The 576716-nt window shown below is 39.6% G+C and overlaps 2 protein-coding genes across 3 annotated transcripts; one reads left to right on the top strand and one right to left on the bottom strand.

Annotated features, from left to right (window-relative positions):
* Window positions 1-166450: 166450 nt before the first annotated feature.
* On the top strand, window positions 166451-170234 carry FOXC1 (forkhead box C1). Its single transcript, XM_070747162.1, has one exon. It carries the CDS (start codon window positions 166515-166517, stop codon window positions 168357-168359), a length of 1845 nt encoding a protein of 614 aa, XP_070603263.1. The 5' UTR covers window positions 166451-166514; the 3' UTR covers window positions 168360-170234.
* Window positions 170235-187374: 17140 nt separating this feature from the next.
* On the bottom strand, window positions 187375-524751 carry GMDS (GDP-mannose 4,6-dehydratase). Of its 2 annotated transcripts, none has more exons than XM_070747167.1 (11): window positions 523788-524751; window positions 488482-488526; window positions 486898-486985; window positions 482737-482846; window positions 436120-436312; window positions 433180-433284; window positions 427181-427308; window positions 290958-291076; window positions 277712-277808; window positions 189116-189184; window positions 187375-187919 (listed from the first exon to the last, which is right to left on the bottom strand). In XM_070747167.1, exons 1-11 carry the CDS (start codon window positions 523830-523832, stop codon window positions 187857-187859), a joined length of 1062 nt encoding a protein of 353 aa, XP_070603268.1. In that variant the 5' UTR covers window positions 523833-524751; the 3' UTR covers window positions 187375-187856. The 2 variants fall into 2 exon arrangements, with proteins under 2 accessions (XP_070603268.1, XP_070603267.1); XM_070747166.1 differs by having other exon boundaries at window positions 486880-486985; window positions 523788-524665.
* Between the last annotated feature and the right edge of the window lie 51965 nt (window positions 524752-576716).

Here is a 576716-nt window from a genome sequence, read left to right as displayed (position 1 = left end):
TCAGAAGCTGAGAGGAAACTTCAAATAGAGAGGATAAAAGAAGCCAGAGTGAGGCAGGACATCACACAGACACAGACACACACAAATCACACACACACACCACATGGATGCATACCCTTGAACATGGGGTGGGCTACTTGCTGAGATTAGATCTGCCCCCACCCTCCCCGCCTTTCATAAACTCCTTAAAACCCACCTCTGCCGTCAGGTATGGGGGAATTGAAACATCTCCCCTGAGCCTATACAGTTTATGTATAGTATGTTTGTGTGTATGTTTGCTTTTAATAATGGGTTTTTTAGTGTTTCTCTTAAATTATTAGATTTGTTATATATTGTTTATTATTGCTATGAGCCGCCCCAAGTCTACGGAGAGGGGCAGCATACAAATCTAATAAATACATAAATAAATAAATGTCTATTCTCCTGTTTTCCTTCTCCTTAACCTTCACCCAAGAGGGATCTTAGTTCATTTCAGGCTGCTACTATAGAGATGCGTAGTGTGTTGTATGTGTAAGGGTAGGTGTGAGAGGGTGTGAGGGTGTAATGGGGGGAATATCTCTGGGTGTGCTTGCATGTGGGTAATCTGTAGCCCTCCAGATGCTATAGGACAGTGATTCTCAACCTTTCTAATGATGCGACCCCTTAATACAGTTCCTCATATTGTGGTGACCCCCAATCAGTGATGGGCTCCTACGGGTACGGTCAGGAACGCAGTACCGGTAGCAAAATTTGGAGCTCCACCCCAGAGCACCCAATTTGCACTGAAAGATGTTGAAACAAAATGCATAAGCCACGCCCACAGTGTGGTAGTAAAAATTTTGGTAGCCCATCAATACCCCAAACAAGGGGTGGGCTACTGCCCGGATGGGGGAGAACGCAGTGGGGTAGCAAAGATGGAGCTCCACCCCAGAGCACCCAATTTGCACTGAAAGATGTTGAAAGAAAATGCAGGGCGTCCTGCATAAGCCACGCCCACAGTGTGGTAGTAAAAAGTTTGGTAGCCCTTCACTGCCCCCAACCATAAGTCTAGCGCCAATTCTCCCAACAAGCTTTAAGCTGATTGGCAGGAAGGTCAGAGGGACAACCTCACTGTAAACGTCTGATTGGTCAGATTGTAAAAATATGCTCCAAGGCACCTGAATAGAAGCTTTAGTTCTTAACATCATGGGAAATTTGTCTTTTCCCATGGTCTTAGGCAACTCCTGTGAAACGATCGCTCAGCCCCCAAAAGGTTCCCGATCCCCAGGTTGAAAACCACTGCTATAGAACTATCCAACATCCCTGTCCATTGATTGCTTGGGGTGAATCACAAAAGCAGAACAAAACAAACAAAAATCCTACCTACATTTCCCCAAAAGAAAATCCCATTAAATTTTCCATTCAGTTTGATGGTTCCCAATGTGGGGCCCATGAGGGAGGGATCTGATTTTTAATGGGGGCAATTGGAACCTTGTTTAAACCAAGTTAATGGCCTTTTAGGCTTCCTCCATGTGAGTAGGAGTTTGCTTTTTGAATAGTAAGAATTATATGTCACTGGTGGAGTGGGGGGCATCAGGATTTTGTTTATTTATTTGTTTATCATTAGTAGCATTTATATGCCGCCCAATTCCAAATGGACTCTGGGTGGCTAACAATAATAAGATAATATAAAATACAGTTACAATCGTAAACAAGAATAAAACCATGATAAAAAAAAACATTAATATCCCTACAAACCATACATAGATGGTTTAGAGATGCTTAAATGGGGCATGGCCAAACAAAGGTTGTGAACCACTGATTTAGTTTGTCCATATCAGACATTCTCATAGAAGCTTGAACACTGCCAAGTTGGAGAAGTCCATCAAATGAGATATTTATTTTGAAGATCAACTTAGTTCTGGGTTTTTGGTTTTTTTTTAAAGATATGGAAGCATCCTTTTCTGCCCCCAACAAAGATGGAGACCTGGATAATAAATGATAGCATGGTTTTAGTTCCTGGAATTCTTAAGAAGAACTTGCAAGTCACATGATGGGGTTGGTTCAGCTTTCTAGCAGAAACAAACAACGGAAATGGCTGAAAATAGATTTTTTTAAAATTTATACATTTGGCTAAAATTGTGGATATTTTCAGATTTTTCTTTAAAAACATCAGCAAAGAAAGGGAATGGAAATTACTGGTGGACCAAGAGCAGGATGGCAAACCCAGTAATGGGCAGCCAATTTTTTTACTGCCACACTGTGGACGTGGCTTATTTTGTTGGTGTGGTTTGTTGGTCATGTGACCGGATAGGAATGGCTTGCCAGCCATGGGATCAGGGGGGAGTGGCTTGCCAGCCATGTGACTGAGGTAGCTTAGCGGTCATATGACTGGGTGGGAGTGTCTTACCCACCAAGATAAGTTTTCAAATAGGTGCTTGGACTCTTTTTCAGTTGATGAAGTCACATTATTTGAATAGCCACAAAATGGACAAATGATAGACAGCATTATTTGTTGCGCAGCACAGTAACATTTTAAGGTTTTGTAGTGAACCTACAAGGTTCAGTATGATAACAGATTAGGCAAGTAGCTCAGTTTTCTTCAATTGCTATAAAACTTCAGTTCTAGATAATGATTAAAATGATTAAAGCATTTATTGGGTAAAAACATACTACTTAATTATTTCTTATTTTACAAGTAATTAAGGATCATCCTAAGGTACTAGAGAAGGAAGGACAATTTAAAAAACCTATTAAGTATTCAATAAATAGTGCATAAACTTGTTATCCCCACTGCGTTTCCCCCAATCCGTGAGGGCAGCAGCTCATTACTGATCCCATCGAGCTTAAACAGGTGTTTTGCTACTTCCTTCTTATACTCTAGGTTCATTTCTTACAAAATAAGCTCCAATCTTGATTTGATTTGAATTTCACATCTCAGCTTTGAACTGAATTAATCACAGCAGAGTATGGGCCAACAGTACCCTCTTCTGGTAGCTTTTAGGAGCTTAGGTGAGGCTTTCCAAAGATGTTAATAACATTTAGATGAGCTGAACCTCTTTAAAGATTTTTAACTCCTAGTCCAAAGGTCAAGAGTTATTATATAAATGTGCTAACTTTAGCGTGCTCAGAAGTTTGGCTTCTTCTGTCATGGCAATGTAGAGGTATGTTGCGCCAGCCAGCTGTATGACTGTTTTGGAAAGTTTTAGCTCACACTGGATACCAATGGAATAATTATTCCCACACCCCTCCACCTCAGTTCTCTAAATTGCCAAATCAAATGTCATGGAGTAGCACGCAAGAGTTTTGAATTCTATTGAATTTCCCATCACAGCACAGTGAAAAACAAAAGGAAGGAGGGAGGGGAGGGAATGGTTTATACCAGGGGTCTCCAACCTTGGCAACTTTAAGACTTGTGGACTTCAAATCCCATAATTCCTCAAATTCTGGGAGTTGAAGTCCACAAGTCTTAAAGTTGCCAAGGTCGGAGACCCCTGGTTTATACTATGGCACCAGTGGTGAGTTCCTCCTGGTTCAAACCGGTCGCAACCCACTGGTGATGTCACGATGACATCATTGAACCAGATTGGTCGGTGCCAGTCCATGGGTACCACCATCTTTTCTTTGAATTTTTTTTTCCTTCTGAGCATGCTCAGTAGCTGAGTTCCGGCCCTGTACAGGTGGTGGCCATCTTTTTGGGGGCTTTGGGGATATTTTTCCTGCCAGATTTTTTCTACTGCAGATGTGCACACGTGTCCACATGGTGTGTCCACATGGCACAGGAGGGAGTTGAACCAGCAGCGAGGTCAGTTGGAACCCATCCCTGTACAGCACCATCTTTAAATAGAATATTGAGAGACTGAAAATATTTCAGTCAGGATCTGCAAAAGCCCCGGGGGTATATTAGGCTGCACCCCTCAGTGGGTTGCTCCCAGTTTGGACCGGTTCTTAGAACTGGTAATGCTGGGAGACTCCACTCACCAGCCTGGGATGCTTCTATGCATGCAAGCACATGTACAAACCAGTAGCAAAATCATTTAGAACCTACCACTAGCTGCACTTAATCCATTCTCTCAGGCTGGTTAGATAAAATAATAATAATAATAATAATAATAATAATAATAATAATAATAATAATAATAATAACAACAACAACAACAACAACAACAACAACAGAGTTGGAAGGGACCTTGGAGGTCTTCTAGTCCAACCCCCTGCTTAGGCAGGAAACCCTACACTACTTCAGACAGATGGTTATCCAACATCTTCTTAAAAACTTACAGTGTTGGAACATTCACAACTTCTGGAGGCAAGCTGTTCCACTGATTAATTATTCTAACTATCAGGAAATTTCTCCTTAGTGGCTTCTCTCCTTGTTTAGTTTCCACCCATTGCATCTTGTTCTACCCTCGGGTGCTTTGGAGAATAGGTTGACTCCTTCTTTGTGGCAACGCCTGAGATAAAACCCTTGATCAGTTTCCTTGATGATTCAACTGATCTAAAAATAATGAATGAATTCCACAATTAGAATACGGCATCCAGTTTTGGTCACCATGTGATAAAAAAGATGTTGAGACTCTTGAAAGAATGCAGGAAAGAGTTATAAAGATGGGGAGGGGGAACTGGAGACAAACACATATGAAGAACACATATGAAGAATATGAAGTTGCAGGAATTGGGCACCGGATTAGAATTGGTCTAATCTAGTGAAAAGGAGGACTAAAGGTGACACGATAGCAGTCGTCCAATATTTGAGGGGTTGCCATAAAGAAGAGGGAGTCAAACTATTTTCCAAAGCACTAGAAGGCACAACAAGAAACAATGATTGGAAACTGATCAAGGAGACAAGCAGCCTTGAACTAAGGAGAAATTTCCTAACAGTGAGAACTGTGAGTGGAACAGCTTGCCTTTAGAAGTTGTGGGTACTCCATCGCTGGAAGCTTTTAAGAAGACACTGGATAGTTATTTGTCTGAGAGGTATGGTATGTTTGAATTGTGGATTGGACTACAATATCTCAAAGGTCCCTTCCAATTATATTATTCCATTCTGTTAAATTCCTATTTTTGAAAATATAATACCTGTTGTGGTTAGCTGTGGCCCAGCTCCTGCCCCAAGGACTGTGGATGTGGGGGAGACATCCGCATGCTGCAGGCCTGGTTTGCCCCCCCCCCGGTGGAATCTGAAGATGAAAGCTCCTCTGACCAAGAAGACATGAGTGACAGGGAGGAGGAGAGTGGGGCAGACAGCTCAGAAGGAGATCAATTATCTAGCTCCTCCTTGGATTCAGAACAAGAGTTAATGATACAGCCACACATGCGGAGAGGGATGCATAGGCAACAACAACTGAGAGATTATTATCAAAGAAAATGAGGCCACCTGTGGTTGGGTGGGGTTGTGATAATTAGTGAGGCTGCTATAAATATCAGCCTGTGGGTTTGGCCATTGTTGAGGATTATCTGATCCTTGTGTTTCATGACTGACTGACTGCTTTACTGACTGACTTTTTGTGTGCTGATTTTTCCCTGCTTTGAAACTAAACCAGAGCAAAGTGTGTTTCACTTTGTGAAAGAAGGACTTTGAATTACCTCACAGCTGCAAGCTAAGTATCACAGGACTGATAAGGGACTTGTATAAATTACCAGTTTGTTTGGAGACAAGTGCTCTTTGCTATACCAAAAGAGGGCTTAGTTTAAGTGAATTTTCATTGTAAAGAACATTGTTTTAAATTTTCAAATGTGTGTGTGTCTGAAATTTGAACCTGTGAATTTTTGGGAGGATTCTACCAGACAGCCCGACAGAACAATACCCAGGTATTAAATACACTGTAAAACTAATTGATAGAATTAGAAGTGTTCCTTTTTGTAATTGCCACCCTGTCTCTGCATTCATGTCACCATCTCAGCCTTCAAGGGTCTAAGGACATTGTCTGAGAAAATGTCTACAAATGCTCTTGACTACTCTTTTTCTGGTTCTGTCTGAAAAGTTACCAGGAAAGAATTCAGACAGGTTTTCTTTAAAAAATGTTTTCATACTTAGAAAAGTAAGAACATCCTGTATTTAGATTATTTTTGGGGGGGAAATCATAGGATTTCTGGGACCGCAAAGTCGGATAAACTGCCAACGTATCATAAACAACAGGCTTTGTATCAACCTGAGTCAGTAGAGAAGATGCATTTAATTTCTTGGGGAAATTAAAAAGTCACTTTTTAACACTAAGTTGAATTAAAATCAGTGGAATATTTGGCCTTGGACAAACTTATTCTACTTGAGACAGGAAAAGGCTATGGAAATTGGTGTTCTCAAAATATCATCTAAAGTAATGTAGTCCCATCATAAGATGCGCAACGTGACGATCGGTCAGTAGGCTTGGCCTAAGGGGGACAGATATTCCATAGAAAAAAGAGTCAATGTTTATCCAAAGGCTGCTGAAGTCTCTGGAGATCTGAGGCCCACAGCTGACTGCCAACAACAATAGGAAGTGACAGAGATATGAGAACCCACTGTTTGGAAGAGTGTAGTAAAACCATAGTAGCAGCAGCAGCAATGAGTAATTGGGGGGGGGGGGAATCATCTAGATTTTATTCTCCCAAAAGAAAAAAATAGTGATTTGTATTTCCTTCACTCCTTACTCATGAACTATCCTTTGTCAGTGGCAATCTGTAGAGCAGTGTATTGATAAGTAGCAAGTATGGTATATTGCTCACATCATTGTATAATTAAACAGTGCTGTTTTATCATTACACTGGTCAACACAAAAAAAAATCATTAGCAAAAGTAATATGTCTATTTTATGGAGTTTGATGTGCTAATTTCAAAAATATGCTTAGGTTTGCTCTATCACATAAAGTGTCTGATATACGAGCATTTTTGTTATTGCGTTATTTCTACGTATTACTGTTTTCTTAATGTCGCCAGTATACCTTATAATAATGGTGCTGCTCCATGGAAACTATACCTGCTACAGAAAAACTATATAAATTTTTGAAATCAGAATTTAAAAAATGATTCAGAAAAGTACAAGATCAACTGTGATGATTACAAAAAATATTTTTTGTAGACCTGTGTTATCATCATCATCATCACCATCATCATCATCAAAGGTGGACTTTGTGACTTTAGAGCCTCTGCTTGACTGAAGATTCTATCCACTATTGAGAAAAAAAATCCAACAGCCTTTGATGTGCCTGATTTGATGGAATTTATGTTTATGGAAGTGGTAGGTGAGTCAGAAGTGAGCAGTCTTCATCTAAGAACTGCTTTGAACATCTTGAGTTCACATATCCTTCTAACCCAGTGGTCCCCAACGTTTTTTCCACCAGGGACCAGTTTCAGCAAGGCAATTTTTCTATGGCCCGGTGGGGGCGGAAAGGGGTGTGGTTAGGGGCGGGATTAAGCATGGGGGTGCTGGTCCTTCCCGCCCCTCTTTCCCGCCATCGCCCTGTGGCCGGCAGAACCTGCCTCCCAAACCCTCTTGCCCGGCGGCAGGTAAAGCGCTGGAGGGAGGGGGTCAGGCCGGCCCTCCTGCCTCCCCCCCAGCCAAAAACGCAAAGGCGTGCCACGGCAGAAGCCAAAAGAGGTTTGATCCTCCCGGTCCTTCCCGCCCCTCTGTCCCGTCCATCGCCCTGTGGCCGGCAGAACCTGCCTCCCGAGGCCTCTTTCCCAGCGGGAGATGAAGCACTGGAGGGAGGGGCGGCGGCAGGAGGACTGGCAGCTGCTGACTCCACGGACCGGTGCAACATGCCCCGCGGCCCGGTACTGGTCCGCGGCCCGGTGGTTGGGGACCCCTGTTCTAACCCATAGTAGCTATAGGAATACATTACACTGGCCAATAAAGCCACTTTCTTGAGTGTTTGTGTTACATTATGGTCCATTAAATTATGATAACTCTTAGTGACAACATTTTTAGAACTTATTTGGCAGTACTTGTTTTCCTAAAGCAGAGAGAGAGAGTTTACTCCTAAAGCAAGAGAAGAATTGGGAATCTCTTGGTTTCTGATCCACCATTTTAACCAAACTGGTTGTTCTTCAGCAATACAAAACTGTAAAGCTACAATCACAGGCACAGTTAACACACCACTCCAGGCTAAAACATGATGGACAATTTATACTTCAGAGCAGGAGTGGGCAATTAATTTTGCCATGGGGCCGCATGAGAAATTGGGATGGTTTTAGAGGGCCGGAATAATATAATTAACTCAGTTCTACCCAATACTGTGTATTATTGGGTAGAACTGAATTAATTATATTATAATTATAAATTATAATTATATTATATGTATATATATAATTATATATTATAATTATATTATAATTATAAATTAATTGCCCACCCCTTCCTTCCTTCCTTCCTTCCTTCCTTTCTTCCTTCCTTGTTCCCTCCATTTCTCCTTCCTTCCTTCTCCAGATGGAGAGAAGCTTCTGTCTGATTTTCTCTGCCTTTTATTTCTGCTTTTGGGCAGTTCTTTACTTCTCTTTCAAAATATTCCTTTCAGGTGCCTCTCTTCAATTGACCTACATTGGCAATTGAGAAAACAAAGTGGAGGCTTTGCCTGAAAGTAGCTTTGGATTCTTTTTCTTCCTCCTCCTCCCTTTTCCCCCCTGAGAGGTGGGGTGGGGTGGGGGGTTGCTTTAAATTTCTTGGAAAGGCCAATGAAACCAATGAACAATTAAAAAGTGAGCATTTATTGGCCTTTTGCAAAAGGGCATGGAAAGAGAATTTCTCCTTCCTTCCTTCCTTCCTTCCTTCCTTCCTTCCTTCCTTCCTTCCTTCCTTCCTTCCTTCCTTCCTTCCTCCATTTCTCCTTCCTTCCTTCCTTCATTTCTCCCTCCCTCCTTCCTTCCTTCCTTCCTTCCTACCTCTGTGTGCCGGTCACAGACAGCGGGCGGGCCGCATCTGGCCCCCGGGCTGCACTTTGCCCGGGTCTGCTTCAGAGTCTTATTTCTGACAAGCTAATAGGATTGATTTGGTTCTGATTTAGCACGCTGAGTAAATCTAACCTTTATAGTTTCTAAATAATAGTTTTTGCTTTGATGTAAGGAGTGTTTCAAGTTTATTGTGGCTTATTCAACAAAACATAGTTAAGGAGATGGGAGTTAGCCCAATGTGTGAAGCTGAACACTGTTTTTTGTTTGCAACATGTTCAGTATTTAGAAAAATGTGACGACAAGGTAGCCATTTAAAAAGAACCACAATCCTGACAGAAATCGTCTTCCATTTAGAAGTCTTCCCAGCTATCCTTATACAATTTCAATGAGTACCACCCATTCTCAATTTGTATTTCCAGATGTGAGATCAGAAAGAGTCCCAAGGCCTAAGAATACAAACTACGTGAAGGGGTCTCTTCCGTTTTGATCTGAAGCTTCCTCCAGGTAACTGCCCAGGCAGAGCCCAGCCTAGTGCGACAATTCTTTCAAGACTTTTGTAGCACAGAGAGAAGCGGACAAGTTACTGGGGAGGTGAATTGTCCAGGATGCCTTGTTTGGGTTGGAAATATTTAAATGTCTGCTGCATTTCCTTTCAGTATGGAGGGGAGCCTGGGAGAGTGAGCAAAGCTCTTTGTGTTGCTTGAACAGTGTCCTTTGGGGGAAAGGATATAGGAGCTAGAGGTGGTGGTGGGGAGAAGGGAAGTCCATTATTTTTATAACCATGGCTGCTCTCTCCCAGATTAGCCTGAGTGACACGTTGGGGCAATGTAAGCCTTTCTAACAACCAAGAGTCTATTCTAAATTGGCTGAAAGCGCTTTTAAACTTATTTATTCATTTCCCATGACTATCATTTGGGGAATAAATTTCATTTTTTAAAAATAATTATGACGCTATTATTCATTCTAGGCTTTTTTTTTTAGGCCTGTAGCTTATTTAAGGTGAAGGCTGTTTCCAAGAGGTAATTCATTTCAGAGTCAGATCAAACATTGCATTCTCCTTCTGTTTAATATTTTCAAGTTAATTAACTTGAAACTCTAGATTTTGGACTGGGGGTTGAGCAACCTACTCCCAATGGACTTCTTTCTTTTCAAAGCATTGCTGCCTGCCCATCCACTCACTTTTCCTGATGAATGAGTGGTGAAAGGGATCCACACCAGTGTTTCTAAAGACTTCACCCGCACTTATCTAAATCCAATCAATTGCCTCTCCACTTCAACTTGCATGAGATAATGATCGCCAACAAGGTGGATGGACTCAGTGGCCCATCCACTGTTGGGAGATCTGGAAGGGCAGGCTAGGGAAAGACCATCATGAACAAAATCTAAGTATATGATCCATCCTTCCTCCTCCTCCTCCCTCCTCCCCCTCTTCCTATTCTTCCTCTTCTTCTTCTTCCTCTTCCTCTTCTTCTTCTTCTTCTCTGGCCCATCCACTGTTGGGAGACCTGGAAGGGCAGGTTAGGGAAAGATCATCACGAACAAAATATAACTATATGATCCATCCTTCCTCCTCCTCCTCCCTCCTCCCCCTCTTCCTATTCTTCCTCTTCTTCTTCCTCTTCCTCTTCTTCTTCTTCTTCTCTGGCCCATCCACTGTTGGGAGACCTGGAAGGGCAGGTTAGGGAAAGATCATCACAAACAAAATCTAACTATATGATCCATCCTTCCTCCTCCTCCTCCTCCTCCTCTTCCTCTTCTTCTTCTTCTTCTTCTTCTTCTTCTTCTTCTTCTTCTTCTTCTTTTCCTCCTCCTCCTCTTCTTCTTCTTCCATATTGGTTATCAAATGCTGGCGAGCCTAACTTTTATCAACAGCCGCACAAAAAAATGCTGTTGAGTTTTCTCCAAACCAGTCCCTTAGATTTTAAAGCCATAATGTTCTTCTGCTGCCTGGACCTCGTTCGCCTTCAATCTTTCCTCGGAGGATTATGTGAAGTATGACGTATTTTTCTGGCTGTCATATCAAAATGTCCAAAATATTCTAACTTTCACTTTTTTAATGGTTTTGATGATTTCCCTTGGCTTTCTCAGGCTGCTTATCATCTCCTCATTTCTGATTCTGTCAACCCAACTTATACATAACAGCCGCCTGTAAATCCACATTTCAAATGCTTCTAGTCTCTTCGAGTGCCTTTCTGTCAGAGTCCAACTCTCCACTCCATAGAGCAGAGTAGAAAAAAATGTAGCATCTGACAAGCCTGGTTTTCAATTTTAGGCTTATGTCATAACTGCAGAAGACCCTTTTCGTTTTGAAGAATGCTGTTTAAGCTTTCCCTATGTTTGTTTTTACTTCAGTGGTGATGTTCCAGCTTTCATGCAAATTCGAACTGAGGCACATGATCCTTTCAACTTTTTCTAGTGGCATTCCTTCTGAAATGATGGGTGGTATGATCCCTAGGAGTCCAAAATTATTTGGTGGCAAATAATCAATCACCCAATCAATTTGAAGAAGTGAGGCATTAGATGCAAGGAAGTGGGGACTGGAGAACGGATGTCAGAGAACAGGACCTGAAATTGGTTTCAGATTCTGAACGGCCTGGAGCCAGTGATGGGCTACCTAAGGGAAGAGCCTTCTCTGTGGGGGGCCCGGAACTCTGGAATCAGCTCCTCCCAGAGATTCGTACTGCCCCCACCCTCCTCGCCTTCTGCAAGAGTCTTAAGACTCAGTTATGCCTCCAGGTTTGGGGCCACTAGACTCTAGCCCCCTGGCCGATGAGTGTATCGAGAGAAAGTTGACCAAATGGAAGCCTTGGAATATTGTGTTCAGTTCTGGGGGGCCCGATTTAAAAAGAGCATTGATAAACTAGAGCAAGTTCAAAGGAGAGTTACAATGATGGTGATGGAAACCACATCCTATGAGGAACGGTTAAAGGATCTAGGGATGTTTAGTGTGCAAAGCAGAAGACTGAGAGGAGAGTTGAAAGCTGTCTACAAATATCTGAAGGGCTGTCACAGAGCAGAGGCATCAGCATTGTTCTCATTAGCACATGGAAGGACTAGAAACAATGGAATGAAATTGCAAGGGAGTAGATTTAGATTAGATATCAGGAAAAAAAACACTTTCTAACAGTAAGGGTGATAAACCAATGGAACAGTTTGCCACAGAAGGTGGTGAGCTCACCTTCACTGGAGGTCTTCAAACAGAGCCTGGACAGTCCTCTTTCTGGGATGGTTTAGTGAATCCTGCATTGATTAGGGGGTTGCACTGGATGACCCTGGGGGTCCCTTCCAACTCTATGATTCTATAATTTCAGCCTTGGTCTTCCCTCTGATTTGGCAAAGCTAGACCTGGAAGAGAGAGTGTTGATGCAGGAGAACCCAGTGCCAGAATGGAGCCATAAATGTAAGTTTGGGGCCTTTGCAAGATGTTTAAGGACATATGGGGAAAAAATGATGCGGCTCGCCAGCCAGATGCTTTCAACTTGTCAGAAGGTTTGGTATCCTTTGCCTTCTGTTCGTCCTTCCAAAGCAATGAAGTCACGCCACTTTCTTCCACAATAACAACTGCAGGAATGATGATTCTTTGGCACGAGAGGGCCGGAGTGGTTGCTGGCCACTCATCCTGACTGCAGTCAGCACATGTTTCTCTTCAAAGCAAGATATAGCCCTAAAGGCTGTGAAATATCAGTCCGGCCGTAAGCATTAATACGATCCATGTCTGCCGGCAACAGTTCAAAACAAATATACTTATGAATGTTTCTCATGCACCGAAGCATGGAAATTATGAGAATCTATTCCCAGTCAGCTCAAGGACCCTGGTAGCAGTCATCAGTGAAGCCAGTAGGACTTTGGGCCAATATATCAGCAGGCCCAGAATTTCATCCCTTCATTCTGGGTGAAGGAAAAATCCATTGTGTATAAAATAATTTAAGTTTTATTTTAAGAATATCAGTATTTGCTGTCTGTAGTTTCTGTCTTTAAGAAGATAAGGATTTCCTGTTTTTCCTTATCTTATGACTGTCATTTTGGGATCTGTTTTTAACAAGATAAATGTTTGCTGTTTAACAAGGTAAATGTTTGCTGTTTACCCAATAAACCATATAAGGTACTATTCATCTCCAGGAGAAAGAAACAGGATGTATTTAGGCAAGGAATTCTGTGTACCCCTATGATAAGTTGAGGAATTCTATGTATCTTTGTGATTTGTAAAACCTATATAACCTGCTCTTTAGCTTCTGTACAAGTGTCTCTTCCCTTATGAAGAGTACCTGCTTTGCAAACCGTTTTTGGTATACCCAGAGAGAATAAACATTTCTGTTCTCTTTGTCCAAACGTCTCATGTGAACTTTTTCATAAAATTTCAGCACACATGGGCATTCAATGGGTGGCTCATGAAGGCAAATAATCATAATCAATTTTTTTTTACTTAAACTACTGTATTGATTTTACAAATTCTAGTGTTTTTCTTTTCTGTATTAGAAAAATTTCTATTATGAGCAGGACAATTGTAGCCCCTGTATATGTTAAATGTATGTTTGTCTTGTTCGTCTTTTTATGATAATTAATAAAAATATTTTTTAAAAAAAAATCATGTGTGGAAGACTTAAAAATTTCCCCCATCCCCAGAAGGGCTGCTTGCCTTGGATAACTATTTGGTGTGCAGAAATTCAATAGTTTTCACTATCCAAACATCTGGAAACCAGGAGGAACTGGACAGTCTACATTTCTACATGTACTATGAAATGTAGAACTGCAAAAAACCAATTGCTACCAACCTGCCTTCCATACCAACCTGTATGCTGCAGGAGTCAAAAAGAGGGCTGTGAAAATATTTACAGACAGCTCACATCCTGGACACAAACTGCTTCAACCCCTACCCTCAAAATGACACTATAGAGCACTGCACACCAGAACAAAGCAAGATATAGTTACACTACATATAAGAAGAGTTTTTTCTCAAATGCCATTTTGCTGAACAAATAATTCCCTCAACACTGACAAACTATTTCCTAAGTCTTCACTTATCTTCTTCATCATTCCCATCACCCATCTCCTCCCACAAACAACTGTATGACTGTAACTTTATTGCTCGTATCCTTACAATTTATTTTTATTTTATTTATTTTATTATTAGAGTTGGAAGGGACCTTGCAGGTCATCTAATCCAACCCCCTGCTGGTGCAGGAGACTGCTATATTGACTATATTGACTGCTTCCTAATATGATTTGATTGCTTATATGTACCCGGACTGTCATTAAGTGTTGTGCCTTATAATTCTTGGCAAACTTATCTTTTTTTTAATTTACACTGACAGCATATGCACCAAGACAAATTCTTTATGTGTACAAGCACATTGGCCATTAAATTTCTATTCTATTCTATTCTATTTTTCGTATCTTATCTTCCATCTAAGAATCTCAAGCATGAGGTCCTCTCAGAAATATCTATTCTTCCTACTGGGTATCTCAGATATGAAATATAAAAAAGAAATATATTATTTAATAATTCATAGCTTAGTTGCAGCAAGAATCATATTTGCGCAGAAATGGAAAGGAAAGGAAATATCAAAAGATGAAGAAGTATTTTAAAAAATCATGGAATGTGCAGAATTAGACAGGATGACAAAACGTTTGAACAATCAAGCGGAAACAGAATTTTATAAAATATGGGACAAAGTATATAAATGGTGGAATCTCAAAAAAATAGTTTCAAAATTATATAAGAATGAATTTATAACCATTTGAATTTATTAAATTGAATATATATATGATAGAGTATTAAGAAATTAAAAGGATAAGGGTTTGTTTTAGATTGAATGAGTGATTTTAATTATAACATTGTTATAATAGATATAAAGTAATAGATTAAAAATAGTATAATGATAGAGTATTTTTGCAATATTATAAATTTTAAAAAAAGATTTACTATCTGTTTAATTAATTAATTGCCATTAACTACTTTAATTATATTATCAAACTGATATTTTATTGACAGGAGAATTTATTTGAGTTATATGAATTATAACATAAAGATGGAAATATAGAGGTAAATTTAATAAGAACATAGGATATTAAAAATTGTATTTCTGTATTGATCTGATTATAGTTAGATTTTTCTTTTTTGTACTAGTCAGACTTCTATGACAAGCGGAGCAATGGTAGCTCCTTTAAATGTTAAATGTTGTCTGTCTTGTTTGTCTAAAGAAAAACAATAAAAATATTATTTTTAAAAAAAGAAATATCTATTTATTTTATTGATTGATTTTTATTTGTTTTACTTTGTCAAGCATGTATTAGATAATAGATACAAGTATTAGCCTGATTATGATTACATGAAATGATTATGATTACATGAAATGGATTATGATTATGATTACATGAAATTATGATTACATGAAATGGATACAAATAAAAGGGAACATTAGGACACGGATGGTAGGCACACTGGTGCACTTATGCTTGCTCCTTACATATCTCTTAAGAATGGGATGACGTTGACAGCAGACAGTCTAAGGCAGGGGTTAGTTCCACTTTCCTTCTTTACCGATTCTGATCACAACAAAAGTGTGTGTTTTGCTTTGCTTGCTTTACTCGCATGCATACCCACATCACATCATGCAAAAAAATGACCCTCTGCGCATGCGTAGAAGCCTTTGAGCATGCGCAGAGGGTTTTTTCCCAAGCTGCGACGACTGGAGGACCAACTAGGGAGCGTGGATCACCAGTCATCGCTGCCAGTTCAGCAAGAGGCAGCTATCGGTTTCTGCTATCGGTTCTAAAGAATCGGTCCAAACTGGCAGCAATCCACCACTGGTTTCAGGTTAAAGTTTTGGGGGTTTGGGGAAGAAACTACAGAGTCAGGTAGTGAAATTCCAGGCATTGACGACTCTGTTACTGAAGTCGTATTTTCTGCAATCAAGTTTGGAGCAGTTTACCTTAAGTTTGTATATATTGTGTGCTCGTGTATTGTTGTGGGGGAAGTGTTCTGTTGGGCTGTCTGGTACACTCCTCCTCCCAAAAATTCACAGGTACAAATTTCAGACACACACACATTTGAAAATTCAAAACAATGTTCTTTATAATGAAAATTCACTTAAACCAAGCCCTCTTTTGGTATAGCAAAGAGCACTCGTCTCCAACCAAACTGGTAATTTGTACAAGTCCCTGATCAGTTCTGTGATACTTAGCTTGCAGCTGTGAGGCAATTCACAGTCCTTCTTCTTTCACAAAGTGAAACACACTTTGCTCTGGTTTAGTTTCAAAGCGGGGGGGAAATCAGCACACAAAAGGTCAAAAGCAGCAAAGCAGTCACGAAACACAACGATCAGATAATCCTCCACAATGGCCAAACCCACAGGCTGCTATTTATAGCAGCCTCACTAATTACCACAGCCCCACCCAACCACAGGTGGCCTCATTTTCTTTCATAATAATCTCTCAGTTGTTGTTGCCTATGCATGCGTGGCTGTATCATTAACTCTTGTTCTGAATCCAAGGAGGAGCTAGATAATTGATCTCCTTCTGAGCTGTCTGCCATACTCTCCTCCTCCCTGTCACTCATGTCTTCTTGGTCAGAGGAGCCTTCATCAGCAGATTCCACCTGGGGGTGGCAAAACAGGCCTGCAGCATGTAGATGTCTCCTCCACATCCACAGTCCTTGGGGCAGCAGCTGGGCCAGAGCTAACCACAACAGGGAAGTATACATTGACAGGTAGGACATTGTAGCGGGTGATTTTATGTACTGCGCTTATCGAATTGAATCATTCTCACACACAGCTATCCTCACACCAGCCCCATAAAGAACATTAGAGAGAGTCCAAGATCACCAGGACTGAATAAAAGGGACGGTACTAGCATTGAACTGCCTTATCATATCTTGTACCTTTATATTTTCCAACTGAGTACTGTCCACATAACAGTGACCCATAGAAAGAAACACATACAGTATTAGCAAAGCATTTCTCTCTCTCTTTCTCTCTCAAGCCTCCTTCTTTTAACTATAAAAGCATATAAATATTTCTCTTTTAGTAACATCATATATATAAATACAGTTGTACCTCTACTTAAGAACTTAATTTGTTCCGTGACCAGATTCTTAAGTAGAAAAGTTTGTGGAAGCAATTTTTCTCATAGGAATCAATGTAAAAGCAAATAATGCTTGCAAACCCATCAGGAAAGAAATAAAAGCTCGGAATTTGGGTGGGAGGAGGAGGAGGAAGAAGAAGAGGAGGAGGACAGTCACTGCTGAAGGAAGAAAGTGAGGTGAGTAGAGTAAAAAAAATCCAAAACTTTACGGCTTTTAAAAAGAAAAAGAGGGACTCTGAGGTGGCAAGGAGGAGCACGGCCTCCCATACCCCCGGTGCAAGGCTGCCTCCCATACACTGCGCCAGAGAGAGAAACCCAGGGGGAATGGCAGGAAACTGGCCAGGCCTTCGTGCTGCTCTCAAATTTTCTGGGAAATTTTTCCATGCTTACGTTCTTAAGCAGAAAATGATTCTTAAGAAGAGGCAAAAAAAATTTGAAGACTCGGTTCTTATCTAGAAAAGTTCTTAAGTAGAAGTGTTCTTAGATAGAGGTACCACTGCATTATTATATCTCTGTATACCACCAATACCTACTTGACAAAACAAATAAATAAATAAAAGATGGGGGGAAACTCAAAAGCAAATTCCTAAAATATTCAACTGCACGGTTTCAAAAGAAGTATACAGAAAATAGCAGAATTCCACTGTTGCATTAGAAAAAGTATTGCCTCCGTCATGAACTTACAAGCAAAATCCCTGTCATTCCTGCTTCTTTTTTCCATTATATACAAGGCTTGTAATTAGAGGGGGCGGGGGAAGGTGCAAATGGGAAATTAAGATTTTATGGGAATCATTCTAGGTCTATAATTTTAAAGAGGATTTAAAGACAATAATAGTAACCATAAATAGAAAAGAAATTGCTATTCAGGCATGTGTTCTCCATTTGGCTGCATCTACAAAACACCCCCCTCCCTCTGAAATATGCTGGGTAATTTGTCTACAGCAACCTGTTTCCTTCCAGATGTATTGATTTATGGTTCTTGTTAGACACCCTGTCCCATGAATATCAGCCCAAGAAAGGCATTGTCCTTGGAACAACTGCAGGTCCTCAGTAGGAGAAGACAGTTCTAGTATATAGTTTCCCTCTAACTCTCCAAATTCCAAGGAAAAAAATACATAAGCAGTCAAATATTTTTAAGCAGGGTGGTTTTCCATACACAAAAGAGGCTGTGTGGGCTGCACACTTGAAGAGCAGAGCTATTTTGTATTCCTGGTTCTACCACTGACGCAAAAGATGACCTTACAAGAGTTGCAATGGCCAATATTTTTCAGTCTGGGCTACTTCAATGCTGAGCACTTTTCAGTCCTCCTCTCCAGATGTTCCATTGCAGTCTCCTTTATATAGGATTTTTTTTTAAATTCTTTAATATGTCATTAGTTTTAATTCAGAATCAACAAGAAAGGCTTGGCCAGCACTTCTATCTTTCTTTGTGACTGCTGATTTGCAAACTGACATTGGCGGAAAAGAAAATGTTTCATACAAGTTAAGGCTCACCATGTTGGTTTAAACACCAGAATAAAATTTGGCTCACATGGATGTAGAAAGGGGGACGATGCAGTCTGCTGACTTAACTAAAAGGAAAACCAATTCCTATCGCCCATCTCCTCCCACTTATAACTGTATGACTGTAACTTGTGGCTTGTATCCTTGAGATTTTTTAATTAATATTGATTGTTTCTTCATTGCTTATTTGACCCTATGATAATCATTAAGTGATTTTTGACAAATGTATCTTTTTCTTTTATGTACACTGAGAGCACATGCACCAAAGACAAATTTCTTGTGTGTCCAATCACGCTTGGCCAATAAAGAGTTTATTTATTATTTATTTATTAGTAGTATTTATATACCGCCCAATTCCTAATGGACTCTGGGCAGCTTACAATAATAAGACAATTTATTATTATTATTATTATTATTATTATTATTATTATTATTATTAATTAGATTTGTATGCCGCCTCTCTCTGCAGACTCGGGGCGGCTCACAACAATAGTAAAACAGTGTACAATACTGAACAAATCTAATATTTAAAAAATATCTAAAACCCCATTATTTTAAAAACATATAGCACAAGTATACCATACATAAAACTATATAGGCCTGGGGGAGATGTCACAATTCTCCCATGCCTGACGGCAGAGGTGGGTTTTAAGGAGTTTGTGAAAGGCAAGGAGGGTGGGGGCAATCGTATATAAAATATCATTACAATAATAAACAAAGAGTAAAACAATTATAAAAATACTTTAATATCCCTACAAACCATACATACTCTCAATCATTCCTGGCCTCATCAAGGTGACAGATTAACAGCCCCAGGCCTGCTGAAAAACGTGGGCAAATCTAGGAAGCCCCACGATAGCTCTCGCAGCCGCATTCTGCACGATCTGAAGTTCCCGAACATTTTTCAAAGGAAGCCCCATGCAGAGAGCATTGCAGTAGTCAAACCTCGAGGTGATAAGGGCATGAGCAACTGTGAGCAATGACTCCCTGTCCAAATAGGGCCGCAACTGGTGCACCAGGCGAACCTGGGCAAACACCCTCCTCGCCACAGCCGAAATATGGTGTTCCAATGTTAGCTGTGGATCGAGGAGGACGCCCAAGTTGTAAACCCTCTCTCATTAATTCCCCCCCCCCCCAGGGTAATGGACGGACAGATGGAATTGTCCTTGGGAGGCAAAACCCACAGCCACTCCGTCTTGTCTGGATTGAGTTTGAGCTTGTTAACACCCATCGAGACCCCAACAGCCTCCAGGCACTGGCACATCACTTCCACTGCTTTGTTGACTGGACAACAACAACAACAACAACAACAACAACAAAACCCATTGGAAGAGGTTCTGGCAGGTACAATTGCTAAACCTTTAGCCAGAGATTCAAACATGGTTTTTTCAAGAGTCTTTCTTTGCTTTTTTTTTCTTTTCTTTTGAAGACGTTTTGCTTCTCATCCAAGAAGCTTCTTCAGCTCTGACAGGATAGCGAGGAATGGAAGGATTTATGTTCCTTGCAGACAGCTGGAAATCTGCATCCTTTTAGGGAGTCGTTGAAGCACTTGGAGATTTATCTGTGTCCTCGGGGTCACATGAGTATGGATCCTTGTTCCTGTGGTCTGCAACATTTTTTCCCCTCTGGAAATCCATTCCCACCCCCACACCATTCAAAGGGTGTTCATCCCAAATTGTATAGCTAAAAGTCTGTAGAGATTCTCAGTCATCTTGATTTTTCAAGAAAAACTATGTCTGGACAACCATGACCTGGATGACTGAGAATCTCTATAGTCATTTAGCAAGATATGGCACAGAGCCTGTCAAGAGATTATGGGAGCTGTTGGAAGATGCACAAGCCACAAGAAAGGTCCAAATCCACCCTTCAGAGCATCACCTACTGACCACTAGGAGGCAGTAGTGTATAGCGAATGCAGAATTGATTCTCTCTCTTTCTCTCTCTCTCTCTCTCTCTCTCTCTCTCTCTCCTTGCTTTTTATCTAAGAAATTGTCAAGCAGAAGTTACTTCCATCTTTTACAGAGTTTGAAACCAGTGTTTATGCTCTTTGACGTTCTTTCTTTTTTCTTTTTAGGTTTAGGTTTAGGTTAGGTTTATTGGATTTATATGCCGCCCCTCTCCGCAAACTCGGGGCGGCTCACAACAACAATAAAAAACAGTACAGTACACAATACCAAATCCAATGCCCACCCATCCAGTTCCAATTGAAATTAATAATCTCATAAAAAACAGTATATATAAAAAACAGGCACACAGTCAATCAATCAACATAAAAGAATTCTAAAATTAAGTTTCATTACAAAAAATAAAACAACAGGAAAAACAAAAAGAAAGTGCAGTAGGAATATCCTGAAATTATATAAACCTCTAATGTCAATTCATTCATTATTAACTCTATACAATATTACAATATTCTGTGTGACACAGTATTTTGTCTAAAATATAAGGAAAACCTATTTCATTTTCCTTTTTTTTCCCTAAGGCTATCTAGCAAAGTACAGCCAGATTTACAACACATTTGCATCTAATTTGGTGAAAAAGACAATTAGAAATAGTTTAAGCTTTAAATTTTAATATATCACAATAAGCAAACATTCAAATGAAAAGTGGCACAGATTATTAACTTTTAACATTAATTTGGTTACTCTATTTGTAGAGCAAGGCTGCCATCTAATGGACATATATCCCACACGTCCAACTTGTGAACTTTTAAAACTTCTGCTCAAGCAACTTCTTATTTTAAACAACTTTCCAGAATTCCTTCCTCCATTAAGCATCATTTTTAACATAAAATACTAGATTAAACATAGAGAATGGAAGTGCAGCATATTACTGTTTTTTCTTTTAGTCCATTAAACTTGGTCTCTTGGCTATTTATTATCTATTTATCTTTTTTGGGGGGGCGGGTTCTTGGCAATCAACTTTTAAATGAAAAATAGAAGGAGAAAAGATTAAGCAACCTTATCCTATATATTTTTCTTCTGCTCATATGAAACTTTCCGTGGCTGATGTCAATATTGTTTGTTCCCCCAGGCTTTTTTATACTTTGTTTTATGTTTGGTATGAATGTGTTGTTTGATTTTTAAAATAATGATAGGGTTTTATATGTTTTTTAATATTAGATTTGTTCCACTACTATATTGTTTTTATTACTGTTGTGAGCCGCCCCGAGTCTTCGGAGAGGGGCGGCATACAAATCTAATAAATAAATTAAAATAAATAAAATAAATAATTATTTGATGGGATATTAAGATTGTATCACTTCTCAGCATAGGCTGGCAAGTAATTTTAATTTCACGCACCCTAAGAGGATTTAGAAGGATCTTCCAGGGGTACTAAAACCACATTAGAAGAAACATCAATCTAGACCCATTTCATTATTTGCAGATTTATTTTAACATTAAAATGATTTCAGCTTCAACAGGAACAACAAGCAATAATCTACTCTTGCATTCATGCTTGCCTACTAGTTCTGTAAATTGGAGTGGTTTCAAGGTGTGTAAAATATACAACATTGATAATGAAGTTAAAATCTACTGCAAAATCTACATGACTACTGTAATGCTCTCTACATGGGGCTACCTTTGAAAAGTGTTCAGAAACTTCAGATCGTGCAGAATGCAGCTTTGAGAGCAATCATGGGCTTCCCAAAGTATGCCCATGTTACACCAACACTCTGCAGTCTGCATTGGTTGCCGATCAATTTCCGGTCACAATTCAAAGTGTTGGTTTTGACCTATAAAGCCCTTCATGGCATCGGACCAGAATATCTCTGGGACCGCCTTCTGCCACACGAATCCCAGCGACCGATTAGGTCCCACAGAGTTGGCCTTCTCCGGGTCCCATCGACTAAACAATGTCATCTGGTAGGTCCCAGGGGAAGAGCCTTCTCTGTGGCAGCCCCGACCTTGAATCAGCTCCCCCCTGAGATTAGAATTGCCCCCACCCTCCTTTCCTTTCGTAAACTCCTTAAAACCCACCTCTGCCATCAGGCATGGGGAAAATGAAATAACTTCCCCGGGCCTATATTGTTTATATATGGTGTGTTGTGTGCTTGTTTTTAAATTATGGGTTTTTAGTTTAAATTATTAGATTTGTATTACATATTGTTTTGCTACTATTGTTGTGAGCCGCCCCGAGTCTACGGAGAGGGGCGGCATACAAATTTAATAAATACATAAATAAAATAAATAAATAAAATCAGACTATGTGGTAGGAAGTACCCAAAGGCGTTGAGAGAGGCAAAGAGGTTTGGGAAGCGGTGAAATCCAGCAGGTTCTGGCAGATTCTTGAGAACTAGTGGCAGAAATTTTGAGTAGTTTGGAAAACTGGCAAATACCACCTCTGGCTGGCCTCAGAGTGGGTGAGAATGGAGATTTTGCAGTATTTTTCTCCCCAGAAGTAGAGAGGGAATGGGGATTTTGCAGTATCCTTCCCCCGCCACGCCCACTAAGCCTCACTATGCCCACCAAGCCATGCCCACAGAACCAGTAATAAAAATATTTGGATTTCACCACTGGATTTGGGCAAGCCCAAACTTTTCTCTCATCCTTGTACAGCCATTTTTTCTCCCACTCTGAATTAGTTCTGAATTTTCAATTTTTTCAAATTTCTTCATATCAGTTAAAGCACTGCTCTTTAATTTTGAAATCCATTTTTCCTAGGGAAGTAAGTAGGAAGCAGAGGGAGACAGAGGAAGGGGGAAGGGAAAGGGGGAATGTGACGGAGAAGGAGAAAGAAGAAGAAGGAGAGCAGGGAGGAGAAGATGTCCTCGGAGAGGGGTGGCATACAAATAGAATAGAATAGAATAGAATTTTATTGGCCAAGTGTGATTGGACACACAAGGAATTTGTCTTGGTGCATATGCTCTCAGCGTACATAAAATAAAATATACATTTGTCAAGAATCATGTGGTACAACACTTAATGATTGTCATAGGGGTCAAATAAGCAATGAAGAAGCAATATTAATACAAATCTTAGGATATAAGCAACAAGTTACAGTCATACAGTCAACATGGGAGGAAATGGGTGAAAGGAATGATGAGAAAAACTAGTAGAATAGAAGTGCAGATTTAGTAGAAAATCTGACAGTGTTGAGGGAATTATTTGTTTAGTAGAGTGACGGCGTTCGGAAAAAAACTGTTCTTGTGTCTAGTTGTCTTGGTGTGCAGTGCTCTATAGCAGTGTTTTTCAACCAGTGTGCCGTGGCACACTAGTGTGCCGCGAGACATGGTCAGGTGTGCCGCGAAGCTCAGAGAGAAAGAAAGCAAGAGAGAGAGAAAGCAAGAGAGAAAGAAAGAAAGAGAGAGAGAAAGCAAGATAAAAAGAAAGCAAGAGAGAGAAAGAGTGAGAGAGAGAAAGAGAACAAGAGAGAAAGAAAGCAAGAGAGAGAGAAAGAGAACAAGAGCAAGAGAGAGAGAGCAAGAGAGAGAAAGAGAGAGAAAGAGTGGGAGGGAAGGAGAGAGAGAGAAAGACATAGAGGGACGTAGGGAGGGAGAGAAAGAGAGCAAAAAAGAGAGGAAGGAAGGAAGAGAAAGAAAAAGGGATGGAGAGAGAGAGAAAGAGGAAGGAAGGGAGAGAAAGAGGGAGGGAGAAAGAAATAGAGCGAAGGGGAGGAAGAGAGAGAGAGAATTTTTTGTCCAAACTTTTTTTAGCTGCCCCCCACCTCAATATGCCCCAGGGTTTCGTAAATGTAAAAAATGTGCCTCGACTCAAAAAAGGTTGAAAATCACTGCTCTATAGCAATGTTTTGAGGGTAGGAGTTGAAACAGTTTGTGTCCAGGATGTGAAAATATTTTCCCCTCCCTCTTTTTGACTCGTGCAGTATACAGGTCCTCAATGGAAGGCAGCTTGGCAGCAATTGCTTTTGCTGCAGTTCTAATAAATAATAATCTAATAAATAATAATAATAATAATAACAACAACAACGATAATAATAATAATAATAATAATAATAATAATAATAATAATAATAATAATAGAGAAAGAGGAGAAGGAAAATAAGCAGAAGGAGAAGAAATAATATTAAAATGAATGCAGCAATAAGAAAGATCAGATTGGACATTTGTTCATTATTTGCCAATTTTCCTTGCCTTTGGCCATTGATTTGATTCCCCTGGTAAAATTAAGAAATAGTGTTACTCAGTAATCCAGTTGTACAGGATTTTATTAGTTAATTACATAGTCATGATGGCACACAGCTCTGTCTCCTTCCTTTCTGAAGACTAATTTAGTTCTGGCTCTTTCTTCCTATAAATATGCAATTAAAGCTGAATACATTATAGGCTGTTTCACTGCTTAGTTTACATTGAAATTAGTCTGAATTTTCATAGACACACATTAGTGACTGAAAGCCAGCCTCCCATACATGTCTTCACTTTACATTATTTTCGCAAGACCTCCCTAGGGTGGGTCTAGGGAAAAAAAACCAAATTATCAAATTGCATAATAATATGTCAGATCCACCCAATTCATGCTGCACTGCACTAACCATGGATGTTTTCAAACCGCTGGTGATATGCTGAAAAGGAACAGCTGCATAGCTAATAGTGTAGAAACACTTGTCGTCCTGCTTATGGTGACTGGCCTACCCAAAAATGAGGGCAAGGCAGAGTCTTAGTAGGTAAGCCCATAATAGATTATACCATCAACAAGATAGGGACTGGTAATGCAGAGAGCCGCTGTTATGACAGCAATATTTTTTATTGACAAAACAAGGGATGGATGATGCTTTGAACAAGGTCTGGGGAAATGATCATTGACTATGAAAATAAAGACAAACAGGATATTTTTTAGACAATCAGTAATGACATCTAGGTATCCTGTTATTGACTCTGCTTCAGAGGAAAGTCCACGACTGGGTGATAAAATGCGTACACCTTCTTGGTACGCGGAAACACTGGTTTCAAACTCTGTAAAAGAATGGAGAGGATATCTATTGAAGTTTTGAACAGCCAATACCAGGCCAGGAGGGATGAGACTGCTGGTAGGATACAGGATAAAGCAGTTGCCAAAGTTTGAAAGAATTCTGATATGTTTGTTTGTTCTAATTTGGTGTATTACAATAAACAGTCAGTTGCAAACCACAATGATAGTAAGGATATATAAGAGACATTCCTTTTATTTATTTATTTATTTATTTATTTATTTATTCATTCATTCATTCATTCATTCATTCATTCATTCATTTATTAGATTTGTATGCTGCCCCTCTCCGTAGACTAGGGGCGGCTCACAGCATACAATGAAACAATTCATAACAAATCTAATAAATTTAAAAAACTTTTTAAAAACCCATTATTAAAACAGACATACACACAAACATACCATACATAAATTGTATGGGCCCAGGGGGGGTGCCTCAATTCCTCCATGCCTGACGGCAGATGTGAGTTTTAAGGAGTTTACAAAAGGCAAGGAGGGTAGGGGCAGTTCTAATCTCTGGAGGGAGCTGGATCCAGAGAGTCGGGGCTGCCACAGAGAAGGCTCTTCCCCTGGGACCCGCCAGATGACATTGTTTAGTCGACGGGACCTGGAGAAGGCCAACTCTGGGGGACCTAATCGGTCGCTGAAAGCGGGCCCGGAAATATTCTGGTCCGATGCCATGAAGGGCTTTATAGGTCAAAACCAACACTTTGAATTGTGACCAGAAATTGATCGGCAACCAATGCAGAGTGCGGAGTGTTGGTGTGACATGGGCATACCTTGGGAAGCCCATGATTACTCTCGCAGCTGCATTCTGCACGATCTGAAGTTTCTGAACACTTTTCAAAGGTAGCCCCATGTAGAGAGCATTACAGTAGTCGCATCTCGAGGTGATGAGGGCATGAGTGACTGTGAGCAGTGAGTCCTGATCCAAATAGGGCCGCAACTGGTGCACCAGGCAAACCTGGGCAAATGTCCCCCTTGCCACAGCTGAAAGATGGTTCTCTAATGTGAGTTGTGGATTGAGGAGGACGCCCAAGTTGCATACCCTCTCTTTATTTTCTATTCTTATAAGGATACCTCTTACTAATCCAGGTTAAAACTGCCCTTCTATTTGCAGCCAGGTTCCTAGATAAATACATAGATGCATATTTGCAGTGCAGTATGGGATCCATGTAGTATAGCTAATAAACTACATAAAGTTTTTCACCTGGGCAGGTAACACCTAAGTTTAATTTCCTACTGAAAAATTCACAAAATGAGGAGTATGTGTGTCTCTCAGCCCAAATGCTCCACACACTTCTTAATTTGGGGGGGGGGGTCAAATTAGGGGAGATTCTTAGGAATGTTGAGAAAGGCAGCTTATCAATGCAATAAAAGAAATACATATGGTATTGTGTTGTTTAATTTAAAAAAAGTTATGAATACTAGCCTGCATCCAGACTTCCTTGACTGTGGCAATTGTATTGTGCAATATTCTCCACAAAGTAGCTCATCTGTTGCTGAACCTTATGTCTCCTGATATTTAAAACAGATCAAATGCATTCACAATTAAAATAATGACATTTTTAGGGCGGAGATTGCTAAATCAATAGGTTTAGTTTATTTTTAAAAAAACAAAAGGAGACTGAATTGGGGAGTCCTGCGCAGATGTATTGTGTACCAACTTAAATTTGTTCGATTTCTGTTCCAGATGATAAAACAATGGGTATATAATGCAGGGTATCTCTGTCATTGGAATAATATTATCACTGGAGTGTTTGAATAGCTGTGAAATATGCATTGCTCAGTAACCTATGCATTTTGTGCAACTCAGGGTCTGATGAAAAGTATCCAGGAAGTTTACTGGGGGTATAATCTGTGTCATTCTTCCCCCACAGTTGTTATTGAGGATGTGCTGTCTGATTGTAATTAGTGCACCATTAACAAGGTTCCAAGGCAATTCTTGTAATGGGCAGAAGAATAACTTTGAGAAAGTGGAGAAAGAGCCACATAGAGACTGCTGAGGTAAGGGAATTCTGAGTCCAAAGCAGAGATTTAATTTGAGAAAACATCTTGGGTTTGACCTTCCCTTGTTCTCTTTAGTGCAGAGGTCTCCAACCTTGGCAACTTTAAGACTTGTGGACTTCAACTCCCAGAATTCCTCAACCAGCATGCTAAGGAATTCTGGAGTTGAAGTCCACAAGTCTTAAAGGGTATACTGTAACTCAAGATCGTATAAACTGTTTGGTGTGTGGCTACTAACATAAAGAATTCTAAAAGGGAACTGGAGAAACCTGTAAGCATTGTCAGTTCTTCAGCATAGACTCAGACAAAGAAATCAAAGTTACAGTTGCTAATACTATTTTTATTGTAGGTGACAACCAGGGAGGAGTTAGATTCAGATTCAGATTTGCAAGATGAAGTTACTGTAGCCCTACAATAAAAATAGTATTAGCACCTGTAACTTTGATTTCTTTGTCTGAGTCTATGCTGAAGAACTGACAATGCTTACAGGTTTTTCCAGTTCCCTTTTAGAATTCTTTATGTTCGTAGCCACACACCAAACAGTTTATACGATCCTGAGTTATACCCTTTTTATTGTACTTCATTTAGGTTTCACTGCTCTTCCTCTAATCTGATAGAACAAGGTTACCTCCAGAACCGCCTGCTACCGCACGAATCCCAGCGACCGATAAGGCCCCACAGAGTTGGCCTTCCTCGGGTCCCGTCGACTAAACAATGTCGTTTGGTGGGCCCCAGGGGAAGAGCCTTCTCTGTGGTGGCCCCAGCCCTCTGGAATCAACTCCCCCCAGAGATTAGAACTGCCCCCACCCTCCTTGTCTTTCGTAAATTACTCAAGACACATCTATACCACCAGGCATGGGGGAGTTGAGACACCTTTCCCCCAGGCTTTTTTATATTTATGTTTGGATATGTATGTGTTGTTTGTTTTTTAAATATGATAGGGTTTTTATGTGCTTTAATGTTAGATTTGTTTTCGCTAGAATATTGTTTTTATTGTTGTTGTGAGCCTCCCCGAGTCTTCGGAGAGGGGCGGCATACAAATCTAATAAGAGAAGAGAAGAGAAGATGGATTAGAATAGAATAGACTTCTTTATTCTTTATTTCTTTATTGGCCAAGTGTGACTGGACACACAAGGAATTTGCCTTTGGTGCATGTGCTCTCAGTGTACATAAAAGAAAAGATACATTTCTCAAGAATCATGAGATACAACACTTAATGATTGTCATAAGGGTGAAATAAGGAATCAGGAAACAATATTAATATAAATCATGAGCATACAAGCAACAAGTTACAGTCATATAATCATAAGTGGGAGGAGGTGGTGATAGGAACAATGAGAAGACTATTTAGTAATGCAGCCTTAGTGAATAGTTTGACTAAATTTGGGTTCAGAGATCTTTACCACTGTCAGGGGGAAAAGCTGAAACTGTTACTATGATGGGTTAAAACAGCTACTGTTGTATCCTGGAATGGCTACCTTGTAACTCTGTAAATAGTTTGTTCCTCTTTCCAGCGCTGTCTGAGCCCAAGCAGGAAGTCGCTCCTGATTGGCTCAGACGCGGCTGGCTCTAGCTTTGGCGGGAACCGCAAATGTATAAAAGGAGCGGTTTCTCCAGGCAGAGTCAGTCGGTACTCGCTGAATTGTCACTTTGCTTGCTTAGCTGTCACTTGTTCTCTGAGCTGAATAAAAGTACCGATTGCTCAAAACCCTGCCTCTGGGTCTACTTCACTGGCGACGAACGGACGGAAGAACATCGCGTGCAAAAATGAACAAAGTCCAGATCGGCCAGGCTCCGGAACTCTTCAATCCCGAGAAAACGACCTGGGACGAATACATGACCACCTTCGAGATCTTCCTCGAGGCGGCGGGAATACAGGACGCCGAAGCCGATCGCAGACGGGCTATTTTCCTTAATTACTGCGGCGCAGAAATCTGTGGACTGGCCCAAACGCTCACCGAACCGGAGCAAGCAAGAACCGTAGCGTGGGACGTCCTACAGGAAAAGCTAGCGAGCCACTTCAAGCCGACAAAACCGGCCATGGTTTTTCGGCATCAATTTTCCATGATGGCTCAGAAGGAAACCGAGTCGATCAACCAGTTTACAACGCGGCTTCGAACGGTACTTGCCCAATGCAAGTTTAAAGACCCGGAAGCTCGCCTAACCGACGCCTTGGTTTTCGGCATGAAAAACAGCACAGTGAGGAATAAACTCCTCACCGAAGAAGAGCCGACTCTACAAACCGTGATTAAACTGGCGCAAACCGCAGAAGCAGCCGACGCAGCGGCTAGAGAATTAAAAGAGCACGGAAGGCGAGAACTCATTGCCAAAATTGACTCCGCGTCTTCCAGCGCCGTGGAATCAGACGACCTCAACCAACCAACTCACAGCGGAGACAACTGCCTCCTGGTGCAAGACCAGCCAAGACACCTGAGAGCTACTCACCCAGCCCCCTGCGCGGGCTGCCGGGGAAATCACCAGCGCCATCGATGCCCTTTCCGAGACGCTACATGCCGCCGCTGCAACCGGAGAGGCCACATCGCCATCGCTTGCAGAGCGACAACACCGGAAGACACTTTCGCCACGCCACAATACCAGCGACCACAAAACCAGACCCCCCAATCGCGAGAAAGGAGACCGTTCCGCAACTCGGGTCAACGGAACTACTCAAACGCTAACCGCGACTACTATAGAGGTAACTCTCAATTTTCCGTGAATAACACGGCAACCAAAAAGGGGGCTAAAATTGTTATCTCATTGTTACTAAATAACCAGCCTTGCTCAATGGAGCTGGATACGGGCTCTAGATATACCATCATGCCCTGGGAAAAATTTAAACTGTATATGCCTAATGTGTCTAAGGCTGACCTAAATCAAACCTCTTTGGTAATCAGAGACTTCCAGGGGGGGGTAATCTCGGTCCTGGGAACAGCTAATGTACCTATCACATTCAAGAATGTTAAATGTACCCTTCCAATGCTTATTGTAACGGGGGCCAAGCACTCTCTTCTGGGTTTAGCGTGGATGGAACCGTTGGGAATCGAGATTTCGGGTGTGTATAATGTTAACTGTGATAATATGCCTAACTTTGTTAAAGAATTCCCTGAAGTGTTCAGCCCCACCTTGGGATTGTACAAGGGGCCCCCTATATCATTCTCTATTGACCCCAAGGTCCCACCGATCAGACTAAAACCTCGCAGGGTCCCCCTTCCGCTTCTCCCCAAACTAGACATACAGCTGGATAAACTCATTAGCCAAGGTATCTTGGTCCCTGTGGAACAGGGGCCATGGGAAACTCCAATAGTTACACCTCTGAAGCCAGATGGTTCTTTAAGAGTTTGCGCTGATTACAAATCGACCCTGAATAAGGCACTCCAACACCACCCCTACCCCATCCCAGTTGTGCAGCAACTTCTACACTCCCTGGGGGAGGGGGAAAGGTTCGCAAAGATCGACCTGGCGCAGGCTTACCAGCAACTTCTGGTCGATGAACAAACAGCAAACGCTCAGACAATTGTAACGCACAGGGGGGCTTTCAAATGCACGAGGTTACAGTTTGGGGTAAGCATAGCCCCAGGAATATTCCAGAGCATTATGGAACGCCTATTGTCAGGGGTAAATGGGGCCATTCCATACTTTGATGACATCTTAATTGCAGGGGAAAACCAGGAACAAGTAAACAAAAGAATAAGGGAAGTACTTAAGAGGTTGCAGGACAAAGGTTTAAGGATCAAGCCTGATAAATGTGTCTGGGGAACCAACAGTATAGAATTCCTAGGATATAAAATAGATAAGGAAGGTATCCACCCCACAACAGAGAAGCTGAGAGCAATTAGAGAAGCCCCAGAGCCACGAGATAAGAATGAGTTGCAGGCATTTTTAGGCCTCCTTAATTTTTATTCCATTTTTTTAAAGCAGAAGGCAACAGTAGCAGAGCCTCTCCATCGTTTACTCCAGAAGGAAGCCCGCTGGACATGGGGGAAAACTGAACGTGAAGCTTTTTCTCAAATAAAGAATTTATTAACTTCTAAAAGCGTAGTAGTCCAATATAGTGCTTCGCTACCCATTAGACTCACGTGCGACGCTTCGCCGTACGGCATAGGAGGAGTCCTAGCTCACGTTCTACCTAATAAGACAGAGGCCCCGATAGCATTTTTTTCAAGAACCATGACCAGCACAGAGAGGAATTATAGCCAGTTAGACAAGGAGGCTCTAGCATTAGTGGCAGGGGTAAAGAAGTTTCACAATTATATTTTTGGAAGAAGTTTTGAGCTAGTCACTGACCACAAGCCCCTACTAGGTCTGCTAGCCCCCAACAAGCCCACTCCACCTTTTATGTCTCCAAGACTAATCAGATGGGCTCTTTTCCTCTCAGGGTATCAGTATGAGCTCACCCACAAGGGGGGAAAGGAAATCAATCACGCAGACGGCCTCAGCAGGTGCCCCATAACAGACTTAGTGGAAGACCCTGTTCCTTCCACAGATGTGTTAATGATAGATCTCGAGGAAAACCCACTAACCACAGCAAAAGAGGTAGCTGCACACACGCAGCAAGATCAAATCCTTAAACAAGTGGTGAACTGTGTTCTTAAGGGATGGCAGAATGATGTTGTGAAACCTGAATTGTGTGATTTTAAAAACAAAAGACTTGAGTTATCGTATGTAAAGGGTTGTCTGTTGTGGGGAGATAGAGTGATCATCCCCAAAAACCTAAGGGAAAAGGTACTCAAAATGTTACATGTGGGTCATCCTGGGATTGTCAGGATGAAGAGCTTGGCAAGGGGGCATTTATGGTGGCCAGGGCTGGATGCTGATATTGAAAATTGGGTTTCAAAGTGTGACCCGTGCCAAGAGTCACGGCCTAGTCCCCCCAAAACAACTCCGGCTGAGTGGGAACAGCCTGCTGGTCCTTGGTCTAGAATCCACATTGATTTTGCTGGCCCGGTGGGGTCCCAGTATTTTTTAATAGCGGTGGATGCCTTCTCCAAATGGGTGGAAATAATTGCAATGAACAATATAACCACAAGTGCCACCATCAAGGTATTGAGTAGACTGTTTACATCCCATGGTTGCCCAGATATCTTAGTGTCTGACAATGGGCCTCAGCTAACAGCCAGGCAATTCGAATTGTTCTTAGATGGCCTAGGGGTCAGGCATGCCCTCATCTCACCTTATTCGCCCTGGGCTAACGGATTGGCAGAACGTTACGTTCGGGTGGCAAAGGAGGCATTGCGCAGGTCAGGCCCTGGGGATGTGCAACAAAACTTGGACCAATTCTTACTAACCCAGCACATTACCCCTAACTCACACACACATGTAAGCCCTGCAGAGTTATTGATGGGAAGAAAGTTGAGGTCACCACTAGACAGGTTAAACCCAAGGTTCTTTGTTAATAATAACCAAATGTGTGTAAAACCTGAAAGAGAAATGTATTTGGGACAAAATGTATATGTAAAAAGCTTTGATGGAAATGTAAACTGGATGAAAGGAATTGTTGTTAAGCAAAATGCACCCAAGACTTATATTGTAAAACTGGAGGATGGTCGTTTGTGGAAACGACACATAGACCACATTCGAAAGCGAGCAGAAAATCAATTGCCACAAACCGCTGACATGGACTCTCCCCCTTCAACAGACTTTAGTACATTGCCCGAGCTAAGAAACACGCAAAGAGACTTATCGGGCCAGGGGGAACCATCCAGCGACGCCGAGCCATCCTCGTCCTCCGAAGCCTTCGTTGGGCCCGCCAGGCCAAGTCCGCCGCGCCGGGAGAACAGCGGCGAGCCATCCTCCACAGTCGGTGGCGAAGGAGAAATTGAACTGCGCAGGTCAGCGCGAGCTCCTCGGAGGCCCCACCGATTGGACGACTTTGTCACATGGCTTTCTTGATGGATGTGTCCAACTATGAGGGGAGGGGTGTTGTATCCTGGAATGGCTACCTTGTAACTCTGTAAATAGTTTGTTCCTCTTTCCAGCGCTGTCTGAGCCCAAGCAGGAAGTCGCTCCTGATTGGCTCAGACGCGGCCGGCTCTAGCTTTGGCGGGAACCGCAAATGTATAAAAGGAGCGGTTTCTCCAGGCAGAGTCAGTCGGTACTCGCTGAATTGTCACTTTGCTTGCTGAGCTGTCACTTGTTCTCTGAGCTGAATAAAAGTACCGATTGCTCAAAACCCTGCCTCTGGGTCTACTTCAGCTACATTTCCACAAAGCATCTGTACTCAAAAATAAAACAAACAAGTTAAAGAATAATTATTCTTTACTACTTCTATAAATCTTGTTATATTAAAAAGAAATTATTTCTAAATATGGTGGTGATGCTCCAATTGATGGGTAGAGACAAGCTGTAGTCTTCTGAGGCTTCACAAGATGGTGCTATTAGAAAGACCTCTCTAACTTCCTTATTAGCAAATGTAACACTATGATGGTTAGATCTTTTAGTCATGTTTGGTTATTGCTCTGGAAATTCCTTTGTTCTACATGCACCTTCATCCTGTTTATTGATGGCTTTGTGTCTTGGACAAAGATGGCCATGGAGGCTGAATTGGATCCTAAGGAAAAGAGGAACAGTATTTGAGGGAAGGATAACCATTAAAAGCTCTGGTTAGTTTGTTTTCACAACCCTTTTCTGTCAAAATAGTCATCAGGGCAATTTTCACATAGGAAAGAATCAGTGATCAATTTTTTTTCTTTTTTTCCCCCTTCTGGGGTCTGGGTATGTTTTTCCTATCACAGTAAATGAGGTTGAATGTGTATAATTTTAGAAGAGCTGGGTGTGCGTGTGTGTGCGTACATACATATACAGTTTATATAGTAGATAATGTATGTTTTTGTGTGCCTGTGTATAATATGTATGTACACGTATGGCATATATGCTGTCCCAAGGTTTCGGAGAAAGGTGGCATACAAATCTAATAAATAAATAAACAAATAAATGAATGAATAAAATAATAAAAGAATTAAATAGTATATTTTAGGTGTTCAGTAATAGTAAATAGATAGGGAAGTTGTATCTCTTTGAGGTGAGGAGAGGCCAGGCACCCTAACCCAAACCCTTGACGTGAGTGACGTCAAGTTGGCCACCTTTAAGCCAATCACATGACCTTTAAGCCGCCCCGGTCACATGATCATCAAGCCACTCCCACCTGGTCACATGGCTGGAAAGCTACACCCACAAAATAAACCATGCCCACAGTGTGGTAGTAAAACTTTTTTGCAGCCCTTCACTGGGAAGAATACAAATTAATAGATTCAAGAAAAGAACTGAACAGAGCCAGTTAAGTTTAAGAAAGTTATCATTCTTTACAGGAGGGGTGTCAAACTCACATCATCACAGTGGCATCACATGGCATATCGGGACTTCTCCCCCCCCTTTAGCTAAACTGGGCAAGGGCATGGCCAGTGTGTGATGCATCCAGCCCACAGGCCAAAAAGTTGACAGCCCTACTTTACGGTATTGTGAAATAGCTATTATCCTCAAGAACACAAACTCTGCATTCATAGACTCTTCCTTTCTGGGGTAACAATTTGTTTATTTATTAGATTTCTACGCCGCCTTTCTCAACTGATTTAGGGCGGCTTACAACAGTAATAAATATAAATACAAAGCTTGTAAGAAATCTAATATTAAAAAATTCTAAAAATTCTAAAGCCTCATTTTCCTAAGAAACAATCATCCAATTAAATTAACCATTCATGACATCGGCCAGAGTTAGTTCTTAACACTCACGGCCCCCAGCAAAGATGCATTTTCAGGGCCTTGCGAAAGGCCAGGAGGATGCGGGTGGTACAAATCTCCGGGGGAAGTTGGTTCCAAAGGGCCGAAGCAGCCACAGAGAAGGCTCTTTCCCTAGGCCCAGACAGACGACATTGCCTGGCTGACAGGACCTGGAGAAGACCAACTCTGTGGGACCTGACCAATCGCTGGGATACATGAGGCAGAAGATGGATCAACAATGCATCTCAAATGCAGGTCAGGCCACAGCATTTATATCCTAGTTGATGGAAAGTGCACAATAATATTTTTGCTTAGAATGCAGTTTGACCTTTGAGATCCAAGCTTGCCCAGAGTAACAGGGGGATAAAATTAGGTTTAGTTGCTCTTGGGGCATACTGGCCCAAACATGCAGTGATGGGATGACTTTGCCCTTGCAATTAGCAGGGACAGAGGTCTCCCAAAGTGGAGACCAATGGGGCCACAATGGCAGGTGCAATGCCCGAGTGAAACCATACCACTCTGTACTTGGGAGATCATAAATGCCATTTTGATTTCTCACGGCCAATGGTTGTGAGCAAGGAATGTGGCATGTAGCATACATTACCTACTTTATGTTGTGGTTGGCTCTGGCCCAGCTCCTGCCCCAAGGAATGTGGAGGTGGATGTGGGGGAAACATCCACATGCCACAGGTCTGTTTTGCTCCCGATAGAATCTCCTGATGAAGGCTCCTCTGACAAAGGAAGCATGAGTGGCAGGGGAGAGGGGAATTTAGCAGACAGCCCAGGAGGAGATCAATCATCCTTATCATCCCTGGATTCTGAACAAGAACTTATGACAGACCCACGCATGCATAGAGTGATGCATAGGAGAGAACAACTGAAGGATTATTACAGGAGATAAGTGAGGCCACCTGTGGTTGGGTGGGACTGCTGTAATTAGTGCTACAGATAAAAGAGCACCGTGCTGGTTTAGCCTTGTGGAAGTTTATCTGATTCATAGTTCGTCAAGATCGTGGTTTGTTGTTTTCCTGTTCAAGACTGTGTGTGGAATTTCTGGACTTTTGGAATTGGACTCAATTTCCCAGTTACTGGGTGAGAAATTGGATTGAATTAAACCTGTGCCTTGTGTGTACCAGAAAATCCGTTTGACATTTAAAAAGGGAGTTTTTTCTGCTTTTCTGTTGATAAAGACTTTTGGTTTTCCCTCTATCGTGTGGTGTGTGCCTTTTTGGACTAATTACCTTGTAATTACGGGCGGTTGGGACACACTGGCAGAACACTTTATTTATGAAGAAATACTATGCAAGTAGCCGGTGGGAAATTCTCATAATGCTTATTGGAATACTGTTAAATTAAGCTTGTCTCTTGGAAAATCAATACTGTTGGTGGGGGAAATGGAAGGAATGAGAAGTGGATAGTGGATTGACTTGATTGTGGTAAAGATGGGTGCACACTTGGAAGATCCATAGGGCTTGACTGGAGATAAAGCATCCTGGAGATTTATTGATATGGTCAGTAAGAGTCAACTCCATCTTGATTGTACATAATCTATTAATGCATTCTATTAAGGATGAGTCCTATATACATGACATTGAAGGGACTTCCTTCTGATTGTACGTCCTTCTAAATCTCATATATTTGTCCATTTGGTTTAATTTGATTTAGTAGTATATGCAGAAGTGATGGAGCAGAAGGCTTGATCCCTTGGCACTTAAGGAAAACAACACTAAGACACTTGGTGCTTCATGAACAAAATGGCTGCGGATTTAAGAACAGATGTTAAACAAACAGCATCTTTCACACATACAAATAATCTGCCACAATGTCCTGTCAATCACTGCTTCGGCTTCAGTACATGAGCACGCATTGCAAACTCGACTGCAGAAAATATGACTTCAACAATAGAATGATCAATGCCTAGATTTTGCTACCTGACTCTGTGATTTCTTCCCCAAACCCCAAAAATTTTAACTTTAGATTGTCTACTGTTGACCTCAGCCCATTCCTAAGAGGTCTGTAAGAGGCGTGCCTAAGCACACCATCATGTTTGTTTATTTGTTTGTTTGTTTGTTTGTTTGTTTGTTTGTTTATCTATTTATCTATTTATTTATCTATTTATCTGGTATCTATTTATCTATCTATCTATCTATATATCTATCTATTTATATATTTATATATATATTTATTTATTTATCTATTTATCTATTTATCTATTTATCTATTTATCTATTTATCTATTTATCTATTTATCTATTTATCTATTTATCTATTTATCTATTTATCTATTTATCTATTTATCTATTTATCTATTTATCTATTTATCTATTTATCTATTTATCTATTTATCTATTTATCTAATCTATTTATTTTGTCCAATACACAATACACATTGAAGAGAAAGATATGTAATAATATAAGTAAAGAAAAGAATAGAAGGAAAGATATAAAAGTACTGTATAGGTGAACATATTTGAAAGGAAGAAAAGATAAATGAGATAAGGAGAGACAATTGGACAGGGGACGGAAGGCACACTGGTGCACTTATGCACGTCCCTTACTGACCTCTAAGGAACCTGGAGAGGTCAATCGTGGATAATCTAAGGGAAAAATGTTGGGGGTTAGGGGTTGACACTACTGAGTCAGGTAATGAGTTCCACGCTTCGACAACTCGGTTGCTGAAGTCATATTTTTTACAGTCAATTTTGCAGCGGTTAATATTAAGTTTGAATCTGTTGCGTGCTCTTGTGTTGTTGCGATTGAAGCTGAAATAGTCATTGACAGGTAGAACGTTGCAGCTTATGATCTTGTGGGCAACACTTAGATCGTGTTTTAGGCAATGTAGTTCTAAGCTTTCTAGACCTAGGATTGATAGTTTGCTTTTGTAGGGTATTCTATTTCGAGTGGAGGAGTGAAGGGCTCTTCTGGTGAAGTATCTTTGGACATTTTCAAGGGTGTTGATGTCCGAGATGTGGTATGGGTTCCAGACAGATGAACTGTATTCAAGGATGGGTCTGATAAAAGTTTTGTAGGCTCTGGTGAGTAGCGTGAGATTGCCAGAGCAGAAGCTGCATAGGATCAGGTTAACAACTCTAGAAGCCTTTTTGGCGATATTGTTGCAGTGGGCTTTGGCACTTAGATCATTTGATATCTACCATCCCTATCTTACTGTCTTGCTGTCCTCATTTATCTGTACCTATTTGCTTATGTTTAAGTTTATAACTGTATAGCTGCTATCTTTCGCATGTTTGACAAACAAATAAATAAAGATAAATTAAAAATAAATAAAATATATCATTCGAGACTGTCTCTTTTTACAGTGGAAAACAATAAGTGTGTGCAAATATATGTATAAGGTTCACATAGTGCATCACTTTTAAGTGCTTAGGCACAAAGAAAATTCTTTTTTGTTGTTGTTGTTGCTGTGTTCAATGGCATGTTTGTAGGTAGGCTACTCTAAAGATTAAATGTGTTCCCATTAGGGTTAGCAATTTAGTAGGCACATAGCTATTTCCTCTCATTTTTTTAAAAAAAGTGATGCATAAAGAGCCAAAGTAAATATCTCCACATGCAACCAGTATGAAATGCACGTAACTTCAATGAGTCTCAGCTTTAATAGAAGCAAAATAAAACATAAAAGCCTTAAGATGAAAATATGAAAGATCCAATGGTCATTTATTACAAAGGAAAAGTGATCGTTACTACTTAACACATGGGGATTTTGCACAATGAAAGATTATTAAGCAAATGTGCTACAATTATACTCATAAATATAATAACATTTCAGTTGGATAATTATATTTATTCTCATAGGCACCCAGCATTCTGACCAAAAAACCAACAATCTGTTCCAAGAAAAATCTCAGATGATTGGCTTAGAAGTATCCAGTACCAAACATTATCAATTCAAATAAAGCAAAATAATTAAACACTGAAATTTAATGTTATTATTACATGGACCAAACTAGCAAGTTAAGTCATTTGTCTTTCTTTCTCCACTTCTAGTACCATTTATTTTGCATGTTCCACCCATTATTTTTGCATCCTGGCCTACTGCTCTGTTTATATTTTCATTTTACATGGTTTGCATTCTTCAGATGAATTGTTTGACTTTTCAGTGAGTTGTATCTATAAGGGGACAAGGACCAGTCTTATATTTATAGAAATCCACTACTTTTCTGATTGTTTAACACTAATTTACTTTAGTTTAAACAAGACAGATGGTTTTATTTTTTTAAAAAGTAAAATAGTCTAGCCATTTGTTAATATGCTTTACTACGTCTCCTTCCCTCATCCCTTATTTCTAATAAATTGTCTGAAATCTTTTATGTCAAGTGTTAAATCAACTTGTTTTGCTTTGTAAACATTAATTTTGAATTTTGCACTAATTTCCACATTCTATAAAGCCCTACATGGCATCAGACCAGAATACCTCTGGAACCGTCTTCTGCTGCACGAATCCCAGCGACCGATAAGGTCCTACAGAGTTGGCCTTCTCCAGGCCCCATCGACTAAGCAATGTCATCTGGCGGGCCCCAGGGGAAGAGCCTTCTCTGTAGCAGCCCCAGCCCTCTGGAATCAACTCCCCCCAGAGATTAGAACTGCCCCGACACTCCCCGCCTTTCGTAAATTGCTTAAGACCCACGTATGTCACCAGGCATGGGGAAATTGAGATACAGCCCTCCCACCCCGGGCTTATATAGATTATGTATGGTATGCTTGTGTTGTATGGTTTTAATAATGGGTTTTAGATGTTTTTAAAGATTAGATTTGTTATATTGTTATTATTGTTGCTGTGGGCCACCCCGAGTCTTCGGAGCAGGGCAGCATACAAATCTAATAAATAATAATAATAATAATAATAATAATTATAATTATAATAATTATAATTATAATAATAATTATTATTATTATTATTATTATTATTATTATTATTATTATTTCAAGGTTGACTTGATTATGTTGGCAAGAGCACACCAGGAGTGGGTTCTAAATGCCGTTGCATTTGGCAGAAGTCTACTGGGCGGGTGATTGGAGCCTCCACCGCTGCCGCTATTGGTTCACAGAACCGGGCCAGACCGGAAGAAACCCACTGCTAGGGCACACCCTTGGAAGACCTGAAGGGCCAAGTTGCAGGAAGGTCATCCTAAAAAAAAGTCTAAGGAGAAGGGCAGCATAAAAATCAAATAAATAAATAAATAAATAAATAAATAAATTAAATGACTATTTGTGTGACTTGGTGGGCATAATCAATCAATCGATCAAGTGTCAAGCCGCTGCAGAAGTTGGGGATAAATTAATGGCTTTCCACACTATCTATAGAAGAGCTGATGTTTGTGGGAACTTGGGGAGGGAACAACAGATGCAGCCACAAAGGATTCTTTCAAGTGATTCAAGGACATGCCATTTACCGGGGCTGGAAGCAAAGAAATGATTGGCCACGCTGGCACAATCTGAATGGATAATGTGACAAGTTTGTGGGTGGGGACAAGGGATGTGGCGAGGGGGGCATTTGCCCAGGTTCGCCTGGTGCACCAGTTGCGGCCCTATTTGGGCTGGGAGTCACTGCTCACAGTCACTCATGCCCTCATCACCTCGAGGCTCGACTACTGTAATGCTCTCTACATGGGGCTAGCTTTGAAAAGTGTTCGGAAACTTCAGATCATGCAGAATGCAGCTGCGAGACGAATCATGGGCTTCCCAAGGTATGCCCATGTTACACCAACACTCTGCTGTCTGCATTGGTTGCCGATCAGTTTCCGGTCACAATTCAAAGTGTTGGTTATGACCTATAAAGCCCTTCATGGCACCGGACCAGATTATCTCAGGGACCGCCTTCTGCTGCATGAATCCCAGTGACCAGTTAGGTCCCGTCAACTAAGCAATGTCATTTGGCAGGGCCCAGAGGAAGAGTCTTCTCTGTGGCGGCCCTGGCCCTCTGGAACCAACTCCCCCCGGAGATTAGAATGGCCCCCACCCTCACCTTTCGTAAGCTTCTTAAAACCCACCTCTGCCGTGAGGCATGGGGGAACTGAGATATTCTTTCCCCCAGGCCTTTACAATTTATGCATGGTATGTTTGTTTGTATGTATGTTTAGTTTTACAATAAGGGTTTTTTAGTTGTTTTAGTATTGGATTTACATGCTGTTTTTTATTACTGTTGTTAGCCGCCCCGAGTCTGCGGAGAGGGGCGGCATACAAATCCAATAAATAAATAAATAAATGTGAACTTTCAACTGTGGTTTCCCTGTGTAGGTGCCAGGTTGGCTCCGGAAATAAATTGGAACTTTGAGGAATATCTTTGACTTGGACTCTGACTTAGTTCGGATGTTACCTGGAACCTTGACAATTAGTGCTCTAAACAACCATCCGGAGCCAGCATGACATAGTAGTTAAAATGCTAATTAGAAGTGGGGAAATTCAGGCTCTTGCTCTTCCTGGGGCATGGCAACCAATTTGTTGACATTGAGTCTGTCATTCTCAACCACTAAAACTATGTCAGGCTCTACAACAAATTGGCTGGGGAACAAAACCCTCATTGTATCACACATGGATAGCTTTGCTGTGTGAACTAGGGAAAACACAACACCAAAAGTGGAAGTGCAAACCAAGCAGGACAAATATTTTGAAGAGGAAGACGATGACAACCCTAAGTCAACCAACGACGGGGAGATTCAACAGATCCAGGACTGATTAGAGCATTGAATTATAGTCACCATATGTAGCTTTGTGCAGCTCAGGAACAAGGTGTAGCAATGGGAACAAAAGTTGAAATGAGCATTTTCAAACACTGTAGCCAAGAGAAATAAAGCGTCCAGTTGTGCCATTCTCACTTCAGATGAAGCATGTGAAATTCAAGCTGCAAAGTAGCAGTAGGAATGTGACTTATTGTTTAACCTCAAAATTCCAGTCTTTTAGAATAGTTGGCATCTTTGGGCTGTTCTGCTGTCGGCCAGCTACAAACAAGAGATCTCATTTCTCGCCAAATGTTTCCATTTTGTCTTATGGGGAGGGGGATCATCTTACATTCACTGAGAAGAACAGAGGACCCTGTTGGGAAACAAAACAAATGGGCAGGAAATGCAAAAGACAGCGTTTGTAGGAGAACTCAACTAAAAGGTGGCAGGGCTGGTGAGAATCACTTGCCTGCTTCTCCTCAATCCTTTTGTTTTCTCCCTTTCAGTTCAGAATAGAGCTGGAGGGGACCTTGGAGGTCTTCAAGTCCAGCCCCTTGCTGAAGCAGAAGACCCTAAATCATTTCAGACAAATGGTTGGCCAGTCTCTTCTTAAAAACCTCCAGTGGTGAAGTACCCACAATTTCTTCAGACAAGTTGTTCCACTGGTTCATTTTACTCACTGTTAGTAAGTTTCTCCTTAATTTTTTATTTATTTATTTATTTTGTCCAATACACAATAATACACAATGAAGGTTATAGAGGATATAGTAGAGATATTGGAGAGACAATAGGACATGGGACGGAAGGCAATCTAGTGTGCTTATGTACGCCCCTTACTGACCTCTTAGGAATCTGGAGAGGTCAACCGTGGATAAGTCTAAGGGTAAAATGTTGGGGGTTATGGGATGATACTACAGAGTCCGGTAATGAGTTCCACGCTTCGACAACCCGATTACTAAAGTCATATTTTTTACAGTCAAGTTTGGGGCGGTTAATATTAAGCTTGAATCTGTTGTGTGCTCTTGTGTTGTTGTGGTTGAAGCTGAAGTAGTCTTTGACAGACAGGACATTGCAGCATATGATCTTGTGGGCAATACTTAAATCATGTTTAAGGCGTCATAGTTCTAAGCTTTCAAGCCCCAGGATTGTAAGTCTAGTTTCGTAGGGTATTTTGTTACGGGTAGAGGAGTGAAGGGCTCTTGTGGTGAAGTATCTTTGGACATTTTCTAGGGTGTTAATGTCAGAAATGAGGTATGGGTTCCAAACAGATGAGCTGTATTCTATGAATTAACTTCCCCTGGATTAATTTCCATCCATTGCTTGTTGTCTTGCCTTCTGGTTCTTTAAAAAATAATCCAACCCTATCCTATATAAAATACTATCATGTGCAGAAATGGATAGACTAACGTTAGAGTTGAAAGATAGAACTGAAACAGACTATTTCGAAACCTGGGACAAACTATACCATTGGGGGGGGGGGAGGAAAGCAAGGATAAGGAATTAGCAGAAATGTTGGAGAAGGCTAGAAATTTAGTTAAATATAGTTTTATATTCTTAGTAGGATAACGGGGAAAGAAGCAATCAAATAAAAAAAGGTAAAATGGATAATCTGTCATATACTAATTTCTTATGTTTTATGGTCTTTGTTTTGTGTTTGTATGTTTTGTCTTTTTTAATTGTATTATAAATTTAAAAAACTTTTTAATTTTATAAAAATCCAACCCTCTCCCCCTTCTTTGTTGCAGCCTCTCAAATACTGGAGTACTCTTTGCAACGTCTCCATCCATTTTTCCCCCAGTGTGACTCTTCTCTTTCTCCACTCAGTTTCTTTTTTCCCTTCTTTACTGTTTCTTCTAAAATAACAATGTGTGTGTGTGTGTGTGTGTGTGTGTGTGTGTACCACCATGTTCTGCATCTAAGAGTGGCTTGGATATGTTAAAAAAATAGGCAATACATACAGATGGGTGTCAATAAATTTGATTTTTGTGTTACTTTATTTTGCAGACAATTGTCATTAATTTATAAATTAATTGTCATTAATTTAACTACAGGCTCAGCCCTAATTTGAAAGAAATGTGATTTCCAGGAGGTATATGTAAATGCAGGAATGCGGCTTTATATTTATATTTGCTGGCATGCATAAGCATATCTATAAACACATACATGTTCACAAACATGTATCACTTGCATATGTTTATCAGTGGGGAGGGGGGGGAAATCTCACAGACAGACTGAGTTCACTTGGAGTTGGCAAAACAGAGAGGTTTTGTATGTGTATGTATGTATATGTGTACTGTATGTTTGTGCATACATACATATGCAGTGGTACCTCTACTTACGAATGTAATTTGTTCTGTGACCAGGTTCTTAAATAGAAAAGTTTGTAAGAAGAAGCAATTTTTCGCATAGGAATCAATGTAAAAGCAAATAATGCATGCTGTTGGGGAAACCACAGGGAGGTGGAGGCCCTGTTTCCTCCCAGGAGATTCCTAAAGAGGCCCCACAGAGGCTTCTCCCTGCCTTTTCGGCCCTGTTTCCTCCCAGGAGATTCCTAGAGAGGCCCCACAGAGGCTTCCCCAGCCTTTTCCAGTTACAGTTTTGGAGGCTGTGGAAAATGGTTCTTGAGAAGAGGCAAAAAAATCTTGAACACCCGGTTCTTATCTAGAAATGTTTGCAAGTAGAGGTGTTCTTAGGTAGAGGTATCACTGTATATATATGTACGTGCATACATACCCTGTGCAGTCTCTTAACAGGAAGAATAGTTGTCCCCCTTTTTAATAAATAGAGTTTCCATTAAACATAATTGGATAAAGAATAGTTAGATGTTAACCTATTTGATGGCTCATTGGGAAGGGAGTTGGAAGCCTTTCCTAAGGCCTGTGTAGAAATTATGATAGAAATTGCGGTAGTCCCAACACATCCAGACATCATCAGATTGTGAAAGGTTTTCCTGTAATGTGTCTTTCTGGGCTTATCTAAAGCCGACTGGGATGCAATTTCCATCAACAGATATTACAATGCATTTCATTTTGTAGCTTTGAAAGTGCCCATCCAGGAGCTGATATGCATATATAGTAGAATTCTGCTGTGATGCAAGTAGCACAGAGTTAACTTTCTTCCACATTATCCTATCGTTTGAAGTGGATTGCCAAAATCCTGGCTTTGGAATCAGCATGTCTTCTCTGCACATGAAATTTATGGAGACGATAAAAGGCCACAAAGCACAAGGCTCCATGTTCTCAACTGATCTATTTTTCCGGCCCTCTTTGGCAAGACAAAAGCGCTCGCCTTTAGAAGATAGCAAATTCTTTGGGCTTCCTGTCTTACAATTCCCTCAGCAGCAGGCTGCTCTTTCATGTGCACTTTGATGCTTGGAATAAAAGGGTACTTAAATAACTTAAATAATCACTCAATTCCTTAATGGGTATGCAAATCTAACATCCTTGTAATCTGTTTCATTTGAGTGCATGTATAAAATATATAACATAGCAACAACAGGGGGGCGCATTCATTTCCTAAATCTGTCTGAAATGTCTTCACAATGCTCTGGACTCTTTGAATGGCCACAAGTCTGATTTTTTTATTTTTTTTATCTTTTGCAAGTAAACTTCTTTGATGTTTCAAGATACTTCAATCCATTGAAAGCTTAATTATGCAAATGAAGGCATGTATATACCATGTTTGTTTGTTTGTTTGTTTGTTTACTTACTTACTTACATTTTATTTTATTTTATTTTATTTTATTTTATTTTATTTTATTTTATTTTATTTTATTTTATTTTATTTTATTTTATTTTATTTTATTTTATTTTATTTTATTTTATTTTATTTTATTTTATTTTATTTTATTTTATTTATTTTTAATGCCGCCCTTCTCCTTAGGCTCAGGGTGGCTTACAACATGATAGCAATACAGTGAACCCTCGATCATCGCGAGGGTTCCGTTCCAGGACCCCACGCGATGATCGATTTTTAGCGAAGTAGCGGTGCGGAAGTAAAAACACCATCTGCGCTTGCGCAGATGGTGTTTTTGCTTCCACTGCCGCCCGCCCTTCGCCCGCCCACCCCGTTGCTCGCGCCTGGGGTGCGCGCGCGTTTGGGGACTCCCTAGATCCGCTCCCCAGCTGGGGAAAGCGCGCGCGTTGCTGGGGAAAGCGCGCGCGTTTGGGGACTCCCTATATCCGCTCCCCAGCTGGGGAGCGGATCTAGGGAGTCCCCAAACGCGCGCGCTTTCCCCAGCAACGCCCGCGCTTTCCCCAGCTGGGGAGCGGATCTAGGGAGTCCCCACCGCGCGCGCGTTGCTGGGGAAAGCGCGCGCGTTGCTGGGGAAAGCGCGCGCGTTTGGGGACTCCCTAGATCCGCTCCCCAGCTGGGGAAAGCGCGCGCGTTGCTGGGGAAAGCGCGCGCGTTTGGGGACTCCCTAGATCCGCTCCCCAGCTGGGGAGCGGATCTAGGGAGACCCCACCGCGCGCGCGTTGCTGGGGAAAGCGCGCGCGTTGCTGGGGAAAGCGCGCGCGTTTGGGGACTCCCTAGATCCGCTCCCCAGCTGGGGAAAGCGCGCGCGTTGCTGGGGAAAGCGCGCACGTTTGGGGACTCCCTAGATCCGCTCCCCAGCTGGGGAGCGGATCTAGGGAGACCCCACCGCGCGCGCGTTGCTGGGGAAAGCGCGCGCGTTGCTGGGGAAAGCGCGCGCGTTTGGGGACTCCCTAGATCCGCTCCCCAGCTGGGGAAAGCGCGCGCGTTGCTGGGGAAAGCGCGCACGTTTGGGGACTCCCTAGATCCGCTCCCCAGCTGGGGAGAGGATCTAGGGAGTCCCCAAACGCGCGCGCTTTCCCCAGCAACGTGCGCGCTTTCCCCAGCTGGGGAGCGGATCTAGGGAGTCCCCAAACGCGCGCGCTTTCCCCAGCAACGTGCGCGCTTTCCCCAGCTGGGGAGCGGATCTAGGGAGTCCCCAAACGCGCGCGCTTTCCCCAGCAACGCGCGCGCTTTCCCCAGCTGGGGAGCGGAGCTGGGATGTCCCCAAGCTCGTGCCGCCCGCCCGCCCACGCCGCCGCCGCTGGGGTCTTACGGGGGCAAGAGGGGGAAGACCCAGGGAAGCCTCTGCCCGGCGGGGAAACTCCACCATCTATGCATGTGTGGAAGGGCACGCATGCGCAGATGGTGGAGTTTACTTCCTGGTTGAAAACTCGCGAAATAGCCCTTTCGCGATACTTGAACACGCGAAACTCGAGGGTTCACTGTAGTACTTTTTAACAGAGCCAGCATATTGTCCCCACAATCCGGGTCCTCATTTAAGAACATAAGAAGAGCCATGCTGAATCAGGCCAAAGCCCATTGAGTCCAGTATTCTGTGTGTGACACAGTGGCCCACCAATTGTACATGGGGATCTTGAGCAGAAAGATAAGGCAAAACACTCCCTTCCCCTTGACCCCCCCAAAAATGGTACCCAAGGGGATCCTGCCTGCAGGGTCGCCGATGGGGCAGTATTACCGGTACAGGCGTCACGGGCCCGGCCAAATTGAAAAATGAGGGGGGGGCAGCAAGAGTGCTAAGGAAGCTACATTGGATTCAGTTGCAAAATTGTTACAATCAGGAGCAGGCAAGAGCACAAGTCAGCAAAAATGCCTAATTTTCTCTATTCTGCCTAAAGAGCTTCATAGCTGTTAAAGATGAAGTTTGGATCAGAGCTAATTTGGTATACATTTTGATTATGGTGTTAGTTTTTTTTCGAAATTGTTCCCTTCTAAGTGTGAGGAAAAGATGTGTTGCTTTGGAGTTGACATGTTTTTTGGAGCCATCTCACCATTTTAGATTGGAGAACAAACACCATCCTGGATTCGAGAAGCAAGCATTCTGGGAAATAGGAAGATTTGAATATGCAAAGGAGAAGCTGTATAGAGCTAAGGATTAAGGATTTTCAAACAACAAAAAACCACATCATATTTTGAGACTTGTGCAGAGAAGATCTGAAGCGGGAGTTTGTTATTTTAAATTTCACATTCTAAATTATATTAAATGCATACACAGTAATATCTCACCGTATGTTTAATAGATATGATAACATCCTAGGAAAAGAAGAAAGAATAAAGAGGAAAAAAAGGTGTTGCTCTTAGAGCCATGGACATGCTATTTGTTAAGAGACATTATACATTACACATTTAAAAGCTTAAATATATTAAGTTATGGAGCTCAATAGCAGGTACATGTATGAGAAAAAATCTTGGATTTTTTGCACATTTGCTTCATAATATGGATTTGATGATACATGAGGGTATATTCTTTTTTATAAAGCAATTTTAAAATTTTGCAAACTTTGGAAAATGCTATAAGGAGATAGGTGGAGAGGTTAATGAGAAGAAGAGGGAAGGGTTTTTTGCTCTTCCCTCCTCTTTCTCTTCTTTTTTCTTGCGCTGTGCTTTTTACACCTATGGTGGAGTTTACTATAGTTTTAAACATTATTGCGTATAATTTATCTTCTGGTTACCTGTTATTTATTGGTATTATTGTGAAAACAAATATTTTTCTAGTGTGATGCAGTAGTATTTTGTCTTTATCCTTTGTGCCATCTTATTGCAGCTTTTAATATTGTTGATGGCAAAATTAATAATATTTTGTTAATTTGGTGTATTTGCACTGTTCTGGTTATTTATTTATATGTATGTACAGTAATATGTTGATGTCACTTGAATATATTTTCTGCGTTATTAACATATTATTAATCTGTCAAACAAGTGTACCTTGTTGTAGTGGCAGGGTTTAATTTTTTTTTAAAGGTAAATTTAATACATAATTGGTATGTCGCAAAATAAAGTAGTTTTAAAATGGTGGGGGGGGGGGCGACACTTAGGCTGTATGGGGCCCCAAAATTCCTGATGGCAGCCCTGTCTGCCTGCCTCAACCAACACAGAAGTGGCACATGGACATCTGTTTCAATAACCACCAATACACTTGGCATCCATGAATCTGTCTAATCCTGCCTTGAATCTATCAAGGCTGACAGCTTTTCACGACCTCCTCTGGAAGTGAATTCCATAAACCAACGACCCTCTGGGTGAAGAAATATTTCCCTTGATTTGTCCTCACTTTCTTACCTATGAGCTTTAGGGAGTGCCCCCTTGTCCTAGTATTGTGTGATAGAGAAAATAATTTTTCTCTATCCACCTTTTCTATCCCATGCATGATTTTATACACTTCAATCAAACGCCGTCATTCAAGGCTGAAGAGACCAAGGCATTGCAACCAAACCATAAGGGAGGTGCTCCATTTTGTTGATTTTACCCACCTCGGAAGAATGGAAGGCTGAGTCAACCTTGAGCCGGTGATGAGATTTGAACAGCTGACCTGCAGATCTAATAAGACAGGGTCTTATTTTCTTTTGACCCCCGAAATATGGCCTTACGATTGGGGAAGGGGCTTATTATTTTGGGGGTACAGTAGGCAGCGAGCATGGGACAGGATGTACCGTCACCGCCACCTCCCTTCCCGGTTCTTGGCACCAGCCGAGCAGCTGGTCTCGTGGAGCAGGACTCTGCAAGGCTTGTTGTGCTGTTGCACGTATGAACCGCAGGACTGCTGCAACTGCCATCATACTGGCACAGATGGTGTCTTGTCGCTTGCAGCTGTGATGGTGTGTCAAACCTCGTGGTAGTGCTGCCATTTGTGCATGCAATGACACAACAAGCCTTGTAGAGCCCTCTTCCACGAGGCAGTAGTGGTGGCATAGAGTCTCACAGAGATTCATTTCTGGCAGGTAGGATGTGTTGGGCCATGAGATGTGTGTTCTATCTGGAACTTGTAGCTCCATCACATTCCTCAGCATTGTGTCCAGGGATGCCCATTGTAAAAGGAAAAATGTCAGCTTTCCTGAATTTCAGTCATTCAATCTAGTTGAGAGACTCTTCTTGAGATCTTAAAGTAGCATCTTGAAATGTTCCCATTATCCTCTACAAAGCTTGCAATTCCTATTGTTAAAATATAAATTTAACTGTGTTTGGTATGTGCTAGCTCCAGTTCCTACTGTACTTCCATAAAAGTTGCTTTCCTCCAAGTGTCAGCTTGTTTATCAATTGAGGAATAATTATGAATCAATTCCTGCTTCTTATCTGCTTACTTCGCTACGTTATGACAGATTGTAACAAGAATAACCAGAATTCTTGCTGAGTTTGATTTCTTGAAAATGGTGACTCCATTTAGTGTTCATATACATTGAACTTGTATGAGCCTTGGTGATGCAGTGGTTAGAGTGCAGTCCTGCAAGCTGCTTCTGCTGACTGCTGGCTGTAGTTCACCAGTTCAAATCTCACCAGGATCAAGTTTGAATTAGCCTTCCATCCTTTCGAGGGGGGTAAAATGAGGACCCAGATTGTTGGGGGCGATATGCTGATTCTGTAAACTGCTGAGAGTGGGCTTTAAAGCTCTATGAAGAGGTATATAAGTCTGAGTGCTATTGTTATTGCTAACTATTAATAAACGACTCTATTTCTGAAAGAGATAGCAAGAAATTTGCCACAACTCCCATTGTAATGATTAAGAATGTTTGGAAGAAGAGTTAAACATTTGGACAGTTTGGAAGAAGTTAAACATTTTGATGGAATTATGAGTTATTCCGGCTTCTCTTCTTATCTGAAGTTAGAATTTGCCATTGAATCCATGGCTTCACTGTGAGGGCCCACTAAAAGACATATGAATGCTAGATTATAAACTTTAGAAGCAGCGATAGAGAATCTTTTCAGCACCGAGTGCTCAAACTGGAATGCACATGTGTGTAGCAGAACACTGGAAAGCCAAAGTCTAGCTGGCTGGCGCATATCCGTGCACTGGAAGCTCTAAGATTAGGTGCCTGGAGCACACATGCACAATGGCCAGCTGGTTTTGGGTTTCTGGTGCTCCAGTGCATGCGCGCACCAGAAACCAGAAGAGCAGCTGGCAACAGTGCACATGCCCACAGAGACAGCTCTGCATACCACCTCTGGCACTTGTGCCATAGACTCGGCATCATGGCCTTAGAACAGTGATGGAGAACCTTTTTATCCTTGGGTGCCAGAAGAGCGTGGGCGTGCACTATCGCGCATGCGCAAGTGCCCACACCCATAATTCAATACCTGGGAAGGGCAAAAACAGCTTCTCCAGCCCCCTGGAGGCCAGAAATGGCCTGTTTCCCAACTTTGGGTGGGCCCAGTATGCTCGGGTTTCGCCCTCCCCAGGCTCCAAAGGCTTCCCTGGAGCCGGGGGGAGGAGAAAAACACCCTCCCTCATTTCCCCCGGAGGCTCTCTGGAAGCCGAAAACACCCTCCCGGAGCCACTGTGCAAGCTAAAAATCAGCTGCCTGGCACACACATGCACGTTGGAACTGAACTAGGGCAACAGCTTGCGTGCCAGCAGAAATGGTTCTGCATGCCACCTGTGGCCCCCGTGCCATAGGTTCACCATCATTGCCTTAGAGCAGGGGTGGGCAAATAATTTTGCCAGGGGGCCGCATGAGAAATTGGGATGGTTTTAGAGGGCCGGACTGTATATTATTGGGTAGAACTCAGTTAATTATATTATAATTATAAATTATAATTATATATTATATTATATCATATTTCTCCTTCCTTCCTTCCTCCCTCCATTTCTCCTCCCTTCCTTCCTCTCTCCATTTCTCCTTCCTTCCTTCCTTGTTCCCTCCATTTCTTTTCTTTCTTCCTTCTTTGTTCCCTCCATTGCTCCTTCCTTCCTTCCTACCTCCATTTCTATCTCCTTCCTCCCTCCCTCCCTCCCTCCCTCCCTCATTTCTCCTTCCTTGTTGGATCAACCTCTGCAGGCCAGTCACAGACAGCGGGCGGGCCGCATATGGCCCCCGGGCCACCACTTGCCCAGGTCTGCTATGAGCATAATTAGAATGGATTATAAAATATTTTTATAGTTATTATATATTTTTGTGTCCTCTTATCATATTTTTGTTCTTCCAAAGCAGATTAAAAGTGTGATCTCAATAATCGGGGATTAAAGGGATCTACTGGCTTCGTTGCCACCATCGAATTATCTTCTGGTCTGGAAATTCTTCTGTTTGTCTCTTCTGCTTTTTATGCATTTAAATGTAACACGACTTGGTGAAAAGTGGGGATGACACAGAACAACGCAGATGTAATTTTTAAAAAAGCGTTTGAAGAAAGTATCAAATTCAGTCATATCAGAAGAAGCTGCCTTAATGTTGAAACCTAGGTTAACATCTTTAGTCAATTCTCCTTGTTCTCACAACAATTTAGTCTCAATAATTTAGTAGCAGTTACTCCAGCTTGGCCTTTCCTGCAAAAAAGATACATTCCCAATTTTCTCATTCTGACAGATCACACCTTCCCTTGGCGATCTCCTAACTACCCCTTACCAATCCTCTTTTTATTCCTATTTAAAGAAAACTGAAGAATCTTTTTTGGATGAGAGGCGAAACATTTTCAACAAAACAAAACAAAGTTCAGTTGCTTTTTGGAAAAAGCATCTACGGGACAACTACCATGTTTCCCCCAAAAATAAGACACTGTCTTATATTAATTTTTGCTCCAAAAGTTGTGCTATGTCTTATTTTCGGGGGGTGCCTTATATTTCTCAAATAAGACAAATTCACAGGCAGAAAAGCTGACACCCCCATAGAAAGTGTACCGTACGGCAGAGGTCCCCAACCTTTTTTGCACCAGGGACCGGCTTTAAGCTAGACCAGTTTTCCACGGCCCGGTGGGGGGGGGGGGGCTTTGGTCAAATGGGGGTGGGGTTATGGAGGGGTGGAGCTTAGTGACGCAGCCCTCCACACTTCTCCACAGGGCGGGGAGAATCAGGAGGCTCCTTTGGCGGCTGGGGGCTGCCTGGCTTTGTGATTTTGGCTGGGGGGGGAGTTAGGAAGGTCCTACTTCTCCCCCCCCAGCCAAAAACTCAAAGCCTATCTGCTGGATACGGGCGATGAGTGGGACAGAGCGGCGCGGAAGCCTCTTGCAGCAGCTGCCACAGCCACCGGCTTCGGCGCCGCTCGTCCCGCTCATCGCCCGTATCCAGCAGATAGGCTTTGAGTTTTTGGCTGGGGGGGGAGAAGTAGGACCTTCCTAACTCCCCCCCAGCCAAAATCACAAAGCCAGGCAGCCCCCAGCCGCCAAAGGAGCCTCCTGATTCTCCCCGCCCTGCCCGACGCCCCACCCTGTCCTGCATAATGTCCTCTGCCGAGAGGGCAGCGGCGCCGCGGACCGGCTGGAAAACCCCAACGGCCCGGTCCCGGTCCGCGGACCGGCGGTTGGGGACCTCTGCCGTATGGTACACTGATTACGGTATGGTACCTGTCAGTATGGCACCCACACACACAAACGACAGCACTTATATGGTACAACAGTATACTCCCGCTATTGCAGCTTCCAGCCACCAGAGGAACTACAGTTTACGCACTGTAGTGGAGACTGTAATGGCGGTGAGACAGCAGCAGACTGTGTCTGCTGTACTGGATGGTACAAAGCGATGGAAGGGGCCAGCAGGAGATGCCACATTATTATGTTACTGCTATGAACAGCTTTGAATGGTACTGTATGTTTTTCCACCGTACCGTATGTAAACTTGACTACACCTTATTTTCGGGGGGTGCCTTATATTAGCAAATTCTGCAAAACCTCTGACATGCCTTACTTTCGGGGTACGTCTTATTTTCGGGGAAACAGGGTATGACCTGGATGATTGAGAATCTCCATGGAGGTTCTTGTTTAAAGCTGTGAATGTGATCTTATGTTTCCATTTTTGGGTGATAATTCCAATATCCAATCATTGCAACATCACTGCAGTAATGATAAAATTGCTTAAGATCACAGATATAATTGGATACTTTTGGTTACTGCAACATTGACAGTGATTGTTTATGTATACATGAATATTCAAAAATTATGTCAAAATAGGTATGAAGAGACTGCTCTTGAATATTCTACATGTCCGTACTGACATTATTTGTAATTCTTACCTAACAGTTATTTATAAGCCTCATAAAAAAGGATCTAGGCTTGGCTGTTTCAAAGACAGAAAGATGCCTTTCAATTATCTCTATTACTGATACCTTGTTTCCCCAAAATAATAAGCCCAATTGGGCTTTTGAGTTCATGGCAATAAGGTCAAGCGCTTATTTCAGTGTTCAAAAAAATATAAGACAGAATCTTATTTTCAGGGAAACAAAGTACTTGTTTCCATTTCAAACTAAACACAGATGTCTTTCTATGAGAATAAATTGCACTTTTTAGCAGCCATCATATTGGCCCCTGTGAGGACATTAAAAAAAGCCAAACCGGTACCTGAATGAAAAGGAAAAAAAATAGGAATTGAGAAGAGCAAGCTGACAATCACGATTCACGTCACAGGATGCAGGGAATTGAATCAAAGTGATTGATAATTCATTTCCACTTATTTTTGCTCCTGAAAAAGCCAAACATCCAGATACTCCCTTATGATGCAGTTATTTGCGAATGAAAAGTTGTTGGGTTTTTTTTTTAAGAGCCATCTATAGGATTTCACAACAGATGTTTCCTTTGCAGACTGTCAAGTCAGCAGGTGTTGGGCGAGGTAATAAATGCAATGCTATGTTATGGCTCCTAGACAAGATTTATAGGAAAGCTGTTACTCTCCATTGCATAACGTTCTATAGGAGCAACAGAGTGTGCTGTTGAAAGAAACCCATGATTTGTATTTTAAAAATGGGGAATGAATTTGAACTACCCGGTCTTTAATTTTATTTATTAGATTTACGTCCTGCTTTTTTTTCGAGAGCTCCAGGCAGCATGCAAAGCTTTTTCTTTCTTTCTTTCTTTCTTTCTTTCTTTCTTTCTTTCTTTCTTTCTTTCTTTTTCTTTCTTTCTTTCCTTTCTTTCCTTTCTTTCCTTCCTTTCTTTCCTTTTTTCCCTTCATTTCTTCTCCCTTCCTTCCTTCCTTTCTTTCCTTTCTTTCTTTCTCTCTCTTTCTCTCTCTCTTTCTTTCTTTCCTTTTTTTCTTTCTTTCTTTCTTTCTTTCTCTTTCTTTCTTTCCTTTCTTTCCTTCATTTCTTCTCCCTTCCTTCCTTTCTTTCTTTCCTTTCTTTCCTTCCTTCTCCCTTCCTTCCTTCCTTCCTTTCCTTTCTTTCTTTCCTTCCTTTCTTCTCTGTTCCTTCCTTCCTTTCTTTCCTTTCTTTCTTTCCTTCCTTTCTTCTCCCTTCCTTCCTTCCTTCCTTCCTTCCTTTCTTTCTTTTTTCTTTCTCTTTCCTTCTTTTCTTCTCCTTTCCTTCCTTCCTTTCTTTCCTTTCTTTCCTTTTTTTCTTTCCTTCCTTTCTTCTCCCTTCCTTCCTTCCCTCCTTTCTTTCTTTCGTTTCTTTCTTTCCTTCCTTCCTTCCTTCTCCCTTCCTTCCTTCCTTTCTTTCCTTCTTTCCTTTCTTTCTTTCCTTCCTTCCTTTCTTCTCCCTTCCTTCCTTCCTTTCTTTCTTTCTTTCCTTTCTTTCTTTCTTTCCTTCCTTCCTTTCTTTTCTGTTCCTTCCTTCCTTTCTTTTTTTCATTTTTTGGATTTATATGCTGCCCCTCTCCGAGGACTTATTTTTGAACCATGTGAAGTAAGTTCAGCTGAGAAAGAGACTGTAACAAAAAGTCACCCACTATGGGTCCCTGCTTAAGGGTGGATTAGAATCCACTTCCTTGGTGCCAGTCTAAAACTTTAGCACCTCATCACTCTGGCGGAATGGGACAACTCATGTCGGCCAACCCTTTGTGGCAAATTAGCCATGGTCAGTTGGCCACAGCTACTTTGCCACAGCTAGTTTGCCAGTTCGCCACAGAGCAATTCACCATGACCAACTGGCTGCAAAACAATTCAACAATTCAATTTAATTACCATAATTTTCAGAGTATAAGACGCACCAGAATATAAAATGCACCTTAGTTTTGGGGGGAGGAAAATAGAGGGGGGGAAATCTACCTACCAGGTATTCATCTGGCTAGCGTCCTTAGTCTGGTCAGCTACAGCACATTATTTTACTCCCTGGTTAGGGCTTAAAAAAATCTTCTTCAGAAAACAAGCCTGCAAAGACTTAGGGCTGGAAAAAAACTTCAGGGGGAATAGGAATGAAAAAGTCCTGCAACCGGGGAAGATTGGTAGCACTTCATTAGGGCTGAAAAAACATTCTTTGGAGGGAGTAGCAATGAAAACAAGCCTGCAAGCCAGGAAGAGCAGAAAGATAGTTAGCACCTTGTTAGGGCTGGGGGGGTGGAAGCTTCAAAAAAATCTACATTTGGAGTATAAGACACACCCAAATTTTCAGCCTCGTTTAGGGGGTGAAAAGCTGTGTCTTATACTACAAAAAAATATGGTATTTAAAATTATTTTAAAAATTATTTTAATTTTGTCGTTCACATTTTATTTTGTCCCTCGCTTGGCATCCTTTCTTTAATCCTTTCTTTCTTTATATTCCACAATTTCTTTGATATTAGTGTAACTCTTGTTCCAAAACAAATAGTCCTGTGCCAAATTGACCATAGTGAGTTGTGCCACGGTGAGTTGGCAGAGGACAGTTGGTCATGGTAAGTTGTCCTAGACCCCACTCTGACCTTTGACCTTTTGTAAAGCTGATCACCTGATTCTGATCACCTCCTCTACTTGTCATTCTGATCACCTACTAGCCTGAGTTTCTTAACCCTCCTGTTCTGTTTAAGAAAAGTAACAAATCTTATGTTCCCGGGTCACCCTGACCCGGACCGAAAACTCTTCATTTGCAGTGCTTATGTTTGGTCTTTTTGAAAGCTTTTTTCACTTGGAAAGTAGTCTGAACATTTCTGCACACAATGATATGAAAATTGAAATGAAAAAAGTAAATCTTATTGGTTTATTTTGCGGATATAATGCACGCCCCCCCTGTTTTTGTGAAATTTTTTTCAATTTATGGATAGTTTTGCTTGCAAAATGCATTCTATTTTACTAAAGTTGGTATGGGATTGGTAGCTTGAACATTTCTGAACATAATGATATGAAAATTGAACTGGAAAAATTGATGCATATTGGTTTATTTTGTTGATGAAATGCACGCCCCCCCGTTTTTTTTAAATAGTCTTCACTTTATGGATAGTTTTGCTAGCAAAATACATTCTATTTTACTAAAGTTGGTGTGGGATTGGTAGCTTGAACATTTCTGAACATAATGATATGAAAATTGAACTGGAAAAATTGATGCATATTGGTTTATTTTGCACATAAAGTATGCCTCAATTATTTCAATTTATATAAAAATTATGCTGTTAATTTCAAACTTACATACTTTTTTTTAGTAAAATGGATTTGTTTCATAAAATTAGTTCTCTGGCTACAATGTGGTTGATTTTCAAAAGGATATTCCAAATATTTCTAGACAAATATGTATAAACAGTGACAATAATGGCACACAGCAAGGCCGAGGGGGGGTGGCCCTTTTGTGGCAAAAATAAACCAATAAGAACCATTTTTTTCAGTTCATTTATATTTTTCTTATATTCAGAAATGTTCAATTTAGTATATCAAACCTTTTGGGGGAAAATTCCTTAGGGATTTGTAGCCTTAAAAAATAGAAATTGACACGAAATTTAAAAAGGATGGGGGGAGGGGCTTTTTGATCAAAATAAAAATATAAGTCTCAATTTTTCCAGTTCAATTTTCATATCATTATGTTCATAAATGTTCAAACTAGTTTTCCAGTTGAAAAAGTTTTCAAAAAGATCAAATTCAAGTACCTAAAAAAATTATTTTTGGTCCGGTCACATACGAACAGAAACAGATTCAAAGTTATGATTTTTTTTTGCCCAGAAAACAATTAGCCACCACCCCAAACATATTTTTTGATGATCAGCATTGTTAAATTGAGTAAATGAATGCCTAAGATTTTAAAGAATATTTCGGATTTGGAGCATAAAAAAATAAAAAGTGAAAATGGTTGCAAGCAGCCAAGGGGGGGGGGAGGCCTTATTTCTGATGTTAAAAAACCAATAAGAATCATTTTTTTCAGTTCCTTTATATTTTTCTTATATTCAGAAATGTTCAAGCTACCAATCCCACACCAACTTTAGTAAAATAGAATGCATTTTGCAAGCAAAACTATCCATAAATTGAAAGAAATTTCACAAAAACGGGGGGGGGGCGTGCATTATATCCGCAAAATAAACCAATAAGATTTACTTTTTTCATTTCAATTTTCATATCATTGTGTGCAGAAATGTTCAGACTACTTTCCAAGTGAAAAAAGCTTTCAAAAAGACCAAACATAAGCACTGCAAATGAAGAGTTTTCGGTCCGGGTCAGGGTGACCCGGGAACATAAGATTTGTAACTTTTTTTGCCCAGCAAAAACTAAGCCCCCCACCCCCCCAAAAAAATTCTCATAGAGAGAACCCCTGAAATGATGAACCAGCATGAAATTTCAAGTTTCAGATATGCAGGGAAATTTTTTTACAGGGACTCAAACTTGGCTTCGGGTCACATACGACCCGAACAGAACAGCATTAATGTGTGGCAGCCTTCCTCATAAAATGCATTTAGCTCTCCCGCAAACACACTATTCTGTAGGGAGATTTTCCCCCCTCCTAATTTCCACATTAATGTGGTAATAGGAAGCAAGCCCAGCACAGATTGTAGGCCTGTTTGTTTCCAAACAGCCATTATTCCACCCTTTGAGGATAGAAATTTCTCTCTGGGTCATAAGCGTGCAACTCAATATACTTCAGACGAAAAGCAGTTGGAAGAAGTAAGCCTACAAACCTTTCACTCTGCAGCCTGACTGATATTTCTTTGGCACTGAATCTTACACCAAAACTTAAATCACTCTTTTAGGAATTGATCAGCTGACTCTAAAAATACAAATGTGGATTTTCACATTAAGATGGAGACTTTCATTTAGACCGCCTGCTTGGTGGTTACAGAATTATAGGAAAAGGCTGGGTGGACTAAGAGGCTCCTTGAACGAGGAGGATTCCTGTTAGGTGATAACACAGTCAAGATTTTGCCACAGTTCTCACTTGTTTTAGATCGTACTTTATTTATGGCCCGTTTTGTTTAGAATTATCGATTTAATTTGGACAGTAAAATGAGACTGAACAATTTTGAGGGCTAATTTGGACTCAGTCCAAAGTGTTAGAGTCTTGCTTGGAATCAGGTGTGAAAGAATCCTAACCTCATATATAAACTGAATAAACAAATTCTCACAGCCAACCCACACTCAGTAAAAGACCTTGGAATACTAATATCAAGTGACCTCAGTGCCAAAGCCCACTGCAACAATATCACCAAAAAGGCTTCTAGAGTTGTTAACCTGATCCTACGTAGCTTCTGCTCCGGCAATCTCACACTACTCACAAGAGCCTACAAAACTTTTGCCAGACCCATCCTTGAATACAGCTCATCTGTCTGGAACCCATACCACATCTCGGACATCAACACCCTTGAAAACGTCCAAAGGTATTTCACCAGAAGAGCCCTTCATTCCTCCACTCGAAACAAAATACCCTACGAAAATAGACTAACAATCCTGGGCACCGTTCCCTGTAAGCGCGCCCCCCAAAATACCCCCCGCGCACCCTTTTCCACGGGCGCACGCTCCCCATCCCCCTGCCAGCCTGCGGGGGGGGCGGGGGCGGGAAGGTGCTGGCAGTAGAAGGCGCTGCCCCCTGCCAGCCCGATCCGCCCCCTCTCCTCCTCTTCCGCCGAAAGAAAAGCGCAGAGGCTGCCTGCTTGAGCCTCCCATAGCTCCACCCCGCTTCGCCCTGCCTGTCATCCTCCACTGCGTTTTCGGGGGAGCGGCAGGAAAGCCCTGTGCCGGCCAGGAAAGCTGGCTTTTCGGGAAAGCAGCACGCCTTTTAAACACGCTGCTTTCCTGCACCTCTTTCCTGGGGGGGGGGAGTGGCCTCCCCCCCCCCCCGCCCAGGAAAGAGTTGCAAGAAAGCAGCGCATTTGAAAAGCCCTGGCCGGCACAGGGCTTTCTGCCACTCCCCCCGAAAACACAACGGAGGTACAGGATGACAGGTGGAGTAACGGGAGGCTCAAGCTGGTGGCGGCAGACCTCCGTTGTGTTTTCGGCTGGGGGGGGCAGGAGGACCTTCCTGAGCCTTGTGCGGGTCAGCAAAGCCAGCTGCCCGCCGGAGACGTGGAGAGAAAGAAGGGAAAGAGAGGGAGGGAAAGAGGAGAGGAAAGAAGGAGGGAGGGAGGGAAGGAAGGGAGAGAAAAGTGAACGAGAGGGAGAGAGAAAGGGAGGAAGGAAGGGATAAATATAAAGGGAGAGAGGGAGAAAGAGAGAGAGAGGGAGGGGAAGAGGGGAAGGAAGGAAAAGAGAGACAAAGAGAAAAAAGTGGAAGGAAGAGAGAAGGAAAGAAAGGAAGGGAGAGAGAGAGAAAGAGAGAGAAAGAAGATAGGAAGGAAGAGAGAGTGAGAGAGAGCAAGAAAGAAAGAGAGAGAGGAGAGAGGAAGGAAGAGAGTGAGAGAGAGTGAGAGAGAGGAAGAAAGCAAGAGAGAGAGAGGAGTGGAAGGAAGAGAGAGGGAGAGAGAAATGATAGAAAAAAGGGGGGAAGAGAAATGAGAAAATGATTGAGGCAGAGAATGACAGGAAAGAAAGAGAAACAGAGAGAGAAGTGACTCTTGATTTAAAGCATATGGTAAAAGCACTTAAATAATAACACAGGAAAAAAAAACCCAGCCCTCACCTGTTTTTATTAATAGTTAGGTTTTTGGATTTGCTAGTTGTTTTAGTTTTAATAGTAATAGAGTTTTGTTTTGTTTTATTATTAATTTCTTTTAATAAAAAAGAAGGGATTTATTTATTTGTTTGTTTGTTTGTACTTCTATGCTGCCCAGTCCCAAGGGGACTGCCGCTCAGACACTATACTTTTCTGCCCACCCCGAAAAAAAATTAGAGGGAACATTGATCCTGGGTCTAGAAAGTTTAGAACTGCGACGCCTAAAACACTGGTGCACTTACGTACGCCCCTTACTGACCTCTTAGGAATCTGGAGAAGTCAATCGTGGATAGTCTAAGGGAGAAATGTTGGGGGTTAGGGTTTGACACTATTGAATCTGGTAATGAGTTCCACGCTTCGACAACCCGATTACTAAAGTCATATTTTTTACAGTCACGTTTGGAGCGGTTAATGTTAAGTTTGAATCTGTTGTGGTTGAAGCTGAAGTAGTCTTTGACAGGCAGGACATTGCAACATATGATCTTGTGGGCAATACTTAGGATCATGTTTAAGGCATTGGCATCAGGGGCTTAAGGAAATTAGATCGATGGAACAGAAAAGGGTAGAATAAGGGTTGGGCTGAGGGTTGGGCTGAGGACAAGATAGGGTGTGCATTGTGCAAATAAGATGTGCAAATAAAATTGGAGCTTCCGAGTGATTTTTAAAAAAATAAAAAATAATACTGGTAGGATATTAATTAATCATTAATAGATAAAATGGTGGGATATTAATTATTCATTAATAAATAAAATGAATAATAAATTTTTAACACACCTATTAGTCTCTACAGCAATCTTTCAATTTAAATTACAAGAAAAATCAATAATAATGATAAAGACTCTGAAACAGAGCTTTTCTGATGACTTCATAAACCTGAGGACTTCATAAACATATGCAAATAGTTATCTTAATTAAAAATAGTTATCTTAATTAAAAATATACAAAAATTTGCTGCTGCATTTTTCTCAAATTTGTTTTTTCAACTTTTCAGTCTAATCTCTGGTCCTCATATCCCCTAATAGTTTCTTATCCAAGAATTAATTTTGTTCCAATCCCAATAAATTATCTTGCATATAAATCCAATTAATAAACAAAATAAACAAACAAATAAATAAATAACACAGGGATACGAGCACCTGCAGGCTCTGGTCCAAAAGGGCAAGATGGTAATTGCAGCCATGCCATCAAAACTCCAGCCATCTGTCACACATGAAATACAGGCATCGCTTCAATCAGAATTATAGCCACTATTTTGATTATTTTTAACCATAGCTTGTATGAGCACTCATGCAGATTTACTAAAAGCCTTTAGATTCATAATATAAAATTAGTACCACTGGTTCCTAAAGGGTAACTGCAATGATTATTATTAATTAATAATATTATTAGTTACCCAATAATCTCTGTTGAGCTCCTTTGCCAAATCATATTAATTGTTCAACATTTTTTCTGTTGAACTGAGTTTAAGGGAGGAGGGAGAGAGACCTATGGGATGGTTCGTTGGAGGGGAGAAGAAAAAGCTTTCCTCAACCTCAGAAACTTTATAATGGGTGGACTTCAATTCCCAGAATGCCTCAGCCAGCATGCTCTCTGCATCAGGAATAGCCAATCTCGGTCACTTTAAGATTTGTGGACTTCAATTCCCAGAATTCTCTAAACCTCATTAGGGTCACCACAATTATGCGACATGGCTGGGGAATTCTGGGAGTTGAAGTCCACAAGTGTTAAAAGTTGCCTGAGTTGGATAGTCCTTGTTCTAACTTCGTGCTCTGTCTGGCACAGTATTTCTCTGACAGTCCCTATATTTCTCCTTCCTTGCGGGCGTTTCTCTGAGAGTCTCCCCTTCGGAGGCCTTCTACCGGATCGCAATGCGCTTTCGCAACGTGATTCGAGAGGCCTCCGAAGGGACGCCCCAAGCATCCCGGAGGCGCCGCCGCACCTTCAAGAAGGCAGCGATGCAAAATTGCCCGCGGGGCAATCGCATGGGATTTGTGACGGCCCTTTCGAAAGACAAGGGAGAAAGTCCCGCCGAGATTGCCCGATTCCCGCTGCAAACATCAGGGTGGCGGCAAAACGTGGAGATAGACGCGTGTCTTGCTTATCGTCCTCCGCTGCAAGGTTTTTGCTGGTAGAGCTCGCACTTATACAGACAAACGATCTTCTGTGGAAACCTTAAAGAATGATTTTCCGGTACTTCCTTTTTCAAAATCAAGGGAAGCTCAGGAGAGTGGACGCTAGAGGATGCTATTACAACATCTAAGTTGCTCGTCGCATTAATTTTCTGTTGAGAGAGACTTTTTTCATGTCCCGGCAGGGTATAAATCAGTCTTGGAAGTTAGGTAACAGTTCCTTCGTCGGAGACAACCAAAAACTATACCTGCCTTCAGTTTATTATTGCACTGGCATCCTTCAGTCTCGAAAGATCATGGTATTATGCTTCGAATCCCCCATAATAAATTATTATTATTATTACAACACAGTTATATATTATTATATACAATTATTATTATTAATACAATACATTACAATACAACACAGCAAAGGAGATCACTATGCTGGATTTCGTATTTCATCACCAGTCGGGCACTTCCCAAGCACCTAGGGCTGCATGATGTAGCGGCGAATTAGGTGTGCTGATCCCAGTAAAGCCGCTTTTTGCAATTGAGGGATGGAGATTTTGTCAATTCCGATGGTTTTCAATTATTATTATTATTATTATTATTATTATCATCATCATCATCATCATCATCATTATCATCAATACAACACAGTAAACGAGATCACTATGCTGGATTGCTGGCGCTTCCCAAGCACCTGGGACTGTGTGATGTAGCGGCGAATTAGGTGTGCTGATCCCAGTAAAGCGGCCTTTTGCAATTGACAGATGGAGATTTTGTCAATTTCGATAGCTTTTAAATTTCTGCTGAGATCGTTTGGCACTGCGCCCAGCGTGCCAAGTACCACTGGGACCACTTTCACTGGCTTATGCCAGAGTCATTGCAGCCAGAGCCTGTTGTTGCTGTTGTTATTATTATTTTTCACAAAAAAAACAGTAATATACAGCAAATGAGATTTATATGCTGGGTTTTGTATCATAATATCACAAATCGTGCACTTCCCAAGCATGTAGTACTTTTTGATGTATTTTCATATAATGTGCACAGCCTTTTGCAACTGACAGATCGTGATTTTGTCAATATTTATTGTTTTCAAATGCCGGCTGAGGTCTTTTGGCACAGCACCCAGTGTGCTGATTACTACTGGGACCACCTGTACTGGTTTATGCCAGAGTCGTTGTAGTTCAATTTTAAGATCCTGAGATCGGCTACGTTTTTCTTGGTTTTCATCAATTTGACTGTCACCTGGTATGGCGACATCAGTGATTCACACTCCCTTCTTTTCCACAACCATAAAGTCTCGTGTATAGTATTCTAAAACCTTGTCAGTTTGAATTCAAACGTCCCAAAGTATTTTGGCATGTTTGTTTTCAACTACTTTCTCAGGTTTATGATACCACCAGTTCTTTATCTCTGGTAGGTGGTAGTTGTGGCAAGGTTTCAATGAAGCATCTGAGCCACATAGTTGTGTCTCCATTTGTAGTGTCTGTGCAACTTTATTATTATTATTTATTGTATTATTATTATTATTTATTATTTATCGCCATACCAGGTGACAGCCGAATTGATGAAAAACAACAAAAAACTTGGCCAAAATCAGGGTGTTAAAATTGAACTACAATGACTCTGGCATAAACCAGCACAGGAGGGCCCAGTGATAATTGGCACAGTTGGCATTTGAAAACATAAACATTGACAAAATCATGGTCTGTCAGTTGGAAAAGGCCACTGTACTTGGATCTGCACGCATCATACAGAAATACATCACACAGTACTAGATAGAAACATAGAAACGTAGAAACATAGAAGTCTGACGGCAGAAAAAGACCTCATGGTCCATCTAGTCTGCCCTTATACTATTTTCTGTATTTTATCTTAGGATGGATATATGTTTATCGCAGGCATGTTTAAATTCAGTTACTGTGGATTTATCTACCACGTCTGCTGGAAGTTTGTTCCAAGGATCTACTACTCTTTCAGTAAAATAATATTTTCTCATGTTGCTTTTGATCTTTCCCCCAACTAACTTCAGATTGTGTCCCCTTGTTCTTGTGTTCACTTTCCTATTAAAAACACTTCCCTCCTGGACCTTATTTAACCCTTTAATATATTTAAATGTTTCGATCATGTCCCCCCTTTTCCTTCTGTCCTCCAGACTATACAGATTGAGTTCATTAAGTCTTTCCTGATATGTTTTATGCTTAAGACCTTCCACCATTCTTGTAGCCCGTCTTTGGACCCGTTCAATTTTGTCAATATCTTTTTGTAGGTGAGGTCTCCAGAACTGAACACAGTATTCCAAATGTGGTCTCACCAGCATTCTATATAGTGGGATCATAATCTCCCTCTTCCTGCTTGTTATACCTCTAGCTATGCAGCCAAGCATCCTACTTGCTTTCCCTACCGCCTGACTGCACTGTTCACCCATTTTGAGACTGTCAGAAATCACTACCCCTAAATCCTTTTCTTTTGAAGTATTTGCCAACACAGAACTGCCAATACAATACTCAGATTGAGGATTCCTTTTCCCCAAGTGCATTATTTTACATTTGGAAACATTAAACTGCAGTTTCCATTGCTTAGACCATTTATCTAGTAAAGCTAAATCATTTACCATATTACAGACGCCTCCAGGAATATCAACCCTATTGCACACTTTAGAGCAGTGTTTCCCAACCGGTGTGCCGCGGCACAGTAGTGTGCCGCGAGACATGGCCAGGTGTGCCGCGAGAAGTTCCAGCTGGGCGGGGCGCTGCTGGCGCCCCTGCCTGAGTGTCGTCCTGTGGATGGTCTTGGGCTTCACAGTCGCTTCCTGGTTCCCTCTCCTCCCACCGCCTGTGTCTCCCGCCGTCGCCTCCCACCAAGCCGTCTCCCGTTGCCGTGGGTTCCTCGAGTGGGAGCTGCCGCTTCCCTCCGTCCAGCTCAGCCACGCTGCCGTAGAAAGCACAGAGGTTATTGCCACCGCTTCTGCCTCCACTCAGGGAGCCACTGTGGTTACCGCGCCTTTTCCTCTCGCTCAGCTCAACCACGGTGGCTCCCTGAGTGGAGGCAGAGGTGGCGGCAATAACCTCTGCACTTTCTACGGCAGCGTGGCTGGGCTGCCTGGAAGGAAGCGGCAGCTCCGAGGAATGAGGCGCTGGCGGTAGACACAGGCGGAGGGAGGAGAGGGAACCAGAAAGCAACCGTAAAGCCAAAGACCAGCCACAGGACGACCTTCAGCCAGGGGCACCGGAACCGCACGCAGCCATGGTGGGAGCAGCATGAGGTAGCAACGAGGCGCGAGGACAAGCAGGCAACTTGGCGGAGGGGAAGCGCTAAGGGGCTCTCCTCCTTCCCCACCCCCGCGCTTCTCTCCCGCCCTGGCTTTCGCTTCGCCCCATGATTTCCCCGCAATTTCATCCAGGCCACCTCTTGCCTCCTTTTGAACTGCGGGGAAATCTGCGGGCGAAGCGAAAGCCAGGGCGGGAGAGAAGCGTGGGGGTGGGGAAGGAGGAGAGCCCGTCAGCGCTTCCCCTCCGCCAAGCTGCCTGCTTGTCCTCGCGCCTCGTTGCTACCTCCTGCCTTTTTCCAGGGGCCTTTGGAAGGCACCCAGGGAAGGGGGGGATTGGGGGTGGCTTCTCGTCCTCCTCATCCGGCTGCTAACGCCCGCCCGGTCCCTCTTGCAGTCCCTTCACCGAGCGCTTTTGTCCCAGGCTGTCAGCGAAAGGGCTGCAGGACAGGCGGGGCAGGCGTTCTTCTCACAGCTGAGGCAGGATTTGGAATGTCGGGTGTGTGTGCGTGCCCCTGCCACCCGGAACATTTAAAATAAGAAAAACCTTTGCCGGCCTCCGCAGAGAAGAAAGGAAGAGAGAGAAAGAGAGACATAGCAAGAGAGGCAGAGAGAGAGAGAGAGAGCAAGAGAGACATAGCAAGAGAGGCAGAGAGAGAGAGACAGAGAAAGAGAAAGAGAAAGAGAAAGAAAGAAAGAGAGCTAGCAAGAGAGAGAGAAAGAGAGACAGAGAAAGAGAGACAGAGAGAGAGAGAAAGAGATAGCAAGAGAGAGAGAAAGAGAGAAAGAAAGAGAGAGAATGAAAGAGATAGCAAGAGAGGCAGAGAGCAAGGGAGAGAGAAAGACATATAGGGAGGGAAGGGGGGAGAGAGAAAGAGAGCAAAAAAGAGAGGAAGAAAGAAAGAGGGATGGAGAGAGAGAAAGAAGGGAAGGAAGGAAGAGAGAGAAAGAGTGAGGGAGAAATAGAGCGAAATGGAGGAAGATTTTTTTTTGTCAAAACTTTTCTTTAGCCGCCACCCCACACACCCCCGTTCAGTGTTCCCCAGGATTTTGAAAATATGAATAATGTGCCGCGGCTCAAAAAAGGTTGGGAAACACTGCTTTAGAGTCATCGGCAAATAGGCAAACCTTCCCTACCAAACCTTCCCCTATGTCACTCACAAATATATTAAAAAGAATAGGACCCAGAACAGACCCTTGTGGCACACCGCTTGTAACCTGACTCTGCTCAGAATACAGATGTTTGGGAAATATTTGACTTGTGATATTGTGATACGAAATCCAGCATATAAATCTCATTTGCTATATATTACTGTTTTTTGTGAATAGTAGTAGTAGTAGTAGTAGTAGTAGTAGTAGTAGTAATAGTAGTAGTTGTTGTTGTAATTGTAGTAGTAGTAGTAATGATAATGATAGTGATAATGATAAATAACAATAACAACAACAATAATAATAGGAGGTGGTGGGTGGTAGTGGTGGTAATAGTAGTAGTTAATAAGCCTAGAAACAGCTTTTCTGAATACACAGGATGCTTTTCAAGTTTCTAGATAAAGAAGTGATAAAATTGCCAGTTGACCTGAATGGAAGGCCTCACGATTCAGAACTTGTTTGGCTGCCTTTGCCGAGAATGAGCTCCAAGGCCATTTCTAGATGAATTATATAATAGTGCTTCTTAACCTATGCATGGAAATCTGGTAGAAGCTAGAATGTCATTACGGATTTCAGGATGTCATTACACAAATGGGGTAAAGGGCATCATCCTCCCTGCTGCAGATGTTTCCCACAAGCCAATATAGGAACAATTATACTGACAGATGACAGTTAAGAACAAAATGGAGGCCTTCTACTGAAGTTGCTATTTTTTTACATATTGAAGCAAAAGGATCGCAAACACCAGCTTTTGAAAGCAAGGCCTTCCAGGGCTGTAGACCATTTTTTAGGCGGGAGAAAGCAAACCAATGCCAACATCAAGCCAAAACCTTGCTTGGATGCTCTTCTTTTGGGTCAATGTATCCTACCACCCTATCAGCCTTTCAGCAGACTGTGAAGGCCTGGCTCTTCACCCAAGTTATGATAGAAGTGAGTCCATCAAATGTAAGAGCTCCTGAGTCTTTGCGATGTGGCACTCTGGCTGGTATTTCTGTTGTTGTGAGATGTACTGTTTTATTCTACTTTTGTTTAATTTTATTATGAGCAGTCTCATAATAAAGCAGCTTGTATATGATGGCTGTATAAGTTTCCAGATCAATCAGCCCTACTGAAGAGATGAAACCAGGGGTGGGCTACTGCCCGGATGGGGGGGAACACAGTGGGGTAGCAAAAATGGAGCTCCACCCCAGAGCACCTGATTTGCACTGAAATATGTTGAAAGAAAATGCAGGGCGTCCTGCCTAAACCACACCCACAGGGATGGGCTCCTACAGGTACGGTCAGGTATGCCGAATCGGTAGAAAAAATTTGGTCAATTATATAGAACTGGTAGAAAACTTTTGATCCCCCCCCTTTTTTTTCCTTCTGGTTTTTCTTATCGCAGTAAATGAGTTGAATGTACAGTATATAAATTTAGAAGAGCTGTGCATGTGTATGTGTGTGTATATAAATATAATGTATGTTTTTGTGTGTCTATGTGGAATACAGTGGTACCTCTACTTAAGAGGCCTCTCTAGGAAACTCCTGGGAGGAAACAGGGCCGGAAAAGGCAGGGAGAAGCCTCTGTGGGGCCTCTCTAGGAATCTCCTGGGAGGAAACAGGACCTCCACCCTCCCTTTGGTTTCCCCAATCACACACATTATTTGCTTTTACATTGATTCCTGTGGAAAAAAATTGCTTCCTCTTACAAACTTTTCTACTTAAGAACCTGGTCTCGGAACAAATTAAGTTCATAACTAGAGGTACCACTGTATGTGTGTACACTTATGGAATATATACATAGAATTAAATAGTATATTTTGGATAGTCAATAATAGTAAATAGAAAGGGGAATTGAGGTGAGGAGAGGCCAAGCACCCTAACCCTAACCCAAACCCTTGACGTGAGTGATGTCAAGTTGGCCAGCTTTAAGCCAGTAACATGACCTTTAAGCCACTCCCTCAGTCACAAGACCATCAAGCCACTCCCACCTGGTCACATGGCCAGCAAGCCACACCCACAAAATAAGCCATACCCACAGTGTGGTAGTAAAAATTTTTTGCAGCCCTTCACTGGTCATAAGTCACTTTTTTTTAGTGCAGTTGCAACTTTGAATGGTCATTAAACAACCTGATATAAGTTGAGGAGTCCCTGTACTTTCAAGTTTCTCTTGCAATAGGCCTCATCTTTGTTTTCAGAATAACCTAGACCAGTGTTTCTCAGCCTCAGAAACTTTAGGACTGAAATTAAAAAAAGGGAATTAAAATTCTTCTGGGAGTTGAAGCCTACCCATCCTAAGGTTTCTGAGGCCGAAAAGCCCTGATGGGGACCTCTAATAATCGCAAATGTAATCGGAAATGAAGAGTTTTACATTCCTTCTTGATTCCCGAGCTTCCATTTTAAAACAGTGCGTGAACGTCAATTCTTTAACCACTTTCCGAGTGGTTGAAGGAAATACGGTTGAAAAGGAGAGTTAATGCACAGTAAGTGATTTTGGCTCCACTTGCAAAACCCAACAATGAGCATTTTCTAGGCTAATATCTGCATTGGGCCTGAAACCTTCATGCAGCTGTTTCCCTCGGTTGCAAAAAAAGTGGAGTTCATTACAACAGAAATGCTGGATTGGTGAGCAGCCAGCCAGCGACCCACAAACGAATCTCGATCCAACAGAGTCCTTCCTCACCCACATCCTTTGACAGGAGAGGCAAGCGCTTGGCCACACACTCCCAAAGGTTTCTGAGAAAGAAATATTGCAGGGCATGGAAAAGAGTTGGTCTGCACATTCCCACAAAAAATGGAAAAACCATCAAAGGGTTTTTTTAAAAAAAAGAAGAAACCCCAAACACTTGTGCAGTGTTAAAAATATTAGTTTGAACCTGTCCAGGTTTTCAATTATTGGACTTAACCGGATTCTTAAATTTTGCTGACCTCCTCAGCCACACAACTCTGCTTGTGCATTGAAAGAGCTCATTCTTGTTGCCCACCGCAGGGTGTGTGTGTTTTTTTTTTTGAAACTGGAGATCTCACCTTCCCGGAATATTCCGCTGGCTGAGCCCCTCAGTTTTTCACTTTGCAGATCAACTCCCTCCTCACTCCGTCTTCCCCAGCTCTGGGCCCCCTTGGTTTTTCATGAGGAAAATTATGTGGCATGCTGATTGTTGTACAAAGTTGTGCTGAAACTAGTATGAGCAACGTAGAGGCCTTGCCCCACCATACTCTCCAAACTTTCTATACAGCTTAAAAAGGGAAAGCCTCTGGAAAGAGATGTCTATGTGATCTCTCCTGTCCTAATCGTGTTTCATTTTGTTTTTCCAATTCATAGTGATGGTGAGCGAAGCCAGATTTACTTTACAGCCTGGCACAGCTGGTTCTGGCCATAGAAACATAGAAGATTGATGGCAGAAAAAGACCTTATGGTCCATCTAGTCTGCCCATAGAAGAAAGGTATAGGAGATATAGGAGAGCAATAGGACATGGGACGGAAGGCACTCTAGTGCACTTGTACTCGCCCCTTACTGACCTCTTAGGAATCTGGAGAGGTCAACCGTGGATAATCTAAGGGTAAAGTGTTGGAGGATTGGGGGTGACACTATGGAGCCTGGTAATGAGTTCCACGCTTCGACAACTTGGTTACTGAAGTAATATTTTTTACAGTCAAGTTTGGAGCGGTTAATATTAAGTTTAAATCTGTTGTGTGCTCTTGTGTTGTTGTGGTTGAAGCTGAAGTAGTCGCTGACAGGCAGGACGTTGCAGCATATGATCTTGTGGGCAATACTTAGATCATGTTTAAATAATATTTTCTCACATTGCTTCTGATCTTTCCTTCAACTAACCTCAGATTGTGCCCCCTTGTTCTTGTGTTCACTTTCCTATTAAAAACACTTCCCTCCTGAACCTTATTTAACCCTTTAATATATTTAAATGTTTCGATCGTGTCCCCCCTTTTCCTTCTGTCCTCCAGACTATACAGATTGAGTTCATGAAGTCTTTCCTGATAAGTTTTATGCTTAAGACCTTCCACCATTCTTGTAGCCCGTCTTTGGACCCGTTCAATTTTGTCAATATCTTTTTGTAGGTGAGGTCACCAGAACTGAACACAGTATTCCAAATTGGCAGTTCTAGAGAACTGATAGTGGGAATTTTGAATAGTTCACAGAACCGGTAAATACCACCTCTGACTGTCCCTGTCCCCATTTATTCTCTGCCACCCAAGTCCCAGCTGATTGGGAGGAAATGGGGATTTCGCAGTATCCTTCCCCTGGAGTGGGGAGGGAATGGAGATTTACAGTGTCTTCACCTGCCACACCCACCAAGTCATGCGCACCAAGTCATGCCACACCCACAGAACTGGTAGTAAAAAAAATTTGAAACCTATCACTGACTGCACGTAATTTCCAATGGGGAGAATTGAAGCTGAGGATTTGCAAAACTGTAGAATAAGCTGAAAGCTTGGAGAAAGCAAGAATTTATTTAACCAAAGGACAATCTTCCAGGCAAGTGGAAACCTCTGTAAATGTCCAGACCTTTGAAGGAATCACAAAAGAAATGGCTTTTTGAAGGAAAAAACTATGGACTTTTTCAAGTGCAAACAAAAACGTGATAGAATATTGCTCGCAGGATATTAAACATGCGATGGACAATTACAAAGGAAATGGCAGTACTAGTCAAAAGGAATGAGATAGGAGAATTTAGAGAAATAAAAGAAGCAGTGATTGAAAGCGCTCAGGCGGTAATAGTCCTAGGCTGGAAGGATGCGACAATATGGGCAATACAAAATTGGTATCGGTACATGGTGGATCATATTCAGTTTGAGATCATGGATAAGAGAATGAATTCAGCCAATGGAACTAATCTGGGGGAAATGATGGCACAATGGGACAAGGTAAGAGGATATGTGGTCAGTAGAATTCAAGCTATAAAGAATAAATTAGAATTACTATATAATATGTAAACAGATATATTGCTCTTGAGTTAAAATGGTATATAGAAAATATGCCCCTATTTTGGTGGAGAATTATGAAAGTTGTCTGGTGGCGGTCACTTTGAACACTGAGTACATTGTTATACGTTGTGTGCATGTTTCATTGATATATTGGTGTTCTGCCGGCGTGTCTCAACCGCCCGTAATTACAGGGTAATTAGTCCAGAAAGACACACACCACACGATAGAAGGAAAACCCAAAAGTCTTTATCAACAGAAAAACAGAAACAGCTCCCTTTTTAAATGTCAAAGGGATTTTCTGGTACACACAAGGCACAGGTTAAATGCAATCCAATTGCTCACCCAATAACTGGGAAATTGAGTCCAATTCTAAAGTCCAGAAAGTCCACACACAATCTTGAACAGCAAAAACCACGATCTTGATGAAACTAGAAACATAGAAACATAGAAGACTGACGGCAGAAAAAGACCTCATGGTCCATCTAGTCTGCCCTTATACTATTTCCTGTGTTTTATCTTAGGATGGATATATGTTTATCCCAGGCATGTTTAAATTCAGTTACTGTGGATTTACCAACCACGTCTGCTTGAAATTTTATTCCAAGGATCTACTACTCTTTCAGTGAAATAATATTTCCTCACGTTGCTTTTGATCTTTCCCCCAACTAACTTCAGATTGTGTCCCCTTGTTCTTGTGTTCACTTTCCTATTAAAAACACTTCCCTCCTGAACCTTATTTAACCCTTTAACATATTTAAATGTTTCGATCATTTCCCCCCTTTCCCTTCTGTCCTCCAGATTATACAGATTGAGTTCATGAAGTCTTTCCTGATACGTTTTATGCTTAAGACCTTCCACCATTCTCGTAGCCCGTCTTTGGACCCGTTCAATTTTGTCAATATCTTTTTGTAGGTGAGGTCTCCAGAACTGAACACAGTATTCCAAATGTGGTCTCACCAGCACTCTATATAGCGGGATCACAATCTATGAATCAGATAAACTGCCATGAGGCTAAAACAGCAGGCTGCACTTTTATCTGTAGCACTAATCACAGCAGCCCCACCCAACTACAGGTGGCCTCATTTATCTCCTGTAATAATCCTTCAGTTGTGGTCTCCTATGCATCACTCTACGCATGCATGGATGTGTCATACATTCTTGTTCAGAATCCAGGGATGATAAGGATGATTGATCTCCTCTTGGGCTGTCTGCCAAACTCCCCTCTTCCAAGTCACCCCCCCCTTCTTCTTCTTCTTTTGAGGAAACTTCACTACCTGACTCTATCGGCAATAAAACAGGCCTATGACATGTTGATGTTTCCCCTGCATCCACCTCCACATTCCTTGGGGTATTATAAAAAACCAATCAATCAAACAAACAAACAAATAAATAAACAAACAAACAAACACACACCCACACAAACAGACAGACAGACAAACAAACAAACAAACAAACAAATAAATAAATGATAGAATATTGCTCGCACTCTAAGTTTTAGCCAGGAAAAGCCTCACATTTTCAATAAATGGAGATATGGGTAAAATAGTTTGTAACAAATTTTCCATGTCATCTAGTGGTTGATTTCTCCTGCCTCTGAATTTCCCATCAACACCATGTTTTGATGTAACATTGGGATGAATAGTGCATGGAAAATCCATGTGTGTTTATGCACATACTTGTTTTCCTCAAGTTACATGGGGAGATATCAGAGAATAAAATGTTTAGGATTGTGCCCCAAATGGAGAGAGATGGAGCTCAAATGCAATCTGGCAGAAATCAACAACAAATGATCTATACATGTTATGCATAAGCACGATAGATTAGGTTACTGATACATCTTAGGTGACATAAAGCGTGGAATTGCCATGCAAACAAAGAATCTAAATTATTGAGCTTCTAATTTATTTGTTCCTGTATCTCGTATCAAGAGGATCTGGTTTCTACATGACCAGTGGTCAGTAGTTGAAGTTAAATGTTCATCTGGATCATTTCTTCTCCTCTCAAAACATTTTCTTAACTATTCATTGCCACTCACTCCTCTCACTCTTCTCAATCCATCAGAATGGAGCTGGACGGGACTTTGGAGGCCTTCTACATCAACTCTCTGCTCAAGCAGGAGATCCTATACCAGCGATGGCTAATCTTTTCCAGACTGAGTGCGCGTGTGCAGGCAATTGTGCACCTCCCCAACCCCCCAAATGCAGTGCATGTGCGGCCATGTGCATGCAGCCCATCCCCTGTGCATGCACACATGGGCCCCATACACGGGCACCACCACCCACGGATATGCGGCAGAGACCTGACAACCAACTGGCTGGTGGGAGATGTGTGCGTATGCGCAGTGGGGCAGTGTCTCAACATTTTAAAAAAAAACTGGAGCTTTATAGTTTTAGATTTCTATATTTGACTTATTTTTATTGTATTTGTATCTTTTTAATATTATTGTAAGATGCCCTAAGTTCTTTGGGATTGGGCGGCATAGCAGTCGAATAAAATCAAATAAATAAATAAATAAATAAATAAATAAGTATTTATTTGGCCTGTAAATATTCCATCATAAATACGCGGCACACAAAAAATAAAATAAAATAAAATAAAATAAAATAAAATAAAATAAAATAAAATAAAATAAAATAAAATAAAATAAAATAAAATAAAATAAAATAAAATAAAATAAAATAAAATAAAATAAAATAAAATAAAATAAAATAAAATAAAATAAAATAAAATAAAATAAAATAAAATAAAATAAAATAAAATAAAATAAAATAAAATAAAATAAAATAAAATAAAATAAAATAAAATAAAATAAAATAAAATAAAATAAAATAAAATAAAATAAAATAAATAAAATAAAATAAAATAAAATAAAATAAAATAAAATAAAATAAAATAAAATAATAAATAAAATAAAATAAAATAAAATAATAATAAAATAAAATAAAATAAAATAAAATAATAAATAAAATAATAAATAAAATAAATAAATAAATAAATAAAATAAAATAAAATAATAAATAAAATAAAATAAAATAAAATAACATCGAATGAAGTTCTTTATATTTGGTTTTCTACTGCCCTACAAGCAAATCACTGCATCACAATAACCTAAGCAGCAGATCTATGTGGCAGTGAATACCAAGGACTGTAACATTCCAGGTTCTTTAACCCTCTTACTTAGTTACTTAGTTACTTAGTTACTTAGTTACTTAGTTACTTAGTTACTTAGTTACTTAGTTACTTAGTTACTTAGTTACTTAGTTACTTAGTTACTTAGTTACTTAGTTACTTAGTTACTTAGTTACTTAGTTACTTAGTTAGTTACTTACTTACTTACTTACTTACTTACTTACTTACTTACTACTTATTTTGCTGCCCTTCTCCTTAGACTCAGGCCAGCTTACAACATGCTAGCAATAGCACTTTTTAAAAGAGCCAGCCTATTGCCCCCACAATCCAGGTCCTCATTATACCCACTTCGGAAGGATGGAAGGCTGAGTCAACCTTGAGCCGGTGATGAGATTTGAACCGCTGACCTGCAGATCTAGCAGTCAGATTTAGTGGCCTGCAGTACTGCACTCTACCCACTCTGCCACTTCGGCTTCTATAAGAATGGTTTCAGCATCTCTAGCTGATATATCAACCGACTTCCCTGTGCCATCTTTGTCCATTTTAGTAAGTTTTTGAATGTCTAAAATACTAATAGCACCCACAAGGAACTTATGAAAAGTGAGGTAGCCACAGTCTGAGATGCCTTTGGATAAACCAGTCAATAAGAGTTCATTTTCCCTGGATAGAGGAAATACTTAATTTGAAAATAGAAAAAACTCCGGAATTCTTCCTCCTGGGTATTCTCAGACAGAACCTTCCTAAAACCCAAATACATTTAATTATCCATCTAACCACTGCAGCTAGACTAACCTTCGCGCAGTGGTGGAAAAATGAAGATATACCCCCAGAAGATGCTATAGTAAGGAAAATTAAATGCTGTGCAGAGATGACTAGGCTAACCATGGCAGTTAGAAATGAAACCGAATCTTCATTCAACAAATGTTGGAATCCCTTTTATAGGTGGTTAAAAAAGAGAGAATAATTTGCTTAAACAATGGATCGATCTGTATATATTAGATTAGACACAAATCTAGTATAAAACCTTTCTTTTTCAAATACTGCAAGAGATATTGGATATATAAAGATAAAATTTTACTTTTAGTCCCAAATCTCTATACCGTGATAAATTCAACGCTGGCTTCTCTCTATCTATATGACTAATCTTGATCTAAGGTAATGAGCTAATAAAGTTAAAATTAGTTTACATTCTCAACACAACTTCACTGTACACTCGCCCACCCTTTTAACCTCTTCTTTTTCTTCACCTTTTTTTTTTCTTCTCCTCTTTTTCTCTCCACTACAGTATCTCTATATTTTTTTCTTTTTATTTTCGACGAGGTCTCACTCGTCATCTTCAGGCTGGTGTTTCTGTCCTTGTTCTCAGGCGAACACTGCGAGACCTGAGCTGCCTTCCTTCTATAAATACTGGTGGCTGGGTGTGGTTACCCCACTGACTCACCAGGAAGTTTCTACACAGCAGGCAATTGCTGAGCCATCAAACCACACCCAGCCACCAGTATTTATAGAAGGAAGGCAGCTGAGGTCTCGCAGTGTTCGCCTGAGAACAAGGACAGAAACACCAGCCTGAAGATGACGAGTGAGACCTCGTCGAAACCTTGCCAGAAATTTGTTTCGGTGAAATCACATTCACCATCTTCAGGCTGGAGTTCCAATCTTTGTGTTGTTGTAAATGGAATATTAGCAAACTGACATTTCTTTCTAGTATGTAGTGTGGGGGTGGAGATTTGCTTTGAATGTAGCAAATAGATTGGGTGACTATGCTTCAGTGATCTGATTGGTTGGTGTAATCATAGTTATAGAAGGAATGACATGAAGATTTTATGAAGTTTTTTGTTTAAGGCTGATTTCCAAATATAAAATTCTAAAATCATAATAATTAGAAGGATTGACATGTTGATTATTATGAAGTGTTTATTTTGTTTAAGGCTGGTTTCCAAATCTCTGGCAGGCGGGAGGTATCATCATCATATATATATACACACACACACACACACACACACACACACACACATATATATTGTAGTGTAATAGATTCTATTATCAACTGTTATGATTGTTTTTTATGTTTTGTATATTTGTAAATAAAAAATTTTAAAAAAAAGAAAAAGAAAGAGTTAATTTTCCCTTTGCCTGCCTCACACAGCCATTCCTTTGCACAGGACACAACAGAGGGAAAGTACTGGAATAACATTTCTTTGCAGCCAAGCTAGGGCCTTACCTCTTTTATGTACCCAGCAAAGCTCTGGAAGACAGAGCTGCAATTGTGCAGCTGAGCTAAACAGAATGGCTGTTTGAACCCAGCTCTAACTTATGGTAGTCATTAAACTCTAACCTCATTTCCCATTACGGCACCACGCTGTGAACAGCTATTTACTGCTAATTGCACCAGGCAAAAATGGCCATAACTCAAAAACGAAACATTTGGTGGGACAGGGAATCCCAAATAAACAAACCAGCTGCCCCTTCCCTGCCTTTTGAACCATCTCTGCAGTTTGCCAGGCTTTGGCGAATTTGGTGAATCAGCTGGGAAATCCCAATCTACCAATTCAAATTAAAGGAGGCACAAGGAGCTGAAAGAATGGATGTATAGTTTCATTTCTAAAGTACAGTAGTCCCTCACCTATCGCTGGTGTTACATTCCAGACCTGGCCGCGATAGGTGAAATCCGCGATGGGGAATTTATCGACTGATAGTACTTATTTAAGTATTTATATTGTAATTGTTTGGTAAGTTTTCATTGTTTTAAGTGTTTATAAACCCTTCCCACACAGTATTTATTTTAGATACAGTATTTAAATACAGTATTTACAATTTTAGATTTATTTATTTTTTTGAAAAACCTGCCGATCGAGTTCGGGGGGCTGTTTAAATCTGCCGATCGACTTCCTTAGAAACCCGCGATGAAGTGAAGCCGCAGTAGGTGAAGCGCGGTATAGCGAGGGACTACTGTATTAAATATTCCAGGGAAAATGGGTAGCATCCTAGTCATGATCATTTAGTTTTCATAAGCCTATAGAGGGGGTTTCTAATTCATTTTTATTTAACTAGAAGAAAATTCTTTTCTTAAGAAAATTGTTAAGAGAAGAAAATTTTTTCTGACCATTTATTTATTTAATTAATTAATTTATTTATTAGATTTGTATGCCGCCCTCTCCGTAGACTCGGGGCGGCTCACAATACAATAAAACAGTTCATGACAAATCTAATAATTTACAATTTAAAATATTTAATAACCCCATTATTAAAAAGACATACATACAAACATACCATACATAAATTATATAGGCCCGGGGGAAATATCTCAGTTCCCCTATGCCTGACGACAAAGGTGGGTTTTGAGAAGTTTACGAAAGTTTACCCCAAGTGCTGAGTTTAAGAAAGCAAGCAACTTTCACAAAGTAGATCTCAACTCTTTGTACTACAAATTTTTATTCTATTTTTTAAAATCATGCAAGATTTTATTCTACTTTCTGACAGCCCACTCACTTGTAAACAAAAGTACATTTTTACCTTTACCTGAATGTGCTCACTGTATTCATTTAGAAACATAGAAACATAGAAGACTGACGGCAGAAAAAGACCTCATGGTCCATCTAGTCTGCCCTTATACTATTTCCTGTATTTTATCTTACAATGGATATATGTTTATCCCAGGCATGTTTAAATTCGGTTACTGTGGATTTACCGACCACGTCTGCTGGAAGTTTGTTCCAAGGATCTACTACTCTTTCAGTAAAATAATATTTTCTCATGTTGCCCTTGATCTTTCCCCCAACTAACCTCAGATTGTGTCCCCTTGTTCTTGTGTTCACTTTCCTATTAAAAACACTTCCCTCCTGAACCTTATTTAACCCTTTGACATATTTAAATGTTTCGATCATGTCCCCCCTTTTCCTTCTGTCCTCCAGACTATACAGATTGAGTTCATGAAGTCTTTCCTGATACGTTTTATACTTAAGACCTTCCACCATTCTTGTAGCCCGTCTTTGGACCCGTTCAATTTTGTCAATATCTTTTTGTAGGTGAGGTCTCCAGAACTGAACACAGTACTCCAAATGTGGTCTCACCAGCGCTCTGTATAAGGTGATAACTGGGATTTGCTATTCTCCTTCCTTCTTCCTTTTTATGAATGGATCCTTCACTCATACATCTTTCTAACGAGCATACCATGGAGACCAGAAACCGTGAGGTGATTGTGCCCAAAATAAGATAGAGGTTCTCTGATTCCGAGATAGAAAAGAGTAAATGGCTTATAAAAGCCGAGATATCTCAAAGAAACCCTTATCCTGTCTGCCTGTCTGAATACAAGGGATGTTGTGGGTCCCATCCCCCAGGGAGATACACCTGGTGGACCTAGAGGAAGGGCCTTCTCTGTGGTGGCTCCCTCTCTCTGATGATGTTTTTCTATTTTATATTCCTTTAAGTCATCTTGAGTCACCATGCGCGAATAAGTGGCAATATAAATTTGACTGCGCGAGCAGTCTTGGGCCTTCCAAGAAATGCCTATATCTCACCATCACTCCGCGGACTGTATTGGCTACCAATTTGTTCCCGGTCACAATTCACAGTGTTATGACCTATAAAGCCCTACATGGCACAGGACCAGATCTCCAACACCACCTTCTGCCGCACGAATCCCAGCGACCGGTGAGGACCCACAGAGTTGGTCTCCTTAGGGTCCCGTCAACCAAACAATGTCAGCTGGTGGGACCTAGGGGAAGAGCCTTCTCTGTGGGGGGCCCGGCCCTCTGGAATCAGCTCCCCCCAGAGATTCGTACTGCCCCCACCCTCCTTGCCTTCCAAAAAAGTTTAAAAACTCATCTTTGCCGCCAGGCCTGTTGTTCCTTAGACCTTCCCACCTGACCGATGAATGCTTAGTTTGACTGCTGAATGAATGATATTGATAGTTTTTAATTAGAATTTTAAGAGTTGTTTCCTGTTTTTCTGTACATGCTGTGAGCCGGCCCGAGTCCTCAGAGAGGGGCGGCATATAAATCCAGATAGATAGATAGATAGATAGATAGATAGATAGATAGATAGATAGATAGATAGATAGATAGATAGATAGATAGATAAATACATAAATAAATACATAAATAAATACATAAATAAATACATAAATAAATACATACATAAATACATACATAAATACATACATACATACATACATACATACATACATACATACACACACACACACATACACACATACATACATATCTACTGAGGCAGTTACATTTTCAGCAAAGCATAGTGATACTCAAAAGCTATCCTCTGCGTAGTAACACTGTCATATAAAAGCAGTTGATTAGATCACATATGTAGGTTTCAACAGTTCCATGACAATGTCATCACATACAGTTTATCATTTGCTCTGCTTCTCACTCCCACGGTCATCCAAGTTCCAGCCCATGTTGCCTCTTAAAAGCAAAGAACAAAATGAGCTACCTAGACACGCATGTGAGTCAGGGAAATTTAGCTTGTATCTCCCACTTGGGTCAGTTTTTTCATGTTTTCTGGCTCAGTGGAGAGGGTTTGTTTTAACCTTCAAATATCCTTAAGAGTTCGGGAGCAGGAGCTTCCATCCATACTGTGCTAGAATTTACAGTACTCTATTTCCCCGAAAATAAGTCACCCCCGAAAGTAAGACATAGGAGAGGTTTCATAGAATTGCCTAATATAAGGCATCCCCCGAAAGTAAGACGTAGGAGATGTTTCATTTCGCAGCATTCCCGAACAGAACATATATAACACTGCTGTCCATAAATTGCATCCCAAAACGCTGCATCAATCAGATTTAAAACACATCCAACACAGTAGTAGTACATAATGGTACCGTAGTCACTGCTCCCTGTAAGCTGCGCACGTGAGCGCGCGTGCACTCCAAAATACCCCCGCACGCGCCCTTTTCCTTGGTTGCGCGCTCACCCTTTTCCTCGGTCGCCCGTGGGGGGGCGGCGGGGGGGAGACACGGGCAGTAGAAGGGAGCCGCGACCGCCCCTGCCTCTCCATGGTGCCTCCGGCCCCCTCGTGCTCCTGGCCTGTTTTGTGATGACAACTACTGTACAGTATATAATAAATGTTCTTTTTTTTGTGTTCAGCAATAAATATGAATTCGTCTTTATTGAAAACAAATAAGACATCCCCTGAAAATAAGATGTAGTACATCTTTGGGAACAAAAATTAATATAAGATGCTGTCTTATTTTCGGGGAAACAGGGTATGTTGTTCAGTAGGGTTTTTGGAAAGAGATCTCTACAAAAGCCTTCCTTGATTTAGCCCCTGTGAAGCACCCAGTTGGAACATTCAAAGAGCTGGCATCTAGCAACTTTGGAGAGTTACTAGGTTCAGGAATTTTTCTTATGGGGAGCTTTGAAACTTTTGAGTTTGCTTCTAAACAAAGGATAATATAAATCTGAAATCTTCTCCTCACAGCAAACCCTCACCTTTTTCCTCCTATGATGCTCTATTATTTAGGGTGGCATTAAAATTCCTTTTTTTTTTCCCGGAAGACTGTCAGTGATAGACACCATAGCTGTCACCATAGCTTTCAATATTTTAAAAAAATAAAACTCAGAGTCCTTTTTAAGGTTCAAAAGTGAATTTATCATAAATCAGAACTGAAAGCAATCAAGGTTAAAGTAAAGACTAGAGAAAAAGGCGCGATACTTTCAATTCAGTTCAATTCAATTTATTAGATTTGTATGCCGCCCCTCTCCAAAGACTCGGGGCGGCTCACAACAATAATAAAAACAATATTCCAGCGAAAACAAATCTAATATTAAAAAGCACATAAAACCCTATCATATTTTAAAAAGCAAACAACATATACATACCCAAACATAAATATAAAAAAGCCTGGGGGAAAAGGTGTCTCAACTCCCCCATGCCTGGCGGTATAGATGGGTCTTGAGTAATTTATGAAAAACAAGGAGTGTGGGGGCAGTTCTAATCTCCAGGGGGAGTTGATTCCAGAGGGCCGGGGCTGCCACATAGAAGGCTCTTCCCCTGGGGCCCGCCAAACAACATTGTTTGGTCGACGGGACCCAGAGAAGGCCAACTCTGTGGGACCTTATCGGTCGCTGGCATTCGTGCGGTAGCAGGCGGTTCCGGAGGTACTGTGGTCCAATGCCATGCAGGGCTTTAAAGGTCATAACCAACACTTTGAATTGTGACTGTAAACTGATCGGCAGCTAATGCAGGCCACGGAGTGTTGCAGAAACGTGGGCGAATCTAGGAAGCCCCATGATGACTCTTGCGGTCGCATTCTGCACGATCTGAAGTTTCCGAACACTTTTCAAAGGTAACCCCATGTAGAGAGCGTTGCAGTAATCGAACCTCGAGGTGATGAGGGCATGTGTAACTGTGAGCAGTGACTCCCTGTCCAAATAGGGCCGCAACTGGTGCAGCAGGCGGACCTGGGCAAACGCTCTCCTCGCCACAGCCGAAAGATGATGTTCCAATGTCAGCTGTGGATCGAGGAGGACGCCCAAGTTGCGAACCCTCTCTGAGGGGGTCAATAGTTCCCCCCCCAGGGTAATGGATGGACAGATGGAATTGTCCTTGGGAGGCAAGACCCACAGCCACTCCTACATGCATATATCAAACTCTTTTTTGACCCCCCTTTGGGAAAATGGCCAATCCCTAGTGTCCATGACCATCAGGTGGATGCATCTTCACCCCACGTCACATTTATGGAATTTAACTTCTAAGGGTCTCCTTCAGTTCACCTGGTTTCAAGGAAAACGAAACTTATCTCTCTTCATAGAGCCTCCTGTTCTCTTCCCCCCTCACCCCAATACCCCTCCCCATTACAAGCGTAGAGATATGCAGAAAACATAGCAAAGGTTGACAATAGCTCTTGCTGGCAGTGTACAGTGGTACCTCGAGATACGAGTTTAATTCGTTCCGGACCTGGGCTCTTAAGTCGAGCAGCTCTTATCTCGAACGACTTTTCCCCATAGGAATTAATGTAAATAATTTTAATTGGTTCCAGCCCTCAAAAAACTCACAAAGTTAGTCTAAATTATGCAGAAAGACATGTTTTTAATGAAGAAATGTACATGTACATATAAATGAATAATGAAGTTTCTTTCACTTAACTTGTAAACTTTCTTAAAGTTTTAAATTTACATATGTTCAACTTCTCTGCCACCCAATCCTATAGGACAGAGGTCCCCAACCCTTTTTGCACCAGGGACCGGCTTTAAGCGATCAAGAGAGGAATGGGTGAATGAATGGACGGAGGGTGGGAAGGAAGGAAGGAAAGAGGGAAGGGACAGGAACAGAGGAAGGAAGCAAGGAAACTTATGAAAGGGGAGAGTAAGAGAGGAATGAGTGAAGGGAGGGAGGGAGGGAAGAAGGTGGGAAGGAGAAAGAAAAGAAGAAATAGAGGAAGGGAAGGTAAAAGAGAGAAAGAAAAAGAGCAAGAAAGAAAGAAAGAAAGAAAGAAAGGGGGAAGGGACAGGAACAGAGGAAGGAAGCAAGGAAACTTATGAAAGGGGAGAGTAAGAGAGGAATGAGTGAAAGGAGGGAGGGAGGGAAGAAGGTGGGAAGGAGAAAGAAAAGAAGAAATAGAGGAAGGGAAGGTAAAAGAGAGGAAGTAAAAGAGCAAGAAAGAAAGCTGCAAGCACCCTCCCGAGCCCCCCAGGCCAGCTGCAACCTTTTAAAACACGCATGCCGCTTCGCAGCTGTCTCCTGAAGCTGAACGCGGAAGTTAGCGTTTGGCTTCAGGAGACAGCTCCTTGGCGCTTGTATCTCGAATTTGGGCTTGTAAGTAGAACAAAAATATCTCTCCCCTCCCAGCTCTTATCTCGAGTTGCTCTTAAGTAGAGCAGCTCTTATGTCGGGGTTCCACTGTACTGTAAAAAGGTAATGCCAGACATCTGTCATTAAATTGTCCTGTACATTTCAAAAAATGTTTTCTTTAGGGAGAAAGTAGTGTACAGACAAACACACATACACAAAAACAGAAAGTTAGAAACAGAAATACACAGATATACGCACCCACCCACCTATTGATGGCCAAAACAAGGAAGATACCATATTTACAATTAAAACTTTGTAAGCTATCCAGGCGGCCATATAAATTTTCTTAATAAATAAATAACTAAAGTAAAATATCCCTGAATCCTTTTAAGTATACTGCTCAAAAAAATAAAAGGGAAGACTCAAATAACACGTCCTAGATCTGAATGAATGAAATATTCTCATTGAATTCTTTGTTCTGTACACAACATCATGTGAAAATTGACTGTCAATCAGTGTTGCTTCCTAAGTGGACAATTTGATTTCACAGAAGTTTGGTTTACTTGGTGTTATGTTGTATTGCTTAAGTGTTTCATTTATTTATTTATTTTATTTATTTTATTTATTTTATTTATTTTATTTATTTTATTTATTTTATTTATTTTATTTATTTTATTTATTTTATTTATTTTATTTATTTTATTTATTTTATTTATTTTATTTATTTTATTTATATATATATATATATTATTTATTTATTTATTTATTTATTTATTTATTTGTTTGTTTATTTATTGAGCAGTGTATTTTAAGTCAGGGCTGCTGACTGAATAGAACTTCCTCATGTAACACAAAGAGAGAAAGTGAAAAAAATTAAATCCTTGGGAAGCAATTGAGTTAATTACACAGAGTTCATTGCAATTAATTTTACTGCACTGTGGATGGAAATCAAATTTCCAGGCAAGTTTTATCCAGCCCTGCCCTTCTGGGGGAGTGCGTTCTCAGCACGCCACTCAAGAGATGGAAAAGGTTCACACCGGGTTCTGGCTTGCTGCTTTTAGCCTCTGGGGGTTGGATTTCATTCTGCTCACGACTTCTGGCCACCCCAAGATTACCAGCCAGGCAGAACCGAAGCTTTCTAAAAACAAACAAATACATTCCATCCCTTGGTGAGAAATGATGGCAGTCATCAAGCGACAGGCAGGCAGGCAGGCAGAAATCCATGTGTGAAGAGAGGCAGGCACAGTTGTCTGAGTCAACTGGTGCTGCTGAAAAACATTACTGTGTATTTGTCTCATTACTGTGTATTACTGTGTAATACATTAATAATTAGTAATTGATTACCAATTGATTACCAATTGATTACCAATTGATTACTAATTGATTACTAATTAATTAATTAATTAATAATTAATAATTACTGTTTCATACTGTGTATTACATTACTGTGTATTTGTCTCAGGCCTGGAACTGTAATTGTGTCTGCATTTGGGTATAAATGTGTGTGAGAGAAAGAAATGAATGGGAGTATGTGTGTCATCACATTTGTATGAATGTAAACATACTGTGTGTGTACTGAGTGGTTCCCAACCTGCCACGACTCTTTAATGCAGTTCCTCATGTTGTGGTGACCCCCAACCATAAGTCTAGCACCAATTCTCCCAACAGAGCTTTAAGCTGATTGGCAGGAAAATCAGGAGGATACACTGTAAACGCCTGATTGGTCAGATTGTAAAAATATGTTGCAAGGCGCCAATATAGAAGCTTTGTCTTTTCCCATGGTATTAGGCAACCCCTGTGAAATGGTCATTTAACCCCCAAAGGGGTATCATCCCCCAGGTTGAGAGGCACTGTGATAGACTAAAGCAGGGGTAGGGAACGTTGGCTCTTCTATGACTTGTGGACTTCAACTCCCAAGATTCCTGAGCCAATCATGCTAGATCAGGAATTCTGGGAGTTGAAGTCCACAAGTCATAGAAGAGCCAACGTTCCCTACCCCTGGACTAAAGGGTTATTTAGCTTAGTTTAAGAGCTGTTTCTTTAAGAGATTGCATTAGGGCAGTGTTTCCCAACCTTGGCAACTTGAAGATATCTGGACTTCAACTCCCAGAATTCCCCAGCCAGCATTCCAAATATCTTCAAGTTGCCAAGGTTGGGAAACACTGCATTAGGGGAATGTAGTAACAGATTGCACTCTGGATAATGTAGTCCATGACATGTGTTCTTATTGGCCATTGAGCTATACCTGGGCAGCTAGGTAATCCTGCCATTTATTTATTTTATTTATTTATTAGATTTGTATGCCGCCCCTCTCCGTAGTCTCGGTAGGGATGTGGTTTACTGGTGTAAACCACATCCCATAAGTCAGGGGTAGGCAAAGTTGGCTCTTCTATGACTTGTGGACTTCAACTCCCAGAATTCCTGAGCCAATCATGCTAGCTCGGGAATTCTGGGAGTTGAAGCCCACATGTCATAGAAGAGCCAACTTTGCCTACCCCTGCCATACGTCTTTGAGAAAGGCTTTCACCAAGTTGCCCACAGATTGACATAAAGGTAGTCTTCATGACCCTTTCCTTGGTAACCATTCAGTTATGACAAATCTACCCAGGGCAACTTATGACCCGGATTTGAAGTACGATGGCTGCCCTCCTGCCCTGCATGGTCACATGATTGAGTTTTTTGGCACTTAGCAACTAGCCTGCATTTACAACCATTTGCAGCATCCCGTAGTCACATGACCACAATTTATGGCTTTTTTGCTGGAATCAAAAAGCATCTATTTCCAGGTTCTAGTAAAAAAAATAGTTCTATTGCGGACAATGAATTTACTTAATGACCTTAGCATAAAAGTAACTAAGTTAGACATGATTACAGTATGTAGTGACCTGCTTATCAACAGGCATGATTTACAACAGTAATTCTGGAGTCAATTTTGATCATAAGTCAAAGGCTACTTGGTCAGCCTCCTATAGTTTGAAATCTAGTTTGGTGTAGTTGCTAAGGCACCAGTGTATAAATGGGGAGAACCATGAGGTCTAGCGCCACCTTAAATATCATCAGAATATTAAGAGAATAGTGGCTTGAGTTGTTGGAATGTTGGGCAGGAGATTCGCAATCCCATGTTTGAGATCTGAGAGTTGCCATGGGGCAGGGTTGAGCTCTCATCCTTCACTTCAACTCCTGCCAGGGTTGTGAAAGGGGCCCCAGACTGGATGCCCCCACGTTAACGGTGATCCCATCAGCTAATATTTTCAACCCAGAAGCATCACAGTGCTTCTGACACAGGTACAAATCAGAATGTTGAATACTCTGAGTAGGCCATTTTAAAATGTTCATTTATTAGCCAATTTTCTCCTGTGGCATTGCAACTGAACATAGCAGCATGAGGATAATGGAAAAGACAATAGTAGAACAATTCTACATATGGAGCCTCCACTGAGTTCACTGAAACCTATGCTTAGTTATTTGTAGGAAAGATTAAGGAACTAAATTGTGAATTTAAGAATCTCATTCATTTCATGTAACCTCAGCAAAAGTTAATAAAGGTAAGGTCTTCTTTGAGTTTCTCAACTCTTAGTGACTTCATGAACACTTTTCTGAACAAACTCTCACAGCCAACCCACACTCAGTAAAAGACCTTGGAATACTAATATCAAATGACCTAAGTGCTAAAGCCCACTGTAACAATATCGCCAAAAAGGCCTCCAGAGTGGTTAACATGATCCTACGTAGTTTCTGCTCCGGCAATCTCACACTACTCACAAGAGCCTACAAAACTTTTGCCAGACCCACCCTTGACTACTGCTCATCTGTCTGGAACCCATACCACATCTCAGACATTAATACCCTTGAAAACGTCCAAAGATATTTCACCAGAAGAGCCCTTCACTCCTCCACTCGAAACAGAATATCCTACGAAAATAGACTAACAATCCTGGGTCTAGGAAGCCTAGAACTACGGTGCCTAACACACGATTTAAGTATTGCCCACAAGATCATATGCTGCAACATTCTACCGGTCAATGACTACTTCAGCTTCAACCGCAACAACACAAGAGCACGCAACAGATTCAAACTTAATACGAACCGCTCCAAACTTGACTGTAAAAAATTTGACTTTAACAATCAAGTTGTTGAAGCGTGGAACTCATTACCGGACTCAATAGTGTCAACCCCTAACCCCCAACATTTCTCCCTTAGACTCTCCACGGTTGACCTCTCCAGGTTCCTAAGAGGCCAGTAAGGGGCGTACATAAGTGCACTAGTGTGCCTTTCGTCCCCTTTCCAATTGTCTTTCCTTTATCTCATATATCATATATATTTTCTTCCTTTCATATATCTTCTCTTCTATTTTCACTTTTATCCTTATATATATTACTTCATGTTTATTTTCTTCCTATGTATTTGTGTATTGGATAAATAAATTAATAAATTAATAAATTAATAAATTAATAAATTAATAAATTAATAAATTAATAAATTAATAAATTAATAAATTAATAAATTAATAAATTAATAAATTAATAAATTAATAAATTAATAAATTAATAAATTAATAAGTTACTTAATTAATTAATTTTTTGGGTACCAACATGGAAATGAAATGCAGCTCCTTCTTCTCTGCTTCCAGGTTTACTTCGACCACAACAATACACAAGCACACAATATATACAAACCTAATGTAAACCGCTGCAAACTCGACTGCAGAAAATATGACTTCAGCAACAGAATGATCAGTGCCTGGAATTCACTACCTGACTGAGGTTTCTTCCTCAAACCTAAAAAACTTAACCTCACCCCATTCCTAAGAGGTCTGTAAGGGGCGTGCATAAGCGCATCAGCGTGCCTTCCATTCCAGTCCCTCTGTCCTATTGTTCTCATTCATCTGTATTTACATTGTTTATGTTTATACCTGTTATCTTGTACATGTTTGACAAAGAAACAAACAAACAAACACATAAAAATACTGGGATTCCCTGGTTTGTCTCTCCCATGGATGTACTAACCAGGACCACTTCTCCTTATCAAGTTCAGCTAGATGCTGCCACCTGCCTGAATTACCAATATTTCTTGTAGCACTGTTTCCTACTGAATGTTGGCACTTCTTAATGGGTTTTTTTTTCTGAAATAAAGGTACATTTGTCTGTTGTCATCTTCGATTGATTAAGCATAGCTGTAGTCTATTATTGTGGGTCAGTTTCCTTGGCTTACCTACATACTTATTCACTGGAATTAGCTCTGCTGGATGTTTCGACAAAATAAGTACAAGAAAACCCTGCTCCTGGCTGTAGGATCTTTTGTTGATCCATAGAAATCATTATTGCAGGCTATGTAAATGGAGTTTAGGCATCATCTTCCAATGCTACAAATATTTACAACTTGCTTGTAATTGAAGTAATTGACATTGCTCATTATATGTCATGTGCCTTAAATAATTTATTTTCCTTTCCTTGTTGATATTCACAGCTCCTCAACTTTCATTCATTCTTTGGCAGATTTTATTATTTCATATATACTGCTCAAAAAAAATAAATAACACATCCTAGATCTGAATGAATGAAATATTATCCTTGAATACCATGTTCTGTACAAAGTTGAATGTGCACAACAGCATGTGAAATTGATTGTCAGTCAGTGTTGCTTCCTAAGTGGACAGTTTGATTTCAAAGAAGTTTGATTTACTTGGAGTTATATTATGTTGTTTAAGTGTTCCCTTTATTTTTTTTTGGAGCAGTGTACATATGTTGAACCAGAGGTGGGCTACTGCCCAGACGGGAAGGGGGAGGAACACAGTGGGGTAGCGAAAATGGAGCTCCACCCCAGAGCACCCAATTTGCACTGAAATATGTTGAAAGAAAATGCAGGGCGTCCTGCATAAGCCACAGCCACAGTTCTGGTAGTAAAAATTCTGGTAGCCCTTCATTGTGTTGAGCCCATGATATTCTAAGCAATCTTCTGCAAATCTACCCATTTCAAAGACAGAATTGTTCTATGCTTTTATTCCATACAGGAGAAGGGGTAAAATATGATAGCATACAATCCAGAATAGAATCTTCTAATCTTGAATCCCAAAAATAAATTCTTTACCTTTTCTTTTAAAAGCTGCTCTTCCCTATATAATCCAGTTCCTTATTTCCATATTATGATTCCATCTATCATTGAAAAAATAGTCCAGGTATGTTTGCTGTCACACTCTATACACTTGTTTTCTGGTTCAGAAATTTTATTTTCACGGATAACTATTCTTTTTTGCCTGGTTTATATTTAGCCTGCAAGATTTACCCCATTGATATAGCTGTTCATAGTTAAGTAAAATGTATTAAACTTTGCCCATAGTCCTTATACTTATTAATAATACAGCTATGTAGTACATTATATGCAGTGTTAATATTTCAGTAACTTCCTTCTCTTTCCTAAGAGCCTAAGATGCAGCTTATAACCTGCCCAGCAACATATTCAATTAAGCCTTGCATGCTTGAGTTTCCACATCACACCAAGACACGATTGAGCATGTTATTATCATGTGGTTCAGATGTAACTCCAAGTCAAAAACCCTGGTTTATAACCCAGGGTAGATGGACTCACATATCATATTAAGCTAAAATAAAATCAAACAAAGCCCTTTATATCTTAGTGCACAATGAATTCAAATATTCTGGCAAAGTCCTTAGGCCTTTAGCTAAATACTATGACTGTGGTTTTAATCCCAAGACAGCTTGATTCTTTTTCCCACTCTAGCAGACTTCATGCATTAAAATGTAGCTGGTCACAAGAAATTTAATTGGAACAGTTTTGTGTACTTTTGCCCATGGTGTTTGCATAAACAGTTGTCTACTCGTAGTCCTCAACTTACAACTTTTCATTTAGTGACTGAAGTTACAACAGCACTGGGAAAAGTGACTGGTTTCCACACTTATATGACCATTGTAGCATAATCAAAATTGAGATGTTTGGCATCTGACTTATATTTATCAGGGTTACAGTGTCCTGGGGGTCCAGAGCTGCAAAAAAATTTACTACCACACTGTGGGTGTGGCCTGTTCTGTGGGTGTGGCTTGATGGCCATGTGACCAGGTGGGGGTGGCTTGACGATCACTTCTAGCACTTCTATTTCTACTAGTTTTTTTCTCATCATTCCTATCATTCTTTTCCTCCCACTTATGAATGTATGATTGTAACTTGTTGCTTGTATCCTAAGATTTTTATTAAAATTGATAGTTTCTTCATTGCTTATTTGACCCCTATGACAATCATTAAGCATTGTACCTCATGATTCTTGACTAATGTATCTTTTCTTTTATGTGTACTGAGAGCATATGCACCAAAGACAAATTCCTTGTGTGTCCAATCACACTTGGCCAATAAAGAATTCTATTCTATTCTGTTCTGTTCTGTTCTACTCTACTCTCTATTCTACATGCCATATGTGTACATACATATTGTTGGGTATTTTGATTATTATTAATATTATTTGTATTAGCAGAGTTCAGCTGGCTTAATTTGCAGCGGATTTAGCATGGCAAGAAATAACACGTGGTTCAGAATCCCATTTGTTAGCAATGAATGATCACTCCTTCATAAAGATGAAAAATACAATCTTTACTTACAATTTTGTTGATTCATGCAATTACACATTGCTGGCAGATATGTTTATATTCCAGTCCATATTAATAACTTCCCATGTGTTATATTCCAGTCCATATTAATAACACATGTTCCCATGTGTGAGGATGGCTTTGGATTTCATCTCACACATGTGTCCTCAGCCGAGGACAATGGAGCACACAGGAGGTGGACAAGGAAGGGTCATCAAGGTGAAAAGAGGATTAGAAGAGGGGGGAGCATCTACTCTGCAGGGTATCTACCCCTTTTGGTCATCAAAAGGTGACACACTGGTCAGTTAATTGCGATCTGACCATAGAGATATGTTTACAAGACAGTGCAAGCATGTAGTAGAGTGGTTAAACCCAACACATGTTACACACAGGCACACAAAAATATACATTATCTACTATATAAACTGTATGTATATGTACACACATGCACGCATGCACAGCTCTTCTAAAATTATACACATTGAACCTCATTTCCTGTGATAGGAAAAACATACCCAGAGCCCAGAAGGGGGGGGGGAGAAAAAATATCAAAATTTTTCTACTGGTTCTGTGTAACTGACCGTACCCATAGGAGCTCATCACTGCAGAGGTGAGTTCTTCCTGGTTCGGACCCATTCACCTGAACCAGTAGCAAGCTTCTGGTGACGTCACAACGATGCCCGAACTGGGAGGAACCCACCCCAGTGTGACCATGGAAATGCTGAAAAAGTGAAAAATGGCTTGATGGTCATGTGACAGGGTAGGAGTGGCTTGCCAGCCATGTGACCAGGTGGGAGTGGCTTGAACGACCATCATCATTCAAGTGAACTGTTCAGTCCAAGACTTACAACCTCACCAGTGTCGCTCTCTTGGGTGACAATTTGCTTTGTTTTTCCCGTGCTCTCCTTCCTGGGTCGCCCCCTGCCTCAGGCTGCGTAGCTATTTGAACGGGTGCCGATTAGCCATTGAGAAAAGAGGGGGGAGGAAATGGGCCCCCTGCAACTCCTGCCAGTGCTGGTCTCCCGGCCATTTTCCAAGGAGGAGGAGGAGGATGGGAGGGAGGGATGGTCAGCTGGAGCTGGGCACACAGCTTCATTTATGTTTTGAGCCGCCCTGAGTTCTCGGAGAAGAGCGGCATGCAAATACAATAAATAAATAAATTTCTGCGGGTGGAACTGTGTTCCACCCCGTCCTGCCTGCTGCCCACCCCTGCTGCCACTACCAGGGCACTGTGTGTGCAGCTTTGGTTAGCTTTCATGCATCCTGTCATGTTTTCGCTTCTGTGCGTGCATAGGAATCAAAATGTCATGAGGAGACATACGCACAGCAGCACAAACCCGCTGGAAAGTCATGGGCGCACATGTCCCCTCATTAGATTTTGTTTTCTGCGGAGAAGCAAAAACAACACTGGGACGCAGACACGAACACCTAAGCTAACCAAAGTTGCATGCACAGCGCAGCAGTAGTAAGCCAATACTTGTTCCAGCCTAGAAAATGAGAGACCATGACTTATTATTATTATTATTATTATTATTATTATTATTATTATTTATTGGATTTGTATGCCGCCGCTCTCTGTAGACTCAGGGCGGCTAACAACAATGATAAAAACAACATGTAACAACAATCCAATGCTAAAACAACTAAAAAAACCTTATTATAAAACCAAACATACACACAAACATACCATGCATAAATTGTAGTTTGTAGAAGACTTATACAGTAGTCCCTCACCTATCGCTGGTGTTACGTTCCAGACCTGGCCGCGATAGGTGAAATCCGCGATGGGGAATTTATCGACTGATAGTACTTATTTAAGTATTTATATTGTAATTGTTTGGTAAGTTTTCATTGTTTTAAGTGTTTATAAACCCTTCCCACACAGTATTTATTTTAGATACAGTATTTAAATACAGTATTTACAATTTTAGATTTTTATTATTTTTTTAAAAAAACCTGCCGATCGAGTTCGGCGGGCTGTTTAAATCTGCCGATCGACTTCCTCAGAAACCCGCGATGAAGTGAAGCCGCAGTAGGTGAAGCGCGGTATAGCGAAGGACTACTGTAGTTCTATCTGAGCCATAAAAGCCAACCTGGGCCAGCCACTCTCCTCAGCCCAACTTACCTCACAGGTTGTTGCTGTGGGGAAAATAAAAAGAGGAAGGTTTGTTGAGTTATTTGCAAATAAAGGTGAGGTCCCTCCTGGTTCGGATCCATTCGCTTAAACTGGTAGCAAGCCACTGGTGACATCACAATGATATCACCAAACCGGTTCTGTCAGTGTCAGTCCATGCGTGCTGCCATTAAAAAAAAAAAATTCTTTAAATTTTTGGGGGGTGATTTTTTAAAAAAATATATATATTTTTCTTCTGCACATGCACAGAAGTCACGTTTGCAGCACTGTGCATGCGTGCCATCTGTGCATTTGATTACTTTTTGTGACCTTTTGTGACCTTCTGACTGTTCTGTCTGGGTTCCCCCAGACGTCACCACCAACTAAAAAGAGTAGCCAGGCACGCTGGTAAAAAGCAAAGTCATTTTATATCTTTGAAAACAAACACAGATAACAAAAACTGTTCTTACAAACTGGAATGCTATGAAGCTTCACAGAAGAGTCACGATGGCCAGACAATACAACAGGCTTCTTGCTGGCACACACACCACTGTAGATAATAAAACCCACGCCTCCCCCAAGTTTTCAGCCTTCGAGGCCACAAGCCAGAATCAGAGACGCCAAGGATCGAAGCAAGGTCACAGGACTCCCAAAAGATAACTCTCCACAATACAGGAAGGGCGGGCCTGCCTTTTCAACCTTTCTGAGGAGAACCACACCCAAACCCAGCTGTTGCCTATTAGGGATGAAAATACCTGGCTAATTGTCCCCTTCTTTGTGCTGCCCTTCTCTGCCTCATATCTATGATGGCTTGTGCGTTCTCATCTAATGACTCCAGGCTACTCGCTGGGGAGAGCTCCCCCCCGGGGGTCTCAGGCTGTTCTCCCTCCTCCTCATCTTGACATTCCTCTTCCCCGTCTGCCTGGTCCTCCTCCTCCTCCTGTTCCTCATCCTCCCCCTCGGAGCATGGAGCCGGCAGAGTTCCAGCCGTTCCCTGAGGAGCCTCAGACTGAATCACAACACTGACCAGCCAAATCAATGGGGATTTTGCTAACTTACCAATTTGCTTAACAACAGTGACAAGAAGGGTTTGTAAATTGGGGCAAAATTCACTTAACAACTGTCTCATGTAGCAACAGAAACGTTGGGTCCAATTATGTCATAAGTTGAGGACTACCTGAATTTTTATATAGAATGTGCAAATGAATTGTGATTGTATTTTTAAGACATTGACTCAATATAATTTTAGACAGCCATCTCCAGCCTTGCTTCTTTCAGAAGTGTTATAAAATTAATTATCGCTCAAGATAAGGGGGAAAGAAAAGGTGGGGCTGTCATCAGATAGTGAGTTTAAATTCAAGCCGGAAAGAAAAGGAAATTAAATCTTGTTTAATTATCCTTACTCATGAGCCCCTAAGCCAGTAGGGTTACATTTCTCACTTGGAGAAATGCTGACACTTCTTCCTGTGTGCACATCGGGTCTATCTCACAAAAGTGTTGCCCCAGGAACATAACATGAATTAGCCCTTTGACAAGATTGCCTCTGAATGCTCCTTCTGTGACAGCATGGAGCAGGGACGGGCAACTGAACTATGGCCAGAGGCAGGTGTGTCCATGATGGTGGGGGAGGTCTCAAGTTGGTAGGTGAGATGTAATTCAATATAATTATCCTGTGTTGATAGACTGGGAAAGTACTATTAACTCCGGATGTTAAAAGACTGAATTGGAGAAATGTGTAACTTACTAGTTTTTTAAAGGCTTGGGGTTCCCCCCCCCCCCTTCCCACTAATCAAAGTGACACCATATATTTCCTTTTGGCATAAATGTCATAATATTTTAAGACTTTTTGCATGATTTTATACATTGTTATTCAATTGTTTTGGTCACCACACTACAAAGAAGACATTGGAACCCTAGAGAAAGTGCAGAAGGGAGCAACCAGGGGGATAAAGGGGACTGGAAACTAAAACATACAAAGAGCAATTGCAGGAACTAAACATGGCCATTCTAGTGAAGAGAGGGACCAGGGGTGATATGATAGCAGTGTTTCAATACTTGAGAGACTGCCACAGAGAAGAGGGGGGGTCAGGCTGTTTTCCAAAGTGCCCTTATGCACTTTGGTGCCTTCTGTCCCCTGTCCTTACTGTTTCTTCTTTTTTACTTGCTGCTTGTATGTGAATATTATTACTTCTAATATTTTTCTTCGTTCAAGACTTTACTTGTATCGTGTATTTAAATATATATATTGACAAAACAAATAAATAAATAAAACAAAATAAGGCCAGACAAGGAACAACAGATGGAAGCTGACCAAAGAGAGATTCATTTTATTTTATTTTATTTTATTTTATTTTATTTTACTTTACTTTACTTTACTTTACTTTACTTTACTTTACTTTACTTTACTTTACTTTACTTTACTTTACTTTACTTTACTTTTTTATTTTATTTTATTTTATTTTATTTTATTTTATTTTATTTTATTTTATTTTATTTTATTTTATTTTATTTTATTTTATTTTATTTTATTTTATTTTATTTTATTTTATTTTATTTTATTTTTATTTTTTTTATTTTTTTTATTTTTTTTATTTTTTTATTTTTTATTTATTTATTTATTTTATCCAATACACAATGAGGGTTTTAGTGAGTATATATCTATATACACATAGTAAAATACATGATGAAGGTTATAGAGGATATACTCAGAGTAAAATATATCTAAGAAATAATAGAAAAGAAGGTATAGTAATAGAACATTTCAATGAAAGAATAGAAGAAGATATATAGGAATAGAAGAAGGTCTAAGAGATATAGGAGAGCAATAGGACAGGGTACGGAAGGCACTCTAGTGCACTTGTACTCGCCCCTTACTGACCTCTTAGGAATCTGGATAGGTCAACCATAGATAATCTAAGGGTAAAGTGTTGAGGGTTTGGGGATGACACTATGGAGTCCGGTAATGAGTTCCACGCTTCGACAACTCGGTTACTGAAATCATATTTTTTTACAGTAAAGTTTGGAACGGTTAATATTAAGTTTAAATCTGTTGTGTGCTCTTGTGTTGTGGTTGAAGCTGAAGTAGTCGCCGACAGGCAGGACGTTGCAGCATAGGATCTTGTGGGCAGTCCTTAGATCATGTTTAAGGCATCTTAGTTCTAGGCTTTCTAGACCCAGGATTGAAAGTCTAGTCTCGTAGGGTATTCTGTTTTGAGTGGAGGAGTGAAGGGCTCTTCTGGTGAAGTATCTTTGGACATTTTCAAGGGTGTTAATGTCTGAGATGCAATATGGGTTCCAAACTTCTAATGTTTTTCTTCGTTCAAGACTTTACTTCTATCGTGTATTTAAATATATATATTGACAAAACAAATAAATAAATAAAACAAAATAAGGCCAGACAAGGAACAACAGATGGAAGCTGACCAAAGAGAGATTCAACCTGGAAATAAGGAGGAACTTTCTGACGGTGAGAACACCTTGCCTGTGGAGATTATGGGAGCTCCAACACTTGAGACTTTCAAAGGGAGACTGGACTGCCATTTGTCTGAAAGGATGTAGGGACTCCTACTTGAGTGGGAGGTTAACTTAGATGAGCTACAAGGTCTTTTCCAACTCTAATAATTGATGAATTGATGAATGGATGAATGGATGAATGGATGAATGGATGAATGGATGAATGGATGAATGGATGAATGGATGAATGGATGAATGGATGAATGGATGAATGGATGAATGGATGAATGGATGAATGGATGAATGGATGAATGGATGAATTGATTAATTGATTAATTGATTAATTGATTAATTGATTAATTGATTAATTGATTAATTGATTAATTGATTAATTGATTAATTGATTAATTTTGGTGATTTGTATCAATCTGAAATGTTAAATCTTTAGGGGATCACAATAAAAATCATTGCAATCGAGACAAAAACAAATATCTATGTGTGTGTGTGTGTGTAATGTTTCTGCTGGTTTTCCCACCGAGGCTTTGTGCACAATCACTCAGGCCCTCATTATCTCTCGTCTAGATTATTGCAACACACTTAACAAGGGGCTATCCTTGAAGAGTGTTCGGAGACTACAGATAGTCCAGAATGCAGCCGCACAAGCTATCACGGGTGTTCCTCGATACACCCATATAACACCTATGCCCTGCACAGTGCTGCACCAGCTACCAATTGATCTCCAGTCACAATTCAAGGTGTTGGTTATTATCTTTTTTTAAAAAAAATTTAAAAATATTTTATTTACAAATATACAATGAATACATATAATTGTGATTGACAATAAAAACATTCCGAGTTACAGAAGATAATAATCATGTCAGATTATAGTCTAAACAATATACTTTGACAATATACTAAGACAAATAAACAAAAAAGTCTAAGAACATACAAACATACAAAATAAAGAAAAAAAAGAAAGGGAAAGAAAAGAGTAAAAGGAAGAAAGGAGTGGGTGAGTGTTCGTTAGATCTGTATTGAGATCATGAACTAGATATATTTTCTGCAGCTCATTTCCTTATATCTAATATTTGTAATTCTAGATAAATAAAAGAAAGCATTGAGTAATCAAGATAAAGAGGTTTTAAGAAAGCCAGTCCAATTTTAAAGTACGTATCAATGTCTCTTGCATCTATTGAAAAAGAAGGAAAGGTTTAATACCAGATTTGTGTCTGTTTGAATATACACAGTTCTTGTCATTTGTTAGGCAAGGTGTTGGTTATTATCTATAAAGCCTTACATGGCTTAGGACCAGTTTATTTACGAGACCATCTCCTGCTATACACCTCCCAGAGACCAATCAGATCACAAGGAATTGGCCTCTTCCAGGTCCCGTCGACTAATCAATGCATGTTGACAGGCCCGCGGGGGAGAGCTTTCTCTGCGGATGTCCGACATGATGGAGCCAACTACTCCCCAATGTCTGTACTGCTCCCACCCTGCTATCCTTCCAAAAGGCTGTGAAGACCTGGCTTTGCCAGCAGACCTGGGGGCCGTGAATATAACATCACATCCGGTTTGCCATTGTTTCCGTATAAATGTGAGTTTATGGGTTTTTCTGTTCTTATTACTAATAATTTGACTTGTTTATTGTATGTACTATTTATTGTTGTAAGCCACCCTGAGTTCTATTGGGATTGGGTGGCATAGAAGTCAATTAAATTAAATTAAATATATTCTCAGTACAGTGATACCTTGTCTTACAAACTTAATTGGTTCTGGGACGAGGTTCTTAAGGTGAAAAGTTTGTAAGATGAAACAATGTTTCCCATAGGAATCAATGGAAAAGCGATTAATGCATGCAAGCCAAAATTCACCCCTTTTGCCAGCCGAAGCACCCATTTTTGCACTGCTGGGATTCCCCTGAGGCTCCCCTCCATAGGAAACCCCACCTCCGGACCTCTGTGTTTTTTCAATGCTGCGATTTCACTGAGGCTCCCCTCACTGGGAAACCCCACCTCTGGACTTCCGTTGCCAGCGAAGTGCCCGTTTTTGCGCTGCTGGGATTCCCCTGCTGGGATTCCCTTGCAGTATCACAAAAACACGGAAGTCCGGAGGTGGGGTTTCCCATGGAGGGGAGCCTCAGGGGAATCCCAGCAGCGCAAAAATGGGTGCTTCGCTGGCAACGGAAGTTCGGAAGTGGGGCATCCCAGCGGCGGCGGTGGGTTTGTAAGGTGAAAATAGTTTGTAAGAAGAGGCAAAAAAATCTTAAACCCCGGGTTTGTATCTCGAAAAGTTTGTATGATGAGGCGTTTGTAAGACGAGGTATCACTGTATATATAAAAGAAAATATGCATTTGTCAAGAATCATGAGATACACCACAGAACCCAACGTATCTTTGAAAGGAAAGATAGAGTGAAAAATCAAGAGGGTGAAATGGAAAGTCATGTGTTGAGTGTGAGCACTTCGCAACACACTTAATTACACACTTTCAGCCTCAACCGTTTGACTTAAAGTTTATAGTAGAGTAATTATAACTAATTTGTTAGAATCCTCATCTTCAAATCCCCAAGCGTATTCATAGCTGGTTCAGTATCGCGGATTCTACGTGTTCCCATTCACTGTAAATGAGTCACGCAGCAAGAGGAAGAAAACAATGGACTTTTGTGTTCTCCTGCTGACATTTTTTGCACTCTGCCCTTGTTCATAAAGGCTTTTTTATATAAATGCATTCAGGCAATCCTTCCAGGGAGTGTGGCTATCATCAGCTAATCTCACCTTGAGGAAAGGTAAGCCGAGTGACTTTATGTCAAAGCCCCATAATCCTTTCAGATAAGCTGGAGCATCTTAAAATAACTTAAGACACAACTCATGTCATACCAGCCTAGCAATGTCAGCTCACTAAGCCCATTCATTGTAGTGACTCAGGTCTCGTCCTGAATTCAGAATGCTTTCCTGGAAAGCCAACCAGGTATGAATCAGCTCTGTAGAGTTTTCTACTGTTATCTTACAGAGGTGTTACTCCCTTCTCTTGAAAGAAGACGGGCTTGAAAATGACGGGTTATTGAAACCAACCATGTGCAAGAATGTGTTTTGTCGGAGAAACACAACAAGGGGTAGACAGCCCCATTCGTCTGAGGAGGGCATCTAGAACAGGGATGGCGAACTTCTTTTGGGTGCCAAAAGGGTGTGCATTTGTGCGATAGCGTGTATGTGCGTGCCCATACTCATAGTGCAATGCCCTTCCTCGTGCATATACACACAAACTCTGCACTGCCCCTTGCATGTGAACAACCCCCCACATGGTCCCCCCACCGATGCACCCAAGTAGTGTTGGGCGAACCGAACCTGCAAAGTTCGGGTTCGTACCGAACTTTGCATGGTTCGGCATACCGGCCCCGAACCCGATTTTTTTTCAAAAGTTCGGCAAAAGTTCAGATTCGGGTTTGGGTTTGGGAGAGCGCTGGGAAGCCCCTCGACTGTTCCAGAAGGTGACAGCTTGGCGGCGGCACTTCCTTGCACTTTCCCGAGTGCTGAACTCGAATGTTCGGCAAAAGTTCGGGTTCGGGTTTGGGTACAGAATCTGAACCCGAACTTCGTTTGGTTCGCCCAACACTACACACAAGCAGTGAAGGCCTACCAAAAATTTTACTACCACACTGTGGGCATGGCTTATGCAGGACGCCCTGCATTTTCTTTCAACATCTTTCAATGCAAATTGGGTGCTCTGGGGTGGAGTTCTGTTTTCACTACCCCACTGCGTTTCCCCCCACATCCGGGCAGTAGCTCACCCCTTCACACAAGTCTCACCAAAGCCTCTGGACTTCCGGTAGGCCTGTTGGGCCATTTTTGCCATCCCCAGGGTTCAGGAGGCTTTTCTGAAGACTGGAGAGAACAAAAACGGACGGAAAGAAGGCTAAAAATCAGCTGACTAGTGCACAGATGCACACTGGCGATGACATATGGCAACGCCTCACGTGACCACAGATATGGCTCCGCGTGCCACCTGTGGCATCCATGCCATAGGTTCTCCATGACTGATCTAGAATTTTGAGAAAAGGCTACAAAGGGAAGGAGGGAATGGTAGATTCCCATTCTAGCTAGATACGCTGCAACATGGTGCTCTTGTCAACAAATATAATACTGTACAGCAGAGGTCTTCAAACTTGGCAACTTTAAGACTTGTGGACTTAAAGTCCTAGAATTCTCCAGCCAGCTATGCTTAAAATTGCCAAGTTTTGAGACCCCTGCTGTACATTATTTCAAAAGGCAAACTGCTGATGTGGTTCACTTCATCTCCTCTAGACCCTTATACCATCCCAGCTTACCTTCTAGGCCAGGGACAGGCAAAGTTGGCTCTTCTATGACATATGGACTTCAACTCCCAGAATTCCTGAGCTAGCATGACTGGTTCAGGAATTCTGGAAGTTGAAGTCCACAAGTCACAGAAGAGTCAACTTTGCCTATCCCTGCTCTAGGCCACAGATGTACTTCCACATAGGTTTTTGGATTCCACTCACGTTTTTATTTTTAAAAAGATTTACGGCTGTAAGTGGGTAAACAGAAAGGCATTCTTATGAATTAAGATGATGTCATCACCACCACCAGGTTGACAGTCCTCTCTAGCACCCACTGCACTGCTGTGTTTCTAAAACTTGGCAACTTTAAGACATGTGGACTTTATCTTCCAGAAATCCCAACCTAGTTGGAGAATTCTGAGTGCTGAAGTCCATTTGTCTCCAAGTTTCCAACTCCACAGCAAACTTTTTTTGGGGGGGAGGGGAAGAGAGCTTATTATTTAATATTAGATTCTCTCCCAAAGCATGAGATAAGGTTGACCTAACATATTTTGCCATCCAAGGGAGAATAGGAATAGCAATTAGACTTGCTGTATTTTTCAGAGTATAAAATGCACTCTTTTCCTCACTAAAAGAGGCTGATTATTTGGGTGAGTCTTATACTCTGAATGTAGCTTTTATTTTATTTTTTTCCCCAGCCCTATTTAGCTGCAGGTCTTACCTTACAGACTCTTTCATCTTTCTCTCTGCAAAGAATGTTTTCCAAGCCCTAAGATTTTGCAGGGTTTTTCTCATTGCTCTAACTTGCTCCAAATAAGTTTCTTTCCAGTCCTAACCAGGTGCTAATGATGTTCTCAGCTCTTATCGGCTTGCAAGCTCTTTCATTATTACTCTCTGCAAAGAATGTTTTCCAAGCCCTAAGTCTGTGCAGGTTTTTTTTCCCATTGCTCTACTTGTTCCAAATGTTTCTTTCCAGGTGCTAATGATGTTCCCAGCTCTTACTGGCTTGCAAGCTCTTTCATTGTTACTCTCTCCAAATAAAGTTTTAACCAGGAGATGAAATAATGTGCTGACACTGACCAAACTAAGGACGCTAGCCAGATGAATACCTGGTAGGCAGATTCTTTTCCCTATTTTCCTCCTTAAAAACTAAGGTGCGTCTTATACTCTGGTGTGTCCTACACTCCGAAAAATACTGTATATATCACTTCACAGTACTTTACAGCCTTCTCTAAGCAGTTTACACAGTCAGCATATATTGCCCCCAACAATCTGCGATAACAGTATTTGTCCTTTATTCAAGTCCATATGTATTTTGCCTCAGATCAGCCAAATCCTAAAAACTGCTCTCCATTCCTTTGCAAGTAAATGTCTAATTGCCACAAATTAAATAAGTAACACTTTGCTGCCCTTTCTATCATGACATCCCAAATCTGTTGCCTGGGGTAACTGATTCACTCTGTCTAAGGGCAGGGCCAGATTTGTTCCTACAGGTGTTTTCTTACCTTATCAGCAAACTTCAGCAATGGGAAAGAAAAGGGCCTTTTGTTTGAGGCCACCAGGTGGAACTACTGCTCTATCGCAAGGCATTTTCCAATCCAGCAGAACTTTCATATGTGGCCTGATGCTCATATTAACAGCACAGATTGTATCGGGGGGAAAGGGACCTGTACTGTTAAGTCTTACAGTCTTTTCAATTGAAGAACTTGCAGACTTGTCTGTAGATGCACACTCACTAACTAACTGTTGAATTGCAATTTCTGTCCTGAGAGTTATTTAGTCATGGGTGATAAATGACGGGTTTCAATTCCCTTCCATCAGCAGACAGCAAAATGTAAACAGCTTTCAGCAAAATGCTCCAAGAGTTGGGAAAAAGCGTCCGGTGTTTTAGTCACAGGTAGTCCTCGAGTTACGATCACAACTGAATCCAACATTTACGTTGCTAAATGAAATATTAGTTCAGTTTATGAGCCGATGTGGCGCAGCAGGTAGAGTGCTGTACTGCGGGCCACTGAAGCTGACTGTAGATCTGTAGGTCAGCGGTTCAAATCTCATCACCGGCTCAAGGTTGACTCAGCCTTCCATCCTTCCGAGGTGGGTAAAATGAGTACCTGGATTGTGGGGGCAATAGCCTAGCTCTGTTAAAAAGTGCTATTGCTAACATGTTGTAAGCCCCCCTGAGTCTAAGGAGAAGGGCGGCATAAAAATTGAATGAATGAATGAATGAATGAGTGAGTGAGTGAGTGAGTGAGTGAGTAATTAATTAAGTAAGTAAGTAAGTAAGTAAGTAAGTAAGTAAGTAAGTAAGTAAGTAAGTAAGTAAGTAAGTAAGTAAGTAAGTGTAAATAAATACCGTAAGTAAGTAAATAAATAAGTAAATAAATAAATAACCAACCTTTCTTACCACAGTTGTTAAGCAGTTTTCAAGTTATATGCACCAAAGATAAATTCCTTGTGTGTCCAATCACACTTTGCAAATAAAGAATTCTATTATCTATTACACAGGTCTACAAAAAAAAATCTTTTTGTAATCATCGTAGTTGACCTTGTACTTTTTTGAATGATTTTTTGGTTCTGATTTTAAATATATATATAGTTTTTTCTGTAGCACATATAGTAGTTTCCATGGAGCAGCATCAATTTTATAAGTCAGTGATGGTGAACCTATGGCATGGTTGCCACAGGTGGCACACGGAGACATATCTGCTGGCATGCGAGCCATTGCCTTACCTCAGCTCCAACTTGCATGTGTGTGCCAGCTAGCTGATTTTTGGCTCACACAAAGGCTCTGGGAGGGCATGTTTTGGCTTCCAGATAGCCTCTGGGAGGATGGGGGAGGATGTTTTTACCCTCCCTGGCTCCAGAGAAGCCTTTGGAGCCTGAGGAGGGGGAAACACGAATCTACTGGGCCCACCAGAAGTTGGGTAACAGGCTGTTTCCGGCCTCCAGAGGGCCTTAAGGTGGCCTCCAGTGGGCGGGGGAAGCTGTTTTCACCCTCCCCAGGCATTGATTGATTGATTGATTGATTGATTGATTCATTCATTCATTCATTCATTCATTCATTTATTTATTTATTTATTTATTCGATTTTTATGCTGCTCTTCTCCTTAGACTCAGGGCGGCGTACAACATGTTAGCAATAGCACTTTTTTAACAGAGCCAGCATATTGCCCCCACAATCCGGGTCCTCATTTTACCCACCTCGGAAGGATGGAAGGTTGAGTCAACCTTGAGCTGGTGATGAGATTTGAACCGCTGACCTTCAGATCTACAGTCAGCTTCAGTGGCCTGCAGTACTGCACTCTACCTGCTGCGCCACCCCGGCTCTTTTATGGGTGTGGGCGCTCACACATACGCAATAGTACTTTCCCACCCTTTTTTGGCACCCATGGAAGAAAAGGTTCACCATCACTATCATAAGGTATAGGAAATATACTGGTGACATTAAGAAAACAGTAATCGACATATCAGAAATAACGTAATAATAAAAAGGCTTCTATATCAGACACTTTATGTGATAGAGCAAAACTAAGCATATTTTTGGAATCAGCACATCAAACTCCATAAAACAGACATATTACTTTTGCTGATGATTTTTTTGTGTGTTGACCAGTGTTATCTATTATTAGTAATACAGTTGTCCCCACTGACCTTGTTTGTCAGAAGATTGTAAAAGGAGATCACTTGACCCCGGGACACTGCAACTTGTCATAAATATGAAGCAGTTGCCAAGCATCTGAATTTTGATCATGTGACCAAGGAGATGCTGCAATGGTTATAAGTGTGAAAACCGGTCCTAAGTCACTTTTTTTTTCCAGTGCTGTTGTAACTTTGAATGGTCACTAAATGAACTGTTGTAAGTCGCGACTACCCATAATTTTAATTTACATTTAAAGCAGCCAGATCCTATCTCACAATTAGGCAGCTGTCCTTTGTTTCCTTTGATTCCCTTAGATTCCCAGGAAAATACATGATTACTGTATTTTTCAGAGCATAAGACGCACCTTAGTTTTGGGGAAGGAAATTAGGGGGGGAAATCTACCTACCAGATATTTACCTGGCTAGCGTCCTTAGAAACATAGAAACATAGAAGACTGATGGCAGAAAAAGACCTAATGATCCATCTAGTCTGCCCTTATACTATTTCCTGTATTTAATCTTAGGATGGATATATGTTTATCCCAGGCATGTTTCAATTCAGTTACTGTGGATTTACCAAACACGTCTGCTGCAAGTTTGTTCCAAGGATCTACTACTCTTTCAGTAAAATAATGTTTTCTCATGTTGCTTTTGATCTTTCCCCAAACTAACTTCAGATTGTGTCCCCTTGTTCTTGTGTTCACTTTCCTATTAAAAACACTTCCCTCCTGGACCTTATTTAACCCTTTAATATATTTAAATGTTTCGATCATGTCCCCCCTTTTCCTTCTGTCCTCCAGACTATACAGATTGAGTTCATGAAGTCTTTCCTGATACGTTTTATGCTTAAGACCTTCCACCATTTTTGTAGCCCGTCTTTGGATTCGTTCAATTTTGTCAATATCTTTTTGTAGGTGAGGTCTCCAGAACTGAACACAGTATTCCAAATGTGGTCTCACCAGAGCTCTATATAGCGGGATCACAATCTCCCTCTTCCTGCTTGTTATACCTCTAGGTATGCAGCCAAGCATCCTACTTGCTTTTCCTACCACCCGACCACACTGCTCACCCATTTTGAGACTGTCAGAAATCACTACCCCTAAGTCCTTCTCTTCTGAAGTTTTTGCTAACACAGAACTGCCAATACAATACTCAGATTGAGGATTCCTTTTCCCCAAGTGCATTATTTTACATTTGGAAACATTAAACTGCAGTTTCCATTGCTTTGACCATTTATCTATAAAGCTAAATCATTTACCATATTACAGACGCCTCCAGGGATATCAACCCTCTTGCACACTTTAGGCAAACCTTCCCTACCAAACCTTCACCTATATCACTCACAAACATATTAAAAAGAATAGGGACCAGAACAGACCCTTGTCCTTAGTCTGGTTAGCTTCAGCACATTATTTTATCCCCTGGTTAGGGCTGAAAAAAAATCTTCGGAGGATGTAGCAATGAAAACAAGCCTGAAAAGTCTAGGGCTGGAAAAAAAAACTTATTTAGATTAGCTATGAAAACAAGCCTGCAAGCCAGGAAGATTGTTAGCACCTTGTTAGGGCTGGGAAAAAAGCTTCAAAAAACCTGCATACAGAGTATAAGATGCATCCAAATTTTTAGCCTCTTTTAGGAGGAAAAAGTTGCATCTTATACTCCAAAAAATATGGTACTTTACAGGGTTCACTGACAACTGTGCTGTTCACTGTCTTGAATATTCCACAGAGCTTTTTGGAATGTTGTCTAGAACAAAAGTCAGCCCAACAAGCCAATGTTTATAGCAATGTTTCTTAACCTCAGCAACTTTAAGATGTGTAGACTTCAACTCCCAGAATTCCCCAGTCATTATGGTGGCTGATGAATTCTGGGAGTTGAAGTCCATACAACTTAAATTTGCCGAGACTGAGAAACGCTGGTTTATACCAATCTTTCCAGCTTGGTACCTTTCAAATGTCTCAGGCTACAATGTTCAGAATCTCCATCAAAGTTAGAATGGCATCTGAAATTCCAAAAAACTCAGATTTTTTGTGGATGAGGGAAGTCAGTTAAACTGCTTTCCTCATGGCACTTCTTGAGGTATCTATACAACAGTGGTAATATACTGTATATGTAACACTTTAGTATTATCTGACGGTAGTACTTCCAAGAGTCCTTGGGAAATGGTGTTTACTCAAGACTTTTGCAAAGAAATTGCCTTTCGATTTCTCAACCTTTGAAACCCAGTTTAAAATGCACCTAAGACTGAGCCGGGTAATATTTGATGATCTATGAGGACATCTATGTAATGCAAGCTTATATTGCAGTGTTTCTCAACTTTGGAAACTTTAAGATATGTGGATTTAAATCCCAGAATTCCCCCAGCCTGCATATTGACAACTGTACATTCCCAGCAGAAGTGATCTACTAATGCTTGTCCTTTCCTATCAATAGATGAACACAAATAATTTTCAGACAACCAGTCAATGTTTACTTGCTATCACATTACATAAAACGTTAAATGAATGCCTCTTCCTGCCTTCTTACGTAACAAGGAGGAAAATGTATTTCTATGTCTACCCTTTACTTTTCTGTATATGTGTCTTTCCTATCGTTTGTCCCTTTCTTTGCAATAAGTCCCAATGAAAATGGGAGAGATACATTGCTAAAATTGTTTCCTAAGATTCCAGTGTTGAAGTACAATGGTACCTCTACCTCAGTGATTTTCAACCTTTTTTGAGCCGCGGCACATTTTTTACATTTACAAAACCATGGGGCACATTGAGGGGGGGGGCGGCTAAAAAAAGTTTGGACAAAAAAATTCTCTCTCCCTCTTCCTCCCTTTCGCTCTATTTCTCTCTCCCTCCCTCCTTCCCTCCCTTCCTCTTTTTTCCTCTCTCTCTCCATCCCTCTTTCTTTTGCTCTTCCTTCTTTCCTCTTTTTTGCTCTCTTTCTCTCTCCCTCTCTACCTCCCTCTATGTCTTTCTCTCTCCCACCTTCCCTCCCTCTCTTTCTCTCTATCTATCTCTTTCTTTCTTTCTCTCTCTTGCTCTCTCTCTTGCTTTCTTTCTCTCTTGTTCTCTTTCTCTCTCTCTTGCTTTCTTTCTTTCTCTCTCTTGCTTTCTCTCTTGTTTTCTTTCTCTCTCTCTTGCTTGCTTTCTCTCTCTATTGCTCTTTCTTTCTCTCTTTCTCTCCCTCTCTTTCTTTCTTTCTCTCTCTCTTGTTTTCTTTCTCTCTCTGAGCTTCGCAGCACACCTGACCATGTCCCGCGGCACACTAGTGTGCCACGGCACACTGGTTGAAAAACACTGCTCTACCTAAGAACGCCTCTACTTAAAAACATTTCTAGATAAGAACCGGGTGTTCAAGATTTTTTTGCCTCTTCTTAAGAATTATTTTCTACTTAAGAACCTGAGCCCGGAAAAATGTCCCAGGAAATTTTAAAGCAGCACGAAGGTCCGGCCAGTTTCCTACCATTCCCCCTTTAATCCTGGCCATATTGAGCTTTTCTGGGCTGCCAGAGGAGCCTTTCAGTGACACTCCCCCTCTCACCCACCTGAGTTTCTCTCTCTGGCGCAGTGTATAGAAGGCAGCCTCGTGCTGGGCGTATGGGAGGCACGTGCTCCTCCTCACTGCCTCAGAGTCCCTCTTTTTTTTTTAAGCCTTAAAGTTTTGGATTTTTTTGATTCCCCTCACCTCACCTTCTTCCTTCAGCAGCAACTGTCCTCCTCCTCTTCTTCCTCCTCCTCCTCCCACCCAAATTCTGAGCATTTATTTCTTTCCTAATGGGTTTGCACGCATTATTTGCTTTTACATTGATTCCTATGGGAAAAATTGCTTCTACTTACAAACTTTTCTACATAGGAACCTGGTCACGGAACGGATTAAGTTCTTCAGTAGAGGTTCCACTGTATTGGCAATTTTGCCTCTGAATTTCTTTGGGGGTTTTTCAACCATGCAATAAATTACAAGAGACACCTTGTGGTTGAGATAGGTGGCAAATTAAATAAATAAATAAAATTCTTTACAATGACAAGATTTCAAAATCTGGGAAGGGAGACAAAGGGAGAATTTTCTCCAGCGGGAGTACAGCCAATTTTTCAAATAAAAGAGAGCAGTGTCTTTGCATTTGTAGGTACGTCTAGTCTAGCAAAGAGAAGGACTAGGGCAGTGATGGCGAACCTATGGCACAGGTGCCACAGGTGGTGCGCGGAGCCGTATCTGCTGGCACATGAGCCGTTGCCCTAGCTCAGCTCCAACATACACGTGTGTGCCCTCCAGCTGATTTTTAGCTCACACAGACGCTCTTGGAGGGAATTTTTGGCTTCCAGAGAACCTCCAGAGGGGTGGGGAAGGGCATTTTTACCTTCCCCATCTCCAGGGAATCTTTTGGAGCCAGGGGTGGCTGAAACACGAGCCAACTGGGTTCTCCAGAAATTAGAGGCCATTTCTGGGCTCCAGAGGGCCTCTGGGAGGTGAGGGAAGCTGTTTTTGCTCTTCCCAAGCATTGAATTATGAGTGTTGGCAGTTGAGCCTGCGCGATACTGTGCGCGCACATTCTTTCAGCACCCAAGGAAAAAAAGGTTCACCATTACTGGACTAGGGGATGACATTCCAATACAGTGATACCTTGTCTTACAATACTTAATTGGTTCCAGAACGAGGTTCTTAAGGTGAAAAGTTTGTAAGACAAAACAATGTTTCCCATAGGAATCAATGGAAAAGCGATTAATGCGTGCAAGCCCAAAATTCACCCCTTTTGCCAGCCGAAGCGCCCGTTTTTGCACTGCTGGGATTCTCCTGAGGCTCCCCTCCATAGGAAACCCCACCTCCAGACCTCTGTGTTTTTGCAATGCTGCGATTTCACTGAGGCTCCCCTCGCTGGGAAACCCCACCTCTGGACTTCCGTTGCCAGCGAAGTGCCCGTTTTTGCGCTGTTGGGATTCCCCTGCTGGGATTCCCTTGCAGCATCACAAAAACATGGAAGTCCGGAGGTGGAGTTTCCTGTGGAGGGGAGCCTCAGGGGAATCCCAGCAGCGCAAAAATGGGTGCTTCGCTGGCAACGGAAGTCCAGAGGCAGGGCATCCCAGCGGCAGCAGTGGGCTTGTAAGGTGAAAATAGTTTGTAAGAAGAGGCAAAAAAATCTTAAACCCCGGGTTTGTATCTCGAAAAGTTTGTATGACGAGGCGTTTGTAAGACGAGGTATCACTGTATTTGAAGGACTGTCACAGACAAGAAGGGGTTTGTTAAGTTCAGAAAAACTTGCAAGACACGTGGTTGCCTGATTCTTCTTTATTAGGAATCGGCTCGTGTGTAACAAAACCAGCAACAAAGTATATTGTTGAAGTTTGCGGCAAAAGACTAAAGCGCACGGCTTGGGTTTGCATTTTTAAAGTATTTTTTCCTGGAGGCGCGGCTTTGACAGCCGCTCAAATTTCCCAGCCGCGGTTTAACCAATCCGTGGCTGGTATGTAAACGAGGTAGATTAGCATACAATATTAACATAACTTATTTACATATTGAATATTTATATAGGAACACAACAGGGTTGACTTAGTCTACAAAGCACATGAAAGCAAGACAAGAAAAGGTGGAAGTTCTTTAAAGAAAAATCTAACCATAAAACTAGGGAGAAATTTCCTCCCAGCGAGAACAATTGGTGGAACGACTTGCCACCGTAAGGTGCGGGTGTTCCATCACTAAAGATTTTCAAGAAGAGATTGGAGAACTATTTATTCGGAATGATATCAGGTCTCTTGCTTATGCAAGGGTTGGACTAGAAGATTTATTGATTGATTGATTTTGTCCAATACACAATAAAGCTTATACTCATAGTAAAATATATATGTTCTGCCGGGCTCTCTGGTAGAAGCCTCCCGAAAATTCACAAGTACAAATTTCAGACACACACACGTTTGAAAATTCAAAACAATGTCCTTTATTATCACAAAATTCAAAAGAAACAAAGCACCCTTTTTGTATTGCAAAGAGCACTCATCCCCAAAACAACCTTGTCGGCTGTCCAAGTACCTTAATCAGTCCTTAAGTACTTAGCTAGTAGCTGTGAAGAAACATCACAGCCCTCCTTCTTCCCACAAAGGGAAACACACACACACTTTACTCTGCTTTGGTGTCAAAGGTGTGAAAAATCCACAAACAAACACAGCGAGGCACGATCCTGAAGAACTGCGATCAGATAATCTTCCACAAGGGCCAAACTAGCAGCTCTAATTACTGGAGCCCCACCCAAACACAGGTGGCCTCACTTATCTCCTGTAATATTTCCTCAATTGGTCTCTTTGATGCATAAGTCTGCGCCTGCGTGGGTCTAACACTCCGAATCGACCTAAGATAATGGTGATTGGCTTCCTGGGCTGTGTGCCAAGCCCCCCTCTTCCAAGTCACCCCCAGCTTCTTCTTCGTCCGAGGAAACTGCACTCCCTGACTCTGCCAGAAACAAAACAGGCCTAGGGCATGTTGACGTTTCCCCTGCCTCCACCTCCATATTCCCTGGGGCAGGAGCTGGGCCAGAGCCAACCACAACAATATCTAAGAAAGAATAGAACAGAGGATATAGGAATAAAACATATCAATGAAAGAAGAGAAGAAGAGATATAGGAATATAAGAAAGGTATAGGATATATTTCTTTATTTCTTTATTTCTTTATTTTATATATATATATATGGAAGGGATCTGATCTGATAGCTCAACTGCTAATTCTCTGCCTTACAAACAGAGTCCACAGGATCAAATCCCAGTAAGGAAGGGTGTAGATACTCATAGTAAAATATATCTAAGAAAGAAGAGAAGAGAAGTTATAGGAATAGAACATATCAATGAAAGAATAGAAGAAGAGAATTCGGAATAGAAGAAAGGTATAGGAGATATAGGAGAGCAATAGGACAGGGGACGGAAGGCACTCTAGTGCACTTGTACTCACCCCTTACTGACCTCTTAGGAATCTGGAGAGGTCAACTGTGGATAATCTAAGGGTAAAGTGTTGGGGGCTTGGGGATGACACTATGGAGTCCGGTAATGAGTTCCACGCTTCGACAACTCGATTACTGAAGTCATATTTTTTACAATCAGGTTTGGAACGGTTAATATTAAGTTTAAATCTGTTGTGTGCTCTTGTGTTGTTGTGGTTGAAGCTGAAGTAGTCGTCGACAGGCAGGACGTTGCAGCATATGATCTTGTAGGAGAATCTCCAAGGTTCCTTGTAACCCTCTTATTTTGTGACCTCGAAATGGCACTTCATAAAACTACCACATGTCAAAATGTCAAAATAGCTCATAAATGCAACTCTATGGTTATTCAAGGATAGGGGTAGGTAATCATATCTACTGCAGTACTGGGAGTGCATCTTCATTTTTCAAAAATTCTCATTTCTTCATTTTGCCAAAAATTCACGCTTGGTTATATTAACTCAAGTAGTATAACAAAGTTTGCTTCAAAGAACAGCACACTTATTGACACAGAGATTTTCCAGAATACACTTAAAAGGTTATATTACAGGATATTAAAAAATATTTTAACTGCGAAAGGCAACAATCAGTGTCAGAAGTCGACTACTGAAATGAAAGAAGCCTAACCACACTGGCCTAAGAACAGGGACCACAGCAGGTTTAAGGGAGTGAGAAAATGGCCTAATATGTCCGGGCATGTGTGTGTGTTTGTGTGTGTGTGTGTTTATATGATACCATATAAGCTAGAAATTTTTGCATTTATGAGAATCGGAGGATGGAGGACAATTTTTGAGTCGAAAAGAAGCTTAAATGATTCAATAAACTTACACAGTTTGGCTCCAGCTTTTTTGTTTAGTGTGTATAATAATTTCTCTCAGAAATAAATTAGATTTAGGTTACAAATCCACAAACTGTATGCTTAATTAGATCTCCTTAATTGGGACTTTCTTTTGCATAAACCTGCATTCAATTATGCTATGAGTGTCCTCAATTTATTTGTGGTTTGATCATACCCGAGAAAACACTTAAGCAAAATCCAAAGCCATTTCAGAGGGCTTAGATATTAAGTAAGCCTTAGACCAGTGCTGCAACATTTGGTTTTAATCTCTATTTAATTTATATGTGAATTGAGTATTCTTTTAATTGAGCGTGATGGTGTGACAAAGTATATTCCCCCAAATCTCTGCAATTTATAGAAATTTTAACAAAGAAAAGAATTACACCAAGTTTTAGGATACCGGAAGCTGAAGGAACAGAAATAGATTAGGTATAAATTACAGTCCTTCAACTGAAATGGCTTCAGTTTATTTTATTTTATTTATTTATTTTGTCCAATACATAATACACATTGAAGAGAATAGATATGTAATAATATAAATAAAGAAAAGAATAGAAGAAAAGATATAAAAGAATAGGTGAACATATTTGAAAGGAAGAAAAGATAAATGAGATAAGGAGAGACAGGGGACGGAAGGCACACTGGTGCACTTATGCACGCCCCTTACTGACCTCTAAGGAACCTGGAGAGGTCAATCGTGGATGGTCTAAGGGAAAATGTTGGGGGTTAGGGGTTGACACTACTGAGTCCGGTAATGAGTTCCATGCTTTGACAATTCGGTTGCTGAAGTAAAAATTTTTACGGTCAGGTTTGGAGCGGTTAATATTAAGTTTGAATCTGTTGCGTGCTCTTGTGAAGGGAACACCTACACTCTTTGAGGAAAGTTGGTTGTTGTGTCTGGCAGAACAACTCTTTGGGAGCCTGAAGGCAGAAAAGAAGGAAGAAAAGATAAACAAAAGCCAAAGGTGAATTTGTTGTGTTTAACAGGAGGGAGGATTTAATTCTTTTAATTGAAAGCGGGGAAAGGGTGGATTCTGATTCTCCAACTTGAAAACACGCTCCTTCATTATACAGATTAAATCCTCCAGCTGATGTTGTGCTAGAACTTTCCCACAAAGGGTTATTGAAAAGGCGCTATCTTGTTAGCTGAATTATCCCTCTTGAGAGCCAAGCCACCAGTTTGATTGAAAATACAATGAAAGGGTTAGATTTGGTCCATGACCAGTTTGGTCCATGACCAGTTTTCTTGAATTGATAATGGAAAAAGTAGATGAAAATTATTTTCACAGTAGTGTTGAGCAATGCCTTAGTAGGGGCAATAGCCAGCTTGGTCTAGCGGTTAAAGCATCAGGCTAGAAACCAGAAACCGTGAGTTCTAATCTGACATGAAAGCCATCTAGGTAACTTTGGGCCAGCCCAATTCATCTCACAGAGTTGTTGTTGGGAAAATGGGAGGAGGAGGAAGTATTAGGTGTGTTTTTGCAGTCTTGAGTTATTTATAAAAATAATGAAGGCAGCAAAATAAACAAACAAATAAGGTAAGCTGGAGATCTCGTGCTGGTAACAAACTAGTGTGTGCATTCCGAGTTTTCTACATTTCACATTTTTATGAATTTATTGGGTTTGATGTTTATGCTGTGTTCTACATCTATCAAATGTGAACTAAGCAAATTTCTCTTCTTTTTTTTACTCTATACAACTCTAATCCCCTCATTGCTCATCTACACTAATCCAGCATCTGAGGTCTGAGACACTTGCGTAACTAATACAAAAGTAATACCTGTATCATCTTACAGATTATGCCACGCTAATATACCAAGGTTATTGAAAGGAAGTGAGGATGTTTACTGGCAAAATATGTACCTTCCTGGGTATTGTCATTACTCTTGCAATAAATGCCAGAGCTGCTGTTCATATGACTTACTGACCTCTTAGGAATCTGGATAGGTCAACCGTAGATAATCTAAGGGTAAAGTGTTGGGGTTTTGGGGATGACACTATGGAGTCCGGTAATGACATGCTTTGACAACTCGGTTACTGAAGTCATATTTTTTACAGTCAACTTTGGAGCGGTTAATATTAAGTTTAAATCTGTTGTGTGCTCTTGTGTTGTTGTGGTTGAAGCTGAAGTAGTCGCCGACAGGCAGGATGTTGCAGCATATGATCTTGTGGGCAATACTTAGATCTTGTTTAAGGCGTCTTAGTTCTAAACTTTCTAGGCCCAGGATTGAAAGGCTAGTCTCGTAGGGTATTCTATTTCAAGTGGAGGAGTGAAGGGCTCTTTTGGTCAAGTACCTTTGGACATTTTCAAGGGTGTAAATGTCTGAGATGAGATATGGGTTCCAAACAGATGAGCTGCAATTCTAAGCTTCAGGAGAAATTTTAGCTAAATTAAATTAAATTAAATGTTAATCCATTTTGGAGCCTTGTGATGAGCAGCCATTTGGCAGGAGTTGCAAGTTATGTACACGCATGAAAAAAGATCTGGATATCCAACTATAATAATATAAAATAAATGCTAGAATTTAGTTGCTAACTGTGAGGTCAATGCGGTATCTGGAACCTAGATACAGATGCATAGATACAAAAACAAACATATACTTACATTTGTGGTAGAAGTTAAATTCTGCTAAAAGAGGCACATAACAACTATTTACAGGCATCTCCAGGAAAATTTGGACCTTTTCTATGCATAGGGTCAAATAACTTGGCCTTCCTACTTATCAGAAATGGAGACCTTTACCAAAATCTCTCTCCCTCTCTGTCTCCCTCTCTTCCTCTCCCTCCCTCCTTTCCTTCCTCCCCTCTCTCTCACACACGCACAAAATACACATGCCACACACAAACACATACACATTATGGGAACAATTGAAAATTGGTTCTCCTTATCTGCCTGTCTAGAATTCTTAACAAAATCAAACAGCATCACAGTGGCTTCCATCTGGCTATATTTCCATAAAACTTCAAGTCATTTCAGAACGATCTCTTCATCAATAGATATGGTCATAAGGCTTTTTGGAATTGCTTTGGCCCTGAGAGAAGATTAATTTATATTGGTACCATTTGTCGGCGACTACTTCAGCTTCAACCACAACAACACAAGAGCACACAACAGATTTAAACTTAATATTAACCGCTCCAAACTTGACTGTAAAAAATATGACTTCAGTAACCGAGTTGTCGAAGCGTGGAACTCATTACCGGACTCCATAGTGTCATCCCCAAACCCCCAACACTTTACCCTTAGATTATCTACGGTTGACCTATCCAGATTCCTAAGAGGTCAGTAAGGGGCAAGTACAAGTGCACTAGAGTGCCTTCCGTCCCCTGTCCTATTGCTCTCCTATATCTCCTATACCTTCTTCTATTCCTATATCTCTTCTTCTATTCTTTCATTGATATGTTCTATTACTATATCTTCTTTTCTATTCTTTCTTAGATATATTATACTATGAGTATCTCCTCTATAACCTTCATCATGTATTTTACTATGTGTATATAGATATATACCCACTAAAACCCTCATTATGTATTGGACAAAATAAATAAATAAATAAATTTGTAGAATGTGGCCACTTAAGCAGGGCCTTTGAACCCTCTAACCTGAAATCTCTTTCCAACCCATTTGCCATAAAAGACTAGATGTTTGTTTGCCTGCATCCCCCCACATTCATGTCTCAGCACTAGAATTGGAAAATGCTAGATTTCTATTGTTTGTTTATCAAATGTATATAGCCATTTGTTTCATGAATGTGACTCTGGGCGACATATATCAATATATTGATATCATGCGTGCATCATGCATAGCATTAACCTTCAGGAAAAAAACATGTATAAAGAGGAGCCTTTGTATCTGCCCACTCTTCTTTTGCAATTTTGAGGCATGACTTCTTTACAAAAAGGTGAAAAATCTGAGCTGTGTAGTAAAACTCAAATGCCTTTCTACGTTTCACCATCCAATGGGTGGGTCTAGGCACTTCTAGTTTTTCTATCTAAGAAATTCAGGTGTAACACTTTACCTGAAATATATACCATACCACAGGCACACGTTCTCCAACTGTGGAGAACCATTTCTCCAGGATAAGAACTGTCGGTGAAGATTACTTACTTACTTACTTTATTTTATTTATTAGATTTGCATTGCTTGCTTGCTTGCTTGCTTGCTTGCTTGCTTGCTTGCTTGCTTGCTTGCTTGCTTGCTTGCTTGCTTGCTTGCTTGCTTGCTTGCTTGCTTGCTTGCTTGCTTGCTTGCTTGCTTGCTTGCTTGCTTGCTTGCTTGCTTGCTTGCTTGCTTGCTTGCTTGCTTATAGTTGGAAGGGACCTTGCAGGTCATCTATTTATTTATTTATTTATTATTTATTTATTTATTTTGTCCAATACACAATGAAGGTTATAGAGGATATACTCGTAGTAAAATATATAAGAGAGAATGCTCCAAATCTGAATTCTAAGCTTCAGGAGAAATTTTAGCTAAATTAAATCCAGGATAAAAACTGCTGGTGAAGATTATTTACTTACTTACTTACTTACTTACTTACTTACTTACTTACTTACTCACTCACTCACTCACTCACTCACTCACTCACTCACTCACTTACTTATAGTTGGAAGGGACCTTGTAGGTCATCTATTTATTTATTTATTTATTTATTTATTTATTTATTTATTTATTCGTTCTTTCGTTCGTTCGTTCGTTTATTTATTTATTTATTCGTTCTTTCATTCGTTCGTTTGTTCGTTCGTTCGTTCGTTTATTTATTTATTTATTTATTTATTTGTTTGTTTGTTTGTTTGTTTGTTTGTTTATTTATTTTGTCCAATACACAATGAAGGTTATAGAGGATATACTCGTAGTAAAATATATAAGAGAGAATGCTCCAAATCTGAATTCTAAGCTTCAGGAGAAATTTTAGCTAAATTAAATCCAGGATAAAAACTGCTGGTGAAGATTATTTACTTACTTACTTACTTACTTACTTACTCACTCACTCACTCACTCACTCACTCACTCACTCACTCACTTACTTACTTATAGTTGGAAGGGACCTTGTAGGTCATCTATTTATTTATTTATTTATTTATTTATTCATTCTTTCGTTCGTTCGTTCATTTATTTATTTATTTATTTATTTATTCGTTCTTTCGTTCTTTTGTTTGTTCGTTTGTTCGTTTGTTCGTTCATTTATTTATTTATTTATTTTGTCCAATACACAATGAAGGTTGTAGAGAATATACTCGTAGCAAAATATATAAGAGAGAATGCTACAAAATCTGAATTCTAAGCTTCAAGAGAAATTTTAGCTAAATTAAATTAGATGTTAATCCATTTTGGAGCCTTGTGATGAGCAGTCATTTGGCAGGACTTGCAAGTTATTTTATCCAATATACAATTAAGGTTATAGAGGATATACTCGTAGTAAAATATATCAGAGAAAGAATAGAAGAAGAGATATATCAGATATAGGAGAGACAATAGGACAGGGGACGGAAGGCACGCTAGTGAACTTGTACTCGCCCCTTACTGACCTCTTACAAATCTGGAGAGGTCAACTGTGGATAGTCTAAGGGTCCAACACCCACTAACAGTAGCAGGTTGCTACAGGTACGGGCCACCCCATAACTCCGGTAGCAAAAGTGGAGTTGTGTGCACAGTTCTGGGGGACTAGCGGGGGCGCATACATGTCCAAGCAAGATTTTCCTTCTGTGCATGTGCAGGAAGAAAAATCTTGCAAGGGGACTCACAAGAGAGAGAGATTTTGGTAAAAATCACTGAAATCTCTCTTTCACACGTGTGTTCCCTGACAAGATTTTGCTTCCTGCACATGCACAGAAGCAAAATGTCACTCGGACACGGATGCACGCCTGCCAGTCACCTGGAGCTACGCATGGATCGCATTGGTAGAGGCGGTAAGTAGGAACCCCCACCTGCCCGCTCAAGCAGGAGTCCCTACACCATTTCGGACAAATGGCGGTCCAGTCTCCCTTTGAAAGTCTCAAGTGTTGGAGCTCTCACAACTTCCACAGATAAGCTGTTCCAGTGGTTGATCGCTCTCACCGTCAGAAAGTTCCTCCTTATTTCCAGGTCGAATCTCTCTTTGGTCAGCTTCCATCCATTATGCATCCCCATCTGGCCTTCTGGGGCCTTGGAAAACAGCCTGACCCCCTCCTCTCTGTGGCAGCCCCTCAAATATGGGAACATTGCTATCATATCACCCCTGGTCAGTGAAGGACTAGCAAAAATTTTACTACCACACTGTGGATGTGGCTTATCCAGGACGCTCTGCGTTTCCTTTCAACATCTTTCAGTGCAAATTGGGTACCATTTTTGCTACCCCACTGCGTTCCCAGTAATGGGCAGCCAAAACTTTTACCGCCACGCTGTGGATGTGGCTTATTTTGTGGGTGTGGCTTAATAGTCATGTGACTGGGTAGGAGTGGCTTGCCGGCCACGTAACCAGGTGGGAGTGTCTTGAACGATCATCATCGTTCAAGTGAACTTTTAAGTCCTCAACTTACAACCTTACCAGTGTTGCTCGCTGGAGTGACAATTAGTTTTGTGTTTCCCGTGTTCTCCTTCCTGGATCATCCCCCTGCCTCAAGCTGGGTAACTAGGCGAATTGGTGCTGCCAGAAGCATAAATGCTGCGAGCGCCACTTCCACCCACACACGTGGCCACGTGAGGCTGGAGGGGAGCTGGGCAGGAGAGAGGGAAGCTCGTCCGAGGCGAGGAAGGAGGAAAGAGGAAAAAAGCAAGGAGCACAGATGCAGCAACAGCAGCAGGGGAAAAAAGGAGAGCTGAGCCAAGACCAGTAATTCAGGAAGTGACAGCCCCCAATCAGCTGGAGCTGCACACGCATCTTCATTTCCGCCAGTGGAACTGTGATCCACCCCACCCTGCCTGCTGCGCATCCCTGCGTGTTCCCCCCCATCCGGACAGTAGCCCCCCTCTGCCCCTGGTCCTTCTCTTCGCCAGATTGGCCAACCCAAAACTAATATCTATTTCATTATGGATATACCAACCTGTGCCTTCAGGCGTATTGCCATGTGGACTGGGCAATGATTTTATGGAAATCTGAATGTTCCATTGCAGAGAAGAAACCGAGTCAGGCTGGTTCTAATCATCGCATGCCTTGGGTCTGTCAAGCGTGTGCAACCAGAGGCTCTGTCTGTCTTTTCCTCCCTGTTTTACATGGTGCCACATTAGTCTAGAGCATGAAAGCTTGCACCCATTGCTCATTACGCATTGTGGAGATGGATGGAGGAAGATAGGCGTAGCTGATTATTTCAATTATGTCTATTGCACAAAGGGAAAGGGCGTTGCCCTCCCTTCTTAGGAATGGAAAACATCTGTAATACATGACCAAAAGGGATGGTTAGACTCACGTTGACTGAATAAATCTTTTTTTTCTGACTATCCACCAACAAAGTGTCTGGAAGTAACCGATTGATTAGAGAGATCCCTTTTCTCATGCCAAGGGCGGCCCTTGATCATTCAGTGGGATTCAGAGGGCTACTCTCAAAAATTAAGCAAAATCCAGACAAGGGGATAAATTAAGGCCAGGGCAAAAGGCAATTAATAAATACAATTGGGGAAGTCACTTCATATGTGTGTGGGGGTGTTCTATCGCAGTGATGGCAAACCTTTTTTTCCTCGGGTGCCGAAAGAGCATGCACAAGTGCTCACACCCATAATTCAATGCCTGAGGAGGGCAAAAACAGCTTCCCCTGCTCCCCATGGAGGCTCTCTGGAGGCCGGAAACGGATTATTTCCCAACTTCTAGTGGGCCCAGTAGGGTCATGTTTTGCCCTCCTCAGGCTCAAAAGGCTTCCCTGGAGCCCAAGGAGGGTAAAAACACCCTCCCCCATTCCCCTGGAGGCTCTTTGGAAGCCAAAAATGCCATGCCAGAGCCTCTGTGCAAGCCGAAAATTAGCTGACTGGCACACACGTGCATATTGGAGCTGAGCTAGGACAACGGCTCACCAAGCCACAGCATATCCAGAAACTGGGTGGCGTAAACAGGCAAAGCTTCATCCACAAGAGGCAGGCAGCATGCAAAGCCATGCCCCGCACCCTGCTCCACAGAAAAACCCCTCCCCACATAACTGGTCCCTGATGCCCAAAAGATTGGGAACAGTGAACCCCTAACCCCCAACATTTCTCCCTTAGACTCTCCACGATTGACCTCTCCAGGTTCCTAAGAGGCCAGTAAGGGGCGTACATAAGTGCACTGGTGTGCCTTTCGTCCCCTGTCCAATTGTCTTTCCTTTCTCTCACTTATCATATATATTTTCTTTCTTTCATATATCCTCTCCTCTAAGTTCACTTTACCCTTATATATATTGCTACATGTCTATTTTTCCTCCTATGTATTTGTGTATTGGACAAATGAATAAATAAAATAAAAAATAAATATGTGAAGGGCTACAGAAATTTTTACTACCACATTGCGCGCGTAGCTTATGCAGGACACCCTGCGTTTTCTTTCAACATCTTTCAGTGCAAATTGGGTGCTCTGGGGTGGCGCTCCATTTTCACTACCCCACTGAGTCGTCCCCCCCATCCGGGCAGTAGCCCACCCCTGGTTGGGAACCAGTGTTCCAGATCATCTCCAATCTTAATGTCTAAGAAGCTTTGTAACTAAATGAGGCAGGGATAGAAGCTGGGACTATCAGAGGTTATCACAAAGTAATACAACTTTCCTAATGGTAAAAAGAAGTTAATATTAAAGTGATTACTAAAGTTGGTGAGGAGTTCCCATTTGCTGGTTAGGGTTAAAAATAGAAGCTGAACAGAAAATAGGTTCAATAGGTAAATGAAGGTAAAAAGACTTCCATTCAACATCATTGATCAATGGTCTCTCCCCCATCAAAACAAGTGACACCCATCCAGGAATAGCAGGAGGATCTATGTTCCTATGAACAGGAAGCGAGTAGGCTAAGTGTTATTGTGGAGTAACTTACCATTCCTCTGCCCAAATTACAGCTAATCTATTATTCTGATATTATATACAGTAACTAACATGCAATAATTTTGTTAATTCACCTACGATTAAATGAAGGATTTAATGAAATGAAAATTAAATGGGGGGAAAAAGCTGTTCTTCCAACCCCATTTGCTGCTAATTGTTATGTCATAAAATTTGGAGCCAGACTGAGCACTTTGTTAAAGACAAAGTCTTGAGAAGCTATTATCCAGATACTAAAATTGCACTAGTTTTTAATAGGATTTCACTTGCTCCTCTTTCTTTTTGGATGGTGGCCTTTGGCGTTTATTTCCCACACCTAACAGGTTAGATCTATGGCTGGAAGGCTCTTTCCTACCAACGCCAATTAAAAACAGGGGAATTAGCATGTAATTAATGTGTACATATTAAGTCAAACAGACTGAAAGCAATCTCCAAGGGAGCAGCTACATGAATATATATTATGTCAGCACCCTTCATTATTAATGTTCAGGAGAAATATGCGTAGCACATTGCTTTAAAAATAAGTTTGGGGGCATCAGGTGCTGCTATTTTTATCTCCATCCATAGTTTTATTGCTATTCAAGAAAAGTTGCTAGTAATTTCTTTTTGTATCTTTTAATTATTTTTAGGCTACACCGTGATTTATGGTTTCTAAATTGCCTCAAGCATACTAGCGTAACACTAACAAATAAAGCCATATAAGAATCTGAAAATCTGGATAAAAACGCTGCAGGAATGAATTGTAGCTTTTAAAAAGTCTGATGAAGCAACCTCAGAAATATGAGCTGCAATTTTAAAAAAAAAAATCTTGGTTGCGGCAAAATACAAGTTATTCCAGTCTGCCAGATCTGCTAAGGAAGTTGCTGCCAAAACATTTTAAACATTAATGAAATAATAATCCGAGTAGATATATAAAGCAGTAGTCTTGGCTTCTTAGGCCGTCTCCAAGTTTGAATCAAACAATGAGTTATGAACATCGTGTCTTGTGGATTCAGAGCTCAATTAAATAAAAAAACCTTTTTCTTCCTTTCATTACATGACCACCACACTTGCTGTAACCAGCCTTCAGAGATAGAATAGAATAGAATAGAATTCTTTATTGTCCAAGTGTGATTGGACACACAAGGAATTTGTCTTGGTGCATATACTCTCAGTGTACATAAAAGAAAAAAGATACATTTGTCAAGAATCATGTGGTACAACACTTAATGATTGTCATAGGGGTCAAATAAGCAGTGAAGTAGCAATCAATATTAATAAAAATCTTAGGATACAAGCAACAAGTTACAGTCATACAGTCCTAAGTGGGAGGAAATGGGTGATAGGAATGATGAAAAAAAAACTAGTAGAAATAGAAGTGCAGACTTAGTAAAAAGTTTGACAGTGTTGAGGGAATTATTTGTTTAGTAGAGTGATGACGTTCGGGGGAAAACTGTTCTTGTGTCTAGTTGTCTTGGTGTGCAGTTGTCTGTAGCGACATTTTGAGGGTAGGAGTTGAAACAATTTGTGTACAGGATGTGAGGGGTCAGTAAATATTTTCACCGCCCTCTTTTTGACTTGTGTAGTATACAGATCTTCTGGAAAAGTGGGTTCTGAATTTTCATAGATATTCTGGAAGTGTAGCAAGGAGATTTCAGATGATGTTTAGCCCGGATGTAGGGCCTATAACTAATATGGCAAAAACCAGCAATTTGTAGGGTAGAGAACCTGGGCAATTCTCAGATTGATGGTGCCTTGACACCCAAAATAATAAAAGAATTTGTGTGACCCCTATGAAACACCGTCAACAACACCATCTTCAGTAAGTTTTGAAAGATTAAACCTTCTCTTGTGTGAATATTTTTACATTGAGCAGTTTTGTTGCCACCCATAAATTTCCTGCTAGCTATCCATGGGCAGACTGGTTACCCATTCTATTAATACATCCCACCCTCTTCACCCCAATCTCCTTTCCTCTCCTCCTGCTTTCTCTTCAGGCCTCTATGGCAAAAAGCAATTAAAAGTTCTAATACAAATTATAATAGTACACATCCATCCTGCCAATCTCCACCTTTTTTTTCTTTGCACCCATATTTTCTCTTTTTTGACCTCACCAATGGAACAGCCAAACATCTAACCTTATGCACCCAGATATCAACAAAAATCTGAAAAAACTCACATTCTTACTCAGCTCTTTTTCATTTTGGCTGCCTTGATTGCTGCCTAAACTCTACACCCTTTATTGGTAGGGAAGAAAAGAAAATTCATGTAGTAGAAAATACAATGTCACTGGAGAATGAGCAAGCAGAAAGAGCAGTGGTAGACTTAGGCTACCACAGAAAAGTTGGGGCACTATCTGAACAGAGATGGTTACTGTAATCATCAAAGTGATTTCCCCAGATGGCACACTTATCCAATTAGAACAGGGATGTGATCGCTCCTCCCATCCCCCCAAACCAATTGCAACAACTTCTTAAATTTGCTCACAAACCCTTGGTTGGTTGGTTGGTTGGTTGGTTGGTTGGTTGGTTGGTTATTGGTTGGTTGGTTGGTTGGTTGGTTGGTTGGTTATTGGTTGGCTGATTGGTTGGTTGGTTGGTTATTGGTTGGTTGGTTGCAGGGGTGGGCTGCTGCTCGGATGTGGGGGGGAATGCAGTGGGGTAGTGAAAATGGAGCTCCAACCCAGAGCACCCAATATGCACTGAAAGATTTTGAAATAAAATAATAATAATAACAATAACAATAATAATAATAATAATTATTATTATTATTATTATTATTATTTATTAGATTTGTATTAGATTTTCTCACAACAATAATAAAATACAATAAACAGTGGTACAAATCCAATTTTAGTAAAAGCTAGAATTAAAACCCCTTAATATTAAAAAGCAATCAATAGTACACAATCATACCATTGTCAAGTGCTATAATCAGCGGGGGGGGGGGATCAGTCCATCCATGCCTAGCGATATAAATGGGTCTTTAACATCTTGTGGAAGACGGGGAGGGTGGGGGCAATTCGATGCAGGGCATCTTGTATAAGCCATGCCCACAGTGTGGTAGTAAAAAATTGGTAGCCCTTCATTGGTCGGTCGGTTGGTTGATTGGTTTGCTGGTTTGTTTATTATTTATTATTTATTATTTATTATTTATTATTTATTATTTATTATTTATTATTTATTATTTATTATTTATTATTTATTATTTATTATTTATTATTTATTATTTATTATTTATTATTTATTATTTATTATTTATTATTTATTATTTATTATTTATTATTTATTATTTATTATTTATTATTTATTATTTATTATTTATTATTTATTATTTATTATTTATTATTTATTATTTATTATTTATTATTTATTATTTATTATTTATTATTTATTATTTATTATTTATTATTTATTATTTATTATTTATTATTTATTATTTATTATTTATTATTTATTATTTATTATTTATTATTTATTATTTATTATTTATTATTTATTATTTATTTATTCGACTTCTATGCCACCCAATCCCGAAGGACTCAGGGCAATCATATGATACAGTACAAAAAGATAAAAGCAATAAAAAGAAGTCGAATATAATCTCTAAATCTAACCCCGTGATAAAACCCATTTATATATTTAAAAAAGCAGGCAAATCTTATACATACACATTATTCATAAAGTTTGGCCATGAAAGATGTAAAATTCATGGCCCCCAGGCCTGCTGGCAAAGCCAGGTCTTTGTGACCTTGCGGAAGGCCAGTAGGGTGGGAGCAGTATGGACTTTGGGGGCAGAGTTGGTTCCATAGAACCACAGATAATAATTTTTATTTATTTATTTATTATCTGGACTTATATGCCACCCTACTCCCAGAGGACTCTGGGCAGCTTACAACCAAATACACATAAAATGCAATATAAAAGCCCCTAAAAACAGTACAAAACAACTTAAAACAACAATTAACATTTAAAACACGGTTGGTTACTCACAGTTGAAAGCCCAGAACTTTCTCAAGTGACTTGCCAAATATACATTAATTCAGAAGGACAGGGGGAAGAAGCCTAACGTTTCAGGCTTCAGCTAACACAGATACATAAAAATAACTGCAGCTAGCAATCTACAGTTTATTCAAGGCTACATTCTTGTCTCCGGTAAAGTTTCTAATCTTACCACATCATGTCTGGAAATCTGCTGCTATATGTATCCAAGAATTGATTTAAGTGTCTGTAAATCTGTGACTTACTCTTAAGCCCAGATGTGAAGCCTGACACTAGGTAAAGAATAAATGTTCCTGATACATGAGGCCCATTAAATTTGCCAGAATGACAAAAGAATTGTACATTTAGGCAAGAAAATGATGCTCATTAGCAATAAGGTTTGACTTAAATTGGGCATAGAGTTTCTTTATTCTTGAAAGAGATTGCTATTAGAACTGCCTGCCAATATTGTGACTTTCTTTGGAGACCACACCATCCATTTGAGTTAGTGAAACGCTTGAAGCAACATGGATGTAAAACACTTCCCTTGGCATTTAAATCATTATTCTGAAGTGGTAGATACTCAGCATTGCTGAATATAATCACATACACAAAGCACATGCTCAAAAGTTGGATTATTAATTTATTCTGAGCATGTGTTCCTTGCAAGCAGTTCTCATCTCCATTTTTAATCACCTCAAAACAGTTCAACAGAAGTCCAATTATGTCACACAATTTATTTTTATTTTTTTTATTTATTTATTTATTTATTTATTATTTATTTATTTATTTACTTACTTACTTACTTACTTACTTACTTACTTACTTACTTACTTACTTACTTACTTACTTATTTATTTTGTCCAATACAGGTAATCTTATAAGTAGATCAGAATCTAAGGCTCATATATCTAGCTTCAGAGAAGACTAGGAAGAAACCATAAATGCATTCCAAAAATGGTGGAAGGTCTTAACTTATCAGGAAAGACTTAATGAACTCAATCTGTATAGTCTGGAGGACAGAAGGGAAAGGGGGGACATGATCAAAACATTTAAATATGTTAAAGGGTTAAATAAGGTTCAGGAGGAAGTGTTTTTAATAGGAAAGTGAACACAAGAACAATGGGGCACAATCTGAGGTTAGTTGGAGGAACATAAGAACATAAGAAGAGCCATGCCCATCGAGTCCAGCATTCTGTGTCACACAGTGGCCCACCAATTGTTCATGGGGATCTTGAGCAGAAACAGAAGGCAAGACCCTCCCTTTGCCTCGACCCCCAACAAGTGGTACTCAAGGGAATCCTGCCTGCCTCAACCAACATAGAGGCAGCACTTGGACATCCGTTTCAATAATCATCTATATGCTTGGCATCCATGAATCTGTCTAATCCTGCCTTGAAGCTATCAAGGCTGACAGCTGTCACAATGAATTCCATAAACCAACGACCCTCTGCGTGAAGAAATATTTCCCTTGATTTGTCCTCACTTTCTTAGCTATGAGCTTTAGGGAGTGCCCCCTTGTCCTAGTATTGTGTGATAGAGAAAATAATTTTTCTCTATCCACCTTTTCTATCCCATGCATGATTTTATACACTTCGATCAAGTCACTGCTTAAACGCCGTCTTTCAAGGCTGAAGAGACCAAGATCAGAAGCAACTTGAAAAAATATTATGTTACTGAAAGATTTAAGATCTTTGGAAAAAACTTCCAGCAGAAGTTGGTAAATCCACAGTAACTGAATTTAAACATGCCTGGGATAAACATATATCCACCCTAAAATAAAATACAGGAAATAGTATAAGGGCAGACTAGATGGACCATGAGGCCTTTTTCTGCCATCAATCTTCTATGTTTTTATGTTTCTAAAAATGCTTTCAGAAGAGATGGGAAAGCTCTGAAAAGTACCTTTGAGTAGAATAATCTCTTTTCAAATATTTTAGATACAAATTAAAAATAATAACAACTACAACCATTATATATTGTATGTATGTTTTATTTCTGGTAGCCAGAGTCTTTGGGAAGTAAGCATTGACATTTAATAATTTCATTGGTGAAGTTGAGATTGTTGGCCCAATGTTGCTTTGGACTACGGAATGAGATATATTCGTAAATATGGAGAGATGAGGCTCAGTAGCCCTAAAAGAATTTGAAATAAAGTACGCCCAGCCTGTGAATCCAATTGAAGCTTGTAAAACAACACTGTGGCCATTCACAAAGCAGCAGTAATTAGTGAGATAAGATAATCATCCTTGATTTGCTCAACTAATTAACACTCGAAGTAGGACAGGAAGTTGTTAACCCAAGCAATATAAATCTTCCAGGACAATATCTTTGAAATTTCCACAACAGATTCAGGTATGCAATAACACATTGGTCAGCCTGTCCATTTCACAACCCCTTGAAAATTAAACATGACCACCCTCAAAACCAACATTATCTGGCCACTCTGATCCAGGTTAACATCTGAAAAGATGCCTCCTCCACCCAGTGTTCATCATGACCTTGCTCAGGAATAGGTTTCTTCTCTGGAGGATTGCAGCCTGAGACACTTTTCTTTTCTCTTAATTTTAATAATTCCATTTAGTCTAATGTACCATACAAATGAAAATAAAACAGTCAATATTCATACCTACCTTTTAATAAAGCCCATTAAAATAATGAAACTTACAGGAAAATAGAACAGAACAGAACAGAATAGAATAGAATAGAATAGAATAGAATAGAATAGAATAGAATAAATAGGATAGAATAGGATAGAACAGGATGGGATAGAATAGAATAGAATAGGACAGGACAGAACAGAACAGAATAGAATAGAACAGAATAGAATAGAATAAAATAAATAGAATAGAATAGAACAGGATAGAAGAGAACAGGATAGAATAGAATAGAATAGGATAGGATAGAATAGGATAGAACAGAACAGAACAGAATAGAATAGAATAGAATAGAATAGAATTCTTTATTGGCCAAGTGTGATTGGACACACAAGGAATTTGTCTTGGTGCATATGCTCTCAGTGTACATAAAAGAAAAAGATAAAGAAAAAGATCATATAGCTGAACGATTTCATAAAATACTCATTCACAAAAGTGAGTGTCCTTGTCTTAAATTCATTTAATTATTATTTATTTATTTATTGGACTTTTACGCCACTCCTCTACGTGGACTCGGAGTTGGTTTTAAGGTAAAAGGTGAAGGTTCCCCTGCATATGCTTGCTAGTCATTTCCGGTTCTAGGGGTGGTGCTCATTTCTGTTTCGAAGCCGAAGAGCCAGCACAATCTAAACACGTCTCCATGGTCATGTGGCCAGCATGATTGAACACCAAAGGCTCATGGAGCACTGTTATTTTCCCACCAAAGTGGTCCCTATTTTTCTACTTGCAGTTTTTACATGATTTCAAACTTCTAGATTGGCAGAAGCTGGGACAAGTAACGGGAGGTCACCATATTACGTGGCGCTAGGGATTCGAACCGCTGAACTGCCGACCTTCTGATCGACAAGCTCAGCATCTTTGCCACTAAGCCACTGACTCCCCCAAATTTGTCTTCCCTCTAGTTAATTGTATAAAACCAGGCTTTCAAGAGTTCGTCTGTTTTTGAAAGCCAAGCGGAGCTGAGAGGATATCAAGGAATCCAAGTTGTAGCTTTGTGCTGGTGGTTGTGAAAAAAACATCTTGGGAGAAGGTTGTGACGCACTATTCTCGTTTTGTTGCCAAGAAAACTGTGTGGATTATGTGTCCACTTAGTAGCCAAGAGTCAGCATTGACTTGTGGGTGGTCTTTCCCAGCTAACAGACTGGAGCCCTGAGCAAAGATGCATAAAACAAAAAGAAAGCAATTAATAACCCAAGCATTCGTGTATTTTCTTGGAAATATATGCAATTGAGTTTTCAGATACACATGCAGGGGACTGGAGCCAAAATATATTTAAAAATATACATTTCATGCACCTCTTTCCTTGTTAGCACTGCAGAGCTACATGTATTCATCTGGTTGCCAGGTTTTTTTCTCTCACTGACCCTTTTTCTATGCCTTTAAAAATTACTAAATAAAGTTGGGAAGGGATAGGGAAGAATGCTGAGAATAGCCTTAGCTATTCCGTTTGTTTTATCAGATGTAATGTCAATTTATTGGCAGTCATCATTTGTTTAAAAAAAACAATTCCAGTACAAGAGAGTCAAAAATGCTTGGCAGCAATTGCTCCCCAAACTAGAGAGAAAGAGAAACCCTGAAACATCCAAGAGCCATGGAAGAAAAAACTGTTGCCTATTCATAATTTTAAAAATTGATCAAATTCTCACTACCCCTGTTCTGTTTTCCAGCTACCAATTTCGCAATTATAGCTTCCCCTGTGCCCCAAATTCCCTAAAGCAGGGATGTCAAACTCAATTTCATCCAGGCACATATCAGGGTTGTGTTTGACCTCAAGGATCAGGGGACATGGACAGGGTGGGCGTGGCCAGCATGACATCACTTGTGTGAGCGGGGGGACATGTGGTGGCCTGAGTATTCAGTCTATAGGTATACGAGGGGTTGCCACAGAGAGGAGGGGATCACTTTATTCTCCAGGGCACCGGAGGGCCGGACGAGGAACAACGGCTGGAAGCTGACCAAGGAGAGATTCAACCTGGAAATAAGGAAGAACTTCCTGACGGTAGAAAGATCAAGCAGTGGAACAACCTACCAGCAGACATTGTGCACTCCAATACTCTGGACATTTTTAAGAGGAAATTGGACTGCCATTTGGCTAGGATGCTATAGGGTTCCTGCTTAGGCAGGGGGTTGGACTTGATGACCCGCATGGTCCCTTCCAACTCTAACAATAAATAGATAGATAGATAGATAGATAGATAGATAGATAGATAGATAGATAGATAGACAGACAGACAGACAGACAGACAGACAGACAGACAGACAGACAAATAAACAAATAAATAAAAAATAGGTTCCCCAACTCCATTTTCGGGTGCGACCGCCTCCTGCAACCCTCTGTAAAAATGGAGCTAATGGGGCCATGCATGGTCCTCGCGAGCTCCGTTTTCACTGGCAAAGCCCTCACCAGTTGGTTCTTCACTATTTCCAGAGTGGCCAAAACTAAGCATCCCCAGGCCTTGAGTTTTATACCCCTGTCCTGATTCAATTGAAATTGTGTATTCAGCCCATATGGAACATACAGTACAGTATATGGAAATTGTGAAATGCAGATGGCTCTTCAAAATGTGGTCCTTTTGGGTCCATGATCGTATTTACATAATCCTGGCATCAAGGTAATGTTTTAATGTTGAATCTTGATGACACCTGGGACACATCCATGGAGTGAAGGGCTCCAAAAAAATTTACTTCCACACTGTGGGCGTGGCTTATTTTGTGGGTGTGGCTTGCCAGCCATGTTACCAGGTGGGAGTGGCTTGATGATCATATGACCAGGGGTGGTTTAAAGGTCATGTGACTGGCTTAAGGGTGGGCAACGTGACGTCACTCACATCAAGGGTTTAGGTTAGGGTGCCCGGCCTCTCCTTGCCTCAAAGAGATACACTTTCCCTATCTATTTACTATTACTGAACATCCAAAATATACTATTTAATTTTATGTATATCTGCCATATGTGTACAGTGGTCCCTCGATTTTCGCGGGTTCAAACATCACGAAACGGCTATACCACGGTTTTTCAAAAATATTAATTAAAAATACTTTGTGGGTTTTCCCCCTATACCACGGTTTTTCCCGCCCGATGACATCATAAGTCATCGCCAAACTTTTATCCACCTTTAATCAATATTTTTTTAATAAACTTTAATAAATAAACATGGTGAGTAATAATCTAAATGGTTGCTAAGGGAATGAGAAATTGCAGTTTAGGGGTTTAAAGTGTTAAGGGAAGGCTTGTGATACTGTTCATAGCCACAAATAGTGTATTTACTTCCGCATCTCTACTTCGCGGAAATTCGACTTTCGCGGGCGGTCTCGGAACGCATCCCCCGCGAAAATCGAGGGAACACTGTACATACATATTGCACACAGGCACACAAAAATATACATGATCTACTATATAAACTGTATGTGTATGTACACACACACACACAGAGATCTTCTAAAATTATACACATTCAACCTCATTTATTGCAATAGGAAAAACATACCCAGAGCCCAGAAGGGAAAAAAAGAAAAAAAAATTCATTTTTTTCCTACTGGTTCTGTACCCGTAGGAGCCCATCACTGCATCCATGTCCCTTTTGAGGTAAACATACCAGTAGTTTGCCCTCAGTTTCTTTCAGAATATCTCATGTACTTCCCCGACTAACCTACAAGAATTGATGGAGATCCTGCAAGAGAGGGAAACAAGAGCTTTCTGATTCTCACCCTCATTCTCAGGGAGTTTTAAAATTAGTTCAGAATTTCTTTTGGGTGATTTGTTTCAGCTTGTTTTATTGTTGCATGGAGCATTTTTCTTCCCTCTTCTAGATCTCATCATCGCTCCGTTTCCTGGTGTTTTCCCTTGGGGTTCACAGGAGGCCAGACAGGTTATACTCTGTTGGAGTGATGATTGTTCGGTGGAAGGCAGGACGTTCACACACTCTAAAATAACCCTGTAACTAAGGGAAGTGCATTTTTTTTTCAAAACTATGGAAATTTCCCTGAATGTTTCTTTTTCTTTAAGGGTTGGTGGGTTTTGTTGGTAATCCTCTTAGACCTGTGTTTCCCAACCTTGGCAACTTGAAGATATTTGGACTTCAACTCCTAGAATTCCCCAGCCAGCGAATGCTGGCTGGGGAATTCTGGGAGTTGAAGTCCAGATATCTTCAAATTGCTAAGGTTGGGAAACACTGTCTTAGACTGAGGACAGAAGATTTGGGAAAAATGCAGACATACTCCACACATCCCTCCTTGGACAACAACAGTCTTAGCAACTTATCCAGACAGGCAAGATCAGGAGGTTTATCCAGTTCATATGGGACATATATTATCCAGACCCACATCAAGCAAAGCACAAGGTAGCAACCACCTTAATCATCAGTGGTAAAAATCAGACGCATCTAATGTTTTTTCATAAAAGATCAGAACGTTACCAGATTCCTCCTTGATTTTGTATAGACAAACAATTTGAATCTGAACAAATGGGAATGTGAAAGTGTTTAATATTACCAGGTTGCAAACATTGAGGGACTTCCTTTCCATGTCATTTAAAATTCAATTTTTCTTTGCCTGATAGCCATTAAAATAACAATGCAAATAAATGTATAGCCAACTCATTCGCCAAGGAATAATCAACACAGAGTTTCTGGGTGTTTCATCCGGCAATTCAGCTCATGTTCCTTTTTGGCATCCCAAAAATGTTCTTTCCCAGCAACGGTTTTGCGTGTATTTAGGATGTGAGCAATAGGACCCCCGCTCACTTTTTCTCCCATACCTTCTGTTGTGGTTCAGCCTGAGGTTGCTCAGGGACCGGCTGCGTCTCTGCTGGCTCCATGCCCGGAGGAGGATGACAGCGCAGAAGAGGGGGCTGAACAGTCAGACGGGGAAGAGGAGAGTCAGGAATGGGATGAAGGAGAACAGCATGAGAGCCCCGGGGGGTGGGGGCTCTCCCCAGCCAGTAGCTTGGAGTCATTAGGTGATGACGCACAAGCTGTCATTGACATGAGACAGAGACATTCAGAGCAACGAAAGGAGCAGTTAAAGAAATATTATCACCATTGAATTAGAAACAGCTGGGTTTGGGTGTGGTCCTCATCAGCAGGGTTTAAAAGGCAGGCAAGTCCTTGCAGCCATGTGGAGTGTTATCAATTGGAGTTGCGGTGATCTGTTTTGATTCTCAGTGTCTCTGATCTTGGCTTGTGGCCTAGCAGTCTGGAAGACTCGTGGGAGGCGTATGTTTGCTATCTACAGCTTCGTCTTGGCAGCAAGAATCTGGTATTGCTTCATGGACTATTGCCTTCATGTATATATTTGAAGTTCCAGCGTTTTTCCTGTTTGTAAGGACATTTTCTGTTACCTGTGTTTTCCTTGAATTATATAAACTGCCTTTGCCTTTTACCAGTGTGTCTGGATTCTCTTTTTGGGTTGGTATTGGCTTCTGGAGTGACCCAGACAGAACACCTTCCAAATTAGCAATCCCTCATTGCTGTTCTATGCTTACTGGTGGAAAGAAGTCTGCAAAGAATCTTATTTTTATGACTGACATAAGGGTAACAAGCTGTAGATACTCTTATCCCTACTACCGTCAACGTCATCACAGGGAACAGATCAAATACAGTGGATCAAGATTACACAAGAACCAGCCCTGAGAGTGAGCCACCCACTTAAAGCAGCACATTGACAGTGGGACCGAATGGCAACAAAGAGTCATTTCCTTAATTAGTTGCTAATATAGTTTGCTCTTGACAATAGGGGGAAATCTTCAGATTTTCAATCTCATGGGGCAAGTAAATATAGCTAATTATATGCTGTGAACCCGGTGATGGATGGGGACATAAAATGTGTCCAATGATGCCACAAGGACTGGATTCTCATATGCGGATCAAAAAGGCAACACCCTTGAAGGCTCCCAGATTAAGCACCATGTTCATATACTTGTTCTTATTTTAACAAAATGCGTATTAGACCTTATACTACACACATACAGAATTGTTAGCTTTTTGGTTCTTGCTTGTTATCCTAACCGAAAAGAAAACAGAGATTACTGAGGTAAACCCATAGTATGGAGGAGATGGCTTGACCACTTCCCCCAGTAATGGGCAGCCAAACTTTTTACTGCCATGCTGTGGGCGTGGCTTATTTTGTGGGTGTGGCTTAATGGTCATGTGGCTGGGTAGGAGTGGCTTGCTGGCCATGTGACCAGTGGGAGTGGCTTCAATGATCATCATCGTTCAAGTGAACTGTTAAGTCCTTGACTTACAACCTTACCGCTCACTGGGGTGACAATTTGCTTTGCGTTTCCCACACTCTCCTTCCTGGGTCGCCCTCCAGCCTCAGGCTGGGTAGCTAGGTGAAGGGGTGCTGCCAGAAGCATAAATGCTGCCAACACCGCTTCCACCCATGCCTTCTGCTTGCACCTCAGGCGGGAGGTGGCCACATGAGGCTAGAAGAGATCCGGGCAGGAGAGAGGGAAACTCGTCTGAGGCCAGGAAGGAGGAAAGAGGGAAAAAAGCAAGGAGTGCAGACGCAGCAACAGCAGAAGGGGAAAAAAGGAGAGCCAAGCCGAGACCAGTAATCCAGGAAGTGACAGCCGCCAATCAGCTAGAGCTGTACACACATCTTCATTTCCGCCAGTGGAACTGCGTTCCATCCCATCCTTCCTGCTACGCGCCCCAGAGTTCCCCTACCACTACTTTGTGAGCACTGAATCTACCGTCATTTAGGATAGCAAAATATCTTGGGTAAACCTTAATCTTTGACTTGATGTGCTTGGGAAGAGAACATTAAGAGTTGGAGCAAAGTAGAGTTGCTCTTAGGATGATCACTGGGGACCAGCAGTGGATTGTTCCCGGTTCAGCCTGGTTCAGTGAACCAGTAGCACCGGCGGCGGGAGGCTTTGCCTACCTGCCCAGGACACTACTTGGCTTGCACAGTAGCATTGTACACGCACACAGGATTTAGAACCCACTACTGCCGGTGACCCTTGCTACAGTATGTGCTCCAGCCATGCTATCACAGGTAACAAAATTGCAAACAAGATTTGTGTTTGTTTACTTATTTGATATCGATAGCCTCTGATGTCAACATGTGACTTTGGAATGTTGAGTCTATGGAAATTGCACAATTTGGTTCTTTTCTTCCATAGTGCTTGACTCCCCCCTATTACAATCTCCTGCACAATATACCCTCCTCTTTTTCTCCTCTCCTTGACTTGGTCATAGGAGGCAATCCAGCCATGAGGCTCCCTGTAGATTCCTTGGAGCAGCTGCCCTTTTTTCTTTGGAGGGGCCTGTTCCACAAGTGATAAGAGTCACTCCCAACTTCATCTCATGGTCCACAACTCATATTGGCTTCTCTGCTGCATGCAGCTGTTTTACAGATGTGGTCGGGGTATGTGTATCTCAATTGCCTCACATGTCCCAGTGACCGATCAGAGCCCACAGGGTTGGCCTTCTCTAGGTCCTGTCAACCAAACAATGTCGACTGGCGGGGCCATGGGAAAGGGCCTTCTCTGTGGTGGCTCCAGTCCTCTGGTACCAACTCCCCCCCCAGAGATCCGCCACCCTCGTGGCCTTACAAAAGGCTTTAAAAATATGGTTTGCCAGCAGGCCTGGCGCCATTGAGCATTATACTCTGCTCCTATGTGTAGCTATGAATGAATGTTTACATTGGGCTTTTAAACCGTATTTTTATTATTGTATTTTTTATTGTTGCATGCCGCCCTGAGTCTATTTAGAGAAAGGTGCCCTATAAATTTAAATAAATGAATGAATGAATGAATGAATGAATGAATGAATGAATGAATGAATGAATGAATGAATTCAGTAGAGGCTAAGATTGCTACCTGCAGATTGTTCACCATAGTCAAGAAGGCTGTTGTGAGCATTCCCATGCTCTGAGATCCAAATGCAATTGCAGGTCATACAAGGAAATCTTGAGCCCACAAGATTGGCATGTCATGACCAAAACAAGGAAAGGAGGTGCAAATACAGGAACATATGGACAGGTGACCTAATTTTTGCTCCAAAAACATGCTGTGTTTTTTTATCTGCTTTGCACATGCATTAAAAAAAAAAATCTAAAGTATAGAAAGGTTGAAACTCCACTTACCACTAGCAGATACTAACTGAATTTAAACATGCCTGGGATAAACATATATCCATCCTAAGATAAAATACAGGAAATAGTATAAGGGCAGACTAGATGGACCATGAGGGCTTTTTCTGCCGTCAATCTTCTATGTTTCTATACAGAAAACCAAGGGCAAATGGACAACCAACCTCTACTCACAGGCCCTCCCACTTGTTCTGTCGGGCTCTCTGGTAGACTCCTCCCAAAAATTCACAGGTGCAAATTTCAGACACACACACGTTTGAAAATTCAAAACAATGTTCTTTATAATGAAAATTCACTTAAACTAAGCCCTCTTTTGGTATAGCAAAGAGCACTGGTCTCCAAACAAACTGGTAATTTGTACAAGTCCCTTATCAGTTCTGTGATACTTAGCTTGCAGCTGTGAGGCAATTCACAGTCCTTCTTCTTTCACAAAGTGAAACACACTTTGCTCTGGTTTAGTTTCAAAGCGGGGAAAAATCAGCACACAAAAGGTCAAAGTCAGTAAAGCAGTCACGAAACACAACGATCAGATAATCCTCCACAATGGCCAAACCCACAGGCTGCTATTTATAGCAGCCTCACTAATTACCACAGCCCCACCCAACCACAGGTGGCCTCATTTTCTTTGATAATATTCTCTCAGTTGTTGTTGCCTATGCATCGCTCTCCGCATGCGTGGCTGTATCATTAACTCTTGTTCTGAATCCAAGGAGGAGCTAGATAATTGATCTCCTTCTGAGCTGTCTGCCACACTCTCCTCCTCCCTGTCACTCATGTCTTCTTGGTCAGAGGAGCCTTCATCATCAGATTCCACCGGGGGGGTGGCAAAAGGGGCCTGCAGCATGTGGATGTCTCCCCCACATCCACAGTCCTTGGGAAAGGAGCTGGACCAGAGCTAACCACAACACCACTGTACTCAATTAAACTCTTTTATTGAAGCTCTATTTGCATCTGTAAACATTTTGGGATCCAAATGGATTTCCTTATTTCTCGAAATAAAATAAAACCCATTTCCTAACAGATGTTTGTTTGCACCTCAACAGGTCCCAGCAGGCCTAAAGGTGAAGAATCCTGAATTCAAAGGCCGCTGGGTTTTCCTTCAGCAAAGTTAGAAGGACACAGAATAATTGCGTTACTTATTAAGAACATGTCTGTTAGACATAAGGTACACTTTTTTTAAAAAAAATAATCCACATCATTTAAAATCCAAATAAGGGACTTTTAGGCCTTTTGATTCAATCCTCTATGGAGAACTAAGAGCCAGTGGATTATTACGTTATTATGTTATTATTGTTAGTATGTTATGTTATTATTATGTTATTTAGCATTTACATTAGCATTATTGTTATTTAGCATTTACCACCTACTACCGCACGAATCCCAGTGACCGATAAGGTCCCACAGAGTTTGCCTTCTCCGGGTCCCGTCAACTAAACAACATCGTTTGGCGGGCCCCAGGGGAAGAGCCTTCTCTGTGGCGGCCCCGGCCCTCTGGAATCAACTCCCCCCGGAGATTAGAACTGCCCCTACCCTCCTTGTCTTTCATAAACTACTCAAGACCCACCTATACCATCAGGCATGGGGGAGTTGAGACACCTTTCCGCCAGGCTTTCTATATTTTATGTTTGGTATGTATGTGTTGTTTGGTTTTAAATATGATAGGGTTTTTATGTGCTTCTTTTTAAATATTAGATTTGTTTCGCTATAATATTGTTTTTTATTGTTGTTGTGAGCAACCCCGAGTCTTCGGAGAGGGGCGGCATACAAATCTAATAAATAATTATTATTATTATTATTATTATTATTATTATTTGATTTTTTTTAAAAAAATCATTAAGAGCCCCTTTCACTCATCTAGGAAACTGGTTCATTGTCAAATCTTGAAAGATTTTTCTCAAACAATTCCTTTTTTTTTCTTCTGACATTAACATAGAAACATAGAAGTCTGACGGCAGAAAAAGACCTCATGGTCCATCTAGTCTGCCCTTATACTATTTTCTGTATTTTATCTTAGGATGGATATATGTTTATCCCAGGCATGTTTAAATTCAGTTACTGTGGATTTATCTACCACATCTGCTGGAAGTTTGTTCTAAGGATCTACTACTCTTTCAGTAAAATAATATTTTCTCATGTTGCTTTTGATCTTTCCCCCAACTAACTTCAGATTGTGTCCCCTTGTCCTTGTGTTCACTTTCCTATTAAAAACACTTCCCTCCTGGACCTTATTTAACCCTTTAATATATTTAAATGTTTCGATCATGTCCCCCCTTTTCCTTCTGTTGGTAACCATTAGGTATTGGGTTAGAGAAGTTTCTTGATAAGAGAAAAATCTCTGGTTTCTTTTCATCTCTCTGAAGCCCTACTTAGATGAGGTGAAGGAAGATGGCTGGCTGCAGCCTTTTTAGAGGAAACCCACAAAGTAATTCTCCTTGTTAATAAACTGGTAAATGAGGCAATCTAAAATGAGGGAGCAAGAGGAAATGAGAAGCCACATAACCCAAGAGCCAAGGCTATTGCAAACAAAGAGAAGTGATGTAGGAGGAAGCATGGAGAAGTTTGCAGACAAACTCATTAAGTTTTTAATATCGATGGTAGACTTTGTCTAGAAGCAAAACACCTACAGAGCCATTAACGTTTGCCCCAATACAATTACTATTCATTATTTTTCTTACGCTCTTAGGTCATCTTTGACATGTCTCCTTTTATTAAAGTAATAAGTAGTTTCTCGACCAACATCATAGTTACCATTAGTTTGCATCATAGCCATCTAAGATTACATCCTGCACAGAAAGACATCTGACATACAGTGTGTCTCTGCTCTTGCAACCTCAATTGCAGCTCCTCTATTTAACATTTATATTAGTAGTTGCAAACCCCACAAAAGGTGCAGACCTCTTAAACTACGTGCATTGAGATTGGGTGATAAAAGCTTCAGAATTAGAGAGTACCTTTCTGAAAGATGGATAGATAATGTGAAATGTATTCTCCCAGGTCTGAAGGCAAGAAGATCCAAATATATTAATTTGAGCAGGGGGAGGTTTGGCTTTGTTCCAAAGACAATTATAATTTGTATCGTAATTTTTTCTTTTTTCGGTATAAGATTTTAATTTTTCTCCACCATAAAGTAAAACAATATATACAGTAGTACCTCATGATACTAACCCCTTGTCATACGAACTTTCCGAGATACGAACCCGGGATTCAGAAATTTTTTGCCTCTTCTTACAAACTTTTTCCACCTTACGAACCCGCCGCCCGAACGCCGAATCCAGAAGTTCGGCAAAAGTTCAGGTTCGGCGTTTGGGTTCCGGAGGACGCCGAGAAGCCCCTCCACCCAGCTGTCAGGTTTGCAAAAGAGCCGCAGAGCTGTTGGACGGTCGGGAGGCTCAAACGGAGGTGGGGAATCCCAATAGGGAATTCCATGGGCGGAGCTTTGACGTCACGGAGACGTCCTTCCTGGCCGGCTGAAACGTGGATTCCAGGAAGGACGTCTTCGTGACGTAAAAGCTCCACCCATGAAATTCCCTATTGGGATTCCCCACCTCCGTTTGAGCCTCCCGACCGGCCGACAGCTCCGCGGCTCTTTTGCAAACCTGACAGCCGGGCGGAGGGGCTTCTCGGCGTCCTCCCGAACCTGAACTTTTGCCGAACTTCCGGGTTCGGGTTCGGGAGGACGCCGAGAAGCCCCCCGGCTGTTTCAAAAAGTGACAGCCGGGCGGTGGGGCTTCTCGGCGGCCACCCGAACCTGAACCTGAACCCGAACTTTTGCAAAACTTCGGGGTTCAGCATTCAGGAGAATGCTGAGAAGCACCCGGCTGTTTCAAAAGATGACAGCTGGGCGGCGGCGCCCAGGGGGAGCACCGTTTTTGCATTTTTTTTTCTTGCATGCATTAATCGATTTTACATTGTTTCCTATGGGAAACTTGTTTCGTCTTACAAACTTTTTGTCTTACAAACCTCCTCCAGGAACCAATTAAGTTAATAAGACAAGGTATTACTAAACACAACAACAATGCTTAAAATCAATCATATTGTATAAACTTTTCTTTTCCTATTACTCCCTCAATGGAGGCTCTTATCTCTCCTCGTCTAAAATTTTCTATTAATTTTATACAACATTATCCATTCTTAAAAATATAAATATAAATTTTTCCTCATCATCTTTCTATAAAAAAGTTACATTAAATCAATGCAAAAAATAATAAAATCTCTTTTATCTAAATTTTAATTGTCTCATGCTCAATTAGGGTAGGAATAAAAATCCCAGATTTTTCATTTCAAAAAACAATACAAGGTAGAATTTTTAAAAAAAAACATAATGACATTTTGAGATTCAGCTAGCAACAGTGGTAGGTTGCAACCAGTTTGCCCTGGTTTGGGTGAACCAATAGCAGCAATGATGGGAGGCTTCGCCCACCCTCATGGACATCATTATGGACAATCTGCACATGTGCAGAAGGTTCTGCACATGTGCACAAGTGCCAAACATGTGCATTCACAGTTCCAAACCGGTAGTGAAGGTAAGTGAAACCCACTATCGGCTAGGAGCTCTACGGTTCAAAGCAAAGAAATCCCACTAAGTAGTTTCAAGTTGTCGATCATGTCAAATGTGGTTCTTTAGATTTAGGCTACTGGATTGATGCATGTATTTATCCATACCTGTATTTAGTGTTGTAGGATTGGTGGGAGGAGGAAGGTAAGGAAAATGTGGAAGCAACCTTTCACGAAAGCACCTACAGCTGAAACATAGAAACATAGAAGATTGACGGCAGAAAAAGACCTATGGTCCATCTAGTCTGCCCTTATACTATTTCCTGTATTTTATCTTAGGATGGATATATATTTATCCCAGGCATGTTTAAATTCAGTTACCAACCACGTCTGCTGGAAGTTTGTTCCGAGCATCTACTACTCTTTCAGTAAAATAATATTTTCTCACGTTACTTTGATCTTTCCCCCAACTAACCTCAGATTGTGCCCCCTTGTTCTTGTGTTCACTTTCCTATTAAAAACACTTCCCTCCTGAACCTTATTTAACCCTTTAACATATTTAAATGTTTCGGTCATGTCCCCGCTTTTCCTTCTGTCCTCCAGACTATACAGATTGAGTTCATTAAGTCTTTCCTGATACGTTTTGTGCTTAAGACCTTCCACCATTCTTGTAGCCCGTCTTTGGACCCGTTCAATTTTATCAATATCTTTTTGTAGGTGAGGTCTCCAGAACTGAACACAGTGTTCCAAATGAAATTCAAGATCAAAATACAGAGTTCTATAGAAGGGATAGAGGGACAAATGATTAATGGTGGGGAAATGACCAGCAGCTCAGCATTAGTTTCTTGGCTGATATTTGGGAGATAATTTTTTTTTCAATGTAGAAAATGTTGGCAGTATAAGACCCAAGTAGTGTGTGACAGGGTGAGCTTCCATTACTTTCCCCAGCTCCTGACCACATAGCAGTTCGAAAGCATGCAAATCCGAATAGATAAATAGGTACCACTTTTGTGGGAAGGTAACAGTGTTTTGGGTTCTTTGTAGTCAAGCTGGCCATATGACAACGGAAATGTCTTTTATTTATTTATTTATTTATTTTTTATTTATTCGATTTGTATGCCGCCCCTCTCCGAAGACTCGGGGCGGCTCACAACATGTAACAACAAATCAGAATAATCTAACAATTTTAAAATGTTTAAAGATTTAAAAGACCCCATATACTAACAGACATACACACACGCATACCATATATAAATTAAACATGCCCAGGGGGAGATGTTTCAATTCCCCCATGCCTGACGACAAAGGTGGGTTTTAAGGAGTTTACGGAAGGCAGGAAGAGTAGGGGCAATCCTAATCTCCGGGGGGAGTTGGTTCCAGAGGGCCGGTGCTGCCACAGAGAAGGCTCTTCCCCTGGGGCCCACCAACCGACATTGTTTAGTTGACGGGACCCGGAGAAGGCCCACTCTGTGGGACCTAATCGGTCGCTGGGATTCGTGCGGCAGTAGGCGGTCTCGGAGATATTCTGGTCCAATGCCATGAAGGGCTTTAAAGGTCATAACCAACACTTTGAATTGTGACCGGACATTTGTCTTTGTCTTTGTGACCGGACAGTTGTCTTTGGACAACTGTGGCTCTCTCTAAGAAACAGACATGAGCATTCTCCCTAGAGCAGTGGTTCTCAATCTTCCCGATGCCGCGGTCCTTTAATACAGTTCCTGATGTTGTGGTGACCCCAAACCATAAAATAATAAAATTATTAGGAGACTCAGAGGTGGGTTCTAACTTACCTCACTTCTGATTCGCTTGTTCCTGGGTTGCGTGGCCACATCTTGCGGCAGTGTGTTACTTTTGCACGCTCAGCATGCACAGTGCTAATTTTTTTTAATGCCAAAAAAAAAAAGCCGAAAACAAGATGGCAATGCATGCACAGTGCTGGAAATTCAGTTTCTGTGCATGTTCAGAAGTTTCCAGCACACCACACCCACCCACCAGTATTTATACAGGGAAGGCAGCTCAGGTCTCGATGTGTTTGCCCTAGCACAAGGACTAAAACACCAGCCTGAAGATGACGAGTGGGACCTCATTGAAATGTCGCCAGAAATCTTATATAAATAGAAATCTTATATATATATATTTCGGTCAGAACAAGGTCGAAATAGCGCTATCCTAGTCTCCCTTAATTTTAAAAATTCAGCAAAAACATGTGATACATACAGAACATAGTTTGTTGGCTATGAATAAATTAACTGCCTTGAAATGGCCCTGGGTTGGGCCTAGACGCAAAAAGGAGCTGTGACGTTCCTTCAATATACCAGGGTAATCCAACAGAAAAAACATATAGCCCTTCCCTGGTACAAAACTAAAGGGATCAGATCTGGTGGCCTAGAGGTTAATTCTTTGCCTTACAAGGCTGAAGCCCCAGGATCAAATCCCAGTAAGGGTATGGCTAGCTGATGAGGCCAGAACAAGGCCGAAATAGTGCCATCCTAGTCTCCCTTAATTTTAAAAATTCAGCAAAAACATGTGATACATATATATATTTGGGTTTCTTATATTCTATATATTTATATAGGAGACAGATAGAGGAACTGCGTCTTGGTTCCTAAGACCATCAGAAATATGTGTTTTCCAATGGTCTTAGGAGACCCCTGTGAAAGGGTCATTTGACCCCCAAAGGGGTCATGGCCCACAGGTTAAGAACCGCTGCCCTAGAGTCTGACATAACTGGACAGGGGAAGTCTTTACTAGTTAGATTTATATTCTACTTTTGGTTTAGGAATATGGAATCCTATAAATAGCACTACTTCTTCCTGTTTTCCAACACAACAACAGCCTTCTGAAGTAGGTTGAGTTGAGAGACACTATCAAAAATCACCCAATCACTGCAGGAAGGCAGGACTTCAAGCTTTGCCTAACATTGCTGACCGCTCGATCGTTTTGCTTCTCTGACGTAGGTATTCCAGGATCTAGTAAGACTGAAGACGTAGCATTCTTTTCATCTTAAACAAAGCTCGTTTTGTTATTTTTACATGTAACGTTTATTATTCATGTCCGATAAACAGAGATACCTCTGTGAAAAAAATACATACCAAGTTTCAATTTGTTCCTTGTGGCTTGTTTCCATGTTGTAACTTCCTTGGAAGACCAATGGCAATTCGCCAAGAATTTGTCCACTCCTTTATTTGACAATCTAATATTAAATTTCCCAGGTTCGTTTTTTCCTTCTATGGCATAAGAGGGAAGGGCCTTTCTGTTAGCTATTTCTCAAAAAACCCAATGTGATCTGCCATTGTGGAATAACTGAGCTTTTGGGGGGGGGGGGGGAACAAAATCTATTAGCAGTTGCAGGATGCTATTCATTCCTCTTTTGTTTATGTAATTCAAATAGTAGCTATCAAAGAGTTGAGGTTGAAAACTTTTCCTAATATATTAACAATCATTGCCTGTAAAAGTATTCACTGATACACATTCTCGTTATCCATCCAAGAGTAGACTAAACACATTCTCCCAAGTCTTGATTATCAGCATCATATTTCAACTTATACAGCTACATGCTTTTCTGGGCCAAGACCGTCACTACTCAACAGTATTTACAAGACTCTGCTAAATATGCCTGATAAAAATAAAAAGGGAGAGAAAGGTAGTTGTGTCTGATGGACGAGTCAACCTCCATGAGAGTCAGCAAGGAGTCATTTACAAGAGGCTTACTTCAGTTAACCCCAACAAGTTAAGCAAGTAGGATGCTTGGCTGCGTAGCTAGAGGTATAACAAGCAGGAAGAGGGAGATTGTGATCCCCTTATATAGAGCGCTGGTGAGACCACATTTGGAATACTGTGTTCAGTTCTGGAGACCTCACCTACAAAAAGATATTGACAAAATTGAACGGGTCCAAAGATGGGCTACAAGAATAGTGGAAGGTCTTAAGCATAAAACGTATCAGGAAAGACTTAATGAACTCAATCTGTATAGTCTGGAGGACAGAAGGAAAAGGGGGGACATGATCAAAACATTTAAATATGTCAAAGGGTTAAATAAGGTTCAGGAGGGAAGTGTTTTTAATAGGAAAGTGAACACAATAACAAGGGGACACAATCTGAAGTTAGTTGGGGGAAAGATCAAAAGCAACGTGAGAAAATATTATTTCACTGAAAGAGTAGTAGATCCTTGGAACAAACTTCCAGCAGACGTGGTTGGTAAATCCACAGTAACTGAATTTAAACATGCCTGGGATAAACATATATCCATCCTAAGATAAAATACAGGAAATAGGATAAGGGCAGACTAGATGGACCATGAGGTCTTTTTCTGCCGTCAGTCTTCTATGTTTCTAACTCTAATCTGTTCCTTTAACCCAGCATGGGTAACTTGAAGATTTGTGGCAACTGTGAATAGTCAATGATTCTTACATTACATATGTATATGGGGTCGATGTCTTGACATAAATACATGATTCCATGGTCCGCATAATGATGTAGGAATGCACCAATATTAATATAATTGTGACTTGCAATGGCTGCTGGTTTCCTTGGATCAGTTTTTAGCCCTTATATATTCTCTGATTATTCTAAGCAACCTAGCTTTGCTGATGGAAGTTGAAAGCCAAGGACATCATTGAGACTCCAAGTCCCATCTGGTACAGGATATTGGACCCATGTTTAGGCTATGGGTTATCTGTGGTGTTCATGTAATATGCTTCGTAGCCTCACTCCCACTGGAGTAAGTCTCATAGAGTTATGATATAAATGATATACATTTCAGTTAGTTAAATATGATTAATATCTATATATTGGAAAGAACTTTCTCCTTCTGTCACATTAAAATTAAAATTAGCAGCAACTGATGGAGGGACTACAAAAAATTACTTAATCCCATAAGGTTGCATAACATCTGTTCCCATAAGGTTGCATAACATCTGTAAAATCTATTCAAAATTTAGGTGGAAAAGAGCAACAATATTTTTCCTAGAGATCAAATGAAAAATGGGCTCTCTCCATATGGATATTCTTCTTTCCTTAAACCTTGCACTGCTGGTCTGGAATAAGAACTATCAACATCCAGAGGATTTACTTTTGAGTAATCTGTACACAAACCCATATACAGTGGTACCTCTATTTACAAACTTAATTCGTTCCGTGACCAGGTTCTTAAGTAGAAAAGTAAGAAGAAGCAATTTTTTCCCATAGGAATCAATTTTAAAGCAAATAATGCGAGCGATTGGGGAAATCCCAGGGAGGGTGGAGGCCCTGTTTCCTCCCAGGAGATTCCTAGAGAGGCTCCACGGAGGCTCCTTCCTGCCTTTTCTGGTTACAGTTTTGGAGGCTCGGGTTTGTAAGTGAAAAATGGTTTTTGAGAAGAGGCAAAAAAAATCTTGAACACCAGGTTCTGATCTAGAAAAGTTCGCAAGTAGAGGTGTTTGTAGGTAGATGTACCACTGTAGCTTGAAAATGCAATGTATACCCAGTTGTCGTGCAACTTTCCATTGTAGATCTTCCCACAGAATTGGCTTTAAAGTAGTAGGTAGCTGGATTTAATGAATGGTAGTCTGGATCAGGTTTATAACTAGATTGAGCAGATGAAAGAGACTGAATGTGGATATTTGGAATCAATGTTGAAATAGCAAAGGGAATCCAATTGATATTCTTAAGATCAGATCCAAAGTTGGGGCAAAAATTATCTCAAAGTTTGGTTATGATGACATTATGGTAGTTTGTCACAATACGGTCCCACTTTAAAAACATTAAATGAAAATTATGAATAAGATCAAGGAAAAATAATCCAGGCTTTATTATTCCAATTGAAATATTATCCTGTTTTCTATATTGGTCCTACAAGTCTGAAAGTAACTCAGGTTACTTACTCTAAAAATGGCACTTAAAAGAATGGATATATTCCAGAACAAATTCTTAGAGACATACTGTTTCCAAGCTACGTTTTTGAAATGTTTTATCTTAAAATATGCCTAACTGATAAAGACTTTGTATAAAGCAGGGATGAGGCTGCAGCTATTTTTATATATCATAATTCCCACAATGGTCAATGGTGAAGAAATATAAGAGTGTCCAGTGAGATTTAACGGGAAATATAGAGTCATCATACATTTCTAGAGTTTAGTCTACAGTCTACAAACACTTGAAGCTATAGATAGAAAATCTATGACCTACAACTTTTCAGCAGATATTTCTTTTCTTTTTCCACTGAAAGTGGAGAAAGGGATTTTAAAAAAGTATTGTTTTTAGTTCAGAGGAGTAATTACGAGACCGTCTTCTGCCTCACATATCCCAGCGACCGATTAGATCCCACAGAGTTGTCCACCTCTGGGTCCCGTCAACTAAGCAATGCCAGCTGGTGGGACTGCAGGGAAGGGCCTTCTCTGTGGTGGCTCCAATCCACTGGAGTCAATTTGCCCCAGAGATTCACACTGCTCCCAACCTCCTGGCCTTCCGAAAGGCCTTAAAACATGGCTTTGCTGGCAGGCCTTAGGCCATTGAGCAATAACACTCTGTTCCAGCCAGTACCTAAGAATGATAGATGAATGAATTTCTTTTTAAATATTGTTCTGTCGAGCTCTCTGGTAGAATCCTCCCAAAAATTCACAAGTACAAATTTCAGACACACACACGTTTGAAAATTCAAAACAATGTTCTTTATAATAAAAATTCACTTAAACCAAGCCCTCTTTTGTTATAGCAAAGAGCACTCGTCTCCAAACAAACTGGTAATTTGTACAAGTCCCTTATCAGTTCTGTGATACTTAGTTTGCAGCTGTGAGGCAATTCACAGTCCTTCTTCTTTCACAAAGTGACACACACTTTGCTCTGGTTTAGTTTCAAAGTGGGGAAAAATCAGCACACCAAAAGTCAAAGTCAGTAAAGCAGTCACGAAACACAATGATCAGATAATCCTCCACAATGGCCAAACCCACAGGCTGCTATTTATAGCAGCCTCACTAATTACCCCAGCCCCACCCAACCACAGGTGGCCTCATTTTCTTTGATAATAATCTCTCAGTTGTTGTTGCCTATGCATCGCTCTCCGCATGCGTGGATGTATCATTAACTCTTGTTCTGAATCCAAGGATGAGCTAGATAATTGATCTCCTTCTGAGCTGTCTGCTACACTCTCCTCCTCCCTGTCACTCATGTCTTCTTGGTCAGAGGAGCCTTCATCATCAGATTTCATCGGGGGGGGGGGGAAACAGGCCTGCAGCATGTGGATGTCTCCCCCACATCCACAGTCCTTGGGGCAGGAGCAGGGCCAGAGCTAACCACAACAAATATTAGGGGTTTTTTTTTAAGTTTGTATGTTGTTTTACTGTTGTACGCCAGCCTGAGTCCATCAGGAGATGGATGGCTTAAAAATCGAAATAAATAAATAAATAAAATAAAAAAATAAATAATATGAGGCCACCCGCTGATGCAAGTCAAGAAATCTTCAAAATGCAAAAGAAGAGCTCCAGTAGCTGTTTTAGGAGATGATGGTGTACATTCAACCTGGTTTCTTGAACCGGATGGTGCTATTCTTGCCTCTATGCAGCGGGAAGCCCTCACCAAAGCCCAAGCCCCCTTCCTTCCACCCCTCTGCAGCAACAAAGACCCAAGTAAACACTTTGCAACCCCAAAGGGCAAAATAGAGAACGTGCAAAAACAGAGGCCACGCCCGGCAGCAAATAGAAGCCAGAGAAGAGACAAGGGCCCAGCTTGCTTGCTTCATTTTAAACTGCCTTATCTGGCAATCTGTCTAATTAGAACAGCTCAGTCAAAGTGCCCACGATCCTTAATTGCAATTGCTGCAGCAGGATGAAGATTGCAATCTGCTTAATTGAGATACCTTCGGGTGATTTAGTGGCTCTTAATAGCACTTTTGGTTATGTGTTTGGTTCTTTCCTGCTGTTGTTATTGGAATGCCTGCTGAATTGTGCCATAGGGTGAAGTTACTTCAGTTACCTCTCAACAGCCCTCTGCTGTATGTCTCTTTCAGTTTCTACCTTGCTGCCTTCAACAGCAGCATGGATTTTTCTACCCCCAAGTTTTTATATCATTGGCAAATTTCAGCCTCTCACTATTCCCCTATATAACATCAAATTATAAATAAGCAAGTTTAAAACCTCTGATTCCAACCATGGAGGAGCCCCGTTTGATACCACTCTCTAAAACTGTAATTTTATTCCCTTTTTCAGTTTCCTGTTTTGAAACCAGTTTTCTGTTCTCTTATCTTCAATGCTGTCCTCTTATCCCAATTATCCTCAAAAAGAGGGTGGGGAAAATATTTACTGACCGCTCACATCCTGGACACAAACTGTTTCAACTCCTACCCTCAAAACGTCGCTACAGAGCACTGCACACCAAGACAACTAGACACAAGAACAGTTTTTTTCCGAACGCCATCACTCTACTAAACAAATAATTCCCTCAACACTGTCAGACTTTCTACTAAATCTGCACTTCTATTCTACTAGTTTTGCTCATCATTCCTATCACCCATTTCCTCCCATGTTGACTGTATGACTGTAACTTGTTGCTTATATCCTAAGATTTTTATTAATATTGCTTCTTCGTTGCTTATTTGACCCCTATGACAATCATTAAGTGTTGTACCACATGATTCTTGACAAAAGTATATTTTATTTTGTGTACGCTGAGAGCATATGCACCAAGACAAATTCCTTGTGTGTCCAATCACACTTGGCCAATAAAAATTCTATTCTATTCTATTCTATTTATTCTATACAATATACAGAGTGTTTATGTTGACTACTAACGTTGCTGTATGATTTATCAATGGCTGTACATTTGAAAGATGAATTGGAACTTGTTTGCACCATTCCTATTTACTAAAGCACATTTAAAATATATATACACAGCTCAAAAAAATAAAGTGAACACCTAAACAACACGATATAACTCCAAGTAAATCAAACTTCTGTGAAATCAAACTGCCCACTTAGGAAGCAACACTGATTGACAATCAATTTCACATGCTGTTGTGCACATTCAACTTTGTACAGAACAAAGTATTCAATGAGAATATTTCATTCATTCAGATCTAGGATGTGTTATTTGAGTGTTCCCTTTATTTTTTTGAGCAGTATATTTCAGCCAGGAGCTTCATCAAAGGATTTTTGAAAGTCCACAGAAAAAATAGTTAATATTAAATAATGTGTATCTTTGCTGACACTCTCTCAAAATAATTTCAAAATTAGGAAGAGAAAACTTACTGGAGTAAATGCTGTATTGGTTATTTCTCGGTAAACTGTTGTTTTCTTTTTTAATTATAGTAATATACTTATACTATACTATTACACACTTTGCCCAGAACGTTAGGTTAATTAGCCTATATCTTCGTTATATCCTCCTTCAATCCCTTTTTTAAAAACTGGAATTACTTTGGCTATTTTCCAGTCCTCAGGAGCTGCTGCTGATCTTAAAGAGAAGTTGTATATTTTTATTAGAAGATAAGCAATTTCACATTTGAGTTTTTAAGGAACACCCCACCCGCTCCAAATGGATGGTGGATAGACCCAGGATTTATTTGTTTTAAAATGTCACGGAAGCTTATAACTTGTCTCTTGAAACAGTTCAATTGATTCCCCTCCAAAACAGGGAAGTGCACCTATCCTATATCCCATGCAGTTTTTCCTGCCATTTCTTTATCTTCCTATTTGATTGATTGTGCCATCAAATTAAGATCAACTCTTAGCAACTTCATAGATTTTCTGTGTGACAGTCTTATATTTTCCAATGGTAAACCCTCATCATCACCCCAACTGAGTCCATCCACTTTGCTGATGGTTGTTTTCTTCTCTTTTCTTCCATCTATCCCAGAATTAGACCTTTTTCCGGAGAGGTGGAACTTTGCATAATGTAGTTCAAAGCAAGATTATTTGAGCCTGGCCATTTGTGCCTCCAGAGAGAACTCTTGTGTTGATTCAACATTCTGTATGTTTTCTTGGCTGTGCGACATAATCTCAAGAGCAGTGTTTCCCAACATTGGCAACTTGAAGATATCTGGACTTCAACTCCCAGAATTCCCCAGCCAGCAGTTGAAGTCCCACAGAGTGGGCCTCCTCCGGGTCCCGTCAACTAAACAATGTCGGTTGGCGGGCCCCAGGGGGAGAGCCTTCTCTGTGGCGGCACCGACTCTCTGGAACCAACTCCCCCCGGAGATCAGAACTGCCCCTACTCTTCCTGCCTTCCGTAAACTTCTCAAAACCCACCTTTGCCGTCAGGCATGGGCAAAATAAACATCTCCCCCTGGGCCCGCTGAATTTATACATGGTATGCTTGTGTGTGTGTATGTTAGTATAGGGTTTTTTTAAACTTTTAATATTTTAATTAATTGGATTATGTATTGGATTGTTTTTCACTTGTTATGAGCCGCCCCGAGTCTTCAGAGAGGGGCGGCATACAAATCCAAATAATAATAAATATCTTCAAGTTGCCAAATATCTAAATATCTTCAAGTTGCCAAGGTTGGGAAACATTGCTCAAGAGTATTGTCTTTTAGCACATCTTCAACATCTTTCATCTAATGGTCCAATGGCCTACCCAGTCAAGCTTCTTAATCCAAATATATTTCAGTAAGGTGATATTGTTCTTCTTAACTTTCTTTGCAATTTGGTTCTTAATCCATGCCCTTCAAGGGCTAAGTTTCATGAACCTCATACTACTTACTTTGCAGTAGATCATCTTCAATTCATTTCATTATGATGAGTCACATGTTTCTCATTTGATACTTTCTCACTGTAGAAGAGTAGTTTTGATTCTCTGTGCCAAAAATGAATTTTAAAAAATTAATATTGCTATACGAGGATTTTAGGAAGAAATTGTTTCACAGAAATGTAATTTTCCGTTGATGGGAGGAACCCATTTTTCATTGACAGGCCATCAACCACATGATAATCTACCAGCAATTGGAAGTTTTGTTGATAGGGATAAATTGACTACTTTCAAATTCTTATTGTCTTTCCTAGCCGTCTATCTTATAAGAGAAGCTAATTTAAGGAGGAAGATGGAGGTAGAAGTGGTTTTCAAAGGAAAAATAATAATAATAGGTGAATGAGCATGCATCCCTGCAAAATATACTTTGAAAACATTAAGTTAAAATCAAAGGTGGCTAAACTCAGATACCCAAAGCTTAATAAGCTCATGAAAGTGTGGATTCAAAAACAGGTTTTTAAAAAGGTTTCCATGAGTCAAGAATTTTTACTCCTGGGGACACAAGAATACATGCAACATACATTATGTTAAAAAATTCCCTTGACAAAACAAAAAGGGAGGCGAGAATGTTGATTACATATGTATATTCTGCATTGCCGCATGTAGTCCTTGCCTCTTTAAAAATATTAAGTGGTCTGAGCAGTGAAGAGGCTACCAAAATTTTTACTACCACACTGTGGGTGTGGCTTATGCAGGACGCCCTGCATTTTCTTCCAACATCTTTCAGTGCAAATTGGGTGCTCTGGGGTGGAGCCCCATTTTCGCTACTCCACTGTGTTCCCGCTGCCCATCCGGGCAGTAGCCCACCCCTGGGGCTGAGCCACCCAAATGTTGCCCCTTCCTGTTATACACAGTAGCCCAGACAAATCCCCTTAGGTGTAGTGATCAACATTTTCTTTCTTTTCAAAGGACTCTTTACATTATCAGTTCTTAAAACAGTAAATAGTGGGCCTAAATAGCCATAAATTGCAAATAATACATTTGGTGACACCAAAGCTAAGATAAGGAAAGATCGTTAACCAGCCTAGCAATTATCACCAATTAGTTCGATTCTGAATGGCCTGATTTCTTATCTTAAGCTATCCCTGCAATTGCAACAGACCATACCTTGGAATCCCACTGTTCATGTGTTTCAAAATAATCCTTTGCCATTCCATCCAAGCTGGTGCCATAGGAAGTTCTGCTTCCTCAAATTGTTGAAGTCATGAAATGTTTTCATGGACCACTAAAAAACAGTTGAATAATAAAAAAAACACATAGTTTCAGCAGTTCAGGAAAACATTGTGTGGCTTTAGCAGGTTGATGGTTTGAGAAAGGAAAATACCATGCACTATTTTAAGCAAAAGACAGTCCATTTGTAAGTACTGTATTAATTTTCCATAAGTCAAATGTTTATTTATTTATTTTATTTATTTTATTTATTTATTTTATCCAATACACAATGAGGGTTTTAGTGGGTATATATCAATATACACATAGTAAAATACATGATAAGGTTATAGAGGAGATACTCATAGTAAAATATATCTAAGAAATAATAGAAAAGAAGATATAGGAATATAACATATCAATGAAAGAATAGAAGAAGAGATATAGGAATAGAGGAAAGGTATAGGAGATATAGGAGAGCAATAGGACAGGGGACGGAAGGCACTCATAGTGCACTTGTACTCGCCCCTTACTGACCTTTTAGGAACCTGGATAGATCAACCATAGATAATCTAAGGGTAAAATGTTGGGGGTTTGGGGATGACACTATGGAGTGTGGTAATGAGTTCCACGCTTCGACAACTCGGTTACTGAAGTCATATTTTTTACAGTCAAGTTTGGAGCGGTTAATATTAAGTTTACATCTGTTGTGTGCTCTTGTGTTGTTGTGGTTGAAGCTGAATTAGTCGCCGACAGGCAGGACGTTGCAGCATATGATCTTGTGGGCAATACTTAGATCTTGTTTAAGGCGTCTTAGTTCTAAACTTTCTAGGCCCAGGATTGAAAGTCTAGTCTCGTAGGGTACTCTATTTCGAGTGGAGGAGTGAAGGGCTCTTCTGGTGAAATGTTCTCAGTCCAGAGGCTGCCTATTCTTAACATTCAGTATTCAGTGGGACTCACTCTCAAAGTAAATGAGTTAGAGATTGCATCTTTGGTTTTACATATTTAGAAGGTATGTCTTTACTTTTTTTCCTTTGCACAGCTCCAATTTGGTCTGTCCCCATCCTGCCTCACAGTCATCTTTTCTTGGAAGATTAGCTGGACATAAAGGAGGAGATGACCTCAGTGTCTCTTCTGTGGGCGTTGGCTTGGCATGCCTTGAGATTGAGATAGAGAAGGCAATTTGTAACTTATCAAAACACCCAATGATTGCACAATTTTCATTAAGGTGAAATGCCTGGAAATTGCAGTCGGACTGCTACCATGTGCCTCCCAAATCTTTCAAATGAATGATGGTAGAAAGTAGTGTAGAGAGCAAATTATTCTTCATTGCTACATCTACCTGTTGGGGCATGAAGGATTGAAAAAAAAAATCACCACCTTAATGTCTGTTGTAAGTCAAGGACTACCTGAATGTTTTTAGGGGGGGGGTCAATCATTTAACAAAATCACAGAAATTGATGGATAGTGAAGATATTCACCAATTTATGTCTGAAATCAGATGTAGTAGTAGTGTGTCAGCTCCTGCTAGTAAGCCCGGGGGAACTATGTCCCTCTACCAGTAGTTCTCAACCTGGGGGTCGGGACCCCTTTGGGGGTTCCAACAACCCTTTTTGCAGTGGTCACCTAAGATCATGGGAAAAGGCAAATTTCCCATAGTGTTAGGAACTAAAGCTTCTATTCTGGTGCCTTGGAACATATTTTTACAATCCGACCAATCAGGCATTTACAGTTTCTCTCTGACCTTCCTGCCAATCAGCTTAAAGCTATGTTGGGAGAATTTGTGCTAGACTTATGGTTGAGGGTCACCACAACATGAGGAACTGTATTAAGGGGTCACAGCATTAGAAAGGTTGAGAACCACCATGTTCTTTTCATTGCAGACATCAGCTCAGTGGTAGAGGGGCCTGGCCATTCAGTGGAGAGAGACTGCACAGGTCTTTGAGCATTCTGGACATTAATTCAAGAAGATAGTCTCCTTTAAGAACTCCTTTAAGAACTGAAGATGGAGACTGGTTTATGGAGTAGCACAGCTCATTTCCGGACCATAGGGAAGGGACATGAGTGGATGGGTGGTGATTAATAAGGTGATGGGGAGCACGGGTTACCAGCCCTAAGAAGGGTTTTTCTTTGAGATTGTCAGTGAGTGCCAGGAAGGAAATAAAGCAGACATTAACAAGCCAGGTTTGTGTTTGTTTGTGTTCCTTTTTTATTATGTGTTCTGTCGGGCTCTCTTGTAGACTCCTCCCAAAAATTCACAGGTACAAATTTCAGACACACACATGTTTGAAAATTCAAAACAATGTTCTTTATAATGAAAATTCACTTAAACCAAGCCCTCTTTTGGTATAGCAAAGAGCACTCGTCTCCAAACAAACTGGTAATTTGTACAAGTCCATTATCGGTTCTGTGATACTTAGCTTGCAGCTGTGAGGCAATTCACAGTCCTTCTTCTTTCACAAAGTGAAACACACTTTGCTCTGGTTTAGTTTCAAAGCGGGGGGAAATCAGCACACAAAAGGTCAAAGTCAGTAAAGCAGTCACGAAACACAAGGATCAGATAATCCTCCACAATGGCCAAACCCACAGGCTGCTATTTATAGCAGCCTCACTAATTACCACAGCCCCACCCAACCACAGGTGGCCTCATTTTCTTTGATAATAATCTCTCAGTTGTTGTTGCCTATGCATCGCTCTCCGCAGGCGTGGTTGTATCATTAACTCTTGTTCTGAATCCAAGGAGGAGCTAGATAATTGATCTCCTGAGCTGTCTGCCCCACTCTCCTCCTCCCTGTCACTCATGTCTTCTTGGTCAGAGGAGCCTTCATCATCAGATTCCATGGGGGGGGGGCAAAACAGGCCTGCAGCATGTGGATGTCTCCCCCACATCCACAGTCCTTGGGGCAGGAGCAGGGCCAGAGCTAACCACAACATTACGGGGTTTAGCTTTTAGATATTATATTCAACTTCTTTTATTGCGTTGTACCTATTTATATTTATTATTGTTTTGTAAGCCGCCCTGAGTCCTTCGGGATTGGGTGGCATAGGTCGAATGAATGAATGAATGAATGAATAAATAAATAAATAAATAAATAAATAATTTGCAAATTTATTTTCCTGCACACAGCTGCGCACACATCCAGAAAATCACTATCAGAACGTAGCACCTTACTGTTCAGGTGGTAGGCAATCACTGCCCCCAGCCATCTTCCTTACCTTCACTATTCACCTTTCCAGTATTTAGGGGCAGAAAGGGATTTGGTATTGCAAGTCTCGTTGACCTCGGTTGCGCAGTGGTTAGAGTGCAGTACCGCAAGCTACTTTTGCTGATCACCGGCTGCCAGCAGTTTGGCAGATCGAATCTCAGGAGGCTCAAGGTTGACTCAGCCTTCCATCCTTCCAAGGTCGGTAAAACGAGGACCCAGATTGTTGGGAGGCAATATGCTGATTCTGTAAGCCACTTAGAGAGGGCTGTAAAGCACTAAATGCTAAATACTACTAAAATAATAATAATAATAATAATAATAATAATAATAATAATAATAATAATAATAATGTAATAACAACAACAACAACTCTGGCGTAAGCCAGTGAAAGTGTTCCCAGTGGTTCTTGGCATGCAGGGAGCAGTGACAAAGGATCTCAGCGGACATTTGAAAACCATCAGAATTGACAAAATCTCCATCTGTCAATTGCAAAAGGCCGCTTTACTGGGATCGGCAAGCATAATTCGTGCTACATCACACAGTCCTAGGTGCTTGGGAAGCGCCCGACTGGTGATGAAATACTAAATCCAGCATAGTGATCCTGTTTGCTGTGTTGTACTGACATAATAATAATAATAATAATAATAATAATAATAATAATAATAATAATAATAATAATAATAATAATAATAATAATAATAATAATAATAATAATAATAATAATAATATAGAGTACAGTACTGCAAGCTACTTCTGCTGATCACCGGCTGCCAGCAGTTTGGCAGTTTGAATCTCAGTAGATTCAAGGTTGACTCAGCCTTCCATCCTTCCAAGGTCGGTAAAATGAGGACCCAGATTGTTGGGGGCAATGTTTGCTCTCTGTGAACCACTTAGAGACGGCCGTAAAGCATTGTGAAGCGGCATATAAGTCTAAACGCCCTTGCTATTGCATTCCTCAAACAGCACCTTCAAAACTGACATCCTTCCAACCTGTTCCATCAGGGGGCGCTCCGAACCCTGAAAAATCCGAAAAGAAAACGAAAGTTGTCCCACCAAGACACAAAAAGCTGCACGCCCCCCCCCCCTTACTAACCGGGGTTACCTTAAACCAGCGTTTGATCAACGCGGGTTGGTGGAACCGTAAACGGGACGCGCGCCGTTTACGGCAGTGGAAACAAGTGGCAATAGTATTTGCCTTCTTTGTTGGCTTACGCTGAGAAAGCTGGCAAACTGGGGGTCATCAGGAAGAAGAGGGGGGCGGTTGTTGGTTTTTCCTCCCCCCTCCCCCCCAACTGCAGCTCGGTCAGCTTCCTCTCTGCTCCGGCAAGCAGCGCGCCGCGCGTCCGCAGGCAGGATTCCTCCGGTAACTTTACGCACGTTTACTACCTCTTGCATTCTCTAGGGGGGGGAGGGGGGGAGGACTTGCAGCGCCACCCGCCGGTTTCTACACCCGCGCGCAAGGAAGAATGGAAAAACAACAAATGAGCTGCATCTGGAGACGGCGTTTATTAGGGCAGGTAGGGAAGCGAGGGAGCCAGTTTTGGGTCACACCCACCAACTTTTAACGTGGGGTTGAATTGCTCCCCGTCGCCATCCCGCTCGGCCCTCGTGCAGAGGGGGGTTTACTCGCCCCCGCTAACAACGCTTTTTGCAAACTTTCGCAAAATCCTCAGGAGGTCGGCTGTTGCTTTTTCAGCCCTTATGGAAAATTGGAAAAAATGTAGTAAAATTGGAAAAGTATGGGAAAACCTATGGAAAATTGGGCGAGCTTCCCGGGAAGGAGATGGCGCGTAATGTTTGCCGAGAAAAAGACCGTTATTTTACCCACCCTGGGAAACACGGTGGAGCTCAAGGGGGTTTATTCCGTATATCAGCCATGAAGGCACTATGATGGGTGGACTTCCTCTTCCCTTTATTTCATCCAATTTTATTGTGTTTTAACCAGTCGCAGTTTTATGACCACCGATGTGGTCCCTGTTTTTGCTTTGATATGGTCGATTGACTAATCAAATAAAGTTGATTGTAGTGTATTGTATTGTATTGGGTGGACTTCCTCTATTGAAGTCAGTGAAGTTTCCGAGCTCAAATTTATTTATTTATTTCTATTTATTTATTTTTATGAATAATATTTGTTGGTTTTTAAATTAATAATATTTATTTATTTATTTTTATTAATAATAAATAAGGCTCCAGAGCACGATACCGTGGTCTTTCGGGACTAAAGTGTGCCAATGCAATGTAATTTTATCTATTTGTCAAACATGTAGAGTAGTAGTTTGTATAAACGTAAGTAAAAAGTAACGAGAAAAGAGGACAATAGGACAGGGACGGTAGGCACAGCGGTGCGCTTATGCACGCCCCTTACAGACCTCATGGAAAGAGGGAGAGATCGACTGTAGACAATCTAATAAGCAAAATAAGATTATGATAGAAAGCTAAGAACCACAAATTGTGAACGTCCTTTACCTAAAGCCTTCCAGAGTCGCTGGGCAATAACTCCCATCGGGAGGCTAGCTGAATGAGGATGAAAGTTGCAGTCCTTCTGGTTGGGGAAAAGCTAACGAACCTCAACGCGTTTACTCCACGTCTTCTCCTCCCTCCCTCCCTTCTTCCCTTCCTGGCCTTGGAAAAGCCGAGACAGACAGGAAGGAAGCCGGGATCAAGGAAGAAAAAGAAAAGAAAAGAAACACGAACCAGAGGCCCGAAGAGAGATAAAACTTTCTGGTGCAAACTGGTTTTCTTTGTATTCCCTTCACGTTTGGCAAGGGAGGGAGAGAAATCAAGACGGGGCAAGGGAGGTTTATCAATGGGATTTTTGTTATTCGCAGGGCGGTAGGGAAAATAAGTAGAATGCTTGGCTGCATAGCTAGAGGTATAACAAGCAGGAAGAGGGAGATTGCGATCCCGCTGTACAGAGCGTTGGTGAGACCACATTTGGAATACTGTATTCAGTTCTGGAGACCTCACCTACAAAAAGATATTGATAAAATTGAACGGGTCCAAAGACAGGCTGCAAGAATGGTGGAAGGTCTTAAGCATAAGGAAACATGATGGGGACATGATGGAAACATTTAAATATGTTAAAGGGTTAAATAAGGTTCAGGAGGGAAGTGTTTTTAATAGGAAAGTGAACACAAGAAGAGGGGGGCACAATCTGAGGTTAGTTGGGGGAAAGATTAGAAGCAGCGTGAGAAAATATTATTTTACTGAAAGAGTAGAAGATGCTTGGAACAAACTTCCAGCAGACGTGGTTGGTAAATCCACAGTAACTGAATTCAAACATGCCTGGGATAAACATATATCCCCCCTAAGATAAAATACAGGAAATAGCTGGACCTCCTTGAGATCTTTTTCTGCCGTCAGTTTTCTATGTTTCTATGAATTAAATGTGCTCGTTTTTGAAAACGCGCAAGGTGTAGTAGAAAAACGACTTTCCCTCGGGAGCACCTGCTCAAATAAGGTACTTCAGATCCACAGGGTTCGGCTTGAAAGCTTAGCCAGGCGGATCCCTGGGGGGATCTCCCTCTGGAAAGCGATTGTGCCTCGCCACAGCGCCCTTGAAGTCCTCTCTGGGCCAGGCTTCGGAGTTCTTCGTACCCCATTGTTTAAACCAGTGTTTCCCAAAACTGGCAACTTGAAGATATCGGGACTTCAACTCCCAGAATTCCCTGGGATCTCACCCCTCCTCCGCTTATTCCTCTTTTTAGCCCAGGGGAAAATATTTGCCCTAAAGGTAAAAGAACAGAAAGGATCGAAGCTGGAACTGCGCGGTCGGAGGAGACACCCGCAGAAATGGGTCTTCTAAACGTAGCGCGCACTACGCCTTCTCAGAAGTAAATTTCGCTAAAATCGGTGTGGGGAGGCAAAGCTCTGTCTTCGCACCGGATCTTCGTCCATTGGCTCTAAATAAACAGAAAGCATTGATTTGAGAGGGTTTTGCCTATAGGTCGTTGACTACTCATACGCGGGTAGCTTGGTAAGTCAACCCCCCCCCCGCACTCCAAATTACTTATTACTTCGGTTTAATAGTGCCCTGTCTTCAAAATAAACAAATACGGTAAACCAAAAAAACCTATGGACAAGGAAAGCTCGAAGGGCTGGTAGTAGAAGAACGTCCACCAGTTATCCGATCCTCCCTCCCACCTGCAAACTGATCTGGGAATATGTTTGGGGTCTGGACTGTCAAAAGTAAAATCTTAGGTCTCGATTAATCGGTTTCCCTTCCTTTAATTCCTGCGATCGCCAGCGTTTCAATCCGCTTCGCTCGATCCGTTTTATTTAAGGGTTTCTGCGCGATTGAATCGGTAGCCAGGGCTGCCCCGTTCGTGTAATTGAACTGGAAGCTGAAATCTTCTTTGTGGTCGGGGTCGATGCTTTCAGGATTCAGCCATTGCTTTGCTCCCCAAGCCCAAACCAAGGAGTACAAATCCCGAGCCGGCCATCCTTAAATCCAGATGCGCTGTCCCGCTGAAGCCATTCCGAGTCGAATTAGGACCTATTCAAACCGAATAGAACTTTCTTTAGCAACACTTCTGACTATAGATCAAGGTGAGGGATCTGTAAAACCGCAAACTCAAAAGCAGGAGACGGCATTTCCCTGGGGAACGCAGCTCCACTGGAAGACGAAAATTTTCCGTCTTCCGATTCCAGCCATCGCCTCTACAAGTGGAATACAGATTTGACAACCGTCCCCGACCAGATGCCTCGAAATTGAGTATTGAATACTCCGATCATGCTTAGACAAAAATCTTATTAATGATGCCCATGATTTTTTTTAATGTAGTCCAATACATCCTGAAAGCACCTGGTGGTGGTGGTGGGGAAACAATATAGAAATGAAATTATCTCTTTTCCCCGAGGGGTTGTCATAACCACAGCATAGACTTTGATTACCCAAGTCACAAGTGGTTCCTTTCCATCATCTATTGCCGTGTTTCCAACCTTGGCAACTTGAAGATATAAAAGCTGGCTGGGGAATTCTGGGAGTTGAAGTCCAGATATCTTCAAGTTGCCAAAGTTGGGAAACACTGATCTATTGCGCAGAAGCAAGCCAAAGGGCTAAACTGGAGACCAGTTCCCCCGCCCTCCAAAAAAAACCCCATGTAAACAGCACTGGCAAGGATATATTTAGCAGGTGAAACTCTGTATTGATTTACTTAAAGGGTGAATTCTAATTAGATCAGCAGGACACGCGCTCCTGGTTCCAGTAAGAAAAAGGTGTGAGGATCAGGCCTTGCTTTTGAACAACTTTAGCTCAGAAATAATGGAGGCTGAGAGGTCACAATTATTTCCCAGCCCCAATTCGGAGTCACGTTTAACTCTGTCTATTAATCTTGGTAGCCCAATTCTAGACAAGACGATTCAGAAGTAACTTTTGCGGAATAGAAAGGGACAGCGCCATTTTGAGGGTCTAGAGAGCTACGACCTCTCTGGAGAATAAGATTCACCGATCTTGGCAGGACTTAACTGTCAACTAAATTTGGAGAGGATAGATGTTACCTTTGCTATCTTGGTGGTCTTGGGCCAATGTCTCTCTCTCTCTCTCTCTCTCTCTCTCTCTCTCTCTCTCTCTCTCTCTCTCTCTCTCACACACACACACACACACACACACACACACACAGAGAGAGACCCTCACAGGGTGATTGGTGGTTGTGGGAAAAATAGGAGGAGGAAAGTCAATTAGGCATGTTCACTGCCATCGTGTTATTTATAAAAATAATAAAGGTAGAATATAAATAAAATAAATTACATTTATTGGCAAAGTGGGGGGAGGGAGAGAAGGGAGAATGTAATATTGAGGGAATGTCCTATTGGAGTCGACTCTTTTTACTTTCCAACAAATAAAGAATAGCAATACACAAACAAATCTTCACTGACCAATAAATCTCAGCCTAAAGATGGTGGTGAAGCCAGGGGTTTGCAGGAAGGCTCACTTCAGCTGTCCATCCCAACGCTCCATCTCTTGTTAACGGTACAGTACTTACAATTGGCTTTCAAGATGGGCAGCGGGGCAGGCGGGGGGAGGGGGATACCGGCCATGTTGGGCAGGCTTGGAATCAAAGTTGGTTTTCGTAATGGAGGAGCTGCGGCTGGAGTGACAGAGGAACTGGTAGTTTATTGCTTCAGCTGTCAAAAGTGGGAAAGGATTCAAGGGTATGGGATGCCCAGCCTCCAAGGGGCTCTGGGAAAGGGATATACAGTACTGTATATATATGACGAGCAATAGAATTTGCTGTTTGTGTAAAGGGACAAATTAACACCTCGGGATGAAGTGAGGCCCTGATATAATCTCTCACGCACGCCGTCCTCCTCCTAGTACTTTCTTTCTTTCTTTCTTTCTTTCTTTCTTTATCTATCTATCTATCTATCTATCTATCAGATTTCTATGCCGCCCTTCTCGAGGCGACTTGATATGTTTAAAAATAGTTCCTATAAATGATTAATCAAGTCTCAATTAGGGTTGATTATCAAGGCACAGAAAGATGGCCAGGGGCTGGGGGAACAGGGGACGGACGGACGGACACGATCTGTCGTTACATGAAGCTGAGATGCGATGCTGTAGTCTTATTGTCAATCCCCCAGGAGTTGGGCAGCATATAAATTCAAGAAAGGAAGGAAGGAAGGGAAAGAAGGAAGGAAGGAAGGAAGGAAAGGAAGAAGGAAAGAAGGAAGGAAGAAGGAAGGAAAAAAGGAAGGAAGAAAAAGAAAGAAGGGAAATAAGTAAATAAATAAGAAAGGAAGAAAGGAAAGAAGGAAGGAAAAGAAAGAAAGAAGGAAGGAAAAGAAAGAAGGAAGGAAAATAAATAAATAAATAAATAAATAAATAATAAAGGAAAGGAAAAAAGAAGGAAAGCAGGAAGGAAGGAAAAGAAAGAAAGAAGGAAGGAAAGAAGGAAGGAAAGAAAGAAAGAAAGAAAGAAAGAAAGAAAGAAAGAAAGAAAGAAAGAAAGAAAGAAAACCAATCTTCCCTAAATGGCAAAGAAAGTAGCGCTGGCCTGGGGCTTTGACTGGAGAGGCCAAAGGGATGCTTCGAAATGTCTCCTTGGGCTTCACTTTTGTCACTCTTTGAGAAAGACCTTGTTGCAGAACACAAAGGCCCCCACAGCACAGAGCACATTCGGACAAGCCAGATCTGATGGAGATCACTAGAAGGAAGTCTGAATAGGCTTTTTAGGATTCTTGGCTTTGGCCAGGCTGTGCCCTTCGGGGGCCTTTAAACCCACCCCCTGTTAATCTCCCCTTCTATCCTTAACGGGTCTATCAAAGGCGATTTCTCAGAATTCTTCTGAAAGAAAAGGGGGTTAGGAAAATAACTACAGAACAGATTTAACGTCAGTGTAAAATCTAAAGCACAATCCCCCCCCCCCCCCCCAGCCTTGTGACTTTCCTTGCTAGGCTGCTCCAGAGCGCTACACTTCAAGCATTGAGGGTGACGTTTTCCTTGACCCATCCTTCTTTTCAAACGTTCTTGAAACCGACTGCTTTCGGAGCCGGGCACAATCGCCAGTTGGGAGTCTACCAGATTGCTCCATCTGCCTCGCTTCACACAGCCCAAAATCAGCAGCCTCCTTTCCTACAGAAGACCAGCCAGAGAGGTTTTCTGCTGAAAAGTCTCTGGGAAACTCTGAGTTTATTGAATTAAGTAGTGGGAATGCCCGCCCCCGGTTAAATTCTCTTTCCCTCGACACAGAGGCTTAATACCTGATCACTTATAAAGTTAACTAAGGAGGTGTGTGTGTGTGTGTGTGTGTGTGTGTGTATACACACAGATCTTCCTAAATCCTGCCCGCCCGCCTCCCTAAATACTTGTCAAAAGCTGGTTGAAGTGTTAGAGGGAAAGAAAGGAATCCCTCCCTGGAACTTGGATGGGACAGCTGGCTGGCGGGACCGGAGAAGGGTGGAGGTTATGGGGATCTGGGAATATATAGAGGGGGATCTCTCTCCTTCTCACCTGAGACGCCTGGAAGGCCATTTGCCTTCATGTTTTCCCCCGCAGCCCCCTGATGATGACTCTGATGGAGGAGATCAAGAGTTCTGGCAAGCCAAGGCCTTGCCCAAGCGAAGCATGCGCTTGAAGAAGAAAGTGTGGGGGACAATCGGGTGGCTTTAAAGTCGCTGCCATCCAGGCAAAGGGGCAAGCAGAGTCCGCCAAGCTTAAAAGCAGAGAGGGGGTGGAGTGGGGGGGAGAAATCGGAGTATCAGAAGAATGCGAGCGTTGTCAGGAGAGATTTAAAGACCCTTCCAGCACAAAACCGTCCCGAGGGGAAGAACTCGGTCGCGTCCAGATTGCGAAAAACTTGCATTTATTTTTATTTTTTATTTTTTTTGCAATAAGACGCTTTAGAGGTGGCTACAGACAATTCGAGGCGCTGGGTTCTCATAAGCCGTGAGTTTCTCCTTTTGCAAGATTCTTTTTTTTTTTTTAATGCCGCTTGTCTTTTGGACACACGCGGAAATTTTTAGGTCCCTGTGTATTGGCTTCCCCTTGAAGTTGTCATTTATTAGGCCACTTTAAAAAATGTCCCCAAACGATGGGACGGACTCCCATTTTGCCAACACCCTTTCTTGGAATGGAGACTGGCAGTAGAGTCAGTTGGAGAAGGGCGGTTTATAAAAATAGATAGATAGATAGATGGATGGATGGATGGATGGATGGGTAGGTAGGTAGGTAGTGACAGATAGATAGATAGATAGATAGATAGATAGATAGATAGATAGATAGATAGATAGATAGATAGATAGATAGATAGATAGATAGATGATAGATATTTAGATAGTTTGATGATAGATGATATAGATGACAGATAAATGATAGATAGATAATGATAGATAGATATAGACAGATAAATGATAGATATGTAGTTTGATGATAGATGATAGATAGATAGATAGATAGATAGAGATAGACAGATATATGATAGATATGTAGATAGTTTGATGATAGATGATAGATAGATGATATAGATGATAGATAGATAGATAGATAGATAGATAGATAGATAGATAGATAGATAGATAGATAGATAGATAGATAGATAGATAGATAGATAGATGATAGACATGTAGATACCGGTAGTTAGATGATAAGCAGATAGACAGATAGACAGACAGACGGACGGACGGACGGATAGATAGGCGCAGTCTAATGAAAAGCTCTGAAAACCCTCTACAGTTAGTTTGCAAACAGAGACATGAACACTCTCAAAGCGAGCGGGTTCAGCGATTTCTCTTATTAACGTTCAGTTACAGCTACACGTTTCCTTTTCCTGTTATCATCTGCTACCACCTCCATCCCCCCTGGAGGTCAATTCCTCTCCCCTCCCCATCCTCCCAGCCCCCCAATCTAACATCGAGCCTATCGCAAGCTCGCTTAATCTTCTCCAAAGCCTTGCAAAATACCTAGCGGTATTAACAAAGATATTACTGTGGCTTAAATCGGGTGAACGGCCGGTGTGTGTGTGTGTGTTGCGTGTTTTCATTCCGAACGAGTAGATTACTGCCATTCGATCCACCTAACGCCCCGGTGCGAGGAGAAGGAGGCCAGAGAGGGGACGAGAGGAGGGGTTCCATCCGTGCGTGTGGCCGGTCTCAGCGCTCTAATTCTCCCAGCGGCGGCAGCAGCAGCAACTCCCGGAGCCCTAAGCAGCAAACAGTTCTCTCCGCCGCCCCATTCAGAACTCGCCTCCGCCTTTTGATTGGCTGGGCGGCCCGAGGGGGCGGAGCTCGGCGGCCTGGAAAGAAAAAGGGGGAGAGGAAAGGGGGGGAAAACCCACTCCGGCGAGTGCGTGGAAAAGCCTTCGCCTCCGCGACGGATGCTCAAAAGTTCAGCGGTGGTTTTCCCGGCGCCTTCCCGAGGAGCTGAGTAGAGGCGGCCCTTTAGCCTTCCAAGGCGTTGCAGAGAAGGTGGATCTGCCGCCCTGAAGCTTGAGGGGGAGAGAAGGGGAGAAAGAAGGGGAGAAGGGGAGAAAGATCCGGATCGGGGCCTCTCCCTTCGCCCGCCGCGGCTGGGACGGCATTGGTCGGTTCAACCTGTTGAAAACAACAACGACGACGACTCGGGAAACGGCGCGGGGCCTCCCGTGAGTTCGCGCGCCTCTCTCCACTTTTTTTGCGCACGGTGGAAAGTTTGACTAACTTTTCTTCTCGGCGGCGGCCGCTTCCGTGGAAGGTTTAAAGCCGAAGAAGGAGAGAAAAAGAAAACAACCCCAGGAGGAGGAGGGGGGCAGGGAAGAAGCTCGAGTCCCCCCCCCTCCCTCTCACCCCTCCTCCCTGTTTGCAGGCTGGCGCTTTTATTTACGGATTCTTTGGGAGCGAGCCTTTGCCTTTTCGCAGCCTTGGAGAAAAGCGAATAGGATCCAGACAGGGGGGGTCGGTTGATCGTCCCCCCCGTCCCACCACCACCCAAGTCTTTTTTCCTTCTTCTTCTCCTTCTTTTTGGAAAAAGGCAAAATCCTGGTCGCCTCTCCTGGTTTATACTTTTTTGGCTCCGGATTTGCGGAGGGGTGGAGGGGGGAAAGCAGAGGAGGCGGCGGCGGGGGAGGAGGAGGAGGCGGCGGCGGAGGCGGCGGAGGAGAAGGAGGCGGCCAGTCCTCTGCTGCTTGGTCCGGCTGGGCTGCTGGAAGGGAGGCCATGCAGGCTCGCTATTCCGTCTCCAGCCCCAATTCGCTGGGAGTGGTGCCTTACCTCGGCGGCGAGCAAAGCTACTACCGGGCGGCGGCCGGAGGAGGCTACGCGGCCATGCCCGCCCCGATGAGCATGTACTCCACTCACCCGGCGACTCATGAGCAGTACCCGGGCGGCGGGGGAGCAGGAGGCAGGCCCTACGGCCCATACCCGCCTCAGCCGCAGCCCAAGGACCTTGTCAAGCCGCCCTATAGCTACATCGCCCTCATCACCATGGCCATCCAGAACGCGCCCGAGAAGAAGATCACGCTGAACGGCATCTACCAGTTCATCATGGAGCGCTTCCCTTTCTACCGGGACAACAAGCAGGGCTGGCAGAACTCCATCCGGCACAACCTGTCGCTCAACGAGTGCTTCGTCAAGGTGCCCCGCGACGACAAGAAGCCCGGCAAGGGCAGCTACTGGACCCTCGACCCGGATTCCTACAACATGTTCGAGAACGGCTCTTTCCTCCGCCGTCGCCGGCGCTTCAAGAAGAAAGACGCTGTCAAGGACAAGGAGGAGAAAGAGCGCCTGCAGCCGAAGGAGCCGCCGCCGAGGCACCAGCCGCCAGAAGGAGGAGGAGGAGGAGGGCAGCAGCAGCAGCCGCCCTCGAATCCCCCCGTCAGGCTTCAGGACATCAAGACGGAGAACGGCTCGGCGTCTCCCCCGCAAGCTTTGTCCCCGCTGGGAGGAGCGCCGGTGGCCAAGATCGAAAGCCCGGAGAGCTCCAGCACCAGCAGCAGCCTCTCCAGCGGAGGTGGGGGAGGAGGCAGCCCGCGCGGCGGCCGAGCGCTGGGCTTGGAATCCGGCGAGTCCCAGAATCCGCACCAGCACCCCCATCATCCCCACCCGCATCAGCACCCCCACCACCATCATCCGCTCCCCCACCACCATGCCGCCCTCCATCACCCCCAGGCGCACCTTCACCCCGGCGGTGGCGGCGTGGGCGGCGGCTTCAGCGTGGACAATATCATCATGACTTCCCTGCGCGCTTCGCCTCAGGGCGGCTCGGCCGAGCTCCTGGCTTTGCCGCCGCCCGCCGCCGCTTCTTCCGCGGTCTCCTCGGCTTCTTCTTCCTCCTCCTCGTCGTCGTCGGCCGCCTCCAGTTCCAGGACGGCCGCTCTGGCCTTGAGCAGCAGTTGCTACTCCTCAGTGGCGGCGGCCCAGAGCTCCCTCTACAGCGCCCCCTGCAGTCAGGGCGTCAACACCACCAGCAGCGCGGCCTCGCCGGCGGGCGGCGTCACTCCCAGCGCCAGCAGCAGTTACCATTGCAACTTGCAGGCCATGAGCCTCTACGCGGCCGCCGCTGCTGCCGCCGCCGCCGCCGCGGCCTCAGGGGGAGGGACGGGCGGAGGGGACCGAAGCGGCGGGGCCCACTTGGGCAGCAGCCCCATCGACCCGGACCCGCTGCCCGAGTACAGCCTGGCGGCCAGCAGTAGCAGTAGCGCCTCTTCCCTCAGCCTGAGCCCTCAGGAGGGGCACCCGCAAGGCGGCGGCGGCCGCTTGGCCTCTTGGTACCTCAACCAAGCCTCGGCGGTGGGCGAGCTGACGCACTTGGGCCCCGCTTCGGCTACGTCGGCCCCCTCCCCGTCCTCTTCGGCGGGCTACCCGGGCCAGCAGCAGCAACAGCAGCAGAACTTCCACGCCGTGAGGGAAATGTTCGAGTCCTCCCAGCGGCTGGGCTTGAACAACTCTCCCGGCGGCAACGGGGGCAGCGGCGCGGCGAGCAGCTGCCAAATGGCCTTTCCCACCAGCCAAAGCCTTTACCGCCCTTCGGGCGCCTTCGTCTACGACTGCAGCAAGTTTTGACCGCCGGCAGCGGGGGAAGAAGGCGGCGGCGTAACCGAGCGAGGCTTTTTATAAAGGACTCCCCAATTCGGGGCCTTCCCGGCCTTCCTTCCCACCCCCCCAAACAAACCAAAGAGGGGAAACCCCCACCACCCCCACACAAAAAACACACTATTCCGTTGCAAAGACGACATTTGCCCAAGTAGATAATTATTAAGCCATTGTTAAGTCCTCGACTTACAACCCCACCAGAAACTGTTTTGTTTAAGGACAGTGTTACACCAAATAACACGTAAGTTTGTATGCTTTTTCTCTACCGCCTCCCCCACCTTCCCGCTTCTCCCTTTTGCCTTGGGAAGCTGCCTCCCTCTCTGCCGTCCAACCCCAAGAAGCGGCCCTCGTTTTAACATCTGTGCCTTCCTGCGCTTGGATCAGGGGTAGGCAAAGTTGGCTCTTCTATGAGATGTGGACTTCAACTCCCAGAATTCCTAAGCTAGCATGAGTGGCTCAGGAATTCTGGGAGTTGAAGTCTACAAGTTATAGAAGAGCCAACTTTGCCTACCTCTGGCCTTGGATGGCTGGCTGGCTGGCTGCCCGCCTGCCTTGCGCTTGATTTGGATGGATGGCGAACCGAGGGAGGCGCATCCCTGCAACCCAGCGCGCAAGGCAGGTTGCGAAACGAGGCCCCACTCGCCCACCCAACACGGACGAGAGTTTCCCGTTTGATTTCAGTGAGGGCCTCTCGCCCCTCTTTTAAACAAGGCGCAGCGCCTTTTTTCCAAAAAGCAATATGAAATTTTTTGCCCGTTGACTTCTACGCAACCTGGATTGCGCAGTACACGTGTTGTTTATTCTCTCTCTTTTTTTCCTTCTCCCTTTCTCTCGCTTCCCACCCACCCCACCCCCCTTTTCCAGGGTAAAGGGCTGTTTTATACGCAAAGACTTGTTTTAAAGTGTAAATGGAACGTATAGTAATTTATTTTTAAAATCTGTTGTTTTGGATCGTTTCGGACCAAACGTCAAAAAATGTTTGCCCCTCTCCTTTATCAGGAAAAAAAACCCAACTGACTTTAAAATGACCTGAAACGCTCATTATTTTCTTCTTCCATTATATAAGAAAAAGGGGGATTGTATTCATCTTATTTTATCATTTTATCATTTTTCCTTTTGTTGTTGTTGAAGAAGATACCTTGAAGTTATTGACTTTGTTTATTAATAAATTACCATTCAATTGGACCAAGAGCATTTATGTCTGGATATATTCATCCCGCTTTTTAAATCGAATTTTTAAAAGATCTTTCATCAGTTGAAAACAATAATAGAATTATTATTTTTAATGATAAATCAAAACAATAGTTTTGTATTTAAGAAAAACCCTGTTGAGTAGCTGTATCTGCAAAACTTTTGAATGCTGGCAAACCAATTTTAATTTATAGCACCATTGCTGAACTATTTTATCAGTAAGTAAAAAGGCCATTGATTCCTTCTATTTTACCCTGATTTCAAAGGTTTTGGATGAAGTTAAAATGGACATAAAAGAAATGCTCTGAATTAACCACTTGCTCGATAGAAGTATTACGGTTACAGTTTTGAGATTTATGTTTATTATATCTTTGGAATCTAGGAGAAAAATTCACTAGGAGAAAAATTCAGAAACCTCTGAGCAGCCAAGCCATCACAATTAACTAGCATTGAAACTAAAGGTCAGGGGACATTTGGCTAATTGAACTTACAGGCATTGCTATGTGACGCATAAAGGAAGGCAGCAGCGTTACAAAAGTCATAAAAAGGTCCAGAAACAAATAATGGCTGTATGTAAACCTGCTATTTTTAGAAACCTTTTCTGGTTTCATGTCTGAGTACTTTTACACAGAAGTAAATCTAAGTAAAAACTAATTTGTGCAGGACTTTTTCTTCTGAACAAGAATGTCTAATATTGCGTTGAACCTTTCTGATGTACATCATTTCAATATATGTTTCTTTCCCTTTCTCCCTCTCATCCTAGTGTGTAAAGCATTTTACAACCTTTTTGACTTTGTAACAGTTATTTGTGCCCTAGGACACTTTATTGATTATTCATTTATATGAAACACTCCTTAACTAAATATTTATTTCACAAATGGAGGCAAATGTGTCTGTCCCAGGCTAAGGTTGCAGAATGCAACTAGAGTTTGCCAGGCTGATCCAGATTGGATCTTAAACATTTATTCCCCTCTACTTTTTTCCCCTTCTAGACAAAGGGGATATTAGTATTGTGTGTGTGTGTTATTTTTCTTTGTTTTAATTTTCAAAATGTAAGAGTAAACAAAGTCAGAAACATCATAAGGATTTCCAATATTGTTGTGGTCTATAGATTCTACTTTTCTAGCCCACCAAAACTAATGCCAGACTAAGCTCTAAGATTCCATAAAATCATTACCTGATTCTTATGGTGGCTGGTTGTGAGTGGGATAAATTTTTAAAGGGCAGTTAGCTCACCCACCTTGGCCCCTGCTTCCTTCCCCTACCTTCTTTCATAATTTCTCTGCCTTTTTTTTTCTTTCTTAAATAGAATAAATTGCCTTGGGGGATGGCTGCAGGAGCATAAGGTTAAGTCTTGTCAAATGAAGAAGCTCACCTTCAGGTCAATCCCTGAATAGAGGAGTTTGAGGGATACAAGGAAGTCCTTTCCCACAATAACTAACCAATCAAGCAATGCAATCTACTTTTAGCAGAGAGGGACTGGTCTATCTTCAGAGAAGCAGAGAAGACAAGCTCTATTGGTAAGCCCGAGGTGTAAATTTTCAAGAGAAAGCAACCTATCACTGATCTAATCTAAGGGGCACTTGGCAGTAATTGTCCCCGAATTGTTAAAGGGCACAAATAGTAAATAAATTCAAACTAATTTAATTAAGAATAGGTCGATCAGGCGCCTTCTCATTTCAGCTGAGCCTCCAGGAAGATAAGAAAGGGGAACTCAGAAACACAGGAGAGAATTAAATATGTGTTTTGTTGTTTGGATTTTTATTTTTCCTTCCACTAAGGAAACAATCACAAGCAATTGCAGTATTATAGTATTTTTAAAATGCTTTTCTAAAAATGTTTTGAATTATCAGAAAGACAAGGCACTGAGGCTATGTGTATTTTATATGTATTTTGAAGGGAACTATATTAAGTAATTTGGGATTTAATCTCAAGAAAGGAACCACATGGGAAATTTAAATTTAGAATTTATAGAACTTATCCTTGATTTTGGATAAGTTCTTATTTACTTTTGAAATAACACGGGTTAGTTTTTAATTTCTTAAATAACAATCTAAAGAACATGGACTAACTTTTGAATCTATAATCAAAACTCCAAATCACTTGGTCTCAATATTGAACAATATTTTGTTCAAAATATTGGAATATTTTGAACAAAATAGACCTACCGTACTTAAGATTTTAAATGGAAAAATAGTTTGGTTTTAACAATTCTTGATATTGATTGGCGCCTCTTTTAAAAGACTAGATCATGCAACTGAGGGAAACAAATTTCTTAGATGCACATAGTTTTGGTTTAAGATGGTCTCTAATAATGCTTTACCTAGCCTGATTTAGAGAGAGCTGGTGGCAGTAGTATACTGTGGTTGGATTACTGGGTGTTTGTTGGAGACAGGAATCTCTAGGCTTCAGTCTCAAAATTATTTTAAATCGAACATCATCTTTGCTCATTTTATGCAATCAGTGAATATAGAATATTCTGTGAACAGAACATTGTAACCTATGCAGGGTCATAAAAGTATAAGGAGCAAAGGAAAGACTTGGAAAGAAGCTTTGTGTTCAATGGGGGTGAGGGAATTGAGCTTGTGTTCATGTCCATAATAAGCGTTTTATATGCTTTGGGTTTAGCCAGTTTGAATCCCTTGTGTTCGTTGTTGTACATTCAAGAGTCCTTGAGGAGTTGGGCGGCATATAAATTAGCCTAATAAATAATAATAAATAAAAGAAACCCAAGGAGAAGAGGAGGAAATTGGACTGAAGGGGTGGGGGACGGCTATTGCCTTTCCATTTAGTTTCAGTTTTGTTCAAGTGGGGAGAAAGGGAATGGAGTAGGAGACCATTCTATGAGGCAACCTCATAGGCAGTGCCACCAAATCCACTCCCAATTCAACTTTAGGGCTTCTGTGTAGGTTATTATTATTATTATTATTATTATTATTATTATTATTATTATTATTATTATTATTATTATTATTTATTGGATTTGTATGCCACCCCTCTCCGTAGGAAACCCCATTGGAATATGGAAAGAAGTGTTGACCTTACCCAGTTGACACTAACCTAAGAGAAAGAAGCACAAGGAAGTTCTGTCTCTTGGGCCATTCATTCTTCTGGACTCATGACCCCCCTCCCGCCCAAATTTTCTTTGTGAAAAAAAAAACCTTGAGAAGCTTTCTGTGAGCGATCCTTTGCTGATTTAGTAGATTTCCAAACTTTTTGTCTTTCCAGCAGTCACAGCCAATTCTTCGGAGGATTAGATTTCTATACTAAATAGTAGATTTGGGGGACAGGCGGGAGATGGGGTTGGGAAAGGGAGAGGAGTTGTGTTTTTACCCAACTTTCCCCCACAAAAGGAGGCATTGAGCAGGGAATGGTCGTGGGCCAACCAATCTGGTTAAGAAAATGGCTTCGGCGCAGAACTGACACATAGGCCAGTGGTGCGTGGATGATGCAAATCTCTCTCTCTCTCTCTCTCTTTGGGCCAAGGCTTTCTGGAAGTGGCTGTCTCTCTCTCTTCCCCCCCCCCGTCGCCCTTCCCCCCAGATCAGTGGAACTGGCTTCTCATGGGAAAGCAGCAGGCCCTGTTCTGGAGCCCAGCTGTTTCAACTGTCCCCGAAACGTTTGATCTTAGAGAAGGAGGAAGGGGAGAAGAAGGCCTCTAGGATGGCAAGCAAATGACACAGGCCAGACTGCGGGGGGGGGGGGGGGGGCTTCTCTGGGTTAAAACGGGAACCCCTAAAGGGAGAAAAGACGCCTCCGGAGGAATCAACCGAGGACAGTTCTGCCCGGACTGGCTCCCAGATGCGCTCGTCCTGAAAAGGTCCCCAAGCAAAGGCGACCTTCCCTTTTACTTAGGCGGCGGTCCAGGGGACCGGGAAGCGCCTTGAGACCGCGGCTCCTATCGAGCGGAAAGCCGGGGAGAGTTTTAAACGCCTTCCAGCTTCGCCGGCATTGACAAGATCGGGCAAGCAAGCGAGCAAAGCCTTCCACTTCGGTGCGCTTGGAGAGGGCAGCCCACCCAGCCCGGCTGCTTTCAATCAAAGCGGGCTTGCATTTGTGTGTGTGTGTGTGTGAGAGAGAGAGAGAGAGAGATGGGGGGGGGGGGACCCCGACAAGGTCGCTCAGCACAACCAGTCCGCTTCTTTCAGGTTCGGCTCTTGATTGCTGTTTATTCCTCAGTATTTACTACTTGGCTGCTCTCCCCCCCCCAACCCCGTCTTTTTGTTTTGATGGCACACGTGCGAGGAGGGGGGAGGAGGGAGGGAGGGAGGTCAACCACAGGTGGATCTGCCCCAGGGCCTTCTACCTCGCCCCTCCTCGCTTTACGCGGCCCCCTACTCCCCCCGCCAGGGCGCAGCAGCGGGGGGAGAGAGAGAGAGAGGAAGAGAGAATTGAGATATTCCGTCTTAATGCCGGGGACGTTTGGGCCCTCCGGGTGAAGGAGGCCCTGGAACGGACCTGAGAAAACCTGGAGATGCCTCGGGGGTCTTTCCAGCTGGCGCTGGGGAGACCGACCCCGGCTTTCCCAATCCAAGCCAGTCGGCAGGGCTTTCCTTTTTAGCCGAGAAACGGCGCGCAAAAGCGAGAGTGGCTTTTGGGGCGCCCCTTTGCTTTGCTCGGGATCTCCCTGAATAGAAGAGAAGAGAAGAGAATTCTTTATTGGCCAAGTGTGATTGGACACACAATGAATTTAATTTGTCTTTGGTACATACGCTCTCAGTGTATCTCAAAGAGTTATACAGTATTAAATTAAATTAAAATATATTTTCTTTCTGCAGGCGAGGCTCCTTGAGCGCAGAGCAGGCCTGCCTCCCCCTTCCCCTCGGTTGCCCCTAAAGGAAAAGCGAGGTCGCCCGGTGGCCAGCGCCCACCTTGGGTCATGGCCAAAGACCCCGAGAGGCTCCGTAGCTAAGCAGGGCTCTCCAACCTTGGCAACTTTGGAGGCTTATGGATTTCAACTCCCAGAATGGAGTTGAAGTCCACAAGTCTTCAAAGTTGCCAAAGTTGGAGACCCCTGCTTAGCTAGTCGCTAAGCGAGGACAGGTCCAGGTGGAGAGAGCTGAGCCCGCAGCGACTAGAGACAGCGTTGCTGCGCCCGGGCCTTTTCCAACCCTCCGAGACTGATCTGGTTAGAATTACCGACGTTGGCGGGGAAGCAATTAGCCAGATGGGAAAGGCTATAACGGATCGCCGGTTTGCTGACCGCGGACAGCAAGATTTCAATAAAACGTTGCTTGTCCATGTGCCTGCTACCTTGGATTTTGGGGCCATCGGGCTTTTGGGCGACTTTTATTGGTCGCGGGCGAAGGTAACCAACAAGGTACATTCCCTGGGAATGGATTTTCCACGGCTGTCTAAAAGACCCCCCAGGTCAGCCTCCTTTGCAATCCGGGGCTCCCAATAGACCAGATAGCAAAATCGGAATGTAAAACAGATGTTGGCTGAAACCAGTTTCGGAATGTACCTATATGACTTCTAGATAAAGGACAAACAATATTTAAATTTCCCATGGTTTTTTTTGTAATGTTTGAGGACATTTACTTGGGAATGGAATGGAATAGAATAGAACAGAATAGAATTTTATTGGCCAAGTGTGATTGGACACACAAGGAATTTGTCTTGGGTGTATATGCAAAGATGTAGAAAAATGTGCACACCTGAAATAGCTTATTTCATGCCCAGAACTGCCCATAGCAATGAGAGGTGGGCAGTGTAGGGCCACTTCAGTCAGTAAATCTATGGCAGATATCTTAGAAACATCTCTATGGTTTGCCTTGGACGGTCTGACAACACAATTGTCCTATAACCCTAGAGCTGAAAAGTCCTTTGGAGGGCACGTCTTTCCCGGTGCAGGTTTTGTGTTACTTCTAAAAGACAAAAGGATTAAGATTATGCTATATATTCTGACCTGCCAGTGATGACCCACTTTCCAGAATCGTTGAGAATCAGGCCACATACAAGTAGTAGTAGTAGTAGTAGTAGTAGTAGTAGTAGTAGTAGTAGTAGTAATTATTACTCCTACTATTATTATTATTACTACTATTATTATTACTATTATTATTATTATTATTATTATTATTATTATTATTATTATTATTTCTCCTTGTATTCCAAAGTGGGAGGAACTCCATCTATCCACAACTATAAGTTGAGAATGAATTAAAAGGATGGGTTGGGAGATTGTTCCCCGCCCCCCAATCAATTTCATTTTTATCATTTTAGGGAGGAGCTCTGTTTCAGAAAGATGGTGAATTCTGTTTAGTTTGCCGTTTCTTTTAGGTTAAAATTCTTACTGACAAGCAGTATTTCAAACTGAGAGCTATTTCTATATTAAACAAGCGATAGATTGAATCGTACATTCAGATTAAATGAATATCAGTTGGCTGGGTATGCCCTAAATCCGAATGCTCTAATTTTGCAGTTTGTCAAACCTCACTTTTTTTTTTGTTAATTGAAATGGGGGATGAAAGCTATTTTTGTAAACGAATTTAGGAAAAATAAGCCTGGTGGCAATCAATAGCACCATCCTTGAGTAAAAATAATTTTCGGTAAGGAATGTTTGACACATTTAAAACAGAGCTAGTCATCAAATGGGTAAAACCTAGTTGAATAGTGTTGCTCAGAAAAAAGATTTTATAACTAGAATAGTCAGAATTTCGTGTGGAACACCATTTAATTATATTTTCTAAAACATATGTTACTGATGGAAAATAAATAGCTTTTCTGCGGGGGAAGAAAACTATTTTTGGATTGTCACATGAGAAACTGATAGCATCTCTAGCCCACCCTCAGGACGCACCACCCAGCCGCCAAGGCTGAATCCACACATTTCCTACACTCTAAAAAGTCAAGTATTTTCTACTTAGTAATAAGATCATTTTACTGTAGTTCTGGCCAACATTACTCCCTTCAAATTTGAGTCCTCAGGTTTAATGTAATCTATTCCCCAATAAAAACATTGCTAAGGAGATCACATCTGACTGACCTTGGCCATCATCAAAATGGCAAATTGTCAAGATTTTTTTTTTTAAAAAATCACAATAAGTGCACCTGAGAGATGTTCACGCACAAGCATGCTGTCTAACACGGAGATGGAGAACGGTATCAACTTGATAAAGTGGTGCGTGTGAAGGAAAAAAGAAGTCAGAAAGTTTTAACCTTTCTTCCCTCCTCAACATTAAGGATTTAATCATATAAATGGGCTTATTCCTTTTAACGTTAGGGGTGGGGTTGGAAAAACATCAAGGATTCCTTGATTTTATTTGAACAGATAAATGTAATAATTTTGAGCACGGTTGTTACGTATTCCCAAACCGTTTTCTGTGGCCTTCCTTCCTTCCTTCCTTCCTTCCTCTTTCTTTCTTTTTCTTTTTCTCTCTTTCCTTCCTCTCTTCCTCTCTTCCTCTCTTTCTTTCTTTCTTTCTTTCCTTCCTTTTTCTTTTTCTTTCTCTTTCCTTCCTTCCTGTCTTTCTTTCCTTTTTCCTTCCTTCCTTTCTCTTTCTTTCTTTCTTTCTCCTTCCTTCCTTCCTTTCTTTCTTTCTCTTTCCTTCTTTCCTTCTTTCTTTCTTTCCTTCCTGTCTTTCTTTCTTTCTTTCTTTCCTTCTTTCTTTCTCCGCCTCCCTCTCTCCCTCCTTCCCTTCCCCCCCTTTCCTTTTTTACACCCATTACCCTCAGAAAGCGAGAGCGCAGTTCGGCGATTCTCCTAATAAAGCGCTCTGAAAAGGTTCAAAATTGGACAAACGCTTAGAGGAATCCGGCAGGGGAATTTTCAAGGTGCGAGAAGTTGACCTTCTTCCCGTTTGGCTTCGGTGTTAAGTCAAGCGAGAGAAAAACGGCTGCTCCCCCCCTCCCCCCATCCCCGGAGAGCTTGAATTATCTCGCTCTAAAACGCATTTGGTCACGATCCAATCGGTTCTTCTTTAACTTTGAAAGGCCTCCCTGGTTCTTGGTGGAAAGCTTTTGGCCCGCAACAAAATCTTACACAGAGGCTTGTTCTTAGTGGTCCCTTAGCCCCCAAATGGGACGAGGGGCCGAACGAGGCTAGGCCTGAGCGCCCTTTCTTTCCGCGGAGAGGGACCTGGGCCAGATTTGGGGGGGCTGGGGACACCCTCTCGCTCACGAGAAGACGCAGGCCAAGCCAGCGTGGTTCCCATCTGCGGTGTACTAGAGTAGGAGACAGTAGTGTCCCCCCTCCCCCCGTTGTAAATCACTCGCAATTTAAGGAAATAAATAACTTTCTTTCCTTAATAGGTTGGAGAAAGAGCGGTGAAACTTACCAGGGGGTTAAATGGGAAGAGGTGCTTCAGGGGACAACCTCCGTTGGCAGGGCCGGAGCACGACCACCCTCGACACGGTAGTCAGATTCAGAAGTGACGCAGAGACAGTGGTGCCCCCCCCCCTTGTAAACCACTCGCAATTTAAGGAAAGAAATAACTTTCTTTCTTTAATAGGTGGGAGAAAGAGCGGCGAAAGGGGAAGAGGTGCTTCAGAGGACAACCTCCGTTAGCAGGGCCAGAGCACGACCGTCCTCGACACGCTAGTCAGATTCAGAAGTGGGGCAGGAACTCAGGCAAAGAGGATCCGGGGTTGGTGGGGGAGGCGAGATAGACAGGAAGAGAGAAAGAAGACCTCAGGCAGATTAAAAAGCAGACTCTGAACTTTCAACCGCATCCAAAGACCGCAGAACCGAATAAGTGCCAAGGATTTGCTTGGAAAAGATTCGATCCCACTCCGGGATGCGGGGGTCTCCCTGGCCAAAGGAGGGGGGAGAGCGAGCGGGGTCTGCACCCGAAGAAAGGTCTTCGGGAGGCCCAGAATCTCCTGGCTCAGCCAAGACGAGGGGACCTTGGGGTTCCTTAGCCTCCCCAACCTCTTCAACGCCTTCCTTCAGCCCAGTCTTTTCTCCAGAACCTCTGAAGGGTGATTGAACTCAGGCACGTACGCGGGTTTGGGCGCCGTGGAAAAGAAATGCCTAACAACGGGTCTGCCACAAGAAACAGGTTATTCTGGTTGGGTTCCCCCGTAGGTCGCCGTGCGGGGAGGGGTGGGTGGGTTCCTCCCCGCATCTCTTAGGCAGCCGAAGCACGCGAAGAGGAAAAGCCTCCCCAAGAATCCCAGCGAGAATCCCGAGAGGAAAGGTTGGTGCAGGAAAACGAGGCAACTGGGGAGAGGGGATTGGGTGGGAGGGAGATCATTGGGCGCCTGAATGGCCTAGAACGGCACAGCCTTCTCCCGGGGGGGGGGTCTTGGGGAATGGCCCCCCTTCTTGCCTCCCCCCCCTTCAGGGGTCTTTCTCCCCGGCCAAGGCGCGCAAAACGCAGCCACAGAATTGGCGAGGTCGGAAAACCGAAAGCAGCTTTCGACGTGCGAAGGAGGGAACAGCAGCCAACTGGAGTCACCCCCTTGCTATTAAAGAGGGTTTGCGTTCTCAAAAAAGTTTCGTTGTTTTTTTCCCCCCTCTCGTCCCCCCCCCACGGGACGGCATTTAGCCCCAATTGAGGAGGGGGGAAAGAAGGCCAAAGAGCTCCTGGAGGGTCGCCCTGTCCTGTCTGGAGGCCTTGAACCGCTTTCTTTGGCCTGGGGAAGGGAAGCCCTTCGCGCAGGCCAAACCGCGCGCTCAACCAGGTCGTTGAGAATCTTCCACGTCGTGTGAACCCAAGCGGCTTGTTTAGCGTGTGCTGAGTCTGTAGTCTGAAATGCAGATTTAATACCCAAGTGAAAAAAAATTTTTTTGGGGGGGGAGGGAATTCAAGAAGTTTAAAAACCCACAAACGTCGCATTAGCTGCGGGCCACAGAAGTCATTTTCAGGGCAATTCCCCTGCAAGCACGGGCCAATTCCAGGAAAGGGTCCCGGGGCTGCCCACGAGTTTGGCCACTTATAGGGTGCTCAAAACTTGCTTCAGGGGCTCTTTTGGACGCGTGTCCTCAGACCTCGAACCTAGTGGCTGGGACCATTCCCTAGTCGCTCATGCTGTGTCGGTTTGTCCCAACCGACCCCGCCCCCCTCTTCTTTCGATGCCCGCTCTTCACCCTCGCTCTGCCCAATATTTCTTTTATTTTCTCTTCCCTTCCCTTTCTTTTTTCTTCTTTCTTTCCTTTCTTCCTCCCTCCTTCCTTCCTTTCTCTTTCTTTCCTTCTTCCTTTCACTTTCTTTCTTTCCTTCTTTCTTTCTTTCTCTCTCTTTCTTTCTTTCCTTCCTTCCTTCCTTCCTTCTTCCTTCCTTCCTTCCTTCCTTCCTTTCTCTTTCCTTCTTTCCTTCTTTCCTTCCTTCCTTCCTTCTTCCTTTCTTTTTCTTTCTTTCTCTTTCTTTATTTCCTTCCTTTCCTTCCTTTCCTTCCTTTCCTTCCTTTCCTTCCTTTCCTTCCTTCCTTCTTCCTCCTCCTCCTTCTCCTCCTCCCTCCTTTTCTTTTTGTCTTTTCCAAAACCCAATAGCTATTTGCTATCAAATTGAGTTAGTGGCTACTAAGCAACAAGGGAAACGGGCTCCGGAGAGGACAAGGCCCGGGAACTGCCCACAACCGCCTCTTTCAAAGCCCGCTTGCTTGCACCCTGGCCTTCCAGGAAAGCTGAAGACCTGTCCAAACCACTGCGTGCTTCTTCCTGCTCCCTCCCTCTTTCTTTCTTTTTTCTTTTTTCTTTCTTTCTTTCTTTCTTTTTCTATTTCTGCCGACGGGAGGCCCTTCTTCCTGGGGTTCTTGCGCGCCTGCAACGCGAAGTATCCAAGGGAGGAATTCGCAGGCCTGGCGTGGGAGGCGAGCGAGAAGCGCAGGCGAACTTTTTCCTCCTTTCTTTGACCGCCAAGCGCCTTTCCGAGGGAGGGGGGAGAGTTCTCCTCCTTCTCCATCCACTGCCCCCCCTCTTTTAACAAACGGATTCGTTTCAACTTGGGTGGGCAGAAAGGAGCCGCTTGTGGGGCCCGGAGCAGCCTTTACCTGCTGGAGCCTTTCACCTTTGGCTCCGCGGGAGGCGGTCGGGGCGGGCCGAGAGCCGCGCTTGATGCGTGGGGCGACTGACCCGAAGAAAGCCCCATCCTCCCCCCCCTCTGGCTCCCCCCCCTTCTTTTTAAATTGGCACAATTCTGCCTTTTCCGGTCTCCACCTCCTGCCAGGAAAGCCCACTCCGATTCGAGGCTCCGATGCGCCCAAGGAAGCCTGAAGATGGGTTTAAGGTAGCAGAAGCTAAAGACCTCTCCATGTTTCCCACTACCTTAGTGGTTTTTTTTGGGGGGGGGGGGTTTAGAGGGGCGTTTAGAGAGACTCAGAAGCATCCTAAGTGGCATTTTCTTCCCCTGGGGACATGGAGGTTGGGATCTGCGTCCTCTGGGATCCGCAAAAGTGGATCGAAATCACAGCCCTTTTTTGTACACTGCTCAAAAAAATAAAGGGGACACTCAAATAACACACCCTAGATCTGAATGACAACTATTCCATTTGCACAAAAGCATGTAAAATTGACTGTCAATCAGTGTTGCTTCCTAAGTGGACAGTTTGATCTCACAGAAGTTTGATTTCCTTGAAGTTATATTCTGTTTTTTTAAGTGTTCCCTTTATTTTTTTGAGCAGTGTAGTTTCTAATTTGAGAATAAATCCCAAGAAAGTATCAGTTGATAGATCTAAGGGGGGTGTAAAGTTAACCGAAATACACAGTTGGAAAGGAGATATAGGAAGGACCCCGGCAACGTAGAATTCGCCTATAGGTGGCTGCAGAGAAGGGGGTCAAAATATTCACATGCCTGGCATGGTTGTGACTTTTCTTTGCTCGTATCTCTAAATTCTTGCTTTGATGTTTGCGATCCTGTGCACGCTTCCCAATGCAATTTACTTACAATGGCGCGGTTGAGATAAACCTGAGTACAGTATATTAATTAGTGTAGATGTTGGTGGGGGTAATACGTTAGATCCAATGCGGAAATATTAAATCCGTTGTTTAATCGAGGACAGTTCTCTAAAAATTTTTTAAAAACCCACTGCCCAAGATTACCTGTTAGGGAATAATAATAATAATAATAATAATAATAATAATAATAATAATATCAACAACAACAACAATACTAATACTAATACCAATACTACTACTACTACTACTACTACTACTACTACTACTACTAATAATAATAATAATAATAATAATAATAATAATAATAATAAGTTTAGCTAAAAGTAAATTTATTGATCTGGATAATTTGACACGGAGAATTGCAACTGGACAGACCAACGGAGAAAAAAAGGTGGAAACTTCAGAGAAATCATAAAACTGAATGCCAAGTTTGAAGTTTAAAGCAAAAAAACCCAAACAAAAACAAATAAATTCCTATACAGTGGAACCCCGACATAAGAGCTGCTCTACTTAAGAGCAACTCGAGATAAGAGCTGGGAGGGGAGAGATATTTTTGTTCTACTTACAAGCCCAAATTCGAGATACAAGCGCCAAGGAGCTGTCTCCTGAAGCCAAACGCTAACTTCCGCGTTCGGCTTCAGGAGACAGCTGCGAAGCGGCGCGCGTGTTTTAAAAGGTTGCAGCCGGCCTGGGGGGCTGGGGGGGTGCTTGCAGCTTTCTTTCTTGCTCTTTTTCTTTCTCTCTTTTACCTTCCCTTCCTCTATTTCTTCTTTTCTTTCTCCTTCCCACCTTCTTCCCTCCCTCCCTCCCTTCACTCATTCCTCTCTTACTCTCCCCTTTCATAAGTTTCCTTGCTTCCTTCCTCTGTTCCTGTCCCTTCCCCCTTTCTTTCTTTCTTTCTTTCTTTCTTTCTTTCTTGCTCTTTTTCTTTCTCTCTTTTACCTTCCCTTCCTCTATTTCTTCTTTTCTTTCTCCTTCCCACCTTCTTCCCTCCCTCCCTTCACTCATTCCTCTCTTACTCTCCCCTTTCATAAGTTTCCTTCCTTCCTTCCTCTGTTCCTGTCCCTTCCCTCTTTCCTTCCTTCCCACCCTCCGTCCATTCATTCACCCATTCCTCTCTTGATCGCTTAAAGCCGGTCCCTGGTGCAAAAAGGGTTGGGGACCTCTGTCCTACAGGATTGGGTGGCAGAGAAGTTGAACATATGTAAATTTAAAAGTTTAAGAAAGTTTACAAGTTAAGTGAAAGAAACTTCATTATTCATTTATATGTACATGTACATTTCTTCATTAAAAACATGTCTTTCTGCATAATTTAGACTAACTTTGTGAGTTTTTTGAGGGCTGGAACCAATTAAAATTATTTACATTAATTCCTATGGGGAAAAGTCGTTCGAGATAAGAGCTGCTCGACTTAAGAGCCCAGGTCCGGAACGAATTAAACTCGTATCTCGAGGTACCACTGTATTGCAAAGTTAGCTGAGGCTCATCTCGGTGTTCTCTTAGATATTCTGCTTTCTGTTTCTGTAGTTTAATTTGTTTTAGCCAATTGGATGAGGTGAGCCGCAATATAAGGCTAAAGGGGGTTGTAGACACACGAACGTTGAATTCAAAATTCACTTTCCGCTGCATTCTCAGCCATTGCTAAACTATAAACCAATTCTCCACTGATGACACCTCTATGCTTGGAAACGCCTTCTTAGAAAAGAGCGGCAGAAGTACATAAGTCTTTCTTTCTTTTCTTTCTTTCTTTCCTTTCTTTCTTTTTTCTTTCCTTCCTTCCTTCTTTTTCCTTCTTTCTTTCCTTCTTCCTTCTTTCCTTGATCTTTATTTCGTTCCTTCCTTCATTATTATTTCTTTCCTTCCTTTTATTTCCTTCCTTCCTTCTTTCTTTTCTTTCCTTCCTCCTTCTTTCCTTCTTTTCATATTTTTTCTCTCTCTCACTCTCTCTCTCTCTCTCCTTTGCGACCGCAATGCAGCCTCGAACCAAACTAGGACAACCTCTGGATCCCCTTTCACCCTTCCACTGGCCGCTCGCTGCCCCTCCCACACGGCTGCCCAGGGTCTCGCGTTTGCTCCGGTTTGGCTTTCGCGGCGCCCCAAGTCCAAACTCAGCGATGTCGGTCTCTTTGCGGCTCTGTTGTGTCTGGAAACCGACGACCTGCCGTTTTTTTTTTTTTTAGGAAGCGGGTATTTCTGCCCACCTCGGGAACTCCTGCCCACTCCTGCGGAGAAGGTAACGGGGATTAAGGGCCCCTTTAACCGGCTTTGTTTTAGCTCACAAGCGCGGGTGAGAAGAAGAGAAGGGCAGGAACCGGGCCTTTTCCGCAGCGCCCGGGGCATGGAGCGGAGTCCGCTCAGTGATGCCAACACTTGGCCCCGGGCGGAATCCGGAGAGAGGGCGTGAGTTGGGCTTGGGGTGAAGGGACTCTGGCTCTGCCTGTTGAAACGAGAGTCTTGGCAGATTCCTAAAGACAGCAAGGCGTTCGCTAGGAAAATCGGTTCCTTCCTTCCTTCCTTCCTTCCTTCCTTCCTTCCTTCCTTCCTTCCTTCCTTCCTTCCTTCCTCTTCTTTCTTTCCCTTCCTTTCTTCTTTGTTTCCCTTCCTCCCTCCCTCCCTTCCTCCTTTCTTTCTTTCTTTCCCTTCCTTCTTCCTTCCTTCCTCCCTTCCTCCTTTTTACTTTCTTTTCCTTCTTCCTTCCTTCTTCCTTTTCCTTCCTTCTTCCTTCCTTCCTTCTTTTCCTTCCTTCCTTCTTTTTTCCTTCCTTCCTTCCTTTTTTCTTTTCCTTCCTTCTTCCTTCCTTCCCTCTTCCTTTCTTTTCCTTCCTTCCAGGATCCGAAGCCTGCTTTTAAAAGTTAAAAACCCTCCCGCGCTCGTCTGCGGGGCCGCCTTTCGTTTGTCTTTCCGAGCAGGGCGAAGGAGGCGGCCGGCAAAGGTTAAATCTCATTCTTCTGACAAATCCATCCGTCTCACCCGTCCGTCCTGGGGGCCTCCAGACTCCTTCCTAATCACCTATTAGTTTCAGTTTAGGTTTGAGGGCGAGCGGGCAGGTGTCGAATGTCGCCCTTTAAAAATGATACGGTAAGTCTCCCGGGCAGCGCTAAGCCGAGAGTCTCTGGACAAGGGCGGGGGGGGGGGTACGAGCAGAGAGGGACGGGTCTCTCTCTCTGTGTGTATCTGCGTTTGTGTGTGTTTTGTCTGTGTGTATTGTGTGTGTGTGCGCGCGTGTGTTTGTTTGAGAGAGAGACAGAGAGAGAGAATGAGAGAGAAAAAGAAAGAGAAAGAGGGAATGAAAGAGGGAGAATGAGAGATTGAATGAAAGAGACAATGAAAGAGAGAAGTGGACAATGAGAAAGAATGAGAAAGGGGGGAAATGAACGAGTGTGCGTGTGTGAGAGAGAGAGAGGGAGGGAGAGAATGAAAGAGAGAGAGAATGACAGAATGAGAGAATGACAGAATGAAAGAGAGAGGGAGAATAAAAGTGTGTGAGAGAAAATAGAGAATGAAAGAATGAGAGAAAGAGAGAGAGAAAGAATGAACGAGTGTGTGTGTGTGTGTGTGTGTGTGAGAGAGAGAGAGAGAGGTCGGGCAAACGCAGAGAAGAAAACCGCCACTTGTGCCTCTCAATATTTGTCACAATACCGCAAGTCTCTTTTTTCATGCTTAGCAAGGACAAAAAGCCCGGCTGCTCTGTTATTTCGAAGCTCCGACTTAAACCGAAGCGAGTTTTTCCTCCTGTCTTTGTGGTTTTATTTTTTTTTTTCGGGGGGGGGGAGCCATAGCAGCAGCCGCTTTACTCCCCCCTCCTCCTCCGGTTTCCAGGACTCTGGTAGGGCGGCTGTGCCTCTTTCCCCGCTCCGCAGAGGGTTGGGGAACCGTCATCGCCCACAACGGTCGCTGCGATTGATGGGACCTGTAGTCCAAGGGCGTCAGGAAAGGAGCGCTGTTTGAGGAATACCGCTTGGGGGGGGGGCGTTCTTCCACAGGAAGCGTGTCCGTGTCCGTCGATGTGTGTGTGTATGTCCGTGTGTTTCTCTGTGTCCGTGTGTATGAGCATGCGCGTGTGTACGTTTGTATGTGTGTATGTGTGTGTGTCTGTCTGTCTATGTCCGTGAGTGTCTGTCTCTGTGTCCGTTTGTATGGGTGTCCGTGTGTGTGTATCTCTCTGTGTATCTGTTCCATCCGCCTCCCCCTCCTTTAACCTGCATTCAAAGCCCGGGCGGCGGAGGGGGGCGAGGGGGATCCTTCCAACCCCGAAAGCGAGAGACCCTAGCTAGGCCGGGGAAGAGGGGCGCTTGGAAGAAGAAGGCAGGCGGTCGGAGGACTCCCCGGCCAGGCAAGGACTCCCCGGGAGGACTCCGCAATTCAGAGGAGAGGGGGGGGGGGCTAGAAAGACTTTGGGGACATTGATGGTACTTCTGGGTTGCGCAAGACGGCCCTTCCTCGCCTTCCGCCTTCCAAAGAGCGGCCCCACTTAAAAGCACCCGAGGAACAAACTGTTCCTCCTCGGGCGGGCCGGGAGCATCCCACCAACTGATCCCCGGGCCAGAGCCTCTCCTCCCCCGCGTGTTCCTTTGGGGTGGGGCCCGGGGGAGGGTCGCCGTGTCTGGCGGGGGTGCGTATCGTTTTGGCACCCCCCCCCCCCCCGACGGCCGAGGTTGCAACCCTTCCCAGCCATGATATGGTAGCTTCCTGAGCCCCCATGGGCAAGAGCAATAGCATTTAGAGGGATGTACCGCTTCACAGCCCTCTCTAAGCGTTTGCAGAGTCAGCCTATTGCTCCCAATAATCTACCTTGGAAAGATGGAAGGCTGAGTCAATCTTGAGCCTGGTGAGATTCGATCTGCCAAACTGCTGGCAGCCGGGTGATCAGCAGAGTGCCTTCCCTCCCCTGTCCTATAGTCTCCCCTATATCTTCTCTTCTATCTTTTCTATCCCTTATATCAGTGTTTCCCAACCTTGGCAACTTTTCTTAGGAATCCCTGAGATTTTTGCAAGGAATCCCTGAGGTTCTCAGGCCCGCAGAGCTTGAGCCTTTCTGCAAGGTGAAGACAAAAATGCTCCAAAAGGCCAAGCAGGCTCTGGAAGAGGAACAAGCCCTCCCCCTGGCAAGAGTGGTCTAGCTGACCAAACCTGGAGCCCTGGTTCTGCTCGGGGGTCTCCTTCCTTTCCACCTGCAGGGAGAGTGAGACCTCCCCTACCCCTCCCTGCATTGCAGAAACATCTGGTCCCAATTGTGGACCCCCCCCCAACTTTCCCATAAATTGGACGCATTTGCACACACAAAAAGTGAACAACATTCATTTGTTTTGAACTTTGGATTTCTCTCTCCTTAAAAAAAATATTCTTAAGGCCATCTTTGTAGTGGATTTTAGGCTCCTACATGGCTACCCATAACAAGCAGAAACAGAATGGGGTGTGTACAGCAATAGTATGTATGTAGATGTACAATAATGAGGTGCTAATTGCCTTACATTTCCCTACTCTGCACAACTTGCAGGAAGGGCAAACTTTTCAGGAAAGCAATGAGCTTAGTTGGGGAAAGCAAATTCCCTGTTCATGTTTCTTTGCTCCTTGAGCAAATAAATTCGGAACAAATAACCAATACTGTATTAAATAACCTGTAACATTCCAAAGTCTCCACTTTAAAAGTAGCACTGAATAAACCACTATAACTGGAACCTCTGTAATTCCTCTTTGTCTATATAGATGCTTAAACTGTATGCAATCTGGGTATGGTTGATGTATGCTACATTTTACATCAAACTTTGCCCTGAATGAGTATTAATATGAATTTAGTCTGAATATATTGGGGCAATAATGAATGTGTTGCACGACTTGTTTTTCTTCAAGGCTGTGTTGCAGAAAGACCTATCCTAACTTTGTAGAAAATATACAATTTTGCCTGTATTTTTGGTTCCAACTTCCCATTCAAAATGGAGAAAGCATTACATACCCATATATGGAAATATTTTTAATATATATATATCAAAAGGAAATGTCCTGAAAATTACAATTTTGATTATATACTGCAAACAATCCTCTCTGCGTCCAACTCCCCCTCAGAAAGGAATTTTTAAAAAGCATGATGCAGGATTCTAATTTTTTTTTAAAAAAGAAAAGAAAAAAAGAGAAGTGATCCATTGCGTAAAATTGAAGGAAATAAAATGGCAGAAACAAATCATCTAACATCATAGAAGCTTAGCATCTCCAGCCCCACCAACATCCAATAACATCTTCTGGATGACTTGTCATTAGGTTTCATGCCCACAGCTTCAGTTAAAATTGATGGAGCAAGTAGAGCAAAGGTCCCCAAACTTGGCAACTTTAAGACTTGTGGACTTCAACTCCCTATGCTGGCTGGAGAATTCTGGGAGTTGAAGTCCACAAGTCTTAAAGTTGCCAAGTTTGACGACTTCTGAAGTAGAGTAAGAGGGGCAGATTCATGCATTGGGGTTATTTCTCATCAGTTCCACATCTGCTTTCACCATCTCATTCACCAGCTCCTGTGAGAAGAGAAAGACACATACATAAACAAGTGTTAGATTCTCTATTCAGACTAAGGTATGGCCTAACTCACTATTTAGAGTAAGCCTATTAAATCTGTAACCTCTTTAACCTCCCACAATCACTCTACTTATTTTTTTCTTCTTCCCCTAATTGGATTGCAACCCCAAATGCTTTCTGAAAGGTATTCATAAAATCCATAGGGTGAGAATTAGAGATATACAGAGTTCCCTCGATTTTCGTGGGGGAAGTGTTCTGAGACCACCCGCAAAAGTCGAATTTCCGCGAAGTAGAGATGCGGAAGTAAATACACTATTTTTGGCTATGAACAGTATCACAAACCTTCCCTTTAAACCCCTAAATTACAATTTCCCATTCCCTTAGCAACCATTTAGATTATTACTCACCATGTTTATTTATTAAAGTTTATTTAAAAAAAATATTTATTAAAGGCGGACGAATGTTTGGCGATGACATATGACATAATCGGGCGAGAAAAACCGTGGTATAGGGGGAAAAACAGCAAAGTATTTTTTAATTAATATTTTTGAAAAACCGTGGTATAGACTTTTTGCAAAGTTCGAACCTGCGAAAATTGAGGGAACACTGTAGTTATATTGTAGGTTTGGCACTTACTTTAAAGGGCAGTAGCTAGATTAAGATCCTTTTTTTACCACCACAGTCGGTAAAATTTGGATCGTTGGCTGCAAACACCAAAAATAAATTTTAAAAAATTGGACCGATAACTGCTTCCCGTGAATATACATTTGTTTTTCATTTGTTGAATTATACCCTTTCGCTTTCCTTTCAGGGCCGAGTTTCTTTCTTTCTTTCTTTTTTAGGAATGCAGCACAATATTGTAACATTCAATCTGAATAAAACGTACTTGGGAAAATGTAGAACATACATTTTAATCTGCAAAATGTTTATCCCTGTGGTCAGCTACTATCCACTGATTGCTTAGATAGAACAACTGGATTAGACTCATCACAGTAAAAGTTTGAGAATTGCTGAATGCCTTGTCAATATGTTCTTGAATTGTTGTTTTGTAAGATCACTTTGGGTTTTCCTTGAATTAGATATTTACAAATTTAAAACTGTTTCACCTCCCTAAGAAGTTGTCTTTAGTAAAGCATATGGAGAAGAAAAAAGTGTTAAACATATGGAGAGGGAGAGAGAAAAAAAGAGAACTTACATCAAAAGTGACACTAGGTTTCCAGTTGAGTTTCTGCTTTGCTTTGGTACAATCGCCTTGTAAAAAATCCTATGGGAAAATAAAGAAACAAATGGCATTGTAGGGTAATTTGGGTGGTTTTTTGTCACTCTTCATAGATCAACTTGAATCTCTCTCTCTCTGTCTCTCTCACACACACAAACACAGAGAAAGAGAACTAACACTGATTCTTTATCAAAATGAAAGGAAAGTCTCAGCTAGAGTTCCAGGTTATGTTGAATGTTGAAATACAGAAGGAGGATTACCAAAAGACTGACAGAAATCATTTTGTTCCATTGTTGTAATCACCCACAGATTATTATATCAATTTACCCAATAAATAAATCGACTAGGGATTCTTAGAAATCCATCTTTCCAAGTTTTACAGCACCAACTGAAGAATTGTTTTGTAATGAATTGTCATACATCATCAAATATTCTTTTTTAAAAGCTTATTTTAGGTTACCATACACGCCAAAGTTTGGTTTTCACACGACTACAAATCAATGCCCTGTCCTTTGATTTTGTCCTGCTTTAATTTACATTTAAGAAAGAAATCAAACAGCAAACCCCAAACTGTGTTTTTCTTCAGATAGATCCACACAATCAACACAGCCAGACGGTTGCATGTTTCATAATTGAGATACACCATGTACAAAAAAATAATTGAATTATTCTGAATTTCATATTCATCACTGACAGTATTGCTGGGAGTTGGGCATTATAAATCTATAGTTTTACCTGCAAATATTAGTAATGACAGAACAAGGAAAACAGCATAATTCAAATGCTTAAAGTGTCGCCATTCATTTCAAATCTATAGAGAAGTGTTTGAAAATCTTAACCTTTTTTATAAAAATGCCTAAGACTGTACAGTGTTCCCTCAATTTTCGCAGGGGATGTGTTCCAAGACTGCCCGCGAAAGTCGAATTTCCGCGAAGTAGAGATGTGGAAGTAAATACACTATTTTTGGCTATGAACAGTATCACAAGCCCTCCCTTAACACTTTAAAACCCTAAACTGCAATTTCCCATTCCCTTAGCAACCATTTAGATTATTACTCACAATGTTTATTTATTAAAGTTTATTAAAAAAATATTTATTAAAGGCGGATGAAAGTTTGGCGATGACATATGACGTCATCGGGTGGGAAAAACCATGGTATAGGGAAAAAACCACAAAGAATTTTTTAATTAATATTTTAAAAAAACCGTGGTATAGACGTTTCGCGAAGTTCGAACCCGCGAAAATCGAGGGAACACTGTATATCTACATTCATGCAACAGTGCCACCAAAGGATCATCTTTACTGTAAGCCAATTGGATTACTGCATTTGCAGATTAATTTTAGTAATGGAAAATGGCACATTCCAGCTGTTCAACAGCCATCGGTTGCAGCTGAGTTTTAGGCTCAGCGAGAACTTTTTTTTAAAAAAAAAATCTTCACCATATCACTTGCAAATAAAATGGGAAGGATTGCAGTCCTGTGGGCTGTATTTTTGCAAGTAGTTCACGCAGTGAAAAACTAAACTGCAGCTCTCTAATAAGTGCAGCTTAAAAATAAAGCTGGCAGCAGAACCTTCTCAGCTACATTGTTCACGCTGTTGAGTGAAATGAGATATCTACTTATTTAGCCTCCAGATAGAGTCTGAACTGGAGCCTACAAACTATTTCTGGGGAAGACTGGAACTCTGTGCCAGATCTTTTGTTTTCTTAACTATGTACTCGCATGGAAGCATGATTGGCTTCAATGAGACTTACTCCAAGCTGTGGTCCTACAGCCTTAGACAGATTTGAACTTTGAGCCCATGAAAGCAAAAGGAACAGAGGAAATTGTGAAAAGTTCAATGATGGCCTGGGCACAAAATATAGGCCTTAATATAAATTTAGAGGAATGGGAAAGAATATGGAACAAGAACTGTAAATTAACATTGTCAACTGCATTTAAAGAAAAACAACATAAAATGCTTCGTAGGTGGTATTTAACGTGGTCGAGATTGGCAAAAATGTATATAAATATAAAACCGGATTGCTGGAAATGCAAAAGTAAGGAAGGAAAATTTTAGCACATGTGGTGGCAATGTCCAAAGGCGAAGAAGTATTCGGAACGGATAAAGAGATGGCTACAACAGATTATAGGAGAACAAATAGAACTTAAACCTGAACTATTCTTATTGCAACCCAACAGGACTGACACAGACTTCAGAGGATAATCAGAACTGCAGAAAAAACAATTGCTGCCAACCTGCCTTCCATTGAGGACCTGTATACTGCACGAGTCAAAAAGAGGGCTGTGAAAATATTTACTGACCCCTCACATCCTGGACACAAATTGTTTCAACTCCTACCCTCAAAACGTCGCTACAGAGCACTGCACACCAAGACAACTAGACACAAGAACAGTTTTTTTCCGAACGCCATCACTCTACTAAATAAATAATTCCCTCAACACTGTCAGACTTTCTACTAAATCTGCACTTCTATTCTACTATTTTTTCTCATCATTCCTTTCACCCATTTCCTCCCATGTTGACTGTATGACTGTAACTTGTTGCTTATATCCTAAGAATTTTATTAATATTGCTTCTTCATTGCTTATTTGACCCCTATGACAATCATTAAGTGTTGTACCACATGATTCGTGACAAATGTATATTTTATTTTATGTACGCTGAAAGCATATGCACCAAGACAAATTCCTTGTGTGTCCAATGACACTTGGCCAATAAAAATTCTATTCTATTCTATTCTATTCTATTAGGAATCATTAACAAAAAGATAAATAGCTCCAGTATAAATAGAACTTAAATCTGAACTATTCTTATTAGGAATCATTAACAAAAAGATAAACAGCTCCAGTACATCATTTTACAAATAGCAACGACAGCAACAATTGTATACGCTCAATATCGGAAACTTAAAAATATACCAAGTGATGAAAAGATTATACATAAAATACTTGAATATGCAGAGATGTACAAGCTCACGTTGGAAATGAAAGACAAAGAGGAAACATAATTTTATGCGCTGTGGAATAGGTGGTATAATTGGCTAGAACAGAGAAATAAAGATGTATAGAAATAAAAGTAAATAACCGTATGAAACATATGACACAGTACTGTTAAAAATGTTTATTGATATGTATATTGGAAAAATGGAAATGAAAAAAAGAAAGCAAGCAAAAGAATGATCGAAAGTCCATTGGCTAAGTCAAACATGGCCACTGCTGTTTCCCCCGCTTCTGCTGGAGTGCAGTCTTGCAGGAATCAAAGAGTTCAAAGCACAATCTAGGTTACTGTTTGTTTTTTCTATAAATGCTCTTTTTCTTTGTTGCCACTGGGCTGTAAAAATATACAAGGAAGGGGAGGAGAAACACATTCTACCCTGCACCGTGCACTGTGGCAGGGTTTCAGTCATCCTGTCTTCAAGACAGCTTTTAGGTAAAATGAAGGAAATCAAGACAGGCAGGCAGAGAGATGGTAAATGTATGTGTACAAATGCAATATTGATAATATTAATGATGACACAGAGTAAAATGAGTCTACCTGCCTATTTTTTTTAAAAAAATGTCCTGTCAAATAAAAGAAAAATCTACACTGCAAATTGAAAATATGAATTACAATTTGCTCCTGCTTCTGGAAAAGCAAACTCTTGATGAAGGAGCTGAAAGCCAAATTGTTGCTGTTTAACTGTACAATTCTCTCTCCCGCAGACTTAAATTCACTTAGCTGCGATATGATCTCTCATAGGTGAAAGCAGGAGTTGATCAAATGAGACGTTTTTCACCCACCCCTCCCTTTTAGTAATCGTAGGCTTAAGCGTCAAAGGCCACGCAATTACATGTATTCAACATGAACACATGGCAATTCTTTTTTAGAAAATACATACTCCTTTGCACTGAAGAACTATCTGCAGCGTGCGGTCTGGATGTTTCTTTAAAAGCAATGAAAACCAATGGGGAAAAATGCAAACAATTTCTATGTAAATATTCTATTTCCTGAGCGCTGCTTCTGGGTATCATCGTCACCTTTATTTTAGCTCTCTAGATGAATAATCTGTTTCCACTCTGCAACTTATTATTGTCCAATTCTATACTGCTCAAAAAAATAAAGGGGACACTCAAATAACACATCCTAGATCTGAATGAATGAAATATTCTCATTGAATACTTTGTTCTGTACCAAGTTGAAAGTGCACAACAGCATGTGAAATTGATTGTCAATCAGTGTTGCTTCCTAAGTGGACAGTTGGATTTCACAGAAGCTTGATTGACTTGGCGCTATATTGTGTGGTTTAAGTGTTCCCTTTATTATTTTTTTTGAGCAATGTATTTTCTTTACCAAAATCTTACAAAGCTTTATAGTGCAACGCCAGGAACTTATTAGAATTGTTTAAAAAGAAGAAGAAAAGACAATAGGCTTTGTTTGGTTGTTTTAAACCGTGATTCCTGGAGCAAGCAATGTAGGAATCCCATAAGCAGGAACATCTTAAATACTACACAGAAAGAAGGGAGAAATTAACGATAGTATGTATTTATATTTCACAGAGCAGCAGAGCCAAACATACAGAGTAACTGAATTTACTCAGTCAATTTCAGATATGCAGGGATTAACTCTAGACAAATAAACAAGTAGAAAACAATGCTCCATCCAATCAGTCAAGGAAACCACACTCCCATTAAAACTGGTATGGCAAGCTAATATATTTAGTATACTGTACATATTATATATTATTAATTGGCAGCAAACCCCATGCTCTCTCTCACGGATGATATATGGCATCAAACCAGATTACTTATGGGACCATCTTCTGCTGCATGAATCCTAGCATTCGGTTAGGTCCTACAGAGTAGGCCTTCTCCAGGTCCTGTCAACTAGGAAATGTCGCTTGGTGGGTCCTAGGGGAAGAGCCTTCTCTGTGGGGGCCCCAGCTCTCTGGAATCAGTTTCCCCGGAGATTTGCACTGCCCTCACCTTGCCTTTCGTAAGAATCTGAAAACTTATTTATGCCGCCAGGCTTGGGGACACTAGACCCAGCCTCTAGCCATTGAATGTGTAGCATGTTTTATGTTTGGTATGTATGTGTTGTATGGTTTTTAAATTGTTGGGGTTTTTTAATGTAATTTTATTATTAGATTTGTTCCTCTGTTATACTGTTTTTATTGTTGTTGTGAGCCGCCCCGAGTCTTTGGAGAGGGGCGGCATATAAATCTAATAAATTGAATTGAATTGAATGTTCGTGATGTGCATTTGAATGAAGGATTTTTAAATGTTTAACTTTTAAAGACTATTTTAAATAAATTATTTATGTTAATTGGATTTAGATGTATTTTATATATTATGTTTTTTATTGATATGTTGTGAGCTACCCCGAGTCCACGGAGAGGGGCGGCATACAAATCCAACAAACAAACAAACAAACAAACAAACAAACAAACAAACAAACAAACAACTATATTACCCAGTTGGATAATGAAACATCTGCAAGCAAACAATCTCAGAGAGCACAAAGATCTCCACCATTCAACCTTGAGCTACAGATATTCTCTTCTATAGTAACTATATTTAGGAATTAAGAAAACTAGTAGCATTATCTGCTTAAAGAAAAAATGAAGAGAATTTGTATTCAGCATTGTATTCCAATATATATCGAGGATTTACTGTAGTTAACAGTACTGTAGCATTTAACTGGATGTCTTTCTCCCTTTAAACATGGGTATTATTATATGGGATGTGATAATGCTTCTTGGATAATTACATGTGTAAGTTATGTATATAACAAGTTACATATCAATTGCAGTTACCAATGATTGTACATGTTACAGTTACAAAATGTAGATGTTGTGTCATGTACAATTAAATGGGCTTATCTCTCAAATTAGCATAATCTTTCAAATAAAATAATATAGCACCATCACGGAAATATGTGAAGGATAGATGGAATTACACTTTTTTTGGTGTTTACTTATTCTGAATTTGAGAAATATTCCTTCTAACTTTTTATAATCCCCTCTAAGTATAATTTATTTAAGACTAGCACTCTCTTATTTGGATCTTAATAAGGGTGGGGGTTTTTGGTCCTACTTTGCTTACTGTGGATTGTAAGTAAATTTGGGTTTGCCTAGGATATCACCTATTTAGATTCATGACAAAATAATGTTTCATATGTTGAAGAACCATGGTATTTCTGCCCTATGTATCTGCTAGGAAATGGGAAGAGAATAGCAATATGTTGGTTTGCAAGGGAATCACTAGATTAGAGATCTGTATTCTGAAAGTGTTGGGGTAAAAGTAGCTTTTGTTGTCTTGTGACATATTAACAAATATTGTCTATCCTTTAGCATGAAAAGCTGCAATTGTTAGACTGTACTAAGGCTGGTGATTTATTGTACATCTTTTCCAGTTTATTGAAAAGCATTACTTGAAAGTTTTGATGGACTGACCAGTGTCATAATAGTCAATATCTATGGGCTCATCTGAAGAGTAGTATATAAGAAACTTAAATAGTAAAAAACATGAATGGAATGAAAAAAATCCCCTATGGTACACACTATACTTGTGTGGTTATGGGACAATGAGGAAGAGAAGGATGCAACTGAATGAATGAGTGTGGAAAAATAGGGCCTGAACTTTAAGAATGAGTTGATGAATCCATATAGAGAAATGAAGATGTACAGTAGATTTGATTATGATTGAATGGATTACAACCTATGACTGAAAGTATACATTGAGTTATCTAGGTTGCTTTTGAAAATAGGAATCCATAAGCTGTTGATAATTGATGTCAATAAGGGAAGAATCAAGGATAGATCAAAATGTTAAACAAAGAATAATATTCTGAAGAAAATGTTAAATTAGCTAAGTTATAAGGTAATTTGAATGAATAGGGGATAACAAGTACAAAAGTAAGTGGGTTATTTGGAAGCCTAAGAATGAATTAGAATCTTGGCTACTTGACATCAGCTTAGAAAATTCCCAATTTATTTTGTGTACTTAAACATATCACCATTGATATCTACATACAGAAAAGAATTAAAATATGATTGGCTTATGTATGTTAAAAGATTAAGGTATTAGTAAAGGATATGGTTAGAAAGAGACTGACTGACTGACTTATTGAGCCAAGCAGGGGGGCGGGGGGTGTCAAATGGGAAATTAGTCTGGAATTCCTATGTGGGCACAATAAGGCAAAGTATGATCCCTATTGAATACCATTGAACCTTATCTATTATCCAAACTTCAAGGTGCAAACTTCAATCTGAGAAGATTGCTCAAGGAGGGTTTGAGTAATAAAACAGTTAATTGAACTCTGGACATGTGGATCTGACAGATACATTGTAAAAGGTTCTAAATAAGGGATAGATCATTATTTAATAGTATCAAAAATGGATCTTTATAGAAATGGACATGGAAGAAAAGGAAACTTGAAGGGAACTAGTGTGAAATTACTTCAGCATGACTTCAGGAAGAGAGTCCAGCATGAAAAAAATACCTAAAGATACTACTTTTGAAGAGCAAAATGAAACATGCAACTATGGAAAAAGGATGGAGGATGAGAATAAAATATATTGTATAATGTATATATGGCCAAAAAAAAAAGATGACTACACAAAGACAAAGAATGGTTAAAACTACAAAATACTGAGAAAATGTGTAGCATTTGTTACACAAATAAATAATTGTTTCATAAACAGCTAGAAAGGACCAATAAGAAACTCTAGAAGAATGAGTGGAATTAAGAAAAATTGAATGAAATGATTTAGGATTAAAATAAAGTGATATAATGATAGAAAAAGTATTGTAGGATTTATATGGGGTTGACATTAATATGCTGTAATGTTGCTGTGAAATAAATTGTTAGGAAGTTAAAATGTCAGGAAGATATTGAAAGAAGAAAATAACAAATGCAGCGATGTATGCACATTGAAAAATTGTAATGCTGCAAATATATGTGCTCTAACTGGAAAAATGCTAAACTAAGTTTGCTGGTTGTGTGAGTTGCTTAACATGTGTGTATATATTACACTTGTGCTGTCAATTGGAAAATGTAGTTACTGTTCCTCTACAGACTACAAACTTCATCAAAGGGAATAGTAGTAAGAAGAAATGCAAAAACTAAAGAAGAATTATAATACCAGTAAGTGGGGATATAAGAACTTGGTATGTTACTTCTTGGTTTTACCATTTTTTTGGGGGGGGGGGGGCTTCTTCTTTTATTGCTTTATTTTTAAATTTTGTTTTATAAGTTTCATGTTTTCTTGTAAACTACCTGTAGAAAGCAAGCAAGCAAGCAAGCAAGCAAGCAAGCAAGCAAGCAAGCAAGCAAGCAAGCAAGCAAGCAAGCAAGCAAGCAAGCAAGCAAGCAAGCAAGCAAGCAAGCAAGCAAGCAAGCAAGCAAGCAAGCAAGCAAGCAAGCAAGCAAGCAAGCAAGCAAGCAAGCAAGCAAGCAAGCAAGCAAGCAAGCAAGCAAGCAAGCAAGCAAGCAAATATCCCCTTTATTATTTAATGCTTTTATGATAAATATTTAAGGAATACTGGTGGTGATGTTAATCTTATATTAGTTCTATACTTTGCATGCAGATGATGCTGTGAAATTAGTTAGGATCAGAAATGATTTGTAATGTATGTTAAGACTGTATGATAAAACAAGAAGTATAATTCAAAATATCACTTGTTGACACGGGCAGGTATGCAGAATGAATGAATGGTGACACTGTAAAACCAATATATGAAGGAGGAGTTAATGGCATACAATGAAGAGAAAACCAAGAAAGTCAGTATAGAATGCAATGGAAGATGGACTTTCTCTTCAGATATAGCGGACTACAAATTTCATCAATACAGTTTAAGTTATAAGACAAACATTAACAATAATTGAGGCTAGCTATCTTTATAAATTTGAGGGACACATCTATGAATTACATTCAGCTTTAATTTCTTTGTATTTGTAGGAAAGCAAAGTTAACATAGAAGAATCTAGTAAATTTGGTTCCTCGTCTACATTTTTTCTAAAGGTGGCCAAAACTAATTAACCCCAATAGTTGGAACCACATCTAATAGTGCCCATTGTTGTTTTTATTAATATGGCAGCATTGTCAGGAAGAATGAGAAATCCATGTGTGCATTTTCAACTGAACTCATGTGTAAAAAGTGCTTTCACTTGCAATTAACAGGCCACCTCCTTAAGTGAGCAAATGAGCATTTGCATCCTTTGAAAGCACACCAATAAATCACTTTGAACATAGCGTAGCGTGGGGGAAAGAAATGCCTTCTACTAGGAGTGGATCCTGAGAGGTGCTGAGCTCTTAAGTCCTCCATTGCTTTCATGGTTTGTTGACACTTAACACATCTTAGGATAAGACCCATTAAAACATTTCCAAGATACAATCTGTCAGTCACAGACCAAGAAACCTCCGCCAAGTCTCCTCCCTAATCCATTAAAAACCTTTTTGTTATTCTTCCATCTAATGCCTTCAAAAAGCAAAAAAGTCGTAAGGAAAGAAAGAAAGAAAGAAGAAGGAAGGAAGGAAGAAAGAAAGAAAGAAAAAAGAAAGAAAGAAAGAAGAAGGAAGGAAGGGAGAAAGAAAGAAAAAGAAAGAAGGAAGAAAGAAAGAAGAAGGAAGAAAGAAAGAAAGAAAGAAAGAAAGAAAGAAAGAAAGAAAAAAAAATAAATAAAAAGCCTGATGATAAAGATAATGAACTGCCGTGGCTGAACGTTTCCCACCGTGCTGCAGGATATCAGCACAAAATGAAGCTAAATCCAGAGCTCTGCTTCAGTGACAGGGGGGTGATAAGAGACGAGAAGAAAACAGCCAAATGTCTGGTTTGTCCAGGAAGTTGGGGCTGGTGGCATTGTCTATCGGGCGGGGGGAACCGAGAGAAATGCCATCAGTGTGAAAACAATGCTTTAGCTCAACCTGGTGTGTGTATGTGGTGGTGGTGGGGGGAAAGAACCCATCAGCGTGGGCTCTGACAAGCACAATGACCATGGAGATAAAAGGGCAAATGGAACAAAACAGGCGGAGCGGGGGCCCTGCATGCTGTGTAATATGGTGCTTAATTGCTTTAATGGAAACAGTGCACGAGTTAATCAACACAAGGACATAAAGCATATGCAGGCCTTATCGGGTCTGCTTATGTCAACCAAATCACATGGCTGACAATGTAAATACAGGCGAAATTATTTGACTGCCTCCCTTGCCAAAAATGGTTCGTTATTGAGATAACCCTCCTGGGGGAAGGTTAAGCCAGAGACGCCGAAAGTCAATGTTAATTTCAACAGGGTTCGGATTAGCCCATTATACTGTTTTTCCCTCTCTGCATTTACAGCAGAAGGGAGGGGTGGGGGGTGGGGGGAAGACGGAAAATGATTCTGAAATCAGACTTGTATTCCCAGTATAGATGAGGCATAAGTTGGTTTAACCTTTTTCCCCCTTACAGATATTCTAGGGGGATAATCTTCTCAGTGTGGAGCTTTGTAGCAATAAGTTTTTATTTCAAGTCTCCATAACGTAGCTTTATTTTTGTTCTCTAAATTCAGCACTTTTTTTTGGAAGCTGGCATATGAGAACAATTAACCATTTTACCACTACAAAGAACCTCTGGCAGTTGGGGTCTGCTCATTATTCTCTCTCATGCATTCATTTATTCAAACATATTAACTGCGTGGAACTGATCTGTGAAATCAATTTGTAGTGATTTGTTCTCATTAAAATGTATGGTGTAAAGCAGACCTACCGTATTTTTCGGAGAATAAGACATACCTTTTTTCTCCCCTGAAAGAGACTGAAAATTTGGGTGCGTCTCTTACTCTGAATATGGTTTTTTTATGGAGCGTATTTTCCAGACCTAACAAGGTACAAAGGATCTTCCTGTCTTGCAGGCTTTTTCATTGCTACTCCCTCCAAAGAAGTTTTTTTAAGCCCTAACCAGGGGATAAAATAATGAGCTGAAACTGACCAGACTAAGGATGCCAACCAGATGATACAGTGGTACCTCTACTTAAGAATGCCTCTACTTAAGAACTTTTCTGGATAAGAACCGGGTGTTCAATATTTTTTGCCTCTTCTTAAGAACCATTTTCTACTTAACAACCTGAGCCTGGAAAAATTTCCCAGGAAATTTGAGAGCAGCATAAAGGCCCGGCCAGTTTCCTACCATTCCCCCTTTAATCCCGGCCATCTTGGGCTTTTCTGGGCTGCCAGAGGAGTCTTTCGGTAGCGTTCCCCCTCTCGCTCACCTGGGTTTCTCTCTCTGGTGCAGTGTATGGGAGGCAGCATCGCACTGGGTGTATGGGAGGCATGTGCTCCTCCTCGCTGTCTCAGAGTCCTTTTTTTTTTTAAGCCTTAAAGTTTTGGATTTTTTCCCTCACCTCACCTTCTTCCTTTGGCAGCGACTCTCCTCTTCCTCCTCTTCTTCTTCCTCCTCCTCCCACCCAAATTCCAAGATTTCATTTCTTTCCTAATAGGTTTGCACGCATTATTTGCTTTTACATTGATTCCCATGGGAAAAATTGCTTCTTCTTACAAACCTTTCTTCTTAAGAACCTGGTCACGGAACGAATTAAATTCTTAAGTAGAGGTACCACTATACCTGGTAAACAGTTCCCCCCCCTATTTTCCTCCTCAAAAACTAAGGTGTGTCCTCTACTCCAGTGTGTCTTATATTTGAAAAATACGGTAAGTCCTTTATCATCAGGTATAGCAGTACCAGCAAATTTAAAGTATCAGAAGGATTCATTTGAAATTCTAAAGCAAAGCAAAAAAAGCAAGAACAAAACAGCATACAGGGAGTCCTCGACTTACAACCACAATTGAGCCCCAAATCTCTGTTGTTAAGAGACATTTGTTAAATGAGTTTTGTCTCATTTTATGATCTTCCTTGTCATAGTTGTTAAGTGAATCATTGGAATTAATAAGTTAGTAATCCAGTTATTGACTTGTCGAAAGGTTGTAAAAGATGATCACGTGACCTTGGGACATGGCAACGGTCATAAATGTAGCATTTGAATTTTGATCACATGACCATGGGGATGCTACAAAGGTTGCAAACTGTGAAAAACAGTCATAAATCATATTTTTCAGTGCTGTTGTAACTTTGAACTGTCGCTAAATGAACTATTGTAAATTGAGGACTATAGTAGAACCTCTGGTCTTGACCATAATTCGTTCCATAACTTTGGTCGCAAACCGATCTGGTCGTAATCTGAAACTAATTTTGGAAATTTGGCGCTTACCAAAAAAGTGGTGCAGAAGGGGAAATTGGTCACGGGGAAAAAAATTATGAATTTTTTGGGCAGAACCTGATTTGGTTGTGGTCAGAAGCGTTCGTACAGAAGTTCTACTGTACTTATATTTAATAAATAATTACATAAGTGCTTTCCACCTCTCTCATAGACTTCATATTTATTCAATTCTGAGTTGACATAATAACATTTAAGCATGCCGACACAATAGCTTCACTTGGTTTGGAACGATGGCATCTAACCAGACTTTCTACATGACTGCAGTGTTGTCTCGTTTGCTTCTCTATTTTCTGGTATAGCTTACCTATCACCTCTGGACAGTCAATCTTTTATGGTTTTTCAACTCTGAGTTGAACTGATTTCCAAGTGGCTCAAAAGAAGTATGAATTGACACGCCGTATGTCTGTTCCTGGCAAGAAGCAGCTCACTTATCTAATACTATTTCTAATCCCCATATTTATTGGAATTTGAAAAAATATTCCCCATACACCTTCATGCTTTATCCTGCCTGACTTTGGGGGTAATTTAGCCCCATGGTCTTATGAATCTCCAACGCCCTTCCCATGACACTGCACTTTGTCAATGATAAATGCCGGATTCTGAAGTTTTCAATAGATGATAAATGATGTCACTGAACTGTTCTCACAGTACTCATAAAACTTTGTCTGTTGGAAGACTCAAACACATAAAATAGTCCGTGTTTGAAGGTCGCAAGTACTTTAAAACATGTAGAAAGACTCACAAGGCTGTGATTTATATGGATATCTTGTAGCAGTGTCTTTATGGAGTGAGAAATATTTTTTCCCAGACATTTCTGGTGAATAGTAGTCACAAGCCTGGCTGTCCTTAATGGAGCTACATGACGACATCAATACTTAACTATGGTGAAGGATGACGGGAAAAGCTTGTACAATAGGGCATTGCATTGGGCCAGATTACTACATGGCATTGAGCCAAATTACTTGCGGGACCACCTTCTGCCATATGAGTTCCAGCGACCGGTTAGGTCCCACAGAGTCCTGTCAACTAGACAATGTCGTTTGGCGGGGCCTAGGAGAAGAGCCTTGTCTGTGGGGGCCCCAGCCGTCTGGAATCAGCTCCCCCTAGAGATTTACACTGTCCCCACCCTCCTTGCCTTCAGCAAGAGTCTTAAGACTCATCTTATGTCGCCAGGGTTGGGGTGATTAGATCTTACACCCTGGCTGATGAATGTTTGCATGGCTGTTGTCTGAATGTGTATGATTTATTTTAATGTATCTGGGGATTTTGGATTGTTTGTTTAGTGTAAATAATTGGATTTATCTATTGCATTCTGTTGTTTTTATATGTTGTAAGCCGTCCCGAGTCCTTGGAGAGGGGCAGCATATAAATAAACAAACAAACAAACAAACAAATAAATAAATAAATAACATTCATTAGTCTATCCGAAAAAAATATTACAAAAACCCCCAAAATTAATATTATTGGCCTTGATCATAAACTACATACTCTTCCTAAATGTATATATACATTTATATCTTAATGTATATATATTTATATATCTTAACTAGATTTCCTTATTTTTTGCATGATTTACAGAATGCTGAATTTTACCTTTCCATATTTCAGACCCTTTGCTGGAGGAGGAAGACTATTTATATCATGGGTGTTAAACTCGACGGATCACATTCCTGTCACATGACATTTCGTGACATTTTTCCTATTCAAGGCACTGGGCTGGGCCTGTGTTTGACACATCCGGCCCGCTGGCCGGCTATTTGACACCCCTGATCTATATATTATTAAAACACTTGTGTTTGATACTCTGTAACCTTTCATTGGCTGCAATGTTGCATTTCGCCTTCTACCGCACGAATCCCAGTGGCCGATAAGGTCCCACAGAGTTGGCCTTCTCCGGTTCCCGTCGACCAAACAATGTCGTTTGCAGGGCCCCAGGGGAAGAGCCTTCTCTGTGGCGGCCCCGGCCCTCTGGAATCAACTCCCTCCAGAGATTAGAACGGCCCCCACCCTCCTTGTCTTTCGCAAATTACTCAAGACCCACCTTTGTCGCCAGGCCTGGGGGAGTTAGGATATGCCTTTCCCTAGGCCATTACAAGTTATGTATGGTATGTTTGTGTGTATGTTTGGTTTTTATAATAAGAGTTTTTAGTTGTTTTATTAAATTGGATTGTTACATGTTGTTTTTTATCATTGTTGTTAGCCGCCCCGAGTCTGTGGAGAGGGGCGGCATACAAATCTAATGAATAATAATAATAATAAATAATCGTAGGGCAAAAATGTTATCACAAACAGGCTAACTTAGAGAATGCTGGGACCTACTGCTTTGGAGGGAATGAAATTTGGGATTTTTGACCCTGCGCTGCTGCAGTTTAAACATTGCTGCTACATTGCCCCACCCAATCGTAAACACACAATCCTCGTTTTCAATGTTCCCTGACAGCTTCCTAGGAAGGGGAATCCAGAAGGAACTGATACGATAGCTGACAATCCTTGTCACCTTCCTATTAACAAAGTCTTTGTTTGTGGGAAGCCTGTAGGGAGAAAGTCAAAGGAAAAATGAGCACCCTGACGGTCACTAGCGCATTCCCCCTTTCCGTTCTGCTGAGCAGTACCCATTAACCTGCCTTTTGGGAAGAGAAGTGAAAGGGGAACAGAGAGGAAGGGAGAGAAGAAAGGAAAATGGGCAGAGGGAGAAAGATTTCCCATGCTCACTGATAGAAACATAGAAACATAGAAGACTGACGGCAGAAAAAGACCTCATGGTCCATCTAGTCTGCCCTTATACTATTTCCTGTATTTTATCTTAGGATGGATATATGTTTATCCCAGGCATGTTTAAATTCAGTTACTGTGGATTTACCAACCACATCTGCTGGAAGTTTGTTCCAAGGATCTACTACTCTTTCAGTAAAATAATATTTTCTCATGTTGCCTTTGATCTTTCCCCCAACTAACTTCAGATTGTGTCCCCTTGTTCTTGTGTTCACTTTCCTATTAAAAACACTTCCCTCCTGAACCTTATTTAACCCTTTAACATATTTAAATGTTTCGATCATGTCCCCCCTTTCCCTTCTGTCCTCCAGACTATACAGATTGAGTTCATAAAGTCTTTCCTGATACGTTTTATGCTTAAGACCTTCCACCATTCTTGTAGCCCGTCTTTGGACCCGTTCAATTTTGTCAATATCTTTTTGTAGGTGAGGTCTCCAGAACTGAACACAGTGTTCCAAATGTGGTCTCACCAGCGCTCTATATAAGGGGATCACAATCTCCCTCTTCCTGCTTGTTATACTCTAGCTATGCAGCCAAGCATCCTACTTGCTTTTCCTACTGCCCGCCCACACTGCTCACACTGTATGATAGTTTCATACAAAGAAACTCTATGGGGGAGTTGACAGAAGTCGAAAGTCACTCCCACTGATTTTTTTTTCTCCATCCGCGGACCTTTTATTTCTCTGTTTAGGTAAGAAAATATCTGTTAATTTTGATCCAATGGGTTGAAGCTTGTCTAGTATTATCAGAAATTGGGGGCTGATTCCCTTTCCAAATTTGATCTTTTTTTAAAAAAAAATTCTTAGCCACTCTGAGTCCCACAGGATTGGGCAGCATAGAAATCAAATGAATGAATGAATGAATGAATGAATGAATGAATGAATGAATGAATGAATGAATGAAAAAATAAATAAATAATGAATAACATTTAAATTAATTTCTATTTCTTTTTTTAATATTATTTTCCCTAGACAGAAAAGAATTTGTCTCCTTTACCTAGAAGGAAAAGAGTTTTCAGTGTAATGGGATTTTTATATTTTCAAAAATGGGTGAGTAATCACTGTTATGTCATCCAGCAGTTTTAAACAAGACAATAAGTAAGACAGAGGGTCCAAGACAAACTATCACAACATCCCAGCGACCGGTTAGGTCCCACAGAGTTGGTCTCCTCTGGGTCCCGTCAACTAAACAATGTCGTTTGGCGGGACCCAGAGGAAGAGCCTTCTCTGTGGTGGCTCCGACCCTCTGGAATCAGCTCCCTCCAGAGATTAGAACTGCCCCCACCCTCCTTGCCTTTCATAAACTCCTTAAAACCCACCTCTGTCGTCAAGCGTGGGGGAACTGAAACACCTCCCCCTGCCTATGTAGTTTTCTGTGTATGATATGACTGTATGTATGTTTTTTTATATATTGGGGTTCCTTGTTTTTAGACTTTTAAAAATGTATTACTGTTATTTTAGAGTTTAACTATTAGATTTGTCACTATATATTGTTTTTATCATTGCTGTGAGCCGCCCCGAGTCTAAGGAGAGGGGCGGCATACAAATCTAATTAATAATAATAATAATAATAATAATAATAATAATAATAATAATAATCATCATCATCATCATCTCTGGGAGATATTCATTTGACTGGCTGCAGTCTCCTCCATCATTACATCTTAAGAAAGTGGCAATATTCATACCCCAAGTTTTGGGTATTGATTTTTGTGCAAAACAGTGTTCAGTAAATTTTTAGTTGTTTTGTAATGCTCTAACAGGAATATTTATATATACACACACATATAATGTTTATCACACTACGCAAAGCATGTATCTTTTATCTTCTGTGTCTAATCTGTGTTAATCTATTTACTCTGGCAGGAGACCCTAAAACGAGAGGTTAACCAAAGGGTTAAAAAGGGAGCCTGTGTTTGAATCAGGTCTCCAAATCCCTCAGCACGCTCTACAGAAGAGGAAATCGAAGCAGTGGCCTTTCACATGACATCATAAAAGCTTAATTTATCACCAGCCACCAAACATCGAGAAAATCATAACATCCTTTCAGGAAAGCCATGTGCAAAATAATCAGATCTACTTTGATGACAGTTTTAATACGTGAGTCCAAGTAGGACACTCCAAAGAATAACCTTTTGCAGGTGTTTATAGCAAAACGTGTCTGCCCAGCACGGCTTTCGCAGTTTGGGTGTACCTTTCGCCCCTCGGAGAATTTTTTTTGCTTACCATTTTGTAGATATGACCATCCAAATAAATAATAGTCCGAACAGAATTCCGACCCTGTATTTCACATTGAATACAACTGAGCTGACCAATATCCACGTATAAAGGCTGGTCAGCTCTGGTTAAGTTGAAATATACTCAGTTTAAAATGCATTGCTAGTTACTCTTGAACTTAGAATTAGGACAACATGGAATAATTCCTTTTCACTGTGACTGAGCTTTGAGAAAAGCTTTCCATACATACATACATACACATACATACATACATGCCCTCATCATCTCGAGGTTCGACTACTGTAATGCTCTCTACATGGGGCTACCGTTGAAAAGTGTTCGGAAACTTCAGATCGTGCAGAATGCAGCTGCGAGAGCAATCATGGGCTTCCCAAGGTATGCCCATGTTACACCAACACTCCGCAGTCTGCATTGGTTGCCGATCAATTTCCGGTCACAATTCAAAGTGTTTGTTATGACCTATAAAGCCCTTCATGGCATCAGACCAGAATATCTCCGAGACCGCCTTCTGCCGCATGAATCCCAGCGACTGGTTAGGTCCCACAGAGTTGGCCTTCTCCAGGTCCCGTCGACTAAACAATGTCGTTTGGTGGGACCCAGGAGAAGAGCCTTCTCTGTGGTGGCCCCGACCCTCTGGAACCAGCTCCCCCCGGAGATCAGAACTTCCCCCACCCTCCTTGCCTTTCGTAAAGTTCTTAAGACCCATCTCTGCCGTCAGGCATGGGGGGACTGAGACATCTCCCCCGGGCCTATACCCGGGCCTATACAGTTTATACATGGTATGTTTGTGTGTATGCTTGCTTTTAATAATGGGGTTTTTAGTGTTTTTTAAATTATTAGATTTGTTCTTGCATTGTGTTTGTTATTGTTGTGAGCCGTCCCGAGTCTACGGAGAGGGGCGGCATACAAATTAATAAATAATAATAATAATAATAATAATAATAATAATAATAATAATAATAATACATATATACACACACACATACATAAAAAATAATAGCTAATAGCTAAGGTTTAAGTAAGAAAAATCTTAGGCAGTTTCTTTCTGATTAAAACTTATATGTATGTAGGTATGGACATACTGTATGTACATACTCCTTTTATTTTCAAATTCAGCAAAAATATGTTACACATACAGAATATAGTTTGTTGGCTATGAAAAATATTAATTAACTGCCTTGGAAATGGCCCTGGGTTGGGCCGAGAGGCAAAAGGAAGCACTAAGCTCCTCCCATATTTGGGTATATTTGACAGAAAAAAACCCCCATATATATATTCATATTCAGCAAGTTCTGGCCAGTTCTGGTAGCGAAAATTTTGAATAGTTTGGACAACCGGTAAATACCACCTCTGACTGACCCCACCACTATCTATACTCTGCCTCCTGAGTCCCAGCTGATCAGGAGGAAATGGGGATTTTGCAGTATCCTTCCCCTGGAGTGGAGTGGGAATGGAGATTTTATACAGTATTCTTCCCTTGCCCTGCCCACAGAACCAGTATTAAAAAAAAAAAGAATCCCATCACTGGTACACACACACGTATGTACGTACATACATACTTTTAATCAGAAAGAGCCAGTATTAAAAAAAAAAAGAATCCCATCACTGGTACACACACACACACACACATATATACGTACATACATACTTTTAATCAGAAAGAAACAGCCTATGATTTTTCTTACTTAAAGCTGATACAGTGACATTAGTTATGTTTTTTTAATGGCATGACTAATCTTTAAATTATTCTGTTGAGTTTAAAACTGATCGCTTCCTGCAACAGTTCTGAAAATGTCTGGATGTTGGTAAAATAGAGCTCCTGACATCTATTGGGTACTTGTGTTAGTTAGTTAGTCACCACTCCAAAAGAATCACACCTCATGGTAGCTTCAGCATTAGCTCACAAAAGGTCAAAAAAAGTAAGTCTGCTATCAGAGATCCTGTAACTGGGTAATACATAATGATTTATTTATTTTATTTATTTATTTTGTCCAATACACAATGAGGGTTTTAGTGTGTACATATCTATATACACATAATAAAATACATGATGAAGGTTATAGAGGAGATACTCATAGTAAAATATATCTAAGAAAGAATAGAAAAGAAGATATAGTAATAGAACATATCAATGAAAGAATAGAAGAAGAGATATAGGAATAGAAGAAAGGTATAGGAGATATAGGAGAGCAATAGGACAGGGGATGGAAGGCACTCTAGTGCACTTGTACTCGCCCCTTACTGACCTCTTAGGAATCTGGATAGGTCAACCGTAGATAATCTAAGGGTAAAGTGTTGGGGGTTTGGGGATGACACTATGGAGTCCGGTAATGAGTTCCACGCTTCGACAACTCGGTTACTGAAGTCATATTTGTCATATTTTTTACAGTCAAGTTTGGAGCGGTTAATATTAAGTTTAAATCTGTTGTGTGCTCTTGTGTTGTTGTGGTTGAAGCTGAAGTAGTCGCCAACAGGCAGGACATTGCAGCATATGATCTTGTGGGCAATACTTAGATCTTGTTTAAGGCGTCTTAGTTCTAAACTTTCTAGGCCCAGTATTGAAAGTCTAGTCTCATAGGGTATTCTATTTCGAGTGGAGGAGTGAAGGGCTCTTCTGGTGAAGCATCTTTGGACATTTTCAAGGGTGTTAATGTCTGAGATGCGATATGGGTTGTTGCATATGCTGGATATAAAGTCTGTCACAGGTTATTAACTCACTGTGAATGATACAAGAAGAACAATGCTTAATCAGCGTGGATTTAGCTAAGATTCCCACAAATCTAAAGAGAGCATTAAATGATTGGTAATATTAACCCAAAATCCTATACCTAACATTGAATATGAATTTTGGGATATAAAATTCCCACTCAATTATAATTTTGCACCCATTTTTGCTTTGTTATCTTACACAGACATCCAGAATATATCAATTTATTATTTTCTTGAGCAGGTTTGAGTACTTGATTAGTGCCCTGAGAAGGTATGTTAACCTGAAATTGTGATTTATTTTGGGTATATACAGCCATTTTAGTGAATCTCACTGCCAAGAATTCTAGGAGCTGAAACCTATATGTCTTAAAAGTTGTCAAGTTTGAAAAACCCCGTGCTGCACCTTTTTTACATCATCCAAGCACTGAGATGTTATCTATCTATCTACCTATCTACCTATCTACCTACCTACCTATCTATCTATCTATCTATCTATCTATCTATCTATCCATCCATCCCTATCTATCTATCTATCTATCTATCTATCTATCTATCCATCCATCCCTATCTATCTATCTATCTATCTATCTATCTATCCATCCATCCCTATCTATCTATCTATCTATCTATCTATCTATCTATCTATCTATCTATCTATCTATCTATCTATCCATCCATCCCTATCTATCTATCTATCTATCTATCTATCTATCTATCTATCTATCTATCTATCTATCTATCTATCTATCTATCCATCCATCCCTATCTATCTATCTATCTATCCATCCCTATCTATCTATCTATCTATCTATCTATCTATCTATCTATCTACCTACCCATCTATCCATCCATCCCTATCTATCTATCTATCTATCTATCTATCTATCTATCTATCTATCTATCTATCTATCTATCTATCCATCCAGCTACCTACCTACCTACCTACCCATCGATCCATCCATCCCTGCCTGCCTGCCTGCCTGCCTGCCTGCCTGCCTGCCTGCCTGCCTGCCTGCCTGCCTGCCTGCCTGCCTGCCTGCCTGCCTGCCTGCCTGCCTGCCTGCCTGCCTGCCTGCCTGCCTGCCTGCCTGCCTATCTATCTATCTATCTATCTATCTATCTATCTATCTATCTATCTATCTATCTATCTATTTATTAGATTTGTATGCCGCCCCTCTCTGTAGACTTCGGGCGGCTCACAACATTCAATAGAAAAATTCATAACAAATCTAATAAATTTAAAAAAAACATTTAAAACCCCCATTATTAAACCAGACATATACACAGACATACCATTTTGAGACTTCCCCAAATTCTTTATTCCCAATTCTAGAAAGGCAATGCTTACATAGTAAGGATCTGTGTGAGTCCTTCTGTTTAGAGATGGTGAGCATTTAAACGTGACAGTCGATGTTAGAAGATGAGTTCATTCATGACAAGCTTTAACCACCTAAGCAACATCGTTGCTTCAATTCAAAAAGAGCTAGACCAATTTGTAGTGTACAGGAATGCAAGTTAGAATTAGACAAGATTATCAAGGCATGTGTAGCCATGTTTGGGATGTTTCTAAACCACAGACTGCCAAAAGCCAAAGATGAATGACAAGGAACTGATTTTTCCAATTAGTCTGTTATGTCTTTTATAGCTGTTCTATATCGTAGCCTTTATTGAGCCCCGAATAAATGCAGATGGCTATAGTTGTGATTCAGAAAACTGTGGGCTCTTTCCTTTTCTGAGCAACCAACCTAGAACAAACCTATGCCAGACCCATTCTCGAATACAGCTCATCTGTCTGGAACCCATACCACATCTCAGACATCAACACTCTCGGAAAACGTCCAAAGATACTTCACCAGAAGAGCCCTTCACTCCTCCACTCGAAACAGAATACCCTACGAAAATAGACTAACAATCCTGGGTCTTGAAAGCTTAGAACTGCGGCGCCTAAAACACAATTTAAGTATTGCCAACAAGATCATATGCTGCAACGTCCTTCCGGTCAACGACTACTTCAGCTTCAACCGCAACAACACAAGAGCACACAACAGATTCAAACTTAATATTAACCACTCCAAATTTGACTGTAAAAAATACGACTTTAACAATCGAGTTGTTGAAGCGTGGAACTCATTACCGGACTCAATAGTGTCAACTCCCAACCCCCAACACTTCTACCTTAGACTCTCCACGATTGACCTCTCCAGGTTCCAAAGAGGCCAGTAAGGGGCTTATATAAGTGCACTGATGTGCCTATCGTCCCCTGTCCAATTGTCTTTCCTTATCTCATATATCATATATATTCTCTCCTTATCTATATATATATCATATATATTCTCTCCTTATCTCTTATATCATATATATTCTCTCCCTCCCATCTACTTCTCTTCTTTTTACTTTCTATCGCTATATATATATTACTTAATGTCTATTCTCTTCCATATGTATTGTATATTGGACAAAGAATAAATAAAAATAAAAATAAATAAAAAACAATAAAATGGTAGCTTCAACTCCCAGCGTTGAAGGCAGGGGTGAAATGCTTCCGGTTCACTCGTGCTTGTCAGTCGTAAGAGAGCCGGTTGCGAAGGGAGTGTGAGGCTCTGCCCACCTGTTGCCATTTAGGTCCTTTTATCCTCTGGGCATGCACAGAATGCTTTGTGCCTGCCCAGAGGGTAAAAGAATCCAAATGGCGGCATCTAGGCAGGTGGGAGGAGCCTCACACTCCCTTTGTGACAACTGACAGGCGCGAGCAAACCGGGAGCCTTTCACTTTGGTTCAAGTGTACAGAGGAGAGCAATAGTTAATGATAGCAAGCACCAAAGGTCTAGAAAAACCAGGAGGAAAGTAGGTTATAACAAAAGTACCAACGTGTCCATTGCACTTTTCATCCCTTGCTTGGTCTGAAACCTAGAAAATGTGTTCAGTCTCAGATTCCCTCTTGTCAGAGCCTCACTCATTCTTTAATACTTTTTGCAAAGAGGAAGATTGGGGATTAGCTCATTATTGTCTAAAAAGGCTGGATCAAGAGCAGGCTTTTTCTTCTATTCCCTTCAAGATTGCTCTGGCAATCTCACACTACTTACCAGAGCTTACAAAACTTTTGCCAGACCCATCCTTGAATACAGCTCATCTGTTTGGAACCCATATCGCATCTCAGACATTAACACCCTTGAAAATGTCCAAAGATACTTCACCAGAAGAGCCCTTCACTCTTCCACTCGAAATAGAATACCCTATGAGACTAGACTTTCAATCCTGGTTCTAGAAAGTTTAGAACTAAGACGCCTTAAACAAGATCTAAGTATTGCCCACAGGATCATATGCTGCAACATCCTGCCTGTCGGCGAATACTTCAGCTTCAACCACAACAACACAAGAGCACACAAGAGATTTAAACTTAATATTAACCGCTCCAAATTGACTGTAAAAAATATGACTTCAGTAACCGAGTTGTCAAAGCGTGGAACTCATTACCAGACTCCATAGTGTCATCCCCAAACCCCCAACGCTTTACCCTTAGATTATCTACGGTTGACCTATCCAGATTCCTAAGAGGTCAGTAAGGGGCGAGTACAAGTGCACTAGAGTGCCTTTCGTTCCCTGTCCTATTGCTCTCCTATATATCCTATATTTTTCTTCTATTCCTATATCTCTTCTTCTATTCTTTCATTGATATATTCTATTACTATATCTTCTTTTCTATTATTTCTTAGATATATTTTACTATGAGTATCTCCTCTATAACCTTCATCATGTATTTTACTATGTGTATATAGATATATACCCACTAAAACCCTCATTGTGTATTGGACAAAATAAATAAATAAATAAGACAGTTCTGCACTCTCCTTCAAAGAAGCATCAATCACTTCTTAAATCTGGTTACATACACCCTGCCCAGATTCACAACTAAACCACACAATATACGAATCCAATTTACAGTAGCTTGAATATTACAAATTTCTAGAATAAGCAAATGTTAATTTAGACTGTTGTGAATATGATTTATATACCAGTGCCATATGGTTTTTTAAAAAAATAATAAACCTCTTCGGCAGTGAGCCATAATGAAAATTGGACCATGTAAAAATAACTCAAATAATTGTTTAACTCAATGGAGCCACAAACCACTTTTTAATATGGGCCACTGATTATCAGAATGAGTTTTAACAAAATACAGGAAACCATCATTAAGGTCTGTGGTTTGCCGCCAAGGTTTAAGGCATGATTTAAAGACTGAGAACCAAATTGATTTTTCAAACTATTAAAAGATAGTTATTTTTTGCAGATGAGATCCTTGATGGATATTTGATATTGCAATGTTTTTCTCAATAAACAGCAAAACAGAAAGACAGCTTGGTTTCCAGTAGGACCCGTTTTTGGAATTGCTTACTTTGGTAATTAAAGTCATATGTTTTCAGTAACATGAAAAAGTTAAGATCTTTATTAAGAACATGACCACCCCTCTCACTATGTAATTCTGCCCGCTTCTACCAATATTCAGTGCCTGACCCTTCCAAAGATTGCTCATTTCTATATTTTCAGTGCTTACTTCTTACATAGTGGTATATGATCCATATATGTATATAGTTAAAAGCCAGGGGGGGGAAAAAGAATTTGATCTATGGATTAAGGTACCAGGTTGGAAAGCAGGAGACCATCTAGTCTTGCCACAGCCATGAAAACCAACCGGGTGACTTTGAGTCAGTCACTGTCTCTCAGCCTACCACATCTCATAGCGCTGTTGTGGTGGACAAAATAGGAGGAGGAAGAAGTATTAGATATCTTTTGTTGCCTTGAGTTATTTGTAAAAATAATGAAGGCAGGATAAAAATTAAATAAATACCGGCTCTTACCAGTTTGCAAGCTCTTTCATTGTTACTCTCTACAAAGAATGTTTTCCAAGCCCTAAATCTTTGCAGGGTTTCCCCCCCCCCATTGGTCTAACTTGCTCCAAATGTTTCTTTCCAGCCCTAACCAGGTGCTAATGATGTTCCCAGCTCTTACTGGCTTGCAAGCTCTTTCATTGTTACTCTCTTCAAAAAAGATTTTTTTAAAAATCCCTCACCAGGGGATAAAATAATGTGCTGAAGATGACAGACTAAGGATGCTAGCCAGATGAATACCTGGTAAGCAGATTCTTTTCCCTATTTCCTCCCCCAAAACTAAGGTGTGTCTTATACTCTGAAAAAATATGGTACTTCTCAGTGTTATGCGCTATAGATTTTGCATTTTCCATGATAATCCTTTCTCCTATGTAATTTACATGTTTTTGCATGTATTTATATGCATAAACTAAAACATCTAGAAGACGTTTTCTACTCAGCCTGAAAAATAAGCTAATTGAATTTCCTGGGATAAATAATGATTAATGGCATTTACAGTAACTTTTCGTTAATTCAAGTTTGGAAACAATTCACTGCAAAATGTTAAATAGAAACCATGCTGGTATGCCGCTAAATGAAACAAACTGAATACTACAACTATGTGACAGAGTTACAGTACATAAGATTTCAAACTGCAGCAAAGTACAGTATTAAAATTCCATAATTCCATAATAAACACATTGTTAAAATACAGTAGTAAAGTAATTGTACACAGCTTTTTCTATATGAGACTCATGAACAAATAATAGGCAAGCTGGTATTTGTATTTAAATTTATTGCAGACAATGTAGGTATTTTCAAGTAGCCACGTCTTTTACCTGTACTCACCTCTCTATTGAAGCAATATCTAAAATATCCTCATATGGTTTCTTTTATGTTTTGTCAATTCATGTTCTCAAATAACTATACTCCATGATCCAATAAACGTGCTTGGCAGGATCATTAGTAGTACAAATGCACGTTTCTCCAATTTCAGACAGTGAAAATATTAGAGCGGAATCAACTGCAATTAATGTAACACTGGATTCAAATCTGAATCCATTATGCTGTGAAAAGTTATTTATTTATTTTATTTTATTTATTTATTGGATTTGTATGCCGCCCCTCTCCATAGACTCTTATTAACATTTTTGGAAATTTTAAAGTGTTAAACCATAAATACGGCGTACAATATTTAAGATTCTGTCCCCCTTGCTCCCCAAATATTCAGTTTCTCTCCCCCACCCTCAAATCTGGTATTCTATATTTTCACCCAATATAGAGTCTTCATTAAATAGTAAGCAAAACTTTTCAGTTAATTTGGGACTTTCCTAGAAAATAAACGTTTCTTTCTGAGATCCTCCCAAACCTGATAATTCTCCCATTTATAGTGTTCATGGTTATTTTGGCTATATTATCACTCACTTTTAAATGCTGGATGTAGAACAAACGGTATTTTAAAATGTATTTTTTACAAAGCTCTTATAAACCATGGGGACTTTTCTAGACTTAACATGCATGGCAGAAGCCATACTTAATCTTCTTATCTGTATTAACACATCATAAAGATTTATTTCTATTTTAATATATTGCTATGTATGGAAAATCATTGCAGGGCAAATCAGTGTGACCTGTATGCTAATTTTTATGAAATCAAAAGTTCTCCTGGGAATGTCACAAATATACATTATTTACCAAGAGTTGTAGACTCCACACTTGGCTTCCTCATTTAGCTAAAAGATGTGTAAAACATATATGTAGGCAGACAGCTTTTTGGCTACACGTCCCAAGAAGCTTAAACGTGTAAATTATTATCTATAAATCTAATTGTAATTCATATTCACTAAAGAGGCTCAGGAGTTTCCTCATTTGGGGTAGAGCAGAAATAATTTATTATTTTTGGATACGTGTGTGCAGAAAGTACCCTTTCACAGCTAAACAACAAACCTTGAGGGAATAGATAGTGATGAAATAAGATTCCTAATCCAAATTTTGGGATGATAGAAGAGCCATGCCAAAAAGAAACTATAAAGTTTTTCAAAAAGTTATTTAAATATGCCAAATCTGAGAAGTGAATTATGAAGTGAGTTGAAAACATGCATTGTCATGTTATAAATTTACACATTTATAAATTTAAAATTTTTATTTACACTAGGGAGGGTGCCAGGTTCTTTGTAAGCAATATATATTTATTTTTAGGGGTTTTTTTTCTTCTGGTATGCGGTTTATGCTTATGTGCATTTTATGATTTGATGAGCCATTCTGGGGCAAACACGAATAAAATTCTTGGAATTCTGATAAGATCACAATACAGATTATCCTTCTTCTGATTTCCTGGTGATAACTTGCAGAAATATGATTTTAAATAACTCTGCATGTAAAAATATGAACATAGTGAATACTTCCTGAATGAAATTCACTGTTTGTCAGTGTTATCATGCTTGTGTAATTATAACAAATACAACGACAGAGTAAGAGATGACCAAGATTATCTGCGGGAATTTTTTCCACCCTCATTAAAAGGGAAAAATAGATAAGAACAAATTTTCATTCTTTCTTTTCTCTTTGCCAGACATGCTACTTTGGAAGCCAATCACATGCTGAATGAACCCTATCCCCTCTTTCTGGCATTACTGATTTTTTTTTATAAAATCAAGTTTATTAATTAACAAAGGGTAAATGGGGGGGAGGGAAAGGGGGGTACATAGATTCAAAAAGGGTAAGGGTATTTATTACATGATAGTATATTTCAGAATATATGTAACACAATGTAACAAAAATTCAATATTCACATTTGTATCTTATTACTATCAATAATTCATTTATCTATCTTATCATATTAATTAAAACCTATAAGGATGATAAATGTTAGTAAGAATAGTGGAAGACGTATTTGTAGAAAAGTAAGTAGAAAAATAAGATTAGAATTATATAAAATATTTAGAAAAAGAAAAGTATGAGGAGTAAAAAAAAAGTTAAATAAATATCTGCGTAAATAGCAGAAGTTATCAGGAGATACGACAAGGTAGATTGATATATTATTGGGTGTATCAGTAATATATCAGTAATGGGAAAAAAAGAGTGAATAAAGAAAATGAAATATATTTATGTCTATGTAGTAAGTATTGGAAAAGAAAAAAGGTGTAGCTTAATTAGTCTGAGACAAAATGAATGATTAAATTGTGAAATTATAGTGAAAATCGTTGCTTAATTGGGTTTAAAGAACATGTAAAAAGAGTAATGTTGTCGGAATCAGTTTCTGGTCGAAATTTTTTATTATTTATTTATTTATTTATTTATTTATTTATTTATTTAAAGTGTTGGTATTGAAATTGTTTTAATAATCAAAGGGATTTTGAGTTCAAAGCGTTGAAAGATAAAATAAATTTATTGGTTTATAAAATAAAAGTTAGGTATTTTTTGGCAGTGATCCATTTGTACCAATTGTCCCATATATTGTAGTAATCAGAATCTTTTAAATTATGAATCTCCATTGTAATTTTTGACATCTCCGCACATTCCATAATCTTAGAAATGACTATTACTGAAATTTTAAGCAGGCATTTAGTGGTGGCATACATGGCAACAAATCAATACCAACCTTTACATGCATTGCCTGGCAAAAATCACTTTGTTTCTATTTTTATTCAGGATCAAGGTAAGCAACAAAAGATTGTGTGTGTTTGTGAGCAAACCACTCATCATCCTAAAGTTGTAATGTTTTTAATGGAGATCACAGTAGTCTGGTAAGGTTCTCTTTTGCTGAGTTTTAACAGTCCTGGTGGAACAGGTGCCCAAGTCATTCACAAGTTCCAGAAGAAAACAGCATTAAACAACTTTCTAAAAACGTCGGAGCACTGGGGAGAAATTCTGTAAAACCTACTGATGAAATACAGGCTGGAAGTACAACAATCCTTAGTGGATTGTGCTGAAGTGACATGCAGTGAAATTGTCAATATTGGAGAAGCTGGCTATATGATAAAGAATCTGTTCTTTCTATGACTATTTCATTTCTTATACCAAACATGAAAAGACACAATTCAGCTGGCAATTATTGCTCTATTGTATCTATTTTCTGGTGTTTTATGGCTAATTATGGAATATTTTCAAATATGACATTGACAGTTACTTGGTTTTATTTTTAGTTGGAAATAGTTGTTTCCATTCAAATTAGCAGGTGCAAGTAACACACAGTATTACAATCTCTATTTGCAAAAAAAAAAATGTAAATCAGGGGTGTCAAACTTGCGGCACAGATTAGTCACACGCTGGTCAGCCCTAACCTCAGTTTAATAAATGAGAAAAAAGTCACAATGTCACAATGTGACACCACAGGTTTGATACCTCTGATTTAAATGACCCAATTATAGACAACAGAGTACTCAAATCTGAAATTATAACAAGAAATGAAGTGATCCAGCATCCCAACACTGAAAACCAATGTAAACAACTACCTAGCCAAAATGAGAAAGTGCTGTCAATTAGCAATGAAATAATATAGAAAGATACATAATATATGCACACACAAATGGCACATGATATTATAAAACTCATTAGTTTTTGTGTAAATTCTAACAAAATTGATAGTGATTACTGAACATAAGAGTATAAATTCTTTTATTCCAATTCAAATTTTCTTGTTCAGATTACTTTCATATAGCAGGTATAAGCCTAAAGAATTATTATACATTTTAATTTCCATGAGTACTTTGGAATCAAGACTGAACATTTAAGTCCATTGTTCCAAAACACCATATTCACAAAATATCTATAAACCAAGATTTATTTTTATCCATTTTAAATATTATCACTGAAACTTCACCTCATTCTACAAACTTGAAGAGGCAATCAATTTACCTAGAGATCACCCAAGAATTTGTCTATCCAAGTCCAAATTAGAAATCTACCTAAATAAGAGGTGAATGAAACTTTTGACCTATTTTGGACAGCTCTCTGCAAATCTGATTAGCTCAGATTTTTGGTGAAAGATATCTATTACTGTGTAAGAGGGGGAAAGAGAAGTGTCAAAGTAAAAATGGAAAACCTAGCTTTTGTTTGTTCTCATCCTACTCATGGTGTACCCCATTAAATATTATCATTCAGCATATGGCCCTTGGAGGGGCCAAGAGGCAAAAAGGAAGCAGTATGCTCCTCCCATATTTGGGTATACTAGGGTGATTCGACAGAAAAAAACATATAACTCTTCCCTGATACAAGCTGAGAGGAGGAGAACCTGCAGTCTAGAGGTTAAAGCTACTGTTTTACAAGGCAGACTCTGAAAGTTCAAATCCCGAAATAGTTACTATTATATATGTATGATTTATATATATATTATTTATTTTTATATATGTATGATTTTATATATATCATTTATTTTTATATATATTATTTATTATTATTAATAATGAAAATATAAAACTAATACAGTAGAACCCCGACTTACGAGACTAATTGGTTCCGGAAGGAGGCTCGTAAGTCAGAACGCTCGTATGACGAAACATTGTTTCCCATAGGAAACAATGTAAAGTCAATTAATCCGTGCAACAACAAAAAAACCCGCTGCCGCCGAACGCGGAAGTTAGCGTTCAGAGACAGCTGCGAAGCGGCGCGTGTGTTTTAAAACGTGGCAGCCGGCCTGGGGGGGCTCGGGGGCTTCCCCCCGAGCCCCCCAGGCCGGCTGCCACATTTTAAAACACGCGCGCCGCTTTGCAGCTGTCTTCTGAAGCCGAACGCAGAAGTTAGCGTTCCGGCTTCAGGAGACAGCTGCAAAGCGGCGCGCGTGTTTTAAAACATCACAGCCGGCCTGGGGGGCTCGGGGGGAAGCCCCCGAGCCCCCCAGGCCGGCTGCCACATTTTAAAACACACGCGCCGCTTCGCAGCTGTCTCCTGAAGCCGAACGCGGAAGTTAGCGTTCCGGCTTCAGGAGACAGCTGCGAAGCGGCGCGCATGTTTTAAAAGGTTGCAGCCGGCCTGGGGGGCTTGCCAGCCCCCCCAGCCCGGCTGCAACCTTTTAAAACACGTGGGATACGAGCGCCAAGGAGCTGTCTCCTGAAGCCGAACGCGGAAGTTAGCTTTCGGCTTCAGGAGACAGCTCCTTGGTGCTCGTATCCCGAATGTGAGCTCAGGAGGCGAACAAAAATGTCGCTCCCCTCCCAGCTCTTATCTCGAGTAGCTCGTAAGTAGAGCTGCTCGTATGTCGAGGTTCCACTGTATAAAGCAATGCAGAATTAACAGAAATATATAAAAATGATTAAAAAGCAAAAGCTTCCAACTTCTTTTGCACCAAATACAAATATGATTACAAAACCACCTGTTACAAACTCTATGATGACAAAAAAGATACAGTGGTACCTCTACTTACGAACTTAATTCATTCCGTGACCGGGTTCTTAACGTTTGTAAATAGAAGCAATTTTTCCCATAGGAATCAATGTAAAAGCAAATAATGCGTGCAAACCTAATAGGAAAATCCAAAACTTTAAGGCTTAAAAAAAAGAAGCGGTGGGCAGACCAAACAAAGGCAAACGGAGTGAAGACAGGCAGCGAGGGGAAGTGGGGAATGGAGGACCAAACAAAGGCAAACAGAGTGAAAGACGGGCAGCGAAGGAAATGGCTGGAGAGGTGATTTTGGAAGCGAGATGGGGTGAAGGAAGCGATAGGTGAGGGGGATTTTGGCAGCAGGATGGGGCAGCTGAGGAGAGCTCCTCGGACCCACCGTTTTGGCTGCAGCAGGTGAGAGAGAAGCGAGGGTTCGTAAGTAGAAAATGTTTCGTGAGTAGAAGCAAAAAAATCTTGAACACACAGTTTGTATCTCGAAACGTTCATATGTAGAGGCGTTTATAAGCAGAGGTACCACTGTAATTTTTCCTATTATTCACTTTAAAAAAAAATAATATTCAAACCCATAAATCTTTGTTTCTGTTTCATGCAAAAAGCACCACTAGATATAATTCTGAAGAAATGAAGCTCTCAAAAAAGTTTGAGCTGGCTTAAAAACAACCTGCCTAGCTTTCGCCCCAAACCTCAGTGTTATAAGAAGCAAATTATGCAATTCTAGTTACCACCCCCGCTTTTTGTTTTATTGTATATTGCTTTGTTTTAGGGATTACATTTGAAATCCAAACCCTTTTCAAACAAAGCCCTTCTCTCTTTTTAGTCACTTGGTATACACCTTATGGATCATTGCCAAACTCCCAATAGAATTTTGCAAGCTAATCACATTTAATAGAAACCTTTTATAAATACAGTTCCAAGAATGTTTATATTTCAGCTGCAGTCAGATTATTATTATTATTTTCTTTCAATGTATTTCTGGATAGAAGATAGAAACTGGATATACAAAATGAACAGTCAAGGGGTTCCCCCCTTTACTCCTACTTATCCCTACAATCTCTACAGCTCTAGGACTGTCTGTTTGTTATTCCTCTCCATGTCCTAAATTGGGTTGGTGGTTGCAGCTGACATACTAAGAGGAGTAGAAACCCAGCCAAGCAGCCACCTCCTCTTTGCCATCCATTAGTGATGCCTTGGTTGATGGTCTTATGAACTATTGAGGGATTGAAGTAAATGGATTAGGTTTACAAAAGTTTGGTGCATGTCATTAAAAACATTAAGTCTGTCTCTGCACAAATTCAAATGGAAGAAAGATGATAATCAAAAAAATACTTCAAGATAAGCAGCTATATTTGTTGGGGTTGGGTGGGTATCTACTTGAGATGCACATACCTGTCTATTTGGACAGAGCATGGCAAATTAATTATCTTAAAAAGCCATTTATCAGTCATGGAACTAAACTAAATCATGGAACTAAACTAAATCATGGAACTAAACTAAGCATGATTCTTATAATTTGCAAAATCTAGAAATTTACATAAAATCTGCATACTTCCATCCATCATTTCCATGTCTTTATATAATAACTGAATGTTATGGTAGAAATAGTCTAGAAATAGTGGGGGGCTAATCAGGGCCCTAAATAGCATCTGAGAAATAAATCAGATTCCAAATAGTAAAATAAATCAATCAGATTGACTGAATAGTAGAATTATTGTCATTTGAATCAAGATAGATGCAAATATTTCTCTTTAAAAAACTTTAAAAACAGTTCCCAATTCGCTTCAGGTTTCACATACATGTATTCACATATGCATGCACACTCACAAACATAGGTTTTATAAAAGTGAGTCTTGAACCATTCATAACTGCTCCTCTGAATATTTCTCTCACAGGACACAATTACTTTGGCCCAGTAAGGAACTTTTACTTGAGATTGGTCAGAATTAAATTATCCTTTATGCTGTTGATCTAGAATAATTGCTCATGAACATTCAGGAAACATTTATCATTTATCTTCTGACTATCATCCAACAAGACTTCTGCAATGCATTTTACATCGAATCACATTTGAGGACCCTTTGGAAGCTACATTTAGTTCAAAAATTTTTGGTTCAGTTCTGGCGACCTGATAAAATTGAACGGGTCCAAAGACGGGCTACAAAAATGGTGGAAGGTCTTAAGCATAAAACCTATCAGGAAAGACTTAATGAACTGAAATCTGTATAGTCTGGAGGACAGAAGGAAAGGGAGGACATGATCGAAACATTTAAATATGTTAAAAGGTTAAATAAGGTTCAGTAGGGAAGTGTTTTTAATAGGAAAGTGAACACAAGAACAAGGGGACACAATCTGAGGTTAGTTGGGGGAAAGATCAGAAGCAACATGAGAAATTATTATTTTACTGAAAGAGTAGTATATGTTTGGAACAAACTTCCAGCAGACGTGGTTGGTAAATCCACAGTAACTGAATCTAAACATGCCTGGGATAAACATATATCCATCCTAAGATAAAATACAGGAAATAGTGTAAGGGCAGACTAGATGGATCATGAGGTCTTTTTCTGCCGTCAATCTTCTATGCTTCTATGTGTCTAAAATGACATGGCTCAAATGATGACAAGTGAACATTGTTATTTTATCCTGTAAAATATTATATGATTTGATGCATAAGCTATCTGTAGGAACACGTTTTTCGTATAAAATGGGCTTGTCTGGTATATGTTTTGTCTGGAAAAATCTATTCGAGATTCCCCACTGTATGGAGATAAAGACAGGTGTGGTTCTCAGTGCTTTTTTATTCTAGTCCCTACCAGAACAGCATCTTTAAAATTATTCTTCCTCCTTCCCTTTTTAACATTTGAATTTAGCTGACCATGCTAAATTTAAAAACAGCAACAACATTGTTTTAATTCAAGATATAAATGTGAAGCTGATATGTTGCAGAATGCATCTTCTGTATCTTCTATTGTGTATATTTACAGCCTATAGGTAGCAAATCAAGTGATCCAAAAATATTACTGAAAAATACAACAGAGGAATAGCTGGAGCCCAGTACAGTAGTACCTCTACCTAAGAACTTAATTAATTCCGTGACCAGGTTCTTAAATAGAAAAGTTTGTAAGTAGAAGCAATTTTTCCCATAGGAATCAATGTAAAAGCAAATAATGCATGCAAACCTATTAGGAAAGAAATAAAAGCTCGGAATTTTGGTGGGAGGAGGAGGAGGAAGAAGAGGAGGAGGAGAGTCGCTGCCCAGAGCGAAGGGAGCATTTCTTTTCTCTGGGTGCTGGCAGAGGTTTATTCCCTCTCCAAGCGCCCAGAGAAAGGAAAATGCTTTTTTCGCTCTGGGCTGCCAAAGCCTCCTTAAGCACCACCGAAAGGCTCCTCTGGCAGCCCAGAAAAGCCAGAGATGGCCGGCATTAAAGGGGGAATGGCAGGAAACTGGCTGCGCCTTCGTGCTGCTCTCAAATTTCCTGGGAAATTTTTCTGGGTTCGGGTTTTTAAGTAGAAAATGGTTTTTAAGAAGAGGCCAAAAAATCTTGAACACCTGGTTCTTCTCTAGAAAAGTTCTTAAGAAGAGGCGTTCTTAAGTAGAGGTACCACTGTAATTTGCTTGGAAGGAGAAAATTACAAGCATAAGATAGGACAGTAGAGCATCCTATGAGGCTAGGATCAATTCAATATGCTGGCTCTGTTAAAAAGTGCTATTGCTAACATGTTGTAAGCCGCCCTGAGTCTAAGGAGAAGGGCGGCATAAAAATTGAATAAATGAATGAATGAATGAATGAATAAATAAATAAATTTTACCACTTTGTGTTTTAATTAATATTAGTCAAACTATAACCCATTGTGAGACAACTCAGAACATGGCCTTAAAAATTAAGTTTCTAACCTGCCTATGTATATCTGATTTAAGGAAGATTTTTGATATAGGAATATCTTTTACAATTACTATATACAGACGTTCTGTACACATAGTGTATTTGAACTTTGCATCAAATCAGCCTTCACTGTCTTCAAGAGAAAAGAATTCCCAGAAAAAAAAGACAATAAATACACTATATACATCTTAAGCAGTTAGGTAGTGACAAGCAGTGCATTATTGAGATATTTGCAAGACAGAAGACAGTTGACCCAGAGGTGACCTTTTCAAAGAATGATCACACCCAAGGTTCCCCAAGCACTATTGCATCACAGCAACCAGCTTGAAAATAAAAGGTAAGAAACAAAGGTGTTCAATGAGAATCGAAGTTGGCTAGAAAATTCAGTGGAGCTGCAACCGAAAGGATTAGCTTTAGCTTCCCTCCGCCAGTGCTGCCACGCAGAAGATTTCATGCAAGTCAGGACAGAGAATTACTTAATTTAATTTGCCTGACTGCCATCTTCCCTGTAGATAAAAGCAAAGGACAGGCATTTTAGTTCAACACTGAAGGGCCCAGACAGGAACAATTGAGAAAGAAGTTACTTGTTAGATATCAATGCAATGCTCTTTCTTGTAGATTATGATCAATAGGCCGTTCTTTGTGGAACACGGCAACAATCCAATAATAAGAACAATAGCTTGGCTTTTTTGTACCTACAGACGTTTGTTATGGATGTGGACAAATGTAGCCAAAGTACATTATGTATCGAAAAAAGTAATATCAAAAAAAGGAAACAGCATCAGGAATGATGCAGTCAAGTTTTATCATGCTTAACAAGAGGTGGGTTCCTCTCGGTTTGGTCCGTTTTGCCCGAACTGGTAGCAACCCACTAATGATGTCATGATGACATCATAGAACTGGTTTGGTCGGTGCTGATCTGTGAGCGTCGCCATCTTTTTTTGAATTTTCTTTTTCCTGAGCATGTGCAGAAATGGGGTTTCCGGCACTGTGAATGCGGCCGCCATCTTCGTTTTGGATTTTTTTATTTTTTAAAAAAAAATAGTTTTCCTTCTGAGCATGTGCAGAAGCCGAGTTTCCAGCACTGTGCATATAGTCGCAATCTTCAGTTTTTCTTTTTTATTTATTTATACATAGCCAGATGACACGGAAGGAAGTGAACTGGCAGTGAGGTAAGTTAGAACCCAACCCTGTGCTTAACGATTTATCCTAATGAAGAAGGAAACCTTCCCCTTCAATTTAACAACTTTAAGGAAAAAATATTTATGAAATTAGAGCTACGGTAATTATGCAGTACTAATTCTTTGTAATAATTCTTTGTAAATTTATTGCTATTATTGATCTTTGCATGATCTCTGGATTTTCCTACCCTTTTCAATTATAAATTCTGCATATAATGGTGCTCCTGATAAAGAATCACTGCTTCATAAATAAAGAAGTGTTAATTGCTGAAGATAAATATTAAATGTACCGACATAACCAAACTGTAAAGTTTATTTGTAAAGCTAACTAAAATTATTTATTTATTTTTTATTTATTCAATTTTTTATTCCGCCCTTCTCCTTAGACTCAGGGCGGCTTACAACATGTTACCAATAGCACTTTTAAAAACCGAGCCAGCATATTGTCCCCACAATCCGGGTCCTCATTTTACCCACCTGGGAAGGAGAGAAGGCTGAGTCAACCTTGAGCCGGTGATGAGATTTGATCCTCTGACCTGCAGATCTTGCAGTCAGCTTTAGTGGCCTGCAGTACTGCACTCTACCCACTGCACCACCTCGGGGCCATTGTTAAAAATTGTTAAACTGTTACTTGTAAACCTGTTAGTAACCTGCTAAAACTGTTACTTTGCCTACCTGTATTGAATTGCAAAGTATCCTTTGTTTTGCTTGGCATCTCAAAATGTTACTCCCTTAATTGTTCTCTGGAATGCTGTAACTTCATTAAAATGTATTTATTCTATTATGCAATTGATAAAAAAAATTAACAGCAGGGTTTTTTTAAAGATACGTTTATCTACTATTTAATCCTTACTTCTCATCCAGACTAATAACAAGCTTAGATGATTGAAAAAGCAGTGTCACACAATATGTCCAAGCCCACCGAAACTTTTTGAGCCTCCAGATATTTGTGGAGTACAATTCTCATGACTGCTGCCCATGTTGAGATGTGCTCATGGGAAATGAACTCCAACATTATCTGAAGGGCTAATCTAAAATGTTGGTCTCACCATAGATATGGTTTCCTAAAAGCATTCCAAAACCACTGATTATATAGGAAAGCGGCTAGGGTTACTGCTGCAGCAATGTTAATATTATGTATGTTTGTTGCACAATTCTTACTCAGAAAGTTAGGGTTAGATCTGCTGCCTCTTGTCACTCACACTTGCAACCTTCCTGATCTATCTTAACAAGTGGAGTTTCCAGAAGTTGGAGTTTTGTATATGCCTTGACTTTGAATAAAGTGAGACATGACCTCACATACTTGGGGGTAATGCCATCTTGCATTATGGAACTGGTTACTGCTGAACGCATGGTCCAAAAACATCATAATTGGAAGAAAAACCCCACTTGCCACAGAATTGAAGAACATTAAGGCAACGTATTGCATTTAGTAACCTAGCAGTGCTTCCAATACTGTAGGAAAGTTTTAAAATCCTTGGAAGCTCTCATTTTCACAGTGTTTTTTTTTAAAAAAAATCCTATTCTATACTTATGTGTCTGTTTGCTTCCTGACACTTAATAAATTACTTAACTGGTTCTCTGTAGCCTTTATTCCTTATGGTTTTGTACTTCTGTTAACACTGAGCGCTGGCTACAATATATAACAACCAGAAGGAATTCCACAAAGGTGTGGGGAGTATCAGGTATAAAAATCATAGATACTATTAATTGGCAGCCAAAACCATGAAGCATGCATGTAAGTTGATTCCTCTCAAAGGTACATAACGTAATATGGGTAGCTAAGCCTCCTTCCTCTGAGGAGAGAGACATGGATATTAATATGTTTTACATGAAGAACTATGTACATTGTGCAATGCTCTTGCTCACAATGGTCCAAAGCAAATAGTATAGAGAGGTATTTTCCTTTCTTCTGTCCAATTTAAATTTAAGTATTTCAGCTATTTGTCAAACATAAACCCACATTTTTCAGAATCAGTTATATGATTTTCATCTCTCTCTGGTTATTTTATGTGAATCGAACATTAATAATTTTTGTGACTATTAAGAGAGCAGTTATAACAGAATTATTCTAATTGAATCTTTAATGACTTTATAAAGCCATTGATGCACAATAGCATAAACAGCCAAGTTAATAGAAAAGAGGATATGCATATACAGTAACCTGATTACAATCTGAATTTGTTAGTAGGATCTCTCAATGAAGAAGATCCTATTAACTTGTTTCAGGATTTGCCCAAAATGGATACAATAATTAGTGCCAGAATTAAAGTAATAAGAGAGACACTTCGCTATGTGTATTTTGTAAAAAATAAATTAATAATAAATCCATCCTCAACAGAAGTTTAGCACACTCTTAATTAAGACCAACATAGTAACAATAATAAAATAATTATTGTGCAATTATCTGTGTTATTTAATTTTATTGAACTTTTCTGAAGCAATTTGACCAAGAATGAATGAATAAATCTGCTAAATAAAACAACAATAACCACCTGAAGTTTATGTAGTTTGCAAAATAGAAGACTCCCTTCTTTCTGAATTTTTCTTTTTGGCTTCTTCTGGCTTTCTTTTGCTTGAATTGTTTACCTTTATAAATGTAACAGGTATATCTGATAATTTCTACAAAATTTTAATGGAAAGCAATGGTATCATAAACAAATATCATGGATAAATATTCCAAATAAAAACGTTTTTCTATTTTTTAAATGATTTGCAGAGAATGCCCAAGTCATCCATCTCACAGATTCATCAGAAAACAATGGCCAAATTTTAAATATTTGCCCATTTGTTTTTGCAAGATAATGTCCTGATATGGTTATGTGGATGATATTGAAATAGTAGCTGCAAAGACAATGTAGATTAAAATAAAGCAAAGTAAGTAACCCACAGGGCCAGGGCTCCGTGCCAATCCCAAATTGGTTCCTTATATACCATCAACTGTAATTACTGAAAACTGGCAGTGTGGTTTCCTATCTTTAAAGGGCCGTAAAAATAACATATAGTTCTTAAAATAGGCTTAATACATTTTTTAAAAAAACTTTCTCTCCTAATTTGAGAAAAACCTAGAAACTCTTGGTACTGCTTACCAGTATGTATATTACAGGTAGTCCTCAATTTATGACCACAATTTGCTAAATGAATAAAACTTAAGTGAATGTTGCCTCATTTTACAACCTCTCTTAGCATAGTTGTTAAGTGAATCAGTGTAGTTATTACGTCAGTAACACAGTTGTTAAGTCTGACAGTCTCAAAATGGGTGGGCAGTGTGGTCGGGCAGTAGGAAAAGCAAGTAGGATGCTTGGCTGCATAGCTAGAGGTATAACAAGCAGGAAGAGGGAGATTGTGATCCCCTTATATAGAGCGCTGGTGAGACCACATTTGGAATACTGTGTTCAGTTCTGGAGACCTCACCTACAAAAAGATATTGACAAAATTGAACGGGTCCAAAGACGGGCTACAAGAATGGTGGAAGGTCTTAAGCATAAAACGTGTTTTTAATAGGAAAGTGAACACAAGAACAAGGGGACACAATCTGAAGTTAGTTGGGGGAAAGATTAAAAGCAACATGAGAAAATATTATTTCACTGAAAGAGTAGTAGATCCTTGGAACAAACTTGCAGCAGAAGTGGTTGGTAAATCCACAGTAACTGAATTTAAACATGCCTGGGTTAAACTTATATCCATTGTAAGATAAAATACAGGAAATAGTATAAGGGCAGACTAGATGGACCATGAGGTCTTTTCCTGCCTTCAGTCTTCTATGTTTCTATGTATATCTGGCTTGTCCATTGGCGTTGCTTGCTAGAACATCGCAAAAGCTGATCATACAACCCTGGGACGCTACGACTGTCATTAATATGAATCAACCGCCAAGTATCTGAATTTTGATCACATGATCATGGAGATGCTACAATGGGTTGTAAGTGTGAAAAACGGTCATAACTCACTTCACTAAATGAACTGTTGTAGGTCGAGGTCTATCTGTATTACCTGCTTCCCCATGCTGCAGTTTAACACACACACACATACACACCAACCCCCGCTTTCAGAAGACCTCTAGGTCTTAGACATTAAAAAGTCTCCTAGCCTTCAACTGGGATTTAATTACGGTACACAAGACAAGGGACAGCTACTCAACCCAAGTTTTAGATTATACCAAAACAAGATTTCATTTCTAATGCTGCATTGGAAAGAAACCTAGGGCTGCTATAATAATGTTATCCAGATTTTAGAAGTCATACTGAATAAATGAAACTTCACCCATCATTATTCAGCTGCAAACTGATCTTATTTCATTGGAGCTTTATATTCATAATGGTTTAAGTCTAAGTGTTTTGAGGCCACTGCATAGGAATCAGCACTTCATCATTTATCCCAATTACATTCCTTCCTATCCATTTATGTGCCTATTTGAATAAGTCTAGAAAGCTCGGAAATTTGTTATATGATATGAATTCCATAGCTGATAGTGATTAGTACGATTTATGATTTGCTCCACTGTATGGTTGATTGAAAGTTGGCCATTAGATAGTCTGTTATCTTGCTAATGTAACTTCATACTTCCACAACTTTCATGCGTGTGGAGAGAAAAATGAGACCAATAGGATCTTACAAGAACCTCCTGTACATATGCTCCATCCATATTTAGGAGCAGTAATGTGAATATTTTCTTACAGAGGGAGGAGATTAGTATGTTGTGGCTACAGCTATTCACCGGTTTAAATTTGGTTGATAAAAAAGATGGTAGAAAAGTTTGAAAAGAGGCTAGCTTCAAATTGTGACTTACTTGGATAACTATACATCTTTGTAAGGGCTCTCTTTCTGAAATAATCTGGGGTTAAATTTGCTCCTATATAATTGAACTAGGATAATTAACTTCAGTCTACACATGACTGAATTTAGGCCTAAGGAAAAGTGATGCCCACAATATGAAATTCAGGCTGCAGTGATTATGAAGTTCTATTCCAGGTATTTAACCTAAATGGCTTGGAGCATGTCTGAACTGGTAATGGGACACATCAAAACTCTTGTATCGGGGATGAAGCTGGCTGCAATGTGCTCCATTAGCTGGCGATGTGTATAGCCTTCAGGCTTCTTGCAAATGCCCAAAGATGTTTAATTTTCAGTGTTTTTACATTGGGGTATATGCATTCATGTTTAGTTTTTCACAAAACCATTTTCTAACATCACTGCAGAACATATATATTTTAAAACAGAAGTTCGCTGCATTTAATATAAGAGCTCACGGAGAACGCTTCACAGATTGTATAAAAATGTTTGTATCGGAGGATAAATGCACCTCATGCACCGCAACCTTGTGGCACCATGAATGGCAATATTTATTATAATTGTTTACGTAGTATTTTATCAATATTAATTTGCACATTGATTGTAGAGGAATAGGTAAAGGAGGAAACTGATATTTTTTCCTTTTGCATGAGTGGCTCCACATAACCCAAGGAAAGACGATGCTCATCTAGTGATTAAAAGAGAAGTATCTGCAGAGTTGTAAGTGATAAAACAATCAGCATGATGGCCAATGACTATACGATTGAAGCTCATCTCTCTCTCTTTCTCTCTTTTTTTTTACACATGTTGGATATAAAAATAGAGTAGAATAGAATAGAATAGAATTTTATTGGCCAAGTGTGATTGGACACACAAGGAATTTGTTTTTGGTGCATTTGCTATCAGTGTACATAAAAGAAAAGATAAGTTTGTCAAGGATCATGAGGTACAACACTTAATGATAGTCTGGGTACAAATAAGCAATCAAATTATACTAGGAACCAGTCAATATAAATTGTAAGGATACAAGCAACAAAGTTACAAAGATTAATAGTGGTGCAGACTTAGTAAATAGTTTGACAGTATTGGATAGAGGTTTAGATAGAGGTTCAATTGTGTAGTTGCAGCTGCAATCTTTTTTTTTTTTTGCCCCAGCCCCTGCAGATGCCCCTGGAAAAAAAATAAAATAAAATAAAATAAAATAAGACGATATGAGATGAAATAATAAAATAAAATAAAGATAATCCTTGACTTATCATGGCAATTGACACTGGAATTTCTATTGCTGCGAGATTCAATCCTAAAGAGCAACTACATTGCTTAGTGACAGCAAATTCCTGTTAAGTGAATTCTATGGTGAGCAACTTCCTGCAACCAAAGTTAGCGGAAAGCCAGCAGGCAGCTGCAAGTTCAATGGCCCACAAGCAGGTAAGTGGCTCTTGCCAAATAAAGGCAACAGTGAAGAGGTTTGTGGAGGTATGGAAGAGAGGAAAAAGTAAAATTTAATTTAGAAAGCAAAAACTAAATTTTAAATATTCATAATTATATTGAAATAGGACATATCTTTTCCTCCTTGCTTTTGTTTAGCGTAATTACGGTCTGGACTGCAGGAAACATAGTTACAATAGCACTGACATAATTTAATTCCATAACATTCAGTTCGTCTGTTACTTTTATCTTACATATATAGTGTATAAATATATCATTACAAGACATACAGAGATATATTTGGATTTTACTATGAGCACTAAAAAAAGAAACACTCTTGGACAGAATATGATTCACTGACATAACAGTTGGTAGTTTAGGTTTTGTTAATATCCTCAAAGAAAGTTTATATTGTGAACAGTTCAATGTATATAATTCTTATTGCTTTAAAAAGATGTCACCCTTTCTTTGAAGGAACAAATGTAAATGAGTAATGTAAGCATTAAACCATTAACATATATTACAAAAAAGGAATACCTCAAGCTAACCTTTGACTAAACTGTAAATAGAAATCTATATATATTTGGAACAATGTGGCTTAGAGATGAAAAGATACGCAAAAGTAAGATGTCTTCAGATACCCATTTTGAATTCTGAAGCAATTGGTTTTGCTATGCAATATGTAAATAATTAAAGTGAAGGGCAATACGCAAATTTATACTGCTTGCAGAAATAGGCTTCTCGACATCAATTTATTTATTTTATTTATTTATTTTATTTATTTATTGGATTTGTATGCAGCCCCTCTCCGTAGACTCAGGGCGGCTAACAACAATGATAAAAACAGCATGTAACAATCCAATTAATAAAACAACTAAAAACCCTTATTATAAAACCAAACATACACACAAACATACCATGCATAACTTGTAATGGCCTAGGGGGAAGGAATATCTTAACTCTCCCATGCCTGGTGGCATAAGTGAGTCTTGAGTAGTTTGTGAAAGACAGGGAGGGTGGGGGCAGTTCTAATCTCCTGGGGGAGTTGGTTCCAGAGGGCCGGGGCCACCACAGAGAAGGCTCTTCCCCTGGGGCCCGCCAAACGACATTGTTTAGTCGATGGGACCCGGAGAAGGCCAACTCTGTGGGACCTTATCGGTCGCTGCGATTCGTGCGGTAGCAGGCGGTTCCGGAGGTAATCTGGTCCAATGCCATGTAGATGTATCTATGAAATCATTAGAAGCTGAACTCAGTTTTAAGGAGACAAATTACATTGCACTAGTCAATGATTTTGAGATCTGAGTATCATGCAGAAGATGCTTTTGACTGATTTAGATCTAGATTCTGGCATCTCGAATTTTGCCTGGATTGTATTATGGATATTCTATTCCCCACAAACACATTGTGATATGATGCATTTTTCACTTCCAGAGGTTGCTTTTACATGTTAATTCAGCCAGGCTTGCTTTTGGACATAACCATCAAGCACCAAGATACAATGATGCAGCTGTATCTTTATCTTAGCCAACCATTATGTGTGCATTCAACTTAGAATGATGCAACAAAATTAAGGGAACCCCCCCCAAAATATAAAGCATTCTTGCAAGAGAACTGATAAAAAAGACCGATAAAATTCACTTAATGTGGGCATAACTTGTAAATGGCATTTATTAAAACAGTTTGAGCATGCCTTTGAGAGTTATTTTATGCATTATACATACATACAAATGGTAAGAGCAGTTGAAGCAACCTTGAGGCTTCTATATTTCTTTTGTCTCTAAACTAAATTATCAGATTCAATATAATTAGATGGATCTGACTTGTGGTTAAAATAGTCAACCTCAATCTAATTTCAAGTTAGGGTTGATTAAGTTTGAATGCTATCAAGTGTTTCCAAACCATCTCTCTGAATTTAGCTTCTTAATTAAGTGCTAAAAATATTAAGACCAAATGACTTGACATTTTTTAAAAATTCAAAACACTAAGAAACTGTCCTTTTTACAAGCTGGAAAGCTTTCTATACTGTTTCCCACGTCACATAAATATCTTTGCTTGATGGGGGAGAAAAAGCTCTAGATACAAAAAGAATTAGTTGGTAACAGTCATGAAGTCCCCTCAAAGCCCAGCATTTTCATCTTATCTAGTTGGAACCATATAATTCGTGTATTAAGCTGCCCTTAAGGTTTGCTCCTCCCTACATTGAATTACATTCAATCATGACATTTAAAAAAGCCGTCCTTGAGTTAGCAGCCAGATGTTATCATTAGAGGCCTTTGCTTATAAACTGATGCTGAAACCTGAGCAGTTGATGAGACTAGCTAAGCAGTTGTACCTTTGACCCGATTGCATTAAACTTGCCCTATCAATTTAAGCTTAGTATAAACACTATTTCCCAGAGTCCCTCATGAGTTCAGTGGTGAGAAGAAGCTGACTAAGCCTAAACATTTTTTAACAGCAATCTTGTCTTACAACACCGAGGGGATTTGCTATGTATCTGGGGCTTTATAAAACCATATGAACATGCTGAAAGAATTAAAATCCCTTAAAAAAGAAAAATTGATGGTGACAGTCCTTTTTGAAAACCAGTATGTAGGATGTCAGCACAACTTGGGAACTGGCCTAATATAGTTTTGAAGAATAAGATGAATCTGTGCATGTTTCAAACGGTTGCTCCCAAACATTAAAAAAAAAGCTTTTTCAAATAATTAGTCTATTTCAAAATAATTTTTATTCTAGCTTCCTCCCTCCCACTGGGGCAAGATTAGCAATATAGCCTTCCTTATATTTGATTTCAATGATTTACTGACAGTTTTATATTTTAGCTGTTAGTAACAGATAAGATTTGAATAATAGCATATTACATTTATATCCATGTATTAAAAAACATGACATTTCCTTCGTAATATAGCTTTTTAAAAGTATAATCAAAAAGTTTTCAATTTAATTCAATTCAATTTATTAGATTTGTATGCCGCCCCTCTCCGAAGACTCGGGGCGGGTCACAACAATAATAAAAACAATACTCTAGCGAAAACAAATCTAATATTAAAAAGCACATAAAACCCTTTCATATTTAAAAAAGCAAACAACATATACATACCCAAACATAAATATATACTGTATATATTTTTTAAAAAGCCTGGGGGAAAGGTGCCTCAACTCCCCCATGCCTGGCGGTATAGATGGGTCTTGAGTAATTTACGAAAGACAAGAAGTGTGGGGGCAGTTCTAATCTCCGGTGGGAGTTGATTCCAGAGGGCCGGGGCTGCCACAGAGAAGGCTCTTTCCCTGGGGCCCGCCAAACGACATTGTTTGGTCCACGGGACCCGGAGAAGGCCAACTCTGTGGGACCTTATCGGTCGCTGGGATTCGTGCTATTAATCTTATTTCAATTCACTGGGATTCGTGCTATTAATCTTATTTCAATTCACTATTAATCTTATTTCAATTGCACATTCAATTGTCTCTTTTATTTTTAAAAGGATATTTTCTCACAGGTTTACATTCTTACCTTTTTAAATTCTCTTTCATGACAGACATTATTGTTAGTCAGAAAGGGGAACAGGTTAAATACATAGGTAATCCTCAAGTTATAACCAATCACTCATTGACCATTCAAAGTCAAAGACAATACTGAATAAGTGGCATTTATGACATGCTGGAAATTCTGGTTTTTGTACCATCCTAATGGTCACATGATTGTAATTTGAGAATTTGGTAACTTGGTTAAATGGTTGAAATGACCCAAAGACCTTCTCTGCCTGCTTCTTATATACAAGCAAAGTCAATTTCTGTTTGTTAAGCTATACAAGAATAGTGTTTCACAAGTGCTATTGCAGAATATCCATTCACAAAATAAAGATGCTGTTTAACTGAAAACCACCAAGATATCCCCCTTTTCTCTTTATAAACCATATAAATTTATAGCCTGAATTTCTGAGCATGGAGTTTAGCGTTGGTGAAATAAACCTTTTCCCCCTGCTTTCATTTCTGTTATTATATTTTCTGTGCTATTCTGCATTCCAAATTTCAAAGAGATAAGTCATCTGACAGTCAGACCCTGGCCTCAGGTGTTATTTACCAAGTTCTTTTTAAAAATGTATCTTCACACTGGCTACACACTAAGAATGCACTTACTCTGGTTTCCATGAATTACTCCAATGGCTTCATTTCTTGCTCAACTCCAGGTTTCCAAAAACGATTATTAACAAGAAGTCTGAGTGTCTAGTTGGAGCTGCAGTGCTTTTGCAATTTAATTATTTCCATTTAAATTTTAGCTATTTTATTTATAAGAAAGCTCTACTTTATAACAAACATGGTGATTAGACAATCTAGTACAGTATATGTTCTGTCGGGCTGTCTGGTAGACTCCTCCCAAAAATTCACAGGTACAAATTTCAGACACACACACTTTTGAAAATTCAAAACAATGTTCTTTATAAGGAAAATTCACTTAACCTAAGCCCTCTTTTGGTATAGCAAAGAGCACTCATCTCCAAACAAACTGGTAATTTGTACAAGTCCCTTATCAGTTCTGTGATACTTAGCTTGCAGCTGTGAGGCAATTCACAGTCCTTCTTCTTTCACAAAGTGAAACACACTTTGCTCTGGTTTAGTTCCAAAGTGGGAAAAAATCAGCACACAAAAAGGTCAAAGTCAGTAAAGCAGTCACGAAACACAACGATCAGATAATCCTCCTCAATGGCTAAACCCACAGGCTGCTATTTATAGCAGCCTCACTAATCACCACAGCCCCACCCAACCACAGGTGGCCTCATTTTATTTGATAGTAATATCTCAGTTGTTGTTGCCTATGCATCGCTCTCCGCATGCGAGGCTGTATCATTAACTCTTGTTCTGAATCCAAGGAGGAGCTAGATAATTGATCTCTTTCTGAGCTGTCTGCCACACTCTCCTCCTCCCTGTCACTCATGTCTTCTTGGTCAGAGGAGCCTTCATCAGCAGATTCCACCGGGGGCAAAACAGGCCTGCAGCATGTGGATGTCTCCCCCATATCCACAGTCCTTGGGGCAGGAGCTGGGCCAGAGCTAACCACAACAGTATATCAATCTGTAAACTTCAAATTATATTTTTGAAGCAGCTATGTACTTTGAAGAATCAGATTGAGACGTTAATGAGCCACGGTGATGTAGTGGTTGGAGTGCATACTACAGGCTATTTCTGCTGACTGCCAACTGACTGCAATTTGGCAGTCTAAATCTTACGAGACTTAAGACTGGCTCAGCCTTCCATCCTTCCCAGCTGGGTAAAATGAGGACCCAAACTGTTGGGGGCAATATGCTGACTCTGTAAACAGCTTAAAGAGGATATAAAGTCCTATAAAGCAGTATGTAAGTCTAAGTGCTATTGCTATTAATGTTATAATGCTATGCATCTCCATTCATAATTGAATAAGACTTAGCAAGGGCAGTCATAGAGTGTCAAACATGTCAAAATTATGCGATCAAAAAAAGAGATGGAACTTTAACTATGTGATTCTGGCTAACATCTTGACTTTCTTTCTTTTTCAATATTATTTTATTAAGAATTTTAATTTTAATTACAGTAGTAAAAACTAAGAGAAACCAAGAGAAAGAGAAGAGGCACAGCAAAAAAAGAAAAAGAAAAGAGAGAATACAGAAATATATATCTATTTTTCATTTATTAAATTTATATGCTGTCTAGCTCATTGTAACAGTAACATTAGAAAGCTTCGCAACCTTCATCAAAAGTGTAAACAAATTTAATGATTTTACCCCTATAAGGTTAAAAAAAGATGTCTTTCCTTTCTATATATCTCATTCTTCATCGATAATCAAATCCATAAGACATCAACTTTTCAGTTCTAGAGTTAGTACAAAGTTCATAAAGGATTGCCAGAATTTTACACAAAAAAACCCCCAACCTTGGGGAGGCTAAAGAATTAGATGGCACCACCATTTTCCGAGTTACAGCAGATCGGGTTCTGATGGTAAAAAATGACTGAAAACGCTACAGAGAGATACGGGATGCAGCTCATACATTGTACGGGGTCAAATCATTGAATAGGATAGCAGAATCTCTCAATGTATTTTATTTTCTATTGTACACTGAAATGCTAGGTGTTACATGAGTGATACCCCACTCAGCAGTAGTGACTGCGAAAGAGATCTTGGAGTCTTGGTGGACAATCAACTAAACATGAGTCAGCAATGTGCAGCAGCAGCCAAAAAAGCCAACTCAATCCTAAGCTGCATCAACAGAGGAATACGCTCCAAGACCAGGGAAGTACTAATACCACTCTACTATGCCCTGGTCAGACCCCACCTGGAGTACTGCATCCAACTTTGGTCACCTCACTACAAAAAAGACATCGAAACTCTGGAGAAGGTGCAAAAAAGAGCAACCAAAATGATTAGGGGACTCGAAACCAAGACTTACGAAGAGAGATTGAGAGAACTGGGCATGGACAGCCTAGAAAAAAAAAGGTCTAGAGGGGACATGATAGCAGTTTACAGATACTTGAGGGGTTGCCACGGTGAGGAGGGGGTCTCTTTATTCCCCAGGGCACCAGAGGGCCGGACGAGGAACAATGGTTGGAAGCTGACCAAGGAGAGATTCAACCTGGAAATAAGGAAGAACTTCCTGACAGTCAGAGCGATCAACCAATGGAACTGCCTGCCAGGGGAGGTGGTGAACTCCCCAACTCTGGACACCTTCAAGAGGAGATTGGACTTCCATTTGGCTGGGGTGCTGTAGGGTTTCCTGCTCAGGCAGGGGGTTGGACTCGATGACCTAACGGTCCCTTTCAACTCTATTAATAAAATAAAATAAACATACAAGCCAAAGAAAATTAAATATTGATGTGGGGAGGAGTGGTATGCTGGGAGTTTATGTTATGGATTTATATATCCATTGTTTTTTTAATGCTGCTAGTGGGCTGCCTAAGAATGTGATATATAAATTGGTAGCCATAGAAGTCCAATCAATCAACTTATGGAAATTGTCCCAAAATCATATAGAATAACCTAAAAGGCACCATAGAGGTTTTACATCCATATCTTGCTTAGTTTCAAATCTGTATAATTTTAGCAGTTGTCCTTATTCTTTTTCTGAGATAAATAGAAGGGTTAGCAATGGAAGGGAAGAGATAATTATAAGAACTCAATTGCCATTGTTAAGTTTTAAAAAGTGTGTGACAGGTAGTCCATCAACTAGTATATTTAGTTTTGGGGTATCATGATTGATTGAGCATGATTCTTCTTTTTGCAGAGCCAATGAACATAGATGAAATAGAAGCAGTGAAAGGATCTGATTTAGAACAGCTCTCTGGATTAAAGAAAAGACTAAATTACCCTTGTTTTCCTGTGAAGATATAATAAAAACCCTACAATGGCATTGGACCAGATTACTTACGGGACCGCCTTCTGTCGCATCAGCCCCAGAGACTGGTCAGGTCCCACAGTTGGCCTTCTCCAGGTCCTGTTAACTAGACAATGTCGCCTGGCAGTGCCTAGGGCAGGGCTAGGCAAAGTTGGCTCTTCTATGATATGTGGACTTCAACTCCCAGAATTCCTAAGCTAGCGTGATAGGCTCAGGAATTCTGGGAGTTGAAGTCCTCAAGTCATAGAAGAGCCAACTTTGCCTAGCCCTAGCCTAGGGGAAGAGCCTTCCCTGTGGGGGCTCTAGCCTTCTGAAACCAGCTCCCCCAGAGATTCGTACCGCCCCCATCTTCCTCGCCTTCCACAAGAACCTGAAGACCCATTTATGCCGACAGGTCTGAGGACATTAGATGTTAGCCCCCTGGCTGATGAATGTAATGTATGTTTGAGTGAGAGTGATTGATTTTTAAGGAACTCGAGTTTTAGATTAGTTAATTTTAACCTTAAAATTGGATTTAGGATATTTCTATTGTTTTTTACTATATGTTGTAAGCCGCCCCAGTCTTCAGAGAGGGGCAGCATATAAATCCAATGAATGAATGAATGAATGAATGAATGAGCCTTCTCCAGTGGGGTTGAGAGGAGAATACTAATCTTGCCTAAATGATGTTTGGGTTTTAACCTTTTAGAGAGAAACTGAATTTGACTATTTCTCTATTAATTTTTTTAGGGAATGCTTATTATGATTTCTTTGGAGTTAGAAATTTCCCCAAAGGTATGGTATAATATACCAGAAGACTTTTCTTTCAACCTAGATGAAAGATGCTCTAAACAAGTTTAGAGAGACTTTAGTTTTTGGAAAATAGAAAAATGAAGATAAAAATGTTGATTTTGGAAAGTTAAGAGGTTAGGTGGACTTGAAAGAATATTTCCTGTGGAGTGGTTAAAATTTATAAAACAGTACATGAAGTCTTTGATATGAATTATAAAACCTTGTGAAAGTTTTACTGGTTGGAAAATAAACAGATGTTAAGAAGGGGGTTGAGGGAGAGAATGAAAGATTATTCTTAAAAGACAACAGAACCATTAATTATGTTGTGAGCCGCCCCGAGTCCACGGAAAGGGGCGGCATACAAATCTAATAAATAAATAAATAAATAAATTAGTAGCACTATTTGGCTATAGAAGAAATTACGGCTGTTTTGGAACAATTTACTAAAGTCATTTATTTGTATCTTACAAAATTAGGTAATGCAGAGGATACAGAAGCACAACAGATTTTACTGGATGAAACAAAGACTGATGAATGTGGATTTGGAGTTCCAAAAAAATCTGGACTGTAAAAATGGCATGGAAAAAAGATGCTGTGGATCTCAAAAAATTATTTAAAAATGCCAGAACATGAGAATGATTCAGAAAACAATGCCAAAATGGATTTACTAGTAAACCAGATGAGTGACATGGAGATATTGGAATACTTTGGATTTACAAAAGGAATGTGTGAAACCAAGGAAACTTTTGCTAATAAGTCTCCGAGTCTGCGGAGAGGGGCGGCATACAAATCTAAATAAACATAAACATAAACAAACATAAACATAATAAGAAACAAAGAAGAATTGCTCAAGGTGTTCCTGGAAGAAGACAAAAAGTATGTGATAAGAAGTCAATTTATAGGATACTGTTTGGTGGAACTAAGATTAAGTTTTCAAAAAAGTGAAAAGAAAATTTATACAGTAATGTATTAGACAAAAATTAAAGTACATTTCTTATGGTTTGTGGTAGCTGTTGATGGGATTTCTTTTTACCCTGATTGTATGATGAGGCTTTAAAAATTTGTTTATAAGTAGGAAGACATTTATTCTACTTTATTCTACATATTTTTTAATTATAAAATTGAATTTTTGATGAAGATTAAAATATACACGTTAATATTTACTGATAAGGATTTAATTATGTTGGGCTTTTTTTGGTAATTTGACTGCTGATAAAGGATGATACTAGAGCAGTGCTTTTCAACCATAGTGTGCCGTGAGACATGGTCAGGTGTGCCGCGAAGCTCAGAGAGAGAAAGAAAGCAGGAGAGAAAGAAAGAGAAAGAAAGAAAGAAAGAAAGAGAGAAAGAGCGAGCAAGAGAGAAAGAGAACAAGAGAGAGAGAAAGAAAGAAAGAGAGAGAGAAAGAGAGGGAGGGAAGGAGAGAATGAAAGACATAGAGGGAGGTAGGGAGGGAGAGAGAAAGAGAGCAAAAAAGAGAGGAAGGAAGGAACAGAAAGAAAGAGGGATGGAGAGAGAGAAAGAAAAAGAGAGGAAGAGAGAGAGAGAGAGAATTTTTTTGTTCAAACTTTTTTAGCCCCCCTGCCCCACTCAATGTGCCCCAGGGTTCCGTAAATGTAAAAAATGTGTCGCAGCTCAAAAAAGGTTGAAAATCACTGTAACTAGAGAACATGATAAATTAGCCCAATTATTTATATTTGTCTGAAGGGAGGGGGGAGTCATCTTTTATAAATCTTTTTTCTTTCTTTTCTATTTTTTCACTTTTTTCCTTTTCTTAGTAAACATTAGTTTTTATCTTAATATTTGTAAACTTTGAAAAATAAATAAATAAAATTGGTATGTTTGGGTTCCAGTTGTACAGCAATAAGCTATTTAATTTGCAGTTGCTAGGACTCCCACCACCACCACTGACACATTATCATTTGGACATTTCTAGTTAGAACAATAAACAGGTACATGCTAAGTCTATGTGCATATTATGAAGTCATAATGTGCAGACTGACTGGGATGTGAAATTTTGTTGTTGAATACTATATATTCATCTTTATAACTGTCTGGTTCCGTTCTGCAATCCAACAAGACAAACACAGACTTCAGAGGATAATCAGAACTGCAGAAAAAACAATTATGGCCGACCTGCCTTCCACGGAGAACCTGTATACTGCACAAGTCAAAAAGAGGGCAATGAAAATATTCACCGACCCCTCACATTCTGGACGTACATTGTTTCACCTCCTACCCTCAAAATGATGCTATACAGCACTGCACACCTAGACACAAGAACAGTTTTTCTCTGAACGCCATCACTCTGCTAAACAAATAATTTCCTCACCACTGTCAAATTATTCACTAAGGCTGTATTACTATTACTATTAGTCTTCTCATCATTCCTATCATCCATCTCCTTCCACTTATGAATGTATTGCTGTAACTTGTTGCTTGTATTCTTACGACTTATATTAATATTCTTTCCTGATTGCTTATTCGTACGCTATGACAATCATTGTGTTGTACCTCATGATTCTTGACAAAAGTATCTTTTCTTTTATGTAACTGGCACCCGAGTCTGATAGCGAGGAGGTCGCAGAGGATGTGGTATCAGAAGCTGAAAGCCAACTAGGACCTTCTGCACCTCCCGAGGTGCAAATGAGTGACTCAGCAGAAGAGGAGGAGCCCCTTCTTGATGTTAGGGTACGCAGAGTTGCCAGAAGGCACGAGTGGCTAAACAAGAGGAGATCTCTGCGTGAATAGATCTCTAGAACAATTGGTCACACCCTTAGGCTATTTAAGGTTGAGCCATGTGACACTTTAGTGTAGAAGTCAACTTTTGTTATGTTCCAGACATCCACTCGGATTTTTCTCTTGGGATATTATTATTTCAATGATGAATATGAACTAGAAAGTTGGGCTCATTATCTCCAGGCTTCCTGTCAACTCAGAGTGAGTCAGTTAATCAGAGCTGTGTGATCAAAGAAAATACCCATGAGTTTTCGTTTCTGTTTTGGATTCTAATTAGCAGCTGGCACAAACAGACTTATTTCTTGCTTTATTGCTGGATTTCTAAATCCAAACCTCCCTGCTCCTAAAATATTAGCATTGCATGCTTAAATCTTGTAAAATCAGTGTGTGTTGGCCTATTACTTGGAGGACTTGTCGCTGGAACAGAACATAGTGGATGGGATATGTGGCAGTGGTGCATTAGGCATAGATTTTTGGATTCCTAGTTTTATTTTACATATTTTATGGTAATTTATTTTGTTTTATTTATTTATTTTATTAATTAGATTTGTATGCTGCCCCTCTCTGAGGACTCGGAGCGGCTATATAAGCTATATTAAAGGTTTTACGCTCTAGCTTTAAGTGAATTTAGCATTTGTTGTTGAATTTTATTTTATCAACTACTGTGATGAATGTTTGCATTAAGACAGAAGAACAATATTTTAATTTATTTACCTACTTGCTATCTGCAAACCAACCGCCTTTCTGAGCTACTATAAACTTTTTTTAACAGTAAAATCTGAATATTCTATCTTTCCACAGTCAAATCAAATTATCATTACTGTGGTTTCCCATGGAGATTTTAAGGTCCTTAAACTTTACCAAGTATTTTAAAGGAACATGATGCAACAATTTACGTCAGACGTAGCAGTCAGCCTTCATATAACTGAAATCCCTGTGGAATTTGGCAGAGAATAGAAGGGAGGGGAGGGGGAGAGAGGAGAGGAGAGGAGAGGAGAGGAGAAGAGAGAAGACTCCAGGCAACTTGCTCTGCCAAAAATAGGAAGCTGTTTTAGTTGTCTGTCATTGCAATCAATCAGCAAAGTGTGTGGAAAGGCACTTAACTATCTTTGCTTACGTTGACTGAGTAATAAAAAAAGTGGCTTCATACTTTTGACTGCTGGCCATTAAGAAACACATGGAAAAATGAATGCTGAGAATGGTGTTAGGAAAACTGAAACAATGTGAACTTAGGTATATCCCAAGAAATACCTCCTGTATTTTGGAAGGCTGGTGGTGAAAAGAAAAACTAATTTGTATCAGACTATCCATGCATTTTTAAAAGAATGCTGCAAGAGACTGATATTTTATTTTATTTATTAGATTTGTATGCCGCCCCTCTCCGTAGACTTGGGATATGAACTTTCCAATCTGTTTTTTTTTAATGACGTACTTTTTGTTCCTTATTGCCCAAATTTCTGCCTATGTTGGTATCATGGTATTTCTATTTATAGCCTTAAATGTATGGCTACAAATCAGGTTTTTCCCCTGCTGTATGCACCACTGGCTTCCAAAATACACAAGATATTTCTCGTGTAATGATTGTTGTGCACATTTGGAGAAGGCTGGAAATAATCACCCCCCAGTCCCCCGCTACTGTAAATCCCTAAATTTAGTGCTAAATAAAATCAAACTCAATCTACAAATCATGATTTCATTTTATCTTAATTCATCTTTGGCCTGTTTCATCTCATCCAGAAGAAAATAACTTCCACACACTGGGACAAGACAACAGTTGCAGCTCTGAAAAGAATGCCAATACACAATTGGATATCATCAGAATATTCATAATATCCCAAATTTATTTATTATCTATCTATCTATCTATCTATCTATCTATCTATCTATCTATCTATCTATCTATCTATCTATCTATCTATCTATCTATCTATCTAACTATCTATCTATCGGACTTGTATGCTGCCCCTCTCCGTGGACTTGGGGCGGCTCACAACACATCAATAAAAAACAATATACAATAACATATCTGATCCAATTAATATAAATAATTAATCTAAAAAGGCTAAAACATTAACAATTATTCTTCCAGATTCAAACCACAGACATACCACAGATTCATTGGCCAGAGGCTAAGGTCTAGTGACCCCAAGCCTGATGGCATAAATAGGTTTTCAGGTTCGTGCGAAAGGCAAGGAGGGTGGGGGGCAGTATGAATCTCCAGGGGGAGCTGATTCCAGAGGGCTGGGCCCCCCATGGAGAAGGCTCTTCCCCTAGGACCCACCAAGCAACATGGTCTAGCTGACGGGACCTGGAGAAGGCTGACACTGCGAGACCTAACCAGATACTGGGATTCATGCAGCAGAAGGCGGTCCGGTAAGTAATCTGGTCCGATGCCATGTTGATAGATGATCTTTTCCAATGGCTTCATGTAAACATTAAAAAGAGTGAGGAACCAAACTTTGTAATCACCTTACCAAATACCTGTCTCCCACTTGCTCTGGTTTTAGAAGTACAATGTTCCCTTGACTTTTGTGGGTCCGATATTTACGAAAAGTCTATACCACAATTTTTTTAAAAAAAATAATTAAAAAATACTTCACTTTTTTTCCTATACCACGGTTTTCCCCGCCCAATGACATCATACGTCATCGCCAAACTTTCGTCCACCTTTAAGAAATATTTTTTAAATAAAGTTTAATAAACAAATATGGTGAGTAATAATCTAAATGGTTGCTAAGGGAATGGGAAATTGTAATTTAGGGGTTTAAAGTGTTAAGGGAAGGCTTGTGATACTGTTCATAGCCAAAAATAGTGTATTTACTTCCGCATCTCTACTTCGCAGAAATTTGACTATCGTGGGCGGTCTTGGAACGCAAAAGTCAAGGGAACACTGTACACATTAGTTCACAGTATACTATTACGCTATATCCTTGTTCAGCTTTAGATGTTTTCACATCAGTGTTGCTTTGTATTTTCTATTTCTCTACCCGTCTATTTATTTTGTGCTGACCATGATCAAATAAAGATTACTTACTTACTTTTCCTCAGAATCATCAATTTGTTAAAAGATCTAAAATGACTGTGGGAGCTCACGCTACTAATCTGGGCCTGATGAGAGATGCCACTAAAACCGTGATGGCGAACCTATGGCACATGTGCCACAGGTGGCACTTGGAGCCATATCTGCCAGCATGCAAGCTGTTGCCCTAGCTCCACTTCAGCACACAAGTGCACACTGGCCAGGTGATTTTCAGTTCACGTGGAGGCTCTGGGAGTCTGTAGGGCTTCCAGGAAGGGCAGGAAAGCCTTTGGAGCCTGGGAAGGACACAAAATGGGCCTACAAGGTCCACCAGAAGTCAGGAAATGGGGCAGCAGGGGTTCATCTGTGCAGAGAAGGCTCTTCCCCTGGATCCCGCCAGATGACATTGTTTAGTCAACGGGACCCGGAGAAGGCCAACTCTGTGGGACCTAACCGGTCGCTGGGATTCGTGCGGCAGAAGGCGGTCTTGGAGATATTCTGGCCCGATGCCATGAAGGGCTTTATAGGTCATGACCAACACTTTGAATTGTGACCGGAAACTGATCGGCAACCAATGCAGACTGCGGAATGTTGGTGTAACATGGGCATAGCTAGGGAAGCCCATGATTGCTCTCGCAGCTGCATTCTGCACGATCTGAAGTTTCCGAACACTTTTCAAAGGTAGCCCCATGTAGAGAGCGTTACAGTAGTCGAGCCTCGAGGTGATGAGGGTGTGAGTGACTGTGAGCAGTGACTCCCGGTCCAAATAGGGCCGCCAGGCATGGGGGAACTGAGACATTTCCCCTGGGCTTATACAGTTTTATGCATGGTATGTTTGTGTGTATGTTTCTTTTTAAATAAGGGTTTTTTAATTACTTTTAATTATTAGATTTGTTATATATTGTACTATTATTGTTGTGAGCCGCCCTGAGTCTACGGAGAGGGGCGGCATACAAATCTAATTAATAATCATAATAACAATAACAATAACAACAATAATAATAATAATATGCAGGGGGCAGTTAAGCATGTGGGGGGGCACGCGTACATACACAGGGAGTCACGTGGCATTGAATTATGTGTGTCGGCATGCGCATAGTAGCTTGGGAAAATATTGATTTCTTTTAAAAGAATGAATTAAAAAGATGGGTTCTATAGCCAGCTACACACATTACTTCATTCAAGGACACGTTTATTATTTATATATGTATCCTGGCAGGAGAAGGATCAGGAAAGAGATTAGTCACACATCTCACAAGTCGGAATCTGGTTTCGTATTCTCAGTTGGGGCTGAAGATCCTGACTCCAGCAATAAATGCCTCTTACTGAGATAAAAGTACTGACAAACACATTTTATCTTTATTAACGTGTTTTTAGAGTCCGATGTGGAATATACTTATATCGTTAAAACCTATAAGCAAAATTTGCATGATGTAGTATTTCTTTCCTGATTGCTGATTTCTACCCTATGACAATCATTAAGTGTTGTACTTCATGATTCTTGACAAATGTATCTTTTCTTTTTTTTATATTGAGAGCATAGGTACCAAAGACAAATTCCTTGTGTGTCTAATCACAGTTGGCCATTAAAGAATTCTATTCTATTCTATTCTGATTGCTTCCTATTTTCACATATTATATTAAATACACCTGTCAGGGAAGGCATTTGATGTTAGTGAATAGAAAGAAAGAGTAGGAGCTATTGCATAGAGATAGTTTTTTTTTTAAAAAGAAGAATATTACCAGCAATTGGAAAAGAGACAGCCAGAAAGGTTTTCCATCTTCTCGATTTTTCTGATTATGATTTTAATCTCTAAAATGATCTAAAAACTTATTCAGCCGCTTAGTAGGAGATTCTTCTGTTTAGAGGCAATATATTATCTCACAAATGAAGGTAAGACAGATTGGATGAATGGATTTTCACACATAGTAGGATTTAAAAGACCATTTCCCCTTCCCCCTCCAGCTGACAGGCTTACAGTCATTGAAAGGTAAGCACAATAACATAAACAAATGTAAAAACCTCAGACTGGTTAGACATAAACAGCTTAGGTTCTTATAGCAAAGCAAAATACCATGTCATTAGAAAACCTTGGTGAAAAAATTATCTGCCTTGTGTTGTATAAAGATACAGACAATGGTTATTTTTAAACTACACACCTACATATTGATGCAGCTGTACAATTTTGGAATATACAATCTATCCTGAGAATAGCTCAGAGAAAATACTGCCAAGTCCACAACAGGGAAAAAATTAAAAATCAAAGAGCCCCACACTTCATATTCTTAAGACAGTACTTTTTTTTCAGTACTATACATTGTTTTAGGAGTTGCTGTTTTATTATTTATTTATTTATTGGATTTGTATGCCGTCTCTCTCCCAATGACTTGCAGAAATGCATTTGTCTTACACCTACCTTTGCATTTATTTTTAATTGCATTTAATTTTAGCACTAAACTGAAAATATAAATACAGTGGTACCTCATGATATGAACCCCTCGTCATACGAACTTTTCAAGATACGAACCCAGGGTTTGGAATTTTTTTGCCTCTTCTTACGAACTTTTTTCACCTTACGAACCTGCCGCCGGCCGCTGGGATGCCCCACCTCCAGACTTGAGTTCCTCCCGTTTTTTCCCACCCTGTCTTGCACCATTCTCCCCTCTGGATCTCCATGGGTTTCCCCCGTTTTTCCCCACCCTGTCCTGCACCATTCTCCCCTCTGGATCTCCATGGGTTTCCCCCGTTTTTCCCCACCCTGTCCTACACCATTCTCCCCTCTGGATCTCCATGGGTTCCTCCCCTTTTCCCCCACCCTGTCTTGCACCATTCTCCCCTCTGGATCTCCATGGGTTTCCCCCGTTTTTCCCCACCCTGTCCTACACCATTCTCCCCTCTGGATCTCCATGGGTTCCTCCCCTTTTTCCCCACCCTGTCTTGCACCATTCTCCCCTCTGGATCTCCATGGGTTTCCCCCGTTTTTCCCCACCCTGCCCTACACCATTCTCCCCTCTGGATCTCCATGGGTTCCTCCCGTTTTTCCCCACCCTGTCTTGCACCATTCTCCCCTCTGGATCTCCATGGGTTTCCCCCGTTTTTCCCCACCCTGTCCTGCACCATTCTCCCCTCTGGATCTCCATGGGTTTCCCCCGTTTTTCCCCACCCTGTCTTGCACCATTCTCCCCTCTGGATCTCCATGGGTTTCCCCCGTTTTTCCCCACCCTGTCCTGCACCATTCTCCCCTCTGGATCTCCATGGGTTTCCCCCGTTTTTCCCCACCCTGTCCTACACCATTCTCCCCTCTGGATCTCCATGGGTTCCTCCCCTTTTTCCCCACCCTGTCCTACACCATTCTCCCCTCTGGATCTCCATGGGTTCCTCCCCTTTTTCCCCACCCTGTCCTACACCATTCTCCCCTCTGGATCTCCATGGGTTCCTCCCCTTTTTCCCCACCCTGTCCTGCACCATTCTCCCCTCTGGATCTCCATGGGTTCCTCCCCTTTTTCCCCACCCTGTCCTACACCATTCTCCCCTCTGGATCTCCATGGGTTCCTCCCCTTTTTCCCCACCCTGTCTTGCACCATTCTCCCCTCTGGATCTCCATGGGTTCCTCCCGTTTTTCCCCACCCTGTCTTGCACCATTCTCCCCTCTGGATCTCCATGGGTTTCCCCCGTTTTTCCCCACCCTGTCTTGCACCATTCTCCCCTCTGGATCTCCATGGGTTTCCCCCGTTTTTCCCCACCCTGTCCTACACCATTCTCCCCTCTGGATCTCCATGGGTTCCTCCCCTTTTTCCCCACCCTGTCTTGCATCATTCTCCCCTCTGGATCTCCATGGGTTTCCCTCCCCCCATTCCGTTCGCCTCAGCTTCGTCTGCCGGCAGCTTTTTTTTTTTAAGCCTTAATGTTTTGGATTTTCCTAATCGGCTTGCACGCATTATTGGCTTTTCCATTGATTCCTATGGGAAACATTGTTTCATCTTACGAACTTTTCACCTTAAGAACCTCGTCCTGGAACCAATTAAGTTCGTAAGATGAGGTATTACTGTACATCCCTTCTGGAAAGATTCTGTTTCCAACAGTGATTCTTGACAAATGTATCCTTTTTCTTTTATGTACGCTGAGAGCATATGCACCAAGACAAATTCCTTGTGTGTCCAAACACACTTGGCCAATAAAATTCTATTCTATTCTATTCTATTTATCAAGGTGGTTCTATAAGCAGCTCCATAAAATGAAAAGCAATAATTGTACCCCCATCAATTGTTCCTTCAGGAGCTGGCATTTACAAAGGCACTCCTTCCAGTCTTAACTATTCCAGTTAGTTGTTTTAGCTAACAGCTGTTGACAGACTCCTCTTCCATGAATCTGCCTAATCTTCTTCGAAAGCCACCTAAAAGCCAATAGCCACTCCCATAATGTGTAGGAACAAATTATGTAAGGTAATACTGTTCAAGAATGATTTACTTTTGCTAATGTTCTTATCTAGAAACTAACTAAAAAACAAAACCCCAAACCCACAATATCTTATCGATGCCAGTTCTTTTGATATAGGATTGTGGCTGGAACAGGGGTCTCCAACCTTGGAAACTTTAAGACATGTGGACTTCAACTCCCAAAATTTGGGAGTTGAACTCTGAGAGTTGAAGTCCACAAGTCTTAAAGTTGCCAAGGTTGGAGATCACTGGTCTGGAACAAAATGTGTAAGTTCAACTATGGATCCAAGAAACATAGTTTGAGCTTTCAAAAGTCAACAAACTCAAACTCAAACTCAACCCAGACAAGACGGAGTGGCTGTGGGTCTTGCCTCCCAAGGACAATTCCATCTGTCTGTCCATTACCCTGGAGGGGGAATCATTGACCCCCTCAGAGAGGGTTCGCAACTTGGGCATCCTCCTCGATCCACAGCTCACATTAGAGAAACATCTTTCAGCTGTGGCGAGGGGGGCATTTGCCCAGGTTCGCCTGGTGCACCAGTTGCGACCCTATTTGGACCGGGAGTCACTGCTCAGTCACTCATGCCCTCATCACCTCGAGGCTCAACTACTGCAACGCTCTCTACATGGGGCTACCTTTGAAAAGTATTCGGAAACTTCAGGTCGTGCAGAATGCAGCTGCGAGAGCAATCATGGGCTTTTCCAAATATGCCCATGTTACACCAACATTCCGCAGTTTGCATTGGTTGCCGATCAGTTTCCGGTCACAATTCAAAGTGTTGGTTATGACCTATAAAGCCCTTCATGGCACCGGACCAGATTATCTCAGGGACCGCCTTCTGCTTCACGAATCCCAGCGACCAGTTAGGTCCCACAAAGTGGGTCTTCTCTGGGTCCTGTCAACTAAACAATGCCGCTTGGCGTGACCCAGGGGAAGAGCCTTCTCTGTGGCAGCCCCAGCCCTCTGGAACCAACTCCTCCCAGAGATTAGAATTGCCCCCACCCTCCTTGTCTTTCGTAAGCTACTTAAAACCCACCTCTGCCGCCAGGCATGGGGGAATTGAGATACCCTTTCCCCCTAGGCCTTTACAATTTTATGCATGGTATATCTGTATGTATGTTTGGTTTTTTATTATAATGGGTTTTAATTGTTTTTAGTATTGGATTATTGTTATACGCTGTCTTATTATTGCTGTTAGCCTCCCCGAGGCTCCAGAGAAGGGTGGCATACAAATCCAATAAATAAATAAATAAATAAATAAAAGTACTTCTGGTGAAAGAATTGTAATTGAAGACAACTCCATTTTTAGTGGAGCCAACGACGCAATAGAACAAAGACCAGAAGGTAGACCAGCACTTCATAATTCCTTTCCAAACACGGAGAGGACTTGAAATTATCCCCAAGTGTTTCAGACAGCTGCGCCTTCCAAGGAGACCACAAAATGGCAGACCCTGATGATTCAGAATTCTGGAGGGAATAGCCCTCTTGCCTAAATCACCGTTGACTTTAAGAACATTGGGATTGCATATTTCTTTTTCTAATTACTTTTGGAAATTGCATGTTAATTGATTTTTAGCCATCAGGAACCTTTGAATTGCTAAACCTGAAAACACTGGGGGAAGTTTTCTTAACCCTTAATAAAATGGTTATTTAATATCCCTACATAAAGCAGAAAAGTTATAAGTTATAATGGGTTGTCTTTAGGGTATGGTAAAAAAAAAGTTTATATGGTAATCAGCACAAGGCGATCAAAGTTCTGCCTGATCTTTTAAAAAAATGTGTACTGCATATGTGATGCACATGAAAACCAAGACAAGTTTCCATCACATTGTCATGGCTGCCCTGTACACTCAATACTATATAATATACATGTTTGCAACCATGTATTTTTTTTGTTTACATTAATTAAAATGAGGAAACTGCGTGAACAAGAAAAATTAACACTGAAGTTAATTTTGGCTCTGAGTTTCATGTTCATAAGTTTATATGGCACAGGTACAAAGGGAGGAGAATCCATATAAGCAGAAGTACAGTTGTCCTCAATTAAACAACACCTCAGTTAGTGATCATTCAAAGTTACAACGGCACTGACAAAAGTGTCTTATGACAGTTTTTCATAGCTACACCCTTGAAGCATCCCCATGGTCAAAGCAATGGAAACTGCAGTTTAATGTTTCCAAATGTAAAATAATGCACTCGGAGAAAAGGAATCCTCAATCTGAGTAAGCAGTTGGCAGTTCTGTGTTAGCAAAAACTTCAGAAGAGAAGGATTTAGGGGTAGTGATTTCTGACAGTCTCAAAATGGGTGAGCAGTGTGGTCGGGCGGTAGGAAAAGCAAGTAGGATGCTTGGCTGCATAGCTAGAGTATAACAAGCAGGAAGAGGGAGATTGTGATCCCGCTATATAGAGCGCTGGTGAGACCACATTTGGAATACTGTGTTCAGTTCTGGAGACCTCACCTACAAAAAGATATTGACAAAATTGAACGGGTCCAAAGACGGGCTACAAGAATGGTGGAAGGTCTTAAGCATAAAACGTATCAGGAAAGACTTAATGAACTCAATCTGTATAGTCTGGAGGACAGAAAGAAAAGGGCGGACATGATCGAAACATTTAAATATGTCAAAGGGTTAAATAAGGTTCAGGAGGGAAGTGTTTTTAATAGGAAAGTGAACACGAGAACAAGGGAACACAATCAGAAGTTAGTTGAGGGAAAGATCAAGAGCAACATGAGAAAATATTATTTTGCTGAAAGAGTAGTAGATCCTTGGAACAAACTTCCAGCAGACGTGGTTGGTAAATCCACAGTAACTGAATTTAAACATGCCTGGGATAAACATATATCCATCCTAAAATAAAATACAGAAAATAGTATAAGGGCAAACTAGATGGATCATGAGGTCCTTTTCTGCGGTCAGTCTTCTATGTTTCTATGACAATTGATTCCTACTTATGACCGTTGCTGGGTTCCAAGGTGATGTGATTACCTTTGGTAGCCTTCGGACAAGCGAAGTCAATGAAGTTCATTTAACAACCAAATTACTAACTTATCAATTGCAGTTATTCACTTAACAAGTGTAGCAAGAAAGGTCATATAACAGGGCAAAACTCACTTAACAAATGTCTCACTTAAAAAAAGAAACTTTGGGCTCAATTGTGATCGTAAGACGAGGGCTATCTATACTCAGTTCCTTGTAATATCCAAGTCATTATTTCATGAAATTATTGGGAATCCAGAGCATAATACCATGGTCTTTCGAGACTGAAGATGCCAATGCAATGCAATTTCATGAGGTATTAAATAGATGAGGATGAAATTTACTTGTTTTTAAACATACAAATTGTGTATTATTTCCATGATAAAATAATGAGCAAAGTTATCCATATTTCAGGCATAATTAGAAATACAATCAATATCACAATAATCGTGCCCCTCTCCATGCTAAGAATGCTTATCAAACATTACCTACCGGTACTACTTTTTTTTCAGATCAGCTTTTCGGAGTAGTAAAATAATATACGAACATTAAAATGTTCATTATATGATAAATCAACAAACATTTTAATGTTTATATACTGCTTTATTGTTTTGAATAGTTGATCTGGAGAAAAAAAGGAGACCCTACACTTGTGGGGAAAACGTTAAGAATTTTTTTAAAAAATAGTATGCTTTCACAGCATACAGACAACGCAAAATCCAGTGAAATGATGAACCTGAGATTTAGTCCTCCTTAAAGCACTCTGTTAGTTAATAAAGTTTGTCTTAATATGATACCTCCTTGAATCCTGGCTCAGAATGAATAACAGAATTTAACCTATTTTCTAAGAAAAGTGTAACTTCTAAAAACTGATGGTAAAGCCAAGAATGTTACTCAACATCTTAGTGAATAAGGCAAAAAAGTACAGTAAATGAAATTATGTTAGTTTACACATTCTAATATTCCAAATATCATGAGAACAATTCTTTATCATCTTTCAGCTCTACCTTTTTGCACAGAGATAATCATATACAGCTAATTCAATTTCATTTTGTTGACTGACATGTCATATCAGCCAATCTGAATTTTAAATCAAATCCTAACTGGTTCCTCTAAAAAAACTCCATAGGAGTTGTGAATATACACATAGACACACACACAGAGGCAATTAAAAAAAAAAGTCCTGAAAGTTGATCTTGAGAACATTTGATTCTTAAAGATAGACAAGATATTATATGTGTTAAGATTTCCAAGATTTGTAGGGTGTGAAGGGGATTCCTTAAAACTGACGCATCCTTTCCCTTGGGCTCTGTCAAATCCTGATTTGGATTAAAATGCTGATATGGCACCTTTCCACACCAGAGGCAGTCAAAAGGCAGATGATTCTGCTGAAAGTATTAATAAGAAATTCTGCCAAGAAAGTATGTTTTCTGAGTAAAGAACAATATTCTGAATTTACTTATTTCCCAGCTAACTTTTAATTCTCATATCTTAATTGTTGGACACTCGCCTTTAATTTAGGTTATTCATTTACAGAACTGGACTTGTAATAAAGGTAGCACATACAAAAAGATCCACAGAAACCATCATTTTTCAGTGGGCATACTGAAAATAAGATCAATATCTGCAGTATATTATTCTCTGAAGCAAAAGTTTTTTTCTACATTTCCTCTATAATTATTAAAGATCCAAAAAACGCCAACTTCCTCAGCACACATTAAAAATATACATAAAGAGGGAGAAGAGAACAAACATGGTGAATTAATGGGCTTCACTATTTTTCTCTAGATTATTAAGGTTTTTTTAGACCATTAGACAAATTACTATGAAAACTAGGCAAAATAAAATGCATGCAGTTGGTCTTCCCCTAACAATCATCTTATATTTCCTTTGCAAAGAAACACTATCACTATGAAAAAGTGAATTAGTATTCAAGATAATTTAATATGAAGATGGTCCGACAGAGAGATTATCGTGTATATTGAATTACAGTTCTGGTTTTTACACGTCAGATTAATATCTACTAAAGATGTATGCCCTAATGGTTTTGGAATCTATTAAAAAATCTCCACGGAGAGGCTAAATTACAATCGCTTCCTATGTCCTTCCTCCATGCAAATAAATGTCTTTGTTGCATTGAGACCACTAGCATTTCCTAATATTTAGCACAGGTTAAAAGAATTGTGATAATTCATAGGTCAAAAGAATTGTGATAAAAGCTCTCCTCTTTCAGAGGTTAATAACTGGTACATTCCACCTAAGTTGACTTGAGAATGACATGAGGCTTTGAACATCAAGTTCCTATTACATCTGCTCACCATTCTCCAAATTCCTTTTTGATTGTGTGAATTACTTCTAACTGGATGCTTCTGAACTTGAAGGACATGAATTGTTTGGGCAAATGTGAATCAAATCTTCTGTATAAACTTGAGCAGATGGACACTGTATTTGGGTACACACTGGTTAGAAATCCTAGGAGTTATGATTCTCAACAATCCAGAAATATTAATTTTGGCCTGAGATTAACTATAATCATAAAGAATATTCTGTTTCTTGTTTGAATTACCTTGAAAGCCCAATACCAATCTTGCATGACAGAAAGGTATGGAGAAAAATAGTGAATGATTTGGTATAAACTTGATTTAGTTATATTTTCTTCTTTTTTCCTACTGCATATTTCAATTCCTTGGCTTAACACATCTTACTTATTTCTATAGTTTGCATAATATTGCTTAACTTGAAAGGGAATAACCAGTTAGTTATGTTTGCATGTGAACATATAAATGTAAATATGTTTTGAACTCATGTAGCTTCTTATAAGGCTATTTTATAATCTGGTAAGTACTATTTACAAAATAGTGTTAGTGGTTATATTCTTCCTTCCCATATTTCTTTGAACTGCAATGCGTTCAACCAATTATACAAATCAACTCTTTCCCAAACATAAAATTTTATGTTTTTTTAAAAAACCTCTTTAACTTAGAGTGCACAGGAATAAAAGGCTGTGTTAAAAGCATAGGATTAGCACTATGGGAAGACTATTTGCAGCAAAGAATAAATGCCACAACATGCACTCAGCTGTGATTCAAGATAGGATGAAGAGAACTTGGTAGATTTTTACTGCAGAGTTACCAGGCACTTCATAGAACGAACCTTGGCCCATCACTCACCTGAAAGTTGACTAATACCTCACATTTCCTGTGTTAACAATTTGATCGTAACAGGCAGCTTTCTAATCCTCCCAACAGAGGGAAACAGAATCTAGGATCAAAAGAATTGCTGCCCAAAAGTGTAGTGATTAAAAGGTTATATCAAAGGCAACTAAACAAATAGAAGGATACATACAAGAATTAGACAATGCAAGGCAATTCCACTCAAAGATATTTGCTTTTTATTTTATTTATTTACTTGCATTTGTTGGCTGCCCAATTCTTACCCAGGGAGAGCCTGTGTAAGAAGTTATTTTCTTTTCAGAGAAAAAAGTGTAGGATATGCTTTTAAGAGTTAATCCAAAGAAAAATAATAACTGTGATGTTTTATGTGCTCATTACAATTGAAGAACTCTTACTATCCAGTTTAGAAAATACTATAAATATGGTGAATTGTAAACGTGAATTTGTAGGAAAAATTTATAGTCATTTGAAATATAAATATTATTTTATTTAGCATGATTATGTCATGCATTTTTCTGGAATTTAATATAAAATGTAAAAGAAAGATTGTTCACCTGTATTGACAAACTTATTTTTCATTTCCATACTCATACAATTGTCATAGCTTTTTAAAACACTTATTTACAAATGTGTAAAAATTTTACAGCAGATATTTTAATGCAGCACATATTTGAATTATGTGCCTCAAATTATTTAGAGTGCAACTGTGAATTGTCAATTTTAAAACCCGTTCCAAATTATGCGTTTGTACTGTTGTATTATTGCACAATGGGCATTTGCAGGGATAGTTGGTTGTTAGGATGCATTGCTTAAACATTTCCCATCCAAAAAATTTCCCCTTGGAGACCTTCCTTATTTTGTTCCCTTTCTGCAAACTGTCTGGGTCCTTTGCCAGCCTTAATAAGTGAATTATACTGTCTGAATTGCACTGCCCCAATTCCCAAAAGACTTACTAGACCAATATAATTCAGTGATAGGATGCAAGCGATGTTTGAGAAGCGAGGAGGGAAGATTGTCCAGCTCCCCTTCTTAAAAATATCTGGAGAAGGATGTTTAAAGGGATCCCCACAGGAATTGTCAGACATGATTTGGACATAAGGGAGGTCTCTCCCTTCATTTTTCTCTCATATATTCATACACACATTTCAATATCCTTCCTTTACTTTTTCGCTGGTTATTTTTGGCAATTATAATTAGATTTAGACCCAGACTTAGTAACAAGGATATGGAACACAGGAAGCGAAAACATATTGTCTGCTACAATATTTTCACTCCTTGATTTGATGCACTGCTTTCAATGTGGTGCTTGTCGAAAATCAGAGCTGGGGATGCACAACTATTCTCTATTTACAATACTGTTGCTTACAATAGTTTTATTTAAGTCAGAAGAACAGCTCTAAAAGAAATTGGAGATTCATTAATTTATTTTATATCTTTATCGAGGATTTATACTTTCCTTCCAATATAGTGTTCAAGGCTGTTTAACTATTTGGCAAGATTTACACATAAAGTAGTAAGAGTAGTAGATCCTTGGAACAAACTTCCAGCAGACGTGGTTGGTAAATCCACAGTAACTGAATTTAAACATGCCTGGGATAAACATATATCCATTGTAAGATAAAATACAGGAAATAGTATAAGGGCAGACTAGATGGACCATGAGGTCTTTTTTTGCCATCAGTCTTCTATGTTTCTATGTTTCTATATTTCAAACAAAGATCTAAAACTAGATTCCAATAATTGAGCGATTCACCTAAGACTTATTTTAATTAATCAGTCTATTATTTTTTTCAAAATGATTTTTTAGTAATTTCAAAATTACTTTGAAAATGTTAAAAATGGCTCCTCCAGTCTCAATCATTAACTGAAGTTTACACCTATTTACATTTACAAAAATGATGGAATAAAAACACATATAATTAACTACATTACAAGGACAGTGCTTCCCAACTTAATTTGAAATGTAATAATGTGAAAGTTGTTGCTGAATGTAGGACTAAATATATTTTACGCAAAATGTTAACAAAATTTAATAGACAGCTTTAACTCCTATTATTTTGTGGAAGAAAGCTTAGTGCAAGAACAAAATAATAGGCCTATTATTGTTTTCTCAAAGCTTATTTCCGATGTAGCTATGTTCCTTAAGGACAGGGGTCGGGAACCTATGGCTCGCGAGCCAGATATGGCTCTTTTGATGGCCGTATATGGCTCGCAGAGCGGCTCCTTGCACTGAGCTCCCGCTTCCAGCTGTCCCCCGGCTCCTGCTCGATGCCGCGGTTTTCGGCGCTGTTCTGCTGTGCCCCAAAGAAGGAAGGCAGGAAGAAGGAGAGCTCCATTCTTCGCGCCTTTTCCCCGCCTTCCTTCTTTGGGGCACAGCAGGACAGCGCCGAAAACCGCGGCATCGAGCAGGAGGCGGGGCACAGCTGCGAGCGGGGGCCCCAGGACGGAAGTACCGGCAGCGCCCCGCCCAGCTGAAGCTTCACCGGCGTCGGCGGCAAGTGTCCTTTGTGGCCCGGTGGGGGGGGGCTGGGAGGGGGGGCCTGCAGCGGCCGCAGGCAGTCGCGGGGAGATGGCGGCGGCGAGAGGAAGCTCCAGGCGGCGGCGAGAGGGAGCGCTCTCTCTCTCTCAGCTGACTGCAAGTGGGAGCCCTGACGTGGCGGTCAGTTGAGAGAGAGAGAGAGAAAGAAAGAAAGAAAGACATATAAGAGAGGCAGAGAGAGAGAGAGAAAGAGAGACATAGCAAGAGAGGCAGAGAGAGAGAAAAAGAAAGAGAGACATAGCAAGAGAAAAAGAGAGACTTAGCAAGAGAGGCAGAGAGAGAGAGAAAGAAAGAGAGACATAGCAAGAGAGACAGAGAGAGAGAGAAAGAGAGACATAGCAAGAGAGGCAGAGAAAGAGAGACAGAGCAAGAAAGAGAGACAGCAAGAGAGGCAGAGAGAGAGAAAAAGAAAGAGAGACATAGCAAGAGAGGCAGAGAGAGAGAAAAAGAAAGAGAGACATAGCAAGAGAAAAAGAGAGACTTAGCAAGAGAGGCAGAGAGAGAGAGAGAGAAAGAGAGACATAGCAAGAGAGACAGAGAGATAGAGAAAGAGAGAGAGAGAAAGAGAGACATAGCAAGAGAAGCAGAGAGAGAGAGAAAGAAAGAGAGAGAGAGAAAGAAAGAGAGATAGCAAGAGAGGCAAAGAGAAAGAAAGAGACATATAGCAAGACAGTGAAAGAGAGAGAGAAAAAAGCAAGAAAGAGATAGCAAGGGAGACAGAGAGAGAGAGAGAGCAAGGGAGAGAGAAAGACAGAGGAAGGGAAGGAGGGAGAGAGAAAGAGAGCAAAAAAGAGAGGAAGAAAGAAAGAAAGAGGGATGGAGAGAGAGAAAGAAGGGAAGGAAGGAAAAGAGAGAAAGAGGGAGAAATAGAGTGAAAGGGAGGAAGAGAGAGGGGTTTTTTGTCCAAACTTTTCTTTAGCGGCCTTTAAGACTTGCGGACTTCAACTCCCAGAGTTCCCCAGGCAGCTTCGCTGGCTGAGGAACTCTAGGAGTTGAAGTCTGCAAGTCTTAAAATCGCCAAGATTGGAGACCTCCTGCTCTATCTACACTGCTCAAAAAAATAAAGGAAACACTTAAACAACACAATATAACTCCAATATAAATCAAACTTCTGTGAAATCAAACTGTCCACTTAGGAAGCAACGCTGATTGACAACTTGGAGTTTATATTGTGTTGTTTAAGTGTTCCCTTCACTTTTTTTTGAGTGTACTTTGAAATTAACTTGGATACCACGGGCTCGTTCAGACCTGCGTTCACCGATGGGCGTAAAAACTAGATCGAAAAGGATATTGAGATGTGAAGCAATATTGTACGGCTCTCGCGGAATTATATTTCAAAATATGTGGCGTTTACGGCTCTCTTAGCCAAAAAGGTTCCTGACCCCTGCTTAAGGAGATTCTGTGTTTGGAATTGCAGAAGCGATTAGCGGAATCCAGTGCTTTGGCTAATCCTTTGACAAAGTGACTCTGCATCAGGCCCATTTGGCCAAGTGTTACCTAAAGTTAGCAAGCAAAAGCAAACAAGCAGGGTAAACTAATGCATCAATCATTAAAAAAGACTCCTGAGCTAGAAAAACAAAGTCTGCCTCAATTGCAGGCCTCAATTTGATAAAAAATAAATTCCAAAAGCTTCTCAAATAATGCAAATATTACTACTGCTAACAAGTACAACTATACAAAAAATACTAAAACATTTATTTGTTTGTTTGTTTGTTTATTTATGTATTTATGTATGTATGTATGTATGTATGTATGTATGTATGTATGTATGTATGTATGTATTTATTGGATTTGTATGCCGCCCCTCTCCGTCGACTCGGGGCGGCTAACAACAATGATAAAAACAACATGTAACAATCCAATAATAAAACAAATAAAAAACCCTTATTATAAAACCAAACATACACACAAACATACCATGCATAACTTGTAATGGCCTAGGGGGAAGGAATATCTCAACTCCCCCATGCCTGGCGGTATAAGTGAGTCTTGAGTAGTTTACAAAAGACAGGGAGGGTGGGGGCAGTTCTAATCTCCTGGGGGAATTGGTTCCAGAGGGCCGGGGCCGCCACAGAGAAGGCTCTTTCCCTGGGGTCCGCCAAACGACATTGTTTAGTTGACGGGACCAGGAGAAGGCCAACTCTGTGGGACCTTATCGGTGGTTGGGATTCGTGCGGTAGCAGGTGGTTCTGCAGGTAATCTGGTCCAATGCCATGTAGGGCTTTAAAGGTCATGGGTGTTATACACAAAACACAAATATAAAATCAAAATGAAATCTATCTTTATTTGGTTATGTAGCCCACCAAATAAAACAACAGAATTAAAATTAAATTAAAAGAAAAATTATAATTATTCTAAACTATCCAAAAAAGGATTAGGGTTAATACTGCATCACACTGTGAAGACTATAGAACAATGTTTGATACCATAAATAAATGAATTAAACATTCAGATAAAAAGGCCAAATATAAAATGATAACCAAAAGCCAAGAATAGCTTACAACTCACTGGAAAGCCTTTTCTCACTGCTGTTCATTTGCAAATATAAATATTTTGCTATCAAAATAGGCATGTTGATTATGATGAGCTTCAAAAATAACAAGGCTCATTTTAAGCTGATAGTAACTCTCACTGAAAGTTAATGTTGAGACTATAGGAAGTAATGATATAAATATTTTGGCTAACACAGTGATTCAGAAAGACAAAGGTAATAATTTACTGAAGTAGTGATTTTCAGATGTTGACATATTCTCTGGTTTGGGAAAAGAAAGCATATCTGGATTTTTCCCCTTCAAAATATAAAAGAAAATAGAACACAACACTCAGTGCAACATTATTAGTCATAGACGACGCCAGCACCCCCTTTCCTCTGTTTAAAAATGTACAAAACCATAATGACCATAATAATGTGGTCACAGAAAAAGTGAAAGTTTGTGTTAACAGACTGTATATCCTATGCAGTTATTTGAACAATGTTCAAACTTTCATCCCTTTTTGAATATAGATAAGTAAAGATATATATGCAAAAAAAGGAAAGAAAACTGGGACCTTATGATCACTTTCATTATATTTTTGAGGAGTCATTACTCTTCAAAGTATGTATGTATGTATGTATGTATGTATGTATGTATGTATGTATGTATGATGTATGTATGTATGTATTTATTTTGTCCAATACACAATACATATTGAAGAGAATAGACATGAAGTATTATATATAAGAGAAGATATAAAAATAGAGGAGAAGATATATGAAGGAAGAAATGATATATGATATATGAGATAAGGAGAGACAATTGGACAGGGGACGAAAGGCACACCAGTGTACTTATGTACGCCCCTTACTGACCTCTTAGGAACCTGGAGAGGTCAATTGCGGATAGTCTAAGGGAGAAATGTTGGGGGTTAGTGGTTGACACTACTGAGTCCGGTAATGAGTTCCATGCTTTGACAACTCGATTGCTAAAGTCATATTTTTTACAGTCAAGCTTGAAGCGATTAAACCATTCAGTGGCATGTGGAAAGCCCAGAATTTTTGGGTGAGTGAGTCAACTTCCCTAAGACAAAGAAGCAGGAGAAGAAATACAGTTTGAATTTGTTGCGTGCTCTTGTGTTGTTGCGGTTGAAGCTGAAGTAGTCATTGACAGGCAGGACGTTGCAGCATATGATTTTGTGGGTAATACTTAGCTCGTGTTTTAGGCGTCATAGTTCTAAGCTTTCTAGACCTAGGATTGATAGTCTGTTTTCGTAGGGCATTCTGTTTCGAGTGGAGGAGTGAAGGGCTCTTCTGGTGAAGTATCTTTGGACATTTTCTAGGGTGTTGATGTCCGAGATGTGGTATAGGTTCCAGACAGATGAGCTGTATTCAAGGATGGGTCTGGCAAAAGTTTTGTAGGCTCTGGTGAGTAGTGTGAGATTGCCGGAGCAGAAGCTGCGTAGGATCAGGTTAACAACTCTAGAAGCCTTTTTGGCGATATTGTTGCAGTGGGCTTTAGCACTTAGGTCATTTGATATTAGTATTCCGAGGTCTTTTACTGAGTGGGGGTTGGCTGTGAGAGTTTGTTTATTCAGTTTATATATGAGGTTTGGATTCTTTTTGCCGATGTGGAGGGTAGAGCATTTGTTGGTTGATATTTGAAGTTGCCAGGTGTTAGACCAATCTGAGACAAAGTCGAGGTCTTTTTGGAGAGTAGATGTGTTGTTTGTGGTGTTGAATAGTTTTACATCGTCAGCGAAAAAACACAGTTGCTTGTGATATGATCGCAGAAGTCATTGATGAAGAGAATGAAAAGGGTAGGACCTAGTATGCTGCCTTGAGTAACGCCACTTTTGACAGGGACGGGGGTGGAAATGGCGCTTCCAATTTTGTATGAACTTGTATGAACCAATGGATTTGAGTAAAATGATGTTGTGACAATATAATAATCTTAAAGTGTGCACTTGTATTTAAACAGGATTTAGCAAAATCTGGGAAACATGCAGCAGACTATTTTTCCCAAAGAATCTGCAAACTCAAAATTTATTCTAATGATGTCAAAGATCAAGAGCAACTCAAGCCAAGCTGACAAGAAGGTTGTAGAAATTAATGTAAGGTGTAAAGAAGAGGTGCATTTAAAAATCCTTCTAAATCATAAGCAAGAAAGAAATACACATCTGCAAATCTGAATAGGAGAGAATGCAGGATGGATGTTTATCCATATCTCCTCAGTAGCCAGAAAAGGTGATAAATTTAATTTCCAGATGGGAGAAAGTATCACAATTCCAAAAATCCCTTTCCATATTTTAAGAAAGGAAAGATTGTAGAAAAATATGCTACTTTTAATATTACTGTCCTTTTTAGAGAAGAAAAAAATTACTAGATGAAGCAAATACAAAATGCACATACAGTATTTCAACATTCCAGCAGCCCTGCTCCAAACAGTTGCGTATTATTCTTTTTTTACCATTCAGTGGCATGTGGAAAGCCCAGAATTTTTGGGTGAGTGAGTCAACTTCCCTAAGACAAAGAAGCAGGAGAAGAAATACAATAATTCACGAATTAGAAAAGCAAGGTCTTAAATTATTGAGGACATTAGATTAATTTCTCTTCCAGAAGCAAATAGCAGGGCATGTATTACAGTTATCTTCTTGATTTAAGGAGTTGGGCTTGATATCTTCTAGCACTTTTCAAAATATCATAATCGCAAGAGCCGAGGCATGTTACAATCAGCTATTTTTTATTGCTGGGATTCATGTGGCAGGACCGCCTCCTGCCGCATGAATCCCAGCGACTGGTTAGGTCCCACAGGATTGGCCTTCTCCAGGTCCCGTCAAATAGACAATGTCACTTGGCGGGGCCTAGGGAGCCTTCTCTGTGGGGGCTCCGGCCCTCTGGAATCAGCTCTCCCTCCTTGCCTTCCGTAAGAGACTGAAGATTCATCTATGTCGCCATCTAGGGCTTTAGAGTACTTAGTTAAATTAACTGGATTTTGGAGATTTATACTGTATATTGTTTCTTTTATATATTGTAAGCCACTCTGAGTCCTTGGAGAGGGGCGGCATATAAATTAAATAAATAAATAAATAAATAAGTGCACCCTTAAACACTTAATAGATTTTGAGTATCTGTTTATAGAAAAGGAATAAACCATGGCACTGGACCAGAATATCTCCGCCTTCTGCCGCACGAATCCCAGCGACCGGTTAGGTCCCACAGAGTTGGCCTTCTCCGGGTCCCGTCGACTAAACAATGTCGTCTGGCGGGACCCAGGGGAAGAGCCTTCTCTGTGATGGCTCCAACCCTCTGGAACCAGCTCCCCCCAGAGATTAGGATTGCCCCCACCCTCCTTGCCTTTCATAAACTCCTTAAAACCCACCTCTGCCATCAGGCATGGGGGAATTGAAACATCTCCCCCTTGCCCATGTTGTTTTGGTGTATGATTGATTGTGTGCTTGTTTTTTTATATATATTGGGGTTGCTTTTATGAATTTTTTTAAACCTAAAACTGTAATTAGATTGGTAAATATTAGATTTGTCACTATGTACTGTTTTTGCCATTGTTGTGAGCCGCCCCGAGTCTGCGGAGAAGGGCGGCATATAAATCCAATAAATCTAATCTAATCTAATCTAATCTAATCACTAAAGCTCTTTTTATAGTATGTAGATTTGTTTGTGCAGCATCAAGCATATCTTCGACCATACAGCCATCTTCCCTTTTCAACAGTGGAAACTAAACTTTTTTTTTTAGCAAGCTGCATTTTACATCCAACATCTACGTACATTTTGTGTAAAATCATAGTATCAGAATTCATTTCTGGCAATTCTGTATGCAAACAGTCACTTAAACACAGTGTCTGCATATATCATGATCTCTTTCCTCCACTGAGTCACTCTTTCCCTGAGGTATGATGTAATCTGAGGTCTGTGTGGAGAGAAAGAGCTGGGAAAAGTTTAAAAGGGTGAGACTAATAAAGACACCAAGGGAACTCAGTTTAAATATAACTTGCAAGACCATCAAGCCCTTTTCAGAGTAAGGAATTAGCAACCCGTTCTCTTGTGGTCTTCCCTTACACACTATGCTAATGTGCTTTATAAAACTTATAATCACCTTCTCAGTTTTCTTGTTACTGTTTTTGTTTTGCATTGTGTTTACATAGTTATCTATCTATCTATCTATCTATCTATCTATCTATCTATCTATCTATCTATCTATCTATCTATCTATCTATCTATCTATCTATCTATCTATTAGATTTGTATGCCGCCCCTCTCCGTAGACTCGGGGCAGGTCACAACACAATAAAACAGTTCATAACAAATCTAATAATTTACAATTTAAAATATTTAAAAAAACCCATTATTAAGCAGACATACATACAAACATACCATACATAAATTGTATAGGCCCGGGGCAGATATCTAAATTCCCCCATGCCTGACGATAAAGGTGGGTTTTGAGGAGTTTATGAAAGGCAAGGAGGGTAGGGGCAGTTCTAATCTCTGGGGGGAGCTGGTTCCAGAGAGTCGGGGCCGCCACAGAGAAGGCTCTTCCCCTGGGGCCCGCCAACCGACATTGTTTAGTTGACGGGAATCAGAGAAGGCCCACTCTGTGGGGCCTATTCGGTCGCTGGGATTCGTGCAGCAGAAGGCGGTCTCGGAGATATTCTGGTCCGATGCCATGAAGGGCTTTATAGGTCATAACCAACACTTTGAATTGTGACCGTAAATTGATCTGCAACCAATGCAGAGTGCGGAGTGTTGGTGGAACATGGGCATACCTTGGGAAGCCCATGACTGCTCTCGCAGCTGCATTCTGCACGATCTGAAGTTTCCGAACACTTTTCAAAGGTAGCCCCATATAGAGAGCGTTACAGTAGTCAAACCTCGAGGTGATGAGGGCATGAGTGACTGTGAGCAGTGACTCCCAGTCCAAATAGGGCTGCAACTGGTGCACCAGGTGAACCTGGGCAAACGCCCCCCTCGCCACAGCTGAAAGATGGTTCTACAAGGAAGATCCAAAATTTAAAATGGAATCATTGGATGAAAAATGGGGTGAGTGAGGGTAGGGCGGAGAATCCAAGCAAATACATGATATTGCAGTGTGGGTCTTTCTACCCATTTATCCAGACTTGACCAGCTAAGGAGATTATTTATTTATTTACATTGTTTGTATATGACCAAATCCATATCCTCAATGATTTACATCTAATACGGAAACACAAAATCTTCATTAAGAACGGCCTGTGTGTCCGTCAAGCAATGTTATAAATTAAAAATTAGAAGATAAAATATTCAATTCAGGGTTGAACTCTGGAATCCATGGGGCTCTTGGGTTTGTTTGCAGACATTTCATTATTTGACTAGGTAATATCACTAGTGCTTATTATCAGTAATAAAATATCTGAAAGCAAAATCAAGCTCATTCTCCAGAACAGTTCAGTTTTCACTATTTTTCTAAAAGCTAATAATAATGCCATCAAGATCTCTGCAAGCTTTTCCGTAAGACTTGAGAAAAAAAAATCCATAAAAACAGAGTTTCCTGAATCCTCAACATTACTAATCCAGTTAATCAACTCAACTCAAACTGGAGAATCCTCTGGTGCCAAGCTTTATATGTAATAAATAGTGCTTTGAATAGTATTTGGTGACCAATGTCTATATTTGTAGGCAATCAAAATCATGTGTAGTATTACTACCGCTTTATAAAGCCTTAGTAACACCATACCTGGAATACTGCATCTAGGGTTGGCTACCACATTACAAAAAAGATGTTGAGACTTTGCAAAAAGTGCAAAGAAGAGCAAATAATATGATTAAAAATCCTGGAGACTAATACCTATGAAGAATGGTTGCAGGATTTGGGGATGGCCAGTCTAGAGAAGAACCGTTGTACCTACCTGAACGGTCTTCTCAGTGCACTGGAAGGAGAGTCCAATATGGGTTATTCTCAATCCTATTGGTCGAGACTGAGTTTAGAATTAACATACTATTAGGCACCGCCCCTTGCCTGCCCCCAGTGAGCTCAGTTTTAAAACGAAAAGGTAATATAATCCAACACAATTTTATTGAACCAAAATCTATATATATATATAACAATAAACAAACAACCGAACCCAGCTTCCCTGAAACAATCTAATGGTGGGTGGGTTTGGACTCTCCTTCCAGTGCACTGAGAAGACCGTTCAGGTAGGTACAACGGTTCTTCTCCATTGCATCTGGAAGGAGAGTCCAATATGGGATATACCCAAGTTCCAATCAAATGGGAGGGAGATTGTTAGCCAGGGCAGCTGGAGAGGAACACACCCTCTGTAATACCCTTCTCCCAAAAGATGCCTCAGCTGAAGCATAGGCATCGAGTCTGTAATGTCTAGTGAATGTAGAAGGAGTCTTCCACGTCGCAGCCCGACAGATGTCCTCAATCGAGGCTTGAGTCCTCCAAGCTGCAGACGTGGCTGCACTGCGAGTAGAGTGCGCCGTGACTCCCTGAGGTGGATTCTGAGCTCTAGCCTTATACGCCTCCCCTATGCAGTCCCGGATCCATCGGCTGATTGAACTGGGAGAGACGCCCAAACCCTTTTTTGGTTCTGCAAATGAAACAAACAATGACTCGGACCTTCTAAAGGCCTCAGTCCTTCTAATGTAGATTTTAACAGCTCGCCTAACATCTAGTTTGTGCCACCTAAGTTCTGTAGGGTGGCTCCCTTGCGAGCAAAAGTCCGGCAAAATTAGCTCTTGCTTCCTGTGGAAAAGCGAGTTGACCTTAGGAAGGAATGTCGGGTCTAAACGTAGAACTACCCTGTCCGGATAAAATATACAGAGGTCTGGTCTGATGGATAATGCAGACAAATCCGATACACGTCTGGCTGAAGTGATAGCCACTAAAAAGGCCGTCTTGATGGAAAGAAATTTGAGCTGAACAGATCTCAGAGGCTCAAAGGGAGGCCCAGTCAGGGCCTTCAACACCAAAGATAAGTCCCACGATGGAAACCTATGGAGAGGTGGGGGATGACTGTTTGAAGCTCCTTTTAGAAAGTCCCGTATCCAAGGGTGAATTGCTAAGGAGCGGAATTCAGGTAGTCGGATAACGGTTGCCAATGCAGCCACCTGTCTCCTAAGGGTGTTTGGAGACAGTCCTTTTTCAAGGCCCGATTGCAAGAATTCTAGGACTGTCAGTATTTGGGCTCTTTCTGGTTGCATGTCTTTCCTGGTGCAGAACTGACAGAAGGCCGACCACGTGGCCTGGTAAATCCGGGATGTTGACGGCCGGCGGGCGGCCTGCATTGTGGCAATGATACTGTCCGGCAGACAATGCTCCCTCAGTTTGTTCCTCTCAAATGCCAAACGGCTAATTGGAGCCATTGAGGGTCTGGGTGGAATACTGACCCTTGACTGAGGGAGATTATCTTGTCTGGAATCCTCCAAGGTGGGGAGATCGACAGTGCTACTAAGTCCGAGAACCACGGGCGGCGTGGCCAATGTGGTGCAACAAGTAACACCTCCGCTTCCTCCAGTATAATCTTGTCTATCACTCTCTGGACCAAATTTGTCGGAGGGAAAGCGTACAACAGACCGCGAGGCCAGCTCGACCGTAGGGCGTCGACCTTCTCTGCCATGGGAGAGTGGAACCGAGAATAGAACCTGGGGAGCTGTGTATTGTTGTGAGTGGTGAACAAGTCCAACAGCGGTGTCCCGAATCGTAGTGTGATCTTGTGGAACAACTGTGAGTCCAGCCTCCACTCTGTGGGGTCCAAGGTGGTCCGGCTGAGCCAATCGGCCTGGACGTTGTTGACGCCTGCTATGTGCTCCGCGGATAGAGACGCCAGGTTGTACTCGGCCCAAGTGAAGAGGGCCATGGTCTCCCTCATGAGGCGAGGGGACCTCGTGCCTCCCTGATGGTTGAGGTAAGCTTTTGTGGCCACATTGTCCGTTAGGACTAAGACGTGTTGACCCCGAACCAAGGTTACAAAATGCTGGAGCGCTAAAAACACAGCCCTGAGCTCTAGAAGGTTGATGTTCACAGGGAGGAGGTCCTCCCTGGTCCAGAGTCCCTGAGCTACCTGGGAACCGATGTGTGCGCCCCAACCCGACAAACTTGCATCTGTAGTCATGACTAGTTGATCGGGAGCCTGGAAGGAACAACCCTGGAACAGTGCTGGAGAAGTCCACCAGTCCAAGGAGGTCTTGACGCTCCTTGGTAGCCTGATCAGCCGGTTTGACTGGCTGAGTTTCGCCTTCTGGGCCGGCAGCAGAAATCCTTTTAGTGGACGAATGTGGTGCCTGGCCCACAGGAGACCATGGTTCCCAGTACCCTGGACAAAAGGGCTAGGGATACCTTTGGTTGTCTCTGGATGGAAGCTATTAAGGCCAAGATATTGTCCAGTCTGTCTGGTGAAAGCGACACTGTGCATGTCGTGGTGTCTATCACTGATCCCAGATGTAGAAGTCTTGTAGCAGGGATCAATTGGCTCTTGGGAACGTTGATGGTAAAGCCGTGTTCTTCCAAAAATGTCATTGTGAGGTGGAGATCTCGGTGCGCTCCTGCCTGGGACTTGGACAACACGATGATATCGTCCAAGTATGCCATCAGGCGGACGGACCGTGTACGGAGATGAGCTGTGAGCACATCGAGCAATTTTGTGAAGGTACGAGGGGCCGATGATAGGCCGAATGGCATGGCCCGGTATTGATAATGCTTCCCTTCCACACAAAATCTTAGATACCTGCGATGTGGTGGAAATATCGGCACATGTAAATAAGCTTCCTTCAGGTCTAAGGAAGTGAGAAAGTCCTGAGGGCGTACTGCCGCTAGAATAGTATGCAAGGTGTGCATCCTGAATCTGCGGTAAAGAATGAACTGGTTTAATAATTTCAGATTCAGAATTAAGCGACAGCCCCCGGATGCCTTGGGGACTATGAACACCATAGAGTAAAATCCCCTGCCCTCCATGTGTTTTGGCACAGGCTCTATGGCTTGAATCTGAAGGAGGTGACTTACTTCCTGAAGCAATTCCTTCCGTTTGGTAGGGTTCTTTGGTGTTGGACAGTGTAGAAACCGGTTGGGCGGGGGCTGAATGAATTCCAACCGTAGTCCTTGTGTCACTGTCGATAGAGCCCATTTGTCTGAGGAGGTGGCCAGCCAGGAGGCGCTGAAAAGGTGTAATTTCCCTCCTACTGGCTGTGTCAAAGCAAAGTCATTTGGTTCGTTTAAATCCACGCTGGTTGGAACCTCGAAATGGCTGTCTGTTTGACTGATAGCCTCTGGCCCTGTCTTGAAAGGGGGTACGGTCATTCCTGTAGGCATTTTGGCCGAAATTGGCCTGGGGAAAGGACCTAAATTGCTGGTTTGACCGTGAGGTGTCCCAACGAAAGGACTGACGTCGGTTGTATGGAGTCTGACGACGATCCTGACCCCTTCTGGACTTTGGAAGAATCTTCCGTTTGTCCTTGTCCTCTATGAGGACCTTTTCTAAAATGTCGCCAAAAAGCTGAGACCCTTGAAAAGGCGATGATGCCAGGCGCCACTTAGATTTGGTGTCAGCTTGCCAACTGCGCAGCCATAGCAGTCGGCGTGATGCGAGGGTAGCGGACATCCCTCTCCCCGTGAACTTGGCAGCATGTAAGGTGGCATCGGCGGAAAACTCTGCCGCAGCCAACAACTTACTAAGGTCCTGGCGCATCCGTCCTTCCTCTGGCCCCAAGCGAGACATCATGTCCTCGATCCAGACGATGGAGGCTCTATTAAAAAACGATGCAGCTGCTGCTGCGCGGAACCCCCATCCGGCCATCATGTGGGTCTTCCTCAGAAGCACCTCAGCCTTCTTGTCCTCTGGTTTCAAGTTGTCACCCATCTCTGCAGGAACCAGAGCATTGGAAACCAGTGTTACCACCGGCTGGTCTATTGGAGGAAATTGCAGAAGAGCCTCTACTTCGTCGTCAAACGTGTAGAACTTCCTCTCTACCACCGATGGCCCCTGGGCTGCTGCCGGATACTGCCACGGTCTCTTAATACTTTGTACGAAAATTTCCGATGCCGGGACATGGTCTGTTTCAGGCTTAGGCTCCTTTAACAGAGTAGCGGATCTAGATGGCACGGCCTGCGATGGTTGGGCCGGATCCTTCAACTCCATAGTCTGTCTTGCCTTATATAAAAGGGTCCTGAACGAGGACTGTTTGAACAGTCCCGCCACCTGAGGTTGTTCTGGAGGTGCCTCATCCTCTGACATATCATAGTCTTTATCACTATCCTCCATTAACACAGGCTCCTCAAGTACAGATCCTAAACCTGAAAGGGGCGGTGCAGACCAGAGATCCCGGGTTGTGGCTTGTCTTGGCTGTTGAGGCCCTTGCTGTGCTCCCACTGCTATGCCCTTAGTATAGACATTGGTCAGTAATTCCTGGAAGGCCGGTGGCATATCCTGCCATGTATCAGGGTTGTCCCTGAGCCCCGCAGCTGTAGGGGTGAAGGTAGCTGCTGGAACCGCTTTGGCCTGAGGTGAAAAACCCCATACTGGTCTCTCCTGGGTGGCTGATCCCGGCCTGCTTCTGGGAGTCTCAAGCTGAGTCAGATTTGGGTGATCAGGAGACCAGTCTCTCTCAACCCTCTCTCTTGGGGTTTGTGGGCCAGCAGCCACATCAAGGCCCATCGGTGGTCCAGGCCTGGGCAGTGGAACACTGTGGAGGGCTGCCTCCAACTTTTGTTCAAGGGCCTGAATTCGCCTCTCGGCCTCTTTGATGGCTGAGGAAGAGGATTGGGATGATTTAGCCTTTATCTTCCCCTTATCCTTGGGCTTGGCCACCGGGGCAGAAACTGCAGATCCCAAAGCAGGGGCTGGATCTGCATTGCCACAGGAATCCATAGTACTCACAGTATTTGAGGCAGAAAGCAGAGTGTTAAAAGCAATTAACGGCACAGAGCTGTATTAATTATGCTATCACCTCCGACTGATAAAACTCCTCAAAATGGCCCCCCGAAGCTGCTGCCCAGTGCGCATGCCCCTGCCAGCCGTTCCAACCGTTCTTCGCGCCTAAATCAGGTCGCTGAAGCAATGAAGGGAGAGGAGGGGGGGAGGAGTTCCCCTTCAGCCGCTCAAAATGGCGGGCGCGGAGCGCAGTCTAAGGCAAAGGGGAAACCAGAAGGCTGACAGCCCTTCCCCATCGCAAGCCTTTTCTGTCCCCGGCGGATCCTGCTTCCGCATTCTCGGGTGACCGCGAGGCATCCGGAAGACTCTCTCCTTGTTATTCCGGCTATCGCAAGTGTCTGCTTGGCCGCCGAACATATGGTCGGCGGTAGGCGCCCTTTGAAGAAGCCGCGGTGCTTCTGACAGCGGCGGCGGCGCTCCCGGCGACCCAGAACTGGCGCCAACCGGCAACTTATTCCCCTGGGATCAGGGTAGTGCCAAGAGAGGTAAATTCGTCTTCGGGGGACACCGCGTCCCCGAGCCTCCCAGTGGGGGGGGCGGACCCCCCCACCTTCGGCTCCCAGCCGAGTTTGGCCACGGAGGCCAGTGACACCAGGCTGCTCCCCTTATGGGACGGTACCCTCTATGAGGGAAGAGGTCTCCTGGGGAAAACTCGGTGGGGGAGTCTGCCCACGGAGGGCAAAAACCCCTTTCATCTTCTGCAGCATCTGTAGAAACAGAAATAAAAGAAGAGAAACAGTTAAAGCAAGTAAAAAACAGATTTAAATAAACATTTTCTTTATTACAACTAACTCATACGTCTCGTTACTTAGACTGAGTTTTAAAACTGAGCTCACTGGGGGCAGGCAAGGGGCGGTGCCTAATAGTATGTTAATTCTAAACTCAGTCTCGACCAATAGGATTGAGAATAACCCATATTGGACTCTCCTTCCAGATGCAATGGAGAAAAGTAGGATTGGGGGAAACTTGAAAGTAGTGTTCCAGTATTGGAGAGACTGCCACAAAAAGGAGGGGGTCCATTTATTTTCCAAAGCACCAGATGGCAGGACAAGAAACAATGTATGGAAACTAATCCAGGAGATAAGTAATCTAGGATTAAGGAGAAACTTCCTATCAGTGATGACAATTAACCAGTGGAACAGCTTGTCTTCAGAAATTGTGGGTGCTTCCTCCCTGGAGGTTTTTAAGAAGAGACTGGGCAGTTTGAAATCGTATGGGATCTCTTTTTATTTTATTTATTTATTTATTAGATATGTATGCCGCCCCTCTCCGTAGACTCGGGGCAGCTCACAACACAATAAAACAATTCATGACAAATCTAATAATTTAAAAACATTAAAAAAAACCCCATTATTAAGCAGACATACATACAAACATACCATATATAAATTGTATAGGCCCGGGGGAGATATCTCAATTCCCCCATGCCTTGCGGCAAAGGTGGGTTTTAAGGAGTTTAGGAAAGGCAAGGAGGGTGGGGGCAGTTCTAATCTCCGGGAGGAGCTGGTTCCAGAGGGTTGGGGCCACCACAGAGAAGGCTCCTCCCCTGGGACCCACCAGACAACATTGTTTAGTCGATGGGACCCAGAGAAGGCCAACTCTGTGGGACCTAATTGGTCGCTGGGATTCGTGCGGCAGAAGGCGGTCCCGGAGATAATCTAGTCCGATGCCATGAAGGGCTTTATAGGTCATAACCAACACTTTGAATTGTGATCGGAAATTGGTCGGCAACCAATGCAGTGTTGGTGTAACATGGGCATACCTGGGGAAGCCCATGATTGCTCTCGCAGCTGCATTCTGCACGATCTGAAGTTTCCGAACACTTTTCAAAGTTAGCCCCTAGTAGAGAGTGTTACAGTAGTCGAATCTCGAGGTGATGAGGGCATGAGTGACTGTGAGCAGTGAGTCCCAGTCCAGATAGGGCCGCAACTGGTACACCAGGCGAACCTGGGTAAACGTCCCCCTCGCCACAGCTGAAAGATGGTTATCTAATGTGAGCTAAGCAGGGGGCTGGACTAGAAGACCTCCAAGATCTCCCTTCCAGCTCTATTCTAATATATTATGATATGATAAAGTGTTGGACTGGAACTGGAGAGTTCCAGGTTCAAGTTTACTCTCAGCCATGGAAGCTCACATAGTCACAGCCTCACCTAATTCACAGGATCATTGTTAGGAAAGATAACAGAAGAGATATTATCATATATGCCACCTTAAATTCCTGGGGAAAAAGGGCAAGATCTAGCAAATAAATAATAAAGAAAGAAATGTGTTTGAAAAGGTTTCTTAGTTATTTTTATTCTATTATTTATTTACACTATAGTTATAGATGAGGTATCACAATGAAAATAATCCCATACATAAATAAATTTAATAGTGCATCTTTATTATAGTAATGGAAAATACACGTATTGAGTTTGAAATAAAGGAATTGGATTAAGAACTGTGTTTTGTCCCATAAACAAAATAGTACAAGAAACTCCTACAGTAGTTTAAGAAACACTTAGCTGATACTAGATTAACTAAGTGGAATGCTTGAAGTAAGACAAGTCAGGAATCAGACATTAGAAGACATACTAAAATTCTTCTTTACTGATATATTTGATAACAGATGTTTGACAGCATTTCCCCAACTTGTTCTCTTATCCCAAAGGGAGCCAGGGCAGTTTTTTCCTCAGGCTTTCTTGTTTTCCTAAACTAGTTACATGTTTCACTAATTGCCACTTCATTTCTTCCCACCAAAGTTATTTCTACGCTGCTCCATACTACATACTACTGAAGTAAGCAATATACTTGTGGGAATTACCAGTCCTGTCAATAACACTAGTAGCATGGGCTGCATACGGCCAGTGGGCCTTGAGTTTGACACCTTGATATAAAAGGAACTGAAGCAAAAATCAAGAAACCCCAAATACTTGTCTAAACATAAATGTTTTTGACTTTAAAAATTGCACATCTTAAAAATATGTCTGGTCCATGATTTTAAACAAAAAGATACTTCATAAATCCATATATGCCTAAACTTCGGTCAGTTTACTGCAGAACTCACTAAAAATAAGGACATGCAAAATTGGAAACTAAATAATGTTCCATCAACTTTAAATATAATAAATAAAATATATGAAATTGCTGAAATGGATAAATTGACAATGGAAATTAGACAAAAAGATTAGACAGAATTCTACCAGACGTGGAAAAGATGGTATAGACCAAAAAAAATATTTAAAACTTTAAACACTTACAATGCAGTCAAATATGTTATTTCCTAGCAATCTTGTTACCCTTTGTTACTCCTTTGTTATGAAATATTAGATACAAGAGTGAAATATACATGACCAACATTCGTGTAAAAATATGAACATAGTAAACAATAGTGAAAGCTGTAGTAACAATGCCAACCTGCAGGCTGGCAAAAATGTTTTGTTTTATTTATTGTGTGTTTTTTTCTTTTTTTTTCTTGTGTATTGTGTGGATTGCTATATTGTTTTCTTTTCCTTGCATTGCATTTGTCTTGTTTCAGTGTAAATAATTAATAAAAATATTTAAATAAAAAATAAAAAAATAAAAAAAAGGACACAAAGAGAAATAAATATCTATAATATAGATATTCTATATTAGAAATATCTATATTATTTTTCCTAAAATACCACCTACACATTAGCAAAATGATTCCAATTAAATAATGCGTACGGGTAAATAAAATTACAGTTACTTCGTAGGTGCTGAGTTCTTTACTAGGTTTCATATAAAACCCCTGATGTATAAGAAATATAGCCAACGGGGATACTTTAGGCTAATTAGAGATACTGTCATGCAACTTGCCAAAAGCCTTAGATATGCCTCACTGGATAATAGCAACATTCTCAGGCCAAATAGTGTGAAAACCCATTAACAAGGTATTCATTGAAACTCATAAACTCCCTCAAAGGTTTGCTCCCAGACAATGAGAGGAATACCTAATTATGTAAAATACTGCCCAATTCATAAAATAGGGATCCTTCTCATAAATAAAAGGACAGGTGAAAAGCAATTCTTGACATCATTTTCTTGTTAAGATGCTCCCATCAATTTATTTCTACAGAAAAGCCCCAAGTGAGTTGTCAAAACAATTTAAAAAATTGAAACTGTAAACCTGTCAAGAAATTATTCCAGTCATTAAAAATCCTTGCTGTTTAAGAATCATGCACATGTTAGCTTCTGAGCATGTGTAATTTACTTTAAAACATTACTCTAATGTTCATAGGAACAGCACAGAGGAAAAGCATTCTACCAAATTCTTTTAAACATTTATGACTTCTTGATATAACAATTTTCTCTGGTTATGAATTGTCTCCAGTACAGGTGATCCTTGATTTGTTTAGAAGTTCATACAAAGTTGCAGCAGCATTGAAAAAGTGACTTACAACTTGTCCTCACATTTATGACTGTAGCAGCATCCCCACAACCAGGGGTGAAATAGTCCTAGTTTGCTCATACCTAATGATCATTGGAGAGCCGAGGGAGCACAAGGCTCCGCCCACCCACCTGGATGCCGCCATTTGGGTTCTTTTACCCTCTGCTCATGCGCAAAGCGTTTTGTGCATTCAGATTTTTGAGAAGGGAAAAAGAATTAAGATTAAACTACTTGGCAACTGATGTGTATTTATGATGGTTGTGGCTGATGTACACTGATGTGTATTTATGATGGTTGAGGTCATGTGATCATTTGCAACCGTCTCAGCTGGCTTCTGATGGGTAAAGTCAATTGGGAAGGAGCAGCTGCATTCAATGAATGAATCTATGTATGATTTGCTTAACAACCATGACAAAAAAAATGGGTCCAACTTTACTTGCCGTGTTTAACAAGGGGAATTTTAGTCTCGATTGTTAAGTCCAGGACATCCTCTATATTGTTATATGCATGCTTCCTACATAAAGCAGCTAAATCAAAACACTTGTCAATATAAATACAAGAGATTTTCTATTCCAGGACTATTTGCCTGTTTTTTTAAGTATTGGGTTTTCTTCATCTTCTTATACAATTTACATGTTCTGCATCTATATCCCCAGGCACATCCACATGTTGGATCTTAATTTCTTTTCCAATAGAACAAGTAAAAGTGGAAATGATCAATACATTATGAATATTGCCTCCAGTATTGGGCATGAAATTCGGCTTCTGCGCATGCACAGGAAGTGAAATCTTGCGCAAGGATTTTGCCGATTTTTGGTGGTTTTTTTGCTTACGCGCATACGCCGAAGCAAAGAAATAGCTGAAAATCAGCGAAATCTTACGCGTGCAAGCATCTTTGCACAAGATTTCACCTCCTACGCATGCGTAGAAGCCAAATCCCATGCAGGCGCACGAGTGCCTGCCGGACGCCTGCGTGCCCGCGCCACTCACCGCGAGCACACTGATAGCGCCGACGACAGGGTGCCCTTCACTGATTGCCTGTTATTATTCTTTATCAAGTAGATTGCAGAGCATTATTTGTCCATGGCATCATTTGTAATCATATCAAAATTAGGGTAAGCAGAACATCAAACAATCACACTCTCTTATGGTCCCTATCATTGTTTGCTAATTGAAGACAACTGAGGTGGCCAAGTAATTATTGAGAAAAGACTGAAAGCAGCAGGGAAGCAATTACAAACCTCTTGTAACCAGCTGTCCAAATGCTGCAGTTTGGTGACTGAGTGATTGGACCATTCATTAACAAAACTGAAAGAATGCTTTCACTTACTACTTCCGTTGGTCTGTAGTATTTATGATTAACTGTCACATGAATCTTGCCTGTTTCTTTGCATCGGCCCACTTCATTCATATCCTTTCCTTCCCACCTGTAAAGAGATGGAACATTTAACACATATAATGACTTTACTGACATGAGGAGAAGGACATTTAGTTCTCTGATCCATAATAAAAGTTTGCATTAATTTTCTCCATGAACAGAAACAAACAACACACAAAAACAAACAACAAGCTAGATGGGTGCATAACCATTTCTACTAAGATTCAATTATTCTTTATGCTCCACTTCAGTTGTAGCATAATTTTTAAGAATCCTAAATCCCACTTTTTGAGATGTAATTATTTTAGTTTTCGGATACAAATAGTTTATATCAAGGCATTTGACTTTCTCTCTCTGTATGTATCTCAGTTAGGTATTTTTAGTGGTGCCAACCCATGAAAAATTATTTACAATGAAACTTTTAACAAGAATAGCCACTGATTTGGAACCATGTTGTATGTGTTTATTTATTTATTTATTTTGTCCAATACACAATGGGGTTTTTAGTGGGTATATATCTATATACACATAGTAAAATACATGATGAAGGTTATAGAGGAGATTCTCATAGTAAAATATATCTAAGAAATAATAGAAAAGAAGATATAGTAATAGAACATATCAATGAAAGAATAGAAGAAGAGATATAGGAATAGAAGAAAGGTATAGGAGATATAGGAGAGCAATAGGACAGGGGACGGAAGGCACTCTAGTGCACTTGTACTCGCCCCTTACTGACCTCTTAGGAATCTGGATAGGTCAACCGTAGATAATCTAAGGGTAAAGTGTTGGGGGTTTGGGGATGACACTATGGAGTCCGGTAATGAGTTCCACGCTTCGACAACTCGGTTACTGAAGTCATATTTTTTATAGTCAAGTTTGGAGCGGTTAATATTAAGTTTAAATCTGTTTCACAGTCTATAGAAAAGTTTATTCTGAAATTGTTTGAACATCAGACTAAAACCCAGATATCTGTATTCTTCGAATTGTTCTTTATTGCTTTCTTAACACAATATTTTGGTTATTTTTAACAGTCTTTCTGACTTTTATTTAATATGTTCCTTGTAGTGTACAATGACATTAACAATTGCCCGGAAAACTGCATCTTGGGATTTATAAAAGGTAAATTGTTTTGTATTAATTGCACATGATATATTATTTTAAGCATTTTTTTTTGCTTCTTAAAATCCTTTTGCCTATTTAACATTCTGTCCTTTTAAAAAGGTGAAATGGAAAAAGCAGATGAAGAGCCTCGTATTCATGAATTACAACCAGAATGAACAAATTGTGTACCGTATGTTTACATAAAGCTAGAATCCTCTCTACTTCCCCTTCTTAAATTCAGAGGTTCCCATATATATTTTGACCCAGAAAACACTTCTTGCAACATCAAAGATTCCCATCCTCAACCATATGTCTTTCAGCCTCACAATAAAGATACTTGAATGGAAAACAAGAGTAAACGTTTGGCTGAGAAAAGTCATTGTGCATTTGGAGGGAAGCATGAAGTATCATAATGTTTTAAAATAATACATAATCAAAGCTTTGCTACAGTAAATATGTATGTATGTATATATATATGTACGTATATATGTTGAAGAATGGAAAGAAATGAAGAATGAAGAAAGTCCAATTTCTTCTGTTTTGGTGTGTCTAACCTCTGGCCAATGGCCTGGATGCTAAAATATATAAAGAATGGTTGCAGGCACTGGGTATGTCTAGTTTAATGAAAAGAAGGACTAGGGGGGACATGATAGAAGTGTTACAGTGTCTCAGGGGTTGCCACAAAGAAGAGGGAGTTAAACTATTCTCCAAAGCAGCTAAGGATAGAACCAGAAGCAATGGGTGGAAACTAATCAAGGAGAGAAGCAACTTAGAACTAAAGAGAAATTTCCTGACAGTTAGAACAATTTATCAATGGAACAACCTGCCTCCAGAAGTTGTGAATGCTCCAACATAGCAAGTTTTTAAGATGTTGGATAGCCATTTGTCTGAAGTAGTGTAGGGCTTTCTGCCTAAGCAGGGAGTTGGACTAAAAGATCTCCAAGGTCCCTTTCAACTCTGTTATTATATTAATAAGCAAATGCTGCCTCTACAAAGAAACTGAAGAAAAAAATTGATCACTTATTATTAATTGGATTTATTAATTTATTTATTAATTGGATTTGTATGCTGTCCCTCTCTGAGGACTCGGGGCAGCTCACAACATATCAAAAGTACATAACAGTATACATCTCAGAAATCCAATTAATATGACTAAAAGAAATTAAAAACTCCAACATAATTTTAAAAGACATTCATAACCATTCACTCCATAAATACACTAAAGCACTCATTGGTCAGGGGGCTAGGATCTAAAGGCCCCAGGCCTGGTGGCATAAATAGGTCTTTAAACTTTTTCGGAAGGCAAGGAGGGTGGGGTCAGTGCGAATCTCCGGGAGGAGTTGATTCGGGAGTCACTGCTCACAGTCACTCATGCCCTAATCACCTCGAGGCTTGACTACTGTAATGCTCTCTACATGGGGCTACCTCTGAAAAGTGTTCGGAAACTTCAGATCGTGCAGAATGCAGCTGCGAGAGCAATCATGGGCTTCCCTAAGTATGCCCATGTTACACCAACACTCCACAGTCTGCATTGGTTGCCGATCAGTTTCCGGTCACAATTCAAAGTGTTGGTTATGACCTATAAAGCCCTTCATGGCATCGGACCAGAATATCTCCGGGACCACCTTCTGCCGCACGAATTCCAGCAACCAGTTAGGTTTCACAGAGTTGGCCTTCTCCGGGTCCCGTCGACTAAACAATGTCGTTTGGTGGGACCCAGGGGAAGAGCCTTCTCTGTGGCAAAACCAACTCCCCCCAGACATCAGAGTTGACCCACCCTCCTTGCCTTTCGTAAGCTCCTTAAAACCCACCTCTGTCGTCAGGCATGGGGGAATTGAGACTTCCCCTTCCCCCTAGGCTTATAAAATTTATCCATGGTATGTCTGTAGGTATGATTGGTTTCTTAAATTAGGGTTTTTTAATTAACTTAAATTGTTGGATTTGTTTATATTGTTTTATTGTTGTTGTTAGCCACCCCGAGTCTACGGAGAGGGGCGGCATACAAATCTGATAAACAAACAAACAAACAAACAAACAAACAAATAAATAAATAAATCTCAGAAATCCAATTAATATGACTAAAAGAAATTAAAAACTCCAATATAATTTTAAAAGAATCATTCACTCCATAAATACACTAAGGCACTCATTGGTCAGGGGGCTAGGATCTAAAGTCCCCAGGCCTGGTGGCATAAATAGGTCTTTAAACTTTTTCGGAAGGCAAGGAGGGTGGGGTCAATGCGAATCTCCGGGAGGAGCTGATTCAGGGCCAGGGCCCCCACAGAAAAGGCACTTCCTGTGGGCCCTGCCAATTGTCTGGTTGACGGGACCTGAGAAGGCCAACTCTGTGGGACCTGACCAGGTGCTGGGAAGTAGTCTTGGAGGTAACTTAAATTAGCTGCTGCAAGAAGATTGAATAGGCTGACTATAAACAATGGCGTGACAAAGTAGTAATAATGGTGTTTTGCAATGTCTGCAAGAAATACCACTTGCCTGTAGGCAAGAACCTGTGGGACCACAAAGTAGAGAAATAGAAAATAAAATGCTCTGGGACAAACAAGCACCTGCCACGTAACACCCCATAACAATTACTGGTAAAAACTATAAACAAATCATTATTTTCCAAATGTAAAATAATGCACTTGGGGGAAAAGGAATCCTCAATCTGAGTATTGTATTGGCAATTCTGTATTAGCAAATACTTCAGAAGAAAAGGATTTAGGGGTAGTGATTTCTGACAGTCTCAAAATGGGTGAACAGTGCAGTCAGGCGGTAGGGAAAGCAAGTAGGATGCTTGGCTGCATAGCTAGAGGTATAACAAGCAGGAAGAGGGAGATTATGATCCCGCTATATAGAATGCTGGTGAGACCACATTTGGAATACTGTGTTCAGTTCTGGAGACCTCACCTACAAAAAGATATTGACAAAATTGAACGGGTCCAAAGACGGGCTACAAGAATGGTGGAAGGTCTTAAGCATAAAACGTATCAGGAAAGACTTCATGAACTCAATCTGTATAGTCTGGAGGACAGAAGGAAAAGGGGGGACATGATCGAAACATTTAAATATATTAAAGGGTTAAATAAGGTCCAGGAGGGAAGTGTTTTTAATAGGAAAGTGAACACAAGAACAAGGGGACACAATCTGAAGTTAGTTGGGGGAAAGATCAAAAGCAACATGAGAAAATATTATTTTACTGAAAGAGTAGTAGATCCTTGGAACAAACTTCCAGCAGACGTGGTAGATAAATCCACAGTAACTGAATTTAAACATGCCTGGGATAAACATATATCCATCCTAAGATAAAATACAGAAAATAGTATAAGGGCAGACTAGATGGACCATGAGCTCTTTTTCTGCCGTCAGACGTCTATGTTTCTATGTTTCTATCTGGATAGTGGATGTGGCAATAACTTGGGGCAGGAAAGGAGAAGAGAAAGAACTCAAATAGAACAACTATGGCAAAAAAAGCAAAGGCATGACAAAAGTGATAGATGCCACAGTCATTGAGCAGCATAACAAATTATAGCTATTTTCAGGAAAACTGAATATAATTTTGAATTGTGTAAGTAATGAAATAGCTGGATATGAGATGGAATAAACTTTTTCTCTACTTCTTAGACTGAGTTGACAAAGCAGACATATTATTTTTATAGGATGTCCTGTTCCAAGTCAAAGACAACAGAATCTCAAATACACAACAAAAGCCACAAAAGCGAATAATCACCAAAACAGTATCATTTAGAGAAAAGAATGCATTCACACAGATAGCAGGGTTTAAAATAAGATAAATTGAATGATGGAGGATATGGTATATGGTATACAGTGTTTCCTCGATTTTTGCGGGTTCGAACTTCGCGAATAGCCTATACCATGGTTTTTCAAAAAATATTAATTAAAAAATACTTTGCGGTTTTTTTCTTATACCACAGTTTTTCCCACCCAATGATGTCATATGTCATTGCCAAACTAATAATTTTTGCAAATAAATAACAAAAAAAAATTATTGTTATTAAATAATTATGTTTATAAATATCAGGATTACTAAGTGTCTTATTAAATGGTGAGTACCAGTAAAAATGGTGAATAAATGGTTGTTAAGGGAATGGGAAATGGTAATTTAGGGGTTTAAAGTGTTAAGGGAAGGCTTGTAATACTGTCCATAGCCAAAAATGGTGTATTTACTTCCGCATCTCTACTTCGCGGAAATTCAACTTTCGTGGGCAGTCTCGGAACGCATCCCCTGCGGAAATCAAGGGAACACTGTAATGTGACTGGTTTTTAAGTTTAAAAACACATAGTCCAGAACTATCTCATCAATTCCTGTGGGACTGCTTCTTATAGCAAGTAGACTAAACATAATATTTGAAGACTACTGTTGGTCAAATCAATTTAAGCTTCTTGAATTGTTTGGATAGTGGCTTTATTATGCGAATATTAATAACTGCACCTATTACAATGTGTTTTTCATTAATTTAGTTCTTACTTAATTTCAGAGTTATTTTTCATGGTAAAAGACCAAATGTGAATACAAATAAATGAAATATATCTCAATAGCTTCACATTTTCTGTCTTCACATCTACTCTTATCACATTTGAAATAGGGATCATCATAAAATAGCAATCAATATCTTAGAGGAGAAAAAAAGCTGTTTCAGTATGAGCGTTGCTTAATGATTTTAAGACATTTTACAGTCTTAAGTCTTGACTAAATTGTACTGCATTAGTTCAATGTAAAGTGTTTAATAATGACTTGGATGGAAAAGCAATACAAGAAAATATTCCTAAATATACATCTTAGAAATAATTGTTTGACATGAATAACAGTTAGTCTGAGAAGTGATTTTTTGGGGGCTAGCGAATTTGTCACTAATTGTCAAACAGATTAGCCACTTCATTGAAGCTTGCCTAATGCATTCACAAGAGTATATTAATATGCACCCCAAAGTTTTACATTAGTTTTTCCATCCCCAGAATGAATGTATTCATTTTAAAAAGAACTCTAAATGGCCAATTTCCTTCCTGCCTTGTTAATGTTCAGAGATGTTTAACTAGTCAGAAAGAATAAAAATACAAGCCCAGTCTTGAAAACATGCTAAAATGTTGGTATCAAGATCAACTCTCAAGAAGACAATGATCACACTGCAGGCAGGTATTTGTAAAAAACAAAAATATTTTTCAACTATTTTCCTATATTTTTGCTATTTGTGTGAATATGAATGGTTGCAAATATGATTGTCATAGGGGTCAAATAAGCAATGGAGAAGCAATATTAATAAAAATCTTAGGATATAAGCAACAAGTTACAGTCATACAGTCAACATGGGAGGAAATGGGTGAAAGGAATGATGAGAAAAACTAGTAGAATAGAAGTGCAGATTTAGTAGAAAGTCTGACAGTGTTGAGGGAATTATTTGTTTAGTAGAGTGATGGCGTTTGGAAAAAACCTGTTCTTGACTTATTGATTTAAAAGCAAATATTTGATTGAAATTAAGTTAAGGCTACATGATATTCACAAGCTTCTAAATAAAAAGTAAACCGATAGTAACAGGAAAGTATTCTTTTAAATCCCCAAACTAAGATAATAATATGTAGCTCTTTCAAAACCCCTCAAGTTGCCTCAGCAGAAACCTCAGCAGCAAAATGATAATATTTAAGGAAAACAAATCCTAGCAGCAACCATGATGAATTTTCTCACGCAAGCGAGAAATATAAATCAGTAGAGATATCGCTACTGATTTTAATCAAAAAAGAATTATCCCTTGTTTAGGAACTAAGTACAATAATCTACAGTCATTTATTTATGTTTAATACTCTTCTAATTTTTAATCATTTTGTCTTCCAGTTGGAAAATAAACACTGGTAAGCAGTGAATACCAATGTCATTGCTTCGAGCCATGGTTTTAACAGTTGCTGAATAGTGTTTAGTTTACTTGCTCCTTCTGTGTAAAGTCCAGGGAGCTGGGGGAATGAGCAAATGCAAGGGTATAATAAAAAAATGTAAGAAGAATGTATTTGGGCAAGCATACTCATTTTAATTCTAGCAGCATTTGATAAGGCTATGATGAGTGAAATTAAGTAAGCAAAGTATAATAAGAAACTTTGAGGTATCTGTGGCTGGAGGTGAACAATACCTGGGAAATAATTTATTTATTTATTAGATTTGTATGCCGCCCCTTTCCGAAGACTCGAGGCGGCTAACAATAATAAAAAAGACAATGTAAACAAATCTAATATTAAAAATAATCTAAAAAAAAACCCCATTTAAAGAACCACTCATACATACAAGCATACCATGTATAAATTCTATAAGCCTAGGGGGAAGTGAAATTTCAATTCCCCCATGCCTGACGACAGAGGTGGGTTTTAAGGAGCTTGCGAAAGGCAAGGAGGTTGGGGGCAACTCTGATATCTGGGGGGAGCTGGTTCCAGAGGGTCGGGGCCGCCACAGAGAAGGCTCTTCTCCTGGGTCCCGCCAAACGACATTGCTTAGTCGACGGGACCCAGAGAAGGCCAACTCTGTGAGACCTAACCGATCGCTGGGATTCGTGCGGCAGAAGGCGGTCCCAGAGATATAAGGTCCCTTTGTTGCTGTGCCCCCCCCTCTAGAATATAATTTCTTCATCTACAACAGTTCTTGGGAAAACCAGCAGAGTATTGAAGTTGAAATCATAGTTACACCCTGCCTCTGGCCAAAGGGAAACAAACAAACAAACAAACAAACAAACAAACAAACCAAAAAGAAGCTTTGGCTAAGCCCTATATGGCTCAGGGCCAGGCTATTTACGGGACTGCCTCTTAGCGCATACCTTCCTGAGACCAATAAGAGCTCACAGAGTTGGCCTCCTCTGGGTCCAGTTGACTAAGCAATGCAGATTGGCGGGACTACGGGGGAGGGCCTTCTCTGCGGCTGCCCCGGCTCTTTTGAACCAGCTTCCACCCAATGTCCGCACCACCTCCACCCTGCTGGCCTTTCGTAAGCCATAAAGACCTGGCTGTGTCGGCAGGCTTGGGGCCCATAAATTTTACATTCTAGATGGCCAATGTTATGAATGGTGTGCATGTGTATGACGGTGACTGTTTTTAATCTTTTGTTTTATAATGTTTTAGTTTAGAAACAATTTGGCCATACCAGCAGATAAAAAGGAAAAAAAAAATTCTGAATAAGACACACACAATAATTTCAGGAAAAGGCAATATAGCCTAATGTGATTGTGACAATGTATTCATTGCTTTTTGGTGTAAATCTCAACCCTTCAAGCAATGCATACTTTTATTGCGGAACTGTATGCAGAATTATAATAAAAAAGCATTCATAAATCTTTTCAAGACCTGATTAGGCTTCTCCTTCCTTTTTTCACAGCATCCATTAAAAGCTCTTGTATATTACAGTGGTTTGAGGCTATTCTTACAGTCCTGCTCTTATTTAATAAGATTAATGACAGAAAATTAGTCAAGACAAGTGTTTGCCTGTTTGGTTTATCCTTCTGGGGTTAAATTAGAGGAGGGAAATGTTCCTCTGTCATGTTATTTAATTAGTAATAGACAAAAAGAATTTTTTCAAAAATGTTTTACTTGTATATTGAAATTATTTGTAGCTCAAAGGCCTTCTTGTCATTGCAAAGAATTAAATTAGACTTTGTCTGACTTATCATTCACAATTTCCTTTGGCACTAGCAGTGTTAAAATATTCAATTAGATTTCAGAAAATAAAGGTCTAACTCTTAGAACTGTTTATCTGTCACTTGCCAAAGTTATCTCCCCCACCCCAGACTAATACAATGAAATAGTCCTCTTACTAAAAAGATAGGCTGCTGAGTCCGATGCTAATAAAGTACTTTACAAATCAATAACATGAAATTATTATTTTTATTTTATTCTCTATTTAAAAGCATAATTCTTATGCTTTATCAGGATTTTATATTTAAAATGACATGCAATTTATAGGTAATCCTCATTTAGTGACTGCATCATTTAGCAACCATTCAGTTACGAAGGTGATGACAAAATAACTTTGTGACCAATCCTCACATTTATGACCTTAGCAAATCTGTAAAGCCAAAGAAAGCTGAATTAAGGTCAAAAGAATGCTGGTGGTTTCACTTAACAAATAACTTGCTGTTTCTTATTATAGGTTGTGAATGGTCGATGTAGAGGTGCAGTCACTAAAGGAGGCATATAAATCCAATTAAATAAATAAACGAATACCTGTATTCAAAGTTGGTTCACAAAGCAGTAAATAGGTGGATGGATAGAATTTTATTCATATGTAACTATGTGATTAGATTTATGCAAATAAATTATGCTTATTTCTAAATCAGGCTAAGAGAGATGGAACAAGAAAATAAACCTTTGTTCACATCTTCACTGTTCTATTATACACTGTTGTAAATACAAAAATGCTTAATACTAGTGTTACCTTCCAAAGATACTTTATTGGAGTTTGCCCTATACAATATATAAATGTTTACATTCCGCAAATACTGTATATGAAATTCTAGCCTATCCAGGCATTCTAGATACAGGTCAACTTACAATCATTTGCTTATTGACTGTTCGACGTTACAATAGCATGGAAAAAAATGTCTTAAAACAGTTGCATTTATAATCGTTACAGCATCCTCACAGTCACCTGATGAAAATTTGACCTCTTGACAATTGGTGTGTATTTATGATGACTGCAATGTCCTTGGGGTCATGTGATCATGCTTGTGACCTTCCCAGCTATTGTCCAACAAGGAAAGTTAATGGGGGAAATCAAATTCAATTAACAACCATATTATTAAGAATGCCAAGTGATTTGTTTAACAACCTATAAAGCCCTTCATGGCATCGGACCAGAATATCTCCGAGACCGCCTTCTGCTGCACGAATCCCAGCGACTGAATAGGTCCCACAGAGTGGGCCTTCTCCGATTCCCGTCAACTAAACAATGTTGGTTGGCGGGCCCCAGGGCAAGAGCCTTCTCTGTGGCGGCCCCGACTCTCTGGAACCAGCTCCCCCCAGAGATTAGAACTGCCCCTACCCTCCTTGCCTTTCGTAAACTCCTCAAAACCCACCTTTGTCGTCAGGCATGGGGGAACTGAGATATTTCCCCCGAGCCTATATAATTTATGTATGGTATGTTTGTTTGTATGTATGTCTGCTCAACAATGGGTTTTTTAAAATATTTTAAATTTTAAATTATTAGATTTGTCATGAACTGTTTTATTGTGTTGTGAGCCGCCCCGAGTCTCCAGAGAGGGGCGGCATACAAATCTAATAAATAAATAAATAAATAAATAAACAAACAAACAAACAAACAAACCATGACAAAAAAAGGTTGTAAAATTGGGCATGACTCTTTTAACAAATGCCTTGCTTAAAATGGAAATTTGGATCTCGGTTGTGGTTATAAGTTGAGGACTATCTGTATCTACATCTAGTTTCCACAATGATCATAAGAAAACTTGATGCAGCATGAAGACATTTGTATTGTAACATGCTTACAATTACCTCTTACAAATAAGCTACTTTAATTCTCCAACTTTAAATATATTTCATGTATGGACGTGCATTTGTATGGTTTCCCCCCCTCCCTATATTTAGAAAGTTAATTAATTTGGCTCACTTTTATTTTTAACTGAATCCTATATCCAATCCATCTCCGTCTTACATCAATTTGGACAGTTTATTGTTAACTGAAATATATTTTCATTTCAGGTGCTAGGTATTAAAAACAAATTAGTTAATGGTGAAAGAAATTAGCAATGTAAGTTTTTCTAACTGTTCTGACATTAGGAACAGTTGAATTAAATTCCAATAGTAAGCAAACATGCAGCCTGTGCTTTCTACGTTTTTCAAAACATAGTCTAGTGTACAATAATAAACATAAGATATTGGCTTATTTGTTTTCCTTTCCCTAATCTCTTCTTTAGTTAGAAAACTTCTTGTTATATTTATCAAGAGAAATAATAGTAACAATTAAGTACGGGGACTTAAAACAACTGCATTTCGTGTTCTTGCTTTGTATTAATAAAGCAAAACTTACACAAGCCACCACTTTACCTAGCTGAAAATGGAAACAAAAGCTTTAAATATTTTGGCATGGCAGTAACAGAAAAGGAGGAAGGAAGAAAATACTGTATGATGTTTTTTTAATATTAAGAGCTGTGGTGGCGCAGTGGTTAGAGTGCAGTACTGCAGGCTACTTCTGCTGATCACCGACTGCTATCAGTTTGGTAGATCGAATCTCACCAGGTTGACGTAGCTTTCATTCCTCCCAAGTTCAGTAAAATGAGGACCCAGATTGTTGGGGCAATATGCTGACTTTGGAAACCGCTTAGAGAGAACTGGAAAGCACTGTTATATATATAACTCTAAGTGCTGCTGCTATATTGTGGTTCAGGCATATAATTTGTATTAAATGTATCAGTGATTTTCAGAGTCCCATATTAATATCATGGGGAAAAGTGTTCCTTGTTTTTTCTAACTCAGGTTAACTTGCTAATGGATGGACATCAGAAAAAACACAGAAGCAAGAAAATGGTAAGGATAATAAACTAAAATATAAACCATAGAAAGTGTTTATAAAATGAACCTAATTTTATTATCTGAGTTAGAGAAATATTTCACTTTTGCAATAAATATGCAGTATAAATTGTGCTTTATGCCTCAACATTTTTAAAGGCTAAATAGGGTGGTAATTACTGGGTGGGGGGAAAAAGTGAGATTAGTTCACATTACTGTGGACATTGCTAATTCAAGTGTACTGAATGGTACTGTTTACTATTCTGGGAGAAAAAATGGATTTGGGGAACTGGGGAATACTAGAGAAGAAGTGAAAAATAATACACATATATAAACAATAATTTTACTTTCATAATTAATTTACTATGATATAGTACAATCCCATAGCTATTATATAGATATTATATAAGAGTATGAAGTAGCAAATTAACCTAATCATACTTTTCCATATTGTCTTATAACTCTCATAAATTAATTGATAAGATTTTTTTATTATTATTGAGTTCCAAATTTTACCAGGAAGGATTATCAGAAGCTTATTAGATAGCTGCCACTCGAAACTGTCGCTCCCTTCTTTTGTATTCCAAATCTAGACCTGAATAATTTCACCATTAGTTACTTTGGGTATCTTTTTATGCAAAAGTAGAATATAAATTCAAACAATGCTAATAAATGTGAAATATTCTGTAGAGCTTGTTTTGCCTTCTTGCTTCGCTTTGGAAGTTCAAAGCATATTGCCTTTAAAGAACAGAACCTCTCTACAAATATTCCTTTTTTAGTACATCTGTAAGGGTTTTAACTATGTCTAAAAAAGCCTGGCAGAAGCTGCTATTTGCATGAGTCTATATTAGCATTAGAATAGAATAGAATAGAATAGAATAGAATAGAATTCATTATTGGCCAAGTGTGATTGGAAACACAAGGTCTTTGGTGCATATGCTCTCAGTATACATCAGTATACATTAAAAAATACATTTGTCAAGAATCATGGGGTACAACACTTAATGGTACAATCATAGGGGTCAAATAAGCAATTAGGAAACAATCAATATTAATAGATACAGTATCTTAAGGATACAAGCAACAAGTTACAGTCATACAGTCATAAGTGGGAAGAGATGGGTGATAGGAATCATGAGAAAAAACTAGTAATAGTAGTGCAGACCAATAAATAGTTTGACAATGTCGAGAGGATTATTTGTTTAGCAGAGTGATGGCATTCAGGAAAAAATTGTTCTTGTGTCTAAAGTTTCTTACTGACAATTTAACCTTGCCATGCATATCAAACTTTTACAAAGGGATCATTTTAAAACCAAATAAGCACTAAATGTAATTCATGGTGGTCCATTAGCATACGGCACATACATGTTTTGAGATTAGGGAAAACTTTTTCTTTGTAATGGGTGATATATGTTCAGACTAGAGTGACAACATTTAAACTAGAGTGATGTTCAAATTTCATAAACATCAGATGAAGGAGAAAATAAATATTTAAAAATACTGTGCCATAAAGTTACAATCAAATAAAGGGATATGAATGAATAATCATCGTGCAATATCGTTGTCACTTTGTGCCTTTACTTACACAATAATTTTACCGATGTTCTGAAATGCCTTCTCCACAAATTCTCGGACACTGTGGACTTCACCAGTAGCTATTACAAAATCCTCTGGTTCATCCATCTGCAACATTAGCCACATTGCCTGTGGAAAGAAAAGTAAATTCTGATTAGTCACCAGGATAGAAATTAGGGATCTGTGAGTTCTAGCTGGATTTAGCTATGAAAAACTAGCTGGGTGACTCAGCCCAATCTAACCTCACAGAGTTAGATTTGTGCGGGAAATAGGAGAAAGAAGCATTGTAACATATGTCTGCCATATGTTTGAGCTATTTACAAGAAAAATAATAATTAAATGACATGTAAATAAAATAAATAAATATTCTTAATCTTATTTGGTACTATTTATTTGTTTGTTTGTTTATTGATTGATTGATTGATTGATTGGATTTGTATGCCCCAAACTCAAAACCCAATTTTACTCAAGGTTTCTTGTGCTGTTCTAATCTTTAGCCTGCATCTCACCAATGGAGAGGTCCATGTAATGTAGTGATACTCAGTCTGTATTTGCAAAATATTATTTAGTTTATATTAGAGGGGGGGGAAACCCTGATCCCCCCCCAAAAAAAACCCTATATGTCGTCCTACAATATAAGAACACTTACCTGTATTACATATTTTAATCTATCCCAAATTTACCACCAATAGTCATGTAAAGATAAAAGCGGGGTGCTGCTTTTAACCTTTCTGGAAAACCAAAAGTTTATCCAAAAGTGTATTCAACTGTTTTCCGGAATAACTGTTTATTTTCTATCAACAGTGCTAGTTGTCCTTGTAATCTGGTCTGTAACAAAGTGGACAAACTGTGAGCAGACAAACTGTGAGCAGAACAGATGTTAATGTTCCAGGGACAAATATACCATTTGTTATGGACAAATGGACCATCAGAGTGGTGCCTTCTAAGTATACTGAAAATCAAAACAGCTTGATATGGCCTCTAACTGCTAAACAACAGAGATTCTTCATTCTATTAAGGTATTTTTCGTTCTTCCAATGGCATTTTCCTTTGCGTACGCAGCTTAGGGATACTTATGGATCACTTTAAGATTCACTTTGCCAAAACAGTGTGGAATTTCTTTCATCAATTATGACTTATAATTATCCATTTCAATGATCAAGAATAAAAGTCACCGTTATAGTTATATACTGTACATAGTAAATAGATGATAGCTTTACTGCATTCTTTGCTGTTTGACATACTGTGTGAAATGCTGGTCTATAAACATAGTGTTGGTTATGACCTATAAAGCCGGACCAGACTATCTCAGGGACCGCCTTCTGCTGCACGAATCCCAGCGACCAGTTAGGTCCCACAGAGTGGGTCTTCTCCGGGTCCTGTCAACTAAACAATGTCGCTTGGCGGGACCCAGGGGAAGAGCCTTCTCTGTGGCGGCCCCGGCCCTCTGGAACCAACTCCCCCCAGAGATTAGAATTGCTCCCACCCTCCTTGCCTTTCGTAAGCTTCTTAAAACCCACCTGTGCCGCCAGGCATGGGGGAATTGAGATGCTCTTTCCCCCTAGGCCTTTACAATTTTATGCATGGTATGTCTGTATGTATGTTGGTTTTACAATAGTGGTTTTTAACTGTTTATATTGGATTGTCATATGCTGTTTACTACTGTTGTTAGCCGCCCCGAGTCTATGGAGAGGGGCGGCATACAAATCCAATGAAATAAAATAAAATCAAATAAATAAATGAATGAAAATGTAAATGAGTTAAAACTTTTATTTTACACATCTTAAATGCTGCCTAGTTGTGACTGCTTCTGTTTTATTTCGTGAAGAGCAACACAGTGTTTGGATTTTTGTGTCACATTGCTTTCATTCTCAGTAGGCTTTTCTCTTGAATAGTATCCTATGTGAATGCCATGAAAGCTGCTACCATTTTGGTGGTAGGTTAAAAATATATTTCTCTGAAATAAAATAAGATTGGAGTATTGGTTTTGAACTTTTTTGCTTAATTGTGTTTGACAAATTTTAGTAGCCAAATGCATGCTTGAATTATTTAGGAAATTTAAAAAGTAAAGACATAAATCTGATTTTGTTTTGCCTACAATGTTAACATAATTTAACTGAAATAAAAAAGATGCATTATTAAGGACAAAAGATGGACAACTATATCCAGGTTTTAAATAAATAAATGCAAATATCCATTATAAGGCACATACAGCTTCACCTATTTTACTTAGCTGGACCTGTTGGTGTAAATGTGGTTTCAGTACTAAACAGTTAACGCAGAGGAAACAAAGAAGAGAAATAATGACAATAAATATCTTCAGCATCCCACAGTAGGTTAGTAACTGAGCCAGGAACAGAACTTCAGGTTTCTAGACTCCCAGTCTAGTACTCAATCAACCAGACCACACTGCTATATATCTGGAAAAAAACTTACTGCTGCTAAGTCCTTTCAAAATGAATGAAATATTTTTAATCCCTTTGTGAAAGAAACAGAGAGCTACCTGTAAAGTTGAACTCCTTTTTAATAAATAATCAGCATGCAAACACAATAATTCAAACTATCCCCATATGGTATAAAGGGGCTGTTATCTTGTAGGATAACCCACAATGCTATTTGCATTGACCTCGTCACATCACATTTAAAGAAAACAACTTTAGTAGGTCCCCAGATGCTAGTGGATACTCTGCAAATCAGATTAATGTAAGCTCTGGGACAGCTCAGTTACTTTTGGTAAATACCACCTGAACTGTTCAGATTCCACTCCTATTCCTCAAATCAGAAATATATACGAAATACAGGTATGCTCACATAAGTATTGTAGTTGCAAGTCATTTTTACAGTTAAAAGCTAAAGCTTGAGTTTAGTAGTATCTTCCAGTCCTGCAGCTGAACTAATAGTTGCAATGCATTTAATTATTGGGTAAATATATAGGATGTCTTTATATTTGTATGCTAAATCAGATGTGATATCTTAGCCATTTCTTATTATTATATTATTAATATATATACTGTATATATTAATATATTCTTAATATATTTCATTTTATTTTAATTATTCTACATCAGGGGTGTCAAACTCAATTTCATTGAGGGCCGCAACAGGGTTGTGTTTGACCTGACCAGGGTTGTGTGTATGAGGCCAGAGGGCAAGGACAGCTCAACATCACTCGTATTGGGGGCAAGTGACACTGTTTCTTACAGTGCAGCCCTCTGCCAGCGAAAACAGAGCTTGGGAGGGCTGCTCATTTTCATTGACAGGAGCACCGCGGACTGGTCTTTTACAGTTTAACAGGGTGGCCCCGCGGGCCAGATCTAAGCCATACTATCTGTACTGTTCCCACCCTACTGGCCTTCCGCAAGGCCACAAAGACCTGGCTTTGCTGGCAGGTCTGGGGGACATGAATTTGACATCTGTCGTGGCCGAATCGTGTTGAATGGTATATATGTGTATTGATTGGACACCTGAGTTGTGGGGTTTTTAACTGGGGTTTTATAGCTTTAGATTGCTATATTTGACTTCTTTTTATTGTATTTGTATCTTTTTTATATTATTGTAAGCCACCCCGAGTCCTTCGGGATTGGGCAGCATATAAGTCCAAATGAATGAATGAATGAATGAATGAATGAATGAATGAATGAATGAATGAATGAATGAATAATAAGCAAGCAAGCAAACAAGCAAGCATTCTGCAGGCTGGATCTTGCTCCTGGGCCTTATGTTTCATATCACTGATCTACATGCTTAATTAAGGGTTTCAACTGGACGGTAGAATAGTTTGTTAATGTTTTAGCCTTGGATAATGTTCGACTTCTTTTACTGTTTTGTATCTATTTATTGTATTCATACTGTTGTTGTAAGCCGCCCCGAGTCCTTCGGGATTGGGCGGCATAGAAGTTGAATGAATGAATGAATGAATGAATGAATGAATAAATAAAAACTTGACATACACATGACTTTGAAAGGAAGTCTTAATTCTAAACTCTTACTGCTTTTCCTTCATTTATACATATATGTTTCTTAAGTGCACAAAAAGTAGATTAAGGTAACATTTAAAGATACACTCCCTAGATTACAGAGGAAATCTTCATCAACTTATTATATCTACTGAGTCTACGGAGAGGGGCGGCATACAAATCCAATAAATTATTATTATTACTATTACTACTACTACTACTACTACTACTACTACTATTATTAGTATTATTATTATTATTATTATTATTATTATTATATACTGTAATGATAATTGTTAGAGATATTCTGAAAACCTCTAATAATTATAGCAAGAAATGTAGAAATACTATAAGTTTAAAGGCTAATATTTAATTTATTACAAATCTGATTCAAATTAACATAATACCAAATTCGGGTCATACAATAACTTCATTATTTCTTACTAATATCACTGTTGATTATGTGTATATAGTAGTGCAATGATACATACTACATTACCTGGTTAATAAAATAATAAAACCAATAAATATTATATTGTGCCTAGAGTTCACATATAATATTATTAATTAGTCCAGCAACTTTCATATTGTATAATTTTACTGCATTTACTGCAGTTATCAAACATATTAAAATCCTTCAAGACAAGATTTCTAAAACGTATCAGTGCGAATCACCATATACAAGACTGCAATGTATGGTATGAATAAGTAAATAATTTTTGTGTCATGCTGACTCTGACACTATGTGTTTCTGATGTGTTCTAAAGCCCTTTTAACTTTATATCAAATGCAACAATAAAATGTATAAAATATCTAATTAGGAAAAGTTTAGTTTTGCTACAATTACTATTTCAAACATATTTTAAAATGTAGCTTCATAGTTAATACCAACTTTGTTTTATCTTTTTATAACTGCTTATTTTATAATATAGTTACTGATCATGGATATATCGGTATACAGTTCAGTCTTATTTAAAAAAATGAAAGGATAAAAATCTAATAACAATAGAAAATAGTTAGGAAACACAGTTAAGTAGAAATGTGTACATTTGACTATTCAGTTATCAAACATCTCGAGTTTCCTCTTCCCATCTACACGAAAGGATGGATTTTTGACTCGTTCATTTCTGACTTTATATTGTAATGACTTCAGGATCAGAATAAATACAAAAAAAAACCCCTGCAACTATTATGGAATTGATTACTGGTTTGATAAAGGAGAAAATCTTTGTTAAACTTCAATGGAGTATAATGAACAATCGCTGATTGCAAGTATAGAACCTATGACATGCTAAATTAGAAGATAAATAACCCTGTGTGCAGAATGATAATATTGCCTGAATTGCTGTAAAGCTGCGGCCTACTGGATCCCATCATAATGCTAGACCATGTCCAGAATACAAAGGCCTCTGTGCAATAGGTATTCATCCGTTCATCTCTTTATACAGCTGTAGAGTGTTTTGGTCCATTTGTTCTCTGATGGGGCTGCACAACTGAGCTAAAAGTTCACCAATTCTCACCTTCCTGTTCACATGCTGAACACTGTGACCCGTGACATGGCTAAGCCTCTATCTGTGATAAAATTCGCCGCTTGACTTTGGCTGCCTTTTAACTATCCTGAGGTTACACACTAAAGGCAAAGACAGAAATTTTCTAAACGTTATTAACAAAATGATCCAATTGGAACTCTAGTCTTTTCGGAATACACAGATAAGTGACAATAACAGAAAGTAAAATAAATCCATAGAACAGCTGAATTTATTGAGAAATTGTTGCTTTAATGCTTGAGATTTTTCAAGAATTCCAAACATGAGTTTGTAATCTGCTACATGGGGAAATAGACAAAATCCAATTGTGGCACGAAGTCTAATTTTTCATCTGTGACCCCATTCATTTTTAATTCACAGCAATGAATACTAAATTTATTTTTTATTTATTTTATTTATTTATTCCATTTTTTAATGCTGTCCTGATCCTTAGACTCAGGGCTGCTTACAATATGTTAGCAATAGCACTTTTTAACAGAGCCAGCATATTGCCCCCACAATCCGGGTCCTCATTTGACCCACCTCGGAAGGATGGAAGGCTGACTCAACCTTGAGCCGGTGATGAGATGTGAACCGATGACCTAGAGTCAGCTTTAGTGGCCTGCAGTATGGCACATGGGCATATAGTTGGGGTGAAATCCTCCCAGTTCGCTCATGCGCGTTGCTCATGAGAGAGCTGGTCACAATGGCAGTGCGAGGCTCCGCCCACCCACCTTGATACCGCCATTTGAGTTCTTTTACCCTCTGCGCATGAACAGAATGCTTTGCACATGTGCAGAGGATAAAAGAACCCAAATGACGGTGTCTGTATAGTCTGGAGGACAGAAGGAAAAGGGGGGACATGATTGAAACATTTAAATATGTTAAAGGGTTAAATAAGGTTCAGGAGGGAAGTGTTTTTAATAGGAAAGTGAACACAAGAACAAGGGGACACAATCTGAAGTTAGTTGGGGGAAAGATCAAAAGCAACATGAGAAAATATTATCTTACTGAAAGAGTAGTAGATCCTTGGAACAATCTTCCAGCAGACGTGGTTGGTAAATCCACAGTAACTGAATTTAAACATGCCTGGGATAAACATATATCCATTGTAAGATAAAATACAGGAAATAGTATAAGGGCAGACTAGATGGACCATGAGGTCTTTTTCTGCCGTCAGTCTTCTATGTTTCTATGTCTGGTTGGGTGGATGGAGCCTCATGGTGCCTTTGTGACCGACACGCACGAGCGAACCGGGAACATTTTACCCCTGCATATAGCATAGCCATCATATGGACATTTTCGTCATTATTTTCTTAAATATATGATTTGCATGCACATCAGGAATAGGTTCCCAACATTATTTTTTTGAAAGATGTAATAATATAGCCACAATGATGATCAAAAGCAGCATTTTTAAACTTACAACATGGATCCCAGTCTTGATTTGTAAACAAATAAATGGAAAATAAAATGAGCATGGGAATTCATTGCTGACATTAACTTTACAGAATAAGATGTTATGCCAAGGATATTACACTAGTAATTCCTGGCTAAGTTTGGCAGTTGAAATGTTTTGATGTCGAGAGACAAGTAAGCATTCATATAGGCTAACATCTTTGCAGAAAGAACCGTTTTTCTCTCTTACTTTCTCTTTCTCTCTCTGCATTTGTGTGAGAGAGTATAATTGCATAAATGTTTCAAGCAATTGTAGTCATGTCTCACCAATCTAGAATACCAACCAAAACTTATTAACTGTGCTGTCATCCATTAATACAACTCTTGTTAATCAAAGCTCACTTTAACTACATTTCTTGCCTCCTTACCATAAAGGAAGCATTCATGTGCTCATGGTAGCAAGACCGACCTCTACAGTGTCTTGATTGTGGGGTAAACCTTGTGAAACCTTTCGCTTGTTCATTTCCTCAGTTATTTCTAATTCTTTGTCACCCAGAATTGTTTGCCAGTACTTGCTTTTATGACTTGGAGAAACATACTCTTGTGTCATCAGAGATAGTATCTATAGTAGAGTGGAAACTGGTATACTATCACCAGCGGTGAGCAGCCACTTAACTTGCTACCCGGACGTTCCTCGGGGGCTGACACGGGCATGTATGATCCCGACATGTGCGCATGCGTGCCCCACGCAAGATTTAGCTTCTGAGCAGCAAGATGTTATGCCAAGGATATTACACTAGTAATTCCCGGCTAAGTTTGGCAGTTGAAATGTTTTGCTTTGCCTGGTTGCTTCCCTGATTCCTCCTCTTGCTTCCCCCCCCCACTTCAATAAAGTTTTGCTTTGCACAGGCACAAATAACTCACATGTGGAGGAACTGTTGGGTTCTCTTTTGAAATTCAGCAGCACTGCTACAAAACTGGGAGATTTCTACATACTGATTCTATGTATTTCTCCTTGCCAGTCCCTTCCCTTCATTTACTGTTAGGAGAGCCTCCTGCAAACAGAGCCAATCGTTCTGATTTTTCAATCTTTTTTTTAATAGTGCAGGAATCAGGGAAGCAACTGGGGAAAGTAGAAGGACAACTCCAGTAGATAAAGGGATACGGTGGAGATATGAGGGTGTTTTCCAGTCCAAACCAGGAGTGGGTTCCAACTTGCGGGAGGTTCGCTCCCTCCCTCTCTCGCCACGTGGGGGGCACCTTGAGACCGCGTGTAATGGGGCGGGGGGGAAGTAAGCCAAAAAAAAAGATGGCAACTGCATGCATACTGCCAGAACTCAGCTTGTGTGCATGTTTAGAAGGAAAAATAAAATTAAATATATATATATAAAAAGATGGTGACGCCCATGGATCCAGTTTGATGATGTCATCATGACATCATCAGCGAGTTGCTACCGGTTCAGGTGAACCAGTCCGAACTGGGAAGAGCCCACTCGAGGTAGATATGGAAACAAAGGTTTTGTTAGGTGCCATCTCTTTCTGGTTTATTTGTAAATGATGACCTATCTCCTATACAAAATCTAAGAGAATGAAGCATCCTTGTCCCTCATGGTCCGGGGAGCCCTGATCAGTAGCTTTAGCTAGAAATGTTAAACTTCCTCTTTTAGGCCTGACCTATATCCTGTTCTATACTAAAGAATTCCTCTAGCTCTCTTGATTAGCTTCTTCATTTATGCGCTTGTCAAATAGACAAGCTGGAGCATGTTTTCCTACAAATAATTATTTTTCCCCCATCAGTAACCTGCTTTAAATGTGGCCATTGGGCTCAGAAACAAGTCTTCCTCTTGTTAAAAAATGAAGAGTTTTTGGGGATCTCAATTTCCATTGAGACCCCCCAAAACTCTTTATTTTTTACAAGAATAAACCAATGCAGTTTCTTAGCATGCTGTAATGCTCAGGAAGGACAGTACTAAACAAAGAATAGTGGGGCTTTTTCCCCCTTGTGAAACTCCTTGGACTATGTAAATTTAAGAGCTGGCAATAGAAGAAAATGCTTAAGAATAGGCACAGTATAAGCTAGATAAACTTTAAAGTATGAACTCTGAAAAACTTTTGCTCTTAATTCATTCTAAAATTTTCATCTTTTGCTTGGAGTGAATGCACAATGCCCCTACTGTATTGTCAAACCTAAATTCAATGTTGTCTTCTTCCTGGTATCAGTGAATGTCAAATGATTGTTTCTTCAACATACAAAAGTATTTGTGTAAGGCTTTATTTCTGATCTTTAGAAATTTTTGCCAGAGGCAAAATGAAACAGAAAGCTGTTTGTTGGGAAAGTTCACTGACAAAAGAAGTTTAATATACATGTCACCCTTCACTTTTCTTCTTTCTTTCTTTTTTTTTTCTTGTAAAGGTTCAGAATTATTTTTTTATACAGGTGTTTTGTGTGCATACACGCGTGGGTGGGTGTGTATGTTATCCTGAAACCATGGTGTATAGATAAGACAGTCCTCAACAACTTTGTGCAAAATTTCTGTTGTTAAGCGAAACAATTGTTAAGGGAGTTGTGTCCCATTTTATGAACTTTTCTGACACAGTTGATAAGTGACATGGTGATTAAGTGAATCTGGCTTCCCCATTGACTTTGCTTGTCAGAAGGTTGCAAAAGGTGATCCCATGACACCCCCAGGACACCGCAACCATCAAAAATGTAAGATGATTGCCAAGCATCTAAATTTTGATCATGTGACTATGGGGATGCTGCAACAGTCATATAGTAACTTCTTTCAATGCCATTGTAACTTTACATGGCCAGCAGATCTAGCAAAGAAAGAAATATTGAAGAATTTGAGTAGAATTTTCTTCATAGGCTGGCTTAAATCATACATATGACGTGAAAAGGAATTGATAAGCCCAGAGTACAATGTTGGCAATTCCGTACTCTATCTGTGATTGTGGAATGGTTTTAAGGATAGCAAAACAGAACACACACACCCTGCAAAAAAAAAAAATCAATCTGCACTGAGCACTGTCATTTGTAATTGTGTTCATAGTACATTGAATTCAGTTGAATTGAATACTTTATTTGGCCAAATGTGATTAGACATACAAGGGATATGCCTACAGGGCAGAAGCTCTCAGAACACATGCAAAGCAACAATATGATTAGTCATAATAATAATATCAAAAAGAGGGTAAGAGAGATAATAAAAAGGATAAATAATAATACTACAGCCATAATACTACAGCCATACTACCATATTTTTCAGAGTATAAGATACATCTTTTTCCTCCCCAGAAGAGGCTGATTGGCTGCGTCTTATACTCTGAATGTAGCTTTTTCTCCCCCAGCTCTAACTAGCTGCTAACAATCTTCCCAGTTCTTACCTTGCAGGCCCTTTCATTGTTTCCCTCTGCGAAGAATGTTTTCCAAGCCCTAAGTCTTTGCAGGGTTTTTTCATTACTCTAACTTGCTCCAAATAAGTTTCTTTCAAGCCCTAACCAGGTGCTAATGATGTTCCCAGCTCTTACCGCTTGCAAGCTCTTTCATTGTTACTCTCTGCTAAGAATGTTTTCTAAACCCTGTCTTTGTAGGGGGGTTTTTCATTCTCTATTTGCTTTTAATGTTTCTTTCCAGCCCTAACCAGGTGCTAACAATGTTCCCAGCTCTTCCCATCTTGCAAGCTCTTTCATTGTTACTCTGCGAAGAATGTTTTCCAAGCCCTAAGACTTTGCAAGGTTTTTTCCATTGCTCTACTTGCTCCAAATATTTCTTTCCAGGTGCTAATGATGTTCCCAGCTCTTACTGGCTTACAAGCTCTTTTATTGTTACTCTCTCCAAATAAAGTTGTTTTTAAAGCCCTAACCAGGGGATAAAATAATGTGCTGAAGCTGACCAGACTAAGAACGCTAGCCAGATGAATACCTGGTTAGCAGATTCTTTTCCCTATTTTCCTCCCCAAAAACTAAGATGCGTCTTATACTCCGGTGCCTCTTATACTCTGAAAAATACGGTATATGGTAAATACACAAAGGAATTAGATGTTTAGCAGAGTGATGATGAGGGGAAAAAACATCATTTTGTCTACTTGTTTTGGCCTGCAATGAATGCCATGTAATTCCATCCCAAAAGAAGGAGTTGAAACAGTTCATGTCCAGGGGGGCTCTGAACATAAACTGTTTCAATTCCTTCCCTTGGGATGGAACTATGGAAAACAGGCTAATTGCAAATAATAATAATAATAATAATAATAATAATAATTATTATTATTATTATTATTATTAATAGATTTGTAGGACTCAGGGCGGCTCACAACAATAACAGTACAATGAACAGTAATACGAATCCAATATTAATAAAAACTAGAATTAAAACCCATTAATATTAAAGAACAATCAATACTACACAGTCATATCACTCTCAAAGGCTAAAGTCAGAAAGGGGGGGAAGGGAATTAGTTTCCCCCCCATGCCTGGCAACATAAATGGGTCTTCAACATCTTACAGAAGGCAAGGAGGGTGGGGGCAATTCGAATCTCCAGGGGAGTTGATTCCAGAGGGCTGGGGCCGCCACAGAGAAGGCTCTTCCCCTAGGTCCCACCAGACGACATTGTTTAGTCGACGGAACCCAGAGAAGGCTAACTCTGTGGGACCTAATTGGCTGCTGGGATTCGTGCGGCAGAAGGCGGTCCCATAGGTATTCTGGTCCGATGCCATGTAGGGCTTCATAGGTCATTACCAACACTTTGAATTGTTCTTTCTGCAGTCTTAACTATCTGTTAGAGTCTGTACCTGGCATGTTTAGTGGCCATACCAAAACTGAATTGTCTATCTACTAATCAATAACAACAATTTATGAAAGGATTTCTTTTAGCGCAACACATAGCCTATAGCAGTGACACACATAACACAGGTAGCAGATGGAACCATATCTGCTGACACACAAACCATTGCTCTAGCTTAGCGCCAGTGTGCATGTGCAGCTCTTGGAGGGTGTTTTCAGCTTCCAGAGGGGTGGGAGAGGGCATTTTCTCTCTCTCCAGGCTCTAGCAAAGCCTCTGAAGCCTGGGGAGGCTGAAAAACGAGCGTACTGGGCCTACCGGAAAGCAGGAAATGAATTATTTCCAGCCTTGAGAGGGCCTCCTGGGGGTGGGGAGCGGAGGAAGCCATTTTTACCCTGTCCAGACATTAAATTTTGGGTGTGGGCACTTGTGCGTGTGCGATAGCATGCACATGTGCACTTTCAGCACTTGAGGAAAAAAAGTTTCGCCATCCCTGGTCTATAGCCTGGTCTATTTTGTATCTTAAGGAGATGTACCTGGTCCCATTCTTGACTAAACATTTAGGAAATTTTCAGGAAACTTTCTATTTCATTAAGCTGCAGTCAGTTGCCTATATATTTACAATGTCTATCTGCTTTTTGCTTTCTGTGTTTTTAATAGTGAAAATAGAAAAGAAGAGTATAGTTTGTTTTCAGAAATAAGGCTGTGATCAAACCTGCTTATATGAAGATTTAACTGAAAGAAGCATCTGAATATGTCCTTAAAAGAAAGGTCATGACAACAATTTATTGAAAAACCAAAATATAAACAACAGGAGAAAACTGAAGGAGGATTTTTGATACTTGGAAAATAATAAACATCAAAAAGAATCAATACACAATCTTATTTCTTGAAATCTTTGTTCCTAAACCAAACTGCTATTATTTTTGTTGTTTTTGATTATGTTGTTATTATTATTTCAAAAAATACGAAGAATGCTTCCAAGTTTTACCTTTTATGAAATTCAGAAGAAACATTTTTAAAGCATCAACTTACATAGCTTCAAGTATTAATTTCTCTTATATACAAATAAAGCACAAATATTCTATTAAAAAAATCCGAAAACCTCAAAAGCAGCCACCCTATTTAATCAACTTAATCGCTGTATGAGTGAAGGGTGGTACCCAGAATGTGGTTAGACACAGCAGACATTGGAATGAATGCTAGGAAAGGACTAGTCAAGGCCATTTTTTTTTACAAAGAACCTTAGTCAACTTTCAAGGGAAGTATTGGTTTGTTGCTATAACAACTTAATCCCTTTAAAGCCATTCATCATGCAGGGTGCATTGATCACCATGATGCAAGAATTGGGTAGCTGATTTGCTTGGTTCGGATTAAAGAATTCATGCAATTCTGTCTCATTGCTTAAAAGAAAATAGGATTAAACATGTACTTTGCACAGAGAGACGATCTCACTTTCAACCAGGAAGCATTATGTTTATTATAAAGGAAACAAAAGAGAAAGCACTTCAGCATCACTTGCAAATATATGGAGCTTTAAGTGAATGTGTCTAATAGATATTTATAATTTAAAACAGAAGAGTGTGATGAAATCTTAAGACTGAATACATGGCTATAGGACAAAGAAAGAATAGTAAGGCTATGATTGTATTGATGGAATGTGAACTCACAGAAAATTGTATATGTATTTTTTTCTTTCATCACTCTAATGGTAATAAAATATTCCTTTTAAATGGTTTGAATTAATAAAACAAATGTTTCAATCGCTTTCATGCTACAGAAGCATGTAGGCAGACTAGGAGGTTCACTGGAACTACATATGCTATTTTTTCGTTTTCAATCTAGAATTCTGACTAGAGGCAAAAATGGTCAGGCTCAAACTGTTCTACTTCAGACCCATTATGCAAAGACTCCACTTTTGGTTGAGACCTCTACTGCTTTGATAAACTTGGCCAGGCAGAAGAGACCTCACCTGTCTAAAATGCCAAAGCCAGAGGTGGATTCCTCCCAATTCGGAGTGTTTTGGTTGAACTGGTAGCCACCCACTGGTGTTGTCATGATGATTTATTTATTTATTGGATTTGTATGCCGCCCCTCTCCGCAGACTCGGGGCGGCTAACAACAGTAATAAAAACAGCATGTAAATCCAATACTAAAACAGCTAAAAAACCCTTATTTGTAAAACCAAACATACATACAAACAAGCATACCATGCATAAATTGTAAAGGCCTAGGGGGAAAGAATATCTCAGTTCCCCCATGCCTGACGACAGAGGTGGGTTTTAAGGAGCTTATGAAAGGTGAGGAGGTTGGGGGCAATTCTAATCTCTGGGGGGAGTTGGTTCCAGAGGGCCGGGGCCGCCACAGAGAAGGCTCTTCCCCTGGGCCCCGCCAAACGACATTGTTTTGTTGACGGGACCCGGAGAAGGCCCACTCTGTGGGACCTAACCGGTTGCTGGGATTCGTGCGGCAGGAGGCGGTCTCGTAGATACCCTGGTCCAGTGCCATGGAGGGCTTTATAGATGATGACCAACACTTTGAATTGTGACCGGAAATTGATTGGCAACCAATGCAGACTGCGGAGTGTTGGTGTTAAATGGGCATTTTTGAGGAAGCCCATGATTGCTCTCGCAGCTACATTCTGCACGATCTGAAGTTTCCGAACACTTTTCAAAAGTAGCCCCATGTAGAGAGCATTACAGTAGTCAAGGGCATGAGTGACTGTGAGCAGTGACCCCCGGTCCAACTTTCCGGATATAATAGAACCGGTTGGGTCAGTGCCGGTCCGTGGGCACCACCATCTTTTTTGGGAATTTTTAAAGATTGTTTTGAATTTTTTTTCCATTTTTTTTTTAGCGTGTGCAGAAGCCTAGTTCCGGCACTGCACATGTGTCACCATCTTGTTTTTACCCTTTTTTTTGGGGGGGGGGGGTGTTAGCACATAAGAACATAAGAAGAGCACAAAGCACATGCGCAGCTATGCGGTGCAGTGATGTGGGAGGAAGTGAACCGGCAATGAGGTAAGTTAGAAACCACCCAGCTGGCAAATTCTATAAAAGAGAAGGAAAGTAAAGCCAGAGCACATTACATTGTGTACATGCAAAACCAAGGCACTGTCATTCTATATTAAGATAGGAATTCCTAGATTAGCACAACAATATTGAAGATATAAAAAGTCTACACACTTCAGTTAAAATGCCAGGTTTGGGAGACATAAAAAAAATCAGACCAAGATTTTTTTTCCACCTTTAATATACACAAGCTGTACAATTCAATTGAAACCACACCAGCATGGTACTGTATGATTTTATTGTTATTTTTCCTCCCAAAAGATTTCAGTTTTTCAGTTGAATTGCACATCTTATACGTTATATTAAAAGTGGGAAACAAATAAGTGATTTATCTTGATTTGGTGGGTTTTTTTTACATCTCTAGAACCTGAGAGTTTAACAGAGGTGTGTAGGCTTTCTCTATCAACTGGATATAGTTTGGACTTCAAGTGAAAGCTTTCATTGTGACTCCATTTTATTTGTTTTGCCTAAGAAAAAAGTTTCAGGTGACACCATAATTGACTAATTATTCAATTTATGTTAAAACTTGCTCCTATATGCTAGATCATTTCTTTCATACTTATTATGCAAAATAGGAAACAATCGCTTTCAAACAACGGTAAAAGTGCTTATAGTGCTCGACTGTATTAGAAAGGCTGAGACTTAGGTTTCTGCCCTATTATGGAGGGTGGTTGTGAGGGATCTTGGGCATATCATCTTGAATAAGAAAGATACAGGTAGACCTCAATTTATAACTGTTCATTTAGTAACCATTCAAAGTTACAACAACACTGAAAAAAGTAACTTAGGACCTTTTTCACACTTACAAAGGAAAGACTTAATGAACTCAATCTGTATAATCTGGAGGACAGAAGGAAAAGGGGGGACATGATCGAAACATTTAAATATGTTAAAGGGTTAAATAAGGTTCAGGAGGGAAGTGTTTTTAATAGGAAAGTGAACACAAGAACAAGGGGACACAATCTGAAGTTAGTTGGGGGAAAGATCAGAAGCAACATGAGAAAATATTATTTGACTGAAAGAGTAGTAGATCCTTGGAACAAACTTCCAGCAGACGTGGTTGGTAAATCTACTGAATTTAAACATGCCTGGGATAAGCATATATCCATCCTAAGATAAAAATACAGGAAATAGTATAAGGGCAGACTAGATGGATCATGAGGTCTTTTTCTGCCGTCAATCTTCTGTGTTTATATGTTTCTACAACTGTTGCAGCATCTTCATGGTCACAGGATCAACATTCAGACAAGTGGCAATTGGTTCGTATTTATTATGGTTGCAGTGTCCGGGGGTCAAGTGAGAACATTCTGTGACCTTCTTACAAGCAAACGCTATGGGGAAGACAGATTCACTTAACAACCATGCTAATTTAACAGTTGCAGTGATTCACTTAACAACTGGGTCATAAAATGGTCAAAAAAAGGTCATAAAATGGAACAAAATTCACCTACCAAATATTTCGCTGAGCAACAAAAATTTTGGGCTCAGTTATGGTCATAACTCAAGGACTATCTGCATTCCATCTGAATACCTGGGAATTCCTGAACAGCCCAGGACCCCAGGGCACAAGATATCTCCTTCCGATAGGTTACATGACCGGACTATTAAAGCATAAGAATTTATCAGCAGTCAATTCAATTCAATTCAATTTATTAGATTTGTATGCCACCCCTCTCCGAAGACTCGGGGTGGCTCACAACAATAATAAAAACAATATTCTAGTGAAAACAAATCTAATATTAAAAAAGCACATAAAACCCTATCATATTTTAAAAAGCAAACAACATATACATACCCAAACATAAATATAAAAAAGCCTGGGAGAAAGGTGTCTCAACTCCCCCATGCCTGGCGGTATAGATGGGTCTTAAGTAATTTACGAAAAACAAGCTCTAATCTCCGGGGGGAGTTGATTCCAGAGGGCCGGGGCTGCCACAGAGAAGGCTCTTCCCCTGGGGCCCGCCAAACAACATTGTTTGGTCGATGGGACCCGGAGAAGGCCAACTCTGTGGGACCTTATCGATCGCTGGGATTTGTGCAGTAGCAGGTGGTTCCGGAGGTACTCTAGTCCAATGCCATGCAGGGCTTTAAAGGTCATAACCAACACTTTGAATTGTGACCGGAAACTGATCGGCAGCCAATGCAGGCCACGGAGTGTTGCAGAAACGTGGGCGAATCTAGGAAGCCCCACGATGGCTCTCGCGGCCACGTTCTGCACAATCTGAAGTTTCCGAACACTTTTCAGAGGTAGCCCCATGTAGAGAGTGTTGCAGTAATCAAACCTCGAGGTGATGAGGGCATGAGCGACTGTGAGCAATGACTCCCTGTCCAAATAGTCAGGCAGGCAGCTTCAATGGGCAGCTTCAAATAATGTGTTTCGACATACTTATCAGTGCCTCATGAAGTCTTTTTGATCAAAGTTTATATGAGAAGTAACGTTGAGGTAATATTTTTACTAATTAAAATATTATGAAGTGCATAAATGTCCAAATTCTTCCCAACTGAAACTGGTTTCCTGGAGCCAGACCTAAAAGTCTGCTCCTAATTACAACATTAACACTTAGGGGATGAAGTACTTTTGAAGAATATCACGGAAGCTTAACCTACTTCACCGCTTTGTTATGATGATAACACAAAGAAAACCTCCCTGTCAATTCCCTTTAGCTTCTGGAGGAAAGAGGGATATTAATCTATCACGTTATTTTAAAGTACTGTATTTGCAAAATTTATGTATTTAAACCAAAAAGGTTTGCTTTTAAAAAAAATATGACAAAGGAAAGTATCATTTTATATTTGATATATTGGGGAGGAGGAGTACACATTACTTTTAAAGCATATGTTCATAATAAATCTGGACTATAGTAAACTGTATTTTTTAAAGGTACTAAGGTTGCCTTTTCATTTGATAAAAAATGAAAATATAGAAAAGTGTCTAGCTATTATTTCTGAACTGTATTCTCATCAACCTATTTGTTCTTACTAAACCACTTAATTCTAGATTATTTTAAACTAAGGCAGATTCATGTTTTCATTTTGCCCTGGGTAGCTTGCAACAGTTTTCGTGAAAAGAAAAAAGAAAAATCCCCCCTGAGATGTGGGAGTATTCTCTGTGGTTGAAAAATAATATCCTTAAACATTTAAACCAACTTCATCGCAGAAGGAATAAGGACATGTCTGTTAGAAGATTTCTATGAGTAATGTAATTAAAACAAATCCAAGTATCTCCGGGACTGTCTTCTGCTGCACGAATCCCAGCGACCAGTTAGGTCCCACAGAGTTGGCCTTCTCCGGGTCCCGTCGACTAAACAATGTCGTTTGGCGGGGCCCAGGGGAAGAGCCTTCTATGTGGCAGCCCCGACCCTCTGGAACCAACTCCCCCCAGATATCAGAGTTGCCCCCACCCTCCTTGCCTTTCATAAGCTCCTTAAAACCCACCTCTGTCGTCAGGCATGGGGGAATTGAGATATTCCCTTCCCCCCTATAAAATTTATGCATGGTATGTCGATGTGTATGATTGGTTTCTTAAATTGGGGTTTTTTACATTACTTTTAATATTAGATTTGTTCATATTGTCTTTTTACTGTTGTTAGCTGCCCCGAGTCTACGGAGAGTGGCGGCATACAAATCTAATAAATAAATAAATAAATAAATAAATAAATAAATAAATAAATAAATAAATAAATAAATAAATAAATAAATAAAAACAAACAAACAAACAAACAAACAAACAAACAAAGTAAAAAGTATTGCAGGATTGCGCTCTGAGAAATGAATCTTAAACACATTTGACATTATACAAGTCAATATGCCCATACATTTACATCAAATTATACAACTGCTAATGAACAGTTAAACCTCCTCGTTCAGTATCTTTTAACTTAAAGCAACACAGGGGAAAGGCACTGGAGTGAAACAAGATCCATTATTTTCTTGGACTGCTCTTTCCATTTATCTGATGTATCCCACACAAACAGCGTAAATCAGACCTCCCTTGAATTCCACTTTTCCACTGCAACTCTTCCCAGTCCCCGTGGTGAACCCCTGAGTCAAGCCAGATGGGATTGGTAGAGGGATGTCAAGGAAGTGCTGAAAAGGTGGCAGATGGGTCTGGAGCTAGTTTTTCAACAAATCTCTGGGGGCTCTTGTTTTGCAATTTCTCAGGAATGTTTAATTCTCCTCATTCCTTCCCGGAGTCTCTCTGGAGGGGTCATGGAGGCCTGTGACATCCCTGGAGGGCACTGCCTAACTAAATTAGCATGAGATAACTTCGGACTGTCTCCCAAACAAGAAAATAGAAAGGAGAGAATTTCATTAAAAGCAGAAGACTAGGGGATCCAAGTTAATCCCAGCCCTGAGCAGCAGCAGAAAAGTTTTGTGTTTATATAGGACTCCCAGTCTCTGTTACAGAGTTCACTGCTTATAATATAAAGCTGCGTTAAGTGCACGACTTGACCTCAGTTGACCAAATTTTGGATTTATAATAAAGACAAAAAGTGAGTTTGGTGGCTTTAAAGAGTTTGATTAGCAGCTGTTCAGCCTATTTGTGTGTCATTCTGTCAAGTGCAGATATCCAATGGCGAAAGATAAACATTTTCAGTGCTTCAGTCTTATATGAGCTTTTAGAACAGGAAACATGAGCAGTTTAATATGCAGGCCTATTGGAACTCATATATACAATTGCAGATTTCAGTTTTCATTAGTAAAGCAAATACAGTATACCTCCAAAACTCACATGGACAATTCAAGCAGGCACTTTTATGCCCTGTATGTGGAAAATAAACCTGTTCTCATAAGCATGGAGATCATAAAGTGATTTTATTCCAAACTCCTAGTACAGAACATTTTTCAGTACAGCAAAATATAATACACAATTTTTAAAATAGCTTAAAATAAAATACAGCAGTTTTTTTAAAGTACCAAGTCAAAAAACCTTATTATATTCCAAAATAAAATAATTAAAGTTACTTTAGAATGTGGACAAAGACTTAAAGACAGCAAAGAATGTTTGTTTCTAGAAAGCATGATATTTTGTTTGTTTATTCATTTTTATTAGCTTTTTTGAAGAAACCTACATTTGAGAAAGAATACTATAATTGAATTTTTCATTATTGTTGACCTATTATCCACAAATAGAAGTGAGATGTATAGGAGAACCTATCAGGTTTCAGATACCCTGAGAAATAAGCTTCCTTACTATTGAGCCTGCTGGGAGTTGTAGCCCAACAACTCTCTGTAATAAAATAGTCATCATAGGAAGCAAAAAGTTATATATGTAGCACAGGATTTCCATTTACTTTTACAGTATTTTTAACTAGTACTTGAATTGCAGTCTTGCTTATTCCTAATAGAAATGTGGGATTATAGCACAATAGATGGCTAGTGCTTATTATGCAAGTGTTGCATGCATATTCAAGAATAATGAACTTACATACATTTCTCTAAAGTTATGATGATGTACTTTAATTTTAATTTAGAGTTTACCAATACATTTGACACATCTATAGCAGTATACGTAAAGGTAGCCTATGTACAATAGAGTTTTAATTGATTTTAGTTTATTGTAGTTTCTTTCTCTGAACATTTTGTCATATTGTTTTTCAGTTTGGATTGGAATGTACCGTAGTTCTCATACACAACGTGTTGTAATGATTATTTGCAGTCTAAACAAAAACAAATCCTACTTTTTAAAAAAATCTCAGGGAAGAACAAACTGGACCCAGCCTTCCTTCCCTTATTCCCATGGCCTACTTTTCTGATGTAGATTTGGGGAAACATTCCTATTCTAAATGTTTGTTTTCTAAACGTTACTAAATAAGAGTTAAATATTCCAATGTATAATAACAACTTTTGACAGAAAGATCCGGATTGAAGAACGGTACTATACAGGCTTATCACCTGAGTACTCTTCACACACTCTGCTTTCTTGCTCTGAATCTGACACAGACTCAGAAATATGCAGGAAGTATCAGTTTTTCGGAAAGCAAGGGGGTAGTTGCGGTACAGGCTCCATCTTAATTATTTCCTGGAGGTCTGTCTGAGGACATTTTGCATCCTAAGTTAACAGCTCAATGTTCTCTGTCTTATTTCCAGAAGGCAATCCCTATAACTCATTTTGGTTAAGTATGTGAGTTGACAAATTGGATAAGACTTAGCAGAAAAAAATGTATTTCAATTAAGATAGTAAGCAGCATTAGTACAGCAAACTTTTTTTCCAAAAAAAAAAAATCACATTTACGATCTATTATGCTCCACTGGGACATCCCCTGTCACTAAAGAAAGCTGGTTTTAGAAAATTAACTTCATTAGTTTTTTGTAATTACAAAAATAATAATTTCTGGCCTTGTTAAGTTGCAAAATATTTTTTATTTTTCTCTTTTGTTTTGCCCCTATCTTTTCTGAGTGTAAAAAATATTTCTTCAAAAATAAAATCATATTTACGATCTGTTATGCTTCATTGGGAAAGCTGGTTTTAGAAAATTAACTTCATTAGTTTTTGTAAGTACAAAAATAATAATTTCTGGCCTTGTTCAGCTGCAAAATATTTTTTATTTTTCTCTTTTGTTTTGCCCCTATCTTTTCTGAGTGTAAAAAATATGTCTTAAAAAAAAATCACATTTACGATCTGTTATGCTTCATTGGGAAAGCTAGTTTTAGAAAATTAACTTCATTAGTTTTTGTAAGAAAAATAATAATTTCTGGCCTTGTTAAGCTGCAAAATATTTTTTATTTTTCTCTTTTGTTTTGCCTTTATCTTTTCTGTGTGTAAAAATATTACAAATCTATAAAAGATAACAAAGCTTTTCTCTTCTATCTCCTGCTTTATTAAAAATAAAGAAGAGGGTAACAAACGGTATATTTAGCATTAAATCACATACAGAGATAGTCCTTGAGATGATGGTAAATGGGATTGGGATTTCCATCACTAAATGATGCAATCATAAAGTGCAACATCATGTGACGGAATCACTTAATGACAGCAGTCACTGTTGTCATCACTAAGTGAGAATGGTGGACCATTAAATGAGCACCTACTCACAACTTTCTACTGATTTCTCAAAACTAGTTGGCAGCGAAGCCAGCAGAAAGTTGCAGGTCATAGATGGCATGAGAATAGGCTTCCAGCAGTGATAAGAGGCTGCTTAGATAAGAGGAAATAAGGGCACATGGCTGGTGGGAGAGACATGGCACAAGCATTGTTTTATGGCGAGTGAGAGAACATGGCTCATAAGTGGCAGGGGAGACACAACGTAAATGTGGTGGGGCTTTGAATAGCTGCTGCAAGATAGGGGAGGATGAGCTCGTGGTCATGAGTGGGGTGAAACTTGAAGAGCATGAGTGGGTAAGGGAGAGTGTATAATGCATACACAGCATTGCCACCAGATTTGCAGCTGGGTGAACAATAGCCATCAACATATAGTCCTTAATGGAACTACATCTACATGAAGGAAAGCATGCAGTAGGGTAACTCAAGGTCCTGTTTTAGACCTATGTTGTGGCCCGCCAGCAGCCCATGCAGCTGGTAACTGAAGAGGCTGATGTGGTGATGCACCAGTGGCCTATGCAGCTGGCACGTGGCTTGGATAGTGAGGAGGCTGGAGGGGACTCAGCGCCAGAGATGGAGATTCATCCAGGACCTTCAGAACCTCCAGAAGTGACGAGGAAAAAGAGGAGAAGCCTATTCTTAATGCATCAGTATGCAGAACTGCCAAAAGGCAGGAATGGTTCCTCAAGGGGAAGTCTCCTCGGGAATAAGGCTTGGGGCTAATTGGCCACGCTCCTAGCTTATTTAAAGGATGGCTGTGAAGGAGCCAATTTGCAGAAAACAACATCATTCATAATCAATAGTGTCTTGAGTTCAGAAACATCTGATTGACTCTTGTTCTTTCTCTTGGCATTTTTCCTGCAAATTGTTTCTGGGCATTTTGCCAACCACCTTAAGATTGCTGTTATCTACAAGTCTGTTTACTCAGAATTGAGTTATTATTTCGTGGATTTGTGCTGGCTGTTAATGAAGTTGAGTTAACAGACCATGTTCAGTAAAGAATGTTTTAAACTGTATTTGTGTTTGACAACTACTAAGAAAGCTCATTAGTAGTCCTTAATTAGTAAACTAATTAAGTCTTTGGAGAGGGGCGGCATACAAATCTAATAAATACAAATACAAACTAAGGTTTGTACAGACTTTGTGTGTGCTGAGTTCTTTGTGGTCCGTAGCTGGGGCAGAACAGCCTAGAATAAGTAATTCTCAACTTACCACAGTTCATTTAGTGACTGTTGAAAGTTACAACAGGAATTTTTTTAAAGCGACTTATGACCCTTTTTTCACACTTATGCCCATTGCAGCAGACTCATGGTCATGTGATCAAAATTCAGACCCTTTGTCAACTGATTCATATTTATGATGCTTGCAGTGTCCTGGGATCATGTGAACATCTTTTATGACCTTCGGACAAGCAAAGTCAATAGGGAAGCCAGATTTACTTAACAATCATGTTACTAACTTAACAACTTCAGTGGTTCACTTAACAACTGTAGCAAGAAAACTCATAAAATCAGGCAAAATAAGAAATGTTGGGTTCAATCGTGGTCATAGGTCAAGGGCTTCAACATCTTCAGAAATGATTTAGAGAAGGGGTAGAAGGGGAAACTCATCAAATTTGGACCATACCAACAAGATGCAGTTCAGGGGAGAAAAAAGTCATGTCCTGAACTTAGGCAGGAAAAAACAAAAAATAAATGCATAGGTATAGAATACGTGGTACCTGGCTCAATAGTAGAAACTGTGAAACGGATGGACCGTTGAACTTACCTGAACGGTCTTCTCGCTGCACTGTGAGGAGAGTCCAATGTGGGTTGTTCTTCAGCCTCATTGGCAGGGACTGAGTTAAAAATTAACATAATTATGTCCCGCCCCCCTCTACCTCCTCAGGTTCAGTCAAGAAAAACGAAGGAATAGTGTAAACAAACCAATTTTATTAACTAAGAAGTTAAACTGGTAACGAACTGAACCCCTGGGCCAAGAAGCCGGGAGGGTTTGGACTCTCCTCACAGTGCAGCGAGAAGACCGTTCAGGTAAGTTCAACGGTCCTTCTCCCCTGCACTGTTCGGAGAGTCCAATTTGGGATATACCCAAGCAAACCAACTAGGGCGGGATAGGCTGGACCAGGGGTGTCTGAACACAAACCCGTTGCAGCACTCTGCGACCGAATGCCGCTTCCGATGAAGCGAATGAGTCTATACGGTAGTGTCTGATGAAAGTCGTGGGGGCCGCCCAGGTTGCGGCCCGACAGATGTCATCGATTGACGCCTGTGTGTTCCAGGCGGCAGTGGTGGCTGCACTTCTGGTAGAGTGAGCCGTGATTGTCCTTGGCAAAGGTGTCCCACGTGTCCTGTATGCCTCCATAATGCAGGACCGGATCCATCGGCTGATAGTTTTAGAGGACACCTTGTTGCCCATGGATCCTGGGAAGAAGGAAACGAATAATGCTTCTGATTTCCTGAAAGAGCTGGTCCGTCGAATGTAAATCTTTAGAGCTCTACGGACGTCCACTTTGTGCCAGCGTAAGACTGACGGGTGTGAGCCGTGGGTACAGAAGTCCGGTAATATTATGTCCTGGGATCTATGAAATCTTGTGTTGACCTTCGGCAGAAAGCTGGGATCTAACCGAAGAGTAACCCGATCTGGGTGGAACACGCAAAGGTCCGGCCGGACTGACAATGCCGCGAGTTCCGACACCCTGCGAGCAGATGTGATGGCCACTAAGAACGCTACTTTGATTGATAGAAGGCGAAGCGTGATTTCTCTCAGTGGTTCAAAAGGAGGTCCTGTAAGGGCCTGTAAGACCAAAGTCAAATCCCAGGATGGGAAGTGATGGATAACTGGAGGAGAAAGATTCGAGGCTCCTCGGAGAAAGTCTTTAACCCATGGATGATGGGAAATCGGTCGAAGGGGGTCTGGTCTTAAGACCGTGGCGATAGCTGCCACCTGCCTGCGAAGGGTGTTTGGGGTCAACCCTTCGTCCAGCCCCTTCTGTAGGAAGTCTAATAGATGTAAGATGGAGGCTGAGCGAGGGGGGATCTCTCGAGCTCTGCAGAATCTACAAAACGCTGCCCATGTCGCTTGGTAAATGCGAGTTGTTGACGGGCGTCGAGCCGATTGGATGGTATGGATGACCTTTTCCGACAGGGATTCCGCCCTCAAGCGGTCCCCCTCAATCTCCACACGGCAAGCCTCCACCACTGAGGCTCTGGGTGCACCAACGACCCCTGGGTGAGGGAGAGTCTGTGGTATGGGATCCTCCATGGCGGGGAGGTTGAGAGGTCCATCAAGTCCGCGAACCATGGTCGTCTGGGCCAAAAGGGGGCGACGAGAATCACTTCCGCCTGCTCCGAGAGTATCTTGGAGACTACCCTGGGTAGAAGGCAAGTCGGAGGGAAGGCGTAGAGTAGACCCCTTGGCCATGGGGAGAGGAGCGCATTGATACGGTCGGCTCCCGGGCACGGGAACCGGGAGTAGAATCGGACCACTTGGTTGTTGAGGTGGGTCGCGAACAGGTCCACTACCGGTTCCCCATAACGGTGTATAATGTCCTGGAAAACCTCCGGGTTCAATGACCATTCCCCCGGGTCGATGGTTGTGCGGCTCAACCAATCCGCCTGGGTGTTGTCTGATCCTGAGATGTGTTCTGCTTGGATCGAGACCAGGTGTGTTTCCGCCCAAGACATCAGGGAGTGAGCCTCCTCCATCAAACGGCCCGACCTCGTACCTCCCTGATGATTTATATGGGCCCTTGTTGCTACGTTGTCCGTCATGACGAGGACATGCTGTCCCTCTACCCGGTCTTTGAAGGAGTGGAGTGCCTTGAAGACTGCCCTTAGTTCTAGTAAGTTGATATTGGGGTCCCTCAGGTCGTCTGCTGTCCAGAGACCCTGGGCCACTCTGGAGCCGCAATGTGCTCCCCAGCCGGAGAGGCTCGCATCTGTAGTGATCGTCACCTCCCGATGGTGTAGGAAGGGAGAGCCTCTGGTCAGCGCTTGGGACGTCCACCAGGGCAGAGAGTGACGGACGGGTAACGTGAGACGTACCTGGTGTTTGGAGTGGCTCATGCATGCTCTTTGGAAGGGGAGGAGGAGCCATTGAAGCGGGCGGGCATGCAGCCGCGCCCATGGGACGATGCTGATGCAGGAGATGAAGACTCCTAGCAGCTGGGATAGAAGGGCCAAGGGGACCCTGGTGCGGTGCTGAATAGAAGCTATCAGCGTCCTCACCCTCTGCTGCCTCTCTGATGACAGGTAAACGATTCCGGCTGCAGAGTCTATCAGAGTTCCCAAATGTAAGAGCTGTTTGGTTGGATTCAGGTGGCTTTTCACATAGTTGATCGTGAAACCACAGGTCTCTAGAGAACTTATTGTCCGTTGTAGATCTAGTCTGGCCTGTTGAGGGCTGCTGGACAAGATGATTACGTCGTCCAGATAGGCCATGAGACGAATGGATCTGGTTCTCAGGTCGGCTGTCAGTACATCCAGAAGCTTGGTGAAAGCTCTGGGGGCCGATGAAAGTCCGAAGGGCATTGCCCTGTACTGGAAATGATGGTCCTGTATACAAAAGCGGAGGAAACGTCGATGATGTGGATGAACTGGTACGTGCAGGCACGCCTCTTTGAGGTCGATGGAGGTCATCCAGTCGTGGTGTCGGATGGATGCCAGGATTGACTGTAAGGAATGCATCTTGAAACGTTGGTAGCGAACATAGATGTTCAGCTGCTTGAGGTTGAGAATCAGGCGGTAGCCGCCGGACGTCTTGGGGACCAAGAACATGATAGAGTAGAACCCCTGTCCTTGTTGATGTACTGGCACCGGTTCTATTGCCCCAATGTCCAACAGGTGTTGTACTTCCCTGGCAATCAGGGAACATCTTGGTTGAGATAGCGACGGGCATTGTAGGAATCTGTCCGGAGGAGTCTGTAGGAAGTTGATGCGCAGACCATTCTTCACGGTATCTAGCGCCCAAATGTCGGTGGAAATAGCCGCCCAAGAGCCTGAGAAGGACTGCAGGCGTCCACCGATGGGTACCTGGATGGGTAAGTCATTTTTGTTTTCGGTACCCTCCTCTGTTCCCCGCCCCGAAAGGATCTGCGGGGCTGTTGGAACTGTCGGTTCCTGTCTCCATAACCTGTTCTGTCGGACCTGAAGGATGGCTGCGTGTAGGAGCTCTGTCCATATGGCCTGGTGTTTGAGGCCGCAGGCGCGGCCGTGTCCGCTCGAAAGGGCTGCCTTCTGTAGTATGGGGCCGCCCGCCTGTCTTGCCTCCTCGCCGACCTTGGCAGCACCTTTTTCTTGTCTTTATCCTCGATCAAGACTTTATCTAGTGATTCTCCAAAAAGTGTGGTCCCTTGGTAGGGCGCGGTTGCAAGACGCCATTTCGATTTGGCGTCCGCTTGCCAAGAGCGGAGCCATATTAGGCGTCGAGTGGAAAGGTTGGTAGCCATCGCCCTGGATGAAAACCTAGAAGCAGCCAAGGTGGCATCGGCGGAGAACTCCGTGGAGGCGATCAATTTATTAATGTCTTGGCGAAGGCGAGCGTCCTCCGGGCCCAACCTGGGGAGGATGTCTCGAAGCCAAAGGATTGAGGCCCGGTTGAAGAAGGAGGCTGCCATAGCAGCTCTCAAGGACCAGGCACATAGCTGGTGCATTCTCCGGATCAGGTTCTCGGCCTTCCTATCATCGGGCCGCAAACCATCCGCCATCTCCGATGGAACCAGGGCATTGGAAATTAGTGAGGTAACCGGGGTATCCACAGCCGGGTATTGGAGCAAATCCTCTATTTCTGGATCGAAGGAGTAAAGCTTCTTGTCCAGAGCTGAGGGACCCAAAGCTGCTGCTGGTTGCTGCCAGGGCCTCTTTATGTTTTCTGCAAATATGGGCACTGCAGGGATAGTTTCTGAGTCCCTTTGAGGCTCATTAATGAGTCTGGAAGCGGGTAATGTGCCCACATCCTGGTCAGCCGTCTTTTGGGCACTGGTCAAAGTTAGTGTGGTTCTGGCCTTGTTTAGGAGAACCCTGAAAAGGGGTGCCTTGAATAAGCCTGCTAATACAGGCTGTTCTGGTAAGGTGGCTTCATCCCCCGACAGCTCATTCTCTGGGTCTGAAAAGGCCTCTCTGAACTCTTGCTCCTCCTGAAAAAAGTCATGCAGGGAAGGTGCAGGTGCAGGAGCTGACCAGATATCCTGCCTGCTGGGGCGAGGTGGCAGTGGGGATTGATGTTGTTGTTGGGCCCCAATTGCTATGCCCTGTGCATAAGCTGAAGCAATCATGTCTTGTACCGAGGGAGACATGGCTTGCCAGTTATCTGTAGAGCCCCTGAGCCCTGCTGCTGTGGGCGTGAATGTGGCTGTAGCTGCTGGAGGTTGAGAGGCAGGCCTGCTCCATTCTGATCTCTGAAATCCCTCAGATGGTGGGGGGGGCACTTAATGGGCGGTCTGGTGAAAGACCCCCAGCGCTTTGAAAGGGAGGCCCCTCGAAGGTGGCCGATGACAGGGGAGGAGGACCCAGCGGGCTTTGATAAACGGGTGGAATAACCATGGCTGAGGGGCTAGGCCCTTGTCTTGGTTTTGCTTTGTCCAGCTGGGCCTCGAGGGCCTTTATTTTCTTCTCAGCCTCCTTTAGTGCATTGGAGGACTGAGAGCTTTTCCCCTTAGATTTTGAGCTGGGCCCCTTGTCCTTACTTTTATTCTTGGAGGAGGAGGGCACAGGAGCGCTGGGACTGGATTGAGACATGTTTGTAACAACACCGAGCCAAAAACACGAGGTTACTGCTTAAAAGCAAGTAAAATGGTGGACTAGGGAAGCTGGTGTCCCCTAAATAACATGTCATCTGTTTTTCCTGCTCGTGATTGGCTGGATACTAGGTAGAAGCCCATAATAGCTTCGTTGTCCTGGCAACGCCCTGAAGCAAGATGGCGGCCCTGGGATAGGCTGAAAAGAGCCTAGTCACTCTGACCCCTTAGCAAACAAGATGGCGGCCGTGACATCAGGCGGGAAAAGCTCTGCTTTTGAAACGGCCGGAGGGGGACTCAGAGGCTTTGGTCCTGCGCCAAAATGGCGGGCGCAACTTCGGGCAGCTCGGTAATCACCTTCTGCACCCCCCCTTCAATTCCTTCGATCTCTGCTCCTCTGAGCGATCGGGAACAAGGTGGCTGCAAAGGGCCTCCGAACAGCTGATCTTTTTTTCTTTTTCCATTGCCGATCGGCAGGAACGCTGTCTGGGAGCTGCTGGGATCGCCTTACAGCTGATTTCCCCCCATGGGGAAATTCTGTGTACTGATTGCTCCTCTGATCGGTAAGAACCGATACTCGGAGACTCGTTGCGCTGGAAGAGTGGTTGGGGGGGGGTCTGATCGCGGGCGTCAGGGACCCCAATCCAGCGATCCCTTTCAGCAAGGCAATACTCCGGAGAGCAGTGGCCTCTCAGGGATTGAAGAGACGGAGAACAATACCCCGGAGGGCAGTGGTTCTCGAGATCCAGGTCTTCCTCCTATAGAGAAAGGGAAAAAAAGGAGAAAAAATTATTGTTAGTAAACATCCTATAAATCTCACATACTGTGAGAAGAAAACTCATAGTCCCTACACTATGACTGAGTTTTTAAGACTGAACCTGAGGAGGTAGAGGGGGGCGGGACATAATTATGTTAATTTTTAACTCAGTCCCTGCCAATGAGGCTGAAGAACAACCCACATTGGACTCTCCGAACAGTGCAGGGGAGAAATAGCTGTCCTAGTGAACCATTACTTAAGTATGTGCCAGCAGTGTGCTGTAGCTGCCAAAAAAGCCAACACACTCCTAGGATGCATCAACAAAGGGATAGCATCAAGTAGTTATAGTATTGCTTTATGTTGCACTAGCGAGGCAGTATTTGGAAAACTGTTCTGGTCACCACAATTGCAAAAAAGATGCTAAGGCCCTAGAAAGCATGCAGAGATGAGTAGCACAAATTATAAGGGGTCTAGAGGCAAAATTGCATGATGGAATTAGGTATGTCTAGTCTATCAAAGAGAAAAATTAGGGGTGAGATGATATTTGAGTGGCTCTCACAAAGAAGAGGAGATTGACTTTTTTTCCAAAGCACCTCAGGATAAAATATAACAAGTGGAAGTTCATTAAAGAGATAATAGAACTAAGGAGAAATTTCCTGACAGTGGGAACAATCAATCAATGGATCAATTTACCAAATGAAAGATTATTCCCTTCATTTATAGACGTTAAGCAACCAAATACCCTGCCTATTGGAAACTATGAGGCAGCAAAATATCTGAAAATATTACAAGTCACTAGCATTGAAAAATGCCATTTCCCCCTTAAACTGTTTAAGATAATGTCTCAAAACATTGTAAGTCAAAACTGTTATTACAATTACTGGGTTAAACGGAGGAAAAAATGATACTAAATAACAATTTTTTCGGATAATGGTAATTTGCGGGCGACATAGTATTAATATAAAATACTTTTTTGGAACACCACTATTTTCTTCATTTAAAATAAATGAACCGGGGAATTAAAAATTAATCTTAAATCTGTTAAAAAGTTGTATTAATATAAATAAAACAGAAATAATCCAGACAGTTTTATGACTTCACACCCACAAATGAAGATGAAAGGTAGCATTCTTGCTGTAGGAACACAAGAAACAGATGGAGCAGCTAAATGGAAATTTCAATAAAGTAGACCACAAAGAAGCATTTATAAGCACCGGGGAACTCGATTTTTTAAAGATTCAAAATTGGAATTCTGCATTATTCTGATGGAGTGCCAAGAGGGTAACTACGTTCCTTGAAGAGCAGAATGAAGATCCAGTTAGACTGGGCTTCTCAACACCTCAGCAAAAGCCCCCATGGGTCTCATTTTGCTAGGATGACTATTTATATGACAGGTAAGGGAATAGTTTTGTGGGATTCAGTTACACTAGGCCTTTGTGACCTGCAGGTCAAAAGAGCAAATGCAAAAGTGACAATGTGGATAATTGTCTGTTTTGGATAATGTAATACTGATTGAGGGTCAATGATTATAGCACCTGAAAGATAAATGAGCTGATGTGAAAAGCTCAACAGAAAGACAGCAAACAGGGAAAACAGTATGCATCCTTCCAGGGTGAACAATGAAAAGCTTGAATTCCTGCCATTGAGAGCAGGAAAGCTGGTTTCCTGAACTGAAACCACCAAAACTGACTGGTGGCCAAAACTTTAAATATGTACAGGAAAACTTCAGACAGGGAATGAATATATTAGCATAATCATAAAGACATCACAGAATTGTAACATGAACATGTTCATAAAACTGGGCACAGAATCATTGATATGCCTCTATATTTCAATTCAATTCAATTTTCAATTTATTAGATTTGTTTGCCGCCCCTCTCCAAAGACTCGGGGCGGCTCACAACGATAAAAATAATATTATGCTGGCACAAATCTAATATTAAAAATAACTAAAAACCCTATCATAATTAAAAACCAAACAGTACATACAAACCAAACATAAATTATAATGAGCCTGGGCCACTTTTTATAGATGGTGTGTTTCATTGTTGATTTATTTATTTGTTTGTTTGTTTGTTTGTGTTGTCCAATACAAATTGAAAGTTAAAGAGAATAAAAACATGTAGTAGTAAATATCAGGGAAAGGATAGAAAAAAAGATATGAGAATAGAATATGTCATTGAAGAGTAAAGGAAAGGATATATGAATGGGAGAAAAGATATATAAAATATAGGAGAGACAATTGGACAGGGGACGGAAGGCACACTAGTTATTTATAAGGGTGAAAGTTAAAAGCCTGTATGACATAGACCCAATTTAGCGGCTTCTATTTGATTTTTCTTTCCAGCTGTTTCTGCAAGAATGTACCTTGGGTCACCTGTTCTCCAATGTCATTGGCTCATCAAAAAAGCTTGTTTAACTGCTCTAAACATATGCTCGGACGAAAGCAGGACATCTTCTTCAACGGATTTTTAATTTTATTTTTTTTTAAATTAAAAAGTACCTCAGGAAAAATAAAGTAAATATTTTCTTCCTTGACCAAAGATAAGAGACAGACACAAAGCAAATTCACATGTGAACACTTTTGGTAATAATTGATTTATACTACTTAGGTTTCTATTTCGTGATTATAAGTATACCTGAAGGGCAAAAGAATATATACAAAAATGAAGAGGGTAGCTTATTTCTTGTCAACGGGCCATACTGTTGATTTTTAATGGATGTTTCATTCCATTTTCCATTATTTGTGGAAAAATAGCTTACGTTAAACTGTGATGTGTTAGACAAGTCAGGAAAGCATATTTCCTATGTGGATTAAATGGATAGTTTATTATACTAATCTAGTTTTGCTTTCTATAATCCCCCCCCCCCTGATAAGGATAATACATTATCTTTTATTATGTTTCCGTGTAATAATAATAATAATACATATTAACTGCTACTGGAGCCAAATTGCAACCATGTTTATTGGTTGCAAAGTTACCTGTAGAGCTATATATTCACACTATGTGTCCAAAATGGGCATATAATAATATGAATCTGTTCATTTGCACCTTGAATGAATACACTGGGTTGATTTGTTTAATGATTTATTAATATTTATTAATAATCTTTTTTTTTATTTCTCGGCTGTCTTCGATCTTTACAAGAGTCTTCTCCAACTCTAAATGTCAAAACCATCAATACCCTTTCCATTCTGCTTCTTCAAACTTTGCTTCCATAGGGTGTTACAGGAAAAAAACATTTCCTGCATGATACTGATCTTTGTAGGTGGAGACACATCCTGAAATCTGAATATTTTTTCTAGGGCCTTCATTGCTGCTTTACCAATTGCTAGTCTTCAGCATGTTTATTAATGGTTGGTTCCTTTCCTCCTGATAAATTGGTCCAAAAAGAAAATTATTATTATCAAATCTAAGGTTTGTTGAAATACCTGTTGTTATTATTTTGTTCTCTATTCTTTTCTTTGCTCTAATTGTTTCATTATGTTTCTTGACCAGTACTTAAGGTTACTTATATTTTCAACTCTTATAGTGGTGTCATCAACATAGCATAGGATATTGATGCTTCTTCTTCCAATGCACTAATCTAGAACAGTTTCAATTTTACCAAGATGTAGTTTAAAAAAATCCTTCTGGAACTGCAGTATATTAGGTGGTTTGTGGCATATTGATCATATCGATTGTCAATAAAAATAATTATCTAAAAGTCCACCATTTACATAATTATGCTTACACTGAAAGGTAATGGTGTTGAGTATTATACACACACACATATAACACTAACACCATAGAAATGAAAGAGGTTCCATTACAGTTATGCCCAAAACTTCTGAAGAATTCCAACCTCCTCCTAGCAGTCACTGCAGTATGGGTCATCACCTTTTCTATCATGTTCATTTGAACCCCTCCTGATGCATCAGATCAATCAATTAATCAATCAAAATTAAAAATCCTTAAAGTGCCTTTGGAACAGATTTTCACTGTGAAAGATCATGCCCATTAATAGGCACAGATAATGGAATATCTGGGAATATAAACCTACAGTGGTACCACTACCTACAAATGCCTCTACTTACGAACTTTTCTAGATAAGAACCAGGTGTTCAAGAATTTTTTTGCTTCTTCTCAAGAACCATTTTCCACTTAGAAACCCGAGCCTCCGAAACTGTAACCGGAAAAGGTAGTGAGAAGCCTTGGTGGGGTGTCTCTAGGAATCTCCTGGGAAGAAACAGAGCTGGAAAAGGCGGGGAGAAGCCTCCGTGGGGCCTCTCTAGGAATCTCCTGGGAGGAAACAGGGCCTACCCCCTCTCTGTGGTTTCCCCAATTCATGCATTATTTGTTTTACATTGATTCCTATGGGAAAAATTGCTTCTTCTTACAAACTTTTCTACTTAAGAATCTGGTCACGGAACGAATTAAGTTCGTAAGTAGAGGAACCACTGTAATTGGATTATTTTGGTGAAGACTATAAATAATGGAAAACATCATATTTTAATTCTGATGATAGTTTGAAGAACATTTGCTTCAACGTAGAGGTAATCCTTGATATAGGACTACAATGAAGCCCAACATTTCTTTTGATTGAGTGAGACAGTTGTCAAATGAATTTTGTCCCATTTTATGACCTTTCTTGCCAAAGCTGTTAAAGTGAATCACTGCAGTTGTTAAGTTAATAACATGGTTGTTAAATGAATCTGGCTTCCTCATTGACTTTGCTTGTCAGAAGGTTACAAAAGGTGATCACATAAGACCGGGACACTGCAAGAGTTGTAAGTATGAACCAGTTGCCAAGCATCCAAATTTTGATCCCCTGCCCATGGGCATGCTGCAATGGTTTAAGTGTGAAAAATTATCATAAAGCATAGCATAGAGCTAGGGTGACGCAGCAGGTAGAGTGCTGTACTGCAGGCCACTGAAGCTGACTGTAGATCTGCAAGTCAGTGGTTCAAATCTCATCACTGGTTCAAGGTTGACTCAGCCTTCCATCCTTCCGAGGTGGGTAAAATGAGGACCCGGATTGTGGAGGCAATATGCTGGCTCTGTTAAAAAGTGCTATTGCTAACATGTTGTAAGCCACCCTGAGCATAAGGAGAAGAGCGGCATAAAAATCGAATAAATAAACAAACAAACAAACAAACAAATAAAGAAATCACTTTTATCAATGACATTGTGACTTTGCATGTCACTAAATGAAGTGTCGTAAGTTGAGGACTACCTGTATTCCACCGAGCTTGATGGAAAGAGAGTGGGAAGGAGAAAGGGGGGGGGGAGAGGAGTTTCTAGCTTTTTACCTTTAAATCCAACTGGCTCACTTATCTATATTGTAAACATGTAATTTAAAAACAAAAGTAATATAGTATAAGGAATGGCTTGCAAGACAGAAAAAATACTATTATGCAAATATTCCTCCTATTTTCTTCCTGTTCTGAACCATTCCAGTGTGATTTATCACAAACATGAAAAACAAAACTCCAGGCAGAAACTTTACAACTTTACAAAACTGATGCTAATGTTAGAGTCTTTCACTTTTATGGCACGATCTTTGGGTGTACATTAATCATCCTTTACTAACTCATAATCATACAAATAAATCCTTTCAATTACCATGATCTTAAGTAGTAATAAAAGGAATAATAAATTACTTTGAGGTCACAAACTGTCAAACACAACGAAGATGAAATACAGAGATGCAGATTAAAGTACAAAAGGCCAAGCACATTTGGAAAAGTTCAGGTACTTTACTTCCAAGTATGAGGCAGTAGGAGGGAACTGGCTACTGCTGTTTTATTTAATAAGTCTCCATATAAATTCCAGCTGCTGTAGATGTTACCAGTTGAACTCAGAAACAAGAGATTCTATTATCTGAATGATAGAAAAGTAGAACTCCCTGATATCTGCTACAGGAAAAATGGTATCCAATAAAAGGCACACTAAGCCCAAGATACAATTGCATGGTCAAATTCATCCCATATTAATATTTGAATTAGGAACAAGTCACCACACTCACTTGTAACTCAAAACTTTAGTTTCACAAGACCAACAACAGATTTTTTTTAAAAAAACCAGGTGTTATTAGAGGACCCGGATTGTGGGGGCAATAGCCTAGCTGTGTTAAAAAAAGTGCTATTGCTAACATGTTGTAAGCCACCCAGAGTCTAAGGAGAAGGGCAGCATAAAAATCGAATGAATGAATGAATGAATATAATTATTTACCAGCAGCTAGTGAAAGAAAGACAGAAAGACAAAAAGAAAGAAATAGGAAGGAAGGAGAGAAAGGAAGGAAGAAAAGAAAGAGAGAGAGAGAGAGAAAGAGAGAAAGAAAGGAAGGAAGGAAGGAAGACAGAAAGACAGAAAGGAAGGAAGGAAAGAAAGAGAGAGTAAGGGAGAAAAGAAAGAAAGAAAGAAAGAAAGAAAGAAAGAAAGAAAGAAAGAAAGGTCCTCCTTCCTTGGCTCATTTGCTTATTGCTCATGAATTACTCCACCAGAGAGGAAATTCCTCTCACACTAATAATAATAAAAAAATAAACATCTGAGTTTCTTTCTTACAGAGCTTATTTTTGCTATGCTAGCTTGCACAGCCAAGGGAGAATGTGCTGAGAATTCTTTTTACTGATGAAATGATATGTTTGTATATTATACTAATAAAAAAACTATTAGCCATGCAGCTATTTTATTAATCAAGGAAGCCAACAAGTCATCTTCTGTATACTGTTCTTGAAAAATAAAATTCAAGGGAATTTAAGTTAATCCCTGGGCTGCTAAGCAAACATGAATTGGGGAGATCTACTTTCAAACTGACTATCCGCCTTGGATTTGGTCACATGGCATTGAGCTATATATGGATTCTCCTTTTTGAAACTAGCTTTTCCATTCCAACTTTTGTGGCACGTTCAGATATAAAATTTAATACAACCCAAATCCTTGAACATAAACAAAAAAAATCAATACATTTTAACCACTCTACATAAGGTAAACAAATCTTGCTCAGATTGAATTTACAAATCACAAACAATATAAATAATATGCAGAAGTCTTGGACTCCTTTGACATGCCTAAATCCTTGCTGGGTTCATTGCATTTTTTGGGGGGGAGGGGGAAGGGGCTAATTTCCCATTGGAAACAAATGAGGACTCAATCTACCCAATACAAAGGACTGTTCTTTTTTTACACCTCCAGATTAGATATGTGATTGGACAAGGGGCGGAATCAATTTTGAAAACATGCTGTAATAATAATGGAAAATAGATGCTTGGAGAACTTCTCCATTCATAAAGTAGTTGGTAGGGGAATTCCCCAATTAAAAAACATTAATTTATAAAAATGTATTTCTACCCTGTCAGGTGTTCTCTTCCTTGCTTATCATTTTCCTTTCCTTGGACACATAGGCCCATATCCAATAAAAGCAGTTTCCTACATTTTTTTATATTAGAAGAAATTTCATAGCATATATAAGACATTTTTATAAATAAAAATGATGCTAGCATTAACAAGTCATCTTTTTAAAAAAAATTCAGTCAGGTATATAGATGTTCTCAAGGATGAAAGTGGAGACTGAGGTCATTTCGCTAGACAACCATGCTTTTTGTCAATGTTCCCTCACACACATTCTGCTACTTTATTTGCAGAAGAGGCGGAGTAACGACACGGACACAGAGCTGGATTTAAAACTGGGTCATTTTTATTAATCAAATTAGCATAATTTATTCATTAAATTAGCATAAATTTAACTAAACCTAACAAGGACCCGCAGGGTCAAACAATTACTTCTGGGGCGAAAAATGACGTCAGAAAAACTTCCGGGGCAACTTATGGGCATAGCTCCATGCTGATCCAGGTGAAGGGCCCCGCCCTCACTTGGATCCCAGCCATACACCTGCATGTGGGAGGTCTCGCCGTCTAACCCCTACAAAGGGATAGAAATGGGCGGGACCCAAAGGCAGGTTCCCCCCAATTGCTCAGATCGAACTAAAGGCACCATGAGCCCTTGGAGAGAACCTGTCAATCATCCCCAAAGATGCCCAATGGAGAACATGCAGTTGCTAAACACCACCCAATTTCCGCCCCTAACCTGCCAACCCAAATGACCAAAGGTAAGCCAATTAGACTAATTGGGGAGCGAAGCACCCCCTAACCATCCATCCGTCACCACAGTGTGGAATAGGCGAAAAAACAGTCGCAGAAAGTACCGAGACCGCCAAAAATTCCTATTCGGCCCCCTAAGGACGACCCACAGTGGCACACTGAAAGATAGGGAGGGCGGGCGGGTGTTCGTCTGCTCATCGTTGGGGCGAAAAGGAGGCCCCAAGCCTGCGCAGCCTCTTTTATAGGGCTGGCAGGCTCCGCCCCCGACGACGTTATCGGCCAGGGCCGATGACCAAAGATGGCCAAAATCTCGCGAGATCCCGGCCATCAAAATGGCGGCTACGCCGAGGGCCGTGTCTTCCTGGCCCTGCGGCAAATCCGGGCCGGGGATAATTCACCGGCCGCGCATTCTCAATGTTTTTCTCCTTTTCCTAAGCAATGTATTTTCTTAAGACACTTTCTCTGCCATAATTTCTTCTGTTTTCCTGTCTTTTTCTTCTCAAGCTTTTATTTCTAATTCCTAAATACTGCAATTCTGAAAATAAATTTATTTATTCATTAAATTTATATGCTACCCATCTCTCTGAGAAGGTGATTCTGGGTGGTTTACAAAGTACAAAAAATATAAAAATTAGAATCAAGGAGATAGACAGCATGGAGATGAGACCTTCTTATTCTTTCAAGAAGCTTCAGTGGCGAGTGACCTGAGTCCTTATCTATAAATTTAATATTACATTGATATATATTTATTATTACACATTTATTATAATGTAATATTATAACTTTACATTATATGTAACATATAACATATACTGTCTTAGGTATATATATTTATATTATAATTATATTGCTTATTTTAAAATCAAGAACTCCCGACTTCTAGATTCTGATTCTGCAACGAAGGTAAGGTTTTAAGTAAGTACAGTATGTGCTAGTAGAAGCTACCTGGCCTGGGGCATTGTTTGTTTCCAGTGCGACCATCTTTTGTATTATCTCAAAATATAGAAGAGAATTTAAGAATTAATGTATGGAAACACAATGGGACAGAATAGGTGGAAATGCAGATTCCACATGCAATCTTCTATCCACAAATTACTTAATGTCACCAATGATTAAGTGAGATATTCCTCAATATACTCACTGGATGTTCATGTATTCAAACTGGGCCATCTGAGTGAGCCTGGGAATGCAGTATTTTACTACAATCCTATTTTCTGACATAAGCAAAAGTAGAGGGGACTGCAAATTATCTAGTACAAAGTTTGTTCAGGCATTCTAAAGTCTGGTGAATCAAACAGCATGTAAAGTTTTGCAATCAATCAAACAATTCTAGGTTTCAAGCCTGAGGCAAAGGCATTTTCATCATTTAACAAGAGCACTATTTTAATTCATGCTTTCCTTTTTTTATGATGGTAAAGTCACAGAGAAGACAGGCATGACTTCTTGATGCTGACCACAACACACACACACACACACTCAAAGAAATACAGAAAGAGTGGGGAGAACTATGTTGACAGCAGTTTAGAAACCATCCATCTGATTTAGTTGGGCAGGAAAGGAAGGGATTGGTACTACCGTGTTTCCCCGAAAGTAAGACAGTGTCTTACTTTCTTTTTACCCCCAAAAGCCCCACTACGTCTTACTTTCAGGGTATGTCTTACATTGTAAAAAAATTGAAAGGGTCGCGTTCCCGAAGGCATCTCCCCAGAGTCCAGAAGGGCAGCCGCGGGACAGGAGCCTTGTGAGCCCTTTTCCAAGTTCAACCTCAGGGCTCCAAGCAGCGTGCACGCGTGGAGCCACAGACGCGTGTCGGGGAAGCATGTGTCTGGAGGGGAGGAGCCGCTCTGCGCAGTTGGGCAGCCCCACCTCCCTGCCGGAAAGGAGGCGGGCGAAGGAGGGCGCAGCTCCGGCCGCTCGCCTCAGAGCTGGTCGGCCTTGCTGGCCGCTTGCAGCCGAGCCTCGGCAGGACTCGGTTGCTGGGACGAGCGCCTTCGCTGCAAGCCGCCGCCCGCTCGGCTCGCTTCGGACCAGCGCCGTCCTTCGCTTTGCCAAGCCGGGGAAGAGGCGGTGGCGCCGCGGCGAGGCGAAGGTGAGGGGCGCGCGGGGAGCTTGGAAGCGACGTCATCGGGCTCCCCCCCCAGCAATACCCTAGTGTTTCTCCGAAAGTAAGACATATGTCTTACTTTCGGGGTACGGCTTATATTAGCCGACCCCCCTGAAACCCCCGATACGTCTTACAATCGGGGGTGTCTTACTATCGGGGGAAACAGGGTATATGAATAAAACAGCATTTTAAAGTTGCCACGGGAAGACTGAAATTCTTAAATACACAAGAATTAGACTTAAAAAGCTGAAGCAAAATTATCAATTTTGTTATAATCCCACCTTTATTTATTTTTTTTACAAATACGGTGACAAACACGTCCAACACACCTTCCTCCTATTATTTTTCCCAGAACAACAATCCTGTGAGGTAGGTTGGGCTGAGAGAGAATGACTGGCCCAAAGTCACCTATACTGGCTTTCATGGCTAAGGTAGAACTTGAACTCATGAGCTCCTGCTTTTGAGCCTCCTGCCTCAATTATGTACCATATTTTTTGGAGCATAATACACACCGGAGTATAAGACATGCCTTAGTTTTGGGGGAGGAAAACAAAGGAAAAGGCCTCTGCCTCCCAGCAATTTGCCAAACAGCAAACAGTACAGATGATATACACTGTTTGCTGTGTGCCTGACCCATAGAAATAGCAAAGAATTGGAGAAATGTACATTCTGGCAGTATATTAATCCCAGAAATACTATTTAAATACCTCCCAATTATTTAAATAGATCTACGCCAAACATGACTAAGTCAGGGTTTAACTCAGCTGCCTTGTCTTAATACTAAACAGGACACTGTTACATATCAGTCTATACTTGCACAGATCTTTAAATTTGATGTGGCTTTCTGGAAGTATAGTTATTTTTGCTATTTAAAAGAAGATACAATAGCATTGAGCCTCTTCAGATAAAGCATTTACTTTAAAAAGCTTCTTCATTTTGTTAAATTGCCTAGAGCAATAATAAAGTAGTCTTTAAAAAATAAGTATAATAATTTGAACATTCTATAGACATTAGTTATTCACTTACCTCCTTGCAATTTCAGCAGTCCAACATTGCCAGGAGTCCACTTCCCAGCAATTTGTTTCCTAGCAGATAGTTTCACTTTCATTTCTAGCACATGGCCTGCCTATGCTGAATCAGCTGAAGGTCGGGAGGCTGATAATCAATTCCTTGTGCCAATCAGGCTCTGCACTGTTTGCTGCAAGGAGGTAAATTGTTGGAAGGCAGAGGCCAAAGGGTGGGGGTGGATGGATGGGGCTACATTCGGTGTATAAGATGCATCCAGGTTTTCACCCTCCTTTTGGGAATAAAAAGGTGCATCTTATACTCCGAAAAATACGGTATCTGCTTCTTCTTCATACCAACAAAGAAAATGAAAAGAAAATAATTAGGGGAAGGAAGAAGATAGACTGTTTGGAAAATCCCTTTTAAATATATAAATCTGTGTAATGGCATCGGACCAGATTACTTGCAGGACTGCCTCCTGCCACATGAATCCCAGCGACCGGTTAGGTCCCACAGAGTTGGCCTTCTCCAGGTTCCGTCAGTTAGACAATGGCATTTCGCGGGGCCTAGAGGAAGAACTTTCTCTGTGGAGGCTCCGGCCCTCTGGAATCACACCCCCCCCCAGAGATTTGTACTGCCCCCCCACTTTCGGCATGAATTTGAAAAATTATTTATGCCCTCAGACTTAGGGTCATTAGACCCTAGTCTCGTGGCCGACAAATATTGTTGTATGCTTGTTGTTTGGATGTGAACATTTTTAACGTTCTAGGGTTTTTAGAATGGTTTTTAGATTATTTATATGTAATTGGATTTCAGATGTTTTATTGTACATTGTGCTTTTTGATGTTTTATTGTACATTGAGCTTTTTGATGTGTTGTCAGCTGCCCCGAATCCTCGGATAGAGGCGGCACACAAGTCCAATAAACAAACAAACAAACAAACAAACAAACAGACAGACAGACAAACATGATACATGTTGAAACAATGGGCTGCATAGTATTTTAATAGCATATTTATTTCTGTTTCCATGTATTACTTTATTTATTTATTTATTAATCAAATTTGTATGCTGCCCCTCTCCATAGACTCGGGGTGGCTAACAACAGTAATAAAACAATATAAACAAATCTAATATTTAAGTTAATTTAAAAAGAAACCCCAATTTAAGAGACTAATCATACATACAGACATACCATGCATAAATTCTTTTATAAGCCTAGGGGAAGGGAATATCTCAATTCCCCCATGCCTGACAACAGAGGTGGGGTTTTAAGGAGCTTACGAAAGGCAAGGAGGGTGGGGGCAACTCTGATATCTGGGGGGAGTTGGTTCCAGAGGGCCGGGGCCGCCACAGAGAAAGGCTCTTCCCCTGGGTCCCGCCAAATGGCATTGTTTAGTCGACAGGGACCTGGAGAAGGCCAACTCTGTGGGACCCTAACTGGTCGCTGGGATTCGTGTGGCAAAAGGCGGGTCCCGGAGGTATTCGCTGGCTGGAGAATTCTGGGAGTTGAAGTCCAAATATCTTCAAGTTGCCAAGGTTGGGAAACACTGCTTTAAGGTGTCTGGATGTCAATACCCAGAATTCCCTATCTGGCTTTCTGGTTGGGCAATTCTGGGAGTTCAATTCCTAGAGTCGACAAGATTGAGAGACATTGTTTTTTATATGGTATCTTGCTTCTCTTGAATAATGGCTCATAAAAGTTACATGGATGACGGTTAATGAAGTGAAAGTTAAGCAACGACCGAAAAATCAGATATTTCACCCAAGTATTCTGCAGCTCTTTTAGCAAAAAGAGGCCCCCTGTGCAATTTCTCCCCTACAGTGCATGAAGACAGACTTCAGCAAATACATGTGCTAGGAAGGAAAGGGGGAGGGGAGGTTCAGAAAGAGGAGGCATTCATCTCAATGAACTTACTGTTACCTTTTTTAAAAAATTCTAAATAAGTCTCTCTCTCTCTCCCTCTCTCTCCCTCTCTCCTCTCCCCCTCTCTCTGATACTGTCTGAAATCTGAAACATCTAATTTAATCCACTGAAAGGTCCAGTCTTCCTTTTATTTCCTGTCTGTACTGGAGCAGTCGCCTGTTTCAATTATGACTTTCTCCAGCTCCTACATTTTTTGTGCTCCAGCTGGCTCAAAGTGGCACTTCCTTGGAAAGTAAAATGCACTAACTGTGCTGATCGGAGACTGATAACAGTTAAGGCACAATATTTAATAGCTGGCCTGATAAGGCAAAGTTTTTTTTTTTTTAAAAAAAACATGCACACAAACTATTTTTGAACTTAAACAAAAGAATATTATTTTGCTTTCTGTTCAACCGATCTTTTGTTCAGAAACACGGAATTGTAAAATGCTTCCATAAATTTATACTTCTGAGATGAGTATCATTTGTTTCTGTTAATTTCTACATGGGGGAAGTTTGTAGCTTTCGTTCCAAACCTTTTGTGAATTTTGGTACTTTCAGACTAGTTCAGACCAATTATTTCATTGAACAGGATTGTGGGATTGATAAGGCACCGTTGTAAAGCCAAAGCCTGCTAAAAATAAAATTGTTTTGTGTCGAGATGGCAAAAGAGCCCTCTGAGCTATAAACACCAGCCCCCATGTATCCCCCCCCCCTGTTTTTATGAAAACCACAAATCTTTTCTTTCCTTCCCTCTTACTCACAGGCCAGTTAAATTACAGTTTAATCTTTTTCAGTAAGCACTCTTGAGACCTTGTTGTCTAAGCAACCTATTATGTAGACTCTGAGCTACAATTTACTATAGATGCCAGGGGCTTCTTTTAGAAAAGCCAGAAAAAAAGGGGAGGAGGAGAATTTTATTATGCATCTAACACTATCACAATTAAAGGTCGATTAACACTGCATCTCATTTAATATACAATTTAAAAATTTAAAAAAAGTACAGAGTAATATGGGACTTCTGCGCTAGTGTAAAAAAGTTGTGAAAAGAATAACAATAGAGACGACCGAGGGGAAAACTAACAGCACGTGGAAAATATTTATTTGTTTGTTTGTTTGTTTGTTTGTTTGTTTGTTTATTTATTGGATTTGTATGCCGCCCCTCTCCGGAGACTCGTGGCGGCTAACAGTAACAATAAAACAGTGTACAATAGTAATCTAATACTAAAAACGATTAAAAAACCCATTAATATAAAAAACCAAACATACATACATACATACCATGCATACAATTGTAAAGGCCTAGGGGGAAAGAGGATCTCAATTCCCCCATGCCTGACGGCAGAGGTGGGTTTTAAGTAGCTTACGAAAGGCAAGGAGGGTGGGGGCAATTCTAATCTTCGGGGGGAGTTGGTTCCAGAGGGTCGGGGCCGCCACAGAGAAGGCTCTTCCCCTGGGTCCCGCCAAGCGACATTGTTTAGTTGACGGGACCTGGAGAAGATCCACTCTTATGCAATAAAATATGCAATAAGCAATACACTTTTCAATCTGTTCTTTTCTCTAAACAAAATTTGTGCTGTTAAAAATAAAATAGTATATTATAGCAGTGTTTCCCAACCTTGGCAACTTGAAGATATTTGGACTTCAACTCCCAGAATTCCCCAGCCAGCAAATGCTGGCTGGGGAATTCTGGGAGTTGAAGTCCAGATATCTTCAATTTGCCATGGTTGGGAAACACTGTATTATAGATATGTCATAGAATGGTAAAGGCAACTGTTTCATTATTTGGGGATATTGTAATGCTATAGAACATGGGTGTCAAACTTTTTGGCATCACATTGCCATCACGTGACATATTGCAAGGATTTTTCCTTTACAGAACTGAAGTGGGTGTGGCCTGCACGTGACACATCCAGCCCACGGACCGCCGGTTTGATACCCGTGCTGTAGAATGGCTGTAATTGACAAGTTGCTTTTTGTGTAAGAAATATTTTTAAAACATAAAATAATGTAATTTTGAGGATTAAATTGGATATGCATAACAAAATTAAGAAACTATTGCTTTCACAATGGAGAATGCTTCACTGTCATTGCCATCTTTTCTCTTTTTTAAATGTTCAATTGATTTGCCTTTTTTGGTGTTGTTTTATTGTTGTGAGTCATTGAGAGTCAGGACGATTGCAAATTTAATAACATATGGCAGACTTTGCAATCTGGTTGGTTGCACAACCAGCCATATGTTTAAACAGAATTTGGCACCTATCAAATCCTTCCCAAGAATCTGGGATAGTTAGTCTGAACCTGCCCTAGTCTTTCCCCGCCTTGTTTATTTATTTATTTATTGGATTTGTATGCCACCCATCTCTGTAGCCTTGTTTTCATCCCTACTCTCTCTGAAAAAGGAGTTAACCAGGGGTTAAAATAATGTGCTGAAGCTGAACAGACTAAGTACGCTAACCAGATGAATACCTGCTAGATAGATTTCCCCCCCCCCTATTTTCTTCCCCAAAAACTAAGATGCGTCTTATACTCCGGTGCGTCTTATACTCCGAAAAATAGAGTAAGGTCCCATAAAACTATTAGTAGATTAATAGAATTGATTCCTTTTTCTCTGCTTAAAATCTTTGATTTCATATTTTTCATTTTCTCCTGCAATTAACAATGAGGACTGATTATTCACCAAATCACAAAGAACACTTTATTCACTCAAGAACAGGATTACTGCCCACTTCCAAGTTCGTAATGCAGCAACAAGCCTGACATAAAGATCAGATATAAGTATGCCATTCTGCTAGCAACCTCTTAAGTAAATCAGTTTCATATTTGGAGAAACTTCATTGCATGGCAATGTGCTCTGCCACAACCTAGATTATTTAATCAATTTACCTGAAATAAAATCTCTCCCCTTTACTTGGCTTTCAATTTTTCTTCTCCAAGTTATATGGCAGCACTTGACTTTCAATCGCATCATACCGAGATCTAAATCTTCACCAAGTAAACAAAAATCACATCTTGCTCAGCTCTTCCAACCGCTTTCATACTAAATGTCTGGTTACAATCTAATCATAATGGGCATAAAAGTAACCAAATAAATGAACCTATGATGTAAGTGTAAAATATTAGTGACGAGACATGGAAGATGTATGCAGAGATTACAGCCTCCACGACTGTAGAAGAGCTGAAGCTCTTGCAGTGCCACAGCTTTAAAAGAATCCATTACAAGAAAGGACTTTTATTTGCTTAATAAATTACTTTTAAAAGCACAATAGCCCAGGATTTTAGATGTAAAATTGCTAACATTTGTTAGAGACTGCTTTCTGGGTTATAAATAGTCAAATAGTGTATAACTCATTAGATTTTTTTTATTTCTTTCTGGACGTTACTCAAAAAAACATTAAAAAAAAGAATTGCAGATGACATTTTATAGGGGTTATAAATTGCTCTGTGGAGATGACATAGGATAAATCTGTAGGCAGGGTGAAGGCCATAGTAAAGCCAAACATAAAAATCAGAGTTAGTGCAATGTGTGGGCGTTCTGAAACAATCCCAAAATCATAAAGGTACAAATGGATAAGAAACATATAAAAAAATATGAGTTGAATGGGAAAACAACATTTGAGTAAAATTCTAAGCCTCATAAAATTATTTTTAGCCATATTAAGTGGATTTTTAGATGTATTGTTATGCTGTTCTGATATGTTGTGAGCTGCCCCAAGTCCTCGGAGAGGGGCGGCATACAAATCCAATCAATCAATCAATCAATCAATCAATCAATAAACAAACAAATAAATAAATAAAAAATAAAAAAATAAAAAAATAAAAAATAAATTAAAAAAAACAAACAAACAAACAAACAAACAAATAAAATAAATAAATAAATAAATAATAAATTCTAATCTATAACATTGCTGTAGAAACCCAAGATAGCCTCCTGCACAAGAAAGATGTTTTCCAGTCCCCAAAGTTTGTTTTATTATTACAATTAAATGGCATCCTAATGTGTGTTTCTCCTTCACAAACTCATCCAAAGAGGAAGCATTGGAGTTTGTACAGAATTTTTCTAATGGCACTTACATAAGCCCTTAGACAAGTTGTTTTGAAAAACCACTAGTTGGGGACACTGATGGTTCTTTGGTCCTTGTCTTATAAGCGCAACTGAAGCCAGAAATTCAGTTGCTAAGCAATGAATTTGTTAAGCAAGTCATCATGTGACCAGACTAGTTTTTATCTTGGTCACTAACAGAATCATATGGTTTTCATCCATTATTCTTCAGGTCCTTTGGAAAATACGTTGACCCCACCCTCTCTGTGACTGCCCTTCAAGTATTGGAACACTGCAGGGGTGAAATGCTCCCGATTCACTCACACCTGTCAGTCATCAGAGAGCAGGCTGCAAAGGGAGCACAAAACTCTGCCTACCTGCAAAGCATTCTGTGCATGCGGAGGGTTAAAAAAACCCAAATGGCGGTGTCCGGGTGGGTGGAGCCTCACGCTCCCTTTGCGACCAGCTCTCTGACGACTGACAGGCACAAGCGAACCGGGAGCATTTCACCCTGGGGTTTCACCTTTCACCCCTAGAAGAATGCTCCTGGAGACCGGCACGGATGCGGGTGCGCCGAAAGCCTAATCTTGTGTGAGGATGCACACATAAGTGAGATTTTGGCAATTTTCGCTGATAAACAACGAAAATGGTGAAATCTTTACACTCCAGGTTCGCCTGGTGCACCAGTTGCGGCCCTATTTGGACAGGGAGTCATTGCTCACAGTCGCTCATGCCCTCATCACCTTGAGGTTCGATTACTGCAATGCTCTCTACATGGGGCTACCTTTGAAAAGTGTTTGGAAACTTCAGACCGTGCAGAACGCAGCTGCGAGAGCCGTCGTGGGGCTTCCAAGATTCGTCCATGTTTCTTCAACAATCCATGGCTTGCATTGGCTGCCCATCAGTTTCTGGTCACAATTCAAAGTTTTGGTCATGACCTTTAAAGCCCTACATGGCATTGGACCAGATTACCTCTGGAACCGCCTGCTACCGCATGAATCCCAGCGACCGATAAGGTCCCACAGAGTTGCCCTTCTCTGGGTCCCGTCGACTAAACAATGTCGTTTGGTGGGCCCCAGGGGAAGAGCCTTCTCTGTGGCGGCCCCGGCCCTCTGGAACCAACTCCCCTCGGAGATTAGAACTGCCCCCACCCTCCCTGTGTTTCGAAAACTACTCAAGACTCATTTATGCCGCCAGGCATGGGGGGGTTAAGATATTCCTTCCCCCTAGGCCATTACAAGTTATGGATGGTATGTTTGTGTGTATGTTTGGTTTTATTATAAGGGTTTTTAGTTGTTTTATTAATTGGATTTCTATATGCTGTTTTTATCATTGTTGTTAGCCGCCCCGAGTCTGCGGAGAGCGGCGGCATATAAATCCAATAAATAATATTAATATTAATATTAATATTAATATTAATATTAATATTAATATTAATATTAATATTAATATTAATATTAATATTAATATTAATATTAATATTAATATTAATATTAATATTAATATTAATATTAATATTAATATTAATATTAATATTAATATTAATATTAATATTAATACTAATATTAATATTAATAATAATAATAATAATAATAATAATAATAATAATATGCAGAAGCCAATCTAGCATGAGTGCATGCTTACACGCCTCGGGGGCACGGAGATGCATATGCATCTCCATTTCTGCTAACAGATTGCCGATCCCACCCGTAGCGGCTGCAATGTGTGTACACAAACAGAGAGACAGTCAGACAGACAGACTTATTTACATATCACATTTAGAAACCACTGATCTCCCTCATAGAGTAAGTATAAGGATTACAACTACTAGCAGATAGTTAGGATATATAACGTTATAGGCTAAAATAAGGAATTGGCATATCTGGGGGTAGGGAATGGGCGTGTTCTCATAAATCTAAATAGATGTACACAAAATTAATAATAAATGAGCTTTATTTGAAAGTCAAAAGTGTTTTTCTATTTTTAAAGGTTTTTCAAAAATGTTATTTTGAACAATCCCGTGGTATTTGTTAAGGTGGTTGCTTTGTGGTTGTACAATTTTAAGCACTAATGATTCTTAGCATTTCATTCAGCCATTTGCATTTATTTGTTTATAGAAACATAGAAACATAGAAGACTGACGGCAGAAAAAGACCTCATGGTCCATCTAGTCTGCCCTTATGCTATTTCCTGTATTTTATCTTACAATGGATATATGTTTATCCCAGGCATGTTTACATTCAGTTACTGTGGATTTACCAACCATGTCTGCTGGAAGTTTGTTCCAAGGATCTACTACTCTTTCAGTAAAATAATATTTTCTCACGTTGCTTTTGATCTTTCCCCCAACTAACTTCAGATTGTGTCCCCTTGTTCTTGTGTTCACTTTCCTATTAAAAACACTTCCCTCCTGAACCTTATTTAACCCTTTAACATATTTAAATGTTTCAATCCTGTCCCCCCTTTTCCTTCTGTCCTCCAGACTATACAGATTGAGTTCATTAAGTCTTTCCTGATACGTTTTATGCTTAAGACCTTCCACCATTCTTGTAGCCCATCTTTGGACCCGTTCAATTTTGTCAATATCTTTTTGTAGGTGAGGTCTCCAGAACTGAACACACTATTCCAAATGTTCCACAGTATTCCAGCGCTCTATATAAGGGGATCACAATCTCCCTTTTCCTGCTTGTTATACCTCTAGCTATGCAGCCAAACACCCTACTTGCTTTCAGAAATCACTACCCCTAAATCCTTCTCTTCTTTATTATTTTTACAAATAACTCAAAGTGACAAACTTTTTTTTAACAAAAATACTATTTAAACTTTTAAGCACTTATGACCTAAACCTTTATAATAAAAACTTTGTAGCACACTTGCAAACATAAAGTAAACCTTTCAGGAATATTTACATTCTTCCGCCCAGAAAGTTGATTCTCTGTCAGAATTTCCTTAGATTCATGGTCTAATCTGCAAATAGGAAACTGTATCCAACTTTAGCTAGTTTAAAGAGAGTGACAGCCAGCAATTTTAGTTTTTTTGGAGGGGAACCCCATTTCCTGTCATTCATGTTAATTTTGGCAATTTCTGTAATAATGGAGAAGTAAAAAGCCATAGCTGTACAATTAAAACAGATATGGTAATTTCTTAGCTCAGGGAATCAGTTATGTTTTTCTTATTTAGTGGGCACTGAGAGTAAACTAGATGTAGTATAATTGTGATCTGGCTTTCTCTATAGTCCTTTGGAGAGAGCAATGGGATAATCTAATCTAATCTAATCTAATCATAATGTAGCTTCAACGCACTGATGATGATTAAAGCCCACTGCAACAATATCGCCAAAAAGGCTTCTAGAGTTGTTAACCTGATCCTACATAGCTTCTGCTCCGGCAATCTCACACTACTCACAAGAGCCTACAAAACTTTTGCCAGACCCATCCTTGAATACAGCTCATCTGTCTGGAACCCATACCACATCTCGGACATCAACACCCTAGAAAATGTCCAAAGATACTTCACCAGAAGAGCCCTTCACTCCTCCACTCAAAACAGAATGCCCTACGAAAGCAGACTATCAATCCTAGGTCTAGAAAGCTTAGAACTACATCGCCTAAAACACGATTTAAATATTGCCCACAAGATCATATGCTGTAACGTCCTACTGGTCAATGACTACTTCAGCTTCAACCGCAACAACACAAGAGCACGCAACAGATTCAAACGTAATATTAACTGCTCCAAACTTGACTGTAAAAAATATGACTTTAACAATCAAGTTGTCGAAGTGTGGAACTCATTACCGGACTCAACAGTGCCAACCCCTAACCCCCAACATTTGTCCCTTAGACTATCCACGATTGACTTCTCCAGGTTCTTAAGAGGTCAGTAAGGGGCGTACATAAGTGCACTAGTTTGCCTTTCGTCCCCTGTCCAATTGTCTTTCCTTTATCTCATATATCATATATATTTTCTTCCTTTCATATATCTTGTTCTCTATTTTTACATATTATCTTTATATATATTACTTCATGTCTATTCTTTTCCATATGTATTGTGTATTGGACAAATGAATAAATAAGTAAATAAATTTGGCCAGGGAAAGTCTGAGTTCAGATCACAGCCCCTCATTGGATGCAGGTCTATTAATGATTATTGCTTCAAGGAGCTGATCATATGGATTAAAATAGATATTACTGAAGCCAAAGCCACACGTTTTAATTGGGGAGTTATAGAGTTCTAAAATTAAATGTTTAATATTATATTTGTTTATTTGGCCTACTCAAAGACTAGGAAATTTGTATCAAAGAAGATAATCCCTTCAAATAATAAAAAACACCAAATCAAACTACAATTTCAAAAATCAACAAGGAAGATTACAAAAACACCAAAGTGTTCTCCAGTATAAAATACTTCTAATGATTCTGAAGAAAGCTATAAGTTGAGGACTCATAAACCTCATTGGACTATAGTTCCATTACTTGGGGGTTGCCATGAAGTTCTCCAAACGCTATCTCATGGGAGATGGGAGGCATCAGTTAATATTCCCTCCTATGATGCTTCTATAGGATAGATCCAAGCAGGTTGAGAGGGATGATCCAATAAGCAGAGATGGTCATTCAGAACAGTTTCAGAGAAAATACATTTCTAAAGCAATATTTTACAGCTTTGTCATTTTAGGGAGCTATCTGAGGATTTCCATTAGTAATCTGGGAACCATTTTATTCATCATAAAATATTTATCTGCTTCCTTTTATAATTTTCCAAAAATTTTTTAAAGGGAAAAACCCACAGAGAAAATGGAAGGAGTGACTATACTGCTTCTGGGATCCATCGTACACTAAACCAAACTTAATTAGAGGCAAACCAAATTCCTTGAAGCATAATAGATTCGAATAACATAGGGCTTTACACTCAGCTATTTTGGATAAAACTAATATTTGTCTAATTTTGTCTAAAAATACCCTCACCTAATTTTATTGCAGCGTTTTCCACAATTTTTGGGGGGTCTGAAATGCAAATGTTGTGACTGATTTTTAAAATCCTCAGCAAAAACATGTGACATTCCTTTTTTAACTGGTTTGGAAACTTGCACCATAGCAAAGGTCATAAAACATTTTAGGATTCTTGTTTTAATGTTCTGTGCTGTGTAATAATAAATCAGAAATTATGTCCTGTTAACAAAAGTATTATTTTACTAACTCTCTGTTCTATAATTAAATATTTTCCCAAAATCCCAAAAGTGGAGAAATGACAATGCTATAACAGAATAAAAGAGTTGGAAGGGATCTTAGTGCTCTTCTAGACTAGACATGGCAAACTGGCGGCCCATGAGCCAGATGGATGTGTCATGTGCAGGCCACACCCATCCTAGATGCACGAATGGGGGAAATGTCATGAAATGTCACGTGATGGCATGATATGGCGAGTTTGACACCTGTGTTCTAGCCCAACACCCTCCTCAAGCAGGAAGCCCTATACCATTTCAGATAACCCTAACCCTCATTGTAATTCATTCATATGTCTCTATAAAAAGCAACCCACCTTACCTGTTTATCATTTATTTCCAGTATCAAAGGGCTATTGAAAGCAGAAGCATAAAAGTCTAAATTAATAATAATAATAATAATAATAATAATAATAATAATAATAATAATAATAAACTTGTGTCGGAACTACCATTTACCGGTGGCAAAGAACTGGTGGGATCATAAGCCCGAAGAAGTGGTCGAAAATGAGCAAACAAAACTACTGTGGGACTTCTGACTTCAGACTGACCGAATTCTGAAGCATAACACACCAGACATTGTGATCGTGGAGAAAAAGAAAGTATGGATCATCAACATCGCAATCCCAGGAGACAGCAGAATTGAGGAGAAGCAGCTAGAGAAATTAGTGAAATACGAAGATCTAAAAATCGAGCTGCAACGACTCTGGCATAAGCCAGTGAAAGTGGTCCCAGTGGTACTTGGCACACTGGACGCAGTACCAAAGGATCTCAGCGGACAATTGAAAACCATCGGAATTGACAAAATCTCCGCTTGGGAAGCGCCTGACTGGTGATGAAATACGAAATCCAGCATAGTGATCTCGTTTGCTGTGTTGTATTGACATAATAATAATAATAATAATAATAATAATAATAATAATAATAAGTGCCAGAGAATGTGATAGATGAACCTATATAAATAAATCTGACATTTGTTTGACCATCAAACATAAAGGAAATATAAGTATTAAAAGAAATACAGGAATCATTTTTAAAATCAGGAATGTATGTACTTAGCCAAACTCTTCATATACTGTGCTCTGTGTCCCACAAAGGAAGGGGAAGCAAGACTAATTAAATATGGTATTAGGGTTTGAAGGTGTTCACTTTAAATGAACAAACTCTAGCAGTGAACTGTATGCTTTCAGAAAGCATGCACACAAAATAGTTAGATAAACTATAGGAGACTATGTAAAGAAATAGGTGATTGCTAACATTCCAAACATTTTGATGTAAACTATGCAACCATTGCCCACAAATAGGCCAGCTGTTTACAATTTTAAAAATCAATATTCATGCCAATCTACGATTTTACAGTGGCCAGTATCTTGTAATGTTGCTCAAGACAGATTTGTGACATCATACAGTTAAGCTGAAGAGATAATGGTGAGGAAATTTAAATATGTTTAGCTTTTGTAATTGTAAGTATATGTCATTTATGTCCCAATTAAGAAGAAACAGCTTTCAGTACATCACTTGAATGGATTCTCAGAGAATCACTGAAGAAAGCTTGTTCAATATACACATCTGTTTCCAGTGTGGTGCTGGTATGCAAACTATTGTCTGTTGGAAGTGTGTTGTGGTAATGTTGGCCAGGGTTAAAGACTAGGTCAATTTGATCAAGCTAAATTTAGCTTCTGTGAGTTTTCCTGAAAAGAAAAAAAAGAAGAAGTATGGCTCTTTGTTTTCTTTCAAATTCTTCTCCCATGTTTCAATCTGCCTTGAGATGGAAGGTTTTGAAAAGTTATTCCTCTTACATTCTACACATTAAGCAAACAAGCTGTGAATAACTACTTACTGAAATTTATGTCTAATGTAAATCATGTAAGAAACATTAGATGTTCAAAACATATTCTGTTATGTGCTTGAGGAAAGATCACAAATCTGATTCCTTTCTAAAAATCACTTTGGGGAAAGCCCAGTTGATCAGATACATTTGTAGCAATCGATATTCATTATTCTTGAAGAAACAATAGAAAACTTTCAAAAAGTGGTTTCAAAAAGTCTCAAAGCAAACAATGGAGGGCAGCTGAAGTAAAATAATTGAGCTACTTTCATTTTTTATTAAAAAGAAAAAAGAAAACAAATTAATAAAATTGGCATATTGCAAGGAATAGAAATAATGTGCACATAATTATTCACCACACAGGATAAAAAGATGGATTTTGTTTTACCTTGCTTCCTTTTAAACATTCTGGCAAATGTTTAAAAGGAAGCAAGGTAAAACAAAATCCATCTACAATACACAGGTAACAAAAACAATAGGGAACTTGGAAGAAAATTCATTCAGGCAATAAGCCCAGATCTAGACTCAAATCCACCCAAAATGCAAAATTATCTTGTATCTTCAATTGCAGCAAGATAACTCCCTGTTGGGTACTAAGTATGCTAGGCTACAAGTGGGCACCTGGAAGATCCTTTATCTGAACTCCATTGATAAGAGACCATTAAACATATTTATTGCTTTGTCCTTTTTTGGACAAAGCAATGTGTCCAATATGTGTGTGTGTGTGTGTGTGTGAAGTATTGCCTAGAGCTCCCAAACTGAACTGAAAGAGAAAGTCACAATACCCTTCACCCAAAATGACTTCAGCCTCTGAGGCTGGACTAGCCAACACAATCTTGACAGGTATGTCAATCGGCTATTGTAAAGTGATACCAGGAGTTGCTGGAGGAGTCATTAGTACTGAGACACTTTTCTTTTGCAAAAATCACTTGCATGCCTCTGCAACCTGAGATGTTTGTGCCCTTGGCTGAAAGAACCTTGACTATCCTCTGTCATACCCAATAGTAAGTGACTCTCAGAGGTTTTTTCCCCCCAGCCACTATGTAGCTTGTCCTTCTGGCTTATGTGACCCATTTTTCACTGTTGAAATGCACAGAGCCTTCCAATCTCTGATTTGCTGTTCCAATTGCCAATAGTCTTTCTTTCTTACACATTCTTATTCCTGAGTTCCTGAGTCAATGGTTGTTTAGGTGAGACAAGACTCTGCTTGTGCAGCTGGTAGAGAACTACAGAAAAGCCTTGCCTAAGGTCTACCAACAACAATCTTTGCCCTAAGTCTGTGAGAAGTTTATAAATGGTAAAGCTTTCTCTTGTCTTCATAGAATTCCATCCCATAGCAATGAGTATTCACTGGAATCAGCTCCCCCCAGAGATTCGCACTGCTCCCACCCTCCTTGCCTTCCGAAAGAGCTTAAAAACTCAGGCTTGGGACTTTTAGATCTTCCCCCTGACCACTGAATGCTTAAGTATGATGGTTGAATGTTTAGTTGATAAGTTTTTCTTTTAATTGTTTTTAAATTGTAGTATTAATTGGATTTACACTATTGTCCTGTTTTAATATATGCTGTGAGCCGCCCCGAGTCCTCGGAGAGGGACGGCATACAAATCCAATTAAATAAATACATAAATATTCAACACTTAGGCATCTCTGCTTCAGCTGTGTAGATAATGATGGTATCTTTTCCTTTAATGGACAGTGGCTCCTTTGGGACTATGATGTCCCTTTATCATCAACACAGCATAAATACTGGAGTTCTCATGTCCATAGCGCCAAGGAGTCAATGCTAGCAGTCAATTCTCTTAATTCTTGCATTGTCTACTGCAAGATTTGGAACTACAGTAACTTCATCAGGCTCTGCGGCATGCAGTCCAGCAATTACCTGCCCCATAGCAGCTCGCATTCTGGATATAATTTATTTCAAATCCTACCCCTCAAAACAACACTATATGCCACTGCACACCAAGGCAATTAGATATTTTTGTCCCCGAATGCCATCACTCTGTTAAACAAATAATTCCTTCACCATTGTCAAACTATTCATTAAGGCTGCATTACTATTACTATTAGTCTTCTAATTGTTCCTATTACCATCTTCTCCCACTTATGATTATATGACTGTAAATTGTTGCTTGTATCCTTATGATTTATATTAATATAGATTGTTTCCTGATTGTTAATTTGTACCCTATGACAATCATTAAGTGTTGTACCTCATGATTCTTGACAAATGTATATTTTCCTTTATGTACACTGAGAGCATATGCACCAAAGACAAATTCCTTGTGTGTCCAATAGAATAGAATAGAATTTGGCCAATAAAGAATTCTATTCTATTCCTTTTCTATTTCTATTCTATATCAAAAGCTCAAAAGGTCTCTACTGGGAAGTGTTGAGTGTGAGAACTGGACACTTCATTTGCTGAATCACTGCCTGACACATTTAACATGAACATCAAATTTATTCTCTATAGTCAGTGACAAATGCTAAGCAATGCATAAAATTTAGTGAAACCAACATGGAGTCAGATGTTTAGGTCTGCCAGTCTCACTCCGATTTAATTGATTGGCCTCCACAATCTTGGTCACCCTATACACTGGGCTCAATGAGATCCTATGTAGCCCATGTGGGACTGTTACTTAGTATAAGTTTTATTTCCTATTCTTGTTGGTCTAACTTTTCTTTTTCTGGTCTATCTGATAGTTTTAAATATATGCCTGGGGTAGGTTCGACCTATATTCCCTACCGGTTCGCATAGAGATGAAAGTGCATGTTTTGTGCACACATCACTTCACAGAAATGGCCACCTGAGCATGTGCAGAAGCCTTTGTGCATGTGTTTTTTTCCAATCCACGGTGACTGGAGAACCGGTTCCAGAGCGTGAACTGCCTGTCATCGTTGCCAGTTTGCTATGCAGTGGCAAATTTGCACTACCGGCTCTAAAGAACTGGTCCCAACCAGCAGCAACCCACCACTGATATATACCCTTTTCCCATCTGTTCTTTATTTGAGTAAATTCAACTGTGACATACAATATTGGTCCATGTATTTTTATGCCTCCTTAAAGACTGAGCTAGTGTTCATTAACTGCCACATTCTCCAGAAATGGAAAAACCACAATAAATGATGACGTGCCCTCAAGCATTAGGTTGTAAATAAAAACAATCTGTACATAATATGTTCAACACATATTTATATTACTTTAAGTGTCATTAATATATCACAATAATAAAAAAGCAAATAATTGTTTGGCATTTAGAATAGAATAGAAAACAGAGTTGGAAGGGACTTTGGAGGTCTTCTAGTCCAACCCCCTGCTTGGGCAGGAAACCCTACACTACTTCAGACAGATGGTTATCCAACATTTTTTTTAAAACTTCCAGTGTTGGAGCATTCACAACTTCTGGAGGCATGCTGTTCCAATGATTAATTGTTCTAACTGTCAGGAAATTTCTCTAAGTTGCTTCTGTCCTTGATTAGTTTCCATCATTGCTTCATGCCCTACCCTCAGGTGCTTTGGAGCAGTGATTTTCAACCTTTTTTGAGCCGCGGCACATTTTTTACATTTACGAAACCCTGGGGCACATTGAGCTGGGGGGGGGGGGGGGGCTAAAAAAAGTTTGGACAAAAAAAATCTCTCTCTCTTCCTCCCCTTCGCTCTATTTCTTTCTCCCTCCCTCTTTCTCTCCCTCCCTTCCTCTTTCTTTCTCTCTCCATCCCTCTTTCTTTCTTTCTCTTCCTTCCTCCCTCTCTTTTTTGCTCTCTCTCCCTCCCTCCCTCCCTCCCTCCCTCTATGTCTTTCTCTCCCTCCTTCCCTCCCTCTCTCTCTCTCTCTTTCTCTTTCTTTTGTTCTCTTTCTCTCTTGCCTTCTTTCTCTCTCTCTTGTTCTCTTTCTCTCTCTTTCGCTCTTTCTCTTGCTTTCTTTCTCTTTTTTTCTCTCACTCTTGCTTTCTTTCTCTCTTTCCCTCTCTCTCTCTTGCTTTCTTTCTCTCTGAGCTTCGCGGCACACCTGACCATGTCTCGCGGCACACTAGTGTGCCGCGGCACACTGGTTGAAAAACACTGCTTTGGAGAATAGGTGAACTCCCTCTTCTTTGTGGGAGACATTGGAACACTGCCATCATGTCTCTCCTAGTCCTTCTTTTCATTAAACTAGACATACCCAGTTCCTGCAACATTCTTTATCTGTTTTAGCGTCCAGTCCATTGCCCAGGGATTAGACACACCAAAATAGAAGAAATTGGACTTTCTTCATTTTCTTTCCATTCTTCAACATATATATGTGCATGCATACATACATATATATATACATGAATATTTACTGTAGCAAAGCTTTGATTATGTATTATTTTAAAACATTATGATACTTCATGCTTCTTCTATGCACTCTCTCTAGAGTCTCAACATCAGTGATGGGCTACTACCCGGAACGGGCTAGCCGGAGGGATGGGCTACTAGCCAGAATGGGCCTAATCGGGCTTGCCTCCACGGCTCTGGAGGTCCTGTGAGTTTCAGCAGAGTTATGCTGCTGCGCCCGTGCAGATAGCAAAACCGTGCACAGAGACACAGGTCCGCCCATGGTCCGGCAAGATATTTTACTTCCATGTATGCAGAGCCGCAGAGGTGAGCCCAATTAGGCATTCTGGATAGCAGCCCACCATTGCTCAACATCCATTTTACATTGTGGCGACCAAAACTGAATGAAGTATTCCAAGTGTGGCCTTATCAAGCCATTATAAAGTGGTATTAACACTTCATGTGATCTTGTAATTTCAGATTACATTCACAGTTCTGAATACATTAGGCAGTTAAAGTAGGGTAGTCATATCAAACATAATAATAATAATAATAATAATAATAATAATAATAATAATAATAAATTTATTGTCATTGGCAATGAAACTCATGTGACACCCGGAGACCAGTCCCATCATACATAAAATTTAAAAATACAATAAAAAATAGAATAAAAATATAATAAAATGTCCCACCCACTACAAATTCCCCACCTTGAACCACTCAATCATCTACATGACAAGCCAAGTAATATTGTCCAACAGTTCACTGATGGTGACCCTTTAGTTCGTTGTTAAGTGCGAGTATAGCTCTGGGATAAAAACTATTCAGGAAACGTGTGGTCCGAGTTCTAGTTGTTCTGTATCTTCTGCCAGAAGGCAACAGTTCAAAGAGATTGTAAGCAGGATGAGAAGAGTCTTTAAGAATGGTATGCACCTTCCTAGAACAGCGAGATGTGAAGATGTCATCCAGGGCGGGTAGCTGGAGCCCAATGATGTTCTGGGCAGTTTTAATAATTCTCTGTAGAGCTTTTTTGTTCACTACAGAGCTGCTCCCATACCAAGCTAGAATGCCGTATGTCTGGACACTCTCAATGGTGCTGCGATAGTAGGACAACAGTATTTGCTGAGGTAAATTTATCTTCCTGAGCATTCTCAGGAAGTACAGCCTCTTTTGTGCCTTCTTCACAAGCATATTAGTATTCATAGTCCATGAGAGGTCCTCTGAGATATAAGTGCCCAGAAATTTGAAACTAATAGTAAAGTTAACGCCACTTCCAGGAGAAGAAAAAAGTTTAAGTAATAACTGGGAAAGAAATCAGTCATCCTAAGATATATTTCCCTAAATATATGAGAAAAATTCTTGTACTCAGTTACAAAAGAAATAAAAGGATTCTAATTTTTAGAAAAGATATTTTCCTTATCAAATTCAACTCCAACTCCAAGCAGCTATATTTAAGCATTTTTTAATTTATTATTTGGCGGTGGCCATTAATTAATGTGCTCTTTCATTTCTAGACAACATGGCAGATCATGAACATTGGTTCAGATTAAAAAGTCATAAATCAGGTTTATTTCAATCCAGCTAAGTTCATTTATTCTTAAAATCTAGTTTGTTGGAACTGCAGTTGTAAACTTTATAATGAAGAACTGATTATTGTATAAGACTGATAAGATTTAAGGAGAGTACAGCTGGAATCAAATTGGATTAAACTTTAAATAGTTTCTGAACTGCAGATGAGTTTATTTGCTGTTGGTAAAAACAAATTAGAAGTCCCATGAATCTAAAAAAAATGGAAAGTGAGTATTAATCAGCATGCTACAGAATTTATAGCTAATAGTGAAGATGTTCTGTTTTTGGGGGGCTCAAAAATAAAGATGAACAATGTGCTAGAGAAGTACAGCTCAGACTAATTTTAGGGACAAGATAATGATAACTTACAAAGTCCATGAAGGATAAGATTATTTGTTTAAAAAGTTTAAAAAGTTCAGAATATTTAAGGCAGAGTAGTAATCTATAGTTGTAAAAACTGGACTCTGAAAAGAGTGAGAAAAAGAAGACAGCTATCTTTGAATTATGGTTTTGAAGGCTGAATTGCAAGAAGAATCAGCCAGTCAGTCATGGAAGAAATAAACATTGACCTGTTTCCTTGAGACAATCACAGGAAGCATAAATTAACAAACTGATGATAGATTAGAAAACGATTACATCTGGCAAGTATAAGAAAGGTAAGACAATGGTGGACCAACAGGATCAAAAAGATTACGGACTACCCACATGCTAAGGATGCTCATGGGAGGTAGGCCCAATGTAGCAGATATTTATGGATGCAATCAGTAGGGATTGTGCCAGAATTAGCTTTGTTTCATGCCCATGTCCTCACATTAGCTTAGACTGGGTTTTAAACTCAATAACCAGTTTGCCTTTCTCCGTCACTTTTGCACCTGTATTCTTCCCTTAGTTTTTTTAGTTATGGACTATATTCAAATTCACAGAGGTTCAGGTCATTCTTCTTAAACATTTTTAGCACACATTTCTTAGTATTACAATATTTCTTTAAAAAATATAAGTGACCTTTTATTTTTTTTGTTATCAAATTATAATTAGTTTAGGTCGTCTTTTATTTCTGTGTCATTACTGTTTATGGTCAATTTCTATAAATTAATTAATGAAAATAAATCTTCTTGATAAAAATAAACATTTTTAGATCCAATTATGTCTAGTTGTCATAATTAACCTCTTAATATTTAAAGGTCTAGAACAGTGCCTCCTATGCGCACCATCACCCCTGAACATGGATGTGGTACCCCCCCCATGTCTTTCCCACCCCCTATGAAATACTCCTATTTCACAAATTCCGATGAGCCCACCATGTCCGTTTTTTGCCCTTCCGAGGCTCCCGAGGATTCTCTGGGCTGAAAATTGGCTGGCTGGAGCACACATGCGCGCTGGAGCTGAGCTAGGGCAATGGCTCATGTGCCAGTGGATATGGCTCCATGTGCCACCTGTGGCACGTGTGCCATAAGTTCGCCATCACAGGTCTAGGTAATGTAATGATGCCTATAGTCTAAGGCAATGTTTTTCAACCAGTGTGCCGCGGCACACTAGTGTGCCGTGAGACATGGTCAGGTGTGCCGCGAAGCTCAGAGAGAGAAAGAAAACAAGAGAGAGAGAAAGAAAGAGCAAGAGGGAGAGAAAGCAAGCAAGCAAGAGAGAGAGAAAGAAAACAGAGAGAGAAAGAAAACAAGAGAGAGAGAAAGAAAGAAAGAAAGAATGAGAGAGAGAGAGGGAGAGAAAGAGCAAGAGGGAGAGAGAGAAAGCAAGCAAGCAAGAGAGAAAGAAAACAAGAGAGAGAGAGAGAGAAAGCAAGAGAGAGAGAGAAAGCAAGAGAGAGAGAGAAAGCAAGAGAGAGAGAGATAAGAACGAGAAAGAAAGAAAGAAAGAGAGAAAGAGAACAAGAGAGAAAGAAAGCAAGAGAGAGAGAGCAAGAGAGAAAGAGAGAGAGAGAGAAAAAGGGAGAAAGAGAGGGAGGGAAGGTGGGAGAGAGAAAGACATAGAGGGAGGTAGGGAGGGAGAGAGAAAGAGCAAAAAAGAGGAAAGAAGGAAGAGAGAAAGAAAGAGGGATGGAGAGAGAGAGAAAGAGGGAGGGAGAGAGAAATAGAGCGAAAGGGAGGGAGAGAGAGAGAGAGAATTTTTTAATCCAAACTTTTTTTAGCTCCCCCTCCCCCCCCCCCCACTCAATGTGCCCCATGGTTTTGTAAATGTAAAAAATGTGCCGCGACTCATAAAAGGTTGAAAATCACTGGTCTAAGGAGAGGAGCAGCATACAAATCTAATAGATAGATAGATAGATAGATAGATAGATAGATAGATAGATAGATAGATAGATAGATAGATAGATAGACAGATAGACAGACAGATAGATATAGATAAATAAATAGATAGATAGATAGATAGATAGATAGATAGATAAAAAATATAAATAAATAAATAAATATAAATAAATATAAATAAATAAATATAATAAAATAAATAAAAAATATAAAAATATAAGAATAAATAAATAAATAATAAGCATTTCATCAATATGTATTTTCTTTCTGATAGTTTTTTCTTTCTTTTTAAAATTTTTAAATCAGATCTCACTTTCCCTTTCAATAGGCATGATTTTCTTTTCGATTGGGCATTCTAGCCATGTTACATTTAATCTCTCCTATCGTTACCTCTGAGATAAACTGAATAAAAAGATATGTACCTGCTGGGATTTGTGGATTACTTTCCATAGTTTTTTGTACATTTCTCTGAACATTTATTGAAGGAGTTTCAGGTATTCAGTTCTTTTATCTATGCTGCTATTTAAATCTTATAACTGTATTTTTAGATTTTTAACTAGATGGGAGAGATCAATTGTCATCATAAATAAAGTCCAAGGTTAATCAGCATGTAAATGGGGCAGCAATTCATGGTTTCTATATATAGAATGGTCAAGGATAAGTGGTCAAGGTATAGTAATAATACTATTTTATTACATCAGCAATGAAAAAGGAATCACATTCTTGTTGTTTTGTCATCTTTTCTCCATGAGACTAGAAGTCTCTCCTGTGTTTCATAGTGACTTTTACATTGCAGCAGCTACAATTTACAAGGCTCAGACAGCACATTGCTTTAACCAGAAACTGTGCTAATCTGAAAACAATATTCTTGAATGAAAGAAGACCAGATGGCTTTGTCACTTGAGCAATATGTACTTGTTCCATGTCGTCGCCTCAAAAACAGAGTCTGACAGCAGCTTATAAATTTGGTTTATTAGGAATTGTATTGCCTCTTTCAGATACTGGAACAATTAATCCGTTTTCAATTCCTCTATAATGACTTGCTTAACAAGGAAACATTATTTTTGCTCATTAACTCTACGAATGAACACTATTTTTTCCATTTTCTATTCCAAAGTGCTAATCAAAGGGAAAAAAAATATTAAAATGTTTCAAATCTGTTAACTGGGCTATCATTTTTGTCATAACTTTCAATAATGCAGGTTTTACAAGTTAGGGCCCATAGGACTCCTAATTATGCTTGGGGGTCTCAAATTTAATCGCTGACATTTTTAGAGCTAAGAAAATTATTCATGAAAGTGTGGAGAGCTCTTTTTCATCAGTGTAAAGAACTGTAATACAGGCAGGCAGATCAATGGCAGTATATGGCAGGCTGTTAAGTTCTTTGATCATTATTTAATATGCTATTTAACTTGCCCAAAGTTTTTAAGATTCATGCTTTCCCAGAAATACTCACAACTATTTTCATGTGCACACCTCTGCAACAGTATACCAGGCCAGATCAAGACATTTTACTGCCGAAGGATGACAGTCCCCTTACAATATGAAAACAGACTAAATCGGCAATTAAAGTTTTATTTTAAGACTAGGGAAAGGGCAATTCTACCACTTTTAAGGATATCAAGTTATCTTAGAGTGCAGAGTCAGGTTAAATAGAGCACCAATCTCTGTTCCACATTATTTTGACATATCCTTTTCACTTTGGAATTGAGGAAATGCCTCATTTTACTCAGTGGTGCATCCGGTTTCATCAGTATTTATATTTATTCATTCAAATTTATATGCCACTCATTCTCACTGTTTATAGGTATTCTGGAAAGTTTTTATTAGTAAACATATTATTCTTAGTTATTCTTAAATGTGTATTTTCTTTAATTGAGACAAAATAATTTCATCATATTTGTATATGTCGAGGATGAAATGTTTGAAATCATTTTGCCCAATGACTATATTTTATGACATCCCATTAAAAAATCTCAAAAAACTCATCCAATGCAGGTGAGTCTTAGAGAAAGAAGTTTATTTATTTATTTTTATTTATTCATTTGTCCAATACACAATACATATGGAAGAGAATAGACATGAAGTAATATATATAAAGATAATATGTAAAAATTGTCTCTATGAAGGAGATATTTGGAGAAATGGCAGGGCAATGAGCTTATTTTCTAAACAACACAGTAACAACAGATTAGATTAGATTAGATTTATTGGATTTATATGCCGCCCCTCTCCGGAAACAGTAGAGAACTTCAAGTTTCTAGGTCCTATCATATCTCAAGACCTAAAATGGTCACCTAACATCAATAACGTCATCAAAAAAGCACAACAAAGAATGTTCTTTCTGCGCCAACTCAGGAAACTCAAACTGCCCAAGGAGCTGCTGATACAGTTCTACAGAGGAATCATTGAGTCTGTCATCTGCACCTCTAAAACTGTCTAGTTTGGTTCTGCATCCTAACGAGACAGATAGATTTCAGAGGATAATCAGAACTGCAGGAAAAATAATTACTACCAAGCTGAATGAGTCAAAAAGAGGGCCATGAAAATATTTACTGACCCCTCGGTTCCTGGACACAAATTGTTTCAGCTCATAGCCTCAAAGCTACGCTATAGAGCACTGTACACCAAGAAAACTAGACACAAGAACAGTTATTTCTCAACACTCTGCTAAACAAATAATTCCCGCACCACTGTCAAACTATTCACTAAGGTTGCATTACTATTGCTCTTCTCATCATTTCCATCATCCATCTCATCCCACTTATGAGTGTATGACTTAACGTGTTGCTTGTATCCTTACAATTTATATTAATATTGTTTCCTGATTGCTTATTTGTACCATTATCATATTTGTACCATATGACAATCATTAACAGAACAGAATTTTATTGGCCAAGTGTGATTGGACACACAAGAAATTTGTCTTGCTGCATATGCTCTCAGCGTACATAAAAGAAAAATATATATTTGTCAAGAATCCTGTGGTACAACACTTAATGATTGTCATAGAGGTCAAATAAGCAATGAAGAAACAATCAATATTAATAAAAATCCTAGGATACAAGCAACAAGTTACAGTCATACAGTTCTAAGTGGGAGGAAAAGGATGATAGTAATGATGAGAAAAACTAGTAGAATAGAAGTGCAGATTTAGTAAAATGTCTGACAGTGTTGAGGGAATTATTTGTTTAGTAGAGTGATGGCGTTTGGAAAAAACTGTTCTTGTGTCTAGTTGTCTTGGTGTGCAGTGTTCTGTAGCGACGTTTTGAGGGTAGGAGTTGAAACAGTTTGTGTCCAGGATGCGTGGGGTGTCAGTAAATATTTCCCCCACCCTCTTTTTGACTAGTGCAGTGTACAGTCCTCAATGGAAGGCAGGTTGGCAGCAATTGTTTTTTCTGCAGTTCTAATTATCCTCTGAAGTCTGTGTCAGTCCTGTTGGGTTGCAGCACCAAACCAGACAGTTATAGAGGTGCAGATGACAGACTCAATGATTCCTCTGTAGAACTGTATCAGCAGCTCCTTGGGCAATTTGAGCTTCATGAGCTGGTGCAGAAAGAACATTGTTTGTTGTGGTTTTTTGATGATGTTTTTGATGTTTGGTAACCATTTTAAGTCTTGAGATATGATAGAACCTAGAAATTTGAAGGTCTCTACTGTTGATACTGTGTTGTCTAGTATTATGAGAGGTGGAAGGGTAGAAGGGTTTCTCCTAAAATCTACCACCATTTCTACGGTTTTGAGTGTGTTCAGTTCTAGATTGTTCTGGTCACACCAGAACAATCTAGAGTGCTGTATCTCATGATTCTTGACAAATGTATCCTTTTATGTACACTGAGAGCATACGCATCAAAGACAAATTCCTTGTGTGTTCAATCACACTTGGCCAATATATTATTCTGTTCTGTTCTAGTCTAGTCTATTCTAATAATTTGAGGGTCCCCAGGTAGTTTCTGTTTGGTAAAGTGAACTATAAGTTTTGTTAGGTTAGCATGATTTTTATTATCTAGAAATACTTGATGAAAAAGTGCAGTAATATGTCCAATTCCAAAAATAATAATTTTATTCTTATTTCTTTAAAATGTCACATTTTCCCAAGCAAAGTGTTAACCTGACACAGGAAGGAAAACTTCAGGCGCTGAAGACTATTAGCAGTGGTGACTGAAGTCACTGTCAGTTTCTTCACACAAGCTTCTCTGGATGCTTGCACAAAGGACAGGAAATGGTCGGCGCCACAAGGCCTCTGTTAAGGTCACACTACATCTGAACATACAAAATGTTATGCCATGAGAAGGAATGAATTGGAAAAGGAAGAGAGGAGGCTTGAGCCCTTGCATATATTAATCATCGGCTTAGAGTCCCTTGATGGGTTTAACGGTCAATAGCTGCTAGGGAAGTTAACTCCTTGGAGAAGAGGCAGCAGAATAGCAATTGTAGCTTCAAATGTCCCCCGCCCCTTTCTTAGGTATGGAAAGCTCATCTTGGAATGTCATGATAAAACATGAGTGCTGCAGTTGTACTTAGAGACAAGGAGGAGTGATTCACTGTTTTGCGGCTTGACTGGAGGAGAAGAGTGCCATAAAATTTTTTTACAAGGTGAGATCTATATCCTGAGAGCAGCACAAGATTACAAAGCCCCTTCTGTCTTTTTCCTTTTTTATTCCCCAAAAGACCCAGAAAGGATTCTAATTAAACTGTAAATTACTGAAAATAAAAAGAGGCATATGCTTATGCTCATGACAGATCACCTTTATAAAAAGAAATGAACCTATACACATTTTTTGGTGTGCAAACGGTTTTCTTAAGAAAAAACCCAACTTGAAAGAATGAAACAAACTTTACGCCTTTACGGTGAAGTGTATTAATGAAAAACTATATTCTAATAATATATGAGAACATTGTGTATTGTGATAAAATATGAAAATAACTTGTAGTATTGTATTAAGCAATTAATGAAAAGCGCTACTATTTGTTCCACATTTCCTTAATATTTCACCGAAACTGTAAAAAAACAAACATTTCACATGCAATTTATAATTATTCTAGATTAAAAATGTTCCAACTAAACATTTGGCATCATTTAATGAAATTTTAGGAGAATAAACATCTTAATATGTTTTATAAAAATGTTTTCAAATCATTAAGAAATTTATAGCAAGATTATAAGTTCAGAAAACTGAACAGTATTTTGATTACTAGTAAACGTTACGAACACATTCTGCCCTATTATTTGGAAAAAATAATTTCTTCAAGCATTATCTTAACAACTTTACCACAGTCCAAATTATTGGTATTAACATGACAGATTGTTAAGCACCTTAGTAATTTCTGAGCTTTGCAGTAAAATGAGAAGAATCTCAATTTATGGGTATGGCAATTGAAAAAAGGAACAGCAGAATATGCTTTTCAATATTTTACATTACAATCTTAGTGATTATCTCATGTGCATATTCTGTTAGTTTGCAGGTATTAATTTCATTTTTTTTTTAAAAAAAATGACAGTTCATAATGACTGAATTGTGATAGTTATTTTTTAAGAGAGATTTATTCAGTGATACTTTTATGGAAGACTGATTTTGTTTTTAGAATGGATCGTTTCGTAGAATCAACAAAATCTTTAAGCAGACAGAATAAATGTATTTTATATAAAATGAAAAAAAAACCATAAGTACAAATCATATGTAGAGCGAGGAAACAGTGTGTAATACAAGACAGGCAATAGAATTTTAATAATACATCCTGTCTCTACTTTGTTTGTTTTACAAACATCCATATCCACTATGAAAATTATGCCTCTCACATATCTTATGCATTTAACTGGGAATGAGCCACAATGCACTGAGTGAAGTTTTCTACTGAAGAGATATAACCCAATGGTTGCACAACTAATTTAATTTTTTTGAAAAGAATCCAATGAAATCTGATAGCATACTGTTTTCCCTAAACAGGGAAACAAATAGGCCAATTTCACACAGTACAGTTTTACATATGTGATGGACGTTTTTTTTCTGATTAGGCATGAATAAGTTTCTTTTCTCACTTTGTAGTTTTTTTCGGAGGTGGAAGAAGGATTAGCAAGAAACGATATAGGAAGATTTATTTTAATAATATAAATTTTAAAACCACTGTGAAAATTTATTTATTTTTCTGCAAAAATGAGACATTAATATGTCCATTGTAGCCTGTCCCTATGCCTATACCTGAAAAGTACCATGCCTACAAATAATATTTTCTGTAGAAGCTAAAATCAGTTCTAGTAACGAAGAATGATTCAGGGAAAGATCTCTAAAAATATTCAGCTGTCTCTAGTTGTTATTTGTTGGTTAGATATTATTAAAGATTCACATTTAATAAAATTTGATTAAAGTTCACCATCCAAATTTAATAAAATGTTCGTTTTGTATCCTCAAAAATGTAAATTTCTTCTGAAATAGAATTTTAATATAAATGAAACAGCTACAGCAAAAAGACCTTTAAAAAACGAAACAGTAGTTTGTTTGTTTGTTTTTTTAATTGGGTTTTCTGAATTGTAAAATTGCATGATACAATTCAAAATATATTCCTTGTGGTTTGAGCTGTTATAATGTTGGTACACAAATAATCCAGCATAAACTAAATGTTTGCTTAGCTTTTATTGATAGGATACTAAATAAGGTACTTCTTACAATTATGGGGAATACTGTTGCGCAGACTTCACATGTGTAGCATTTTGAGATTTTTTGAGAGTAGTAGTAGCTGGGAATGAATGGAAAATAATTATTTATCCTTACTCTCTTTTATTTTCTTAGGCTTGGGTTTAAGATGCTACTATGACGGCTGCTGCTGCATGTAGAATTAACTAAGAAGATATTGTTGTGCTGGTCATATATAATATTAATGATAATGCCTCATAAGTGAGGGTTATTTACAGTTACGGTAAATCACACTGGAATCTGTAGGATGCTGTCTACTTTGCAGTGAATCATATTTTAGATACTTCCTGCCTGGTATTGATAACTGGGAAATTTCTTTCTCACCAGTCTCCACTACAGTGCAAGAGAAAGGGGGGGGGGAAGACTGCCCCTATTTTGCATATTTATGCAATTATTAATAATTTTAAGATATTAATAAAAAAGAATACAGCAGAAATCATAATTCAAACTTCAATCCACCTGGAAAGGTTTCTTGTAGCAGCATTTTAAAATATATAATTGTAAATATGCACAATAACAATAAAGTCCCTACTTTCATATACAGTGTTCCCTTGATTTTTGCGGGTTCGAACTTCGCGAAAAGTCTATACCACGGTTTTTCAAAAATATTAATTAAAAAAATACTTCACAGGTTTTTTCCCTATAACACGGTTTTTCCCACCCGATGACATCATAGGTCATCACCAAACTTTCGTCTGCCTTTAATAAATATTTTTTTAAATAAACTTTAATAAATAAACAGGGTGAGTAATAATCTAAATGGTTGCTAGGGGAATGGGAAATTGCAATTTAGGGGTTTAAAGCATTAAGGGAAGGCTTGTGATACTGTTCATAGCCAAAAATAGTGTATTTACTTCCGCATCTCTACTTCGCGGAAATTCGACTTTCGCGGGCGGTCTCGGAACGCATCCCACGCGGAAATCGAGGGAACACTGTACTTTAAGATAATCCAATAATAGGGTTATGTTTTACTGCAATCAATTCAAGTATATATTTTTTTAATTACTGGCTCTTGTTGCTAATATCCTATAATCTATTTTACTGTATTACTTCGATGATCAGTATTTCAAATAAGTATGTTAATTATGAGTTCTTCTGGGAATCCTTGCAAAGTTGAAGGATGAGGTAGCACAGCTAAGAAAACCTTTCTTCCACCACTTCAAGCAGTTTAAATGGCATTGGAATCAAAGAGTTAAACGCAAGGAATTATGTTGTACAGCTACTCCAACCTTCCTGTTGAGAGTTCCTTTCACACTAAATGGGAAAAGAACAGTATTAATAGCTATTGCTTTTTTGCCCTTTCCCACAGGTCTGAATAGGATCTGCAGATCAGTTTTTGCCTTTCTGAAAGGAAGACCCAAATCTACAACAGACATTGGAAACTCTGGGCCTCACAAGTAGGAAACAGGAGGACCTAGGAGACCATCCGAAGCGTACCACACATTAGGTTTCTACATACTGAGCTCTAAAAAACTGTATGGGAAAAAAAAATCCAAGTTAAAGTCCAGATTAAGTATCTCTTTCTTTCACACAGTTCATACAAGACTTCCTTCATGCTGAATCCAGGGGAATATTCTCTTCCAGCAGGAAATCTGAAAACTATGGAAACAATTTATCTCTATGCTTCATCTCATCTAACTCATTTGCACCAAAACACCCATTCTTGACTATTCAAACTTGTCTTAAGGCAAACAAAATATAACCAGCCTGATGAAATCTATGCTCTGGTTTCAATGACCTTATGCAACTCTTTCCCACTTGTATCAGCAGATGACAATCTATTACACACTAACAACTTTTAATGATCAAATGTAGAAAATTGTCTGTGTGAATATGGATGTGTTTTTCTAATATTGGCAGTTTTTCTAATAATGCTGCAATCTAAGATTTATTTTTCTCCATAACATTGTTTTACATTGAATACAATTTAATCTCATGCATTGATGAAGGTAATTTTATTTATTTGGGTTATACAGGAAGAAGGTTAAACAATTTAACAATGCTTCTTAAAAATATATATACAAACATTTTTAAAAAGCAAAAGAGAAAATTTGGCATTGCTATGCTAGGTATCCTATAAAAGGAAATCCTTGTACTTATTTTGTTAAAAACTGTAATATATCTATAATTGCTAGAAACCATCCCTAACTTTTGAAAGGTGGTAATCCAGTATTGGTTGTTAGCTGTCAAATTTATGTCCCTTTGGTGAAATACACCCTGGATTTAATTACCATTCTTGATGCCTTATGGACCACAGCCCAAGTATTTTGGCTTTGACATTTAACCCCTGACCCTTAAATATTTACCAGCTTTTAAACTGATTGTATACAATTATCCCTTCAAAAGTATTTCAGATCTATCATTCTTCCAATAGACTGCATATTTTGTCCAACTGGACTGCAAAAATGTTGGCTGAATTTTTTATTTTAAGGAATTTAGAAGCTGCCTACTTTTTAGTAAATTATGTGAGATGTTATACTTCTGAGTATGCTCTTTATCCACTTTAAAAATGAAAAAGATTAACTACTGTAGAACATGTCATGCTTATTTCACAAACTCTATCATAAAACTAGCTTCTGAAACTAAGAAGTAGATAGGAGAAATACATAGCTATATCTCAAGCTCACAGATAATTAAAGAAGCAAAAATAATTATATGATGCGAACCCCAAAATGTCATTTGATATTAATATTATCTCATTATTTATTATTAATAATATCTCAGAAACCATAAATAAAGTACTACAACCACATGGAATCAATGTAGCACACAAACCAACTAAAGTCCTTCAAAACATCCTATGCAAGCCAAAACACCCAGTAATCCCAGAAGAAGAAATAAAACAGGAGTCATCTACAGGAGTCATCTACAATGACAGAGTAGGACAAACAGGCAGAAGACTGGAAGAATGCATTCAGGAAAACCAACTGGCAGTCAGAGGACATGATGAAATTTATTTAATTTTGCAACATATAGACAAGATTTAACGATAGTTTCAACTGGGAAAAATGTGACAATCCTAGACCAGCCCAAGTCCAACAGTGCTCAGGAATTTCTAGAAGTCTGGCTCTCCAACAAATTAGCCATCCATTGACACATCAACATCCATAGACTATGCAAAAGAGACAATCAACTACCACAAAAGAGGAAGAAAAAAACCCTCCAGCACTTCTATAACAGTAATCAGCACTCAGAGAAGCATAGATAAACTCCAAGGTTAACTTCAGACCAAGGATCAAGTAAGCAATACCTCAATCAAGAAATTATCAAAAGCCATCAATAAACACCCCAACCAAAGAATCTCTAAGAGCCCCTACCCACACAGACAGGCAAGACACCAGAATATAAACTGATAGCAAACAACACTCCTTCTTGCTAGCATTGATGATATTACCTAGTTAGGTAACAAAATGTCTGCAAGAAAACAAGCAAGCTCAGAGAGAACAAGGGACCACTCATATTAATATGAATAAACATATAATGTATATTAAAAACAATATTAGAAGATGATGGAAATGTTAATGTACTATATTATTAGTTTCTGAAGTGTATCATATAAATTGTATCTGCATGGGATAGCTGGCTACATTGCACTTTTATACGGTGCACAGTATTTTAGTGATAGGAGTAGTGCTTCACAATATATTGAGACTAAAACTTCCATATGTTCAACAGATGCAAACTTAAAGTAAATCGCTCCAAACTGCAGGAAATACAACTTTAGTAACTGAGTAGTTAATGCATGGAACCCACTACCTGACTCTTTACCCGTAGAGTATCCACTATTGACCTCTCCCAATTCCTAAGAGGTCAGTAAGGGGCATGCAAAAGTGCACCAGCGTGCCTTCCGTCCCCTGTCCTAATGTTTCTCTTATTAGTATCATGTATAGAAACATTGTTGTATCTTTGCATACTACTTATACATACTTGAATGAATGAATGATTGAATGAATGAATGAATGAATGAATGAATGAATGAATGAATGAATGAATGAATAAATGGATTGTTTAATTGATTGTGGAAGTGATTATCCCTATTCGGTGTTAGAAAAGGAAGTTTTATTCCAGAAAAGCAGATTTATTTGAATATATTTTTGTAAGCAATCATCAGAGCATTCATTCTCATATACTGTAACATCATCTAGCCTTATTATTGTTTTATTTAGTTCTGAATTGTCTTCAACTTTCACAAAACAACCAAGGACTATGTCTTTCTTCAGACTTTTCAGTGGTTTCTTTTTAAAATCACAAGGAAATCACAAGGAGAGGGATGACATACAAACAAACAAACAAACAAACAAACAAATAAATAATAATTCCTTTCTTGTGCAAGAGGAACACTTTTAAATAACAGCTTTACCATGTGAATTGAACAAAGTGAGTGAATGTATGGACCAAATGCATGCACATTCTGATGTGCTAAGCCAAGATGAATAATAACTTTCAGTTTCCTTTGAAAATTCAATATTTAACATATGAGATCAATTTGGTAGAGTCACCTTATTAAAAAAACAAGGCAAACTGCTATGCCATCTCAGGAAGAATTTATACATACAACACATATTTTAGAAAGGCAATTATCTGAACGAAAGTTTAATTTCCTGTCTTTAATACAGGCCTACAAAGCACTCTCTTTACTTGAACTTTGAGATATCCCTAATTTAGAGATGCACAACCTGAGACTCCTAAGCCAAAGGCAATCCAGGAAAGATTGGGGGTTGCACTCAGAATCCCTCTAGAAGATGAAACACAATTCAGCATTTTATTTAAGGCCTTGGGTATATTGCCATTTTAGAGTGACAGAAGAGAACATTTTATTAGCTGTTTTATATTCATTAAACTACGTTTAAATTAAATCAAATTGAATGCCCTACTTACTTCTTTATTCGGATTTCTTTGCTTAATGCCAAAGGCAACTTTTTTTCTGAGAAACATACTAAAACTATTGAAAGGAATATTTAGGAATTTTATTTCAGTGTATGAAATTAATGTCCTACTTACCTGAAAATCTAGGCTTTGTTTAAGGAAGCATATCAATTTAAAGGTTTCCTATGCTTTTTTTAAACCTTTAAATAAATATGGTTCTTAGCTTTCCTTCATACCTGGATTTTAAAAACAAAGCTAATACAGGAACACCCTCAAGTAATTCCAGAGTATGAAATGAACTGGCAAAACTCAAGGTATTCATTGTTCAGGCTCATTCTTTCTGTAAGATAGATTTATTGATTGATTGATTGATTGATTGATTGATTGATTCATTCATTCATTCATTCATTTATTTATTGGATTTGTATGCCGCCACCCCCCCGGAGATTCGGGGCGGCTAACAGCAATAATAAGACAGTGTACAATAATAATCCAATACTAAAAATGATTAAAAACCCCTTATTATGAAAACCAAACATACATACAGACATACCATGCATAAAACTGTAAAGGTCTAGGGGGAAAGAATATCTCAATTCCCCCATGTCTGGCGGCAGATGTGAGTTTTAAGTAGCTTACGAAAGGCAAGGAGGGTGGGGGCAATTCTAATTTCTGAGGGGAGTTGGTTCCAGAGGGCCGGGGCCGCCACAGAGAAGGCTCTTCCCCTGGGTCCCGCCAAGCGGCATTGTTTAGTTGACGGGACCCGGAGAAGACCCACTCAGTGGGACCTAACTGGTCGTTGGGATTCGTGCAGCAGAAGATACTGCTTTTTTAAAAAATCCACTTTCTAGGATATATCTGTCTCTCTCTCTCTGTGTGTGTGTGAAGTATAGCTTAATATTTCACCCCTACTTCCTCAGTAAATGTCTATTAGTTATCTCCATTTTATGACGTTTATACATGTGAAATAGAAAAAGTATGACTTGTCCCATGATTTATGCTACCAGGTGGAAGATTGGTAAGGTAAGAAACTAGAAAAGTCCTCCTAGATCACATCAAAGTTCTGTTTAATCCAGTGTCCCATTTCTCATCCTGTGTAATGTTGTGCTTCTGAGAAACTGACATGGGAAATAAAAGAGGGCAGTGTCCTATTCCTGCTGTTTGTCTTCAGTGATTGAAACTGGAGCCTTATTCCACTGATCTCAGAGGTGTTAGCTTCATCAAAAAGACACAGGAAGACTGTGCATGGGATGGAAGCAAATGGGTGGGAAGATTGCCCTCACTTTTTCTTCTAAACTCATGCCTCATCCAAGCCAAAAATAGTGTCAATTCTTCTCAGAGATGAATCTTTGGTATCCTTTCGTCACACAAAAAGGACACAGAACATTTTTCATTCTGGTCTGAGTAAAAAACAACCCCCTCCACCCCAAACACGCCCAGGAAAATGTCTATACTTTAAGAAATACAGTGATACCTCGTCTTACAAACACCTCGTCATACAAACTTTTCGAGATACAAACCCGGGGTTTAAGATTTTTTTGCCTCTTCTTACAAACTATTTTCACCTTACAAACCCACCGCCGCCGCTGGGATGCCCCACCTCTGGACTTCCGTTGCCAGCGAAGCACCTGTTTTTTGCGCTACTGGGATTCCCCTGAGGCTCCCCTCCATGGGGAACCCCGTCTCCGTGTTTTTGTGATGGTGCAGGAGAATCCCAGCAGGAGAATCCCAGCAGCGCAAAAACAGGCGCTTCGCTGGCAACGGAAGTTCGGAAGTGGGGTTTCCCAGCAAGGGGAGCCTCAGTGAAATTGCAGAAATTGCAGAAATTGCAAAAACACAGAGGTCCGGAGGTGGGGTTTCCCATAGATGGTAACCTCAGGGGAATCCCAGCAGCGCAAAAACGGGTGCTTCGCCTGGCAAAAGGGGTGAATTTTGGGCTTGCACGCGTTAATCGCTTTTCCATTGATTCCTATGGGAAACATTGTTTCATCTTACAAACTTTTCACCTTAAGAACCTCGTCCCGGAACCAATTAAGTTTGTAAGACAAGGTATCACTGTATTACCATTTATATAATTTCTCTAAAGTTCCAATATCAGGGGTGAAATGCTGCCAGTTTGTCCTGGTTTGGGAGTACTGGTCCACCAGTGATTTGGAGAACTGGTAGCGGCAGCAGTGCGAGGCTCCACCCATTCACCTGGACGTTGCCATCTTCTTTTTTTTAACCTTCTGCGCACGTGCAGAGGGTGAAAAATGTGCGCTTCTGAACTGGTAGGGAAAATAAGTAGATTTCATCGCTGCTCTATATGTCCTACAGTGCAATATATGTATGCACCAGATGTGTAGAACTGTAAATCTTGTCTTTCAAGATTAATGGCTTATTATTTAGTAATCATAGTTTAAAATGCTCTCTCTCTTGTTACCCAGAGGAAAAAGCTAACACCAACAGAAAAGTGACACAGTATTGTTTGTTTAAAAAAAGTTAAGAAAAAGTTTATTGTTGTGTAAACTGGAAAAAATGGAAAATTAAAAAAAAAACATTTATCCCTTTTTTCCTTTCTACCTTAAGACTGTGATGCAAAATTAGTTGATTATAAAGCTCAATAACATTCCATAAACATTTCATACTATCAAATATTGTGACAGAGTCCCAGTTTCACAATAATTGTTTAACAAAGAGCTTTTAAAACATTTCCATTGTTATCAGTGGGAGTGCCTGGAAGGAGTTCAGGATGCATTGCAAAATCTAAGTTTCAGTTTTCACAATGAGGAAGTCTGAAGTTAAAGATATACCTGTTTAGACTGTTCTTTATGTAATTCAACATTGGATCTTTCAAGTAAATGATCCCTTAATGAAGAACATTATTAGACTTGCATATCACTGACATCCGGTCCTGCTCTTTGTGAGGTGAGGTTGGTTTACAGGGAAGATAAGTCAGGAATCTTCTCTAACCTCAAGATGCAAAAGCATCAAAACCCTTTCAGTCTCCCTTTATCAAGGTCTAACATTTGGTCCCATAGGGAACACTGCTTCCATGATTTAAACTTTTGAGGATATGGACTGTTGTGGTTAGCTCTGGCCCAGCTCTTGCCCCAAGGACTGTGGATGTGAGGGAGACATCCACATACTGCAGGCCTGTTTTGCCCCCGGTGGAATCTGATGATGAAGGCTCCTCTGACCAAAAAGACATGAGTGACAGGGAGGAGGAGAGTGTGGCAGACAGCTCAGAAGGAGATCAATTATCTAGCTCCTCCTTGGATTCAGAACAAGAGTTAATGATACAGCCACGCATGCGGAGAGCGATGCATAGGCAACAACAACTGAGAGATTATTATCAAAGAAAATGAGGCCACCTGTGGTTGGGTGGGGCTGTGGTAATTAGTGAGGCTGTTATAAATAGCAGCCTGTGGGTTTGGCCATTGTGGAGGATTATCTGATCATTGTGCTTCGTGACTGCTTTACTGACTTTGACTTTTTGTGTGCTGATTTTTCCCCGCTTTGAAACTAAACCAGAGCAAAGTGTGTTTCACTTTGTGAAAGAAGGACTGTGAATTGCCTCACAGCTGCAAGCTAAGTATCACAGAACTGATAAGGGACTTGTACAAATTACCAGTTTGTTTGGAGACCAGTGCTCTTTGCTATACCAAAAAAAAGGCTTAGTTTAAGTGAATTTTCATTATAAAGAACATTGTTTTGAATTTTCAAATGTGTGTGTGTCTGAAATTTGTACCTGTGAATTTTTGGGAGGATTCTACCAGAGAGCCCGACAGAACATGGACCAGTGGTGGGTACCACTTACCTTTCCTACCAGTTCGCCTCACGTTAGAAGTGCGACAATTCGGGGAAATGACCCTCTGCATATGAGCAGAAGCCTTTGCGTGTGTGCAGAGTTCTTTTGCTAGCCACTTTCAAGGATCGGCAACCGGAGGACTGGTTCAGGGGCGTGGCCTGGCGGTAATTGCTGCCAGTTCGGCGAGTGTTAGAAAATTTCCACCACCGGTTCAGATGAACTGATATGAACTGGCAGCAACTCACTGCTGATATAGACACATTAGAACATCTGATTTTCCAAAGCCTCCATTGCTATTCTACTAGATTACAGCATACCTCTTGACAACTGTTTCCTTTGTTACTGGCACTCAATCCTAAAAGCTATCTATTACTTCAATACAGGTATATTTCATCTAGCAACTAAAATTGTTTCCAATCAACTGATCACTATGTGGCACAGCTAGTGAGCAACCCATATGATTGAGAGACAGAAGGATGCTTTAGAGATTGCTAGTTCTGCTGTCTCAGTTAGATACAATTCTCTTGTTCTGCAGGGTAGGACAGAGAACAAGGTGGCTTGATGGAGTCACTGTGGCAGTCGGTGTGAAGGAGGAACGTTGTCCATGGGGTCGTGATGGGTCCGACACAACTTCACAACTAACAACAGAGTTAGTTATGACCTTTAAAGACTTGCATGGCATTGGACCAGAGTACATCTGGAACTGCCTGCTACCGCACGAATCCCAGCGACCGATAAGGTCCCACAGAGTTGGCCTTCTCCGGGTCCCGTCGACCAAACAATGTCGTTTGGCGGGCCCCAGAGGAAGAGCCTTCTCTGTGGCAGCCCCGGCCCTCTGGAATCAACTCCCCCCCGGAGATTAGAACTGCCCCCACACTCCTTGTTTTTCTTAAATTACTCAAGACCCATCTATACCACCAGGTATGGGGGAGTTGAGACACCTTTCCTCCAGGCCTTTTTATATTTATGTTTGGGTATGTATATGTTGTTTGCTTTTTAAAATATGATAGGGTTTTATGTGCTTTTTAATATTAGATTTGTTTTCGCTGGAATATTGTTTTTATTATTGTTGTGAGCCACCCCGAATCTTCGGAGAGGGGCAGCAAACAAATCTAATAAATTGAATTGAATTGAATTCCAAATTCATTTGCATTTCAGCTATTGGAATAGTACAATTAGCATGCTTCAGGCTGCTGCTGTTTTTTTTCTTCCGGTTTTAAGATTATGCTCATTTTCTTCCAATCCAGTTTCCATTACTGGGAAAGGGAATAAAAATTGAATAACTAGGCCTTGGGACATCTGTCTTCTGGAACAGCATTTCCAGAGATCCATCTGGTTCTATTTCTTAAGTTTTTCATAACATCTTTAAAAATTGGACTTTGCTCCCAGGCATTGGGTTAGGATGGCTGTTCAACCTCTGTTGTTGTTGCTTTTCTGGTGTATGTGTTGTTCATTTCTCCAAATGCAGTTTTTCTTTTTCATGCAAACTATTGGTCACTTTGTTGTTCTCTAGATTTCCTGGCATACCTTGGTTAGAATCTTTCTGATTCTTTTTTTGTTGCTTGCAATATTTCAGTTCAATATTTCACAATTCTGTCAGTTCCTGTAGCCTTCTAATTTGGTAATGATCAGAGTACTGATCTAACTTCATCTTTAAAACGTGAATACCTTGGACGTAGACAATTTTACTATACAGAATTTCAATAGTTTTCATTTGTTTGATTGCCTTCAAATCAGTTATCATTCCAATTCAAGATTAGAACCTCCTTCTTTTGGAAGAGTTTCTTTATTTTTTCCATTATTGTTTTTACATATATTGTTATTGTTCTTTTCTCTTCTGAAATTCTGAAGTTCCTTCCTAAGATTGATCTATCTAGCTATCATATCTCTCTCTCTCTCTCTCTTTCTTTCTCTCCTCTCTCTTCCCTTTTCTCTTTCTCATCCATCCATCCATCCATCCATCCATACATACATACATATATAGTTTCCAAGTAGAAACAAAGCTAGACAAAATCTGTTCTTTAATAAAAATAGAATCATTTTTGATATTTCTGTTAATTCTATTAACTTCATCGTCCATTTCTTCCAGTGTGGGAATTTGTGGGTCCTTCCATTTGCTAAATCATTCCTGGCAATGAAAGCAATTCTTTGTCTTTTGTGTCCTGAAGGTCAATACATACGATTTTTGGACTAAAAGTGTTCGGTTTCAGTATGTTTCAATCCATCGATGCCTAATGTGCACTTGATTCGTTTCACCATTCTCTGTGTTGAGTTTTCCCCTGTTCAAGTTTCACGTTCCTACTGCAATTCTGTCTTTGTAGCTTCAAGGTTTTCTTTCCTTGCATGGTAACTTCAGCAACTAGACTTACCAAAAACTTTAATTTGGTCATATAAAAAATTCAGAAAATCATAGCTCTTTCTAAGTCCCATACTGACTGTCATCCAAGGTGAGTCCTCCATCTGGCATTTATTCTATCTATGTCATCTTCTTAGTAAAATACAGTGATTTACCATTTGCCTTCTCCCACACAGTATGAAATTATGTCTTTCCTCTTATCTCTATGGTTATTGTCCACCTTCAGCATCTTCTTATAAAGATGCCTGATTGAGTTAGCTGGGCTGCTGAGATCACCTTCACACCTTGCGTAACTACTTGGGAGCATATATTCTAGGCATGTATTCCTGAAGTTCTTTATTTATCTTTCCCAGGGACACAGCCTCTCCACAAATAGGACATGGAGAGAATTCAGACTACACATACCAATCAATACATGCAGGTATTTTATTTTTAATAAGTGTTTTGCCGCATTTTGTGCTATTGTACAATGATTATGAGTTATGCCCACTTCAGTTTATGGAGAAGTCTTTTTTTAATGTCAAATCCAATCCAGGCCAGTATAATCACTGCTTAGAATTCATTTTAAGACACACTCAGGATTCATAACTGGAGAACTATCCTTTTACCATCACTTTTCAATTACATTTATAGCGCTATTTTGTTTATCAGAACTGGAACTGGGCCAAACTCTCAGTACAGTTGATCAGCTCTACAATAACCCTGGATGCACCTGCTAATTTTGCCTCTGGGTAAACTGCTGAAAACTCGTCAGCTATTTCCTTAAGTTGAATGGAAACAAAGAAACATGAGAATTTTTTTTTTAAAAAAAAGTCAGATTAGGGAATTGGAGATGCATTAATTAAGGAGAGGAACAGGGTCAAACTAGAGGCTAGGAGGCTAACAAGCAGAGAGAACACTGCAAAAGAGCTCACAGCAGGGTAAGAGTTCAGTTAATTTATCCATGGGATCTATTCCAGACATAGTAAATGATACATTATTGGATACAGACTTGCAACTGCTTATGCTAAGACCACCTCACTTAAGTATCATTAGCTTCTCTCCCCCCTTTGAAAATATTGCTGTTACTCAAACCTGTTTGCATGAGGCTTTACTCAGCTGGCAGCCTACTACCTTTTGTTCTTTGTAATGCTCCTCCTCATTCCCCCTCTCTGCTATGGGAATTAGGCCTAACTACCACCATCTTAAAGGAAGAACACCCAAGTTGACCAAGCGTTATATTATTTTGAGTAGCATATTACATAGAAAGCCAATCCACTAACATCCAATTATAAACAGCCAATACTATTTCAAGGAAACACCAAAGTGGCAAAGAATTTTGAAGGATTTACTCTGTGGTTTCAATCAAATTTCATTCTTAAAATATAAAGGAAAAAAAGTAACAGAGAAACCTTGCAGGCATGAAGCTTTTGAGCCTCGACTGATTTTGTTGAACAGAAAAATAAAAGGTCAAATGGTTTACTATAATTTATCCTGTGTCTTAACTATTTAATTATGATTGATACAAAATCAAGACCGCAAAAGAAGAATCTTATGGCATTTTTTTAAAAAATTGTGTGGCTTCCAAGGTTATTATGCCTAATGTATTATATAGCAACCAAAATATTCAGGAATGGGAGGGAATGGGGCAGGGGAAGCTACAGTACAGAAGATACAGTAACAATAAACCTTAGTTCACCGCTAAACTTAAGCAGCTACATCATTCCAAAGGGGAAGCCTACAGAAAAGGTGATAGAATGTTGCATAATCATGCCAGAAATGTATTAATACGGGAAATCAGAGCAGCAAAAAGAAGCTACTCTGAAAAGCTAAAGAATCAGTTCTCAACAAACGAACCAGGAATACAGTATGTGGAAATGGGTTTTTTCATTTTTTTAAAAAAATTTATTAGATTTGTTGTGAATTGTATGTTGTGAGCCGCCCCGAGTCTACGGAGAGGGGTGGCATACAAGTCAAATAGATAGGTAGGTAGGTAGGTAGGTAGGTAGGTAGGTAGGTAGATAGATAGATAGATAGATAGATAGATAGATAGATAGATAGATAGATAGATAGATAGATAGATAGATAGATAAAACTAACTTCACTGGTTATGGCAAACCTCCTTCCCAAGCCGAAGGAAATCAGCAATTGGAAGATGACCTGAACATCTTTTACTGCAGGTTCAAAAGGAAACTACAGCTACCTATCTCCATAACCTCCATCCCAGACATGCCAACAACAGCCAAACCTCCTACAACTGACTCTATCCCATTGGGTTCATAACCCTGGTGATCACAGAAAAGGAAGTTCAAGTGCAAGGAAGTGAAAGGCAGAAGGAAAAGCACCAGACTCAGACAAGATAACTCTTTCTTGCTTAAAAGTCTGTGCTGACCAATTGGCCCCCATCCTCACCCAAATCTTCAACAAATCATTAGAGATATGCCATGTTCCTTCTTGCTTCAAACGCTCCACTATCATCCCAGTGCTGAAGAAGCCCTCCATCAAGGAACTGAATGACTACAGACCAGTTGCTCTAACATTTGTAGTTATGAAAACCTTTGAAAGGCTATAATATCCCACTTGAAAAACATAATGGATATACTGTTAGACCCCATGCAATTAGCATATAGAGCAAATAGATTGACAGAAGATGCTGTTAATATAGCTCTGCACTACATCCTACAACATCCTGAATCTCCAAAGACCCACGCAAGGGTCCTCTTTGTAGACTTTAATTCCACATTCATTTTCAAAGACAAATTTCTTGTGTGTCCAATCACACTTGCCCGATAAAGAAATTTATTCTGTTCTATTCTATGTGTGCATGTGTATATATCTCTGTGTGTACATGTATAGACACAAAATTCAGTTATAGGAAAGTTCGGTTCTATAGAATTATTGTGGGCTAGCCTACTAGTTTCTTATTAACACAGTGCAAAGGGTTTGATGCCAAAAAAACACAGAGTTCTATACACATAATTTTAAAACAGTCAGAGCTGCTCCAAAAGTTTTACAAAAGTGAATACCTAAGATGCTTTTAAAATAACCAAGGTATGCATTTTTAAAAAATCTGATGTAGTGTCTATAACTAAGTAATACTTGAATTAAACTTTAAATTTATATGGGAAAAGGAAATATTTACTGGCAGTTGTATTAAAATATATGCCGGTAAATCTAAATCTAAACTAAAATATTAAACACAAAATACTAGTTAATCCATTTCTGCAACAGAAAAGACTGTGAAAGAATGTTTAAACATATTATTAGAATGGGAAAAATTGTTAATAGTAGGAAAACCTCCAAGGGCATAAAATGTTATATGAATTGTCTGGTTGTCTAGCACAGTGATTTTCAACCTTTTTTGAGCCGCGGCACATTTTTTACATTTACGAAACCCTGGGGCACATTGAGCAAGGGGGGGGGGGCGGCTAAAAAAAGTTTGGACAAAAAAATCCTCTCTCTCTCTCTTCCTCCCCTTCACTCTATTTCTTTCTCCCTCCCTCTTTCTCTCCCTTCCTTCCTCTTTCTTTCTCTCTCTCTCCATCCCTCTTTCTTTCTCTTCCTTCCTTCCTCTCTTTTTTGCTCTCTTTCTCCCTCCCTCCCTCTATGTCTTTCTCTCTCTCTCCTTTCCTCCCTCTCTCTCTCTCTTTCTCTCTTTCTTTCTCTTGTTTTCTCTCTCTCTCTTGTTCTCTTTCTAGCTCTCTCGCTCTCTTTCTCTCTTGCTTTCTTTCTCTCTCTCTCTTGCTTTCTTTCTCTCTTGCTTTCTCTCTCTCTTGCTTTCTTTCTCTCTTTTTTTCTCTCTCTTGCTTTTTTTCTCTCTGAGCTTCGCGGCACACCTGACCATGTCTCGCGGCACACTAGTGTGCCCCGGCACACTGGTTGAAAAACACTGGTCTAGCATATTGGATTATTATTGCTAGCATACTGCCATTATTATTACTGATAGATTAAATATGTATGTGATATCATACTGCATTTACCTTAGCTCCCTGGTTATGTTGTTACTTTCTGCAAAGTTGTTGTAGTTAGATCCTTTCAAAATTTCAATAAATAAAAAGTAGAAACGATCCCTAATAGCATCCACAAGATCAGTCAGACTGGTAAGTCTGACAAAAAAGCACCACAGTGCTTTCGTATGTAAGTCATCACATCACATTCATGTCTATAAGGATCAAAGGTTACAATATAAAAGTGCAATATTCTTTGGTTTTGGTTTTTTACATTTGGATGGAAGCAGCAGGAGGCTGTGGACACTAATGCCTGACTCTAATATTTTTTGTTTCATCCACAGAAAAAGCACAATATTTATTTTAATGAAAATTTGAAACTGCAGACCACCTTTGTATCACTTTGTGCCATTTCAAGGGTAATATGCTTTTTATTATAATCATAATTTATAATTCACGTAGTATATTGATCAATATACAGTCTACTACTATCATTTATTTCTGACTGTGATAAAAGGAGTAAGTGTGCTCAGCATGTATCACTGGGAATAGTTTTCTCTGTTTAAACTACAGGTCCAAACGGATATGTTAATGCCAAGAAATGAAAATAAAAATTGATACAAATAAAATATATATGCATGCCTTGGAGCAATATAATAAAATACAAAAAGAATTTGAGATGTTAATCTCTCTCTCCAAATGAGTTTATGTTCAGATGGGCTGCATTCACTATAACTATTTTTAATGTTAAAATACCCTAGGGATGTTATAAACTCACCAAATATGCAGTTAAAGTTACTTTATATTATGTGCAGCTGCATGGCTTTGTACCAGTGACCAAACTTCCTAAACAGGCTAGAAAGGAGAAGAGTTTTGCTTCCTACATCTCCTTCTACCAGTAACACAATGCTTTGCTTGTTGCAACATTTAAATTTTCTAGTATGTCAAAATAATCTTATGACCTTAGTAAATTTTGTTATGCAGGGGAGAAAAAGAGGGAAGAGGAGGTGTGGATATCCCCAAATGGGGAAAAAAAAAACCAATACTACATATGAATAATATTTTCTACCTTATGAACATGCCACCCCTAATCAATTTTGTAATGAAAAATTATGCTTCCATTAATTTGTCAATATTTAGCACCTCTTGTTCTACCAACAGGATTAATGGAAAGGGAATGGTTTAATTTCAACATCTTAATGCACTAATTCTAGTGCAAATACTAGAATAACCGAATTCTAGTATCTTATTTAACAGATGCTAGTGAAACCTAGCAATGATGTTTGAAAGCAATTTGTTTATGATATATTTTATAATTCATTTCCCAATATCTAATACAAATTTAAAAAATCAGATGCAGAAAGTACAATTTTACTATAATTCAAATATGTTTAACTTAAAACATTTCAAAGAAAATAAAACAGTAGGGTGGTCACTATCAGAGGCTGTCTCCTTGTTAGTTTTTACAAACATTATGAGGTCACATGAAATGGTGCTTTGACATGTTATGGCTCACTGGCAGTGATTAATTGACCAATATACTTTGATTTTGACATTTAGACACAGCATTCTCAGAGAACAACCTGAAAAAAAAAATCACAGATCTCAATCTCATGCATGTTTTAACTGATGTTTTACATTCCACTGCCAGAAATGTTCTCAAATTCTTCATTAAAAAGTTAATATTTGGTCCTTAGGTTTACGCTGTGGTATAACTGCCTGAAACATCTAGGTAACATCATAATAAACAATGTTAATAATGATTCAAATATGCTATAAAATTCATAGTGTATATATATATATATACTGTGTGTGTATATATATATATATATATATATATATACACACACACACACACACACACACACACACACACACACAGTATATGTGTGTGTGTGTGTGTGTGTGTATGTATATATGTATGTATGTATATATTTATCACGGAACACGTTCAGTACCAAATTAGTGAAAGTCAGACTTCTATATGTTTCTATGTTTCTAAATCAATTTTCAAAATGGGAAAAAATGGATTATATTAGATGCAATTTTATCTTAATTTTTAAGAAAAAACAACTCAAATGTACAAACAAAGTTAGGACTTTCAAAAAAGCAGTAACAAACATTGAAGAAGTATGGGAAGTTAACAATTTGCATATTTCCTAAACCAAAATTTGAGACATATCTGTATCTCTGATTGCACTTTTGTTCACAGCATAAATGTAAATTGATCCAGTAATAAATCGTTATCATGAAATAATATACAGAATAGAACACTATAAGTGTTACTTACAGAATCTTCAATAGAAGAACAAAGAATGAAACTTTAGTTAAAATTGCATTGTGTCCATTATTGTTCTATTTTTGTTAGTCAACTAATCCAATAAAATGATATACAGTAGAGCCGGGGTGGCGCAGCAGGTAGAGTGCTGTACTGCAGGCCACTGAAGCTGACTGTAGATCTGAAGGTCAGCGGTTCAAATCTCATTATCGGCTCAAGGTTGACTCAGCCTTCCATCCTTCTGAGGTGGGTAAAATGAGGACCCGGATTGTGGGGGCAATATGCTGGCTCTGTTAAAAAGTGCTACTGCTAACATGTTGTAAGCCGCCCTGAGTCTAAGAAGAAGGGCGGCATAAAAATCAAATTAATAAATGAATGAATGAATGAATGAATGAATGAATAAATAAACAAACAAGTTTTAAGGATAATTAACTCTAAGCCTTCCAGCTATTCTTATACTTAATTTCCCCCCCAAAAAACAACCCCCCCCCCCCCAATTGCCTAAATCATACTCTAAGATCAAATAGTCTCCTCTTTATTTGCTGATGTGGTATATTGCTGTAGAAATGCTAAATACAATGTCAAACCTTGTAGAACATTTATGAAATGAGATAATAATTATATATTTACTTCATCTTGGGGACAAATGGGAAATTACTGCAAGTTCACTGTTAAAAATACAAAGGTGTACGCTTATATTCAAAGAAGAAAAACAATGTAACTTAATGCATAAAATTTGTTCAAAAGGTTTACATTTTCTATTATGTGTACTGATGATGAATTTAAAAAAGGTTGACAATTGAGCAAAGAAGGCTGTTTAAATGAAAATACTCAATAGAGAATCCAGAATAAACCACGGTTAAAATACATGTGGATATCTTTACATTCAATCTCCAATGGAAACATGTCCATATTTCCTGATGGTCTTTTGCTTGAAAGGCAAAATGTTCAGTTATGAGAAAGTCCAAATGGAAATTTTCAAACTGTTTCCAGATACTTGTCTTTGTTCAGTTAGTTATTGTTTGACAACAATAAAGGCAAAATTCTAGATGATTATCTAAAGTAGGTTGTTATTTTCCCAATGACAAGATAACACCAACTTTGCTTTATAGCATACTTAGGAATTTATTTATTTATTCATTAAGAAAAATGAATGATGAACACAATTAATACAAAGCTGAAATAGGGTTGTTCAATGCTGGTGACCTAATTATGGAATGCTTTCCCTAGAGAAGTTCATTAGGTACTGTACTTGGATAACATTTGGCAAACTATTTCCCAGCTGTCTTGTTTCTAATATGTTCTCCTTCTGAAAGTATTTTTATGGTACTCTTTTAATTCTTGCAGTTTTCAACGTGTTTTCTTAATTCTTCCCATTATATCTGTAAACTCATTCTAGGAATTTGCCTTGGTCCTAGCCAAAAAAATTCCTCAAATAATAAATAACAATGTTTTTATAGCACTTGTATAACCTCACCTCCACATTTTGAGACTCAAGATACTGAAGAAGTGAAGCCTACTTCTTTTGTGTTGCCAAATAACCAGGAGGCTAGAGCCAAGGACAAAAAAAAATATGCTTGTAATTTAGGAGGGGAAAGGAATAGAATGTTTTCAAATTTCCTCAAATATAAGTAGGTGAAATATTTAGCACTAAGGTGACAAAATAAGGATTGTAGATAATAATCACAACAATGGATGCTTTTCACTATTAAAAAGAAGTTTATGGAATAAAATAATTTAAAACATTATCATAATCATGTGCAAAAGAACCTCTGGTCACATAATTCGTTCCACAAACCAATTTGGTTGTGACCCAAACCTAATTTTAGAAATTTGGCACTTACAAAAAAAAAAAGGTGCATAAGGAGAAATCAGATGCGGAAAAAAAATTATAATTTTTTTTTGTTTGGAATGGTCAGAAACATTGGTGACCATAGGTTCTACTGTACCTGTATAATGTAACTACAGATTTTCTCTTCAATACAAGTTTGTATTTCTTATCTCTGATGTTTTTTGTCCTTTTAACATGTTCAAATTAAACCATCAAGGTTCTTGGAAAGTAGTAAGCAGAATTTCTATTATGAGATGAATTTGATTTGTGTTATTTAGATTGCCTGTGAAATACCTTAAAATATGTTTTGTTTTTCTCCTTTCAGGGCAATTATGACATAAGTCTTTCCAATCTAGAATCAACCTCCAAACTAATAGAAAATGTAAACATTATGGATAACCCCCCCCCCCCCCCCACATTTCTGGAAAACCAAATTCAATTCAATTGAGAAGAAATGAATGAAGGTTATGAACCTCTAGTTTCAGTATAAGAATTCTGCTTGTATTTTTATATCTTAATATATAAAGGAAAAGACCATTTATTTACTTAGTATGCAAAATATCCACCTCATCTCTATATAGGAAAAGTGTTCGGAAACTTCAGATTGTGCAGAACGCAGCCGCGAGAGCCGTCGTGGGGCTTCCTAGATTCACCCACGTTTCTTCAACACTCCGCAGATTGCATTGGCTGCCCATCAGTTTCCGGTCACAATTCAAAGTGTTGGTCATGACCTTTAAAGCCCTACATGGCATTGGACCAGATTACCCCCAGAACCGCCTGCTACCGCACGAATCCCAGCGACTGATAAGGTCCAACAGAGTTGGCCTTCTCCAGGTCCCGTTGACTAAACAATGTCATTTGGCGGGCCCCAGGGGAAGAGCCTACTCTGTGGCAGCCCAGGCCCTCTGGAAACAACTTCCCCCGGAGATTAGAACTGCCCCCACCCTCCCTGTCTTTCGTAAACTACTCAAGACTCACATGCCGCCAGGCATGGGGGAGTTAAGATATTCTTTCCCCCTAGGCCATTACAAGTTATGCATGGTATGTTTGTGTGTATGTTTGGTTTTATAATAAGGGTTTTTAGTTGTTTTATTATTGGATTGTTACATGCTGTTTTTTATCATTGTTGTTAGCCGCCCCGAGCCTACAAAGAGGGGCGGTATACAAATCCAATAGATAGATAGATAGATAGATAGATAGATAGATAGATAGATAGATAGATAGATAGATAGATAGATAGATAGATAGATAGATAGATAGATAGATAACTTTACTCAATCACTTCTGAGGTGAACAAACGTGTATTTAATGAAAAAGGTAACATGGTTCAAATTCAATTGCACTTAAAATCATAATTAAACTTCTCAATTTTGTAATTCAAGCTATTTGATATTGTTATAAAACTAGAACTTTTGAATGCAGTTCATCAAATCTATGCAATATGGAGGAAAAAGCCCACAGCACTATGAAAACTAACGTTTTTTTTCAATATAAGTCACTTCACAGAGATTTTCTCCTTTATATGAAATGTTAACAACATTTCAATTTATACTTAAGTTACTTTCCATTGGAAGGAAATAAATACTGCCGTCCAGTTGCACTTAGAAACTCCAAATTTAAAATACTATAAATACTTACTTCTGTTCTAATTTTTTACTGCTTATAAAACTGTAACCAAGTCAGAATGGAATAGATTTTTTGTCTAAATATATTAGTATTATTAAGAAAAAAGCTACTATCCTACCATGCAAAGGATATGAACAAATTAACTGCTGATATCTCTAATATATTACGTGACAAACAATGACCTTCTTAGCTATCACCCTTAAAATGAGAAAAAGATTTATCAAGCCACTTGCCTCTGTATAAGCTAATACAGTATAACAAACTGGAAACCTGATCTCTACCTTGGCCTCTCTAGATATATTTGCAATCAATGTAAAAAATGGTCTTGTCAAGATCTGAGATAGGTTATCTCTTTCTGGACTCATCAACATTAGCCTTTTGTGGGAAGTGGGAGTTTGGAAAGGGAGTGCATGTTGCAAGTTTATTTTAAAGAGGAAGAGACTTCATAAAAATAGCAAAGAAATTGTAATGAAAGTATAATAGAAAATCCCATAAAATACCATTTTTTAACCATAACATTATATGAATTCCCTTGAAAGCAAGTATTAATCCACTTAAATTAGTAAAATAAAATGCTTTTAAAGATCTAATAAATACTGCTCAGGCCATAACTTATTTTTAGTATCCTTCTAGGTAGCATGACAGATCCAAAAGCAATAAGCATAAAAAGAGAAAAACAAAACACCAGGGATGTTCAACAACAGGTAGAACAGAAATATTTTTTAAATGTAAGTAGTTAATTCTATAAACAAAACTTTGCTTTCATTTGAGCATTTTTGTGAGATATGTGAGTTGAATTTTTTTACATTTTAAAATCAATACTTTATAACTTTTTGTAAAGTTTTACTATTAGCAGAAGACATGTCTTACAGCTATAAAAACTGTACCTTTGAAGTAATAATAACTTTGGGACCAATTTTTGAATTTTATCATTGTATATAACTGTAAAACAAATGGATTTCAATTGGAACTTTCACATCCAACTATCAATATATGATGAAATAAACTTTTATTCCTGTATTATAATAACAACAATAACAACATAACAAAACAACAACAACATAACAAAACAACAACAACAACAACAACAACAACTTTTTGCAACGAGAAGCCTAGATTCCGCTTGGTTGTTTTCATCTCGTTATAAAAACATACTGCTCCGAAAAACAGGAGAACTTGAATAGAATAAGGAAAAAACCCCAAGCGCTAAAGCAAAAGTAGCAATGAATTAAAAGAACTTTGAGGCCAAGAGCTTTGAACCTGAATTTAACTAGCCATTCCATCCTCATGAAGTAGGCACCACAGAAATTGGGCTGGGGTAACAGAGAACCCATTGTTTTCAAAATACAGCTAGAAAAATGCTGCTTTATATTTCCTCACACCACAGACCTTGTGCTTAAGTCCAAAGGGGAGAAGATGGGGGTGATCCATTCAAAAAACATTTTTCGACTATAAACTTCCACTTCTGACATGCAAACACTGGTAAAGGATGTTATGCTGGCATGCAATGCATAAGAAGAAACTTTTTATTTATTTGCGAATGAGGCACTTTGCTATCCGTTCTCCTTTTTAATCCTGAACAGAACAAGATGAAACTGTCCAAAGAGAAGCATGCAAATATTTGCAAAAAAGTTTTGGCATTTGATTATTAGATTTGCTATTATATATTGTTTTTTACTATTGCTGTGAGCCGTCCCGAGTCTACGGAGAGGGGCAGCATACAAATCTAATAAATAATAATAAAAAATAATAATTTCACACCTGTTTAAATTGTTTATAATATAATGTTTATATTACTATTAATATAAATTGTTTATAATATAATGAAGACTTCAGGACAGACAGACATTTCAAAGATTTTAATGTTATCGGATTTTTTATCGCCTCAGAAATTCACGTTTGGAAACTGTGACTTAAAGCTAGAATATCTTATACTGTATTTCGTACAATTTTAAGAATATGAATGGGGAATCAAAATGTCAGTATAACAGATGGCAATACTTGCTGTTGTTTTTTAAATTGAAAAGTAGACATATCTATTGGCAAATTTTGCAGAAATAATAAGCCTTTGATTTTGAGGGCCAAATCAAAATAGAATTACCTTTGTGATCAGCATCTGTACATCAATCTTCACTGAAATTTAAGTCATAACCACACAAGTGAGTTGCTACCATGCCCCAGACCCAGCAGAAACCATGCAAGCAAAATTATTGCTTCTACTACTACAGTGTGCTACTAAGGTATAACACAAGTTAAGTCAGCTATGATGCTGTCTGCATAGTTTTAACATGCAACATTCCATGAACTAGTAGATCCTCTGGCTGAAATTCAGGCCATGCCCCAACATTATCTACCACATGAAAAGCCTCTTTCAACTAGTCAGCACGAAGCTTTAATAACTCATGCAGTATACTTTTTAATCCTGGCTTACCACTGAATTACTGAACATTTTATAAAGAATTCCTTGAAATGATGTAACGACTAGTTGGTTAGTCTGCCACTAGTTGGCAGCAAAGAGTTCCTGTATCACTTGGTTACCACCTACTGAATGTCCTTCTAAAGATCTGAAATTTAAGAAAGGATTAAGTTGGGGGGGAAAGGAAGGGCGCAGCAGCAGTAACAAGACATACAGAATGCAAGAGACAAATACCAATTGCCGCCCCGAGTCTACGGAGAGGGGCGGCATGCAAATCTAATAAATGAATAAATTTCCAATTACCAGTATTCTTCTATTACATGTATTAAGCCAAGGACAAACTGGTTAATTTCAGGTTTGCATTGTTTTAATTGAATAATTGATTGAATCAATTTTTTATTCTTGTTGTTTGTTTTGGACTGGCTGCTGAAGCCAGGGTTCTGAATTTCTTTGCATTCAAGAGGATAGAGGATAACAAGTAAGACCAGGTGCAACAAGGAATTCCCAAAGAAAACCAGCAGAGAGAACTAAGCCAAAGGTTTGCTACCATGAAACACATCTTTTCAGATTGCAAAGTAATGCTCATCAATATGTCCTATGTTTTGAATTGTATTTAATTTTAACTTAAATTAATGTAAATCTCATGAGCAGGTTTCTCTCAAGTTAGTCAACACATTTTAATCAAACCCTACTCCACTAACCAAATACTCATTTCATAAATTAAACATAGTCCATTTCTGAGGTCCTCACTTTAATTTCTGATATACAGTGGTACCTCTACCTAGGAATGCCCCTACTTACGAACTTTTCTAAATAAGAACCGGGTGTTCAAGATTTTTTTGCCTTTTCTCAAGAACCATTTTCCACTTACAAACCCGAGCCTCTGAAACTATAACCAGAAAAGGCAGGGGGAAGCCTCCGTGGGGCCTCTCTAGGAATCTCCTGGCAGGAAACAGGGCCTCCAGCCTCCTTGTGGTTTCCCCAATTGCACACATTACAGTACTTTGCTTTTACATTGACTCCTATGGGGAAAATGTTTCTTCTTACAAACTTTTCTACTTAAGAACCTGGTCACAGAATGAATGAATTAAGTTCGTAAGTACAGGTACCACTGTACTTTCTTTCTTTCTTTAATATATGCACCCAAGGCCAAATAACACTTGGTTAATAATACTGTACTTTCTAAATACAGAAAGATTTTTTTCCCATTTAAAGCTGAATTAAGCAATCATTTAATTAACGTTACCATTTAAATTAAAGTAAGCTATGTTGTAATCTAAACTGCAGTAAACTATGCTGCAATTCAACCCCCATCACACCGCAAATGAACTTAAAACATTCCAGCTGGTGGCTATTTGTAATTTCCCTGCCTCATGTTAGGTTTTCTGACATTTTTATTGCCTGTTGTTCTAGTGATAATGTGCAAGCACAAAGATGTATTAAATTAGGGATAAAATGGAAACACATATAGATTGAAGAAGAACAAAACGGAAGCCTGTATTCAGGAAAAATGCACATGGTTTCCCTGCTACTAAGTATAGCATCTACATTAACTGGAAAAGAACATGATTCGTCTTTCACAATAAATAATTGTTTATTACAGAACTGAATAGGTGTTAAATTATAAACAATGGTTTGGTGTTACAGGAATGTGGGCTTAAACCAATGACACATTGGTTTAAGCCCACATTTCCACCCAGTCTTTCCCAATTTCGTTAATTGTGTGTTTATCCTGCAAAATAGAACTAAAGTACGGTAATTTTGTTTTAGTGCTTTTTGCAAGAGTCATAAGAAACTGATTTACCATTTTGCTTGAAGCAGCCAATTATGGCTTGCCGCAAGTGGAGAAAAGAAGAAATTATTGTACGTGGAAGAAATGTTTGAATCTTTAATGTCTTGATTCACAATAGTATCAAATTACCTTTATTATTACATCTGAAAAACTCCAAAATGCATACATTAATCCTAAGCAAATAATTGAAGGCTTTTAATATGAAATCTATTTTCACTAGTTTAAAGCTTTAGGATTCTGACTTAATTTAATATTTTCAGTAACAGTAAGCCTTTTTGCTTTTCTTTTAACACCTAATCAAAAAATACTATTTGTTTCTTTGTTTCTTTGTTTGTTTGGATTTGTATGCCGCGACAATAATAAAATCAATCCAATTAAGACATAAAAACAATCCATAAAAATCTACCATACTTTAAAAACTTCCATTACCATTCATTCAACAACGGCAATAGTAATATATTTAAAAGAATTGATATATATTTAAAAGAATTTGCATCATTGAGTTTGTTCTAAAAACATAGATTCTATATATTTCTTTTTCTACTCTCATTGATTTTTCTCCTTGGCAGGCTGTTGTTTTTTAATTATCATACATTTCTGGCAATGCTCACATCAAAAGCAAAACATTTTTGCTTGGAATGCATGGCAGTATCCAAAATGGTCCCTCTAGATCAGTGTTTCCCAACCTTTTTTGAGCCACGGCACATTTTTCATATTTTTAAAATCCTGTGGAACATTGAGGGGGGGGGGGGGGGGGGCTAAAAAGAAGTTTGGACAAAAAAGTCTCTCTTCCTCCCTTTCGCTCTATTTCTCTCTCCCTCCCTCTTTTTCTCTCTTCTTTCCTTTCTTTCTCTCTCTCTCCATCCCTCTTTCTTTCTCTCTTCCTTCCTTCCTCTCTTTCTCTCTCCCTCCTTGCCTCCCTCTATGTCTTTCTCTCTCCCTCCTTCCCCCCTCTCTTGCTCTCTCTCTCTCTGTTGATTTCTTTCTCTCTTTCTTTCTCTCTGTCTTTCTTGCTATTTCTCTCTCTCTCTCTCTTTCTCTCTTGCTATCTCTTTCTCTCTGTCTCACTTGCTATCTCTCTCTCTCTCTTTCTTTCTCTCTCTCTCTCTTGCTATCTCTTTCTTTCTTTCTCTCTCTCTTGCTATCTCTTTCTCTCTCTGTCTCTCTTGCTATCTCTCTCTTTCTCTCTCTCTCGCTATCTCTTTCTCTCTCTCTGTCTCTCTTGCTATCTCTTTCTCTCCCTCTATCTCTCTTGCTATCTCTCTCTCTTTCTCTCTTGCTATCTCTTTCTCTCTGTGTCTCTCTCTGTCTCTTTCTCTCTCTCTCTTTCTCTCTTGCTATCTCTCTCTCTCTGTGTCTCTCTTGCTATGTCTCTTTCTTTCTCTCTCTTTCTCTCTCATTACACCGCGCTGGCAACAGCGGCATCGGGCAGTAGCCAGGGGTGGTGGCAGAGCGGTTGACTGCGAGCAGAAACCCTGACAGCAGCAGATGGATGTGCAGCTGGACACCGTATATACTGATGCTGGGCATGGGCATGGGGCTGGCACCTCCAGCCCAGCTAGCAAGCCAGTGCCAGCCCCGCAGTGCCAGCATGTACGGCGTCCAGCAGCACATCCAACCGCCACTGTCGGTGCCTCCACCTTGGAGTTCCCTCTCGACGCCACCATCCCCTGGCGACTGCCTAGGGCCGCTGCAGCCGGCAGCCTCCCGTTCCCGCTGCCAGTGCCCTCCCACCGAGCCCCAAAGGACAATTGTTGCCACCTCTGCTGGGAAGCTCCAGCTGAGCAGGGCGCTGCTGGTGCCTCCGCCCTGGAGCTCTTGCTTGCCGCCACCATCCCCTGGCGACTGCCGGGGGCTGCTGAAACTGGCAGCCTCCCATTCCCGTTGCCAGTGCCCTCCCGCCGGGTCCCAAGGGATATTTGTTGCCACCCCCGCCAGGGAAGCTCCAGCTGGGCATGAAGAATAAAGCTCAGCTTCCGGTCTTGGAAGCTGAGCTTCACGGCACACCTGACAATGTCTCACGGCACACTGGTTGAAAAACACTGCTCTAGATTACAACAACTCATGAATTAGCTATTTATATTATTTATTAACAGCCATACACTGGACAAATTATTTAACACAGTGGCTCCTAATAAGTCAAAATAGCAATTAGCTATCTCAGCATATGGGTTGTTTGTGACAATTTATAGAAGCTCTCAAGCTGTTACAGCACTTCAAAAGCCCCAATGAGGGAAACCTTTTAATGAGTCACTTGAGATGACAACCATTGCATCGCACACATGGTAGGGATGCATTTGGCAGCTTATTTAGTTGCATAACTTCTTCTGCCTCTTCTCTGCAGTTGTTTACCGGTTTACAACACAGGCTGATGGCAAGGATGAACAATGAAGCAATTTGTCCCAGTCAAAAAAGAGAGAGGGTTGAAAGACCTTACATTTTTTACATTAGCATTTATGAATGGGATTTTTAACACTTCAGTAATAAGCAAACTGAAGATGGCATGGATTCAATTAGCAACTGAAATACAGAAAATGTGATGCCTATTAGGCCAATAATATGAATCTAATCAGAGTGAGGAGGGAAACATTAAAATGGTCATTGATTTTTCTTCTTCTAATCAAGATTCTCCTTTTCAGTAAAAATTATGTGAGAAACATACTGCATTTAGACAGACAGACATACATTTGGTATGGTAAATGGTAAATGATTTAGCTTTACTAGATAAATGGTCTAAGCAATGGAAACTGCAGTTTAATGTTTCCAAATGTAAAATAATGCACTTGGGGAAAAGGAATCCTCAATCTGAGTATTGTATTGGCAGTTCTGTGTTGGCAAATACTTCAAAAGAAAAGGATTTAGGGGTAGTGATTTCTGACAGTCTCAAAATGGGTGAACAGTGCAGTCAGGCGGTAGGGAAAGCAAGTAGGATGCTTGGCTGCATAGCTAGAGGTATAACAAGCAGGAAGAGGGAGATTGTGATCCCACTATATAGAATGCTGGTGAGACCACATTTGGAATACTGTGTTCAGTTCTGGAGACCTCACCTACAAAAAGATATTGACAAAATTGAACGGGTCCAAAGACGGGCTACAAGAATGGTGGAAGGTCTTAAGCATAAAATGTATCAGGAAAGACTTCATGAACTCAATCTGTATAGTCTGGAGGACAGAAGGAAAAGGGGGGACATGATCGAAACATTTAAATATATTAAAGGGTTAAATAAGGTCCAGGAGGGAAGTGTTTTTAATAGGAAAGTGAACACAAGAACAAGGGGACACAATCTGAAGTTAGTTGGGGGAAAGATCAAAAGCAACATGAGAAAATATTATTTCACTGAAAGAGTAGTAGATCCTTGGAACAAACTTCCAGCAGATGTGGTAGATAAATCCACAGGAACTGAATTTAAACATGCCTGGGATAAACATATATCCATCCTAAGATAAAATACAGAAAATAGTATAAGGGCAGACTAGATGGACCATGAGGTCTTTTTCTGCCGTCAGACTTCTATGTTTCTATTTAGATAAAGAAGAATTAAAAAAGAAATGAGAAAGAATCAGATTTACTGTCAGGGATCACATTACATGTGGCGGGCAGGTCTCTAATTTGTTCATGTAAAGTTAAATCTGCTATGTGGGTTGATAACAGTGCAAGGGAAATAGCAACTCAACTTTTCCCCCATTGCTCTTTTTTTGTCTTAAATTATCAGTTTGTCATCACACTGTGTATTCATCCATTAGTTAGATGGTTTCTGACAGGTCCAAGAGAGATGAGTTAAGCTGCTTTTTCCTCTTTCCTAAATTTCAACCTTGTCTAGATACCTAGTTTTTTGTTTTTTTTAAGATCTGTAGGGAAACTAATCATATTCATTAAGTGAATAAGTTGGAGTCCATGCTAACCATCAAAATGACCCCCCCCCCCTTTTTATGGATCTCTGTCAAGGGAATTCTGTATGCATATGCAATTTTTGTTAAGCATAGCTAACTGAATTTGGTATGAATAAACAAACTATGCACCATCAAGTCATTTGCAACTTCAAGCAATCATGTAGATAAGATTTTCTCCATGACAATCTGCTCCTAATATGGGCTTTAATTCTGATCTAAAACCAGAATGAACTTGGTTTTAATAAAATATAGTATTTAGTATTTAATCCATATATAATATTGATTGAAATGCAGCAGCAAAAAAATCATTTTATTTATTGCAACAATTAAAACATTGGCATTCAAATTAGCTGACGACACTCAGCTGTACATCTCCACCCCATGTCCACTCAGCCAAGCAGTGGATGTGATCTGCCGGTGTCTGGAGGCTGTCAGGGTCTGGATGGGTGCCTCAATCCAGACAAGACGGAGTGCCTGTGGGTACTGCCTCCCAAGGACACGTCCATCTGCCGCTCCATTACCCTGGGGGGGAATTATTGACCCCCTCAGAGAGGGTTCACAACTTGGGTGTCCTCCTCAATCCACAGCTAACTTTAGAGCACCATCTTTCGGCTGTGGCGAGGGGGGCGTTTGCCCAGGTTCGCCTGGTGCACCAGTTACGGCCCTACTTGGACAGGGAGTCTTTGCTAACGGTCACTCATGCCTTTTTAACCTCGAGGTTCGACTACTGCAATGCTCTCTACATTGGGCTATCTTTGAAGAATATTCGGAAATTTCAGATTGTTCAAAATGCAGCCGCACAAGTGGTATTGAGCCTTCCAAGACATGCCCATATCTCGTCATCACTCCGTGGACTGCATTGGCTGCCGATCTGTTTCTGGACACAATTCAAAGTGCAGGTTATGACATATAAAGCCCTGCATGGCATAGAACCAGACTACCTCTGAGACCGCCTTCTGCCGCACGAATCCCAACAACCAGTGAGATCCCTCAGAGTTGGTCTCCTTAGGGTCCCATCGACCAAACAATGTCGGCTGGCGGGACCTAGGGGTAGAGCCTTCTCGGGGGGAGCTCTGGAATCAGCCCCCCCTGCAGATTCACAGTGCCCCCACCCTCCTTGCCTTCAGAAAGAGTTTTAAAACTCATCTTTGCTGATAGGCCTGGGATTTTTAGATCTTCCCCCTGACCATTGAATGCTTCTTAGTATGATTGTTGAATGAATTGTAAATGATAGTTTTTTAAATTAGAATTTTAAGGATTGTTTTTTAATTACTATTAATTGGATTGTTTATTACTGTTTTCTGTATATGCTGTGAGCCGCCCCGAGTCCTTGGAGAGGGGCGGCATACAAATCCAATTAAATCTTTAAATCTTAAATATTAAATATTTGGACAGGTTTTCTGGATACATAATATATGATTCTTACTATTTTATTACTGTTTTATTACCTATTATTGTCTGTAGGCCCCCCACAGCTTTATGGACTTTAGAGTTGGGTGGCCTCTAAGTCTACAAAGTGCTTTGAAGGGTCAACTTAGCATACAAAATTGAATCCCAAAACAAGCTGTTAATACAGGTATTCCAGAACGAATCAGAAAATCTCCCTCCTTCAGTTGCCATCAGTTTTTCTATCAGATTACTCCTTTTCAAACATACTCCTTTTCAAACAATCATCTAAAAACCTAGAAGTTAAATTTATGTGACTATTTCCCATTTTCTGCATAGATCCATACTAATACTTTTAATCTAAAAAGATATCACCTACAAAAAGATATTGACAAAATTGAACGGGTCCAAAGACAGGCTACAAGAATGGTGGAAGGTCTTTTCAACCTTTTTTTGAGCCTTGGCACATTTTTTACATTTACAAAACCATGGGGCACATTGAGTGGGGGGGGGGGGGCGGCTAAAAAAAGTTTGGACAAAATTTTTTCTCTCTCTCTTTTCCTCCCTTTCGCTCTATTTCTCTCTCCCTCCCCTTTCTCTCCCTTCCTCTTTTTTCTCTCTCTCCATCCCTTTCTTTCTCTCTTCCTTCCTTCCTCTTTTTTGCTCTCTCCCTCCCTCCCTCCCTCTGTCTTTCTCTCTCCCACCTTCCTTCCCTCTCTTTCTCTCTCTTTCTTTCTCTCTCTTGCTTTCTTTCTCTCTTGTTTTCTTTCTCTTTCTTGCTTGCTTTCTCTCTCTCTTGCTCTTTCTTTCTCTCTCTCTCTCTTTCTTTCTCTTTCTCTCTCTTTCTCTCTCTCTCTTTCTTTCTTTCTCTCTTGTTTTCTTTCTCTTTCTTGCTTGCTTTCTCTCTCTCTTGCTCTTTCTTTCTCTCTCTCTCTCTTTCTTTCTCTCTCTCTCTCTTTCTTTCTCTTTCTCTCTCTTTCTTTCTCTCTTTCTTTCTTTCTCTCTCTCTCTTGTTTTTTTCCCCTCTCTGAGCTTCACAGCACACCTGACCATGTCTCACGGCACACTAGTGTGCCGCGGCACACTGGTTGAAAAACACTGGTCTGGAGGACAGAAGGAAAAGGGGGGACATGACTGAAACATTTAAATATATTAAAGGGTTAAATAAGGTCCAGGAGGAAAGTGTTTTTAATAGGAAAGTGAACACAAGAACAAGGGGACACAATCTGAAGTTAGTTGGGGGAAAGATCAAAAGCAACATGAGAAAATATTATTTTACTGAAAGAGTAGTAGATCCTTGGAACAAACTTCCAGCAGACGTGGTAGATAAATCCACAGTAACTGAATTTAAACATGCCTGGGAGAAACATATATCCATCCTAAGATAAAATACAGAAAATAGTATAAGGGCAGACTAGATGGACCATGAGGTCTTTTTCTGCTGTCAGACTTCTATGTTTCTATGTTTCTAAAGCTTTGATCCCCTTCTTTGAAGCTTTTTTAAATTTTTTATATAAATATTTATTGATTAAAATCAAACATAAACATTGTATTTACAGATGTGAGTATAAACTGAAGCCTTTTCAGTCATGTTGAAAATACTTTCAGTTTTACATTGCATTTTCCTGATTCTGGATAAATTTCTTATAAATTACTGCAACTCCCACCAGAGAATGGCATTCTAGACTCATATTACATTAGAGGCCCAACTAAACCAAAAATTAAATTCTGACTGCTACCAGTTCTATTGGACTCTGAATAGATTTCTTTCTTTATCCCTGAGAATTCATAATATTACATGAAGGTGGAACAGATTGCTAAGTAGAAATCTGGGAACACTTAGTATCTTTTTAGGAATGATAGTAAATAAAAGGTGTAGAAAATAAGAGCAACTTGCTGACAAGCAGAACCAGACTATGGAGGTTAAGCAGATGCAAAGACTTTCAACATAAGAGTGATGAGGAAGTGCTTATAAAGATAGAGATAATTATTGCTTATATATGTCTATAGGTAAAGGAGTCAGAGCATGCCTCTGTAAATATGTTTTAAATGAGTAGAATTCTAAAATACGTGAACAAGATTTATCAGTAGAAACAGTATTTCCTCCTTTTTCTCCTTTATCCAAGAATACTGTATTAGGCCAATGATACCATCATGTTATTTACTCAGACATTTTCCATACTAAAGGAACACAGCAAACAATAATAAGTATTATTTGAAATGCAAACCAAATTTATTCAATAAATTCAGTAGTGTCAACCCCTAACCCCCAACATTTTTCCCTTAGACTATCCACGATTGACCTCTCCAGGTTCCTTAGAGGTCAGTAGGGGGTGTGCATAAGTGCACCAGTGTGCCTTCCGTCCCCTGTCCAATTGTCTCTCCTTATCTCATTGATCTCTTCTTCCTTTCAAATATGTTCACCTATACTTTTATATCTTTTCTTCTATTCTTTTCTTTACTTATATTATTACATATCTTTATCTTCAATGTGTATTATGTATTGGACTAACTAACTAACTAACTAACTAACTAACTAACTAACTAACTAACTAACTAAATAAGTTTTTTTTAAAAAGGTGAATACATGTTCACATTTTACAGATATCTGTCCTGCTTTAAAGTCATAGTCCCCAAAAGTCTGAAGGAGAAATATTTAGTATTAAAGGATTTTGTCAACGATCCTACTCTAGAAAACTAATCAAGTATTACACTTAAATCAATCAAGCACCATAACTACATCCAGACTTTCAAAATCTATAGAAAGAATACTTTTTATATAAAAAGATCCATTAAAAGTTAATATCGATACATTCTTTTCTACATTATTGTATTTTGCACATTTCTTTCCCAAGAGAAAGGGAATATAGATTTTATTCAACAAATAAATTCTGTAAGTAAAATAATTGTAGAAAATCACCTCTCCATTAAAAAGTCATTATTTTGAATAGGGATTGAACATTCTATAATGTTTGTGAAAGAAATTTGAAAATAAAGCTTTTGGCTAAGACCACTAATGAATCCCGGGCCAACTTTTTGATAAAAGAGGATGATTATTTGGAATCCAGTCAAAATGTCAGGTGTTCAAGTGCAACTATGAACGAACATTGTACATAGAATCCATGTGTTCCTTTGAAATGGATCAGAAGCCAAGGTCAAATTGGAAGTCACAAAACATAGGCTTTTGTACATTCTCCTGTCTCCTTAAAGAAAAATGTCAGGATCTCTTTTTCCCAAAGGAGGGAGAGTAACAGGGTGGGCAGTCACTAATGTGATACCATTGTATTGCAATTCTGATTGCTATGGTGAATCTGAATGCTATAGATGATTCCAAAGTTAGCTACAAAGTACTGGAAAGGAAACCTGCAGTCTTTTTCCTGGGTTTTTTTGGTTTTTGGGGGTTGTGGGGTTTTTTTTGTTTTTTGTGGAAACTGCTCCTTTTATCCTTGCTATTTCTAACTCATTGTCTTGTTGCCCCCTTGCCTTCCTTTCCTGATAGTTTTTGTTGAATGGAACAATAGGCAAAAATATCTCTATATTCCTGAATGAGACTTCTGCATACAAATAAAAGCATAGGGTAGGGAATTCGGCATTCTTGGACAGTAGTATGATAAGCTCCTTTAGTCTGTAAGTGATCCTTTTCATTGTCATACATGCAGTATGAGACCACAACTACAGTGGTCCCTCGACTTGCGCGTTCTCGATTAGCGCGAAACGCTGCAACGCGGTTTTTCAAAAAATATTATTTAAAAAATAAAATATTAAAATATTATTTAAAAAAAAAATTTTTTTTTAAAAAAATTTTTTTTTATTCTGTTCCCTGAATGGAGACCGCCGGCCGCTCAATCGGGCCGGCAGGGAACAGAATGGAGCCTTCCGCGGCGGGGCTGGTAAGGGGGGGAGCCGAGGGGGGAGCCGAGCCCAGCCCCGTGGCATTCGCTTTCCTCCCGCCGGCAGCCGACTGATCGTGGGCTCCTTCGCAACCTCGGAGAGCTTCCTGGTTTTCGTGAGCTTTCATGCCCCGGAAGCTCTCCGAGGTTGCGAAGGAGCCCACAATCAGTCTCGGCTGCGGGTGGGAGGAAGGCGAATCCCCCGTGGGCTCCGTTACATTTTCCGCTGCCAGCCAGGCCATGCTGGCGGCAGCGGAACAATCGCTGGGTGGAAGGCGTGCTCGGCTCTGCCGCTCCAGCCGCTTTCGGCCGAGCCTCCCCGGCCAAGCAGCCAGGGAAGTCGAGCCAGGCGTGGCGGCGGCAGCGCTGCTTCTCCGGTCGCCCGGTCCTCTCCTGCCTCCTGCGCCGATGTTCCCCGCTGCGACGGAAGGCAGTCGCTTGGCTAGGGAGGCTCGGCCGAAAGCGGCTGGAGCGGCAGAGCCGAGCACGCCTTCCACCCAGGGAGTCCTGCCCTTTCATCCCCGCCGACCACAGGGGCGAGGGGTGGAGATGAAGGGGCAGGACTTCCCGGGCGGAAGGCGTGCTCGGCTCTGCCGCTCCAGCCGCTTTCGGCTGAGCCTCCCTAGCCAAGCGACTGCCTTCCGTCGCAGCGGGGAACATCGGCGCAGGAGGCAGGAGAGACTTCCCTGGCTGCTCGGCCGAAAGGGGCTGGAGCGGCAGAGCCGAGCATGCCTTCCGCCCGGGAAGTCCTGCCCCTTCATCCCCACCCCTCGCCCCTGTGGCCGGCTCATCCAGGGGGGCGTGTGTGGACTGGCAAGCGGCAAGCGGGAAGACCAAGGGAAGGTTCCTTCAGCCGCCCAACACCTGATCCGCTCCGCAGCGCGGCAGCAGCGAGGAGCCGAAGATGGGGTTTCCCCTTTGCCTTTACCCCATCTTCGGCTCCTCGCTGCTTCCGCGCTGCGGAGCAGATCAGCTGTTGGGCGGCTGAAGGAATCTTCCCTTGGTCTTCCCCACCGCCCACACGCAAACTCCACCATCTGCGCATGTGCGGCCATGAAAAAAATGGCGCACATGCGCAGATGGTGGTTTTACTTCCGCATCCAATATAACGCGGAAATCGGTTAGCGCGGGAGGTCTTGGAACGTAACCCCCGCGCTAACCGAGAGATCACTGTACTGTTGTTAAAGAGAAGAATAAACCATTCTCCGGTGCATTAAAAATTGGAGTTATTAGAAATGTCAACTTAGATTTGTCTCTCGTTTCTAGTTTCTTATGTGTAGTTTTATTTCTATGAAATACATTAGGCAGCTGCTAAATATAGCTACTAAATATTAATCTGTAAGAATATAGTCGAAATAAATTATTCTCAATGAGAAGGTGGACTTCAATTATACAGATTTGTACAGAAGGATTGAAATTTTAGCTGAATAAAAATCTGAAAAATTTTTCTCCTAAACAAATGTTTCAGAACGAAGTGAAAACCAACAATTTTAGCCAACATTAATAAAGAGCAAAGTAAAATTACAAAATCATAAAAATGAGAACCATTACTGGAGCAAAATTCTTTTGGAACTTTTAAACTTCTGTGTTGGGATCCTAACTGACATATCTTCGCAAAACATTTAAACCTTTCCAGTGTATTTTGGCATTTAACACAATAAGCTATTTAGGTTATGGATTTTTAAAAAATAGATTTAGATAAACAATACATACATTAACAATTAAGAAATGATCAGGATGATCAGATGAACGTCTCAAAACAGTCTGATCTTAGAAAACATGTTTCAGAAACAATATGAGATGCAAACACCCCCCCCCCCCTTCCCAAAATATATCTCCATACAATTGTGCAGCAGAGAAAACATCAGAGTTCTACTGACATAAATCCTGCCAGGTCAAACTGAAATCTAAGGATTCGGATTACGTTGTATAATGAACAGCATCTGCTTTCATCTCAGCCTCAGCAGGGATGAGGCAAGAGACATCATTCAAGATGTAACAAATGAATCAGCAGCCAGCATGGCTCAGCAAGCCTTCTAGTGGGAAAGATGATGGAAAAGCATAAGTAAAATGTTTTAAACAGAAACATCTGCATGCATCTGTAAGTGAATATAACATATGGTATATTTTAAAGAAATCAATTTGGGATGAATTATAGAGGTACAATATCTATCTATCTACCTTTATCTACCTCTATCTCTGTATGAGTGACTGCATGTGTATGTTTCATGTGTGTCTGTCCATCTATCGCCTTCCATCCATCCATCCATCCTCCATCCATCCATTCCATAGAATAACAACTTCATATTTTTTCCACCTAAGAACAAAAAGTGATTACGGAAATTGACTTAGTGTGGCCTATTTTAATAGATGTGTAGTTTTATTGTTTCAATAAAAACGTTGACAGTAGTTCTACAGGTTTTTTAAAAATTCAATTCTTTGTTAAGAGCCTTAGTGGCAAAGTGGTTAGAATGCAATATTGCAGGCTAATTCTTCTGACTGACGATTAGCAGCAGTTTGTCAGTTCGATTCTCACCAGCTCAAGACTGATGAGAACCCAGATTGTTGGGAACAATAGACTGACTCTGTAAACTGTTTAGAGAGGGATGCAAAGCACTGTGAAATGGTATATAAGTCTAAGTGCTATTACTAAAAACTAACTTGAGTACCATGATTTGGCTATTTATATTAAAACAATCAATTGATTCAATTTTTTCAATGATCAATTTTACTCTTAAAGTAAATATTACAAGTTTCAACAACTAAATAAAATTTATTAAATTATGTTAGGATGTATTTTTTCATGTCAATTTCAGCTGTAATGAAAAAAAACTATTCATTGTAAAAAATAATTCTCTATTAAATTATTTGACTCAATTGTTCAATCAAAGATAAAAGTTTGAAATTTTATTCATTGTGGAAATCGTTTCAAAATTAGTTTTTAACTATTAGCTACTTGTAATCTTAGTTATTTGTATTATCGTTATTTACTTGATTGGTTATTTATGAATCATATATCAAATTGCTTTTTATTATGTGCTTTGAAACAAATTTATCTCTCTTTCAGTTCAAAATACCTAGTTTGCCTATAAATCACAATGCCCTTAGAATCTGTAACCTTGCAAGACTTCGGTGTTATTGCATGAGGTGCTCTAAATAGTTTATTATTTTTGTTTTTAAAATAAAATTAAATACTCTTAAAAAGCAAATAAATCTAAGTATTCATCAAATTTTATAATGGAGAAAAAGAGGGCAAGTAACAAATCACATATCACATTGCAAAGTCTACACCTTACATATTTGAAGCACATACCAAGAGGCGGGTCTTGAATTATGATGCAGAAATAGAAATAACAGAGTTGGAAGGGACCTTGGAGATCTTCTAGCCCAACCCCTTGCTTAGGCAGGAAACCCTACACTACTTCAGACAAATGATTATCCAACATCTTTAAAACGTCCAGTGTTGGAGCATTCACAACTCCTGGAGGCAAGCTGTTCCACTATTAATTGTTCTAACTGTCAGGAATTTTTTTCTTAATTGCATCTCTCCTTGTTTAGTTTCCACTCATTGCTTCTTGTCCTACCCTCAGGAGCTTTGGAGAATAGCTTGAGTCCCTCTTCTTTGCGACAACCCCTGATATATTGGAACACTGCTATCACGTTTTTCCATAGTCCTTCTTTTCATTAAACTAGACATAACCAATTCCTGCAACCATTCTTCATGTTTTAGTCTCCACTCCCCTAAAACTTCTCTGCACTCTTTCTAGAGTCTCAACATCTTTTTTACACTGTGGTGACCAAAACTGAATGCAGTATTCCAAAGCATTATAAAATGGTGTTATCATTTCATATGATCATAATTCTATCCCTCTGTTTATGCAGCCTAAAACTGTGTTGCTTTTTTGGCAGTTGCTGCACACTGCTAGCTTATATTTAAATGGACTCCAAAATCCTTCTCACAATTACTACTATTGAGTGAGGTACCACATATACTGTGCCTGTGCATTTTGTTTTTCTTGCCTAAATGTAGAACCTTACTTTTTTCACCATTGAATTTCATTTTGTTAGATAGCATCCAATGTTTGAGTCTGCCAAGATCCTTCTGTATCTTAAATCTATCTTCTGGAGTGTTGGTTATTCCTGCCAGCTTCGTGTCACCTGCAATTTGATGAGTTCCCCATCTATCCCCTCGTCCAAGTCATTGATGAAGATGTTGAAGAGTACTGGGCCTAAAACAGAGCCTTGGTATTCCATTGCATGCTTCCCTCCATGTAACTGCAGTTCCACTAAGGACTACATTTTGAGTAAAGTTGGTCACCCGATTACAAATCCATCTGGTGGTGATGCTGTCTATACCACATTTTGCTATTTTATCTAGAAGTAGGTTATAGTCTACTTTATCAAATGCCTTCCCGAAGTCCAAGTATCCTGGGACATGTTGCATTATTTTGATACCATTGTAGTTAACCGAGGACACCTGGTGCCCATTATCTAGGAAAGGGTCAGAGTGTTGTTTTGGAGTTTTCACATATCCAGTGAATTGCTGAATGAGCATAATATACATAGGTCTATTACTGATTGGCTATCATAATATCATATGCCTTGCCTATATTTTCCATTACTTTAAAATCAATGAATTTTTAAAAGGAAAATAAATGTTTGATATATCAACATATATAGATAGTCTCTATTTAGCAACCACAATGGGATTGGCATCGTGGTTGATAAGCAAAGGGGTCAGTAAGTGAAATTGAACTAGGCTTACCATAATTTCCAATCATGATCTCTTGTGGAAGACCAGGCAACCTTTCATGACAACCCTCCCATATATAAATACATTACTTTTCACACATTTAAAATAAGATCTATTCACAACACCAAGAAGTAGATAGTGAAAGAACAACCGCCTTGATAAAACAACAGTTTTATATCAGGGTCATTTCACAAAATAGTCTACCACTTCATTCATCTCAGTTTAATTAATAACAGGCTATTTTAATCAACAGAATAAAGCCCTTGAATTCCTGCCAGCATTTATTTTTAGTACTAAGCAACCTAAAAAAGAATACAATACATTTTTGCTTCAAAGGTCACTCTGTCTGGTTACTGTACTTGGAGATTAAATTTAAGTGCCACAGTGGACTATGTAAATGTAATTGTGGCAATCTAAAACAGAAGTATATTTTACTATGTGGCTCTTGGTATTATCTCTCACCTTCTGAAGTGAAACAATAATCCCTCACATTCTTAGCAATTATGTTGGCCTTTTATTTGCAATTTCTATCTGCTTAATTTGTTAACACCCTTTTAAACTCTAGCATAAAATCATCTCTGCTATGGGTTGATTTATTTTAGATCAGTGTTTTTCAATCTTAGCAAATTTAAGATGTCTGGACTTCAACTTCCAAAATCCCCCAGCCAGCATACTCACTAATGAATTCTGAGAGTTGAAGTTCACACATCTTAAAATTGCTAAGGTTGAGAAACATTAGATAATTGTTTGAATTATTGTTTTAAGAAATCAGAACAATGTTCCACAATAAAGATGCCAAAATACAATTCAGCATTATACATTTATTTAAAGAAATTATAGTACATAAGCATGCTTATGCTTTTTAGGGATAGATAGTTGTGGATAGAATCATTATATGAGATAGGCAGCCATATAGGTCTACAGCAGTGGTGTCAAACTCAAAGTCTGGGAGATGGAAGTGTCATTCCATACAAATGTAACCATTTAGATATTTTGAAAGTATTAATTTTGCAGCATAAAAAACTCAATTTTGCTCTATTTTTTTAGTGGGGGGGAGAGACAGAATTCTACAGATTTAGCAGACCTGCTGCAGACAGTCTTTATACTTCTACAAATAAAGTTTATTCAAAATCATCTTCATAATCATAATCATTCAAGTCAACATCTGCCAAAGGAGAAGGCATATCAAAAAAGGGTCTTTTCTCCATTTGATATTTTAGTATGTTGATCTTTTGATAGTCACCAGGAATCAGCTCAGCTTCATAACAATCATTCCACTGGTCGCTAGCTGCTTCTTCAGCAACTAGGACATCATATTCCTCAGCAGCATATTTTTCCCAATCAGACATGTCTTGATTTTCATTTTCAGTGCCCCTAAGCACATAAAACTGATCCTTCTGCTCATGGTCTAAATATTTCTCAATATTGAAAAAAGTATCAAAGAAAACGTTTGCCATTCTACGGGACCGCCTTCTGCCGCACGGATCCCAGCGACCGGTTAGGTCCCACAGAGTTGACCTTCTCCGGGTCCCATCGACTAAGCAATGTCGTTTGGCGGGACCCAGGAGAAGAGACTTCTCTGTGGTGGCCCCGACCCTCTGGAACCAGCTCCCCCCAGATATCAGTTGCCCCCACCCTCCTTGCCTTTCACAAGCTCCTTAAAACCCACCTCTGTCGTCAGGCATGGGGGAATTGAAATTTCTCTTCCCCCATGGCTTATAGAATTTATACATGGTATGCTTGTATATATGAGTGGTTTTTTAAATTGGGGTTTTTTAGATTGTTTTTAATATTAGATTTGTTTACATTGTCTTTTTATATTGTTGTTAGCCGCCCCGAGTGTTCGGAGAGGGGCGGCATACAAATCTAATAAATAATAATAATAATAATAATAATAATAATAATAATAATAATAATAATGGATCCAGCCCACAGGATACTTAGATCTGGCCTACGAGTCCCCCTTCTGCCAGCGAAAATGGAGCTCGGGAAGGCCGCGGGTGGCCCTCGCAAGTTCCATTTTTTCTGGCAGAGGGCTGTAGGAGGCCATTGCAGTCAAAAACGAAGATCAGGAGCCTGTTTTCACTGGCAGATCGCTCAGGCCACTACAGGTGCCTCCGAAAAAAGTGATGTCAAACTGGCCATGTCCACCCCAGCCCTCCAAGGTCAAACACAACCCTGATGCTGCCTTCAATGAAATTGAGTTTGATACCCCTGGTCTACAGTGATAAAAGTGCAATATTAAGTATTTTGAGGAACAGAAATGCCTCTTCTTCTTGTGCCATATGCATCATCAGACATTGGTGCTCATCGTGGCAATCCTACTTTTATCAACAGCTGCACGAAAAAGTGCTGCCGAGTTTTCTGCAAACCAGTCCCTTAGATTTTGAAGACAGGATTTTCTTCTTCTGCCTGGACCTCATTTGCCTTCAATCTTTACCTGGAGGAGTAAGTGAAGTACAGTATAGCACATTTTTCCAGGTGTTGAATCACATATCCAAAATATCCTAACTTCCACTTTTTAATGGTTTTGATGATTTCCCTTTGCTTTTCCAGGCATTTTATAAAATAAGGCATAGATTTACTTTTTAAATATTAATTATTTCATTTTACATACTTTTGTCACTACTAAGCTGTGCCATTATATTTTCCATTCTGCCATTGTCTCTGAAACCCACTCTTCCAAAGCTTAAATAGATAGAAATAGCTGTTGCCAATTATAGGGATTGTTTTCAAAGCATTTTAATTGAAGAGAGAGATGAAATCTTTGAATAAAGGGGAAACAGGTACTGTATCTAAGGTCTGGTCATGCAACAGTTCATCTAGCAATGACTTCTATGGCTAAATTAGATATTGCTGTTCAAATTCGAAAAAACAGAAACGTCTATAACAATAGAAAAATAGAAAGGTTTATAACATTAAGTCTGATGGGCCTCTGAGAGTTAAGGAAATAACCCTGTACAAGCTAAGATACATTAGCTATATCTCAGGTTGTCAAACTGCCATATGCCCCCCTAAAATGAAAAATGAATTGGTTCAAGATCCCCTATGAATAAAAGTTAAAAATACTTAATAACATAATAATGAATAACATTGCTGTGATGGACAGACCATTTGGACAGATGGCTAAATCTACTGTTTATGAAATCTCTCAAAATCTGTTCCAGGCATTTCTCCTTAGTTTGCATACTCCTATGCCAGCTCATTGGAGGGACTGCCCAAGGAAAGCATGAGTGAATCTGACTCTATCCAGGCTTTATCCACTTTTTTAAAATTTGCAAACTTCCATCAAGCTGCTCATCATGAGCTTCTAAGAAATCCTAATTCAGCCAGAACTTGAAAACATGTAAGCTACATTGTAATATAAGAGTCGGGGTGACGCAGCAGGTAGAGTGAAATACTGCAGGCCACTGAAGCTGACTGTAGATCTGTAGGTCAGTGGTTCAAATTTCATCACCGGCTCAAGGTTGACTCAGCCTTCCATCCTTCCGAGGTGGGTAAAATGAGGACCCAGATTGTGGGGGCAATAGGCTGGCTCTGTTAAAAAGTGCTATTGCTAACATGTTGTAAGCCGCCCTGAGTCTAAGGAGAAGGGCGGCATAAAAATCCAATCAATCAATCAATTGATTGATTGTTTTAAATATAAGAGCTGAAAAAATAATTTTATATATAGTGCTTGTTCTGGTTCCCGGCTAGAGCCTTGATTAATTGGAAGTAATGCTTACTGAATGCAGAGATTTATAGAGCAAAACACATCATCTTTATTCCTTCTCCCTTCTGTTACAAAACTATGTCATTTGCAGGCAAACACTTTTATCTCATTCTTTAGTGGTAAAAAAAACCATTAAAAACATTCTCCTAAGCTCCTCCCTTATCTTAAGATTTATGGCTAGGCAGCATCAGCCCAGAGTAATAAAAACAACAGTTAAAAGGCACAAAAGGCATAGCTTACTTCACAGCCACAGATCGGCACCTCCATATTGATTTATAGCAACATTGAAAACTCCGCCCGTCTTCTCCGCTGACACCCGGACGTGACGAATTAATAACCCGTTCCTCACCTTAATATTTCTTCCCTGACACTTGTTCTCTTCGCCTTTGTAAACGTCTGAAATGGGGATTTAACCATCTATTATCTTTCTCTCCCTCACTGGAGATAATAGAAACGTCCTAAGGTTGGTCTCCCCCCATAGTTCCCTCTAAGCTGAGCAGTGAGCAATCGCTCACTTAAAAATCATCATCAACTCAGAGTTTTCCAAACCTGCCCAGAAGCTGAGAGGGAAAGAGTGAGAGGGAAGGAGAGAGAGGAAGAGAGAGAAACAGATAGAAAAAAGAGAGGAAGGAAAAGAGAAAGAAAAAGAATGGGAGTAAGGAAGAGAGAAAGAAAATCAAAATCTAGTTTGAAACTAGCTCAACTATTTAAGTGGCATTTTGATATTGATAGAGTTGCCCTATTATGAGCTCACTGTTATAGACACACAGTACAGTATTTTATTTTGAAATTCTCTGAGGCAAAACAGGGTGGGTTTTTTATTTATTTGTTTGTTTGTTTGTTTGTTTGTTTGTTTGTTTGTTTATGTATGTATGTATGTATGTATGTATGTATGTATGTATGTATGTATTTATTTAATATTTCTGTGCCGCCCAGTCCCAAAGGGACTGCCGCTCAGACACTATACTTTTCCGCCCACCCCCCAAAAAAAATTAGAGGGAACACTGTCTCCCCCTGGTTCTGCTGCCTGTAAATCAGGACCTGTCACTAATTCATAAACACTATCTGAATCAGAATCTTTAAAATCCTCAAACTGAACAGGAGTATACGCAACAGTGATGAGGACTTTAACAAGTTTTTCGCAGATAAAATCGCTCAGATCCGGACAGACCTTGACTCCAATTGGAATGCAGTATTGGCTGACAATGAGTCAGTCGAAATGACAGGGGCCCGTATAAGAGGGGTTTGATCTGGTAACACCTGCTGAAGTAGACAAGGCCATGAAGTTGTGAGTTACGTCACCTGTTTATTGGACCCGTGTCCCTCCTGGCTGGTTTCGGCCAGCAGGGAGGTGACACAGAGCTGGGTCCAGGAGATTACCAATGCTTCTTTGAAGCAGGGGTTCCTCCCTCCCCCTACAAGAAGGCACTTGTGTGCCAACCCCTCAAGAAGCCTTCCCTGGATCCAACTGTATTTAATAGTTATCGGCCTGTCTTCAAACTTCCCTTTTTAGAGAAGGTTGTTGAGAAGGTGGTGTTGCTCTAGCTCCAACGATCCTTGGGTGATTATCTAGGCCCACAACAGTCAGGATTCAGGCCTGGCTACAGCACGGAAACTGCTTTGGTCATGCTGATGGATGATATCTGGAGACCCAGGATAGGGGTTATTCCTCTATCCTGATGCTCCTTGACCTCTCAGCGGCTTTTGATATCATCAACCATGGTATCCTTCTGCACTGACTGGAGGGGTTGGGAGTGGGAGGCACTATTTAAGGTGGTTCTCCTCCTACCTCACCAGTTGGTCAGTCGATGTTAGTGGGGGGGTCAGAGGTCGACTCCTAGATCCCTCCCTTGTGGAGTTCCTCAGGGTCGGTCCTCTCCCCACTGCTATTTAATATCTACATGAAATCGCTGGGTGAGATAATCCAAGGGCACAGGGTGAGTTGTCATCAGTATGCTGATGATACTCAGCTACACATTTCCACCCGTGTCCACTCAGTGAAGCAGTGGAAGTGATGTGCCAGTGTCTGGAGGCTGTTAGAATCTGGATGGGTGCTAACAGTCTCAAACTCAATCTTGACAAGATGGAGTGGCTATGGGCTTTGCCTCCCAAGGACACCACCATCTGTCCGTCCATTACCCTGGGGTGAGGAACCTTTGATCCCCTCAGAGAGGGTCTGCATCTTGGGCATCCTTCTCGATCCACAGCTGACAGTGGAGTCTACGGAGAGGGGCGGCATACAAATCTAATAAATAAATAAATAAATAATAATAATAATAATAATAATCATCATCATCATCATCTTTTGGCTGTGGCAAGGGGGGCGTTCGCCCGGGTTTGCCTGGTACACCAGTTGCGGCTCTAGCTGAATAGGGAGTCTCTACTCACAGTCACTTATGCCCTTATCACCTCAAGGTTCGACTACTGCAATGCTCTCTACATGGGGCTACCTTTGAAGAGTGTTCGGAAACTTCAAATTGTCCAGAATGCAGCTGTGCGAGCGGTTATGAGCCTTCCAAGGCATACCCATATTTCTCCAGCACTCCACAGACTGCATTGGCTGCCGATTGGTTTCTGGACACAATTCAAAGTGTGGGTTATGACCTATAAAGCCCTACATGGCATCGGACCAGATTACCTCTGGGACTACTTTCTGACACATGAGTCCCAGCAACTGGTTAGGTCCCATAGAGTCGGCCTTCTCCAGGTCTTGTCAACTAGACAATGTCATTTGGCGGGACCTAGGGGAAGAGCCTTCTCTGTGGGGGGGGGGGGGGCAGCCCTCTGGAATCAGCTCTTCCCAGAGATTAGCACTTGCCCCACCCTCCTCGCCTTCTGTAAAAGTTTAAAGACCTATCTGGGCCATTAGACCCTAGCCCCCCCGGCCGCCGAGTGTAGTTTACTAGGTATGAATGAGAATGAATGATTTTAAATGTTATTAGAGTATTTAAAGTTTTTTAGCTATATTAACTTGATGTTTTCGATATGTATATTGTTTTTATATTTTGTAAGCCGCTCTGAGTCCTCAGAAAGGAGCGGCATACAAATCCACTTAATAAATAAATAATAATAATATAAATAATGAAATATAAATAAATATAAAACATCACAATCATGAATTATAAATAAGCCTATGTTTATATGGGTAACATGAGTGACTAAACCTGCAAGACAGCATGAGAATAACTGATGCAGCTTAGCTTAAGGACAAACTAAAGAATGAAAAATTATTGCTCTTGCTACATGTTTCATGCCTTTCTTAAATACAAAAATACTATGCACTGTTTTTTCAGCATGAATTTAGTATATTCCAACCCAAAACATCATAAATAATGTTTCCAGAAAACCATTTGTCAAACGCTGTCAAATCTTAAGCCCTACGTACTGAATCAAACTGCAGTTCTGTTGCTCAGTGGCATTTTAATAAAATATCAATCTGATTTCTGCCTTAAAACTGGTTACAGACCAGACATTTGTACTTGCTGTGCAAGTGGCCAACTCGCAAAAAAGCACAGGTAAACAAGAATACCAGTTTTCCTCCTTAAAACAAGCAAAGTTTCAATTGATAAGGATGGGCCAGTATCTTGTCCACAAACAGCATTAGATGCCTGATTGGTTTCATCTGATAATTTATGTCTTAATCAAATTTGATTTTGTTTTCGGTTTAAATACTTAAAAAAAATAATAACTAGGTCAGGGTGGCCAAGATTGGCAACTTAAAGACCTGTGGACTTCAACTTCCCTTGCTGGCTGGAGAACACTAGGAGTTGAAGTCCATATCTCTTAAAGTTATCAAGGGTTGGACACCCCTCTCTAGACATGGGGCATAGAGCATTTCTGCATAGCAATTAAAGAAATCATTGCTAGTTGTCCTAGTTAAGAAGGATGTATCTTTGGAGAATGTTCAACATGAAAGAGGCTAAACAGAACAGGGTGTTGGGCAGAGAAAAGTATTTTAAAGCACTGGAGCTAGAGACCACCCAGAAGAAAAGAAAAATATTAGATAGTAAAATCTTTTGAGCTTGTAAGTGGCTAATCATCTTGCTTTGAAATGTTTCACATTTTTTCCTTTATTCATGGTGAAGGGTTTTATTCATTTTCATAACATTAACGTGTTATCAATTTGGGGAGAAAAACTGATTTAAGATAAACTATGTGGTAAAATAGAAACAATAAGATTTCAGAAGGTAACAAGTTGGAAGTTACACTAAAACATGTTTACTTTTCTAGCTCTGAAACATGAAACAACTCTAATATTACACTCTTTGCCAATCTGCAATATATGATACTGTGCTGTAAATAAACAGCACATGTTATGAGAGGTATTTCAAAATTTCAAATATTAACTGTACAAATTATATTATTTCCTCACTGTGCAGAAATGTGCAAATAATATAAAAGCAGATTAGTAATGGTTCATACACTGTTAAATTAGCCAATATAAACAATTAATTGACAAATGAATTTTGTTGATCTACATTCTGATGATGGCCAGATTCCAACTTACAAGAACAAGGATATTATTTGCTGTGCAAATTGGTTCTTTTCCCTATCAACTGTATGAGAAATTTATTGAGAACTTCAGGTACGAGTGTTCTTATTTCTCCAAGAATGTAACAAATAAATGAATGGCAAATTGTTTTAATGATATTTTAGGTCTTTAGGGGAAAATAGTTAAGATATATTTTCTGCTTAAAATTACAAGCAAATGTGCCATGGTTTATTCAGGGTATTGTGTTAACTCTGAAGAGATTGCATCATGTTTATTAATTGTGCCTCAATGTTCATGCATATCTTTTTCAAGTTTTTCACAACATCAGATTTTCTAGATCCTGTTAAATAAGAGTGTAAGATGAAAATAAATTCCCAGAATATGATGTAAATATTCTGGTCAACCTGCCTTCCATCGAAGACCTATATACTACATGAGACAAAAAGAGGACAGTGAAAATATTTACTAACCCCTTGCATCTTGGACATAAACTGTTTCAACTCCTACCCTCAAAATATCACTACAGAGCACTGTACATCAAGAAAACTAGACACAATAACATTTCCCCCCCAAATGCCATCACTCTGCTAAACAAATAATTGTTTATGGCATCGGGCCAGAATATCTCCGAGACCGCCTTCTGCTGCACGAATCCCAGCGACCGGTTAGGTCCCACAGAGTTGGCTTTCTCCGGGTCCCGTCAACTAAACAATGTCATCTGGCGGGACCCAGGGGAAGAGCCTTCTCTGTGGCGGCCCCTACCCTCTGAACCAGCTCCCCCCAGAGATTAGAATTGCCCCAAACCTCCTTGACTTTTGTAAACTTCTTAAAACCCACCTCTGCCGCCAGGCATGAGGGAACTGAGACATCTCCCCCAGGCCTATACAGTTTATGCTTGGTATGCTTGTGTGTATGTTTTCTTTTAATAAGGGTTTTTTAATGACTTTTAATTATTAGATTCTTATATATTGTGTTATTATTGTTGTGAGCCGCCCCGAGTCTACGGAGAGGGGCGGCATACAAACCTAATAAATAATAATAATAATAATAATAATAATAATAATAATTCCCTCAACACTGTCAAATTATTAAGTAAGTCTGCACTACTATTACTACTAGTTTTTTCTTATCATTCCTATCACCCATTTCCTCCCACTTATGACTGTATGACTGTAACTTGTTGCTTATATCCTTAAGATTTTTATTAATATTGTTTCGTCATTGCTTACTTGACCCCTATGACAATCATTAAGTGTAGTATCTCATGATTCTTGACAAATGTATATTTTCTTTTATGTACGCTGGGAGCACCAAGACAAATTCCTTGTGTGACCAATCACACTTGGCCAATAAATAATTCTATTCTAAAAAAATATGTATATTTAATTTCTATATTAATTACACCTATGTGGTGCAATAGGCAATTTTCATTTTAAACTGAAAATTAAGCTTCAATACAGGGAAAAATTAAGCTTCAAGTTTGGCCTATTGTGTCCAATTGGTAGCACATCTGAAAAAAGCCCAAAATGAACAAATCAGATCAAAGGCGACAAGGTTTTAGGCTACCTAAGCCCAAAATTTCTAGTCTGGCAGCATAAGGCATTATGTTGCAAGCACAGGTGTGGAAAACTCATCTTGTGAAATATTTTTGGACTCTCTTGATTGTATTAATATCTGATATGCAGTACAGGTTCCAGACAGGTGAATTGTATTCAAGAGTTGGTCTAGCAAATGTTTTGTATGCTCTGGTTAATAGATTAATATTGCCAGAGAAGAAGTTTTGCAGGATTACATTAATAAATCTTAGTGCATTTTTGGTAGTGATGTTATAGTGGGCTCTGGTACTTAGGTTATTAGATATGAGTACTCCAAGGTCCTTGACAGAGTGAAGATCACCTATAAGGTTGTGTCCTCCAATTTTATATGTTGTGTTTTGCTACTTTTTTCTGATGTGCAAGACAGAGCATTTATTGGTTGAGATTTAAAGTTGCCAGTTGTTTAACCCAGTGTTTCCCAACCTGGGCAACTTGAAGATATTTGGACTTCAATTCTGGGAGTTGACAGGTGCAGGATTTAATAGAGCATTCCCTATTAAATTAGTTATCTAATTTAATTTAATTTATTCGACTTCTATGCCACTCAATCCCATAGGACTCAGGACAGTTTGCAACAATAACAACAATACAATAATAATAATAATAATAATAATAATAATAATAATAATAATAATCTAATTATGAATGGGACCTGAGATGCCATAGGATTTAAGCTTCAGAAATAGTTTGTTGTGTACTACTGAGTCAAGGCTTTACAGACGTCTATATAAATTGCATTCATTGTTTTACTCTGATTGAGATGTGCAGTCCATATGTTTTTGCAGTGTAGAAATTGCAGGTTACAGTATAATTTTTTTCCTGAAACTAAATTGTTTGTTAGAGAATAGGTTTCTGGTTTCTAGGTGGAGGGTAATGGATTGGTTTATGATTGATTCCATGATTTTGCAGGTGATGCAACATAAAAAGATTGGTCTGTAACTTTCAACATTATTCGGATCTCCTTTTTTTTTAAGACAGGATGACTGTAGTTAGTAACCATAAGTTGGGTAAGAAACTAGTCCTGAAGAATTTTTCAAAAATTATGCTTGGATGTTCAGCTATGGATGAGGAGAGCTTTTTAAAGAAGTATGCACATAGTCCATTAGTTCCAATGGATAGGGATGGTTTTAGGTTGCATAAAGCCTTTCAAACATTATCTTCTGTAAAATTAATTTGTGTTAGATTGTTGTAGTTATTTGTGGTATGACTAGGAAATATTGGGCATGAGCCATTGCTGTTTACAAAGACTGAGCCGAAGAATGTGATAAAAGGGTTGGCTTTAATGTCTTCATCATTAAATTCTTTACCATTTTAGGGGTGGGATGGATCTAGAGTCTTTGAATCTTATCTAGAGATTTAAGTCCATTTCTTTTGGAAGACTTATTTTAAATATCGGTTTGTGTGTGTGTGTGTGTGTGTGTGTATAAAGTATTTTCTAAAACTTGTTTTCTGGTTGCCATTCTCATCTAAAGGGCTTGATTGATTTTCTTTTTCTTCAGATACAGTACAGTATATCCTTCGTCTGCTTCTTTCTAACAAAACTTTTCTTAAGAGCTGAGATTGGCCACTTGATGCCAAGTATTCCCACTTCAAGCACTGCTACAAGCTTGCTCTTTTGGCAAATAAACGTCAGAATTTTTTCCCTTAGTCTCTAAACCCTGTAGGACATGGTTACAGTCATTGATTATAATGTTAGTTGCCATAAATAGAAATGCCTTTTTTTTCTTCTTGCCTTGTTAAGCACCTAAGTAAGCCAAGTATAGCTGTCAATTTAGAGGAAAACACTGTTTGAATTCCCCAAGTAAATTTCTATGAAACTCTTGTTATCTTTTTGCTTTCTCAAAGGACTTTATAAAAATTGAAAGATCTCCCCATCCCCACCAATTTTTTGTTTTCTTCTTTCTTTAGGTTATTTTGACATGCACACATGCTTTTATTATAGGTCAGTAAGCAACCACAGGAGCTGTCTTAATCTCAAAAGTTTTAAAACTTTTGGATGAATTTAGTGAAATATAGAGAGCTTCAAAAACTTAGAATGTATAAAATACCATTTTAATAGAGCTATTTTTATATTTACTAATTAGAGTAAAGGTTATCATCCATACTCTAACACAAATGCCAAAGAATGCCAGAATTTCAAACAGGGCACCCTAAGACATCTCCATTTTAATTAACACTTTGCTAGATCCCATCTTCAGATTAAAAAAATATAAAATAAAAAGAGAATTTGATTTCCGAACTTTACATTATAGCCCCAAAGATGAGAAATGCATCTTCTTAAGTATGTGTTTTTCTTGATTGGTAACCACGAGGAACACCAATCTGCCCTGGATATAGCGGTAAATGTGTGTTATTTTCCTTTTATTTTTATACTCAACAATTCTACAATTCCTTATCACTACTGTAATTTCAAGTGGTGTTGAAATTATCAAACTTTTCATTCAGATTTTTTATTCACTTATTATTTTTATTTAATCCCCCCCCCCCCTTTAACTCAGAATGGGATCCTGGGTATTACAATGTATGATTTCCTTTCCCCATCTCATTACTTGTAATAGTCAGATAATAGAAAAGATAGTTAAGTTTGCAGTGATAGGAAATACTAGCTACCCTGTTTTCCCCAAAATAAGACATCCCATGATAATAAGTCCAATCAGGCTTTTGAGTACTTGGCAATAAGGCCAAGCGCTTATTGCTGGTTCAAAAAAATATAAGACAGGGTCTTTTTTTCAGAGAAACATGGTAGTTGGTCTGAGTTGCTTCTAAGTTTGGGTGTAGAGAAAGAGGGGCAGTCCATACGTTGATCTAAGATCTATGCAAAAGAAGAATAATTTGCAAGGCCATTGAGGTATAGAGAAATTATTTATAATTGTACAGTATTCAAGAGATTGAGCAAACAATGCAATCACTTAAAGTGAATGAGATTTGTCTTGATATTTATTTATTTATTCATTCGTTCATTCGTTCATTCAATTTCTATAGCCACTATCTCAATCCAATTAAGTACAGAAAATTTCAGACAAGAGAAAAAGGTGATTTTAACAGGAGAAAACAATAGCATTTTGTAACTATGTCCTTAATATTAAAACTGGCAGAATGGATGACAAAACTAAGAAATAAAAAGAATCGGATTTTAATTAACATCTTAAAACACTCTGTCACTTATGGGAACTATGAAGTCTTCAAATAGATGTATTTTGTAAATTATGTAATTTACACAGTGAATGAGATATACATTCATTACTAAAATGAGAGATAATGAATCAGTAAATGTCTTGAATTTTGAAAAACCTGTCTTGAAGAAGGAATGCAAAAGGTCTTTTTACAATAAAGATTTGGGATTATGTGTTATATCAGCTTCCTTTCCATCCCAATTAAGCATTAAATTTGTTTCTACTGCTGTTTTGCACACCTACAAAAACATTATTTCTCCAGAAAAGCTGCAGCACTGAACGTCTCTTGTTTTCAAAACAAAAGATCTTTATATATATATATAAAGATCTTTTGTTTTGAAATATATATATATCTAAGAACACACTTGATTCCGTTTTTCTCCCACTTTTCTCCCTTCCAAAATCTTATACTTCTTCATCACTTGGGTGGGCAGATTCATGAGCAGCCTTGATTTTTAGTATGGCCATCACCAGGCATTTTGTTACTCTCCTGAAGCACATCTGGGCTTTATATCAGCCCTTTAATTAATCCTCAGTGAAATCCAAACTATGACATTTTGACTGGGCAGGCTCCAGTTTTGGACAGGTCTTGATTTATTGCGACTGAGTCTCAACCAACTTTGATTTATTTCAGCTTTGGGGAGAAGGGCAAGCAATGGAACAGAAAAAGCACTGTTGGACGCAGAGTGCATGATAAAAAGAAAGGACCTCCAAATTTCTATGGCTCAAATGACAAACAGTTCAGACAATTGTTATAGAAGGCAACATGCCTTTTAAAAAAAGAATCCTTAGTTTTACTAAGGGCTGAAGGCATGGCATTAAACAACGCTGTACACATTTAACAGAGTTCAAGCTATTTGCCAGAAGTGCCAATGAAGGAAATGCACGTCTTATCTCTAAGAAAACAATAAATCCCCAGCCGCTCATTTGGGTTAATCATAGCTATCATCTGTATTCAGTAAAATGCAAAGAAACATGGTTGATGCTTTCCCCAATGAGTTGTTTTCATTAGAGAGGATGTTCTATTGTCTGCCAATCTAATTTAAATGGATGTCCTATGATAACAGGTCTTCCTTCATCCCACTCAAACTCACGTTTGATGAATAAGCAAATAAACAATGTGCCCAAACTGTCAGTGTATAATAAATAGTGTAACCAAGCTTCCACTATTCACCTAAATAAAGTAGCAATCATAATTTTATTATGGTATTCGCCAACCAAACCAACATGGCAATATGCCAGCATTTATTTAAAATCTCTTTAAGGCCGCATTTAAGCTTAAAATCCTTTCAAGGCAAGCTCTGTAACTATAATGCTATAATGAAAAATAATAGAAGCCACAATAATACAACTCTTAAAAAATAGAAACTACTCTTACTTTAAAGAGTAAAACCATCCCTTTAATGTTTAGTTGTTACGGTCATACCTGATTAATTCATTATACACATAGTGAACACTGATGTTTTGATAACATGAGACAAGGGTGCGTAATCTGATGTGCTCCCCACTCACCCCATGCTGAGATTGGACCATCAAAGTTAATTGGTATGACACCTGTATTATTTGCAGTCTACTTTAATGACTTTTTCAGGATTTTTTTGAGTTTAGAAAGGTGGGAAAGAGAGCAACTGCTCTCCACCTGTTTCCATTTTCACCATAAAACCAACTATCGTAACCAAATATGAGGTGTTCAGATGGGAACTGATATCTTTACTAGTAGAAACCACAGACATGTGTTCTAACCTCATACAAGGGCCAAACTAAACCAAAATCTGAAGATAACATTTGGTAAATATTCAGTAAATAAACTTAAAGCTTAATTGGTGACTAGGAATCCAGCATATTCAAGTCTATTAACTATTAGATATCCAGACTGCCTGTTTCCAACCAGATCCTCCATTCTGACAGGAAAAATAAGGATCCCTGATTGGTTGAGTATTTGACAGCTGCTGTTGGTTATGACCTATAAAGCCCTTCATGGAACCGCCCAGATTATCTCCGGGAGCGCCTTCTGCTGCACGAATCCCAGTGACCAGTAAGGTCCCACAGAGTGGGTCTTCTCCGGATCCCGTCAACTAAACAATGTCGTTTGGCGGAACCCAGGGGAAGAGCCTTCTCTGTGGCGGCCCCGGCCCTTTGGAACCAGCTCCCCCCAGAGATCAGAATTGCCCCCACCCTCCTCGCCTTTCGTAAACTTCTTAAAACCCACCTGTGCCGTCAGGCATGGGGGAACTGAGATATTCTTTCCCCCTAGGCCTTTACAATTTACGCATGGTATGTCTGTATGTATGTTTGGTTTTTATAATAAGGAGTTTTTAGTTATTTTAGTATTGGATTGGATTGTTACATGCTGTTTTTATCATTGTTGTTAGCTGCCCTGAGTCTGCGGAGAGGGGCAGCATACAAATCCTATCTATCTATCTATCTATCTATCTATCTATCTATCTATCTATCTATCTATCTATCTATCTATCTATCTATCTATCTATCTATCTATCTATCTATCTATCTGGGCTAGATGTCAGCCTGGCTCTCTGCTGGATCTTGTACTGTATATAGTTGTAATAAAGAACTGTTGTCTTGAAGCCTGTCTGATGCTTCTTCTGTCCCACAACTCAACAATTGGTGACAAGGATGGGATTCTGCAGAAAGAATGACGGCCATTTTCGAGTGGCAAACTCAAATCACCAAGATGTCAATTGTTCTGTCAGCCGACTCCTTTGGACCCAATGAAAAAGAATTGGGGGTCCTACATAGTGAAGGACTACCAAAATTTTTACTACCACACTGTGGGCGTGGCCTATGCAGGACACCCTGCATTTTCTATCAACATCTTTCTGTGCATATTGGGTGCTCTGGGGTGGAACTCCATTTTCGCTACGCTACTGCGTTCCCTTCCGTCCGGGCAGTAGCCCACCCCTGGTCCTACATGACCCGATTCCACTGTTTCCTGGAGACCAACAATCTCAGTGATCCAGGGGACAATAGGAAGAGAACACTCTTCCTCAGCCATTGCAGCCACAAGGTTTTTGACATGGCAGAGTCCATGCCTGAGCCAAAAACCAGTTAAGATTAAGATTTATTAGATTTGTATGCCGCCCCTCTCCGAAGACTCAGTTGAGATGGTTCCATGGCAAACACCGCAGAACATGTTGCAGACTCACTACGATCCAGTACCATCCAAGGTAATCCGAAGCCAGGAATTCTGCCAAAGGCTACAAAAACAGGGAGTGTCAATCAACCAGTAGCTAGCAGCGCTCTGAATGATCACCATACACTGCGACTTCAGAGACCTCAATGACATGCTCCTAGATCAATTCATCTGTGGGGTTCGAGACATGCGTCTACAGTGGCGGTTGCTGGCCAAGGTCAACCTAACATTACAAACAGTCCTGGACAAACAAGAACTACCGAGGCATTAAACAAAGAGGCTGACATACTGCATCGATACCCGGTGCCATCAACGCCACAGAAGTCAACATCATCTGAACATGAGAGTCGGTGCCAAGATGACTCTTTTGAAAATAGAATCAGACAGTCCAGATGATTAGGCAAGTTTTGTTGGAGAGGATTGCTATTGTGATCTCAGGCATCATGGTTTGGTTTATTAAATGTGTGTGTGCGTGCATGCACGCACACTTTACCTTGTATGCGTCCCAAAGTCACTTTCATGAAATGGGAAACCATTTAAATTGTTTAAATAAATAAATAAGTGGTCTGAAAGCTATTATGTTTTTTAGAAGAGCTGGTAAAATGTTTCACAAAAGTGCATTTAATTGTATGGTGATGCAAGCAATACAAAGAAAGACTATTATTCAAAAACGAGAGAAAGAAGTTACTATAATTGTTGAATTGGTTCTTTGACTTCAGAATCTCAATACGTAAAACCAGTATAAATAAACTCAGATAATATGAATTGAAATGGGAAAGGTTGTATCTACTAACAAACGAAAAGAAGGTCAGCATACTGTAAATAAGTCAGTCTCTGTGGTAAGTAGTAGCTTACAATAAGGAGCTACAAGATTATTGCTGCTGTTTCATTACTAGTGAGCTTTGTCTTCACATTAGTTGTGAGGGACAAGTTATGTGACGTATGCACCAAATATCTACCCAGTTGAATGCAATATTGTGGATTTAACATATTAAATATATTCAATTTTAAGATGTTCTTGACACCTTTCTAGGAACTTGTCTTTATATTACAAAAGTAATCTGTACCTTAATAAAAAAAAATCTTGAATCCTTTTACATATTAGTGAGCTAGCCATTCTAGCAGATAAAGAATCTTCTCCTCTATAAGAATCTTAGGATGTCAAATACAAATGTACCAAATGTAATAAATGTACAAATCTAAATAATAATAATAATAATAATAATAAGAAGAAGAAGAATAAGAAGAAGAAGAAGAAGAAGAAGAAGAAGAAGAAGAAGAAGAAGAAGAAGAAGAAGAAGAAGCTTCTCAAGGTGAAGCAAACCAAGGACCAGTATAGAAAAACTGTAACTCAATGTCGTATGGAGAGTTGGCGGAACAAAGCATTACATGGCCAGTTCTTAGAGAAGATTGAAGGCAAAGTGGATAAAGAAAAGACTTGGTCTTGGCTTACAAGTGGAACACTCAAAAAGGAGACAGAAGGACTAATACTGGCGGCACAAGAACAGGCCATTAGAATAAATGCTGTCAAAGCCAGAATTGAAAAATCAACCGGCGATCCAAAGTGCAGACTTTGTAAAGAAACAGATGAAACAATCGATCACATACTCAGCTGCTGCAAAAAGATCGCACAGACTGACTACAAGCATAGACATGATGCTGCGGCACAGATGATCCACTGGAACTTGTGCCGGAACTACCATTTACCAGTGGCAAAGAACTGGTAGGATCATAAGCCCAAAAAAGTGGTCGAAAATGAGCAAGCAAAACGACTTCAGACTGACCGAATTCTGAAGCATAACACACCAGACATCCTGATTGTGAAGAAAAAGAAAATATGGATCATCAACATCGCAATCCCAGGGGACAGCAGAATTGAGGAGAAGCAGCTAGAGAAATTAGTAAAATACGAAGATCTAAAAATCGAGCTGCAATGTCTCTGGCATAAGCCAGTGAAAGTGGTCCCAGTGGTACTTGGCACGCTGGGCGCAGTGCCAAAGGATCTCAGCGGACATTTTAAAACCATCAGAATTGACAAAATCTCCATCTGTCAATTGCAAAAGGCCACTTTACTGGGATCGGCAAACATAATTCGCCGCTACATCACGCAGTCCTAGGTGCTTGGGAAGAGCCCAACTGGTGATGAAATACGAAATCCAGCATAGTGATCTCGTTTGCTGTGTTGTATTGACATAATAATAATAATAATAATAATAATAATAATAATAATAATAATAATAATAATAATAGTATCTGAACATGACAAATGAACAAATACACTACTTAAAGAATTGTTGAGTCAATAATAGTTAAAATATGCTTAAAGGCTTCTATGTACTTCCCAATCAATATACAGTGATACCTTGTCTTACAAACTTAATTGGTTCCGGGATGAGGTTCTTAAGGTGAAACGTTTGTAAGACAAAACAATGTTTCCCATAGGAATCAATGGAAAAGCGATTAATGCGTGCAAGCCCAAAATTCACCCCTTTTGCCAGCTGAAACGCCCATTTTTGCGCTGCTGGGATTCTCCTGAGGTTCCCCTCCATAGGAAACACCATCTCCGGAGGTGGGGTTTTCCAGCGAAGGGAGCCTCAGTGAAATCGCAGCATCGCAAAAACACCGAAGTCCTTGAAACCCCACCTCTGGACCTCTGTGTTTTTGCAATGCTGCGATTTCACTGAGGCTCCCCTTGCTGGGAAACTTCACCTCCGGACTTCCGTTGCCAGCGAAGCACCCATTTTTGTGCTGTTGGGATTCCCCTGCTGGGATTCCCCTGCAGCATCACAAAAACACGGAAGTCCGGAGGTGGTGTTTCCCATGGAGGAGAGCCTCATGGGAATCCCAGCAGCACAAAAACGGGTGCTTTGCTGGCAACGGAAGTCCGGAGGCGGGGCGTCCCAGCAGCGGCAGTGGGTTTGTAAGGTGAAAATAGTTTGTAAGATGAGGCAAAAAAATCTTAAACCCCAGGTTTGTATCTCGAAAAGTTTGTATGACGAGGCGTTTGTAAGACGAGGTATCACTGTATTAATTTAACCTAGGGATTAAAAAACATTTTTAGAGGCGGATAGGGTGGATCTTAAAAACAAATTAGCTTCTGAGAGCATAGCTGAGATATGGTAATGTTTTGAATACCATAAAATGTGGAAATTCCACCTCTGACTTCAGCCAACTTATCTCTGGGCACAGTCAAAATCAGAGTTTACTAATAAGGTAATTAAGTAAAGATAAAGGAAAGCCACCCCAAGTCCTTGGAGAGGACCAGCATTCAAATCAAATCAAATCAAATCAAATCAAGTCAAGTCAAGTCAAGGTCAAGTCAAATCAAATCAAATCAAATCAAATCAAATCATAAATAAATAAAATAAAATAAAATAAAATAAATATCAGGCACAAAGAATCAGGATACATAGGCCTAGAAGATTTAGTCAATAATCTGGTCAACTAAAGTTCAACACTAAATTGGCGCCAGATAAAGGTCAATGGAATTCAGGAGGAGTTGGATTTGGAGTGGTAGTGGTAATACAATAGCTCTAAGTGGATGATGCGCGTAACTATATCTCCCAGCTTTGCCTGCTCTTCTTTTATAGGAAGCTGCAATTTGAATTAAACCTTTGCTATGGGGAACCCCCAGTGCCCCATTTTCAGCCTGGATGACCTCCTGCAGCACTTTGCCAAAACGGGGCACAGGAGGGCCGCATGTGGCTTCCCACACCCTGCTTTGGTCGGCAGAGGCACCAAGGGCCAGTCCTTTGCTATTTCCAGGCTGGTCCTGGCCCAGATCTAAGCAGTCTGTGGGACGGATCCGGCATACAGGACTTGAATTTGACACCCCTGCTATATGTGATATCCACATGTTTACATTCTAAAATGGAGGGAAACAATAATAGCAATAGAACTTAGACTTACATACAACTCCATAGTGCCTTATTATTATTATTATTATTATTATTATTATTAATAATAATAATAATTATTATTATTAATTAGATTTGTATGCCTCCCCTCTCCGCAGACTCAGGGCAGCTCATAACAAGAACTGGACGGTAGTTATTAAGCACGGCTCGGTCCAGGGAAGGCTTATTGCCCTCTATAAGCAGTTTACAGACTCAGTATATTGCCCCCCAACAATCTGGGTACTTCATTTTACCGACCTTGGAAGGATGGAAGGCTAAGTCAACCTTAAGCCAGTCAGAATCAAACCCCTGGCAGGAAGAACAATGATCCTGCAATATTGCATTCTAACTACTGTATGACCAAGGTTCCAAGAGTAAGAACAACCATGCAATAGCACTGTTTGACTGCCAAAAAATTTCTCCATTTATTTACCCCATCAACCAGAGCTGCCAGTCTCTTGAGATAAGTTAAAAGTCCGCCAAAGGTGACCAGTTGGAAAGTTCAACTGCTCTATCTTTGGTTCATTAACATTATTTGTTAGGTCAAGCCACATCCCAGAACACCTATAGTTGAAAATTCAAGTATTTGTTCTAAAACTAGAAGTGGCATATTAAGTATACTCTGTGGATTTGAGGAATGTTGTTTGACACTGAAGAAGAATCACAGTTGTTTCATGCACGATTGTGAAACCTAGTCAGTATGCTAAAAAGTCCCCATATCTACAAAACAGTATAAAATATTAACATTTTCCAACTGAAGGTTTCCCCAACGCTACAATTTTTTCAATCTTTTTGCAAATGTGCATGTTTCTAAAGTCTCCTGAATTAACAAAAAATGATGTTACAAATAATATACTGTTTACATGAGATCTTCTAAAAATGTCTTCTTAAATATTATCATATGTAGATAGATATTATCTGGAAATGGATAACAACAGTTCACTAAATACTTGCGTATTAAAGGTAATTCCTTCAGAAATAATTTGATTATTTAGACAACCATTTTTTGAAGAAAAAAAGAGAAAAAATTAATAAATTGGGGTTATGCTTTTCCATTGTTTTACATCTTCAGGTTACTTCATGACCATAAATTTAACTCTTTCAACTTTATGCTATATAAGATGAATCTAGCAAGCTTGATTCAAAACATTAAAAGATCCCATTTATTAGCTGGACAACACTGCTGCGTTGTACATGACACATTTTAAAAATTTATTTTGGTTTATCTTAAAATAATTGGTTACCTTCCAAAATATGACTACAATTTTTAATTTCTCAATTGGGAGTCACAACTAGGAAATTTTATACTTGAAAGAAAACCTAACTCTTCAATCATTCCATTTTTTTTGTAAGACCACCAGTGTTCCAAGACCACTTATAAAACTATGGGAGTAATCTTGATAATAATTCACATACAGTTATTGAAGCACAGGAAACGAAACCAGATGGTTTTGCTGAGGAAAGCATTATATATATATATATTTGCCTTTATAGCTTTCTGACACTAAACACTTCTCACACTAACAAATACAAAAATGGATATAGAGGTTTGCTTGATTTTGTTTTAAATCCCATTATTTCTATTTGGGAGGTTTCTTTCAAAAAAGGCAACATCTTACAGGAGCTATGAAACAGATGAGTATAATTTTCTTGAAGAAAAGGAAGCTATTAGTAACACCTACTTGTAGACACAACTGCAGTGCTTTGTAAATGAATGCCATATGATTTGGATTAGAAAGAGCTCTTGTGTATCATTATGAAAATCACTTACTTGCCTAAATTAAACACTTTCAAATACAGACTTTACTTGTGTCAAAATAACCACTGCCTACTTTTTACTTTTAGTCAACTAACACACCTATAGAATTTTTGTATAACTTTGTCAAAGAATACTATCAAAGCTCTGCACAACAAAAGCTAGTTTTTGGAATGAAAAATAGTGCCAAATGTTACTGCTTGTTTCATTTATTCCAGCATGTAATGTGGCAATATGAAAAAGTATTCCTTCCCTGCTTTCAATCAATTCAGTGAAGGGGATAAATAGGGACGTTTGTATAAATACTTCATTAAAATACCAGGGCTATTTGTGGCCAGTCTTGCCCTTTATAAATCTCACAACTTTGTCTCCCCTCATAGCATGAAGTTCTCAACACACAGATTCTAGAGGCATATCAGTCAAAATAAATTTCTGAAGACATCTGTAAAACGTATTGATAAATATAAGTGTCAAGAGTGTAGAAACCCATTTTTAAAGCTCTGGAGCCCCACTGGTCTGCAAATAGAGACACGGCTACTAAATAGACAAGATGCACTCAACAAGTGCGGTCATTTACTTAACAACTGAAGGGGGGAAATGTGATAAAATTGGGGGAGACTCACTTAGCAACTGAAATTCTCATCCAAATAGTGCTTGTAATTCAAGGACTGTCTGTACAGAGGTAATATAATTCACTATTAATATAGTGAATTATAGTAATATTAATATATTAATATAGTGAATTATAGTAATATAATTCAGTATTAAAAGCAGGAATAATATCATAAAAAAGGAGGAGCTTTAATTTTTAACATGGCCATACATTTATCATCATAACCTTAGGAATTCTCTTTAAAAACATGTCGATGAATACAGATACAATGTAGTGTTGAAAATGTTAAAAATGAATATTGTAACAGCTAAACATACCAGCAGTTTTAAATTAAACTAAAAATGTGCCATCTGGTTTTCTTATAGCATTTAAGTGCATATATTTTATTTCCTTAATTATTTAAAATACTTTTATACCACTTCAGTTGGGTGACTGGCTTCTGAGTCAGTTTGGTGCAGTGGATAAAGTCTCCGGCTAGAAACCAGAAGACTGCTGAGTTCTAGGTCAGTCTAATCAAAGCACAGATCTAGATAGGGCTAATCGTTTTTTTTCAGTCCTGGAAAGGAGATGAGAGCAAATAATTTCTAACAAACCTTGCCAGGATAACTGCAGGGATTTGTCTAGCTCAGGGCTGTCAAACTCAATATCTGCAGGCCTGATACGTCAAACACTGGCAATCCCCATGCCCAATTTAGCTAAGGGGGAAAATGTCCCGATACATCACGGGACGACACGGGTTTCGCACCCCTGGCCTAGGTTTTCTCTCTGTTAGGGCATCAGACACAATTGAATGGAATAAATAAAAAGTGACATACAAGTATATCGAACATAAAACATCTGGTGAGACATTAAAAAATCCTAAATTTTACTGGAAGTGGAATAAATGGTTTTAAATCAATAATCCCACTGAAAGACTAAGAGATGCAGAATCTGAGTTTTTTCTATATAACAGCGAATATAATTCAGTGTTACATTTATGTCTCACCAGATGTTTTATGTTCGATATACTTGTATGTCACTTTTTATTTCTTCCATTCAATTGTGTCTGATTCTCTGAGAGAAAACCTAGGCCAGGGGTGTGCAACTCATGTTGTCCCGTGATATATCGGGACATTTTCCCCCTTCGCTAAATTGGGTTACATATATTATACGAGGGCTAGTTTTGTATAATATGTAAGAAACTGACAGATCTTTTGTGCCTGCCTTAGGCACAAGCCAATTGGGTGACCTTAGGCCAGAAACTTTCTGTCAGCTCTAGAAAGAAGGCATTATGAAACTATGTTTAAAACGTCAGCAGGGACTAGTCCTGCCAATCAGAGTCAGCAGTAACTTCAAGGCCCACATCCCATCCACACTTATAATTGTTACATAATGGATTTAAATTAATAATGATGATTTTTGTTGCAAGTAGGCAAGATAATATATCAAAACATTATAGGAGACTAAGGCGAACTGTACTTTATTATGAATTTGACAACAAAATTGAAAGAGTAAGAAACAACAGCATCCAATGAAAACAAGGGACACTAATATTTGAGAAACAGTTCCTAATATACAGTATGTAAATTAAAAACAATGAGTTGAGTAAAGTATTTTAATATAACATAATACTTTATATTTTATTGCTATTACCTGGAATGGAATGGAAAGAATAAATTCTAGGAATAAATTCTAGATGATGAATAGGACAGTGGCGCAGCAGGTAGAGTGCTGTACTGCAGGCCACTGAAGCTGACTGTAGATCTGAAGGTCAGCGGTTCAAATCTCATCACCGGTTCAAGGTTGACTCAGCCTTCCATCCTTCCGAGGTGGGTAAAATGAGGACCCGGATTGTGGGGGCAATAGCCTAGCTCTGTTAAAAAGTGCTATTTCTAACATGTTGTAAGCTGCCCTGAGTCTAAGGAGAAGGGAAGCATAAAAAGCGAATAAATAAATAAATAAATAAATAAACAAACAAACAAACAAACAAACAAACAAAATAAACTCTGTTTCAGACTTATCTCTGTCTCCGCCTACACTGTCATGTCTAGACCATGAACCTAATTTTCTCCTGTCAACCCTGCAATCAATCTCATTACACCTTTAGAAACCAGCATGTCCTCGCTATCCATTCAAAACTTTGGCATTATTAGCAGCATTGATTTGTTTAAAAATGTTAAAAGATGATATTGGATCATTAAGGGCATTCTCACTGTCCCAAGACAAATTATTTTCAGGGGCAGAGAGAAAAACGTAGGTATATAAACATCTAATGTCTCTTCTTGTTATTGTGAAGTGACTAATCAATCACTATGTACTTACTATTGTAATAGTATGAGCTGCGATGGCGCAGTGATTAGAATATACCAGTAGTACTAAAGGCTACTTCTGTTGACTCCGTCTGACCAGTTCAAATCTCACTAGGCTCAAGAGTGACTCATCCTTCCATCCTTCTGAGGTGGGTAAAATGAGGGCCCAGTCTGCTGGGGGGAGGGGGGATATGCTGACTCTTTAATTTGCTCAGAGAGGGCTGTAAAGTACTGTGAAGTAGTAGTATATAAGGTGGCTTATTAGTATATGGATGGCTTATTGCATTATGCTACCCAAGGGTGAAATTCAGCAGGTTCTGGTGAATTGGTAGTGGAAATTTTGAATAGTTTGGAGAACCATCAAATACCACCTCTGACTGTCCCCAGAGTGGGGTGGGAATGGAGATTGTGCAATATCTTTCCTCCATGAGTTGGGGAGGGAATGGGGTTTTTGTAATATCCTTCCCCTGCCACGTCCACAAAACTGGTAGGGAAAGATTTTGAATTTCACCCCTGATGCTAGCCCAAATAAAAAGAAATTGTAGAACAAAGCAAGACACAAAAGTTCTTGTTTAGTCTGCTTATTTTGCTTATTCCTGACATTCACATTCAACCTATCTGCAGTTTGCAACATGTTGAATAAAAGAGTTAATTGGGCATAATTGTTTCTAAAAATGTTAATTTACTTTTAACAAACTTATATACCAATCCATATTGCCCATTCAACTAATTATACAGACATACTATAGTTTACTGCAGAATATGGACAACCTTTCTAGATTCAAGGCTACATTCACTCTGGGAAAATAGTTACAGCTCATATAGTGGTGGAAAGAGTCAAAGTCAAGAGAAAGTAGGAACATAATCACACCGGACCAGGGTATCTACGAGACCACCTTCTGCCGCACGAATCCCGGCGACCGGTTAGGTCCCACAGAGTGGGCCTTCTCTGGGTCCCGTCAACAAAACAATGTCGTTTGGCGGGCCCCAGGGGAAGAGCCTTCTCTGTGGCGGCCCCGGCCTTCTGGAACCAACTCCCCCTGGAGATTAGAATTGCTCCCCCTCCTCGCCTTTTGTAAGCTCCTTAAAACCCACCTCTGCCATCAGGCATGGGGGAACTGAGATATTCTTTCCCCCTAGGCCTTTACAATTTATGCATGGTATGTTTGTTTGTATGTATGTTTGGTTTTATAAATAAGGTTTTTTTTTATTGTTTTAGTATTAGTTTTAGTACTGGATTTTCATGATGTTTTGTACTATTGTTGTTAGCTGCCCCGAGTCTACGAAGAGGGGCGGCATACAAATCCAATAAATAAAATAAATAAAATAAATATTTATTCAATCTCAGCATGGTGTTTTTGCAGTACCCAAACAATTGTAGTGTTATTAGGGATAACGATTACCTTCTGCACACCTATCAATGCCCCGTCTTTATTCATCCAGCCACTCATAGTATCATACAAATGCTTTTCATCCATCCATATTTCCTCTTCTTCAGTTATATATTTATCTCTGAATCAATGTCTTTCCCACGCAGTATGAAAAAGCCACACTGCTTTTATTCAGATCATCAGATTTATTGGCAGATTTATTTCCCTCTCCAACAACCCTTTCTTTCCATGTTTAGGAAGGGAGAGGTGGCTTCTTTTTCCTCCTTTATCACCCAGCAATGAAGGAAATGGAACATCTGCTGAAAATCAAGTCGCTTGCAGCAAGATATAAATATAATGAATGCCATGGCTGCCTGAGTTTTCCTAAATTTCTTCTCAAATATATCACAGTTCTGTAACTTCACACCTTCTGTGATTACATTCATTACCAAATTTTGGAGATTTGTTTTCCATCCATTAAATTCTGAAATAGTTATTTATTTCTATTTTCAATTTTTTTTCTTATAGATGGCAAATACAGTGGTACCTCATCTTACGAACGCCTCTTCTAACGAACTTTTCAAGATACGAACCCCGGTGTTTAAGATTTTTTTGCCTCTTCTTCTGAACCATTTTCACCTTACGAACCCAAGCAGCTGCTGCTGGGATGAAGGGGTTTCTTTTCCCCCCCCTTTTTTGGAGAAAGAAAAGGGAGGGGCTGCTTGGAGTAGGAAACATTTTGCAGAGAACAACGTGCTTGCAAAGGAACTGTAAGGGTGTCTTTTTAAGAAAGAAAAGGGAGGAGGGAGGGGCAGCTTGGGGGAGGAAAATTTTTGCAGAGAACAAGGTGCTTGCAAAGGAACTGAAAGGGTGTCTTTTGAAGAAAGAAAAGGGAGGAGGGAGGGGCAGCTTGGGGGAGGAAAATTTTTGCAGAGAACAATGTGCTTGCAAAGGAACTGAAAGGGTGTCTTTTTAAGAAAGAAAAGGGAGGAGGGAGGGGCAGCTTGGGGGAGGAAAATTTTGCAGAGAACAACGTGCTTTCAAAGGAACTTAAAGAGTGTCTTTTGAAGAAAGAAAAGGGAGGGGCGCCCCCCTTGCCTTTCTTCCTTCCCACTCACCCTTTAGCCTAGCCTTGCTTCTTCCACCCGCCCCCTTTAGCTGCTCCTCCCTGCCCTCTGTTCGCCTCCCTTCTAAAGTTTGGGATTTTCCTGAAGGATTTGCACCCATTATTTGCTTTTACATTGATTCTTATGGGAAACATTGTTTCATCTTACGAACTTTTCACCTTACGAACCTCCTCCTGGAACCAATTAAGTTCGTATGATGAGGTACCACTGTAGTTACATTGCATATATTCAAACTCTTATGAAATCAACAAAAGCAGAACAATTAATCTCTGGGGAGATACTCAACATGATACTCAGCAGAATAAGGAATTATGCCAGAACGATTTTTTGGCAATCACCAAACCCCTGAAAAATCTAGAACGTGACTTACATTACCAGTGTGTGATCCTTGTGGAAATACCAACTGAATATACTTTATTTGGTGGCCAGAACATTTGAAAACTAGCTGCTAAATAAAATGCATCCTTATTGTCATCTAAAATTTCCAGTGGCATTACTCTATCAAAATAAAGTTATATGTTGAAAAGAACTTCTATAAATTCTATATTGTAAGAAAATTTAGTCTGCAAAGAGTGGAGAACTGGAGAAGCTTATTACATCTCAATATATTTCTGTACAATGGTTTATTGTACAATTTGTTACACCTGATAATATACATTTTAAATTATTCATTTGCCAATAATGCAGAATAATGGGTAAAATCTACTTGCAAGGCTTATGCCTGTTCCAGGTACAATATTCAAAGCTTAGAACATAATGATTTAACAGAAATATTGTTCCGTAGTTTCTTATCAATTTGAGATTAAGCATGCTAGTTCTATCCCGAACAAGGACATATGTCCAAATATTTAAATGTTCAGAATGTTGTTTTTTAGAAATCCTGGTTAGCTTATTTTATGGCTAATATCTAATCACTTATACCTGTAGAATCATATAGACCAGAGGTCTTCAAACTTGGCAACTTTAAGACTTGTGGACTTCAATTCCCAGAATTCTCCAGTCAGCTATGCTGGCTGGAGAATTCTGGGGGTTGAAGTCCACAAGTCTTAAAGTTGCCAAGTTTGGAGACCTCTGATATAGACAGATATCATGTTCGTAAAAATAGTTAGAAGAGCAAGAAGGGGAAGACTGAAAAGATCTGATCTGACCAGCTTTCTATACAAATTGTCTTTTAACAACTGCTAATTTTAATTATATTTTAAAAATATGTTGTTCATATCTCTAACAGATACTTCTCACTGCCAGATTCTTTTGGTTGACATGCCTAGATATGAAAATACAAATTATATGGTAACAAACTATGCTTTCCCTAATTGTCTTAATGACAGCCTCTGCAATTAGATCTCTATAGATGTGGACCATATGCTATTCATCTTCCTATCATAGACCTATACACCTTACACTGAAAAAATATAGCAGTTCAAAAATTTTCATAATCATATGAAAATAGATCAGCAAAAAGAAATGATTCAGCACAGGAGTCTTTTTAAAGAAAATATGAACTCTACAATATTTATGTAGGCCACTTTAATAAAAATTTTCCCGAAAGGTTTTAACATGAAGGAATACTAAACATTAACAATATTACAACCACACCAGAATTAGAATGATTTTCTGAGGTTAACATTAGCCATGCTTCTCTCTTTGCTATGAGAAGATTCCAAAGTATAGACAAGGTCTCAAAAAAATTCATTGCACTTCAATCTTCTGATCTCAAGGAAACAAAGGAACAATATATTGTTGAAGCAGAAGAGGTCTTTTTATTATTTTACTCCTTCCCACAGGAATTTAGTAAGGAATGTGAACCTGAAGACCTTCATTATATGTTCAGGTTATGCATATAGTAACATCCTATGTCTTCTTCAGGCAGCCAGGGAGAAAAGCTAGATTTAGAAGCAGATGCCTTCAGGCCATACTTTTACTTTTAAGTTATTGCAGTAAGCCCCACAAAGGCCTTGCTTTAAAGTAGGCATTTTAGCAATCACATACCTCTACATAGTCCTTGGCGTGACCCCAGTCTCTCTTGGCATCTAAATTTCCCAAACTGAAGCACTCCAATTGTCCCAGATGGATCTTAGCAACTGAACGACTAATCTTTCGAGTTACAAAATTGGCTCCTAAAATAAAGATAAAAGAAGGAAATTAAAAATTATCTGATAAATATTCTATAACTAATCCTAAAATTACGGATTATGACAATCTTTTCAGTCTGGTCTCAGTTCTTTCTATCACTTCAGTGTATTTGTACGTTATCAAATGACTGCCAGCACTTCAATCACATCAGCTCTGCTTCCTCAATAAATATCTTTCTTCCTAGATGGAAGCTTCAGTGTTCAGAATTTCAACATTAAATTTCCAACACAATATAAAGCAAGGCAACAGTCAAATGACTGAAGAATCTGGTCAGTGCATAAATGTGTACAGTATATGTCAAAGAAGGCATAGCAATCATCCTTACTTTTTATTTTTATTTTTATTTTTATTTTTATTTTTATTTTATTTTATTTTATTTTATTTTATTCATTCATTCATTCATTCATTCATTCATTCATTCATTCATTCATTCATTCATTCCAATACACAATGAGGGGTTTAGTGGGTATATATCTGTATACACATAGTAAAATACATGATGAAGATTATAGAGGAGATACTCATAGTAAAATATATCTAAGAAACAGTAAAAAAGAAGATATAGTAATAGAACACATCAATGAAATAATAGAAGAAGAGATATAGGAATAGAATAGGAGATATAGGAGAGCAATAGGACAGGGGACAGAAGGCACTCTAGTGCACTTCTTGCAATTATTTAAAGCAGAATCATCCCCAAAGTAAAGTTCTATCTCTTGATGCCATCTAAAGGCAAAAAACTTTGATTCACAAGGTTAGAAAAAATAGCTATTTTGCATACTTATTTGCTAAATTAATTATATAAAGTAAACCTATACAGAAAAGGAGGCTCTGTTCATAGGAAATGACTGTAGAATATAGGTAGGCCTTGCTTAGCCATGAGTAGCAACCATTCAAAATTGTGACAATGCTGAAAAAATAACCGAGGTGTTTCTCTCTCAATTATTTGTTCATCATGACAGTCAGTTGATATATAGTGTTCTGTGTCTGACCCATTCCCCCCACCCTCCCCACAGAGTGGAGAGATTGCCTAAATTTCTTTAGTCAATCTCTTCTGTGCCTGATATTGTTTTTCTCCCTCTTGCAGAGTGGACAGATTGGATACGAAAGGATTACAGGAAAGTAAGCAGGCACATCATGGGGAATATTCTGGCTGATTGCTTAGTGTGCCTGTGGCTGATCTAAATTGTAGTGATCTTTAGAAACTTGGATTTACTTGGATGAATCACAACAACTTGTTGTGAGCCGCCCCGAGTCTTCGGAGAGGGGCGGCATACAAATCTAAGTAATAAATAAATAAATAAATAAATTTTGCAATCATTACTTCTTCAGGGAAAATTTAAAATGTTAGGAAGAGGAGTTCATACCTACCATTCCCACATATTATTCATGAATTACATAATTAATATATCCGAATCCAAAACATCTACATCATTACATGCATAAGTGAACTTTATCCTAAAATAACTAATGTAAAAAAACCCCCAAAATTAATAATACATTTGCCACATTACTAAAATTGCTGTAGTCCTGAACCAGATGTTGAATAGATCCAGTTCTTGAGCTTTAAGATTTGATTGACTGATTGTTTATATGCCACCAATTTATTTTTAACTTCTACTGATAAAATAGATTTTTTTCCCCATGACAAGCTGTCCCAAATGTGGTTTTTCAGGACTGCCAACAGTGCAGTCATTGCTACCACTAGTGTAACTGTGCCCTTCCTCCCTTCCTTCAACTCCCTCCCTATACTTTAGCCTTTTCAGGAGAGCTAGGTCTTCAGATATCCTACTCAAAGTACAATAATAGGCAAGAATATCTAATTAAAAGTTTTGTGCGATTGTATCACTTGGTAAAGATTTTTGGCCTCCTGACAGGTGAGTCCTAACGTACCTTAAAAAGTAATAAGTCATTTTTAGAAGTGAGTCTTTGTCATGGTTATTTTTTTACACTCGCTATACTAAGCTTTATAATAATAAAATTATACACAGTAAGATACATAATGCCTGTAATTAGAATCTCAGATGGTAGTATTCATATTTCTTGCTTTAAATGACATAATATTAGCAATTTAAACAATATTAACAATCTTATTTACTATAGATTTCATTTATTGAATATCTAATAAATGTTATAGTACATTTAAAAAAATATTTCCCACTCATGAAAAAAACTGAAAATGTGTATTTGAAGCTTTAATAACACTTCTACACTAACAATCAATTCTGCATAGAGTAATGGAAAATATTAAATGCTTTCCAGGAAACTATCTTCCTTTTCTACTTTAGGACACTTGAAAAGCTACTTTATGAGCCTTTTAAAATGTTTAATATACAAGAGCTAGTTCTAAAGGTAAAAAAAAAAGTGTAAAAAAAGGCAGTGAAATGCAATTTATTAAAAGACATTCAAGATTTTTCAAAGGACCATTAAAACTATAGAAAAAAATTCATGACTATGTATTACATTAAAAAACAGAAACTACTTCAAACTGATTGTTTTATATAGTTTAGGAAAATTTCATTGATAGAGGATTCTCCTAAATATTACCAGAGGGATCATTTAGCATTTTTATGGAGTTCTGATAATGTTTTATGTTCTTGGCAGAACTGGAAATGATGCTGGATACAAAGCAGAGAGAAAAAGGAAAGTCCACTTAATGTGATAATAAATTTTACTCCCAGTGGATTTCAACATTTTAATTTTAGTTTATGTATTTCCGTTAAGGCACAATTATGTGTTATTCCTCATTCATGGAATATAAATACACATTTTCCAAACATTTACTATCACATTTAAAATAATATTAGAATAGAGAAAAGCTGATATTTTCCATTTGATTTTATGGGGGGGAAAGTTAACATAAATAGAAACAATCAATTTTATTCTAAAAATGGTATCAAATAATTATTTATACTTTATACTAAGTTGTATTAGTAAAACTAAATTATAAAGTGAGGAAAATAATTTTAGTTCTAGAAGAAACAAATTTGAAGATCTAAGTTCTAAATGCTAATCATTGTCTCTAACTAATTTATAGTAATTTCAAGTGATATAAAAATGGAGTCAAAATGAACAGCTATGGAAGACCTATAGATTTCTGAATTGATCAATTGATCTGATGATTTCTTTTCTTTTTCTATTGTATATATAAATCAGTTCACAAAATGCCAACACTGGTAAACCAATATTCAGAAACTTAAATACCATAATCAAAGAGAGTATTCTGTAAGTCCTGGAAAGGAAAATACTATTAAGAAGACATTCACAATATTTCTCAATTATTGACATTTGAGGAACCCTGATAGCACAGTGGTTAAATAAAATTGCAGGTAAGTTCTGCCCAGAATCTGATGTTTGATCCTGATGTGGCTCAAGGTTGATTGAGCCTTCAGATGTTGGTAAAATGAGGACCCAGATTGTTGGAGGCAATATGCAAATAATACTGACATTGTAAACCTCCCATAGTGCGCTGTAAAGTGCTACAGGGCATATATAAATCTAAATGCTAATGAAATTGTCCCAAATTAATCAGGTCATAGATTGCAGTTTATTATTTCAATTCAATGTGGACTGGAATATATTTTTTCTTTCCTTCTTTCCAAGCTTAGGTCTGAGAGTGTAAGATTAGGCTGTCATACAGTTATTTCAGCATTGTTTCCAGAATTAAAAAAGTAGATTTTTCATATTAGCTCTCTTGGCACAAAAGCCATTTTTTGGGATTCTTTTAATATTCTAAAAAAGCAGAGATACATAAAATGATATATATATATATACATATACAGTGTTCCCTCGATTTTTGTGGGTTCGAACTTCACGAAACGTCTATACCACGGTTTTTCAAAAATATTAATTAAAAAATACTTTGCGTTTTTTCCCCTATACCATGGTTTTTCCAGCCCGATGACGTCATACGTCATCGCCAAACTTTCTTCGCCTTTAATAAATATTTTTTTAAATAAACTTTAATAAATAAACATGGTGAGTAATAATCTAAATGGTTGCTAAGGGAATGGGAAATGGTAATTTAGGGGTTTAAAGTGTTAAGGGAAGGGTTGTGACATTGTTCATAGCCAAAAACAGTGTATTTACTTCCGCATCTGTACTTTGCGGAAATTCAACTTTCGCGGGTGGCCTCAGAACGCATCCCCCGCGAAAATCGAGGGAACACTGTACAAATATAATTATTTGTGGCTATCCGAAGTGTATATGATTTTAAGTATATGTGCAAGCATATGTATGTTTCACATATACATAACATCTGGTTACAGTATCTACTGGAAATAGTCTCAGAATTAGACAGAATTACAGATTTATAGATCAAAAGCAGCATTGAATACAGATTTCTTTTTTCTTTTCCCAAACCATACCACTCTTTAAAGAGGCAATCTGACCTTAAAATTGTCTCATAGGAAATCCAACTTAATTTTCAATTTTAAAAATATCAGAAACCACACCAAAAACTGTCAAAAACATAGACTTCAGATATCTTACACCATTTTAATTAATTTGAAAACAAATAATAGATAGATAGAAAGATGTAGATATGCTTTCAAATCAAAATATATTTTCACCTTAGAACAAGGACAGAAACACCAGCCTGAAGATGACGAGTGAGACCTCGTCAAAACGTCGCCAGAAATTTCCAAATCCTACACGGGAAGAAACCCGAATATACCAAGACCGTCATATGTTTCGGCGAAATCACATTCACCATCTTCAGGCTGAGGTTCCAATCTTTGTGTTGTTTACAACATTTTTTACAACAACACAAAGATTGGAACCTCAGCCTGAAGATGGTGAATGTGATTTCGCCGAAACGTCGCATAGACATGCAAAACATTACACAGGGCAAAACCCGAACTCAGAACAATCTACATACATATACCCGTGAAAATTTACGAAAACAAATATATATATATATATATATATATATATATATATATATATATATATATATTTCATTCTCTTATTTCACCCAGTGATGAAAGTTCTAATGGATCTTTCTTTTTTAATATCTTACAGTCATATTAATTTCTGTATGAAAAAAGACTGCTTTGAAAGTTATAACTCATTGACAAGTAGAATTGTTCCCATCTTCCTTTTAAAACGATTGTCTGGCTTTCCAGGGATAACTGAGGACATTTTAAAACCTCTGAAAGTGTGTTTCTGATTTCCATCTGTCATTCAAAACAAAAATAAATGAACAGCAGTGAACGATGGTATTTTGATATAACCCTATGAAAGTGGGAAGAATTTGGCATGGAAAAGCAACTTCATTTCGTTTTATTTTAACCATTTTAAATGCCTACTCCCAAAATATTGGCTTCTCTCATTTATCTCTTTTCTCAAAAAAGACATTTTTAAGAAGTTGGAAAACTTTTATTTATGCCCTCTTTATTCAATATGAATGTTAATCTAAACCTTGGTTATTTTTTTCTATGAACTAATGAACTCTGAGCAAAACAGCAGAAGCATTTTTTGACATTAAAAATATACAACCATGATAATGAATCTCTGTAGGATAGGCCAGATGTGGTTTCATGATGACAGACATCATTTTATCATAGGAATTTTTTAGAATTGAAATGGAAGTCTCAAAATTCTGTTCTTTTAATGGTGCTTATAGGTTACACAATTTTACGGATGGTGATTGTGTTTTATTGTGATAACTATGAAAGACATCTCATAAATTCTGAAATAATTGCCACTGAACTGTTATATAGTACATTAACCTCAAGGTTACATATAAAAAGCTTTCATTATAAAGAGTTTTTTGAATCTATCAAAAAACAATTAGTTAAACAGAAATGTGTTTCTTTTCAGTAGTAATGAAAATTTCTGGACATGTTCCTTACCTCTCCGGGGACTCTCATGGTTGAAAAGAATACCATTCACAGCAAAGAGATTGTAGGCTTCCCTGAAATTAACCACAATCCAATATGCATACAGTTTGGCTGCCCCTGAAACAATTATTGTAATTATTTATTGAAATATTTATTTATTCACTAACACACCCATACCAAAAAGAAAAAGCCAATACATGTCATTTCTAAATACAGTGTTCCCTCGATTTTCGCGGGTTCGAACTTCGCGAAAAGTCTATACCACGGTTTTTCAAAAATATTAATTAAAAAATACTTTGTGGTTTTTTTCCTTATACCACATTTTTTCCCACCTGATGACATCATATGTCATCGCCAAACTTTCGTACGCCTTTAATAAATATCTTTTAAAAATAAACTTTAATAAATAAACATGGTGAGTAATAATCTAAATGGTTGCTAATGGAATGGGAAATTGTAATTTAGGGGTTTAAAGTGTTAAGGGAAGGCTTGTGATACTGTTCATAGCCAAAAATAGTGTCTACTTCCGCATCTCTACTTTGCGGAAATTTGACTTTCGCGGGCGGTCTCGGAACGCATCCCCCACGAAAATTGAGGGAACACCGTAATTCATTAGAACTCTGGCCTCAGCCACATTTTCAATTACTGTTAGCACAAAAACTGATGTGGAACAAAACACTCACAAAAAAATGTTAAGTGACTTTTCTCATCATGACCTATCTAGTGGTGGGATTCAAATTTTTTACTATCGGTTATGTGGGCATGGCTTGGTGGGCAAAGCCGGGGAAAGATACTGTACAATCTCCATTCCCGCCCCGCTCCAGGGGAAGGATACTGTAAAATCTCCATTTTTCTCCCCACTCCAGGGGAAGGTTACTGCAAAATCCCCATTTCCTCCCAATCAGCTGGGATTCCAGAGGCAGAGAATGGATGGGGGCGGGGCCAAAAGTGGCATTGACCAATTCTCAGAACTACTAACATTTCCGCTACTAGTTGTCTAGAACTGGTCAGATCCTGCTGAATCCCACCTCTGCTCCTATCATAGGTATAATTGATATTTAAGCATTAAACAAGAAACTGGTAGAATACTTAATCACACTATGGAATAATGTTTACTTGAAACAATGTAAGATAGAAGTATTTAACTTTTATCTTGGTCGGAAATTCCAGTTTCTTTTAATGCTGTAATACTTAGTCTCTTTTAATTAATCAATGAATGCATGATAGCCATAAAATAAAATAAAATCCATTCAAATGATCCAAAAACATGATCACTTGAATATAATATAGTTTAGTGATTAGGGTGCTGGCCCAGGTACCAGAAGACTATGAGTTGTAGTCCGCCCTTAGGCATGAAAGCCAGCTGGATGACCCTGGCCTGGTCACATTCTCTCAGCCCAGACATTTCACACGGTTTATTGTTGTACAGAAATTAGGAGGAGGAAGGAGCTTTAAGTCAGTTGTCGCCCTTGAATTATTTATAAAAGAAAAATAAATGCAGGAAACAAACAAACATTTAAATTTACCATTAAAAACAGAAAAATAATAGTGATATTAACTCATTTTCAGCAATGAATGATACTAAAAGACATGTAATAAGTACAATTTGTGTAAATTTTAAAAAAGAAGAAGTACCCATTCAATGGCTAGATACTGTTTATCAATAAATAAGAAATAAATATTTCTGCAATTAAAATAATAGCAAGCAGATAAAATAAAATTCTTTCTGCAATTCAAATAATGGCAAGAAAATAAGAGAATGGATTAAAAATGAGATACATTACTGCACAAAATAGACCTTTTTTAAAAAAGAACTTTATTTTGGCATTCTACAAATGCTTTTAATCTGGCAGCATCTGGATAGTGTTACCTGGCTCAGAAACCTGGATAGGAAACCTTCAGTTAAAAAATAACCCAGGAAGGCACAGTAGTATACCACGTTTATACTACTGTACAAAGGCTACACAGATACATTCATGGCATCAACAGAAATAAAATTCAACCTGCAGAAGACCTTCCAAAGTCCTTCAAAACAAATAGGCTAAATCTTTAAATTGCTGAACCAACAAGTGACATGTCTAACATGGATTGTAATCTCACAATCTGTGATGTTGCATCCCACTATAAGAGTTCTTTTGAATCTGTCAAGAACAGGGTTGGGCAATTAATTTTGCCATGGGGCCGCATGCGAAATTGGGATGGCATTAGAGGGCTGGATTAATATAATTAACTCAGTTCTATCCAATACTGTATGTTATTGGGTAGAACTGAGTTAATTATATTATAATTATAAATTATAATTATAGATTATATTATATTATATTTATATAATTATATATTACAATTATATTATAATTATAAATTAATTGCCCACTCCTTCCTTCCTTCCTTCCTTCCTTCCTTCCTCCCACCATTTCTCCTTCCTTCCTTCCTTCTCCAGATGGAGAGAAGCTTCTGTCTCTCTGATTTTCTCTGCTTTTTATTTCTGATTTTGGGCAGTTCTTTACTTCTCTTTCAAAATATTCCTTTCAGGTGCCTCTCTTCAACTGACCTACATTGTCAGTTGAGAAAACATAGTGGAGGCTTTGCCTGAAAGTAGCTTTGGATTCTTTTTCTTCTTCCTCCTCCTATTTCCCCCCCCTGAGAGGTGGGGTGGGGGTTTGTTTTAAATTTCTTGAAAAGACCAATGAAACCAATGAACAATTAAAAAATGAGCATTTATTGGACTTTTGCAAAAGGGCATGGAAAGAGAATGTCTCCTTCCTCCCTCCCTTCCTCCCTCCATTTCTCTTTCCTTGCTCCCTTCCTCCATTTCTCCTTTCTTCCTTCTTTCCTCCCTCCATTTCTCCTTCCTTCCAACCTCCGCGGGCCGGTCACAGACAGTGGGCGGGCCGCGTCCGGCCCCCCGGCGGCACTATGCCCAGGTCTGGTCAAGAAGATTAATACACCTACCATAAGGTGATCTGGGATAAAATGGAGTAGTCTCCTTTTGAGGTATTTCTTGCACTTTTCCATAAAGTTCACTTGTTGAGGCTTGATAGAATTTTACAGAGTTTATGAGACCACATGTCTTGATAGCATCTAGTAATCTTAAAGTGCCAACTCCATCAACATCTGCTGTATATTCTGCTAAATCAAACGATATCTGAGGAGATACAAAAAGACAAAAATGCATAATGAAAAGCAATGCTATCCACAAAGTTATATTTTGTGCTACACAGGTATAAACAGTAATCATTTTAAACATAAAACTTTGGTATCAGGTAATTCTATCAATTTATAAAGCATGAGCATGTGGAGGCTTACTATTTTATTGTAAAATACAGATTGTTTTTGTTGTGGATAATACGTTTGTTATGGAATAGTCTCTAATCAATAGAGATCTAAATTGTATGAAATCAAATTTTACGATCCAAAACTATATGTAACTACTGCTGTAACTGGAAAATAAATCTTCACTTAAATTGTGAGTATTATTATTATTAAAAGGATATTGTGCCTCTTCTGACTTGTAAACTTGTGCTTAAGGAAACCAGATGTAAAGAGTATATTATAAATATACAATACTCTTAAGGCTTCTGGCATTTTAAATTTATAGCTATTATGTTTTAATTAGACATAAAGCTTTCTGTAAGTGAGCCTGATTTTGATTTTGAGACAATGGCATCACCCCAAGTACATCAGTCCCAAATCTCAATTCATTCTGCACAGTGTAAGATTTCTTCTCTACAACTTTCTTAACATTGGTACAAAAAATTGACATAGTTAATTTTGAGGGACTTATCCTCACCTCCCAATTCAAGAATTTGATAACATAGTGTAATTAGATATAGAACAATCAGGAGTTTCAGTTCAGAATATTTATTGCTCAGGCCTATACAAAAAATCATGGTAAATATTAAATTGGTGCTAGACAAAAGTGAATGGAATTCAAGGGTGGGCTGGACTTAGAATGTTTGTGGACATGTAATGATTCTAGGCTACGTTTTCTCTTAACTCTGCCCCCAGCTCTGCCTGCTCTTCTACAACTGTGATGAGCATTCTTTCTATTAAAAGAATGCTCCAAATTTCTTAGGCTAGAAATAGAACGGTAAAGTATAATAAAATTATGTGTTATTACAAAAGACGACCATGTGACACTGAGATGCAATAATGACTTCACCTCTTTCCTTCTAGATTTAAATGTTGGCTGGATGCACTGGGAACAGAAGTACTTTTCATCAATAAAACCTTGCAACTATGGACTTAAATTATAAACTAAACAGACAAGGCAATAGGATATAGGAAAGATTTAGTATGAAGCTTCCTATTTCCCTCCCCTTACAGTCCCTAGCCTGATTGAAATGGAATGCTTGTTTTACTTCAGCCTTAATCCTCATTCATGGATAGCGGAAACAGCATGTTTAACAATTCAAACATCTCTCACTTTGTGAATGTCTCTCTCTACACACACCTGAGAAATATCCAAAACTTTCTAAATTACTTTTTTGATATCAGATCACATTAAGATTATAAATATGCTTTATCTATGAATGAGAGAATTATATGGTAGTCATGAACTTTGGCAAGAACTTCCTCTGACAGTTCCAGTAAATGATCTGAAATGTTTCTGCCATTTGTCTTATTTTTGAATCACTACCAGAATCTATATTTCAATGTTTAACAGTAATCATTTTAGAAATAATATAAAAAAAAAACAGCATGACATTTTCTACAATATAAACTATAGAGAGTATAAAACTCGTTTGCAATATATTCCTGAATTCAACATAATCCTAAGTATTTTATTGAGAGAGATTATTGAAAATTATATTAACATAATTAGGTTTACATAATAAATTCCTTATTTTATTGCCATCATTAATTAATTTGATTGTCAGCATTATAAAGGGGACTTTATTAGAATCATAATAATTTTAATATGAGAAAAAAGTTAAGTTTTTGTAAAATGCATACTTTGTAAAATATGTACATTTATAAAACATATTTATTTGACTTTTCACTATCTCACCATCTCTACATTGCTGTAGTACAGTTAGGACAAATAAAATTTGAAATGTAGCAGTGTCAATGATTAGTGACATTATAATGTTCTCAATTTTTTTCATACATAGTGAAATCCAGCTGTGCTAAATGCTTTAAACACTTTAAACAAACTTCCTTAGGGGAGTTGTAAAAGCATAGCCAATTGATTCTGCCTTAGATATAATGGGAATCAATTATTTAATAAAATGTGAATAGAGAAATGTAACAATTTTTTCCTATGATAGCAATTTAGAATTAATTTTTATGTGCAGCTTCATCTGAAATATATACTTTTAAATAGGTATGGTTGGTAAAAACACGCATTCTCATCAAAAGCTTTTTCCTTATTAGGATCAACCAAAAAGCCAGGTAAACGTTAAGGCTTTTGAATTCTCCAAAACTCATTATTTTCAAAGTAATTATGACATTTGTATTTACAAAGGGAGGGGAAAGGGAAATAAAACAGTAAGGAAAGCTAACATACCTAGAACTACAAATTAATAAATACTAGTTCAGAATTATAATTAGTATAGCAGCAGACTACCAGATGAATAAGCAAAACAAATGAAATATTATAAAATGAAACATATTTACAGTTTGAATTCTTGAAAAAAAATATCTGCGGTTTCTGTCTCTGAAAGTGTCACAATGCACATCCTTTATAGCCATTTTTACCCCATATATCTGTCATTGAAGGGCATGAAAATGCTATTCCAGCATATATTAAATAGCAAGCACATATGTGAAGAACATATGAAATAGCAAGGTTTATATATGACTTTTTTATATATAAAGGGGGGGGGGAAATAAGTGCCTATAGAAATAAATTCTCTGGTTTCCTAAAATCTAAACTTCTAAACCCAAATATGAGGTGGCGCAGTGGCTAGAGTGCAGTACTGCAGGCCACTAAAGCTGACTGCTAGATCTGCAGGTCAGCGGTTCAAATCTCATCACTGGCTCAAGGTTGACTCAGCCTTCCATCCGTCCGTGGTGGGTAAAATGAGGACCCGGATTGTGGGGGCAATATGCGGGCTCTGTTAAAAAGTGCTATTGCTAACATGTTGTAAGCCACCCTGAGTCTAAGGAGAAGGGCGGCACAAAAATTAACAAACAAACAAACAAACAAATAAATAGATCTCATTCTCAGCATCTCCTACAAACATTCTGAGAAGGAATGGTGCACTTGAACAGAAGCTAAGCATCAATTTAAAATAATGCAAAATGGAGTAAATGTGGAATTAGAGTACACGTATTACTGTATTTTTCCAGGATCAGGAGATCTGGTCCTGGAAATGTAGGAGGGATGAACGAGTCTACGGAGAGGGGCGGAATACAAACAAACAAACAAACAAACAAACAAACAAACAAATAAAATCTGTTAAGGGAGGAGTTTCATAAAAGATTGCTCAATCCTCAGAAAGAAGAAAGTGTGAGAAAGAAAATCAAAATGTTGCTTGGTATAAGATGTAATAGAAAGAAACTATCAGACTTTCACTGTTCTACAGGTAAAAAGTTGCGAGCATAAAAACAGCTGTTCTTACATAATTTTGGGGTACTAAAAACGAAAGTAAAAAATGTATATTGGCTCTACTTTCCATGATATAAGCAATCAACTAAGTAAGGTTTATAAAATGCATGATTCAACTTACACCATAGATTACACAGTCAGTACTGAAAATAGAAAACCACCATGCATACCATGATGATGCAATATTACCCAATAATGCATCGCTAAATTCTATAAAAGTCACAGTATCTGTTGCTTGGCGAGTTAGATAGCGTCTTTAAAGATTGTTTTATGCTAGTAAATTTAGTTATACCTCGAACTTGTTTAAATAAAGCAGATAATTTCTACTATATTTGCAGTGAAGTTACTTCTGAACCCAAAAACGAAGGATGATAACCGTGATTAAGAAAGCCTACAACTTGTATTTCAATTGCAAAACAAGGACAAAAACTGGGTACCACACATATGCTGTAATTCATGTGGATCAAGACTTGTACAATGGTTGAATCGGAAAAAAGCCTTTTATGCTTTTCATAGTGCTAATGATTTGGAGAAAACCAACACATCATATCAGTAATTATTAGTTTTGTATGGTGCCTCCAATTGAGAAAGGTCTTATTAAGAAAAAAAAGTTGTTTGTGCAGTATCCAAACATTCAATCAGCAATACATCCAGTATCTCATGGAGGAGGACTATCAATTCCAAAAATGCCTGGATCTTTCATAGTTGAGTTCAGTGAGGAAGAACATCAGGAAGCTTATAGTGATGAATCAACAGCCTTACATGACCTGGCCATCCACATCCGCCGAACCTCATCTCATAACACAAATGGAATTGAATGACTTTATAAAATGCAATTAGAGATCTGGATCATCCGAAGAACAAGGCAGAGGTTTCAGGTTTAATACTAAAGCAGTGGAATTTCCTGGCAAGTGATGTTTGTATATACCGTGACCACCAAAAAGACATTCTTCCATTCTTTGACCGGGAAGGTGGTATTGCTGTTTGTAACAACATCTGTGATTTAATGTCGGCCATCAACATAGATTATAACCCAGATAAGTGGAGGTTGTTTGCTGATGCTTCCAAGACGAGTCTTAAAGCTGTATTGCTGCATAATGGCAATCAGCTCCCATCCGCTCCAGTGGCTTATGCAGTTGCAATGAAAGAAACATGAAAACTTGAAAGAGCTCTTATGATGCATTAACTACGGTCAACATCAATGGTCAATCTGAAAGTGGTTGCTATCTTACGTGGTCTTCAAGGTGGATATACTAAGTATATCACTTAATTTTAATAAAAAGATATAGGTTTATATATACATATTAAGTTTTGGCGCATTATTTGCCTATTATCTGTAGTTGGAAAATGTAAAATGTCCATTGCATGAAAACCAGAGGCAACTAACAAATTTCATTATTATATTTGAATTCAGCATATGAAATTCATTAAGAAATGGCAAATTTCATTTCTTCAACTAAAACAAATTGAAAATTTGTAGAACCGTGTAATTTGTTCTCATAACCACAATGAAAAAGAACTCCCAGAAAACTTTGTTGTTACTATTACTGTTCAATGTTGCTGTTATCTTTCAATTACCAACTTTTAATTATCAAATTTCAGGTCACAGGATATGGAATTGCCAAAAATTCAGGTAAGGGGGTCAACAAATACATGTGTATATATGACACATTCATGAAATCACTAGGATTCAGTTTAATTATGCTAAGATTGTATTTTTAAAGATTCTGTAGGGCAGAGTCTTTCATCTAATGTCTTTCACCGATACACATCATAGTTAGTAAGCAATAAAAACATCAGCTATTATAACAAAGATTAGAATTATCAACTATTGTGATTGTTGATGCATCTGATGATATCTGACTAAAAATGCCAGCTATTTACAATCATTGTTAAGAATAGTGCTGTTCTAAATAAAAATAAAACAAAATCTTCCACAGAGTTTTCCTTGCTAATTTGTTTCTTAATTCTTATGATTATGAGACACATCATTCTTTTCATATGGTCAATTATTATATGGTATTTTATATGGAATAAAATACCATATAATAAACAAAAATCTGTAAAATATTATAATATAAGTAAGATTTAAAAAGACTGTGAGTATTTCCAGGTAACTAAGAGGATTTATGTTAATGAAAGAACAATGTATTATATCACACCACACTGTTCTTTTCAGCTGCCCTTTCAAAACGAGATTGCCAGGATATTGTACATTGTAATCTTATAAACATGTTGCAATCTGTAGACAAATGTCAAATAGAATTTTCACTTAGCAGATGTACTAAGATAAGCTCCCAACTATTTTTTAAAGATACACCTTGAAAAGCAAGCAGAAAAATATTGTTCATTCCTTCCTGAATAAAAAGTTATCAAAAATTAAAACAAAAAGTCCTAAGGTGGAAAAAATTCTTCAGGTCAACAGAATTATGTAAAATTTACATGGACTAAAGAAAAGACTAGCAATTAGTACAACCTCATTGGAAAGGAAGTTTGAATAGAAGAAATTGTAAAGAACTCTAAAGTGAGATGGGAGTACCAAAATGATCCAAGTGGCAAATTAATTTAAATCTGCCTTTTATATAAAAGTTATGACTTGAAAAACGACAGGCAAGATGCCTTCCAACAATGTGGCATTTATAGTCACCACTAAAAAAGAAACCAAATAAAAATGAAACGCAGGTGGAAATGAAGAACAACAAAATTTTTGCCTATTCAGAAATCAGCTGCAATATCAGGGATTTTTTTTTTTTTAATGCCAAGATCCGGCACTTAAAATTCTATCTTATACTACACAGAGTTTCTTTAAGGTCCAAATACTACAGGAAATAAGTGCTTATCTGTGAAAGCCAGAAAAATAACAAAGGTAAAGGGGGTATTTTCTATTCTTTTGCTGTTCTGCCCCCAACTGTGAAGTGTTTGGCGCTTCCTCTTAGTCTCAGCCATTTCACAGTGCATTTGGCTTTAATCAGGTGGAGGGCAGGAACTCAACATCCTGCAGCCTTGCTCTGATTAGGAGGAGTCAAATTCTACAAATTGGCATATTCTTCCTTTGCTCTTGCTTATTTGATGAATCATTTGTTTTAAAGAATTTCAAAGGAACACTCAAAAGGAGCAGACTAAAGATCGTTACTATTTTCATGTCTATTTATAATACCCCTAGGAAAAGAATGTAGAATGTATTTTCATTTCAATAAATGAATGTTTCAACATTCTCTTACACTAATGCCACAAAGCAATTATCCTGTTGAAAAACCTGCTGACTACTAAAACCACAAATCTATAAAATGTCACGGACTGGATCTTTTAAAAAATCAGTATAGAGTAATAAATTTAAAACTGCTTTATTGGTACAAGGTCTAATCACTTCGGTGGAGTCTACAGAAGTGCTAGGAATTATTTTTGGAGGGATGACTTATATGGAAGGTGCATAAATAACCTCCCCTCCAACTAAATTTTTGAAAAAGATTATGTGATTCAATGGTGGTTCACATGTTCCGCGTATACTATAGAAGGTATAAAATAATTCAACAATGAATTGAATTTTGAATAATAAAGCTGAAAACAAATGGAGACACTGGATGTACCAATAGGTATGATTAATTTATTTTATTTTATTTGTTCTAGCACCCACTTAAGCACTGAAATTATAACTTACTTACTCCCTCCTCCTCCTCCTTCTCCTCCATCCCTCTCTCCTTTCCTTTCTTCTGAAAGATCCAAATATTTTAGAATTTGCAAAAGATTATCTATTGCAAATAATATAGCAATTTAGCCATAAGTAAACCTTATGGCTAAATTGGCTAGAACCATTTTTTCCATATCATTAAAGAATATTGGAAAAATCATTCTAACAACAAAATTGATAGAAAGCTCAGCACCTGTGACTACAATAATTTATTTCCCCAAATATCAAATCAAGAATATCCCTCCTCAAATGGAACAGCCCCAGAATGGTTTGTATCCAATGGTGTCCAAATGTGATTGAAATTTACAAGACACCCTGGACTAGATTTAAGGCAGAGGTTTAGCTTCATTACATAAACATTGAAAAGTCTAACTGCAAAGACTGGATGAAGCCCAATAATAAGTTATAAAATAATCAGCATTCTTCCTGTGTGACAAGGGTTATGGAAAACAGAATATTCCACCTCATAACATCCCACCTCATAGGAATAAACCTTTGATATTATCCTCATCTAATCTCCCCTCTTTTCTGAAATCTACTCCATAAAACGATTGCTGACAGAGGGGAAAGATAGTTTAGAGACAGGTCATTTCAGTTTCCACAATATGCATTCTCATGTTTAGTGGGAACTGCAACAGAACATACTTAAAGATATGCATTTATATTTTATAATACAAAAGAATCAGTATTAGACAGACTGACTATAACAGGATTTAATATGCTGTATATCTCCAAATGAATATGTTCTCTTCATTAACCATCTACTTAGTAGGACAGTGCAACTTTTAAAATAATTTGAGAGGACCTCAGGTTTTATGTGAATTGCTATTAATTCAAGCAGCCATATTCTATTAGTCTTTTTCTTTCTTTTCTTTTTTTGCCTGAAGACTGAACCATTGCTTTTCATTCTCATTTGTGCCAAGTGATTTGTTGTGGTATAAAGGGACAACAAAAATGGCAAAATTGTTTGGAGATCATGTCATTTATAGATTTGTAGAGCAGGCTCTACAAAGTCTGCTCTACAAAGCAGTATGATCCAATATATCTTATGTGATTTAATTTCAGATGCAATAATTCATTATCCATGAGTCATATATGTTGAGCCTCATTTTTGCAGCCCTTTAAGATTAAGCCCCCAAAAGTCAGCATCAAAAACGTAAAAATCAACAGTGTTATTTTCCTGCAGATGTGGAAAGAACTAAGTATGCTTAAGATGTATTTTACTTTTCTTTAAAAACAACAACTCCAAGTTAATTTCAAATGCTTTGAAGAAAGAGGAAAAATTCTGACTACAATGCTCTTATTTTAATTAATCAATGCTTTACAAACAAAAAAGATCTGTCTACAAAAATGGCAGAGATATCATTTTAGCAATTATAAAAAGTGAATGTCTCTTTTCAAAGTTTAATTACTTTATCATCAATATATTAAAAATATACCATGATATGAAATTGATTTCATTTGGACATTGCTAATGTTAGTTATTAAAACTCAGAGGAACTAAAAAAGTATATATCATCAACAAGACCCATTTACCTCCGGAACCGCCTGCTACCGCACGAAGCCCAGCGACCGATAAGGTCCCACAGAGTTGGTCTTCTCCGGGTCCCATCGACTAAACAATGTTGTTTGGCGGGCCCCAGGGGAAGAGCCTTCAATGTGGCGGCCCCGGCCCTCTGGAACCAACTCCCCCAGGAGATTAGAACTGCCCCCACCCTCCCTGTCTTTTGTAAACTACTCAAGACTCATTTATACCACCAGGCATGGGGGAGTTGAGATAGTTCTTCCCTCTAGGCCATTACAAGTTATGCATGGTATGTTTGTATGTATGTTTGGTTTTATAATAGGGGTTTTTAGTTGTTTTTATTATTGGATTGTACATGTTGTGTTTATTATTGTTGTTAGCCGCCCCGAGTCTGCGGAGAGGGGCGGCATACAAATCCAATAAATTATTATTATTATTATTATTATTATTATTATTATTATTATTATTAAACTATGTTTATTGGATAATTGAGCTGTTATTCTTTGCCATACAGCAGTGATGGTGAACCTTTTTTTGCTCATGTACCAAAAGAGCATGCGCAATAACACGCATGGCCAAACCCATAATGCAATGCCCTCCCTCCATGCATGCATACACAAGCCACCACACTGTCCCCCACGCCTGTGCACAGACCTCACTGAAGTCTCCATACTTCCAGTAGGCCCATTGTGTCTAGCAGAAGTCTACCTCCAGAGCCTGTGGATAGCGAAAAATGAGCCCAATGGGTCAACTGGAAGTTTTTCGCCATCCACAGGCTCCAGAGGCTTTCCTGAAGCCTGGGAAAGGTGAAAACAGCCTCTCCCCCATCCACCAGAAGGCCAAAAATCAGCTTGCCAGTGCGCACTTAACGTGCTGGATCTGACATACGGCAACTCCTCACATTTGGCTCTGCCTGCCACCTGTGGCATGCATGTCATAGATTTGCCATCATGGCCATATAGTATTTAGAATATTTTGAAAAAAGTGTTGTAATTGGACCCACATGTATAGCATACCGTGGCATGTTTTTATCACAGTATTTTGCATCTATTTGGAAGGTTTGGACTCTCCAAAGCATCTGAACAATGTTTAAACTTGTCCATAAAATTACACAATTCTCTGTGTCAAGAAAAAGTAATCACTGTATCACAGCATAAAAGGTGTCATTTTTATGGGGTGAATATGATATGCTTTTAAAATTTCATTCGCATTTATACATACCTGGATATTTTATGTAACTCCATGTAACTCTTAGCTTGGGACAAAGGTCATTTGGAAGGGATGTGCCATTAAGAACTTACAAAAGCTTGCTTCTAACTTCCCTAATATAAGAGGAAGCATCTCTCAGTAAAGGAAGGATGCCCATGTTAAATAAGGAAATGAGTTTGCAGGATGTACACGTTGCTTTCTATTAAGGGCAAGCAATTTCAACAACAGTAACAACAAAAAGCAAGAGAATATTTTAGGAGATTAACTACTAATACCTTAGCTGTATAGTTATAAAAGGGTTAAAATTAAATTAAAATTATTTCAATAAAATTAGCCCAAATACTGTTGTTTAACTAAATACATTCAATTAACTATTAACTAAATTGAATTAACTAAATACATTAAATTAACTTATTTCTTTCTTTTTTCCTTCCTTTCTTTCTTTCTTTCTATTCTCCCTCCCTCTCCCTCTCTCTCTCACCCTCCCCCATTTCTGATATCCTCCCCCAAAAGGTCCATAGAAGCTTATCTATATGTTCCCAGGATAAGGTAAACAATCTGATGTGATTCCTGTATTGAAGGTAAAATACAATGAAATAGTTAGCTTGAACTCTACTTGTGTAGATCTGGTTGTTTGTATCGAACAACTACTTAGCAATGAGCAAAGAGTGGGTATAGATGAGTCAGATTTTTCAAAAAAAAACAACCAGTGAGTTCACCTTTACTTGGTGCGGAATAATTCTTGATCTTCCTTGTTCTTTTCTTTAATATTTCTGCTGTTACTGTAAGTTCTGCCTATAGTGGGAAATTCAAGCTCCATATCCGTTAATCTTCTTTGCTTTAGCTATTATTTGCTGCTTTGTTATATCCAGTGCTTCCTTGATGTTCTTCGTGTTTTAAGTGTCATTTATGATTGGGTATTTTTGGTTTTCTTTTTCTCCAGCTTCTTTCATCTGTTCTAGCTTGTTTGCATAGGGAAAAAACCCGCAAAGTATTTTTTTATTAATATTTTTGAAAAACCGTGGTATAGACTTTTCGCAAAGTTCGAACCCGCGAAAATCAAAGGAACACTGTACTTCAAAATTTTCTAAAACTTATCAATTTGTTCTTTAGAAATATATGTTTAAATGCCTGCACTATTTTTAATACTATATATTTGAAGCTGAAAAAATTAACATTATATTTACAATGAATATTTAAAATAAAAATATGCACAGATTATGCCCATATGCTATAGACCAGTGATTTTCAACCTTTTTTGAGCCGTGGCACATTTTTTAAATTTACAAAACCATGGGGCACATTGAGGGGGGGGGGGGTGCAGCTAAATAAAGTTTGGACAAAAAATTCCTCTTTCTCTCTCTCTTCCTCCCTTTCACTCTATTTCTCTCTCCCTCCCTCTTTCTCTCCCTCCCTCTTTTTTCTCTATCTCTCCATCCCTCTTTCTTTCTCTCTTCCTTCTTTCCTTTTTTGCTCTTTCTCCCTCCCTACCTCCCTCTATGTCTTTCTCTCTCCCACCTTCCCTCCCTCTCTTTCTTTCTCTCTCTCTCCTTTCTCTCTCTCTTGCTTTCTTTCTTTCTCTCTTTCTTTCTGTCTCTCTTGTTCTTTCTCTCCCTCTTGCTCTTTCTTTCTCTTTCTCTCTCTCTTGTTTTCTTTCTCTCTTGCTTGCTTGCTTTCTCTCCCTCTTGCTCTTTCTTTCTCTCTCTCTCTCTTTCTTTCTCTCTCTCTCTCTTTCTTTCTCTCTCTTTTGTTCTTTCTCTCTCTGAGCTTCGCGGCACACCTGACCATGTCTCACGGCACACTAGTGTGCCACGGCACACTGGTTGAAAAACACTGCTATAGACGAATGGTTACCCAACAAAGTTGTTTTTTTAAAAAACAGCCAAAAACTGTTTTCCCTTTCTGTGTCATTTCATGCACTCAATCAAGTCCTGATAGAAATGACAAAAGATCACACTAAAAAATTAATTTTCTTTATCTATTTTAATCTGGTTATCTTGCAAAAGTTTGAAAACCCAGAACTGATGTCACTGTTGTATCCCATAATAAGATAGCGGATAAATGTATGCATACGCTGGATAAGGAAGGAGGAAGGAGGGAAAAAAAGAAGAGGGGAGCCCTGTAAAATGTTTGAAAGCTGCCTTTGTTAAACAACACCCCCATTCATTTTAAAGAATTGCAGTCTTTGGCTCTTTAGCTAGTTTTCACCACTACAGTCTGCTTATCAAAGCACTTTATCAGTAGCATAGGAATACCGGTTAACCACCACATTCAGCTTTAACTTCCCAGCTAGCAGTCTGTCACCAAACAGCTGTTTTTTAATATATGCACTCTGTGATGCAGAGCAACTGACAAGCACTCTATTGTATTAGGGGTTTTGCGCATTTTGGGAATTGGTTTGATTTAAATGCTTAGAGAGAAGGGAGGGAAAACATCATTTGGAGCTTTAAAAGAAAGCAACCTGTATATGTAGTCAAATGGTATAGATTTAAAATTTATCACTTGTGGCTAGTTTGTAAAACACAAGATATCCTGCATGTATCCAATTGACTGGGAAATCATCTGGAATTAGCAGTAAATGGTGAAGCAATAACTTATGAAGGAATAATTTATGGTTCAATATAATCAATTCACTAAAGTTTTCCATCATGGCTTTCTTTAAATCGTGTATTCCAATTACATAAAGAATATGCTTGCTTGTTTGTTTACATGCATGCATGTGTAATAGTATCTGCCTTTCCATCTTTAGGGACCCAAAGACTGCCAACAGTCAAAATAAAAGGGAAGGAAAGCTCAGCCAAAAACTAAACTATTAAATTCAGTTGAACAGAAGCTAAAAAGCATTTGAATGCAAAAGGACTGGATAAAGAAGGTTTTGACTCATTTTCTCAAGTACTTTATAAAATATATCACTGTAGATCTGTTTTAGTGGTTTGTGACAAATTATTAAGACAAATTCTGGCTTGTCTCAAACACAAATTAAGGTTTCCAAATTCTTCCTTGTTACAACATATTATGATAATGTAAAAATATTGCATTTCAACTTAACCGTAATTGAAATATTAGCCTTAGCTTCAGTATTTCTGATGTCTATGTGCATTATGTTGATAAAGCTATTTTAAAATACAATATTACTATTCCAAAGTTGTTTCAATAAAATTTCAGTGATGTCATGAAATTCTTGTAAAATATTCTTCCTTACAAGTTTGGGTTTTGTTTTTGTTTTTTTTAAAGCTTTAATTCAAACACAAAATATATCAAAAATTTGTTTTGGTCACCACACTATAAGAAAGATATTGAGACACTAGAAAAAGTGCAGGATGGTCAGGGGACTGGAGACTAAAATATATAAAGAACGGATACAGCAGTGTTTCTCAACCTTGGCAACTTGAAGATATTGGGACTTCAACTCCCAGAATTCCCCAGCCAGCATTTGCTGGCTGGGGAATTCTGGGAGTTGAAGGCCAAATATCTTCAAGTTGCCAAGGTTGGGAAACACTGGGATACAGGAACTGGGCATGGATAGTCTAGCGAAGAGAAGGACTAGGGGAGACATAATAGCAGTGTGCTAATTTTTTTAGCGGTGGCCACACAGAGAAGGGGTCAAGCTATTTTCCAAGGCACCTAAAGGCAAGACAAAGAATAATGGATGGAAACTGGTCAAGGAAAGATTCAACCTAGAAATAAGGAGGAACTTTCTGACAGTGAGAACAATCAACCAATGGAACAGATTGCTTCAGAAATTGTGACAGCTTCATCACTTGAGACTTTCAAGAACGTACTGGACTGCCATTTGTCAGAAATGGTGCAGGACAGGAATAGGCAAAGTTGGCTCTTCTATGACATGTGGTCTTCAACTCCCAGAATTACTGAGCTTGCATAATTGATTCTGGAATTCTGGGAATTAATGTCCACAAGTCATAGAAGAGCCAACTTTGCCTACCCCTGGTGTAGGGTCTCCTGCTTGAGTGGGGGGTTGGATTAGATAACCTGCAAGGACCCTTCCAACTCTATTAATCTGTTTTTTAAAAAAAATTACAGTGCCTGAAAGTCAGGTAAAAAAAATAAGGTAAAAGACCAGGTAGCTCATGGGCCCCTGGACAGAAAAAAGGAAAAATTATATTATTTCTACTTTAAATAAAACTAGGGGTAAAACTTATGGTTCATATTTAGTATTTTTTTTAAAAAATATATACTTATCTTTTTAACCCAGTGTAGTGATTTGCTTAATAACTACTATGTGGGTAAATGTGGGTGTGATTCATTTAACCACCATCTTGATAAGCAATGGAAATTCTGGTCCCAATGTGGTCGTAAGACAATGACTTGATTTTTGTCCCAATGTGATACGCAGTATTTTTTTGAATCCTGAAATAAGCGCTTAGCCTTATTGCCATGCACTCAAAAGCCCAATTGGGCTTATTATCAGATGTCTTATTTGGGGGAAACAGGTTAGCAGATTAACTTATCACTGTTTTTCTTTAAAAAAAAAATACTTAAAACCATGTAAATAAGACAGTCGACAAATTTCTACAGATGGGAGATAGAAAAAATTAAGGGGAAGTTAATAAGTAAATTAGGGATTTTCTAATGTTCTCTCTTGCACCTTCAAGATAGTGTGCTTGAAGCCCTATTTTTAAAGTATCCACTGCGAGGAGGGAAGAAGTGTCAGGAAAAAAAAGAGATTGCCTACAAAATCTGCTTGCTTCACCTCACCCCAAGAGAAGAGAGACTGGAGAAAAGAGAATATAGGGAAGCACTGTAAGTTGTTTGCATAGTCCACCCATGGCTCACAGCCCCAGACTGTCAGCATGATTGCGTTGCTCTTGATGTGTAGAAGAGCAAACAGCTTTCTCTTTTGAAATTCTTCCCTCTGCTCTGCAAATGGAGAAAAGAAAAATACCACAGCACACTGACTCTAAGGGTGATCACATGACTGAGGGACTCTGCAAAGGTCATAAGTAGTGATGAGCGAACCCAATGGAGTTCGGGTTCCGCGAGTTCGGTCGAACTTTGCGTGAAGTTCGGCCAAACCCGAACTCGAACTCCAAGCACTCCATGACATCAAAGCTTCACCCCTGGAATCCCATCGTTTTTTAATTTTTACGGAATTTTTATTTTTATTTATTTTTATTTTTACGAAAAAGGACAATCCAGCCGTGCCCCAAGCAAAAGGAGCTGGGGAATCCCACGAAGGGATTCCAGGGGTGGAGCTTTGACATCATGTATACTTCTTCCTGGCCGGCCGAAATAAAGCCACGCCCCAGGAAGAAGTCTCCCTGTTGTCAAAACTAAACATTTTCCATGGGGGCCTCGCGCGAGCCTTGCGCTGGCCGGGAGCAAGCCGGCCGGGAGCAAGCACACACAGAGGAAGCTCCAGGCGAGTGAGGCCCTGCGCTGACTGGTGTGGCTTCCGTGGAAGCGCGCGCCCGTCTTTTCAAGATTCCGGGGGTGGCATTAGACTAATGGTGGGAGGACAGAATCCAGGAAGTGATCACCTTGGTGTGCTTAGCAACCTGCCTGTAAGCGGCGGCACGCAGAGGTAAAGCCCAAAACTGTGGATGCTCCCGGAATCCAGGAAGTGAGGTCAAAGCTCCACCCCCAGAATCCCTTCGTGGGATTCCCCAGCTCCTTTTGTGCCTCCCTCCCAGCCTCCCTCCCAGCCGACATTGTCAAGTTGACAGGACCTGGAGAAGGCCGACTCTGTGGGACCTGACCAGTCGTTGGGGCTCATGTGGCAGGAGGCAATTATCTTATTGACTCTGCAGTTACAAAGCAGATACCATCTTTTTAAATGTTCCCTGTTGGATGAAGTCTTCAAACCTGCATAAGTCAGTACAATACTCCAAATTCTATATACTGTACATCTTAATTCAAGTGCCTTGGCCACTTTTTAAATATGACTCTTTTTTAAAAAAAATGGTCTTTTCCATTAGTATATTGTTTAGAGTAACCTTTGTTCATTTGCTAAACTTTTACCTAGACTTTAATCTAGTTGTTACAAATGGCATATGTGTTTATCTTTTTTTAAGGAATCCACAAGTTAAAAATGTAAAGCTAAATTTTAAATGCAAAAATGGCAACATTTTAAAACAACTAACATTTTGAATCCAATTAAATTGCAGTAAGGATTTACTTTCAAATAAATGTTACATTTATTTATAGCAATCTGTTAATTAAATGTCCATATATTCCTCACTACACAGAAAAAGTATGTGCTGATTTAGAGTTATTCAACATCTAACATCATTCATTGCATTTCCCTTACCTAGTTTCTTATATCAGATTAGTTTTTGATTAGAGGTTTTAATTAACTAACTCTAGGCACACAGCTAAAAAGAATTGTTAAAATCTGTGTACACAGCAGCAATAGAAAACAAGGTGAAGAAAAAAAAGACAGAAACAATGAAGATAAAATATAAACACCAGTAAAAATTTGAAGGATTCTTTTTTTTAGCCACAAGACTTGCCAAGACAGGGAGTTGACTGAAAGTAGCCATTTGTTATCATTTTTGTTTTGTTGAGTGTTGTGAGCTTCCAGAATTACTGAGTCAGGTATCCATATAAATTAAATAAATTATTATAATAAAATATTCTAATTTTAGTTATTTTGAAGAACTGATTCTGGCAACTCATTTAAACTACCTAAAAAGTTCCAAAAATATATACTATATTTAAGATTGCCTCTGTAAAAACTTAAAGATATATATTCCTTTTCCTTCTCGTAGGTGTATCTATGTAAGAACATTCTCCCCCTGACTGAGTGATCCCAAGTACCGCAGTTAGAGAGAGAAAAACCAATGAACATACATATTTCAATATCTTACTAGTGAAAATAAACACTACAAATAATTCATTTTCTAAAAGAATAAATAAAACAGACATTAATTTCCTTAATCTGATGCCAAACAAAATTAAAAACATTTTGGTTAAAAACATTAAAAAGAAGTCTGGGTGTGATTCACCTTTAGAAGCAGCAATAAATTACAATTTGTTAATAACCAGAATTTTCTTTTGCATGCAGAGCATACAGAACGCATAGACACAAAACATGCGCTAACTTGTTTGTACAAAACCAAACCATTTTTCATAATGCTGAAATGAATCATAGATTTCGTATTATCTTCACAAAATGAAATAATATTTTTGCTTGCATTTGTAGAACATTATACAAAGTTTTGATCCAAGAAATAAACCATGGTATATCTATTTGTCAACCTTATTATGTAACATCTCAATGGAAGTCTGTAATTCATGCAATCATCCCAAAACAATACTGACAACTAAGACAAGTATACAGGCAAGAGTGGGTCTCCCCAAACTAGGAGTACAGTGTTCCCTCGATTTTCGCGGGTTCAAACTTCGCGAAAAGTCTATACCACGGTTTTTCAAAAATATTAATTAAAAAATACTTTGCGCTTTTCCCCCCTATACCACGGTTTTTCCCACCCGATGACATCGTGTGTCATTGCCAAACTTTCATCTGCCTTTAATAAATGTTTTTTTAAATAAATTTTAATAAATAAACATGGTGAGTAATAATCTATATGGTTGCTAAGGGAATGGGAAATTGTAATTTAGGGTTTTAAAGTGTTAAGGGATGGCTTGTGATACTGTTCCTAGCCAAAAATAGTGTATTTACTTCCGCATCGCTACTTTGCGGAAATTCGACTTTCGCAGGCAGTCTCGGAACGCATCCCCCGTGAAAATCGAGGGAACACTGTACTTCTTTAGATGTGAGAATTTCAGCTTCTAGAGTTTTTAGCAGGGACCCACTGACTAGGCTAGAGAATAGTTGGAAGTCCACAAATGTGAATGTTTGGAGAAGGTTGGCAGCCTATGATACAGTTGAAAAGAATTCTGGAAGTTACAGTCCCAATGCTTCTGGAAAGAGGACAGTGAAAATATTTACTGACCCCTTGCATCCTGGACATAAACTGTTTCAACTCCTACCCTCAAAATGTCGCTACAGTGCACTGCACACCAAGACAACTAGACACAAGAACAGTTTTTTCCCCGAACGCCACTCTGCTAAACAAATAATTCCCTCAACACACTCACACTTTTTACTAAGTCTGTACTTCTATTTCTATTAGTTTTTTCTCATCATTCCTTCATGGCACCGGACCAGAATATCTACGAGACCGCCTTCTGCCGCACGAATCCCAGTGGCTGGTTAGGTCCCACAGAGTTGATCTTCTCCGGGTCCGGTCGACTAAACAATGTCAGTTGGCGGGACCCAGGAGACGGGCCTTCTCTGTGGCGGCCCCAAACATCTGGAACCAGCTCCACCCAGATATTAGGACTGCCCCCACCCTCCTTGCCTTTCGTAAACTTCTTAAAACCCACCTCTGCCATCAGGCATGGGAGAACTGAGACATCTCCCCTTGCCTATGTAGTTTTATATATGGTATGTTTGTATGTATGCTTTTTATATAATGGTTTTTTTAGGGTTTTTAATGTAAAATTGTTATTTTAGACTTTGATATTAGATTTGTCATTGTATATTGTTTTTATCACTGTTGTGAGCTGCCCCGAGTTTACGGAGAGGGGCGGCATACAAATCTAATTAATAATAATAATAATCATCATCATCATCCTTTTCCTCCCACTTAGGATTGTAACTTGTTGCTTGTATCCTAAGATTTCTATTAATACTGATTGTTTCTTCATTGCTTATTTGACCCCTATGACAATCATTAAGTGTTGTAGCTCATGATTCTTGACAAATGTATCTTTTTCTTTTATGTACCTTCAGTACAAAGCTCTCTAGGTAACTTTGGGCCAGTCATCTCTCCCAGCCCTTGGAAGAAGGGAATGGCCACCACTTTTGAAAACCTTGCCAAGAGAACTGCAGACACTTGTCTAGGTGGTTGCCAGGAATCAAGAATGACTCCAAGGCACAAAAAATATAACAAACAATTCTGCACTTTGCACCTTTTCCACTCTTTCTGAAGTTTAGAATATATATGCTTTAGAAAAAATTAATAAAAGACAACCTCAATATCCCCAGAAATATTTTACACATAGCTGGTATGATTTCGTTTTTAAAGAATCTTTTGCATGCTAAACCTCTTACTACCGACTTACCCAAAAGCTCATAGGATGTGTTGCAGTTTATCTAAGTGAGATTGAGAGTGAATATAAAAGTAAAAGGAAGACCACTGAAGTATCCAACTACACTAACTAATGAAATATGTGCAAATACAGTAAACTCTGCCCAAACTAATCTACCTGCTATAATAAGTCTTAGGCTTTACAGTCTCAAGTACTACTTCAGTGGTCTTCCTTTTACTTTTATATTCACTCTTAATCTCACTTAGATAAACTGCAACACATCCTATGCCTTTTAAGCAGCAAAACCTTTAGTGTACAGTATTACTGATGATGATGTCCGTCCATCCTGTTCAAAGAGGACCTTGACATCTAATGGGTTGTGGGCTGTTTGCGATGTGTCCGCAGGTGTCTGGTAAGGCCTATATGGGCACGAAAGAACCGTTGTACCTACCTGAACGGTCTTCTCGATGCCCTGGAAGGAGAGTCCAGCATGGGTTTAGCTCAAGTCTTATTGGTAGGACTGAGTTTCAAATTAACATAAATAAATAATAATTAGGTACCGCCCCCTTGCTGCCCCAAGTACCCAGTTTTAAAAAACGAAAAGATGTAAAGGTAATGAACTTTATTAACAACCATAATAACATAAGAAACAGTATCATCAAACAAAAACTCCCATGGTTCTTCGGGAGGGTATGGACTCTCCTTCCAGGGCATCGAGAAGACCGTTCAGGTAGGTACAACGGTTCTTCTCCCATGCCTCCTGGAAGGAGAGTCCAGCATGGGATATACCCAAGGTCCAAGGTTCAGGGAGGGAGATTGTGAACCATGGGTGGTACCTCCCCGCACACCTTCTGGAGTACCCGTCTGCCAAAAGCAGCTTCAGCTGAAGCGAAGGTGTCCAATTTGTAATGGCGAATAAAAGTTGTGGGTGAACTCCAGGCCGCGGCTCTGCAGATATCCTCAAGGGGAGCTTGTGACGCCCAAGCTGCCGAAGAAGCCGCACTCCTCGTCGAATGAGCCTGTATACCACTCGGTGGAGTCCTTGCGCTCGCCTTGTATGCCTCCACTATACATAGTCTCACCCACTGGCTGATAGTATTAGAAGATACCTTGAGGCCCAGTTTGCTAGCACTAAACGAAACAAACAAAGCCTCAGTCTTGCGTGAACTGCCGGTACGCCTGATGTAAAGCTTCAGTGCTCTGCGTACGTCTATCTTGTGCCATTTAAGCTCTAAAGGGTGAGTACCATGAGCACAGAAATCCGGTAACACCAGCTCTAGAGCCCTGTGAAAGTGAGTGTTGATCTTTGGAAGAAAGGTGGGGTCCAGACGTAAACAAACTCTGTCTGGATAAAATTGACACAAGTCTGATCTGACCGACAGGGCGGACAGTTCGGAAACCCGCCTTGCCGAGGTGACTGCCACCAAAAAGGCCGTCTTAAAGGAAAGGTAACGCAATGGAACAGTTCTCAACGGTTCAAACGGTGGTCCCGTGAGGGCCTGAAGGACCAAGGTCAAGTCCCATGTGGGAAAACGACGAACAGGAGGGGGATGCGTGTTGGTAGCCCCTCTGAGAAAATCCTTAATCCAAGGGTGACCAGTTAAAGGTCCCCCATCGTCCCGCTTTATAATGGTGGCAAGCGCTGCGACCTGGCGTTTTAGCGTGTTTGGCGCCAAACCTTTCTCCAAACCCTTCTGCAAGAATTCCAGGACAGGGATGACTGTGGAATCCTGTGGTCGAAGGTTCCTGTCATTGCAGAAGGAATGGAAGGCTGCCCATGTTGCCTGATAAATTCGGACTGTGGAAGGGCGTCGAGCCGCTTGAATAGTCGCGATAACATTCTCGGGAAGGAGACAGCTCCTCAACCTGTCCCCTTCAAATGCCATGCGGTTAAGTGGAACCATTGGGGTTCCGGGTGGTACACGAACCCCTGGCTGAGGCATATCCGGTCGTCCGGTATCCTCCACGGTGGAGAAATGGACAGTTCTCTGAGGTCCGCAAACCACGGTCTCCGAGGCCAATGAGGCGCTAGCAAGATCACCTCCGCCTCCTCCGACAGGATCTTCCTTACCACTGATGGAATGAGTGGAATCGGGGGGAAGGCGTACAGTAGGACCTTTGGCCACTGAAGATGTAGTGCATTGACTCCTTCGGCTCCCGGAGTTGGAAACCGGGAGTAGAACCTCCGGAGTTGGGTATTCTGGGGGGTAGCGAAGAGATCCACCACCGGTTCCCCGAACCGACGCGAGACTTCCTGAAACAGGTCCGGATCGAGCCGCCACTCCGCCGGGTCCAGTTCCTGGCGACTGAGCCAATCCGCCTGCTTGTTGTCCTCCCCCGCGATGTGCTCTGCATGGAGGGAGGAAAGATGAGTCTACGCCCAGTTGAAGAGGAGGACCGTCTCTTCCATCAACCTGAGAGAGCGCGTTCCACCCTGGTGATTTAAATGCGCCCTGGTCGCTACGTTGTCCGTGCGTACAAGGACGTGGTGACCTTCCAGTAAGGTGGCGAAGGCCAGCAAGGCCAAGCGGACAGCTCTCAACTCCAAGAAATTGATGTTTATTGGACATAGCTCCTGGGGGCTCCAGAAGCCCTGAGCCACCTGAGACTGGATGTGAGCCCCCCACCCCAACAGACTGGCGTCTGTGGTGAGGATCGTGTGATGGCATGGTCCGAAGGAAGTGCCCTGCCGCAGTGCTGCAGATCTCCACCAGCGGAGAGAGAGTTGCAACTCGCGTCCCACGACGGTTAGACGGTGTGTATGGCTCAGTCTGCGACGCTGAAACGGGAGCAAGGTCCACTGGAGCAGTCGATAATGGTAACGGGCCCAAGGGACAATGTCCACACAGGATACCAGGGTCCCGAGTACCTTTGACAGGAAAGACAATGGCACCGTTCGGCTCTGCTGAAGGCCGCCTATGAGAGAACAGATGCGGTGCTGTCTCTCCGGAGATAGATACACTCTTTGAGAGACCGTATCTATCACCGCACCCAGATGAATGAGTCTGGTGACAGGAGCCAAATGGCTTTTTGGCATGTTGATGGTAAAGCCATGACGTTGTAGACAAGACATCGTGGTTCGTAAGTCCTTGTGCGCCCTCTGGCGGGTTGGAGACAGAAGTAAGATGTCGTCCAAATATGCGAGAATCCGTATAGGTCGGGACCGCAGATCGGCCAGTAGTGCATCCAGTACCTTCGTAAAGGTACGTGGGGCCGATGATAGGCCAAAGGGCATGGCCCTGTACTGGTAATGGACGTTGTGTAGACAGAATCGAAGAAATTGTCGATGGTACGGGTGTATGGGAATGTGCAGGTAGGCCTCCTTTAGATCCACCGAAGTAAGCAGGTCCCCTGCCCGAACAGAGGCCAGGATGGAGCGGAGGGAGGCCATCTTGAACCGTCGGTACAGAATATACTGGTTGAGACGTTTGAGGTTCAAGATGAGCCTGCAACCCCCGGAGGCCTTGGGTACAAGGAACACCCTTGAATAGAATCCCGTACCCTTGGAATTGTCCTGAACAGGTTCGATCGCCTGGATTTGTAAAAGGTGGAGAATTTCCTGATCTAACAGAGACCTCCTTTCGAAGTCTCTGGGGACCGGACAGGCAGTAAAATGGTTTGGAGGATCGTGTAGAAACTCGATTTTTAGCCCCTGCGAGATAGTGGCTAAGACCCAAGGGTCTGAGGTAGTAGCTCGCCATCTCTCGCTGAACTTTTGTAGCCTGCCCCCCAAAGGAATGCCGTCCAGGCAGTCACTTGGCACGTCTGGCGTTCCGTTGTTGGTATCCCCGGTATGGCCGTCTGGTCTGGGAGAAACCTCTGCCTCGTTCCTGGGAATACTGTCGGTCATTCCTGTAGGATGTGGAGAAAGCACCCTGTGAGTAAGGTCTGGCCTGCTGTGAAGGGGCAGACCACGAGTCCCACCGAAAGGACTGCCTACGGGAGTACGGACCAGCTCTTCGGTCCTGGCGACGGAAGGACCTTGGGAGGACTTTTCTCTTGTCTTTATCCTCCACCAGGACAGGATCCAGAGCCTCCCCGAACAATTTTGTGCCCTCAAAGGGAGCTGAAGACAAAGTCCACTTGGACTTGGCATCCACCTGCCAGTTTCTGAGCCAAAGCAGACGCCTCGACAAAATGGTGGAAGCCATAGCCCTGGAGGCAAATTTTGCGGCATGCAGAGTGGCATCCGTGGAAAATTCCGCAGTCGCGAGGAGCTTATTCAAGTCCTGCCGCAGTCGAGTCTCCTCAGGAGCCAGTCGCGCCTGAACCTCCTGAATCCACATAATGGATGCTCGGCTGAAGAAGGAGGCGGTGGAAGCTGCCCGAAGAGCCCAAGCGGCCATCTGGTGGGTCTTCTTGAGAAGAGTCTCTGCTCTCCTTTCATCCGGTTTCAAATTGTCCGCCGTCTCTGAAGGCACAACCGTGCGGGAGACCAAAGTGGCCACCGGCTTGTCCACAGGGGGAAACTGGAGTAATGTCTCCATGCTGTCATCAAAGGTATAAAACCTGCGTTCCAGGTTAGAAGGCCCCTGTGCCGCCGCCGGATGTTGCCACGGGCGCTTGACATTCTCGAGGAAAATCTCCAGTGCAGGAACCTTGTCCGATTCCTTAGCGGGTTCCTTGCATAAAGCAGCCGAGGTGCGTGGCCCATCTGATGGCTCCACTAGTGGCGTTGCTCCTGGCACATCTAAAGCTTGCTTTGCCTTGCGCAATAAAACTCTATACAAGGAGGGTTTAAAAAGTCCCGCCACTGCTGGCTGCTCTGGAACAGTGAATTCATCATCTGACAGGCCATCTCCGTGGTCACTGTCTTCCTCAAAGTCAGTGTGGTCAATGGACATAGAACCCAACCCAGTCGGGGGCGGTGGTGCTGACCAGATGTCTCTGGGCTGGATAGGCTGAGAGGGAAAGGCATTGGCCCGTTGTGTTGCCGCAGCTATGCCCTGCGTATATGCATTGGCCACTAAGTCCTGTATAGTAGGGGCAAAGGCCTGCCAAGCATCTGCATTGTCTCTAAGCCCCGCTGCCGTGGGGGTGAAGGTAGATGAAGGCACATAACATGGTGTCTGTAACTCCCCTTGAGGCAGTGCCTGGCTATGAGAGGATGAAGGCCTCTCAGGCCTTGCTGCAGATGGTGGCAATGGAGGAATGGCTTGCCTGTCAGGGGACCAGTCCCTCTCGGTTGCGGTGCCCTGGAGACCCATGGAAATAGTTGGAGGAAGAGGCTGGAAAGGGCCTATGGACAGTCCTCCTACGATGGGGGGGGACAAGGCCGCCTCCAAACGCTGCTCCAGGGCCTTGATCTTCCTCTCAGCCTCACGAAGAGAGGAGCTTGATTGGGAGGACTTACTCCTAGGCTTGCTGGCCTTATCCTTCCCTTTGACCGGTGTCTGAACTGGCTGGGCCTGCTCCTCCCCACTGATAATTTGGTCAGCCATATCTTATTTTGATATGGGGCAGCGTACTCACGATTAAATCACAAACACAAGGCAGTCAAGACTGTTGAACAGTAATAGAAAGCTCTCACTAGCATGTAAAAACATGCAGACAGGCTAGACAGCTAAACGAATTGTGATTGGCTGATAGCCGCCCACGTGACCTTGTCAACTGTCTCTGGGCAGACTTAGAGCCCTGACAACTTGGCCAGCTGCCCAGTTCGCGCCAATTTAACGGCAAAAAATTTTTTTGCTGCCTGGCAGAAATCCAAAACATACAAAGATGGCGGTTTTGAGGGCTCACAGAAACTTTTAGCCTCATAGGGCACCTTCGCCAATCTAAAAAGGCGGGAACAGCAATTTAAACTGTAATCGAGCCGTTGCGGCTCGCCAAGCCCTCAATCAGCTGTTCGGTGGCTGTAATGGCCGCCGCGACCTCATTCCCGGCCGGGAACCTCCGTTTCGCCGCGATCTGCCTTGTTGCGGCTTGAGAAGCCTCCCTCCGGCTCGAACAGCTGTTCGGCGGCTGCAATGGCCGCCGCGGCTTCAAACTCCGGCGTTTGAGGCTTCCGCCGCCCCCGACAATGGGGAGGGACGGACCCCCCCCATCTGGGGTGATTGGGCTGATTGGACCTTCAGGTCACAATACTTATATAATAACAAAGCCCAGTTGCTCCTCGGTGGGCAGTACCCGCGAAGAGAAGAGGCCCCAAAAGGAGAAAAGGTGGGGGTGGTGCCCGCGGAGGGCAGAGACCCCATCAGAAGAAGTTGAACCTATATAAAAACAAAGGGAAAAAAATTACAAGGTTCAAGAAAGACAATTTTAATTACATTACATTACTTATACTCAACCTAAAGGGAGAGAAAAAAACTCATGTCCTTAACCTCGACTGAGTTTTTTAAAACTGGGTACTTGGGGCAGCAAGGGGGCGGTACCTAATTATTATTTATTTATGTTAATTTGAAACTCAGTCCTACCAATAAGACTTGAGCTAAACCCATGCTGGACTCTCCTTCCAGGAGGCATGGGAGAATGTTCTGTCACACGTTGGGCAGACATGTGTGGGCACCACTGTCGCAGCATTTGCAACTCTGGCTTTGCGGAGGGCTCACTTCTCTTTTGCTACGAACGCTCTTCTGTCCTCAGATGTCTTGCAGCCGTGGTCAGCATTTATTTATTTATTTATTTGGACTTCTATGTTTCCATGCGTGTCATGTTGGTCGATCTTGTGCCAGGGTTTCCCAGGAGGTGGTGTCGATACCGAGGGAGTTGAAGGAGGCTTTCAACGTGTCTCTGTATCGCTTCCTTTGTTCCCCATTCAATCACTCTCCTTTAGACAGCTCACCATAGAGGAGCTTTTTAGGGATGCAATGGTCTGGCATCCTACCAACATGGCCTGCCCAGCGTGTCTGGGCTTTTATCAGCAGGGTGGGAAATTAGGCAGGCCTGCTCTGGAGAGGACTTCACTGTCTGGCATCTTATCTTGCCACCGGATCCTCAGAATTCTACGGAGTCAGGTCATGTGGAAGTGGTTCAATTGCCTACAGTCCAACAGCCTTCTACAACCCTCTGCCAGTGAAAACTGAGCTCCATTTCACAAGTTTTGCTTTTGCTGGCAGAGGCATCGCATACTAGTTCTTCACCCTTGTGTCCAGGGCGGCCCTGGATCTAAGCACCCCATGGGCCAGATCCGGCCCCCGGGCCTTGAGTTTAACACCCTTGTTCTAAATACTGCATGCATACATATATAAAATAGTTACATTGCTTTTTAAAAGCAGAAATAAAATATTTCTTATATTTTATGTTTATACACTTTTTTTTAAGTAAATTAGAATGGTATCACATGTAGCATTCCCTACAAATTGTCAAAACTGTATCAGTCAGCCTTGGGATATTTTTGCTAGTACCCTAAATGCATAATTAAAGCACAGTTTTTCTTTGAACAGAATAGAATAGAATAGAATTTTATTGGCCAAGTGTGATTGGACACACAAGGAATTTGTCTTGGTGCATATGCTCTCAACATACATAAAAGAAAAAGGTACATTTGTCAAGAATCATGTGGTACAACACAATGATTGTCATAGGGGTCAAATAAGCAATGAAGAAACAATCAATATTAATAAAAATCTTAGAATACAAGCAACAAGTTACAGTCATACAGTCCTAAGTGGGAGGAGATGGGTCATAGGAATGATGAGAAAAACTAATAGAATAGAAGTGCAGATTTAGTAAAAAGTCTGACAGTGTTGAGGGAATTATTTGTTTAGTAGAGTGATGGCGTTTGGGAAAAAACTGTTCTTGTGTCTAGTTGTCTTGGTGTGCAGTGCTCTGTAGCGATGTTTTGAGGGTAGAAGTTGAAACAGGTTATGTGCAGGATGCGAGGGGTCAGTAAATATTTTCCCCACCCTCTTTTTGACTCGTGCAGTATACAGGTCCTCAATGGAAGGCAGGTTGGCAGCAATTGTTTTTTCTGTAGTTCTGATTATCCTCTGAAGTCTGTGTCTGTCCTGTGACAATGAACAATGACATTCTGTGCAAGAGCTCTAAATACTATCTTGTAAGGCAGTAAACTTAGGTTAACACAAGAGGTATGGTGGTAAATATTTAAGAACCAGTTCTGCCAGATCCACTGTCATCACTGAACCACACCCCTAGCTGCAGAACAGCTGATTGAGGCATTGTAGTTCAAATGTCTCTCAACTGCTCGTAAAATTCTATAAACTTACATTTGTTATGCTTATGCTACGATAAATAGCTAAAACAAGAGCAACTAGATAATTCTGTATACCTAGATAGTTCTAGGGATGTGAAAATATAGTAGGTATAGTATAGACCCACAAGAGCCATCGTGGGGCTTCCAAGATTTGCCCATGTTTCTACAACACTCCGTGGCTTGCATTGGCTGCTGATCAGTTTCCGGTCACAATTCGAAGTATTGGTTATGACCTTTAAAGCTCTACATGGCATTGGACCAGAGTACCTCTGGAACCGCCTGCTACCGCATGAATCCCAGCGACCGATAAGGTCCCACAGAGTTGGCCTTCTCCGGGTCCTGTCGACTAAACAATGTCATTTGGCGGGCCCCAGTGGAAGAGCCTTCTCTGTGGCGGCTCCGGCCCTCTGGAATCAACTCCCCCCGGAGATTAGAACTGCCCCCACCCTCCCTGTCTTTAGTAAACTACTCAAGACTCACTTATACCACCAGGCATGGGGGTGTTGAGACACCTTTCCCCCAGGCTCTTTTATATTTTGTTTTATGTTTGGTATGAATGTGTTGTTTGGTTTTTTTTAAATATGATAGGGTTTTATATGTTTTTTAATATTAGATTTGTTCTACTATAATATTGTTTTTATTATTGTTGTGAGCCACCCCGAGTCTTCAGGGAGGGGCGGCATACAAATCTAATAATTTATTAGTAGTAGTACTAGTAGTACTAGTAGTAGTAGTAGTAGTAGTAGTAGTAGTAGTAGTAGTAAGATATAAAAATTCTGGTAGTATGTAATCAGCTGCAAAAATGAAAATGCATGGAAAGAAATGAACTGCTTGGTTTCTGCCCACTTTGTTATATTGAAATGGGAACTAAGTATGTCAAGCAAAATATAAAACACAGACTGAACGCATTAGAAATAGGTTACTCAATGGCATTTGGTAAAACAAGAAGACATAGGTCAAGATTAAAAAAGCAATGAATGCACTTGGCTTGAATGCAGGAATGAGTGAGAAGTACAAAAAAAAAGTACACAGAAGTGGTTTTGTCCCATTAGGAGAATGAATGACAACTGATTTCTAAAACAAATGCATGAAAAAATAGAATTAAGAGTAAAGTGAAGTTCAAGAAATTTATGGTTGGATAGAATTGATGTACAGTGCTCCCTCGATTTTCGTAGTTTCGAACTTCGCGAATAGCCTATACCACGGTTTTTCAAAAAACATTAATTAAAAAATACTTCCTGGGTTTTTTTCTATACCATGGTTTTTCCCGCCAGATAATATCATACGTCATTACCAAACTTTAATCTGCCATTGTTGATGGCCCGAAATCTCAGCCAATCAGCGGTGTTATCCGGACGTGCATTAGTACTTTTAGAACTATTAAAACTTACTAGAAGACATGCTCAAGATGCCTCCTAAATGATGATGTGGTGATTGAAAAAGAACCTTAGTTATGTTAATAATTTTTGCAAATAAATAACAAAAAGTAATAATTATTATTAATAAATAATTATGTTTATAAATATCAGGATCACCAAGTGTCTTATTCAATGGTGAGTACCAGTAATAACGGTGAATAAATAGTTGTTAAGGGAAGGGGAAATGGTAATTTAGGGGCTTAAAGTGTTAATGGATGGCTTGTGATACTGTCCATAGCCAAAAATGGTGTATTTACTTCCGCATCTGTACTTCGCGGAAATTCGACTTTCACAGGCGGTCTCGGAACACATCCCCTGTGAAAATCGAGGGAACACTGTATTCAAAAAGAGAGGTGAGAAGTTTAAAGAACAACAGGAAATACACGTGTCAGAGCATGGATATGGTGGAAACACCTATGATTTGCTAGCAATAACACTTAGATTTATATACTGCTTCGCAGCACTTTACAGGTCTCTCTAAACGGTTTACAGAATCAGGATATTGCCCCCAACAATCTAAGTCTTCATTTTATCAACCTCGAAAGGATAGAAGGCTGAGTCAACCTTGAATCAGCTAGAATCAAACTATTGGCAGTCAGCAGAATTAGCCTGTAATACTGCATTCTAACCACTGTGCTACCATGGCTCTTCAAAGGATAGACATGCATAGAGAATACAGAGTTAATATAAACCAGATTTAGCCATATTTCCTTTACTCTTCTCATGCTTGTCAGATTTTTTTCTGTTACTGATGCTGTGATTTCCCTGAGGCTTCCCTCGCTGGGAAACCCCATTTTCGCGCTGATGGGATTCCCCTGCTGGGATTCTCCTGCAGCATAGCAAAATCCAGGGGTGGGGTTTCCCAAGGAGGGGAGCCTCAGGGGAAACCCACTAGCGCGAAAAAGGGCGCTTTGGCTGGCAAAAGGGGTGAATTTTGGGCTTGCACGCATTAATCGCTTTTCCATTGATTCCTATGGGAAACATTGTTTCATCTTACGAACTTTTCACCTTACGAGCCTCATCCTGGAATCAATTAATTTCGTAAGACAAGGTATCACTGTACTTTTTTCCCTACTGTATATGTATTTAGAAGATTGATTGATGTATTTGTAAATGATTAGGATTGTTACTATGATATTTGATATGTGACTACGATATTTGATAAATGTAAATGGTGGAAGGTCTTAAGTATAAAACGTATCAGGAAAGACTTAATGAACTCAATCTGTATAGTCTGGAGGACAGAAGGAAAAGGGGGGACATGATCAAAACATTTAAATATATTAAAGGGTTAAATAAGGTCCAGGAAGGAAGTGTTTTTAATAGGAAAGTGAACACAAGAACAAGGGGACACAATCTGAGATTAGTTGGGGGAAAGATCAAAAGCAACATGAGAAAATATTATTTTACTGAAAGAGTAGTAGATCCTTGGAACAAACTTCCAGCAGACGTGGTAGATAAATCCACAGTAACTGAATTTAAACATGCCTGGGATAAACATATATCCATCCTAAGATAAAATACAGAAAATAGTATAAGGGCAGACTAGATGGACCATGGGGTCTTTTTCTGCCGTCAGACTTCTATGTTTCTATGTTTCTATGTAAAAAATATTTATATACTCAACTATCTGGTCTGGTTATATATAGTACTACTCATATCTCTTGCTTATTAGCTTGATATATTCTACCTCCACATATTCCTCTGTATATCCATTGTAACGTAAGAGTAGCACTGCTTACTCTTTATCATCTAACACTTGTAAGAAAATTCAGCTATCTGGCACCAATTTTATGACTGATGCTGATGTTGGGTCAAGAAACAGAATACTTAAGAGTTTGTAATATGAACTATAGTATCCCACTGTTGAGACAAAGGTATAAAGTACTATTTTTCAATAGCTTCATCTTACTTGAGTGTACATTTCAGAAGATGGCTTTCAGGGACTTATTTAAAGTTCCAATGCTGTTAATATATGGGAGCCCATAGAGATCCATTCTGTAACCCTTGTCATATGTCTGTAGGTTACCAATAAACAAGATCATTGGATCTGGATGTTGTCAATATAGAGTAGACGCCCTGTCATTAGACAGGTGAAGGAATGCAACTGTCACACTAGTATAATGATGCTGTAACAAGAGTAGAGCCAGTGAACTGAATGATTTATTATAAGACAGTGATTTGTGGTTTGTGACTCATAGGTGAGAGAATTATGAAATCTTAATCCCGGAACTATAAGCCACAAACCACAAATAATAGATGATGTTGCATTCCCTTCTAAGGAACACATGGACAGCCTTGGCATTTTCTCAGGTTCATCTCTTTTACTCAGATTAAGTGTCACTCTGTTACTACCCTGTTTTTCTAGATTGGGAGCAAATTTGATGCCAAAATTATCTGAGTTTGTCTTGTTACTTTTATATTTGGGATTTATCAAATACAACATAGCCATTTCTTACTCCACTTTGTAAAAATGTCTCCTTACTAGACTACTCTCTTACTGCTGTTACTCTAAAATTAAAAAAAATATTATTTTATGACTATTAATAGTCATAATCTTCCCAAGATACCTAGACTATAAATTGGCTATAATTAATCAATAAACAGCTTTTCAACCAATATTAATTCATTCTTAAGATTTTCAGTCACTGTTCACATATGATTGGGCAATAATAAATTTAGGTTTACCTGTATCTGATACTTCAATAGTCCTTTTGTTTCACAAAGAGCATCTGCTGTACGTTCCCAGCATTCTCTCAAGTCTCTGTCTCATCCTCCCATTCACATTTCCCAAAACCTGGTCTCAAGATGGCCACTACTTCTTGTATTGGTTCCAGCCCTACAAGTCATCATCACTTGTAGCTATTAATTGCATCTAGAACAATTTTGCCTAATCCTACATACTCAAATGAGGAAAAACATAGGTTGACTGTGAACTATTACAGAAATACTTGTTTTTATTTGCTCTGATTCTTTTCATCCATCTTTTTTAGACGTAATAGACTGTAATAATAGACAATCCACTTTTTCTCAGTTAATCTTTTTTTACTCATCTTCTAATTTTAAAAAAATGAGAGGGAAAGAGAGGGGAGAGAGAGAGAGGAGAGGGAGAAAAAAACTTTCAACCACAGTTTAATATGATGTGTTACGAGCCAAGACTTTATCAGTCTGTATTTGGAACTTTCATATTTTAATCTGGGCACAAAGTCAGCTGGGTGACCTTGGAATAATCATACAAATCTAATAAATAATAATAATAACAACAACAATAATAAATAATAATAATAATAATAATAATAATAATAATAATAATAATAATAATAATAATAATAATCCCTGTCAGGCTTAGGAAGGAGCAGTGGCACACCCTTCTCTAAGACTACCTCTTCTTATCCCCCCCACCCTGGTTTAAAATATTGTTTTACAGTTAGCCTTGCATTAATCTCAATCAAATAATACAAAAAATATATTTGAGTTTGAATCTAGACTTCACAATCCAATTTAAAGATTATTATTATTATTATTAGTGTTGAATTAGCAAAATCTTGCTATACCACATAAAACAAACGAGCTTTTCTTTTTTTGGTATACATTCTAAAATTTCAGTTTTTGTTTCTGTTACATCTGAACTCTGCAACTATAGTTCATGAACATTTAGATAAAAAATAAATTTTAATTTATAGCTTCACACCCAGACTGATTTTAGAAATGTTACTTAGTTTAGCTTTAGAAAAAAGTAAGTAATTGAAAATTTTATGATTTTTGTGGCTTACACAATAGGAAGTAAAAAATAACCTGTTGCATGAGAAGCTACAAGCTTTGTTTCTATTTCAGTCTATTAAGAAAAAACAAATGTTTGATCACAGTCATCACAAAGCTTCCAAAATTTATAAATGCCTTTAATTTCCTCCACTGTGCAGATCAAAAAGAGGGAGACAATTTCTCTTGGTTTCACACACATCTCGCTAGTTTAATTCAAACTGAAATAAAAGAATTGGGGCTTTCAAAAAATATTTCTATTGAATCATGAAATAAAATGTTGAAACTTGACAGTGTAAGGATTTATAGGTAGTGTGTTCTTGCACATTCAGAAGCAAAGAAAAGGTTGTTATAGATCACTCACTTTTGATAACTGCATATTTTCTCATTTCACTTTTTATTATTTTCCTAACTAAATATATCTACTAGTTCCCTGGGGATGCTTGGCCTATTTTTCATGACAGGCCTGATGATTAAACAGTGAAACAGATGGTTTTAATCGAACTCCTTTGAATGTAAAATAATTTAACAGTACTTCTCATTTTTATCACCTAAGCAAAAAAGGGAGGGGGGGAAGAGAGGTTAAATCAGAAAGTGATAGCAGTGAAAACATTTAAACAATTCTGACTTTCTGTTTCTCCTGTGGAAAGAATTAAGAAAAAATTAAAGTGTAAGATACGGGCATAGCATGATGCTGAGACCTAATAGTTGGTAATTTTATGTTATTCATTTGCTGTAAGAAATAACTTTTTTTTGGAAACTGGTTAACGATTACATTTACAGCAATATAATCGAAAACTTTTAATAAGGAATATAAAAAGTAGCAAAATTCTCAATGTTGAAAGTTTAATACTGTAGTAGTTGTACCATAAAGACAAAATTAGATATTTTGGGAATACAACTAGTTTAATGCGTGTCAGCTAAAAATCAGAATCTAAGAGTACATTTTCAGCCCGTTACATTTTATTAAAAGTGACAAGCTTTCTTGAATTTGAACTCACTTCATCAGATGCATAGGGTAGTTAGATTGAGGTAGATAAATTGGGATAAAAGAATATGGGGTGAAGAGTCAGGCTGGTTAGCAGAGACAGGTTTAGTATGAGACACTTTACAGGTTCTTTATCCCTACTGTAATGTGTTAAAAACACATTGTTTTTATTGAGACCTTTTGAGATGGCCTGAAACCTGTTGATATATGTAAATTCATCAGTCCCGCATTGGATTGTACTGGTATAATTCCTTTGCTCCAAAAATGATCCTTTGAAATCTATAAAGCAACATCTTGGGGAGTTAAAAGAATAATTTTGTCTTTGTTTTGTGTTATGATATCAACTGCTGGCAGATTATGGCATATATCATATTAAAGGGGAAAAAATCATGTGAATTTGTTTTGGAGAGTACTTGTTGGCATAAATGTATATCACACACAAGAACTTCCCGTCCTTTTTTCCTCCCATTTTATTTTAATTTCAGTCTGATATCAGTTTAGCTGTTCTACGCATCTGATGAAGTAAACCGTACTCCACAAAAATATGTGCTTTTTAATAAATTGTGCTGTGAAAAGACCAAATTTCTTTGCTTTCTAATTTTATACATAGCTTTTATAAAGGGAACTGCAGTATCCAAAGACCGCTCTCGATGGTGAGTGTCTCAAGGAGACCAATTTCCTCTCACCCTGCTGTTTCCTTAGAATCGCAAAATCTGCTCTATGGGGTGGGAGATGATCCTAAGCAAATTTGGGCAGGAAACAGGATGCGTGAGCAAAAATCTATTTCTTTAATTTCATTCTTTCTCTTCAGCAGCCAAGAGAATCTATATATTTCTTGGCCTCAATCCAATCTTGTGATTTCTGATTGTGCTAAGCTACTTTTCTTTCCTCCTTCTTTTCTTCTGCAAATCGCTGCATAGCGCAGTTACGTTTCTAAAGTCAATAATTTGGGGCACTGCAAATAGGAAAGGGAATTTGATCTGCCAATGACATTCAGTTTACTATTAGGTATGATCTAATGCACTGTAACAATTTTGTTAAGAACAAATAATAATCCTTGATAAACTATAATATTTTGATTGAGAACTAATAAAAATGTTGGACTCCTAATTACTTTAGGTCACCAAAAGTGAGATCACTTATCCAGTTTTGGTTGATCTTTAAAAAGCTAAGCAGAATTAAACTTGTTTAATTCTTAGGAACTTTTATAGCTATCGAGTAGACAGGCAAGAATATATATATATATATATGAATGTGCCCATCTAGTCATCAAAAACAGAACTTGATAGAACAACTTGTTAAGAATTAATTAAGAACAAGTTAAATTAGATTCTAAACTGGACAGGAATAAGCCTGAGCCATTTTTTATATCTATATCTATATTTATATTTATTCATTTACAAACACACATTTTAACTTCAACCCGTAATAATTTATGTGGTTCTAATATCATTATGGTTTGAATATGCAGCTATAATATGAATATAGTTGCCTCTGACAGTAACTATAAAACTTAAGTAAAATACTGTCTCTTTTCAAGCACGGGTGAGAACTTAACATTTTATGTTTCCATTGGAAAAAAATGGGGGTTTTAAGCCGTGGAAATAGGCAAGTATTTTATTACAATCCAATGCTTCTCATTAATTCTTCAATATTTGGCTACCATATTTCATTTGTTTGAACCCACCAGGCATTTACTACTGTAAATACCATACCTTTCTTTTGCCTTACTCATTGTTCACAGTGAGAATATCAGAGAGAGAAAAATGGAAAATTACAACATTGCTAAAAAATTGGGAAAACTCAGAACAAAGCAAATATTCAATCAGGATCAATTTCTGCTACTTTCTATATTATGACAATGCAGCTTAGTTGTATGAGCAGCTCTTCAGACTATGGCCACTATTTCTTCATCTATTTTTTCTAACATATTGATAAACATGATCAAAATGCTAAATGCTAACCATTTGCTACATTACTTTAAATAATTATATCCCTTCATTTCTTAAATTTAATTTTTGCTTTGCTAAGATATTGATGATTGCTAAGATGATTTGCTAAGACTATTGATGATATTCCCAATAAGCTAATATTTATTCATTCCCTTAACATTAAACAAGTTTTATTAATTCTATATTGGAAGAGTTCGATAAGAAATTCATGCCAACCATAATTTGGTTTAATAAACACAAGAGGATTAAATGATTTTTTAAATATATATATAGCTAAATTTCACAGAGGAAAAATAATTGCTACTATATATAATGAATTGTTAACAATAAGTGTAATTATATTAGGAGTTTCAAACAGCTCTAAACTTGAGCTAAATATGACCTCATCTATTTTAAACAGTGTATTAAATATGCAATTAGGTATATGATGAACTGCAATATAATTATCTATTCACATAACTGTAAAATACTTCAACCTTTGCTAAGTAATGGCCAATGATATTTTGGCAGTATGAGAAAATTCATATTCGATGAATAAATACAGAAATAAATTAATAACTTTCATTTAATCTGATCCAAGTAACTAATAAATTAAAATATTTTCATTTATACCTTGATGAACTAGCAGAAATATATATTGATATTTTAAATATAACTGTAGTATAAATGTACAATAACTGTTAATTATTGCCTAAATTATTGTTAAGATACAGGAGAAGTAGAAAGCATTTTTATAAAATCTAATTTTAGAAATCAACATGAGCATATCTTGCCTAATTCTAATCCGTATACTTTTAATGTTTTTATTTAGTGAAAATATTTGTTCAAGTTTCAAAAACTTAGAAGGAATCTGGTAACAACTTTTCTGGCTAACAACTTTTATTAAAAGGCACAAGCTTTCAAGAGCTGTAGCAAAACATATTGCAAAACAGCTTCCACAGTATGTGTGAGAAATACTTCCTTAAAATAATATCTTATTCTTATTCTTGAGCCTCATTCTTAAATAATGCCAGTCAAATCTGACATTTTCTTTCTCTGAGCAGCTTATCTTTAAAGTGATATGCAGGCTTAGTCTCATAGTACCTCAAGGCAGTAGTCAATTCACTTAAAACTTGTGAACACTTTCTATTTTTTCTCTGTCTATTTATTTTGATGTGTATATTATTCTTAGCTAACTTGCATCACATTTCATGAGTTGATCTCATACCTTAAAAGATTAGGCATTCCCACCTGGAACTATTCACAATGTATAGCATTGCATAACCTTCTCCGTCTTCTAGTCTTCTATTCTTATGCATTATTAATAGTAGCATTCTTTCTTATTTAATGTATAACTACAACTTCTACAAGGCTATGCTTGATAGAAGCCTACTGTCTGTCATGTTTCTTTCATTACAGTCAAAGGAACTGAATGGTTCATTATCTAACACTCTGCTGCCATCTATTTGACAAAGAGAAAACATGTCTGTCAATGCCCTATTTTGAAAAATATAATCTTCGGTTGAATTTTTTGGATCAAACGAAAACAAAGAATGTAAAGATTTCTACTGGCATTCTGTGTTTAAATATGTCCTTCGGTGTAAGTGACGCAAAGAAGAAATGTTCCTGTGACAGCATTTACATGTTATTGTCATATTTACTGGCATATTGCATCTTTAATAGTTACGTTATAGTAAAACAAATTTTAGGCCTGAAGGAGTTTTTCAAAAATTATACAGGTATTTTCTTCCTTTCCCTCTCCTTCTGCCAGGTCACATAAATGAAACGCATTTTAAACTTCTTAAATCCCAGTTATTAATCGCATATAAATAATAGGTATTTTATTCACCAACACCAAAATCCAATTCCCATTTGCTTTGATGTGATTGTCACTGAAGTAAATATTTATAAAACTGCAAGCTTGTGCAAGCTGCAATATTGTGGTTTGGACTCAGGCATGCTCATTCATTTGTAAAAGAAATTAAAGTTTATAATACGTTCCTCCCAGCAAGTAGGGAAGGAGACAATTTTTGTTGATTGCCACTTTCAGCCAGCTCTTTCAGCAGCATTATGTATCATAGTGCACTGGACTGTTACTTGATATCCAAAGTAGGTTTTCAAAGTGGGAAGAGAGAACTAGTAAAAAGAACTGTCCATCTTTTCCTGTTCCCCCCATTCAATCATCTCTGAATGGCTCATTCTTTATGATTCATGCCTCTTACCCCATCACGTGTTCCTGTGCCCCCTCCCTGACCTGCATAGTGCTCTCATGCACCCCCTCACTGACCCACACAATGCTTCTGGCACACTCCCTTACACTCTCCTCAACCTGTAGTGCCTCTTGTACATCATTTTGCCCCTTCTCTGATTTTTCCCTGCATCCATAAACATTCTTGCTCCCTTTCCCACCCGACAGCAGTCACTTGCCTGCCTGCCGCCCTGGGACCTGCAACTTCCTACTGGCTTCCCCACTGAGTTTCATCTGGAAAACAGGCAGAAAGTTGCCACATTGAATAATCAAAGAGTACAATTAAAGGTGGCAATTGAGACTGAATGGACTGTTTTCATTAAGCAATGTGGTTGTACTTTTACATCCTCACTGCTTTACAACCGCATTGCTTAGCAATGGATATCCCTGTCCTAAGTCAAGGTCTACCCATAGATTTAAATACTCATTCAAAATAAAATTTATTTCTCTATAAAAACATATTACAATGCTTTAAAATGCATAAAATAGGGTCATAGATTTCATCTATCCTAACATATGGGTAGGATGGTTAAGTAATTTAATTATCTCTGCCATGGAATACAATTATATCTACCATTATATAAGGTTAGAAACACTGACTGAAAATCGTGGGAGTCCTTTTCTTCTTCCACTACTCAACGGACTTATAATTAACTTGGAACCCCTAGAGCAGGATAAGAAATAGCTCTATATTTCTTCCAAATGAAGATATTCTATAGATAAACGTGTCAGATATAACACAGATGCCAAGAAAAATGCCACGTGTCATATGAACAATGGGCCTGTTTTTTTCTGCCAGGGTGCTCTGAATTTAGATTTTATATCACTTCATCTATGGTTGTCCAGAGATTTTACTAATGCTGATTAATGGTTCGATATTTTTTTGAACTAAATCACTTATAATGATTGTTATAAGTAGGAAATACAATGACAACAGTACCCATGGCTATATATCTAACATGCCAGTTCTTCACTGTAATCTCATCCTCAAATAATCATCATTTCCATTCTGTAAATGGAAAACTCCAAGCTTAAGGGCATTTTTCTGGCCCAACATATCTATGATATAAAACCTTGGTTTATAACTAAAACTAATCTTTTTGTAAGATTATAGTATCAGACACCATGAAGAAATAGTCCATCCCTTGAATGTAAAAAATCCCACAACAGCTATATATGATCAATAATAAACCATTATCATTTCCAGTCTTATATGATTTTTCAATTATTATGCAATATGCTTGGAAATAGAAACATAGAAACATAGAAGTCTGACGGCAGAAAAAGACCTCATGGTCCATCTAGTCTGCCCTTATACTATTTTCTGTATTTTATCTTAGGATGGATATATGTTTATCCCAGGCATGTTTAAATTCAGTTACTGTGGATTTATCTACCACGTCTGCTGGAAGTTTGTTCCAAGGATCTACTACTCTTTCAGTAAAATAATATTTTCTCATGTTGCTTTTGATCTTTCCCCCAACTAACTTCAGATTGTGTCCCCTTGTTCTTGTGTTCACTTTCCTATTAAAAACACTTCCCTCCTGAACCTTATTTAACCCTTTAATATATTTAAATGTTTCAATCCTGTCCCAGCTTTTCCTTCTGTCCTCCAGACTATACAGATTGAGTTCATTAAGTCTTTCCTGATACGTTTTATGCTTAAGACCTTCCACCATTCTTGTAGCCCGTCTTTGGACCCGTTCAATAAATGTTCTTTTATTTCAGCTTTAAACTTTTCCTTATATTGAAAACAAATGTTTATTTGGAATTTAAACAAATAAAATGCATATTTTTGTTTTAAAGAACGTTTGCCCTAAGAAAAAGTCATGAAAGTAGCAGTTTCTATAAATATTAAAAACAACCACCACCCTAGAACAGTTAAAGAAGGATAAGCTATAAAGATGTGGATTAGACAGCATCACCACCAGATGGATTCGTAACTGGCTGACCAGCCGCACTCAACATGTAGTCTTCAATGGAACTGCATCTCCATGGACAGAACTATGCAGTGAGGTACACCAGTGCTCTGTTTTAGACCCAGTACTCTTCAACATCTTCATCAATGATTTGGATGAAGGGATATTTATTTATTTATTTATTATTTATTTATTTAGATTTGTATGCCGCCCCTCTCCGCAGACTCGGGGCGGCTCACAGCATAACATAACAGTTTGTAACAAATCCAAATATAATTTAAAACATTTAAAAGAACCCCATTTTGTTAACAAGCATACACTCAAACATCCCATACATAAAATGTACATGCCCGGGGGAACTCATCAAATTTGCAGACAACACCAAGCTGGCAGGAATAGCCAACACTCCAGAAGGTAGGCTTAAAATACAGAAGGATATTGGCAGACTGAAACATTGGGCGCTATCTAAGAAAATAAAATTCAATGGTGAAAAAAGTAAGGTTCTACATTTATGCAAAAAACCCAGGTACAGTATATGTAGTATCTCACTCAATCGTAACTGTGAGAGGAATTTTGGAGTCCTATTGGACAATCATTTAAATATGAGCCAGCAGTGTGCTACAGCTGCCAAAAAAAGCTAACACAGTTCTAGGATGCACAAACAGAGTGATAGAATCAACATCACATGAATGTTAATACCACCTTATAATGCCTTGCTAAGACCACTTGGAATACTGCATTCAGTTTTGGTTGTCACAATGTAAAAAAGATGTGGAGACTCTAGAAAGTATGCAGAGAAGAGCAACAAAGTTGATTAAGGGACTGGAGGCTAAAACATACAAAATGATGGCAAGAATTGGGTAAGTCTAGTTGAATGAGAAGAAGGACCAGGAGAGATTGATTGATTGATTATTTGGTTTTGTATGCTGCCCAACTCCCAAGGGACTTGGGATACCAGTGTTCCTATATCTCAGGGATTGCCACAAAGAAGAGGGAGTCAAGCTATTCTCCAAAGCACCCGAGGGTAGAACATGAAGCAATGGGTGGAAACAAGGAAAGAAACAACTTAGAACTAAGGAGAAATTTCCTGACAGTTAGAGCAATTAATCAGATTTTAAGAAGAGATTGGACAACCAAAGAGACTTGTTCTTTGGAAGCAACTACATGTCCTTACTCCTCCCACCCTACTGGCCTTCCGAAAAGCCTTGAAGACCTGGCTCTGGCAGCAGGCCTGGGAGCCATGAGTGTCACCACCTTAGTTCTGGCCAAATCATGCTTCAATTGGTATGTGTGAGGGAATTATTATATTGTTTTATCGTTGTAAGCTGTCTTGAGGGATTGTGCTTCCTATATGTCATGAATGAATGAATGAATGAATGAATGAATGAATGAATGAATGAACGAACAAACAAATAAATAACTGTTATTCTATTCCAGTGATGGCGAACCTATGGCATGGGTGCCACAGGTGGCACGCGGAGCCATATCTGCTGGCACGCGAGTCGTTGCTCTAGCTCAGCTCCAGCGTGCATTTGTGTGCCGGCCAGTTGATTTTTGACTCACACAGAGGCTCTGGGTGGGTGTTTTTTGTTTCCAGAGAGCCTCCAGGGGAATATGGGAGGGCATTTTTACCCTCCCCTGGCTCCAGGGAAGCCTTTGGAGCCTGGAGAGGGCAAAGCATGAGCCTACTGGATCCAACAGAAGTTGGGAAACAGGCTGTTTCCAGCCTCCAGTGGGCCTCCCGGGGGAAGGGGGGAGAAGCTGTTATCACCCTCCCCAGCCATGGAATAATGGGTATGGGTACTCATGCATGCACGATAGTGCCCGTGCATGCTCTTTCGGCACTGAGGGTAAAAAGGTCCACTATCACTGTTATTCTATTCTATGTTTATTTTACTGCATCAATAACTTGGAAGTATATTTTAGAAGACCTTTGAAGATAAATACATTTTAAAAACATTAATACTTCGGTATTATGTTATAATGCTGATTGATCTTTTAATACTTTTTAAAATTAAATCATTTGTAATGATTAATATCAGTAGGAAATAATAACCATTCAATTAAACATATTTTAATCTTATTTTAATATGATTATTTGAAACACATGTTTTTGTGTATAAATGTGTAGGTGGGTATATGAAGTTTAAGCATTAGTTATAATGAAAACACAGCCACTAAGATATATCTGCATTGGTTGCCGATCAGTTTCCGGTCACAATTCAAAGTGCTGGTTATGACCTATAAAGCCCTTCATGACACTGGACCAGATTATCTAAGGGACCGCCTTCTGCTGCATGAATCCCAGCGACCAGTTAGGTCCCACAGTGGGCCTTCTCCGGGTCCTGTCAACTAAACAATGTCGTTTGGCGGGACCCAAGTGAAGAGCCTTCAATGTGGCGGCCCCGGCCCTCTGAAACCAACTCCCCCCAGAGATTAGAATTGCCCCCACCCTCATTGCCTTTCGTAAGCTTCTTAAAACCCACCTCTGCCGTCAGGCATGGGGGAATTGAGATTCTTCCCCCCCTAGGCCTTTACAATTTATGCATGATATGTTTTGTACGTATGTTTGGTTTTATAATAAGGGTTTTTAGTTGTTTTACTATTGGATTGTCACATGTTGTTTTATCACTGTTGTTAGCCGCCCCGAGTCCACGGAGAGGGGCGGCATACAAATCAAATAAATAAACAGATAGATAGATAGATAGATAGATAGATAGATAGATAGATAGATAGATAGATAGATAGATAGATAGATAGATAGATAGATTAGATAGATAGATAGATAGATAGATAGATAGATAGATAGATAGATAGATAGATAGATAAATAAATAAATAAATGTGGATTTGTCAAATATTTATAGCAAATATTTAAAATAAAGCTAATCCATAATCAAATTCAACATTGTCTGAAAGGGGAAAAAGCAATTTGAGGAGTGCCTGAGGGGGCAATGGAAACTACAATAAAAAAGCCATGATCCTTAAAATAGGTGCAGGTATTTTAATTAGTCACAAGTGGATTCTCTATTTTCAACTTAAAACTACAACTGTGATTAAAATTTCTGTCACTAAGTGATGTGATTGCAAAGCATCGCAGCATGTGATCACATCACTTACTGACAGAACTCCCTGTTGCCATCTGTAAGCGAATTCTATTGGTCATTAGCTGAGGACCCACCTCGATCCAAGCTATTCCCCAGGCCTTTCAACTTCAGTAAGGTAAAGGCCTGTCTTGAACTCCTCCCCATTCCCATCCATTGCTTCCCTTCCCAGCCCTTTTAAGCATCCTGCATCCTCCCTTCTAGGCAGCCTCAGAATTATGTGGCTTTGGGTTTATTTATTTGTTAGATTTGTATGCCGCCCCTCTCCACAAACTTGGGGTTCCTCCTGCAGAATGCAGGAGGCCAAAAGGACACAGAAGAGAGAGGAGATAAGGTGGGTGAAATACTCCTGTTGCTATTAGTGCAGATGGACTGTCGAGCACCCAAATTTTGACCATGTACCTGTGGGGGCACTGCAACATCCATAATTTTGTGAACTGGTTGTAAGTCGGTTTGTTTAGCACCACAATTCTGAATGGTTGTTGAACGAATGGTCCTAAGTCAAGGACTACCTGGAGCACTTCTTTTGAACTCACTAAGCTGCATTAAAATTAGGATTTATAAGTGAAGTATATACCCTTTCTCTTTTATCTAGTGGTTTTGTTTATGTTCTACAATAATGTAAAACATAATTATCTACTTTAAAAGTTATTTCCCTCTGAATTTGTGATTAAGTGCTTTATCCGTGTTCCCTGGACTTCGATAAACCTATTCCAAGAATGATTTATTTTGTTGGTTTCCTACAGGAAACCAGACCAACATCCTATTACTTTATTTTCCTTACTTTTAACAGAGCTCACATAAAATTAACTGGATGGGGAAACCTATTTAGTCAGTAGCGTAGAAACTATATTGCATCAAAATGAAGAAAATGCTGGGTAAGCTTAGGCTAACTGACAATGATGTACAATCCCATTATAAAATAATAACTATATATAAAAGCTGCATAAAGACACCAAAAACATAAAAGACAAATAAAAAGATTTAATGTGGGTACAATTATTAAATCTCACACGAAATATTAATACCCCCCCAAACTATATTGCATTAAATTTCAGATTTATTTGAGTTGGTATTATCTAGTGGCTGTTTTTTATATTTGGAGGATTTTGGTACTTTTAGGTCAGTCTGGATTGAAGGCTGGATAAATCTGTGTAGTTTTCTTGGCAACATTTTAAGAAGTGTTTTGTAAGAACTTACTGCTGCTAGGTCTAAGAGGGAATGACTGATCCAGTCACCCAATTGCTTTTATACTTACACTGGTTTTGAATTCGGTCTCCCAGTTTCTAGTGTCATCCCTTTAACCATTATACCAGACTGTCTCATGAACTGGAAATTGAGACATGAACTATCTCATGAACTGGAATTTAGGAATTTGAGTTATAAAATATAATAATAATAATATTCCAACAAGTAAGCACCACCACATAGCACCAGATTTAACAACTGTCATAATAAACATAAAAAAGTCTTAATAGTGGGCATTGTAGTACCTACCTAGATAGCAGAATGGAAGAGAAAGAACTACGGTAAACAAAATCACAAAATACAAAGATTTTCAAATAGAAGTGGAATGGCAATGACAAAAGCAAGCAAAGATAGTTCCAATAGTAATAGCCACACTGAATGCAATTGCAAAACATCTGAATCATCACACGAACACCGTTGGCATTGATAGAATCACTATACGTCAATGGCAAAAGGCAGCTTTACTTGGAACATATAGCTTACATCCTATGCTGATATCTTTAACACCATTAAACAACATCTGCTTATCACAGATCCTTAGGAAGGACTTGATAGGTAAATATTCAAACTCTAAATACCTGACTGCGACAAATCATAATATTGAAAATAATGTTAGATCCAAACACTTATTAGCAAAAAATTTACAAGATTAAAAAGTTCAATACTGCCTACATTCCAGAAAATCAAAAGGTAACAATGATGAAAATTATTACTATTATTGAGTGATATAAAAATATCAATTATGAATGTATATTTGTATCGAAACAGATATATAAAGAAATGCAGATGCTAAAAAAGCATACAAAAATACAGTGATACCTTGTCTTACAAATTTAATTGGTTCCGGGATGAGGTTCTTAAGACGAAACAATGTTTCCCATAGGAGTCAATGGAAAAGCGATTAATGCGTACAAGCCCAAAATTCACCCCTTTTGCCAGCCGAAGCGCCCGTTTTTACGCTGCTGGGATTCCCCTGATCGTAGCATTGCAAAAACACAGAGGTCCGGAGGTGAGGTTTTGAGGACTTTGGTGTTTTTGTGATGCTGCGATTTCACTGATGCTCCCTTCACTGGGAAACCCCACCTCTGGACTTCCGTTGCCAGCAAAACACCCATTTTTGCACTGCTGGGATTCCCCTGCTGGGATTCCCCTGCAGCATCACAAAAACACGGAAGTCCGGATGTGGGTTTTCCCATGGAGGGGAGCCTCAGAGGAATCCCAGCACTGAAAAAACGGGTGCTTCGCTGGCAACAGAAGTCTGGAGGCGGGGCATCCCAGCGGCGGCGGTGGGTTTGTAAGGTGAAAATAGTTTGTAAGAAGAGGCAAAAAAATCTTAAACCCCGGGTTTGTATCTCGAAAAGTTTGTATGATGTGGCGTTTGTAATACGAGGTATCACTGTAGATGTTAATCTTCATTCCTTATCTTGTGGCTAAATACAGAAGAGGCAGTAATTTGGGGATTTATCTTGTTTAACTTCGTATCACTCCTCAACTCTTTCAAATAATTCAAATCAGTCACATGAGAATAAACGAAAACAAAGGTGAACAGAAATCACAAACAACATATTTAGACACTAGTTAAAAAGAGTTTTTGTAAAACATTTTGCACTGAGCATTCAGAAATTTGCTTAGCTCTTATGACCTGTCAAAAATTTGAAAGCTGATCTATAGTAGGGCATTCAAATTCAGTCATAGGTTGAAGGGGCAATGGAAATGACACATACACAAAAAACCCCTGCAAACAGAAGTGTCAACTGTAGGCTCTGATAAGTCCAGGCCAACATTTACACACAAAAAGAATGTTGGATTGGATCCAAACCTGTTCTAGTGGAAGGGATTTCAACTTGGCAGAATATCCTATGACTAATACTGTCCCTCTTGCATTGCAATATCCCACCCAACATGCCATTGCCTTTTGGAATATTCTAACGATCAGGAATAGCATTTGGAAGGGAATATGTGGCTATGATATAGATACAGAAAAGTCTTGATGTGCAAACAGAACTACTGAACTGGAATTCAACCTATTACCTTTTATTTCTAAATTGGATAAATTTAATTAAATTCTTCTTAGGTGAATGCTAAAGAAAACAATGATTGGACCTTGTAACAATGATGTAAAATCAAATTCTTTCGAAGACTATATGAAGGAAATATAGGTTTTCCATTAATAATCAAGGCTAACAAGCAGGAAGCAGTTCCTGAGCCAGGAAGATAAAACAGAAAGGTAAATAGGATTAGGGCTGATTAATATTTGTACAGAACACTACCTTGGAAGCCCAGAACTACAGGTTTGACTGCAAAGTTGCAAAAACACCTTTCAAACATAAACGTGTTTGGATAAGTTACCAAGAGTTCAGTTAAAGAGTCGCTGATTTGATGACAAAGCAATAATACTAAATTAATTAAAGTAAATCATCACTGTCATCATTAACATCATCTCTGAACAACAGTAAGAGTATCACTCTTCTCATTCCTTTAACTCATTATGTTTATCTCTGGTCTTAAAACTTTTTACCGTTATTGTATTGTAACTGACAACAGGGATTATTTATACAATAGAATTTGGAAACTGTTAACATGATGATGATCATGTTAAACCTTTAAATATGAGAAAAACATTTCTAATCAATGTTTATAGATATATGTTAAAATTAAATTAAAAAATGGGATCTAACAAAATAAGTAGCAATGAAATATAGTACACTTTTTGCTTACAGATAATCACATATTTATTTTGTAAGAGATATATTATTATTATTACTTACTTTAACATGACTCTGTGCTCCAAGGTTGTAAATTTCAGAGGGCTTAACTTCGTTGATTATTTTCACCAAGCAAGTACTATCTGTCAAATCACCATAATGCAGTTTCATATCTTCAGGTAAAAAAAAAGAGTTAAAATTCAAGTCATGTTGTTGCATTCATTTCTATTTATACTTTCCTAATTCCTTAAAATATCAGCCAGATATATATTTTATTATAACTATAAATAAGTGCTGATCACAGCTTTCTACTAATATACTACATTCCAATCTTCATATTTTATTAAGTTTTTTATTATTATTTTATTATTATTATTTTAAAACATAAGTCACTGAGTGATAAATCATAGGAATTCTGAAATTTAATTTGCATTAATTAATGAGCTATTTTTAAACTGGATTTCCAGCAAAAATATAAAAAATGTGAATTAAAAAGATTCAGTAAAATGACTTATATGTTACAAAAAGTCAACTGAAAGCATTTAAAATCCTATTTATTTTCAACATATTGTTCCTGGTTTAGTTTTTCTAAAACCATTTATGTTACAAGTCACAATATGCAAAATATATGTTTTTTATATGTTTCCTGCTCTCTTAACTGGTTGCCTGAATTACAGATAGTCCTTGACTTACAATAGTTCATTTATCGACTGTTCAAAGTTACAATGGCACTGAAAACAGATTATGACTGTTTTTCACACTTACAACAGACCTTTGCAACATCCCCATGATCATATGATCAAAATTGATATGCTTGGCAACTGGTTGATATTTATAACCATTGAAGCATCCCGGGGTCATGTGATCACCTTTTGCAAATTTATGGCAAGAAAAATCAATGGAGAAGCCAGATTAATTTAACAACGGGGTTACTAACTTATCAACTACAGTGATTCACTTAACGACTGTGGCAAGAAGTGTCATAAAATGGGGCAAAATTCATTTAATAATGAATTGTACATAAAGTTCATGTAGGGCTTTATAGGTTATCATTCATGACCTATAAAGCCCTACATGGTATTGGGCCAGATTACTTGCAGGACCGCCTTCTGCCATATAAGTCCCAGCGACCGGTTAGCTCCTACAGAGTCAATGTCGTTAGGTCCTATAGAGTCAATGTCATTTGGCGGGACCTAGGGAAAGAGCCTTCTCTGTGGGGTCCCCGGCCCTCTGGAATCAGCTCCGCCCGAAGATTCGCATGGCCCCGACCCTCCTCACCTTTCGCAAGAGTCTTAAGACTCATTTATGCTGCCAGGCTTGGGGCAATTAGATCTCAGCACCCTGGCCGACAAATGTTTGTATGGTTGTTGTCTGAATGAGTATGACTGATTTTTAGTATAATCTGGGGATTTTAGATTGTTTATTTAGTTTTTAACTAATTGGATTTATTCTGATGTTTTTATATATTGTAAGCCGCCCTGATACTTCAGAGAGGGGTGGCATATAAATCCAATAAATAAATGAATAAACAAATAATCTGCAGTCTAATTATCAGGTGATTTTACATATTCATAATTGATAAATAAAGAAGAGAACCGCCTTCTATTGCACGAATCCCAGCAACCAGTTAGGTCCCACAGAGTGGGCCTTCTCCGGGTCCCGTCAACTAAACAATGTCGTTTGGCGGGACCCAGAGGAAGAGCCTTCTCTGTGGCGGCCCCGGCCCTTTGGAACCAACTCCCCCCCAGAGATTAGAATTGCCCCACCCTCCTTGCCTTTCGTAAGCTTCCTCTGCTGTCAGGCATGGGGGAACTGAGATATTCTTTCCCCCTAGGCCTTACAATTTACGCATGGTATGTTTGTATGTATGTTTGGTTTTATAATAAGGTTTTTTTTAGTTGTTTAGTATTGGATTGTTACATGCTGTTTTTTGTCACTGTTGTTAGCCGCCCCGATTCTGCGGAGAGGAGCGGCATACAAATCCAATCAATCAATCAATCAATCAATCAATCAATAAACAAACTATTACATGCAAAGATTTTTACATGTTATGATTGGGCCTTGATTTTATATAAGTACAAATGGAAGGCTTTCAGATATGCATATATTTTTTTAAGAATCTGTTGTCACCTCAATCTAACTGTATCTGTTTCTCTTCTCCTCTCCTCTCTTCCCCTGCCCTGCTCTGTCCTGCCCTCTCCTCCTCTTCTCTATTCTATTCCTTCTCGTATGTCACTCACCAGCCCACTCGTGGTGCTCCACATGGCACCTAGGTTTCTTAAGACAAAGTAATTCATTTGACTGGTGATGGAGGAGGTTACTCAGTTGCCCTTCCTCACATCTACATGTTCTCTATCTACATGGCTCTTTTGCCATGTAGAGAGAGAACATGGTCTCTAGTGGATGGTCCTCACAGTCAATTGCTGGATCCTTTTGTTACAGTGGGAGCCATATGGAGGATAGCAGTCACCTCAAGTAATTACCATATTTTTCAGAGTATAAGACGCACCGGAGTATAAGATAGACCTTAGTTTTAAGGGAGGAAAATAAGGGTGGGAAATTCTGCCTTTGCCTCCCAGCAACTGTAAACAGTACGATATATATACTGTTTGCTGTGCATTTCTGTGCATGTGTGCCTGACCTATAGAAATAGCAAAGAATTGGAGAAATGTACATTATTGACTGTATATTAATGACAGAAGATTTTCTCAAAAGTAGTCACACTACCTCCTCCCAATTATTTAAATAGATCTACTCCAAACATGACTTTAATTTAGCTGCCTTATCTTAATACAGTACTAAAATAGGACACTGTTACATTTCAGACTATACATGTATAGATGCTGTTCAAATTGATGTGGCTTTCTGGAAGTATACATTATTCTCTGCTATTTGAAAGAAGATACAAAAGCGCTAGACCTCTTCAGATCAAGCATTTATTTTAAAAAGCTTATTCGTTTTTTAAAGAAGTCTAGAACAATAATAAAGCAGTCTTTAAAAATAAGTCTAATAATCTGAACATTCCACGGACATTTATAGTTATTGACTTACCTCCTTGCATCCAGTTTCAGCAATCTGATTAGCACAACAAAATGAATTCTGCCTCTGCCTCTACCTCCCAGCAACTTGCCTCCTTGCAGCTTTAGTTTCACTTTAAGTTTTAGCACTGCAGCCTCAATCAGTTTTGGGTCGGGAAGCCAATAATCAGTTGCTTGGCTTAACAGTCTCTGTTCTTTTTGCTGCAAGGAGGTAAATTGCTGGGAGACAGAGGCCAAAGGGTGGGGATGGCTACATTTGTTGTATAAGATGCACCCAAGTTTCCACCCTCTTTTGAGATAGTAAAAAGGTGTGTCTTATACTCTGAAAAATACAGTATACAAGTGAAATACCTCCATCTTCTATCAAATAAATTGCACTGAAGAAGCTGCACAGGAAAGCCACATGAACTTTCACTGTAGACTGACTTAATGAAATCTGCCACATTTGAGTGAAGAGGAGAAGGAACAAATACAGAAATATTGTTTAGACTACATCTGCGAGAGGAAGGTGAAGGAACTGGAAGACCATTAGTCTGCAGAACATTGTCCCAATTCTCATTAGCCTTTTCTGGGTTTTCTGCAGCTTTATTACCCATGATTCTGGTTAACAAAATTGTGTTGGAACAGAACCCTGGAAAATAACAGTCAGCAATATAGTAGTTTGTTAGAAATGGCTGATGTTAGCAACAAGATCGGTTAGCAAGCTGCCTTGCTGTAATGGTTCACATTTTGATATCTGCTCACCAAATTCATTTTAGTAACATTTTTTACATTGATTTCACATGGATATGCATAAAGGGACGATAGCAATTGCAAATTATATGGCCAAAAAAAGAATTGTGAACTACTGTAGTTAGTCAAGAAAATGATTTGCAATATATTAACAAACCTATACTGCTATCCTAAAAAGTCTTCTTATTTTGATTTTTTTCCCCAGGGATTATTAGTGATATCAACATTTTATATTCTGCTCCAGTTGAAATGAACAAAAATTAACAAAATTATTTTATGAAGTATTTTTCAAATGCTAGAAAAAGGATTGAGGCTAGACTAAAAAAAGACCCTCACAGAATAAGTCTCAGTGATCAATTTCCTGTCTGATGAAATCTTATACAAACATTAGCAATAAAAACAAAATCACATATGTCCTCGATATATTCCATCTCACCTTTCAGCACGCACTTACTTCCTTCTATGTGAGCCTGCGGGTTCTTGTAGAGATGTTCAATCCTTCCCGTGTTAAAGGAGCTTGATCTACGAACTATTCCATGAACCTGCAATTTAACAGAAGTACAGAAAATATTTTTGATATAAAGCTTCACAATGTCAGATGGTGTGAGATCAGTTTCGTGATACAGAAGTGTCTGATTCAACTAGAAAAATAAGGAAGGACCATAAAGATCCAGTAGATTCCATGACGCAACACTACCATCCTTACAATTTCTCTTGTAAGCTGAGCTCATGAATGGTTGTGCAAAAGCTACTTAATGGAAACACCTGCATGAAAATAATGGCACCTACTTTCTCCATGTTCTTTCTCTTATTTAATAATGAGACATTTCTGACAAACATCTCTAGCCTATGGAATTTGTATAACTTATATAATTAGAAATGTGTACTTAACCTCTTCATGGGTTCAGATTTATATTATTTACACAGTGTTTTTCCTTGAACAATAGAAAGAGGGAAATTTTTTGCTACCTAGATATATAGAATAGAATAGAATTTTTATTGGCCAAGTGTGATTGGACACACAAGGAATTTGTCTTGGTGCATATGCTCTCAACGTACATAAACCTATTCCATTCTATTCTATTCTAACCAATAGCAATGACAAACTCAGCACTAAGCAGGATTAGACCTGGACTTGGATGACAGACTACGAAGAAACGCCAGATTTGTAAGGTGTGCTTATAACATTGTAAGAAAGAATAAAAGGGAAACCAAGAGCAGTGGCAAACTACTTCCAGAACATTATTTATAGTGAAAGTACCACCAGTGAAGCAGATATTTTACATCTAGTACCTGGCAGTTTCATTGATTTTATTTCGGTCGCTCTCTTGTTCTTCCTTTTGCTTATGTTAAAAAGACATCATTTCTAAGTTACAAATATAAAAGTACCAGTGTCATTTTACTCTTTTGAAATGTATTGAATAGTGTTACAAGTAACACAGAAGATGGAACTATTTGTATCGGCCAGGATGATAGAAACATTTTAAAGAACAGGGGAATTACTATATTATGCATATTATATTGTTGTGACAGATAAATGGAAAGGGATCAAGTTCATTAATGAGGTACCACTTTTCAGCTTTTTATCCTGTGGTAGACCATTAGGGTACCAAAATTCTAAAAGTTTGCAATTGCTGAAACACAGTTCATTTATTTTTTCAAGGTCCCCCAACTCCCAGCCCTGCAAAATACCTTATTCAGTAGGAATTCAAAATAAGTTAACTTGTTTTCTCCTGGATCGTAACACATGAATTTAATGTAGCCTTGCTTTGCGCAGGCTGCTGTTTATCTGAATAAGCAGGAAGTGTGGAAAAACAGCTATACCCTGAGGATCGGAGGGATTCCACCATTGCAGTCTCCATGATAAACAGCACAATGCACTGGCATGATTACAGCTCATGTTGTGCATTCTTTTCAAACATTTTGATTCCTTATCTCATGCCGAATGGAAAACATAACCAGAGAGTGACAGCAACAAGGAAGCTCGGTCCAAATTATTCCATGAGTCTGCAGTCAGTCAGCAAGACTACTCACTCACCTCATAGCCTTTTTCCAGCAGGAACTCTGCCAAGTATGAGCCATCCTAGTGAGAAGATAGGAAAATGTTATGAAAGTGTTAGGACCATCTTATCTCTATGTGGAAGCTGTCAGCTTTGGTCATCTTAAGAATACTGTAACTCAGAAATGAACTTGTAATTAACAGCCCACAGGGAAAGTTCAGTGCATTCAATCAGTTACATGTTAATCAATCAAGAAAGAGGAACTTAGTCCTTCAAACCATGCCTCTGTTTTTCAGCATACAGAACAATAGGCAATTAATTCTTTGGGACTAGCTATTGTTGCTTACTTTTAATTCGTCATGTTGTGAAATGAAGTGTATTAGATAAGGAAGATGGATATCTTTATATGTAAGTTTTACAACAGCTTTGCAATTCGCAGTTCTTGGACAGCAGTATGGAAATGGACTTGCGAAGAAGGAGCTTAATGACCTTTTTGTAAGCATCAGTTTAGATGAGAAAGAGGTGTGTGTGTGTGTGTGTGTGTGTGTGTAAAAACCTCAAGATTGCCTCATTGGCTTAAAAGTATTTTTAAAATCCAGAAATTCAGTGTAAAGGTAACTTAAATTAAAAGTACTACAATTATTAATACAAATGCAGTTAGCAAAATAAAACTAGAAAAATACATTGGTTATGACTATGTGAACATTTTACTAAGTACTTTACCATACAGCTTCAGAGTTACAATTTGTAACTTGGCATTGAGCTAAATACTATTGCTACCACTTCAACTGTTCTGTATTTTATGTGGCAGTACAATTTGATGTGTCTATATTGTGGTACTTGCTGACTTCCTGATACCACTCAATGTCATTAAATTTCATTAGTATATGTGAAGAATGAGTACACTATTACTTTTCCAGAATTTAAAATAGAGAAAGAGAGAAAAACATTGAACCTTTAATTTTGTGTAGGTAATAAAGATCAATAAAGGGAAATCTAGACAGCATACTAAAAAACAGAGACGCCTCCCTGCCAACAAAAGTCGGTATAGTCAAGGCTAATATATGGCTGTGAAAGTTGGACCATAAGGAAGGCTGAGCGCCAAAGAATTGAGGCCTTTGAACTATGATGCTGGAGAAGACTCCTGCGAGTTCCTTGGACTGCAAGGAAATCAAACCGGTCAGTCGTAGAGGAGACCAAGGCCAGATCATGAAGATGAAACTCAAATACTTTGGCCACCTAATGAGAAGGAAGGATCCACAGGAGAAAAGCCTAATGCTGGGAAAGACCGAGGGCAAAAGAAGAAGGGGAATGAGATGGCTGGATGGAGTCACTGAGACATTGACATTGAATCGTGAGCTCCATTGCTCGAATGGCTGTTTGCATATAGCCAACATCCAGCAAGAGGGAAAACTCTCTATCATAATTATCATATACCAAAAAACAAAATAAGAAGGAAAACCCTAAGAATTACAAACCCGTATTGATAAAATAGTTTAAGGTACATGCAAAACATTTCTTGAGAAAAGTAGAAGCTTGGATGATTATGAACATTGCAATAGAAGAAAATGTATATAGTTCAGGGTTGAATGATGGAGTCCTGGGTAACCATCACTTCTAGTGAATGTGGAGTTTGCTCGCTTTTCTCATACAGTAACTTTCTCCGCTAGTGTTGATGGGGATGTATGGGTTCCTCCTTAGTATTTCCTAGGAATATTTTCTTCTTGTTGTTGTTTGTCTTGAATTAATCCTTGCTTCTCTGAGTATTGACTACTGGAGATAGTTTCAAGTTTCAAGTTTAATCAGATTTGTATGCCGCCCCTCTCCGCAGACTCGGGGCGGCTCACAGCAATAGCAATACAATGTAAGACAAATCCAATATTTAAATTACTTTAAAAAACACCACAAATTAAAACCAATCATACACACTAGCGTACCATGCATAAATTTTATAAGCCTAGGGGGAAGGAACATGTCAATTCCCCCATGCCTGACGACAGAGGTGGGTTTTAAGGAGCTTACGAAAGGCTAGGAGGGTGGGGGCAACTCTGATATCTGGGGGGAGTTGGTTCCAAAGGGTCGGGGCCGCCACAGAGAAGGCTCTTCCCCTGGGTCCCGCCAAACGACATTGTTTAGTTGACGGGACCCGGAGAAGGCCAACTCTGTGGGACCTAACTGGTCGCTGGGATTCGTGCGGCAGAAGGCGGTCCCGGAGATATTCTGGTCCAGTGCCATGAAGGGCTTTATAGGTCATAACCAACACTTTGAATTGTGACCGGAAACTGATCAGCAACCAATGCAGACTGCGGAGTGTTGGTGTGACATGGGCAAATTTAGGAAAGCCCATGATAGCTCTCGCAGCTGCATTCTGCACGATCTGAAGTTTCCAAACACTTTTCAAAGGTAGCCCCATGTAGAGAGCATTACAGTAGTCAAGCCTCGAGGTGATGAGGGCATGAGTGACTGTGAGCAGTGACTCCCGGTCCAAATAGGGCCGCAACTGGTGCACCAGGCGAACCTGGGCAAACGCCCCCCTCGCCACAGCTGAAAGATGTTTCTCTAATGTGAGCTGTGGATCGAGGAGGACGCCCAAGTTGCGAACCCTCTCTGAGGGGGTTAGTGACTCCCCCCCCCAGGGTGATGGACGGACAGATGGAATTGTCCTTGGGAGGCAAAACCCACAGCCACTCCGTCTTATCCGGGTTGAGCTTGAGTCTGTTGACACCCATCCAGACCACAACAGCCTCCAGGCACCGGCACATCACTTCCACTGCTTCGCCGACTGGACAAGGGGTGGAGATGTAAAGCTGGGTATCATCTGCATACCGATGATACCTCACCCCATGCCCTTGGATGATCTCACCCAGCGGTTTCATGTAGATATTAAATAGTAGGGGGGAGAGGACCGACCCCTGAGGCACCCCGCAAGGGAGTAACCTAGAGGTCGACCTCTGACCCCCCACTAACACCGACTGCGACCGACCAGAGAGGTAGGAAGAGAACCACTGAAGGACAGTGCCTCCCACTCCCAACCCCTCCAGCCAGCGCAGAAGGATACCATGGTCGATGGTATCGAAAGCCGCTGAGAGGTCAAGAAGCACCAGGACAGAGGATAAACCCCTGTCCCGGGCCCGCCAGAGATCATCCATCAGCGCGACCAAAGCAGTTTCCGTGCTGTAGCCGGGCCTGAATCCTGACTGCTGAGGACCTAGATAATTGGCTTCTTCCAAGGACCGCTGGAGCTGGAGTGCCACCACCTTCTCAACAACCTTCCCCATAAAGGGAAGGTTGGAGACTGGTCGATAGTTGTTGAGAATGGCTGGGTCCAGGGAAGGCTTCTTGAGGAGGGGGCGCACAAGTGCCTCCTTGTAGGGATCCGGGAAGGACCCCCTCCCCAAAGAAGCATTGACAATCTCCTGGACCCAGCTCCGTGTCACCTCCCTGCTGGCCGAAACCAGCCAGGAGGGACACGGATCCAGTAAACAGGTGGCGGAACTCACAGCTCCAATGGTCTTGTCCACTTCATCAGGTGTCACCAGATCAAACTCTCCCCAGACAGGTGGACAAGTATGTGCCCCAGTCACCTCAACTGACTCGTTGTCAGTCGACTCTGTATTCCAATTGGAGTCGAGGTCCGCTCGGATGCGAGCGATTTTATCAGCGAAAAACGTGTTAAAATCCTCGGCACTACTCTGCAAGGGCTCCCCAACTCCCCCGATTAAGAAGGGAGCGGGTCACCCTAAACAGAGCGGCCGGGCGGGATTCCGCTGATGCAATCAAGGCGGAATGATACGCGCATCTTGCCGCCTTGAGCGCCACTTTGTAAGTCTTAACATGTGCTCTTACTAGTGTTCGATCGGATTCGGACTTACTCTTCCTCCATCGCTTCTCTAGACGTATCTACTGGCGTTTCAACTCCCGGAGCTCCTCGTTGAACCATGGAGCTCTACGGGGTCTAGTGCCGCGGAGAGGTCACAACGGCGCAATTCAGTCAAGAGCCTCCGCTGCAGCCTTGTTCCAGGCCTCAGCCAGAGACTCTGCCGAACTGTGTACGAGTGTATCTGGAATAACCCCAAGCGCCTTCTGAAAGCCCTCTGGATCCATCAGGCGTCTGGGGCGGAACAGCTTAATCGGTTCTGCCTCCTTGCGGGGAAGGATTGGAGCCAGGAAGTCAAGCCGCAGTAGAAAATGGTCTGACCATGACAAAGGCAACACTTCTAAGCCCCTTAGTCTCAGACCATTACTCAGTTGCTCAGAGAGGAATACCATGTCGGGTGCATGCCCCCCCTCGTGAGTCGGACCCTGTAGTACTTGGGTCAGGTCCATGGCTGTCATGGTGGCCATGAACTCCTGTGCCAATCCAGAGGTTTCACCGAGCGACGGCAGGTTAAAGTCCCCCAAGACAATAAGTCTGGGGAACCACACCGCCAACCCGGCTACCTCCTCGAGTAGCACAGGCAGGGCTTGTGACATGCAGCTGGGAGGCAGGTACGTGAGAAACAAGCCCACCTGGACCCCTAAGTCCAACTTCACCAGGAGGGACTCGCAGCCCGCAATCTCTGGAGCAACGAGTCTACGCAAGCCAAGGCTCTCCCTGGCTATAATAGCCACTCCTCCCCCCCTTCCCTGGGGTCGAGGCTGATGCCATATCTGAAACCCGGCTGGGCAAATTTCAGAGAGAGGAACTCCTCCCTCTGGGCCCAGCCAGGTTTCAGTAACACATGCCAGGTCGGCCTCCTCATCCAGGATCAGATCCCGGATGAGGAGAGCTTTATTTACCACTGACCTGGCATTGAGTAGCAGCAGCTTGAACCCAGGGCCAGAATTACACTCATCACCAGCACCCAGGATTGGGTTCACAGAGCCGGAACAAGGCATCGTTATTAAGCAACGATCTCTCGTTCCCCTGGAACGGCTAGCTCTGTGGCCCCCGCCATATCTGCCTCTCCCCAGCAGGACCGGAATATTCTGACCCTCTACCACCTCAGATATCGGTGCCCCCTCCCCTCCTGCCTCTCCAGTGTCAGGTAGGCTAATCAAATCATTCATACCATTTCCATTTATTTCATCCATACCAAAGTTCCACCCAGGCCACCCATAACAATCATTCATTTCATACATATCATCATACCCACCCCAATAATTCATTAGTTTTAAAAAACCCTTCTAAAATTAGCTAAAATATTAATTATTAAAAATTCAATATAGATTCAATTAAAAAACAATATAAAAATCAATTACATTAAAATAGGATACCAATTAACACTAAGTTATTCTCAAGATCTTAATAGAATAACATATAATTATTAAAAAACCGTTAAAGTTATAAAGTGCTAAAGTTATAGAGTGCAAAAAATATAGGAAATAATTAAGATGATATTCCATCAGGTCAGCAATACAGCACCAGTTCTAAAGAGTGAGTTCTGGAGAGAAAAGTTCAATGACCAAGGAAAAGTTCAATGACCAAGGAGAAGTCCAAGAATATTGTGTTCTGGTCTCTTTTCTTTCTAGTCTTTTATTATTTCTTTATCTCTCTGTGACAATCGATGGGCGCATACAACTGAATGTTAAGATTTCAGTAATTCACTAATGGTTTAAGATTTAATTTGGCTTAAGATGCAGAGTTTTCCAACTGAAACTATGATTATAGTTCCAGTTAGTTTGTCCATGTATAGAGATTAAGGCAGTGATTTTCAACCTTTTTTGAGCCGTGGCACATTTTTTACATTTACAAAACCCTGGGGCACATTGAGCGGGGGGGGGGGGGGCTAAAAAAAGTTTGGACAAAAAAATTATCTCTCTCTCTCTTCCTCCCCTTCACTCTATTTCTTTCTCCCTCCATCTTTCTCTCCCTTCCTTCCTCTTTCTTTCTCTCTCTCCATCCCTCTTTCTGTCTCTTCCTTCCTTCCTCTCTTTTTTGCTCTCTTTCTCTCCCTCCCTACCTCCCTCTATGTCTTTCTCTCTCTCTCCTTCCCTCCCTCTCTTTCTCTCTCTCTCTCTTGCTTTCTTTCTCTCTCTCGCTCTTTATCTCTCTTGCTTACTTTCTCTCGCTTTTCTCTCTCTCTTGCTTTCTTTCTCTCTTGTTCTCTTTCTCTCTCTCTCTTGCTTTCTTTCTCTCTTGCTTTCTTTTTCTCTGAGCTTCGCGGCACACCTGACCATGTCTCGCGGCACATTAGTGTGCCACGGCACACTGGTTGAAAAACACTGGATTAAGGTATCCACATATTCCATTACAGATAGTCTTCTGTCTATCCTATCTAGTGGCTGTTAACGTTCTTATACTATATGTTATAGATGGTGTTTTTCTTCCTGGGCTACTATGTCTTTCAGGTTATTAAAATGTTTTGGGGGCTTTAGTTGGTTTGTGTGCTGTAGTGATGCTATGTGATTATAATAGTCCATTGGTGGTTTCTAAAATGTTTTTGATATATGGTACCTTTCCATAGCTTGTGTTGTGCTGTGGTGAGTTGAGTGGTCAAGAACGTTTTAATAAAATTGCATGGGTATCCATGGTGGTGGTGGTGGTGGAAGCTATTGTATAGGCTATCCCAGTGTTTCCCAACCTTTTTTGAGCCGCGGCACATTATTCATATTTTCAAAATCCTGGGGAACACTGAACGGGGGGCACGGGGGGGGGGGCTGAAGAAAAGTTTGGACAAAAAAAAAATCTTCCTCCATTTCACTCTATTTCTCCCTCCCTCTTTCTCTCTCTTCCTTCCTTCCCTTCTTTCTTTCTCTCCATCCCTCTTTCTTTCTTTTTTCCTCTCTTTTTTCCTCTCTTTCTCTCTCCCTCCTTCCCTCCCTCTATGTCTTTCTCTCTCCCTTGCTCTCTCTCTGCCTCTCTTGCTATCTCTCTTTCATTCTTTCTCTTTCTCTCTCTTTCTCTGTCTCTCTTGCTATGTGTCTTTCTTTCTCGCTCTCTATCTCTTTCTCTCTCTTTCTCTCTCTTTCTCTGTCTCTCTCTGTCTCTCTTGCTATCTCTCTCTCTCTCTCTCTCTCTTGCTATCTCTTTCTCTCTCTCTCTCTCTTGCTATCTCTTTCTTTCTTTTTCTCTCTCTCTCTTGCTATGTCTCTCTTTCTCTCTCTCTCTCGGGTGGGGGGGTACGGGGGGGCTAAAGAAAAGTTTGGACAAAAAAAATATATCTTCCTCCATTTCACTCTATTCCTCCCTCCCTCTTTCCTCCCTCCCTCTTTCCATTGTATCTCTCCCTCCCTCTTTCCTCCCTCCCTCTTTCCTTTCTATCTCTCCCTCCCTCTTTCCTTTCTATCTCTCCCTCCCTCTTTCCTCCCTCCCTCTTTCCTTTCTATCTCTCCCTCCCTCTTTCCTTTCTATCACTCCCTCCCTCTTTCCTTTCTATCACTCCCTCCCTCTTTCCTCCCTCCCTCCCTCTTTCCTTTCTATCTCTTTTCTTTCTATCTGTCCCTCCCTCTTTCCTCCCTCCCTCTTTCCATTCTATCTCTCCCTCCCTCTTTCCTTTCTATCTTTCTCTCCGTCCCTCAGCGGCGGCAAAGAAGAAGGAAGGCAGGCTGCAGAGGGCACCGAGGACAAGAGAGCTCGCTTGCTCCCTCGCCCTCTGACTTCCCTCCCTCGCTGCTGAAGGGACGAGCGTGGGCACGAGCGTGCGCGCGCACGGGCCCGCTGCAAGAAGGGTTTTTTTGCTTTTTCCCCCCCTTCCCCTGCCTCACGGGAGAGAGAGAGAGAGAGAGAGAGAGAAAGAGCAGCACCTTGTCGGTTCCGAGCGCAGCCAGGGAAAGCGGCCTCGAGCCGAGTGCAAACTGCGGGATGCGGCAAAGGACTCCTTGCCAACCAAAAAAGGGGTGGGGGTGGCGAAGGCAAAGCCTGGGAGGCGGGGAAGGGAAGAGCGGGAGACCCCCAGACAGAACGGCTGAGGGGAAGGAAAGACGGAAGGAGGGAGGGATTGAGAAGCGAAGCCAAGGAAAGCTGAGAGAAAAGGGGAGCGGTGCACGAGAGAGAGGGGCGGGGCGGGCATTACCGAAACGGACGGAGAAAGCCCTCTCTCGCAGCAAAAGCGCTCCCAGCCAGGGGGCTGCGAGAGAGGGCTTTCTCCGTCCGTTTCGGGAAAGCCCGCCCCGCCTCTCTCGCAGCCCCCTGGCTGGGAGCGCTTTCATCCCGAGGAGCTTCGCGGCACACCGGTTGGGAAACGCTGGTCTATCCATTTCATTTTTCCGATATTCCAGGCTACTGCAATGTGTTTATACTTCTTGCAATAATGTTCTGACACAGTTCTTCTTGTGGAACACTGGTAATAAAGCACTTGATTAATGTGGATTATTTTTCAACAGAAGAACAGGCTAGATTTAGATCTGGGTTCCATAAAAGGCAACCGCTTCGTTCTACATCACTTATTACTAAATATACAACAGATGGTAAACACCTGTTCACATCCTTCATAGATCTTAGTGGGGCATGTGATTCTATAAACAGAGAGTTTTTATTGAAGAAGCTGGCCAAACTAATATGGAACCGAGACTTCATTAGCAGAAGAAGCTGTGTTTAGAAAATCAATGCAGCAGATGGCCAACCATCTCTGGACTTGGAAGCAAATTAGATATTATAAGATCACATGGGAGATCTTCAAGGAAAATCACAATCATATGTTAAATGGTGAAATCTTGAAGTGCAATTAATAGATGTTATTGCAATTAGCATCTATTATCTCTTATCCATGTGGTTTTTACATTTTTTTAAATAATAACTGTTTTTAAATATGTTTACTGTTTTATAATTTTGTATATTGCCCAAGGTAAATTTTCATAAGATGGGCAGACTTATAAATTTGATCAAGCAATCAGTCAAGTGTCCCCTACATCCAAAAGGCCAGGATGAATAGGATTTTGAGCCCGTTCGGCAAATGGCCCAAGGAGAAAAGGCAGCACCCGAATGGTTGGGGGGGGCGGAAGCCTGGGGACCAAACAGGCGTGGCTAAGTGGAAGAGACAAACAGTCATAGACCCATCAATAATAAAGAAACTACCAGTCAAGCAATACATTGCCAACTACTTCTTGATAGAATAGCAATCATGGTCTTAGAAAAATTACTATGTTTATTTCTACAAAAATATAAATCTAAATTGTACAGGCCATTCCTTTCCCAGTAGCACTCTACTGAAGCAAAAATTGGATTTTGAAGAAGCAAGACAGAAATATTATTGATGCCGTTGAACTTTGGCAGCTTTCTGTGTATACCATGAATAGCCAAGGAAACAAACTACATTTACCCTGTGTTGTGAGTGTTCCCTGTCAGCCTTCAGAAATGTCAGGTTCAGAGGAGGACGAAGACATAGAAGCTGTCAATTACCCTGATATAAGAGATGTGGAGGAGGATAGTGGTGATGAGAACTTAATAGAAAAGCCATCAGATGATAGTATGCATAGTAATGTTTCTTCAGATAACAGGGATGTAGAGGATAGTCCTTGGTTAAGTGCCAAACTCAGAATGTCAGAGAAAAGGAGGGACGAACTTGAGGGAAAGAGGTTTTGAAATGCTATTCAGAGTGTGTAAATTAATTAATTACCTCACATCTGGAATTTACCGGAAAAGACAGATGCTTTCCGTCAAAGTGAAATAGACAAGATAGATGCTTTTGCCGTTTCTCCGGAGAAGTGGGTCTTTATATTGCATGATAAAACTGTTTTTAAGTAGCATGAACCTGGCCCAGAGATAAGGAGATGTTTGAAGTCGACAGTCTGTTCATTTAGAAAGAATTATGACTCTGTAGTTTTGCCTGTGAGTTTGGAATGCATTTTGCATGCCGGAGATGTATACTGACAAATTCCAATGTGGAAGAAAGTAAATAAAGAAGTGTTACTTTGAAAATTACAAGCATGTAAAGATTGTATTCTTGGAACAGCCAGCTAGACCAGAACACATTGTATGCTAGAATTGCTTAAATGTACAACAAAATCTTACAGTTAAACTTTCACAAATGTAATTTTGATTCATAGTTCTTATACCTTCAGAGTATTTTAAGGTCAAAAACATTTTTTGCGGTATCATTTTATATAAAACAGCAAGTAAGTTGGGACTATCATTCATTCATTCACTCACTCACTCACTCACTCACTCACTCACTCACTCGCACATTTACTCACTCACACACTCACTTACTCATTGCCTATTCAACAATTTGCAGGAGGCTTACTTCCCAGCAGTAAAGCGACATACCCACAAAAATCCAAAACACAAATTTTATTCATCATGTGTTCTCTGTTTTCTCTCTTTCCTGCTTGGACAAGTCTCTTCAGTTTTCTTGGAAAATTTTTGGAACTGATTTGCCATTGCCTGCTTCCTAGGGTAGATTTAGGGACTATATATATATATATATATATATACTGAGAAGCTTAGCTTCCAAGAACTTTATCTCTAATAAGGAAGTTCTTAGTCTTTTGCCATGGCCGAGACATATAGGGAGATAAATTATATTTGAATCAAACAGTCCCATATGTAACAGAGATACATACCATATTGAGCTTTATAAGTAATAAACAACAATTTGAACTGAGCCTGCAAATCAGCTGACAAATAGGAGCACTTCCACAGTAACATTATACTGCTATGCTGTGTTGACCAGTCAGAATACAGTCTGTATATTTTGAACTATTTTCAAGCATCCCCGTATGAAAGGAAAATTTCACCAACAAAAATTTCACAGACGGAACAGCTACTTTTGTTTAAATAATTCTTCCGATGTACTGGAATATTTAATAAAGTGCTACCAAAAATTCCAAGTTTATATGATGTTTCAGTTATGTGATACCCACGTGTCCTTTTTCATGCTGTTCATAAAAGGCAAATCAGAAGAGTTATCCTGAGATCCATTCAATCTAGAGTTTGTTTAAGTGTGTTTTGATGAATAAGCCAAGATGCCTGGGTTCACACAATATATCTGGCAAAAAAACAGCATGTTGTAGCTTTGCATGTTCAGACAGCACGGAAAATGGCAGAACAACAATATTTTAGAACACTATACTTAAAAATATTTAGCAGGAGATTGGAGACAGCTATAAACAGAATAACAGCCAAAAATTCAAGTTCTTAACTTTCTGCCAACCAGATGGTGAATTTAAAATTACATTTATGACTAACGTTAACACTGAACCAGTTTAGGATATTAATGGAAAACCTCAGACAGAAACTAGGACCACAGTCGTTTATAAGCCAACCTTTTTGCAATCTTCTTCATGTGAATAATGAACCACAGAGGCTTGTGAGCTAGCCAAAAGGTAACAAGACTTGTCACATATGCTGACATGGTTAAGTATAAATCCTATAATATCTGATGACAAAACCAAACTACACTTTTTCCATTCAGTTACACCACTGTATTTCCAAATACCCCACCTGGAATGTAGCTGAAGTAGACACCTGGGAAATAGCCACAAATTTAACAAGATAGTCTGGTCTATGTCTACCTTGGAAGCTACTGGAATCATTCTCACACTACAAACGATACTGTTCACTTAAATATTGTTCATTTCTTTTTTTTCAAGGACTTTGAAACAGCTGAATCTATTTGCTAAATTATCTATCTACAGTGGTACCTCATCATACGAACTTAATTGGTTCCAGGAGGAGGTTCGTAAGGTGAAAAGTTCGTAAGATGAAACAATGTTTCCCATAGGAATCAATGTAAAAGCAAATAATGCGTGCAAATCCTTCAGGAAAATCCCAAACTTTAGAAGGGAGGCGAACAGAGGGCAGGGAGGAGCAGCTAAAGGGGGCGGGTGGAAGAAGCAAGGCTAGGCTAAAGGGTGAGTGGGAAGGAAGAAAGGCAAGGGGAGGCGCCCCTCTCTTTTCTTTCTTAAAAGGACACCCTTTCAATTCCTTTGCAAGCACCTTGTTCTCGCAAAATTTTCCTACTCCAAGCAGCCCCTCCCTTTTCTTTCTTCAAAAAAAGGGGAAAAAAGAAACCCCTTCATCCCAGCAGCAGCTGCTTGGGTTCGTAAGGTGAAAATAGTTCGGAAGAAGAGGCAAAAAAATCTTAAACACCGGGTTCATATCTTGAAAAGTTCGTTAGAAGAGGCGTTCGTAAAATGAGGTACCACTGTATATTCATTTTTACATCTACATGGCATACAGTTAATCCTCAGAGACCACAATTGGGACCGACAACTAAGCAGTCGGTTAGTGAAGCCGCAAATATGCTTATGATCTTATTTCAACTTTCTTCTGCTTTACAAACCTGCAAAGGTTGTAAATGCAAGGATTGCCTGTTAAGTTACTTTTTTAAAATCAGGGAACTAGTGTCCCAAAAATACTTAGAAATGAAGAGCCAAAATAATAGAAGAGTGCGGTTAAAGATCCTTTCCAGGTGGATTCTATTACTATCATTATACCTAACTATCACTTGCCATATTTGATAAATACTATACATTGTAATGAATCTACCAGGTGTATTTAGCTAGGTAAACCAACCCTCTGGAACCAATTCCCCCCCAGCGATCCACACCGCCCCCACTCTCCTTGCCTTTCGAAAAGGCATTAAAAACACATCTAGGCCAGCAGGCCTGGGGACCGTGAGCAACAGCTTCACTCCAGCCATTAGTATGAAAGAGGAATGATTGTTTATTTTTATTGTGGGTTTTATGCATTTTTAATGTTTTGATTATATTTATTATTTATTGTATCTATTTTTTTACCATTGTGAGCTGCCCTGAGTCCGCGAGGAGAAGGGTGGCCTCTAAATCTTAATAAATAAATAAATAAACAAACAAACAAACAAACAAATAAATTTTATTTATTTTATTTATTTTATTTTATTTTATTTTATTAATCAAATTTGTATGCCGCCCCTCTCCATAGACTCGGGGCGGCTAACAACAGTAATAAAACAATATAAACAAATCTAATATTTAACTTAATTTAAAAAGAAACCCCAATTTAAGAAACCAATCATACATACAGACATACCATGCATACATTTTTTATAAGCCTAGGGGGAAGGGAATATCTCAATTCCCCCATGCCTGACGACAGAGGTGGGTTTTAAGGAGCTTACGAAAGGCAAGGAGGGTGGGGGCAATTCTGATATCTGGGGAGAGTTGGTTCCAGAGGGCTGGGGCCGCCACAGAGAAGGCTCTTCCCCTGGGTCCCGCCAAACGGCATAATTGAATGAATGAATGAATAAAGGTATTAAAAATGCATACTGTTGAATTCGATTTTTTCAAATATGATAAATAAGATAACTTATATCATACAGCCCCGTGATGGCACATGGAGCCATATCTTCTGGTACATGAGCTATTGCCCTAGCTCATTTTTGGCTCATGCAGAGGCTCTGGGAGGGGGTTTTCAGCCTCTGGAGGACCTCTGGGGGGGGAGGCCATTTTCCGAGGGTCCAGGGAAGCCTCTGGAGCTTGGGGAGGGAGCCTACCAGACCACCTGGAAGTCAGGAAACAGGGGAGGTGTGACCGTATATATGCATAGGGGGCGGGGTAGAGCTAGGAGTGGCATGAGTCTGTGCAGGGGCGAGATAGTGAATTACGGGTGTGGACTTTCGGCACCCAAGGAAAAAATGGTTCGTCATCACTGATATAGCCCATTGGGTTCCTTCAAGTACAGTAATACCTCATCTTACGAACCTAATTGGTTCCAGGGGGAGGTTCGTAAGACGAAAAGTTCATAAGATGAAACATTGTTTCTCATAGGAAACAATGTAAAATCCATTAATCCGTGCAACGGAAAAAAAACCCGCAAAAAAGATTTTAACAGGTTTTAAAAGGTGACAGCCGGGCAGCGGGGCTTCCCAGTGGCCTCTCGAACCTGAACTTTTGCCGAACTTCCGGGTTCGGCGTTCGGGAGGCCGCTGGGAAGCCCCGCCACCTGGCTGTCACCTTTTAAAACAGCCGGGGGGCTTCTCGGAGGCCTCCCGAACGCTGAACCCGGAAGTTCGGGTTTGGCGTTCAGGTTCAGGAGGACGCTAGGAAGCCCCCCGGCTGTTTCAAAAAGCGACAGCCGGGCGGCAGGGCTTCTCAGCGGCGGCGGTGGCGGTTTCGTAAGAAGAAAAAAGTTTGTAAGAGGAGGCAAAAATTTTCTGAACCCCGGGTTCGTATCTCGGGTTGTTCGTAAGACGAGGGGTTCGTATCATGAGGTACCCCTGTATTCCTATAGGAACACTGAAGTAGCTGCATCCTCTTGCAAATTTGCCAATGGTTTTCTTTCACTCGCCCCTAAGCAGTCTCCATTGCGTTCACAATTGTTTTGTTGGCATTTCCAGAATGAAAACTTCCACTACTGTTTCTTAAGTCTGCTCTAGATAGTAAAAGGCAGCTCAATAGCTGGCCTGGGGGAAAATTCAGGAAGGTATAAAGAGAGCAAAAGAAGGAAGAAACATTGCAGGAAATTATATGACTGCATTATGTATGTGAATGTGGTTTATGCAGTGTGCAGCCAGGGGAAGCTTTTGTACAGTGTGAGACTGATGCTTCCTCAAAAGGAAACCCGTTCCTCCTGAAACACATCCTATTCCTTCAAAGTAGTTTATTCAAGGAGACATAATTAATGATTAACGATTAACGATTAACATTTAACAATTAACAATTAATAATCATAGAAAAGAAATTATGGAAATTCTCAGCCATTCAGTTCATGGTTGTCCCAAAAAGTGCTTTTTCAAAAGGCAACTGGATTTTATTTTAAAACAAAGTCCAAAATTTGCCTTTTGGAGTGGGGGGGGGAAGCACCTTTGGGAGAGTGGAAAGGGGGCAGCATTCTCCATATTGTGCCCAATGTGAATGTGCTGAACATCAATTTCTTTGTAGGCCATCTGGAACTGCAGCTGGCATAGAATGCTGCAATTTCAATCATGGGACATGATTCAGAACCAGAGTCCTGTACAAAATGGAGCCCAGTGACATTTAAAAGATGCAATTCTAATCTTGATGCACGCTACTTGAAATGTAACATAACCCCATTTTTTTTCTTTTGTAAAAGAAAGCAAAAAATATGAAGAAACTCTTAAGATTTCATACTACTAGGAGTCTGCGGAGAGGGGCGGCATACAAATCTAATAAATTATTATTATTATTGTTGTTGTTGTTATTATTATTATTATTATTATTTGAGACATACTGTACGAAGGCTCTGTAAACCCATTTTAATATTTCAGTACTTTTTAACACTCTAGTAACCATCCCCTAGAAATGCCTGGTGATTCAAAACACAATTTGATTTGTATTTTATTCTTTTCTGAACTAGAAGCTATCATTTTCAATGTGCTTACACATAGCATGAAATAAAACAGTAAGTTTTTTCACTTTTCTTTTAGAATAGAATCATTTTATATAATCATTTGATTCCTATAAAAGAGAATATATAATTAATTTAGACAGTTACAATGTATGTTATTAGGTAACTTATGCATCTACTTCTGTAAAGATATGCAATGTTAAATGTCCAAAAAATGTTTGCTCTCTAAAGGGCTGTATAGAATTTTTTATCTGATTTGCCTAGAATTTTTTTATTTCTTTGAACTGCTCATTGTGAAAAACAAACAAACCAACCAAACGAGCAGGTGTTAGCGTGTTATATGTTTGATCTGCAAAAGTAAAGGGATATTACGCTATAAACAAATATTTGCTACTAAACATGTCAAATCAAATTGATTTTCTAGCAAATACTGGAAAATTCTGTTTTACTACTTTCAAAATTTGTTCTTATTGTATTTTGTTCCAATATTTTTAATCCTATTAAATCAAAGGTTCGCCTCAATCTGATACTATAGATGTCCAAAATGTCTTTCAAAATATCAAAACAACAAATAATAGTAGAGAAATATTGAAATGTGTATTCCTTCATAAAGTTATTTGCAATATTATGCCCTTCATGGCATCGTATCAGAATATCTCCAGGACCGCCTTCTGCCGCACGAATCCCAGCGACCAGTCAGGTCCCACAGAGTTGGCCTTCTCCGGGCCCCGTCGACTAAACAATGTTGTCTGGCAGGACGCAGGGAAGAGCTTTCTCTGAGGCGGCCCCGACCCTCTGGAACCAGCTCCCCCCAGAGATTAGAATTGCCCCCACCCTCCTTGCCTTTCGTAATCTTCTTAAAACCCACCTCTGCCGTCAGGCATGGGGGAAACTGAGATATTTCCCCAGGCCTATATAGTTTATGTATGGTATGTTGTGTGCATGTTTTTTAAATTATTATTTAAGTTTTTAACTTTGTAATATTAGATTTGTATTGTACATTGTTTTTCATTGCTGCTGTGTGAGCCGTCCCGAGTCTGCAGAGAAGGGCGGCATACAAATTTAATAAATAATAATTAAAGTAGCACAAAAAGGCTTTTATTTTTGCCCAAATTATTAGTTCACAAGAACAGGGTTGCTAAATATTCCGCTTGAAAAATTAGCTTTGGAACAAACTTAATTTAAATTATTTTAGATCTGTTATTGTAAAAAAAAAAATTGTCAGAAAATTTCTTCCTAGTTCTAGGTTGGTTCTCTCCTTAATTAGTTTCCATCTATTACTTCTTGCCCTGCCTTTAGATGGTTTGGAGCAGCGTTTCCCAACCGGTGTGCCGCGGCACACCAGTGTGCCGCGAGACATGGCCAGGTGTGCCGCCAAGCTCCGGCTGGGCGGGGCGCTGCCGGTACTTCCATCCTGGGGCTCCCGCTCGCAGCTATCCCCCGGCTCCTGCTCGATGCCGCGGTTTTCGGCGCTCTCCTGCTGGGCTCCAAAGAAGGAAGGCGGGAAAAAGCCTTTTTCACGCCTTCCTTCTTTGGAGCCCAGCAGGAGAGCGCCGAAAACCGCGGCATCGAGCAGGAGCCGGGGGACAGCTGCGAGCGGGAGCCCCAGGACGGAAGTACCGGCAGCGCCCCGCCCAGCTGGAGCTTCTCTGGCATCCACGGCAAGTGTCCTTTGTGGCCCCGCGGGAGGGCACTGGCGTTGGGAGCGGGGGGGGCGGCCGCAGCGGCCGCAGGCAGTCGCAAGGAGATGTCAGCGGCGAGAGGGAGCTCTCTCTCTCTCTCAGCTGACTGCAAGCGGGAGCCCTGACGGTGGCGGTTGGACCTGCGGCAAGTGTCCTTTGTGGCCCGGCGGGAGGGCACCGGCGATGGGAGCGGGGGGTGGTGGCCGCAGCGGCCGCAGGCAGTCGCAGGGAGATGTCGGCGGCGAGAGGGAGCTCTCTCTCTCTCTCAGCTGACTGCAAGCGGGAGCCCTGACGGTGGCGGTTGGACGTGCTGCTGGCGCTGCGGGCCTGGCATATACGGTGTCCAGCAGCACGTCCAGCTGCCGCCGTCAGGGCTCCCGCTTGCAGTCAGCTGAGAGAGAGAGAGAAAGAAAGAGAGACATAGCAAGAGAGGCAGAGAAAGAGAGACAGAGCAAGAAAGAGAGGCAGAGAAAGAGAAAGAGAGATAGAGAAAGAGAGAGAGAAAGAGAGACATAGCAAGAGAGGCAGAGAGAGAGAGAAAGAAAGAGAGACATAGCAAGAGAAAAAGAGAGACTTAGCAAGAGAGGCAGAGAGAGAGAGAAAGAGAAAGAAAGAGAGACATAGCAAGAGAGACAGAGAGAGAGAAAGAGAGAGAAAGAAAGAGAGATAGCAAGAGAGGCAAAGAGAAAGAAAGAGACATATAGCAAGACAGTGAAAGAGAGAGAGAGAGCAAGAGAGAGAGAGAAAAGCAAGAAAGAGATAGCAAGAGAGACAGAGAGAGAGAGCAAGGGAGAGAGAAAGACATAGAGGAAGGGAAGGAGGGAGAGAGAAAGAGAGAAAAAAAGAGAGGAAGAAAGAAAGAAAGGGATGGAGAGAGAGAAAGAAGGGAAGGAAGGAAAAGAGAGAAAGAGGGAGAAATAGAGCGAAAGGGAGGAAGAGAGAGGGTTTTTTTGTCCAAACTTTTCTTTAGCCCGCCCCCCCCGCCCCGCCCCCCTTCAGTGTTCCCCAGGATTTTGAAAATATGAATAATGTGCCGCGGCTCAAAAAAGGTTGGGAAACACTGGTTTGGAGAATAAGTTGAGCACTTCAAATAACAAAAATATTTCTTTGGTACATAGGAATGAAGAGATCCAGTTCTCTCTCTTATTGGGAGAAAGGAAATTATATAGCAAACTTCCTCTTCTTGCATTTCCCAGCGCTATTTAGATCCTTATGGAGGATTTGTTATTCTCTGAACCAGGGGTGGTTTCCAACCTACCTCGCTGCTAGTTGGCTGTTTCCTGCGCTGCGTGGCCACGCCTCATGGGCACGTGCACGCTTTGTGTGAGCACATGCGCAATGCAAAACCCCGCAGAAAAATTCACAAACACACCCAATGCCCAAAACAAAATGGCGACGCATGCGCAGTGCTGGAAACTTGGCTACCGCGCCTGCACAGAAAAATAAATAAATAAATGGGGGGGGTGTTGAAAAAATGATAATGACGACCATGGACCAGCAATGACCAATCCAGTTTGGTGACCTCTTTGTAATGTCACCAGCAGGTCACTACTGGTTTCAGTGAACCAGTCTTAACCAGAAGAAATCCACCTCTGCTCTGAACCATCTTTTCAGGAATAAAGAGAAAAAGGAAATGGACAAGATTACCTCCTACCACCTTTCCTGAAAAGCAGGAGAGTCTTATATACAGGATAAGTAATTTGGATATAATGATGCAATGTTCTTCTTAGTATAATTGTACTAGCTAGTTTAATTATAAATTCTATTACACATATATTTCCAGGTGACAAGAAGAAATTTCTCATCTCATAAACTTTCATAAATTGCAATTCACTTTTAAATTTCTAACCCTTAAAGAGAGCATATTTTATCTTGCAATCAAGAATTGACTGATTGATGAACAAACTGGTCTATGGACATTTTTAACCATGCCACAATTTCATTCAGAAGATATTTAGAAGCTCCAACATAAACATAATAAATTTCAGATCTCAAGATTGAAGATACAAATTTACATTTAATATAATAGCTCTATATTAATAAGCAAATGTTTTCCTGTAACAAAAATGAAGTCATGGTTTAGAAATTCTATAGATTCTTTAAAAATCATTTGCATAAAAGTAAACCAAATGAAATATTGTTAAGTAAAAAAATATTTCAATGCTATGTTCAAAACTGAAACAATTTTACTTGGAACCAAGTTACACTAAAATCAGATGAATTAATTTGTGAGTATTCATATTTAGAACTAGCCTTAAAATTAGTTGTCTAACTCAATTATCTTTCTTAATGCTTTCCTATCATCTAGACAAGAAGATGCTGGAGAAACACTGTATTTAATTATATGTAATTGAAAACCTAAAATAGTAGAATAGAATAATACAGATATGTCATGTTACTCTTTGTTTGTTTTAAATAGCAACAGAATTACATAAAAAAGGCCTAGCTTTGTAACATTATATGTTGACTAATTCTGTTTTAATTCACATTTCAGTCCTTTTAATTGACAAGAATTTTATTCAGGTTTTAAAAATTGTATTAATAATTGGAAAATTTGGCAATCTAGTAGGAGATACTCGTATCAGGACTTCAAATCTCCGATTTCACCTTATGAATGAAGTTACATTCACCTTATGAATGTAAAATCTATAATGCCTCCATTATGCGAATCCAGCAAAAGCTCACTTTTTGACCCATACCCTACTTCCCTGTCAACAGTACTGGAGAAAACCCCAAAGGCTTTAATTTAACATATCTTAAAACATAGGCTCTTTAACCCTCCCGTAAATGTACCTGATTTGCATTTTGTATATTTTAAAAAAATCTAGGCCAATTCTAAAGAAATCAGTTTCCTAAGAGGAAGTAGATCTTCCTTCTCTAGACTGTGAATTTAAGACGAACTTCGCCTCTATTCTTGTTTTCAAAAGGTCAGAATAATTTTCTGTTGCACAGAAAGTTAATTTGCTCCAAACACTGAGTAACAGAGCTTGTTTCATGTCAGATCAGAGCTATCCATATACAGTGGTACCTCGAGATACGAGTTTAATTCGTTCCGGACCTGGGCTCTTAAGTCGAGCAGCTCTTATCTCGAACGACTTTTCCCCATAGGAATTAATGTAAATAATTTTAATTGGTTCCAGCCCTCAAAAAACTCACAAAGTTAGTCTAAATTATGCAGAAAGACATGTTTTTAATGAAGAAATGTACATGTACATATAAATGAATAATGAAGTTTCTTTCACTTAACTTGTAAACTTTCTTAAACTTTTAAATTTACATATGTTCAACTTCTCTGCCACCCAATCCTGTAGGACAGAGGTCCCCAACCCTTTTTGCACCAGGGACCGGCTTTAAGCGATCAAGAGAGGAATGGGTGAATGAATGGACGGAGGGTGGGAAGGAAGGAAGGAAAGAGGGAAGGGACAGGAACAGAGGAAGGAAGCAAGGAAACTTATGAAAGGGGAGAGTAAGAGAGGAATGAGTGAAGGGAGGGAGGGAGGGAAGAAGGTGGGAAGGAGAAAGAAAAGAAGAAATAGAGGAAGGGAAGGTAAAAGAGAGAAAGAAAAAGAGCAAGAAAGAAAGCTGCAAGCACCCCCCCGAGCCCCCCAGGCCGGCTGCAACCTTTTAAAACACGCGCGCCGCTTCGCAGCTGTCTCCTGAAGCCGAACGCGGAAGTTAGCGTTTGGCTTCAGGAGACAGCTCCTTGGCGCTTGTATCTCGAATTTGGGCTTGTAAGTAGAACAAAAATATCTCTCCCCTCCCAGCTCTTATCTCGAGTTGCTCTTAAGTAGAGCAGCTCTTATGTCGGGGTTCCACTGTAGTATATTTTCTTGCTGTTCATAATTATGCATTTGTATATTTAATTGTTTGGTTTTTTAGCTACCTATCCAAAACATTAAGAATTTCCTTGCCATGCCAATATACAGGAGTGTGAATGAAAACCTTAAAAATGATCCCAAAGACCAGTGTAGTAAATACTTAATGTGTCTAGCTATTTTATACAATTCAGAGTTCCTTAAATCAGGTAACATTTATTCATAAATTTGTGCAAATTTCATTACATGGGCAAATATCATGATATAGGTATATTTTGTGGGAAACAAGATTTAATGCTTTCAGAATAGCTGACTAATGCTAAACTTCATTCATTCATTCATTCATTCATTCATTCATTCATTCATTCATTCATTCATTCTATTTTATGCCTGCCGCCTTCTCCTTAGATTCAGGGCGGCTTACACCATGTTGGCAATAGCACTTTTTAACAGAGCCAGCATATTGCCCCCACAATCCGGGTCCTCATTTTACCCACCTCAAGAAGGATGGAAGGCTAAGTCAACCTTGAGCTGGTGATGAGATTTGAACTGCTGCCCTACAGATCTATAGTCAGCTTCAGTGGCCGGCAGTACAGCACTCTACCTGCTGCGCCACACCAGCTCTTTTACTTGACATTTCTAATGGAAGAAGCTGGTCTAATGGAAGAAGTTGGTAGATGTTGGTCCTGATGTCTCTGATTTTTAAAAAAGGGTCGTTTTTAACATAAACCTTTATTCAGATGAGACACAGATAATAATAAAACAGATTTCAGGCTTTATTTACAATGCCAAAAGAGGTGTAAATCTTTTCAGGCAGTTTTTATTGAAAGGCAAATTATGAATTGCTCCGTATCTTTATGCTTTTTAAAATATTTGTTAGGGCTACCACATTCGCTACCATAAATACAATGTTTTACTTACAATGTTAACTGAAAAGAGGAAAATAATGCGAGTTTGAAATATGTTTAGGAAATTAGGCAAAGAGAGTGTAATACCTCCTTTCCACATTAGGTTGCAATCCAATGTTGTGTACATCAATGCTAAATCAATAAGGCTTTCAGTTCCTCTTATATTCCTTCAAAAATCTACTCAAAATAAATTTTGTGGAACCAAATGAAGGTATACTGAAAGCAGAAAATAATTCTTCTGATTGCACCTTCTAGGATACAAGGGAACTAGTGAGATTATCTATCTATAAGGTTTAATTAACTATTTTAAAAATAGTTAATTTAGGTTTAAAAGAAAGGACAGATAAATGAATACTAAGAATCAAATCTTTTTCATCATTTCATTATTTCTAACACAGAAGTTACAGTTAAAACAATGATATACAGTGGTACCTCTACTTAACAACGCCTCTACTTAAGAACTTTTCTAGATAAGAACTGGGTGTTCAAGATTTTTTTGCTTCTTCTTAAGAACCATTTTCTACTTAACAACACAAGCCCGGAAAAATTTCCCAGGAAATTTGAGAACGGCACGAAGGCCCGGCCAGTTTCCTGCCTTCCCCCTTTAATCCTGGCCATCTTGGGTTTTTCTGGGCTGCCAGAGGAGCCTTTTGGTGTTGCTAAAGGAGGCTTTGGCAGTCCAGAGCGAACGAAGCATTTTCCTTTCTCTGGGCACTCTGCCAGTGCCCAGAGAAAAGAAACGCTTCCTTCACTCTGGCAGTGACTGTCCTTCTCCTCTTTCTCCTCCTCCTCCCACCCAAATTCCGAGCTTTTATTTCTTTCCTAATGGGTTTGCACACATTATTTGCTTTTACATTGATTCTACTTACAAACTTTTCTACTTAAGAACTGGTCACGGAACAAATTAAGTTCTTAAGTAGAGGTACCACTGTACATACAGTATTTTTTTCCAAAGCTGTAAATGGTCAGTCCATTTTATGTGAAACATGATAGCATTCCTCTACTATAACAATATCAGAGGCAGTCTTGTTTAGTGGGTAAGGCAACAGGCTAGAAAACTGGAGACCATGAGTTCAGCTGGTTGACTTTGGCTCGGTCACTCATTTTCAGCCCAACCCACCTCACAAGTTTGTTGTTATGGTGAAAATTGTAGGAGGAAAAGTACTTTGGATAGGTTAGCTGCTTTGACTTATTTGTAAAAAAGGAAAAGATGGGAAACAAAATAAATATATGTTATATATTTGATCTTCAAAAGAAAAAGGATATTATGTTATAAATAAATATTTGCTACTAAATTTGCCATACCAAATTCAGTTTTTAGCAAATACTGGAATATTCTGTTTTACCACTTTCAAACACAATTCTTATTGTATTTTGTTCCAAAATTTCTAATCCTATTGAATCAAGTACTTTGGATGGGTTCACCGCTTTGAGTTATTTGTAAAAAGGGAAAAGGCGGGAAACAAAATAAATCAATCAGATATCACTCTAACTTTAAGTATTTTCCACCCTTAAAGAGACAACTTTTAAGAAAGAGGATCAAGTGTAAGCCGACTAATTTGGAAGGATTGCTATATTACCATTTCTTGAACAAGTGCTTCCCAAACCTGAGTAAGTCACCCCAAATTGGATAAAAGTTTTTTTTTTTACTCCTGGGCAGCAACACACAAACACGTTACTCAATCATAACAAGAACCAGTATGGATTAGGCTACAAATCAGAAAACTATGAGTTCCAATCCCACCTTAGACATGGAAGCCGGTTGGGGGGCTTTTGTTTGTTGTTGTTTTTGCTGTTGTTGAAAAAACAGGAAGATGAAGGAGTGTTGTACGGGTAGTCCTCAATTTACAACAGTTAATTTAGTGACTGTTCAAAGTTACAATGGCATTGAAAAATGTGACTTATGACCATTTTTCAGTTATGATAGCATCTTCATGATCATGTGATCAAAATCTAGATGCTTGGCAACTGGTTCATATTTATGACTGTTGCTGTGTCCCAAGGTCATATGATCACCTTTTGAGATCTTTTGACCAGCAAAGTCAATAGGGAAGCCAGATTCAATTAACATCTGGGTTACTAATTTATCAAATGCAGTGAGTGACTTAACCACTGTGGCAAGAAAAGTTGTAAAATGGGGCAAAACTCACTTAACAAATGTCTGACTTAACAAAAATTTTAGGCTCAATTATGGTAATAAGTCAAGGACTACCTGTAGACATATTAGGTGAAAAGTATTTTCTGAAGAGTGATATTGGGTAATCAAGGAAAAGGTTTCGGAAGCACTGATATAAACCTTTAATTTCCAACCAGCTAGGTGAGAATTACCAGTAATCTACAACTTTCATATCTAAGAGAATGATCTATATGAGGGTGACTTAGTGGAGAAAAATGTCAGAGCCTCTTTCAAAAATATAATGCAATGCATTAGAAATTTGTGCAAGTAACATTTGTTATGAAAACATACACTTGCTATCTAAAATAAGATAAATACAATAGGATTTTCAAAAGTAGAAAAATGTATCAATTGAACTTAAAGTCTAGATCCCAGACTAAATGTACTTCAAAATTGTATCCATTTATGTAACGGCTATACAGAAAATACCTTTAGAAACTCTGTATTAATTTCAAAGATTACTGTATTTTTCAGAGTATAAGGCCCACTAAAGTATAAGACGAACCTTAATTTTGGGGGAGGAAAACAAGGGGGGGGAATTCTGCTTCCCAGCAATTTGCCTCCTTATAGTTTTAGTTTCACTTTCAGTTTTAGCACAATCATCTAGGTTTCAGGCTGCGGGGATTGCCCTAGCCTATTGCTGCCTGCCTGCAGCCTGAATCAGCTGATTGTCCGGAGACCGATAATCAGTTGCTTGTGCTAATCAGGCTCTCTGCCTGTTTGCTGCAAGGAGGCAAATTGCTGGGAGGCAGAAGCCAAAGGGTAGCGGAGGCTGGGTGGGCTACATTTGGTGTAGATTTTCACATTCTTTGAGGGGGGGGAAGGGTGCATCTCATAACCTCTAAAATACGGGTATTTATATTTATATAATAAATATATATATATTCTTAAAAACTGGTTCTCTCTACAACATGTAACATAAATAATTATTTTATGAATATATTGATACTGTTCCAGATTTAATTCGCTTCTCATAGGCCCTGTAATTAGAAGCTAAGACTGCTGTCTCTAATAAACCAGACTTTAAAAAAGAAAACATAAATTATGATCAAATGGATTTTTCATTCCAATAATAAAACAACACTTCCAAAAAACTTACAGGATGATATGATGTATTTATTCAATAATTTTAGTGTACACAGAATGCAGTTTAGAAGTGAGAAATCAAACAAAGTGAGCCTCAAAACACTCACAATAATTCAACAATGTATCTATTATACAATGCCTGGTAGAAATCTGTCTAGAGTAGCTTAATTACAGGAAGTCAGGCATGAAAGCTCTGGTTTCCGGTTTATGCAGTAATGGTACAAATGTGAAAAAAGGCAGCAATTATAGAAGCATATTTAAAAGAAACTTCTATCATTTTCCTAATGCAGGCAAGTAGTTTTTGATTGATTTGATTTTAATTATTGTTCTCTAAGTAAAGGACTTATGAGTGTTGCTTTGCTACAAGGCACTGCAACTTTTTCATTATCACATTTTGTTATTTCCTTTGAATCACTTCTAAACTCATACTTTCTAAAATTTCTCTCTCTTTTTCTCTCCCTCGCTCCCTCTATAAAACAAATAATAATATGTAGAGAGAGGGGAAGAAGGAGATAAGGGGAGTGTATATATGTGTAACTGAGTCTAAATATTCTTGCCTTTTCATCAGATATTGTTCTTTGTTTCAGACAGTGAGTAGAGACTCATCATATCACTTATTCCAAAAACACAGTTGGGACAGAATAAACTCAATGGGAGTTTTTAAAATGTGAAAATGTTGCAAAATAGTTTAAACTTGGGAAAAGAGTTTTAGCTCTAAAACGCCTTTATTTTGGGTCATGGAAATAACTTTTGTCCAATAAATGTGAAGATTACTAGCATAATTTCCTATCATTTTGAGTCACATTTACAGGATAGGCATAACAGTTAAGTAGGCTCATTTGTTACAAACAAGCAAAAATCAAAATCTATTTTCCATGAATTCTTAAAAACATGAAATACATGCCCCCTCCCTCGCAGCAACCCAAAATAGTTAAATGCAGCCACCAAGGTACCCACCAGGTGGTCACTACTGGTTGAAACAAAACAGGATGTGAAGGACTTTCCAGAAACCAAAATAAGAGAACATTGAAATCCCTCATTTCTCTGTAACTACAACATACAAACCTATTCTGTCTTCTACCAGTATTGGTTCATTCATTCCACCCAAAACATGATCAAATCTTTTAGTGCGCTCCAGCCCACTTTACAGCTTAGAGGGAACTATGGCTCCAGCAGGAGTCCAAAACCTCGAAAGAAACCTCTGGTGCTGGTGACTGACCCAGATTGGATCCTGCAACATTACCCTAGACATGTATATTTGCTTTCATTCGCGAGTCTTCATTTCTGAGAAAGAACAGCTCTACTCAAACCAAGAAAACCTCTTCTCTGTGAATCAATTTAATTATCACTTAAAGACTACTTTGTAAATTGCCCATTTCCAATGTAACCATTACAGTTTTCTTTGCAATAAGTATAATTATGATCAGTGGTGAAATCCAAATTCTGTGGTTACCCGATTCTTGTTCGATGCGGTACTGTGGGTGTGGCTTGGTGGGCACGGCAGAGGAAAGACACTGGAAAATCTTCCTTCCCACCTCACTCCAGGAGAAAATATACTGCAAAATCTCCATTTCCACCCCACTTTGGGGGCATCCAGAGGTGGTATTTGCCAGTTCTCCAAACTACTCAAAATTTCCACTACGGGTTCTTTAGAACTTATCAGAACCTACAGGATTTTACCCCGATTATTAATTTCTTTAAAAACAAATATATGCCATCTTCCTTCTTATATAACCATATGTTTATTTGTTAACGAAGAACTTAAAGAACTCCCTGACTAAAAGTTAGAAGCCAAATTAAATAAGGCTACAGAATACAAGTAGTGGGATATCATTTTCCAAACAACTTGACAGCATTCCTGAGTGTTATGAATTGAAATCTATCTACTTGAACTATACAAATGGAATGGCAAAATACCTCCTTATTCTGCATTAGTGATGAGATGTAGTCTAGCTCAAATGCAAAAATATATATTGGCAAAACCTCATTCATAGCAACACTCTTTTAAACTAGTTTCCCATATGCAATTGATTATAAAACCTAATATCCTACCAGTAATGAAGGTTAACAAAATTATTTCGTTCTTGAGCAATATTTCTGGAATACATATATATATATATATATATATATATATATATATATATATATATATATATATATATATATACACACACACACATACACACACACACACACACACACACACACGTTATTGATCGGCTGACTTGAAAGACATGATGACCTAACCATATTATTACCCAGTACATAGCATATACTTCTAAATTTGGGACATGAGCCACCAAATCAATGATATCAAATACATGAAGCACTCCAAAGGAATGTGGAAGTCATTGATTGATTAGGAGACCATGAAACTATTAGGAGACTATAAGAGTGGTACAAAGAACATTCACAACCAGAATAGCATTATATCAGTGGTTCTCAACCTGGGGGTCAGGACCCCTTTGGGGGGGTCAAATGACCATTTCACAGGGGTCGCCTAAGACCATGGGAAAAGACAAATTTCCCATGGTGTTAAAAATTAAAGCTTCTATTCTGGTGCCTTGGACTGACCAATCAGGTCTTTAGAGTGGGGATGTCCCTCTGAAATTCCTGCCAATCAGCTTAAAACTCTGTTGGGAGAATTGGCGCTACACTAATGGTTGGGGGCCACCACAACACGAGGAACTGTATTAAGGGGTCACAACATTAGAAAGATTGAAAACCACTGCATTATGTGATCTCATCGCTTTGCGATGGCAATCTCGGTTGCTGTCATAACTCCGGGTCACCCAGATCATTTAGCACCTTGGCAACTTTATAACTTGTGGACTTCAACTCCCAGAATTCATCAGACAGCAGGATTTAGCAGGAAGAGGTGAGAGGAGCTCATAAGGAATAGTGGAAGTGGTGGGTAGTTGTCACAGGCAACCATGTGTTATAGAATATGGATGGGTGGGTGGAGATCAAGATCCTTGGAACTCTTACTCTGCAGTAGGCATCTGGGGGGGGGGGGGGCGCAGGGACAGGAGCATCTTACTGCACCAATATGTGACCTTTCTTAACTGACTCCCCACTGACTTCCTTATGAGAAGCTAACAGGAAAGGTCACAAAACTTTGGACAAAACCTGAACAGTACACCATCACTGTGAACATAATCACTACCGTATCAACAAGGTACAAATAGTCAAACAAATGAACAAATAGCTGAAAACTGGGCATTTTTGTCTGTGGGGATTGATAGTACAAGTCTTGTCAGACGTAACTGAGAAAATATTTTTCCAGATTTTTCAACATAGAAATAAGATCTTGGGTAAAGGCTATTAGAAACTAATGCCATCAATTTTGGAACTGATTTTCCTATGTGGTTGTAGTAGTGTAGGTGTTGCTTTCAGCATTGTATAAGCCAGATGTCTTCAAAATTGATGACTTTAAGACTTGTGGACTTCATCTGGCTAGAGAATTCTGGGAGTTGAAGTACACAAGTCCTAAAGTTGTCAAGTTTGGGAACCCCTGATATAAGCCTTCATGATTGACAACATACGCCCAGAGACAAACTTTTTCTTCCATCTCACCACTTCTGTGTTTATTTTTGTAAAGATAACTAAAGAAAGAAATTGAAGGTGAGAATGTTCTTGTGGCTTCAGATACGGGCCATGGCACAGGAAAGATCTTTTACTTGGGATTAATAAACTCAAATGCCTTGAGTTTCCATTTGATATTAGTTTGGAACAGACAAAGAAAATTTAATATGAAACATATAATGTAAGTACAATATTGATATTAGTAGACATGGATATTTTTAAGGACCTGTTAGCAGGTTTTAGTTCTTTTCAGCTTATGCAGATTTTTAAATGAATGACACTGATAGAGTTATGGCTCTACTTCGGGGGACTTCAAAACGATAAAAGGATTATAACAAAGAAAAAACATCACATCTGTGATTGTGTTCTTTGGTAAAAAGGTTACTGTCCATCAATCCACATACTCTTGAGTGGGGGCTCTCACAGCTAATCTTCTGCCTCCAAACAGAGATCTCAGCTGACTATGTTCTTGTTCCAAATCTCAGCAAGAAAGAAGAAAAGGAATCTTTTTCTTTAAATATTGTAATTTAAATATCTTTTTCTTTAAATATTGTAATTTAAATTAGAAAAGAATCACTAATTTTGTTAATGCCTTCGAATTCAGTTTGTTTTCATATGCAGAATCACTTACCTGCCTTTGTAATAATAATTGTATTCATTGTTTATCAAGTTATACAGCAAAATTAAAAAAAAAGGTGAAAATAATGGGGAAAGGGGGGGGAGGAAAGAAAGGAAATCAAAGCAATGTAGTCCAAAGTAGAGTCCATTTTGGAGAGGGGCAGCTTATGAAACAAATAAATTGAATTGAATTGAACGTAGGGGAAAGATGGGGAAAGGGAAGAAATATTGACTTCTAACTCCTTCTAGTGCAGTAAATAGTAACATTACATCAACTTTTTATTTTTACATAGTATCCAGGGGTGTCAAACTTGTAGTCACATGACATATTGTAACCTTTTACCTCTTTGCTAAACTGGGCATGGCCAGTTCATGATTTATCCAGCCTGCGGCCTGTGAGTTTAACAGCCCTATAATACTCCATACGAGCCATTTCTACTTCAACAAACTTATCTAATCACAAAAAGTCAAAGTCCCAGTTTCTACTGGGAAACCAAAAATGGTTTCCCAGTGGAAACAAAGTGGGATGTATTCTTTTTGTTGACTGAAACAGTCAATTTAGCCAACTCTGCTAGTTCCATCAATTTTTCCAGCTATTCATCTGTTCTGGGAATTAAAATATCTTTCCATTTTTGTCCATTTAACTTAACGTAAATTTTAAACCATTCATCCAATTTGTTTCCCCACGATTGAAGCATTATATTACAGTACTGTATACCCTAAATACTTTGCCCATTAGATCATACAATGGTTCACATGTTCCTTCTCCAAATTCAATTCCAATAAAAATGTATAAAATTTGGCAAGAGCAAAAATCATTCATTCGTTCGTTCGTTCATTCATTCATTCATTCATTCATTGGATTTCTATGCCGCCCCTCTCCGAAGACTCTCCAAAATTTAATTTCTCAATCAACACATTTAACCAGCACATATAACTAAAAATAAGGAATAATAAAGGATGGTTCTTAACTTTACAAGAATTCCTATAATAACATATTAAGAACTATATACTGTACAAACTCTTCTGTGATAATAACATGTTTAGCATTCTGTTCAACAGATTTTCTAAACTAAATAAATTTGATTATCAGAATAAGATCAAAATATATAACATTTGGTTATGTATTCCCTTATCTTCATTTTGGTATATGTAATTCCAAACCATTATATTACTTCCAAAGCTGCAAACATTTTCCCGCAATTGGCTTACAAGACCTATCTTAGGTATATTTAATATTGATAACTCTACTTTTTCCAAATTTGTCCTTGTATTACAAAAGAAAACATGGATAATTTGGTTTAGTTTAGTAGCATTATTACTAAATTAATGTAGGAAATCAGAATTAATTCAAAACCACTATTTTGTCACACACAGATGGCATGAATCAATTTTTACCCTGACACATACAGAAAACTCAGTGAAATCTATGGAATTTAAATTAGTTGTAACTAACAACAGCAGTTCCATAGATTTGTTAAAACATAAAAAAACAGCTTCAGGAAATGCAAGTACAATTTATTTCTCATTTTGAAGAAGAAATAAAAAACCAGAAGCAACATGAGAAAATATTATTTTACTGAAAGAGTAGTAGATGCTTGGAACAAACTTCCAGCAGACGTAGTTGGTAAATCCACAATAACTGAAATTAAACATGCCTGGAATAAACATATATCCATCCTAAGATAAAATACAGGAAATAGTATAATAAGACTAGATGGACCATGAGGTCTTTTTCTGCCGTCTACATTTCAATATTTCTATGCTGCTATGCAAATTCATCTATAAATATGGAAGCTCTGCAGTCACATTCTGGAAGTCCAGAATTCAGTACAGTTATAGCATACCTTTGACACATGTGTCAAAGATGACAAATCACAACACACTAGCTCAACCCTGATAAGACGGAGTGGCTGTGGGTTTGCCTCCCAAGGACAATTCCATCTGTCTGTCCATCACCCTGGGGAGAGAACTATTGACCCCCTCAGAGAGGGTCCGCAACTTGGGCGTCCTCCTCGATCCACAGCTTACATTAGAGAACCAGCTTTCAGCTGTGGCGAGGGGGGCGTTTGCCCAGGTTCGCCTGGTGTACCAGTTGTGGCCCTATCTGGACCGGGAGTCACTGCTCACAGTCACTCATACCCTCATCACCTCGAGGTTCGACTACTGTAATGCTCTCTACATGGGGTTACCTTTGAAGAGTGGTCGGAAACTTCAGATTGTGCAAAATGCAGCTGCAAGAGCAATCATGGGCTTCCCTAGGTATGCCCATGTCACACCAACACTCCGCAGTCTGCATTGGTTGCCGATCAGTTTCCGGTCACAATTCAAAGTGTTGGTTATGACCTATAAAGCCCTTCATGGCATCGGACCAGAATATCTCCGAGACTGCCTTCTGCCCCATGAATCCCAGCGACCGGTTAGGTCCCAAAGAGTTGGCCTTCTCCAGGTCCCATCGACTAAACAATGTCGTATGGCGGGACCCAGGGGAAGAGCCTTCTCTGTGGCAGCCCCAACCCTCTGGAACCAGCTCCCCCCGGAGATTAGGATTGCCCCCACCCTCCTTGTCTTTCGCAAACTCCTTAAAACATGTCATCAGGCATGGGGGAATTGAGACATCTCCCCCAGGCCTATATAGTTTTATGTATGGTATGCTTGTGTTGTATGTTTTTTAAATAATGGGTTTTTAGATATTTTTTAAATATTAGATTTGTTCTTTGTACATTGTTTTATTATTGTTGTGAGCCGCCCCGAGTCTGCGGAGAGGGGCGGCCTACAAATCTAATTAATAAATAAATACATTTACCAGCATTGTTCAATGATTTACCAAACTAGCATTTACCAACAATGATCATTTACCAAATCAGAGGGGGTTCCTCCCGGTTCAATAGAACCAGTAGTAACTCTGATTTGGGTTGCTAGAACTGGCAGCAACCCAGGCCTGCCACGCCCCAAAGCCAGTTCTTCTGGTGGCGCCATAGGCACCGCCATCTTGTATTTTACTTCTGCACATGTGCAGAAGCTTCTTTTAAGTACTCCGCATGCACACAGCGGGAGTGAGTGAGTGAACCAGCAGTGAGAGAATCCAGAACCCACCCCTGCTGAAAACAAATACAGTGATACCTTGTCTTACAAACTTAATTGGTTCCGGGACGAGGTTCTTAACGTGAAAAGTTTGTAAGATGAAACAACATTTCTCATAGGAATCAATGGAAAAGCGATTAATGCGTGCAGGCCCAAAATTCATCCCTTTTGCCATCCGAAGCACCCGTTTTTGTGCTGCTGGGATCCCCTGAGGCTCCCCTCCATGGGAAACCCCACCTCCGGACTTCCGTTGCCAGCGAAGCGCCCATTTTTGCACTGCTGGGATTCCCCTGCTTGGATTCCCCCGCAGCATCACAAAAACATGGAAGTCCGGAGGTGGGGTTTCCCATGGAGGGGAGCCTCAGGGGAATCCCAGCAGTGCAAAAACGTGTGCTTTGCTGGCAACGGAAGTCCAGAGGCGGGGCATCCCAGCTGCGGCGGTGGGTTTGTAAGGTGAAAATAGTTTGTAAGAAGAGGCAAAAAAATCTTAAACCCCGGGTTTGTATCTCGAAAAGTTTGTATGACGAGGCGTTTGTAAGATGAGGTATCACTGTATTCCAGGAAGCACAATCTGTTCTCATATGATTTGCACAGGTTGTGCAAGAATTAGGTGTGTTCTCATATGGCCTCCTAAAGCCACACTCTTGCAGTCACCAGAGTCCCTGGAAAACACACAAGGCTGTCAAAGTTTTTCCAAAGCCACTTTAAGAATGAAGGTTTTGTGTGACTTGGGGTTGCCTCAAGTAGCCTACAGGGGCTTGTCAAGAGAAAGAGAACATAAACAGCATGCAACAGATCCTGGAAATCACACACATCACTGGACTGTATTTTTGTTTTAAATAAATGAGTATATAAAGTATTGTTTCTCTGTTTGTTCAGGGAGGGGCTATGTGTAATATGCCAGCAAAGTTAACTTAAGCATTTTCTGAGTGTTTGACATAACTAAGCCCTAAAGGTCTGTTATTGCAGGTCTGGTATAGTGAGGGAACTGAAAGTCTATCGTTGCAGTAATTGTTGAAATCCACTCCACCTCAAACCAAGCAACGCATGAAGCTTTGTCTCCACTGTGTCGGTGAAGAAGAAGTCAGCAGCAGCATCATTCTATGATACTTCACTAAAGATGTGCATTGTGTACTGCTTTGCAGGTGTCTACACTATTTATTTATTAGATTTGTATACTGCCCTTCTCCGAGGACTCGGGGCAGCTAACAGCATATAATATAACAACACAGTACAATGGCAAATCTAATTAAATTTAAAATTACAATCTAAAAATACAATATTTAAAATCAATCATACAACACATATCTCTTTTCGTTTGCCACGAAGGACTTTATAGTTCAATACCAACACTTTGAATTGTGTATTTGCTCTGCTTTAGGTGTTTGTAATTCCACTGTCACCTGACATTAGCTGTGGAGGTTAATTATTGTTGTTTGGCCACCAAGTATTATACTTCGTAAACTGCCTAGAGTTGTGATACAGGCAACATATAATTTTAATTAACTAAACATTAGAAAAAGAGAACAGGAACTATTGGCAATTCTCTGTGAACAATTATTGTCATTCTTTGTAGTTAAACCCAGTTTTCTTTATCTCAGCTTAAACCTAAGTGTTGAGATAAGATTGTCAAGATAGAAATTTATCAACTACTTCCCGGTTCATTTTGGATCAACTTGTAAATCACAAGGATGTGAATAAACTGTGCACAGAAATAAAGTCCACTACCTATTACTCAACACTTCACTGGCATAGTTATCATGGTTCTTTGATCTAATAAAGATAAAGAGTATTTGTCACAGGTTCTTTGAATATACCCAGGTCATCCTTACAGCTGGAGAACCATAACTCTTCTACAGTGGTACTTCTATCTAAGGAAGCCTCTACTTTTCTAGATAAGAACAGGGTGTTCAAGATTTTTTTGCCTCTTCCCAAGAACCATTTTCCACTTACAAACCTGAGCCTCCAAAACTGTAACTGGAAAAGGTGAGGAGAAGCCTCCATGGGGCTCTCTAGGAATCTTGTGGGAGGAAACAGGGCCTCTACCCTCCCTGTGGTTTCCCCAATCGCATGCATTATTTGCTTTTACATTGATTCCTATGGGAAAAATTGCTTCTTCTTACAAACTTTTCTATTAAGAACCTGGTCATGGAATGAATTAAGTTTGTAAGTAGAGGTACCAATGTATTTGCCTTAGGCTGCTTCAGGCTCCTATAATTCCATAAAAACAGAAAACACTTTCTCTCTCATTTCCATACCAACACCCCTATTACTCAGCTACCTGTCTCCTCAGCTTTTATAGCCACATGCTCTTGGGATGGCTAGAGAGAGAGAGATCTTACAGGGACAGGGCACCAGCAGCCCAGATGCTAGCTATTTTGCAGATAAGATGTCCTTTGACATACCTAGGATTTTACAGAAGTCACATCCTGGAACAATTTTGATAATCAAAATTGTTCCAGGATATGACTTCTATAAAATCCTAGTAACTCCCTTTGTAAATTATTAAACATGCTACCAAGGAGATGTAACACGTTATATTTTTTCAGATGTTAGGGCCAACTTCTCATTTTACACATTCTTGTATGGAGGTGATTCCTCCATATAGGAATTTTTACCCTGCTTATATGAAATACCAAAATTACCATTTTGTAAATATATACCATTTTTAAAAAGGCGGCTTTATTAAATGGGACCACGACCGTTTTTAACTGTCTTTTGTTGTTAACTGTCTTTTATTTTTAACTGGACTTTTGTTACTAGTAATGCCCATTTTGGGGAATTATCCATAAAAAGTATTACAACTGAGAAAAAAACATTGAGATGTTTTTAAAACAATACACAAATATTAAACTTCGATCCATAGTCACCATCAAATATCCTTATAACATACCTACGGAACTCATTGCCCCATTGTCCTTAGGAATGCATGCAGGAAATAAATTCAGCATTTAATATTTTACTGTCAGTTGCCCACTTAGGTGAGATTGACAGTGTAAAAATGTGGGTGGATGATAAATGGACTCTGGGTGATGGATAAATATCCTCATGGATCTCCTTTGTCCAGTGATTTTCAAACACCCAAAGTCCCCCACCCCTCCCATTTTTTTTTTTAAATGAAGCATGTTATGCAACGTTTTCCTATAATATTAGGATGGAACTTAAATTCAACTTGTACTTACCTGGCCAGTAATGCCAGTGATGAGAGCTACTTTCTTGGTATTCATACCTGCACGGGTGTCAGCTGCCAGTTCTTTCTGCAGGTGCTTTCTGGGGATAGTCCACAGATTTAAAAGAGGGGAGGGCCTATAGTGAATTCTCTGCTGGGTGGCAGAGAAATAAATGGGAGGGAACCTAGCAATTGGATGAGCTGTACTTGCAAAAGAGGTGTGTACTCCCCCAGGTGCTCTAAACAAGAGAACCCGGAAAAGGGTGTAGTCCTGGATGAACGTCAGTTTTAATATCACCGAAAAGGACACAAATGATAACGGAGGCTTGGAGAATAAATGGAGAAAGAATAAGTGGGCTGTGGGTTGTTGTGGCTTTGGAAAGGTTGGGGCAGATAGGAAAGCTTAACGTTTGCTATTATTGCCCATGCTTGGATCTGGGCTGCATTCCCACGTTCGTTTTTGCACGGTTCCTCTTGGTACTTGGCTTGCCTCCCCACTCCCCGTCGTTTCCCCACCGCCACCTCTGGCTTGCTCGCTCGCTTGCTTGCAAGCTAGCCGGCCGCGTTCTGCACCACTATCTCTGCGCGCGCGCTCCCTCACACACACACCCCCCCGCGCGCTCCTCCGCCCTGCCACCCGCTCAGAACGTTGGAACGGCTTCTGTTTCTATAAGGCTCGCGCGCACCCCGCGACCGAACGGGGAGAAAGGGAGCACAAGAGAGTCTGAAAACGCCGGTCAAGTTTTCCCCAGCAAGCCGGCCGGCCTCTTAAGCTCCCGTCGCTTCCTTTGCTTGGGAAAAAAAAAACAGCGGCAGAAACTTTTACACCGGCCAATCAAATGGCACCTCGAATTGAATGAGGGCTTGCCTTTTTAAAAAAATTGAAATTTGGGGCGGGGGGGGGGCGGGAAGAACTTAGCGGTATTAAAAAGGCGAAATGGCTTGAGATGTGGGGAGAAACTGAAAGCATGCGCACCGCCGGCTGAAGGAGGCTTCCGGGTTTTAGCTGATAGGAGAAAGAGGACCTGCGCATTACGACGCATGCGTGGCGGAAAGACATTCTTTTAGAGAGAGCGCCACCTTGTTAAGGAGGAACGAAGTGCAGTCAGGGAAGGTCTTCAAGGATTGATGAAGTGGCAGCAAGTTGGCGTCGACCTTCAAGGACCTCGCGAATAGACAGTGCTCTCGGATAATTTGTCTTCGGCTCGCTGCTGGTGATCCTTTTCTTTCCTTCTTTGTGACATTTATATGTCGCCCAATTCCAATTGGATTCTGGGAAGCTTACGAAAAACGACAATGAAATGACAATAAAATACGACCTGCAATAATAACAGCAATTTAAAAACGATATAAAATACATTAATCATTAACCATATATACTCTCAATCATTGTTTCCCAACATTATGGACTTCTCAAGGAAGCTGGGTCTTTGCATAATGTGCCCAAAATATCAGAGCATCAGCCTGATGGTTTAAATAAAAATCGTTAATTGATTTCTTTTAGATAGATAGATAGATAGATAGATAGATAGATAGATAGATAGATAGATGGATAGATGGATAGATGGATAGATGGATAGATGGATAGATGGATAGATGGATAGATGGATAGATGGATAGATGGATAGATGGATAGATGGATAGATGATAGATAGATAGATAGATAGATAGATAGATAGATAGATAGATAGATAGATGAATAGAATAGAATAGAATAGATTTTTATTGGCCAAGTGTGATTGGACACACAAGGAATTTGTCTTGGTGCGTATGCTCTCAGCGTACATAAAATAAAATATACATTTGTCAAGAATCATGTGGTACGACACTTAATGATGGTCATAGGGGTCAAATAAGCAATGAAGAAGCAATATTAATAAAAATCTTAGGATATACGCAACAAGTTACAGTCATACAGTCAACATGGGAGGAAATGGGTGATAGGAATGATGAGAAAAACTAGTAGAATAGAAGTGCAGATTTAGTAGACAGTCTGACAGTGTTGAGGGAATTATTTGTTTAGTAGAGTGATGGCGTTCGGGAAAAAACTGTTCTTGTGTCTAGTTGTCTTGGTGTGCAGTGCTCTGTAGTGACGTTTTGAGGGTAGGAGTTGAAACAATTTGTGTCCAGGATGTGAGGGGTCAGTAAATATTTTCCCTGCCCTCTTTTTGACTTGTGCAGTATACAGGTCCTCAATGGAAGGCAGGTTGGCAGCAATTGTTTTTTCTGCAGTTCTGATTATCCTCTGAAGTCTGTGTCGGTCTTGTTGGGTTGCAGCACCAAACCAGACGGTTATAGAGGTGCAGATGACAGACTCAATGATTCCTCTGTAGAATTATATCAGCAGCTCCTTGGGTAGTTTGAGCTTCCTGAGCTGGCGCAGAAAGAACATTCTTTGTTGTGCTTTTTTGATGATGTTTTTGATATTAGGTGACCATTTTAGGTCTTGAGATATGATAGAACCTAGAAATTTGAAGGTCTCTACTGTTGATACTGTGTTGTCTAGTATTGTGAGAGGTGGAAGGGTGGAAGGGTTTCTCTGAAAGTCTACCACCATTTCTACGGTTTTGAGTGTGTTCAGTTCTAGATTGTTCTGGTCACACCACAAGGAGAGTTGTTCAACTTCCCGTCTGTATGCGGATTCATCATTGTCTCGAATGAGTCCGATCACTGTTGTATCATCTGCAAACTTCAGTAGTTTAACAGATGGATCGTTTGAGATGCAGTCATTAGTGTATAGAGAGAAGAGAAGTGGTGAGAGTACACAGCCTTGGGGGGCACCTGTTCTAATTGTACATGTATCTGATGTGATTTTTCCTAACTTCACCTGCTGCTTCTTGTCTGTTAGGAAGCTTGTGATCCACTTACAAGTATGTTCAGGTACTGCTAGCTGATTTAGTTTGGTTAAGAGAATGTCCGGTACGATGGTATTGAATGCTGAACGGAAGTCCACAAAGAGGACCCTAGCGTAGGTCATTGGAGATTCAAGATGTTGAAGGATGTAGTGTACAGCCATATTAACAGCATCATCTGTTCATCTATTTACTTGGTATGCAAATTGCAGGGGGTCTAACAGTGGATCCGTGATGGTTTTCAAGTGAAACATCACTAGCCTTTCAAAGGTTTTCATAACTACAGATGTTAGAGCAACTGGTCTGTAGTCATTCAGTTCCTTGATGGAGGGCTTCTTCGGCACTGGGATGATAGTCGAGCGTTTGAAGCAGGAAGGGACATAGCACAACTCTAGTGATTTGTTGAAGATTTGGGTGAAGATGGGGGCCAATTGGTCAGCACAGACTTTTAAGCAAGAAGGAGTTATCTTGTCTGGGCCTGGTGCTTTTCCAGGCTTCTGTGTGAGAAATAGATCTTTCACTTCCTTTTCTGTGATCACTAGGGGTTGTAAACACAATGGGATGGGTTCAGTTGTAGAAGATTTAGCTGTTGTTGGTGTGTCTGGGATGGAGGTTGTGCAGATAAGTGGTTGAGGTTTCTTTTCAAACCTGCAGTAGAACACATTCAGGTCATCTGCCAATTGCTGATTTCCTTCAGCTTGGGAAGGTGGTTTGCTGTAACAGATAATGTTTTTGAGAGTTTTCCACATGTTTGCTGGTTCATTTATTGAGAATTGATTCTTTAGCTTTTCAGAGTAGTTCCTTTTTGCTGCTCTGATCTCCCTTGTTAATATATTTCTGTCCTGATTGTACAGCATTCTATCACCTTTTCTGTAGGCTTCCTCTTTGGAATGACGTAACTGCTTGAGTTTGGCTGTGAACCAAGGTTTATGAGCTATTTGTTGATTTTTCCGGGCTGGTCTCCATATCCTTAAAAGTCTGTTTTAGCGCCAGAAATTGAGTACATCAATATTCTTTCTGTCTTCCTTTTAAGTTCACAATTTGAATATGTAGGGTATAAAAGGTTAAAAAACATTGTCTGAACACATCACAATGAGTGAAGGGCTACAAACATTTTTTACTACCAAGGGCATGGCTTATTTTGTGGGTGTGGCTTACCAGCCGTGTGACCTGGTTGGAGTGGCTTAGAAACAGAAACATAGAAGATTGATGGCAGAAAAAGACCTCGTGGTCCATCTAGTCCAGTGTTTCCCAACCTTGGCAACTTGAAGATATCTGGACTTCAACTCCCAGAAGTCCCCAGCCAGCATTCGATGGCTGGAGAATTCTGGGAGTTGAAGTCCAAATATCGTCAAGTTGCCAAGGCTGGGAAACACTGATCTAATCTGCCCTTATACTATTTCCTGTATTAATATATCTTAGCATGGATGGATGTTTATCCCAGGCATGTTTAAATTCAGTTACTGTGGATTTACCAACCACGTCTACTGGAAGTTTGTTCCAAGGATCTACTACTCTTTCACTAAAATATTTTCTCATGTTGCTTTTGATCTTTCCCCCAACTAACTTCAGATTGTGTCCCCTTGTTCTTGTGTTCACTTTCCTATTAAAAACACTTCACTCCGGAACCTTATTTAACCCTTTAACACATGTTTCGATCATGTCCCCCCTTTCCCTTCTATCCTCCAGATTGAGTTCATTAAGTCTTTCCTGTTAAGTTTTATGCTTCAGACCTTCCATCATTCCTGTAGCCCGTCTTTGGACCCGTTCAATTTTGTCAATATCTTTTTGTAGGTGAGGTCTCCAGAACTGAACACAGTATTCCAAATGTGGTCTCACCAGCGCTCTATATAGCGGGATCACAATCTCCCTCTTCCTGCTTGTTATACCTCTAGCTATGCAGCCAGGCATCCTACTTGCTTTTCCTACCGCCCGACTACACTGTTCACCCATTTTGAGACTGTCAGAAATCACTACCCCTAAATCCTTTTATGCTAACACAGAACTGCCAATACAATACTCAGATTGAGGATTCCTTTTCCCCAAGTGCATTATTTTACATTTGAAAACATTAAACTGCAGTTTCCATTGCTTTGACCATTTATCTAGTAAAGCTAAATCATTTACCATATTCCAGATGCCTCCAGGAACATCAACCCTATTGCACACTTTAGAGTCATTGGCAAATAGGCAAACCTTCCCTACCAAACCTTTCCCTATGTCACTCACAAACATATTAAAAAGAATAGGACCCAGAACAGATCCTTGTGGCACACCACTTGTAACCAGGCTCTGCTCAGAATACTCGCCATTAACAACAACTCTTTGATGTCTATGCTTCAGCCAGCTGCAAATCCACTGAACTATCCAGGGATTAAGTCCAATCTTCACTAACTTATCTATCAGATCTTTATGTGGAACTGTATCAAAGGCTTTGCTGAAGTCCAGGTAGGCAATATCCACTGTACCACCTTCATCCAACACCTTTGTGACATAGTCAAAGAAATCAATGTGATTAGTCTGACATGATTTGCCTTCAGTAAAGCCATGCTGATTTGGGTCCAATAAGTTATTGTTTTTTAGGTGCTGATTTATCCTCTTTTTGAGTAGAGTCTCTATCATTTTAACTACAACTGATGTCAAGCTAACTGGCCTGCAGTTACCAGCTTCTTCTCTACTGCCCTTCTTGTGGATAGGCACAACACTGGCCATTCTCCAATTCTCAGGAACATCTGTTAACAGGGATTGGTTAAACAAATCAGTCAGGGGGGTAGCAATGACAAATCTGAGTTCTTTAAGAACTCTGGGGTGGATGCCATCTGGACCCATTGCCTTATTTATCTTTAATTGTTCATGTTCTTCTAAGACATCGGCTTCTAAGATCACTGGAGCTGAATCCGTACTGCTGGAAGCAATGCTATATCCATCTATAGTATTATATTGTAATGTGTCTTTTGAGAAAACTGAACAGAAGTAGCTACTGAAATGGTCAGCGACCTCCTTATTCCCATCAATGTATGTATTATTGCCGGTACTAAACTTCGTGATGCTGCAGTTTTTCTTCTTCCTATCACTAATATATCTGAAGAAGGTTTTATCCCCCTTCTTTACAGATTTGGCAATTTCTTCCTCTTTTTGAGGCTTTAGCAGCATATATTATCTGTTTCGCCTCCTTCTGTCTCATTTTATACACCTGTCTATCAGCTATACTTCCAGACTCTTTATACCTCCTATAGGCAGCCTTTTTTCAACCTCCTATAGGCAGCTTGACAATCATGTGACGGGGTGGCTTAAAGTCATCTGACTGACTTAAAGGTGGCCAACTTGACGTCACTCATGTCAAGAGTTTGGGTTAGGGTTAAGATGCCTGGCCTCTCCTCACCTCAAAGAGATCCAATTTCCCTGTCTATCTACTATTTCCTTCTTCCTTTTTACTAAGAAATGTCTTGCAAAAAATCTGTCACACCTGGAAATAAATGGGAGAAAAATTCCTTCTCTAAATATAAAATTATAGGATATAGACAGTGAAGGGCTGCAAAAAAATTTACTACCACACTGTGGGCGTGGCTTATTTTGTAGGTGTGGCTTGCTGGCCATGTGACCAGATGGAAGTGGCTTGATGATCATGTGACTGGGGGTGTCTTAAAGGTCATGTGACTGGCTTAAAAGTGTCCAACTTGATGTCACTCACGTCAAGGGTTTGGGTTAGGGTGCCTAGCCTCTCCTCCACTCAAAGAGATACAATTTCCCCATCTATTTACTATTACTGAACATCCAAAATATACTGTTTAATTCTATGCATATATGCCATTTGTGTACATACATATTACACACAGGCACACAAAAATATACATTATCTACTATATAAACTGTATGTGTATGTACACACACACTCGCGCACACACAGCTCTTCTAAAATTATTCACATTCAACCTCATTTACTGCGATAGGAAAAACATACCTAGAGACCAAAAGGGGAAAAAAGAAAAAAAATTGAAATTTTTCTACCAGTTCTACGTACCTGACCCTACACGTAGGAGCCCATCACTGACATTGAAATATATTTTTCAAAATCTTGTAGTTTCGTGAAAGGAAGAAAGTTTCTGTATATGATAAGCACAATGTGGTAAAACACAGTAAGTCTTACTTGTAGATTCATCCTATGAGAATCAGTGTGCCACATAATAAGATGTATTTGTTTTAGCATAACGTATGAAATTATTAAATTGGGGTTGCTAATTTTGGTTTGCTATTATTTAACGTGGTTTTTGAGAGGAGTGGATAGGAAGAAAAAAATAGGGATTATTTAGCAGAGAGAATTGAAAATTCATGGCAAAGGGAGAAAAGGGAAGGGTGAGTCTGATTTCATTTATGAGAAGGTTAAATGGTCTGTTGAGGTTTAAAAGGATGTTACTACTACATGAGAAAAAAGAAGGATTTGGCAAACCTGACTTTTTAGCAATATGTTTAGATATCATCTTGATGCATGAGTAATTTTTCTTTATAATACTGTGGCATTTTGCCATGTTTTTAAAGATACTTCTTTGTTTCAATACATCATTCTGCTGCTTGCTGGTATAGAGTCTTATGGTATAACATTTTAGTATGGCACAGGCCAACAATTTCCTTCTATTATTTAAGGAAATAGTTCCAGTATTGTTTTAATCCTGCTGCTTGATGAATGTAAATAATTTATGACAGCCTTGCAACACAATTTGTAACTGATATACTTCTTTCTCCAATTGTTAAGGAGTAACTGTAGTTGTTGGGATATTGGGAGAGTGATTACAGTAGTCCCTCGCTATATCGCACTTCACCCACCACGGCTTCACTTCATCGCGGGTTTTGAAGTCAGCCTTGCCACAGATACGGCACTTAGAAGTTTGGAAGGGCAGGACAAGCCAACCAGCCCGCGGCTGGGCGAATGATGAGCGGGGTGGGGACTGAGCTCCGGCGTAGGCCCGTCCCCTCATTCAACTCGCCTCGCCAGTGCCGAGAAGGCAGTCTTTGGAGGCGTGCTTAGTGGTTGGCGGTGGCGGCGGTGTGCTTGGGGTTGTAGAAAGAGCTCCCGGCAGTGCGCGAACGAGCGAGTGCGAGCAAAGAAAGGAAGGCGGCGCGGCGGGGATTTCCAGACTAGGCTCGAGGGCAGGAGAGGAAGTGCTGGGCAGGTGGAGGGGGGAAAAAAGAAAAGAAAAGAGAGAGAGAGAGAAAAAGAACCAGCCGGGGCAGCTCACCAGGGACTTTCCAGCCGGGGCAAGGCAAAAAAGACAACTTTTGGCCGAACTGCTGCAAAAAATAGCAGTGGGTCGGGAATGCTCGGGGGCGGCGATTCTTTTGCCACCCTCCCCTTCTTTTCCTCAGGCGCAGAGTAAGTAGTAGTGGGGGGGAAAGGTTAGCCGGCGTTGCTTGCCTCCCGGCATCCGGAGCTGGTGGGAAGGAGGAGAAAGGGAGCAGGGAGCGTCCACCCTAAAGTACTATCAGTCGATAAATTCCCCATTGCGGATTTCACCTATCGCGGCCGGGTCTGGAACGTAACACCAGCGATAGGTGAGGGACTACTGTACTCCCATGTTTCCTTTCAGAGACCTAGTAAAAAGGAACAGTCGGCGGATTGAAGATTATTAACTAATTGTTGACATCTAAAAGTCAAGGGGGGATGATACTGTTTGAGCCAAGTCAGAAAGTAGAAAAGGGAAATGGAGAAGGCAAAATGAAGTTGACTGGGCTGAAGTTGTATGAATTTGGGTGGGCTGGCTGGAGGGATAACAAGCAAAACCTTGTTACATTAGAAAATCAGATGGCAATGAAATGGACAAGACAGATGTTTCTTTCCTTGGATGTTGAGAATAACTAATGTACAGTACAATTAAAGTTGCCTGGATGTTTAAAAGATCAAGCCAATATTGTCACCTAACACTGATATTTCAGAAGTTACATTGGCTGCCAGTTTATTTCCATGTGTAATTCACAGTGCTGGTTATAAACTTTAAAGTTTCAGAGCTTGTTTATCTGTAAAGCTGCTTACTCCTAGTATAGTAATAAATACACATCTGATCAGTGACTTCTGGAAAGCTCTACACTTATTCAAGTAAAATAGCACACACACACCCCTTTTGTTTAATTATGTCAAATTCTCAGAGACTACCTGACAAGTCTTTGCAGCTGTCTTGCAAAGGTTTTGCAGAGGTGGCTTGCTATTGCCTTCTTTTTAGAGCTGAGATAGAGTGACTGGCCCAAGGTCGCCTAGCTGGATTTTGTGCTCAAGCCAGGATTAGAACTCACGATCTCCTGGTTTCTAACCTGTTGTCTTAAGCACTACACCTAACTGACTGTAAATTTTAATAGAGTAAAAAAATATAAAGGTAGTCCTTGAGTTACATCCCTTTCTTTAGTGACTGTTCAAAGTTACAACAACACTGGAAATAATGAAATGACTGTTTTTTACATTTACAATTGTTGTAGCATTTTTATGGTCATATGATCAAAATTCGAACGCTTGGCAAGTGGTTCATATTTATTATAACTGCAGTGTCCTGGGGTCATGTGGTCATCATCATCATCAATAAGGGAAAGCCTTATTATTTATTTATTTATTTATTTATTTATTTATATTTATTTATTCATTCATTCATTCATTCATTTATTGGGGTGGCGCAGCAGGTAGAGTGCTGTACTGCAGGCCACTGAAGCTCACTTGTAGATCTGAAGGTCAGCGTTTCAAATCTCATCTCTGGCTCAAGGTTGACTCAGCCTTCCATCCTTCCGAGGTGGGTAAAATGAGGACCCAGATTGTGGGGGTAATAGCCTAGCTCTGTTAAAAAAGTGCTATTGCTAACATGTTGTAAGCCACCCTGAGTCTAAGGAGAAGGGCGGCATAAAAATTGAATAAATAAAAAAATAAATAAATATTTGACTTCTATGCCGCCCAATCCCAAAAGGCCCAATCCTGAAGGAATGTAAATTCACATTACAACTGTGTTACTAACTTAAGAACTGAAGTGATTCACGTAACAACAATAGCAAGTTATAAATCTATAGTATCTATAAATATCTAGATCAGTGATGGCAAACCTATGGCATGGGTGCCACAGATGGCACACAGAGCCATATCTGCTAGCATGTGATCCATTGCCCTAACTCAGCTCCAACCTGCATGTGTGTGCCAGCCAGCTGAATTTTGGCTTGCACAGAGGCTCTGGGAGGCTGTTTTTGGCTTCCAGAGAGGCTCCAGGGGAATAGATGAGGGCGTTCCCCACTCCTCAAAGGCTCCAGTGAAGCCTTTGGAGCCTGGGGAGGGTGAAACACGAGCCTACTGGGCCCATCAGAATTTGGGAAACAGGACATTTCTGGCCTCCAGAGGGGCTCCAGGGGACAGGGGAAGCTGTTTTTGCCCCTCCCAGGCACTGAATTAGGGGTGTGGGTATTATAGTATGATAGTATGCACGCATGCTCTTTTGGCACCTGAGGAAAAAGAGGTTCACCATCACTGGTCTAGATGATATTGATTGACAGAAAATATTTGGAGGATGAATAGGAAATGGAAATCACAGGAGTAAAGCAAAATTGATATGCAGCAATACTAAACACATTTTTTTCTTATTTTAATTGGATCGATTCCTTTTCATACACATACTTTCATTTTCTACTCAAGAATGATATATTTTCCTTTTTGTTCTGAACTGACATATTGTCCCACACATTCTTCATAAAACAAAGACTTTCCCTGGCTTGTAATAATACAAAACTATGGAGTTCTCTGGATTTAAACATACACTCAAAAATCTCAGATTACTTCTACATAATTGAACGTATTATGATAAATCCAGACCAAAAGTTCCTGTTAATTTTCCAAGAAATGTTCATGATTTAGTCTAGACATTAAGAAGCTTGTCCACTTTCCTCAGTGAAAATTGGTTATTGGCAAGATTGTATCTGGCTTTGTTATAAAATTAGTAGACTGGGTCACTTCTGAAAGTGAGACTGTTAAAAAAAAGTATCCATTACACTCTTCACTATTTGAATTCCTATGATACATTGAATTGTCTATCTTCTACATCTGTGAGAAAATTATTTTGTTTAATATTTAGCATGCTACATGGGTATAGCTGAATGTAACTTTATCTCTTTTTGTTGTATTGCAGTGTGCTAGAAAGAAAGCCTATAATAAAAGGAAATATTATATTATAGTACAATGTTCTATTAGCGCATAAAAATAACTTCCGATATTTTATTCCTTTGTTAAATCTGGGAAAGCCCCTGCTTCTTTTGCCAAAAGGAAAATAAACACAATTAAAGCAACACTATATTTTCTGAGTATTCTTGCTGTGTGTGTGTGAACTATTAGAGTATTATATTGTTGATTCTGTATATTTATAAATAATAATATTGTTGTATATACATTGATACTAAATCTGAGTCATTGTCTGGCTAATCCACATTTCCTACACCACAACAACTCTGCTTAATGTGTGTTGAAGGTTTCGTACCAAGACATTCTAACAGTTTCCATTCTTACAGTAAAAGATAGCCTACTCAGTGGTGGGTTGTATGCTCGCTCACATGCACATATTCCAGATGGGTGGGTGGAGCCTCCCACTGTGGGCACTACTGGTTCTAAGAACCAGTCCGAACCGCAAGCAACACACCGCTGGTCCTACTAGATTTCATAGATTTATGAACATGGCTTGGTATATACTGCTTAACATTTTCTCCTTAACATTACACATTGATTTATATAAACCTGCAAATATACCTTGTTGGAATAGAGGACAGATTTTATTTTTGTGTGTGTAGTTTTATTTCGGGTGGCAGGGAAGTAGTGTTTTTTATGGTGTTTCATTTATTTCAATATTTTCTTGATTTGTTCAAATATTTTTTTAAAAATAATTAAATACTTGCTTCTTAGACAAACAAATGTAAAATTGACTAAAGATGTAGAATTCTCCAGATGAGAAAGCAAGCTATGTGATCTATGTAAATAAATATAAAACAAAACAGCATAACAATTAATGTCAGTAAATGTACATCAGTTGGGGCTGAATCATTAACAACACCCTCAAAATTAAATACTGCTAGCACTGTATATATACTCCTTTTATAATTAAAACTCAATTTCATACACATTCTTTTTATTCATAATGCATCTGTAATTCAGTTTGACTGGTTTGTCAACATTAGAAACAAAAGTCAGTTATCAAACCAAAGCTTCACCCATAACAAATTCCTTGGTACTAATCAAAAGCAGATCTGAGATGTATAAATTTGCAAAACTAGATGAATCCATATTCCTTGGAATATCATTACTTTACTTGAAGATGGAAAAATAAAACAGTGATTCTGCCATAACATCACAAAATTAGTAAAGTGGAAGTAATAAATCATTTCTGGATGCTTGATTTGATTATATCATCCTTAGGTTGATTGATTACTATGATTCTGTTTCTAATTCATTGTTCCACACTCTTGATAATTTGTACCAGGCCAGTAATGTTTGTTGCTACTCCAAGAAATGGGGGAAGGGCTTAAAAGTTTATGAAAAGAAGGCTTAGGGATGTCATGATAGCTGTCTTCCAATACTTCAAGGGTTGTTAAGGGAAAGAGGAGGCATTAGTTCTCCAAGGCATCTGAGGACAGGACAAGAAGCAATTTATTTATTTATTTATTTATTTATTTATTTATTTATTTGTTTGTTTGTTTGTTTGTTTGTTTATTTATTTATTTATTCATTTATTCATTCATTCATTCATTTCAATACATAATACACATTGAAGAAAATAGATATGTAATAATATAAATAAAGAAAAGAATAGAAGAAAAGATATAAAAGTATAGGTGAACATATTTGAAAGGAAGAAAAGATAAATGAGATAAGGAGAGACAATTGGACAGGGGACGGAGGGCACACTGGTGCACTTATGCACGCCCCTTACTGACCTCTAAGGAACCAGGAGAGGTCAATCGTGGATAGTCTAAGGGAAAAATGTTGGGGGTTAGGGGTTGACACTACTGAGTCAGGTAATGAGTTCCACGCTTCGACAACTCGGTTGCTGAAGTCATATTTTTTACAGTCAAGTTTGGAGCGGTTAATATTAAGTTTGAATCTGTTGTGTGCTCTTGGGTTGTTGCGATTGAAGGTGAAGTAGTCATTGACAGGTAGGACGTTGCAGCATGTGATCTTGTGGGCAATACTTAGATCGTGTTTTAGGTGACGTAGTTCTAAGCTTTCTAGACCTAGGATTGATAGTCTGCTTTCGTAGGGTATTCTGTTTCAAGTGGAGCAGTGAAGGGCTCTTCTGGTGAAGTATCTTTGGACATTTTCAAGGGTGTTGATGTCCGAGATGTGGTATGGGTTCCAGACAGATGAACTGTATTCAAGGATGGGTCTGGCAAAAGTTTTGTAGGCTCTGGTGAGTAGTGTGAGATTGCCTGAGCAGAAGCTGCGTAGGATCAGGTTAACAACTCTAAAAGCCTTTTTGGCGATATTGTTGCAGTGGGCTTTGGCACTTAGATCATTTGATATTAGTATTCCAAGGTCTTTTACTGAAAAATGGAGCAATGGGTGGAAATTCATCAAAATGGGGCTCCTACTTGGAACTAAGGACAAATTTACGGACAAAAAGATTAATCAGTGGGACAGCTTGCTTCCCAGAGCTTCATCACTAGAGGTTTTCATGAAACAATTAGACAACATTTGTCCAGAATGATATAAAGACTTCTGCTTTGGGAAGGAGGTTGGTCAAGAACAGTGATTTTCAACCTCTTTTGAGCCGCGACACATTTTTACATTTACAAAATCCTGGAGCATACCACAGCCAAAATGAAACAAAATGACACTCTAAGACACTCTCTTCTCTTTTTCCATCCCTGTCTCCCCCCTTGTGTGTGTGTGTGTGTGTGTGTGTGTGTGTGTGTACACTCTTGAACCATTTCCCAAAACAGGTGAGGGCTGTGTCTTATTCTTTGGGTGCTTTTTATCATATACTTTAAATCAAGAGTCACTTCTCTCTCTCTTTTGTTTCTATCTTTCCTCTCATTCTCTGCCTCAATCATTTTCTCATTTCTCTTTTTTTACTCCCCTTTTTTCTCTCATTTCTCTCTCCCTTCCTCTCTCTCCCTCTCTTGCTTTCTTTCTCTTTCTCTCTCTCTTGCTATCTTTTTCTCTCTTTTTATCTCTCTTGCTTTCTCTCTATCTCTCTTTCTCTCTCTCCTTCTCTCTCCCCCCTCTCTTTAAAAGCAGTCTAAGAGAACATTTAAATGGTGTAGCTTTTCGTACTCTTGTATGAGAAATCACATTGACGAAATCCTTTCTTTCCTGAAATGATTAAATTCAAAAGACTCTTTACAGTAGGCCACTGTGGTAGCTTTGTTGACAGCTCAGTATCAATCCTTAGAAAAATGAATATTGCGCCCCTTAAAAATCCTACTTGGGTAGGATTTGCTGATCTGTTGGAAATAGTGGATCTTTTGCAGATTTTGTAATCTTATATACTACAAAAATAGAGGGAAAAGGGATACCTGAATACCTTTAGGTTGAAGAAGTTAACTTACAGATTGCTGCTTCAGACAGTGTAAAATAGATTTAATTTTTTTAAAAATGTATTAATTTCTTGAACCTTCAAGAAATACATACGTAGAAGTGTTATCAACATATATTTATAAGGACAGATTTCCCAATAAATCCCTACTTAATTCTAGTAGAGCAATTAGTCTTGATTTAGATTATAATGTATAACATGGCTCTGGAATTCTCTACTAATATTGGATTTAGCCTATTGGAATAAACACTTTCAAATATTCAGATTCTCAGGGCCTTGGATTTTACTGTCACTGAAAGCTGGGAAGATACACACTTTGATTCTTACAATTATTGCTGCTTTCCCCAATTTGGAAATATTTATTTGTTTATTTATTTATTTGTTTATTTTATTTTATTTGATTTGATTTGATTTGAATGCCGCCCCTGTCCGTAGACTCGGGGCGGCTCACAACAATAACAAAGACAATGTAAGAACAAATCTAATACAGTAATTTAAAAAACTATAACATTTAAAAAACACTAAAAACTCCATTATTAAAAGCAAGCATACACACAAACATACCAAACAATCCCAAATGACTTGGTGCTTATAAAGAAAAATACATGTAGGGTGTAAAAGTCGTTTGCATAATATGAACAGGTTGATTTACCTTGCTATATAATTGATTTTTGTTTGAAAGATGTTTCTCTGTGCTCTTGAAAAGAAAGACAGCATTTTTAAAACAAATGCAGGTCACACGGTCTTGCAAAAAAAGTATGAAGTGAAGAGGGTTCCTTTTCATGTAATAAGCATCCTGCATTACATTTGAAGATACATCCTTCATTCTTTTAACTTCGGGGTATGGATTGGTCAGTCATGCATCATTAACCCTCCTCATAATTTTCCAAATTGTCATTGACTGAAGTCTGTAAAAATAGTGAGGTGAATGATGGAACAATGCAGATAATATGACTGCTGATGTAGATGTGAAGCTTGGGATTAATAATTCTTCACAGGGGGGAAAATGGCAGTAGAAAGAGCAGAAAAACCAGATGCTCCAGCTAGTATAAATAGCGACCTCTCATTGTCAATCAAATTAGGTGAGTTGTTAAAATACTTACAGTAGAAAAGAAGTACCATAAAAGGTAAATATTGAGGTTATAAGAATTGGAGAATTTGAACATGAACAGGCTACCTTGATGTTTCAGATATTTTCAAGAAACTGTCCAATGCCAGGCAATTTTCTTCTGAAGCAGCAGGGAGCAATCTTACCTTTTTATTCTTTCCAACTCAAAAGAAATTAAGTAAAAGGGTTAAGAATTCTGTCCATCAACCAGCTAGCAGCAATCAAGATTCTGAAAATCGAACAGAATGGTATGCTGGAAGAACCTACCAAAAGATAGAACGTGTTTAAAATGGGTTGAACTGACTGCGAGCTGCAAAAATTCCCGGGTGTGAAAAAAAAGCTCAGTGCATCTCTGTGGAAGAAGCATTTGTGTACCAACTTAAAATTCTGTCATCTGCTTCATTCCAGCTCTCTCAGTCTCTCTCCAAGCCACATCATCCAGAGGAGAGCATCTTCTCTCCACTGTTCTCTTAACTGTTCAGCTAACACATACTGTATATACCAGTGTTTCCCAACCTTGGCACCTTGGAGATATCTGGACTTCAACTCCCAGAATTCCCCAGCCAGGATTTGCTGGCTGGGGAATTTGGGGAGTTGAAGTCCAAATATCTTCAAGTTGCCAAGGTTGGGAAACACTGGTATATACAATAATAATAGCTCTTAGATTTGCCACTAAGCCACCCCAAGTCCTCGGAGAGGGGCGCATAGAAATCCAATAAATAAGTAAGTAAGTAAGTAAGTAAGTAAGTAAGTAAGTAAGTAAGTAAGTAAGTAAGTAAGTAAGTAAATAAACTGGTCATTAAGTGAATTGTTGTAATTTGTGACTATCTGTACTACGTTTCAATGAGGTGAGAAAGCCTGAGGCTAGAAGCAGTGACAGCTTGCTACTGGTTTGGACTGGTTCACGTGAGCTGGTGACGGAAATTTGGGCCCGTTCTCCAAACTGGTAGTGACTGCCAACTTGCCATGCTCCCAAACCGATTCCCTGGTCATTGCTTGAAAGCGGCTGGCAAAGAACCCTCTGCACATGTGTAGAGGGTCAGTACCTGGATGTGACGCGTGGACACTTCCAAACCAGTAGGGAAGGTAAGAGAAACCCACTACTGGCTAGAAGGTACCACTTACTTTACAAATGCTAGTTGATTATTTTTGAGATTTTTCCTTTGAAAAAACAAGAGCACTAATAGTTTAATATTGTATGTGATTTATTTCCATTGCAAAGCGTTAGCTGATCTCGGGAAAGGAATCTTTTGCCACTTCTAGAAGCCATCATTCAAGTCTGCCTCATAACATAGAAAATAATTTTTATTTCTGTTTTTTGTTTTTATTTTTATTGACTTTGGGCCACAATAAATTTTTCTTCTTCTTGCCATGTTATCATCGGACGTTGGTGATTATCTTAATGATGTTTTTATTTTTATCAACAACCACACAAAAAATTGCTGATGAATTTTGTCCAAACCAGTCCCTTAGATTTTAAAGCCATGTTTTTCTTCTGCCTGGACCTTGTTTGCATTCAATCTTTCCCTGGAGAATTACATGAAGTATGCCGTATTTTTCCAGGTGTCGCATCATATGTCTAAAATATTCTAACTTTCGCTTTTGTATGGTTTTGATGATTTCCCTTGGCTTACCCAGGCGGCTTATCGCCTCCGCATTTCTGATTTTGTCAACCCAGCTACACATAACAGCTGCCTGTAAATTCACATTTCAAATGATTCTAGTCTCAGTGGTACAATGGTTAGAATGCAGTACTGCAAGCAGTGTTCTCTCTAATTTTTTGGGGGGGTGGGCGGAAAAGTATAGTGTCTGAGCGGCAGTCCCTTTGGGACTGGGCGGCACAGAAATAATAAATAAACAAACAAACAAACAAACAAATAAATAAATAAAAAACCCACCCTGTTTTGCCTCAGAGAATTTCAAAATAAAATACTGTACTGTGTGTCTATAACCGTGAGCTCATAATAGGGCAACTCTATCAATATCAAAATGCCACTTAAATAGTTGAGCTAGTTTCAAACTAGATCTTGATCTTCTTTCTCTCTTCCTTACTCCCATTCTTTTTCTTTCTCTTTTCCTTCCTCTCTTTTTTCTATCTGTTTCTCTCTCTTCCTCTCTTCCTCTCTCTCTCCTTCCCTCTCATTCTTTCCCTCTCGGCTTCTGGGCAGGTTTGGAAAACTCTGAGTTGATGATGATTTTTAAGTGAGCGATTGCTCACTGCTCAGCTTAGAGGGAACTATGACTGCAAGCTACTTCTGCTGATCACCAGCTGACAGCAGTTTGGCAGTTCAAATCTCAGTAGACTCGAGGTTGACTCAGCCTTACATCCCTCCAAGGTCGGCAAAATGAGGACCCAGATTGTTAGGGGCAATATATGCTGACTCTGTAAACTGCTTAGAGAGAGCTGTAAAGCCCTATGAAGTGGAATATAAGTCTAAATGCTAATGCTAGTCTGTTCAAGTGTCTTTCTGTCAGAGACCAATTCTCTACTTCTTGAGCAGGATAAAAAAAAAAGTAACATCTGACAAGCCTGATTTTCAATTTTAGGCTTATGTCGTGATTGCAGAAAACCTTTTTCATTTTGAAGAACGTTGTTTGAGGTTTCTCCATCCTTGTATTTACTTCAATGGTCATGTCCCAGCTTTCTTGCAAATTAGAACCAAGGTATGTGATCCTTTCGACGTTTTCTAGTGGTATTCCTTCCAAATTTATTGGTGGTAAATTAATGGGTTATTTGCTGATGACCATGATATTTATTTTTGAGGTGTTAACTGCTAAGCTTCAAGCTGTATTTTTCCAATATTTCTGTGACTCTGTTGATGAGGAACTGAAGGTCTTCATGCTTTACTGGCAAGCAGAACTGTATCACTGACATATCTTAAATTGTTTATCCGAACATTGTTTACTTTGAGGCCAGCTTTGATATTTTCCAGTGCTTCGTTGCAAATTGACTCAGAGTAGATCTTAAACAACAGTGGAGACAGAATACAGCCCTTTCTGACCTCTCTTCATATTTTTGCATCATCTGAGTATTTTTGGCCTGGCTCTAGTCTCACATTTGGTATCTGATGCCAATACTGTGTGTGTGTGTTTGTGTGTGTGTGTTAGTTAGTTAGTTAGTTAGTTAGTTAGTTTGTTTATTTATTTATTTATTTATTTGTTTATTTATTTGTTTATTTGTTTATTTGTTTATTTGTTTATTTGTTTATTTGTTTATTTGTTTATTTGTTTATTTGTTTATTTGTTTATTTATTTATTTATTTATTTATTTGATTTGTATGCCGCCCCTCTCCGTAGACTCGGGGCGGCTAACAACAGTAATAAAAAACATCATATAAATCCAATACTAACACAACTAAAAAACCCTTATTGTAAAACCAAACATCCCTTCAAACAAACATAGCATGCATAAATTGTAAAGGCCTAGGGGGAAAGAATATCTCAGTTCCCCCATGCCTGACGGCAGAGGTGGGTTTTAAGGAGCTTACGAAAGGCAAGGAGGGTGGGGGCAATTCTAATCTCCGGGGGGGAGTTGGTTCCAGAAGGCCGGGGCTGCCATAGAGAAGGCTTTCCCCCTGGGCCCCGCCAAATGACATTGTTTTGTTGACGGGACCCAGAGAAGGCCCACTCTGTGGCACCTAATTGGTCGCTGGGATTCATGGGGCAGAAGGCGGTCACGTAGATACCCTGGTCCGGTGCCATGAAGGGCTTTATAGGTGATGACCAACACTTTGAATTGTGACCGGAAACTGATCGGCAACCAATGAAGACTGCGGAGTGTTGGTGTTACATGGGCATACCTAGGGAAGCCCATGATAGCTCTTGCAGCTGCATTCTGCACGATCTGAAGTTTCCGAACACTTTTCAAAGGTAGCCCCATGTAGAGAGCATTACAGTAGTCGAGCCTCGAGGTGATGAGGGCATGAGTGACTGTGAGCAGTGACTCCCGGTCCAAATAGGATATGCCAATATATCTTTATGATTTGGATGTCTTTGTCATTAGTCCCAGATCCTGTTTCAGGATTTGTAATAGTTTACTGTGTCTTATTTTATCAAATGGTTTTTCAAAATCAATGAAGCATATGCAAACACTGTGATTGACACCTCTATAATGCTGTACAAGAATTTGAATGCTGAATACAGCATCTCATGTACCAAGATAGTTTCTGAAACCAAATTATATGCTCCACAATTTTATTGTATATTCCTGTGTGAATTATTTTCAGGAATATTTTCAGGGCATTAAGCTTATTGTTCTGTATTCAGTACACTTCTTTGCATTTATTTTTGGGGGGATTGCCACAAAGGTTGGCTTTAGCCAATCATTTGGTATCTTTCCTGTTTCATATATTCGACTGAAGAGCTGCAGTAAAAATGTCTCCCCATTATCTTCCAGCAATTTTAAAATTTCTACTGGGATATCATCAGGCTCTGTGGCTTTTCACTATTTTTATTGCATATGTTCAACCTCTTCCATAGTGATGTTTGGTCCAGTACTTCTCATATAAATATCATCCCTGGTATCCTCAAAAGGTTCTTCAATATATTTCTTCCATCTTTTTAGTTTTTCATCTTCATCCAATATAATTTCCCCTTTCTTGTGAACTAAGTATATAAAGCCCTTCATGGCATCGGACCAGAATATCTCCGGGACCGCCTTCTGCCGCACGAATCCCAGCGACCGGTTAGGTCCCACAGAGTTGGCCTTCTCCGGGTCCTGCCGACTAAACAATGTCGTTTGGCGGGACCCAGGAGAAGAGCCTTCTCTGTGGCGGCCCCAACCCTCTGGAACCAGCTCCCCCCGGAGATCAGAACTGCCCCCACCCTCCTTGCCTTTCGTAAAGTTCTTAAGACCCATCTCTGCCGTCAGGCATGGGGGAACTGAGACATCTCCCCCAGGCCTATACAGTTTATACATGGTATGTTTGTGTGTATGCTTGCTTTTAATAATGGGGTTTTTAGTGTTTTTTAAATTATTAGATTTGTTCTTACATTGTCTTTGTTATTGTTGTGAGCTGCCCCGAGTCTACGGAGAGGGGCGGCATACAAATCTAATTAATAATAATAATAATAATAATAATAATAATAATAATAATAATAATAAGTTGGTTTTCTTTTTGAAGAGACCTGCTGCTTTTTTCACTTTTTTGTGTGTAAATTGAAATTATCGTGCATACTTCTTTTTCTTTGCATCTCTCCGCAAACCACTTTTCTTTTCCCAGGCAAATTTTTCTCCTAATTGTTATCTGCAATTCATTGCATTTTTCGTTGTTTTTATTTTCATAAGAGCTTCTTTAATCCATGAAATGAAGAATTTCATCCGTCATCCACTGTTGTTTTTTCTGGTACTCCTCTCTCTGTTTTGAGTTTGTAACTTCTACTATTGCATTTTTAAATTTATTCCAGTTCACTTTTACATCTTCATTACTTAGGTTGTTGTTTTCTCTTAAATCAATTTCTAGTTCTTCTTTTATCTTATCTCCATGCTTAATGATGAAGTCACTGTCAATTCTTGGTTTAGGTTAGGAGGATTTAGATTTTTCATCCTTTATAGTTTCGGCTGGACTTCATCAAGTAGTAGATTATGATCAGATAATACATCTGCATCTGGGTAAGTCTTTACTGATTTTACTTAGTTTCTAAATCTTTTGTTTGTTGTAAAATAGTCAATATGGTTCCTTACTATATTATTTTGTGTATCTGCCAATGATTTCCAAGCAGAGTCCTTTTGGCAACTTGAAAAAGGTATTCATTACAATCAATTTATACCAATGTAGAAGTTTTGGAATAATATGGCGGTTCCTAAGCATAGCTAAGATTATTTCAAACATTTCTTCATAATTGTTATTCACAGCTGTACAGTAATGAACTTTGTGTGTAGTCTGTACTGCCATCTACTGGCTCTCTTTGGAAAATATATACAGTATTGTATTACGATTCCCAAAATATATATTTTAAAAACCTGTATGTATTTCTTTCCAAAATAAGTTTTATAACTCCATATTATCAGCAATCCTATTTCCATAAATATTGCAATGAAAATTTATGTATTAAAATATGTACTTCATACTTCACCTATTTAGAATGTTTTTTGCAAATAACTGCTGAACTGCTTTTTTTCCCTGCTTTCTTTCTGGTTCCTACTACTTCCTCCTTACTGGCTTTCTGTCCTTAGGAAAGGATTTGCATTTCATTATCAATGTTTACTCAAGCAAATAAATAGCATCTACTATAAGAAGGTTATTTAAAGACCTAACTTCAAAAAAGGAAGAGCCCTAATTGTTTTGCTAAATGTTCACATTGATTATTATTGCGACGATAACTGATTCCAAAGTCTCCCGTGTTTGGCAATAGACTTATATTATATTACAGTGCTTTACAGTCCTCTCTAAGTGATTTATAGTGTCAGCACATAGCACCCAACAATCTGATTCCTCATTTTTTAGCGACCTCGGAAAAATGGACGACTGAATCAAGAGTTAGCCTTCAAAAACTGCATTCTAACCATTGTGACACCACATTTCAGTGGTTAGTTTATCCAAAATTAGTTTAGAATTATATGTCATGGGGGAGGGAATCAGGATTTTAGAGATACTTGGGTAAGGCATGACCAAAAAAACAAATTGGGAACCACTGCTTTAAGAAAACATTTTACAGCCTATAAATGAAATGAGGTCATTATTGTTGCATAAAATATCTATAGATCGATTTTTATTTTTAAAAAACCCCAGTATCTCAAATATCTGCACCAGTTGCAGCCCTATTTGGACCGGGAGTCACTGCTCAAAGTCACTCATGCCCTCATTACCTCAAGGCTCGACTACTGTAACACTCTCTACATGGGGCTACCATTGAAAAGTGTTTGGAAACTTCAGATTGTGCAGAATGCAGCTGCGAGAGCAATCATGGGCTTTCCCAAATATGCCCATGTTACACCAACACTCCGCAGTCTGCATTGGTTTCTGATTAGTTTCCGGTCACAATTCAAAGTGTTGGTTATGACCTATAAAGCCCTTCATGGCACTGGACCAGATTATCTCAGGGACCGCCTTCTGCTGCACGAATCCCAGCGATCAGTTAGGTCCCACAAAGTTGGTCTTCTCCGGATCCCGTCAACTAAACAATGTCGCTTGGCGGGACCCAGGGGAAGAGCCTTCTCTGTGGCGGCCCTGGTCCTCTGGAACCGACTCCCCCCAGAGATTAGAATTGCCCCCACCCTCCTTGCCTTTCGTAAGCTCCTCAAAACCCACCTCTGCCACCAGGCATGGGGGAGCTAAGATACTCTTTCCCCTAGGCCTCTACAATTTTATGCATGGTATATCTTTATGTATGTTTGGTTTTTATAATAATGGGTTTTTAACTGTTTTTAGTATTGGATTATTATTATATGCTGTTTTATTACTGTTGTTAGCCGCCCTGAGTCTGTGGAGAGGGGCAGCATATAAATCCAATAAATAAATGAATGAATGAATGAACGAACGAACGAATAAATGAATGAATAAATAAATCTATTTATTTAGTAACCTCCTTCATTTTCCTTTCTTGATTTTTAGGTTGGAATAGCTCTAAAGACTCTGGTCAACAAAAAATAATCACAAAGGTAATATATGTGTTTTATGGAGTTTGATGTGCTGATTCCAAAAATATGCTTAATTTTGCTGTATCACATAAAGTTTCTGATATACAGTAGAAGCATTTTTGTTAATATGTTATTTCTACATATTCAATGTATTGGTATGTGGTAATTACTGTTTTCTTAATGTCGCCAATATATTTCCTATACAGTGGTACCTCTACTTACGAACTTAATTCATTCCATGACCACGTTCTTAAGCAGAAAAGTTTGTAAGAAGAAGCAATTTTTCCCATAGGAATCAATGTAAAAGCAAATAATGCATTCGATTGGGGAAACCACAGGGAGGGTAGAGGCCCTGTTTCCTCCCAGGAGATTCTTAGAGAGGCCCCACGGAGGATTCTCCCTACCTTGTTCTTAAGTGGAAAATGGTTTGTCAGAAGAGGCAAAAAAATCTTGAATACCCAGTTCGTATCTAGAAAGGTTCGTAAGTTCATAGGTAGAGGTACCACTGTACTTTATAACAATGATGATGCTCCATGGAAACTATACATGCTACAGAAAAACTATATACATTTTTGAAATCAGAACAAAAAAATGATTCATAAAAGTACAAGGTCAACTGCGAGGATTACAAAAAAAAATAATTTTTTTGTAGACCTGTGAGATCAGTCGCTCCAATAAGCAGTTCACATGTATCCTAAACAAGCATAGATCAGAATAAATAATGAAGACAAATGACCCCTAGGGTATTGCTTAGTGTCTATATGCATCGTAAATCTTATCCCTTTTCTTTTTCCTTTTGTTTCTTTTTCTTTTTTTTTCTCCTTTTGTGACCAGGTCTTTCCAGGTCATCACCATTTATTCATAGGAACACCGGAGGTTGTTCTTCCTGAATCTCATTACAGCCTTTACAGTAGTCTTATTTTTCTATTGTATTTGCTGTCTGGGCAGGATGTTCACCCTGAGAAACTTGCTTCTTGTGGAAGGGACCCCAATTAGTTATCCAAGTGACCCTTGACATAATCATTATTTAATTAAACTAAAAATCTTTGATTCATTGCATTACTGTGTATCTTTTTGGAAACACCGGTTTCAGCAATTTAATGTCTTAAATGGACAATGGCATTAAAGTTGTATTTGCTGGAGAAAGGAATTTTAAAGACACATACATCACTTTTATACTGTTCCAAACAAGACAGCAATTTAAAGATTAGAAGTAATGTGAGAAAATATTATTTTACTGAGAGTAGTAGATGCTTGGAACAAACTTCCAGCAGACGTGGTTGGTAAATCCACAGTAACTGAATTTAAACATGCCTGGGATAAACATATATCCATCCTAAGATAAAATACAAGAAATAGTATAAGGGCAGACTAGATGGACGGTGAGGTCTTTTTCTGCCGTCAATCTTCTATGTTTCTAAGGCAGGGTATACCAATAACATTCTATCATAAAAAAAGGCAATTGTGCAGGAAGCCAGCAAACAATCAACAGCTTTGCTTGTAGGATTCTTATAGCTATTTTTCTTTAGTGTTCAAAAATATTAAAGTATCAAAAACACTTAGCTTTAATATTCAAAATTGTTTCAACATTAAACATAATTCCTTTAGGCTGGACCGCAGTTCACTGAATGTCCTTCCAAATTGCCATTTATCCTCAGTAAAAATCATTTTAGGTTTATTTTTATGTTTTTTATTTATTTTAATTGTCGAACAAATATAGGATTGTAGTTTGTATACGTAGAAATTAATGATAAAAGTAATGTATAAGTAGAAAGTAATGATAAAAGAGGAAAATAGGGCAGTAGGAGAGGGACAGTAGGCACTGTGGTGCGCTTATGCACGCCCCTTACAAATCTCTTAAAAGAGAAGTGGTTAAAGATTTTGGGGTTTGGGGAAGAAACCACAAAGACAGGTAATGCATTCCAGGCATTGATCACTCTATTGTTAAGAAAAATGATAGACAGAATAAAAGGAAGAACAATTTCTCCTTCACTTGATACTGTCCTTGTAGCAAGGGTGGGCTACTGCCTGGATGGGGGGTGTTGTGGTTAGCTCTGCCCCAGCTCCTGCCCCAAGGAATGTGCAGGTGGATGTGGGGGAGACATCCACATGCTGCAGGCCTGTTTTGCTCCCAGTGGAATCTGCCGACGAAGTCTCCTCTGACCAAGGAGGCCTGAGTGACAGGGAGGAGGAGAGTTTGGCAGACAGCCCAGGAGGAGATCAATCATCTGTATCATCTCTGGATTCTGAACAAGAATTAATGACACATCCACGCATGCGTAGAGTGATGCATAGGAAGCAACAACTAAAGGATTATTACAAGAGAAAATGAGGCCACCTGTGGTTGGGTGGGGCTGCTGTATTTAGTGCTGCTGCTATAAATAGCAGCGTGTGGGTTTGGCTGTTGTGGAGAATTATCTGATTGTTGTGTTTCATGAATGTCTTGCTGACTCCGGCCTTTGTTGACTTTTCACCACTTTGAAACCAAAGCAGAGCAAAGTGTGTTTCACTTCATGGAAGAAGAAAGGCTGTGACTTTCTTCACAGCTTCAAGCTAAGTACTTACAAACTGATAAGGGACTTGTACAAACTACCAGGTTGTTTTGGGACAAGTGCTCTTTGCAATACAAAAAGAGTGCTTAGTTTATTTTGAATTTTGTGATAAAGAACATTGTTTTGAATTTTCAAACGTGTGTGTGTGTCTGAAATTTGTACCTTTGAATTTTTGGGAGGCTCCTACCAGAGAGTCTGGCAGAACAGGGGGGAACACAGTGGAGTAGCGAAAATGGAGCTCCACCCCAGAGCACCCAATTTGCACTGAAAGATGTTGAAATAAAATGCATGAGCCATGCCCACTGTGGTAGTCAAAATTTTGGTAGCCCTTAACTGCCTTGTAGCCATGCTGAGATGAAAATGTAAGAAATCTTTTATACATTTTAATACATGGCTGGCCTTAATTAATTTAATTTAGTATTTTACTGGACAGCTTTTCTTTTTTTTGTCATTTCAATATTGTCGCCTAGTCCAATGAAATAAAGTTCTGTTTTGGCTGCACAGAACTTGCGAAGTTCGTATGTAGCAAAGATCAAACAACTGTATCTGTCAGTAGAGAGATGTGATTCTTGAAGAATCAAAATGTCTTTAACTTTATCCTTTTTAAGCCTTTAATTTTAGCTTTGTAAAATAAGAAATATAGGAGATAATTCAGCCTTGATCACAGATACATTAGTTTATCCCATAATAGATAGTTATAATAATGAGTCCCTTTTTAAGTAGAATGCAGAACATTCTAATATTTCCTAGTTTCACCTGTAATCTTACCTTACTTCTTTTGCTGCCATTGAATCTATAAAATTAGAAATGTCACCTAGTTGTCAGGTTAATCCAGGATTAATCTAAAAAGTGCTTTGGGTTTTTATCTTCCATTTTACTGGAGTGAGTCAGGTAAAAATACAATAAATAGCTAACTGATCCCTCCTTTTAATTTTCTTAAAAATATATCTTTATTAAATTTTTCATATCTCACAATAGATTTTAAGCAGATTTACAGCTTTTTTAATATATTGTTTTTATATTTATAGTTTGAACCTTATCTTACAATGTTTTCTAATTCTACATCTTCTTCCCATATTTCCTCTTCATCTTCTATCATCAATCCAATCATACCACTTTCCCCATATTACATAATAGTCTGGATCTTTTTGTCCTTTAAGTTCTATTGTTAATTTGTCCATTTCTGCACATTCAAATATTTCTTTAATTATCAAATTCTCAGTGGGTGTATTTGGGTTTCTCCAACATTGCGCATATGCGATCCTATGTAGCAGTTGAAATATGTAAAATCAAATATTTAATATTTTTGTCATATTGTCTTTTGAATATTCCTAATAAAAAGAGTTCTGGGATGAATTCTACTGTTAACCCTACTACTTCTTGCAGCCAACTATGTATCAATTTCCAGTATTTCTTCGCTTCATAGCACAACCACCATGTGTGAAAGAAGATGCCTTGCTATTTTTTACATTTCCAAAAAATCTAATTTAAATTGGGGCATATTTTTGCTAGTCTCGCCAGCAATAAAACATTTTGTAGTGATTTTCTTTATAGGATACGGATTTTGTTATTTTATAATTTCTATTCCAAATCTCTTTCTTAAGAGATTTTCATTGATTAACTGTATATCATTACATATCAGTAAAAGTCTTATCTAAGGATAAAACTTAGATAAGACTTTGGCTGGTATGACTGTTTTTAATAGGGGTTTTTAAAACTGTTTTAACATTGGATTTATATATGATGTTTTATTTGTTGTGAGCCGTTCCGAGTCCTCGGAGAGGGGCGGCATACAAATCTAATAAATAGTAATAGTAATAGTAATAATAATAATAATAATAATAATAATAATAATAATAATAATAATAATTATTATTATTATTATTATTATTATTATTATTATTATTATTATTATTATGTCAATACAACACAGCAAACGAGATCACTATGCTGGATTTTGTATTTCATCACCAGTCTGGTGCTTCCCAAGCACCTAGGACTGCGTGATGTAGCGGCGAATTATGTTTTCCGACCCCATTAAAGCGGCCTTTTGCAAGTGACAGATGGAGATTTTGTCAATTCCGATGATTTTCAAATGTCCGTTGAGATCCTTTGGCACTGCGCCCAGCGTGCCAAGTACCACTGGGACCACTTTCACTGTCTTATGCCAGAGTCATTGCAGCTCGATTTTTAGATCTTCGTATTTCACTAATTTCTCTAGCTCCTTCTCCTCAATTCTGCTTTCTCCTGGGATTGTGATGTCGATGATCCATGCTTTCTTTTTCTCCACAATCAGGATGTCTGGTGTGTTATGCTTCAGAATTCGGTCAGTCTGAAGTCGGAAGTCCCATAGTAGTTTTGCTTGTTCATTTTCAACCAGTTCTTTGCCACTGGTAGATGGTAGTTCTGGCACAAGTTCCAGTGGATCATCTGTGCCACAGCATTGTGTCTATGCTTGTAGTCAGTTTGTGAAATCTTTTTGCAGCAGCTGAGTATGTGATCGATTGTTTCATCTGTTTCTTTACAGAATCTGCACTTTGGATCGTCTGTTGATTTTTCAATTCTGGCTTTGACAGCATTTGTTCTAATGTTCTTGTGCCACCAGTATTAGTCCTTCTGTCTCCTTTTTGAGTGTTCCACTTGTAAGCCATGACCAGGTCTTTTCTTTATCCACTTTGCCTTCAATCTTCTCCAAGAACTGGCCATGCAATGCTTTGTTCCGCCAACTGTCCACACGACATTGAGTTACAGTTTTTCTGTACTGGTCCTTAGTTTGCTTCATCTTGAGAAGCTTCCTATTGTTGACCTCCATCAACGCTGACTCTTTGCTCTCCTTCACATAGTCAGCTAATGCATGCTTCTCTTCTTCCATTGCCTGCTTCACTTGCATTATTATTATTATTATTATTATTATTATTATTATTATTATTATTATTATTACTACTACTACTACTACTACTGTATTATTACTACTACTACTACTGTATTATTATTATTATTATTATTATTACGACTACTACTGTATTATTATTATTACGACTACTATTGTATTATTATTATTATTATTATTATTATTATTATTATTATTATTATTAACAATGGGCCAAACAACACATTGCTAAAAGCAAACCAATAGGTTCTATCATGTCCCCTTGGCTTATATCACTACTAAAATGTCTAAGTCACATACAAATTTTACTTTTATGATTCTTTAAAACTTTAGGACTTAAATGCTGAAGACTTTGAATGAGTCATTCAATGTTTATGCAAGAGGATGATTTACACTTGAGTTAACATTTTTAGCAACCTATGTGCAGTAATACTTAAGGTATGAAGGATAGAAGATAATTAGCCTTGTGATCTGTCTGTACCTCTTTGCAGAATGAGAAGTACAGCTGTGTGAATTAGATTTTAAGAACTTTCCTTTTAATCCTTTGGACAGGGAACTACTGTCCAGAAGAAGATTGTGCTTGATCAAACAGCATGAATGTTATTAACCTGAAGTTGATTTTTTTTCTCTTTCCCAAATATTGTCCAAAATAGTGGGGTGATATTTCTCCTTCAGGAAGTGACCGTGTCATGTTAGCGTGTGTTTTTATCACTCAGTAACTCCTGCCAAAGGGAATGTACATTTCGGTTCCACCACTAGCTCAAAAAAGCTGGGTTCAAGTTGGAGTTTTATTCCTCACTTGGGACCATCACTTTTTCCTGTTTAAATTGCTCACCCACTCACATTTGATTCTTCAGCATAGCAGCATTTATTATTACAATTGTGAGGCTGCTGGCAGTTTAAATGAACCCATTTCCAAAGTTGTCATAGTGGAAGCACCCACCCAATTGAGAAATGGCGTATAATGGCCAAAGGAAGAAAAACAAAGTAGTATGTTTTTCATGAGAAGAAGTCATTTTCTCATAACACTGGTCAACACAAAAAAAATCATCATAAAAGTAATGTAACTCTGTTTTATGGAGTTTGATGTGCTGATTCCCAAAATATGCTCAGTTTTGCTCTATCACTTAAAATGTCTGATATAGAAGCATTTTTGTTATTGTGTTATTTCTGATATATAGATTACTGTTTTCTTAATATCACCAGTATATTTCTTATACTTTATAATAATGATGCTGCTCCGTGGAAACTATACCTGCTACAGAAAAATTATATATATTTTGAAATCAGAACAAAAAAAGTTTCAGAAAAGTACAAGGTCAACTGCAATTATTACAAATTTTTTTTGTAGACTTGTGATGATTTAAAAAAAAACTTCAGAAGAGAAGGATTTAGGGGTAGTGATTTCTGACAGTCTCAAAATGGATAAACAATTTGGTCAGGCGGTAGGGAAAGCAAGTAGAATGCTTGGCTGCATAGCTAGAGGTATAACAAGCAGGAAGAGGGAGATTGTGATCCCACTGTATAGAGCACTAGTGAGACCACATTTGGAATACTGTGTTCAGTTCTGGGGACCTCACCTACAAAAAGATATTGATAAAATTGAATGGGTCCAAAGACGGGCTACAAGGATGGTGGAAGGTCTTAAGCATAAAACTTATCAGGAAAGACTTAATGAACTCAATCTGTATAGTCTGGAGGACAGAAGGGAAGTGGGGGGGGCATGATTGAAACATTTAAATATGTTAAAGGGTTAAATAAGGTTCAGGAGGGAAGTGTTTTTAATAGGAAAGTGAAGAAAAGAACAAGGGGGCACAATCTGAGGTTAGTTGGGGGAAATATCAGAAGCAACGTGAGAAAATATTATTTTACTGAAAGAGTAGTAGATGCTTGGAACAAACTTCCAGCAGACATGGTTGGTAAATCTACAGCAAATGAATTGAAACGTGCCTGGGATAAACATATATCCATCCTAAGATAAAATACAGGAAATAATATAAGGGCAGACTAGATGGACCATGAGGTCTTTTTCTGCCATAAATCTTCTATGTTTCTATGTTTCTAGGATCTGTGTTACTGTTTTCTTAATGTTGCCAGCTTATTTCCTATACCTTAGAATAATGATGCTGCTCCAGGGAAACTATACCTACTCCAGAAAAACTATATTCATTTTTGAAATCATAACAAAAAAATTATTCAGAAAAGTACAACGTCAACTGCAATGATTACAAAAAATATTTTTTGTAAACCTGTGTAATTTGTCCACACGTTACTGTATACCTGAAATCTTGTAAAAACCTGCTAGTAAGATTGCTTATCTTTTGATGCTTACCAAAAATGATGGTGTTTTAGACATTAAATACTGGAAGTATAGATAATAATAATTAATAATAATAATAATTTATTGGATTTGTATGCCGCCCCTCTCCGCAGACTCGGGGCGGCTAACAACAATAATAAACACAACATGTACAATCCAATAATAAAAAACAACTAAAAACCCTTATTTATAAAAACCAAACATACACACAAACAAACACACCATGCATATCTTGTAATGGCCTAGGGGGAAGAGCTATCTCAACTCCCCCATGCCTGGCGGTATAAATGAGTCTTGAGTAGTTTACGAAAGACAGGGAGGGTGGGGGCAGTTCCAATCTCCGGGGGGAGTTTGTTCCAGAGGGCCGCGGCTGCCACAGAGAAGGCTCTTCCCCTGGGGCCCACCAAACGACATTGTTTAGTCGACGGGACCCGGAGAAGGCCAACTCTGTGGGACCTTATCGGTCACTGGGATTCGTGTGGTAGCAGGCGGTTCCGGAGGTAATCTGGTCCATTGCCATGTAGGGCTTTAAAGGTCATGACTAACACTTTGAATTGTGACCGGAAACTGATCGGCAGCCAATGCAAGCCACGGAGTGATGAAGAAACGTGAAGAAAGATGAAATAAGATGAAATAAGATTATACTAGTTATATGAATAATCATATAAATTAATGAAGAATTGTCTTTTAAAAAAACACCTCTTAGTACAGTGGCTGGTTCCAAGTACTTTTGGCCATTCAATGGTCACAAGTATAAACCATTCTTGTTCAAAACCTGTCATGTCCTTTTCCAAATACACCAGTCAACACTGACTGTTCAAACCCGACCATATATTCCATGGTGATACAGTATATTCTCAATAGAAGTGTTGGAATATTTAAAAATCCTTTTTATATGTATATAGTGTAGGAGATTTTGTCTGATTCATATGAGATTGTAAAACTTTTGGCATAAGGTTTCCTTTTTAAATGCAATCCAAACATACATCAGTATCCACTACTCATTCATTAATATTCATTATTCCTTTGAGGCAGCCAAGGTAATCCATCTTGAAGGGAAAGGTGATGGGTCCGTTGCATAATAATGTAATATGTTCCCAAGTTCTGTGATCAAAACTTCAAAGAATGCAGCCAAAGTTTACATTCCCTTTTTAGCCAACCACATCATGGTTATTCTAGAAATGTAGTATGAGCTGATGATTGTGGTATTTTGGAACTGCATGGATATGTACTGTGACATCTATATCTAATTTTTCCTTTGAGAAAATGTTTTAAAGTTTTAAAATATCCTGTTATGTATTTCCCAGTTTCCCAAGCAGGGAGATATTCCAGGTACAGCACTGCAAATACTTTTTTTTAGATACTTGTGCACTAAAGATGGTTTTGACATCTTTAATTTGATTGAATTGCAAATGTACAAAGAAAGTATAAAAGAAGGAAAAAATCATTCCAATGACAAGACTTGATTATTAGTTCGTCTACCAAAAAAATGATAGTCAATTCACTAGCCCTTTTTCACACCAGTATTATTATTATTACTATTATTATTATTATTATTATTATTATTATTATTATTATTATTATTATTATTATTATTACTATTATTATTATTATTATTATTATTATTATTATTATTATTATTATTATTATTATTATGCCAGTACAACACAGCAAACGAGATCACTATGCTGGATTTCGTATTTCATCACCAGTCGGGCGCTTCCCAAGCACCTAGGACTGCGTGATGTAGCAGCGAATTATGTTTGCAGACCCCAGTAAAGCGGCCTTTTGCAATTGACAGATGGAGATTTTGTCAATTCCAATGGTTTTCAAATGTCCGCTGAGATCCTTTGGTACTGCGCCCAGCGTGCCAAGTACCACTGGGACCACTTTCACTGGCTTATGCCAGAGTCGTTGCAGCTCGATTTTTAGATCTTCGTATTTCACTAATTTCTCTAGCTGCTTCTCCTCAATTCTGCTGTCTCCTGGGATTGCGATGTCGATGATCCATACTTTCTTTTTCTCCACGATCACAATGTCTGGTGTGTTATGCTTCAGAATTCGGTCAGTCTGAAGTCGGAAGTCCCACAGTAGTTTTGCTTGCTCATTTTCGACCACCTTTTCAGGCTTATGATCCCACCAGTTCTTTGCCACTGGTAAATGGTAGTTAAATAAACTACCATTTATGGCACAAGGTAGTTAATGGTAGTTAAATAAACTACCATTTATGGCACAAGTCCACTGGAACTTGTGCTGGAATTATTATTATTATTATTATTATTATTATTATTATTATTATTAATGCACAGCCGGCGGTTTGTTTAAAGCTGCCGGCTGAAATTGCCACAGGGCGGGGGCGACGCTGAGCCAGGTCTTCTCAGGGCTCAGCACTTCCGGGTTCATTCGGAACCCGGAAGTTCGGCTTCTGGCAGCGCGCCAATGAAAGCGCGCTGCCGGCTTGCTCTGCCGGGTCCCTGATCGCCCTATTTATAGGGCGATCCGGAAGGGACCCCCATTGTGCTTTACAGCGAACACCCGCCCACCCTCCGCTGCCGCGAAGCTCAGAGAAAGAAAACAAGAGAGAGAGAAAGAAAGAAAGAAAGAAAGAAAGAGAAAGAGAACAAGAGAGAAAGCAAGAGAGAGAAAGAAAGAAAGCAAGAGAGAGAGAGAAAGAGAGGGAGGGAAGGTGGGAGAGAGAAAGACATAGAGGGAGGTAGGGAGGGAGAGAGAAAGAGAGCAAAAAAGAGGAAAGAAGGAAGAGAGAAAGAAAGAAAGAGGGATGGATGGAGAGAGAGAAAAAAAGAGGAAGGGAGAGAAAGAGGGAGAGAGAAATAGAGCAAAAGGGAGGAAGAGAGAGAATCTTTTTGTCCAATATTTTTTTAGCCGTCCCCCCCCCCAATGTGCCCCATGGTTTTGTAAATGTAAAAAATGTGCCGCAGCTCAAAAAAGGTTGAAAATCACTGCTCTAAGTGGTTTACAGAGAGTCAGCATATTGTCCCCAACAATCTGGGTCCTCATTTTACCGACCTTGGAAGGATGGAAGGCTGAGTCAACCTTGAGCCTACTGAGATTCAATCTGCCAAACTGCTGGCAGCCGGTGATCAGCAGAAGTAGCTTGCAGTACTGCACTCTAACCACTGCGCCACTGAGGCTCTTCCACCAGTTTGGCTGATGGCTTCCATTTTGTCCCAATCCACAAACAAGCAGGACAAGAGAGCGGCCACATTTGGATCACCATTGTGTGACCCTGGGATACATGGCCTGCTCTCCTTCTATAACAGGGATGTCAAACTCAAGAGCCGCAGGCAGAATAAGGACCATGGGGTGCTTAGAAAAATAAAAAAAAATTATACCCCGCCCCCCTCAAAAAAATCTGAGCTGCCCCTTTTAGAATCAGTAAGTTGTGCCGATACTGGACATACTTCCATGCAAAGAGGGGGCAAATCCTTGTAATGAAATTGAAATTGAAATCCCCCCCCTTTTCCATCAGCCAATTCATTTAAAAAACATAGTACAGCAATTTTATTTTATGAACATGAGTCATTCATCTTTTTGTAAGAAGTCCTTCCTGTTGCCTATCTTTCTAGAATATTTCCACTTGGTATGGTTTGGCAGCTGGCCTTCTTGAAAATATTTTTAAAAGAGCCAGGCTCTTTGGTTGCTTGAATACCTGTGAACCACATATCGGGATGTAATTGCTAACATCTGTCCACCCACCTACGAAAAAACTAAGAGAAATTATGAAAGAAATATAAAAATGTAATCTTGTAAGGCAAGAAAATACAGTTCCTAGTTCACTATGCTTGTTCCTTTGAGGCAGAGTGTACTGATGAATTGTTGGATACAATTTCCCAGTGGCTACTCCTGAAGAGATAGGTGGGTGGTACTAAGACTAAGATAGGTAACCTGATGCCGTCCAGGTTGAATAACGTCAAGCACGTTTATTTATTTATTTATTTTTAAAATTAGATTTGTATGCTGCCCCTCTCCGTAGACTCGGGGCGGCTCACAACAGCAATAGAACAATTCACAACAAATCTAATAATTTAAAAACATTTTTAAAAAACCCCATTATTAATCAAACATACATACAAACATACCATACATAAATTGTATAGGCCCAGGAGAGATATCTCAATTCCCCCATGCCTGACGGCAAAGGTGGGTTTTAAGGAGTTTACGGAAGGCAAGGAGTGTGGGGGCAGTTCTAATCTCTGGAGGGAGCTGGTTCCAGAGAGTCGGGGCTGCCACAGAGAAGGCTCTTCCCCTGGGACCCGCCAAATGACATTGTTTAGTTGACGGGATCCGGAGAAGGCCAACTCTGTGAGACCTAATCGGTCGCTGGGATTCGTGCGGCAGAAGGCGGTCCCGGAGATATTCTGGTCCGATGCCATGAAGGGCTTTATAGGTCATAACCAACACTTTGAATTGTGACCGGAAATTGATAGGCAAACAATGCAGACTGCGGAGTGTTGGTGTGACATGGGCATACCTGGGGAAGCCCATGATTGCTCTTGCAGCTGCATTCTGCACAATCTGAAGTTTCCGAACACTTTTCAAAGGTAGCCCCATGTAGAGAGCATTACAGTAGTCGAATCTCGAGGTGATGAAGGCATGAGTGATAGGGATGAAGTTGCATTAATACTTTATTTGCCCTAATGCATACTGTAAAGCACCTTTTTCAAATGCTTTGCACATAAAATACACATTTTATTTATTTATTTATTTATTTATTTATTCAATTTGTATGTCGCCCTTCTCCTTAGACTCAGGGCGGCTTACAACATGTTAGCAATAGCACTTTTTAACAGAGCTAGGCTATTGTCCCCACAATCCGGGTCCTCATTTTACCCACCTCGGAAAGATGGAAGGCTGAGTCAACCTTGAGCCCGTGATGAGATTTGAACCGCTGACCTATAGATCTACAGTCAGCTTCAGTGGCTTGCAGTACAGCACTCTACCTGCTGCGCCACCCCAGCTCTTTATGTTTTAATGCATTTATAGGAATCTATGGTCCTTCAGAAGCTGCTTGCTAAATAAGTGCTATATATAGTCCAATAAACACTGCTCAAAAAAAATAAAAGGAACGCTTAAAAACAGACTATAACTTCAAGTAAATCAAACTTCTGTGAAATCAAACTGTCCACTTAGGAAGCAGCACTGATTGGCAGTCAATTTCACATGCTGTTGTGCAAATGGAATAGTTGTGCAAATGGAATATTCAATGAAAATATTTCATTCTTTCAGATCTAGGATGTGTTATTTGAGTGTTCCCTTTATTTTTTTTCAGCAGTATATTTCATCATGCACATGTAGTCTTTGACTTAATCTCTAACTGAGCCTGGAATTATGGTTGCAATCATTAAGCAGGCCACCAACTGACAATGCCAAATTTTACAGCCTTTTATCCAGTGGCCATTAAGCAAATATTGTAGTCATAAAATGAACATGGTGGACATGAAGCAAATCCATTGTCCACAGTGGCCGAATTTTTTCCAGAAACTGAAAGAAAACACCAATGCAAATGGCTATTACTGTGGGTCAGTTTCCCACCCCATTCAATCACATGGCCATGGGGAAGCTCAGCTGTCAAAACTTCAAAACTGGATCATACATAGGTATGACCCAGCACAGGTCCATTGTAACTTTGATTGTAAGTTGAGGATTCCTCTTATGGGAAAGTTACTCTAATGATATGTGAACTGTGGAGGTTTTGTATTTGTCATGTAGAGAAACATCATTGAAGCATATCTTTATAAGGTCTGATTTCTTGGAATTCTGCCAAGCACTTAAAAAGAAAATGATAGAAACTGCTATATCCTTTGGGAAAGGCTTTTAAACAGCAGCCTAGTCCATACAAAGCACACCCTTGAGATTGCTAAGCCTTTCCTTCACAATGCATTGGTTTCAACATGCTATTAAATGGGGATATCGCCAAGATTTAGCTGTGAAGTGAACTTCTGTAACTTATTAGACTACCATCCATTCCAACTTAGTCTGCCACATTCCATTTACAAGAAATAACTAACTAATTCAAAAGAAAGGGAAAGCGATGTCCAATTATATGAAAGTGTTCAACATAAGAGAGAAAAAAATGAGAAATTTCCCTACTTCTGTGCTTCATTCAAGAAGTTACAAGAATTTTGATTTGTTGTACAATTCTATACTAATGTAAAAAAGCAGAGCCCCTATTCTTCATTTATTTGCTGCTGCTGCTGCTGGGCTCAAGTATATGGTTCAGTCCATAGTTTTAATCCTGGCCAATAGGAGAGGTTTGCTCTATCTTGGCCAGGCCTCACAGGGATTTATAACAAATAATTATACAGTACTATGAGAATGTGGTGTCAGAACCACACAAGCACAACTGACATAAACCTGCTCTGTGTTAAAAATTATTGGGGAAAATCAGTTCTTTGGGATATTTATTTTGTGGTGTGAATCTTAGTTTTCCCTCAGACTGCAGCTATCCTGTTGCCAAATTTTAGCTTTTTTCTGATTCCAAAAGGCTGTCCCCCTTAATAGATACAAGACATAAATATGCTACCATCTAATGAGAACAAAGCATTACTGAAAGCTTCTCCCTGGTCTCCTGCTGAGTTCATGTATTGCTTAAAAACTGTGTTAAGGCAGATGATCTTCAGTGAAATGTTAACCCCCCTTTCTGTAGTAATATTGGGCTCAAGGTTACATCTATCTATCTATCATCTATCTATCTATCTATCTATCTATCTATCTATCTATCTATCTATCTATCTATCTATCTATCTATCTATCGGATTTATATGTTGCCCTTCTCCACAGACTCAGTGCAGCTTACAACATATAAAAGAACAATGGAAAACATCCTAAATCCAAATTTTTAAAATTAAACTAACTAATCTAAAACCCCAGTTCTTTAAAAACCAATCACTCTCATTCAGACAGTCAAATATACATTCCATTCATCAGCTGGGGGCTAATGTCTAATGGCCCCAGGCCTGTCACCACAGGTGGGTCTTTAGTCTCTTGTGGAAGGTGGGGAGGGTGGGGGCAGTACGAATCTCTGGGGGAAGCTGGCTCCAGAGGGCTGGGCCCCCCACAGAGAAGGCTCTTCCCCTAGGCCCCACCAGGCGACATTGTCTGGTTGAAGGGACCTGGAGAAGGCTGACTCTGTGGGACCTGACTGGTCGCTGGCACTCAAGCGGGAGAAGGCGGTCCCGTAAGAAATCTGGTCCAATGCCACATAGGGCTTTATAGGTCATAACCAACACTTTGAATTGCATTCATAAACCAATCGGCAGCCAATGCAGGTCACGGAGTGGACTACTAAGTCCAGTATAATGGACTACTTCTATTACTATAAAAATATTATCTAACCTATAAGATTCCTTACCATATGGGTTAGGTTAGGTTAGGTTAGGTTTATTGGATTTATATGCCGCCCCTCTCCGCAAACTCGGGGCGGCTCACAACAATAATAAAAAACAGTACAGTACATAATACCAAATCCAATGCCCACCCATCTAGTTACAATTTAAATTAATAATCTCATAAAAACAGTATCTATAAAAAACAGGCACACAGTCAATCAATCAACAAAACAACATGGGCAAGGGGGAGGTGTTTTAGTTCCCCCATGCCTGACGGCAAAGGTGGGTCTTAAGGAGTTTACGAAAGGCAGGGAGGGTGGGGGCAATCCTAATCTCAGGGGGAGCTGGTTCCAGAGGGTCGGGCCCCCCACAGAGAAGGCTCTTCCCCTGGGTCCCGCCAGACGACATTGTTTAGTCGACGGGACCCGGAGAAGGCCAACTCTGTGGGACCTAACCGGTCGCTGGGATTCGTGCGGCAGGAGGCGGTCCCAAAGATATTCTGGTCCGGTGCCATGAAGGGCTTTATAGGAGGAATGGAGATTGTCTAATTTCCTTTATGCTCAGATATTCATTTTATGCTCAGGTATTCATTTCAATCAAGGAAAGATGGATGTTTGCAGTAGGATATTTTCAATGTGCCCAGAACTACTTTATCCAGAAAAATATTTCATATATATATTGTACTGTGTGTTTGTACGTGTACAGAATGGGACTGTTCTCCTCTTCCTGCGCCTATTTACTCCCCAGGCTTCTGCCTCCAACCCTTCCTCCCCTGACTTTTCTCCTAGGTCTTCGGCCCCTCTTGTCACTGCTCACAGTCACTCGTGCCCTCATCACCTCGAGGTTCGACTACTGTAATGCTCTCTACATGGGGCTACCTTTGAAGAGTGTTCGGAAACTTCAGATCGTGCAGAATGCAGCTGCGAGAGCAATCGTGGGCTTCCCTAGGTATGCCCATGTTACACCAACACTCCGCAGTCTGTATTGGTTGCCGATCAGTTTCCGGTCACAATTCAAAGTGTTGGTTATGACCTATAAAGCCCTTCATGGCATCGGACCAGAATATCTCCGAGACCGCCTTCTGCCACACGAATCCCAGCGACCAGTTAGGTCCCACAGAGTAGGCCTTCTCCGGGTCCCATCAACTAAACAATGCTGTATGGCAGGACCCAGGGGAAGAGCCTTCTCTGTGGTGGCCCCAACCCTCCTCACCTTTTGTAAGCTTCTTAAAACCCACCTCTGTCATCAGGCATGGGGGAATTGAGATATTCCCTTCCCCTTAGGCCTATACAATTTATGCATGGTATGTTTGTGTGTATGTTCGGTTTTTAAAATAAGGGTCTTTTAATTATTTTAAATATTAGATTTGTTATATGTTGTTTCATTATTGTTGTTAGCCGCCCCGAGTCTACAGAGAGGGGCGGCATACAAATCTAATAAATAAATAAATACAATAAATAAATACATTCTTAGCATGCTAGATTTGGGCTATGAATTCTCTCTCTCTCTCTCTCTCTCTCTCTCTCTCTCTCTCTCTCTCTCTCTCTCTCTCTCTCTCTCTGGGTGTGTGTGTGTCTCTCTCTCTCTGGGTGTGTGTCTTGGTGTCCAACCTTGGCAACTTTAAGAGTTGTGAACTTCAAAACCAGAATTTCCAAGCCAACATGATGGATCTGTCTGAGGCAAACTGAGGTCCAAAATTCCAATAGAATCCTAGATTATCATTTTAGTGTCTTACAAATTGTAAATACGATTCAATGGATGATGGGGTAATGGAAGGATTTATACTCCTTGCAGATAACTGGTCATTTGCATTCTTTTGGAGTCTTTGAGGCCACCTGGAGGTTTATCTGTGTCAACAGGATCAAATGGGTTTGGGGCCTTCTTGGAATTGTTGAAAGGACTGCGTTGTAGGATGTATGTATAGGTGTAGGTGAGGACTATGTGTAGATGTAGATGTAACAATTATATTTTCTGCCAGTAAAACTCTGGAAGTCATTTCATGAAAATTGAGATTGACTCTTTTTGCGGATTAGTTTTCCATCAGCAAATCTTTCTGCTGACATACAAGGAAATTAGAAGTTTACTGCTAAGATTTTCACCCTACTTAGTTTTCAGAATAAAGTTTTTACATTGTTTTCCGGGTGGCAGAGTTACTTTGAAAAAAAGTTGCATCTGGTTAAGTAATTCAAAATATTTGAATTACTTTCTGCATATGCCATACTGCACAGGGAATGTCATTGTGTTGAAAAAGGATGTACAAATAAGGACATTTTCCCCAAGTGGCAGAAGACTGTTATTTGTAACTTACCAATTCTCAAGGCAGAGATGACTAATGATATAAAATTCTTCTATATAAAAATAATGAATTGATTTGTGTTGTATCTGGAGTGAAGGACAAGGGATAGATATATTAAACAGGCATTTGTTTTTAGCCTTGTAAACAAAGTATTGGTCATAATTGGCCAGCAAGCAGAAATAGAAATAAATTTGCCCCAAAACTTTTTCTCAAAAATATCTAGTTTCTCAAGGAAAAACAAACAGATGTAGCTTTCTGATATAAAAGCAAAGGAGAGAAAAAAATCATGAAATATATTTTAAGATAACTATTTTATAAAGGGTGCGATCCACATAGAAGAGAAGACTATTAAAAACTATTAAATGTATGCTATTTTTGTATTGATCTGATTATAGTTAGGTTTTTATTTTTTGTAGTAGTTAGACTTCTAAGATAAGCGGAGCAATGGCAACTCTTTGAGTGTTTAATGTTGTAAGTCTTTGTTTGTCCTTTTAAAAAAAATCAATAAAAATATTTCAAAAAAACCCAAAACTGAATGATACCTCATGTCCCAAGGTCGGTATTTACTGAATAAATACTGAATGTAGGAAGAGACTCCAAGCATTCAAATGAGGCTCTAATTGGACCTTGGATGGTACTATTTTTTTCCATAGCGTGTGTTATATTGGAACCCTTTGCATTCATGGTCTCCCTCTGGGCCAGGATTATTTCTAAACACAACTGTTGTTTAGCAAGAATATGAACATAGCAACATTTTCACCATGTTCAAAAGATAGGAACGGACCGTATACCAATGCCCAGAGTTAGAACATGCTATAGTATGGAAGAAAAGGGTAGTCATTTATTTGAAATAATTACAAGGAAGTCCTGTTCTGTTTTTATATTAAATATACAATGCAGTGCAGTGCCCCTGGAGCTTAAAAACATGCTTAGACATCAGAAAGTTTCTAAGAGCAATGGAATAAAAGGTACAGTGGTACCTCATCTTACGAACGCCTCTTCTAACGAACTTTTCAAGATACGAACCCGGTGTTTAAGATTTTTTTTGCCTCTTCTTCCAAACTATTTTCACCTTATGAACCCATAAGCTGCTGCTGGGATGAAGGGGTTTCTTTCCCCCCCCTTTTTTGAAGAAAGAAAAGAGAGGGGCGGCTTGGAGGAGGAAAGATTTTGCAGAGAACAAGGTGCTTGCAAAGGCACTGAAACGGTGTCTTTTGAAGAAAGAAAAGTGAGGGGCAGCTTGGAGGAGCAAAGATTTTGCAGAGAACAACGTGCTTGCAAAGGCACTGAAACGGTGTCTTTTGAAGAAAGAAAAGGGAGGGGCGCCCCCCTTGCCTTTCTTCCTTTATACTCACCCTTTAGCCTAGCCTTGCTTCTTCCACCTGCCCCCTTTAGCTGCTCCTCCCTGCCCTCTGTTCGCCTCCCTTCTAAAGTTTGGGATTTTCCTGAAGGATTTGCATGCATTATTTGCTTTTACATTGATTCCTATGGGAAACATTGTTTCATCTTACGAACTTTTCACCTTACGAACCTCCTCCTGGAACCAATTAAGTTCGTATGATGAGGCACCACTGTATCTCCATACCACGGAATCCATTCTTCTCAACCTTTTACCTGTATCAGTTGGTTATTTTTTCTTCTGATTTCTCTTCAGATTGTACAAATTGCACCAATACATCTACCACCATTAATAGCAGCTCCATGCAAAGCATTTATTAATATTCTCCATGCAGTTGTAAAAAATCCAAAACAAAATCATAAGTGAAAAATAAAAGCGGGCGATAAAAGATGGCAACTCCCAACTACTTGTGCTGTTCAAAATAACTTATCTCGAATGTAGACTTAAAAAAAAAAGCACACTCAACCAACGGTTCGAAGATGGGATCTCTCTCATATACACTCGCATTATTTTTGTAAGCACATGTCCTTTTGATGTACTGATGTTTAACATCAGCAAAGGAAGGGCACTGTATTTGGAACACTATCGGTATGCGTTTCTTTCCTGATTTGCTCTTCTGATAAGAGTTACTTGGAAATCTTTTGGTGATTTCAAAGTGCTGGCTAGCAAAGTTTCTCTTCAACCCCTACCCCTTCGCCTTTTGATGAAACATGTGGGAACAAAGCTATAATTGCCAAAGACATTTTAATTGGATAAGGGTGGTCCTGAAGCCTTGTTGTGATTTTGAACACCAATGTTTTCATTTGGAACTTTACATTGGCAGCTGGAGAGATTGTGGAGACTCATAGTCCATTTGAATTGTCCCGAGGGACTTCTGGGTTGGAGAGGATACTATGCATAGTTATTCCACCTTGGGGGTGGGGGGGGGGGGGTTGGAATAAACTTTTGTACCTCCATGTGGTTTTAATTTCTGCAAGTGTTTGGACAGCAGTAGATGAAGCTTGTCATGGTGAGTTGGCTAGCATTGCCCTTTTATTGGCCAAACGTTACCCTTTCAAGACCTTGCTTTGTAATAATAAGGACACAGCATGAAGCTGATGCAAAACACTATTCTGAAGTTTGGACATATCAAACATATCACATTTTTGCACCGCAGCCAAGATAAAACTGAATTTTTGCCACAATCCTGTACCATGGATAGAAGTATCCATTGTTAAGAAGATCAGACCCTTCTTCCAGATACAGTATATCCAGCATGTCACTAAAAATGGCGTAAGTTGTATCTTTCTGCATGGTTAGGGTGAAAGCTGCAAAGAATCTGGCCCTGTTCATTTCATTCCTATAAATAGCACCTATGAATTAATGGTGCCTTAAATTATATTATGCCATCACAGTAGCTAGGTTCACTTACTAGGCTAACCAAACCAGCAAATCGTAATATGGTACATTTAGTGCAATGCATGAACCCAGATCATGGGACATATATCTCAGGAGATATTTATAGGATTTATTATTTATTTATAGGATTGTGCTGGACATATTTTAATCAAGCTCCCATTCACCTAGCCCCTGTATTCCTAACATTGCTAAGTAAATTAACATTGGAAGCCAGTATTACAGTTAATGCCAAATTGACAGTGTTAAAATGACAGTTCGTTTATACAGATAATAAGAAATACTGTATATTCTAAGAAAAAAATACAGCAAAGTACAGTGGTATCTCTACCTAAGAACGCCTCTACATATGAACATTTCTAGATAAGAACCGGGAGTTCAAGATTTTTTTTGCCTCTTCTCAAGAACCATTTTCCACTTACAAACCCGAGCCTCCAAAACTGAAACCGGAAAAGGCAGGGAGAAGCCTCCGTGGGGCCTCTCTAGGAATCTCCTGGGAGGAAACAGAGCTGGAAAAGCAGGGAGAAGCCTCCGTGGGGCCTCTCTAGGAATCTCCTGGGAGGAAACAGGGCCAGAAAAGGTGGGGAGAAGCCTCCATGGGGCCTCTCTAGGAATCTCTAGGAATCACACCTAGCGCTCAGCAACCCAATCTGCTGGGAGGAAACAGGGCCTCCACCCTCCCCATGGTTTCCCCAATCGCATTCATTATTTGCTTTTACATTGATTCCTATGGGAAAAATTGCTTCTTCTTATAAACTTTTCTACTTAAGAACCTGGTCAAATTAAGTTCGTAAGTAGAGGTACCACTGTAAATGTGACAAAGAAGAAAAAAAGGACAGAAAAGATATAGAAAAGAAAAATTATATGTATTATTTGGACATCATTTAGGATAGATACTCATTGCAACACCCTGATGGCCAAAGCAAAGGAGCGGGCACATCTCTATCAAATTTGCACGCTCAATGGATATTTGACGGATTTTATCCGATGATGTATCACATCTAGCGCTCAGCAACCCATTGAGGGCGCAAGTGGAACATCAACATGGAGGGTTAAGGTGGTGTACAAACCAAACCAAACATTGAGGAAGATCATGCGCCCAAAAAAGCACTACTGAAGGAGAAGACCTCCTCAATAATTTACTGTATTAACTGCAGCAACTTTGTAGGTCACTACACAGGGAAAACAGCTAAATGGCTATGAACTAGGGTGCATGAACACAAGTTGGTGGTCCAATGCAAAGAACAGCACTCCCAGATTTGGATGCACATGGAGGAGCATGGCCATGAGTTCAATTAAACAACTCTATCAATAGGCATATTGACATATCACCAACATACCAGGCATTAAGTCACCAGGAAGGATTTAGTGGAGACAGATCCCTATTGAGGAATAGAGATCGGGAGCACACACACCCGCCCTATTAGGCATAGAGATTGGCCCAGTGAAGGCAGGACAAACCTAGACCGAGTGCAGAATAGTCTAGCAGGGCAGTGTTAGAATTTAATGGAGGGGTGGTGGAGAAGAATGACGCAGACCTATTACAAGATCATAAGCTAAAAAAATGAACTTGGGGGAAGCAGTGAGCATGGCTGAGCGAGAGAGGAGTAGTGATGAGAGGGAGGCAACTGGGGAAAATACTGCTTCCTTTTGGCCTCTCGGCCCTTCCAGGGGCTATCCAGGCAGTTTCTTAGAGCCGATGAACTATTTTCTATATGTATAACATATTTTTGCTGATAATGAAAATGAAGGGAGATTAGTATAGATCTATTTCAAGTTATTTAGTTCTCATCAGCTAGCCGTACCCTTACTGGGATTTGAGTCCTCGGAGAGGGGTGGCATAAAAACCCAAACAAACAAACAAACAAACAAAACCCTACATGGCATCGGGCCAGAATACCTTCAGAACCGTCTTCTGCCGCATGAATCCCAGCAACCAATAAAGTCCCACAGAGTCGGCCTTCTCCAGGTCCCGTCGACTAAACAATGTCATCTGGTGGGACCCAGGGGAAGAGCCTTCTCTGTGGCGGCCCCGGCCCTCTGGAATCAACTCACCATGGAGATTAGCACCGCCCCCACCCTGCTTGCCTTTCGTAAGCTACTCAAAACCCACCCATGTCGCCACGCGTGAGGTAACTGAGTAAACCCTAGGCTATGGTAGATTTGTATATGGTATGACTGAGTTGTATGATTTTAATAATGGGGTTTTTATGTGCTTTTTTAACATATTGGATTTGTGATATTGTATTCTGTTGTGAGCTGCTCCGAGTCCTCGAAGAGGGGCGGCATACAAATCTAATAAATAAAATAAAATAAATTAAATTAATTAATTAAATAAACAAACAAACAAACCTGGGTGGCCTGTCTATAAAGCAGAACTTTAACTTCTAAGCCAGGTTCTTATTTATTTTATTTATTTATTTAGTCCAATACACAATACATATTGAAGAGAATAGACATGAAGTGTTATATATAAAGAAAAGATATAAAAATAGAGGAGAAGATATATGAAAGGAAGAAAAGATATATGAGATAAAGAAGAGACAATTGGTCAGGGGACGAAAGGCAGGCTAGTGCACTTATGTACGCCCCTTACTGACCTCTTAGGAACCTGGAGAGGTCAATCGTGGATAGTCTAAGGGAAAAATGTTGGGGGTTAGGGGTTGACACTACTGAGTCAGGTAATGAGTTCCACGCTTCGACAACTCGATTGCTAAAGTCATATTTTTTTACAGTCAAGCTTGGAGTGATTAATATTAAGTTTGAATTTGTTGCATGCTCTTGTGTTGTTGCGATTGAAGGTGAAGTAGTCATTGAAAGGCAGGATATTGCAGCATATGATTTTGTGGGCAATACTTAGATCGTGTTTTAGGCGTCGTAGTTCTAAGCTTTCTAGACCTAGGATTGATAGTCTGCTTTCATAGGGCATTCTGTTTCGAGTGGAGGAGTGAAGGGCTCTTCTGGTGAAGTATCTTTGGACATTTTCAAGGGTGTTGATGTCCGAGATGTGGTATGGGTTCCAGACAGATGAACTGTATTCAAGGATGGGTCTGGCAAAAGTTTTGTAGGCTCTGGTGAGTAGTGTGAGATTGCCGCAGCAGAAGCTGCGTAGGATCAGGTTAACAACTCTAGAAGCCTTTTTGGCGATATTGTTGCAGTGGGCTTTGGCACTTAGATCATTTGATATTAGTATTCCAAGGTGTTTTTTACTGAGTGGGGGTTGGCTGTGAGATTTTGTTTTTTCAGTTTATATATGTATTTATATATATATTCAGTTTTTATATATATTCTTCTGTGTCAGCTTGTACCAGGGAAGAGTTATATTGTATATGCTTTTTTCTGTCCAATCACATATAGAAAACATTTTGTAGGCTATAAGCAACTGCCTGATTGGCCCCTGGAGGTGCTGAGAGAAAAAAAGGAAGCAGTATGCTCCCTCCCCTATTTGGGTATACCAGAATGATTACACACACACACACACACACAGAGGGAAGGAGAGAGAGAGAGAGAGAGAGAGAGAGAGAGAGAATTCTAATATCCTTCTCAGCTAGTATTACTCTCTCCAATTTCATCAAAATTCTCCTCATTTTCTTCTCACACAATAAGTCAATAAAAGATCTTCTGTCACTGATGAATGAGTGATGAAGGCCAACAATGACCTCTCCATCTCAGCAAGCTCTCTCAATTGCATCAAGCTTTCCTCCATGATGGATAATGCTGAATCTTTCCATCTTTGGGCACATAGTAATCTTGCTGGAGTAATCATTTATTAAAATAATCTTCCATCGTTCTTTTCTGTTTAACCTTAATCCTAAAAGAAAAAGTTCTGATTTTAAAATCCTCTCTATCAATGTATGCATTTGAATTAATTTTTAAGCTTGCTTAGATGTTCACCAAGCATGATGAAAAGTTTCTTTATGTTGTTCATATAACATAAACACAAAACTTCTAGATCAGTGATGGCGAACCTTTTTTCCCTTGGATGCCGAAAACATGTGCGCACACACTATCGCACCTGTGTGAGTGCCCTCACTCATAATTCAATGCCTCGGTAGGGCAAAAATTGCTTCCCTGTCCCCTGGAGGCCCTCTGGAGGCCAGAAACAGCCCATTTCCCAACTTCTGGTGCGCCAGGTAAACCTGTTTTTCACCCTCCCCAGGCTCCAGAGGCTTCCCTGGAGCCTCGGTAGGGCAAAAACTCCCTTCCCATCTCCTGGAGACTCTCTGGAAGCCAGAAATGCCCTCCCAGAGTCTCCATGTGAGCTGAAAATTAACTGGCCTGTGTGCACATGCGTGCTCGAGCTGAGCTAGGGCAACAGCTCGCGTGCCGGCAGACAAGGCTCCACGTGCCACCTTTGGCACCCATGACATAGGTTTGTCATCACTGTTCTAAATGAATAATAATAATAATTAATAATAATTTATTAGATTCGGAGCGGCTCACAACAAATAATACATGAGATACAAATCCAATATTAAAAATGAAAGGGAGGGAGGGAGGAAGAGAGGAAGGAAGGAAGGAAAGAAAGAAGGAAGGAAGGAAAGAAACAAACAAACAAAAGAAAAGGAAAGAAAGAAAGAAAGAAAGAAAGAAAGAAAGAAAACAAAACAGGAATTTCTGCAGCAGGCAAACTAAGGAAACATTTTTAGTGTAATATACAGTATTGAACGAAAGAATTAGTAATGTGAAAATCATTCTATTACTACTTGGAGATAAAGCCCCCCCATTCTATAGAACTAAAGTATCTATAAACCTGGCTGTAACCTAAATCTTTTCTAATGGAGCTTTACAATGGTTATTTTCGCTGGCAACAAATAATACATGATATACAAATCCAATATTAAAAACGAAAGGAAGGGAGGGAGGGAGGAAGAGAGGAAAGAAGGAAGGAAGGAAAGAAGGAAGGAAAGAAAGAAACAAACAAACAAAAGAAAGGGAGGGAAGGAAGGAAGGAAGGAAGGAAGGAAAGACAGACAGACAGACAGACAGACAGAAAGAAAGAAAGAAAGAAAGAAAGAAAGAAAGAAAGAAAGAAAACAAAACAGGAATTTCTGCAGCAGGCAAACTAAGGAAACATTTTAGTGTAATATACGGTATTGAACAAAAGAATTAGTAATGTGAAAATCAATCTATTACTACTTGGAGGTAAAGCCCCCCCCCCCCCCCATTCTATAGAACTAAAGTATCTACAAACCTGGCTGTAATCTAAATCTTTTCTAATGGAGCTTTACAATGGTTATTTTCGCTGGCCCATGCCCTTCCTTAATGTTTTATTCATACGAATAACATAAACTTTTAATCAGTAAAATATTTTGAAATGGTTTAATAGACTTAACTAGACCTTAAACAGATCCCTTTTCTTTTCCTTATTGAATTTTTCTTTGTTTTAAGAAGCCCCCTAATTTAATTGAGCGGTGCGCAATGGAAGGTTTAAAGGACGGAACATGCTTTGCAAAAGTCATTTCCAGAGGCGTGCCTTGCACTGCTGCCCGTGTCCCTGGAACACCTTGGCTCAGCTGGAAGGAGTCGTGGGTGTGGTGTCTGTTTCCTGGCCCAGGGAAAGGTTTCAGGAAAGCGTTGGTGGTGTTTTCTCCACCCAGATAGGTTCTTGACCCCAATTTACAAGTTGCTGAGGCTTTATGTATCTGCACAGAACTGGTGTGACCCTCAGTGTAAACCAAACCTCAATGCTCTTATTGTAATGCCTGTCCTCCTTAAAACGTAAATGAATATCCTAATATTTTTAAGGAAATTCAGAGTTTCTTGAACCTTACTAGAATTTAGATGGGAGGGTTTTCTTTTCTTTTTATCCTTACATCAAAATAGGTTCATAACCTTCCATGTTCCTCATAGGCAGGGGTCCGCAAACCTTTTACACAGGGGGCCAGTTCACTGTCCCTCAGACTGTTGGAGGGCTGGACTATAAAAAAACCCTATGAACAAATCCCTATGCACACTGCACAAATCTTATTTAAAGTAAAAAACAAAATGGGAACAAATACAATATTTAAAATAAAGAGGTAATTAAATAATTAAGTAATAAAGTAATTTAAACTTAAATCAACAAACTCCTTCCATTTCTCCTTCCTTCCTTCCCTCCCTCCTTCCTCTCCATTTCTCTCTTCCCTCTTTTCTTCCTTCTCTCTCATTTGTTTCATTTTCCTCTCCCTCGTTTTCTCTCCATCATTTTCTCATTTTTCTCTTTCCCCCCCCCTCTCCATCTATCCCCCTTTCTCTCTTCCTCTCTATCTCTCCCTCTTTTTCTTTCTCTGTCCCTCTCTCTCTTTCTCTCCCTCTTTCTTTTTCTCTCTCCCTCTTTGTATCTCTCCCTCTTTCTCTCTCTCCCCCTCTCTCTCTCCCTCCTATCATCCCCGCCCCTTGCCTCTGTACCGCCTCCTCGCTCAGCAGCAGACCGCGGTGAGTTGACAGGAGATTCGGGAGCTTATTATATCTATTGATAAAATCTCGTGGGCTGCCGCGGGCCAGATAAATTGCCTCAGCGGGACGCATCCGGCCCCCGGGCCGTAGTTTGGGGACCGCTGCTCATAGGCATGATACAAGATAATGCTTTATTTCTAACAAAAAAGGCTACCAAAGAAATTAAGGTGCAATCAAGGGCAATTGTCCTTCACTCGCTGTACAAGCGCAACATCCTTTCTGACTAAAATGCCAAGCAACAGCTACCAAACCTCAGGCACACAAGTATCCTATGAGTTATACACGTGAAAGAACTTAGGCATCTTAGAGAGTTCAAAAATTCTCAGAAGGAATTCTTTCAAAAATGACGATCGCAGCTAAAATGATAATGGAGTATCTTTTCTTTTATGTACACTGAGAGCATATGCATACAAGCAATGACAAATTCCTTGTATGTCCAATCACACTTGGCCAATAAAGAATTCTGTCTTGTCCTGACCTGTCCTATCCTATTCTATCCTATTCTTTCCTGAATGGCTTTTTAATTTTCACAGAGCTACTCATTTCCTATTTTTATTTTTTAAAAAAAGCATTACTGCAACACAAAACATATTCTATTAGGAATAGCATGGCACCGGACCAGATTATCTCTGGGACCGCCTTCTGCCACACGAATCCCAGCGGCCAGTTAGGTCCCACAGAGTGGGCCTTCTCCGGGTCCCGTCAACTAAACAATGTCGTTTGGTGGGACCCAGGGGAAGAGCCTTCTCTGTGGTGGCCCCGACTCTCTGGAATCAACTCCCCCCAGAGATTAGAATTGCTCCCACCCTCCTCGCCTTTCGTAAGCATCTTAAAACCCACCTTTGCCTTCAGGCATGTGGGAACTGAGATACTCTTTCCCTCTAGGCCTTTAAAATTTATGCATGGTATGTTTGTATGTATGTCTGGTTTTATAATAAGGGTTTTTTAGTTGTTTTAATATTGGATTGTTACATGCTGTTTTTTATCACTGTTAGCCGCCCCGAGTCTACGGAGAGGGGTGGCATACAAATTCAATATACTGTATAATAATAATAATAATTGCCAGAGCTTGATCTGAAGACACTGCTTGATGCTAAAAACAGTCCAGCACTATCTGACATCATGTGAGCTGTCTTATTCTCATTCAGTAATCTCTGATCAGGTGAAAGAGTATAGCATAGCAATAACATTTAGATTTACATACAACTTCATAGTGCTTTTACAGCCCTCTCTAAGCAGTTTACAGAATCATCATATTGCCCCCAACAATCTGGGTCCTCATTTTACCCACCTTCGAAGCATGGAAGGCTGAGTCAACCTTGAGCCGGTGGTGAGATTTGAACTGCTGAACTACAGCTAGCAGTTAGCTGAAGTAGCCTGCAGTGCTGCCCTCTAACCACTGCGCCACCCCGGCTCAAATTCTCTAAATGGAATGTATAAAAGATGTACCTTTGAGCCTATACAGACTGTCCTTTATGAAACATGGGATTTATTTATGCATTTCATTTATTAATATTTATGTGTGCCCAGTTTTAAAAACTCTGTTCCCCAACTTAATATTCATCAATTGTTTTATTTCATATGTTATCTAACCAAGATGGGAAATGTATGGTCCTCTAGATCAGTGTTTCCCAACCTTGGCAACTTGAAGTGTTTTATATATATATATTTTTTAAAAACCCAATCTTTTAGAAAAGAAGGCAAAAACTAAATTGCTGGCTACTATTTCTGTCTCCCCATTACTAACATCTAGTTTCGACCTAGCTTCCCCATGTACTTACGAGTAATAAATTCTGATGGTTTAGTAAAAATAATTAAATAAATATTTCAGTAAAAACAACATATGCTGTTATGTTGAACTAAGTTCCCCTCAATATTAGTCAACTGTTCAGCAACATATAGAGCAATGTTTCCCAGCCTTGGCAACTTGAAGATATTTGGACTTCAATTCCCAGAATTCCCCAGCCAGCAAATGTTGCCTGGGGAATTTTGGGAGTTGAAGTCCAGATATCTTCAAGTTGCCAAGGTTGGGAAACACTGATCTAGAGGACCATACATTTCCCATCCTTGGTTAGATAACATGTGAAATAAAACAACTGATGAACATTAAGTTGGGGAACAAAATTCTATCATGTAGCCAAATCATTTCAATAACATAACAAAAAATGTTCAAAAATGTGCATGAGTATGCTGACCATATTCAGTTGTCAGGAAGCACATCTGGAATGTTTCAGAGTAGCAGACAAAAGGCAAAAAATGACAACATTGCTACTCTGATATAGGTCTTGCAACATGCTTAAATAAGGTGGGTTACATTTTTTACAAACAGAAAAAGAGAGGGAAATCTTCCAGGTCAACCATAGGTTATTGTTCATTTTTTGGTAGTAATTTCTGGATTCAAATGCAAGGAAAACACCCTCCCTTTCTCAAAACATTAAAACTAAGGTAATTCAGTGAAGCCATCTAGAACAAAGCTGTCTAGCCAAATTCAGTTTCATTAGGGGCCACATCAGAGTTGTGTTTTGTTGTGTCCAGAGGACAGTTAGGCCTTGTATCCGCCCCATATTCCTTGGGTGGGAAAATACTATAATGTGATTGGTTGGCAGCCCGGCATATATATAGCTGCCAGGCACGGCCATGTTGTCTTTTGTTTAGTTCTGTAACCGTTACTCCTCATTAATAAAGAACAGTTATTTACCATAAGAATGCAGTCCTTCATTCAAGCAAAGATTCAACATGTTTGACTTAAGAGGGCTGGGGTTAGTTCGGCCAGCTGAACGTCACTTGTGTTGAGGAAACCTGTAGGGGCCTACAGCCAGCAATAACGGGCTCCTGAACTCCTTAGCTTTTCAGCTGTGACGGTCTCCAGCAACCCTCTCCATTTTTACTGTCGGAGGCACCACAAGTTGGTCCTTTGCTATTTCCAGAGCAGCCCCTCAGACCAGCTCTAAGCAACCGGCAGGCCGGATCCAGCCACAGGCCCTTGAGTTTGATACCCCTGGTCTAGAAAGAGACCTCTTCACATAATATTTACTTATGCAATTTGTCACCACGTGGAAAGCCACAGACCTGTATGCTTTTAAAAATAGATCTGCTGGAGGGCAGATCTATCAAAAGTTAGTATTTCTGAGACTTAGTTTTACCTTTGAATTGAGGGTGGGGAATATCACCCTCGAAAGTTGCAGTCCACTGAAATGGGGGCAGACGAAAGAAGATATATTTCCAAAGTC

This window comes from Erythrolamprus reginae, chromosome 3, assembly GCF_031021105.1.
Source record: "Erythrolamprus reginae isolate rEryReg1 chromosome 3, rEryReg1.hap1, whole genome shotgun sequence".
NCBI classification, from domain to species: domain Eukaryota; kingdom Metazoa; phylum Chordata; class Lepidosauria; order Squamata; family Dipsadidae; genus Erythrolamprus; species Erythrolamprus reginae.
The sequence above is the reverse complement of the archived record's forward strand: the minus strand, read 5'-3'. Positions and strand labels throughout refer to the sequence as shown.

Excerpts from the sequence above, each read along its gene's own strand:
- FOXC1 (XM_070747162.1), top strand. The coding sequence starts at position 166,515 with ATGCAGGCTCGCTATTCCGTCTCCAGCCCCAATTCGCTGGGAGTGGTG.
- GMDS (XM_070747166.1), bottom strand. The coding sequence starts at position 523,832 with ATGAATACCAAGAAAGTAGCTCTCATCACTGGCATTACTGGCCAG. Across the intron at positions 482,847-486,879 it reads AAGTAAGTGCGTGCTGAAAG|ATATGAAACTGCATTATGGT; the intron begins GTGAGATGGAAT and ends TTTTACCTGAAG. Across the intron at positions 436,313-482,736 it reads GAGCACAGAGTCATGTTAAA|ATATCGTTTGATTTAGCAGA; the intron begins GTAAGTAATAAT and ends GTATCTCCTCAG.